The sequence below is a fragment of the Monodelphis domestica genome, chromosome 7, assembly GCF_027887165.1.
Source record: "Monodelphis domestica isolate mMonDom1 chromosome 7, mMonDom1.pri, whole genome shotgun sequence".
Lineage (NCBI taxonomy): Eukaryota > Metazoa > Chordata > Mammalia > Didelphimorphia > Didelphidae > Monodelphis > Monodelphis domestica.
The window spans coordinates 76,154,740-76,731,455 of record NC_077233.1 but is presented as its reverse complement, the minus strand read 5'-3'; the positions used below and the strand labels follow the sequence as shown (position 1 = coordinate 76,731,455).

Here is a 576,716-nt window from a genome sequence, read left to right as displayed (position 1 = left end):
TTTGGTTTTGAAGCCTAGCTCTTTTAATCACTATCGATGTGACCTTTACTAAGGTAATTCGCTTTTCTAAGTCTCAGTTTGCTTGTCTATAAAAAGTAAAATTGGAACTAAATGATCTATTGAGGTCCTTTTCAATTCTAAATTTATGATTTTTCATAATTCTATGATGAGGACACCAGATGTGGAACTAAATCCATCCCCAGGGATCTTTCTGACCAGAAAAGGACGTTGTTCAGTTGAATAGTAAGAATGAAGAATCACAGATGGAGAGTTTCTATAGAGGACATTAGATATAAGCCCTTCTTCCTCCACTATCTATTAGAGGCCTCCAAGTTCCACCACTCTCTCTATATTATATATATACCTACTTATTGACATGTTTCCCTCAATTAGCATTAGGAGTAGTAGACAGAGTGCTAGACTTTGAATCAGTAAGACAACTTTGAATCCTGCTTCAGACAGGATTCCATTGTCTTTATTACCTTTATGATCCTGTATAAATTACTTAACCTTTCTTTGCCTCAGTTTCTTCAAGTATAAATGGGAATAATAATAGCATTTACTTCCCATGGTTGTTGTGAGGATAAAATGAGATAATATATGCGAAGTTCTTTGTAGAGCCTGAAGTGCTATATAAACATTAAATATTACTATTGTAGGATTTAAATTAATATCCAATAATTCCAAGTATTAATTTTATAAATTTTATAAATAAATAATCACACAAAGTAGAAGGAATAAAAAAGAAATAGAAGCTCAAACCTAATGATCTAACAAAAAGTAAACCCACGAGTGTAGATTCTCCTGGCTGGCATAAAACCCGCTTTCCCAGCTGCAATCAGGGGAAAAGAGAGCCAGAGGGTAGAGCTACATAAAACTTATATCCTCCCTATGTTAGCACTTTACATGAGAGGGAACTTGGGAAGCTGAGATTTAGAGTTCTGGGGAGCAAATCCTAATTACACATTATTATAATTCAAATGTAAGCTTATTGAGGCAGGGACAGTTTTTTATTTTCTTTCTATTTCTAGTACCGAGAACAATGCCTGGCAGATAATACATTTTTAGTAAATGCCACTGAATATTAAGATATTTTAAAGTATATGTTACATGAATATTATATTATGTATAAATATGCAATGTATATATTATAAATTATATGTAAAGATTATTAAATAATGTAAAATATTAAAAGAGCTAGACCATGTTTTCTTTCTTTTTTTAAGTTTTTTTAATAGCCCTTACCTTTCATCTTAGAATCAATGCTGTGTATTGGTTCTAAGGAAGAAGAGTAGTAAGAGCTAGGCAATGAGAGTTCAGTGACTTGCCCAGGATCACACAGCTAGAAAGTGTCTCAGGTCAGATTTGAACTGAACACCTCCCATCTCTAGACCTAACTCTCAATCCACTGAGCCATCTAGCTACCCCCAAAACTATTTTTTTTTTTAAATCACGGATCCCTGTGGTAGTCTGGTAAAGCCTATGGTCCACTTCTCAGCATAAGGTTTTTCAAAGCATAAAATAAAAATAGGCAAAATTACAAAGGAACAACAATCATGTTAAAATGTAGTCATGAAATTAAATAATACATAAATTCATTATCATAAAGTTAAGAAACTCTGATCAACAAGCAAACCTCTAGTCAATTGAGCCAACCTTTTAAGAAGGATTTGTGGAATGACATGGATAAGAATAAAACAGGATTTAAAAAACTGATGGATTATAAGAGGGTGCTTATGTCAATGGTATCACCAATACATCCAAATACTGAAGGTACTAAAATTGCAAATATCCTATTTTGCATCTTCCCAATATATAATTGAGGTGACATCATATTCTCATTCTTACTGGTAGGCTTGGTCCACAGAGAATGTCTATTACTTCTTTCCTTAGGGTTCTAGGGGACCTTAGGGCCTGGGCAGTTATATAATACTTTAGCTCATTAATTTTTACCAGTTTGTTCCCTCTCCCGATGATGACCAATTTATAACAACTTAATTTATTCATTCAAGAAATATTTTACTTCATTTGGTTTCCTAAAAGTCTACCAATTAAAGATTCATTTGGACTAGCCAGAGGCCCTTTGAAAAATGCAAATATCTCTGAAAAGGTTAAATCATTCATATCTTAGTGTCAAATAATTTGATGAGATGAATTTCCTTCTATTTCCAAAGATAACAATGGTAAGGGATAGGGGAAGAAAGGATGCAAGAAGGTAGTATAGGATGCAGAATGGTGAGATTTCATCAGCACATAAATTTTCCCTAGATCTTATCCTGGTCCAAAGGATCTGTTTAATTTCCCAATTCAACTCATTTTAAGAGACTTGCTCTCAAGACTTTTAATTTTGTCAGAATTATTTATTGATATCGAACTGGTTCACAGTTGTATTTTGCAGATTATTTTTTAAAAATTCTATTTAAATTTTTTTATAGTTTACAGGGGTTGTGCTTTGCCTTGCATATAAGACATGCCATTCTTCCCATTAATCTCTTTGTATTTTAATTTCTTTAAATATAAAACCATGGCAACTGTGAGTTAGGAATATTCCATAGCTAATATTTGGAAAGTAATTTGCAGCTCCTCAGGAAAACTCCCCAAAGACAAATATTATATCTTTTGAAGTAAAAGGGCTTTTCTTCTATTGAATGTTTGGAACATTGGCAAACAAGATAAAGCTCTAGTTCACCTGACTGTCAGTGATATGCTTGAGCACTTGTAATGAAAATAACCATCCTGGATGTGTTGCACACTTGGATTGCCAAGATGAATGCATGTTATTCCAGGAATCCTATCCATCTACATTGGCATTCAAAGTATATCCAGCAGGATTTCAGATAACTCAGATGCAAAAGTGAAAGTATAAGAGAATCAATTGAGCCCTTTCTATTTAAAATCATTTTTTCCTCTAGGGATTTTGATGTCTCTCTTTTAAAAGTATGGTATTTTTGGGAAAAATGCAACCTCAAATTAGAGGAATTGAGTTGACCCTGAAAAATCAGGGCAAAAATATTCCACATTAAAGTAAAATTTGGATTGGTTATTGATGAGTCATTCATTCTATCACAGTATCATTCATAAGCTCCTTTATGGTGTTTGAAGTTTTTTACACAAATTAGTTTATCAGATCCTCTCCACGAGTCTCATTCACTCTATGATCTAGACAAAGTCACCCATGAGGGAACATTTGATTTCCCACCTCCATGCCTTTGCTCAAGCTGTCCTCCATGTTAAGAATATTCTCCTTCCTCAATTCTTTTTTAAAACCCTTACTTTCTGTCTTAGTATCAATTCTAACACAGAAGAGTGTAAGGGTTAGGAAATTGAGGTTAAGTGACTTGACCAGGGTAACAAAGTGAAGAAGTATTTAAGGCCAGATTTCAACCTAGTTCCTCTCAACTCCTGACCTGGCTCACTATCCACTGTGCTGCTTAACTGTCCCACCTTCCTTAACTTTTCCGCATGGAAAACAAATTCCCTTTGATGCTAAGTTCAATTGTTACTTTAAGAAACCTTTAATGGAAAAACAACTACTTGATCACATGGGTTTATGGGGATATGATTGGAGATGTAGACTCTAAAGGATCACCCTAGTGCAAATATCAATATGGAAATAGGACTTGATCAATGACACATGTAAAACCCAGTGGAATTACGTGTTGGCTATAGGAGGGGGTGGGAGGAAAGGAGGGAAAGACCATAAATCATGTAACCCATGGAGAAATTCTATTAATCAATTAAATAAAAATTTTAAAAAAGAAATAAACCTTTTCTGGATCCTCCCATTTTTAGTATTTCCACAGCCCACCATCATTTTGTATTTATTTTGGATATATCCTATTTTTATTTCTCTGTGGACATGTATGCCTTCAGTAGAATGTAAGTAAATTAAAAGTGGGAACAATCTCACTTTTATATTTATATCTTCAGGTCTTGGCACAGTGCCTGGCAAATAATAAAAACAAAATAATGCTAAATCGTTATTAATATAGCTAGAATTTATATAGAATTTTAAAGTTTTAAAAGCAGCTTGCATACTTATTTCATTATAAAACGTAGCAGGTGCTAAACCAATGTTTGTGGAGTCACTGATTAAGGGAATTAAGCACTGAGGCTGAGAGGTCAATACTTACCCGAGATCACATAGCTGTTAAATAGCAGATCTAGGATTGGAATATAGGTCCATTGCCCTTTTCTTTATCACTCTCTTACTTTCCAAAGTAATAAAGAGAATAGTGGAGAAGATGGAGACTTTGATAAATCTGTAATCTCATTGATGCTGATACTCCTTGCAAGAATGCAACTCACAAACCTAATTAATACCTTCTCTTCTGTGGTGACGATTACTCATGTTTTCTCCATAAATCTTTCCACAGTGGGTCCTCCCAATAGGTTAGGAGCCTACATCTAATTATTTTGACAATTTATAGGTATCCTTCCAAGACAGGTGTACCTCCTTTTCTGTTTTTACAGACCTATGACATTTTAGATAATAATTCTTCATTGGTATTATATTATAACCTACTCACACCTACCATATGTTTCTCCATTGATTATTGGATAACATTCTACATTTCTTTTTTTTTTAACCTTTATTTCTGTATTATAATATATACTAAAACTGAGAAAGGGTCATTGGTTTTGACCTTGGAAAAAGAGCCTCTATATCCTAATAGAAACAAAAGAAAGATTGTAAGGAATTCAAGAGTAAGGAGGTGATGAGAAAGTGTGATCACTGAATGCTATCTGCTCTTCAAACTAAGGAGAGTTAGAAGTTCAGGGTTTTAGGGGTATTGTAGTGTCAATACCTGGAAGCCAATGTTTGGGGTTAAACCATTACTGGATAAAAAGCTGTCTTGACCCACCATTGACATATACTGACTGTGTAACCCAGAGCCAAACACAACCTTTCTACTGTAGGCAGTTCTCTAAGACTCCAAGTGGAAGACATGGTACTGACTTGCATTGAGCAAGGATGTTTCCTTAACTTGTAGTTCTCGATTCCAGTGAAAAATTAGATCAAACGGCTATATGTTTGTTTCCTTAGGAATAGTGGGAAAATATTTGATCTTCATTTTTCACTAATAAAAACGGTTAAACAGAAAAAATAATCTATACTAAATATCCATTCCAAGGCAGGAAAGCAACAAGGGCTAGGCAGTTGGGGTTAAATAACTTATCTGAGGTCACACAGCTAGTAAAAGTCTGAGGTCGGATTTGAACCTAGGTCTTCCTTACTCCAGGCCTGGCACTTTATCCACTGAACCAGTTAGCTGCCTCTTTACATTGATTCTTTAGAGGTTATGATATTCCATGACCCTCAGTCATACAGTAACATTAGAAGACTTTGAAAAACTTTTTTACCAATAACTTTCTAAAAATAGCATAGTGATTATTGAATCACTCTCCCCATTAATCAATAATCCCCTGTGACAAAGAAAAACAGTTAAGTAAAAACAGCTGATATAGGGATCATGTTTGACAATGCAAAATCATTGGAAACATAGTTATATTTTTTTAAAATCTAGATTTCGGTTTCAGGGGAAGATTTAGGGTCATTAACAATATTGTACAATTTCCTAAATGTCATCCAATTCACTCTAAACTTATGTTTATCTCTGGATCCAGTTCCGTGTCTGCTCAAGGTAGATAGATGTACAAAAGAACCAGATCCATGGATTGTCCAGACAATTGTATACCCTAGTATGGATAATAGATTTCACTCACTTATTTTTAATTGGACAATTAGGTCCAACTATTTGAGTAATTATGGATATCATTTAGGAGACTTTTGAATGTTTTAAGGTTACATTTTCACAAACAGGAGAAGGTAAAGGATCTCAGCCCTTAGCATAGTGTCTGGCACGAGTAAGTGTTTAGTAAATTTCTATTGACTGGCTGACTACTGACACCTCTAGCAAGGATTACATTATGATGAAAGGCTCTTAGGATCCATCTATACTATGATAGTTATGATAGGTAAAATGCCATTAATGCAAGATATAGAGCAAGAAGGGATCCTGATATTTCAGAGAGAATTCAGTCTGTGGAATTTTCCTTCTCTTACCTATTTTTAAAATTTTACAATATTTAATAGAATTTTCCCCAAAATATCTCCACCCCTCCATTCCCTCCCCACATTGGAGAAGGCATCATTTAGAAAATAGATACCTTGTCCACTCTTTTTGTTCTTTTTTCAGAAGGGATGGCTGGGGTACAGCTAGTAGCACAATAGATACATCACTACACCTAGAATAGAGAGGACCTAGATTCAAATATCGCCTATGACATGTCCTAGCTGGGTGACCCTGGGCAAGTCATTTGCCCCAGTTGCCTAGTTCTTATTACTCTTCTGCCTTAAAGCTGATACTTAATACTGATTCTAAGACAAAGGCAAATATTTTTTAAAAATTGGATGGCTCTAGGCAGGGACCAAAGGAGACATATATTTGGAAATGAAGGAGTTTTAAAAACAAAAGCTATCAATAAAAATGAGAATTTGTATCTATATTTATTTATCTACCAATCGATGGGTTGATCTATTGATCTGTTTTTCTAAAAACTAGGTTAAGAAATTTGAAGTTTATTTGGTAGGTAAAGAAAAATTTTAAGCAAGTCAATGATGTTAGTAGACTTGTACTTTAGGTACATTAATGTAAAAATAGCATATGAGATTGTTTGAAATAGAAAGAGATTGGAAGGAAAGGAAAGATTATCATAGCAACAGTATAGTGTCAGTGTTACTATAATAATAGTTTAAAAAGGTATTATGATAGTATAAGTGCAATACAGTAAGAGTATTGTATAGTAGTAATAGTATAGTATAGAAGAAGAGTAATGATATTACTATAGTAATAGTCTAAGAAGGAGATCATGACAGAATGAACTAGGGATGTATAGTTGCAATAGAAATGATGGGACTGATGTGAAAGAGAATAGAGGTATCAACCTCAGGGCCTGGTGACTAGATTTGGACAGGGACATAAATTGCCCCTTTTGGATCAAAGGAGAGAAGGATAAAAAGAAGGGACTGGAACGATGCTCAGGCTTGATGGAGATGATAATAGATAAGAGTGAGAAGACTGAACTACTAAATTCTATTTTTTTCTCTTCTCTTTTCCAAGGATAATGATCTTTGAACTGAGAAACAAAAATAGCCAGCAGAGAGGAGAAATCCAAGGTATGTGAGTGATGATGGTAAGATGGTATCTAATTTCCTTCCAGGAGTTGAGGTGCCCAGTTCTACATCCTAGAATATTGAAAGAACTGGTAGATGTGATCTCTGAGCTTCTGCCAAAGATCTTTGGAAGATTTTGTAAAATAAGAGAGGACCAAAGGAGTGAAGAAGGTCAAGTACTATTTTCCACAAAGGAAAAGGAAGTGGAGTTTTAAAATTCTAAGTTGGTGGGCTTAATTTTATTCCTTGCAAAATTCTAGTACACATTTTTAAGTGGATGCTTTATGAGCATTTAGAGAAGGAGAGGAATCCTTCATTAAAAGGTATTGGGAGGAGCTGGGCTCAAATATGACCTCAGATAATTCCTAGTTGTATGATCCTGGACAAGTCACTTAACCTTGTTTGCCTAACCCTTGCCTTTCTTAGAGTTTGTTTCTAAGACAGGAAGTAAGGTGTGTTTTTTTTTAATAGACATTGATATGCTTATATTTCCATTTTATAGTAGAAAAAAGGACCAATATATTCAAAAATATTCATAGTAGCTCTTTTTGTTATGTCAAAAGCTGGATTTTAAGAAAGTACTTATCAATTGGGGTTTGAATAGGCACATTATGGTATATTAATGTATTGTACCATAAAAATGATGAAATGGAAGTTTCATAGGAAGCTGGCAAGTGAATAGAGCCAGGAGAAAAATTTATATAATCATAACAATATCTGAAGAAAAGCAATTCTGAAAACCTTAAGAAGTCTCTTCAAGGCAATAAGTAATCATGGTTATAGTAGCCTGGTGATGGAACATGGTACCTAATTTACTGAAGAAAATGCAATGGCCCCCAAATGTAGAATAAGACTTGGATTTTCAGATGCTACCAATGTAGGAATTTGTTTTGCCTAACTGTATATTTGTTAGTAGTGATTTGATTTCTTTCTTCTTTTCATTTGAGGAATGAACTAAAAAAAAAAAGAGAAGTGATTTGGATAGGGTCACAAAAAGAAAAAATAAAAGAGGGTCAGGGCCATGGAAGCATCTTTTTTTTTTTTTTAATGCATAGGAGAAAACTGAAGTAAGATAAGAAAGAATTATAGACAAGTAGGATAACTTTGAAAGTTACATGGAGAACTAATTTAAAAGAAAAGCACTTACACATAATAGAATGCCAATATTTTTATTTTATACTAATATATGAAAATGCCTGTTAATTTGGTATTTGCTAAGTTCATATTTTTAAAATGTAATAAAAATCAATTTATATTTATGTGAAAAAATGCTACTTAACAGAACTTCCTAAATTCTTAAAAAAAATACTATTTCTTGCTCTTTGTGTAATATGTTATTCTTTTATGGTACACTCCAGGATTTTAAAGTTCACTATTTCTTTATTCATTCATTCATTCATTCATTTGTTTGTTTATTTATTATAACCCTTACCTTCTGCTTTAGACTCATTAAAGTGTATTGGTTCCATGGCAGAAGGGCAGTAAGAGCTAGGCACTGGGGATTAAGGGACTTGTTCAGGGACAATTAGGAAGTATCTGAGAGCAGATTTGAACCCAGGACTTCCTATATCTAGGTCAAGTTGTGTGTGGAGGGAACCCCTGCCCAGGATCACATATTTGGGTCTGACCTGCTTCCCTGTGCTCCAGCGTGGGTTACCTAGGCACATTGACCAGGAAAGGATCAGGTTATGGAACTGGGATAAAGAGAAAGAATAAGAGGGAATTCTAGGAAATGGTCTCTATTCACTGGGGTACTTGGTGAACGCATGCTGGCAGAGAGAGCCATGTGGAGAGTGCCCACGGGGCTAGTTTAGAATAGGCTTCCTTCTCTCTATCTGTCTGCCTTCTCTTATTCAAGCAAATATTAATAAACTATGGAAATAAAGGATTGGAGTTTAATTTAACTTTAACAGTTCTCAATCCACTGAGCCACCTAAATTCCACAAGTTTTAAGAAAAAAAGTAACTCTGTGAGACAATTGCTGAGGACTGAGTCTGACAATTCTTAGTTGTTGTTGACTTTTGAATATGACAAGGTATTATAAGCTGGGGTGATATTGATATAAGAATTATATCATTTGGAGACAGATAAATTTCATTTGACTATAGACAGAAGATGAGAATTTGATTAATAACTAAAAACTAATGGTTCTCAGGAAAGATCCATTGTCTGAACTTAGAAAGATAAAAGAGAAGGGTATAAAGACCAATTTCAAAATAGCATCATATACATTTTTTTATTCAAACATATTTTATTTTTCCAATTACACTGTTAGATGGTAATTTGGACCAGTGATAATGTTAGTTGAGTCTTTAATCTGTTTAGCTGCTACTCCCTGGCCTAAGTGCAAGACGGATACCCTATTAAATGTGATCTGACTTTCTTGTAAACAAAAGTAGGTTTATTCCAGTTGATATTCTGGAATAAGGGAAGGATGGTGGGCTAGGAAAGTCCCGATTCTTTCTGTCCCAGTTTTCTCTGATCCTCACAGATCTTTTCTGTGTCCAACAAAGCTGGACCTATTCTGCCTCCCTCTCTATCTAGTTCCCACCTTCCTTGCTCAATAAACTAAGCTAAGCCTATCCAAGCAGTCATTGAATTAAGGTCAGAGCTAGTTGACCAATCAGGAGGATGGTGACAGAAATGACAGCCATCACAGTCTGTAGGTTGAGCCCATTTGAGGTAAGTCAGAAGTCCAAGTCAATTTCACTGTTAATGTCTTCTTGGGAGTCAATAGATGTCAATGTCTGGGAGCAATCAGGAACAACTGGAACCAAAGTAAGCAATTCAGGCAGATTTCCCACTCGATCTGGACAGAGCTAAGGTCAGGAGCGGTGGCCTTCTCCAGGAACCTCTCCCTCTCCCCCAACTGCCAGTCCCAGGCTCTCAGAACTTCTCACTTAGAATTCCAACCCCCCTCCGACATTTTGTCTTCTGCATCCAGCACACTCCTGTATCCTCATCTCTGGCCCTTCACTTTTCATCCCAAATTTCCCCCTTTCAACCCATAATAACAATTTTCAACATACATTTTCCAAAACATAAGATCCAAATTGTCTCCTACTCTCCTTCCCCTCCCACCTCGATCATGGAGATGATGAGCAATTTGATTTGGATTATACATGTATTATCACATCGGGTACATTTGAAACTGGAAGTGATAGAAACTACAATTGCTACTAGGGAGTACGTTTAATTAAACAGAAGAACGTATGCCTGGCATATGATGGGGACTTAATAAAAGTTTGTTGACCCACATATGGATTTGTGAGTCTCTTGAAACAACTGGTCTGGGGACAGAAAAGACTAAAAATGTATATTTCAGTTTGGAGAGATGAAATTTGAAAAAAGATAGGACTGTTGTCACCTAATTCACTTGCTATTCCTTCCTTCCTTTGCTTATTTATTTATTTAATTATTTGTTTAAAAAAAAAAAACAACCCTAACCTTCCATCTTGAAATTAATACTGTGCATTGGTTCCAAGGCAGAAGAGTGGTAAGGGTTAGGCAACAAGGGTTAAGTGACTTACCCAGGGTCACACAGCTGGGAAGTGTCTGAGGCTAGATTTTAACCAAGGACCTCCCATCTCTAGGCCTGATTCTCAATCCACTGAGCTACCTAGCTGCACCCCTCCATTCCTTCACTTATTAAATACTGCATGCAGCAAATTATAGGAAGCATTGGATTTAGTACTATGCAGGACACAGGGATGAATAAAGGGATGCCCTTTGTTTTCAAGGAGTTCGTAATCTGATTAAACCTAAATATGGATGTGATAAGCTTTGAGAGATAGAAGGAATGTATTACAAAAGGTTTCTAAACATATGAATCAGAGTAATATGGACTAGTACTTAATCAAATTTGGGCATTCTAGAATAATATTACTTTTAAACTTGTGAGAGGTAAACATAGTACAAATAAAAGTAAGAAATAAATTTATGGAACCCATTATACCCCGAGAGTATAGGCTGAAAGCTGGTCAAGAATTACAGGTTATCTAATCCAATTCCCCTATTTTATAAACTGAGGTCTACAGGAATTAGGTAATTTGCACAAAGTCACAGGATAGTAAGAGGTAGAGACAGGTTTTGAAGGCTGGTTCTATGATTCCAATTCAACACAATTTCCACATTGGCTTTTCTGACTCATACTGAAAAAGACTACAAAAAGGTTTAGATAATGTCATGGGTCACAAGTCCATTATGACATACAAAGGAAAATGTCAAAGACTTTTTTCAGCTCATCAATAAGTATTATTAAATACGTACTTGGTTGCACATACTGGACATAGGCATAAAAAACAAAGCCAGAATAATTCTTGATCTCTAAAAGGTTTTTTTCTGTTGAGAGAAAAACCATGTGAGTGCAATTATAATGGTGGCCTTCCTCTGCTGGTCTAAAGAGCTGAACATATATCCTGAACCTTCTGCTAGGTGGACCTCTTGCCAAAGGACATTTAAAACTAGAAGTTTTCTTTTTCTTTTTCTTCTTTTTTTCCTTTTTTAAAAAATCCTTACCTTTCATCTTAGAACCAATACTGTGCATTGGTTCCCAGGTAGAATGGAAAAAAAGGTATTGGTAATTAGGGTCAAATGACTTGTCCAGGTCACACAGCTAGAAAGTATCTGAGGTCACATTTGAACCCAGGACTTCCTGTCTCTATACTTGGCTCTCAATTCACTCAGCCACCCCGCTGCCCCCAAAACAAGAGGTTTTCAGTTGAAACTCATGTACATATGCCATTCCTCAATCCTAAACAGGGAGCTAAATCAAACCACAGTGGCCACTGAACAGCAAGTTATTCACTTAGTAGAATTTAAAGAGAAAGAAAATATCTGCTCTAATTCCATCCTTCCTCTTTTCCAAATGTTTATTTATTTAGAGAGATTTTTTTCTGCTCTTCTTTGTCTCCAGCAGCTAATTGGTGGCTCACACATGATAACAAGAACATGTATTTGCCCAGATTGCCCTGGTCACTCCATTGGTTTTGGGTTTGTTTCTATGAACCCAGGGAACCAAAAAATATTCTGGAATGGACAGCTTCAGGCTTTGTAACTACCCTATGGACTATAGAGGTCTGGAGTTATTGAGAGTTGTGGGTGATGGGTAGCAGGAGATACTAAAGCTATCCAAAGACAGGAGAAAGAACTATGAATGTCAGGTTGGTCAAATGATGAAGATTCGGAATGAGCTGTTTGGACAGTGCAGAGTCGAGGTGAAGATGCTATACCTTTCAACAATTCCACAAAGTGTTTCATGTTTTAAGCAATAATTTCCTAGGGAGTATAATAGGAATTAGAGGCTATTTCACGTTGTTTTAATTCTTTGCTATTATATGTTTACAAATTGTTGTACTTTAAACTTTTTTCTTTTCTTTCTTTCTTTTTTTTTTGGTGGTGGAAGAAATCAATAATTGTCCTATATACTGGATTTACTTTATACATTAAATATCTTCCTAGAAAGGATACTATTTATCCCTTTTGGGAGAAGTCAATAACAGAGTTAAGCCTAAGATTTATTTGAGACTGATCCTAGAATTCTACTCTGGAGAGGAGTATAATGAATCAGAGATAATGGGAAAAAATCTGTTCCTTGTCCTTAAAGTCCCAGGTTTCTCAAAGACTGAACCTGATCCATAAGAGCTCAGAACTGGCAGATATTAATAGAAGAAGGTGCTGGAGCTTCCAGGGCCAATGCATGGGTTGTTATACAAATAACAAATACATATAAAATAAATACGAGGTCATTTTGAGGAGTTGGGAGGAATAATGGGGTTTGATGGGGAGGAGTGGTGTAAAGAAAGGTCTTATATAGGAGGGAATGTTTAAGCTGAGTTTTTAAGGATTCTAAGAAGTGGAAGTGAGGAGGAGGCATAGAGGTGGGAAATGGAAGGGCATGTGCATGGAAAAGCAAATTTACCATTGTGGCAATATGATCCAGTGCATGAATAGTATTAATTTGTAATAGAATCTAGAAAATTAGGCTAAAACCAGAATTGTAGAGAGATTTAAATGTTGAATACAGGAATTTGATCCTGAGGACAATAGGGAACCATGGGAGCTTTTAGAGCAGAGGAGTAACTTGGTCAGATTGTGAACACATTGTTGTTTAGACATATCACTTTGGCAACTATGTGATGAATAGATTGGCAAGAGGAAAGATTTAATGGAGGGAGAATAATGCCATGACAGAAATGATGAGGTCCTGGGCAAGAGTAATAAAGCAGGATAAATTTCTCACTTTTAGTTTTATGTCAAAAAGGCCAATCATGATCTTCTTTAAGTCCTATTTTATCATTAACTTCGATATTCTGGAACCAAGCTAATATCCTGGAGAATGTAAAACCTTATGATAATTTTTTAGTTAATCGTTGTGAGGGGGGGTGATTTTATTGTGTTGTTGTTAGAGCTGTCCCAGCCTTCAGGAACTCTGATCATTTCAAAATAATATTCATTATTTTACAACAGCTTTCTTCTCTAACAGTGCCAGTATGAACAGCAAGTAAATAAATAAGCCTAGATCTAATTAACAAGTAACATTTCTGGGTCTTGGCTTTTACTGCCTTGAAGATTAGACAGGCAGGTTTCAACACGAATATTTCTGCTCGTCTCTCAGAGAACAGTGTTTAGACAGAACATTGCTGAATACGATTCCAAAGACATGGATCACGTGAATTCAGATACAGACAAGTCACTTCTACACTGTTATTTCATTTATTTTTGTAACTTTGATGGAAAAAAAGCAGTTAATAATAAAGGTAAGTTTTCAGGCAGCATAGGATTAAGTTTGGTGTTACCTGAAACTGGACCAAAGGCAACTGCTAAGGTCACTTGGTAGCATGGTGGTGGGGAACCCTGAGATTCTCAAGGCTCTACCCGGACAACACAAGCTCTGGCTGGTTCCATCAATCTGGAAAAACTCTTAAGTATAGACCCAGTGATAATTGTGTACTAGTCATTGGTCAAGAGTTGGATTAGCTTAGTTTAGAGAAGTTCATCACCACTTAACAACCAGGTAATCAATTGTCTTGGCTCCAATAACTCATCACTTGTTAAGATTTAAAAAAAAAAAACCCAACACAACCCTTATCTTCTGCCTTGGAATCAATACTAGTATTGATTCCAAGGCAGAAGAGTGTTAAGTGACTTGTCTAAGGTCACATAGCTAGGAAGTGTCTGAGGTCAGATTTGAATATAGTATCTCCTGTTTCTGGGTCTAGCTGTCTATCCATTGAGCTACCTATTTACCCCATTAATACTGATTTTTAAGGTATAAAGGAATTGTGATATGTTGTAGAAAGGGGAAGGGACATCCTGACCCATGGCATCATGGATCTTTTGAAATAAACCCTCATAAAACATCACATGCTTCCTGCATTTCCCCAAACTCTTTCTTTCTTCCCCTCTTTATGGAGTGTGAATGCCAAAAGAATTGTTCTCTGGCTCATTTTAGTCTCCATTTGTGGTCTTTTCTGATAAGAAAGCAAGCCAGATCATTGTACTTACTATCCATTATCTGAATTCAGAGAAGAAAGCATGATGTCATTTAATCACCACTATGTTTTTGTTTGTTTACTTTTTTAAAAAAGCAACTGAACCACAAAGCTACTTTGCAAAGTAGAAATGTATATACTTCCTCCTTTTTTCATAACTCACAGGGACTAGGGCCAAATTCTGCTCTCTTATTTCCATGCAATATTTGTTCAAGTTAGTCTAGTCAAGGTAGTGGCTAATAACTAAATGAAAGTGTTATGTTTAGTTAGACAATATTAAAGTCAAAACAATAATTTGGAAATTTTAGAAATTATTATACCAATAACTTGTTAAAAATGGAGTTTATTAAACATGTGAGGGAGTAGAGTAGAAGCTAGCCCTGGAGTGAGAAGAGCAGAATTCAAGTCTTATATTGAATTAATTGAATAACCATGGGCAAGTCATGGAATCTTTAAGTCAAATATGTTCTTTGAAGTTATCACATTCAACTACCAATGTACTAATTTATCTATATAATATCCAAGGAAGATGACCCATCAGTCTTGGCTTGAACCCTTTCAATGATGGAAAACTCACTAGTTAATATTTCAATTAAAAAAATACTTATTAAGCACCATGATGTAAATTACATTATGTTAGACAGTAGGAATATAAATTGGGAATGGTATGGTCCCTGACACTTACGTACCCTGCCCTTTTTGGTTTCATAGACAACTTTGGCAGACTAGTGAAGCTTGTGCACCCCATCAAAGAGTGATTCGTTGAAATAAATAAAATGAAATACATAGGATTATATAGAAACCAATTTTACTAATCAGAAAGACTGAAAATACTTGCAATCTAGGGATAGTTCTAATAACAGTAATTTTGAACTGTGTTGTGATATGAAAATATTTCTATTGGTGACAAAGCCAAAGATACTGCTAATACTACTGTGGTTTGGGGCCTATATTGATAATGGAAGAAAGTGCTAAATTTCATTTAAAGTTTAGTGAAAATAATTTTTAAAAAAAATTTCCCATCCAACACAGACTCCTTGAAATCTAGTCATGGATCATTTGGAAGTCTTTGGAGTCCAGGTTAAGAACCACTGATGAAGAGGGATTATGAGAAAAAGAAGAGGGAAGTGGGTTTACCATAGATTTTCTTGATTTTCTCACTGAAATAGATGGTCCTTTGCAAAGGGAGAGAGAGATAGAGACAGACAGAGAGACAGACAGACAGAGAGGGTGGGGGAAAGAGAGACAAAGAGACAGACAGACAGACAGACAGACAGACAGAGACAGAGTGAGAGATGGTGTAGGACTTTTAAGGAGACCAGAAAAAGTTTGAAATAGCTTTCAGTTGAATAGGATAGAGTGTCAATTAAGGGAGAATAAAAGAATTGCCATTTAGCATGAGATTCAATAATATAACTTTGTATAAATACAAGAGGTATACTAAATGATGTTTTTTTAACTGCATTCAGTAGCAGAGAAGAGACGTGATGATGATGATGACCAAAAGCTGAGGTTTGGAAAAACATAAAGGAAGACAGAATAAAAGGGCAAGGTCATCAAGGGGTAAAAACAGTACAGCATCAAACTAGCTGAGGCTATGAAAGGAAGAAATGGGTTCTATAGCGGGGAGATAGACTGGGAAAACAATCTTCTTTTTTTTTCATTAAAAATTTTTTAATAAATTTCCACAAAAATTTTCCAAAGTTATATGATTCAAATTATCTACCTCCCCTCCTCTCCTGGCTCCCAGATCTGGCAAGCAATCCAATCTGGGTTATTGTGGAACCGACATGAAGAGAGAAAGGTTTTGAAGGACAAGCCAAGATGCAAGAGACTAAGTGGGGACCTGTCTTGTCAATCTTCATGCCTCTTCCACATTATACACATATTATCACACAAACATATTTCCACGTAATTCATTTTTATGAGTAAATAATCTTATAAAGTCAAAATCCCAAAGCATACACCCAAATAAAGTGATAAATCATATGCTTTCATTAGCATTTCTACTCCAACAGTTCTTTCTCTAAAGGTGACAAGCATTCTTTTTTATAAGTCCCTCAGAATTGTCCTGGATCATTGTATTGCTCTTAGCAGCAAAATCTATCACATTTGATCATTTCACAATATTGTTATTACCATGTACCATGTTCTCCTGGTTCTGTTTATTTAATTCTGCATCACTTCATGTAGGTCTCTCCAGCTCTTTCAGAAATTATCCTGTTCGTCATTCCTTATATAGCACAATAATATTCCATCACCATTGTATTCCCCAGCCATTTCCCAGTTGATGGACATTGCTTTAGTTTCTAATTCTTTGCCAACACAAAAAGAGCAGCTATAAGTACTAGGGGGTCTCTTGGTTTTAATTTGCCTGAGTGACAAGGAGTGCCTTCTCTCTGTTGACTTCCTGTAATGAGGATAGGAAAGGGGAGCTGTGTATGGTCTTTCCTTTTAGTCCTGCCACTGCTGTCTCAGGAAACATAGATTCCCATAAAAGAACTGATGCCTTGTGCTCATGACTGTCCTTTCCACTTTGTGTTTCCTGCCCTGATAAGGTTCCTGAGCATCAGTCTCAAGATTGATGTGTCTAGGCTTGGAGCCAGTTCAAGAGGTATGAAGATCATGTGTCCATTTATTAGAACTAAATGTCTCCAGGGGAGGAATCTGTGGTACTTACTACAGATACTCCAGATGATCATCTACAAGGTGACTGGCTATAGAATGAAGCATAACTGATCTGGTACCTTCCTCAAAATGATGATTGGATTTTAGTCAGAAAGAGAATTTAAAGGTTGGTTTAGTCTTATAGCCTTCATGATCCACTGGGGAGGAAGGATAATGCAGTCTGAGTTTATGAACACATTGATGACTTATTATAGGACTGATTGGTAGGGGCCTTCCTCAGTCCTGGACAGCATGCCCTGTCTGCTGTTCTTTCACCTAGTTGGGGCAGCAGCCTTCATGACTGTGTGAAAGGGGAAGCCATAGAGCTTTCAAAGTTGTTAAAAGTTCTGCAGGCTGGCAACATAGTCTTATGCTCCATCTTTTTCCCTGGGGAAGGCTTTATCCTTTAGGACAGTCATTTGAGGCATATTCTCTCCATAAACCCTGGGACTTGGGAGTGGGGTCAAGCCTTGATGGTCTAAGTCAACAGACTTGGTGTCTAAAGTATATTTATACCTCTTTGAAAAACTTAAGGGGCTAGAAAAACATGAATTATTATTATTACTATTATTTCTTTTTATCAACCAGAGGTTTTTTTTTCAAATATAGCCTTTAAAATCTATTTTGTTGCTTTCCTTAGTACTTTTTAAAACTTCTATTTATTCCATGGTTTAAACTTTCCTGATAATATTCGGATGTCTGTGCCACTCTTGTGTTTGCTCTTGGACATTGATCTCTCTTCCGGTCTTTTTTCAAAGGGGATAGGTCTATTTAAAATCTGAGCTCATCTGAGAAATCTCTGTGCAACCACATTAGGCCCATTAAATGTTCCCACTTTTTCTTCCTCGCTGAGATTGTTGATTATATTGTAATCAGTTTTGTTTTGAGAATTCCCTTTCCTCTTGAATCATTTTTGCTTTTTAAGAGTTTCTGGCTTTATCTTTTCTCTTGAATTTTTGAAATCTACTTTCTGAAAGGCAAGAATACACATCTAATTACACTCAATGTTCCCTTCCTCTACTATTAAAAGCTCTAGGGTGACATGGTCAGTGCTACATGTTCTGAAAATCTGCAAGAAAATTCCATTAATTGCCTTAAAGTCTTCACTCTGCAGATTCCACAGAAAGAAAAGAAGAAATTAAATAATTTTGGCATTTTTTTCTTTAGGGAATGTCTTAGGCTGTGTCGCTTGTGTTTTTTTTTTTAAATATATTTTATTTGATCATTTCCAAGCATTATTCGTTAAAGACATATATCATTTTCTTTTCCTCCCCCCCACCCCCCATAGCCGACGCGTAAGTCCACTGGGCATTAGATGTTTTCTTGATTTGAACCCATTGCTTTGTTGATAGTATTTGCATTAGAGTGTTCATTTAGAGTCTATCCTCTGTCATGTCCCCTCAACCTCTGTATTCAGGCCGTTGCTTTTTCTCGGTGTTTCCACTCCCATAGTTTATCCTTTGCTTATGAATGGTGTTTTTTTCTCCTGGATCCCTGCAAGTTGTTCAGGGACATTACACCGCCACTAATGGAGAAGTACATTACGTTCGATTATACCACAGTGTATTAGTCTCTGTGTACAATGTTCTCCTGGTTCTGCTCCTCTCGCTCTGCATCACTTCCTGGAGGTTGTTCCAGTCTCCATGGAACTTCTCCACTTTATTATTCCTTTTAGCACAATAGTACTCCATCACCAACATATACCACAGTTTGTTCAGCCATTCCCCAATTGATGGGCATCCCCTCGTTTTCCAGTTTTGGGCCACCACAAAGAGCGCAGCTATGAATATTTTTGTACAAGTCTTTTTGTCCATTATCTCTTTGGGGTACAGACCCAGCAGTGCTATGGCTGGGTCAAAGGGTAGATATTCTTTTGTCGCCCTTTGGGCATAGTTCCAAATTGCCCTCCAGAATGGTTGGATCAATTCACAACTCCACCAGCAATGAATTAATGTCCCTGCTTTGCCACATCCCCTCCAGCATTCATTACTTTCCTTTGCTGTTATGTTAGCCAATCTGCTAGGTGTGAGGTGATACCTCAGAGTTGTTTTGATTTGCATCTCTCTGATTATAAGAGATGTAGAACACTTCTTCATGTGCTTGTTAATAGTTTTGATTTCTTTATCTGAGAACTGTCTATCCATTTCCCTTGCCCATTTATCAATTGGAGAATGGCTTGATTTTTTGTACAATTGATTTAGCTCATTATAAATATGAGTAATTAAACCTTTGTCAGAGGTTTCTATGAAGATTTTTTCCCAATTTGTTGTTTCCCTTATGATTTTAGTTATATTGGTTTTGTTTGTACAAAAGCTTTTTAGTTTGATGTAGTCAAAATTATTTATTTTACATTTTGTGATTCTTTCTATATCTTGCTTGGTTTTAAAGCCTTTCCCCTCCCAAAGGTCTGACATGTATACTATTCTGTGTTTATCCAATTTACTTATGGTTTCCTTCTTTATGTTTAAGTCACTCACCCATTTTGAATTTATCTTGGTGTAGGGTGTGAGGTGTTGATCTATTCCTAGTCTCTCCCACACTGTCTTCCAATTTTCCCAGCAGTTTTTATCGAATAGTGGATTTTTGTCCCAAAAGCTGGGATCTTTGGGTTTATCGTATACTGTCTTGCTGAGGTCGCTTTCCCCCAGTCTATTCCACTGATCTTCCTTTCTGTTTCTTAGCCAGTACCAAATTGTTTTGATGACTGCTGCTTTGTAATATAGTTTTAGGTCAGGGACTGCAAGGCCCCCATCATATGTGTTTTTTTTTTCATTATTTCCCTGGATATCCTTGATCTTTTGTTCTTCCAAATGAACTTTGTTATGGTTTTTTCTAAATCAGTGAAGAAGTATTTTGGTAGTTCAATGGGTATGGCACTAAATAGATAAATAAGTTTGGGTAGGATGGTCATTTTTATTATATTGGCTCGTCCTATCCATGAGCAGTTAATGTTTTTCCATTTGTTCAAGTCTAGTTTTAGTTGTGTGGCGAGTGTTTTGTAGTTGTGTTCATATAGTTCCTGTGTTTGTCTTGGGAGATAGATTCCTAGGTATTTTATTTTGTCTAAGGTGATTTTGAATGGTATTCCTCTTTCTAGTTCTTGCTGCTGAGCTGTGTTGGAGATATATAGAAAAGCTAATGATTTATGTGGGTTTATTTTGTATCCTGCAACTTTGCTAAAGTTGTTGATTATTTCAATTAGCTTTTTGGTTGAATCTCTAGGATTCTTTAAGTAGACCATCATGTCATCCGCAAAGAGTGATAACTTGGTCTCCTCCTTGCCTATTTTGATGCCTTCAATTCCTTTATCTTCTCTAATTGCTACTGCTAGTGTTTCTAGTACAATGTCAAATAGTAGAGGTGATAATGGGCATCCTTGTTTCACTCCTGATCTTATTGGGAATGCATCTAGTTTATCCCCATTGCAGATGATATTAGCTGTTGGTTTTAGATATATACTGTTTATTATTTTTAGGAATGACCCTTCTATTCCTATGCTTTCTAGTGTTTTTAATAGGAATGGGTGTTGTATTTTATCAAAGGCTTTTTCTGCATCTATTGAGATAATCATGTGGTTCTTGCTAGTTTGCTTGTTGATGTGGTCAATTATGTGGATGGTTTTCCTAATGTTGAACCAGCCCTGCATCCCTGGTATGAATCCTACTTGATCATGGTGAATGATCCTTCTGATCACTTGCTGGAGTCTTTTTGCTAGTATCCTATTTAAGATTTTTGCATCTATATTCATTAGGGAGATTGGCCTATAGTTTTCTTTCTCTGTTTTTGACCTGCCTGGTTTTGGAATCAGTACCATGTTTGTGTCGTAAAAGGAGTTTGGTAGAACTCCCTCTTTGCTTATTATGTCAAATAGTTTGTATAGTATTGGGATTAACTGTTCTCTGAATGTTTGATAGAATTCACAGGTGAATCCATCAGGCCCTGGGGATTTTTTCTTAGGAAGTTCTTTGATGGCTTGATGGATTTCAATTTCTGATATGGGATTATTTAAGAATTCTATTTCCTCTTCTGTTAGTCTAGGCAGTTTGTATTTTTGTATATATTCATCCATTTCTCCTAAATTGGTGTATTTATTGCCATATAATTGGGCAAAGTAATTTCTAATGATTGCCTTAATTTCCTCCTCATTGGAGGTGCTGTCCCCCTTTTCATCTTTAATGCTGTGAATTTGCTTTTCTTCCTTCCTTATTTTAATTAGATTGACCAGTACTTTGTCTATTTTGTTTGTTTTTTCAAAGTACCAGCTTCTTGTCTTATTTATTAAATCAATAGTTCTATCACTTTCGATTTTATTAATTTCTCCCTTAATTTTTAGGATTTCTAATTTGGTTTTCTGCTGGGGGTTTTTAATTTGATTGCTTTCGAGTTTTTTCAATTGCATTTCCAATTGATTGATCTCTGCTCTCCCTTGTTTGTTAATATGAGCTTTCAGGGATATGAATTTGCCTCTGATTACCGCTTTGGCTGCATCCCAAAAGGTTTGAAAGGATGTTTCGCCATTGTCATTTTCCTTGATGAAATTATTAATTGTTTCTATAATTTCTTCTTTAACTAAACGGTTTTGGAGTATCATATTGTTTAATTTCCAATTGGTTTTAGATTTGGTTTTCCATGTACCATTACTAATCATTATTTTTATTGCCTTGTGATCTGAGTAGGCTGCATTCATTATTTCTGCTTTTTTGCATTTGTGTGCTATGTTTCTGTGACCTAGTGTATGGTCAATTTTTGTGAATGTGCCATGTGGTGCTGAGAAGAAGGTGTATTCCTTTTTATCCCTATTTATTTTTCTCCATATGTCTATTAATTCTAATTTTTCTAAGATTTCATTCACTTCTTTTACCTCTTTCTTATTTATTTTTTGATTTGATTTATCTAAATTTGATAATGGTTGGTTTAAGTCTCCCACTAGTATGGTTTTATTGTCTATTTCTTCCTTCAATTCGCCTAGTTTCTCCATTAGAAATTTGGGTGCTATATTATTTGGTGCATACATGTTGATTAATGATATTTCCTCGTTGTCTAGAGTCCCTTTTAACAAAATATAATTACCTTCCCTATCCCTTTTGATCAGGTCTATTTTTGCATTGGCTTTATCAGATATCATGATTACCACTCCTGCCTTCTTTCTATCAGTTGAGGCCCAGAAGGTCTTACTCCATCCTTTAATTCTGACCTTGTGGGTGTCAACCCGCCTCATGTGTGTTTCTTGAAGACAACATATGGTAGGGTTTTGGATTCTAATCCATTCTGCTATTCGTCTACGTTTTATGGGTGAGTTCATCCCATTCACGTTCAAAGTTATGATTGTCATTTGTGGACTCCCTGGCATTTTGATTGCCTTCCCTAATTCTAACCTTTTCTTCTTCGGCTCTACCTTTTAGTCCAGTGATTTACTTTGAATCAGTGCCCCTTGTCCCCTCCCTTGATGTTTCCCTTTTTAGTCCCTCCCTTTTTCTTCCCTCCCCCTCCCCCCTCTCTTTCCCTCCCTTTTTGTTCTCCCTCTCCCCCTCCCCCCCTTGGTTTTCCCTTCTCCTTACCCTTATTGGGTAAGATAGAATTCAAGATCCCAATGGATCTGGATGTTTTTCCCTCTCAGAGTTGATTTCCCTGAGATTGAGGTTTAAGTAACCCCCCCCCCCTCTCTTCCTCTCCTTCTTATAGGAGTTTTCTTCCCCTCCCCTTCCCATGTGAATCTTTGTGTGAGAACCATTATTCTATTTGGTCTTTCTTTACCCCCTATTTATACATTACATTTCCCCCACATGTTAGTATACATAGATTGATATAAATGTAGTCCTTATAGAAGAGAGTTTGAGTAAAAGAAGAAGATAACATTTTTCCCCTTTCCTTAATATTTACCTTTTCAGGTATTCCTTGCTCTTTGATTTTCAGTATCAAACTTTCCACAGAGCTCTGGTCTTTTCTTTGCAAAAAGTTGGAAGTCTTCTATTTTGTTGAATGCCCATACTTTCCCTTGGAAGTATATAGTCAGTTTTGCTGGGTAGCTGATTCTTGGTTGGAGACCCAGCTCTCTTGCCTTTCTGAAGATCATGTTCCATGCCTTACGATCATTCAGAGTAGAACTTGCAAGGTCTTGGGTGACCCTGATTGGCATTCCTTTATATCTAAATTGTCTTTTTCTGGCTTCCTGTAGGATTTTTTCTTTTGTTTGATAGCTTTGGAATTTGGCAATTACATTCCTGGGAGTTGTCTTTTGGGGGTTTAGTGTAGAAGGTGTTCTGTGAGCTCTGTCAGTGGCTGTATTGCCCCCTTGTTCTAGAATCTCTGGGCAATTTTCTTTGATTATATCTTGTATCACCATGTCCAGTTTGGTGTTTATTTCTGGCTTTTCTGGGAGTCCAATTATTCTTAAATTATCCCTTCTCCCCCTATTTTCCAGATCTATCACCTTGTCGGTGAGATATTTTATGTTCTCTTCTAATTTCTTGGTATTTTGGCTTTGCTTTATTGATTCTTGCTCTTTTACACGATCGTTGTCTTCCAGCTGCCTGATTCTGGCCTTTAAAGCCTGGTTTTCTTTTACAGTTTGGTCAAACTGGTTTTGTAGATGCGTGAATTTCTTTTGCATTATTTCCCACTTTTCCTCCCAGAGGGCTTCCATCTTTTTGGTCATTTCTGATTCAAATTCTTCATGGGTTTGTGGAGAGTTTCTATTTCCTTTGGAAGATTTTGGAGAATTTTCTTGTATATCTTCTTCTATCTGCTCTGTATTTTGTATTTTGGCTCCATAGAATGTGTCCAAAGTCGCCCCTTTCTTCTTATTTTTCTTGGTATTTTGGGGCTTCTGTGCTTCTGTGGAGTTTGCCATCTCTGAATGTGGAGGATTAGCTTTTCTTATCTCTGTCTGGTGTTCAGAGGCTTTAGTCCTGGGCAGATGTTGGTTCTATGAGCTTTCCCTGGGTTAAACTGAATATGCCTCACTGGAACTGGAATGGAAGGGTCGGACCATGAGGCCACACTCTCCCCCCCGGCTCGCTTTCCGGAAGTTGCCTTCAGAATCGCTGGCCGTGAGGCTGTTTCATTGGCCTGCGAGGGGATGGGCTGCAGCTTCCCCAAGCTCTGAGGGCAAGGACTTTCACTGAGACTTGGATAGCAGGATCCAGCCCGTGAGGCTGTCTTGCCCGCCCTGAGGGTTGCTGTTGTTTTGACCAGCTCTCTGCAGCGGGGGCCCCAGGCAGTAACTTTCACTGGGACTCGGGTAGAAGGCCCTGAGGGTTGTTGTTCCGAGGACCCTGCTCTCTGAGCCGGGCCGGGCTGCGGCTTCCGGGAGCCTTGGACTCTGCGCTCCTACCCCTGAGGTCCGAGTGATCTCGGGTTCTGGCTTTTGAGGGGAGCCGTACCTTTTGAACCGGGTCCAGGTCCAGGAGGAGGGTTCCCAGGGTCTGTGCTGTTGATCGTTTTGAATTTCGGCGCCTTAGGAGCTTTTAGTTTGAGATCGGTCGGGAAGGGTTTTCCGGAGATCTGAACTTTAGCTTTCTCTAAGCCGCCATCTTAACCGGAAGTCCTTGTGTTTTTTTTAACTACATTTTATTTCTTTCTCTTTTTTTTATCCTTGCATGTGTTTGTGTATTACTTAGATTTTCATCTTCATCATTGCACATGTTTATCTTTTTATCTTATGAAATGGTCAGCATTTTTCTTTGTGCAAATATTTCTCCTCATTGTAACTTTGGAGAGTCATCATTACCATCTTCCTCTCTTTTTTTCTCTTATATTCATCCATCATTGATTCGGGTCAATTTTTTTTCCCATAATTTTTTTCACCTCTACTTTCTTTCCATTTCCAGAAAAGAGAAGGATGGTGAGCAAGGCAGCCAGCCAACAAGGCTGAAACTTGGTTTTTGGGAGGAAAGGGGAAGATGTGTAATGAGAGAGATTTTTTACTTGTTAATTTTATGGTTGGACTGAATATTTAATTGATCACCAGGGATTTAATTTCTAAATCCCAAAATTGAATTACTAAAGTCAAATGGAATTTATGGTAGTTGAGAGAGAGAGACAGAGAGAGAGAGAGAGAGAGAGAGAGAGAGAGAGAGAGGGAGAGAGAGAAAGAAAGAAACAAATAAACAAACAAACAAACAAACTCTGGCTTCCTCTGACCCAGATAGCAATTCTAAGGCCCTAACCAGGGAAAAGGAGTTTCAAGACAATGAGCCTTTCCCAGAGGATCACACCTCCAGGAATGACAAGGAGACTGTCTAAAAGGAAAGAAGTCTGAGGTCTTCTGCACGAGCTCCTCCAGGGTCAAGTTCCACAACCAAGTGTCCCTCTTCACTCCAAGTCTGTGTGTCTGTCTCTACTTTTAAAGTCCTTTTTCTCTTGGGTCACCTCCCCTAAATTTCACATCTACCAATCACAGCAGATGCTCCTCTCCAGGACTGCCCACTCTTTCCCATGTGGGTCACAGACTTCCCATTCAGTGTATGAAATGGGTGTTCACACCTTTTTGTGGTTAAAATCCAAAATGGGTAGATCTCCATACTCAACTTTAAGTACTGTGTTTACACTTTGGAAATTAAAATCTAAAAATAGAAAGGGGATTACAACTTAATTTTCACAATCAAGAAAGAGCTAAGTACCTTTATTGTTACAATCGGGGAGAGCCAAATCCAATCTTCACATACTACTACTTTTTAAAAAGAAAAAGTAAATATATACTTTTGGAGGATCAAGACTGAATAATAACTCATTCTTTGAGAAAAAATTAACAATGAAGTAAACCAGAAGTATTGAGAATTCTTAAAAAAAAAACCCTTATCTTTTGTCTTAGAATCAATACTAAGAATTTATTCCAAGGCAGAATAATGGTAAGGACTAGGTTGTTGGGGTTAAGTGATTTGCCCAGGGTCACACAACTAGGAAGTGTCTGAGGTCAAATTTGAACCCAAATCCTCTTGACTCCAGGCCTGGTACTTTCTCCACTGTGCTAACTAGTTGCCCCATTATTGAGAATTCTCATGTATTGATGTGGAGACCTAGAATTGACATCGGGCTCAAGCAGTTGCCTTAGACCTTAGAACACTTGCTCAGGAAAAAAGACCTGAAGTCTACTCCCTACAGTGTTCTTACTTTGCACATGGGCCACAAATAACAGATACCCAAAAGAATGCCAAAAAAAGGGGGGCGGGAAATAAGAATCACACAAGAGGACAATGAATTCATGGGTTGTAAAATTTGCATTGTTGGATGAAATCAAAGTATCTCCTTCAGCTGGTTCATTCTCTCTTGATTTCAAAGCACCAGGAAATCTGTTCCTTTCCATTCTATCTGCAGTGCCCTGGGTACCAAGCCATGTCTTTCCTGTGCTTCCAAACTTTGTTGCTAACTCCTTCAGATAGTTGGGAAAGGCCTGGAAGTATATCTTAATACCAAGAAAGGATCACCTTGGTGGAAAGAGAAATATTCAAAGTATTTTCATAAATAATTGAACAGATTCATAAGATCATTGACTTTATCATAGATTTAAAGCTGGAAAAGGGTAGTAGGGATTATCTAGTCCAACATTCTTATTTTAAAAATAAAGAAAATGAGGCCCAGAGAAATGATTTAATTGGCCTAAGCCACATAGATAATATAAGAAGTGGTAGAGCTGGGGTTTGAACTAAGGACCTCTGAATCCAAATCTAGCATTCTTTCCCCTGTACCATGCAGAAGCTAGAAGGAACATTAGAGTACACCTAGTTCAACTCTCGAAATGTCTTGCTCTACTTAATTTTTTCTTGTATGGAGAGTTAAGCTAAATATCTTCCCTTCCTTCAACCCATTATGATATGGCATGATATTAAGATTCTTCATCATCCTAGTCAATCTCCTCTGGACACTTTCCAATTTATCCATGCCTATTTTGAAACAACACTCTGAGAGGGCAAAGAACAATAAGACTATTTATCACTTCCCTTGTTCTGGATTCTGCTCACAATCCAGCTTAAGATCACATTAGCCATACCATGCTCTTTATTTAAGCTAAACAGCATGCTGAGCAATTTTTCTCAGCTCCTTGGTTATTGTAATAGCTCTCCCATGAACTTTATCTAGTTCCACAATCTCAGTAAGTCAATAAACATGGTTTAAACACATATTTTGTGGCAGGCTTTGTCCTAAGTAATGGGGATGCCAAAAAGGCAAAGTATAGTCCCTACCCTCAAGAAACTTACAGTCTCATGGGGGATAAGGGAGGGTGGGCCATGAAGAAGACATCCAATGGAGTACAACCAGATGGGAAATAAGAGAGGGATGGCCTGGGTACCCTCTTTACATGGAGATTCTAGGAGGAGCTCTTCTGTCTGCTCCCTAGTCAGAGGAGCCCTGGGGGGCAGGGGTCCTAAGGAGTTGTGAGGACTAATGCTCATGCAATCTTGCTAAATGAAGAAGATCTTGGGGGTATCCCATGATGGAGATGTCAGAGGAGAGGCATCTCTTGAGGTATGACTATCAGAACTGTATTTACCTGTGATATAGTAAAAAGCAAACTGGATTTGGAGTCAAGAAATTGGGGCATGAACTTGGACTCTCCAACTTAAGTTGGGAAGTTACATTAAACTCTGAGAGCCTCTACTACAAGGAAAAGGCTGGATTTGAAGTCAGAGGTCTTTAGTTAAAATCTTGGTTTTGGTACTGATTGTTTATGTGACTATAGACATTTCTTTAAAATCTCTGGATTTCATAGTCCTCTATAAAATGAGATTAGTTTGTGATCTATGAAGTCTCTACTAGTTCTAAATTTATGATCTTACACTGTTTAGTTCTTACAGTTGTTGGAAGGCTCTGATGGAGGAGGTTGAAGTGCTCTCTGGGTTCCCCAATCCCAAAATGATGACTCCTCAGGGAGATGAAATAGAAAGCTCTTCTCCTCTGTTCAGGCTTAATGAAATCTACCAGATACTCAAAATATTTGGGTCCAAGGCAAGACTAGGCTTCCACAGTCAACTGGAATTTGTTGTTCAGTCATTTCCAATTCTTCCTGATCCAATTTAGGGCTTTTTTGGTAAAAGATACTGGAGTGGCTTACCATTCTCCAGCTCATTTTGCAGATGAGGAAACAGAGGCAAACAGAATTAAAGGACTTTGCCTAGTATCATATAGCTAATTAGTATCTGAGGCCAGATTTGAAACTTAGTGGATGAATCTTCCTACCTCTAGGCCCTGCACTCTATCCACTGTTCCATCTAGCTATCCATAGTCAATAGCATCACTCTTCCTGTCCACATTATTCTAGTTATACAAAGACATTTCCACACCCCGAATCTAAAGTGTACAGTTGATTAAAATTTCTCACCTCATTGAGGCACCTGGACAGCTTATCACTTGCTTGAAGGGAGGTGGGATGACTTCATTGATTCACTCAATCAACTCTACCCTTATACCTGCAAAGGATAAAGCCTTAGAGAAATAAAAGCTACTGAATTCATTATTCTTTGTTCAAGTGGCAGATCATGTTTTCTACATCCCCCCCAAACCCCCACCCCCACTTTCCAATATTCTTTCTGAGGATGCTCAGCTTTGTGTAGGTTTTTTTTTGTTGTTGTTTTTATTGGTGCTATGGTAGCACTAATTAGGAGAATGTTTCCAGACATCCTTTTTTTTGACCTTTGCTTTCAGTGAAGGTGAAAGCTTTTCTCTGGGTCAGTTCTGAAGCAGGTAACCCTGAAGACTAGTAACTGAAGTCAGTTAGAATCAAAGAGCAGTGGCCACTAATTGAAGAGGAAGGAATAAAAAAAAAAGCTCAGCTTTTCTAAATTGGTCCTTGCTAGTATTGCAAAACCTGTATTCCTTTTCCCTGAAAGTTTTCCATTCATTTGAGGCATTCAATTCTTTCTTCATCCCAATCTTCTTAACCCTTCTGTTCCATATTCAGAGTTTATCCATTCAGGAATTGGCTTATTGCCTCATAAAGCAGGGCACCTGTCTCATTTTCCATTAAATATTAACATCAATATAATAGAACTGAGCAATAAGATTTTTATCATCCTGCTGTTTGGTCATTAAATCCTATTTCAGTTCATTTATGTTGTCAATAATCTGGAATTTAAAGGGTACACTGCTCAAATTTTAGCATTATGAGAAAATTATATTATGCCACGATTCCACTTTGTCATTTTCCCATATGTTTCTCCTGGCAAAGAAAAATAGATGAGTTTAGATTATTAGACAAATTGCTATTATTAGAATGTATACAAATTCATCTTCACTGCCTATGATTGAATACAGAATAAAAGCTGTTGGCAGTTGTTGAATATTGGACACCAATAATCAGATAGTTCTGTCAAACCATGATAATTCTCTAATAATTAGGAAAAGGTGTTGAGAAATTCTGGAGTTAGCAAGAGGGTGAGAAAGAAGAATACAAAATAGGAATAAAAAAAGAAAAAGCTTTGTCATAAAATGAAAAATAGACTTGCATACACTTCAATTAAGGAGGTCATGTAGCAGCCCACTCCTAACTAGGGGCAAGGGGAACAGTCAGTCTTGGGCATGCTCAGTAGTGCTCATGGCTGGGAAGGCCTCTGACCCTTGACCCCAGCTTCTCCCAGGTTAGGCGGGAAAACAGGTTTCTTTGTTCTCCCCTGGTTAAGAGAAACCACACCTATGCCTTGTCATTGACCAATGAGAATCATCCCTATGTACTGTGTATATTTGCATATCAAAAACTATATCTAGCCCAGCAGGCTCCGCCTTTGCTCTCTCTGCTCTCTGCTCTCTGCTCTCTGCTCGCTCTTTCTCTTTCAGGCTACCTGATGGCTGTCCTTGCAGGAGCTTGGCCTCTGGCCAAGCTCCATCTTTAATCTTTCTCTATTCACCTCTCTGACCTGCGTGGAATGGATCTCAGGACTGGAAAAGCCTACAGAATTGGTCCTTTGATCAGAGCTTAGCTGTGGCTCATTGATAATTAATAAAGACTCATCCTGAACACCTCATATCTCTATTAGGACTCCGTCACTTCCCTCGTGGTATCAAAACTTCTATCCTGTCTCTATCTTCCTACCTTGTGGCTTCTCTCACCTCTGAGAGAACCAACAGGTCATAAGCATTTTTAATGACCTACCATGATCCAGGCACTATGTAAGCTAGATACTCGTGATACATAGGCAAAATAAAATGGTATCTACCCTGGAGTAATTCACATGTTACCAGTAAAGACAAAATGTATCTATATAGGATGTTCCAAAGAAGTCTTAGTGTAGGTTTAAAGAATTAAAAAGGCATTAACACTTTTGGGGGACATGTGTCCATACTACTTTTTCCCCCTTCATCCTCCCACCTTCTCCCATTTAAAAGAAAAAAAAATGACAATAAATACGTATTGTCAAGAAAAACAGATTTCCACATTGTCCATGTTCAAAAATATAGGTCTTCTTGAATCATAGCCAGTCATTGAATTGATCAATTTTTGTTGTAGCTTTCCTGATTTTGCTCACCTCATTTTACATGGGTTCATGGAAGTCTTCTCAAGTTTATGTGAACCTTTTTTATCTTTTTTTTAAATAGTACAACAGCATTCCCCTATACTCCTATATCACAACTTGTTTAGTCACTTCTCAATTACTGGGATTCTCCTTAGTTTCTAATTCTTTGCTACTATAAGAACAATTGCTATAAATATAAATCCATTTTCTCTTGGATTTCTTTAGGGCTTAGCCCTAATGGTGGTATAGCTGGGTAAAGGTTATGTATAGTTTAGTGACTTTTGGGGCAAGTTTCAAATTATTTTCCAGAATACCTGAACTGATCCACATCCCTCAATTTATCCTCACAATAGTCCTGTGAGGTAAATGCTATTATTATTCCCATTTTACTGTTGAGAAAATTGAGGCAACTAGAAGTTAAATGGATTATTTAAAATCACATAGCTAGTAAACATCTGACTTCACATTTGAACTCAGATCTACTTTACTCCATTTCCAGTACTCATTGTGCCATTTGGCTCTTAATTATAAACCTGAAAGAGTTTTATATCTTGACCAAAAGAACTTTAAAAGAGAAATTTATTGCAGTGGTTTTCCCTCTAGTTAACTGTTTCTAGTTTCTAGTTAACTTTCTCCTAATTTTAGCTATATTTCAATTTTGTGTTATTGAAATTTGCTATTTTATCTTCTGTGCTCCTTTCTATCTTCTGTTTGGGCTTGAATCTTTCCCCTAGCCATTGATCCCAAAGGATAATTCTTACTCTAACTTGTTTAAGCTATGATCTTTTATTTATCCATTTGGAACTAATCTTGATTGATAATGGGAGGCAATGTTCTAAGTCCAATTTCAGTCTGACCACTTTTCTATTTCCCTAGCATTTTTTATTGAATAGTGACTCCTTATCCTAGTAAGGATCTTTGGGTCTAGATTATTTTGCTTCTGCATATTGTATGCTCCCTATTTTTTTTTTCAGAACATCAACAATCTTTTCATGTCTCCCCTACCTTATACTTGTGAAGTTGACTTTTTGCACACAAGCAGAAGACTGATATAAATCCCTGTTGAATTTCATCTTCAGAGTCCAGAATTCCAGACTGTCTTCCTATTCTTTTTTGAATCCTGATTTTGTCTCCCGGTGTATTAACAATCCCTTCCAGCTGTGATCATCTGCAAGGTAGATGAGCATATCCATATATATATATATATATATATATATATATGTATGTATGTATGTATCCCTCTGCCTTTAACTAAATTCATTGATAAAACTATTCAAGGGCACATGTTGAAGCACTGATCACAAGGGTACTTCACTCTTGATCTCTTGTCACATTGACATTGAGCCATTAATAAGTATTCTTTGAGTCCTACCATCCATCCAACCAGTTTTGAATCCATCTGATTGTATTATCATCTAATTCATACCTCTAAATCTTCTCCACAATAGTAGAATGAAATATTTTATCACATTGTTTTTCTAAAATCTAGGTAAAATAAATACAGGACATTCATGCTTTCTTCTTCTTTACTAATACTAACAAAAAAAAAAAAGGAGATGAGTTTTGTCTAGCATTGCTTCTTCTTGATGAAATTATCCTGGCTCTTTCTAGTCACTATTTCCCTTTCTGAATGTTCACCAACGACTTCCTTAATGATCTTTTCTAGAATTTTCCCAAGAATTAACTCGTTTGATTCACCATGGTTCTTCTAACCTCCCAAATCAGCCTGACAGCAGTAGTTCTAGAATGTGAATGCTATTAAGGCAGCACCCAGGAAAGTGGATGGACTAATTGTTTTTTGGGTTTTTTTTCATATATACACTTCGTTATGTAAAAGCCACCAAAAATTCATCCTCTGGACAGATCCTAGCTCAAAGGGGAAACCTTCTCAAATATTGGAGACACCTAAACAAAATAATGTTAATAGTCTCTAATATGTTCTTCCCACCTTTCTGCCTCTCAGAATTCCCATGATGTTGGGCTAGACAGAACACTGTACTTGGTGTCAGGAAAATCCGGGCTTGTACATGACCTTTGACACCAGCTGTAAGATCTTGGGCAAGTCACAACCTCTTAGCCTCAGTTTCCTCACCTGTAAAATAAGAGTAATAATACTGTAGCACCTACACCCCCGGATTAGTTTGAAGATCAATGAGAGAAAACATATAAAGCACTTTTTGTTCCTGCCTCTTATGCTTTCTATGTCCTTGGTAGTTGCACTCCTGTGCTAACCTAATGCCCAGCTGTTCCTTTCTTTTTCTTCCATTTCCACAAAAAGAAAAAAGACTTGACACCCCAAAATACTATGCAGATTGAGCAGGTCTGAGCATGTTGAGTAGACAAGGCAACTTGATAAAAATGGAAGTAGTTACTGGGATAATAACCAGTCCTCTAAGTTAGTGGTAAAGGAAAAGCTCCTTGCTCTCAGAATGATATGGAAAGCTAACCATGTCACTGACACGCCCCCCGCCCCCCATACTCTAGTAACCTCCAGTGACTCCCTATCATCTCTAGGATCAAATAGAATTTCTTTAATAGTCATTTAAAGCTCTTTATACCTAGTCCCTCCTATACTTCATTTCATCCATTACTCCCTTCCAAGAACTTTATGGTCTAACAAAACTGTTCTACTTGTCTTTCCTTACAATTGACCTTCCACCATCTTCCAACTCCACGTCTTTCCACTTGATGTCTTCCATCCCCAGAGTGCTTTCCCTTACATACTTCTGCCACTTAGAATCCCTGGTTTCCTTAAACATTCAATTCAAATAACACCTTCTTCAGGTGTCCTCTCTACTTTAACCCCCTACTCTGGGTAATGAATGAAATTCTTTGGAGGCTCTGAATATTAAATCTAAGTTATTTTATTAATTGGCCCCTCAAGGAAGTTTTACTAGCCAATGGACTTCTTCACAGTCTGAATAGATGCCACAAAACTTGAATGAGGCAGAAGGAGGTAGCCTAAAGCAGCCACGGTGGGTGAAGGGGCAGGTAATGTGACTGAAGAAAGGGACAAAAGAGGATGACTTTCTCTTAGACATGTTTTATATACCCCTTGTGATATCATCACATAGTCTCTCCCCTGGACATCTCTGACTAGAAAACAGGCATGAAGGAAAGGAAGGAACTCCTCCCTCATAACTCCATCATACGGAGAACACCAATGCACTCTTTCCTCCTAGGCACATACCTGGACCACAGTGGCTGCTAGAGCTGACTGACTTCATTGCTTAATAGAGTTCTTCCAGGAGAACATTGTACACAGAGACTGATATACTGTGGTATAACCGAACGTAATGGACTTCTCCATTAGTGGCTGTGTAATGTCCCTGAACAATCTGCAGGGATCTAGGAGAAAAACACTATCCATAAGCAGAGGACAAACTGTGGGAGTAGAAACACCGAGGAAAAGCAACCGCCTGAATACAGCAGTTGAGGGGACATGACAGAGGAGAGACTCTAAACAAACACTCTAATGCAAATACTAACAACATGGCAATGGGTTCGAATCAAGAACACATGTGATACCCAGTGGAATCATGTGTCGGCAATGGGGGGGGGTGGAGGAAAAGAAAATGATCTTTGTCTCTAATGAATAATGCTTGGAAATGATCAAATAAAATATTATTTTTTTAAAAAAGGAGAGTTCTTGTTTACCAAAAAATAAGGACCAGGTCTTCATCCTGCCTGTGACAAAAGCTAGACCAGTGATATGCCTTTAACCCTGTAATCTTTAATATAAGTGGAAGATCTAGACAAATCTAGAGAGAGCTAGACAGATCTAGATCTAGAGAGGACTCACCCTAGTTTCATAGCCTCAGAGAAAGTGAGCTTTAAAAAGCAAACTGTTTTGTGGATGAAAGGGAAAACCAATTCAATATCATAATTCAATATTAATTTTCCACATTCTGTATGTATCTTGTATGTATCTAATCTTCAAATATGTGTTGCCTCTCCTATTAGAATGTACACTCATTGTAAGGGGGGACTGTTTTTTACCTTTTTTTTTCTGAACACATAAAAAATACTTCATTGATGTTGATTGATAAATAAAATTAACAGCATTTTAGCAAAATTGCATGCATTTTCCAAGGACTAAATGTCAGAGTTGGGTTATTTTTTTGATCATAGTATCTCATGAAGTCAAGATCTTGATTAGAGATAATTTAGTTCTTCTGCATTTTACCTAAAGGGAAACTGAGGTTGAAAGAAGAGAAACTACTTGCACAAGATCATTCAATTAATTAAAATCAGACCCCTAATTTACAAGACATACTTTTGCCACATTGGTGCACTTTACATGGCACTACTTAGTGTTTGTTATCACTAATTGAAATAATTACTAGGATCATAGACTTGGAGATGGGAGGGATATTAAAGGTCATTTTGTTAATCTGGTAAGGAAGAACAAAGGTCTGCAAAGGTTAAACTGTTTGCCCAAAACACATCAGTAGCAAATAGCTGAGGCAGGATTTGAATTCAAGTTCATTCTATTCATTGACTCAGATTCCAAATACATCACTCTTTCAGCCATGTCATGCTGCCCTTCAGTTTGCTCTAGTTTTGGCAAAATATTCTCTTGCCCTGTTTCCTTACAGCTGCAAAATACTCAGAGGTGTACCTTTTGCCAAAGTGCTGATGAGTGAGGGTATAATTAAGATATTTCCCAGTGACAGGTTTCTTGAGTTTTATTTTGGTAGTAGATTACAATTACATTCATCTTAAGATTCATGGCACAGTCTAAGCCATAATTTGGTAGTGATTGTTAATATAAATCTACTTTGGAGATATGCAAGTACAAATTACAGAATGTCAGGCTACAATTTGATGGGAAGTACTTTTTCACTGTTATAAATAATGAAGGATGCTGAGAAGGTTCCAGTTCATTCAATTGAATGTAATTAAAATCCTCAAGCTCGTGGTTTTATAACATCTGCATTTGCCTATTATCTGTGGGAGTCAAAGATGCTCTCTGCCTCAAAGATTCAGAAGATATTCAGCACTCTTTTTCCTTTCTCATTTTTGAAAAGGAGCATGGCAAAACCAACTGTATCCCTCTTCCCCCACTCCCAGCTCCCCAATTCTGAATGCCTCTAGGACTTATCCTCCTGTTAAGTTTGACAAGCAACTATTATATACCTACTCTATGTAAGTCATTGTGCTTGTTTGTTGATTGAGTCTACTTACATTCACATACTCCTTATGCCCTTAACAGCTGTGCCAATGAGAATATAATCTGCCCAACACCATAATTCTGCAGGACCATGACATTTAACTGCAGATTTGCAGTAGCCTTTATGGGGTCCCTGTACCCCTAAATGTAATAGTGTGTTGAAGAAATCACATTATGTTTTTAAGATTTTAGGCAAAATTATGAAGTAGTTTAAGTTTTCTGGGGCTTCCTGGCCTGAATATATCCCTTATCTCTTAGGCTCTCAAAGTCATGTTCTCTTACCTAACCTTTCTCAAAACCTGTTCTCAGGAAGAGGTTTAATAAACTCATTCAATTAAATATTTAAAATGATTCTTGATTTTATCATCATGTGTTTTCATTACATGTACACATAATCGCCTTTTCTTCATGAGTCAGTAGGGTCCTTTCAAAACCTAAAGACAAAATATTTATTGCTGAGTCTCTGAACTTGGCTAGGCTGATCTTCACATGATAGGAACACATACTGATGTGGCCCCAATTAAATAATTTTCAGATTTGAAAGGACCTACCAGAGTTTCCTCTTCATTCCACTGGTATTTAAGACTTTAAGGTCATCTTCATAATGAGATGAACCATTTGAGTAGGGCTCTAGTGGATGAAAATGGATGTAATGGATGAAAGTGATTCACATTAAAGAACGAGCCCATGAGGTCCAATCCAGGCCAGTAATTATAAGAATTAAATCACTAAGAAGAATACTGGATATAATATTTGAAGCTTCATATTTGTACACCAAGGAACAGAGAATGGGTAATAAGTCAAATAAACTTGACATTTTAAATACAAGAAAGAAAAAAACCAGTGTCATCCTGATTTTCTAGGTTGGCACTCACAACAGGGTGATTAAAAGAAGCATATGTCATAAGAGGTGGTGGTGTAGCATTGTACAATAGGAAAACATCCTAGGGGTCCTAAGAAGAAGAGACAGGTGACAGAGAATTTGGATAAGAACAAAAGGAGGAAAAGATGTCACTGACTTCCTAGTCAGAGCGAAAAAATAGATGATGAGTCTTAATTTTAAAAATTCCATACACATACATATAGAATAATAAAGAAATAACCTTCATGAAACAGCTGGAAATTTCATGCCACTGGTTTCATAGTATCTGATAAAAATCTTTTTAAAATTTATTTTTATTTTTTCCAGATATAATATTAATATAATTTTAATACTCATTTTCTGACATTTTGCAATCCACGTTTTCTTCCTCCCAACTCCCTCTCTCTCTTTTCCCTAAGAAGGCAGGTAATATGACATAGGTTGTACATATGTTACCATACAACACATATTTCTATGTTAACAATGATGTGAAACAAGACACCCGTCTTACACTGGAAAAATTCACTGAGGAGATAAAGTGAAGAATGCTATTCTTCAATCTGCATTTGGATTACATCTGTTCCTTCTATGATGATAGATGCTCCTTTTTGTCATGAGTCTTAGAGCTGTCCTGGATCCTTACCTTGTTGATAATAGTTAAGTCATTCACAGCTGATCATCATACATGATTGTTGTCACTCTCTACAGTGTTCTCCTGTTTCTGTTCACTTAATTTTGCATCACTTCATATAGGTCTTTCCAAGTTTGTGTGTGTGATCATCTTGTCTGTCATTTCCTATGGTCCAATAGTATTCCATTACAAGTGTATATCACAGCTTATTCAGCCATTCCCCAATTGATGGACATCCTTTCAGTTTCCAGTTCTTTGCCACATAAAAAGTCCTGCTATTAGCATTTTTGTACAAATTGGTCTTTTTCTCCTATCTTTAATCTCTTTGGGATATAAACCTAATAGTAGTATTGCTGAGTCAAAGTGTCTGATAAAATCTTGACTTACTTCATTAGGATAAAGATGTGTGTGTGTGTGTGTGTGTGTGTGTGTGTGTGTGTGTGTGTGTGTTTGTGTCTATGTGTATCAGTTTAAAAAATTACTTCACTCTACTTAGATGATAAGAAACTATGCCCTAATACAGTTTTCAGGTGAAGATTCATCTCAATTGTTTATTAGGTGGGAGCATGGATTGGACACCCACTACCTACTCATCCAGGTATAGTATGAATTTTTTAATGGGGAATATGTACTTGGCCATGACTTCTGGGTTCTGAGGTTTAAGCACTGAACTAAAAGCTGAAAGGAAAAATTTGACTTCCAAAAAATAGAAAAAAAAATATTCCAGCTAAATCCCTGAGAAGGACTTCATTAAGGGAGAAGAGCAAAATTATGGCAGCCTTAGTGTCCTAACCCCCTAACCCATTTCCCTACCCATAACAGGAAGACTCCAGAGAATTTGGATTTTTTCTTTTACATCCTAAAAGTGTTCCTGAAATTGTTTTTGGTGATATCTGTTTTATAAGTCAAGGAATTTGGGAAAGGAAATTCAATGCCCAGCAGAAAAGCTATGCTATACTTAAGAGGAACAGTTTGAAGGACTCCAGCAAAAGAACTTCCCCAAACTGAGTTTGTCTTGTGTGCTCTCTAATTTTGTGTCTGTTTTCCTCTGGACTCTGCATATACTGACAGAAGAGTGTAGCAAAGACTTTTTTCCCCAAGATATAGTCTCCTTTTATTGATAACTTTCATAGACTTTTGAAGGAAATGTTTTACACCAACTACAAGCAGATGTATATCTGCTTCTAAAGGATAGTCTGGCTAACTGATTCTAATGTCTAGTGAATTAAATTAAATCATGGTGGAAGAATATTAGTGGGAGAAAGCTTTAAGGTCATTGTAGTCATGCTCTTGGGATGTGACTGATTGGAATATTAACTCTGGAGCATGTGGCAAACTAAACATTTTTCTCTTGCTCAAAAGGTAGATGAAAAAATAAAAGGAAGGAAGAAATAAAACTATGGACCAATCTCCTTAATGAACATAGATGCAAAAATCTTAAATAGAATACTAGCAAAAAGACTCCAGCTAGTCATCACAAGGGTCATCCACCATGATCAAGTAGGATTTATACCAGGGATGCAGGCCTGGTTCAATATTAGGAAAATAATCAACATAATTGACCATATCAACAAGCAAACCAACAAGAATCACATGATTATTTCAATAGATTCAGGAAAAGTCTTTGACAAAATACAACATCCATTCCTATTAAAAACACTAGAAAGTATAGGAATAGAAGAGCCTTTCCTAAAAATAATAAACAGTATATATCTAAAACCATCAGACAACATCATCTGCAATAGGGATAAACTAGAAGCCTTCCCAATAAGATCAGGAATGAAACAAGGATGTCCATTATCACCTTTATTATTTAACATTGTACTTGAAGCACTAGCAGTATCAATTAGAGAAGAAAAATAAATTGAAGGTATTAAAACGGGCAATGAGGAGACCAAGTTATCACTCTTTGCAGATGACATGATGGTCTACTTAAAGAATCCTAGAGATTCAACCAAAAAGCTACTCGAAACAATCAACAACTTTAGCAAAGTTGCAGGATACAAAATAAACCCACATAAATCATCAGCATTTCTACATATTTCCAAAACATCTCAGCAGCAAGAATTAGAAAGAGAAATTCCATTCAAAATCACCTTAGACAATATAAAATACTTAGGAATCTATCAGCCAAGACAAACACAGGAACTATGTGAACACAACTACAAAACACTTTCCACACAATTAAAATTAGACCTAAACAATTGGAAAAATATTAACTGCTCAGGGGTAGGATGAGCTAACATAATAAAAATGACAATCCTACCCAAACTAATTTACTTCTTTAGTGCCATACCCATCGACCTACCAAAATTTTTTTTTTACTGAATTAAAAAAAAATAACAAAGTTCATTTGGAAGAACAAAAGATCAAGGATATTCAGGGAACTAATGAAAAAAATGTGAAGGAAGGTGGCCTAGCAGTACCAGATCTCAAACTATACTATAAAGCAGTGGTCATCAAAACAATATGGTACTGGCTAAGAGACAGAAAGGAGGATCAGTGGAATAGATTGGGGTAAATGACCTCAGCAAGATAGTCTATGATAAGCCCAAAGATCCAAGCTTTTGGGACAAAAATCCACTATTTGATAAAAAAAAAACTGCTGGGAAAATTAGAAGACAGTATGGGAGAGATTGGATTTGGATCAACATCTCACACTTTACACAAAGATAAACTCAGAATGGGCGAATGACTTGAATATATAGAAGGAAACTACAAGTAAATTAGATTAACACAGAATAGTATACTTGTCAGATCTTTGGGAGAGGAAAAATTTTAAGACCAAGCAAGAGTTAGAAAAAGATCACAAAATGTAAAATAAATAATTTTGATTACATTAAATTAAAAAGATAAAAAAAAAAACCAATGCAACCAAAATTAGAAGGGAAGCAACAAATTGGGGGGGGGGTGATCTTCATTACAAAAACCTCTGACAAAGGTCTAATTACTCAAATTTACAAAGAGCTAAATCAATTGTACAAAAAATCAAGGCATTCCCCAATTGACAAATGGGCAAGGGACTTGAATAAGCAATTTTCAGATAAAGAAATCAAAACTATTAATAGGCACATGAGAAAGTGTTCTAAATATTTTATAATTAAAGTTGCAAATCAAAACAACTCTGAGGTATCTCCCTAGCAGATTGGCTAACATGACAGCAAAGGAAAATAATGAATGTTGGAGGGGATGTGGCAAACAAAGTTGGGACATTAATGCATTACTGGTGGAGTTGTGAATTGATCCAACCATTTTGGAAGGCAATTTGGAACTATGTCCAAAGGGCATAAGAGACTATTTGTCCTTTGATCCAGCCATAGCACTGCTGGGTTTGTATGCCCAAAGAGCTAATAAGGAAAAAAGACTTGTATAAGAATAATAAATGGAAATATTTGGAATAAATGTAATAAATAAATGTAATAAATAAAAAATAAGGGGATGCCCTTCATTTGGGGAATGGCTGAACAAATTGTGGTATCTGTTGGTGATGGAATACTATTGTGCTCAAAGGAATAATAAACTGGAGGAATTCCATGTGAACTTGAATGACCTCCAGGAACTGATGCAGAGTGAAAGGAACAGAACCAGGAGAATATTATACACAGAGACTGATACACTGTGGTACAATTGAATGTAATAGACTTCTCTATTAGTGGCAATGCAGTGATCCTGAACAATTCAGAGGGATTTATGAGAAGGGACACTATCCATAGTCAGAGGAAAAACCATGGGAGTAGAAACATAGAAGAAAAACAACTGCTTGATTACATAGGTCAGAGGGGGATATGATTGGGGATGTAGACGCTAAATGATCATCCTAGTGCAAACATCAACAACATGGAAATAGGTTTTGTTCAAAGACACATGTAAAACACAGTGGAATTGCATGTTGACTACAGAAAGGAGTGGGGGGGGGGGATGGGAGGGAAAGAATATCATTCTTGTAACCAAGGAATAATGTTCTAAATTGACTAAGTAAGTAAAATTTAAAAAAAGTCAATTAAACTAAAAAATAAGAAATAAAAGGAACTGCCATTATAAAATGAATTATGACCAACAAGGAAGAACATATATATAAAGTATAAAATGGAAGCAACAAGGAAGAACATATATATATATATGTATATATATATAAAGTATAAAATGGAAGCAGCAAGAAATGGCAGAAAGAACCATTTTGTCTTAAAGGTCATGATAGCTAAATGAAGGAATACTGGGCACAATCAAACACATACTCTCAAAAGGTGATTTCCAAAAGTCCAGAGAAAACATAAGTATGGATCCCTGGCTTGATATTCTGCTTCATATTGTATGGGAGGCTTTCAAAAAGGAAACCATGACATTTGTGAATAATCTGGAATAAGAAAAGGGGGGAGGTGGCTATCTAAAGTGAGAAATGTAGGTTCAAAGGGAATTCTGGGTTATATGCCCAGATTTTAAAGGGCATTGTGGGAGAGAATGAAAGACTATGGACACAAACGAGTATTAGATCTATAATAATACAGTAAGGAAGACTCAGGCCCAGAATGAGTTGAAGCTTGTAGTTAAAAAAAAATCTAAGAATATATATAAAAAAGCTATGTTCAGAGTTATAAAAAAAAAGAGGCTTTTGTCTTGAGTCTAATGGTATAACATTAACACAGACAACAGAAAGAAATGAGACTCTTCAATTCTCATGGTTGAAAAACTCATCACCTCATCGTCAAACTGGTGATTAGAAATTACCAAGCCTTTAGAAATAAATTAAAATCTGCTGGTCATGATGAATTACACCAAAAGAACTAAAGAAGAAAAAAACCAACAAAAACGTTGTTCATATGATTATTGAAATACTATGGAAGAGGTGATAGAAAACTGAGACAGGCAAATGCCCTTATTTTCAAAAGGGGAAATAAGACATGGATTTATGAACTTGATATTAATTTCCTATTACAATTCCAAAATATATTTTAAATAGATGTTTTATGAACATTAGAAAAAGAAGTAATGATGAAGAGGAGTCCATATATGCTAACTAAGAATAAATTATTTCAGAAAAATGTTGTTTCTTGAGCCAGGTTACCAGTCTGGTAACTTAAAGGGGAGGAATTCATAGATGTAGTATTTCTTAATTTCAGTAAGGCATTTTACAGAATTTTTTACTGTAGCCTGTGGACAAGATGAATAAATGTTGACTTCATATATTACTATTAGTGGATAAATATAACTATCAGGTTCAGTGGTCATTAATGGCTATTGTCAATATGGACATGGAGAGGTAAATGGGTGATAATGAGCCAGCTGTAACATATTATAAATGAGGAATTATGCAGGAAGAATAGTGTAAAAGATTTCATAGGAGAAGCATATAACTGAAAAAAAAGGGGTTAATCATGTAGCAAATGTTTCACTGTGCTCCACTGACTTACATTTAATTTGAAGAGAATATGAGGAAAGTCCTCTGCAATGAATTTATGGGAGAATATGAATGAAAGTACTTCAGACCAGCATGGATGGTTTTGGAATTACATATTTGAGAGGAGGGACTACGTGAGTGAGATCACTGCTTCTTGGGACTACCAGGGCCAATATGGAAGGTGGTTTCTAGGCTTCTTCTTTGGGGCTATATTTCAAGGCTTCTTGTTAAACAATTTTATTAATAACTTGGTTGAAAGTATACATGACATTAATTAAATTTATAAATGATGAAAACTAAGGAGGGATAACTAATCTATTGAATGAGAAAAAAAGATGAGGGCAGACTACAGTGATGGATAAAAAGATGGAATTGAGAATAAAGGCAAAGTCCTGCTCTCAGGCTAAAAAATATCACTCCTGTGAATACAAATAGGCAGTGCATCATAATCTTTGTAGGAAAAAAGTAAAGGTTTTAGATAATTACAAGCTCCATATAAAACAAAAGTGTTAATGAGTAAAGCTTCCTCAGAGGGGAGAGAAGCTTTAAGGTAGGAAGATAGAGACAGGATAGAAGTCTTAGATACCACGAGGGGGATGATGGAGTCAAATTAGAGATATGAGGTGGCAGGAATGAGTCTTTATTAATTATCCATAAGCCACAGCCAAGCTTTAATCAAAGGACCCTTCTGAAGGCTTTTACCAGTCCAGAGATCCACATTTAATACCACACAGGTCAGAGAGATGAAAGAGATAGAGAAGGTTTAAAGATGGAGCTTGGCCAGAGGCCAAACTCCTGCCAGGACAGCCATCAGCTAGCCTGAAAGAGAGAGAGAGAGGCAGAGCTTGCTGGGCTATATATAATCATTGATATGCAAATATACACAGTACATAGGGATGATTCTCATTGGTTAATGACAAGGTATAGGTGTGGTTTCTCTTAACCAGGTGAGCACAAAGAAACCTGTGTTCCCGCCTAACCTGGGGGAAGCTGGGGTCAAGGGGCAGAGGCTTTCCCAGCCATGTGCAATACTGAGCATGCTCAAGACTGAGCATGCTCTCTTCTAAGACAATCTGTACATACCAACTGTTCCCCTTGCCCATAGCTAGGGGTGGACTGCTACAATGAGGGTGAAAAAAAATCATAATAAAACAACTAATTTTTAATTGGTCTACTTTGAAAGAAATAGAATTTCCTGGACAAGGGACATGAGAGTCCTATCATATTTTGCCTTGATCAGTCCACACAGCAAACATTGTGTTCAGTTCTGGGCATCACATTTTAAGAGGAACACTGTTAAATTAACATATGTCGGGGGGACTGTTATCAGTATAATGAATAAACTTGAAATGATGTTATAAGAACTGATAAAGGAATTAAGGGTGGTGGTGTTTATTCTGTAAAAGAGAGAACTTGGGTGCCCCCAAGAGTTATAGTCAATGTCTGAGAGGATATAAGGTGGAAGAAGGAAACTGTGGTCATGGAGGGTGATACTAGAATCATTAGTTAGCAGTGGCAAAAAAAAAATAGATATCTACTTGATGTAAGGAACTACTGAAATTGGAATGAAATTGGAACAAAAGGAAACATGAGAAGACATGAACTGATGCAAACTGAAGTAAACAGAACTAGGAGAATAATATATTCCATAACTGTGATGATAAACATAAAACAAAAGATACTGAATGTTATGAAATGATGACTTAGCTGGACCCAAAAGAAGAGATATAAGACTATATAACTCCTTTCCTGATTTGCAGAGGTAAACAATTATGGTATTGGAACACCACATATCATTTTGGACTTGGTTAATGTATTGATTAGTTTAGCTGATTTTTTTTCTTATTTTCTTTGTTATAAGGGATGGTTCAAGGTATTTATTAGGAAATGAAGTCATAAAAATATAAATAAAATTTCAAAAAAGAAATTGGAATGGGCTGCCTCATGATGTAATGGGCTGCTTATCACCTGCTGCTGAATATAGATTTAATGACCATTTGTTATAGATATTGTATGGAGGAGTCATGAAACAAATAGAGACTATCTAACCTCTAAATTCTTCTCTCACGCAAGGATTTTGGCAATTTATTCTCTGGGCCTTTTTCTTCCTCTGTAAAACAAAGGAATTGGACCACTTGACAGACATCTTCTTTGAGATTTAGTTTTTTAATCTGTAATGTAAGAGGGTTGAATTAGATGGCTGCCAAAGTTCCTTCCAGATCTTGATCTATGATTCTATCATCTTACAGTCTTTAATTCTTTTTCAGTCATTCTCAGGAGCATTTACATCTTTCACAGGGAGAAAGAAGACTGACTTATTCATTTATGTTTTTCAATCAATAGTCCTTTATTAGACACCTACTCTGTGTAAACTACTGGGTAAGAATTAGTCTATACTCTGAAGGAGCTAATGGTCTATCAGGGAAACAATATATACACATTTGTGTGTGCCCAGCAGAAACAGAATCATTTTGGAGGTAGAAGAGGAAGCTAGCCAGGGAAGGTTTCCCAGAATGAAAGTAGGGCCTACCCACCTGGGGCAGAGTCAGGGCAGGAGCAGGGAGGAGAGATGGAGGATTAAAGACCAGCAAGACCAGTTTATCTGGATTGGAGAATTCATGAGGGGAAGTAATGGGCAACAAGTCCAGAGAACTAAATTAGAGCCAGGTTGTGAAGGTCTTTAACTGTCAAGCAGAGGAGTTTAAGTTGAGGAGTCATAGAAAGTCCCCACAGTTTGGTGAACTTCTAATCTTTGTGGGACAGAGGGAAGAACTGGACTCTCTGCCTCCAAGAAGCCCCACTTCTCTGCAGTTGTACTAAAATTATTTGTCCTGAACTGAATTGGTCAGAGAAAGTGGCCTGTAAATGAAATTCAATGCCTTCCAGGCCAGGTTTCACACTGGTATGTTATCATTTCAAAGGTGTCATTGGCTTCATTCCAAACTGGTCCCCCAAGAGATCATGGGATGTAGAGTTGGAAGAGGTCATTGAGTCCAGAAAAGGAAACTGAGGCCCAGGGAAGCTAAGACCCCTATGGGCACAGGGTGATCTGATTCCACTGCTTCTCTGACCCTGTTCCAGACCTATCATGATATCAATGACAGAAGTAAGGCCTAGACAAGAGATGGGATCTGCCGAAGTTCTAGAGCCAGGTGCTAGCATAAGCATGATCCAAGCCTGCTGGAGAAGGCTAAAGCAGAGGTTGGGTGGGCCGAACCTTGCCACAAGTGCAAGTAGTCCAGTCAGGAGTAGGTTGGAAGGCTCTTTCCATGTGGGGCAGAGTTCAGAGAAGGCAGGCATGAGATTGTGTGGCACAGAGGTTGAGGAGTGGGGCTTGGGGGAGACAGAGAGTCCAGTTTTTCTGGACCCTATCAGATAAAGTATGACATACTCTCTTCTAAAGAGTCCCTGCCTCTAGCATGCTGGGTCTGTGCCTCTATAGCACTGAATTTGGGCTCACAGACCTCAAGCATTCATTTGTGAAGAAGGGACCTTGGCCAACATCTCTGGGAATCAGTAGCGTTATTTATGACTTGAGGAATCTCAGACTAGTGATGGCAAAGGCCTTTCACAGCTCTAAGATCCCAGAGCTTCCCATGCTGATGCCAATGGATAATTGACATTCCAGAGTGGCCTGAGTCATGAAAATCTTTGTTATATGTTCAAAGGTGTCTTCTAGCATCTGCCATCCTATGATTTTACAACCCTAAGAATCTGTGTCCTTCCCTGACCCTCTCTATGCCCTCTGAAGTCCATGTAATTGATTCCTATGCTAGGAATGAATTTTTTGGTAAAATGAGAATTGTTTTTGCAATCTGAATCATCATTTGCTGACTTATGGGTCTTTTAAATTGGATTTTGTCACTCAGCCATTCTTAAATTTGGGATTGCTGAGGCAGAGAGGTGAGAAGCTTTAAGCTTTGGGCTTGTAAGCTGTTTGCAATAGACAATTTCTAAGACCACTTGGCAGTGCTAGCATTCTGGGTCCTGTGGGAGAGTGCAGGGAGAAGGCTTCAGAATGGATTGAATGGTCAGGCCCAAAGAGATTTCAGAGTCCTTGAAGCCAAGGGTGTTTGAACTGGCAAGACGCACAGAGAATATCTCATCAGATCTTGTTTTCCAGGAAATCCATATTGGGGTGGAAGCTTATCTAAGGTCCCAGAGCATGTTCATCCTTTGACAAAAATCAATATCCTTTCCATCATCTTTGGTGAAATGATGGCCTAATGTTATTATGGTAGAGTCAAGTTTGAACCCAAATCCTACATTTCAATTGAATGTTCTTTCTACCATCCCTGTCCCAGGCCTTCTACCACTGACTAAGGGCTTGTTCCTATTCATTTCTGAGGTGCAAATTCTCATGTTGAAATCTTAATAATTGGTTCTCACTAATTGGTTTGTCCATTGTTATTTTTTGTCATGTGATGCAATTTAAGTTACTTATTTTTTGAGTGCTCCCAGGAATCCTCTAAAACCACAAAGTCAAGGCAGTCAACAAACGTTTATTATGTAGTAGCCATTGGCTAAGTACTGGTAATACAAATATAATCTTAAGGACAGTCCCTGCTTTCAAGGAATTGGACTCTAAAGGGTGAAAACACATATGGGGAAATTGAAATCCAAGAGGAGGGAATGATGAAGGTATTTCATCAGGGATATGGGAAAGAAAGCCAGTAGAATCATGAGTTTGGCCTGGAGAGAAATGAAGACATAGCTGGCTTTGATGAACTTCAAATAGAGGTTCTGGGAAGAACTATCCAATCAAAGGAAGTGGACAAAGGGGTGGAGAGTACTTCCATCATGAAAAGTTCAGGGATGACGTTCATTTCCAGGATGAAGAAATTTCCTGATATGGAAGAGAATAGTGTAACTAATTTAAATTTTGCCCAGTCCCATCTCCTTAGGGAGCTCCCCACACACAGGTAGGAGTGGAAAGAATTTAAATTAGTTAGTTTGTATAGAGTGGGATTAATCTTTCAAAACATCTCCATTCAAATTTATCTTCTTGTTTCAAACCGAAAGAAAGCTAGCCTTTAATTTTCAGTTCACTGAATCCTGATAAGGATAGCAGTATGTAGAACCAGAGCAGCTAGGTGGAGTGATGTCAGGAAGACCTTAGTTCAAATGTGGCTTCAGAAACTAGTTATGGAACCCTGGGCAAGTAATTTAATTCTGTTTGCCTCAGTTTCCTCATCTGTAAAATGAACTGAAAGAGGAAATAGCAAACCCCTCCAGTGTCTTTACTAAGAAAGCTCCAAATGGAGTCAAAAGAGTTAAATATAACTGAACAACAAAGGTGGAACCAAAGAAAGCCAATAATTTTAGGATCATCGGGCTATCGAGTTGGAAGGGATCATAGGAATATTTAGTCCAAGTATCTCACTTTATAATCACTTAATAATAAATCACTTTAACTGTTCTTTGATCCAGCCATAGCACTGCTGGGTTTGTACCCCAAAGAGATAATAAGGAAAAAGACTTGTACAAGAATATTCATAGCTGTTCTCTTTGTGGTAGCAAAAAAAATTGGAAAATGAAAGGATGCCCTTCAATTGGGGAATGACTGAACAAATTGTGGTATCTGTTGGTGATGGAATTATATAAATGAAGATTTTGAGCCTTTGGACTTCATCACCCAGAAGTTCCTTAGTATTTCCCAAATTTCCATTTTCCTGTGTCCCCATGTTTTGCATGATTATATTTAAGTGGCTATAATTCCTCCCTCTTTCTTTCTGGGACCTGCAACCCAGTTGAAGTCAGGCAGTTCTTTTGTTTTAGTTATTATTAATAAAACTTTATAAAATATAATATTTAGTTATTGATTATTAATTTCAAAACCCACAGAATACTATTGTGCCCAAAGGAATAATGAACTGGAGGAATTCCATGGGGACTGGAACAACCTCCAGGAATTGATGCAGAGTGAAAGGAGCAGAACCAGGAGAACATTGTACACAGAGACTGATACATTATGGCACAATTGTATGTAACAGACTTTTCTACTAGTAGCAATGCAATGATCTAGGACAATTCTGAGCGACTTATGAGGAAAAAAATGCTCTCCAAACCCAGAGGAAGAAATATGGGAGTTTAATTAACTAATTAAATAAAATTTTCAAAAAAAAATAATGAATCACTTTATAATGAGTGAAGAAAATGAGACTCAGACATGAAGCAATTTGCCTAAAGTCACACAGTGCCTAGGTATCAGAGTCAGAATTTTAATCCAAGTCTTGGGACTCCAAATTCAATGTTTTTTCCAACTGTACTTTTGGGAAGAAGAAACAGTAAGAAGGTTGGACAATAATTTTGCCCCCCCCCTTTTCTAATCATTCTTCTGAAATATTTATTTCCAAAAGCAGAATACTGAGGTTTCAATTAAAAAAAAGTGGAGAGCAAAAAAGAACAGGGAGAAGACTATTCAAAGACAATCAAATTCTTTGGTTACTTGGTTTGGAAGAATCTAGTTTGGTGATATAAAAGTTCCCCCAAAAATCAGCTTCCATTTTTGAGAGGAGGCAGGAGAAGCAGGGGGGAACCTGAGTCTCTTGGTTTGGAATGTTTATTTGTTCATATCAGAAGAATTAGATTTTAAAAAGAGTCTATGCTCAGACCCCAGTTGAAAATAGTTCCCACAGCTGCCTGCCCACAGAAATTCTACAGACCACCTGTTTTCCACAGCCACAGAAACGAAATGTAACTCTTGAGGGGTCATTTCAGCTATCCTTCAGCAGCTGTGGAACATCTCATAGGACATTCCCTCCCCCTCCACCCGCACCCCAGTCCATGATTATACTCAAGGCCATTCACTGTTGGGAAGGATGTGGGAGAGGAAGCAGGTGGCGTCGTTGGGGGAAATGAAATCTTTGACAAAAATGCAGCTTCAGGTTGGGATCAGTCATCTGTTTGGTGACCTAGTACTCTCCACTGGCTAGACCTGGGCTTAGATAACAATGGGAATGATAATAGTAGGTGTTTATTTGTCTAGTGCTTTAAAATCTGCAAAATACTTTAAAAATATTATCTCATTTTATACTCACAGCAATCCTAAGAGGTTATTATTACCCTCATTTTACAGATGGGGAAACTAAGGCAGACAGTGATCAAGGGGCTTGCCTGGGGTCACACAGCAAGTTGTCTAAGGACAGATTTGAACTCAGATCTTCCTGAATCTAGGTCCAGTGTACTTATCCACTTATAGCATCTGTAGAGTAAATAACCAATCTTGTTATGATGATGGTTATCCATCAAAGGTTCCAGGGTAGAATAACCCTCAATAGAGCATCAATCTCATAGAAATGTGTATTTCATGTAAAAATGCAGAACAATATCTGTTCTCATAATGAATAGAACACTGGATTCAGAATCAGGAAGACCTGAATTCAAATCCAGCCCCAAATCTCTGTTTGCCACCTCAATGACAAAATGGGAATAATAATAGCCCTTACCTCACAAGATTGTAAGAAAGAAAGAAATGAGATTATATCTGTAATGTGTTTAACACATATTTGGTGCTTACCAAATCCTTCCTTCTTTCCTTTTTAATTTTTGTCCAGAGTTTGCAGTTGCCTGTAACCCAAAAAGTCCCTCATGGACTTGGTTTCATGTTTGCAGGAGGTATTTCCTCATAAATATTCAGGTCTACATACTCAGTTATTAGTATACTAACAGAAACCAAGGGAAGCAATAGCATAGAATCAACAGTAGTAGTTAATACGCAGAAGAAAAATAATTAAAAATATTCTTAGCTACAATTCTATAAATGAATAATACATTTTCATTCTTCTTGTTCAAAAGTGTCTAGATAGGAAAGTCCCTAGCTCCAGTAGGTTTTTGTGAAAACAGAATAAAAAGAAGTAAAGTCTCTGCTCTCTTAACCATCTGGCATTGGTAGTTCTCATTTGTCATTCTGCACCCATTCCTGGTTCTAGCTTTCCTTTGTTTCTGCCCAATAGTGGCAGATCTTGGAATTTTCCTTGCTTCCATGCTTTTCTGCTCAGCTTTCAGTCTGCTCATATAGTCCATCAAGAGCATTGGTTCTACTTGGCTCTGTGGCTTTGGAAATCCATCATCTTAGCCACCTGGCCAAACTTCTACTTGCTCTTTCCTAGCTGTTTCTTTGCCATAATGCTCTATTCTCACTGCAGGCACAGAATGCTTGGGGAATTCCAAATCTTAGTTTCCTGTTATCGGGCCTGACTCTTATTCCCTTATTGGTGATTATCTCTCTGAGACCATTCTTCCTTCCTTCCTTCCTTCCTTCCTTCCTTCCTTCCTTCCTTCCTTCCTTCCTTCCTTCCTTCCTTCCTTCCTTCCTTCCTTCCTTCCTTCCTTCCTTCCTTCCTTCCTTTCTTTCTTTCTTTCTTTCTTTCTTTCTTTCTTTCTTTCTTTCTTTCTTTCTTTCTTTCTTTCTTTCTTTCTTTCTTTCTTTCTTTCTTTCTTTCATTTTATTGATTAATTAAGAAAATTTTTCCATGGTTACACGATTCATGTTCTTTCCCTCCTTTCCTCCCACCCTGCTCCCATAGGCAACACACAATTCCACTGGGTTTTATGTGTGTCATTGATCAAGACCTATTTCCATATTATTGATAATAGCACTAGGGTGATCATTTAGAGTCTACATCCCCAATCATATCCCCATCAAACCATATGATCAAGGAATTGTTTTTCTTCTGTGTTTCTACTCCCACAGTTCTTTCTCTGGACGAGGATAACATTCTTTCTCATAAGTCCCTCTAAGATCATTATTTCAAGAAAAGTCCTAGTTGCATTTTACATTACTCCTGACTCAGGATCTTGATTCCATAATTTTGACAGTCATCTTTCTTCCCCTCAATTTCCCTCTTCTCCCTCATCTCCCACTACATTCCAGAACTATAAACCATGATCAAATTAACTTCGCCTTTGAACCTGAATGGGGTATGACAGTACCTTACTATTATGCTAATCATCCTAATAATTTTCTGTATCAGAGGGTCTCTCACTGGCCACCACTCCCATCTATATGCTGACTCCTCTCTTAAACTCCTTAAAGGCAAGAACTGCATTTGATTTTTGTAACTGTATCTCTCGTGCTTAGTACTGGAATTGGTACATAGTAAGCATGAAATAAATGACTTTTTATTGATTGATTTATTCATTCATTCAGGTAGTTTCAAATCAGACTGGTGTTGGCTGCACAGAATACTGGAATATTTAGACTTCGCCTCATTTAAACCCTGTTCCATTCCTGTAAATTCATCCATCCAGAAGATAGACCCAATGTACTAGAAGCCTTCCTCTGGTTATTTCAACATTTCATGTTCATCAAAACAGCATCTGGGCTATCTGTTACTTCTTGCTCCTTCTATTAAGTGGCCTCTCTCCTTTTCCATCCCACATGATATATTTTATACCAGATTTGCACACTGTCCTAAAACTCCTAAGTGTGGCCTGAATCAGATCACAACACAATGGGGAAATATTTAAGAAAATTTTTAAAAATGCAATCCTAAAGAGACAATGTAAATTTGTGATTTTCTAAGTGAGTATGTGGCCTCCAAAGACCATTCCTAGTTGAATTTGATACTACTGCTTTTTACTACTTTTTGTATTCAAGTCATACTTGGCAATTTATTGAAACTCACAACTAAAATGGGTGCTTAATCCTTGTGTTATTTATAATAGTTATTGGAATTTTTCTGTTGTTATTTGGTTGTTTCAGTCATGTCTGATCCTCTGTGACCCCATTTGGGGTTTTCTTGGCAATGATACTGGAGTAGTTTGCCATTTCCTCATCCAGATCATTTTCTAGATGAGCAAACTGAGGCAGGGCTAAGAGATTTGCAAAAGGTCTTGAATCTAGGTCCAGCACTCTATCCACTTAGCTGCCCCTTTCTTGGAATAGCAAGAATGCTTAACTCAAGGTAGCAAAAGTGATGTGATTGGACCCTTCAAGTCTTTAAAATGAAATGCTGATAAAATGAGCCAGACTTGTGGAGGACTTGTGAAAAAGATTTCTGTCCATCTCCAGAGAAAGAACTGTTAGAGTAGGAATGCAGATGAAAGCACATGACTTATCCTTTGTTTATTTGGGTATCTGTTTTAGCGGTTTGGTTTTTTAAGATTATTCACTTATAAAAATGAATAAAATAGAAGTATATTTTGTATGATAATAATGCAAAACCCAGATTGAACTGCTTGCTAGCTCTGGGAGAGGGGAGAGAAGAAAAGAGGGAGATAATTTGGATCATATAACTTCAGAAAACTTATGTGGAAATTTCTTATTAAAGGAAAAAAAAGAAATTAGAAAAATGAAATTCTGACCATTAAAAGACTACCACAATTATGCCTCACTTCACAAATAAATGATACTAATATTAAATTAATTAATAATTCTTAATTAAATATATTAAATAAATAAATAAAATGTTTGATATGAGTCAAATTAAAAAACTGAATGAAGGGGCAGCCAGGTTATTTGGGAATTGAGAGCCAGGCCCAGAGACAGAAGGCTCTAGGTTCAAATCTGGAATTAGATACTTCCTGGCTGTGTGACTCTGGACAAGTCCCTTAATCCCCATTGCTATCTCTTTATTGCTCTTCTGCTTTGGAACCAATACATAGTATCAATTCCAAGATGGAAGGTAAGGGTTAAAAAAAGTTGAATGTCTTCAAATGTATTGAACTTTATTTCTATTCATATCCTTAATTCTTATTCTATTCATATCTCTTCATATCCATATTATTAATAATTCATTTGTAAATCAAATAAGCTCCTAACCATTTGAAAATCTTAATATTAGGTTAATTTGCTTAAAGTGAGGCACACCTACAAAATTATTGACCCAGGGAGTCATCTTTAGGGTTTTTTTAAATCTACATTTGCAATTTGTTTAAAATGTGAACTATTGCTTTGATTAAGGGCCACTTTCCCCTCAAAATCTGAAATGTAAAAGCTGAAAGCTCTTCCATCTTAGTACCATAGACAATGTTTCAGCCTCTGACCATCCAACAGCTGTACCCAAGCAGTAGCAACAGCTGTTTTATCATCTCCCCACAACATGTATCAGAGGAGCCAGTCTGTGTTAGGCACCTATGCTACTGGTACCATGATGTGAGGAAGGCAGCTCTCTCTTACTTCTGTAATTCTAGTAAAGGCTCATACTACTTTCCCAAGTCTTCTTGAGATAAGGATCATATTGCAAAATCCATTAATTCTCCAACCCCCAAGCCGATGGCTCAAAAGAACGGTTAAGTAATAGGTTTTGAGAGTAGGACTGAAGGACGCTGGTGAGAGATGATTGTACTTTGTATTACAGTGGGCTTTCCCACTGAGAAATAGATGCAAACCCAACTCTGTGGTATTCATTGTCAGGGATAAATGTAAGCAGAGCTGGGGGAGGGAAGGAAAGGTGATGGATCCCACGGACTAGTGGAAATCCTAAGCATTACATTTTGCCACTGAGTAAGGGGCTTCCCTAGAAATGGATTAAAAGAAAGATGAGAAGGTAGGATGAGAAACGGGCAAGTGAGAATACCCTGTGCTGTTAGCTTTTATTTTGGGCTATGAAAAGTGTGTTGTAAGTCAGATCTTCAAAATAGGAAAATAGTGGGGGAGTTCTTGATATTAATATCCAATTCTAGGGGAAAAAAACAGGACCTCTAGCTTAGAGCAGCTTCAATACATTACTGACCACAAGTTATATGAAAGAAGAACATAAAAGATATCATCAAAAAGATGAATCAGTAGGGAAAAAAAGGTGGGTCAATTATGTGGTGAGCGCAAGGAATAATTAATATTTAGCTAGTGTGCTCCTTTGGCATTCTTGTGATATTGAGAGAACCATGATGTCAATAAAGGCACTTAGCATGTTGGGCAATGTAAGAAGTATGGGAAAGGGTGGTGGCTTAGTGGATTGAGAATCAGGACCAGGGATGGGAGGTCCTGGGTTCAAATCTGACCTCAAATATTTCCCAGCTAGCTATGTGATCCTGGGCAAGTCACTTCACCCCCATTGCCTAGCCCTTACTATTCTTATGCCTTGGAACCAATACACAGCATTGATTCTAAAATGGATTTTTTTAAAGTATGGGAAAACATAGACAAGTCAAATAGGAAAAAGAGGGTATGAGTGTGCTGTGAGCTATATAACTAAAGGATGTCTCTGTGATTGTGGATTTATCAAAATATTTAAGTGGTTTTTCCCTGTTGTCTTTGCTTAGATTTTGCATTTGACTTGAACTTTACACCAATATATAAAACAAGGCTGTAGAATTTTGGAAATCCCAAATATCACCATTGGTTGCTGGTGCCTAAAGCTCTAGTTTAAAGCAAAGAGATTCCTAGCCACTGTAGTACATTCCTCAAAAAGCTGTATTTAAATGCTTTTTTGTGTGTAAAGCCATCAAAGGACAATAGAATTTTAGACCTGGAAGATGGAGAATCATAAATTTAAACCAAAAAGGGTCCAGAAGCCATCTAGACCAACCACTAAATTTTAGAGTTGAAGCCTAGGGAGGCTAAGTGACCAAGATCATATAAGTAATAAATATCCTGGGGGCATTTGAGCCCAGATCCTCCTCTAACTACAGAACTCATGCTTTTAACACTGCTGTGGAGACAACTGTCTCCTTTTACAGATGAAAAAATAGAGATCTGTCATGTGTCCCAAGGTCACCAAAGTGGCAAGTAGCAGAACCTGGATTAATCAGAAACTTAATTCTTTGGGATTAAAAAAGAAATTCTATTTCATATTAATAAGCCTACCTTTCCAAACTTTCCTAGATCCCTCTTAAACTTTCTCACATTTTTTATGGCAGAAGGTTATGTATTTATATTTGGACAAAAATGACAGGTTTATGGTACAGTTTTTCTTATAGGATAATTGTGTATAGTTATTTTGACTATATGCCTATGATTTTCCTCTTTCAAAGAGATCTCATTTTAGGGGACAGGCTTATATTTGGACCAAGAGGCCAATTAGTCTTTCTGGCATTCAGAGAGGTCATTCTTCCCTATTTCTTTTTTCTTTAAACACTTTAAAAAGCTCTTACCTTTCATCCTAGAATCAATACTGTGTATTGGTTCCAAGGCATAATAATATTAATGACTAGGCAATGAGGTTTAAATGACTTGCTCAGGCCAAATTCGAACCCAGGAATTCCTTTCTCTAGATCTGGCTCTCAATCCTCTGAACCACCTACTTGCCCCCCTCCCTATTTCTTAATGTAAAGACTGATAATAAATTATGTGATAGTGAAATAACTTTTGATAAGATGGGGAGGATAAGTGCTAGGAGTGCAAAAAGGGCAGAATGTGAAGATTAGGGAGCATATTGGGAAATGAGATAAAGTGTTATGATCACAGAGGACAAATCAATCAGTCAATTAAAAATTTAGTAAAGTGCCTACTATGTGCTGGGCAGTATGCTAAGGACCAGAACCGAAATAGGAAACTACAGAGAAGACTACTATACTGTTACATTTCTTTGTTTAAAAAATTGAAACCATCATGGGTACATTCATTTTTGAGTTGCGTTTTGTACAATAAACAGGGTCCTCCTAATTATTAGACATTGGTCTAATTCTTACAGTCTCTTTTGTTATTATATGCTGGAAAAAAATGCCAAATTATTAGCTATGCCCAGGATTAATGCCTCTTCTTATGACAAATAGAGTCCCTTAAGGCATCTGTAATCTTAGAAATGGTTAAGGCATACTAAGTATGGCCATTTTTTATTTTTGGAGGCAATACAGCCACCTTTTAGCAGCTGGGAACATTGGCACATGCTAGGGGATGAAAAGGCTTACGTTACATAGATTCCAATCGCCTGCTTTCAAACTACAGACTTCAAGGCAGTTGCATGGGTGAACTATTCCTTATGATCTCTGCCAGGGCCTCATGTTCTTAAAAATAATTCAAGTTGTCTGCTTTAGCTCTGATATACAGACTATGACCTTCTTTCCCAGTCTAGGTTCTCTCCAAATATCAATTTTCCTTTCTCTCAGTAGAAGGATCTAATTATGCTGAAACCATGACAGACAAGCATATAGAATTTTTGCAAAGGTAACTTCTTTTCCATTAGGTTTTATTTTATTTTGTTTTTTCTTTAAAACTCTTACCTTCCACTTTAGAATTGATACTGAGTATCAGTTTCAAGTCAGAAGAGGAATAAGGGCTAGACAATTAGGGTTAAATGACTTGCCCAGGGTCATAGAGCTAGGAAGTATTTGAGGTCATATTTGAAGCCAGGACTTTCCATCTCTAGGTGGAATTCTATCCACTGAGCCACCCACCTAGCTGTCCCCAGATTTTATTTTTAAACAGGTTTAGAAAGTTAACAGACTTATACTCAAAAGTTTCTGTGCTCTTATCCATATGGATGCTATGATACAGATTTCAGCACTTTGGTGCCACTCCTAACCTTTGGGCTTTTGTCTATATCTTTCTATCCATTTAGCTCTGGGAATCTGTCGAATGTGCTAGGAGACTTCCTTGCTTTTACTTTGAATTATGAAGATATTGATTTATCACTTGAACCACCCAGCAATTATCCCTCACTCTCACTTGACATCTTTTTTGATTATGCTTTTCTTTGATGACATCATTTAGTGTGGGTTTTCTTTTTTTAGTTTCATTTTTGTTTCTTTTGAAGACTGCTTCTACTCACCATCTATATCCCCCATATATATATGTCCATACCTCTATTCATATCTATATCATTCTAGGACAGGTACTTCCAATAGATAGTGAGCTGAGTCTAAAGCTGAATATGTAGAAATTGGACAGGATCACATTTGTGAAACTGTTCATTACTTTTAATATTGTTAACTCTTCTCTGCCTTGAAAGCCCATTTTCTTGTTGTTATGTAATATTTGGCCATGAATAATGCAACTGTCTAGGCTCAGAAGAATCAATATTATAACTAATCAAAGGGCACTGAAAAGACACTTGAAAATAGGTCTCAGCACATTACCAAGGATAAAATGAAGGAAGTAGTTCCAAAGATATCATCTAGGATATGGATGACTGGAGAAGGAGGTGGACTACTTGTGTAGCAAGAAAGGCAAGCTTGGGGAAGGGAGGAAAAAAGGCTAAAACCATATGGAAAAGAATTTGGAATCTTAAAACAGTGACTAAAATGTCCATACTCTTTGACCTAGAGGTCACAAACAAAGTAGATGCCCATCTACTGTTAAAGCTAAGCAAATTGTGGTACATGGATGGAATGGAATATAATTCAACCATAAGATATGATGAATGTGAAGGATTCAGAGGAGCATGGGATAAAGACTCAAGTAAACAGATTCAGGAAAACAATATGCTTAAGGATGATAATAATATAAATAATGGGACCATAAAAGAAAACTGAGCACTATATAGTGACCAAAGTTGGTCCAGAGAATTGAAAAAATTAAGTTGCCTCATTTTTACAGAAGTAGGGGACTGTTGGTATAGGGTATTATACATGCTATCAGAAACATTTGATATATGTTAGTTTTGCTGAATTTTTTTTTAATTTGTTGTAAGTGATGATTAACTGAGTAGGAGTTGAGGAGGGAATAAGTAAAAAATGAAGGCCATTTGAAAAAAGATATCCAAAATGAAATAAAAAAGAATAAAAGTTACCACATCAGACTTCAAATTATACTATAAAGTGGTAATCATCAAAACAATCTGATGCTGGCTAAGAAATAGAGTAGTTGAGAATAGAATGGATTAGGTAATCCACACATTAATGAGCATAATGACCAAGTGTTCAATAAACCCATAAGGCCCAACCTTTTGAGGGAAGAACTCAGTATTTGGCAAAAGCTGTTGGGAGAACTGGAAAACAATATGGCAGAAATTAGGCATAGACCAACATTTCATACCATACACCAAAATAAAGTCAAAATCAATACTTGATCTAGGAATAAAGAATAATAATATAAACAAATTGGTTGAACAAAGACTAGTTTACCTGTCAGACTTAAAGATAAGGGAAGAATTTATGACCAATTAAGACATAGAAAATACTGTAAGAAGTGACATGGATAATTTAGATTACATTACATTAAAAAGATTTCATACAAACAAAACCAATGTAATCAATATTAGAAGGGAAACAAAAAACTAGGGAAAACATTTTATAACAAGTCCTCTGAAAAAGGACTACTCGCTTAAATATATAGAGAACTGAGTCAAATTTATTTTAAAAATACCAAAACAAAGCATTCCCCAGTTGATAAGTGGTTGACAGATATGAACAGGAAATTTACAGAGGAAGAAATTAAAACTATCAATAGTCACATGAAAAATGCTCCAAATTACTATTGATCAGAAAAATGCAAGTTAAAACAACTCTGAGATAAATACCTCATGCCTTTCAGATTGACTAATATCACCAAAAATAAAATGACAAATATTGAAGGGGATGGAAAAATTGGGACACTAACATATTGTTGGTGGAACTGTGAACTGATAACCATTCTGAAGAGTAATCTGGAGCCATGCCCCAAAGGCCATAAAACTATACATACCCTTTCACCCAGTAATACCACTACTGGGTCTGTATCTCAAAGAGATTAGACATAAGGGAAAAGGACCTGCTGTACAAAAGTATTTTTGGCAGCTCTTTTTGAAGTGTCCATCAAATGGGGAATGGCTGAAAAAGCTCTTGTATATGGTTGCAATGGAATACAATTGTGCTATAAGAAATGATGAACAGGATGTGTTCAGAAACACCTGTTAGGACTTACATGAATTGATACAAAGTTAAACGAGCAGGACCAAGAGAACATAAATACAGTTATAGAATATTTTACAATAATCAACTGTAAAGGACTAAACTATTATGAGTAAAGCAAGAGACTCATGATGAAAAATGCTATCCACAGCAAAAGAAAAAAATGGTTGTAGTCTGATTGTAGATCAAAGCATACCATCTTCCACTTTATTTCCCTCATATGTTTTTTATTGTATGTGTGTAATATGTGTCTTCTGCCATAGTATGAGCAATATGGCAATTTGTATTGCCTGAAAGCACTAGTATAACCTATATCAGACTACTTATCATGTCTGGGAGGAGGAAATAGAGGTAAGGGGAAATCTGAATCACAAAATTTCAGAAAACAATTGTCAATTTTTACATGTAATTGAAAGAAATTAAAAAAGGAAGAAGAGAAAAAAATTATTAGAGAGTGGAGTAATTAGGAAGATAGTAGCGACAGTCTTAGAAACAGAGAAATTGGAGATAGGATAAATTTTGCATAAAGGTGGTGACTTTACATTTGAATTTGTTGATTTTGAGATGCTAGTGAGATATCTATGTGGAGAGAGGTACAGCAGGTAAGGTCTAGAGCTCAGGGCAGATATTGTGAGTTTAAGATTCATCTACGGAGCATTTATAATCAAAGTCATGAGAACAAAAGAATACATCAAAGGAGAGTATGTAGAGAGGGAAAGAAGACTAAGGACAGAAGCTTCAGGATAGTCTCATTTCTTCGGGGATTAATAGCCTTGTGGTTGACATCAATCATGATTCAAATCCAACTTCCATCACTTTCTACTTATCCGACAATGAACAAATCATTCTTACCTTCCTAAATCTTAATTTCCTAATCTGTGGAATGAGGATATTCTTTATAACATTTATTACACAGGATTATTATGATGCTCAAATAAGATAAAGAAAGAATGGGGGGCAGAGTCAAGATGGCAGCATAGCAAGCAGCAAAAGTTCAGACCTCATGGAAGACCCTTCCTTACCGATACAGTCTGAATGCTCCTAGGGCACCGAAATCCAAGCTGAACAACAGGACAGAAGCGGGGAACCCTTCTTCTGGACTCAAATCAAAAGGTACGCCCCCCAAAAGCTAGAATCCGAGAATACTCAGGGCTAAGGGGAAGGCAGAGGGTAGGTCCTAGGACCCCTCCCCCACAACCAAGAGCACTGAGCCCGCAGCAGCAGCAGCAGCGGGAACCTCTGAGCGGGCAAAGGTGCTGGTTTGGAGGGTCTACCTTGTGAGCAGCAGGGCTCCAGGCTCAGAGCATCCAGCTTGGACAGCGGGCTTCAGCCTCACCTTTGCCTCAGGGCACAACCAGATCAATCCAGTTGAACCTAATTCAATCAGAACTCCTCAGAGTTTAGGGAGGCAGGCAAAGGCACTTGCAGACAGCGGAGAAGCAGCTGTAGAGAACTGGAGAGAGCCTGGGAGGCCCAGCCTTCCAGGAGTCTTCAGAGCCTCAGAGCTTCATACCACATACAGCCCAACCCACTTGAACTCAATCCAATCAAAAGCCTCCAGAGGACAGGGAAGCTAACATTCCTCCCCTAGAGACTGTACCAAGAGATCTGACAAATCTCCAAGAGGGGAGACTGACAGCCCCAAAACCAAAACAAAATGAGAGGAGCAAGAGCATAGCCAAATACGGGGAGCAAAGAAGGGGTAAACTCGAGCAAACAACAGAAAAAGAAGAAAGAAATTACAATAGACAGCTTTTGCACAGGTAATGAGCAAAGAGCGAATGAAACAGAGGGGGAGGGATCAGCAAAGGAAAAATCAGAAATCCCAGTGAATTGGATACAGGCTTTGGAAGAACTCAAAATGCAATTCAAAACACAATTAAGAGAGGCTGAAGACAATTGGGAAAAGAACTTAAAAACTAAGATAAGTCATCTAGAAACAGAAAATAGTGTCTTGAAAGCCAAAATCAACCAGCTGGAAAATGAGGCAACAGAGATGAAAGATGAGGCAAAGCAGATGAAAGATGAGGTGAAGAAGATGAAAGATGACCTCCAAAGAAAATCCGACCAAAAGGAAAAGGACGACCAAAAAACTAAGGATGAAATTTAGTCTTTAAGAACCAGAATGCAACAACTAGAATCAAGCGACTTCACAAGACAGCAGGACTCTATAAAACAAAACCAAAAGAATGAAAACGTTGAGGAAAATATGAAGCATCTCATTCACAAAACAGAGGATTTAGAAAATCGTTCAAGGAGAGACAATTTAAGAATTATTGACCTACCAGAAGACCATGACAAAAGAAAAAGCCTGGACATTATATTACAGGAAATTATTAAAGAAAACTGCCCCGAAATCCTTGAACAAGAGGGAAAAGTGGAGATTGATAGAATCCATAGATCACCTCCTGTACTTAATCCCCAACTGACAACACCCAGGAATGTTATAGCCAAATTCAAGAACTATCAGACCAAAGAAAAGATATTACAAGCTGCCAAGAAGAAGTCATTCAGATACCAAGGAACCACAGTGAGGATAACTCAGGATCTGGCTGCATCCACACTGAAAAAAAAGAAAGGCATGGAATACGATATTCCGGAAAGCAAGGGAACTAGGTCTACAAGCAAGAATCAACTACCCAGCAAAACTGACTATATTCTTACAGGGGAAAGCATGGTCATTCAACAAAATAGAAGAATTCCAAGAATTCGTAAAGAAAAGACCAGACCTGAACAGAAAACTTGATGTCCAAGCACAGAACTCAAGAGAATCATCAAAAGGTAATTAAAAAAGAGGGGAAAAAAGAAAAACAAAAAACAATTTTTTAAGAGACTCAATAAGTTAAAATGATATGTATCCCTATAAGAAAAGAGGTCATTGGTAACTCTTAAAAACTGTTGTTATTACCTGGGCAGCAAAAAGTATACTTAGAGGGAACAGCAACAAACTGTATAGGATGAAAGGACAAGACATAAATAGGTATATAGATATATGCATGCAAAAATATATACGCATAAGTATGCATATATATATATATATATAACTAGAGCTTAAAAATAGGTTAATATTAAAAGAAATGGGAAAAGAAACAAATGGGGGTAAATTTATATGTCATAAAGAAGGTCATGGTGGGAGGAGGGAGAACATCAATACACTGGAAGGGTAAAGAGGTCAAAGACAGGAAATACTCAACTTGTACGTTATTTGAAAGTAACTCAAAGAGGGAAAAACAATCCAATCCACTGGGGGCAGAGAATAGATTTGCACCCTATAGGGGAGTAGAAGGGTAACAAACAGTCTGGTGGGGAGGGAAGCAGTACAAGAGAGGGAGGGAGCGGGGGGTTAATTTTAGAAAGACTATAGGGAAAATAAGGGGGGGATAAATAGGGATGGGGGTAGAAAGGGAAGTAAAATAAGGGTGGAAACAAGGGGGACTGTTCAAAAGCAAACATTGGTGTAGAAGGAAATAGTGAAAGAAGAAAAGGTAGGAAAAGGAGCAGAAATCAAAATGCTGGGAAATACACAGCTAGTAATCATAACTCTGAATGTGAATGGAATGAACTCACCCATAAAACACAAGCAAATAGCAGAGTGGATTAGAGTCCAAAACCCTAATGACTTGAACATAAAGAAGGAAACTATAAGTAAATTAGATGAGCACAGAATAGTATACATGTCAGACCTTTGGGAAGGGAAAGATTTTAAAACCAAGCAAGACTTAGAAAGAGTCACAAAATGTAAAATAAATAATTTTGACTACATCAAATTAAAAAGTTTTTGTACAAACAAAACCAATGTAACTAAAATCAGATGGGTAGCAAGAAATTGGGAAACAATCTTCATAAAAACCTCTGACAAAGGTTTAATTACTCAAATTTACAAAGAGCTAAATCAATTGTACAAAAAATCAAGCCATTCTCCAATTGATAAATGGGCAAGGAACGTGAACAGGCAGTTCTCAGCCAAAGAAATCAAAACTATTAATAAGCACATGAAAAAGTGTTCTACATCTCTTATAATCAGAGAGATGCAAATCAAAACAACTCTGAGGTATCACCTCACACCTAGCAGATAGGCTAGCATGACAGCTATGGAAAGTAATGAATGCTGGAGGGGATGTGGCAAAGTGGGGACACTAATTCATTGCTGGTGGACTTGTGAATTGATCCAACCATTCTGGAGGGCAATTTGGAACTATGCCCAAAGGGCGACAAAAGAATATCTACCCTTTGATCCAGCCATAGCACTGCTGGGTCTGTACCCCAAAGAGATAATGGACAAAAAGACTTGTACAAAAATATTCATAGCTGCACTCTTTGTGGTGGCCAAAAACTGGAAAATGAGGGGATGCCCATCAATTGGGGAATGGCTGAACAAATTGTGGTATATGTTGGTGATGGAATACTATTGCGCTAAAAGGAATAATAAAGTGGAGAAGTTCCATGGAGACTGGAACAACCTCCAGGAAGTGATGCAGAGCAAGAGGAGCAGAATCAGGAGAACATTGTACACAGAGACTAATACACTGTGGTATAATCGAACATAATGGACTTCTCCATTAGTGGCGGTGTAATGTCCCTGAACAATTTGCAGGGATCTAGGAGAAAAAAACACTATTCATAAGCAAAGGATAAACTATGGGAGTGGAAACACTGAGGAAAAGCAACTGCCTGAATACAGCGGTTGAGGGGACATGACAGAGGAGAGACTCTAAATGAACACTCTAATGCAAATATTATCAACATAGCAATGGGTTCAAATCAAGAAAACATGTAATGCCCAGTGGATTTACGAGTCGGCTATGGGGGATGGAGGGGAGGAAAAGAAAATGATCTATGTCTTTAATGAATAATGCTTGGAAATGATCAAATAAAATATATTTTTTTAAAAAAAGAGTCACAAAATGTAAAATAAATAATTTTGACTACATCAAATTAAAAAGTTTTTGTACAAACAAAACCAATGTAACTAAAATCAGAGGGGTAGCAAGAAATTGGGAAACAATCTTCATAAAAACCTCTGACAAAGGTTTAATTACTCAAATTTACAAAGAGCTAAATCAATTGTACAAAAAATCAAGCCATTCTCCAATTGATAAATGGGCAAGGAACGTGAACAGGCAGTTCTCAGCCAAAGAAATCAAAACTATTAATAAGCACATGAAAAAGTGTTCTACATCTCTTATAATCAGAGAGATGCAAATCAAAACAACTCTGAGGTATCACCTCACACCTAGCAGATTGGCTAACATGACAGCTATGGAAAGTAATGAATGCTGGAGGGGATGTGGCAAAGTGGGGACACTAATTCATTGCTGGTGGACTTGTGAATTGATCCAGCCATTCTGGAGGGCAATTTGGAACTATGCCCAAAGGGCGATAAAATACTGTCTGCCCTTTGATCCAGCCATAGCACTTCTGGGTTTGTACCCCTGTAACAAGGGAATCACTTTAAAAGACTGATATATATTAATTTAAGGTCGCCAAGGAATCAGCTATGTAATTCCTAAATGAAAAACTCTAAGTCAGCCGTCAGCCTTTTTTGGAGTTTAATTACAATAGGAGTAAGAAAGGAATTAGAGATATATAGAGAGAGAGAAAGGGGAGAGAAGGGAATAGGGCTTAAATACCCCTTCTGTTTAGGCTGGGTCAAAAGGCCCAAGCCCTTAGATAGCTGGAGCAAAGAAAAGAGATCAGTCCCTATTACTCATGTGTCCAAAATGGAGAAACAGTCTCAGAGGCCCCCACCTTCAGCTTCCTTCAGAGCAAGCTTCCTCAGAGCCCAGGAACCACACCGACCAAAAAACTCAACCACCTCCAGTCTCCAGACCCTCCTATCTTTAAGGACACCATCCAAGTTGCCTCCCCTCAGTCCTCACATCTACCAATCACTCTTCATCAATTTCCCTGTCAATGGAGGCTCTCGCTTAACCCAGGACCGCCCAGAGGTTTCTGGCTTTTGCACATGTCTGTTGAAGGTCATATTTTTCAAATGATTAAATCTTTACTCCTTTGCTACAGCCCTTTCTAAATCCTGTTAACTTGAGTATGGTAGAGATTGGAATAATTAAATTTTGATCTAGGCTGCAGCCCTTACTCAATCCTATTAGGACTGAATAGGGTGGAGTATCTCCATTGTATCAATTCTAAAATCAATCAAGACTCAAAGAAATTCCTGTTCTATGCTTAAGCATAGGTCAAAGTCCTTTCCATTGTTCAGCAAAAGGTTTCTGTCCTAAAGTAATCTTAAGAAGGGAAGAGAAGGAACCTCCCATGCCAATGGGATTCCCATTCCAATAGACTATCAGTAAGAAATTTTCCAAGTATGAAATATCCCAATGGTGAAATTTCCAACATTTATAAGTCTAAGGAAATTTGAGGTTTACACCCCAAAGAGATAATAAGGAAAAAGTCTTGTACAAGAATATTCATAGCTGCACTCTTTGTGGTGGCCAAAAATTGGAAAATGAGGGGATGCCCTTCAATTGGGGAATGGCTGAACAAATTGTGGTATATGTTGGTGATGGAATGCTATTGTGCTAAAAGGAATAATAAAGTGGAGGAATTCTATGGAGACTGGAACAACCTCCAGGAAGTGATGCAGAGCGAAAGGAGCAGAACCAGGAAAACATTGTACACAGAGACTGATAAATTGTGGTACAATCTAAGGTGATGGACTTCTCCATTAGTGTCAATGCAATGTCCCTGAACAATCTGCAGAGATCTAAAAAACACTACCCACAAGCAGAGGATAAACCGTGGGAGTAAAAACACCGATGAAAAGCAACTGCTTGAATACAGGGGTTGAGGGGATATGACTGAGGAGAGACTCTAAATGAACACTCTAATGCAAATAACCAACAACATGGAAATGGGTTTGTATCAAGACCACATGTGATACCCAATGGAATCGCGCGTGGGGTATGGGAGAGGTGATGGGAGGGGGGGAGGGAAGAAACGAAAATGATCTTTGTTTCCAATGAATAATGTTTGAAAATGACCAAATAAAAATAAAAAAAAAATTAAAAAAAAAAGAAAGAATGTACTGTAACCTTAAAAATGCTATATAAATGTTCATTATTTTTATCTCTACAACCTGTTGGGTTAGGATGGAATCACCAAGAACTTTGTGAAAAGTATGAGGAAGTGGATAAAGACACTAAATTAGTACAACAAAATCATATACCTGATAGAAAACAAAAAGAAGAAGCAGCAAATAATGTAATGATCCTATCACATCTTCCTTTCTCTGACATAGAACTTCTCACAAACTAGACTGTCAATTAACAAAATATATACAAGCTTTACAGACAAGAATAGCAGAGTTGCATGGAATGGGCTTGATACAACAAACAGTACCCCTGGATTACAATTTGCACAACATCAAACCAGAAGACATGGTATACTTTAAAAATTTCAATAGAAAATTGCCTACAGACATAAAAAGGACTGGACCACATGAAGTATTGCTTACTTCAACTATAAACTATATAACCAACAACTATAAAAATTGCAGGGAAAGACTCATGGTTTCACTGTTTCCACGTAAAAGCAAAAAATTCAACATCACTATAACAGGCATAGAAGATAATTAGACAAAAGATAGTGCTGAGAAATGAAACAAAAACTGATTAACATAAAAAAAAACCACCACAAAGAAATAATAGTGACACATAATGTTTGAGACAACTTTCTAGCCCAGAAGAAAAGCATCCCAGAGGAAAAGCAACCCAGAGGAAAAGATTTTTAACCAGCCCAGAGGAAAAGATTTTAAACCAACCCAGAGGAAAAGCATCAAGAAAAGCTGCTAGAGAGAAGAAACAAAGAGAAAAAGCTGAAATGGACAGCTTAGACTTTGAACTTTGTAAATTTGTTTATATAAGAATGGGACAGATGAAAAATGAGACTTATATGTAAGACTGAGTGTGTTGAAATAATAAAACAAAAAGTAATTTCACATATTAGGGAAAGCATGTATCTACATAACTTGGAAGAAAGAAGAGATCCATCAGTCAACATGAGAAGTGGAAATCTGAAGAAACTTGATAAGTATTAATTCAACACAACACTATTAGACATAAAGCACAAAATCACAAACTGACATATATTGGGAGACCTTGTTTAAATAAGCAAGTGTCTGAAATTGTATTTATGCAAAATATAAATATGTATATCGTTAATTCCATAGGTCTTCGGCAAATAGAAAGATCAATAGATATTTCTATTTGACTGACAGGATGTGGTACAATGTATATTATTGTATTATATGTAAATAATCTCTATAAATAATGTATATATTATAATTAGGTTAGTAACAGTGATAGAGTCTGTAAATATTTAGCATAGCATGTATATATGTTGTACATAAGATTGGGTTATAGATTAAACTAGAGACTTAGATAATAGTTATAATAAGTAGGGAATAGATTAGGAGTACATTAAGTTAAACATAGCATAGACAATTAGTTATATATAGGAATACACTTAAGCTGCATTTGCAGATAGTAAACTTTTAATTGTTTTTTGTAAAGCTAATGCTAAAATTGTGTTTAATGGAAACATATATAGATTAGATACTCTGCAAATATTAATATATATGTATAAATAGGAAAACTATTTGTTTTCGTTAACTTAGCAAGAGTAAGTAGTATTAGCACTGAGTCAAATTTCTTGGAATGGTTTTGTTTAAAAATTTATTGTACTGAATTTATTGTAAAACCCTAAAACTACCCTTACCCAAACTTTCTGCATAGAATCCCTTAGAGCAGATTTAGTAAATTGGTAACTATAATATAAATAAATGACCTTGGGAAGGTCACAGCAAAAAAAGGGGATGATTGTGGAAAGAAAACAGGACTGAGAGTTGGTAGGGGAAGGGGAACCTGGGAGTGGCAGTTGTCTTGTGACTAGCACTTCCTTCCTGCCAACTTGACTTCCTTCCTGGTGTTGGAGGAGGGAGGAGCTCATTCAGTCCAGTCTGGAGTGGAGTACCTCTACTCTGTTCAGCCCGAAGACACAGGCTTATGAAGGTTAGAACCGTTCTTGTTGCTTTCTGTCTACTACTAAGATTCTGAAATTGATAAAACTAGCACAGAGGACGGGAGTGGGAGAAACCCTCCACCAGCCTGTGAGGCCTGGCCTCAGCTCTGAAGCTGAGGAAAAACTCCAACCTTATTTAGGGACATCCCTCACCCCTCTTTCCTGATACCTCTTCAATCCAAACTGGTTATTAAACTTTATATTATTTGAATTTGCAGTCAGATAAGTGGACTATCTTTTGTGGGGCATAGAGGGAGCTGAACATCAGTTCAGTCATTCAACAACAAACAGTCCTTATCGGATCCCTGCTGCTTCCTCTTGGCAGGGGGCATCTCTCTCCCCTCAACTCCTCCATTCCCTGATACAAACCTTTGTTTATCCCCTCTTTTTCCAATCCCATAATCTTCCCCAATAAATATTACAGAAGCAATCAATACAATGTCACCACCAAATAGGAGCATGTGAGAACCTTCCCATTTATGAGGAATCTCTCTTCCTTTTTGACTCTATGACACCTGTTTTCATTGACAGTAATGAATATCCTTGATTCCTTTCTCTGCTTTACACCTCTACCTAATCATCGTCATCATTCAGTTAGTTGTCAAATGCTGTTAATTCAATACATTCAATGTCTTTCCTATCTGATCCTGTGATTAAAGAGTGGGGTGGAGAGCTACTCCTATGAGCTACATTTAAGGGAGATCTTCTAGTCCGCCATCTCTATGTTTCCCACTGGGATGTACTGCTTTGGAAGCTTCCATCATGTACCCATTTTTCAGCTTTCTTTTATGTGTTGTTTCTTCCTATTTGGTTATAATCTCCTTGAGGATAGGGACTGTGCTTGTTTTTCATCTTTTTATCTCTAGCACTTAGCATAGTCCCTGGCACACAAGTATGTGCTTAATGTCTAGTGATTGACTATCCTTCTCTGTTTATCCTGCCACCAACCCTAGCTCAGATCTTGGTCAATTCTGTCCCAGAATTTTGAAATACCCCTCAAAATAGTCATCATGCCTCCAGTATCTCCTCTCTCCAGTCCATTGTTGATGGGGCTGTGATTTCTTTAGTGGTGAGAGCTCACTGTACCTAACTAGTGCCAGATTTAATACTGTATTACAGTCATATTCTTGTCATATATAATTTCTCCCCTTCCTTTCCATCTCTTGCTCTGGCAACAATGATCAAGTTTATACTACAATTCCTGGAAACAGTATGTCAGTCAAACTTTCTATATTTCCACTCATCATTTTTGTGACTCCTATACTGAAACACCTCTCCTTGGCCATCACTCCTCTATATGTACCAATTAGAAATTAGAAAGATATTACCCTAGTGAAGAAAAGATTTAGAGGAGTCATAATCATTGTAGCTGAAAGCTTGTCACTTGGACATGGGATTAGAGTTATCATATGTTGCACTAAAGAATAAAGCTAGACTAAAAAGGATGAAATTCCAGAATTAGGATTATTGTATAGTGTATAATAGAGCAGCTATTGTGCACAGTAGTGAGAGTGCCAGGCTCTCTCTCAGTCAAGTCAAGTCTCTCAGTCAAGAAGTCTGGAGTTCAAATATGGCTTTAGACACTTAATAGTCGTGTAACCCTGGATAAGTCACTTAACCCTGTTTGCCTCCTTTCCTTTTCTGTCAAATGAGCTGGAGAAGGAAATGGCAAATCATTCCAGTATCACTGCTAAGAAAACCCCAAATGGGGCCACACAAAGTTGGACCTGACTGAAATATGATTAAACAACATTGTGTATAGTAGAAACAGCACTGAATTTGTCTGTGAAATGGAAATGATGTGTTTACTACCTATCTCATGGGGTTTATTATAAAGAATAAGTGAATAAAAACACACATTAACCACTTAATATATACTAGTCCTATGTATTCAATTACAAAAATGAAGAATCAGTTTTCAAGGAGTTTATATTCTAAACAACATACAGGAGTATTGGGAAGGGAAAAATAATTTTATTTGGAAACTTACAAGACATCACAGGAAAGTGGATTAATATATTATTTTAGTAGCAACTAACATATAGATTAATTATGGTTACAGAACCAGAAAGTGTGTGTGTGTGTGTGTGTGTGTGTGTGTGTGTGTGGTTAAACATGAATGTGAGTGTATACAGTGGCAAGAAAGTTGTCTAGTTTGCAGAAAAAAACAATAACAATATGGTGCAATTGATTTAGACAAAGTAGCCTTGTGAGTTGTTATCAGTCAGTTTAACAAGGCCTCAGAGAGGGAGTTAAGCAGCAAGGTGGCTGGAAGTGGGGTAGGGTAGAGTTCTAGACTTGGAGTGAGGAGATATGAGTTCAAATCCTACCTCATACATTTACTGGTTGTGGGATTCTTCTTTAACCTCTCTCAGGCTCAGTTTCTTCATCTAAAATGAGTGGGGTTGATTCAATGACTTGCAAAAGTGCCTTCTAACTCTAAATCTTATGAGTTATGGAATTGAAAATGTTAAGTCCTCAAGGGCATGGTTTCTAACTTACAAAGTATATCACAAATTATTCTGCTTATATAAATGTGATCTATTGTTGGTAAAAAGCAGCCATGGAAGTAGATAGAATTGATAAGCAATTCTAAGAAAAGTCTAAGAAAGTAAAGGCATTCTTACCATATTTTTTACTCTCTTGACCAAGGTGTAGACTTGGCCTGCTTTTATTCATAGATATTAGTGAGCATTTTGGATAATAGCTCCTGCACTAGTCAAACATTATTGTTGTATTGGGTTGTATTGCTTCTTCCCATTCCCATGCCAATGGAATGTCTTTAGATTGCTATTTAATAGCAGTTGCAATTGGATTTGAATTCAGCCAATTACAGCAGCTATCCAGCCAAGAAGCTTCTTGGCCAGTTCTATCATCCTAAAAGTTAAGCCACAGGGATAATTAATTTAAAAACATATAACATTATAAAAAATTCTTTGCTGGTCTTGCCTTCTCCAGCTTGATTCCCTGGCCCTTCTTTCCAAAAATTCAGATTAATTATTGCTATATGAATATATATAAATATACAGGTAAAATCTTTATCTGTATATATATATTTTGCTAAGGCATCTTCTCTTAACATTGAGAGAATCCTAAATGATGTCTATAACACCAAAAAGAACTTAATCCAATTATGCCCACAAGAGACGAAGAACACCTATTTTCTAATCTATGACATGTAGTTAAATAGACCATTCATAGGGCTAGTTTCTGAGTTTTGGTCACATGATACAAATGAACAATGAGCTGGAGGTGACTTGAACAAGAGGAGGAAAAGTGGAAACTGCACAGTTCTAAGCATCTCAAAGGGCTATCTTGTCAACAATAAAAATTCTTAAGAGATGTTGTTTGACTGGGAGCCATGGAATACTATAGCTGCCAAAGCATTAAATTTAAGTATAGCCTGAAGGGCAATGGGGAGGTGAATGGGAGAGCATGATGCAACACATTCTAAACATAGAACTATAATAAGCAGAATGGAATAAAGCTTATCAGATAAGTGTATGATTGGGGAAAAATGGATCAGACAAAAAGAAAGAGTGAGGGATAATTGATGGAGAATTCACATATTCCAAGGTTATGTATAAAATGTCAAAAAAAAATTAAAGCAAGGATCCAAACATGTTAGATGGACACTCACTGGTGGGTAGATTTGTAGAAATACCTGGACAGATTACCTTCATCATTTAGGATGCAGGGTGAGACACATATTTTTGGACATAGCCAAGGTGGGAATTTGCTTTGCTTAACTATACATATTTAATCTAATAGTTTTATTTTTGCTTTTTTAAAAATGGGTGTGGGAGGAGGTAGAGAGTTAAAGAAAAAATTTTTATCAATTGAAAAATGAAATAAAAAATTTTAAAGGAAAAAGTTTCCTCCATCAGTTACTTCTCACTCTTTCTAGATTACCAGCCCATCTTCTCTTTTTGGGCCATATATTTTTTAAAAATATGCACAACACATTTATTCACATATAACTAAGATATGAGAAAGAGAGTTTACAAAAGAGACACCAACCTGGTGATATGTCTTAATCATTAGAAACAAGATATTTATCGTGTCAAGAGGTAAAAAACATTCAAGGATCTCCTGAAACAGCATTCTGAGAATAGACAACTGTTCTTTGTTTTCCCTAAAAGATTTCCTTTTGAAGTTTGAGATCTGGAGCAGGCATGGATGCACATCCATACAACATACACACGTACACATACATCCATACAACATACACACATACGCATGTACACACACATGCACACACACTCACCCTTCTCTCCTCTCCCTCCTGTGTTGAATGCCAGAAAATCTACTAAATAAGAGAAAGACTCCTTGAAAGAAATCAGCCGGTAAAACCATAATCCCAACTGTTTATTTTCCTCCTCAATGAATATTTGGAATTTCTTCCTCAGGAAAAAGAGTGGTGAATTTATGGATTCAATTCAACTGGCCCAACTGCCCAGTGTTGGGCTGAATGCCCAGCTGTTTGTGTAGCAACCTGTTTGCCAAGAGCTATAATTTCTGTGATCCTCTAGTTCAAAGCATTTTGTGGAGACTGCTCCTTGGACATCTCTACCTGCCCTAGCTTTCTATTTAATTCTGCATAGTTCTCATTATTAATCTGCTTTTTTGACAAGTTACTGACACAAGAGGAAAGTTATAGTTTTGCTGACCCTATGCAACCTACCAAGAGCTCAGCCATCTTTTCCTGAGAAGAAGCCAGCTGAATAAAGTCATCAACATTCTCTTGACAATTTGATAGTATTTCACCTTGATAAAGAAGAAAACTTGATACAGACTCATATCTCATATGGTGGTGTTAGAGATAAAAAACAAAATAAAAACTATTTTTAAAGGACCACATTATCATGAATTTAAAGTTGGAATTAATTTTATTTTTTTCTTTATTTTATTCCAGTAACAAATCTAAACATAAGTTTTCTAAGGTTGTATGATTCATGTGATCTCCATTCCCTCTTCTCTTCCCTCTCCCATAGTTGACAAAATTCCACTGGGTTGTTACATGCATTATCACTCAAAATTTATTTCCATATTGCTCACTTTTATAATAATCTTTTAAACCCCAAATCTTATACCCAAATAAAAAAGTGATAAATCATGTTTTCTACTGCATTTCTACTCCAACTCTTCTTTCTCTGGATGTGGATAACATTCTTTTATAAATCCCACAAAATTGTCCTAGATCATTGTGTATTGATTTTAGTAACAAAGTCTATTACATTTGATGGTCCTACAATGTTTCAGTTACTGTGTATAATCTTCTGGTTCTACTTATTTCACTCTGCATCTGTTCTTGGAGGTTGTCAACATGGAAATCGAGAAATCTCCAGTTTATTTAGTAGGGAGGTAGAAACCCCAGGTTTTGACCTTGTCAGGGGGTAGGTTTCCCCCTGAGGGAAGGTCCCACTTCACCAGACAATGGACATCCACTTCAGGTGGGAGGTAGACCCATTGGGGATTTCTAGATTTCCATGTTGACAAGGTCTTTCCAGTTCTTATAGAAATCAACCATTTTATCATTTCTAATAGCACAATAGTATGGAATTGATTTTAGAAATCATCTCATCTATCCTCCTCTCACAGATGAGAAGTGACCCAGAAGGCTAAAGGGATTTGTTTAAAGTTTGTCAACATGGAATCTAGAAGTCCCCAAACTTGTAGCCTAGAAAGATTTAGTGATTCCCCAGTTTTTTATTTAGCTCTGAGGTGAAAGCCTCAGGTTTCAGCCTGTTCCTGTGAGAATCCACAATCCACTTCAAATGGGGGATAAACCCAAGCCCAGTCTCACAAACTGAAGGTCCCGAGTTCTATCCTCAGGAGGGTGTGATATACTGGGAGAGGCTTCTGGAGACCATCCAAACTATACTCACTATTGTTAAACTGGGAAATACACAGAACTATTAAATAGTTAGAAAAACCAAAAATGGGTTTGGCAGTTCCTCTCAGGCCTCCACACAGTCCTGTGACCCTTGTCAACGTGGAAATCTAGAGACCCCCAGTTTATTTAGTTGGGAGGTAGAAACCCCAGGTTTTGACCTTCTCACAGGAGTTTTCCCTCTGAGGGACTTCACCAGACAATAGACAACCACTTCAGCTTTGGTGCAGTAGGTAGCTCCTCAGTCTCGCAAGTTGAAGGTCCGAAGGTCCCGAGTTAGATCATCAGAAGGAGGGTATGACATACTGGGAAAGGCTTCTGGAGACAAAAGAGCTACTTGACCTCCCACCGGAAGTGCCCTCAGGGGGAAACTCTCCTGTGACAAGGTCAAAACCTGGGATTTCTACCTCCCCAACTAAATAAACTGGGGTTCTCTAGATTTCCACATTGACACCCTGATTGCTGTGGCCACTGACCACTGGGAGTGACACCACACTAGATGACAACCCTGAAGGACAAAAGAAATTGGGGGATTTATTTATCATTTGGGGGACCTAAAGACAGGGAAATATGATTGATTGACTTTACCAGGGCTACGAGGAAATGGGAGTGCTCCAACTACGCTGATAGGCTAGGGAAAGAAACCATAGCCAGAGGCTAGGGTGTAAGGGAATGGACTACTTACAATGAATACTAAAAGGATGGTCCCTGCTGTGGTGTAGGTCTTCTAGGGAAAGGGGAGAAGCTACCAGGACAAAAGGATATTTAGCATTTGTTTAGGCCTGCCAGCCCCACCTAAACCAGTATTATCATTTACTTTAAGGTCTATTTTTCAGTCAGAGACTAGCCAAGTCTGAAACTTCCCTGGGGCGAACTCTCATGGGAATTGGGACAAACTTGGGGTCTCCCCCTTAAAAACTAACCCTAAAATGTGGGGTTCTCTTAGATTCCATGTTGACACTATATAAATATGGGTTAATATTACATACTTTTCCTCATATTTGATGGAATTCAGATAGAAATATTCGTAGGACATGTCACTATGATGTTATCAATCAATAAGTTATTTTTAAAAAAATAAACCCTGACCTTTGTTAACTTAGAAATAACACAGAACTATTAAATAGTCAGAAAACCCAGATCTTTAATCAGGACAGGGATAAGTCCAGTATTTGATTCTTTACTCAGTCTGGTGCCACAACTTTTTCAGGGTATAAACCCTGGACTCTGGGGATATTATCCCTGGGAGGGCCACCTCCCTAGATGCTGTCAACATGGAAATCTAGAGATCCCCAGTTTATTTAGTTTGAGTGTAGAAACCCCAGGTTTTGACCTTGTCACAAGAGAGGTTCCCCCTGAGGGAAGGTCCCTCTTCACCAGACAATAGACATCCACTTCAGCTTTGGCACAGTAGGTAGTGCATCAGTCTCGCAATCTAAAGGTCCCCAACTCAGTCCTGGGTAAGGAGGGTGTGATATACTGGGGGAGGCTTCTGGAAACAAAAGAGCTACTTGACTTCGAATAGTATCTGTCTCCCACCTGAAGTGGATGTCTATTGTCTGGTGAAGAGGGACCTTCCCTCAGGGGGAAACCTCTCCTGTGACAAGGTCAAAACCTGGGGTTTCTACACTCAAACTAAATAAACTGGGGGTCTCTAGATTTCCATGTCGACAATGACAACTCCCAGGAACAAAAGAATTTGGGGAACCTATGTACCATTTGGGGGAAAACCAGGAGCAGGAAAAGATGATGGACATCACTATAGCAACAAAGAAAATGGGAGTGTTCCAACTACAATGAGGATACAATCAAGCTTGGGAAAGGAGTCATAGCTAGAGGCTAGGATGTAAGAGTAGGGGCTGCTTACTATGGATACTAAAGGATGGTTCCTGCCCAGGTGTGGGTCTTCCAGGGAAAGGGTCTCTGATACAATAGGGGAAACTACCTGAAACAAAGAGGGTCCTTAGCATATGCTTAGTCCCACCCAAGTAGGATTGTCATTCACCTGAGGGTCCCCCACTCAGTCTGAAACTGCTAGCCTGGGATTCCCTTCCGGGTGGATTCCCATGGGAACAGGGAACAAGTTACAAACTTTTGGGGTCTCCAACGTACAAGCTAGTCCTGAAACTTGGGGCTCATCAGATCCCACTAGGCCACAAGTTTGGGGTTCCTAGATTCCATGTTGACACTTTCTATCTTAGAATCAACACTGTGCATTGATCCCAAGGCAGAAGAGCGGTAAGGGCTAGGCAATGGGGGTTAAGTGACTTGTCCAGAATCACACAGCTAGGAAGAATTTGAGGTCAGATTCAATCCACTGAGCCACTAAATGCCCATATTTAATCAATAAGTATTAAGTCCTACTATATATCAGGCACTAGGCCAGCCATTAGGTAAGCAAGTACAAAGAATAAAACAATACCTATTTAAAATGAGCTTACATTCTAATGGGGCAGACAAGTGAATAGAAAGATACACAGCATACATAAAAAGTTAATAAATGCAAATATAAAGAAGTTAAATAGAACATAGTGTGGGAAGGAGGCCCCTAGTAGTTGTGGGGATTAGGAAAAGCTTCCTTATCAAGGAATCAGACCATAAACCTTTATAAAGTACTCTGTTCCAGGCACCAGGGCTAAAAAAGAAAAGGCAAGACAGCCCCTGCCTTCAAACTTACAAACTTATGGGAGAGACAATAAATATACTGTTATAGGCTCTGGAAGGATACCCTTAGGGTTCAGGAAGGGTAGCTTTTGCAAGAATGCAAGACTCCAAAACTTAGTTTAAAAACAAAAATATAAATTTATTAATTTAGAAAGTAATGTTGAGAACGGCCAGGAGGATAGCAAGGTGGGACTGCAAGATGGGGAGCAGTTCCTTAAGAGGACAGCATGAAAGGAAAGGCTGTTCCTCCATGGGGACAGCATGAATGGAGAGGCTGTCCCCCAGACAACATCAGTTCTGGGGGTTTATATACTCTTTAGATGCTATGTCCTGGTGTGGACATGACCAATAGAGTGTTAGTCCCTCAGGCATTTGGTGGAGTGAGGTGTTCTGACTGGGGCCTGCCTGGAGGCACAAAGGTTCATCTCTTTGTCCATCTTAAATCCGGGGGACAAAAGAGGGTAAACATCTCAGGACCCTAGGGGGGTCTTTGGCTGTTTCTAGGTTAAGAGTCACAAGGATGCAAATGCAAGGGAGTTTCCCTGGTAATAGTTCCCCTGGGTTTCTGGGGTACAGTGCCCATGTCATATACCACTCAAAGTCTATACAGGATAAATAAGAAATTATTAACAGAGAGAAGGCATTAGAATTAAGAAGGCATGTCAAAGGTTTCCAGTAAAAGAAGAGATTTTAGTTGAGAGTTAAAGGAAGCCAGGGAGGTTAAGTAGATAAGAGTGGAGAAGGGAGAGTCAGAAAAGATTCCCTGAGATGAAATGAGGCAGGTAGGCTGTTGCTTGTGCTTAAGTTGTATCTTAAAGGAAGAGAAGAGTTTAATCTTCCTAGGACTATTGTACAGGTGTATAAATGATCACTTTTTAAAAATAGAATAAAAGTATCAGGATTCCTAAACTTATCTTCTGTAAACTCATTGAGAGCATAGTGGGTAAAAGTCCAGGAGCAGATTGGACAGAGGAACAATATGAACCTCATCTTGTTCCCATATGGTTTCATTTTGATCTGTGAGGTCTTTCTCTTTTAAAAGTATTTTATTCCTCAGAGTTGGGGGATTATGGGTATTCAGTGTGGTGATAATCATTAAAAATGTTCTTCAATTTTTATAGAGCAATGTTATTATGTTCAGATTTTTTTTATCATTATTGGTTGTCCCTTCTTTTTGATGGAGTTTATCTATTAGATTTGTTCTGATTGTTTTTATCAGGCAATCACAGTGCCCGGACTTCCCTGAAACTAAGTGTCTGCCTCTGTAAAATGAGGGGGATGGACACCAGCTGCAACATACCATGATTTTTTTTTTAAGCCCTTACCTTCCATCTTGGAGTCAATACTGCAACATACCATGATTTTGTGAAAAGTAGGGGCTGGCAATGGTTCCTTAAGATTTGCAGCTGCAACTAGGCTGCATTCACTCCATGGGCTGAAAAGAGGGGTAAGTGGATCACTGGAGTACTGCAGTCACCTGCCTCATTGATGCAGCTGTGGTACCTCTCAATTTGTGAAATTCCGAGGCCATCTTGAGACAGCAGTCCAGAGATCTTTCAGCTGGGTGCCATAGCTTTTTAATTACCACTAAGTCTGCTTGGCAACACAGCCCTCCTTGGCAGGGTGTGAGGAACGTTTTCACAACTTGGAGTGAAGATTAGTGCTTTCATTCCTCTGAAACAAACAAGTAAAAACAATTATATATGTGTGTATGTGTGTGTGTGTGTGTGTGTGTGTGTGTGTAATTTTTTTATATAATTTGTTTGGAGGAAGATGGGATTTCAGGCACCCATAATGCTTCAGTCTGAATACAAAAGAGACATCTTGACCAATTTCTCCATAGTCAGTGTGTTTAATTCAACTTGGTGTCCATAGATTATATAGAATTGAGTGAGAAAAATGCATCTTTATTTTTATTAGCTGTAACTGAAATTTAACATTTCCCTCAATTATTAATGTAGGTAACAAACCACAGCAATGTTAGCCTTTACCATACTGCTAGGAGGATCTGTGGTGCAAAAAAAAAAAGTTAATAACTCTAGAAATAAGAGGAATATTGGATTTAGAACCAGAAACATTTGAGTTCTGGTACAGATTAACTTAGAACTAGAAGGGACCTCAGAAACCCCTTAATCTAAATCCCATGTTTTATAAATAAAGGAAACTGAGTCCCAGGATGCTAAAGTACTGATAGTGGTCATACCTGTAATAAAAGTCATAGTTTGGACTTCAAGCTCAGTCCCCCAACTCCATAAGCAGCATTTCCCTCTTTTATTCCTTGGTCTTTCTAACATTTATTAACTCCGTGATTCTAGGTAAGTGCTCTGAATCTTAGGCATTTCATTTGTAAAAGAGAACACATGCAAGAGCTAAAATTTTGTCATTGTAGAAAATTTTCTCCATTAGGGGACATCTCAACTCCTTGTCAATATGGAATCTAGAAACCCCAAACTTGTAAGATATGATGAACCCCAAATTTTAGGACTAGCTTGTAAGTTGGAGACCCCAAAGTTTGTTCCCAGTTCCTGTGAGAATCCACCCTGAAGGGAATCTCAGGCTAGCAGTTTCAGACTGAATAATGGACCCTATTATATCAGAGACCCTTTCCCAAAAAGACCCACACCAGGGCAGGGACCATCCCTTTAGTATCCATTGTAAGCAGCCCCTTCCCTTAGACCCCAGCCTCTAGTTATGATTCCTTTCCCAAGCTTGATTGTATCCTGTCAGTATAGTTTGAACACTCCCATTTTCTTTGTTGCTATAGTGATGTCAATCATCTTTCCCTGCCCCTGGATTTCCCCCAAATGGTATATAGGTTCTCCAAATTCTTTTGTTCCTTGGAGTTGTCAATCTAACATTGTTGGTTCTCCCAGGGGTCAGTGTTCAGAGCATCTAGAGTTCAATTCTCAGACTCTGTGTGGAGGCTACTATCACACTGAACCTCTTTTCTTTGATTAAAGAGTAATTTTTTGACTATTTAATAGTTCTGTGTTTTTTCCAAGTCAACACCTCTAACATCTGGTATGGGGTGCTAGGAAGTTGTCTATATCACCTTGTGATTAAATAACTTGCCCAAGGTCTCATGGCTAAGGTTAGAACCAATATTTGAACTCGTGTCTTCTTGACTTCAAGCCCAGTGCTCTAGAAATATGATCATAAAAGTCAATCTTAGCACATTTTCAGATTTGTCATGAATGGGGGGTTATTTTTTCCTCTTTCTAGTAGACTTGAAAAAAAAGTTTAGTGGAAAAGAGTAGGTCTTGAAATCACATTTTTCAAAAGGCCTAGGCTTTAGTCCTTTCCTTCATCCTCTGTTCACCTTTAGTTGATTTCTGGTTCCTTGGAATCAGTGGACTTGGGTTCAGATTTTGACTCTGCTAATTTTCAAACACCTGCATGACCTGGGGCAAGTCATTTAATTTCTCTGTGCCTCCACTCCCTCCTCTATAAAATGAAGAGGTTGAGCTAGATAACCTGAAAGGACTGTTCCAAAGTGGACTGCTAAGTAGAGCAGAGGCTCTCCATGTGAAAGTTAACCCCCCTGAGAAGACAGCCAATCTGGGTGTAGTGAGAAGAATACTAAAATTTGAGTCAGAAAATTTGGTTCTCAAGGCCTCCAGCTGTCACTCTCTACTGGTTCCATCTCTTGCAAGTCACTTCATTTTTCTGCAGCCTAAGCTTCTGTAAAATGGAGCTTGGACTACATGAGCTAGAGGATTCCTTCAAGTCCCAATTGAGTGTGAATTTAAAACTAACATGCTTTTCCTAAGATCAAGACTGAATGAAGAATTTGGTCAATGAAGCTAAATGATTAAGGTGACTGATGGTAATCTATTAGCTAGTAATATGGACAGAACTGGAGCCTTTCTTCTAATCATTGATTTCTTCTTTGGTTCTCTGTCCTCCGGGCAACCTAGAGGCAAATACAAGAGGTAGACGTGTGAGAGCTTTGCCATTTGCACTGCTCAATTTAAAATGTTTTCAAAAGCAGATAGCTTCTTAAGTAATCCTTCTGGAACATTGGGTTCATGTTGTTCTCTCACAGCGTTGTAGCAGTGTCTCCCCAGAAAGATACTGATGCAATAACCCAACGGAATCAAAATATTCAACAGAGACAACTTTGCCTTTAAAATCGGATTTTTTCCAAGTTTGCTGAATTCAGTTCAATCTCTTTTTAAGTACCCGAGCGGCAGCTTAGCATATCATTGGGGATAGAAAGCCAGACTCAAAGTGAGAAAGACATCGATTTAAGATCTCGGATATATATAGGTTGTGTTATCCTGAGCAAGTCCCATAACATCTTTGGGCGCCAAACAACCCTTTAAGAGCACAAGGTACAAAGTGTTAGTTGATTAGTATAGGTGGGGCATCCCTAGGTTCATAGAAGTGCTGGTAAATGTTTAACAACCAATTCTCCAGAAAAAACAAAAGATGGATACCCAACACCCTTTTGATTTTAATCTGCATGTTGAATATTTTCTCCATCATTGTCTTCAGTCTAGACGATTGACTAGATAATAAACCAAACCTTGATTTGTAGTGTTTGCTAATTTTTAAGGTGTAAATGCTCACATAATCAGTTTTCAGGAGCTAGGTAAAGCTGGATCCAGCACACTCCTTCCCAGGCTGATAAAAATCACAGGTTCTGTGTTGTGTCGAGAGAAATACCTACTATGTTTAGGACATTCTACTAGGATAGAATTCTTAGCCTAATTTGTGTGTTTCATCAGACTCCCTTTGGCAATCTGGTGAAGCCTGTCAATCCCTCTTCAGAACAATAATCTGTTGTCTGAATTCATAATTGAAATAAATGCAAAACTTCAGTTAGAGGTTAATGAAAAGAAAGGTATGATATTTTTCCTCCAGCCAAACTGGGGACCCTTTGAAACACTGGACCTCAAATTAAGAAACTTTGTGCTATGCCCTGACAATAGAAAAGTACATTAATGGGGCAGCTAGGTAGATAGAGAGCCAGGTCTAGAGATGGGAGGTCTTGGGTTCAAATTGGCTTAGATACTTCCCAGTTGTGTGATCCTGGGCAAGTCATTTAACCCCAATTGCCTAGTCCTTACTGCTCTTCTGCCTCATAACTTATGCTTTGTATCAATTCTAAGACAAAAGAAACAAAAAACCATATATTTACCTATAGTTCTTAACTCCGACATTTTAAGAAAAAATGTATAAAAACTAAGCAATTGTATAAATTTGAAAAATACATGTGAAGGAGAGGATTCACTAAGTATGTGACAAATTTGTATCTTCATGAATGAGAGAACATTCTGGTCTATTTGACTCCTCATGGCTCCATTTTTGGGTTTTCTTGAGAAAGACAATGGAATAGTTTGCCATTTTCTTCTCCAGCTCATTTTATAGATGAGGAAACTGAAGCAAATAAGATTAAGTGACCTGCCCAGTGAAGTCACAGAACTAGTGTCTGAGGCCAGATCTGAATTCAGGAAAATGAGTTTTCCTGACTCTGGGTCCCTATCCACTGGGTCACATCACCCAAATCAAATTTTAGAAGAAGAGAAGAATTTTTAGCAGAGTTGACCAAGGGAGAGATGGGTGAGACATGGAAACGCCCATTTGAGGAACAGAGCATAGGATATGTATAGACACAGACAAAAGTGAGGAACACAAGAATGAGACTATGTAGTCCAATATGGCTAGAATATGGAGTATATGAAGGGGTATGATAATAGTTAATATTCACCTAGAGCTCTAAGACTTGCAAAGGAATTTGAATAGATTGCTTCTTGTGATTTCCATAACAACCTTATGATGTATGTGCTATTATTATTTCCACTTTACAAATGAGGCAACTGAGGCATAGAGAAATTAGATGACATGCCCAATAACTAAATACCTGATGTAAGATTTGAACTTTTGTCTTTCTGATTGAAAGTCTAGCATTCTACCTGCTAGGCTAGCTAGATCATATAGTATTAAATCAGTTTTAAAGGTTGGTTGGTTCTATCTTTTTCAGAGAGGTTATGGACTAACAGAGAATGAATGCAGAATAAGGCATACATTTTCAAAAATGGTCAACTTCTTTATTTGCTGTGCCTAATTTTACTTGTATTCTTGTTGCAGGCTAGTGTTGTATTTGGAAGAAAAAGAGTTATTGGAAAGTGACTTCTAGAAAAGGATTAGCCGTTAAAGACTTTTGAGCAGGTTTCTAACCATAGATGAGAGGGTCCTCTAGTGATATACTTGAGCAGTGGCATGGATGGATTCAAACACGGAAAAATTGGAGGCAGGAAGATTATTCAGGGGCTATCACAATAGTTTAAGTAAAGATTAATGAGAATGTGATCTAAGGTCAAAGCAGTGGGAGTAGAAGTGGGCAGAGCATTTTTAAGGATTATGACAGGTAGAAACATGGGACTTTGCAACTTATTGGATATAGATCCAAGTTGGCAAACCTATGACACATGCCAGAAGAGATGCTCTCCTCCTCCTCTCTACCACGCCCGAGGACATCTCTCCCATCACCTACCCCTCTGCCCAGCAGCCCAGTAGGACCACTTCCTCCCTCCCCTAATGTAAAAAATAGACTCGAATACAGGACTACAATCCCCACAAGCCTTTGCTCCACTTCCCCAAAATGCTTTGTAATCTCACGGGAATTCTGAAGTGGGCTGAGATCGAGGAAGGATTTAAGCTGGTGGCAAAGGTTTTTGGGTCTTCTTTTGGACTTCCGTTTTGGAGCAGATGCTTCTCTTCCGTTATGTGAGGTTATCTGGCCTAGGCCTCTGGCCTAGGCACGTGTTTTTTCTTATTCTGTATTTTCTTTAATCTTTAACCTTTAATAAATCTCTAAAAAAATATAATACTCCTTGCAGAGAGAAACTAATTTCTACGTGCCTCAGTCTCCCCATATTCCTAAATTTTAATCTTTACAGTTTGGTGACCTAATTGGAAAAAAAAAACTCTCAATCTTCTGATTTCTTTTCTGATCTTTAGTTAATCTTTAATAGCTAGTACCTAGAAAAAAAAATTTTTTGAGCCACATCTCTCTGGCCAAGGTTTTTTTTTTTTTATCCTCGCAAAGCTGCAGTCCCCATTCCAGACCTGCCGCCCACCTGGCCCCTGGCTGCTAAGTTCTGCCTGCCTGCTTCTCCTGCTTCTGCTCCTGGCCTCTCACCTGGTGCCCGAGCTCCCGGCCCTGTTTGTCTGCACTCCGGCTCCCGGCCCTGCCCACCCCGCAGTCTTTCTCTCGCTCACTTGGCCCACCTGATTCAACCAAGATTGTAATCACCTAGTGACCTGCCTGCCCAACAAACCCAGTACCTTGGAGCAGATTGCTCAGGACTCATTTCTATCAGCTGGTAACAAAATGGGGTATTGGCTCCACGTGGGTGGCCTGGACTCCACGTGGACTGGGGCAAGAGGAGGTATCAGAGCAGGGGAGAGAGAAAAGGGAGAGGAGAAGAAACAGATTTTTTCAAACAGAAACTTAAAAAGCAATGGGCTGTTCAAAAGGATACCTTTTGACTCTTCTGGTAATTTCATTGATTTTACCTGCCTGTCAGGGAGCAGATTCAGCCCAAAGATTCAACTTTAACTTTGAAGGGGCAAATGGGTGGCTCAACGAACTGGGAGCCAGACCTGAGGACATGTGGTCCTGGGTTAAAATCTGGCCTCAGATACTTCCCAGCTATGGGGCCCTGAGCAGACCGTTTAGACCCCATTGCTTAGTCCTTACCACTCTGCCTTCTGACAATAAACACATTTAAATGGATAAACCCCCAAGGAACTTTGAAGAGACTAAAGGCTATATTCTAAGGCATTTCAGACTCCAATGGTTTATAAAAATCTCTGTATTCTATTGCATTTTTTGTTATGGTTTAACTTTGTGATTTTAAGTTCATATATTACTGGATTCAATATTCTCTTACACTGAAGGTTGATTGAATTTATTTTGAATGTACTGAGTTTTGAAATTCTGTTTTTTCCCACCTATAACTGTGCTGAACAAATATTATTGTAATTAAGCCCATATGAAAAAAAAAAAACAGCCTTTCTATTTTGACTTTGTAAATTATCACATAGATGGACTTCAGGACTGGTTATAATTGTATAACAACCTTGGAAAAATTTAATGTGCTAAATACCTCAAATGATTTCAAGGGTTTTTTAAATATGATTTTTGTAATTTTTTTTAACAATCTCTGGTTATTTTTGCCTACCCCTACCGCGAGGTAAGGCCAATAGTAGCTGAAGTGAAATACATTTTATAACCCCCAACCTTCCCACATTTCTAAATATGTGAATGGAAGTTGGGCAGTTAATCTCAGGGCATTTGTATCCCTAAAAGCCTCCAAAACAAGGAGCACCCCTTTATTTATACTCTTCAGCTCACTACTTTACTTGCACCAGAATGATATATAGATTTCTTGATTATGTTCTTAACCCAAGATGAGTTTTACTTTGCTGAAAAATATATGTTTAAATACCAAGGTTGAAAGATTGCTATGTTTGTAAAAATTGTGACAAATGTCAATCAATTCATAGGTTTTAAAAATGCCATACAGCAACTTATGTGAAATGTGAAAGTGTGTTTGTTTGCTATTGTAATTAATGGGGCTATTGAGAATTTTGGGGATTTTGAAACCTACATAATTGTACTACTGTTCAATTCATTTGCCTCATACAGTGATCATGGCCAGATATTAAGAGGAAATGGATCTCATTTTTGGTGAGAAAGCCTTGTATTTTATATTTTCTTACCTGACACAGAGTGTCAATGATTATAAGCTATATTTTTGAATTTCTTAAAGCTCTTTTATTATTATATTTTTCTTGCATGTGCAATATACTATTTCAGTGTTTTTTTTTATTTTTCTCTCCTATTTTATATTTGAAGCACATGTCACCAGCATTAAGATTTCTTTAACCTTTTGATTTTTAAGTTTAAGATACATTTGCTAATGCATGCCCCAAAAGGCTTGTGACTATAAAAATGATGCCACTAATTATTTAAAAGTTATGGGACTTTGCTTAATGATTCTGTCTGATTCCAGGACAAGATATACACACAAGAGCCATTGCACAGAGCCAAAGAAAGGCCAATCCAGGATGGATTGATGCACTTCTAGGCCAATACAAAGGTCTTGAACCTAGTGTGAAGACTCGAGGTTACTGTGTTTATCATTGCTAGACATAGGCTTTCCTTGTGTCCACACTCACTCTGAAGATACTCACAGACGAGTATCCCCAAACTTGGCTCCTACTTGGCTTCTATGATCTGGTCCCTTTCTTTTCTGCCTCTCATACTGTGGTACCTTTCTGTAGTCCTGGCTATTGACTAGGTAAATGCATCATTGCTTAGATCATTTTGATTGGGCCCTGATTCAAGGACCTGTTATAGATTTATTTTTCTTTTTACTTGGAAATTTTACACATAAGACTTTGATAGTCTATATTTTCATCCAGAAATTTTTTCTTTTCTTTTGAATTTTTCTGATTCTTTTTAATATCTCTTGCCAATTGATTCATATACCTCAGCCATGCATCCCTAAGTGATCCCGGTTTTTCAATCACCCTCTTAACGGGGGGAATGTAAAAAAAAAAATTATTATTTAAATTGCAAAGTTTAAATTCCTTTTGAGAAGAATTTTAGGTAAAGAAGATGCTACCTCTCTGAATCCAGAACTGAACTGTTGGAGAAGCCACCATGAAGATGCCTCCAGACCACAAGTTGCACAAAATTGAACTTTGGGTGTGGTTGATTGAACATTTATTTGTATGTATACTTTTATGCCAAAGGGGACTGCCCCCTAACTGGCTTTTTGTCAATGCGTTTCAGCAATTACTGGATTAATTTTTTTTCTTTCTCTTATCCTCAAATTATTGTAATGTTTAAGTTGATTATGTTCTCATGATCCTTTTTGGGGAAACTTTGCTCCCCAACAACGATCAAATGGGGAAATGTAAAAAATAGACTCGAATACAGGACTACAATCCCCACAAGCCTTTGCTCCACTTCCCCAAAATGCTTTGTAATCTCACGGGAATTCTGAGGTGGGCCAAGATCGAGGAAGGATTTAAGCTGGTGGCAAAGGTTTTTGGGTCCTCTTTTGGACTTCCGTTTTGGAGCAGAGGCATCTCTTCCATGATGTGAGGTTATTTTGTCTAGGCCTCTGGCCTAGGCACATGTTTCTTACTTGTACATTCTTTAATCCTTAATCCTTAATAAACCTCTAAAAAATATAATACTCCTTGCAGAGAGAAACTAATTTCTACCTGCCTCAGTCTCCCCATATTCCTAAATTTTAATTTTTACACTGTCTGGGGTAAGGGGGAGGCTCACATGTGGTGTGAGGGTGGGACCTGGGCACTTGGTCTCTAAAAGATTCACCATGACTGAAGATAGTGAGAGACAGGAAAGTATAAGATGACTGCAATAATGGTAATACTATTGGGTAAAATGGAGAACTGAAGAGGAGTGGTAGGTTTAGGGGAGGTAATAAGAATTCTGTTTTCATGATTTTGACTTTAAAGTATTAGTAACATATCCAAGTGGCAATCTACAGTAGAGCCTTGCATATAACAGTGTTAATACATATTTGTTGAATGAACAAATGAATATTAGCGTCAAGGTTGGAAAGGTTGGTTAAGGCCAAATTATGAAAGCTCTTAAATGCTAGGGTGTGAAGTATGATCACATAATTTATTTTCAGGAAATTCTCCTAGACAAAATTCACCAGTGCAATATTGTTAGACTCATATTCTTTAAAAGGAAAAGTGTTAAAATATAAAATAAGTTTTCCTTGTCTCCAGTACCTTTATTAGACCAAATTAGATTACTGGCAGATATAATGATAAAAAAGACATAGAAGCTTATCACTTTGCCATCTTAAAAACACTACCATTTAAAAAATTTTAACCCTTATTGTGGTAGGTAGGTGGCTCAATGGATTGAGAGCCTGGCCTAGAGATGAGAGGTCTTGAGTTCAAATTTGACCTCAGATACTTCCTAGTTGTGTGATCCTAGACAAGTCACAAGCCTAGTTTTTGCCACTTGTCTGCCTTGGAACCAATACTTAATATTCATTCCAAGATGTAAAGTAAGAATTAAAAAAAAAAGCTTATCGTTTAATGAGAGAAGAGTGACTTTTAAAAGAAGTTGGTCACATCTAATTTTGTCTTGTTTTGTTTTTCTCTGCTTCCAACAACATACAAGATGGAATTTGTGAAATGACTTAAAAAGACAAAATTTTCAAAGGGTAAGTGAACTCTTCACTGAAATTTTTAGAATTAGTCAAGTATTTCGGTGGCAGGAGAATATTTGGTTTGTTTTTAAGGAACAACATACTGCTATTTTTACATTTAGAAGATGCCTATAAAGGGTAACAACCTTATGAGGCTGTCCTATTGCTTTAAGGGTGGAAGAAGCAGTGCAAATATGTAAAATGCTATTTTTAAACCCTCTGAAGACACTTCTGTGAATTTTGACAGTGAATTTTATTTCTCCTTAGAAATAACTTCATCTGAGGATCGTGTGAGAAACTGGGTAAAGCAAAAGCTTAGGAAAGAAAGTATAGAATACAGATTAATGACTTTCATGGAAATTGATAGGATTTCTCTCCACAAACCTACTGATTTCTATATATAAATATATATTTGTCAATTGCGTACTCCTAAATGTTCATTTTTATTTAGTAGCAGCATGGTTCTAGGAACAGGGAAGCTCCTTAATACAGTATTATTGCAAGACCCTGCCTGTCACTAAAAACACTCTCACTAGTCTCCATGCTACCTCTTTCTCTTGCTATCGGCTTTGATAGTCCCACCATGAAAGTGAGGATTATGGTTAGACAACAAAAGTGATAGAAGAGGTAACTGTTGAAAAATTTTGGTTACATTTTTGACTGATCGTAATACTCAGAGCAGCTTAGTTGTTCCAGTTACTCTTCAAACAATGTAGCTGTTACTATATATAATGTTCTCTTGATTCTGCTTGTTTCACTCTCCATTATTTCATGCAAGTCTTTCCATGGTTTTCTAAAACCAACCTGCTCATCATTTTGTGCAGCATAGTAGCATTCCATCACAATCATATACCACAACTTGCTCAGCCATTCCTCAATTGATGGGTACCACCTAAAGGCCCAATTCTTTGTTACCACAAAGGGAGCTGTTATAAATATTTTTTAAAAAGACATTGGTTCTTTCCCATTTTTCCTGATCACCCTGGGAAACAAACCTAGTAGTGGTATTCCTGGGTCAAAAGGCATAAACGGTTTTATACTCTTTGGGCATAATTCCAAATTGCTTTCCAAAGTGATTGGATAAATGAACAATTCCATCAAGGGGTATCAGTGTCTCAGTTTTCCCACATCCTTTCCCAGCAATAGTCTTTTTCCCCTTCTATCATTTTATCCAGTCTGATAGGTATGAGATGATAAAATGGCAAGCTTTTATGTCATTTTATCATTATATCTGCCAGTAACCTAGTTTGGTCACATAAGGGTTCCAAAGTCAATGAAAAATTATTTTATGTTAACATTTCTCCTTTTAAATACTGAGTTTAATAATATTGTACTGGTGAGTTTTGCCCAGGAGAATTTATAGAAATAAATTAATTATATGACCATTCTCCTCACCCTAGCATTCAAGAGTTTCCTCAATATGACCACAACCAACCTTTCCAACTTCACCTTTTATAGTCATTCTTCAAGACTTTCACAGCAATTGACAAATGGTCAAAGGATATGAATGGGCAGTTTTTAGAAGAAGAAGCTAAAATCATTTAAATTATTACCAATTAGAGAAATGCAAATTAAAATAAGTAGATAAGAAATGGCAAACAACTCCAGTGGCATGATTTTGGCTTTGAAGTGCTGGTAGCATACCCAGATGGTAATATTCTGTACTGTCTTGTATATAACATCATACTGATACATATTTGTTGAATGATGAAAAGTCCATGCAGCCATGAAGAGTCAAATATGACTGAACACAACAACAAACAGATGAATCTTCATGAATAATTAAGACTTTGATATGATTATTAGATGAGTTGTTTTTGCCTTAGAAGGCCCAGTGAAGTGAAAACAAATAGATTGCCAGATATATATGGAAGCCGATCCTGGGAAGAGAAGAACACAGCATACAGTGTTAAAGTAGAACAATAGTTGGGCAAGAAGCTTTACATTAGCATGGGATGTGACTGGACCCTTGGGGAATATCATAGACCAATGGAAGGGGCAGGGAATCTCTCACTAACCTGTCCTTTCTATATTTGGGCTTCTTGTTCCCTTTCCTATAGTTTCCTTTTCCTTTACTCATCCCTTCACTCCTGGTGGTGGTGATGATGATGATGATAATCTTTTAAAATATATAAAGACCTAGTCCAGGAAATCAAAATTAAGGGGAATAGGTTGAGATACATAATAGCCTTGTTACCTTGTTTGCCTCTAGATTTGTACTGAGGCTGCACTTAGTGAACCTGTTGAGAATGAACTTATATCCTAATATTTTTATTCAATTACTAAAAAAACAAAATCATAACAATAACAAATACCTCTGTTATTTTAGAGAGTCAATAGAAATAATAGGATATAAAGAAATAATAGGGTAGTGACATACTTGGATCATTTCTTTCTGAATCAATCAGAGAGAGAGAGAGAGAGAGAGAGAGAGAGAGAGAGAGAGAGAGAGAGAGAGAGAGAGAGAGAGAGAGAGAGAGAGAGAGAGAGAGAAGGAGGGAGGGAGGGAGGGAGGGAGAGAGAGAACATGAATATGAATATGAATATGAAATAGAATCTAGGAAAAAAGTTTAGGTTCCCTTAAACAGTAAATTAAGTAAAAGTCAAGATTAAAGTGATAAAAAGAGTCATAGAAAGAGAAAGAGCAAATTTAACATCAAACTTCATCATAGAAATTTGAGAAGAAAAAGCGAACATTAGTAGAAGGAGAGCCTGGGAAATTTCTCATTATCTTTATGACCTCAAGAAGCTCAATCCAATGAAAACACAAGTTTGGTTAAGAGAGAAACTGAAAGCTGCTAATATAAGGAATGCTAGAATAATTCTGTCAAGGAAGGTGACTGAATCCTTAACTTTTCAGCAAAATTAGAAAATCATGGTATGGTCAAGATTCATAACTATTGGATTAACTGCCTTTTTCAGATATAAGCCTGATCCCACCTTTCTTAACAGAAGCTATCACTTATTTATTATCAACAAATGAAAATAATAATGATCTGTCCAAATACAGTACAATTATGTGCCTATATGCTTTAATATAAGCCTTGATGCTAATAATTCAATGTCAATAACCAATAATCAATTCAACTGTCAATAAGTGCCTATTCTACAGATAATGTGCTAAGAAGTGGGGACACAAATACCTTAAGGATATTACAATATAAAGAGAGAGAACAACACACAAAATATAGCAGAAAAGGGATGGGGGAAGACATAGGGGAGAAGGGGATTGGTGGAGAAATCAAAGAAGTGCAAAATAAGTGCAACTTAGTGGGAACTGAGATGTCACTCATGGTTCCTCTCCTTAAATGGAAGTTGAGAAGTTCATGACTCCAACTCCCAATCAGAAAAGCAAAGGATATTGATGAAGTGTGAGTACCAAAGCTGATTGGATAGTGCAAGATTATATTATTCAATTCACAGCTTGTATTAATTTAAAAAACTCTACAGAGTCAAGATAAAATTATATATTGAGAAGCAAAGAGGGTGCATCCAAAAAGTTCTAAGGGTATAAAAAGTCACTTAGTATCAATTCTATATTGATTAAGAAGTCCAGAAGTAGTAAACATTAAAATTTAGGGAAACTGAGGCAGGTAGAAATTAGTTTCTCTCTGCAAGGAGTATCATATTTTAGAGGTTTATTAAAGGTTGAGAATTTAAGAATATACAAGTAAGAAAAGGCACGTGCCAGGTGGGCCATAAGGACCACCCAAAATTTCACTCACATCATGAGACGGGTCTGTTTGCCAGTGGAGACAGGAAGTAAAGAGACCCCAAAGCCTTTGCAATCAGGTTAAATACCCCATCTCCTTCTTGGCCCAGGTGAGGTTACAAAGCATTCTGGGGAAGTGGAGCAAGGGCTTCTGGGGATTGAAGTCCAGAGTTCAAATCCATTTTTACAAAGCATCACAACAATTTTCTAGTATTGATCTTTTTTTTTTTTAAACTCTTACCTTCCATCTTGGAGTCAATACTGTGTATTGTCTCCAAGGCAGAAGAGTGGTAAGGGCTAGGCAATGGGGGTTAAGTGACTTGCCCAGGGTCACACAGCTGGGAAGTATCTGAGGCCACAGTATTGATCATTGAGAAGGCTTTGACTCAGCTCTTCACTTGTGAGTTATTCAGCTCCCAAAATATATAGAAACAAGTAGAGTGAGACTACTGGAGTATTTGGTATACACACTGTTCTCTATTTAAATCACACCACCAACACAATAAGGTCAAGAGCAATTGATGTAAAATATGGCATTTTTTTCAGGGAGATTAGTTTAAGTCCATTATGATTCTGACCAGCACGAAATCTATTTTCATTCTCTTAAGTAGAACTGTGTGGTTTCCAAACAAAAAGAGGGATTTGAGCTAAAATATCTTATTGACATGTACCTGACTGACATCAAGATTTATGGCTCAACAGGAAAACAAAACAAGCAGTCCTTCATTTTGTCGAATTTTTGGCAATAATGTCAAAATATCATTTAAACTTGATAAAATAGGCCAAAGAAAGATAGAGCCTGGGGGCTCTGAGCATGAATCTGAAGGTCAAATTGAAACAACGGACAAAAAAGGCCACACTTATGTGTACCTTGGTCTCTTCTTCTAGAGCTATCAAGCCTGTAGCTGAATAGACTTTCTTGCATCACAGACCCAATGCTGAAAGGGAAGACTGCATTTAATACACTGAACACTTATGCAACATCAGATGGGAATTTCAGAAAGCTCCTTTTGAACCTTCATAAATTCAACTTGTCAACCAATTAATACTAAGACAGAGTTATTTTCTAGATCTATGCAATACCAGCTTTAACATATGTTTATATAAAAGTAAAATAGATGATAGGATATCTAGAACACATCCCAAAAAATTCCTGTGAAATATTAATGAAAAACATAGGGCCTATCACCCCAAGGTTACTACAGGAAGATGAACCTTTCCTCATAAAAAATGGAGGGAAAATGATTCAATAATAGTAACAATAATAGCATTTATGTAGTGCTTTTAGGTTTACAAAGGACTACTCTTTGGTTAACTCCATTTTACAGATGAGGAAACTGAAACAAAATTTAAATTACTTACCCAAGGTCACCCAGCTAGTAAGCCTCAAACTCGGGTTTTCCTCATCTAGGTCTACTGCTCCATTTACCATGCCACCTAGTTATCTCTGAAATATTTTCAGACCAAAAGATAGTTACAAACCTATAGAAATACTTCTGAAACAGAGACACCACTACCCAGATCAACAGGAAAATGTGACAATAAGTATGGGACATTGGGTTTGTTGAATGTAAGCGAAAGTGGTTTATCTCTGGAGGGAGCCTACAAAATGACTAAGATCTAAGAATGGAGTAAAAGGGTCTTCTTTGGGCAACAGTGATATGAGATTGTCCAACAAAAGACTGAAAAAAATTTTGAACAAAAAATTGACTGAATCGTGTGGGTTTGTTTATAGAAAAAGACCAATTTATGATAGAAACCCAGTCATCACACTCAGAGATTACTAAAAGGTGGTCTTTTAGGAGGTCAGACTAACTGAGTAATACACTCCATACAAAAGAAGCAATGGAATTTGACAACAAATCATCGCTGCAGGTTGGAAAAAATTAGCATTTACTCAATACTGAGAAAGATATGATCAAGTGGCCAAGCAGAAGTTTCATAAAGTAATAATAGCTGACAAATCTCCAGATTACACATGTAACTTACAAAATTTCCTCTAGACTTCAATAGATGAACTGTATTGTGCCTAGAGCCCGTCATCACACACAAAACTGTGGTCTACAATCACCTAGACACAATATAAAAATATCAGAAGGCTTTAATAGATGTCACCATAGAAATATTCAGAATCTCTAAATTATGTGTAGTGAAAAGCTTTCATGATATAGGAAACCACTAGAAGAAATCAAAACCATATGAGAACAAGATGAAATATTTTCTTTGTTGTGTTGTCTGCTACTGGAGATAGATTGGAGATGCTTTCGGTGAGTTTCCAGAAAACATTAATGGCTATTCCAATTCAAAAAGCAACCACTTTATTCTCATCCAATATAGCTCACAGAACATTAACCATGAAAGAATAATAGTAATATAATGATTTGTCTCAAGACCATCTCTTTCGTCAGAAGAAAAGAGAATATTGAGATCATCATCATCATCATCATCAAAATAATTACAAAAAGCAGACATTTCATTCACCTATTCCTAGGACAGGTCTCTGTCTATCATTATTTATTTATGTTTAATGTATAGCAGACTGTAGTAGTACAGATGAATGTTATCTGAACATCACTGCATATAAGATGAGAACGAAAGCAACAAAAACAACAACCAATAATAATAGCAATCACAATAATCAATATTTACATAATGCTTTATGGTCTGCAAAGCACTTTATACAAGTTATCTCTTTTGATTCTCACAACACCTCCGTTTTATGAATGAGAAAACTGAGGCTGAGAAAAGCTAAATGACTTGTCCAGGGACACACAGATAGTATGTAAGATCTGAACTTGGATCTTCCTTTCTTCCAAGTCTATTCACTAGAGACATATAGAAACCTTGGAAGAATTTATTGGATCAGTGGAGAGAAAGTTACATTGGAAGGGGAAAAAATAACCCAGATGTCATACAAATGGATTGTTACTCTAGCTCTTCCTTCAGGGATTTTATTAAAAAATTATTAAAACAGAAATTAATAATAACTAAGTGATCTAGGTCCTATCTTATCAAACAGAATAAATTAGACATATATATGTGCCTACATGCAAACGTATGTATGTGTATGTATTTTTACACAACAACTTTCCTTCACAAAGTCTATGCTACAGTGTGAAGATGACTCCAGTTTATCATAGGCTTTGCCAATGAAGTGTAACCTTTTTGAGACAACAGAATATGCCTGTCTTCTGAGGATCAACTTAAAAAAGGAGGGAGAGATTCCTGGCCTTTAATCTGGCCACTTGGTGATGAATTCTTTGATCATGCAAATCCATTGAATAGAAAGAAGCTCCACAAACCCCATTCCCAATGGAGTCATGCCTATAAGTGACCACAAATTGAGCAGAACATTGTCTAGCAGTGACCACAAGACCAGCTGGGTACTGTCTGCAGAGCCTGCATGGCATGCAAGACCAGCGGAAAGCAGGCCCAGTCAGGGTAGCGTAATGGAATTATTAGACAACATCAGCAGCTCTGTGGTATTGGAGACATGAGTTACCCTTCTATACATATGCGCTGGCCACATGTGTCCCCTATGCATGCCTGTCTACTCCTGTGCCCTGGCTCTTATGTGTATGTCCTCTAGATATTCTCTAGGTGTGTTCATTCTTACAGATGGTTTGCACATATGTGGGAAAATTTACTGGGGAAATGTCCCTCAAATCTAGGAGGCAAATATTCGATGGCTGCTTTTGAAAAAATACTTTCATTCATTAAATATCTTTATATTAAAAAATCATGCCCTTTGGCCGCCAAGTAAAAGCTAACACTTTGGGGTGTGTGCATGTGTGTAAGTGTATATGTTTATATGTATATATGTATTGTTACACCCATAGATACACACATATAAATACATACATATATTCCTTTAAAAAAAAACAAACCTTACCTTTTCTCTTAGAATCAATACTGTGTATTGGCTCCAAGGCAGAAGAGTGGTAAGGACTAGGCAAGGGCAGTCAAATGACTTGCCCAGGGTCACACAGCTGGGAAGTATCTGAGGTTAGATTTAAACCCAGGTCATCCCATCTCTAGGCCTGGCTCTCAATCCACTGAGCCACCCAGCTGCCCCCTATATATTCTTATGTGTATATATTTATCATAATTTAAGATCTAATAGCTCACTTACAAGGCACTAAGAAGTGAGGAAAGAGAATAAGAATGTCTGTAGATAGACTAGGAATTTTTCATTCAGATGACTTCAATGGTTCCCTATGATGGAATCAAATCTACTTCTTTCTGACAGAGTCCAAACACTGTGGACTCAGAAGTCTGTACTTCCCAAATTTGTTAACTGGGAGTCTAAACTAGTCTGAATATGGAACTCGCTCATTTGTCACATTTGAGCAGCTACGAATCTGTCCCTGTGCCATAGCTTAGGCTGATGGAAAACATTTGGATTGAAGACTTATCTCTTGGCTCTTAAGAAAGTCAAAACAACTGAATCCAATTTTTCATTGATAATTCTAAGAAAAGAAGCAGAGTTACATCATTAAAGACCATCATGGCTTATCTTAAAATGTTCGAAATATAGTTGGACACCCCTAAAAGGAAAAGAGATTGGGAAGTTAAACTCAGTGAATGAGAAGAAATGGGAAACTTTAAATTCTGATGAAATGAATGAATACTAGCTATTCAGGTCACGTAAACATTTTTGCAACTCGTGACATTTTTTTTACCTCTTATGGTTGGCACTTAATGTTTTCCATTTTAGGATTCAATTTCACCCTAACCCTTATAAGTCTATGTTGTCTTTAATCACTGTGTGGAATATATTATATTGATATAAAGGGATATATTGCCACGTTTTTGTGGAAAGAATTTTGGACTGGGAGGCACATGCCCTGAGTTCAAAATGAGTGCTACCACTTACTATATCACTTGTAAGTCACTTCACTTTCTTGAGGCTTGATATCCCCACTTGTAAAATGTGAATAAAAATCTTTCTAGAACCTTTCTCATATGAGTATAGCATGAGAATCACTTGAGATAATGAACATTCTTGTTGTTAAGAATTTCAAAAGTCTTTAAGGGCTATATAAACATCAGCTTTTTTGGGAAACATTCTTAAAACAACTCTGGAGAGAACATTGTATTTTATACACAGACATATATTTTCCATTGATGCCATAGATTTTATGCCGCCATATCTTTGCATGTTTATTATTTAATTTCATTGATGTAAGTTAAAACAATAAAAAGACCAAATTTTTGATACATTTTCTCATTCATGAGATTTTTCACCCTATAGGTTTGGGCAAATGTATTTTAGCTAAATGGGCAACACCTAAGTATTTAAATCCTAAGCCAATAGATCACGAATGATATCCAGACAAGATAATATCTCAGTTTTTGGATGGATTCCAATAGGTGGACTGCAAATACAAAAGGGCAACCAGAATGCTGAAGAGACCAATTTTATGCCATGTGAGAATTAGGGATGTTTAACTTGGAGAGAAAACTTAGGAACTGGAGTATGATATCTGTTTTTTAGTTCTTAAGAAACTAACACTAGAAGAAGGATTATTTTGGTGTACCTCATTTCAGAAAAAAACAACCCAGGAGTATCAGCAGGTAGATGGATATTTCAGAGAGGCAGATCTCAATTTTTTTAATATAAGAAAAGAACTGGAAAAGAGATGACTCACGGAGGACATGTTAACTGTCTTTTAATATTTCTGGAGCTGCCATGGAGGAGAGATTTTACTTGTTCTGCTTAGCCCCAGAGGGAAGAATTAGAAACAATGGGTAGAGGTTTAAAAAAAGCAAATTTTGGCTGGTTGTAAGGAAAAATAACATTAAAGTTATTCAAAAGTGGAATCTGTGGTTTCTCCTTTAATAGAAATCTCAAAGTAAAGACTGATTTCTGGGTAAATTTTAGAGGAAATCATTTTTAGTTCATGGGCTGGACAAGATCACCACTGAGGTCCTTTCCAAACCCAGAAGGTCTACTGACTGATCTCTAAAATTCTATGCAATGTTATTTCATTCATAACCATCTTGCCTCATGGACTCTGCCAATGGCCTTTTCACAACTTTCAAGGCATTTACACTCTAGGATATATCCCTTTCTCATCTAGGCCCTTTACCCTAGGCTTGGCTAATAACAGCCTAGGTTAATTTGGATAATCTTACCCAGTTGCTCCAGACATCTTCTTGGGATTTAAGAGATAATTTGGGAGAATGTAGAGAGGTTTGTCAGCTCCTAAAGTAGCAAGGAATGCTCACTCAAGTAGGGAATTCCCCTTCTGGGTATCTGAGGGAGAAAGTCTGTCCATCAACAAACATTTAATAATAATGTACATCCTACATGCAGGCAGAGCATTAAACACCCATGATCCAAATAAAGGCAAAACCAGTCCCTGCCCTCCTGAGGTAGAAATAGGGTAAATTGGAGGAAACCTCTGAGGAAAGACACTGGAAGTGGGCGTGTGGAGGTGGGAAGCCCCTCACAGAAGTTGGGAGTTAAGCTAAGTCTTGAAGAAAGTCAGGGGAGCCAGGAGGCTGGGATGAGTCAGGAGAGCATTCCAGGCATGGAGGACAATCAGTGAAAAGGCACAGAGATGGAGATGGTGCGTCATGTATAAGGAATGGCAAGAAGGTCACCAAGTTCCTGCATATTAGAACATGTGGATGGGCAGCAAAGTAGAGAAGGACATCAAATTTGGTAATCGCCTTTTTTGAAACTATTGTTGTTGACTTAGGACCTCTCTTGAGAATGAGAGGAGATCCAAGGTTCCTGCTTCCTGAGACCAGGACTGGCAAGGGTAGATCTTAGGCAGAGAAGAGTAGCCTCATGAAGAGGGGGTCTTTAGCCTGGAGGCACCAAGTAAAACTATTTTGAAGGAAGTACTATTTGGCTATGACACTAGGAACACTTGTGAAGCACCAATATATACAATGGGTAAGGACAATACTCTAAGGACAAGCAAGAGCCCAAAGAATGATGAAAAAAGCATTCTTTTTTTTTTTTTAAACCCTTACCTTCCATCTTGGAGTCAAGGCAGAAGAATGGTAAGGGCTAGGCAATGGGGGTCAAGTGACTTGCCCAGGGTCACACAGCTGGGGAACAATAGCATTCTTGAAAGAAGAGGACTTTGGCAAGTAAGCATGGGGGAACATCTATTCTACTCCTAGAGGATACCCTGTGAGCAGGTAAAGAGATGGGTGAATATGGGATGAGCCTGGGAAATGAACTCATGTTCTAGTTTGGTTAGAGTATGGAGTGCATGATGGAGAGCAGAGTGACATATTAAGTTAGACTGATGGTTTAGAGCAAGACTGTTGAGAATCTTCTTAAGAGTTAGGCTATTTTTGTATTATAGACCCAAGGAAATCAATGAAGCTCTCTGAACAACAGAGTGCATTAAGAATAAACCTAGGGGGCAGCTGGGTAGCACAGTGGATTGAAAACCAGTCCTAGAGACGGGAGGTCCTAGGTTCAAATCTGGCTTCAGCCACTTCCCAGCTGTGTGACCCTGGGCAAGTCACTTGACCCCCATTGCCTAGCCCTTACCACTCTTCTGCCTTGGAGCCAATACACAGTATTGACTCCAAGACGGAAGGTAAGGGTTTAAAAAAAAAAAAAGAATAAACCTAGTCATTAGAAAGATCATTTTGGCAGTTGTGTGAAGAAAGTGGAGAGACTAAAAGTAGGTAACCAGTTAACTAGTTAATATCAAAAATGATTAACCTAAAAAAAAAAAGCAAACTTCTTGTCTTAAACTCTTTAGCACTTAAAAAAAAAAAGTAAATGAATAGTTCCATGGCTGGAAGACAACTCTGTCCCAGTATCCATTTCCTTTTGCCTGTAAAGATTAAAATTAATATACAATAACTAAATATATTTTATAAAGTTTTATTAATAATAACTAAAGCAAAAGAACTGCCTGAATTCAGCCCTGTCACATGTCAAAAAAAAAAAAAGAGAGAGAGAGCTCATGGGAGGAGTTACATCCAGTTAAATACCAATAATGTGATCTCCTCAAGGTGGAGACGCAGGAGAGATTATAGGGAATTTGGGGAAATACTAAGGACTTCTGGGAAATGAAGACAAAGGTTCAAAAATCTCCATTTATACATGCCCCTCAGTTAGAAGAACAGTCCAAAACACAAACTCTCCCTGTCAGCCCTCCTTCCCCGCAATCCCCAAGATTCAGCTTATTCCTGAACTGTACTTTTAGTGAGAAAAATCTCACTTCATAAGAACTCAGAACACTTTTAACCTTATTTGAATTTTCTTACCAAAGTGTGACTTTATCCCTAAAATAACTGCCTCCCCTCAATTATCTACCCATCTTTCTACCACTCCAGCTACCCATTTACTAGGCTTAGGTCAAACACATTTTGCTACCTTTCTTGAAAGGGGGATGAAAACAGTGTGGCCTACTTATATCTCTAGCCGAGTTACAAGATCATTTCATTGTTACAATGCTCTCTCTCCTGGCACATATGAAGCCTACCTATGTCAATTCACTCTACTTCCCTTCACTCACTTCACTTCAATTCAGTCTATTTCAATTCTGTTCAATTTGAGGAGCATTTATCAAGTGCCTACTTCTCATAACCCCACGGCATAGGTAATTCAGGTATTACCAGCAGCTTACAAATGAGCAAACTGAGGCTCAGGAAGTAATGGGAAAAGCAGATCCATTTTTAAAAATAGCATCAAGGTCCTGGCTGTCGGAAGTCTTAACAAGGGAAAAAATAAGCAGTATTTTGGCTTTGATTTTGGCCTGAATTCAAATTTTGTGGCTATATTAAACTGACTGATAATCAAAGTAGAATATATTTTCCAAAGTATACCAATTTATGCTTAAAGTTCCAAGATTTAGGCATAAATACTAAACATGTCAATAGAATAACTTAGCTCAATAGCTCATGTTCAAGTTCAAAGAGTACTTTATAGTTGACTTGTAAGAAAATTAGCTTTGCTTCTTCCACTCAGAAAGCTTAGAATTTGATTTGGAAATATGGTTTGGCTCTTCTGTATGCCAAGGAATCTTAGCAAGAAAATGTGTATTATTGAATTTCCCCAACTCTGTGAAGGTCAGAGATCCAATGTGACCATGGCCATTTTATAGGTAGCTCCCCCTTGGGCCCTCCACCCTAGGGCATGCTCACTTGGTATTCCAGGAAAGCACATGGAAGCTTGGAGTAGGCTTGCTTCTAGACATGCACTTTGGAAGTCCCCCACTCCACTGAAGAGCAGACACAGATATCCTTTGTCTCCCATCAACCACAATGACTCAGAGGTTTGTACCTTGTGGTAAAGAGTCTTCTAATTGGCTAAAGAAGTAGCCATATGCCCCAGCCTTAGCCCTCTTTGTGATTTCCTTTTTCCTTGATGCCTTTCAAATGAAGAAAACTGCTGTGAACTACCTCCTGGGGGGAAAGACAGTCAGCCATGCCTCCCTTACCTCACCTCTGAGTCACCGGCAACATATATCCCTAAGTGAAGGGTGCTTGCTGTGTGTATGTTCCCTGATTTTAAGTGAATTAGTTATCCAGATATAGAATAATAATAAATAAAACATTTTAGACATTATCTTTACTTTAATGCTATGAAGTATCTATTGTTTATACATCCATTTCGCAGATGAGGAGAATGAGGCACACAGACATTGTGTGCAAGTGACTTCTCTAGGGTCACATAGCTAGTAAGAATGGATTTAAATTATGGTTTTCCTGACTCTAGGTCCAGCCTTCTCCCCATCGCTACATCGCTACCCATATAATTAGCCAGGTTATGACCTTGTAAGTTAAGGAATGGCCATCAGAGGTGACCTCAGTAACCTGATCTGATGGCAGAAATCATTAGAATTGGGAACAACAATAGCCCTGTCTGGTGAAGAACTAATTAGCCCAGTTGATCAAGGGAGCAACTCATTTATCACCAAGGTCATGCCCAGAAACAAAACTATCTGAAGTGGGAAAAGGACTTCCATAATGAGGATTTCCAAGCTCCTGTTGACTTCACATGTTCCCAACATTTGTGACTTACTATCTTTGTAGTTCATATTTGAAACCCCTCCTCCCAAGGAACTTGTTTATACAACGTTAAAGCATTGCCATTCATCACCCCCAGGATGGGGAATGGTTTTAAATTATTGTTCTTATAATTTTTTTAGTATAATATTCCTTTGCAAAAACTAATTAAAACCAACTGATTGACTAGTAATGGAGAGAAAACACATCAGTTGGGAGTTGGAGATTGATTGTATTAGAACCCACAACCCCCTGAGTGTTGTTCCTAAAATGATGAGGATGGGAATAGCCATTTATTCTTTGGAGGTCCAATTTGCCCATCTGAGTGGGGTTGGGAGAGTGAGCCTAGGGCATGGAGAGCCAGTGTATGTTGGAAGTATTCTTTCTGACTTTGAGGCATGGCTCTATCCACCAGTCCATGTAGCTTAATAAGGATATTGGGAAAATGAATATACCAATGCAGTGAAACTTAAAAACTCACTGAATTATAGTTCCTCACGGTGCTGTTCACTGTTCTTGATCACAGAGACAGTAGGAAGATACAGTCAGTCTGGAAACATTTATCAAACACCTAGTTTGTGCCAGGTGTTGTGCTAAACTCTAGGAATACAAATATGAAAAAAGCCTGCCTCTTCCCTCAAGGAGCTTATAGTCTTGGAAGACTATATGGAAGAAGACAACACACTAAAGAACCTGTAGGGACTGGAGGGGAGAAATGGGGAAAAGAAAGGTACCCAGTGCTAGGGGTGGGCCAAGATGGAGAAGTCCAAAAGAGCACAGCCCAGTTGGAAATGAAGAGACAGTTGGCTTAGGTACACTCCTTAAGAGGAGGTTCTGGGAGAAGCTTTCTGCTTGGCCTCTAATAAGAGGGGCCCTAGAGGCAAGAGACACTGATGATGAGTGAGTACTAGGGCTAATGGGATCATGGAGGATGGTTAAGTTTCTGGGGACAGCCTGGGAAAATCCAAAGGAGTGTAGTTGGGTAGAAAGTGAAGAGAATCTTGAACATTAAGCATTAGACTTTAAAGGATTTGGTATGTGTGTGCATATATGCATATATATATATGTATATATGTACATATATACATATATGATATGTATATATATGTATATCTTCACATTTTGGAAGAGATGGTCCTCAGAAAAAAGATTGAACTTCTGGAGACAAAGAAAACACGGTCTGATAAGCCTTCCATTTGCGTGGGGCCGCAAAAAGGAATTAAGCGTTAGTAATTGATTAATTAGGTTTCTTGGGCAGGTAGACTACACAGTAGATATAACACACCAGGTCTAGCGTCAGGAAGACCTGAGTTCCAATCTGACCTCAAATACTTACTAGCTGTGTGACCCTGAGGAGGTCACTTAACCAGCTGTTTGCCTCTTTTCCTCATCTGTTAAGTGAAGCAAATGGCAAACCACTTCAGTATCTCTACTAAGAAAACTCCAAATGAGGTAACAAAGAGTAAAACATGATTGAAAATGACTGAACACCAACTAGGCTAGCAGGCAAACCTCATCCAATGGAACCTCGGCTCATAAGGATCTCCCAATGAGACAAGCAGTCTAAGTCTGCTTAAAGTAAAAAGGGAAAACTGCTTGTTCCAAAAGGACACGGGATTATGGCCAGTCTTCGTGTCAGAGCCTCTTGTTCTTAAGAAGTCTCTTGATCTTCCTTCCACAGATCTTGGGCTTATCTCCCAGGGGGAAGTGGCCCATTGTAATAATTAAAATAGTGGAAGACGTAAATTCTGGCAGATAATAGAGTGGTTGCCTTAAATTGTGACCGCAGAAAATATGGTTTCAAGACAGTATCTTGTTTTTAAATCAAATATAAGGTGGTTGCCAGGGAAAGATTCCCAATTATTAAATATACCCAAGTCAGCTGGGTTTTATAGAGATTTTAATTAATACAAATGAGGAATTAAAGAAAGAGAGAAAGAGAGAAAGGAAATAACGAGAAAAGGGCTACACCAGCCTAGGCCAGCATGAGCCTGCCTAGGCTGAAAACCCTAAGAGAAGGATCAGTCAGTCTTTTATCAACTCACCACAAGATCTCTGAGAGGGAGCCACTAGAGAGAGACCCTTCAAGGCAGCTTTGGCCAGCTGCCTCCTCCAATTTCAGCCTTTCCCAGCTGACTGTCCCGAGAGAGAGAGAGACCCCAGAGGGACAGAGTCTCCTCAGAGGGAGTTCCAGCGAGAGTCCCCTTGCTCTCAGTTTTTCCTCTCCTTTTAAAGGGAATTTTCTCCTCCCTTTCCACCTGCCCTAAGTTCTCACATCTACCAATCACAGTAGATGTTTTCCAAATGACAAACCATTCTTAATTCACACCTAAGAGGGCTAAACTTTTGAGTAATTCACACCTGAGTAAGTTCTCACCTCTTTGCCTTTTGCAAGTTCACAAGTTGCCTGACCTTTATAGGTACTTAGCACCCTTTTGTATTAGATCTAAAAATAGGCACAGCTTAAGAACTTTTGTCTTACTATAAGTATGGGTTTAAGTATTTTTCATTGTTCAGCAAGGAGTTTCTTCCCCTAAAGCATGCTTAAGTAGGGGTGGAGTAGAGGTCTCACATTTCTGATCTAAGTTCCTTCATTGTTTAAAATGGGGAATGGTCTTAACCAAATCTTATGAAGTAGGGTCTGAGAATTTTTAAGGTTCACATCATGGACAGAATTCTTTGTCCAGACCTTTTTCGATAATATTAGTAAGCAGAATGGCAGCTTGGTTCTTGGCTGACTAGGCAAAGGGGGTAGTTAAGTTAATACATGTTTATTGAATAAAAAAAATTATTGAGAGACTTATTCTTGCTTTGAAAAGGTTGATGCCAAAGTCATTATGATTGTGTGTAGCTGTTTCATAGCTGTTCCATATAGAGGCAATAAGATGTAGTGGAAAGAGCATTGTACTTGCCGCTTGGAGTCAGAGGATCCAAGTTCTTTTTAAAATCTAAACCTTTTATCTTAGTGACAGCTCTAAGACAGAAGGAAAGGGGCTAGGCTTAACAAGGTTAAATGACTTGCCCAGAATCACACAGCTATGGAATGTCTGAGGCCAAATTTGAACCCAAGTCTCCCTGACTCCAGATCTAGAGTTTTATCTACTGTGTTACCTAGCTGCCCCTGGCCTGGATTCTAATGTTGGGGCTTTGTTCCCTACCACCTGATCTCACTGGACCTGGTTTCCACATTTATAAAATCATAGGTTTGAATTCAAGTCCCTTCCAACTCAAAATCTTTCAGCCTGAGATCTCTTTTTCCTGCCCTGGAAACCACGATGAACACACACATGACTCAGTATGCTGTAGGATCCCTCAGCAGCTACAGTTCCTCTCCCCAAGAAGTGAGGGGCTAATGCTTATGGACATGTCCTCTGTGACTGTGATGGAGCCAAGCATAGATCCAGGGGCACACAAGAAAACAAAGTCAGCCTGCCTCCCAACACACCCTCCCCTTTGGCTCAGAGAAAAAAATAGCTCCTAGCATCTGGCTTTTCTTCCTGGGCTTTCTGACAGGAAAGAAAAGCCAGAGGCTATTTGATTTGTTTTTAGAAGAAAACATATTTGTGTCATTCCTATTACCTTAGCCCTGAGCACCAGGCAGCAGCCAGCTGACTTGTGTGCCTTGCACAACCTTCCTTCTTGTTTTATACTTTGCTGGGGGTAGGTCCTCTACATTTCATCAGAGAGGAATATTAGGCAGAGAGGTCAAAGATCACTCACAGTACAATCTTGCCTGTTTCCATAAGTGGGATGACCCAAAGCTCACTGATTTTGCTCCAGAAGGGCTTTTCTTAGTTACATTGTGAAATGGTTGCTGCTATGATGGCTTACTCTTTGTGTTTCTGAGGAAGATGATGGCAGATAAAAGGCCAAAGTCTTTGTAGTCTAGCATGTGGTTTTATCACCTTTCCTAGTCTCACAGACTGAGCTTGGGGAATTAGATTGAGCATAGAAAGCTTTAGCTTTGGAGTCAGAGGTCCTGGGTTCAAATGCTGATGCTACTACTGTGTGATGGTAGACAAGTCTCTAAACCTCTTTGGGCTTCAGTTGGGCATCAGTAAAATGCTTTTTTTTTTTATCTTTACCTTCCATCTTAGAATCAATACTATGTATTGGTTTCAAGGCAGAAGAATCATAAAGTCTAGGCCAGTTATGGCAAAACTTTTGCGAACCAAGAATTCAAACTGTAACTCTCATGCCACACTTGAGCCCTCCCCCACCTCCACCTTAACCCAGACAGGAGAGGGAGGAAGTATTTGCATTGGGATGTTGGGGAGAGGGGCAGATGATGGGAGAAATGTCCTGAGGTGCATGTGGAGAGGGGGAGGGGAACAATTCCCTCTGGCAATGTGCCACAGGTTCACCAACACTGGTCTAGGCAATGGTAGTTAAGTGACTTGCCCAGGATCTGTGAATTTTAGATTTACTCCACCCTGCTTAGTCTTTAGAATTTTAGCAACCAGGAATGTATAAACCCCCACTTAAAGATTAAGTGTGGGGGAGGATGATCTGTAACCTGCTTGTGCTAGCAAGTGACGAATCAGAAACAACTGACTGACCCCCTGGGCTATCCAAAGCCAAGTTTAAGCCACCATTGGTACATATGAGACACAGGAAGTGATATAAAGAACTGCCTTTATGTTTCACATCACTTCCTGTGAGAGGGGCTTTTGTGGACTTTGGCGGTGGAACTTGAGTTGGCGGAGCGTCGGTCCTCAGCCTGCTTCCCTGAATGATCATGTGGTGAGTGATAAGGCTGACTCCCCTTTCCCTTGACCTTTCTGAAGGCACCAGCCTCCAAGGAGGCCCCTCATTTTGGAGGAGGCCTCCTAGCTGGAAGCCAAGCTAGATTTAATCTTTTGGGAAGTCCCCTTGGCTGAGACCTCTGAACTCCCCCTGACTGAGGCCAGGCTGGAGCAGAGATCTTCCTTTCTCTCTCTCTCTCTCTCTCTCTCTCTCTCTCTCTCTCTCTCTCTCTCTCTCTCTCTCTCTCTCTCTCTCTCTCTCTCTCTCTCTCTCTCTCTCTCCCTCATTCTTAATTTCTTCCTTCTATTGTAAATAAACCACCATAAAATTCCATTTTGACTTGACTATTTCATTGGGATTTAGAATTTAAATCACTGGCAACCACTAAATATTATATTCAGTCTCAACCCTAAAATTTACCCTTAACAGATCACACAGTTAGGAAGTCTCTGAGGCCACATTTGAAGCCAGGACCTCCTGTCTCTAGGTTTGACTCTTAATCCATTGAGCCTTCTAGCTGCCCCTTGTGAGATACTCTTTTACAAAACAAACAACCCTTACTTTCTTAGGATCAGTTCTAAGACAGAAGAGCTGCAAGGGCTAGACAATTGGGGTTAAGTGACTTGTTTATCACAAAGATAAGAAGTGTCTGAGGTCAGATTTGAATACATATCCTCTAAACCCCAGTTTTGGCACTCTATCCACTGTGCTATTTAGCAGCCCCTAAAATATACTTTCTAGGGCTAAATCCTATGATTCTTTCGTATGAAGAGCCCTAATTGCCACCCTACCCATTACTAACTTCTTCAGGCACTGCCTAATATATATCTCTGCCCCTTTTTAAATCCAGATTGGTGCTTTAGGATCACAGACCTAGAGCTGGAAAGGCCCTCAGAATACATCTAGTTCAGGCCCTTCATTTGCTACAAAAGGAAACTAAAGCCTGAAGAAGTTAAAGGACTTGTCCAAAATCAAAAACCAAGTGTTCTGACACCAGAGTACTCTTTCTGTTTGTTCCTTGATTCTCTGTATCTTATGGTTTTAGGGAGACCAGAGTTTAAATCCTACTTCTGCCACTAACTAAATGTATCGGAAGACCTGGAAAACACCTAGAAGATCATTCAGTCAAACAGCCATAATGAGGGCAGGGCAACCAAGACTTTTTACCAATGTGCTAAATTTAGAGGGTGCCAAATTTGGAGGGTGAAGATGGCACTTATAGTCAGTCCTCCAGCAGTGTAGAAACTAGAGTTTAGCACCTAGTTAACAAGAATAATTACTTTAAATAGGAATATTCAAGCTATTCCCTGACCCTTTATTCCCCTAATCTTCATGTGAAATGTCTCTGTTTTTTTTTCACAAGGTCTCTTCCTCTATATACATCAATTGCGCCAAACTTTTTTTTTTTACCCATTGGCCAGATGAGGAAACTGGAACTTGGACACATAGTGTTGGAGGTAGGATTTGAACTCAGCTCTTCAAGTACTTTATGACTCCAGGCTGCCCTTTCCCCTTTGGTCAAGTCACTTCATTGTTCTGATTTTCCTTATCCATAAACACAGGGAAATAGCATTTAAACTTCCTACTTTGTTGTGAAGAAACAGCTTTGTAAGCTATGAAATACTCCTACGTCCAATTATGGACCTGATTTACTTCCTGCACCAGGAAGGGCTGGTAATATCTGTAGCAGTGAAGGGAGAATGGGAGAAAGTTGCCATCTTTATTCTTTCAGTCGTCAATTCATGTGTGCCCATGACAGCTAGGAAGTGTGGGGGGTTGGAATCAAACAGGAATCTCTTCAAATTCCAAGTCTAAAACCCTTTCTCCTTGGCCACCCAGCTTATCTCTCTGGGGCTTGGTAGGGACAGAGAGCAGTCTGAGGGCACTGGGCAGATGGAGGTACCAGGATGTGGGATGGAGGTGCTGAAAGGGGAGGGGGACGGAGCCAAAGTCCTGCTCCCGAATGGTTGCCAGGTCTGGACCTACCACTTGGATAGGCATACCATGTCCCTGAAAGCAGAGAAACAACACTTTTTTGCCCTTTCACTCAGTGACTGGCCTGAGAGGCAGCTCTAGGGAATGGCCTGCCTGTCTTCACTTCAGAGACAGCCAGCGGTGGCTTGGCTGATTGCTGGCTCCTAACCAGCCAGTGTCACAGACTCAATGCTGTCAGAGAGTTGCAGTGCTTTGCTCAAGGCTCCATCCTCATTTTTGGAATTCCTGGGAGCCAAGAAGCACTTGGACTGAGAAAAGTAAAAACAAAAATCATGTTGGTAAAATGTGACCCAATGGGCCAAATTTCTTCTCACTAGGTTTGTGGAGAATTGAGATAACAAACTAAGCCCAGTAGGGAGGCAGGACATCAACTAAGAGAAGACCACAGCAACTTTTGTGTTCCTGGGACAGTGAGATATCCAGATGCTCAAGGCAAGAGAGGTATTATTTAATTCTGTCCTTTGAAGGGATATAGTTCAGCCACATAGTGAAAAGAATAGTGACTCTGGAATTAGTGGAATTAGTTTAAATGTGGCCTCTGATTTGGACATCTGTGGGATGCTGGGCAAGTCACTTATCATCCCTGGGTCTCAGTTTCTTCATCTGAAAAATGAGGGGGTTGAATTAGATGACCCTTGAGGCCCCTTTCAATTCTAGCTCAATATGGATGAAGGTTCTTGATCTTGTGTGTGTGTGTGTGAGAGAGAGAGAGAGACAGAGGGAGAGAGAAAGAGGGGAGGGAAAGAGTGAGAGATAGAGACAGAGAGACAAAGGGAGAGGCAGAGACAGATAGATACAGACAAAGAGACAGAGACACAGAGAGAGGGGAGGGAGGGAGGGGAAGAGAGAGAGAGAGAGAGAGAGAGAGAGAGAGAGAGAGAGAGAGAGAGAGAGAGAGAGAGAGAGAGAGAGAGAGAGAGAGAGAGAGAGAGAGAGAGAGAGACTTTTGACAGTCTGGTAAAATTTATAGACCCTTTCCCTTCCCTGAATAAAATTTTTATAAATACTCTTGCCTTCTATCCTAGTAATAACTCAGAGCAAGGGCTAGGCAAACAGAGTTAGATGACTTGCCCCAGGTCACATTTCTAGGAAGTGTCTGGGGACTGATTCGAATTCAGATCCACCTGACTCCAAGCCTGGCACTCTATCCACTGTTCCACCTAGCTATGCCTCTGATTAACATTAAAAAAAAGAAAAACCCAACAACAATACTATGTATTGGTGCTAACAAAGAAGAGTGGTAAAGACTAGGGAATGAGGGTTAAGTGACTTACCCAGGATCACACAGCTAGGAGTGCCTGAGGCTGAATAACAATTTTAAATGCATAAAATAAAGTATAAAGGATTCCATAGGAAACCAATTATATTGAACATATTGACATCTATAAAATATCCATATTATATAGATCTCTTAGAGGAAGTGTTACCATTTGTAACCTCTTCCCTTCCTTTAGTGCCTCCATAGTAGAGTCTCCACTACTCAGTCCTGAATGACTTTACCACTTCCAGATGTTCTGAGTCTCACTTTTAGACATTCACAGAGGTCCCTATCAATTGAAGGCTGTGGTGACTTGATAGTAGGACACAGGGCAGGAATCAGGAGCGAGGGCCCCAGAGGCAATAGTCCTTTACTAAAACAACAACAACAAACCATACCAAGTGCTGTTGACTGCCAGGAATCGGAATTCCAGTGTGGGCACAAGTCCTTCAGGACTGAACTGGAAATGGCTTAATGGATGGTACAACAGGCCTGGCTGAGGGACAGATGCCTAGAAATGTTTAGAAACTCTAATCAGGCCTCTTTGCCCCACAGCTTTTAGCAGCTTATAATTGGAAGGTAGAAGTCTTCTTCAAAAAGGATTAATTGAAAATGAAGTATCTCTGGTCTTGAAATTGTCAGCCAGGGTAATTCGAAAGCTCTTTCAGGGTCTCCAGCGTATAAAATGGGAGGTGAGTTGGGGGGGGGGCAGAGGAAATAGGGCCTAATGGAGAACTTTCTTATTGAACCAGGGATTTTACTTCACTGCCATAATAGGTAGAAGATGGTCCTGATCCTCATCCCAAAAGAAACAGCTGGTAGGGTCACGGATTTAGAGCTGAAAGGGAATGAAGAGGCTACTATGTCCAACCTCCTCATTTTACAACAGAGGAAGAAACTAAGGCTTCATGAGGTTAACTCTTTTTTTTTTTTACCATATTTTTACATTCTAAAATCTATTCATCTTTAAGATGAGGGCACTGGACTTAATGAAGGTCACACAACTACAGAGGTAGGAAAAAATATTTCCTCTGTCCATCCTACACAAACCTCTGTTATGAAGTAAACTATTGGATGCTTTCATTTGGATTCCAAACTTCATGAACATATCACCCCCTCCACTCCAAAGCTCTTTCAGAGGCTTTTGATATTTCAAGCTAAAAAATCAGGGCTTACTTTCATAGCAACAATTTGCACCATGGGGTCACTTTGTTCTTTAATTCCAAGAGCTTGACAAGCAATGGTTCAGGAGTGGATAAATGTGATCATATTGCCCTTGTTTGTTTGTTTGTTTATTTGGGAAGCACTCAAAATGGTTCTTGGGCTGATGATATCTTACTTATCCTCAAAGGGATTAAATTGAAAATGTTTTTCAATTCTATGGGTCAAAGAATTAGACTATCTGTTCTGTAAAACTATTAAAAAATCTTTGCAAAGAAATAATACATCCATTTGATGGGAGCCAGACGTGAATATGCCCATACACATATCAGAATTAAAATGGTTTGATAAGGCTGTCTGGGTTTTTTAAAAGATAACCCTTATATTCATCTATTTTTTTTCATTTTCCTTCAGTCTCTCTTCCAAATTTGGTTTTACATTATCTTGAATATACCCATAGGATTTTAATGGGTTCATCCTCTATTTTTATTCCCTTTATGTGCTCTTATTTCATTTATTTTTATTGATAGGAAGGCAGTCTGGTATAGTGGAAATAGCATTGAACTCAGGCTCATTAGACTAGTATCAGTTCCTAGCTCTGCTATTTATTAGCTGCATGACCTTGGGCAAGCCACTTCAGTTTAATTCAATAAGAGTCCCTGACCTCAAAGGGTTTATAGTCCACTTCTCTGAATTTTAGTTTCCTCATCTGTAAAGAAGAGATAATAACGCTTGTATTTCCTATCCCACAGGCCTATGTGCAGTACTTCATACCTATGAAATGACTTAAAAAAAAAAGGCTGAATTAGCTCACCAAGCTTAGAATTGCAGGAGCCTTCCACAGGCTTGAACCTGAGCACAAGAGCCTGATCCTTCTGCTTCATTTCCAACCTATCCTGTTCTCTTCTCCTTGGGTAGGCTGGTGGTCCCATGCTCCCAAGAGCTCACCATCTTGGTTTCAGATATAGTATAGACATCTGAATGGCTTAACCCACTGTAGCTCAGAACTCCCAAACTCAAGCAATCTACAGCTTTGGTTTCCCCGGGAGAAGAGATTGCAGGCATACATGACCCTACATTGTATAAAATCATATGATGAATTATGATAGTTGATTTCTCTATTAGTCATGAATATTCATAGCAGATATCCAAGAAACCATTTGTATTTCCTTTGTCATTATCATCATCAACCACCAATGCCACCTTATAGATGTAGAAAGAACCTAGGATTTGAATTCAAAAGATTAGAATTCAAATCCCAGATCTCCTCTTATTCTCTATGAGACTTTGGGTAAATTATTTAATTTCTCTGGGCCATGGTTTGCTTATTTTAAAAATGAGAGTTGGTCTAAATGATTTCTCGTGTCCTTTGCAACTTTAAATCTTTGAAATATAAAATATCTATATGCTTTCCTAAATATATCATATAGTTGCTGACCAGGGCATTAGAAAAATATTGTTAGCAACAATAATAGCAATTAATAATAGCAACATTCATAATAGTAGCAATAGGAAACTGGACAATTAGTTCAAGTTATGTTGAATTTGTTGAATATGATAGACATAAACTCAGTATAAAGCCTATGAAATTATCAAGATTTAGAGTAGGATCAAGGAGTCCTTCCTGGCCAATCTCCCAATAAATACATCCAATAATACATTGACAAAGAAATGTCAAACAAATTGCTGAGTTATGGATATCTGTTTACACAGAGAGGCTTATGATAATGGTTTAAGACCATGTCATCACCATCAGCAATAATAGAAAAGTTATCCTTATAAAACCCAGATTTTGATCAGTGTAATTATGCAAGGAAATAATGAGAATCTTGCAGCACTAACAATTCAAGGGTAAAATGCATAGAAATGACTGGGTCAAAGACCAAACTACCTTCCCACTCTATTTGTATTTATTTTTGGTAGTTTTATTTCTGTACTTGTTTTCTCTCCTATGAGAGACTCTGAACTCATTGAGGGCATTACCTATTTTGGGGGGTAGAGTTGAAAATGGAGGATGGATAAAGTAATATAATTATTTTGGTTTTGGTTTTATCTTGGCATCTCAGCATCTAACATAGTGCCTGACCCATAGTAGATACATAATAACATGCTAACTTGGTTGATTATTGTCCTAGATCAGTGATGGTGAACCTTTTAGAGACCAAGTGCCCAAACCTCAACTCCTATGATGCATGTGAGCCACCCCTTTACCCTAAACAGGGGAGGGAGGATGTACTCCCATTGGGATACTGGGCAGAGGGGCCAGTGAAATGAGAAATGTCCTCAGGCATCTGTGGAGAGGAGGAGGGGAGCAGACCCCTCTGACACCCATGCCATAGGTTTGCCAACACAGCCCTAGACCCTGGAGCACTGAGAAGTTAAGTGATTTTCCCAAAGTCACACAGTCCATATGTATAAGAGGCCGGGCTTGAACCCAGACTTCTTGACTCCAAGGTCAAGACTCCTTATCAGTTCTATCATGCTATTATTATCATTTATTGTTATTCAGTCTGCTACTTACTAAATGTATGACCATGGAAAGTGATTTCACCTTCTCCTTTGCAGATTGGGAATAATCCTTCTCCCACTACCTACCTCAAAATGCTTCTTATTTTGGTAGACCCATCCTTAAGGTTCTGTAGAGCCCCAGTTATTGTTGCAGAGTAGTTGTCCTTTGTAGTTACAGTGGCTTCTCTCTACAAGCCAAAGAATCTTGAGCAGATGGTTTATCTTAGCCTCCCCCGGCTACAGGTTGAGGTCATATTTATATTCCCTTGTCCACACTCCAAATCTGTCTAGTATCTTACTCAGCTGAGTTATAATACTCTTACTGTACAGCTAGATCATCTCTAGAATCCATTGCATTTCTAAATGCTGTATTATAAACAGTCTTTATCTTTATCCTCTTTCACAGTATGACTTTAAGAGTCAGCCAATAGTTCTCACTGTTCTACAGACTTTTGGGGGGAAAATAAATCATAAATTATCCCACTCCCAGAACTTACATCATTCCCTTTTATCCCTGGCATCTGAGTGATTGCAGACATCTCTGTTGGATTCATCTTTAGAGTTAAAAAAAAACCTCAGGTCCCTACAACACATGTGACCCTTTGCTGGCTTCTTTGAATCCTACTCAGAGAACAAATCATTCTGTGACAGGTTCTGTGGCCCGCCCTCATGGCCCATGGTAGTTAGCTTACAGAGCTCATTATCCCACCTTTTAACTGCTACTTAAACCTTAGAGAATTTACTAGCCACGAGAATCAGAATTTGACACTTTGAGGGGTATAGGAAAAACCATCTGGAATTAGAAGACTTGGATTGGAATTTTACCTCAGCTTGATGTGGACTATTTAACTTTGAGTAACTTTGAGTTCCTTGGGACTCAGTTTCCTTTTCTGTGAAATGAGTGATTATGTGATCTCAAAAGACTCTTTTTGCTCTAAGTAGCTCACCCATTACTTAGAGACTCTCTTTCTAAGCATATACCTAGATGAGTGATGTTAAAAGTCTAATAACTGGATTTCTGGTAGAAAAACAGCATGTGTGACATACTTTAAATTTAATCTGCATTATTAACATGTTCTCCATCCCTTTATTAAGACTAGACAATCAACATAACAATAAATCAAGCCAGGATTTCTTATGGATTTCCAAGGTATAAATGCGCATGCTGAAAATTTAACAATCTGTTCTCTTGAGTACATTCTATCTAGGTCTTGCATATTCCTGCATATACCTCAAGAAGTTCCTGACAAAAAGAAAGACTTCATATATACACAAAGTGGTATTGCTTGAGGTGACAAAGTCCCTCCATTGATTAGGTGGTAGCTAAGTAAATTGTGGTACATAAATATTTACTCTTTTATAAGAAATGATGACTAGAAACATGAAAAGACTTCTATGAACAGATACAAAGTAAAGTGGGAAAAGGCAGAAAAATAGTATCCATAATAGCTATTAAAATGGAGATAGAAACAAAATCCAAATTTGAAATCAAACATTGCAAAAGTATGAAGTTCAAGGTTAGCCCCAAAGACATGATATGAAAAGATATCTCCCTCTAACTATTTTGAAAAAGTAGGAATCTATGAAAGTGGAAACCGGCATATAACATTAGACTTGTTCGATGTCCAGATTGGTTTCACTGATTTCTTTTTGTCTTTTCTTATAGCTCTCAAAGCCAAGGGAGATATCATTTGGGTACTCACAATTCTATAGTTAAAGAAACCCCACTGGTGTAGTCTGCATGAATAATAAACCACTGGATGCAATTAACTCTTAGCAAAGGTATTTAAAACAAAAGTGTAGGAAGTGTTTTAGCTTTAAAGCATTTAATCCTCCCTCCCTTCAGAAACCTGAGATGGATAGTTTTAAAAATAACACATAGTGTCTGAAAAAAATGGACTCAAATAGACACAATGCCAGGGAGGCACACTTGTAGGATCTCTTGGATCTCGCATCTCTTGGAGAATAATGCAGGGTCTAGAAGTCTTTTCTCTCAGTAGATGGGGCAGAACCAAAAAAAATTTTTTTTCTAAGCATTAATGATAAAAAGACAAGACCTAAACAGAAAGTTTGATGTTCAAATATGAGACTCAAGAGAAGCCTAAAAAAGGTAACTAAGAGAAAATTTAATTTAAGATACCCAATATGGTCAAACTTTTTATATTCCTATATAGAAAGATGATATTTTTAACTTAAAATTTTTATCAATATTAGAGCAGTCAGAAGTATACATAGACAGAGGATATGGGAATAAGCTTCTTAGGAGGATATGGGAATAAGCTTCTTAGGATGACATGATATGTAAAAAAAAATCAAGGGGTGAAAAAGAGGATTGCATTGAGAAAAAAGGAGGAGAGGTGGAGTGGAGTAAATTATCTCACCTAAAGAGGAACAAAAAACCATTACAGTGGAGGGGAGGATGGTGGTGATAACAGGCAATGCTTAAACCTTACTTGCATCATAATTGTCTCAGAAAGGAAATAACAACTATATTTATTTGGGCATAGAATCCTCTCTTACTCTATAGAGAAGTAGGGGTAGAATAAGACAGGGGGGGCAGTAATAGAAGGGAAGTAGAAGGAGGTGATAATTGAAAGCAAAAACACTTGTGAGGAGGGACAGAATAAAAAAAGAGAGAAAGATTTGGGAGAAAATAAGATGGAAAGGAAAACACTGTTGGTAATCATAACTGTGAATGTGAATGGGATTAACTTGCCCATAAAATAAAAGCAGAGAGCAGAGTGGATTAAAAACCAGAATTCCACTATAGGTAATTTACAAGAAAGGCATTTGAACCAAGGAGACACACATAGAGTAAAGGTAAGGAACTGGAGCAGAATTTATCATGCCTCATATAAAGTAAAAATGAAGCAGGAGTAGTAATCATGATCTCAGACAAAGCTAAAACAAAAATAGATCTAATTAATAGTTAAGGAAGGAAGTTACAACTTGTTAAAAGGTACCATAGACAATGAAGTAATATCAATACTAAACATATATGTACCAAATGGTTTAGCCTCCAAATATTTAAAGAAGAAATCAAATGAGCTTTAGGAAGAAATAGAAAGTAAAACTATACTAGTTTAGGATCTCAACTTCTTCCTTTCAGATCTAGATAAATCAAACCAAAAAATAAACCAGAAAGAAATGAAAAAAATGGAAGAAATTTTAGAAAAGTTAGAACTAATAGATCTCTGGAAAAATTGAATGGGAAGAGAAAGGAATATGCCTTCTTTTTAGCAGTACATGGAACTTATACAAAAACTGAACATATATTAAGGCACAAAAACTTCATAACCAAATGCAGAAAAGCAGAAATAATTGCATCCTTTTCAGATCATAATGTAAAAAATTATGACCAATAATGGTCAAATGAAAGACAAATAAAAACGATTTGGAAACTAAATCATCTACTTTTAAAAAAAAGAAATCAGGTCACAGAACAAATTATAGGATTTCATTAAGGAGAATGACACTGATGAGACAACATATCAGAATTTACAAAACATAGCCAAAGCAGTATATAGGAGAAAATTTATATCTCTTAAATGTTTATATCAATAAAAATGCAGACTAAATTGGAAATCCTAAAATTCAAAGGAGAAATTAATAAAATTGAAAGTAAAAGAACAATTGAACTAATAAATAAGACTAAGGGTTGTTTTTTAATGGGGAGAAAGCAAATAAAAGATACAGCATTAGTTAATCTGATTTAAAACAGAAAGGAAGGACGTCAAATCACCAGTATCAAAAAATGAATAGAGTGAGTTCACTACCAATGAAGAGGAAATTAAAGCAATCGTTAGGAGCTATTTTGTCTAATCATATGCCAATAAATCTTACAATCTAAATGAAATGTATGAATATTTACAAAAATATAAATTGCCCAGATTAACAAAGGAGGAAATAGAATCCTTAAATAATCCCATCTCAGAAAAAATAAATTGACCAAGCCTTTCAAGAACTCCCTAAGAAAAAATTCCCAGGGTCAGATGGATTTACAAGTGAATTTTTCCAAACATTTAAAGAACAATGAATCCCAATACTATATAAACTATTTTGGAAAATGGGCAGAGAAGGAGTTTTACCAAATTCTTTTTATGATACAAATATGGTACTATTATCTAAACCAGGAAGAGCAAAAACAGAGAAAGAAAATTATAGGACAATTTCATTAATGAATATAGATGAAAAAATTATCAAGAAATACTATCAAGAAAACTACAGCAATATATCATAAGGATCATTCACTATGACCAGATGGGATTCATACCAGGAATACAGGGCTGGTTTAATAATGGGAAAACTATCATCATAATTGACCATATCAATAACCACACTAATAGAAATCATATGATTATCTCAATAGATGCAGAAAAAACCTTTGACAAAATATAACACCCATTTCTATTACTGGAAAGCATAAGAATAAATGGGCCATCCCTTAAAATGATATGTAGTGTTTGCATAAAACCAATAGCAAATGTCACCTGCAGTGGGGATAAGTTAGAAGCCTTCCCACTAAGATCAGGGGTGAAGCATGGATGCTCATTATCGCCACTATTATTTAATATACTATAAGAAATACTAGCTTTAGCAATGAGAAAAGAAAAAGAAATTAAAGGAGTTAAAATAGACAATGAGGAAAAGAAACTATCACTCTTTGCAGATGATATAATGGTATATTTAGAGAATCCAAGAAAACCACCTAAAAAAAACTAGTTGAAATAATTAACAACTTTAGTAAACTTGTAGGATACAAAATAGATCCACATAAATCATCAGCATTTCTATATACATTCTTTTTTTTCTTTTTTTAAAAATATGGAATGCTTCATGAATTTGCATGTCATCCTTGCACAGGGGTCATGCTAATCTTCTCTGTATCATTCCAATTTTAGTATATGTGCTACTGAAGCAAGCACATTCTATATATTTTCAACAAAATTCAGAAGTAAGAGATAGAAAAAGAAATTTCATTTAAAATAACTCTAGACAATATAAAATACTTGGGAATCTACTTAGCAAGACAAATACAGGAATTATATGAACACAATTACAAAACATTTTTCACACAAATAAGGTCAGATCTAAACAACTGGAAAAATATTAATTGCTGTAGTCTGAGCTAATATAATAAAAATGACAATTCAACCTAAATTAATTTACTTATTTAGTGTCATATCAGTTAAACTACCAACAAATCATTTTATAGATCTAGAAAAAAAACATTTAAATTCATCTGGAAGAAAAAAAGGCAAGAATTTAAATGTCAAGGAAGGTGGCCTAGCAGTACCAGATCTCAAACTATACTGTATAGCAGTAATCATCAAAACAGTTGGGTTCTGGCTAAGAAATAGAATGGTGGATCAATGGACTAGTTTAAATATACAAGTGTAAACAAGTGTAAACAACCTTTGCAACCTAGTGTTTGACAGGCCCAAAGACTCCAGCTTTAGAGATAAGAACTTATTAAATCACTCTTGAATAGAGAAATGCAAATTAAAACAACTTTGAGGTACCATCTGACACCTGTCATATTGGTCGATATGACAGTAAAGGGAAGTGATAAATGTTGGAGGAGATGTGACAAAATTGGGACACTAATTGTTGGTAGAGTTGTGAACTGGCCCAGACATTCTGGAGGACAATTTGGAACTATGTCCAAAGGGCTATAAAATTGCAGCTCTTTCTGTGGTGGCAAAGAACTGGAAATTGAGTGAATGTCCATCACTGGGAGGGTATTATGGTATATGATGGTGATGGAATAGTCTTGTGCCATAAGAAATGATAAGCAGGATGATTTCAGAAAAAACTGGAAAGATCTATAGGAACTGATACAGAGTGAAATAAGCATAACTGAGAGAACAATTGTATACAGTAAGAGTAATATTGCATAATGATCAAATGTGAAAGACTTAGCAATACCATGTTTGAAGGACATATGACAAAGAATGTTATCCACTTCCAGAGAAAGAACCGTTGGAGCTGGAAACAGATCGAAGCATATTCTCTTTTACATTCATTTATTTATAGTTTTATTTTGGGGTTTTGATTTTATGAGTATTCTTTTACAATAAGAACCAATATGGGAGTATTTTCTGCATGATAATGTCATTACCCAGATCAAATTGTTTACTATCTCCAAGATGGGGGAGGGAAGGAAGGGATACAATCTAGATCCTATAATTTCAGAAAATATATGTTGAAAATTGTTATTCCATGTAATTGAGAAGATAAAATATCTTTGAAAAATAAAAGTGGAAACCATAGAAAGCTTCCATTGGAATCTGTGCTAAATGGGTTACTCATATGGGCTTGCTCTCTATAGGATCTGGTATCTTTGTTGGATTGTTAACTCCATTTGGGCTTGATCCCCAATACGCAGTTGTAGTCTCTACAAATCAAGCTTCAGACTCAACTGTAATCTTGCTGTATTCTTTTAGAAGAAGTAGAGCCTCTCAGACTGTGAATGACAGAATTCTGTCCAATTTCTCAGGGCCTTGATCCTGAGACTTACTTCCTCCCAGATATTAAGTGAGAGAGCATGAGTATCTTGGAATTAGCCTTTCTTTTCAACAACACTTTCTGGTTCTGGGCAGGGGCCCTTCAGTGAGAACTTTAAACCTTGGTGAACATCCAGTTTTTCTTCTGAAAATCCAGATATTTTCTTCTCTATAGAGTAGTTATAACCAGGCAATGGTGAATTGTCCAGTATTCATCCCAAAGCTCTGAGGTTCAGTGTTCCTCAGGTTTTTTTTTTTTTTCAAATCTAAGGTCCTAGTTGGTGTAGGAATGTTTAGTTGACCAATAAGTTAGGGAGTGATGATGGTTCTCTGGCCGTCCATACCCTGGGAGCAAATTTATTACCTCTGTTGATCTTTTCCAATGAACTACTCAAGGTTTCTTATCCTATAAGGCTTACAGTGATCTTCTTCCACCAGAAAGGAGCTCAGGATCTAGAATGTACAAATGTACTGAGTAGGACATCTGTCTCTCTAACTTGCCCCTTACTAACTACACTTGCTGAACTCTGAAGGGGGGACATCGTTATGCACAATTATTTCCATCTTTTTAAAAAAACAAATGAGGAACAGGAGTCTGAGAAAGGTTAAGTGACTTGTTCAGGATTGTAAAACTAATGGCTAAGGTAGGGATTCAAATCCAGGTACCAGCATTCAAGTCTATCTCTTTCTTCTTCATCTTGCTTCCAGTCCATTTTCAATCCTAGAATCATTTCCATTATTCCCTTATTTTAAAAAATTGAAACTTATCTATTTGTTACATTAAAATATCATCCTTATTATTCCAACTTATTATTTATTCTAACTCCCTCTGATTTCTGAACTCCAATACTATCCCTCAGCTATAGTGTCACCCTAGAAAACCTCTTTAGTGTTTGGGGCTTTTTCAGCTACATGTCTATCTGCCTCTGAGGCCATCATACAGTAGAACATCCATTCACCATGAAGATCATATTCTCCTCTTGGTGAGGTTCTCTTAGGGCCTCCAGTTTGGGGAAGGACTGATGTTGGTCATAGCCTCCTGGCTATGCTTCTTACTCTGCGAACTTCAACTCCATGTCTCTGCTCCCATACCTCTCTATCCCTACTCTTCCCTTTTGTGTGTTGTCTTCTCAGATTGGAATGTAAGCAGGGACTATCTTTCTTTTTGCTTGTTTTCATATTTTCAGGCTTAGCTCAATGCCTGACACACACTAAGCACTTGGGAAATGTTTGTTGTCTTGTATTCAAGCAACAGAAGAATGTGGCTTCAGGTCATTGAAACATGGGGATAGCAAAGACCTTGATTATTTATTCCAACTTTTTCATTTTATAGATGAGAATAAGACCCACATATAGCTAGTAGCAGAGTCAGGTTCTGATCTCAGGTTTCCAGAGCTCTTTCTTTAGACTAAAGTATCTTCTAAAAGCTATATTGTCTGAATTTTGTTCAGTCCAGCATTGCTACTCTTCTCCATTCATGGGGTCATAATAACGCTCATAGCTCATATTGATGCCATGTTTTTAATCATCATTTCATTTTTTTCCTTGTAATATTCCTGAGAGACAGGTATAATTAACCCTACCTTAGGAAACTGATGTTCAGAGGAGACAAATGACTTATCCAGGATCACACTGCTAGTAAGTATTTGGAGAGGGAGTTCAAACCTAGGTTTTTGGATTCCAAGTCTAAACTATCCTTGAAATGTGCTGCCTCTCGTGATTTAAAGAAAAGGGAAGGCGGAATCAAGATGGCAGCATTAGAGGCAGCAAAAGTTCAGACCTCTGAAAACACTTCCTCACTAGTTAAAAACAAAATGCTCCTAGGGGACTGGAAGCCAAATCTAACAACAGGACAGAGCTAAGGAACCCTCCTGCTAGACTCAAAAGAAAAAAAGAAAAAGAAAAGAAAATAGGGGAATAGTATGAACTGGAACTACCTCTAGGAATTGATGTGGAGTGAAAGGAGAAGAACCAGAACATTGTACACAGAGACTGATACACTGTGGCACAATCGAATGTAATGGACTTCTCTACTAGCAGCAGTGCAAAGATCCAGGACAGTTTTGAGGGACTTAGGAGAAAGAACGCTATTCACACCCAGAGAAAGAACTGTAGAAGTAGAAACACAGAAGAAAAACAATTGCTTGATCACATGGTTTGATGGGGATATGATTGGGTATGTAACATCTAAACAATCACTCTAGTGCAAATATTAATAATATTAGAAATAGGTCTTGATCAACGATACATGTAAAAACCCAATGGAATTGCTCATTAGCTATGGGAGAGGGTGGGAGGAGAGGAGGGAAAGAACATGAATCATGTAACCATGGAAAAATATCCTAAATTTATTAATTAAATTAAAATTTTTTAATTAAAAAAAGAAAATGTACAAGATGCCAAAGACTCTCAGGAATCTATCAACAAATACAGAAGCACGAAATGCTCAAATAGTCCACTAGTTCTGCTTGCTACCAGGGCAACCTCCTATCATTTTGATGTCCCTTTCTCTCCCAGAATTCTACACAATCTCTGCTAAATGTGTAGTTCCACCTAGTGATTTAAACTCTCCTCAAGTAGAAAACATACTTTGACTGAAGGGATGTCCATCAATTGGGGAATGCCTGAACAAATTATGGCATATGATTGTGATGGAATATTGTTGTGTTCCAAGGAATGATGAATAGGATGATTTCAGAAACATCTGGAAAGACCTACATGAACTGATACAGAGTGAAATAAGGAGAACCAGGAAAATATTGTATACAGTAACAATGACATTATGGAATGATCAAATGTGAGAGACTTGGCTATTATCAGTAATACAATGATCCAAGACAATTCTGAGGTACTTATAACAAAGAATGCTATCTACCTCCAGAAAAAGAAATTTTGGAGTAGGAATGCAGATGGAAGCATACAATTTTTCACTTGTTTATTTGGATTTATGTTTTGGAGTTTGGATTTTATAAGATTATTCACTTATAAAAATGAATAAGGAAATATGTTTTGCATGGTAATACATGTACAACCCAGGCTGAATTGTTTGCCAGTTCCAGTAGCAGAGGGGAAGAAGGGAGGGAGACAATCTGGATCATACAACTTCAGAAAATTTATTTGGAAATTTATGTGAAAAATTTTTAAAAAATAAAATAAAAATTTAAATTAAAAAAAAGGGAAAAAATAAAGAAAGAAAAGGGGATAGTTTAGACTATCTCTAAGGTTCCTTAGGGCAGCTAGGTGGTACAGTGGATAGAGCATCAGGCTTGGAGGCAGGAAGATCTGAGTTCAAATATGACCTCAGACACTTATTAGCTCTGTGATCCTGGGCAAATCACTTAACCTTTCTTACCTCAGTTTACTCATCTGTAAAATGAGCTGTAGAAAGAAATGGCAAACCACTCTATCATCTTTGCCAAGAAAATCCCAAAAGGGGTCACAGTCAGACACAACTGAAACAATTGAACAACAACAATAAGAACAACGATTCCTTCTGGTTCTATGTATTATGTCTCTGAAGCTCTTTGACCTTCCACTCCACTTGTCCATTATTACTCCACTCTATAGTCAGTCTCTTCTTCTTGAAATCAAATTCTCCAGAATTTGCCTCATCCTACCTTTTTCTTTCCTTTCATAGCAAGACTGGCTTTGACTTTTACTTGGGGATCTTTATTACTTCAATGGTGAGTATTAGAACTGATTTTTCAAAGGCAGTATGATGTAGTGGATAGCCCTGGACTCAGAATTTGGAAAAAAGATCCTGGACAAAACAATTAACTTCTCAGTGGCCTGATCAATTCTCTAAGAATGTAAGTTTGCAGAGATGTCATTCTGTATTGTTAGAGAGAGGTTCCTCAACTGGTTTTCCAAGCTCAATAAAAGCATCAGTCCAGATTACATCTCATACTTTTACTCTATACCATACAGATGATGAAACTTAAAAACACATGAATTCATCAGTAATTTTGCCAAGAGTCTCATGGTTTGTCCAGATCAGGATTAAACCAATATCCACAGCAATTGTTAGCACTGTTCGTATTAACCCTTTTAGCTCTCCACTTAAGACTTTGTTTAGTTTAGATGGCATGGGCATTGTTTAATTGTGAAATAAGAAGAAAATGTTCATTGTTCCTCTCCACTACAGTCATATTGAAGTAGATACATGAGGAAGAGACTTGTCCAAAACCATCTCATATAAATCATCTCTTGGAAAGGCATCTTAGTTGAAGTGGCCAGAATTCTTATCATGCTGGGCCACTCAGTGCTTGCCTTCCACATTTTAAGTGACCATTATGTTTATAGAAAGAGTTCTATGGATTTGGGTTTGGGGGTAAGGGTGGAAGAAATTCCAGCAGTCTCCTGTCTATTGTCGATCAATCTCAAGGATAATTAAGTTGCTGAAGGCTCTTAATTACAGAGCTTGGCACGGCTCCCTTCACTACAAAGCAGGGTCTATACTAGGAAAACAGGGCTGGTGTTGCTCCAAATAGAATGAAATTGACTGCAACAATTGAGGTTGGCTTGCCACTTTGTTGGCATTATTGAGATGTTTCCCATGAATTTGATGAGCCCACATGCTAATAACTCCATTTGGATTTATGGATGTAAGAGCTAAGCCAGTGACTTCAGGGGGCCAAAAGTAAATCCTTGGCCCAATATAACTCCACCCCGAGACGTGCATGTTGTAATGCGCTCTGGGATGGACTGCCACAGTTTGAGGCATGTAGACTGGAGGGAGGCCAGCACTTTGCTCCATGGCCCAAAGTTAAATGCTGTGGAATGAATTAATGATGGTTACTGACGCAATGGCTATAATGGCTTTTGACACTGGCTATAAAAATAGCAGTCATGAGATGGCGTTGCTTGAGGTGACAAGATGTACTGTGACTACAGAGAGGCCATAGTGATTTATTTTAGCATTGCCCATTATTTGCAGGTGCCTTTAGGTAGGCAATGGAACTTCCAGTGTGGGAATTCCTTCCACCTGCCTATGGAACTTAATATCTAAATTACATAAGATGCTGAGAGATTGTTACTTCCCCAGTGTCATACAACTTGTATATTATAGAAGTAGGATTTGAATCCAAGTTTCGAGGTCTTTAAATATGCTTCTTTATCTATTTTGCTAGGTTTCCAACCACTCATTAATTGCCAAGTGAATTATTTGTAAAATAAAGGCATGAGAATCATAAGATCTTAGAGCTGGAAGATATCTTAGAGACTTTCTAGTCCTTTGTTTTCTAGATGTGGAAACAGAAGCTGGAAGGGATATAACTTCCTACTACCACACAGCTATTATTATTCAGACTCTGATTTAAACTGACGTCCCAATTTCCAGTGCTTTTTTCCATAAAATCACAACATCACTCCAAAGTATGGCAGATATCTCCAATTCTTTGATTGTTACTAGATAAACAGTTTATTTCTACTCATGGAGTGTCCCTGCATTTCTTCCCTCCCTCTACATCCAATCACTTAAATGCCAAATATCTTTCAAGGCCTAGTTCAAAAGTCTCTTCCTTCATGAAGTCCTCTCTGATCTTCCAGGGGTAAAGAACTATCTAATTCAGTGCTTTTTGTTTATTTTCTATATTTAACATCTACTCCATATTTTCTTTTCTTGAATACATGCCTAATCTCTCCTATCATACTTCTTTAGATTACAAATTTCATGAAGTCTGAGCATCTTATTTTTTTTTATGTCCTAACACCTACTCTAGTGCATTGCACATGCTCTTTTTTACCTTTTAAAATGGATCTATGATCTTATCTATTTGTAAGCTCCCTCCAGCAATATGGATAGCAACCCATCAATGCCTGCCCATCTTATGGGTCCATATCCTTCCATAATTTCACTACAGGGATCACCCAACATGCTGGAGACCTTCCTTCCTTTCTCTTAACATGATGAGGACATCATTAGAACATTCTGGAACTCCAGATTGTCCTTATTTCATGAGCAGTCCATCTCTATCTTACTTTTGTACAATTCCTTGATATTATATTTTGTTCCTGTTCTTAATCAGAGTTCCTCATTGGTTGTATACTACAGCTTACCCACATCTATTACATGTCTTGGTTACTGTGTGTATAGCATTTATTTTTAATTCTTCAGAGATATCTTATCCCATGCTTTCCTACCATGTAAAAACACCAGTAAAATTTTTGTATTAAAAAAAAAAGATGGGCCTTTGCTTTTGAAAAAACTTGAGGCCATTAATGGAGCTTTATAATTTCTCAAAAGTTCACTCTCTTCCTCCCATTCAAATCTGGGTCCATCTCACTGCCCATCTGGAATGTGAATGCTAGCTATGCATAATGATGGACAGACTCTATAAGCTGTGCATCCAAATGAATGCTGCAGTCTGGGCAATAAACATTTCTCATTCACTTGCTCCTTCATGTGTGGATGGTCAGTCCAAATTCCTTTAAGTGATTCGAGGTCTCTCCTAGGAGGCTTTGTGGTGTCCTAGACCTTGATGCAATCTGCATAGTACCATTCACAAATAGGAGCATTGCACCTAGTGGGAAAATAGTCAGCATTTCCTTTTGTGGAATGTCACTACTTTCTCAGGTCCTACTTTTCCTGAGAAATTCATCGATTCACTAACAGCTATTAAGCATCTACCATGAGAGGAGCTGAATGCTGGACAGACCACCAATTGGTTAGAGCGACTCTTCAAATGCACATTGCGCCTTGCCATCCAAAATGCGCCCAGACAGTTCGCACATTTTACAATGTGAGTCGTCTTAGAGATCCATCTTATTTGCAAACATTCCAGTCCTGCCTGGACAACAAGCTGTCTGCCAAGGGACCACTCACTGGAAGCTCAACCAAGAAATGGAACCAGTTCAGAGACGCAGTGAAGGAAACATCAAAGGCAGTCCTAGGCCCAAAACAACGCAACCACCAGGACTGGCTCGACAAGAACAACACTGCTATTGAAGACCTATTGAGCAAGAAGAACAAAACCTTTATGGAGTGGCAAAATAACCCAAACTCTGCTCCTAAAAAGGACAGATTCAAGTCTCTCCAAGCCACAGTGCAGCGTGAGATCAGGAAGATGCAAGACCGATGGTGGGAAAAAAAGGCAGAAGAAATCCAGCAGTTTGCTGATATGAAAAACTACAAACAATTTTTCAGTGCCCTCAAGACTGTCTATGGGCCATTAAAACCCACCACCACTCCCTTGCTATCCTCTGACGGTGACACTCTCATAAAAGATAAAAAAGGCATCAGCAACAGGTAGAAAGAACACTTCAGTCAGCTTTTCAACCAACCCTCTTCAGTCGACCAAAGCGTCCTTGACCAGATCCCCCAAAACCGCACCATTGAACAACTTGACGTCCCTCCTTCAATAGAGGAAGTCCAAAAAGCCATTAAACAAATGAATGCAGACAAGGCACCCGGTAAAGATGGGATTCCAACCGAGGTATACAAGATCTTAAATGGAAAGGCGCTCCAGGCATTCCACATAGTGCTGACCAGCATATGGGAAGAGGAAGACATGCCCCCAGAACTCAGAGATGCCTTTATCGTAGCCCTATACAAGAACAAAGGCTCACGAGCAGCCTGTGACAACTACAGAGGCATCTCACTACTCTCCACTGCTGGAAAGATCCTCGCCTGTGTTATACTCAACAGACTCCTGTCATCTGTTTAAGAGCAGAACCTGCCTGAATCACAATGTGGGTTCCGACCAGATCGCAGCACCATCGACATGGTCTTCACGGTAAGGCAAATGCAGGAAAAATGCCTTGAGCAGAACCTGAGTCTCTACATTGTCTTCATAGACTTGACAAAAGCGTTTGACACAGTGAACAGGGATGCATTGTGGGTGATCCTCAGCAAGCTCAGTTGCCCAGCAAAATTTGTCAAACTGATCCAGCTCTTTCATGTCGACATGACAGGGGAAGTCCTATCTGGTGGAGAGACTTCCGATCACTTCAACATCTCCAATGGCGTGAAACAAGGCTGTGTCCTCACTCCGGTACTATTCAACCTATTTTTCACCCAAGTATTATGACATGCTGTGATGGATCTAGACCTGGGCATCTACATCAAATACGGACTGGATGGCTCACTATTCGACCTTCACCACCTGACTGCAAAAACAAAGACAACAGAGAGACTCATCCTGGAAGCTCTCCTTGCAGATGGCTGTGCTCTCATGGCCCACCAAGAAAACCATCTCCAAACCATTGTGGACAGGTTCTCCACCACAACAAAACTGTTTGGCCTGACTATCAGCCTCAGCAAAACAGAGGTGCCGTTCCAACCTGCACCAGGGAGGCCAACGAACCAGCCGTGCATTACAATCGACGGCACGCAGCTTTCTAACGTCAACACTTTCAAGTACCTGGGCAGCACCATCGCCAATGACGGGTCCCTAGACCACGAGATTAATGCCAGGATCCAAAAGGCCAGCCAGGCATTTGGGCGGCTGTGCTTTAAAGTCCTCCGACACAGCGGTGTAAGCACTGTGACAAAGCTCAAAGTGTACAACACAGTGGTCCTCAGCTCGCTTCTGTACGGTTGCGAGACATGGACACTGTACCGGAAGCACATGAAACAGCTGGAGCAATTCCACCAACGCTCCCTCCGGTCAATCATGAGGATCCGATGGCAGGACCGAATCACCAACCAGGAAGTCCTTGACAAAGCCAACTCCACCAGCATCGAAGTCCTGGTCCTCAAAACCCAGCTACGATGGTCTGGACATGTCATCTGCATGAACCCACAGCGAATACCAAGACAGGTATTCTATGGTGAACTGTCAGCTGGACTCAGGAAACAAGGCCGACCAAAGAAAAGATTCAAGGATCAGCTAAAGTTTAACTTGAAGTGGGCTGGCATGACACCAAAGCAACTAGAACTTGCTGCCTCTGACAGAAGCAGCTGACGAACCCACATTAACCATGCCGGCACCACCTTTGAAGATGAAACGACGTCAACGTCTTGCTGCTGCACGTGAATGCCGACACCAGGCCACAACCGCACCTCCTGTAACAACTGGCGTCCCAGGCCCCATGTGCCACAAACTGTGCACCTCAGCCTTTGGACTCCAAAGCCACATAGGGGTACACCGTAGATGAAACTGCACAAAGACAATAGTCATTCTTGATCACCGAGAGACTACCACTACTATGGCATGTATAAGTAGATGTGAAGCTCAAAAATCTCTGAGTAATCAAAGTCTGGGATGACCCCCAAAATAATGGAGAGGTGCATAATGGGTACAAGCAAGCTGTTATGTATTTCTAATAATGATCTGTGCTCAAGAAGTTACATAAAGGACATCAAGGATGAGGTATGATTGAAAAAAAAAAGAGATGATTGAAGGATAACAAATGGAGAAACCTAGAAGAAAAGTCTCCAGGACTTTAGTTAGCTCCCAAGTGGAAGACCTGTGAGAGAGCACAGACAAGCATCACACAAGACCAAAAGGGATGGGTGGGCTTTGTTGAATGAAATATCTACATAGATTCAAGGATATGTGCCATACTAGATTTTTTTTTTCTGGAGGATGAAAGGTAATGAAAGCAATTCAAATATTATTCAGAGAAAGATCGTTTGAACTTTGAGGAATTTTAAGTATTCAATGGATAATCACATATCCTTGTTACTATTATGCATACAGATGGCTGATTTTGCTTATCAGGAAAGAGAATTCTGTTGGAGGCAAAAAATGTAAACTGAGAAGGCTCCAAACTTCTGCCTTAATCATTTTCTTCACTAGTCAAACTAGGCACATGCCTGGCTTCTCTGCAGCTGTCACAGTTGGGCTGAAAGGTGGGGGTTGGATACAGGGAGTATAAGTTCAATTATCCTCTAAAAAGTTTGAACCCCTGTTTCTGGCCTTATGGAAAAAAGTAGGAAATTGCTTACTTGCTCTACTTTGTAGAATACTAAAAGGCCCAACTGCCTAAAAAATTATCCTCCACTGCTTTGTCTAAAATTCCCCAATGTTTTTTGTGTCAAGACAGTGGAACTCTAGAAGGTCTCTGTTAAAATATGAATATGTTACCTGAAAGATATAACAGAGGTAATAACTTTAGTACCTTGATGTCTACTGTCATCTCATCAGTGTGGCCACTATTTCTGCCCCTGAAGATTACAGTCCATCCATACCTTCTCAACTTGTACCATTCTTGTCCATGTCCTTCATCTTTCATAGAAAATCCATAAACATTCTTATAGCCTTCTTTTCAGTCTTGATATTTTGAGGATCCCTACCATTACATTATCTGTAAATCCTTGATCCCTCCATATGAACAACTCACTTCTTTTCTGTTCTCTTTCATCATTGGTGATAGCTATTACAATCAATATCAATGTTGGGCGACTTGCCCAAATTTACACTGATTGCTAGTAAATATCTGAGCTGAGATTCAAACTCAGGATTTCCTGTTTCCAAGTCCATTCTATCCTTCAAGCCCTTCTGCTTGCCATAATTTTAAATGAAGGTGTTAGATTACTCTGTCTTTAACGATCTTTCTGGTTTCTTCCATACATTGCTCTTTGATTCTATTAACTATTATTCTTTTTATACTCTACAATCTCTTCTTGAAGTCAGATTTAATTCCCTTAAATTTACCTGTCTCTTTCCTTTAGGTTTTTTTTTTAAGTGTTTACTAATAGGCTTTAGTTTTTACTTAGGTAGTTACATAACATCAATGTCAGGTGTTTGATTTGTTTTACAAAGGAACAATCAATTTACCCAGTGAAGATCTAAGGAAATGGAGCAGAGGAGAAATAAATTCTTATGGATATAAGAAAGATAAAGGTAACTACTATATGGTAGGGGCAGCAAAGTAGAGCAGTGGATAGAGCCAAGACTAGAGATGAGAGGTTCTAGGTTCAAATCTTGCCTCAGACACTTCCTAGCTAGCTGTGTAATCCTGAGCAAGTCACTAAACCTCAAATGTATAGTCCTTACTTCTCTTCTGCCTTAGAACTAATAATTAATATTGATTTTAAGAAGGTAAGGGCTTTAAATACCCCCATATATATAATAAGTTATATATATGTGTAGTGAGAGAAAAGCAAGAGGCAGAGATACACACACAGAAAGAGAGAGAGAGACAGAGAGAGACAGAGAGACAGAGAGACAGAGAGACAGAGAGAGAAAGTGCATATATTGAAGTATTCCCTGGGGTAGTAGATTATGAGCCCCTGAAATGAAGTAAGCTTTTGATCCCTTGGGGAAGAAGGGCTGAGAAGATCTGAAAAGGAATTGAAATCCATAAAATATGAGAGCTTGATTTATTGGAGACATATAGGGTACCCCAAAAGTCTTAATGCAATTTTAAGTTTTAATAGCTTAAAGCTGCATTTCATTTATTTAACTCTGCCCCCTCTGCCTCTAGGTCCTTCTCTGAATCTCTCAGGAAGGCGAGAGCTACTTAGATTTAGTGGTCTTTGAGTCCTACATTCACACCCTGAAGTATCATTTTACACTATTTTTTGTTTCCATTAATTTTTCCCCTTCAGTTCCAAGACTTCCTTCTTCTCACACTGCTGCATTGTACATATTAAATCCTATTCTGTGCTCAAAGAATTTCACAAGATTATCTCTGGTTAGAGTCCAATAAAACTAATAAAAAAAAGCAGGTCTAGAATAAAAAAAATAATGTCACATAAATCAAGGGAGCTCAGCTTTGCAGTGCTATGTTAGGTCTCACGGAGAGGCAGAGGCTTTGACCCTCAAATCCTGAGCACCTTCTGAGTTTTCTAGTAATGCTAGGTGTGTAGTTCTGCCTCCTCTAGTAGTCTTTTTCCAGTGTCTCATCATGTCACAGAGGGCCCTAAGTTTGTAAAGGCAATGCCAGCAGATTGCAAGTTCTGGCAGGTCCTACTGCACTGGAAATACTTCAAGTATGGGCTGGAAGAGTATAGTGTGTATTTCGGCCATCATCCAGCCTATCTGCCTGGAAGTTCATCACAAGAGGCTGGTCACCAAGTGATATAATTCAGCACAACAAGTATTTATTAAGTTTTCCTTCAGGATCTTTAATAAGATGTCAGAGTTCTTTTGGAGGAACAATTCATGAAGTCTTTCCATTAAGGTCAACAAAGATTTCAACTTATATTGGTGGAGGGAGGACACATAACCATGAGATCACCAGCTTTCTGAAATATTAATATATTCTTCTACTTAAGCAAAAGAAACCCCCACCATGACCATATTTGAAAATGTGTGTTTCATTCTATAACTTAGTCCATTAATTCTTAGTCAGAAGATGGATAACATTCTTCATCATTGGTCTTCTGGAATCCTGGTTCATCATTGCTTTAATCAGAGTTTGTAAGTCTTTCGAAGGTCTTTGGAATTACAATGTTGTTGTTACTGTGCAAATTATTTTCCTGGAACTATGCATATTTGTTATGAGTTTTTTCTTTTCCTTTTCTTTTTCCAACAGGAGAGAGAAAATAAATGATTGTCAATTTGAAAATATGATTTAATTTTTTAAAAGAAGTCTTCTAAGCCAGAACTTGAATAGTATAGAATAGCCTTTACTTCTGAAATATTGAGATCAGAACCATGACCTCCATCTCTATAGCTACTGATGTCCCCCACTCTTTCCCCTCTGTCAACAAGGCCTTCTTAATTCATATGCCCCAACTATTTCTGCTTCTAAAGGGTACAGAGTTTTCTGGGCTTCCAATGGTTTCTCCTCTAGAACTTTCCCATAATATTAATCAGCAAAAATAGTAGCAATAGCAGCAGCAGCAATATGTACTGCTGCTCTTGGAATCCCAGAAACTCAGAGCTGGAAGAGACTTCATAGGCTATTCAAGTGAATCACACTTAAACAATATTTCCCAAAAGTATACTCAATGAGCTTTTGTATAAAGACCTCTAGCAAAGGTCAATCTACTACCTCCACACACACTTCATTTTAATTTCAGTGAGCTCTAAACATTAGGAAATAGTTCTTTATTGTAGGACAGGGACTGGACCTGTGACTTCATTGGCATGGGAAATTCTTATATGAGGACATTTCCTCAGTAGGATGCAAATTGGAAACTTTTTAACAAACTTAGGGGCTCAGAAGGATATGTAGAGCCACCCAGCTGCCCCCTATTATTTATTATTTCTCTTCTTCCCCATTCCATTTATTTCTAATCATTAGGAAGTTCTCTCTGCTGGGGGCATATTTTCTAGGCAGCTGACTGAGTTCTTCTTTGTAAATTTAGTGAGTCTAGTAGTCAAATTCAAGTCTTGATTCATGGATCATTTATCATCATTGACTATTGTGTGCAAGGCACTGTGTTAGAGACAGTGATTAGTATAAGCTTTAAGGGTCCCTGGCCTTGCACAGCTTATAACCTGCTTTGTTTATTAGTGGTTTCATGTAAACGCCCAAACTATAAGGATAATTTTTAGTGTTTTGACTTAAAATCTAAATAAGTGGTGACCATGGGAAATTCCCAAATATGAAAAATACCCAAGTCAGCTGGGGATTTATGGAGATTTTAATTAATAAAGAAAGAAGGAATTAAGGGAAGGAGAGAGGGGGAGAGAGGGAGAGAGAGAGAGAGAGAGAGAGAGAGAGAGAGAGAGAGAGAGAGAGAGAGAGAGAGAGAGAGAATTAATTTACACTGCTCTGGCTCAGGCTGAGCCAAGCAGTAGTTAAAGGCCTAGGCGAAAGTAGCCTCCCTGAGCCCAAGGGAGAGGGAGTCAGTATTATCATTCACCACAAGACCTTCTCCAAGCAAGTTCCAGTCCTCCACTGAATCTCCTGAACTCAGTTCAGAATCCAATTCCACTCCAAACTGAATTCCCTCCTGACTTTTTACCCCTTCCTTTTTTTTTTAAACCCTTATCTTCTGTCTTGGAGCCAATACTGTGTATTGACTCCAAGGCAGAAGAGTGGTAAGGGCTAGGCAATGGGGGTTAAGTAACTTGTCCAGGGTCACACAGCTGGGAAGTGTCTGAGGCTAGATTTGAACCTAGGACCTCCCATCTCTAGGCCTAACTCTCAATCCACTGAGCAACCCAGCTGCCCCCTTAGCCCTTCCTTTTAAAGAAATTTTATCTTATATCACCTCCCCTAAATTTTCACATCTACCAATGACAGTAGATGCTTTTTTTTTCAGGATTGCCCTTTCTTAGTTCTCATCTTCTTTGGTCTCACCTTCTCTGGTTAGATTATATCTTCTGAGTACTTCACACCTCTTTGTTAAGCTTGCCTTTTGTAAGTTACTTGACCTTTTTGTGATTAATTTAACTTTTACAGGTACTTAACACCTTTTTGTTTTAGATCTAAAAATAGACTTAGCTTAACTAGTTTTACTATAAGGTATGAGTTAGGGACTTTCATTGTTCAATCAGGAGTTTACAACTTTATCTTCCCCTAAGGCACTGTCTGAGTAGGGTGGAATAATTTTAAAAGTTCCCAATACATTCCTGATTCTTGTTAGACCAAATATCTCCATTGTTACAATTAGGGAATAGCTAAAACAAATCTTCTAAAGAACAGTCTGGGTAGTTTTTTAAGATTCACATTCATAAGATTTAGAGTTGCAAGGATCTTCATCCCATTGGACACATTCTAATTTCCTCATTTTACAGATGAGGAAACTGATACCCAGAACAGTTTAGTATAACTTGGATTCCAAACCTGGAATAATTTGCTTAACACACAGAGAGAATTAAGACTCGCTGACATTTAATGGAGTAAAGGACAGAACTGGTGGACATTCTTCATTCCTGCTGTTGAGAAGAAAATCTTTCTTTCTCCTTACTGCAGTTAGTCTTAAATTTTTTATTCTTGCTACCAGAAAGAGACACAGGGGGTTCCAGACTTGCTCAGGACAGAATCTAGGAGAAAGACTCCTTTTGTGACATTCAGCAGAGAATCATCATTTTCTCCACCAATTAGGAATCTTATGTAAAATGTTCCATTCCTGAAACCTAGCTTACATAAGTGATGGGCTTAAAATCACTCAGATAGTAAGTAGCCCAGCTAAAATTCAAACAGAAGTCCTTTTCTTTACAGACCCAGCGTGATCTTTCCATTGCAGTGTGTTGCCCCTGTAGACTACTGGTATTCTTTAGGGATTGCTTTACCTCTCAGTCCAGGTGGTCCTATGGCTTTCTCTAGTCTTGTTTACTCAGAAATTCGGGTTGTCCATTATTTTCCTTCTGTACAGAAAATTAACACTCCTTCCCCCTTTTCATTTTCTCTCGAAACCTGGCTCCCTATTTTACTAGAAGGCCTTTGTCTACTCACCAACATCATTAAACACTTCTTTATTTTCCCGTGCCCACACTGAAGTCAGTCACCTGAGTATAAAGGACTTTAGAGGGGGAAAGAGATTAAAAGAGAAGAGAAAAGAGAGCATTAACCCCAGTCTTCCACTTGATTTACTTTAGGGCTTCACTAGCAACTTGCAAGTGGACTGAGAGAACCAGGCTAGTACTGATATTTATTTGCTCAGGGAAAAGAGGGAAAAGCATCTGTGGTCAAGGGAGCCCTTCTCTGCCAAAAATAATTTTGTTTGATTGTCTTTGTCTTTTAAAATTTCAAGATAAGGGCCTGAAGTGAGGTATTAGGGGCACAGTCCATGACTTGTTCCTGGCTGCTGCCCCTTGTTTCCCTTAGAACCTCGGTTCTCAAAATTTTTGGTTCACTACTTTCATTCTTTGCCATAAGGAACTGAGGCACACTACACTAGATTAAGGATTGACCCATATTGTGGGAGAGAAAGGAACTTGGAGTGTCTTATGCCATACAATTCTGGGTACATCAAGTGACATCTCAAGGTATGCATGTCCCAGCACAGTCATGGATAAGGATTGCCTTATTCTGGGAAACTCAGCTATGATAGGAAGGAGGAAAATCTTTGTGCAGACATTTTGTTTCATATGATATTCTCAAATCAATTCTTTATTAGCATGGATAACTAAGCTGAAATCTAAAAATGTAATTCAGCCAACATTTAATAAGCACTGGATAGGTATAAGGAATGAAAACACAAACATGGCACTGATTTTGTCCTCAAAGACCTTACAGTTGTAAGAATTGAAATAATATTTCTACCCAGATATACATTTTATAAAGTTTATTAGAAAGGGTAGACAATCATTCCTCTAAGTAATCTGACCATGTGGTCCCTAGCCTGCATGTCTTTTCCTCCCTCCCTTCTCTTGCCTGCTCTGTTCCTGACTTCCTCCTTCTTCCTTCTCTTCTTGCTGCTCCTCCTCCTTTCAAGCCCCAAAGCCTTGACTTTTGTTGACGTACAGCATGTAGAGGGACACAAACCTGGTGCAACTGTGTTATGTAAGGAATGTTTGATGGTCAGGTCAAGCTACTCAGGAGGGGGAGGGAATGAACTTCCTTGACCCACAGCCTAATGAAGAAAAGCACCTGAGTAAGCATGAAGCAAGGGGAATGTGGTAAGTTCAAGAAAGAAGTCTGAGCAAAGTATCATGAGAAATTTGAGGTGAGAGAGAATTTTCATCTGGAGGAAGGGGCTAGGTATTAATAATAATAACTATGATGATGATAATGAAAATGGCTGGCATTTTACATATTTTATCTCATTGGATTCTCACAATAACCCTGTGAGGTAGGTGCTCTCATTACTCCTTATTTTACAAATGAAGAGACAAGTTGACAGGAATCAACTTGGATAACTTGGATTTGAACAGGAGCCTTCTTGATTCCACATCCAACATTTTATTCATTATGCCATCTAGTCAGCTAGGCATTAGGGGAAAAAAATTGAGTGTTATACTTCATTTAGCTGATAGCAAAGACGTTTTCCAAATAATTAGCTTTTAATACATTTTATCAACAGAATCTTGATAGAGTACAAGTGGAGGTTTATATTTTGATTTACAGAATAGTATAAGAATAACAAGTAAGGAACCATATCATAACTATCTCCCTACTATACTGTCTCTAGAACAAACAAGTATTTTAAATTTTAAATCCTGAAAAGGGAGAAGATAATTGAATTGATATCTATACCATAAGTCTCCCACAGCACTGCATACTCATCTTCATCTAAGACAAATTGATAGCAAATCCTTCACAATATCGCAATTCACATGGTTTCACTGTATCATAGGTTTTTAAAAAAATCTAATTCTGTATTGTGGAGTTATTGTGGGATTTTGCAGATGAATACCATACTGTGGGCACAATGGAAATGCAGTACACCACTACTGATTGTGCAAGTTTGTCAACATGAGATTGTACACACACACACACACACTATTAGCTGATGGAATGAAAGGTGACCAAACACAGCACTGTGTTTTGTTTCTTGAGCACTGATTGGCTCAATGACTGTACCATTGGTCTGTTTGCTCTCTTGCACTGTGTCCACATGCTCAGCATCTTTCCTTGTTGACTTCACAATGACATCTGATTGCTGTGTTGTAGTGTTCCTCTGTGGTTCTGTGTTATTGTGAAGTTTTTGCATAAGTTTGAAATATTTATTTCAAACCCTATGCCACCCAAATCTTCTGCACCTTCTAAGGCTTCTGGCAGTGAACCCAAGTGCCAGAGGAATGTGTTTACCATCAAAGAATAATAAAATAAATATAATGCTGCTACTTTGTGGATTTTCACCTATTGTGGGGGTCTCTGGAACATAACTCCCATGATAGGTGAAGGATCACTATATATTATTTATATAATAAATATATTATTAGCAATATATGATACATTATTAACCTAGTTAACATATTATACTTATGGTAGAATATTTATGATATATTGTTATAATTATTATATGTTACTATATTGTAATTAATCTAGGTGATTAATATATTGTAAGATAGGGGGCAGCTGGGTGGCTCAGTGGATTGAGAGTCAGGCCTAGAGATGGGAGGTCCTGGGTTCTAATCTGGCCTCAGACACTTCCCAGCTATGTGACCCTGGGAAAGTCTCTTAACCTCCATTGCCTAGCCCTTACCACTCTTCTGCCTTGGAACCAATACACAGTGTTGATTCCAAGATGGAAGGTAAGTAAGGGTTCTTAAAAATAAAAAAATAAAAAAATATTTTAAGATAACATTATTAGGTAAAGTTGTAGTTACTATTATATTATCAGTGTAGTTAATTAATATGTAATTTATAATAATAGTCAACCTAGTCTAACTCCAAGGGCAGTCCACCTTCTGTGGAAAATAAAAAAAGATCTTTGCTCTGCTTATATTTATACTAAATGGATCAAAGGAAATTGTAAGAAAATACTCTAATTACTTCATCTCATTACAAAGAAATCATGAAGAAAGCTAGTCTCAGTTGTCACACTACTGACTTTGAATTTGATTAACCCTACCTGCACTTCTCCTGTCATGGATATAGCATCTGTACCCAAACAGGGAGTTCCTGAGGGACCTAGACCTATGTTGCCACTGACAACCAATGAGTGGGTTCTTGGGGTAGTAGTTGAACATCATTCTCTTTATTATATTGGCACTCTTTGAGTGATGAACATTTTCTGCTGCTCATGTTCATAATAGCATTTTCAAAAGTTAACTTTGTTAATCTTCCACCAATTTTCATCTCTTTCCAAGCATAGCAAAGCACATTCTCCACATTAAGAACTAATTACTGGCCAAGTTTGAGGTCTCCAAGTTCAGCTTTTTTTTTTCCCCTAGCTGAGTCAAAGAAAATTTCATCTCTTGAACTGAGAGATATGTATTTTTCCCACGTTCTTGAGCTCAGAAACCAAAGAAGGGATTTTCTACAGTCTTGGAACCAAACATGCAGCATAGCATAATCATTGTTGGCCAAAGTACAAAAGGGAAAGTTTCAGGATAAAATTAAATTTTTGTGAGACTTGTGAGCAGCAGGGGAAAAGAGCCATTTTGGTTGGAAATATGATACTGAATTCAAATTTTCATTAATCTTAGTGGCTTACTAGAACTTTTGATTCTCTTTTAGCCATTGTATAGAGTTTGGCATTCCAAAGAATGATGAGTGTATTGTCAGTGTTACATATGCCCTGCATGCTGTTGTTGCATTATATATGAAGAATTCTAATCCTAATCGAACAATCAAGTCAATTCATTGAGTCCAAATTTTTGTGCTCTCTATATTCTCAAATTTTCCTTGAGTGCCTGGTCAAATGTTTCCCTCTATCCCTTATTTTCTACGTATATATAATATCTTGCCAATAGAATAAAAGTTCTTCGAGGGTAAAGACTGTTTTATCTTTATATCACCCCCGTTTCTATTACAGAGCCTGATGTTTATCAGGTACTTACTATATATTTGGAGTGTTTTCTTCCCCCTCCTCCAATCTTGTAGCATGATTGGTTGGCATTTCATTCAAGTACGATAAATGGTAACTTGGGGTAGGCCCACTGCTAGACATTAATTAATGATGAAGTTCCTCCCTTTCCACCCTCAACCCACTTCATAGCACACATACCTTCTGACCACCATGATGACCAAGGATTCACAACACTGTTTGATGAGGAAATCTTGACTGGGCTTCTTAGCTGGAATTCTGCTTCCTCCGGCCTCTTCTTCCTTGTCACAACAAGGTGTGAGGATGACTTTTTGACCTACAGAGGACTGGAGGAAACACACTCCCCATCCCTCTACTCCAATCAAGATGGAGCGCTCATGGCCACCCAGCAATTGCCTCTAGGACAATGTGTGTCTCTTCTTTTGTTTAGTACAAGTCCTTAAGAGATCCCAAAAGGAAGCAAGCCACTTCTCCTTCCCTGGCATCCAAGTAGTAGAGTAATGGTTACTGTCGTGGTCAGTTCTAGGTGGCAAAGTAGACAGAGCATCAGTCCTGAAGTTAAGAAGGCTCATCTTCCAGAATTCAAATCTGGCCTGAGACTAATTGTGTGACTCTGGACAAGTCATTTAACAGTGTCTGCCTTGGTTTCATCATTTGCCAAATGAGCTCAAGAAGGAAATGCAAACCACTCTAATACTTTTGCCAAGAAATCCCTAAATGGAGTCACAAGGAGTCAAGACATGATTTAAAAAAAGAGCAAAATACCCAATTTTAACCACTTTAGTTTGGTTCTTAGCTAGCAGGATGCGAGGGGACTTCTATAGACATATACTCTACAGCAGTGATAGATGACAGACAACACAGTGACAGCAAAATAGGTCACAGAAAAATTAAATACAACAGACATAAAAGCTCAATACTGCCCAGCAGTCTGGGACCATTCAGAGAAGGGGCAAGCAGCCTGCTACCCCTCCAGTACCAGAGGATATTACTGGGTCATCGTCTGGACAGTCACTGAGAAGATAGTATCATGTAGGCAAAAGAACTCTAGATTTAGAATCAGAGGTTGTGAATTCAGAGCTGGAGTCTGTTACTTATTAACTGTATGACATAGCCACAAAACTCAATCAGGACACAGTTGCATCTCTGAAATGAAAAATGTGGACAATTTATTCTCAAAAGTTCCTTCCAGCTTTAAATACTATGACCATACCTTCTGCAGACAAAATATTATCAGAGATCAGGGTAAGCTGGAGTTTTAGGGAAAATTTCATATGGAGGAGCAACTTGAGACAGGCCTGGAAGAATGAGTAGGATTTACATACCCATATTTGAAGGACAGTAAGTTCCTCCAGGGTGAAGGAGGGGGGGGGATTGTCTTTCTACCAGTTTTCACAATAAGAGGCGGAGGAAAGCTTCATCCCTCCTCACACCCTCCCTTAGGTCTACTTCCACAGGTTTTTGACAGTCTGATTTCTGAATCAGGAAATTTGGCAAGATTTTCCATCTTTTTTTATTCTTATTTTAAAAGCCAGTAAAACTTAAAATTCGTGTTACTTTTTCTCATCCTTCTTGTTATACCATGAGGAATATTGACACTTAACCATGTGCCTTGCACTGTATTAAGGGCTAAGGAATATTTTTATTTTTGGATTTAAAAAAAAATTTTATTTAATTGATTAATTTACAGCATTTTCCCAGGATTACAAAAATCATGTTCTTTCTCTCTCCTCCCTCTAACCCCCTCCCATATCCAACACACAATTCCACTGGGTTTTACTTGTGTCTTTGGTCAAGTCCTATTTCCATATTGATATTTGCACTAGGGTGATCCTTTAGAATCTACATTCCCAATCATATCCCCATCAACTCCATGTGATCAAGAAGTTGTTTTTCTTCTGTGTTTCTACTCCCACAATTCTTCCTCTGGATGTGGATAGCATCCCTTCTCATAAGTCTCTCAGAATTGTGCTGGATCATTGCATTGCTGCTAGTAGAGAAGTCCATTACATTCGATTGTGCCACAGTGTATCAGTCTCTGTGTACAATGTTCTCCTGGTTCTGCTCCTTTCACTCTGCATCAGTTCCTGGAGGTCATTCCAGTTCACATAGAATTTGAGGAATATTTTTAAAAAGGCAAAAAACAAATCAAGCCCTCAAGAAGTGCATACTCAAGTGGAATAATTCCTATTTAAAAAAGAAATGTTATAAAATGTAATCTGAAATATTTTGGAAGATCCTATTGACATTTTCATTTGAGAAAAAAATAGAAATAACATTTCTTTAGCAGTGTAGAGTTTATAATGTGCTTTTCTCACCTTGGTGGCAATGTATTGCGAGTATTATTATTTCTATTTTAAAGATGAGGAATGAAAAGATGAATGAAAATCATTTATAAAGCTCTAATTAAACTCTAAGCTTTGTACTAAGTGCTGAATATACAAGCACAAAAAACAAGAGAAAGGGATTGGTCTTGTGATTTCATTGGTATGGAACACTCTTAGGTGAGGTGACTTCTACAAATGAAGATGATCAACTATTCTGCAGTTTATGGTTTTAGAGAGCTGCTCTCATTGGAGAAGGATTGAGCAAAGTATAGATCATGGAGGCAGGTAGGTGGCTCAATGGATTAAGAGCCAGGCTTAGAAACTAGAGGTCCTGGGTTCAAATTTGACCTCAGATACTTCCTAGCTATGTGACTCTGGGCAAGCTGTTTAACTCTCCTTGCCTAGTCCTTGCCACTCTTCTGCCTTGGGACCAATACACATCATTGATTCTAAGATGGAAGGTAAGGGTTTAAAAAAAAGTAAAGAACATGCACGTAATGGAATATTATTAATCCATTTGTTGTTGTTGTTGTTTTTAGTTATATGCATCTTTGTGATCCCATTTGGGGATTTTCTTGGCAGAGATGCTGGAGTGGTTTGCAATTTCCTTTTCTAGCTCATTTGACAGATGAGAAAACTAAGGCAAACAGGATTAAGTGACTTGCCCAGCGTCACAGAGGTCATATAGGTCTGAGGCTGGATTTGAACTCAGGAAGATCAGTCTTCCTAACTCCAGTCCTTGCCCTCTATCCACTGTGCCAACCAGCTGCCCCAATTATTGATCAATAAGAAAAAGCAAATTAGAGGAGTTCAGAGAAACTTAGAAAGACACATGAACTGATGCAAAGTAAGCAAAATCAGGAGAATGATGAATGCCTGGTGTCAACTGTAAAGTCAATGAAAATAACATAAAAAGAAGCTGAACTCTCATCAGTTGTAATAACCAATCTCAGTCGCAGAGAAATGACAATGGAATGTAGCTTTCATTTGCTAAGAAGGAGATTGAGGGTGGACAGAGGCTTATTCTTATAAAATAGTTATAAATTGTCAGGTGGGATTGTTTGATCACTTGGCTTTGCCCCAAAATAATTTTCTTTGTTTCGAGGGAGGGTTGGATGGGATGAAGGTAGGAGAAAAGACGAGAGAAAACAAAAGGAATCAATAAAACATAAACAGCAAACAAAAGTTGGCACATTGAGGTATTTTCTTGATCCTATGCCAAGAAAAGCTGCCAGCCTTGTTTTTTTATTTTTCATTTTTTTAATTTCCAAAGCTATCCAGCCCTGTAGTTAACACTATATAATTATTAACTATTTGACAAAACTCACCCCCCCCCCCCCCCCATATAGGAGTGCTACTTGTCTAGGTCGTATTCTTTCTACTAGTTGGCATAGATGTAGTTTATTTTTTAAAATGGTAAACTCATGCTTACTGCCTTTCCTCTTGTTCAGTGAGGTGCTACCATTCTATTATGTTTCATAAACATCATCTACAAGAGCTTTGCTTTAAGAAAGGCATTTATACAATGTACAATTCTTCTAAAATGAATCCCCTTCATTTTTCATCTTTCTTTCTGCACTCCTGGAATTGTCTTTAAAATAGTTACTAGTGGAGTAGCTAGGTGGTTCAGTGGATTGGGAGCCAGGCCCAGAGATTGGAGGTCCTGGGTTCTGTAATATTTATTGGGAAAGATGGGGAATTGGAAAAACAGGGGATAAGGAAGGTTTGTAGCAGGTTATGGAGGAGTTGAGGGGAGAGAGGGAATATTGCTCTGTGAGGCTTATCCCAACACAGTGGGAGAAAGTTCAGAACTTATTTCTTGTTTCCTTTCCACAGTTCAAATATGAACTCTGACTCTTCCTTGCTGTGAGACCCTGGGCAAGTCATTTAACCCCCATTGTCTAGTCCTTACCATTCTTCTGCCACAGAACCATTACATAGTTATATGGTACTCTTGTAATGTATAGACCCATTTTACAGATTTGTAAAAGGTTATGTTCTAGCTGTCTGACAGAAATGAGGTCTAGGAACTGGAAGGTTTTTGCCTAGGAAAGGCTACAAGGTGACAAAGCAATTGTGAGGTAAGTCTTGGGGGGCAAGGAGGGGGAATGAGGGCAAAAGACAGAAACAGGAAGCGAGGTCTTGAGAAGAACAAAGAGAGCATGAGGTCATGTTATGAAAAAAAGAAATAAAGAGAACACTTCATATGTTTTCTTGACATGAGAAGGAAAGAGAGGCAGATGGAAACATTTATTTTTCTTGAAATATATTTAAACAGTATAGAGCTATCCACTTGGAATGTGATACAAAAACAGAAAGCAACTGTGTTATCTTAATCTATTCCAAGCAATTCTCTTCATTCTGAGCTCTCAGTGGCCAATAGTCACCAATATAAAACTTAATTCTTATTTGAAAGGTCTAGAAGAGAGAGCCAGCTAGGAATGTCTGTGGCTACACAATCATAGTTGGCTCACAGCCAGTGTTGGAATATACGCTCCTTGAGGGAAGGAACCATTTCATTTGGGTCTTTTTCTCCCCATCCCTTGGCATTTAATCAATGTTGTTGATTGACTGACTTCTAACCACTGCCTTTTTAGTGCCCTGATATGGAGGCTTTCTTATAAGAAGCCCCCCCTTTTTTGAGGTAATGCTATTATAGAGGTTCAAAAGTTGGATTATCTTCCCCTCTTCTGGTGCTAAAAAAATAATAAAGGAAAGTTTTTTTAAAAGCTTCTCAGACTAAACATTGTGACCAAACCAAAGCTTGCCACTAGGGAGAAGGTTTGGAGCCTTGCCAGGAGGAGAGAATAAGATACCATAGACATTGGACAAAGAAGTTAAAGCAAATAAATTATTTATTAGGTGCTCTCTCCCTTCTTCCTCCCCTACCCCCTCCAAAAGAAAAGAAAAAGGGAAGCTTACACAAGAACTGGTTCATTCTAGAATGATCTAACCGCATAAGTCCCCAAATGAACTGTGCTTATTTCAGAGTAGAAAGGCAGGAGAAAAGGCTAATCCAACAGCAGCCTGGGATGATGTGGCCTGGGGAGTTGGAAGGTCTGGAGCCACAAGCGTTTGGGGACCCACATGCCAATGTGGACAATCCAAGACCATCCAAGTCCTGCCTCTGACCCTAAGCTGTGGTAATCCACCCTGTCAACCAGATAAAGGAGAGCTGTCTGGCCTCATCTACTCCCACTCACCCCTCAGGCTCTGGTGCTGCCTGGCTTTGGCTGCCAAGGAGTTAGGATGGGGGGTGGGGGGGAGTTATGTGATGTGGTTGGGCTTGGGGAGTGGGAGAGGCACACAAAGGACTTGGCAGCTTCTGATTGTGCAGAAAGACGTCTGCCCTATGGATACGTAGAAGGAACCACAAGAAATAAGACCAAGTATCAGCCTCAGCCTGGTCTTCCACTTTGCTAGCAGGTCTTGGAAGTTCAGACTGGCCCTTTGGGCATCAGAGAGATTAAAGGCTCCCTAGGAGTGAGGAACCTAGGCTAGGCTCAGGATGGCTCTGGGTCTCTTCGATTGGAGATCATTACCGAGCCTCCCCCTTCTCAGTACAGCTGGAAGAACAATGGCTTTAGAAGCAGTGGACTTGGGTTCAAATATCCCCTCTGCTATTTACTACCTGTATGACAATGGGCAAGTTACTTAAACCTCTCTGGGCTTCAGTTTCTTTAACTGTTTAATTGGAGGTTGAACTAGACGGCCTTTCAGTCACTCTAGCTCTAAATCTGGGATTCCATAGTGGAGGTGGAACCAAAATGAGCCAGTATTTCTGGGTTTACAGGAACAGGGATGATCTGGGAACCATCCATTCTTCTGAGGTGTCTTGCCAAAAGAAACATATATAGAAATTGGACCAAGCTTAAACACACAATGATTCAAATGAGCTTTCAAGTCATCACATCCCGTACCTATGAAGCAATGGCCAGCATAGGGGCAACTCAATAGCAGTAAGATATTGGGCCTGGACTCAGGAAGCCTGATCCTCCTGAATTCAAATCTGTCTCAGATACTTACTAGATGTACGACTGTGGGCAAGCTATTTGCACCTCTTTGGCTTAATTTCCTCATCTGTAAAACGAGTTGGAGAAGGAAAGGATAAACGACTCCAACATCTTTGCCAAGAGTACCCCAAATGGTGTCCACAAAGAGTCAGACATGACTGAAAATAACTAAACAACAACCAAATAGCATGTATGGGCAGCAGTGATGGGATGGAAGGGCAGTATCAAAGGCTAGCCATTCTTCGATTTCTCTCCACTTTTATTTGGTCCAAACACAGTTTTCATCTTTCTCATTGAGCAGGTCATGTATGATTTTCTCCCTCTCCCATGGCCAAATAATTTCCTTGAATGTCTCCATGGTTTTGAGCCTACTGGAGTGAACATTCCATTTTTTTTTTTTTGGAACAGGTCACAGCCCATCCACTGACTGGAGAATTAAATAGTGTATTCTTCAAGAAACAAATACTCTAAGAATGGTGTCCTGGCCAATGAATTCATCAGCTAGTGGCCAACCTATCTCTGATGAATTTTTCTGGGCTTGGCTAGGCAAGTGCCCAGAAAGCATATATATTTTCCTGCCAAGATCTTACTGGAAGCTACTCTAGCATGGTGAAACCTGCTGGAGCTTGTGCTCTGTTGGCCTAGTCTTCAAGAGCCAAGGGTCACCTTCATGCCATGCTGAGGCATGAAAGCAGAGAATGGCAGATAGGTGATATGGTGGATAGAGTTGCTGACTTGGAGTCAGGAAGAACAGAGTTCAAATCCTGCCTCAGACCCTTACTAGCTGAATGAACCTGGGCAAGTCCCTTAATCTCTCTTTGCCTTAGTTTCTTCATCTGTAAATTGGGGATAACAGTAGCACTTATCTCCCAAGGTTATTAGGAGGATCAAATAGGGCTCTGAAAACTTCAAAGCTATGTAAATATTAGGTATTATTTTTCTTCTTAATGTGGTATTTTCCAAAATGGGGATTAATTCTACTTTCTGTTGTCATATTTTGAGTCAATGGACATTTATAAAATGCCTACTGTGTGCAAACAACTGTGCTATTTCACTCGAATTTGCAGTACAGATATGGTCTATCCACTCCCTTTCTATTTTCATTTTTGTAAAATTGGGTAATCCAAAAAATTAATCATCAAACATCTACTCTCTATCACTGGAGGTATTCACACAAAGGCCGAAGGATTATTACATGCCTGGAATAAAAGAAGGGATTCTCAGTTGGATACAGGTGAGACACAATTGATAAATGATTCTTCCAACCAAAGTATTTGTGAATTCGGGTTCTTCTCCAAATTATAAAGAAAAAAAGAAAAAAGAAAAAAGGAGGAATGCAAAATTTCTCCAACTAAGATAGGCTAATTTTTCCCTCAGATATTCATACTTGGTTTAAAGTAGTCGGCAAATTAATTTAGGACTTGGTCAAGGTTCATCTCAGAGCCATGACGATTTATCAGAAACTTGTTCTGGAATCAAGTTTTATAGATTTGGAATGTCCCTCACAGGAGGGAAGAGTTTTAGCCCTAGTTTTGAGTGGAGGGGCCCTGGTGATGAAGGCAGGATTTCAGAATGGAAGGAATAGTTGATGGTGTCTGTGTGTGTCCCAAGTTGAAAGTGTATAAGAATTGAGAATGAAATATTCAAAGCTTATGCCCAATTTCTATTTGAGCTAGACTAGCTGTCACTGTTTAGAAGAAAATAAACAGACATTTTAAACACCTATAATTTGTTATCTAAAGAATAATGATTACAAATTTATAGCTAGGATGAACTGCTTAGCTCCCTAATCCCCAGATCCCAGAGACGGAGCATGAAAGGGTGCAGAACTGAAAAATCATCAAATTTTTTTAGTCTTGGGGTCCTTTTACACTCTTCAAAATGGTTGACTGCCTCAAATAGCTTTTGTTTATGTGACCTATATTTATAAATATTTGTCATATTGGAAATGAAAATATCTTAATATTATTAGGAAAGTAGTTTTGACTTTATGGTCAAAACTTAAAAGGCAAAAAATACATTTTCACTGGCTTTAATTGAAATTGAACATTTCCTTCAATTACTTAAAAACTATAGTCTGAGATGGGGTCCCTAGGCTTCCCCAGACAGCCAAAGGGGTCAGGGACACCTAAAAGTTTAGGAACTTTCTGTTATTGTAGCTCATTAGCTTAACAGAGACATTCTTGCTATTGGTACTGCTGGGAACTGGGTGCCCCAGTTCCCCAATAATTTGTCCTTCCCTTGGGGATTGGGTCCCTGCTATCCCCAGCTATGACTGAACTTTGAAGATAGGAGAAGACATCCCCATCCCCCAGAGGAGATGAATGCCACAAAAAAAGCTTCTCTCAATTCACAGTTTTGCCCTAAGTTCATTCTGCTCTGCCAACAATCATAGGAAACATTTAGAGAAAACAAAAACGTGGAAAATAAATGTGTTCAGATTTGCACGTATCTAGTGGTCTTTTAACCTCTGGCAGTGTGAAATCCACGACAACAATGCTCATGGAGCCCTTAAAGCTATTGTGATGTCCAAGATAAAGTAAACTGCAATTTTTTTTTATAACATGCTTGCGTCTTAGCTCTTTTTTTCCCCTCCCATGTAGCTATAGAGCCAAGTGCATAGTGTTCTCATATTTAAAAAGTGCTCTCTTCTCATTTGGTGTTACAGTGAGAAATAGCTGGCTCACAGGCTACCTACCATATGGGCTTTGCATGAATAAGAAAGGACAGGATCTTTTGGGGGGCATTCAGCATTTCATGGAAGAACACAAAGCAGCAAATATGTAAAGGGATCCCTAGTGACATAACCAGTGTGTGTGTATATTGGCTGCTTGCTAAGTGTGCATTTAACATCATCAAAGGGCCTACAGCTCCTGAGCCAACACTCGACTCAGAAATAGTTACCCTGCCAGTGTCCTGCCAAATCAGTGTAATCTGAGAAATAAAAATAAGACAGAGCTGTCAGGCTGATTGGATGGAGGCATCTGGGACCTATATTTTCAAAATCTGACTTAAGCCTTGTGTTCTAGGTTGGAATAGAGTACAAAGTCACAAGATCAACTCCATTCATGGGGTTTTATGGGAGTGGGATGGGAAGAAAGCATGAACATTTGACTATTTCACTTTTGCCCCCTGCCCAGTCTGTTCATGGAACTTCCTGGGGTCAGTCTCCCCAATCCTCCCCACTCCCAACCCCAATATAATGGAATAAAGCCTGGACTTGGAGTCAGCAGAAGTGAGTTCAAAATCCAACTCCAATATTTAGTAGCTGTGGGACTCTGGATGAGTCATTTAAATTGAGTCTTAGTTTGCTCATTTCTAAAATGGGAATAATAACATTTGCATTATCTACCTTACAGAGTTGATGTGGGGAAATTGCTTTGGAAATCTGAAAGTAGCGAATTCAGGAATAATAATAATAATAATAATGTAAGGATTATTATTATCATCCTCATCTTTCCTCCATGCATCCATAAGGAACACTTTCTATGGATATAGATGGGTGTATATTAGGGTTCAATATTCATCTGAGGCTAACTAAAGCCAAGAATAATCAGAAAACTGATGATTTGGATTCTATTTATACTAATCCAGGCTTATATTAGTTTTTGGGTGGGATGTTTTACTTTGAACAAGGTTATTTGTTACCTCCTAAACTACTAAAATATGCTTTAATTTTCATAAAGTTGCTTGGACTTCAACAGCTTTGCCTTTCACAGCAAGATTCAGGCTCAATCAACTTCTTTATGTAATCAAGGTATGAGATTATCTTTAGAGGATGGTTCTTCAGATTAAAAGTAAGGCAGCATCCTTTTTAACACGCTAGCCAATAAATTTGCTTCCTATATACAGTCTTTTATTGTGACACATATACCTTTTCATGCATATTGGAGCCCTGTTTTTATTCTCAACTATTCACATGCACCTGGGTCTGGGTCACCTTACAGCTCCATGTGCAATTTTATACTTAATGAATTTTTGTTTACAATAATGACCTGCTATTGAAGTTTTTTTCTAGGTTTACTGTGAAGGTATCATACTTTGTTCTCAAAGGTTTTGCTAGGGGACACAAATTTCAATGGGATCCTACCAAACTGAAACAGCCCTGAGATGGACAATGGTAAAGTAGAAAGGTTGCTGGTTTTAGAATTCTGCTACTTACTTACCTGTGTGTTGCCTTGGGCAAGTCACTTATCCTGGCTATGGCTTGCCAGTCAGCAGCCAATTCAGTAGGGACCACTAAAGTTCTTGCCAGTTCTAACTGTATGATCTTACAATCTCTAAATCTTACTGGCCCAGTAATTGATTCTTTGAGTTCTCAGAAAGCAAGACTAGCATTTGGAACTATGCCCAAAGGGTGATAAAGGACTGTCTGCCCTTTGATCCAGCCATAGCAATGCTGGGTTTGTACCCCAAAGAGATTATAAGGAAAAAAGACTTGTACAAGAATATTCATAGCAGCCCTCTTTGTGGTGGTCAAAAATTGGAAAATGAGGGGATGCCCTTCAACTGATACATTGTGGTACAATCGAAGGTAATGGACTTCTCCATTAGTGTCAATGCAATGTCCCTGAACAATCTGCAGGGATCTAAAAAATACTATCCACAAGCAGAGGACAAACTGTGGGAGTAAAAACACCGAGGAAAAGCAACTGCTTGACTACAGGGGCTGAGGGGAAATGACTGAGGAGAGCCTCTAAATGAACACCCTAATGCAAATACCAACAACATGGAAATGGGTTCAAATCAAGGACACATGTGATACCCAGTGGAATCACGCATCGACTATGGGAGGGGTAGGGGGGGAGGAAAAGAAAATGATCTTTGATTACAATGAATAATGTTTGAAAAATGACCAAATAAAATAATGTTTAAAAGGAAAAAAAAAAAGAAAGCAAGGCTAGCTAAGTATGGAGAAGCTCATCATCAAAAAGTTGGTCTCAGAAACTCATGAAGACAATAATAATGATGCCGACAATCTTGATTGTGATGGTTGTGCCAATGAAATAGTATCTGAAATTCTGACAATGACATCAGTGAATTAATCATTGAGTATTTGTTAAGGGCCAACTTGAGTGATATATTTTCAAGTTAACAAAATGCTTTACGAGTAGGAATGATTTGTATCATTGGATGAAATAGGAAATGTAAGTGTATTGAAGAAATGTTGATGGTGTGAGGAAGCGGCATATCGTATTGTCTGCAGTCTAATGATCACATAATTTTGGAACATTAGAGCTGGCAGAGACTTTCCTTAAAAATCTCCTTTTCTAATATCTACTTGCTTGTCTCCTCCCAAACACCTGGTTAATTCCCCTCTAATTTCCCAAACTCCATAAGAAATATGATCCCACCTGTTTCTCCTAAAGCCCTTCCTACCTTTCCTCTTTCTAGCTTGTAATTTTAATAATTGCTGAGATTTCTTCTCCATTCCTGGCATAAGCCTTTTACTCATATCCTTTCCACCAATGCCATTACATATATTGAATTTGCCTACGTTGTTCTATTCAACCTGAAGTCTCTCCAGCACTTCATTTCTATGCTCTGTGGGGCACCATTTTCTACTTTAGATTAGTCCTATCTTACCTCCTACCTCCATCTCCTCACCTTGACAGAAATTTAATCCCTATTCTCTTTCCCCCCATGATACCTGAAGCTCCCTTCCCTGGAAGCTTCTATGTTCTTTCACTCTCCTCATCCATTGAAGGAAGAAGGAAAATTGACATTTTTTTTTGCCCTCAGGGCCATTTCTAGACCATTGACCTATCATCTTCTTTTCCCTGATCTTCATTCCATGCTTAGAACTTATTTTGATGTCATCTGTCATGTCCCATCTGCCACCAGGCAGACACTGTTGGCAGGAAGAGTCTCAGATGTTTCACTGGTTGTTTCTGATGAATGCAGAGGCCCAGGGTCATCACAGACTATTTCCTATTTGAACTGTGCCTGGACTCCAAGAGTATCATATGAACTCGACTGCCAAGGCAAGTGAACTTACCCATATCATTTGAAATTTCTCTCTTTACTGTACCAGTGATTCTATGGATGGTGTGAGGCTGGCTGGTAGAGAACCTCTCTTTTCTTAGTGTTGATTATCAGGCCAAAATTAGCACAAGCAGCAGAGGTCGATCCACACTCTGTTGCACTTCAGCTTCACAGACTGCCTTGATTCATAATCATCTGTGAACAAAAAGTTGAGCACCAATTCTCCGTCCACTTTAGTCTTGGCTTGCAGCCATTTAATATTAAATTGTTTACCAGCAGTATAGTAGCTGACAATGATGCTGTTTTCTTCCTCTTTGAGAGTGCTTGATAAGTGCTTATAGACAAATTGCTATATAACTACCAGTTATTATTATTATTATTATTATTATTTGACTGCTAACTCATTCCAATCTTTGCCCTCCCTTCAATTCAATGAAAAAAAAAACCCTTATATTTTGTTTTGGAACCGATACTAATCATTGGTCCAAAGTATTGGTAAGGCGTAGGTAAATGAGTTAAATGGAATCTTTCTGTGGCACCCTTTAAATGCCATGGGTAGCTTGGGTTTTATCCTAGCAGTAATAGGGAGTCATTACACATATTAATATTACCTGGCATCTTAAATTAAAATCTCAAAATTTACAAAGCACTTCCTGTCGGTTATCTCATTTGCTCAACCAACCAATTAATCACTAGTCATTTGTTATTATTAAGGAACTGTGCTGGGTGCTGAGGATACAAATAAAAAAATGAAATAATTACTACTAGTAATGGGCTAATGTTCTAAGGAAAAGAGATAAAATACATAAAAATATTCACAGCATAATGTTAAAGTTAATAAATATATTAATATAAATGTAATATATAATTATGTCTTAATAATAATGTGATGAAATTAATATATCTATATATACATACAAGGAAGTCAGGAAAGGACTGCCTTCCAAACTGTATGTGTGTATATATCTATATCTATGTCTTCATTCCACAACTTTTGTCAGTCATACTCTACACAGCTGGCCATTATTTATTCCTCTTCTTCTCCTTCCTCCTCCTGTATGTGTATATATCTATAAAATGGAAATCACAATAGCACCTAGCTTATAGGATTATTGTGTCTTTACACTGACACTTTACACACACACAATAGTCTGGGAGGGAGAATTCTAGCAGCTGGGCAGATCAGAAAAATCTTCATGCAGAAGAGGTGCCTGAAAGTTGGATTTAAATGAAGAGAGATGCTCCAAAGAGGAGATAAGAAGGGAGTATATACCAGGAATTTGCCAGTGTAAAATCTCAATAATCCTATAAACTAGGTGCTATTGTGATTTCCATTTTATATAGGCAGAAACTGAGGCTCAGAATAAGTGAAAGAATGGTGGGACATGGTCAGATCTTTTAGAAGCATCAATTTTGCAGGTCAGTGGGATGAATTAGTGAAAGGCAATAGTCTTAGAATAATGCAACAGAATGAGAGTCAAGGGAATGAGTGAACTTTCAAATTAAGGTAGTAGTGCCTTTGTGAGTTGAGAAAAAGGACATATACAAGAGATGTTGTGGAGATGAGAGCAACAGAAATTGGTAATTTATTGGATATGGGAAGTGAGAGGGAGGGAAGAGTCACAGATGATTCCAAGCTTGCTGATTTAAGGACCTAGATCTTAGAGAAGACCACAGCCATAGCTGTTGGACCCACTCTTAAAAGTCTTGCTGCCTTGTGCTCTGGGGTTACAGATTTGTAGAAGTCACCTCTATGCTGGTATTAAAAGAGTATGTTAGAGTAATGATATAGAACTACATTTCATTACTTTAATTTCATTGGTGTGATAATTCCTTTCGTGTGTATGTTTATCACAACCCCATGAAATTCGGTCAGTGGTCTTCAAATGTTGCTACCATTAGAAAATTCATCATCTCAGAGCCAACTTGGAGATGAGCCTCTCCAAATGTACCAGTAGCTAAGCTGGTTCTTGGAAAAGAGATGTTGGAACTGTCCCCCTGTCCCATCCTCAAGAGCTTTCCACGTTGGTCATATCTGCCATGGTTTGTGCCCTGCTGAGGGCACAGCTTTCAGGAATTCAGGGTTGTTTCCATTTCTTGATAAAGCATCAGAGGGGGGTTTACATGTGTATGCAAGTATACTGTCAGCAGTAAGGTCATGGGTAGAGATGCTTCTGTTTTTCTTAAATGGCGGCTTAAATGTTAGAAATCTGCTGGTGGTATCTTTTCGCATATCCCCTTCAAGTGCTGGGAATTTTTTGTCCCTTATAAGTAACTCCACTCTTTAGAGGGAATGTGCTATCTGAACGTGTCCACCATCTGATTTCTTAAACATTATTTTTCTTTGAGTTTGGTCAATCCAGGCCCACGAGAAACAGGGATGAAATGACTAACTGAAACATAATGATTAAAATATGAGAGGCTACCTTTTCATCTTCAAATTCAGATGACCTTATTAAGTGACAAGGCAGAAGTCTTTGTATTTCATTGCTGCATGCATTATTTATGATGTAAAATGAAGGAGAGATTGCTCTGACTTTCAAGAGAAATGGAGAAATATTTCCCCTTTTACAGACCTGCCAGCCTGCAATGGAGACAAGAGAAAGATGATGTGGCATTTTGCATGGAGGAATTACAAATGTAAAGCCAATGGTAATATACATTTCACATAGTCATTTATACTTCCAAATACCAGTCCGATGGGTGACAATGTATTTCTTTCTTCTCGTAGTTGTTTGTTTTTTCTCCCTGATGGGTGACCTTATCCCCAACTCTGCATGAGGTGCCCAAGATCATCATACCTAAAGAATAAAATTCCTTCCCGTCAGAGGCTTGAGTCATCATGATTAGCTGTCTTTGATGTCAAGCCTGCTGTATCACTGACAGAGTGGCCTTCAAGGGAACAGGTGGCCCAGTCTGAAATCAGAGTGACTTCTAGGGCATTAGAGGGAAGGGCACAAAGATGCAGCTGCAGAGGGCAAAGGGAGTTGTCTGGGTCACAGTTGGAGCTCTTTTCAATTCAACATATTTTCAGAGGGCTTATTGAGTGGATTAGGTTGCTACCTAAGCTCAGGGAACAGACTCCTCTAAAGTGTCTGGGGCCCCAAAATAGACTGCATCATCCATACAAAGGTACCTTTTAAAACAATTTTACCTATGGTTTCTTTCACTGGCATAGGTAATTTCCAGAGGAAACTCCTCTTACAATATAGTTTAGCTTCTTCTCATTTGAGAAAGTTGTCTCTGAGACTTGGTTTCCTCTCTGTGTAAAATGGGAATAATGACACTTGATCTACCTGTCTAAGGGGCTCGGTGTAAGGAAAACACTTTTAAAGCTTGAATGGGCTATAAAAACATGACTGTGGGTAATTCACATAATATCTCAGACTTAGTTTCCTCATCTGTAAAATGAAGGGAATTGGACTACAAATGAGAGTTAATTTTAGTTTTAAGTCTACCAACTCTGTTCCTGTGACCTATTCCCCAGTGTGTTTGCATGCTAATCAGAACTGGAAAGCAGACTTTCCTGAACAATTGGGGGAGCCCACTCAGAGGGAAAGAAGCAGATACTGGGGGAGCAGGGGGTTGGATTTATCTTCCAGTTCAAAGGGAAATGACTCCTCATTGCATACTTCAGTGAGCCAGATTGTGACAAGGGAGTATCAGTCTCAAGAAAGACTGTAATGGATGATTTTGAGCCTATAAGCATTTAAAAGATTTGGTAAACTCCCATTGACTTTGTATGCCCCAGGTCAGTGTGCTCCTTAGACTAAGGAAAATATACATAGCCAAGTAACCAATGCTTTGAAGGTCTTGTGGGAAGTTAGTGGGAAGACAATGATTCCAGAGTTAGCAGGCCTCTATATCATCACTGTTTTGATTTTCTTACAAGCCTCTTCTTTCTTTCTCTCCATAATTCCTGATATTATATACTAAAAAAAAAACCACAACAACAAACAACCAAAAACATTTTTAATGACATAGTTACATAGTTTAGAGATTTTTCCGATTCTTTTTGATAAGATTTCTTGAAATTGGCATTGCCAATCTGGGATTGAGAATTACTGTCGTGGGCTCCTGAGCTCAGTTTGTCATGTCACATATCTGACTGATGACAGAATGACCCATTCATACTTGTCTCAGTCGGACAAGCTAGATGTACTTTTTTTCTGTGTAAATAGCATAAAAAGTTGAAAGGAACACATAGAGGGGGAAATGGATGAAGACAGCTAGTTCAGTCAATTTCAGTCAAATGGTGTTTCCCATAGTTACCCATTTTACTTGTGTTGCCATTATGTATCAGTCTTTGAAATATTTGTTGAGATAAAAAATAGAGGGTAACTATGTAAATTTGATATCAGGGACTTGCAATGAAGAAACTTCCTTTACAAATGCAGGTAGGAGCCTGCTCTGCAACTTACTATCCCTCCAGAGGAAACATAATGACAAATTCTTAGTCAGTAATGAATTATAGAAATATAGTGTGAAATTGGAATCTGTTATCCTGAAAAACTACGATCCCCAGCAAAAACTACGATTCCCAGGAGCCCACTCACTTCCTGTTATTACCTGATATAGACAGGAGATAAATTGGGTGGAGTTCAGTGTCTAGTTCTCTTTCCTTCCTGTTGGGGGTTTTGGTGGAGTGGGGATTTTTGAGCAGGTAGATGAACTTAAGTCATGTAGTTCTATTTTGTTAGATAATAAACTTTATAAAAATAACATTTGAAATATTAGATCTTAATTTAACCCTCATAATAGATAATATAACCCTTTGGGCAAGCTGGTGAAGTGGATCCCTTCTCAGAATTATGTTTTTAAATGCACAAAATAAAATACAGAGGATTATAGAGGGAATTGATTATATTGGACTAAAGATGAAAATTTTCCCATTCGATTTCATAGACACACTCAAATCTATATATGGACCCCTTGGAGGGTTTGTAGACCTTGAGTTAAGAACCTCCTCTGTCAATGAAGTTATGTAAGGAATTGAGAGATGATAAGTGATTTTTCCAGGGTCACAGTGAAAATATATCAAATGTAACACCTTGAACTCAGGTCTTCCTGATTGAAGCTAACTCTGGTCTGGTAGTGATCAGTGGTATCAAACTCAAAGAAAATTGACTTAGAAAAACACAAATGAACATTGTTTATATTGTATTGAGGGCAGGTAGGTTTCACAGTAAATAGAGTGGGTGGGACTTGGAATCAGAGACTCATTCATCTTCCTGAGTTCAAATGTGACCTCAGACACTTACTAGCTGTGTGACCCTGGGAAAGTCACTTAGCCCTATTTGCCAGTTTCCTCATTAGTAAAATGAGCAGAAGAAGGAAAATGCAAACTCTTCTAGTATCTCTGCTAAGAAAACTCCCAAATGGGGGCAATGAAGAATCAAACACAACTCAAAAATGACTGAGCAACATGTATTATATTTTTATTAAATTTGAACATTTTGTATATATCCACATGTATGTATTTTAAATTGATTTATGTTAAACATTTCCAGATTACATTTTAATTTGGTTTGGGCAGCACTGGGGAGGCACCTGTGGGCTACGTGTTTGACATCTTTGCACTGCCCTCTGCTGCTTCTCAGTGAAACCAAAGCTCTAACCGTCTCAAAAAGCGTGTATTGTGTGGAGATGCAAGTGGAGAAGGGAGAGGCAGAGTGGGGAGAGGGCCATGATATTTTAATTCTTTTATCCAAGTACTCTTCTGCCTCCTCAGTCACTGGCAGTAGTGAAGAGAGGGAAACTTATCTTTTCCTAACTCCGAAATGCATCCACTGGCTATTTGGAAATTTGATTATTAATTGTCGGTGATGTATTATTGCAGGACCATAGACAACACTACCCATTCCACTTCTGAGCAGCTCTAATTATTATGTGATTTCTAAGAAGGGAGTTGCTAACCTGAAAACAATGTTGGTTGATTTGGAAAGCGTTGGATAAGGAGTAACTGTGTCCTGTCTTATAAAATGAGGGGTTAATTCCGAAGACCAGGGAGGTCTAAGTAGTTACTTTGGGTCTCTCCTGGTATGTGTGTTCTCATGAAAGATGAGATTGGAGAGAAGTAGATTGCCAGAGCCCTGGGACAATCATTTGCCACATTTCCTAGCAAAGAAACAGGTCTTCCAAGAGCCTGGACAGAAGGCAGCTGTGGATAGGATGGGGTGAAACCATCCATAGCCACTGAACTCAAGCTAGTGGAGATGGCCAATTTTATGATGCTCTCTGGTTCTCACATGCATCACTTTTGCCTTAGACTCAGCATCTGGGTCCATAGAAGATATAGAAAACAACAGACTATAAGCAGAGGCTATAGTGAATTACTTTTAATTCAGCTTTAAGGAGTTGGGTTCTTTTTTGAATATTTTATTGATGCTTTAAAAAAAGAACATTAATGTCATCTCCCCAAAACATCATCCCCCATCTCAAAAACCCATAGGATCCACCTTTGAGATGAAGAAGTGGAAAAAACAAAACAAAACACAATGTTGACTTTGCCTGACTCTGGATTCTTTATTCTGCACCTTCAGAATATTGCTTTGTTGCCGAGAGAAAAGAGATATATTTCACGTCTTTTTTAGTTGATTCATCATTATGTTGGTCAGATTTCTGTCAATGTTGCTTTCTTTTCCATCATGTGGCCATCATGTATATTATTTTCTTGATCTGCTTATTTTACTCTATATGATTTTATAGGAGTCTTCCTGAGCATCTCTGAATTCTTCATATTCATTATTTCTCTTGGTGAATAATAATCCATTAAGCTGGTATAGCAAACTTTCTCTAGCCATTCTCCAATTGGCAGCACCTCCTTTGCTTCCAGTTTTCTCTCTGAGTCAGATTATTTTCTCCCTAGAAGACCCTCTTCCTAATCAATCACCATGGACTGAGAGATGAGGAGGAAACTTTTTGTATGATTCTTAAAATTAATGTTCTTTAATCTCCTCTTTGTTGTATCTGGGGTTGAAAGATCCTGAAGAATCTTGGGTGCTGCCAGGAATGTTGAACTACTGTAATGCTAATAAAGATTTTAAAAACCAACAATAATTTTTTTCCTACTCTACTTAAAAATTCTGGTTCATGATTTTGAGTGAAAACAATCCTATCCCCAAAGACATGTCCCCAGTGAAGAACCGGCTTAATTACCCAGCAGGACCCATTCACCAGCTCCTAAGCTGTATAAAATGAGATCAGCAACCCAAGAAAATAAAGAAAGAAAAACCCCCCTCATCTTTTGTTCACAGCTTGAGAATGTATATCACGTTGCCAGCCTGGCTTGGGTTCTGGGAAATGTGTTTCCGCTGGTGAGATGCTCCAGGATGTGGTGTCTCACTGGGGACCCACCCCCTTACCCCTTCTGGGCACTGAACCTAAGACTTGTTCTGAATCACTATGAGAGGACAGGCTGTCCCCCACCAGTGGCTTCCTGTGCGTTGGCTCTGTGCTCACCGAGTTTTGCCTTGCTATAGAATTGGGATTAACATGCACTGCTATCCAGCCATGCAGAGAATTGTGGAATTGTCCATCTAAGCTGATGACTTTTTCATTGAGAACAAGGCTTGGAACAGTCAGCCAGGCCTATCATGGGACTCCCTCCTTCCCTGACAAATATTCAAGAGGAAGGATTGTAAATGAGATAGGTTGTCTGGGGGAGCTGGAGTGAGGCAACCTAGTTCAATGCTTCAACGAATCAAATTCACAAGCAAGTTCCAGAGATGGCAGACTAGGGGACTACATGGCTAGGAGGCCCTTGGATGGAGCCAGTATGACCCCTGACACTTCAGAGTCATGATTTTATCATGTTTTCAGTCTTCGTGACTTAGATTCATATTCTGTTCATTGTCCTGTTATTGGTTCATGCTGAGGCCAATAAATACGGATGCTGTGGCTCTCAGAAATAATTTAGATAAGATTATGTATATACTTACAGTAAATCTTGTGTATCTTCTCCTCCCTCAGCCCCAACTTCATTTCTTAGAAGCGAACCATTTCCAGCTATGCTCTTAGTGAAGAATAAGGTAGTTCTCTCATAAACATAACCGTGACCCAACAGCTCTCGAAAAGTCAGGGTCAGAATGCGGAATGTATTCTACGAGGCTAAGCCGACACTTGCAGTTTGGGGACTTCCATGGACATTCTCTGCTGATCTTGGAATTAGATATTGAATTCTAATTCAGCCTTTCAACAAGTGCCTCCCATAGGCAAGGGATGGAGTTGGGCACGGGATCTGCTGATTCAGTGTAGTGTTATCAGAACCCTCTAGGTTACCAGGTATTGCTTTGCTTCACAATTTTATTAGTTAAACCTTATGAATGTGGGGATTAGTCCCACCTGGCTCATTGATGGTGGATTATTGATGTGGCATTGGTATGTGTTCAAACGAAGGCTGGCTTTATTCATGAATTTTACTGGGACATGGTATTTCCAGACTGGTCAGGGGAGAGTCCTCATAGACTTCTGTCTGTAGGAGGCTTGACGAATAAGGAAAAGCTAATTCCAAAGAGCAACATCACCAAGAAGGGGAAGCTCAACCAAGGGATGGGAAATCTCCAGCCTAGATGAGGTGTGATAGAAAGGCTTTGGCTCCAATTTTCCTCCCAGGCATAGCCCCAGGAAACCAGAGTAACTTGAACTCAAAGGCTGAAAAAGCAGCAAAGAAGTTTATTCCTGCTGGATACTGGTAAAGTCAAAGGACACATCCAGGCAGCTGCCATGGGAATGTCTCAAACTCCCCACAGAGATGGTTTCATAAAATCCCATTTGACCCCTCCCTTGACTCCACCCCCACTCTGGAATGTTCTGGAATGTTCCTCCCACTGTTGTTGTTACTTGATATAGAATAATTCAATATTCTTCTAAGGCTTGGGTTACATCCCAACAAAGGGTGCCAATGGGGAGGGGGCCATGTTAATCCCTAAAAACTAAAGGATTTCAGTCGGAAGTGACTTCACAAATTGGCTAGTTCATTTTATGTCAAAACAGAAACCTCCTCTTCAACATATCTGACAAATATTTAACCAGCCTTTCCTGGGAGACTGCTAGTGATAAGGAACTCACTACCTCATAAGGCAGGCCATTCTATTTTTGGATTGCTTGGATTGTTTTGTTTTGTTCTTGTATCATACTAAAATATTCCTCCACACATTCTGACCTCTTGGTCCTAATTCTACCATCTGGATTTAAGCAGAATAAGTCTACCCTTCAGATACTTGAAGACAGTAATTATTCCTTCTTCCAGTTGATTCTTACAGGGCACAATTTCCAATCTTAACAGTATATTGGTCACTCTACTTTGGTCATTCACATTAAGATTTGGCCCAGGGCTCTGATGTCATTGGAATTCCCAATAAGAGGAATCAGATCTACAATTGTCAATCAACAATTTCCCTATAATATAGTCTTAGAGATGCCTGGGAGGACTAAGAAATTAAGGGTCTGGCTGCCTAAAATCACACTGGAAATATGAGTCAGATGTCAGATTTGAAAGTTGATCTTCTTGGTTCAAAGGCTAATTCTCCAGTGGTCTTTCTCAGGCTTTCTCCAGAATGGAGGCCAAGGAGTATATAGACTGTTCCCAAGAGATTTATGATTAACAATTAGAGTGGGAAGATAGGTTGAATACCAGGTGAGGAAGCTGCTGCCACCAATTCAGGCTGATATCTTCTTGATAACATAGTCTTAGAGAGTTCTAAGAACACCCAGAGATAAAATTATTTGCTCAATTTGATGAGTGTGTATAAGAAGATTTGAACCAAGATTATTCTATCTATATCATGCCATTTTGTCCTGCTCAGTAAAAAATATTCTTATTTGCAATAATTTTAATGAGAACATAAAGCTTGATATCATTTGTAAATGAAATATTTTCATATTTTATCTTTATCTCATCCATTTAAATGTCTATTTTTACATTTTACAGTTTTTATAAATTACATAATTTAACATAGTATCAAATACATATATTCTATAAATATATATGTGTATACACACACGCGTGTGTATATATTATTGTTTGTTGTTGTTCAGTTATTTCCAGTTATGTCTGATTCTTTGTGATCCTATGGGGTTTCTTGGCAAAGATACTAGAATGGTTTGCCATTTTTTTTCTCCAGCTCATTTTATAGATAAGGAAAATGAGGCAAACAGGGTAAAGTGACTTGTATGAAGATTAAATTGTAACCCCTGCTTATTTTTAGATTTTAATCACCAAAAGTATAAACACCCTACTTAAAAGTTGAGTATGGAGATCTGCCCATTTTTAGATCTAATCACCAAATGTGTAAACATCCCACTTAATCATTAAGTGGAAGGTCTGTGATCCACATGTGCAATAATAGATGATAAATCAGAATTAAACAAACTTCCCCTGGGAAGTCTTAAGGCAAAGCTTCAACTGTGATTGGTAGATGTAAAATTAGGGGAACACACAGGAAGTGATGCAAAGAAGTGTCTTTAAAAGGAGCTGTCACTTCCTGTGAGATATAGTTCTTCATTCTTTTGAAGTGGGGACTGGAGTCAATTCTTCATTCTTTGGAGTGGAGGCTGGACCCGAGACCCTGTTCCTGGTGAGGCTGCTCTAAAATGTCTTCCTTTGAACTGACACGTGGTGAGTGAAAAAACTGACTCTTAACTGCTGGATTTTCTGACAAAACTAACCTCAGTAGAGACTTACCTCTTGAGAGAGACTTCCCCAGATCCTCGGATTTGCCAAGGCCTAAGGGCTAACTCTTCTTGCCCGAGTTGAATCAGGGGCCGGGAGTAAATTACTTAGTGCTTAAGCTAGGTATCTTACCCTATTCTCTCCCTGATTTTCTTACTTCGCTCTTTCTATATTTTGGTAAATAAATTGTAAATACAACTCTTTGGAATAAATTAATTTCCTGGAGACCTCACTCTTAAATAATCCAGTCCAACCCTTTAAAAAATAATCCCTTTTTCCCCTACACTGGTCCAGGGTCACACGGCTAGTAAGTGTCTGAGGCCAGATTTGAAAAAAGGAAGATGAGTTTTCTGACTCTAAGCCTGATATTTTATTCATTGCACTACTCTCTTCTATATATAGTGAGGATAGCTCAGTGTAAATCCACATACATATATATATATATGTATATATATGAATACACTCATATATGTGAAAAAATATATTATACATAAATATTATATCTTATATATAAAATAAATATAAAAACAAAAAAGTATAAAATATAAATATAAAATTTTAAAATATAAACAAATTCATATGTATACATATATACATATATATCCTCACCCCTCTCACACACAAATTGGGGAAGTGGACTTAAAAGGGTTTTAATGAGAAGGGTACCTAATCAAAAAAAGTTGGAGACTATTTCTTTATACACTTGAATAGAGGTTAGATTTGCTTTGTACTTAATATACCTTTCCCAGATCTAGGACTGGATAGGGTCTCCCTCTGAGTCTTGTCTAATCCCTCTGAAATGAAGAAATTGAGGCTAAGAGAGGTGGCCAGTCATCCCATTCTGAGCCACAGGGGCAAGAAGAGGAGGGACTAGGATTCCAATTCAGGTCCTGTGATAGCTCAAAGTTCCTCATTCTTTCATGTTGTCTCCTTGTGTGTCTTTTTCATTGGGACCCAATTCCCTGTTATACAAGAACCCTAGTAAAGCTGAAGCTTTTCTATATACCAACAAAAGGCAATGGAGGAGCAGAGACCACCACTGAAACTGACTTCTGTCAGTTGCCTTTATTGGCCGCCATCTTAGATGTGTAAATATCCACCAAAAGAGGTTCCCTCATCCCTCTCCACTTCCCAGAGCTAGGTACTTGGTTATTCTGTGATTTACCAAGGGGGGAACTGATTCTGTTTTGTTTTTTTTTTTCCTTTTCCTTGAAGGTCTGACATTTCTGGTTACTTGCCTTACTGCTTATCAGACCAGAGAGGACAGACAGGGAGAAAAAAGAATGGGAACACGGAGTTCCCCAACCCCTGGTTCAGTTAGACTTTGGTCTGGAACAAGTGACTTCCCTTTCACTAGCTTTCTAATACCTCCTTAAGGCAGCAGGTTAAGTGTAGGTTATGTAACTTGGACTTGGCAAAGGGCTTTTAGGCTGTATCCCTCTTTTTCTTAGGAGTTTGTCTATAGCTTACACTTAGGGAACTGAAGGCCAGATAACAATTAGCCTGAAGATGGAGGCTTCTTGTAGCTGTTAGGAAATGGATTTTGTACACTGAAATAAGGGAAAAATGAATTAACACTCTGGTTGAATGATGCAGCTTGGGCTCGAGAGGGCTCTTAGAAAGTCCAAGGTGAAACAAAACTGTCAGGAGGGGATCTCCTGTGAACATCCCAGGGTGGGGGCCACGCACCCTGTGAAGAAAGCCAAGACCTGTCTTTAGTACCTTCCTTCCCACCTTAAGCCTTCCTTTCTAGCATTCTGGTGCTCTCAGCTCTCCTTCCCACCCCGCTAACCGCCAAGAGAGAGGTCAGATACCCCCAGCCTGGATGTAAGAAGAAGTAAGAGAATACCTGACATTTTTTCTTTAAACCATGTCTTCCTTCCTCTTAGAATCAATACTAAGAATTGGTTCCAACGTGGAAGGGTGGTAAGGGCTAGGCAGTGGGGGTTAAATGACTTGCCCAGGGTCACATAGCTAGAAGTGTCAGATTTTTAACTCAATCCGCCGTGCCACCTAGGTCCCCCTTCCATATCATTCAAATAGGCCCTATTTTCTTGCTCAATGAAAAATTATTCTTATTTACAGTATTTCTAATGAGAACATCAAGTTTTATACCATTAGTAAATGAAATATTTTCATCACACTTTGTCTTTATCTCATCTTTTTCATTTTCTCTTTTATACCAGTATCAGAGTTTTTTTTTTTTTTTACACTTTATATACCCTTCTACCACTCATTGGCTGTCTGGGGGGTTCTCTACATGCTTCTTCAGACAGTGCCCCATCCTCTGTCTTCTCTCTGGCTTGCCCTTTATCAGCCCTTGACCTCAGCCAACAGTGTGGTCTTGAATCTGTTAAACTCACTTTCATTGAGGTCTTAATGATTGATAGCAGGTTAATGTATTACCCCCCTCCTCCATTCAAACAGAAGACATGCCATGAACCCAAAGGAATAAAAGCTAATGGTGGAATTTGAGGCATCTGTATGAGTGTACGTTGGACAGTGAGTGATCTTGAAATCATATGCGGTTGATGGCCAAGGACTTGGCCCCAGCACAAATATAGCACCGGTTCTTTGTTCTGGGGATGCTTTAAAGCCATTTTCACTACCATCTGCTCAGTTTGTCTTCATACATCCAAAAATAAGGACATGGCTCTAAAGAGTAAAAAAGGCTCCATCTTCACCTTTCCCATTTTCTGTCTCTAATTTAGGCTTATGGAGACCACTTAAGAATTCCTCTTTGAAATGACTTCTCTGTATCATTTTTTTAAAAAAGCCTTCACTTCCTATCTTAAAGTAAGAATTAGTTCCAAGGCAGAAAAGCAGTAAGGGGTAGGTGACTGGGGTTAAATGACTTGCCCAGGGCACACAGTTAGGAAGTGTCTGAGGTCAAATTTGAACCCAGGACCTCTCATCTCTAGGTATGACTCTCTATCCAGTGAGCCACCCAGCTGCCCACTCTGTGTCATTTTTCATGTAGGGCCAGAAAGTGCCTACTATGTGGCATGTTGTAGTGTGGGAAAGGCTAGTCTAGGGACAATGTCTTGGTCGTGCACAAGTCCAGTCTTGGTCCAGTCAGGACTCAAGAAGAAAAATGCCTTCTGTCCCTCCCAAGTTCATCCATTTCCTGGAGTCCGATAGTTGGAGCCAACAGACACACATCAACAGAGTTTTACAATCACGTGTCATCAGGAGAGGCAATGCTATAGAGGAGACACGGAATCCTCTCAATTCCAAGGCCAGCTGGCTTTCCACTATACACCAGGCCATTAAATCATTTGTTCTCTGTGCATTGCAGCCCTTTCATGCATTTGCATAGGAAGCAGAGACCCACCTTAGTCTTATGAAGTCCCAGGGCTTCCTGCCTTCCTGAAGCCTCCTTGGCTTTGGAAAGCGGGCCAAATGGACTTGTCAGCAGTTTCTCATTTAATTGGTCTTTGATCTTTCAGCTTTGAACATATTTGCATTTTCAGTTTCACATCTCCTGGCAACATAAACACAGCAGCAACTGGGAGCAAGAGACTAAAACCTGGGACTTGCTCATTGCTAAGAGAGACCCAGTGCAGAATCCCCAACCGGCTGTGAAGGTCCTTTTCATTAGGAGGCCCCCAGTTTGACAGAAGGAAACCCCATCACCCCCCCAATATTTTTGCTTTAATATACTAATCATTGAATCTAGGAGCACTGATCCCAGCAGGTGAAGACGGTTTCTGAGGCATGAGGCTTTACTTGTGCTAGACGTCCTCAGTGATAGTTATATTTGTGTGTGTGTATATGTATTATATTAAATGTTATATATACACACAGGTGTATACTTGTCACACATTTTTATAAATACACACATTTTTATATACATATATGTGTATACAATTATGTTTGTCCTTATGGATTTTTATATGGAAAGATATCTTTATATTTGTATAAATACACACATATTAGATACGTGTGTATAGTTATATTTGTTACTATGGATTTTTATATGGAAAGATGTATTTATATTTGTATATATACACATATATATATGTGTGTATACAATTATATTTTTCATTGTGGAATTTTAATATGGAAAGAGATATATTTATATTTGTATAAATATACACATTATATATATGTATATACAATTATATTTATCATTATGAATTTTTATATGGAAAGATATATTTATATTTGTATAAATACACACATTTTATATACATAAGTGTGTACACAATGACATTTGTCATTAATTTTTATATGTAAAGATATGTATTTATATTTGTATAAATACACACATATTACACTTATGTGTGTATAGTTATATTTGTCATTACGGATTTTTTTATATGGAAAGATTTTCGGGTGCTCTTCTGTCTTTTCATTTTTCTTTCTCTACTCTAGTTGACTCCATAATTTTCTTTTGCCTTGGTTTTCATTTGATTCTTCTCTGAAATTCGTTCTCATCTAGACTACCTTCAGAAAGGCGGCTTTCCTGTCACCAGCACCATTTTCATCGATGCTAGCCTCACTCACTGGCTATTTTATTGTGTGGGCTGTGAATGAAGAAACGCTTCATTGACAACCCGGTGCTCTGGAAGGCCGCGCTCTGTGGCTTGCCTGCTTTCTCCTACAATCGGTATCCTTTTGGCCGGTGGTGTGAATGGTGGACAGACTGGGTCAGCCAGCTCTTGGCTCATTACGGTTTATTGCCTAGCAACTGCCAGCCCGGCTTCCCTGTCAGCAGCCCTGGGTGAAATGTTAGCTGGCTCCCCGCCTGGGGACTGGTGTCCAGTGGCTGTAGGCTGGACCCTTCCAACTCCAGAATGGCTTTGGGGTCCCCAGATTTCTGGGGCTTTGTTTTGGATCAGAGTTAGGCCAGGTCAGAAAGTACGCCCAGCCTCCATGTCCCGTCCTACCCCAGGGCACTGAGCCGCTCGGGGAGGGTCCTCACTGGGCAGGATCCCTCACAGACCCTCTCACGGTGGCCCGGTTCGGACCCCTCTAAGCCCCCAGACTTCTATTCACATCATGCATTTGGGTTGACCATGATCGAGTGGGAGGAGCTCACAGAAGTCTGTGGTCAAGGGGTGTCGGTGGGATACAAAAAGCACCCAAGGGATCCTTGTGCTCTGGGCACAGAGCAGTGCCGGGGCCCTGGGAAGGGCTCGGCTGATGAATTTTGGTTCTTTTTAGCCATTCCCACACTTGGGCGACGCTGCGGCCCACAGAGGGAGGCACCGGCAAGTCAGTGCAGCTATGTCTGTGCCCTTACTGGGTTTTTAGGGAGAGAGGAAGGAGGAGCTCGGTAGAGGTCTAGAAAAAGGCTACCCTCTGTGTGATCGGAGCCCGGGAGTCGAAAGGACCTTGTAGGTCACTTAGTCATCGTGTAAGCTTTAAAAATGGTGGGGACATTAGTGACGACCAAGTCTAACTCCCTCATTTTACGGATGAGGAAAGTGACAAGAGCCTTGCCCAGCATCCCCAAGTATTTTTGGGAAACGCTTACCTTCTGCCAGTATCAGTTCTAAGACAGAATCATACTGAGGACCAGGCAAATTGAGGTTAAATGGTCATACAGCTGAGGCCACATTTTGTTTAAGTAGAAAATCCTGAACCCCTAAAATTACATTACCCAGAATGCTCTTCCTGCGCCACCATGTTGGCTGGTCATGCTATTGTTTTATAATTTCTGTAGCTTGTAAAAATGGACTTGAATCCAGGACTTCAATCCCCAGAATTCCTTGCTCCACTTCCCCAGAATGCTTTGTAATATCACTGAATTCTCACCTGGGCGGAGATCAAGAAGGAGTATTTAACCTGAATGGAAAGGCTTTTGGGATCTTTTTCCTGTTTCTGCTTGTAAGCAGATGGCTCTTTTCATAATGTAGGTGAGGTTGTCTAGGCCCCTGGGCCTAGACACGTGCTTTCTTATCCTGTATTTTCTTTAATCCTTAATCTTCAATAAACCTCTAAAAATATAACACTCCTTGCAGAGAGAACTAATTTCTACCTTCCCAAAAAATTTAATCTTTAATTAAGCTCCTCCCTCTTCCTGTCTTCTCTCATGACCAGGCTTTGTTTAGGTGGTTCTTTTACTTTAGCTATTACTATAAAACTTTTAAAAATATAATAGTCTATTGGATATAAATTTAATTTTTACAATTTGAATACAGGTCCTTCAGACTCTACACATGCTGCTCTATCTACTATGCTATCTAGATGCCTCCATAGCTAGTATTTTTGAATTTAGGTCTCCAAACCTCTAATTTTATGGATGAAGGAACTGAAGTCAAGTGACTTGCTCAAGGTCTCACTGAAGGATCAGATTTGGGCTTTGGACCTGGGCCATTTCTCTGATTCCAAAGCCAGAGCTCTACCAGGAGCAGTTTTCAATTTCTCAGGTGGAAGAAAAAAGTATAACTTGGTCAAGGTGGTCTTGGGCAAGAAGAGGATCTACCAGTGTTTTATTTTATTTAGCGTGACCAGGTACTCCTGCTCTTTAATGAGTTTCTGGACTCTCTTCTTCATTTCAAAGGCTGCTGTCCGTTAGTGGTATTTTGAGAACTTTGTTTAAAGAATGAGAGTGGGGGAAGCTCAGTAATACAATGGATAAAGTGTCAAGTCTGGAGTTCGGAGGACCTGGGTTCAAACCTGGCTTAGACACCCTCTCGCTGTGTGACACTGGAAAGATCACTTAACCCCAATTGCTTAACCCATGATGCTCTTCTGGCTGAGGATCAATAATAAGATAGAAAGCAGGGGTTTAAAACCTCCAATAAGGATAGCAGAGAGCTGTGCCATAGGTGGAAACACTTCCTACTAAATACACCACCATATGATAAAAAGCTGACTGCTTTAGACTGTTGGTCTTGGGTCACTGGCATTACTAAAAGGCTCTGCCTCTTTACCATGGAGTTCTTCTGGGCTTGAGGATCTGTTGGGGTAGGGGCGAGGGTAGAAGTACTGTGGAATAAACCAAACAACAAGAGTGCTGTTATGAGAAGTCCCTTATAAGGGTTGGAAATCCCTGTCCCACAGGTCCTCTCTCACAGCCTTCTGAACTTATGACATAGCCTTCATTGTGTTTTCCTCCTTGGTACCATATTCAACAAAAAGTCGCAGCTTCCTGGAATAGGAGATATTTCAGAAGCATTCATTTCCCTGATACAATTGCTAGCAACCCCAGTAATTATCTAGGGCCATTTTAACTCAGGATTGCTGACATAGAGGATAGAGTGCAGGCTTCAGAGTTAGGAAGACCTGGATACAAGTCTTACCATCGACTCATCTTGACTTCGGATCCCTGGGCAAGTCACTTAATCTCTTAAGTGTCCCCCAGAAACTACTCAAGACTATACGTTTCAGAACAGTTGTTGTTCTGTGCTGATAAAGGGAATTTTTGCCAACAGTTCTTTCTTCTAATGAAATCACAGGTCAGATGCCCTTTTTGGTGTGCCATCCTCCCCCCACAAAGGGCCAGGTACTCAGGAAAATTGAAATAGTCTCTAATTTTGAAGCCCTCAGATTCTAATAGGAGTGAATAAGTGCACATAGAAATAAGTTAATATAAAATATTTATTTACAGTTTCAGTGGAGAGGGTAACATTAACAAATGGGGAAGTCAAGGAAGGCTTCTTGTGGTATTTGAGTTAAGTTTTGAAGGGAAGTAATCAAGGAGACTAATTTAGGGATGGAAGGTAGCCTGGGCAAAGAAAAGGAGGTAGGAAATGGAATGTTATGGAGGTGGAACATCACAGAGGACAATTTGCCTGGAAAACAAAGTGCATAAAGTGGAATAATGTCTAATCAACCCAGAAAGACAGATTGGGGACAGATTGTGAAGGGTTTTCAAGTGCCTGAAAGAGGACTTTGTAAATCATTGACCTCTGAGTCTTAGACGACTCTCTCAAAATCATTGGGAGGTTTCGATCTGTATTGGTGGCAAGAGTTCCATGTTGATGAAATCACAGGCTCTGAATATATTCATTAACTATAAAGCGGCCCATTTGGAAGAACAACATATCCCAAGTTGTTAGTCTTCAGGAACAAATTGAGAAAGCTGAATGGTAAGACCATTGCATATCCTCCTCTGAGTGTTCTGAGATTGGTCCCTCCTTTGGAATCCCAATCCTTCCTAACATATTAGAGGTAGTAAAAAGTTCATCGTGCTAGATGCCACGAGACCCAACTTCCAGAACCATGCATACATAACTTACTACTTGGAGAAATTGTTTATTATTTTTAGACCACAGTTTGCTCATTTTTGAAATGGGGTTAATATTACTTGTTTTTCCAAACTCACAAAGTTGTGGTAACGATGAAATAAGATAAAAATTATAAAAAACAATTTGAAAAAACTTAATTATACAATAAAAGCTAGCATTTATATAGTACTTTATAGGTTCTATAAATTTAAAATTCATCTCACATTCTATTCTTTTTTTGTTTAAACTTAGCTCGGTTCCAAAGAGTTTTTGAAAAATTTGGAATTTTTTTAGCTAAGGAAAACTTTTTCCAGATGTTTTATTTACAATGGTTTTTTCCTCTTTTCTTCTTGAGAAAACTGAAACACCAGCTGGCCATTCAGCGGGAAAATTTGACCTTTCTTCTCTATGTTTCCTATACCTCCTTCTGTATGGACAACATCAATAGTGTCTACAGTGTAACAGATACGAGAGATTCCTGGCTCAACTCTTTATTGTAATAAAATCTCTGGTTGTCGACAGGATCAACAGATCTCTGGGTTTCTCTACTCCCCTAGAGTCTACATGCTAACTCCAAGAACTAAGGGTATTTTAAATCTATAATGGACCCATCTAGCCCCATGACCCCATCTTATAGAAGGGGAAACTGAAGCCTGAAGAGATCAGAAAGACGAAGCAAGGAATACATGAGACAGTGAATGGAGTACATCATTCCAAGTCTGGCTCTGGGGCTTCAAATGTCTCTAAATTTAGTAGCATTAAGTACCTACTAAGTGCCAAACAGGGTGCTAGGTGAGATAGACATAAAGATAAAAAATGAAGAGTTCCAGCTTCCAACAGTTGGCATTTTCATGAGAGTGGGGACACACAAGGTGTAAAAAGGTAGACATGAATACAAAGTAATTTTTAGGGAGAGGGTGCTAACAACTGAGGAGATCAGGGTAAGCCAAGTGTTAGATTAGATGGCTCTGGAATTGTACCTCCAATGGAGCTAGGGATGCCAAGAGGTGTAGGTAAGGAGGGCATCTATTTCAGGCACAGAAGTGGGAGATGTCATACCGTTGTGTATGGGGAATAGCAAGTAAAAGATTTTTCCTGGGGTGTTTTGGGGGAGTATACATAGGACTTAGGTAATGCAAAATAGATCTGGAAAGACAGTTTGGGCCAGACTGTTGAAGGGCTTTAAATATCAGGGTAGAGGAATCAGTCTCTTATCTCTGAGGCCGCAGGGAGCCAGGGAAGCTCTCTGAAGGGCAGAGTGATATGGCCATACCTGTGCTCTAGGGATATCTTTACCTTCATAACAAAATGAGCAATTGAGTCATGGAAATTCACACAATTATAGCAACTTAATTTGTTTTATTTGTGGCACTAACAGTCAGATAATACAGACAGTTGCAGATAAAAGCAATTGGCTGAATGCTCTCCTCATTTTGGAAAGTTAGTGACTTGTGTAGCTCTGGTTTAAGTTTAAACAATGAAAAACAAGGTTTCCATTTTGGATGGTGCCCAGAGCTGAACTAATCATTAAAAAACAACAACAGACATTTCTATTTCCTCCCCCCCCCCCCAAGATGATACAGATAACAGGAAGAAAATCTACACGATCGCTATTTATCTTTTAAAGTTATTTCAATTTAACAAAATACTTTAAGGATATGTACAGAATACTACGAGAATAGTTAAACTTTGTTATAAATACTGGTGACAACAAACAGGATGCTACGAGAAGATTTATAGTACAAGGATGGGGAAGGCAAGGATCCTGGAGTGCAAGCTGGAAGGGCTAAGCCCGAGTCCCCAATCATGAACCATGAAGCAAAATTCTCCAAGTCATTTCCCAAACCAATTTAATCTCTGTGGCATGTAAACACACGATCTCCCTCTTCTTAGTGCTCTCTGGAGACCAAGCGGGTCTAAGGACGTTTCTTGGGGTCAGCACACAGCACTGCAGTTGTTGCTTATACTTCATATCCCCATGTGCGTGCGACAAGCTTCAGAGACAACCTAACCTACGGTTACTAAAGATTGTTTGCTCCCTGGTCATTCTGAGGCTCTGATCCTCAGTACCTTTCCAGTGCCTCCCAGCATGGATCCTACAAACATGAAAGCGTTTGATAAATATCATGAGATTATGAGAATTTGTTTAAAGAAAAACAGTGGGTCAGATCCAGGTCTAGGCATCACCACGAGATGATGCTCCCCAATCTACGTGGAGGCAAGAATCAAACAATTTCAGCTTTGAAAAAGTCACAACGCCCCTCTAAAATGCCTTCCAGGACACAGAGGTCCTGTATTACTTTCCATCTGTGTTTCACTGGTCACTGACCCTTTTATCTCCTGCTTGCAGATTTCAAGTGAGTAGATGCTTTCTGAACAGCTGTATATGGTAAAAAGGCTTGGCGGCTGTCTGTAATCAGTGGAGGACAAAGACCTTTCCATTTTGCCCAAATGGATAATTAAGTGTTAGTGCTGTAGTGCTGGGCTACACAATGTTTATATTTTTATTAACCTGCCAACAAGAATAGTTCATTGGCAACCTTAAATATTCAGAGGCAGAAACACATTTCCTTGGCACACAGGCTGGGCAGCAAAAGTATTTTTTTCCCTTTGAACCATTATACAGGAACATGCTGAAAATTAACTACATATATTTTGGCCTATAGACAAGAAAGTAATACCGACTTGTGATGTTCCTCGCCGCTCCAAGTCCTTGAATGATGATTATGGGTGTGTTACGGGGTTAGCTTTTGCAATTATCTGTTCTTTATATGCTATTCAAACAAGCAACGGGACCTGTGATGAAGAAAAATATATAGAGCTATTAAAATATTTCAAACCAAAACATAGAACTTTTTGTATTAAAGAACTAGATGCTGCTGTAGGTAAACTGGTATCTCCCTAGAAGGAAAGGGCAAATTGCTCCAGTGTCTTTGCCAAGAAAATCCCATGGACAGATCTGGAGTGGGCCATGGGGTCATGAAGAGTGGACACAACTGAACAGAAGAAGTATGATCAATCTGTTCTGGAAAAAAAAAACCAAGGAGGGGAGGTGGTCTGGGGTAACAGAGCACTAGAGCTAGAGATCAGGGGATCAGGAACTCTGGGTTTGAGGGCTGACTGGCACTGTGTGACTTTGGATTAAGTCAACTTCTCTGGACCATGGCTTCCTAAATTGTAAAATGAGGACTAATTGAGTGGAAACGGGAAAAGAAGCATGGTGTAATGAACACTAGATTTGGGGACAGGGTTGCCAAGTTGGAATCTGAATTCTGTTACCTGTGAGAATTGGGGCACAAAGCTTATTGTTTAATTAGCAACTGTCAAGTACCACTCTGTGCTCGGTGCTGGAGGCACAAAAATGGACAGTTCCTGTCCTCAAGGGACTTCTATTTTAGTGGGAGAGGCAGTGAGTGAGTGTGAATGTGTGTGTGTGTGTGTGTGTGTGTGTGTGTGTGTGTGTGTGTGTGTGCAGAGACAGAGAAAGATGGAGAGAGAAAAAGAGAGAGAGAGACATAGAGACAGATACAGAGAAAGAAAGACAGAGAGAGACAGATAAAGAAAGAGGGAGAGAGGGAGGGAGAGACAGAAAGAAAGAGGGAGAGAGAGACAGAGAGATAAACAGACAGAGAGATACAGAGAAAGAGAGACAGAGAGATACAGAGAAAGAGAGAGACGGATAGAGAGGGAGAGACAGAAAGGGAGAGAGGGAGAGAAGGAGAGAGAGAGACAGAGAGATACAGAGAAAGAGAGAGACAGAGACAGACAGAGAAGGAGGGAAAGGGGGAGAGGGAGACAGAGACAGAGACAGAAACAGAGAGCTCAAAACATGTATCAAGCAAAGATGGCAGCTGTAGTGGGGGATTGGGGTGTTTGAGCTAAGCCAGGATGCTACAAGGCACATAGGAGGAGGAAGCACACTCTAGGCATGTACAATGCCTCTGAGATGGGAAGCAGAGTTGAGTGTCAAGAACACCTAGAAGGCTGGCTTGCATATATGGAGTATATAAAGGGTAGAAGTATATAATAAAGGCAGAGATTCGGGATGGGGTCAGGTTGTGAAAGCTTAATTAAGCTCTCTGGGTCTCAGTTTCTTCATCTATATAATGAAGATGGACTCGAAGACTCCTAAGTCTCTTTAAGCTCCAAGTTCTACAATTTAATTTACCTTCATTTCTTTTCAAGGATTCAAAGTGTTTTGTAAAATATAAAGGGATAAAAATACAAGGAATTTTAAAAGTCAGAACAAGGCACCACCCAAAGTAAGTGTTAAATCCTTGGTGATTGGAACTTCCTTTTCATAAGTGTATTAATAGATATTTACTGACTTATCCCTTGGGTTTCTATTCAGTTGGAAACTTTATTCTAGACTTTGGGAATCCTGACTTTCAAATCCAATCACCCACAGCTCAGTCCTGTACAGTCTTCTCAGACTGATAGACTGAGTAGAATTTGGTTTGTGGAAAAATTTAGATGACAGATTCCAGGGCTCCTGGTTGCTTTAGTAAGGTTGGAAACTGCTTCCCCAAACTGCCCATCTTTGCTCTGTCAGGGTCATGTTCCCCCAAATCTAAGAAAATTAAATTGGAAAAGAATTTAGCTCAATTGCCATGAAAACTGCCAACCAGTCTAGACCTGGTTTTGACTTTTGCAAATACCACTGCTTGGGCTAGCTGGAATGTCTGGAGGAGGCCAGGCTTACACTGGTGGGGATTCTGTTTGTTGGGCTACTAAATCCTTGGTAGGTGAAGGACATTTTCTGTAACTCCAAAGACTGAACTGGATTAAATTCCCTAGGGTCAGACCAAGGCAGACAAGGAACTGTAGAGGCACTTTTGGATTGACCCATGACAAGGATTGAATATTAGAAACAGTGAGAACATCCCAGATTATATTAGTCTAAGCTAGGAACAGTCTTGAACAGTGGAAAGCATGCCAATTGCTGTCTAGGTGACTTTGGGCAGCCACTTCACCTTTCTATGCCTCAGTTTACTCTTCTGCATAATAAAGGAGTTGGGTGAGACTGGCTCTAAGATCCTTTGCAGCCCTTTATTTATGACCTTATGTTTCTTCCAGCTCAATCCTATGAGTTAACCCATCCTTATGGATTAGTAAGGTCTGTGTGCTGTGAGTGTGTTTCATAATGTGAGAGTGCTTCATAAAATGGAAAGCCCTATACAGATACTGGAACTATTTTTTATTTGGTTTCTATGATCCTGTAGATCTTTGTTGCAAAGATAAGACAACTCAAAGATGAATTAATTTGTCAAAATCCCTTCCTGAAGTCTTTAGTTGCATGGTACCAGTAGATATTTGCATATTTTTTACATTTGCCAGCCTGAATTCCTTGGAACAAATTCTTAGTACAGATGCCAGTAGGGAAGAATTTTCAGTAAGTCTTATTTTATGTTCATCACAGATTCTGAATTAAAAGAGATCTCACAGGTGATCTACCCCAATCTCTTTATTTTACAACAAAGATGTCTAGGGCCCAGAAAGTTTAAGTAACTTACTCAAGGTCAGAAAGATTGTAAATGTCAGAGGTGGAATTTAAACCCAGGTTCTTGGACTCCAGAATCAGTCCTCTTGTCCAGTATCCCATAATGCCACATTTCAGATAGCACCATAATACTGTTTAATAGGGATGAACTTCTAGGTGACATACTAGAGAGAGTTGCTGGTCTTGGAATCTGGAAGACTTGAGTTCAGATCTCACCTCTTGCATTTGCTAGCTGTTTGACCATGAGCAAGTCACTTCACTTTGCCTCAGTTTCCTTATCTATAGAATGGGAATAATAATATCTCTGCCTTACTGTTGTGAGGTACAAGTAAGAATGTATGTGTGTATTCATGCATATCTATCAAAATATGTCACAAACGGAACTCATTTTCCTCTCATCCCCGCCAAACCAACTTCTTTAATTCCCCACTTTTGTCATGGAGGAAGGAATTACCATTCTCCCCGTCATCCAAGCTTAAAACTTTGGGTTAGTTTTTGGCTCTTCCTTCTCCTAAGTGCCCTCCTGTGCTAGCATTTAATAGACAGTCAATTCTACTGCTCCACAGTATCTCTCCTATCCTTCCTTCCTTTCCATCCTCTTAACAAGCCCCATGACCTCTCCTCTGCACCCTGCCAATGTGTCCTAACTAATTCTTTCCACCAGGCTTTTCTTTCTCTAGTCCATCCTATACACTTCAAGATTAGTCTTCCATTAAGCTAATCATTTCTCTACTTTACTCAATATCTTCAATGGCTTTCCATTATCTGGATGATAAAGTCCAAGCTCCCTAATGTGGCACTTAAACCCCTTTGCCATCTGGCCTTGATCTACCTTTCCAGTTTTACCATCCCCAACTTCATTTTATCAACTAGCACCTACTATGTGCCATGAAGTGTATGAAGCTAAATATACTTAGAAGTTTTAGCCATACTGGATGATTTGCTCTTCCTTGAATGCTATTTGCATCTGTCTGTCTTCCCTTTCTCCTCTCCCCATCTGCCCCTCCTTCCCTCTGTCTGTCTCTCTCTCTCTGTCTGTCCCTCCTTCCTTCTGTCTCTCTCTGTCTCTGTTTCTCTCTCTCTCTCTCTCTCTCTCTCTCTCTCTCTCTCTCTCTCTCTCTCTCTCTCTGTGTCCCTCCTTCCTTCTCTCTTCCTCCTCTCTCTCCTTCACTCCCCCTATCATCTGGTCCATCAGTATTTAAAAAAAAACCAACTTAATCTATCCTTAAAGGCTCCTTTCAAATGACTTTCCAAAGACAATCTCTCTCTCCTCTGAACTCTAAAGGATACTTTGGCTCTCTCTCTGGTGATCCTTACTACATCTTGTCTTGTAGTCTACTTATTTGTGTATTTACTTTATAGCTCTCTTAATGAATAGAAACTGCTTGAAGGCAAGGGTTGTGTTTTTATCACTGCTGATCCTCAAATTACTTAGCACAACGATCTTCACATATTAAATAAATGAATGAATACCGCAGTCAAATCCAGAAACTAGATCTATTCGCCTCTCTGGATATGCCAGCAATGCAGATTTGTGTCTTCTCCCTTCCCCCAAATATATATTATACGTAGACTCTACCTAGGATTGGACAAACACAACAAATGACATGGCTATTTTGGTTCTTTTCAAATAATTAAGGAGGAAGGCGGTGTGGTATACAGTAAATAATATTGGCTTAAGATTTGGATTTTTAAGGACCGTGTGACCCTGGGCAACGTGCTGAACTTCCTCTCTTCATCTATCCAATGGGTGGGGGTTTGGATGAGATGGTCTTCCAGTTTCTTTCCAACTCCAGAGCTATGATCTTAAACCGACTGAATTTATAAAGAAGTAACAGATTGATGCCTGCAGCTGAGGACCAGCCTTTCGCTGGTAAAGAAGCTTACTGCTGGGAATCTGCCCACTAGGTCATGGAGGATTTGGTTAAAGCAACCTGTGAAAAAAAGTCAAGCACTCCATGTGTCTGAGTCTCCTGAAATCCCTTCTCTTTCCACAGTGATGGTGGCGGCAGCAGCAAAGTATTCAGAGGGGGCAAAGAATCCCATGATTTGTAGACCCAAGGCAAGAGAAATGTGAGATCTCTGCAATGGCGAAAAATGATGTTTGTATAGAAAACAAAGGCTAATATTGACATTCTCAGAAGATACAAAGAAGTTGCATCTGAAAGGAGGGAGGGCTCAAGGTTTTTCAGGAAAGGTAAAGAGACTAGAAGGACTGATTTCATTGGAATGCCACAGAAGAAAGAGAGCTTCATTTGAAGTTGGAGGAAACTGGATTCAAATCCTCTGATGCTTACTATTACTGAGACCTTTGGCAGATCACCTAAGCTTTCTTTTCTTTTTTTTACCTTCCTTCTTGGAAACAATATTGTGTATTGGTTCCAAGGCAGAAGAGTGGTAAGGGCTAGGCAATGGGGGTCAAGTGACTAGCCCAAGGTCACACAGCTGGGAAGTGTCTGAGGCCAAATTTGAACCCAAGACCTCCTCTCTCTAGGTCTGGCTCTCAATCCACTGAGATATCTAGCTGCCCCTCATCTAAGATTTCTTAGTCTCAGGTCCTCATCTTTAAAAGGAAAGGGTTGGGTCTATGGGTGTATGGACTCTAAAGTCTTGTTCAGGTATAAATTCATGATCATTTCATTTATGTGCCCACAAAAAACATTTCTTGGGATGCTTTTCATTGTGTTTAGAAGTACTCATGAGGAGGATAAGCAAAAAAGAAACAAAACCCCAATAGATTATGAATATAATTCCCACTCAGACCCCAATTATAGAAGACAGAGTAGAGAAATTCTTGGGGGGATAGAAAAAGTTGTAAGAATTTACAAAATCTTATTTCCTTTCCACTTGACATTCACTTTTCTTTTTAACCCTAACCTTCTGTCTTAGAATCAATAATTGTGTAGTGGTTCCAAGGCAGAAGAATGGTAAGGATTAGGCAATGGGGATTAAATGACTTGCCCAGGTTCGCACAACTAGTATGTATCTGAGATGAGAACTGAACCTAGGACTTTCCATGTCTAGCCTTGGTTTTCAATTCATTAAGCCACCTTGCTGTCCCATGACACTCATTTTCAAGAAGAAATGGATAAAATGGATAAGATCTTCCAAAGTTTGTCAAAATTTGTCTTGATCATCAGTGGTGTCAATGAGAAAGTGAACGTGGTCAAAAAATATGGTAGAAAAATATTGTTTGAGACCAATAAATGAAAATAACCAAAGACTTGCATTTTACTTTGAAACCGTAAGCCTATTTATCATAAATTGTATGTAGTCTTTCTTTTAGAGTAGGATAAACCAGGGCAATAACCCAATATTATCATAAAAATGAAATTATTTAAAAATATATAAAACAAATGGCTAATGGCAGATTTGTAAACAAGTTGGAAAATTCTGATCTGACATATTAAATCAGGATATCAGAGCTGGATTAAAACAATTATATATCAATGAATTGCCAGGCTCTGGCTGGGTCTGGAGACAGAAGGTCCCCAGTTCAAATCTGGCCTCAGCTATTTCCTGGGCAAGTCACTTAACCCTATTGCCTAGACCTTCTACATTGGAACGAATACCCAGTATTGATTCTAAGACAAGGTAAGAGTTTAAAGAAAATTATTACAGGTGCCACACATTGTTTTCAGCAATCCAAAGAGAAAGAAATATTCAGAAGCTGAAGGTGGTCAAGAGGGTCAAATGCTACAGAGAGGTCAAAAAGTATGAGGATTAAGACAAGGGTCTGAGATTTGGCAGTCTGGCACTCTCTTGAAGAGATCCATTTTATTTCCCTGTGGGGTGTGCAACTGACTCTCTGGACTTTCTTTACCACATCATGGAAACCTCCTTACCTTGAAAGTTCTCTCCGCCCCTGGACTCTTCACGATGAAGTGAAAAATCTGTCCAGGAAGCCCCTTTCTCAGACTAGTTGGTTCTTCCCAGGACCTCCTTTTTAAGGGAAATACCAAGGCTTCCCCCCAGCTCCCAAAGAATCTCCAGGCTCTACTCCAGAATCTCTCAGCTTTTTCTCTCATTCCCCATCATGGGTACAACACTCCTGCATTTCCAACTAGAAGGTAAGCTCTTGGGCTATCTTCCTTTCCATTTACATTTATATTCCCTGTCAGCACGGTGACATGCCAGGTGCTTAATAAATGCCTGTCAACGTGACTTGAGTGAGGAGGTAAGGATAACAAGGAAACTGGTAGAGGAGGGTAGTTGTGTCCTTCATAGAAATAGGGGAATTTGGAAGAGGATGTAAAGGGGGAGGAGGTGGTTCAATGGATAGAATGCTGGACCCAGAGTAAGGAAACCCTGAATTCAAATCCAGTTTCCAACACTTATTAGCTGTGTGACCCTATGCAAGTCACTTAACCTTTAGTTAGTTCCCTTAGTCTCCTCTTCTGTAAAATGGAGATAATAATAGCACCTACTTCCTAGGGTTATGAGGATTAAACGAGACGATAATTGTAAAGTACTTAGTACAGTGCCTGGCACATAATGTTACATTATATTTTTATACATTATATTATATTATGTTATGTTATTATACCATATTATGTTATGCTATATTATGTTGTGCTATATTATATTATTTTATGCTATACTATGCTATATTATATTATGTTATGCTATATTATGCTAAATTATATTATGTTATGTTATATTATATGATATTATGTTATTATATTATATTATGCTACGCTATATTATGTCATATTGTATTATGCTATATTATGTTATGTTACGTTACGTTACGTTATGTTACGTTACGTTACATTACATTATATTATATTATATTATATTATATTATATTATAATGAGAGTTATGAAGCATCTACTCTTCCTGTAGGGTGCCTTGAGTTTCGCCTAAAATATAGAAGCTTGCCAGTCATTACCAGGTAGTATAGAACCCATGCAGCTGAGGGACCTACTATAGTCACAAAGAGGGAGGGAATTTTCTTAACACAATACAAAAGGTGCCTTTTGGTGCCTGAGTTGTTGTCAGATTAAGGGTAGGGCCCAGCACAGAAGGGGAGACATTGGGCGAGTGTACAGTCATGGGAGGCCAAATGTGGGAATGCTGCCTAAGAATGGGTAAATGGAGTGACCAGAGAGGAGCCCCACAACTTGCTCTCTTATGCTGCTTGGGATGTATTCCATCTTTTTACTCCCCCACTGCCTATGCCTTATCGCCATTCCATGGTCCATACTCTGAAGATCACTGACAAGAATTATGATATGTGGCTGGATGGCAGCCCATCAAGATGGTCTTCATGAGATCCATTATGGACAGGTACGACTGGGACTAGGAATGACAAAGGGAAAATGTGGGACTCAATTTGGGAAACTGCATAGAACTTGCAATGATCTCAGTTGTTCCTGGACACAAAACTCCAACTTTGCTCACCAAAACTGTTCAGGCGATATTCCATGGTCAACACCACTGTATCTTCAACATTAAAAATCATGGGCCATCCAGCAAGCAGTAGAAAGACACGTGGTGGATTTAAGGAAGCCACAGCATATCATGGTAACAATTTGTGCACAATAAATGGCATGGAAGATACCAAGAGATTCTATAATTATAAAGGAATGGGAACGAGTTGTGTAGCAAGAGTAGGAGATAGCAGATAGACTGCCATGGTGCCATATTGGTACCCATGCAATTTCAAAGAACCTTTGGAGGTAGCCCTCCATAGGTGGTTCAGTGGATAGAGTGATGGAAAAGGAAGCAAAGGGACCTGATTCAAATCCAGCCAAAGATACTTGATGGCTGTGTGGAGCAAGTCACTTAACTGATATTTGCCTCAGTTTCCTCATCTGTAAAAAGGTGCTAATAAACAGTATTTACTTCCCAAGGCTGCTATAAGGATAAAATGAGAAAATATTTGTAGAATACTTCAAAAACATTAAAGCACTCTATAAATACTATTATTACTACTACTACTACTATTATTATAATTATAGAAAATAGATGAGATTCATAGATATGAGAAAGCATGGACAGGTTGGGGCCTTACATTGTTGGGGAAAGAAAAAGATTGATGAGATTGTTTTCAGAATATCAAAGAGATATTTTATTCTAATAATTTTCTTAAAATATAAAAAATTTTAAAAGTATAATAAATTTTTAAAAGTAAAACTTTTTAAAAATATAAATATTTATCATATTCTTTAAAAATACACTCTTCTTCTAGGTGAGGGAACAGGTACATGTGGAAATGAGTTTTTATGTAAAGAGAACTGCAGAAAGGGTGAGTGTGAGAGGCAGCTGGTGTGCTGCTTTTTGCCCTTGAGGGTTCTGTGATCCATCTAGAAGAACCCCCTGCAAACTGCCTACAAACTTCCTGTCAAAAGAAAAAATTAACTTTATCTTAATTGAAAACAAAAGTACTCTCTAATTCACTAAAAACTCTTTGACCTCGTCCAAGAATTGCTGACTTGTATTCCATTCCTGGCACCCCTGGACAAATCTCTCTTAGGATGTTAAGACACAAAGTTAATGGAAAACTCAAGTGCTAGAGAAGGGAAGAAAAAAGGCTTGAAAGAAAGGCAAAGGAGTTTTATTTTAGCTTAGGGGGAAAAAAAGGCTTGAAAGAAGGGAAGTCTCTGAGTCAGTTTTGATTTTTAAGTAGTTTCAGGCCCAGCCCTGCTCGACATTTGTTTTCAAGGATTTGGATGAAGGCACAGAAGGCATGCTTTACCCAATTTGCTGATGACACAAACTTGGGAGGGGGAGCGAATGTGGTGAATGAACTCAAAACTCAAAAGCATCTTGTCAGACTCAGAGCATCCACCCAAATAAGATTGTGAAATTTAACAGTAAGATGGACAATGTTGTGAAAATGGATAGTAACTGCACCAATACAGTGTGGGCTTGGCAGCAGTTCATGTGAAAAAAGGCCATTGCTCAGTGCCCAAACCAAGGAATGTAACCGTTCACTATGAGCCATGCTGCAAAGACCACATCTAGAACGAACATTGGATTCAGTTCTGGTCATTATGCACATTCAAGAAAGTCCAGGGAGTGGTGATTGGGGGTGAAACCAGATTTTATGAAAAATGGGCAAGAACTAGGGATCATTAGCATAGGGAGAAGAAGGCTTGGGGCTGGGGTAGGATAAAAGAATTATCTTCAAACATTTGAAAAGCTATGTTTTAGAGGCCGATTAGATTTAGGGTGTAGAGCTTCAGAGGACCAAATTCCAACAACTTAGTGGAAGTTACAAGGAGGCCAACTTCTCCTTGAGGGCAGGGATGATTTTTTTTTTTGTCCATTTAAACCCAATATGTTGTATTGGGCCTTGCGTGTATACTTAATAAATAAATATCCTCATTTATTTAACTTATATAGATAAAAGGAAAATCTTTCTATCAAAGGGAGCTTCCTTACCAATGGAATTTTGTTGTGTTCTTCAGTCATCTTCAGTCATGTCTGACTCTTCTTGACTCTTTTTAGGATTTTATTGGCAAAGATACTGGAGTGGCTTGCCAGTTCCTTCTCCAGGTAATTTTACAGAAGAGGAAACCAAGAAAAATAGGATAAAGTGACTTTCCCACACAGTTACTGTCTAAGGCCAGAACTCAAGAAGATGAATCTTCCTGACTCTAGGGCTAGCACTCTATCCACTGTACCACATAGCTGCCCCTATGGAAGACTCATAAAGTAGTGACCTCCCCATCATCACAAATATTCAAAGAGAGGCTAAATGGCCTCAGTCATGGATGACACTATGGTTTCAATTCCTTCACTGGGGGAAGCTTGAGAAGACATCCTTCTATGGTCTTTTCTGACACCCAGATTTTGATTCTATGACTGTTTGCCCTAATCCAGTTGAGTAACTTTGCATATGTCTTAAGAAATTGATCTATTTTCCTAATGCTATGTTTTCCCAAGTAAAGCCTAAACATCAGAATCTGAAATCTAGATTTGTTTTAATTTCTCAATTAAAAAAATAGTTTTTACATGTACATCACTGGGTAGTAATCAAATTAGATTATGTTTGCAGAGACAATTCTGTTCTCTGTTTAATTATCAGCTCATGGCATTTTAGAACTGAAGTGGACTTCTTGGGGGTTCTATAATATAATTTCTCCTATTTTTTGTATATGGGAGCTGGGAAAAGATTAAGCTAACGTCAGGGGCTATTGAATTGATGTCTACCAACTTCATTAGGAGTTAAGTGGCACATGAAAATAGTGCCTATTTTGAGCCTTTTCATGATCTAAGAACACCCACTAAACAAATCATTTAGCTGAGAACCATTCTGTAAATAAAAGCCTTATCCAGGACCTTGTAAATCACAAATGGATATATATTAGCAGTTCATTTAAGCCTCTGTGTATACATATACCAAAAAAAAAAACCCTATATGTGCTATAATTTTATTTGATTTAATTTTCAGAGATAACAACAGATCAATATTTTCAAATAACCAGAGACACAGACTTCACTCTCACATGCCAGAAAAGACACCTCAATTTACATGGAAAGAATGTCTTTCTTCATGTTTTGTGCCTCGTGAACCCTGAAATCTTTTACAGCTCCTGGATTATTTGTTCAATAATTACTCAAGGGGTGGAGAGCAGACAAGGTCAAATCATATTTGCATGTTTATGCTTTACATCAGCAGACTCAGTGTGGGAAGAGAGTCATCTGTGTTTGCAAAGAGAGAGGTTTGTAAAGTGACAAAGAAAAGCAGAAGTCTGGCCTAGAGAAGATGTTGGACTCCTGGATGTATCATTCATCTGCTGTAAGACCCTGGGCAAGTCATCTACAGTTTCTCTCCTTTACTTTCCTCTTCTGCAAACTGGAAGTTCAATTTCTTATTCCCTATCTTGCTCTAAGGGCTGCCAAGAAGATTTTTTGCAGAATGTTTACTAAGCCCTTTGAAGGAAAAATGCTTAGACATGAAGAAAAGAAACTATCTCATCTACAATTAATCTTGAAATGTAAATGACCAACAAAAAGTACATACCTGTTCTAATTACTGAGTTTTCATTATATTTCATTTAGGCATTAAGTTCTATTATTTAATATGAAAATGGTGATATGAAACAATTATTGTTGTTTTCAACCATAGGATGGTTTGCCATTTCCTTCTCCAGCTCATTTTATAGTTGAGGAAACTGAGGCCAACAGGGTTAAGTGACTAACCAAAAGTCACACAGTCACATACGTGTCTGAGGCCAGATTTGAACTTGAGAAGATAAGCAGACCCAGAACTCTGCATTTTGCCACCTAGTTGTTCCAATATGAAAAAAATAAGGAGCTAAATTCCAGATTCAATGAAATGAGTCATTTTTAGGGACAGCGATACAGCCTATTGGTACCAGAATTTGTTTTATATTTGAATGCTGGTATTGCATCAAGCTGTATAGCGGACACAAAAATGTACAGGATAACTCAGAACTGTATATTTGGGAGGGGGGGAAGTATTTTTTTTTTGTCCTTAAGGAAATAGCAAGAGGAATGGCCATTGGCAAGAATGACTCATCCACCCATGGCCTCATGGAACAGAAGCAAACACCGAAGGAAAAAGGAGATCAGGGAACCATAATTAAACTGCAACCACTAAAATCTGGCTAGACGATAGACAAAGTCTGAAAGGCAAGTGGATTTGTGCTCAGGTTTTTAAAGATAACAGTTAAGTGTCTTTGTTAAGGTTAGGTAGGACCTGGTCTATCCCAAGCTTAGTCCAGCACTCACTGTCTATTTTGGTTATGACTACCTTCATGCTCTGTCAGACTGGGGAAAGAGGAAAAGGAGACAGTCGTGGGCTGGTCAGGAGATTCCCCAGCCTCAGAGACATCCGGGAACCCAGAACAGGGCTCTGCGGCTATCATCGGGCCCCTCGGGATGCTTCCTTGGTCCTGGGAGGTTCCCCTGGAGATGCCGCTTCTTTGTCCCAAGTGGACGGTCTCCCAACACCTCCTTCTCTCCACCTCCCTTTGTGAGCGGGGTCTGCGTCTGAAGTTAAGTCATTTGTTCATGAAATATCTATGGAGAATTGGGCTGCTTATCACTCCCGGAAAATCGTAGCATTACCTAATCAGGCCACATGGCTTGAATTATCTTCTAGATTCAATGATGGATTTTCCCTGGGACATCAGAACGTTCTCTTCAATCTGTCTCGCACATGACCAAGTTTGCATCCACACGCATAGGTTGGGTTAGGGATTCTGTGAGCTCTTCTGCAAGAGAAGCTGACGGACTCTAAGCAGGGCTGAACCTGGAACTTTTTGTCCCTTAAGGACCAAACTTCAATGAACTGACCTATCCTCTCCTTGTGTTCTATCCAACCCAACACGCATTTATTCTCCTTGGCACATTTTTTTGGGTTAAGTATTTGGCTTTATTGTCCCAATGGGGAAACCACTTTAAATGTGTTTAAAAGGCTTTTTATGATTTGTTTATCTGAGTTTTAAGTGTTCTGTTTTGGTAAGCTGATAAGCTAGAAAGGTAAATATGTTTGAAAAGCTATGGATAGTAACTGAAGCAGGCTGATTCAGAAATATGTTTTTAAGTTACCGGGAAGCCCGAGAGGCCCTTCTAAAGGAACCAGTAGAGAGCCACTACCTGGGTATATCTTATGGTGATTTAAAAACCAGAAATAACTGAAGCTCCAGCTTAAAAAGACAGAGAAACTAGCTGGCCAAAAAACCAAGGATTGGGGGACACTATTAGGAGAGAGACTTACATAGCAGTAAAGCTCAGATGAGGAAAGTTGTGCAGTGAATGTACATGAGCCATTCGAGGCTGCTTACTCTTCTTTTTCTTTCCAGAGTATATAAACTTGGCAAATTACTCCATATTCATTTTTTCAATAAGGCCTGGAAAGCCAAGTATGCTGGCTATCATATGAAATGGAATGCATTGAATCATAGGCTCACAATTAACAGAGTTTTAGAGCTAGGAAGGCCCTTAGTGAAGATCTACTAAAACCCTCTCATTTTGCTAATGAAGAAACTGAGGCCCCTCACAGAAATGAGTGCATTAGATTTTTGTGCTTGGTCATCGTCTACTATTTTTCCACCTGACAAAGAGCTAAATTAGGATGATGAGGTAGAATTTTTGTAAATTGTGTAGAATAAGTGACAATAATTTGGATAAAATGCAAAGATCTCCCCCCCCCATAGTCAATGGCCCAAACTTGTTTTAACTGAGTATCCTATTTACATACATACATGTACATGGCATGATCATGTAAATACTTACTTGTGCAAGTGTCTACATATATATTACAGTGTGATGGATGGAAAACTCTAGGCTAGCTTTCAAGTCCTGTCCCTGACACAGACATCCTTTTGGCAGTTTGGTCTTGGGTGAAAAGAAATGCATTTTCTCACTGGATCTTTATTGACAATCTTTTTCAGCTTAGTAGGACTGTCTATAACTTGCATTTCTTTGACAAAATCTTTGAGACCCCCCCCAAGATCACCACCGTATCATTCTGAAGCTGAAATGAGGTCTTGAGTGACACAGATAGAAATAATCAATCTTATATGGGGAATAAAAAACCCCAACACTAATTCTGCCTTTTCCTCCCCAGTATTTCTGCCAACATTTTCCTACTTTGGAAGGTTTTAGATTGATAGAACTCTTTTTTTTTCCCCTTAAGTATAATTCCTTTAATACAAAAATAGGATAGGTTGTACTTATTTACCAAAAAGAAGGGGGAGGGTCAGACAGATCTCATATTCAAACTTCCTCTGGATGCAAGATTGTGCCTGAGAAAAGCTGCTGGAGGTTGTAAACAAGCAGGTTCCACTGGAGCCAAGTAGGAAAGAGTTATTTGAACTTGGTAAATCAGGAGCTCAGGGATGGGAAGATAAGAGAGGAAGGTGACTGATTATCAAGAAACAAATCCATTGGATGTTCCCAAAGCCAAACTGCAGTCTAATTATTCTTCAGGGGAGCTGGATAGATCTGAATGGCCCAAAGAAAATAAAATCTAGACTCCTGTAGGGCCTCATGGTTTCTAAGATGTCTGGTGCAGGGAATACTACAAGGTTCTTAGGGGCCCAGGTCACTGGAAGAAGGAAGGAAATGAATATATATTAAGCACTTGTATGTGTCTGAGAGGATGTTAAGTGCTGGGATACAAATATAAGGGAAAAGACAATCAGTCCCTGCCCTCAAGGCACTTACATTCTAAAGGGGGAAGTATATACAGAAAAGGGAATAGAAAAGGGAGAGGAATAGGAATGAAGGTACCTGATAGAGGGGCATAGCTTTGAAGCATGAACAGTGTTGGGAGGGAAATTAAGTCTTCTCCACAAAAAAGAAGCTCCAGGAGAAATTCACCAATGGGAGAAACGGGTGGGTGTTACAGAGGGATGTTCTCTGATGAGAAGGCCACACAGGTAGTTGTATTCTACAGGGTGAGGAAGCCTTAGTATTTGATAAAAATATTAAAAGTAGAAAAATAGCAAAACCATATGCCTACTGACTCCTCCTTGCTGAGCTTCATTGTGATCCTACTCAAAGGATCTGTGACTTTGCCAGAACAAGGAATTCCCTCTATCAGTAGAGAAAATAACCTGCTGTGATTTGGAAGATAAGTCTGAGAAAGTTGTCTGGATCACATAGAGCTTAACTAACTTGTCCAGGGTCATAGAGTGATGACCTTTCAGAGGAGGGATTTGAACCTGGGTCTTCCTAATTCTTAGCCTAGCACCCTAACCACTAGGTGACCATGTTACTTAGAGCCCATGAAAATGGTACTCAAAATATTATTCTTTATAGAAAAATAAGAGATTGTCCTAACCAGTCTTCACTACTGGTCTTCTGTTTGTGTCTAGTCATGTGAACTTTTTTTTAAACATGGTGGTCAGATTAGAAGGGAATGGAAGGAAAAGAACAGCTTCTCATCGTGAAGCAAGGTAACCTCTGCATTTAATATCTTTCTCCTCAGTCTGCATGATGCTAATGAAGAAAGGGATCTAAATGAGTGATCATGGCCAAGGTTTGAAATTCGAGTTTAGATAAAATACTCAAAAAGTTCATTGGCCTCAGTAATTCTTATCTGAGACTCTATGATGTGTTAGACTATCTGGGAAGAAAAAAAATCCTGATAAAAGGCATGCTGGACAGATTTTAGTCTTCCCCCCTTTTGGTCAAGGCTCCAAATGCCACATGAATAATCTTTTTCACAATGCTTCAGGACTTCTAGTGTCCAGAACAAATGAGGAACTGAGGGTGGAGGATGTAATAAAATGAACTCAGATAAATTCCTTCAAATCCTATAAAAACTTTGCTTCAAGTGATGGGTCAAAGTATGGGTCATTCTGCATGCTAAATTTCCCCAGTCTAAGCTGGAGAATAGAGATAGCCTGCTGAGAGAGCAACTGATCTGTTTATGGGATAGTCAGGGCACATTTTCTCCAACAAGTGATATTTTGTTCCAGGAAGATCTGTCTAGATGAGAAAGAGCAGGGTCATTTAGGTACAATGTCAGCAAAGACAAAGACATTAAGCCATGGCCAGAATGGCAGGCTCATAATGGGCCTCAAAGCCAGACTTTTCAAAGAACTGGAGATTTGGAAGGGACGTCAAAACTATTTATACGAAAGGAATCTCCACTATATAATATACCCAACAAAAGCTTGTCTGGTTTCTGCTTAAAGAACTCCCAAGGAAAGGGAAGCCACCATTCCACTTTTGGACATCTTGAATTGTTACGTAGGGATTCCTGATCTTAAATTGAAATTGGCCTCTTTACAACTTGTTTTATCCTCTGGGGCCAAAGTGAATAGGTTAAATCCCTTCCTCTATATGACAAACCCTAAATACTTGAAGAGAGCCATCAGCTCCTCCTGAAGCTTCCCAATCCCCAAATCTTCTACTGAGTTCCTTTAGCTGATAGTCAAATGACATAGACTTGGGGTACTTCACTACCTTCTGGACATTCCAGGTTATTAATGTCCTGCTTATGCTTCTTATACCCAGAATTCAACAGTAACACTCTAGATAAGGCAGAGGATACTGAGACTTCTAGCCTGGGTGATTCTATAAACTGCTGAGGGTATTCAGAGTAAAAGAGGCACAGCAATAACTATAAAAACAGTTCAGACTATTCTAAGACATCATTTGATCCTGGATTTTCTGATGGAATTTCAAGTTGTTGAGAACATCATTTAAAAAGATACAGAAGAAAAACTCATTACTGTTTTCCTACCTAACCTAATCTTCTTTCTAATCAGTTCCATGTGCTACAGTCAAAATCATTTTCCTCCCTTGCTACTAAAAGTTTGTGATTTTCCTCATGGAACCCTGTGCTTCTGATGTCTTCCTATTCACCAGCACCTCATGCTATCTTTCTGCCCAATTCTTCTCTTGTCCCATTAGCAACTTCCCTCAGCATGGTCTCTCTTAGTCTACCTTGTCTGCTTAGAATCTCTGTATGTTTTTCCTTCCTTACAATCATTTCTTAAACAGATTCCTCTCATTAAGAACTTTTTTATCCTCAGGCTTTCCAGAAAATGTTCTCTCTAAAAACGTAATGATAAACCTTCCCCTCCCCAACTTGATCCTCATTATTTTAATCACAGCTAGGTTATCCATCTACCTCTTCTTTTTTGTCAACTAAGTTATAAATTCTTTTAAATCATAATTTATACATTTACCATTTATACAGACAATAGCCAATATTTAAAATTATTACTTAGTATTATAAATAGTGTTTACACCAACAGTCAAGCACTTTTCTGGAGAGCACATGGCTACCAGTCAGTCCAAGGGCTTAGAGGTAGCATGGTGGAGAGATAAGAGCAAAGAAGGTAATTTCAAATCTTAGCCCTGCTTCTTCTTACTGGAGTGACTTTGGGTAAGTCATTTAATTTCTCTTGGGCATCACTATACTTGAAAAAAGGGAATCTTAGACTAGATGATCTCTAGGGTCCCTTCTGAGACAAAATCATGAATTATATCCAGCTATGTCAGTGGAAGGGAAATATACCCTATGAGGCTGATTGATCAGCCTATCTGGGAAATGTGTTCTGCTCCTATTGGGAACATCTGGGAACCACTGGCCCTGTGGAAGTACAGGAATTGCTTTTTATCTCTCTTCTCTCCTCTTGATGGAGGGGAAGGGATGGAATGCTTTTGCTTCTCTTATTCCTGATTCTCTTAGGGAGTTCACTACGGTGTTTCTTTCCTCATGGTGGAAAGGGAAAGATGGAATGGCTTTGCTACTTTTTACTCCTGATTCTCCTGGGGAGTTCACGATAGTGTGTTTCTTTTCTCATGATGGAAAGAGAAAAATTGAATGGTTTTGCTTCTCTTATTCCTGATTCTCCTGGGGGGTTCACTGTGGTGTGTTTCTTTCTTCATAATGGAATGTCTTTGCTCCTCCGTGTTTCATTGTGTTATGTTTCTTTTCCTCATAATGGAAGGTGATGGTTTTGTAATTCTTATTCCTTATTCTCCTAGGAGGTTCACTATGGGGAGAACACAACTAAGGGCCCATTCACTTATTTTATTTTTTATTTTTAAAAATCCTTTCTTTTCATCTTAGAATTCCAAGGCAGAAGAATGGTAAGGGCTGGGCAATGGGGAACAAGTGACCTGCCCAGGGTCACACAGCTAGGAAATGTTTGAGGCCAGATTTGACCCTGCCTATTTCTTAATTCACTGAACCACCTAGCTGCCTCTATCCATTCAATTATGAGATTATTGATTCTTAGAGCTCATGGATAACTTCCCTTCCAAAGCAGAAATTCCTTCTATAAACATCCCTGACTTCTAGTTTATACTTGATGATCATTCCATTGTTAGCTTATTATACCCCTCTAATTACCTTTGTAGAGCTTAGGGCACAGAAAATATTGCCAAATTTTACCATTGCTATCTGATCATGGGATGGATACTTAATATTTACTTTAAAATGTACTTTGTTGCTTACAAATGATTACAAAATTCACGATTGATACCTTTTTCAATCTTGCGGCCCCCAGTCCAGAACGAATATCATCCAGGAGAGCTTGCCTTGCATCCACAGGGTCACTCGTGGAGGCTGCAGGGAATCTGGACGTCACCTTTGACACAGAAGATGCTCTGGAAGCAAGAGGGGGCGGGGGCGGCACTGCTGGTGGGGCTGGAATGGGAGGCTCCTCTTCTCGAGGAGGGACTTCTGCTGCAGCTTGTTTGGAGAGCGCTGCTTCTCGCAAGCTCTGAAGTTCTCCTGCGGCTAAAGATGAGACCTGTCAAGGAAAGAGTTAAATGAAAAGTGACCAAGTCATTTCTGGGCGGTTCAAGTACCCCCTCAAGTTCAAATGGCTCATTGGCAGTCAGGCTGTGGAACCTTGTTTATCCGCTGGCTGAAACATCTGGTACTGCTCTCTCACATCATTCAACGAGACTGATTATCGCATCGAGGTTTTGGCAACGACTTCATCTCAGAAAGGCGATATACTAATTTCTGAGAACTCCTTCATCTTGTAACTTTTCTTGACATACAAGACCAGCAACTGAGGCCAGCCAGAAGATATTATTCTTGGGAAAAACCCATTTGATTTAAAATCTCACTGATCCCAGCTGGCCACTGTGCCCTCAGTGATGGCTGATGCCATTTTGCCACCAAATTTATTGGATTCCTCGATCACTTGGCATTTACATAGCATTTTTATTTTTAAATTTTCTTTTTCTATTTCCCTCATGTTCTTATGGGGCCCGGGTGATTCCTTGGTTTGCCAGTTGAGCTTTGGAAGCTGTGTTACCTTGTTCTGGTCACCAGGAAGGGTACTACAGAGTAATTAATAACTGCTTACAGTTATGTGAGGTTTTACAGTTTACAAAGTAGTTGGCTCACATCAGTGTGCAGTTGGGGGGGGGAGCTTTGGGTTGGAGTCAAAAGAAACCTGGGTTTGAAACTCACCCCTGAAACTTAGGAGTTTTGTGATTATCAGGGGAAAATTGTTTAACTTTTCTGAACTTCAGTTTCTTAATTTTGGAAATGGGGGTAATAGCACTTATCTTCACAGTGTTGTTTGATTCAGATAGGAAAACCTTAAATGACTGAATGAGTGCCTGCTCTTATTATGATTAAGTCTGTGAAATAAATAGTTCTGTGGTTCAATTGAAAGTGTGCCAGATTTGTTGTCTAAGGCTCTAGGTCCCAATTTACTATATATAACTACCATGATCTTGGGCAAGTCATTAATCTCTTTGGTTCTATTTGCTCTCTGTAAAGTGAAAGGTATTTAGGATCAGCACTTGGGATAGTTCCTGACACAGTAGGCATATTAATAAATATTTACTCACTGGATGATCTCTAAAATATGTTCTGGCTCTAAATTCTCTAATTCCTATGCTAATACTAATCTCCATCACCATACCTGGGAAATCTAAACTCAGAGACATTGTGTGAGTTGGTTAGTTATCTTGCTAGCAAGCAATAGTCAGGATCTAATCAGTTAACATATATACAAGGTTTTGCAAACCTTACAGCCCTTTAGAATGCTAGCTGCTGCTGCTGTTGTTGCTACTACTACTAGACCTACGGCTTCAGCATCTTCAATGAAGGAGATATTTTCAGGGATGACTAGAGAAGGTAGGGATCATATCTCATTTCTCTCTCTCTCTTCTCTCTCTCTCTCTCTCTCTCTCTCTCTCTCTCTCTCTCTCTCTCTCTCTGTCTGTCTGTCTCTCTCTTTGTCTCTCTCTCCTCGTTAGCATCCAGAATTACAATATTCTGCACAAAGTAAGTAGTTAATAAATACTAGATTAAATGAATAAGTGAATGATGTCAGTGGCCAATAGAAGGCTTCTAATCTTCGGGACCCTTTACTAATTGCTCCATTTTCAGCAGGTGATCCTTTAAGTACCCATGATATCAATCAGTAAAATACCCAGGAGGGCTCATATGTAGCATCCTCCTTAGCAATAACAAAATCCTCTTTAGTAGAGACTCTACAATAAACTATAATTAAGTTAGCATCTGGCTAACAATTCAAGGGTAATTGGGCTCATTAACTCATTGGGAGAATCGGACTCATTAGCTTATTTAGTTATTCTCATGCATCTAGTTGCTTAAATGAGAGGGTAAAAAAAACCAGGCATGAGATGGTTTCTGTCCCATCTAAGCATCAAGAAAAGATGGTTTAACTATAGGCTCCTATTTAACAGGCAAATCTAGTGAAAGGTGAAGGAATGATTCAGTATTTGCTGAATATAAATGGAATGAAAAAGAATGTCCTTTGCCTCTTTTCGTAGCACCAGAACAGGCAGCATGCACTTATTAAATGCTTACTGATTGATCGACCGATTGAGAGGGTGAAGATCCAATGCTCAAGCTCTGGATTGATCCATCGCTTATTGTGTTGTATGAAAGTCTCTCTGAGCCTTAGTTTCTTCAGTTACAGACTAGGAATAAATATACTTGTACTATGTGCTTCACAGGATTGTTGTGAGGATGACATGTGATAATATTTTTGAAAGTATTTTGAAAATTACAATTTCAGGGGAACACAAATCTAAGGGTGGAAGAACACCCTATCTGACCCCCTCAATTTACAGAGGAAACAGAGATTAAAATTCCCAATCAATCAATCAATCAATCAATCACATTGACATGGGCACTGTACCCTCAGAAACTCAGGCAAACTATTATGGACAAAGAGATGCACCTTCAGGCTACACCTGGATCCTATCAGGCTACATCTCAAGACATCTGTTTGTTAAGGAATCTTTATGCCTCCAGGCAGATCCCAGTCAGATGACCACCTCACCCCACCAAATGCCTGAGTGACTAACCCTCTCTGTTGTAAAACGTATAAAATCCCCAAAACTGATGTCCTCTGGAGGACAACCTTTCCATCCATGCTGTCCTCATGGGGGAACAGCCTTTCCATTCATGCTGTCCTCCTAAGGAACTGCTCCCCATCTTGCTGTTCCACCTTGCTAGCCTCCTGGCCATTCTCAACATTACTTTCTAAATTAATAAATTTCTCTTTTTGTTTTTAAGCTAAGTTTTGGAGTCTTGCATTCTTACAAAAGGTATCCTTCCCGAATCCCAGGGGTACACATCTGCACCCCATAACAACATGAGTATTTATTATTCACCTGCCATGGGTCAGGAACTGTGCTGGGTATTGGAAATACAAAAAATGAAATAGAAACTATCTTTGCCTTTGATTTATATGGAGAGACTAAATAAGGCAGTTAGGTGGTATGTTGACTAGAGTAGAGACAGCACTTAAGAGTCAAGAAGATCCAAGTTCCAGTTCTGTCTCAGTCCTTTTCTAGGCAAGTCATTGAAATATCAAGTGCTTCAGTTTCCTCATATTGAAAATGAGAATAATGATAGCATCTACTTCACAGAATTATTGTAAGGATAAGATGAATTAACCTCTCTATAAAGTACTTTGGAAACCTTCAAAATTATCATATAAATACTACTACCACCACTACCACTATTTATTATTTTTACTATTACTAAATAAAAAACAACTATAAGGTGGTTTTGGAGAGAGGGTACTTGCAGGTATATGAATTAAAGTAAATTTTTATTGATTTTTTTCATTTTTTACTATTGCTATAATTTCCCCCAGTATTGCTCCTTTCTCCTGTCCCATTAGAATCGTCTTATAAAACAAATAGTATTTTTAAAGGCAAAAATAAAAAGGAAAAAGTCAATATACCAATCAATACATTGAAAAAAGGCTGAAAATGTGAGATGTGTAACTCTTGCTCCCCCCCCCCCCCCCCCCCAGACCCCAATGCTGGGAAAAGCTTCTATTTCTTCCTTCCAGTCATTCACTTGTGATAGTTGTGTGGGGCTGCTGTTCTCTTCATTGCATCTCTGTATTGACTGTATATACTATTTTATCAACTGTGTTAAGCAGGCTCTTAAAGAAGTGAGGAATTCTAAGAGGTGGAGATAAGGATGGAATAAATTCCAGGCACAGGTAAGGGAGATAAAAGAGTTGGGTCTGAGGAACAGCAAGAAGACCATTTTGGTCTGACCACTGTAAAAATGGAGACTTGAATCCAGGACTCCATTTCCCAGGAGTCCTTGCTTACTTCCCAAAATGCCTTGTAACCTCATCTGGGCAGAGAGCAAGATGGGGTATTTAACCTGGCGGTGAAGGCTACTGGGTCTCTTTTTCCTACTTCCGCTTTGGAGCAGACGGGTCTTTTCATCATGTAGGTGAGGTTGAATTGGGTCTCTCGGCCCACCTAGACATGTGCTTTCTTATTTTGTATTTTCTTTATATTTTAATCTTCAATAAACCTCTAAAAATATAAAATCTCTACCAGAGAGAAACTAATTTCTACCTTGCCTCAGTTTCCCCCAAATTTTAACTCTTACACCACAGAGGGTGGAAAGCATGTAATGTAGAATGTGGCTTGGAGGGTAGGCTGGTGTCAGGTTGAGAATGTAGTAAAAACAACCACCCCCACAAGTAATAAGAGATAAAGCCAGATTCAAAGTCAGCTCCTTTTAGAGGTAATGTGGTATAAGTGTGTAGGAAACCCAACGGATCTGATTTGTATGATGCCTGAGACACTTACTAGCTGTTGTGACTTTAGGAAGGTCATTTAATTTCTTTGGGGCTCAGTTTCCTTTTCTGTAAAAAAAGAGGCAATTGGATTGGCTGGTCTCTAAAATCCCTTTCCGCTATAAATCTCTGAGCTTATGAACCATGATCCAGCTCTTTCAAAGTATCACACTGAATGTAAGGGGCTGTTTTCTTTGGTTGCATCCACCACCACCACCACCACTACCACCATTGTCATCATCATCGTCCTCCTCCTCATCATCTTTTTTTTCCTCTCATCCTCTCCTACATTCTCTTAAAATAAGATGGAAGAAAAGAATATTATTCTAGCCTTAAAGACCTGGAAGTGTCAGCTGGGGTGGAGTGGCTAGTGGAGGAGCCTTTGGGGTGGAGAGAGGGAGGGAGTGTCACCAGATGAAAAACTGTGAGAACCACTATTCAAATGAACTATTGGTCTTTGCAGCCTAGAAAGCCCATAAATTGACTTTCACTATGGGCCACGCCTAATCCAAAAGGCAATTAGAATTAAAAGACTCCTTTTAACACATAAATGAATTGTTTCAAAGCTGGAACTTAACCCCTAATAAACCTAGATCAGTCACTACCTCACACACAATACAGTAACAGAAACTGCTTTAGATCTGTACTTAAAATTCTGTTGGTTTCCTTGGCCCACTTCTTAAAAAAAGAAAAAACACCTAATGCCTATGCTTTCCGTTTTAGAAATCGGTATAAATATTTGTCCCAAGGTTGAAGAGTGGTAAGGGCTAAGCAAGTGACTCGCCCAGAGTCACACAGCTAGGAAGTATCTGAGGCTAGATTTAAACCCAAGTCAAGTCTGGCATGCTTTCCACTGAGCCACCCAGCTGCTCCACTGATGCCTTACTTCTTTTTTTCCCCTTTAAACCCTTACCTTCTGTCTTAGAATCAATACTATGTGTTGGTTCCAAGGCAGAAAAATGGTAAGGGCTAGGCAATGGGGGTTCAGTGACTTACCCAGGGTCACCCAGCTAGGAAGTGGCTGAATCCAGACTGGAACCCAGGACCTCCTGCCTCTAGGCATGGCTCTACATCCACTGAGCCACCCAGCTGCCCCCTACATTTTACTTCTTAAAGAAAGCAGTGGGGTATGGCTTCATTCAGTGGTATTCCTTAAGGGTCTAGTTTTCCACTCCTTATTTATCATATCTTTAGATATGCTACTCTGTAAGTATACAGAAGCTTTTTTAGAGTCTCTATGATCTCCTTTAATTTAACTGTAGCAAGCTCAAGAGTGGGGAATCACATCTTCAAACCGTCTCATAGACCTGAGTAATTCTGGATGGAAAACTCCATTTCTTTTTGCATGATGATGTTCTCTTAAAGAATTTAAGGGGGCAGCTGGGTAGCTCAGTGGATTGAGAACCAGGCCTAGAGACAGGAGGTCCTAGGTTCAAATCTGACCTCAGATACTTCCCAGCTGTGTGACCCTGGGCAGGTCACTTGACCACCATTGCCTAGCCCTTACCACTCTTCTGCCTTGGAGCCAATATACAGCATTCACTCCAAGCCGGAAGGTAAGGGTTTAAAAAAAAATTAAGAAAGTCTTTCGCTTAGGATACAGTCCATCAATGCTTGTTAATGAACCCTATTTGGGATTTTATTGGCCAAGAGGGATTGCTATTTCCTCCTTCCCCTGTTAAGGGAAACAGAGGCTAAGTGACTTGCTCAGAAGCATACAGTTAGTGAATGTCTGAGGCTGGATTTGAACTTGAGTCTTCCTGCCTCCAAGTCAGGCATTCAATTCACAGTCATCTAGCTGCCTTAGTAATGAATGCTACTGGATAAATATTAGGGGAATGTACCTTTAATCCTCTCCACATACTTCAAAAGACTGTTCAAGGCATGGCCATATATACCCTGAGGGAGAAGAATGCAGAGAGGGAACATCCCTCTTCCTGCAGCATCTCTTTCTAGGCTAGTCAAACAAGCATTTATTAAATCTTTACCAATTGTGAGCACCCAGAAAGCACTGGGATAGGAAGAAAAGACACAAACTGCCTCTGCTCTCAAAAAGCTAACATTCTAATGGCAGAGACAGACGTGAAAATAACTGTGCACATAAAAGCCATAGAGATATATAAACCGAGTAGATGCTGGATCATCTCAGACAAGAAGGCACTAGCGGCCACAAAAGGCTTCCTAAGAAGGGGGGGATATGAGCTGAAGCTTGAAAGAAATCTGAGGAAATCAGAGGCACAAAGAAGGAGGGAGAACAGCTAGGTTTAAAGGGGAGTTTTGTGGGGCAGCCAATGGAAAGGGCTTGTCTTCTGCCTCTGCTTGAATAAATGTGCAACATATTTGGAAAAAGGGGGATCTGACAGTGATCCCTCCATTAACTTGCATCAAATAATCAGCACTCATGAAGCTTCTATTATGTGCCAGCTACTGAACTGAAGGACCCAGAAAGTAGGTCTATCATCGATTTCTTGGAGGGGAATTAAATAAAAGACTTGAATGATAAACAGAGGATTTCATATTTGATCCTGGAAGCAATAGGGAGCCCCTGGAGCTTACTGAGTGACTTGGTCACAATGGAGCTCGAGGAAAATCACCTTGGCAGCTGTGTGGAGGCTAGCCTGGCATCGGGGCAGACAAGTTGGGAGAGTAATTAGAAGGTTACGGAAATGGTTCAGGAGAAAGGTGATGAGGGTCTGAACCAGGACGGGAGATGTACGAGTGAGGAGAAGAGGATGAATGATGTAAAGGTGGAAATGACAAAGTATGACAATGGATCGGCTATGTGGGGTAAGACTGAGGAGTCCACTGGGCATCATTCATCTACCTGGAGATAAACAAGGAAGAAAGCCCCCTGGGCTCAGTTCTACTTTAAAGGACCTCTTTTCTGCCTGTGCCCAAATGAATGTGTGGGATATCTGGAAAAAAGGGCGTCTGACAGTGATCCCTTCATTAACAAGAATCAAATAATAAGCATTTTTGGAGCTGCTACTGTGTTTGTAGCTGGGGTCTCAAAGACTAAAACAGAACAGTTTCTGTCCAAGAGGAGAAATGTATCTGAAGATAAACACAGACAGAGAAACATGTTATTCAAGGTTGGAAGTCATGAGGGCAAATGGGAAGCCCAGAGTTCTCTAGGAATATCTGATATTCCATTATCCTGATGCCCTGAGCTAGCCATCATGTATAACTGGAACTCCCTTCTCACCTCCATCTCAGAGGTTTTTGTTTTGTTTTTTTACTTTATTCCAGATTCATTTTTTCTGGGCGCCTTTAGCTGCTGGCATCTTTCCAAAGCTGCCTTGTATTTATTCTATTTAGGGTCTGTATACACTTCTTGGAAAGAAGGGCTATGCTAGGAGTTGCCTTTTTGTTGACAAGGGCAGGCTCAGCACTCTGGCCCTTTGGGTTGACCAACAGACTATTTCCTGACATGTGGTGACTCATTACTGAAAAGAAATGTTGGGTTGGTATAATTCTGAAAATCTTTTGTGGTCCCTCCAGTAAAAGATAGTCTCTGCCTCTCTTGCTCATCAGGACTGTCCCCCACCAATCCCACAGCCCCCAATCAACCATAGCCTTGGGGCAGTCATCCTCGCTCCCTGAATCTCTCCTAGAATCACCTACTAACCTGCAAGTGTTCTTGCATATATTTCCAAGAACCTCTAGGTCTCTCCTAGGGTGGGGAGGAGAACAATGCTCTCTATTTGATGCTGTAAGTCCCAGAATCCATTCAGGTTTCCTAGCCTTTTCTTGGTTGCAGGAAGGTTGGATCTGCATAATCTATTCCACTAATCTATCTACATGTTGTCACTGTGAATAAAATGTAAGTTTTTTTGAGATTTGGAATTGTTATGTCTTTGTTTTTGTCTCTTTAAAGCCTAGCACAGTGCCTGGCACATAGTAGGTGCTAAATAAATGCCTGCCCATTGGGGCTTACTGGGCATTAGTTTTTTTTAATTTTTTAAATTAATTTAATAATATAACAATAATAATAATAAAATAATTAAATTAATTTTTTAATTTTTTTAAATTACTGGGCATTACATTAGTCTGGGCAGGTGGAAAAAAGTCCTTGAAGCACAACTATTGAACTGGAAAGGGTGTGAAGTCCTTTGTTCACTTCAGGGCAGGTGAGGGACACATTCTGCCTGGATATGTCCAGGAACAGAGAATGTTGTCAGCGCAGAGACCTTCATTATGGTCCCCGTTCTTTTACCTCCATCCCTCATGTCTCATTAGGGCCAGGGAAGCGCCTTGTTTTGCGGAAGCCACCCTCGAATATGCCCAAGCCAATCAACAGAATATTTTATTCAGACACGCTGTTATTTTATAAAAAAGGAAGCGTTTCTCTTTCCTTACCTTCTTCAGGCTGCTGGCACTGTGACCTCTGATTGCTGCTAATAGGGCTGACCTTTCGCTCTGAGGCTCCGTGTATGAGGGTTTCTTCAGACTTCCCTCTGGGCTGTGTTCTGCAGTCTAGAATATTAATACGTTTCAATAGATTTTATTCGATGGTTAGAAAATGTTTACTAGGGCTCAAAAGAAAATCAATGACTGAATACTGACTGGAGCCAATGTAATTTTTTTCTAATTATTATTTGTTGGATTATTAAAGCCTTGTTTTTGTAATGACCTTAAACTACCTATAATCACGTGTTTAAAGGTGAAGTACTCAATGACTTTCCTCTGAACACGTATCTATTTCTCTTCTTTCCCTTCCTGACATAAAAGGATGTCCCTGCATTACAATATAGCATTTACAGAATTATAAGGAGCCACAGTCAGAACTCCTGAATAATACAACAAGCAAGATAGTTAACAGAAATTCTTTTGTTCTTACATCACCACGCTTTAAAAATCTTAGTTATTTAGAAAAGGCTTGGAATTACTGAGAGGCAACGACATAGATTATCCAACTGCCCTTTCCTTCTGCTTCCAGTCTTTTGAATGCAAGATGCCTCTTCTACTAGGTGGGCAGGGCCAGAAAGAGGTAGGGAAGCCCCAACCCACCCAACTTCCTCTTTTTGGCAGCTAAGAGGTATGTAGAGAGCCCTGGACATGGGCTGAAATACCTGCTAGCTGTGTGACCCTGGGGATGTCACTTAACCCCTGCTTGCTTTAGTTTCCTTAACTTTAAAATGAAGATGTAATAATACCTCCTTCCCAAGGCTGTGAGAATTAAATGAGATAATATTTATTTGTTTGTTTTTTCAAAGTACCAGCTTCTAGTCTTATGTATTAGTTTAATAGTTCTATCACTTTCGATTTTATTAATTTCTCCCTTAATTTTTAGGATCTCTAGTTTGGTTTTCTTCTGGGGGTAGAGATAATATTTATAAAACACTCTGCTAACTTTAAAATGCAACATAGAGACTGGACAGTATTATTATACATGCTATTACTGTCAAAGTCATTAGACAAAAATGTAGAGCGGAATCAGGCAATTAATAGTAATTATGTGTAGATGTTGCCGATCTAAACTGACTGTGCCTCTTCCTCTCTTCTAGGCTCAGAGATGGTAAGCATAGCATGGCTATAACAACAACTTTGTTTCGTGGACTGAGAACGAAGCAAACCCGTGTTCAAGAACTGGCTGCATGTCCACCAGTTACTCAACCTTTTAGTACTCTAAAAAAATTCTAAAACTCTTAAGTTGTAGAGAAGGTGTCCACCTGCATTGGTAGAATCAATGAAATGACAGATATGGTCCCTCCCCTATAGTAGCAGCAGGTGTAAAATTTAATCTTGACATGTAGAGCTGACATACCACCCCAATATTTGTGTCCCCCCCAAACGAAGCCGGTCCTTTACCTTTCTGAGTTTTTCCTTTCCTCCAGCTGTCTGAATGGCTTCCATCAAAGCACTATGCAATGAAGTGTCTTTGGGTGCTGGTTTCTGGACAACTGGCTTGAATTTCTTTTTGGGCCCAAATACAGTGGCCTGTAGAGGGTTCTCTAGTTCATTGTCATGGGCAGATAAGGCATCAGATCTGTCTTCCCTTTTCAAAACGCCTTGGTTGTTTGCACCCGAAGCATTCTGATCACTGTTGTTGACACTGGGCCATTTAGTGGAGCTCACAGCAATGCTGCTGGAGGTTTGGAATCCGGGTGACCTTGTAGAGAGAGAAGAATTTGCATTATCTGTCTTGCATTTGGGGTCCCAGATAGAACTGGTCTTTTGGTGGCTGTTCTGTTTTCCATTGTAACCACCAACTTCTTCTACAGAATAATCAATTTTGGGGGAAGATGTGGTAAGTGGTCTACTAATGCTGTGTTTGTAGCTCTCTGTAGAACTGTCCTGAGCATGAGGCTTGGTATTTGCTTCTCTGTTTTCCATCCCAGAGGATGCTCCAATGGTAGTTTTAGTTGAGTGTTTTCCATGGCCAACCCAACAGTCAGAGAATGACCTTTTGGGATCATTTTTAGCTGATTTTGTTGTTAGATGTGTGCTATTTAATAGGGTCTCCTTTTCAAGAGGAGGTGCCAAATCTTGTCTGAGGTTCTGGCTTTCCCATCTGCTCTGCTCTTTCTCACTCTTGCCAAGGAAGCTAGTGTTGACTCGAGGAGTTTCCATCCGTTTTGCAATTGCAGAGGCAACGTATTGGCTGGATGTTCTTCTCTGAGGTTTAAGGAAAGAGAGGCCTTCTCCTGTAGGGTTAGCTGGTGTGGCAACTGGTGCTTTTGCTTGAGTTGTGCTGGTGACTGATGTAGTAGGTGGCTTGTTTCTGTCCAGCTCAGTGCTGTTTTCATCAACTTTGAGGGCAGCTGGTTGTGATAGTTTTAGTTTTGGGTCTAAGAACTCTGGTTCTGCTTTAAGTTTAGTTTCCTTATGGTGTTGTTTTAAGGGCAGAGTAGATGCAGCTCTTTTAGAGGAATAGTCTACAGGCCCCTCAGGATGTCTCTCTATGGAATTGGACCTCCAGAATTCCTTTACTTTCCTAATGGGAAGTGTCTCCATTTCACCAACAGAGGGTGTTGAGGTGTTCTTCTTCCCATCAACATGTGGGCTAATTAGATTGCCTAATTCATCTATCTTAATGGCACCAGTTGAGAGGGATACTCCTCTATCGTAACATTTCATCTCTGATTTTGGAGGAACAATTTTATAGGTTGTGAGGCCAGCTTTGGGTCCTACTGGGTTTTGGCTTCGGTAATACCATGATGACGGCACTATGTGATCATTTTTATCATTGGTTTGCTTTTCCATCATCAGTTCTGAAATCATTTTTTTAGTCAGGTGTGATCTTTCAATGCCATTTGACTCATGACTCTGATTGTTATTTTCTTTCGAATAGAACTCACTTATTGGAGGCTTAGGGGTAGAAGAAGCCACCTTGGCCTTTAGGTCACTTTTGCTGTTCTTGGATGGTACCAAGTCCTTTTCTTTGTTCATTTCAGATGAAGTAACATAAGATTCAAACATATTTTCCCTCTTTTTCACAAGCACATGGTTGGCTTTTACCTTGTAGGACTGGTCATACATGGGGCTCTCAGTCATGTAGGTTGTTTTGCCAGTCACATATTCTGTATCAAAAGAACCTGCATTATTGTTTTTATTGATGAAAGTTCCCAGATCAACAGGATCATCTAAGACTTCCCCTATAAATGTCACTGGAATTGTGTAAGCATCATCTTTAGACACTATGACTTCTTGTCCATGGGAGTTGGACACACCGTTTGTGGAGTCCATGAAAGAGTTGGTGTCCCTTTCATAACCATCTTCCATTTCTGAAAAAGAAATATACAGAGAAAAGAATTCTCTCAATTGTCCCCAATTGTATGGTTCCCATGCCAATTCTTTAGTGTAATCATAGCCATGACCTTGGTTTCCCTTTGGTTAGGTTTGTATAAGATATTTACATACATTCTACAAGTCATTCCATTTTACAATCCACATATATCCTGAGCCAGATTCTCATGTTACGTAATGGCTGGAGAACTGTTTGCAAGTTTATGATGTTTCCAGGTGAGGTGCCTAGTTATAACAACATTCTGCCATTGTTTTTACAGTTAAAAAATAGTCTTCTAAATCTGAACCCTTTGTTTAAACAGCTTTAGAGCATCAACATTCAAAGTTCATTTTAGGTTAATGTTAACCTCCTAGTTCCTTGTATGATATCAGAAGCAAAGCAAGACAAAACATCGGAGAGCTTGCTCCAGATATCATGTATTAATGGAAAATAGAGCAAGAGCTTGACTGCAAAGGAGTGAAATCATGATAAACCTTTTTCAAAACCTCAAATTCTGAAGCAGTTTCTAAAAAACCGAGGCTGGGGTAAGACCGATTTAGAATTTTCAGATATGAAAACAAATTGTGTCAAATAAGTCCACCAACTATATACTATCTGGTCAGGAACAGTGTCTAAAGTAGCTTACTCAAAGTATTTCAATGAAGTATGTGAGAGTTCACTTTTCTCCTCAATTGTGCCACATCTTATTTCCAGTTTTGCAACTCAGTTTTGAGTTTTGACTGGGAGAACATGTTCTTAGAATAAGTTTTGCATATATAGTATATACAGATAGATAGAAATGTTATGTAAAATTTTTATGTGCATGTGTGTGTGTACAGCTATGGCTTCATCTTATCTATCTATCTATCTATCTATCTATCTATCTATCTATCTATCTGTCTGTCTGTCTGTCTGTCTGCCTGTCCGTCCGTCTGTCCATCCATCCATCCATCCATCCATCCATCCATCCATCCATCCATCCATCCATCCATCCATCTATCTATCTATCTATCTATCTATCTATCTATCTATCTATCTATCTATCTATTATAAACTCTTGAAGAGAAGAAACAGTTAGTTACTTTGTGTTTATTCCTTTTATAGATATTCTGCACAAACTTATTTGTGAACTCATCATCTCCCCTCATAAGATCAGCTCCTTTTGAGTAGGAATTGTTTAAGTTAATAATGAAGTTCCATTATTAAGTTCATTTTTGTATCCCTACCAAAAAGCACAGAGCCTGGCATACAGTAGGTACCCAATAAACTTTAATGATGCCTTTATATCTCCAGCACCATTCATAGTACTTTTTATATATCTGGTGCTTAATATATGTTTATTGATTTAAACTGAATTTACACCTACTTTTTAGATAGAAGCAAATGAGAGAAATTCATTTCTAAAGTATAAGTTTTAATGGTACAACAAAAGGCAGGCTGCTGCTGCTGCTGCTGGAGAATAGTGGCATCTCCCTCATTAGAGATCTTTAAGCAAAACTGGATATTGTATAAAGAATTCCTGCTTGGAAATGCATTGTACTAGATGGTTCTTGAGATCTTTTTCCCGCTCTTGGCATAACATTTATCCGTTAATAGTGCCACTGTCACTCAAATATCCTTCTAGCCCTTTATCCTAATTCAATACCTGTCTCCTGCAAAATCCCACTAAAATGTCATTTTCTAGGAGTGCTTTCCTGAGTAGTCCCCATCATACTAAGTTTCACTCACTTAGCAAGAATTTCTGGAGTCTATATTACATATGCAAACCATGCTGACCATTGGCAGGAGTGACTAAATAAGGCAGACCTGCCATCAATGATCTCACAATCTAGCAGAGAGTAGAGTGGGGGTAAGGGGATGATGTATACAATTAACTATGATATAAAAGAGAGTATAATGAAAGAATAAAGGGAGTGAGATTGGGAGATAAAGCAATACTCAAGGAAGAGAGTCATTTGAACTGCCTCTTGAAGGATGAGTAAGTTTTTATGACATAAATAAACATGGAAGTAGAAAAGTGAGAGATGGTCTGTGAATGCCAGAGGTGATGCAGTTAGTAGACAGCATGATAGATCTGCAGTCAGGAAGACCTAGGTTCAAGTCTCACCTCAGATATTTTATTAGCTTTATGACTATAAGCATGGCACTTAATCTCCTTTGACCTCAGTTTCCCTATCTGTAAGATGTAGATGTTGGATAAGATGGTTTCTGAGGTCCTTTCTATATCAATGATCCTGTGACCCTAAGTCACATAGCCTCTCTCAACTCTCAGAATTTCAGTCAATACTCTAAGACTCTAAGTTATCTATGGGCTGTGGTTGGTGCAGATGGAGAGTTCCCACTTGGATGAAATCAGAGGCCCTGGACATTGAAAGATGTGTTTGGGAGATGCTGAGTAGTTGCACCACATTACTTTGTACTTATTTGTACGTTATGTGATATGTATGTACTTGTTTTTCAGTTGGATTATAAGTGCCATGAAAATGCTTGGCACTCCCTGGCTCTGTCCACACACAAGATGGCAAAATGATTATATAACTGTTCCCAATTGTACTTTTCAGTTAAATCAATCAGTCATGGTAAGTCTACATGGCACATGATTGGCAAAGATTCTAAGTCTCAGTCGCTCAGAACGGGCTGCAGGGAGACAGACCATGGTTGACTGGTTTGACTCAAAGTTATGGTTGAAACAGTCCTGTAGCTCTTAAGTTGCCATGAATATAGAGATAGGCTATCCCTCAATGGCATTTTATATGGTGTCCTGCACATATTAGCTGCTCTGGGAATTTTGACTGATAAAGTAGAACAAGTAGAAGTCATGTACAGTGCTCCGAAGTTCGATTATTCGGAATATAAATGAACAAAGTTCCCCATTGACTCATTTTACAATTTTCTCAGAGTTTGCTTATTCTTTTTTTTATAACCTTCCCCGATCCATTTGTTTCAAAACTATTTTTATTGTTCACTTTATTGAATTAAATTCTCTTCCCTGAAGTCTACCCTGAAGGTAGGAGGAATCATCTTATCTCCATTACCAGCTTTGGAACTTTGTGGGCTTCTTCATGTATAGAAGGGCTGATGGAAATCATATCTCTAATCCCCGAGGCACTAACATTCAATGTAATGATTTCACTTATTTCTGTCTTTCAAAACCAATAATTGAAAATGCGGATTTTGTTTTTTGTATTTGTTTTGATCATCAGAAAGATGCATTCATCTTACCTTGGAAATCATAACAAAGAGATTTAAGTTTCATTCTTACACACTGATTCCTAAGAACAGACTTTCCTAGAAAAGATAGTTAATTTAGCCTAGTCAAAATTTGAAGAAATTCTCTTAAGGAATATAAATTGAATCATCAATCCAAAGAATAAGAGATCAGCAAACACACACAGATAATTTTATTTTCTAATTTCTTGGTCTCTATAATATAGTGTGGAGTTATAAATAAAGGATAATATACACATATTATATACATATGTACTTATATGTCTATGAAAGATGCCATAGTGTAGTGGATAAAGAGCTGGCCTTGGAGCCAGAAGATCTAAGTTCAAGATATGACTCTATGCTTCTAAGCAAGTGACAACTACTCTGGTCTAGGCAACTCTCTAAGACTATAACTTGGGGAAAGGTTGTATTTGGAATTGACTGGGGAGCAGCTTCACCAGAGAGCTCCCTACCATGAAGAAACCAAAGGTCTAGACAAATATCCCTATGTATATGCTGTATGCATACACCCTACATATCTCTAAAAACCTTATGTATGTATATATCTCTATGTGAATATACATATATGTACATATAAATACCACACACCTATATGTATGTAGGTGGGTGAATGAATAGCTATCCACCTACCTTTGGAATTTATAGTTTCATAAATCTATTAAAATTGGGGCTTTGGGATAGAGTTACCTTCAAGATCTTCATCAAACTCTCCAAGTGTCTTCTGGAGCTGTCCATTAATAAAGATGTCATCATCGTCCTTTGCTGTAACTGCTTTTTTATTTCTGAGGAAGAATAAGAGAAATAAACAGGTTTAGTCTCTTTTTCATGTACTTTATCCCATGTTGAGAGACAGAATGGAATAGTAGCTGGAAGGGCCAGCATTGGAGTTAGAAAGCCCAAGGTTTTGAGTCCTGCCTTTGAGACACACTAGCTGTGTGATCCTAGGAAAGTCATTTTATTACTTGGTACTCAGATTATAACATGCAAATACTTCTGATCTATATTAGTGAAAGTGTTCTTTACTCCTAAGAGTTCTCTATACCCAAGAAAACACAGGTCTGGACCAAGATTAAAAAAAAACAACATCCATGTTGGCAAACACCCAGGGAAGATTCTAATTCCAACCACAAATGGCCATCCTGCCCTTCTAGCCACCTCCATTTATGGATTCACCAGTTGATTAAATGCTTCAATCCAGGCTTTATACATAAAGGGTTAATAAAATCTATATCACAAAGAAATAGCTCTCATTCACTCTGGAGTCAGCAAGTCTCAGTTTTAATTCTGATGTACAAAGAAAACTTAATGTGCAAATAGGATTTGTTTGCACATCCATGTCATTCTAAAGCAATCACTGACAAATGGTGTACAAATACATAAATCTGACAATAAAACATTCAGGCATATGGAGCACAAACCTATTGGATGGGCAAGGATACACTATGAAAACTTCAGAATTAGTTTGTTTTTGAGTAGAGAGGTAAAGCTCATTGGAACTGAACTCCAGGATCCTGTCTACTTTTTGAATTGAGTATCCCCCTCACGCTGCAGCCTAGATCATCACAGAATCCTAGCTGAAGGAAACTGCATGCCCTATTAAGAACGGGATGTCTCTTACTCTCATTCATCTGTTCTACAAGCCTTTATTAACTGTCTAATTTGTTCCAGTTACCACACAAAGTATTAGAGATAAAAGGTCAGTTAGTCAACCAACATACATTTATTAAGTCCTATATAATATGTTCCAGGCATGCTGTAAGTGTGATACCTACAAATAAACAAAAATACACAGCCCCTACCCTCAAGAAACACCTATTCTATGAGTAAGACAACGTGTAAATACCTAGGAACCATAAAGAATAGGGGGCAGCTAGGTGATACAATGCATAGGGTGCTGGGATGGAGTTGGGAAGAGTGATCTTCCTGAGTTCAAATCTAGCCTCAGACACTTAACTAGCTATGTGAAACTGGGCAAGTCATTTACCCTTTCTTGCCTTGGTTTCCCAATCTGTAAAATGAGCTGTAGAAGAAATTAGCAAACTACTCCAGTATTTTTGCCACAAAAACTCCAAATGGGGTCATGAAGAGTTGGGCATGATGGAAACAACTGAACAACAACAGCAACAACATAAACAATAATTTGAAATTCATTTCAGATGCAATGCAGAAAAGGGTGGGGGAGTGGGCCAGGAAAAGCTTTTTGCAGAGGGTGGGAATGAGTTTAGTATTGAAGGAAATCAGGGAAGCCAGTTGGAAGAGTTGAGGAAGGAAACTGAAGACAGCATAAAGGTCAGTCAGGGAAAAGGCACATGTCAGGAGCTAGAGCCTCCTCTGTGAGGGACACCAAAAAGGTTGGGGTAGCTCCATGCTAGAGTTCATGGAGGGAAGTAGAGTGTAAGATGCCTGGAAAGACAGGAAGGTTATGGAAAGTTTTACATGATAAACCAATGATTTTATATTTGATTCTGGAGGACTCAGAAGCCACCGGAGCATTTGAACAGAAGGTAACACGGTCAGATCAAAGTTTTAGGAAAACTACTTTGACCACTGAATAGAGGATTGAGGTGGAGAGAGACTTTGAGATATGGAGACAAAGATAAAAACTCAACAATGTCTCCCTGAAGAAGCTTATATTTGGGGCAACTCTTCCCTCTTTTGGGGGTTCTTCACATAGTTTCTTTTTAGCCTTCTTTCCAGTTTTGGGCTGTTTATATTGGGCAGATGGTTCATGGTGCCATGTTCATTCAGAGGCGAACTTCAATGGCCTCGCATCTAATAATCGTATAGTACATAGTACTGAATGTTTCCCTGTAATTAAGATTTATGGAAATCATTAAGGTTCACCATACAAATAGGGAGCTCAATCTTGGGAAGCTTGTTACTGGGAGTTGTGCCCAGCACAGTTTTATACAGATTTGAGGAAAGACATAGTATCAATAATTTTTCCTCTCTCAAGACTCCTAATAAGGAGGTTTTGGACTCAAGAAGCCAAATGAGACACATGCTTTTGGGTACTGCCAAGGCAAGAGCTTGCCTTGCTTGACTATGAGTATTTGTTACTATGTTTTTTTCTTCTTTGTTCAATTGTGGGGGTAGGAAGAAGGTGGAAGGAGAGAAAACAAATTATACTTCATTGATAAAAATAAAATATCTTTTTAAAAAATCCTCCTAATAAGGATACCGACTATTTATAAACACACAGCCTTCCTCTGGATCAGTGGGATCACAGGAATTGTTTCCTAGAGGCAGTAGAAAGATTAGTAAGACAAAAGCTCATAGATTTTTGGTTGTGAAGTCTTTTGTAAGAACTATTCTAGGTAGGGTCTCTGCTGCTTTTACCCTGTGCCACCAATTTAAAGATGTTTCCAAAGAACTGACTTACCTATCTATATCCAGTGAAGTCTAAAACATTTTTATTGCTGGCAAAAGTGAACACCAGTCTCCAGTGATGTGAATCCACCTCAGATTAGGATGTGTCCAATATACTTTCCCCATTCTTTCTTTAAATCACATAGTTTTTAGTTTGATCAATTGGTCTTTACTAAGTGCTCAATTTTTGTAGCCCTTTAGCAGCTTTCTAGTTTGCTGCTTGCCAAAGGCTTGGATTCTTTTTATTCACATTTCTGGGAATTCAAGGTGTGGCCAAGAGGAGGTCACTGTAACTCTCCAGACTTCCTCTAACATCTATCAAATGAGAAGGTTGCTTGCCTTTCAAGTGAATCTCTAAGAATCATTCTAACACCCCCATTATCGAAGTCCAAGAAATCTACAAGAATGCTGTGTACATTTGCATATTTGATTTATAAACTATACATTTTATAAAGAAGAAATGATGTGAAAATTATTTTTTGAAAGCAATGAGTTTTTGATTTGGGTCTTAAGACTGCTCAAATATAGTTCTTAGGTGGATCTTCTTTTCCTCACTACTCTCATATCCACCACGAGAAATCAGATACCATCTTTTTAAGTAAATTTGAATTTTTATGTTTAATGTTAAAACATGAAGAAAGTAATGGAAAATGGAAATAGCATTTTGAATGCCCCTAATTAGTTATGCAGTCCTTGGCAAGTCATTTCATTTCTTTGAGGCCTTGGTTTCCTCATTTTTTTTTTAAAAAACTCTTACCGTCTGTCTTAGAATCAGTATTGTGTATTGGTTCCAAGGCAGAAGAGTAGCAATGGCTAGGCAATGGAGATTAAGTGACTTGCCCTGGGTCACACAACTAAGATGTGTTTGAGGCTTGATTTTACTAGACTGTCAAAAAGGGTCCCTCCCTCTCTGTCTCTCTCTCTCCGCCCCCCACTAATTGAAATTATCCCTTCTAATCCCTTACTTTCTGTCTAAGAATAAATACTAAATATCTGCAGAAGAGTAGTAACAGTGAGGCAATTGGATTAAGCAACTTATTCAGGGTGACACAGCTAGGATTTGTCTGAAGCCAGATTTGAACCTAGGATCTCCCATTTCCAAGCTTGGCTCTCTATCACTGAGCATCTAGTTGCCCTTCACTTCATTTCAGATTACAGACTTGGTGTAGTGAGGTACAGTTAGCTACTTAGCATCTATACCAAATTTATTGATCCCTTGTCCTGGAAAAGACCAAGCTGGATGAGAATAGAGAATCAATTTTAGCTTAGATTGTCTTGGTCCCATTTTCTGATAATGATGCTCAAATTAATGCAGTTTCTTTTCTTTTCACCTGCCTTTCTGAACCCGAATGTGATTTTTTGGGTTGAAAATATAAGGCTCCAAACATTTTGCTATGGCTATAAAAGGTTAAAGTTTTTGGTAAGCAGGGAATGCAAATTTGAGGAGTCAGCTGTAACCCAGGGTAAGATTATCTTAGCTTCAGAGGTCTACCACATCCCAGTCCACTCAATGGTAATTTGAATAGAAAACTAGTGACATCAAAAAAGGGCAAGCTACAAGAGGAGATTAATGGGTAGGTCTCTGTAGCTCTCTCTTGCTAAGCTAGAAAAGTGATTCTTCCCTGAAGACCCTGGTACAAATCCCTGAAGGCTCTCTGAAGCTGGCCCATCTTGGAGATGGCTCATTTTGCTTTCCAAAGTCAACTAGTTGGGAGATAATGAGTGAGATCCATCAAATTCTGCCTCTTTTCTCCTAAACCCATTCTTTACCCTCTCCCTCTTCCATTTCTCCTTGTTCTGATCTTCCTTCACACTCTTTACCAAGAGATAAAATTTGTAGTCTCTTCCTTTATTAAATTCTTTTTTTGGTCAGTATTCTCTATGTCCCTCTTTTCCTGGGCACCCTATAAAAGAGGTGAAGTGGTAAAAAAAGATGAGGCAAAATCAAGGCCTGGATAAGATGCATTCTATAGCTATCAGCTACTTGTTCCCTTTTCTTATTGCCAACCACACCAAGCCATGCCCCAACCCTAGGCTGCTCTCTCTGCCTTCCCCATTGCTGCTCATGCCCTTGCCTAAATCCCCTAAATTGGAATCCCACCTCAGGTCCTTGCTCGCTCTGTGACCCTGGACAATTACCAAGGTCTGTTTCATCTGTAAAATAATGACAATGACCGTGTCTACCTTCCAGGAAGATGGCGTGAGACGATTTATAATAAAGAGCGCTGGAAAACAGAAGATGCCTTGCGAATATTAACTACTTTATCATTATCACGATTATTATTATTGGATTGAAAGAAGAAGGCTTATCTGGCTTGGGCTTAGCAACAGAGTTGCTAAGGATATGAATGTGAAGATTTTGTCACTAGGTTGAAGTGTTAGCCAATTTTAGGTTGGGCCAGACAACAGTCTTGTAGCAGAAGTAAATAGAAGCTTAATATTTTCCCTCAAAAAATCCTTCCACCCCAAACCTAGAGACATGTTTCTTGTTGATGGTTTTCCTTTGGCTGAAGCCCAAGAAAAACATGAAACAATTCTGAGATCAGGTTGTGCATGCTGGATAAACATTACCCATGGCATTTTCTCACACAGAGTGTGTGATTCTGTAAAGAGCACGATAACCTTCAGGCCACTTCTGTCGTAAAACCCAAGGTGCTCAAATGACAAGAGCTGGTAAATCCAAAGCCGAAGCCTGAGAAAGAAAGCCAACCTCCATCCCAGGTCTCCCTTGCCCTTTGTGGGATTTGTCCAACAGAGAATACTAGAGGTCTAAGGATCACCGAGTGCTCCGGTTTTGTGTTTCACTAAGCTCAGGCCACTGTGGCTCATTAGGTCTCAGCAATAATGTACCCCGCTGGAGACAAAACTAGTCATTAGGGCAGCTAGGAGGCCCAGTGGAGATTGACAGCTAGGCTTTGATGCAGGAAGTCCTGGGTTCAAATCTGACCTTGGATACATTCTAGTGGCTTAGAACTGCAAGTTAGCATTGATTCTAAGATAAAAGGTAAAGTTGTTTTTTTTTTTTAAGTTAAGGCAGCAGTTATGTCAAATTAGCACCACGGGAGATGGGTCTTTATGAAAATTTATTAAGTGAAAGAGGTAGCTTTCAATTTTGAAATTGTTGGTCCATTTTGAATTTTTTTTTAAAATTAAGTCATTATAATTAGTGCTATTTCTCTCAGAGGTGAAAAGAAATTCCTTAGGGATTCAAACAATGGCCCCATCAATGAAACTAGGATGGGGAGGTAGAAGTAAGAGTCTAAACATTCTAAAAAAGATTGGAAGTTATTTTTTTAAAAACAAAATATAACATTTTCAAAATGAAATTTATATAATTTAAAGGTGCAAAATTAAAGATCTATAGCATTCAGTTAATTATATCATCATTTATTTTATTTGAAATCATTTTAAATTTTAATTTAAATTATTAAATTATTAAAATTAAATTAACTTTTAAATTAAAATTATTTCCTTAATTTAAAAGGATTGAGGGTTCTATTACATGACTAAATATGTGATTACTTTCTTAAAATTAGAACTTGGATCTACCCTTGGTCATGATGAGGAAGACTATGGATTTATTGTATTTTATCCAGGCCTTGATTTTGCCTCATTTTTCCTACTACTTTATCTCTTTTATAGGGTACCCAGGAAAAGAGGGTCATGTAGAATATTGATAAAAATTTTAATAAAGGAATATACAAGTTTTATCTCTTAAACTCTATTTGTCTGGACTTCTCCTTTGTGCCCATTGCATTTCAATTCATTGAATATTTATTTGTGAAGATCTCATAAAGAAACAAGTTTGCTAAAAATCATTCCAGATATATGAGAACACTATGTAGAGAAGTTAAAAGGTTCAGCTGTGTTGTAAGGAAAGTGATATGGGAGTATTGATTCAATCTGGTCCATTGGATTATTCTCTCCATATTTTTCAACCAGGTGATATGGTATATGTGAAATTTTTTGCCCAAACATCAGCTAAACAAGAGAGTTGGATTTGGTCCTTATTACCTAATTACCATCCCCTGAAACCCAACAGTTATATCAACTGGGCGTTTAGTGGATCACTATAGTCCTGGAGTCAGGAAGCCCTGGGCTCAAATTAGGTCTCAGACACTTACTTAGCTGTTTAAATCATGCATTCAAGTAATTTAACCTGTCTGCTTCACTTTCCTCAATTGTAAAATGGGGTTAATAATAGCACCTACCTTTTAGGGTTGTTGTGATTTGTGAAGTGGTTGAGCTTAGTAAATAAATGCTTTTTCATTTCTTTCATTACCTAGATTTTTAAGTCTTATATATACAAAGAAATGAGCTATTATATTATGAGGGACACCATAACTTTGAAATTCAGGGTCTCAGAAGATCAGTAGATTATGTTCTTCAACCAAATATAAAAACAACAATGATTTTGAAGGTAGAGAATTATACGCACATGCACAGGGTTCTGAAAGTAGGTTCAGTTTTAAGATCTAATAGTTTATACAAGCAGAACATAAATATATTTGAGATACTAAAAGAAGCTAAATTGATTTCTACAATTATAGACTTAAGGATATTAGAGAACAGCTAGCCTAAATCCCCTCATTTTACAAAATCAGATCTGAAGATCACACAAGATCATACAAATTACAAGAATCAGGATTCAAATCAAATGACATAATATATGTAAAGTCATTTTAAACTTTAAAATGCAATATGTAGGCTATAATTATCATCATCATCATCATTATTCCTTTTCGGGACTTAGACTTCAGTCCTATTTAATTTCTCCATATTCCTCCCTCACTACTGATTTGTGGTGTGAGTCCCTCTGTGAGAACATTCTTCCAGGCTCAGCAAATGTCTTCTTATTTAGACTTTATATTCTGGTAATTTTCACATCTATGAACTTAGCTGGGATCTTTGAACTTTCAAGCTCATTAGATAAAATCACATTCCTCCCTTTGGCAGGTCTACTTCAAGGGTTAGCTTCTAACAAGCTGTGTGGTCCATGACACCAGAGCACTGAGGGTCTAGAGCTTGAGTTCTTAACCTGGGGTTCAAGCATAGATTTTGGGGGGAGGGGTCTTTAAACTTGGGTGGGAAAAGTTATACTTTTATTTTCACTAATTTCTAACTGAAATCTAGCCTTTCCTTCAATGACAAATTATAAACCAAACCATTATTGAGAGAAGGGATCCACAGGCTTCTTCATATTGCCAGAGGGACCCATGACATAAAAAAGGGCAGGAAGAACTGGTCTACGAATAAAGAAACTATATAGTTAGTTATAGATTTGTGGATCTTAGATTTTAAAAGTAAGAACATTTTAAACAAATTAAATAATTTAAGTTCCAAGGAACAAAAACAATCCTGGCTGAGCCAAAGTTTGGATATAACCTAAAAATTATCCTCCCTGAAAAATTAACATTTAAAATTTCTCAGAGTTTGTATGATAGCTGTGTGTTATTATATGGAACCAACAATGATATAGATTCGATTGATTAGTGGCAGCTTTCTGGTTGGATCCTTCCTGAAGATTCTTTCAGTCCTACCTGTGCTCAGTCCTCTACTCTGGATTACGTTATGGGATCATATATATGCTTTAGAAGTCAAAGGAACAGTAGCAATCTCTGGGATTTGGGGGCCATGGCTAAAGAATTAAGACTGAATTCAGTAAGTTTAACTTATTTTACTATGAATTATTCCTTGGATTCTAGCAATCACATCTCAATAACTAACAAACCTTTTCTAGCTGACAACATTGTTACTAAAAAGCACTTATTCTTAGTAACATGTGATGATTAATGTTCTTTATATTTTTAAAAATGGAAACGTTGGTCTGAATAGCCTCAGGCAAAGTACAATGTTATCATTAATGAAACAATCAGAGCTGTAATAATGAATAAAACATCTAAAATAAACAGCATAAAAACAAGAGCTTAATTCTGTCACTTGTCATAGTTAAGCTGAAAAAGGTAGGCTTTTCATTAGGGTCAATGTTGCTTTCTTGGTTATAGGAGGTGGCGATTTCTGAAAACCAAGGTCCTTCCAGGAAAACACTCTGGTTTTGGGAAATGTGTAAATCTGGGGACCATCTCACTTAAGTGTCTTTATTGATCTTGATATTTATGAGTGTACAGAGAGGAGAGTCATAGATCATCTCCCAAGAAACCAGACCCCCAACTAGACATACTTCACAGATGAGGATCGATATAGATGAGTGTCAGTTTTATGAATTACATTTAGGAAGTAGGGTATGTCTCAAAGGTGCTAGAGAAGTAATTGAGAGGATAACAAAAAAAGCAGAAATATACCAAAGTTGAAAACTAAGAGAAGGAAGTTGTCCATCAGGGTCTGCCTGGCCAGTGACCTAGGTTTCTTCCCCATCCTCTCAACCTAAACCAGGTAAATAGTTACTTACAGTTCTGGTCTCCACAGGCTAGTCTGTTAATCAACTGGCATTTAGTGAGCACCTACTATGTGCTGGGCACTGTGCCAAGTACTGCTGATACAAAGAAAGGTAGAAATAGTCTCTATTAAGTCTAATGGAAGAGATAATTTGCAAACAACTCTGCACATGTGTGTGAATATCTCTATATATACATAACAAATTGGGGGTCATCTCAATCCTCTCAGAAGGTTGGGAAAGTCTTCTTGCAAGAAACATTTTTATTAAATTTAAGACTTTAATAAGTCTTATCATTGTTGAGACTTGTTATATATATATATATGTATATATATGGAGATCAATCTAACACATCGGGAAAGTTCAAATATTAGGAACTTGAATTTTCCCAAGAAGATTTCACTATTAATGAAATCTAGGACTCAAGGACCAAGTGGCATAGAATTGACTGCTGTATGTCAGCGACACTTTTGTTCACTGTTTTTTAAAAGAATAAGCAGATATTGAGAACTTGATCAAAGCAAAAATTCTAGCTGGCTGCCATAAGTAGACAAAGCGAATCCAGGAAGCAGGATGTAGAGAAGAGGCCAGTGACTACATTGACACCTGGGCCACCCTAGGAAGCAGTCTCAGTGGAAAGAGCAAGAAATAATAGATAACCATCTAATTTGTTAAAAGGAAGAGTCTTCCAGGAAGACCCACTATGTGACCTCTCAGGAATTTCCTGTCTCTGACACTAACTGGTGACCTTGGGCAATTTATTTCCTCTCTTTTGGCTGCATTTTCTTAATTTGTGGAAATAAAATGGGGATAGGGAGGGGACTATTTACATTACCTGATATCTGTGATCCTAACTGTAATAAATGGTAGACATTTCTTTTTTTATTTTGTTTTGTTTTATTTTTCCTGAGAACAGGGCACCTATAAATTAATCTTATTTTCTAATTATTGGCTTCAAAAATTTTACTATACCCTTGGAAATTTGGATAGTTTTTCAGATCTTGAAAGATTTTAAAAAGCAAAAAACCCATTGGTTTAATTGGTATGCAATGTAGGTTCTTATGATTCTGATGTGACTTTCAAGCTTTTGATGCTTCGAATATAAACTGACAAAAGTCAAGCGTCTTGAAAGCTAGACCAGATACAATTTTTGTCTTTGTATTTTTCAGAGCTAAAAAAAAAAAGACTACATTTAAGAAATGCTGACTAGTGAAAAGGGTCTTTCCCAAAATAAGAATCAAATACAGTCCTCTACTTTATACCTGATGATTATAATGACTTGAAAGTTCATGAAAATTTACATAAAAAACTCATAGATTAGATTCAAATCATATTTGCTTAAGGTACCAAATCAGAAACTTTGGGGGGCAGAGACTTTTCTTGTGAAAGTGGATCACAAAATATATACAATAACTACAAATGGAAAGAACCACACACCAGAGATTAAAAAATAAATATAACAAAATTATCAAGATTAAGTCAGACTAGAATGGAGACATGATAGGAACTCATCCGATACACCCCATAGAGGAGATGTGAGGGCCAGAAGTGTTATACACTGCTTATGTTTTTGGATTTTTTCAATGTACTGATCAGTTTTGCTGATTTTCTCCCCTCTTAACAATAGTATTTATCATATTTTTAGTCTCTTTGGAAGGGGAAGAGGGAGAGATACTTGGGATAACTATGATGATATAAGAAACAGAAGATATGAAAATGACTTTAAAAAAGAAAGTGGGTCACAAACCCTAGAATTGGCAATACCGTAATGTTTAAAAAATGCTAGTAATGAATAGAAATTGTAATAAGTCTAGGTAGGGGCTTTTTGTTAACAGGAAAACAGAAAAACGGGCAATCCATTTTCTGGTTCATTCCTTTAGATAACACAAAATAACACAAAACATAGAACTTTGGTCTATGAAGTTTTCTGATGACTGGTGAAGCCAACTCTTAAGTACAAAGTTAGTAGAGGTTAGAACCAATTGAGAAGTCTTCTCTGCTTTTTTCTATTTTCTACTGATTGCATGGAACCTTTACTTCCACTTGGCACTCTCTTCATTGACAGAATACTATGGTTGGATCATTTCTCCCATATGTTTTTCTACATACATTTATAGTTATTTGCTTATGGAAACCAGTCACTGCTTTGACATCATAGAACTGGCTTCCTCTCTTTGACCAACATGTAATCAAAAAGCTATATGAATAAATGCTTACTTAGAGACCTCAATAATGGTCTAATTTTGCTTCTTGATACTTCTTTATGAAATTTGTTTGAAATTAATTTCATTGACATGTTTCAGAATCTCTGACCTCCTTCTGTGTTCAAGTGAGGGATTATCTCCTCCCCATCACCTTCCCTATCTCTAGTGGAAGGACTTCTTTTTGTCCCAAGAGTATTCTGGACCATTTTGTGGTAATCAGTCCCTATATGATATCCTACATATATCTATCTGTTTTTTCTATTTCCTTATGTAAAGGGAAAGCACCTTGAAAGCATAGGCAACAATATTTTTCTCTTTTTACACAGTAAATAAAAGGCAGCTTGGTAAAATGGGTTAAAATTTGGCCTCAGAGAATAAGACCTGGGGCCTTAAGTCCTGTCTCTGACACATCCAGAATAGGTAGTCTTGGATAAGTTTCTTAACTCCAAATGTTCCATGCAACTCTCAATGAATTAATCTGCATGGGTGGAAGAGATTTCCTCACTGGGACTCTACCCTGAAGAAATAAGACACTATAAAACAAAGAAATCTCTGCCTTCACCTCAAAATCCCAGGAGCTTGCACTTACTAGACAGACAATGAACTGAATGAATAACTTTGGTGCTTCTTAAGATTTTGGTCATGAATAGCAACAGCTCAGGATTGGATAGCACTTTAAAAATGAAGAGAACTCTTTCTTTGCAACAATTCTATGAGAAAGTTAGTGGCTAGAATGATTAATTTAATTTTACAAACGATGAAATGGATGCTCACAGAGGTCAAGTTACTTATCTAAGATCAAACAACTAGCAAGAAGCAAAGCTGAGACTCCAAAGCCATTCCACTTTCCACCACAATCAGATTATCTTCTTTGCCTATGGAATATCCTCTCTGCCTGGCATTTTCTTAAATTTGGTTGAAGAGCTAAAGTTCCTGGGATCTTTTCCCCTAATCAATAATAATGAGGGATTATCTAGATCTTTTAAAACAGAATAGTCTGACATTCAAAGTTTACTCATTTTCCCACACCATCTAAAAAACAGGAAGGTGGTTACTTCTGGCCTCTTTCACCAGGTCTCTGATATCAAGACTTTCTGTTGTTTATTTCAGAAGTTTAGACAAGGACTGCTTGGACTACATGTTTCAAATACTGACTATCATCTCTTAGTCTCAAACTATAAAGGAAATTTCTAATCATATTGAGTTCTTACACAACTGAAAAAGAAAAACTTATTATAATGGGCTTGTCCTCTGGAGTCATGTGTGATCCTGAGGTCTTCATCTCTTTCTAGCCAATAATAACAGCTAGCATTTCTATGGTACTCTAAAATTTTCAAGGCCCTTTATAAATATCTCATTTTTATCTTGACAACAATCCTGGAAAGTATATACTATTATTGCCTCAATATGAGAGATGAGAAAGCTGAAGCTGGCAAAGCTCTGTTAAGTGACTCGCCCAGATTCACAAAACTATTAAATATATGAGGCTGAATTTGAACTCGGGTTTCCCTGTCTCCAGGTCTCATGCTCTATCCTTTGTGTCATCAGCTCATAGTGAGCAGAGTCTCATTGCCAAGTAGCCTGCTGATTACCAAAGTTTTTGGTCACAACCCACAAAGTCATTATCTGTGGTTATGGGAGAGGTGCAAACTACAATGAATGATGGAATACCCAGCCAATGAATTCACAGTTCCTTGAAAGATTGAACTACTGATATAGTGAAAATGGAAATGTGACATTAGAAGATAGGAACTGATACTTTCCATACTTTCCATAGAATACTGAGAAAAATCCCTAATGATCCAAGAAGTGGAGGGAAATATAGAATCAAAGAGACAAAAAGAAAGAAGCAAGAGGGGAGCCCAAAGGGAAAAGATGAATAGGAAAAAGGAGGAGAGTATGAGAAGACTAAAAGAGGAGGAGATGAAAAACTTCAGTGTGTAGGAAAAAGGGAGGGAAAGGAGAAAAATAATTTGTAAATGTAGACATAAGCTATTGGCTGTTAACTAAATGTAGGGATTTCTGTTTCAAAGGGAACTACAGTCGTTTTGAAGCTTTCTTTTATTAAAAAAGGAAATTAATCAATTGTGCTAATATATGAAAATATATGCAAAACAGCTATCGGTCTGGGACAGCATTACCTGAAAGCAAATGGGCTCTTCCAATTACAGACCAATAACTCTATCACAAGAACAGTTTTATGGAAGTCAGGAAGCATAAATGTTTTTCCTAATTAAATCTTTGTCCAACATTTATTAGTTCATATCTTCAGTGTTCCAGATTACCACTAAAATACTGTCTATCCAGTGACACACTAACTAAAGCATCCTTTAGGAAAGAAATATCTTCAATCACAAAGTTGCATCCTATTAAAAACAAAAACTCTACAACTCTCCTCTTTATATTGTATGAAGACATATAAAGTATGTAATATGGTTCAATAGACTATTATTTGTTGCATTCTCTGAATATATAAGTTGGAAAATGACCAAGGCATGTTAGGAGAGTAAATTACTTTGAGCAACTAGATCTAAATTAATTTTTATATTTTCTAGCTTTAAAAGCCAAGAGCTAAGGTGGAGAAGAGTTAAGTGAAAGGAAAGCTTGATTAGAAGAGGATAAAGTCCCCTCAGAGCCCTCTATTCCCCAGCAATATGGGAGGACTCCCCAAGATTAGGCAGCCAGTTAGTGGCAGGCTTCAGTTTTGGGTTCCTTCCCAAGTCTCCTGACTTTTGCTTGGCCCAAGACTCTTTCAGTTCATCTTAATAATATTTATTAAGTAGTAGCTGAATATAAGGTTCTGTGCCATGGACTAAGGATAAAAGAGAGCTAAAAGAAAACTATCTCTTCCCTGGAGGAGTTGGCATGCCACTGGGGGAAACAACATAGGGACATATGCACACACAATCAAAGGAAAATCGAGGGACAGGGCACTAACTGCTCTCAGACCAGTAAAAACTTCACAGAGGAGATGGCCCATGATCTGACCTGGATTCCAAGGGGTGGAGGTGGCAATATGTATTCCAAATACAAAGGGAGGGAGATGGCTTGAATAAATGCATGGAGGTATGGTTAAACAAATGGTGGCACATGATTGTGATGAAATAATAATATGCTGTAAGAAATAATGAGCAAGTTAATTTCAGACAAATGTGGAAGAACCCACATGAAATTACGAAGAGTGAAATTATATACAGCAACAGAAATGTTGTTTGAAGAAAGGCTTGTATCCGTCCACTTCCAGAGAAACAGTTGAAAAACAGAAATAAGTGAGACATAGTTTTATATCTATATCTATCTATCTTTTTGTTAAATGATTCTTTCATGAGGGGAGGGAAGGGAGAGAGGGAGTTAATCAGGTATCCTAATGTAATAAATTAATTAATTAAAGACGTAAATAAATGGAGGTAGGGGATGAAGTATTATGTTTGGAGAACTCTCAGTTTGGCTAGAAAGTAGAGTTTGTGGGGGCAGCTAGGTGGCACAGTGGATAGACAGAGTGTCAGGCCTGGAGTCAGGAAATTTTGAGTTCTCCATCCTTGGATGCTTACTAGCTGTGTGACCCTCGACAAGTCATTTAACTTTATTTGCCTCAGTTTCCACATCTGTAAATAGAGCTGGAGAAGGCAATAATAAATCACTCAATTATCTTTTGCCATAAAAATCTCAAATAGGGGTCACAAAGAATTGGACACAACTGAAACAAATGAATAATAAAAGAGTCTGTGAGGGATTTAGAATGTAATAAGACAAGGAAGACAGCTGGAAGTAACTCTCCTACAGGGGCTAAGAAGTTTACATTTTTATACTATAGACACAGAGGATTTGGAGGATGGATTAGAGAAGACAGAGCCTAGAATAAGAAAGAGTGAATTATTAATTATTGTTAATAATTAAATGATAATTAATTACTAATTGATGAGAAGGCCATAACAGAAGTTCAGGTACCAATGTATGAATGAGTGATGAGATGGGGACAGAGGAGAGTCACTAATCCATAAGCCTCAGACTTTACCTCCTGATCTTTGTCTAACTTGATTTTTCTAACTCAGTCTCTGGCTCCATAAGTCCAGGCTAAGCTTCTTCCTTAGCTAACTTCAAAGGACTCGACTTCTGGCTCTCTCGACCTTCCATACCTACCTGCCTTGACTTCTTCATAGCTATACTCCTAACTACAGGCTAGCCCTGCTTTATTGCTGCCAAAGTTCCAAAGTAACAACCCCTTTGCTCCGCTTCCTAGAATGACAGCATGTCTACCTCTGACCCCAGGCAGCTAGATAGCACAGAGGATAGAGCACTCATCGTCACGAGTTCAAATCTGGCCTCAGACACTAGCTGGGTGGCCCTGGGAAAGGTTAATTCCATTTGCCTCAGTTTCCTCATTTACAAAGGGGATGGAGAAGGACATGGCAAACTACACTAGTACCTTACCAAGAAAACCCCAAACGGAGTCATGAAGAACTGGTCAGGGCTGAAGATGGCTGAACAATAGCAGCCTCTGTTATCAAAGTTTCTGACAGCCAAGTCTACCACTTTTTCATTTTCTGTTAATTAACAGTTAATTGTTTACAATGGAGATAATGATGAATATAGTGGTGTATGTTCTAGATAGGAAATTTTTTAAAAAGCAGGGCGGTATATAATAGTGTAGGAAGTGAGAAAAAAAGGAAAAGAGGATGGTTTGTGACATTCCTGAAAAATAAGGTATAGTGTCTGGTCTCATTCTCCAAGGGTTCTACTTTTCCAGCAGCAAATTCTTTTCACATAAGCCCAATTGTTTAGCAATGTGCAAGTTTCTTAAAAGAAGTATTGATGAGGTAAACTCAACATCCCACTGTACTTCCTTTGCTGCTCATGAATATTCTCTGGTCTGGTAGGAGCTCTTTCTGAAAGTGATCACCTTCCACAAAATTCTGGCAGAGCCTGAAAAACCTAGTTGGGGAGTAATAAGCCCAGTTCTGTCATCTACCCACTGGCAAGTCACGTAGGATGACTAATAGAAATATAGCGCTAACTGGCTAGAGTCTTGCAGTCTCCATGAATTTCATGACAGAAAACCTAGAGGATACGTCTTCCTTGCTATCAGATCTCCTATTAACTATATAATCTGCAAGACTTGCTCTGGACTCAGAAGACCCAGGTGCAAATCTTGCCTTTGAGGTTTATTGGCTGTGTGACACTGGATCAGCCATTAAGGACTCTTTGTTTGTTTCAGTGTCATCATCTATAAAATGAATGGGTTGGATTAGATGATCTCTGAGCTTTTTTCCAGCTCTAGAACGATGATCGTCTGACCTTAAAAACAGCTGAATGGGGAGCAGCTGGGTGGCTCAGTGGATTGAGAGCCAGACCTAGAGATGGGAGGTCCTGGGTTCAAATCTGACCTCAGCCACTTCCTAGCTGTGTGACCCTGGGCAAGTCACTTAACCCCCATTGCCTAGCCCTTACCATTCTTCTGCCTTGAAACCAATACAGAAGGTAAAGGCTTTTTTAAAAAAAAACACAACAGCTGAATATTTACCTTATGGTAAGTCACCTTTAGCATGTATGCCTTGTTTCAGATGTGGAATTATCTATTTGAATGAGCCCAACATAAAGAAACTCTCTAGGGATTGCTGTGGGTTATTGAGGGAATTGAGGGATTCAAGATTAAAATAGAATTAGAGAACACATTGGTGTGGATTTTATATAAACATATACGGGTATGAGTAGTCTAAACGCCTTGAGAGCAAAGGCTATTTCATTCATGCCATTTCACTCCCAGTGCTTAGCACAATGCCTGGCACATAGCAGATGCTTAATGAATATTTGCAAGTGACTAGAGAGTTTCACCTTGCTTTTGGGGACACAGACTTCTCTGGCCCATTTTACCTTAGTGTACAAGTCAGTTAACATTATTTGCCTCAGTTTCCCCATCTGTAAGTTGAGCTGGAGAAGGAAATAACAAATCACTGAAGTATCTTTTGCCGTGAAAACCATAAAAAAAGTAGGGGTCAAAAAGAATCGGACACAGTTGAAACAAAGGAACAACAAAAGAGTCTGGGAGGGATTTGGTCTCCTCTAGTCATTTCATCTCATCTCACTTCATTTCTCTCCGTCTCTCCTCCTCTTTCCCCATATTTGTCTCCTCACAAATACATATGCATGAATGCATACTTACACACGTGCTATCTATAGCATGTATGAACACACATGGGTATGTATGCACATGAATGTATACACCCATGTGATGCACATTATTCACTAGAGTGCATATATCCACATGCATGTACTTACATGCACTATATATAAATACGCGTGTTTACGGATCTCTCTATTCAGCTACGTAGCTCCAATTTCTAAGCATTAACCACTCCTCTCTATCAAGGCTGTGCTGACTCATAAGGGCTCTAGAACACAATTTAGAGCAAGCTGCCAGGGTAGTGTGAAATTTAAATGACTTGGCCAGAGTCACACAGCCAGGATATATGAGGATCATCCTGACTCGAAGGTCAGTTATTTTTCTGCTAAGCCATGTTGTATCTGCAGAGTTACCTCCCAGGGAGCTCCTTACATGGATGAAATCGCAGATCTGGACCAGAAAACCATCCTCCCTCTCTCTTTGAAACATCATGTTGGACCCAGGAGCTTCCTCCAGCATTACGGGCTAGAGATACTCCAGGTAAATAGGGATGAAAGGACTTCTGGATGTTTTCTCATCTTTCCTCTGAAAAGCGCTCAGAATGAATGGAATATTAATGAAAGGAGTAAGAATAGAGGAAATTGGCTTTCCTAACCACCTTCTTTGAATACAATATCCCATTTTTAGTTCCTGATGCCATTAATAAGACATTACTGCTTGGAGAACATGACCTCAGATGTTCAGGTGACATCAGTTTTTTAGCTACTATGGAAGTATGACTCACCTCAGATGAGTAATCCCAGAGTCATCACTCTCACGTGAAGCACTCCTCGGGGGACCGAGCTCTCCAGCACAGGTCATGTCTGTGTCAGTAGCATCTTCCTGATCTAAAGCCCATTTATCTTTTGACTTCATACTATCGTTTTGTGAATCCAGAGAAATGATGTCTGATGGAGAGCTCATGACTCCCGAGTCTTCAGTAGTTGTGTCTTCAGATGCAAAACAGCTGCTTACAGATGCTGTCTCTTCTACCTCAGATAGCTCAGTGATCATTCCGTCCACGGAACAATTACTATTGTGGATGAGTGGCAGGCTTACTGAATAAAACACATTAGAGACAGTTAAATTTAAACCGTTTCCATTTTTTCATTTCCTAATAAACATCACATCCATCTGCCTAATTAATCTTATATGAAGTTTGGAATTCAAGCTGCTCTGTCTAAAATAAGACAATTGCTGGAGCTAAATTTTACTTTGGAATAAGGCTCAATATAAATTGCTTTGGGTAACTGATGGGGCAATTTGCAGCAAAATGGGTATGGATTAAGATTTAAAAATATTTGAGGGACTTCATTCATGATATCTTTTGCCTTCTTATTTAGAATTTGAACTCTCTTTTACTATTTAAAAATGAACACATTCATGAAAAACTTTTCAACAACTATGGTGTATATGAATTTCAAATTCTCTTAATTCTTTTCTTGAACCTCATATCATTTAGTAAAAAATATTGGTATATAGATCAATGAAAATTAAAGTATTTAGAAATGTAAATGGATTTAGATCTTCAATACACTAAAGGCAGACTTTTGAAAATTATTTCATATGGAAATGTGACATTTTGACCTAAAATATTAGCCACATATGCAATTCTTTGAATTTTTATTTCTAAGACAGTTGTCACCTTGTCTAAAAAGGAACAATCTTTTAAGAGAAACTTAAAGTGAAATGAAATAAAATCAAAACCAAAAAAAGTCTCCTTGGCTGAGGTTACATTGCCATTAAGCTCTGAAATTGATTCCTGACAGCAGAAGCAATAAAATTTAGAGAGTTACAAATCACTCAAAGCTCTAAGCTCTGGCAAACATTAATATTAATGATTGGGAACACTATGGCAATTCTGTCCATCTATCTAGCTAGTTGGAGATGTTATTACGTTATCCTGACCTGATTTTTATTACGAGGGCTCTCATGGCTTAAAGATCATGGAAAATCTTATGCAAAGTGGAATCCCTTAATAATTCTGGTAATGGGGATAGAACTAACACCCAGGTCAAAATATAGGGAAGCTATTATATCAGACTTTATTGTACACAGATGTTAGGTTTCAGGGTACTTGATTTAACCAGCAGCATATCAGAAGCCATGCTATAAGAACTGTTATATGCATTTTTTATAAAAATAAGCATCCCAGGAAAAATATTTAACAAGTAAACAATACGTAAAAGACACATTAGCATCTTTGAGGGTAAAATCTTTTTAATCATATATTTTAATAGAAAAGAAGACAGATAATCATGTGATAGCCAATATTTCAACTAGGATAACATGATTAAGAATATATTATTGAATATAATCAACATTAAAAAGAAGAAAAACCAGGGCTAATGTTTTTTGAAACTCCCAGATGCATATAGGAAACAAAAGTAGGAGCACAATATTTTAAAAAGTAGTCATTTTCACAATAGATTTGAAAAAGTAAAGAGCAAAAGACACAAAAGGACAGACCAATTTTTAGAAGGAAATGCACAATGCAATATATATGAAAGTAACAAATAATATTATTATAATATTAAAAAATTTTTGGTACATGGCTCCTAATCAGAGTGCAAATATGGAAATGAAATATGGCCACTGACTTATACATCCCTAAACATTTTCTTCTAGTGATTTATTGACAAACTCTCATTTATTGGCTAACTGCCTGAATTTCTAGCAAACAGTCTATAAATCAGTATTAAAATGTCATGTGGTATTAAATTTAATTCCTAACCATAGTTAGAAAATGTCCCTCAAAGTGTTATGGACCCCCACAAATCCAGGACAGAGCTGGCGACAGGCTGGCCAAAATTGTTTTGTAATCTTTATCTTTTCCTCCTATACTGTCTCTTCCCTCTGTCTGTTCACTCTCTTGTCATGCCACTGAACAATTCAGTCAACTATAACTTACAAATTTCTTTTCCTGCCTTTCCAGTTTTTAGGTCTTTTATTTTTGTCCTCGAGCATGAAGGGACAACAAGAACATTAACTCATCTAGGAAAAATGTGACCTTCTTGTTAAACACAAAAGGAAACTTGTCCCTGTAAAGGCAGTCAGCTGAGTTGTGAAAATTCACAACTACTGGTTGGCAAAAATACCCAGCATCCATAGGTGTATGGTACATAAATAATGTTGGGAGGGTGTGGATAAAGTGTTTTCAAAACTCCTGATATATAGTTTCACCAGTTTCAAAATGACATAAAGAAAAAAGAAAAGGTTTTTTTTAGGAAAATTTTATATGACCCAGATTTTTTCCTTCACACTTTTCTGATCTTGTATTATTGGGTAAAAAGTAATTTTTAATTTTACTTAAGAGCATGGATTTAAAATAGAACAAAGATCTAAAGTAAAATAAAATGCAACAAAGAAAACATTAAATAACTGATTTGCCTGCTAATTAGACTTTTGAAATAGCTTAGAAAAGATTTTCTTTGATTATTTCTCTCTTTTTTTTTCCGCTGTATTGCTAACACAAATCAAGATTTCTCATTGGTATCCTGCTATGTTAGATTGTTGTTTTTTTTTGGTACTACTATCTTTCACTGATATACTTTTTGTAATGGATATAGTATCCTATCCTTTTCTCACTCCTTTACTCATAAGAATACTGTTCTTTACTTTTTTTTGTGGTCTCTTGTTTCTTGATTTCTCCTTTTGTGTCCTGGCCAGTTTCCTCATCAGTTTATTTTACTTGCTTCCCTGACTAGCCCAGACCTTATGATCTATGCCATTTGGAGCTCTTACTATTACCTCAGAAGCTTTTGCTACCTTGAACTTAACCCATTCCTGAAGTATTAATCTTTCTGCCATCTAGTTTTAAATCTGTTCTTGGTCTCGGGATGTTGAGTCTTTTAAGTGAAAGTCATGACTTTGAGTTACTTCACCCACTACAGATTTTTGGTGCACATTCTCAATTGGTATCATGCTATTGCTCAGCCACCCTCGCCTATCCTCATTCACTCTCTAGTTTATTACTTACAATGATTTTCTCCAACCCTCTCACCTATACGCCATCTCTTTCTATATGGCCTACCAGTATCAAATTCAACATGTTTAAAGCAGAACATATTATCTTTCTCCTTAAACTTCTTCCTTCTACTTTTACTGTCCCTCTGTCAGTGAACTATATACATCCATTCCCCTTACCTGCCATGTTTGAAATCTGTGCATCCTTTTTGACTCCTCTCCTCTATGTCTCTATCCAATCACTTGCCAAGTCCCAGTGTATATAATCTCTCACCGTCCAGTCCCCTCTTTTGGTTTCCTTTGTCATCTCCTTCATTCAGCTCATTCCACCTATTATGCCTCCAGGTTTTCTTGTCCCTGTTCTTTCTCATCATAAATACTTCTTTTAGATTAGTCTTTGCTATGCATTCATCTGGTCATTTTATAACTCTGTGCATATTTTTTTTTTTTAGTGTTTCCAGTTGTCTACTGAATAAAATTCAAATTCTGTAGCCTGACATTTAAGGCCTCTACAATCTGTTGCTAAGTAGCTTAGTTTTTCACAGCTTCTTTCTTTCTTTATTTATTTTTTACTTAATTAATTACTCAACCAAACTTGATGACTGACTTCTTGTTCTGTCCATGGGCTCCATGCATCTTGGATGTGCAGTTTGTGAGACCTCGGGAAAACCACCCTGCGCCTCAGTTTCCTCAATAAAGGAGTTGGACTAAATGATCTCATAGTTCTTTTTCCAAGTCTAAATCTATTATCCTTTACCAATGATCTTTTCTCTCTCTTGTGCATTGGCTTATGCTATCCTTTGAACCATATTGCCCTTTATAATCTACAATTTTCCCCTACTAGTTAAATTCTGACCCATCTATTAAATTCACTTTCTTTTTAGAGTATTCTGTGTTTCAAACAATTAGCAATGCATTCTCCCTTAGACACTAACAAGGAATTCATTTGTAACTCATTTATGACTGATATAATTTTTAGATTTCTACTGATAACCTTAATCTTCATGATGATAGAGATGATGCCTTATCTAAATCTCTATCTTTTCCAGCACCTAATAGGCACTTAATAGACCTTTGGTGACAACTTAGAACTGAATATTCTCCAAATCTCTAATAAGGCTTTTTAGTTCTTTTATTTCTATGCACCAGAATGGTATAGTTATAAGCTTAAATTTGACATAATTATTAAGAAACAACTTTTGTAAATCTTCTGTTTTTTTTAAAAAAAATGTACATTGTAGAAAGAAGACATAAAGAATGTACCACTCAGTATTTTTTTGGAATGAAGACATAGGAATATAAAATAACACTTAATTTACAATAGTTGGCATTTATGTGGGCTTTATGTTTACCGAATGCTTTATATATGTTATCTCATTTTATCCTTCATGTATTTGCTTAAAAATAGGCACACTTAATGGCCAGGCAATCCAGGCCAAGGGTGAAGATGCATTTAAGGCCAATAAAAACTATTATAATTATTAGCAAAAATGTGAAAACTCAGCACAATAAACACATCTCTCTGTCAGTGGTCACTGCTTTCAGGTGCCTTTCTTTGCTTTTTAAAATCATAAGTAAAATAATAGAGCTCGCATTTTAAATGGCCAAATTTCTCCTATGTAGTTTTTAATGGATGCACTGTTTTGAACTATGGAGAATAAACAAGTCAGAGATACTCTTTAAATGGATATTGAATGACCTTTTGTCTGTCCAATGAGAAAGAGGAGTAGGCAAGAGCCAATTTCAACAAATTAACAAGGTTATTTTTAACACCCATTTCTGTTCCCCAACTCTTGCTTGGTAATATTCCATAATCTATTTACCTCTGCCACAAGTGTTTCCATTACTTTTTGTGACCTGCCACTCTTTGGAGATTCCATGATTCATAGCCATTTAGCATATTGCTATAATACTGGTGTTAAAAAGAGGGACCTTGTTTCTTAGGGTAGCGTGGGGTCAGAGAAGATATCATCCAATTTTCCAAATGCAATCTAACTTTCTTTCTTTATCCTATTTAATCCTAATTAAATCAGACTTAAATATCTTATTTCAACCTTTATCCTAATAATACTGTCCACATGTAATTCCTGTTCCAGTTATATTCATTAGGGGTTTAGAACTTTTGAGTGGCTGTGGAATTAATTTAGGAGGATCCGTAATGTACTATAGCTTCATGTAGTCAAGACAATATCAACCATAGGTGGAAACATCTAGAGTAGTGATGTCAAACTAAAATAAAAAGAGAAAAGACTCCAGGTATTGGGGAGACTCCCATAGAAGGAGAACAGAGATATGTGTCACATATTATGAAAAGGCACAAGTGGGTTGTAATCTAGGCCACAAGAAGAAGGATTCGCATCAATGGAATCAATGATATTCTGAAATTTTGAAGTAATATTGACATGCTAATTAGATGATGCCAGAGAAGTTCAGATTCTAGCAAGTTCTAAGCTGGAAAGGTTTTAAAGGTCAAGCTGGTGATAGAATGATTTGTTGTCTGAAGTCCAGCCTATCAAAATTTGGAAGAAGAGTGGAGGGAGAATGAATTCCTAGGCTGGAGGTGAAAATAAGTAAGAAAACAAAAAAATCTCAGGGGCTAGGTAGGCTCCTCTCAAGCATCTTTCCAAAGTTTTGTGAACTTTCGATTACTTCACCCTACTTAGTCTAACAAAATCAGGAATGTCTACACCCATACTTAAGGATTAAGTAATCTAGGAGGATGACCTATGATAGTTATGTGCTAGCAAATGACAAATCAGAAACAGCTGACAGACCCCAGGGCTGTCCTAAGTCAAGCTTAAGCTACCATTGGTACAGGTGAGACATAGGAAAGTGATGTAAAAATGGTCACTTCCTCTCTCCAGCCTCTTTTGTGGCAGAGAGGTGGCTGAAGGCAGTTTAGTGTGCTAAGTGTTCTGGCATCTTGGCATGGCCGAAGCTATTGTCTGGTTTGGTGGTGAGTTTTCCTTGATACTATACTGGGAGAAGCTGAGTAGCCTAGTTCAGGTGAGGCATCTTACTGAGCTCTATCAGAGTTTAGGCTGATTCTTTCTCTTTTACCTTCCAAACACTACCCTCTTAGAAAGCCACTAATCTTCAGAGACCTCATGGTGGAGGACTTTGAACTTCCCCTGGCACAGGCCAGGTGGGAGAAATCCTACACCCTTTCCCTCTCCCTTCTCCTTAATTCCTTTCCTCTATATTAATTAAAGCACCATAAATTTACTAACTGACTTGGGTATTTTATTTGGGATATTCCCTGGAGACCAAGATTAATTTAGATTAGGTCACAACCCTAAAATTATCCTTACAGTTTATTGGGAGAAAATAGGCATTTGCCAATACTCTGATCACTGTCTGAAACATCTCTCATAAGAAGAACAATGGGGCCATCCTAGGATAAGAAAGTCAGAAGACTAATGAGCGAGAATCAATGGCCTTTAATCTTCCACAAAGTTCCAGGAATTGCAGGCTGGGTCTATATGGCTAAACAGCGAATTACATCAATCCATTCTTTTTAGCCATTTCCATCATAAATAAATGTTATAGCAACTGCTGTGTGTGTGTGTGTGTGTGTGTGTGTGTGTGTGTGTGTGTGTGTGTGTGTGTTGTGAATATGGCTAGTCATGGTCTCATTCAAGTTGCAGTCCAGGTCTACAGCCTCATATAAAAATATATTTTATTTTAAAAAAATGAAAACAATTTTATTTTTTCAAGCTGATTCTCTTCTATAATTTCACAAAACAACAACAACAACAAAAGTTATTAGGAAAATGCTAATAGGAAAAGGATTATGAAGGGAAAAAATAAGCAAAGAACCAAACCAAAAAATATAGCCACTAAGCTAATTAAAAGCAAGTTCATGTGCATTATAAGGTACTTGATTGTAGGTTCCTTGAATATACATCTTTGTATCTCTGTCAGCACCTAGCATAGTACCTTATACGTAGGAGGCATTCTATGACTGACAAACTGTTGTTGAACATTTGGCCTAATGAGAATGATAAGTAATTCCTTTTTCCATAATGAACTTATTGCTGAAGTCTAACTGGCCCCATTAATGCACACCTCTGTTTGCTAAGTATACGGAGCAGTCTTGTAGCTCATCATTTTATGAAACTTGTATAGAATTGTTTCTAACCTCATCCAAAGTCAACAGACAGCACAGTCAGTAAATTAAATGTTTCGCACACAAACCACCTGTCTAACTTACAATTATGGCCACCCAAAATAACTTGACTGTATTGGCTAAGAAAACACACACCTCAGCAAAACCCACCAATAGCTGAAATAACCTCACAAAAGATCTTGAACTGCTCAACTCCAGATTTAGATTTTGTCCTTTTTCAAACAGCTCAGTTCCAAGAATTCAAACTTACATTTTGCCTCTTTCAGATTATGTGAAATAATCTTTTCTTATATTCTTGAAATAGTTAATGATCACTTAAATATGGGGTGTCTGTGTGCATGTATGCATAAGTTTTTACCCTAGTCTGGGGATTTTTAATCTGGAGTCTAAGGATAAATTTTTAGGGAGAGGGATCAGGAAAGCTGAATATGAAAAAAAATCACATCTCTATTTTCAGTAACCTCTACCTGAAATTTAGTGTTTCATTCAATTATGAATGTAGGTAACAGACATTATTTGTAAAGGGATCTTTGCATAGGCTTCACCATATGCCAAAGGGATTGATGATGCACAAAAATGGTTAAGAACCTCATGCTATAGACAAATATGAATGAGAACAAAACTTATCCTCTGTGAATTGATTTTCTTTGAAAATACTTTGCATAACTATCATGAATACTCAGGTAAAATCCTAAATCCTTAGCAATACATTTGAATGAATTTTACAAGCTAAAAATACACACAAACTTAAACAGGCTATAAGTCACAGTTTTTCTTTATATATTTTTTCTAGATTTAAATCAGTTCATGACATACTAATGAAAATTGTCTTTCATTTAATTTTAAATAATATCTATTATCATATTCAAAGTCTAAAGGCAAAGTTAAGTGGTCTTTACATCTTAGAGAATAAAAAATCTTGTAAGCTTTTTTCCCAGTTTTCAGAAACAAATATTGTTTTAATGACCTCAGAATACTTTTAGTTATTGCCAAGTCTCAAAGAGCATAGGGTGAACCATAAAATCTTAAAGAGTTGGAAGAGATTTTAGAATTCATGTAATCCAACTTCCTAGTCACTGTAAAAAACCATTCTATAATATGCTGACAGATGGGTGGGTTATCAAGACTCTGATTGGGGGGGTTAGTACTCCATAAAACAGACCATCCATTTTAAAGTCTCCCTTTGAGGAACCTCACACACATGGTGTAATCACACCATGATTTTTAAAAATGTAATCCAATGTATATGTACATAAACACACACATATATAGGCATAAGACAAAAAGTTTAAAAAATAGTCATTTGGTCACCATTGCCATTTTATCAGGAGTAATGAGTTAAAAGGTAAAAATATTTCCATATTTTTTATTTTCTTCACTGGGTTAGCACCCCAAAAAGAAGTGGACCACTGAACTTTACTTCTCTCCCACTATTAAGTTTGGAGAAATCAATAAAAGGAAAGGCCAATTATATGGGTAAGTTAGGAAAAGAAGAGCAGCAATCTGGTGTCTGATGTTTAAAAAGTCTTATGCCCTTGGCAGACTAACTTATCCTAGACCATTTCAATATCCTGGGGACTGATGTAGATCTAATCAGAGGCTCTTAAGCTGGGGAACTTTCAAAATATTATGATAAATTTATTTCAATATACTGGTTTCATAATTTGTAATCATAAGTACTTTATTTTATGTACTAATATTCTTCTGAGAAGATCCTTAAATTTCACCAGACTGCCAAAGGGATCCATGACATAAAAAAGTTTAAAGACTCTTTATCTAAATAGAGATATAATGACTATGATGGATCCCATCCACACTCATCACAAAATCCTGTTATGTTTCTTGAAAAATTATAGATTCTATTAATGAAAAAAGGGGGTTGAGAAAAAATTGATAATCATGCATCCACAATGCCTATTTTCCCATATCTACAAAATCTTTAGGATAATAATCTGCATAAGGTCTTGAAGAAATCCTAAATGACAGTATGAAGTGGGAACACACAGGCTTTCAGAAATGATAGTCTTCCTATATTGTATAGCGCATCTTTAGAGTCACACAAATGATCAAAAAGTACACTATGTTTATTATTTGATGACTACAATCAAGCATTTGATTCAGTAGGGAACATTATTTCCAAAGTTCTCCTCAAACAAGGGCCTCTATATTCCATGCAAAGGTGTTAAAATGATACAATCCAATGTAATAACATATATAATTTGTTTTGTCAACTTGCATTAATTACTATCAAGTGAGGCATCAATTTGTCATTGTGATAGAGGATGCTGACTGAAGTCTAAATGGAAGAGAAATTATATAGATATAGCCAGATTGGCCAGATTGGCCAGCTTGCATGAAGCTCTGGCATGTTGTCCAACTTTTTAAATGATTTTTAAAAGTTCAGTCTAATTATCTACACAAGAAAACCCAAGTGGATGAAGAATGGCTCTTCATGCTCTTGGACTCACAATGCTGATGGACAATAAACTAAACCCAGACCTGAACAGAATGAAGTCAGTGGGGGGTGGGGGGAGAAGCTTTTGGGGAACTGCAAAATAATTTTAATGACCCCTTCACTCCTCTATGAAACACAAATCCATTTTTGGAACTGATGTTCTTTCAGTAATGCTATGCAGCTTTATATAACTGAATGCTACAGTCTCCAAAGGCTTAAATCTGCAAATGAGATGGCAATGGAGAAATGCATGGTAGACTATTGGGCATAAATAGACTACAGCATATTGTCAATGAAAACCTGCACAGAATTAAACAGCATAAGTGGTATTATTATTGGAGATGTGTGACTAGAAAAGGAGGAGGTTAGTCATGAAATAAAATATAGTAGTAACAGACAGATGTCCTGAACATGCCACAGGTACTCTTTTAATGTCAGTAGATCTAGAAGAAAGTCCTAGAACTTTGTGTGGATCCCTCGTGGGAGATTTATAGGAAAACATAGATAACAGTCATTTGGGATGAGACAGCAAGGATAATTTGTAACCTATGCTGTTGGGAGAAATATTTGCCTGATTAAAGATGTATCTAAGTACGGAAGTATTCTATTGTTAATAATTCTTGTTTATTAATCTTGTAGGAGACAGGAGAGAGACTGTATCTTCTGAATAATCTCTCTCTAAGAGGCCTAGCCCAAGTAAACATTCAATAAATATTTTCTAAATGTAAGAATAGCACGTATGCACAATGGTAATGTGGTATAGTGCCTACAGCATTGGGCTGGGAATTATAATCTGGATTACAATCTCAGCTCTGCTGTGACCTTGAGCACTCAACCCCTTTGGGTTTCAGTGTTCTTATCTGTAAAATGAGAGGACCTCTATAAGACCTTTCACACATAAAATTGTATAGTCCTCTCCCTAGCTGGATTAAATTGCTCGAGGTTAGGCACCATGTATCTCTTCATCTCTACCTTCCACAGTACTTATTAGGGATAAGGAATTCACAATTGCTCTAGGATTAGAACCCTAATTGAGGATGGGTTCACATAGCCCTCATGAGATCAGCTCTAGAATAGGACTGAACCTTAAAATGCATTAACCACTACCAAGATGAATGAGAATTCAGGATGCAATAAGGTGGTTCCAACCTATTTATTCCCCAAGTTTCAATAATAGTCTGCTTGACCGGCATCTATTCACAGAAATTAAATGGAGTTCTCCAGATGGATAACTGAATATGACAAGCCGCAGGAAAAGAAGTCTAATGGAGACTTGATACCCCATTCATTGCTCACTCACTACTATTCAGTGAGTTCCACTCCAAGTTTGACTCCTATTTTGCTCACCCCTATTATATTGTCCCTTCTCTTCCTCTTTGCATAACCTTAACTCCTGGGGGCAGGTTGTTTTTGTTGCTTTTGTTGTTTTCTGGATCCAGACCTAAGATTTTTCCAGTATAAGTAAATTCACTGATGCAGCCTGGCAAGTGACCGTCAATTTCTAGTCTTAGAGATCATCCATCTAGAGTTGTACGGGACCCTAGAGATTGCCTATTCTCATCCCCTCACTTTATATAGGAACTGAAACATGGACACAGTGGACAATGGAGGCTGGGGTTGGATTGGAGGTGTAATGATTCACCCAAGTTACTAAATGTCAGGGTCAGGATCTTATCACAAGTTTAGGGCTCTAAATGGAATCTTCCCTGCATTCTATCTGCCTGGGGCACTTACAAGTCAAGTGACTGATTCATATTCACATAGCCAGAGAATGTCATGGGCAGGATCTGAACTCAAGTCTCCTTGGCTTCAGGGATGGTCTTTTATCCTCATATGGTGACCTCTCATTTATAATCTTTTATTAGCTTTAATCCTTATTGTTATCTCTAGCCCTGTTCAAAACCTAATTACTATCTTTCATGCCTTATGTTAATGTTCTTCTGGGTCAAAGTTTTCTATGAAACTTTAAAATTTAAAATTGAGATTCCATGCTCAGATAATTCTGAGAGCATTATACCTCTACAGGCCACTCTGATTATACATATATACATCATATCTGAGACATTTCTTTCCTATTTAGCCATTGGAATGAAGTGTGTGGGGTAAGAGAAGCTATGGACTCCAGTAAGACCAGGGTCATTTCATTGTATATTTCTTCTTTGCTTCAACCCTATTTTGAGGGGAAAAAAGGAAAAATATGTGCCCCACATTATATTCCTCCTCCTTCTGACCATTCCTTTTTTTTTCCTCTTTGTGGAAAGAGCAGTAGTTTTGTCAATACAGTTAAATAGAGCAAACTCTATCTTCGCCGGGGCAGAAAAAGTTTTCTTAAATGAACGATTTAGGTTGGCTGTTTTCTATTTCTTGGCTGGCAAAAGGGAGGGAGAGGGAAAGTTGGTGAGGTCAGCATTCACCTCTCTGCCTCTCTAGTGCTTCACATAGGGTCCTGGATTTAGAACTCTCTGTCCCCAAACACCCCTATAATACTGGGGAGAAACTGATGGGAGACTTAGCTGGGTTTCATCTGGCCACAGAATATGATGTATGAAGGAATCCCACATGACAAGTTGGATCTTGTCACCCAGTATGTGTCTGATAGCTCCCAGGGAGGGTGAATCTACCTCAGAAGCTCTTTTTGCTTTTGGAAAGATCTAAATGTTAAGGAGGTTTTTTTCTTGACAGCAAGCCTAAATCAGCCTCTCTATAACGTTCTCCCATTGCTGCTGGTTCTATCTTCTGGGAGCAAACAAGTCTAATTGCTCTATTATATGACAACCTTTTAAATATTTAAAAACACTTATCATGTTACCCACTCCTCTCTCCCCTCTGAGGATTGTCTTTTCCAGGCTAATCATGACTCTCATTCCTTCTACCAATCCTCATATGTCATGGACTCAAGGCCATTCACCATATTAGCTGCCCTCCTCTGAACACCATCCAGCTTATTCATCTTTCTTTTCACAAAAGATGCTGCTTCAATCTTAAATCCAAGAAGAAATCCCACAAGTAAATAGAATCCTTGAATCATCTGCAAATTATTTTCCTCTCTCTCTTTCACATACAAAAACTTTCACTTAAAACAGGCTTTCATTCTAATCAAGGAATTACTTAAGGAAGGAAGAAATGTTAGATTTGGATACCAATTAACATTTCCACTGATTGCCGTGTTCAAGGGGAGTCATTTTCTTTTGTAAATGGGAATGAGAATCTCAAATAATAATTAAAGTTGCTATGGACTTGGACCTAAACCACTCACATTATCTCTTCTACCCCATATTAGAATGACAGTTATCAGAGCAAAATGGAAAAACTATGTAAATAAATATAGTGCTGTTAATTCACTATCAAAATGGTTTTGGCAATGAATTAATTTCTAATACATATATTAATACATTTTGTCCTTATTTCTGCTTTTTTCTCCATCTAGAATTAGTTACACAATGAAGTTTAACTACATTTGCTTCAAATGTACAATCCGATGATAGGGAATTGATTTGGATGGCTTCTCAGGTTCTTTCTTATTAAAGGATCTATAATCTTATTATTTGGGAATTGACATGACATACCTTTTAATAAACATCAATATCCTAAAGTCCTGTTAGAGAAAGGATATACTAGTGTTCCCCCATAAGGATCAGAACTAACAATAGTTAGAAGGACTGAGTTATGCCTATTGATACAACACATTGTTTTTTAATCCATAAGGTAAATAAAATAGAGATATTAGAAGGAAAATGTTTATTTCAACATAAAATTATATCATCTATTTCTGATCATTTGTATTTAAAGCCCATTTATTTGAATAAAGGAAGAAATGGCAATAAATGAGTGTAAAATTATTAATATGTTATGTATATATATAATATATATCTGAATATGTGCCCACACATACAGACACTGAAGTGACCCATCCTTTTGCTGCTAAAAGGTACTGGAACCATCTTCAAGATATAACTGGCTCAGGAAATTAAGACTGGGGCCATTGCCATTAGCATGTAAAATAGGCAGAGCTCAAGGTACTTGAGCCCCTCTCCTCCTGCTTCTGACCACAGCCTGGTAGCGTGGTTAATATGGGCACTGGAAAACTGCTCAGCTAGATCAAGGCCCCCATCACCTTCAGGGAGTACTCCTCCTCTGCTCTGAACATCCTTCCTCTGCTCTGGCTATGGGAACCTCCTTTAATTAATAATGATATGAATTTAAAATACGCAATTTCATTCTAGCCTTAAACCTCAGGTACTAGATCAGTCTGAGTCAGGTCGGGCTTATGACAACTGTCACTGGTTCAAACAGTTTTTGGAATTCTTCTTTTTAAAATGTACTTACTTTTGAAAATTGTTATTACATATAATTGGTAAAATAAGATATTTTAAAAGCCCTTATTTTCTGTCTTAGTAACAACTCTAAGACAGAGAATCAAAAGCTAGGCAAATGGGATCAAGTGATTTGCTCAGAACCACACAGGTTGGAAGTATTTGGAGTCAAATTTGAACCCAGGTCCTCCCGACTCCAGCCTTGGTACTCTCTCTCCTGAGCCACCTAGAAGTTTCAGAATTCCTCTTCTTGAGACACTTTCAGTCTATATCACAATTAAAAAAAAAATTATTCTTCTTCACTGTGATAAATCTTCATCCTGCCTATTGCCTCAAGAGGAGTTAAAGTAAAAAAGTACAAAGTCTTGCTTGGTTTGTCAACGCTGACATTTCTTATGGGAGACTCTAAGCAAAGCCCTTAATCTTGGAGCTTTAGTATCCTCAACTGCAAAGTAGAGATGATACTCGGTCTATGTAACTTAAAGCACGGTTATGAGGAAAGCTGTGTAAACTGTAAGCCATTTTATAACTATAAATTTACTACAGCCAGCATGGTACGGTGGAAACACCACTGGATTTGGAGTTAGAGCTGGAGAACCCTGTCATTTATTATCTGGGGGACCTTTCTGGGTCTCAGTTTTCCTCACCTGTAAAACTAGGATGTTGGGCTAAATAATGTGGTGAATCCCTTCCAGCTCTAAACTGATAAGCCTTCGAGGAAAGCAAACTTGGAAATAGCTGAGAGTTTGGCAATTGAGGTAGGTAACAAGCTAGGTAATATTTTTGGGGACAGAGACTATCTTACAGATATTATATCAGGGTAAAAGGGGGAGAGGCATGGACGGGCACCTCAAAATTTGGTGCATTTGAGGTTACAGAGAACTTTCTCTCCTAAAATCCTCCCTCCCTTCAGGTTCCTCTCTCCCTCACAAAGGTATCTGACTGCGTTTTATTAATTATAGAATTTAATATTTATTTAATGAATTTAATATTTAATAATTTAATATTTTCTTACAACTAGATGTGACCATAAAAGCCATGAGAGTCATTTTCTTATGTCTCTCTTAAACTGACTGTTGAGTGGTACATCTGAATGTGAAGTTTGTATAATGCTTTGAGTAAAGGCAGGACAAAATTCAGCTAGCAAGAGTTCTTTCCAGTTTCTCTCTCTGAAATAACAGGCACACTTCTCTTAGAGTCCCAGGTCTTGTATGCTGTCAGTCAACATTTGCCCATTTTGTCCCCTTGCTCATTTAAAGCACACACCTGGAAGCTAAGCCAACATAATGTTGTGCCTGGGTCTTTTCTTAACCTCACCCATATATTAGAGCTAATGCTAAGTTTCTTTTAATGCAATTTGTCCCAGGAATATGTCTCAGTTTCCCGAGAGTGGATTTTCAAGCTGTGGATGATATACAAATAAACTAATTGTTTAAGGAACATTTTGGCCTTTTTATTGGGAGGACTGGAGAAAAAGTACTCTTTGAATATCAGGAAACTTTTTTAAACCACTACTAGTAACACACACAGCTAGAGTTCAGAATAGGTTATTTTCAGATTCAAGTTTCAATTCCTTAATTAGAGTTGACCCAAGCATGCATTTGGGGCACACGGCTCTTTATCTAATGGATAAATGGGTCTCTCTCCCTCTAGCAAAATGAAACCCTGCAGTCACTACTGTATAAACACTGTATAAGAACGATTCATCTTGGTGAAATGTGAGCCTTGCCACACATCTGTCTCTTCCCCAGTTGTCAGAGTTAGCAAGACCCAGGGCCATCTGCTGATTAAGCAGTGGCTCTGCACACTGGAGATGCTTGGGGGTAGTTTAGCCTCAAGTACCCAAGTTTCCCAAGTGAAAACATTTGGTGGGGAAGAATACCTATAATTTGCTTGTTTGAGCCTTTCCCATTTTTGCCTTTTCCACACCCTTCTGGACATGCACAGTTTCCCTTGAACCTGGCAAGTGTCCTGAAATGTATATTCATCTCTAGATGGAGTATAACTTTTATGGAGCTGGAAAATGAGCTCCAGAAATACTTTTGTAGAACAAGCATAATATAGAAATCTGGAATACTGTGTTGGGTGCTTAATTCACAAAAGAAAGGAAATAACATTGCACCTATATTCCAAAGCCTTAATTTTTTTTAGCATTTTAAATAATAATATCCTAATGATATTGCTTATCTTCTCAGATACATCATTTCATAGAATCACAGAATTTGAGAAGTGAAAGGTACCTTAGCACCTATCTAGTCCAACCTATTCACAAAAGGCTTTCTTTCTATAACATCCAATGAGTGTTTGTCTGGCCAATGCTTGAGGGTGCCAGGTAGGTCCCAGATCTTGAAATGTATTGCAAAGTAGTAATAATGAAAATGATTTATGGGTTTAAAAAAAGAGAGGTTAGTCAATGTAATAGATGAATGGCATAACATAAAGAAGAAACCAAACATAGTAGTATAATGTTTGATAAACTCAAGGGCCCCAGTTACTATGAGAAGGATTCTCTATTTGACGAAAATGCTGGTAAATGTGGACAGAAGCCTGGCAGCAATTACTTTTAGACCAATGTCTCACACCACACACCAAAATAAGCTCCAACTGGATTCATGACCTAGATTTGGAAGATGCCATTACAAACAAATTAAAGAAACAAAGATGAAATGACCATTTACATCTATGAATAAAGACAGATTCATGACTAAATGAGATATAGAAGCTCACACAAGATAAAATGGCAAATTTTTATTATAGACAATTTTAAAAGTTTTTGCATAAACAAAACTAATGTGGTAAAAGTTAGAAGCGAAGAGTAACTAGGAAAATATTTTATAATAAGTTTCTCAGCTTCTCTTGTATTCCACTTAGTCCTTCTCAAAGTAGTTCATTGTACATTTGGACAGCCTAAATATTTAGGAAGGTTTTCCTGATCTCAAGCCTACATTGGTCTCTTTGCAACTTCTGCTCCTTGTTTCTTATTCTGAACTGAAGGGACAAAAACTATAGGTCTAATTTCTTCTCTCTATATGACTGCTCTGCAAATTCTTGTTCCTCCCTGAGCCTCTCATTTGACTTTTAAAATCCTGTGAGAAAAGCAGGCAAAGGTGATCATTATCCTCATTTTGTCCAAAACTCAGAGAAATGAAATGACTTGCCCAAGTTTACATAGTTATGTAGAGCCCAACTATTACCAATTATAAATATGTATATAATTACATGTTATTATATATTATAAATATAAATCATATATTTGGACATAGGCTTTCTACCAAGCCTTTCATAGTTTTCTACTGGTATAGGTTTGGGGTAATTTATATCTACCTATTCTTTGCTAGACTGTGTACTTGGGCTCAATCAAACATTGGTTCCTTTAGGTTTTCTGAGGTCTGAATAAAAAAAATTCCAGGAGCTGTTTTCCTAGATAACCTTCATATTTATCATGTTTTTTTTAAGGTGTTTCAAATTACCCCAGGAAAAGTGATTGAACAGTGCCTATGCCCTTATCAATATTCTATTTCAAGGCATGCCAAAAGCTGAAGTTGACTGTGGTTGGTAAATTGTTGAGCCTGGTTGCCTCATCTTCCACTGCCTGTCCCAGTTCTACTATTATCTTGGGTTTTGCTGAGGTACCCAGGGGTTATAAAAGGAGAAACACATCCAACTGCAATCTGATTCAATCAAAGCTAATCAACATGATTAAAATAATCCTAAAATGAAAAAGAAAACACCTCATTACCTTTCTCATGCTTTGAAAAAGATTTAGAAAAGAGGTATATTTAGCAATGGTCTCATTTTTCTTCATTTTCAGTCTCAATAATATAAATTTAGCCTCCACAGCCTACAGTCTTGATCGAGTGCTATAACTGGAGCATAGCCAGTGTGAATGCTTAGGGATATACAACAACACTGGGGCCGATTCAGTGCCTGCAAGAGGTGACAGGCAGAGAGAGCCAAATAAATTAGTTCAAAGGTACAGCTGTTCTACAAACTTCCTTCACATTACCCAGATGTGACATCAGAACCCTGAGTCACAGCACTTACTGTAGAGAAAGGGCGTAACTTACAGTCTTCATGCCCACTGGATATTTGGCCATATTGCTGAGACTTGGAAAAAAAGGGTTCCAATTCGTGTTGGTGGTTTCTCTGATGTGGGCAACTGGCCATCAGTTAAAGTCCACCAGCTGACCTGGGCCAGTTTCAAACCAATGACATAGGAATGAAAAGTTCCATATGCCATTACCAAATCCCCAAGCAATATGATCTCTTGTTTAGAGAAAGGCATAGCTTATATTTATGTAGTGCTTTATGGTTACAAGGTACTTTCATGTACATTAACTTAACTGGAACTCACAATATTCCACGAGATAAGGAGAGCAAACAGTGTCTACATTTTATAGAGGGAAGTGAGGGTCAAGTAGAGAAATTAAGTGATTGTCCCCTGGTGACACAGGTAGTATGTGATAGAGTCATGGGTTGAACTCAGGACTTCTGAACACCAAGAATCAAGTTTATCTCTGTACATTATACACTTTTTCTTTGTTATTTACATTTTCAAGACTTCTACATTGGCTTCTGTAGTCTCCATTTGCACTTGGGACTTTATGGGATTGGGGGACTGAAATGACTCCAATTATACAAGTAATGGACACAGGTCAATTTTATTATTGGATTTTTTTAAGTGTCACATGAGGCAGATGCAGGAACACACATTATAAAAGGAGTTATACCTGCCAGATATCTGATGACAGTGACATTGTTTGGAAAGGATGAGAGATGAGTACTTTAAGGCCACATCCATTGGCCAAACAGTTAACTAGACCAAAAATAATTCAGTTCTGCTGGTTTCCTATGGCTCAGATATTCAGTAGATGATGACACCCAGAGAGTGTGTAGCCATGAGGCACCTGAGAACTTGGATTCATTAGTTAAGCAGCAACAGTCTGAATTGGGGCCATTTAGAGCTAGAATTAATGAAGTTCTATTGCTAGTTATCAACTAACTCAGATGTCATAGCAGATAACAGGGAATTGTCCTGGGTTTGCAGAATGTAGGAAGTCAGCAAGAAATTAAGAGAATCATACTAAGGCCATGTATGCAACCCAAAAATTATGGTCAAAAGAACTATGTGCTCTACATTAAGTGGGAATATAGGTAGAGAACAGATAGAAAGCAGCTGGGCAAAAAGTATAACCAGGCCTAAAAATTGGCTCTTGCTTATAGCTGTAGTTACCAATGGTGGAACTCCTTTGACTGCTTAGTGATCTAAGAAACTACTTTCATAAGTTAGCTGAGAAATGTTATTGCAGAGAGAGGAACTTGGAAACATTCTACAGGACCATACACTGGAACCTCTCTGAAACCAACCCTCTGTGTAAATCTATTTCTTCTATTCTGGGTCAGAGCTTCAGGACTGACACGAGAGAGTTATTTTATCTTGAGAGAATGGGGACTTTTGGGAGGAGGAAAAGGTAGTTGTTATTTTTTTTCCCTTCCCAGGCCAGTTATAAGGAACTAGAGAACTAGCTTAGTCCATCATGGGTTTAAGTTGTTGTGGCTACTGAAAACTGACCACCAATTATATTACTGGGTTCTTTTTTGGGGTGATGATTCCAAGGGTCCCCTTATTTATTTCTACTAGCAACAGAAGATTTGGGAAAGGAAAGTATATCCTCCTAAGTCCTTTCAAAGGCTAAAAATGTATTCAAATGAATGGGGCTTATATTTTTGGCTCTATGAAAGCATAAAGTGTTCTGAAAGCATTAATCATGGAATAAAGATAAGTTACTTTTTATTACAAAATATCTAAGGAAAAGTGTTTAAGCCTCAAAAAACTAATATTCAACTTAACTGAAAAAAAAAGATTAAAAATGCTAGGCAAAAAAAAGTGTTCTGAAGGATTCAATTCAAACACATTTTTAATGTGTCTACTATGCAATACATTGTGCAGGGGAATAGAAATATTTACATGAAATAGTTCCTCTCCTATAATATACAAATAAGCATACAAGGAAAAAAATAAGGATAAATTAAGGGAAGGCACTAACAAACTGAAGGGAATCAAGGAAGGACTCATTGGAGGAGGTGCTCCTTGAATAGAACTTTGGGAATAAGAATTCTGAGAGATGAAAAGGGAACTTCGAACCGAGGAATAAGAAATGGCTTATATGAATACACAGAGGCAAGATTTGGAGCATCAATTCTGGGCAGTTTAAGTTAGCTGGAAGGGGAATAGTATGAAATAGGGCTGAAAAAATAGGTGAGAATCAAAGGGTGGAGGCCTTCAAAATGCCAAACTAAGGAGCATTTATTTAATCCTACAGGCAATGTGTAGCCACTGATGATTTTGGCAGGCAAACATGTGACTTGGGATGATATTTTGGTAGCTGTGTGGAAGATTTAGTACAGAGGAGAGAGCATGAAAGTAGGAAAATGAATTAGCAGTAATTACCAAATTTCAAGTGAGCAGTGATGAGGGCTTGGAAAAGTCTGCTTGAGTGAAGAGAAGGGGATGGAGATCTGAGAGGTCATGGACATGTAACAGATGATACTTGGCATGTGACTGGTATGGGGTACTGCAGAGGTAAGATGAAGAAATGAGTCAACATGACTTGAAATTGTGAGCCTGGATAAATAGGAAAATTCAACAAAAAAGGGCAGTGTGGAGAGAAGAGGCATGTTTGGAGGGAAAGATAATGAGATCTACCTTTTTTTCTTTCTTTCTGTGTGTGTGTGTGTGTGTGTGTGTGTGTGTGTGTGTGTGTGTGTGTGTGTGTTTTAAACCCTTACCTTCTGTCTTGGAACCATTACTCTTGGTTTCAAGACAGAAGAGCGGTAAGGGATAGGCAACTGGAATTAAGTGAATTTTCAGGGTCCACACAGCTGAGAAATGTCTGAGACCACATTTGAACCCCGGACCTCCAATCTCTAGGTCTGGCTTTCTATCCATGGACCCACTTAGCTATTGGTGAGATCTACTTTCAATTTGCTGAATCTGAGATGTTTATCTGGGAGATTTTCAGAAGGCAGTTAGTTGATAATACTTGAATGGAGTTTAAGAGAGATGCTAATGCTGGATAGTGCTTGAAATGATATGTGAACAAATAACTTCAATTTAGGAAATGAATAAATATGTAGGAAAAGTCAAACAGAAAGAATATCTTGAGAAACTGAAGGAGATAGGAATCTTTTTCAGTAAAGGAAATTAAAGCAGGTTTATACAACTTCTTGTACAAACACACCAAAGAAAACAAGAAACTCCAAAAATGTTGCTAAGGAGGAAGCTATCACTATTTCAAGTGACATAAAGTGGTCCACCCCAAGAATGACAGCTACCTCAAAGCCATGTGTTTGATCCCCTTTGTCTCCCTCCTTCTAAGACATTCAAGAGACCCACATTAAAATGGGCTAGTCTCAACATCAGTCTAGAAGTCCTGGTTCTCCATGTTTTTATATGTTCCTGAGAAGCCACCTGGGAGACTGGCCCTCATCATGGCTACCAGCAGTGGGTACTGCCTTCTTTTTCCAAGAGTTCAACTGGTTTGCCTCTCTCAGTTTGTTGATATGAAAGAAGAGGTGGCACCTGAGTTGGGACTTGAAGAAGCAGGATATCCACAGGTTGAGAAATAGAGGAGAAAGAGTAGTTTATTTCCATCGGGTGGGGGGGGGGGGGAGACAAAGAGAGAGCAAGACAGAGAGAGAAAAAGATAGAAACAGAGAGACAGAGACAGAGACAGAGACAGAGAGAGAGAGTGAGAGGAGAGAGAGATATTGAGAGAGCGCGCATCAGCACAAGGAGGCAGGCATATGAAAATGTGTGGAGGTAGATGAAGGGGGACAAGATTTGAAATAATGAGAGATCTAATTTGGCTATAAAATTGGATGTATAAATGGGAATAATACAAATTAAGTCTGAAAAGGAAGGCTGAGGTCATACTGTGATTAGTCTTTAATATAAACTGAGAACTTTGTATTTTATTCAGTAGATAATCAGTAACTTTTTTTCTCTCTTGATAAAGATACTAAATTTGTATATCAGGGGAACAATGTAGATACGGAGTAATTTTGGCATCTAATAGAGACTCATGCTATTTTTATGCAATATATGGAGACATATGGGCTGGATAATAATAGAATTGGATAAATCTAAAACTGTTCTAATGACTAGACCCCAAAAGTGGTAGCCATTAATAGTTAAATGTCAACTTAGAAGGAAATCTCCAGTGCCATGATGCAGGAATATATGCATGGTTCAGTGCTATGTCAAATTTTTGTCATAATAAATGACATGCTATGTGATTTATAGATTCACAAAGCTGGAAGGAATAGATAATACATCAGATAATGGAGTTGGTACACAAACATGATCTTGACAGGCTAGGCCAGGGGCCAAATCTAATAAAATAAAATTTAAGAATAAATGAAAGTCTTTACATTTTGGTTCTAAACATCAACTTCTCAAGTTCAAATCAAATGATCAAATAAATAATATCTACAGAAGCACTCAGTACCGTGCCTGCCATATAGTAGATACTTTACAAATGCTTATTCCTTTTTTCCAAACAAGATGGAGGTAGCATTTCTATAAAACAGTGTATCTGGAAAAAAAAATCTGAAGGTCTTAGTGGACTATAAATTACAATGAGTCAACAGTGTGGAATGACAGCCAAAAAAACTAATATGGTCAGGGGTTGCATTAAGGGGGGCTTAGCTTTCTTAAAGGATCATTCCACTCTACCATGTCCTGGTCAGATGGGAGTATGATGTGGAGGTATCCTATTCAGTTTCAGGCAACACATTTTAGAAAGAAAATCAATACACTGCTGTGTGTCCAGGGAGGGAAAAGTGGATCATTTAGGGCCTCCAATTTTTTATCATATGAGGGTTGGTTAAAGGAATTGAGGATAGTTAGCCTAGGTCTCCTTGGCCTTTTCTGAGTTCACGTGTCCAGAGGCACTTGAACAAATGTTCCTAAGGAGGAGAAGCTACCTTAAAGTAGATCGGGCCACCAGGAGAGGTGGTGGGCTCTCAGCATTTAGTATTTAGAGAGCCCAGAGAGGATTACAACAAAGCCAATGGCAACAGGGAGCAGGAGGAAGAGCAGGTTGGTCAATGGTATCAAATCTAATAGAAAAGTCAAGCAGGACGAGCCCTAGTCCACAGACCTGGGCATGGGTGGCAGCATGAATCTGGAGGATGCCCTGTCAGTAGGCTGATGGGACACACCAGAAGGGCAGCAAGCTGTGAGCTTGAATGATTCCAGAAGTTCTATGGGATGGAGAAGAGCGGATTATAATTTAGCTTGAGGTGGTGACGTGGCGAGTGGAAGTTTCTTTTTAAGCTTGTGGACAGCAGAGAATACTTATAAGCGGAGGAGATGATGTTAATAACAAGAGAAACTACAAGAACAAGAGAGTGTGATGGAGAAAGGTCAGGAAGAGAGGTTTGTGAGTGGGATCCTATTTGGCACTGAAGACTTCACAGCAGTCTAAAGGGCTGGAGCCAACCAAATCCTAGAAGTCTTTATTGACTGGGGAACCAAACTATGTCCAGGTCCCTGGTCTTTTGTGGGAGGCTTCCAAGTATTTATATTATGCAATTTTCATACTAGTCTGAACATGTTATTAATGGAACAAAAAGGGCTCCCTCTGGTGGCTGAAATAACAACTAGAAAATCATGGGTTACCCAACATATTCCATATTTGACAGGGGATTAAGGGGGAATTCTTTATGCTGTTTAATTGACTTTTTTTCTTTTTTTTGCTGGCATAAAGGACAGAGAAAGAACCCATAGTATAGGATTATGCAAGCAAACTAACAGTAATGAGTCCTGGGGCAGACAACACTGGTAACTTTTATAATTCTTACCTGTGTCAATAACAGAGAAGGAGTTCACTTCCAAAATTACTAAGGGTAGGAACAAGTAACCCAAAGGATTGGGATTAGTATTCTTTTGCTTTTAAAAGCAAAATTAAACTAAACAAATCCATATACTTATTCAGACTGAATTATAAAGGGAGAAAATTATGATGTGGAAAAATATCTTATATTTCATAACTGAACTTGGAATCACAGAACCTGAGTTTAAGTTATGGCTCAGCTATTTATTGTATAACTTTCCCATTTACCCATCCTGGGACTCAGTTTCTCTATATGTAAAATGAAAAAAGCTGGAACTCTAAGGTCTTGGAGCTGTCATGCAAGATTCTTCTTAAAATGTAAGCCACAGAAGGGAGAATTACTTAAGGATCAGTAGCTACCTGCCTTTTCTTTTCTTTTTTTTTAAACATTATTTTATTTGGTCATTTCCAAACATTATTCATTGGGAAAAATTATTTTCTTCCCCCCTCCCCCACCTCTCCCATAGCCGGCACATGATTCCACTGGGTATCATATGCTACCTGCCTTTTCTTTAAAGATATTGAGTTCAAATTATTGACATCCTTGATTATAAGAATATTCTTAATAATAGCCCTTCCAAATAGAAAACTATATTATCTAATTCATCATCTTTGGCACTGCAAAAATTCTTTTTTTAACAAAAGATTTTATCCAGATTTTTATTAAAGCTTTGCAGCTCCTCGGTTGAAGATTTAGTATTAGATTTTACTTACATTTCCCAGTAGGTTACAGTGCTTCCATAGAAGAACATAAAAGGAAAAAGATAATCACTATAAATCACCACAACTGCTAATCCTGGACTGCAACTTGGCTGATTAAACAATTTATGTTTCTAAGATGGGGGAGAAAATTCTCATTTTGGATACATTTAATATTACATTATAGTATCTTGCTTTTCAGCTATTAAGTCTAAAATCTCCAATACAAGATGTGTGCTTCTTCACAGGAAGGAAAAGTTCCTATTTCCTCTACAATAAGACTTGAGACAATCTGGATGGGAAGAGAGTATTGACATGGAATGAGTTTGTGTCTAAGTATGTGTTGGTTTTCTGTTTTACCTTTATTTCCATTGTCTTGATGTCAAAAATGGATGCTAACCAAGGTTATTATTGTTCTGCTCATAGTTTGTAAGATTATCTTGTATAGACTTCTGATGTTCTTTTTGGCAGTGACTTCCATATACATGATCACTTCTTAATTACCAATTTGGTAGAGAACTTAGAAAAGACACCATTACTCATTTTTAAGTCCCCAAAATATGGTGTAAAATACACTGTTTTGGGTGGATGGCAGGGAACAACAAATTCAAGGATAAGTAAGACATTCTTCCTGAGGAGTTGGAAATTTAGCAAGGTATGCCAATCAATAAACATTTATTAAATACTTACTATGTGCTAGGCACTTGCTAAGCTCTGGGGATACAAAAAGACAGCCCTTGCCCTCAAAGAGCTCACAATCTAATGGTAGAGATAGCAAGCAAACACAGGATGAGATAAATACAGAAAACAGTGGCAGCATGGTACATAGAAGGAATGATGGATTTAGGGTTAGAGTACCTGGGTTAAAATCTCAACTCTGTTTCCTATGCTCTATGTGATGTTGGATAAATCATTTGATTCTGTTGTTCTTTGGTTTCCTCATCTGAAAAATGAAGAGCCTAGACCAGATAACCTCTCCATTTCTTTCTAGATCTAGAGCTATAACTTTAAGATCTTAAAATATACTAGAATATGATAGGTATTAGAGAAATGTAATGAGTCCAAATGAGGGAGAGGCATTCCATCCAGCAAGGGAGATTCAGGAAGGCTTCCTGGAGGAGATAACCTTTCACTTAGACAATGAAGAATGAGGAGAATCCTAATGGAAAGATGAAGCATTCCAAGTACAAGGCTCAGTATGGGGGCAAAATGACAGAAAGAGAAATGCATAGGATGTTTTCAAGTGATGCCTGGGTTTACTTCACTTCTACTGTTGTGAAAATGAGAAAGGGGCAAATGGTATATGAAAAGTCTGAGAATGCAGGTTGGAAGCAAATAGTGAAGAGTTTTGAAAACTAGGTTAAGGAGTTTGTATATTCCTATAACAATGTCTATTCATTCACCCCCTCTCTCATTCATCACACAAAATTCAACATCTAAGATAAGCAAAGTCTTGTCCTTTAAAATGCAGGCTCCAAATTCTCTTTCCCCTTTCTTTCCTTTTATTTTTGCTCTTTCATTATTCCTCTCCCTGGCCCCCCACAAAAAAAAGAAAAAACAAACAAACCTGTCTATAGAAATATCATCATTAGAAACAGAACAGCAGATTTCATCATTTTTGTTACTTTCCTGAAAAAGTAGACAGGCTACTCACTTCTATAATTTATTATTTATAGTAATCATCATCATCATCATCATCATCATCATCATCACAGTTTGCTATTTTGAAAGAAATGTTATATAAAGGATTTTAAAAGTAAAAGAAATCAAGATGAGAAAGTACAATTAATATGACTGTCAAGTAAGCAAAGAATTATCTGTACTTACAAGGATTATCTTATGATCTGTTGCCATGGGTGACAGGATGAGAATGGATACCCCAAATCCCCAGATAATCCCCAAACCTCAATTTATTTAGTATTTCCTATCTTTTTACATGGCTACTAACAAGTAATAAAATTGTCCAGTTTGAATTTGTCTTTTTTCCTTCACTGAAGCTTTTGGATAAATACTTAAATAGACTGAAATAAAGCAAGAGGAGGGAAAAGCAGGAATATAAAAATGACTACAGGTTATGTAAATCATTATTTCTGCTGTAGTTGCTCTTGGAATCCCGAGTACTAGTTTTCAGGTGTGGCGAAGGAGTTTCTTCTAATTGTCAGATATACAAATACCCTTTGACATAAATGCATATATATATATTTAAACAGTAGAAATGTTTGCTCTGTAGTACAGTTTAATTTGTATATGAAGAATTTTGGATCAGATTGCAGTATTCATAAGATATGGGAAAAGCAGTATCACATTATACAAGGGAGTTAAAATATGTCTTCATAAAAAGTGAAAAGTGTGAAAATTAGCACTTGATAAACATCACATACACTTGCAGACATAATGTGATAATGACTCTAACAGGTGTTAAAATCAAATGTTAATGAGTAAATAATTAACAGTCTCCTTTTGTGGATTTGATATGAAATTCTTAATCAGTAAAATAAAGAAATTTTGTCATTTGGTACATTACTGTCACAACTGGGTAATTTTCAATTCTTGGGTAAAATAAGTTCCAAGTTTGTATTTTAACTGGCTTACAAGCATTCGCTCCAACAACACTGGTAAAGTACCATGAGAAACACATCCTATGAACTGAGATGGTTTAAAAGTATGAAAAGATTATACTGTATAATATTTACATTGTTTTTGAGATTTAACATATATTTAATATACTTTAAATATGAAAGAAGTTATTCTTTTTCCTTCTAAGAATGTGAATGATACTGTTACTGTCCCTGTTGCAAAAGAGGCATTCCCAGGGAAACTAGAGCATGGTGGTAAATTGGCCCAGTTCCAAGACAATGACTGGTTCTATTTGATCTTTCTGTCTTCTGATGTAAAATGAGATGATGTTGCTTCGAAGATAAGATCTGGTCATGAATTACATTGTTTTTCAATACATATCTATTAATAATAAGTATAATCTACAACAGATCAAAGAGTTCAACAAGCATTCGTCAAGTGTCAACTATGCTAGGGGCTATAGATATAAGTTGAAAACCAACTAGTTCTTGGCTTCAAGGATTTTATATCCTTCTAGTATCAGATAAAACTTTCCCTGTGGGCTCATACTTTAGTGAATCCAGGACCTTAGCAATGTGGGCTCTCCCTCCCTCCATCAGTGTACATTAAAACCCATTCAGACATTCTGATCTTATGTGAGTCTTATCTATGTCTTCCCAATAATCCTCTATAGAGGAGCTAACCCAGTGATGGCAAACCTTTTAGATACTGAGTGCCCAAGCTGCAGCCTCCTGCCTCACCCCAGGTCCATGATTTATATAGACAAATCCACAACTGGAAGTATACTGGTGTTGGAAAATTGGGTTTTTCTTTCTAAGTAGGCTATGCAATTTTCAGGGGAAGGTCCACTTTTTTTCTTTCTCTTGGTTGGTTCTGAGCCCAGTTCAGTGACTACCTAGAACACACATATCCTAATTCACTGGGATTCCACAAAAGACATCCCAATCTGGACAAAAGGCATTGTTTATCTAGTTAGTTTTTCCTGTCGAACTTGCTATGGTGATTTCTTGTGAGGTTTTTGTCTTCTTCACATCAGCTAATTGTGTATATTTGAAGAAGTGGTCTCAGGGGCCCTGGAGTGGCTAAGTGGATAGTGCCAGGTCTGGAATGGGAAGTCCCAGGTTCAAATTTGGCCTGAAATCAATACTTGAATCAATTCTAAGAAAGAAGGCAAGGGTTTAAAAAGTGGTCTTCTCTGGCAAATAATTTGCAAAAGCCTACTTATTCCTTTCTCATATTTCCATCAAAGATATATTCAGTATGTATGCAGGTCATTTTCACATACATATTATTAAGCTGAAAAGTTAGGCACATCATTAGGTAATTATAGCCTCTTTGGGAAATATTTTTTTGGGGGGTTAGATCTGTGATTTTATTAGTATAGGCAATTTCCTTGTGAATAAATTTCCTTTGCCAAATGGGAAGGAGAGGGTATATGGAATAGTGAATGTGGAGACTTTGCTTTGGGATCAGGAAGATCTAAATTCAAGTCCTATCTCTGATCAAATTGGCCCCTGGGCAGATCACTGATGGTGACTGGGGAGTTCTCCAAGAGTATAGAGCTGGTGGCCAGCTACTTTAGGTAATGATATTGTTTGTTTTCTAACCCCCAAACATGTCAAATTTCTCTCATTTGGGTATCCTGAAAACTAACCCATAATTACCTTCAAAACTGTACTAATTCAAGTATGGTTTTTGCCCTCCAACTTACTCTTCTTGATTTTTATTTCTGCTTCCTCAGAGCAACATGTTAAAATCACCAATGTCTCCAAAGATGAAGGTAAATGATAGAAAATAATGGAAAAATCTGGTGGTTATTTTTGTCATCTTAAAAGTGTTTTTTCAATTTCATTTTTATAAATAAATGGATTCTAGCAGTTCTTAATCTAAGGCTTGTGAACTTGTTCAAAATACTTTAATAACTAAATTTTAATACACTTGTTCTTAATAATCTTATGTTCCTTATTTTTATGCATTTAAAAACATTATTCTGAGAAGGGTTCTAGATATGTCATTAGACTGCCAAAGGGATCTATGATATACTTTCAAAGGTTAAGAATCCTTTTTTAGAGAAATCTGGCTTAAGATATATAGGTATAACACTCAACTTTCTATAGACTTTTTTCTTTAGTTGTTTAAATGGTGATATTGTTTCTTATTTACACAGTGAATGCTGAGCTTTCTGGGTCCCCCTCCCCTTGTTGTGCTGATTGCTTTATGCTAAACTTCCCTGGTAAATGATAATAGTAAATGCCTTTTGCTTTCTTCATTAATTTTCCTTTTTTAAAAAAAATTCAATAGCTTATTTGAAAAGGTCAAATTGCAGTTCTTGTAATGGCACGCAGTTTCTTCATATTTTTACCCTTTCTTAAAAAGTAGTGTTGAGTTTTACCTCTAACTAGTCAATTGTCTAACTGCATACACAAAATTGTGCCTGGCACATAATAGGTGCTTAAATGCTTTTTCATTATTTATTCATTAGGAAATAATATGGAGATCAGAAAATGTTTTTGCCCTTTCTGTTAAAGTCAATTTCATTTTAAAAAAATGAAAATGTTTGGTGTTTTCCAAGTCTAGTGTCTTTTGACTTTATTTTTCAAATAAGTATTCATGAAATATAGATTTCACGGGAATTTCTGAAGTTTGATATTTATCATTCCATAATTAGAAAAGTAGAATAGGGAGCATAGTGGAAAGAGACTTTTTTCAAGAATGTTTTGATTAGATCAGATAAATGCTGAAGAAAATTTATGACTGAAATTCTGTGATATTTTTGTGATATGGGTATTTGGCAAATCTTAAAGAGCCATTTAAAGGTGAATTATTACTTTTCATCTCTTTTGGTATTATTGCTATTATTATTGCTGTACCTATCTGTCTATTAAAATTGTATCAAAGCACAGGAAGATCTGGTTTAGAGGATCACAGAAAGTCATTCAAAGACTTCCTTTATGTCTCATTCTTTGGGACATATGTAGGGTATAAACTGATATTATCTTTATGTATGATGGCCTTTTTGCTTATGGTTGACAGGAATAATCTAAAGCCAAATGATCAGAGTTTGGGAAGCAATATTGAGCAGCAGAAAAAGTAAACTTGGAATTATGGGACTTGAGTTCAAATGCTGATTCTTCACACTTACCAGCTTGTGGTACTTGGAGTGAGTCCCTAATTCCCAGGGTCTCAGTTTCCAAATCTGTAAGAGAAGGGGATTCAACTAGAATATTTCTTATACCCATTTTAGCTCTAGATCCATGAATTCTGACATGATGAAATCATTCTCATTGTCTTTAGGTCACCATGAAGCCGAGGTTGTTGAATTCTCATATTTGTCTCCCCATGGAGAGCCGGTGAGATATCCTTTCATTTAGCTATCTTCTTTATGTCTTCTGTTTTCATTTATACAGGTACATCTGCCATAATATGGTTCAGTTCTTCCAGTTGATTGTTGAATGAGAATTTCACATTCCAACAGTTAAATAAATGCACTTAGTAGGCTTAAAAGAAAAGTGATTCTTGGTGCTCCTGTATGTTCTGTCACTGCAGAAGTATAAGGGGACTGGACAGGAAGACTAAGGGACATCTTCTCTGTTCCTTCCATGGCCAATGAATTCAGTGTCCTGCCCAATTAGTGGTGAGCCTCTTCATATTTAGCTTTACTGGTTTTCCCAAAATAGCTACAGTATTTCTGGGACCATGTTCAAAGCCTTTACAGGTGAATATGGTTTGCCTAAATTTGCATTCTGTTGCTGTAGCCTTTGGGGTATCTGGTCAGCTCTATAACATTTTAAGAAAAAACCTTCACCTTCCATATATTTTTATGAAGATGGTGCTTTTAACCATCTTTCTGAGTATGAGAATTACAGGCTTAAATATTTGGTAAACTAATATAAGACAGGATTGGACTACTGTGAAATTGATTCATTTTCTCCTACTAATGTTGGAGCAAAATAAAAAAAAATTAGGAAGGGCCTCGCCATAGACATATTTTGGTTGAATCTGAAATAAAATGATCTTGGAAAGCAAAGTGTATCTGTCAGAAAAGATGCTTTACCTGGTAGATTCTCTGGACTCAATAAAATTCTCTATGGTCAGAATATTTCATTGTCAATCGAGAGCCAGGAAATTTTTGTGTAAAAAAAAAAAGTATAGGGGATTAGAATGCATTTGCTCAATATTGGATTGGGTCATTATTCTCTTATCACAGGAGTTCACAGAGGTAGCATTCAAAATAAGCCACAAATATATTTATCTTCACATTGACTGTGGTAATTAACCAAATCAATGGTAGCATGGTCTTTTAGTTATTTTAGTCATGCAGATCTGTCCTGCAGTTAGGATCTGAAAGGATATGGTGGCAGTTATTGCCTTTTATTTTGAGCACGAATTTATTAATAATCTCCATATGGCTTGATCTTCATTCTTGAATTCAAGATTTTAGAATTGCTTGGCTTTCTTGTTGAAAAAACCTGGGCTTATGTCCTGGCTCTGAGCCAAGCTGCCTAGGTGACTGAAAAAGTCACTTCTTAGTGCCTCAGTCAACTTCCCAAGTCTCTAAGTTGTGGAACAATTGCTAATTTTTATAAATAAAGGGAGTTTCCTTACTGAGTTTTTCCTCTAACCAATGAAGTCACATATCTGAATCAAAAGAGAGAATCATAACCAATAAATACCACGACTTTCCTCAGTCCCTCTATTAACATTTTGGGTGCCTATTTGCCACCACTATTATTTTGTATAATAGATATTTTTCAAATAAGAGTTTGTTAATTTTGTTTAATATTATAGGTCTGGGTCATAACTCATTACAAATCCAGATGCTTTCACAATATTTTGACAGATATTACCTTTTCTTCCTTTGGAGTCTCTTTTTAATGAACTGAGATAAAATAACCACAACTTTTATGTGACAGAAGTCTTTTATTCCAAAGAAAAATGAAAGTACTTTTTAGTTAGTCTTTTAAAAAAATTCATTAAAAGTTATTTCTCATTTGATGTTTGACATTGACAAGGTCAAAACAATGCTAATTTCTATTCTCTGTAGATAATGGGATTTGTTTGCAATAAATTCCTACCCTAAGAAATACCTTATTATGGCCAAGGGGTGATCCTATCTTTTCTAAGGCTATACAAGCAGGGGCCAAGTTCTATCAGGGTCTATCAAAATGGAAAAGCTTTGAGAATAGGCTCACACTGATAAACTAACAGATGCAGAATGCTTTGAAACATTATATATATGCCCTCATCTACCAAATAATAATATCTAGTTTTCAATTAATAGCAAAAATCAATCATGTTGACAATAGTCAGGTAAGAGCTGCTATTTCCAACACAATGCACCAGATGACATGATAAAAATAATATAATGTTTATTGAATCTGCCTAATTTTGAGAAGAAAGAATTTAAATTGTTTTTCAGAGAAATGATAAACATTTCAAGTTAAATGATATATTTTACATTGAACAACTCTCCAAATTACATGACAGCATTAAAGGCTAGTTTAATTTTCCAAATTTTGAACTTGGAATTTATTTCTCATTAGTGTTCTCATGGGCTCTTCTCTATGTCTGATGATCTTTGAGGTTGTTCTCAGCAGTCTGATCTTTGGCCAGAGATATGAAAGGAATTTCCTACTTCTCCAAGGAGTTAGAGATGTTAATACATTGGGGGGGGGGCTATGGTGGATAACACAGTACACTGTTATAAGAACCTCTGGGATGCTTAGGGGTAAGGCTTCATTTATATATATATAGACCTGATAGATCAGATATACAGCATGTGGTCTGTTTCTCTCTCTGGGTTGTTCATCATCATCTGGATGAAATCTTTTCCTGATCCTTCCAAACTGGGTGTGCCCCCCCTCCCCAAATAGCTTTTTATGCATATATTTTGCATATATTAATTTCATTCATTTATATTGTGCTATATATATTTTTCTATATACTTATTTATCTCTTCAACAGAATGTAATCTCTTTTAAGGGCAAGGATTGTGTTTGGCACAGAGTAAATGCCTAATAGATAGTTATTGACTGCTTTTTTAGTATTTTCATATAATAATAATAATAGTTGCTTTTATTGCAAAGGGCTTTTATATGCAAAGGGATTTACCTATATTATTTTATTTGCTTTTCAGAGTGATTCTGTGAGGTAAATGCTATTCTTCTTCCCATTTTATAAAATGGAAAACTGAATTTGTAAGAGGTTAAATAACTGACCCAGGGCCATGCAATTTAGTATGTATCTGAGGCAGGATTTGAATCTAGGTCTTCGCAACTGTTAAGTCAAGCAAGCACTCTATCCGTTCTGCTAGCCTGCCTCTCCTGCCAAGGGAAGTCATGGCAAATCCAGTGGACGGGGCAGAATCACACTGAGAATTGGAAGGGATCTTAGAAATAATCTAATCCAACTACCTCATTTTAAGGATGAGGAAAACAAGGAAGAGAAGGGTTAAGTGAGTTGTCTGAGAACACCACAGTTAGCATGTAGCAGAGTTAAGATTCAGGTGTAGATTATTTGACTTCAAATCCAGGCCTCTTTCTCCTAAACCATTCTCTCCAAATTGAATTTACTTTTAAAATCAGGATTCTTCATTTAGCTTAACAGAAACCAAGAAATAACATAATATGTTTATATAAATTCTTGAAGGGAGAACAGCACATAAAAAAATAAGATCAAGTCTATAATTAAATGAACAATGAACCAAACCAATCACACATTTTCATGGGAACATATCCATAGGCTAATAAATGGAGAATTTCAAAAAGAGATCCATCTACAATAATTGGGAATTCACGTATAAAAATAAGTTTACTTCCTAACAAGGCACGAGAACTTTAGCAAAACCAACCCATGTAACAGAGGGATGATATGCATATTCAGAGAAGAGGAAGTCAAAATATCAGTCCTACAAGTGGAGAGGTACAGCAAGAGAGCTGGAGGGTAGAAGAGACATCAGGAAGTACCAGAGATATGAAGGTCTTAGGAAGAGGCAAAGTTGCTGTCAGAAGCGCTTGGCATGAGTAGGGAATGATGCACAACAATAAACTGTATGGGGAAATAAATGGGGAAATAGGTAAATCTGACACCCCAACAAAATAAAAGATTGATTTTGGAGCTTTGGAGATTTTAGTACTGCTCATGGAGTCCTATTTCAGTCAAGTCAAATCACCGACTTGCCAAATACTGTAATGCCCATGAAAGCTGATATTAACCAATAACCCAAAATGGAGGGAATCTACCTTTTGTCCAATGGATGATTATACTGAGAGTAAAGTTGGGAAGTTTCTGCCATAATTCTTGCTAATGGGCTTCAAACATTATATGGATAGAGTGCCCCTTTTCCAATGGCCAGGAACAGTGGTTGAGGAAGAGGGCTAATGTCTTTGATCATAATAACACCAATCTGGACCCAAAGTATGCCATCTGTAGATGAGTAAATAATAGATTGATTTAAGAATCCATGTCAAATGCAAATGAATTTTTCAACTTACAATTTAAAAAACTGATGTAGTATGGTTATCTACTAAAAGAAGGATAGCCTTTGTAAAATGGAGATTTGAACCCCAGACTTCAATTCCCAGAAGTCCTTGGTAGTTCCCAGAATTCCCTAAAATCTCACCAGAGTCCTCACCTGGGCCGAGAACAAAATGGGTATTTAAACTGACTGTACCACCTACTTGTTCTCTCTTCCTACTTCCGCTTCTAAGCACATGAGGCTCTCTCCCTAGCAGGCAAGATGTAGAGTAAGCGGTTGTGCCTAGGCACGTGCTTTCTTATTTTGTATTTTCTTTATTTCTTAATCTTTAATAAACCTCATAAAAATATAATACTTTTAGCAGAGAAGCTAATTTTAACTGTTACATCTTGGAGTCAGGAAGATCTGAGGTCAGATCCTATTTCTGACATATACAAATTGTGTGACCACTGGCAACTCATGCTCTAGGCAATTCTCTAAGACCACAAGCTATAGACAAGTCAGGAATCTGTATCAGTGGAGGGAGTTTCCACATTTGGAATTCCTACACTGACAGAATCACAGGACATACCAAAAAGATGGGACTTAACAAATAAAATTAATTTAAGTTTTTATATTAATTAGGATGCCTGATTTATTTGTCAAAAAAGTGATAACTAATGGAATATAGAAGTCTGAATAGATAAGATCTGGAGTTAAGAGATCAAGAGAATATGGGTCCATCCAGCCCTTAGCTCATAAAAAATTTCTATACAAATGAGTCTAGAAGATTCATATGGTCAAGAGATCATTATTTCAAAAGCCATGGCCTCTTTTCTGGAGGCAAAGTGCAACTTTCTTTTATCAAGTTTTTAGCTTTTATAAGTCAAATCATCATAAATTAATTAGCAGGCTTGAACAGTTTTTGAGAAGCAACCCTGGAGAAGACATAGTCTCTTTGGAACTGAGTTTCCTCACTTATAAAAAAAAGAAAGGGGTGGAAGTCTCCTTGAGTCTAAAAATTCTAAGATTTGCAGCCATCTATTTCCTCTCTCTATCTTCAGGCTGACTGAAACTTCCCTACAGACTTAAGCTACCTCAGGCAGATGAATGTCTTGAAACCTTCAATGTCAAGACATTTTTTTCCCTCACATAATTCTAATTTCTTTAGTGTTTCACGCAAAGTCTATTTCCTCTTTTTCTATATTCAGTGAAGATGACAAGTCATAATGCTTTCTATGATAACCCACAAGACAATATTAATTTGCCCTTTGGCTAAATAATCTCACTTTCTTCCTCCTTTCCTATTTAGTTTGGTGACACTCTTTTGAGCTGCTTCTCTAAGTTCTCCATATCCCTATTAAGGTATGGAGCTTTGAGTAGGTTACACTAAAAACAAAAGAATACTTTACTTGATTTACTTTATAAGTTAAGCCTCTGATTTATGGTTTCTCTTTTTAGGGAGGGCTCTGGGGTCTATGATTTCTTCTGGGTAGGAAATTCTCATTGTGGAAACCCCAGTCACCAATGTAGACTATCACAGTCTTAGGGAGTTGCCAGTGGGCCCCAAAAGTTAAATGACTTGTTCACAGTCACATAGACAGTAGATTTCAAAGACAACATATGAATCCTAGTCTTCTTGACTCCCCAAATGACCTTCAAACACATCCATACTACTTTTGTTCCTTGATCCTAAATTGAACACACTATCTTCAGTCCTGATTTTTCAATGAACCCTAAAGTACTTTCATGTGTATGGATGGCATTTGTTTGGTGGGTATCATACAGAAAAAAAGGGGTTACCTTTCTTCTGATGTTACTGAATAGGAAGCAGCCTCCTATCAGGCTGCTCCCACAGCCAACAATTTCCTCTAATTTTCCGTGAAAGGGCAGTTTGTTCATTATCCTTTTCCTGTTTTCATGGATTCAGTGTCTATTCCCATAGCAGGGAGAGCAGCTGTGTAGCTCATATTCTTGCCAGTGGGAATTTCAGAGGCAAATACAGATTTGGTAGAAAAGAGTGCTTACCTGAGTTGGCCTCTAAGATTTTCCAAACCCATAGAAAATGAAGGATTCTTTCCTTGACAAAAATAATCTTAAAAATATTATATTTTGACTCACTTTTAGAATTAGTTTTTTTTAAATAAACAAGATGAATTATTCTCCCCCTTTTAAAGTCATGGGCACAAACCGTTCCCCACAAAAGGCATAGTATTAAAAGCAAAATGCTCCCACTGTCTTTATTCTATAAGCTTGTTATTTCTGCATAGATTACAGAATTACAAAATTGAAAGAGTTTTTAGTATAGCCTCGTTTAATTCTCTGATTGTACATGGGAGGAGCCAGGGGCCCAGAGAGAGCAAAACTGACTTCATGGAAGGTTACATAGCACATTAGGGGCAGACAGTAGAATTCAAGTGGTCTTGATGACCAAGTCTAGGGCTCTTCCACTATATCCCATTGCCTCGACACTGGCTGTGGTTCTAAAAACCAAAGATGTGTTCTCAAAAATGAAACAAAATAATAATTTGACATTTGTTTTCGAGAATTCAGGCTTCCTTTTTCATTCCAATCTCCACAATGTTCTTGGAAACCTGGGCCCATGAATCAAAATATAAGTGAATAAACAGCATAATGATGATCACAGAGGTTATGTTTATCTAGTTGCATCATTTAGAAATGGAGATGAGATTACCTCATCTGGATTTGAAGTAACAAGACTTAGATTCAAATCCTGACTTTGACAATTACTCACTTGGGTAATCTCAACTCTCTGGGCCCTAGTTTCCTCATCTGTAAAAAGAGGTACAGGTTAGACTAGGTAATCTCTAAGGTCTCTTTTCTAGCTACAAATCTATGGTCTGATGATGCCTAAAAGACATTGTGGATAGTTCCAGTGGTCAGAAAACACAGAAAAAAGCAGCAGCTAAAAATTTAATCAGTCCTACTGCAAACCATTTTAAAGGATTATAATTTAAACTCCATGTGCAGTGACCCTAAAATCTCCAAACTCCTCTAATTGGGATAAGTAATAGATCGCTTGTTAACAGTCCATTCATTAGTAGCACTGCAAATCATGTGACTCAAACAGGCCCAATGCAAACAGGGTGATGGAGAGTAGGTGAAGCATGTTGGAAGTTCAGTACAGACTGAATCATTGGCCAAGAAAGCAACCTGATTAGAAAGTTTCCAGAAAAAATGCATAAGCACAAATGTATTGTTTTAAGATGTGCACACCAAACACAGAGCTAGGGGATTAGATTTTAAAGGTTAACAGGAAAGCTCATTTAATGAGAATAAAAAGATTCAAGAGCAAACAGCAAGCAGAATAATTTTGTTTCATTGTCCAAGAAAACATATTCTTAATATCACTTGAGGAGATCAAGAAAATAATGCTTTCCCGGTTCTTTTTGAGTTGAGGTAAATCTACTTATGGTGACCTTGTGGAAAGCTTCAACCACAGCTTAAAACTTTATCGCAGGGATCGAGAAGCTACATTTGTATGGAAAGTTGTCATTATGGTCAAGCCAAGGACCTTGGGTTTAGCAACAGCCTACCAGACTGATGGAAATGAGTCAGAGAGAGGACCTTTAGTAAGAAGGACTCTAACATTCGGGAATACCTCCAGAAGAGGGCATCTAAGACAGAGAGGAAACTAGAGATCATGTCATAAAATAATCAAGGAACTGGGGATTCTATGTTTAGCTCAGATAGGAGAAGAATTAAGGGAGACGATGGTGGTCTTCCAAGTCTTTGAAGAATAGTCATAATGATACATCTTGTCTCCACAGGGAAAAAGTATGAGATTGGTGGGAGTTGTAGGGCACATTTCTGTGAATATCTTTTAAAAAATTTAACAATGAAAACCACCCAAAGGGAAAAGGATTGATTTAGAAAATGGAGTGTGCTGATACAGAGGCTGGATGATCACAATGCAGGGTTGGTGTAGAGGAGATTACTGTTCAAGTTTAGTGATACAAGTTTTCTTTGGTCCTTTCTGAATCTGAGTTTCTGACATGAAGTGTTAAGAGAAAAGCCATTTGGAAAGTTTTAGAGAAGGATATCAGAAGGATGATTGTAGAAGGTACACAAATGAAATGAAATAAAACACGTAGAAAGGGTCAAAAAGAGGTTGGGGAAGGAGGAATTAAACCATTAAAATAAAGAAACTGAAGGGCCTCCTTTCTTTTGTTCCATAATCCTGGCTTTGACTCAGAAATGGACCTCTTTTACTGGCAAAGATATTCTCTATCCCCCACACTACACAAGCTCAAGAGGTAAGAGAATTTTTTTTCTGGGGATATCTCTTATATCTTCCCTAAAGAATGAAAGTTTCTTTCAAGGTAGCCCTCCCAGATCCTAGCAGCCTGTGGCTCCATACCTGCCATCTTATACATCATAATTTCAGCAAGAACACTTTCTTTCTCAGAAATAAAAGAAACAAAAGTGTTTTAAGGATTGAAAATAATATTTTATGAGTAATGAAGAAAGGAATCTCAATTTATCATGTTTTCTAGGTACATCCTAACTGTCTCATTAGACTATTAAAGGGCTTAGGTCCCTTTCATGGATCTGGCTCCTAATAGCTGTGTGACTTTGGGAATATCACAGAACTAAAGGATCTAGAGCTAGAAGAAATCTTAAGAGATCATCTAATCCATCTGAAAAAAACATGAAGGAACTAAAGTCTAGGGAGATTAAGAACTTGGCAGAGGCCAACAATAATAGCAAACAGGGGGATTTGAATCTCATTTTCTTCCTCCAAATTCAATGCCCTTTCCTTTGTTAGCTACTTAGTCTCATTGGAATATGAGTTTCCTCATCTCTAAAATGGGACTCCCAGGTCGTTGTGAGGACCAAATGAGATTCCAAACTTATAAACTAGAAAGCTAAATAACTTTGAGCTATCACATGAAAGTCTTTCAGTCAGAGATTATCAGTGGGCTATTTATTAACTGTAAAGAAGTCAGAAATGATTTGTGAAACAGGCTTAACTATGTTCAGAAGGCTGTGTTTCATGGGGGGAAAAGTTTCTTAACCTTCAGGATAGCAAACCTTGAGAATGGAAACTGAGGTGGGGAAGGGGTTTGCATATCTTTTTGTAGAGAACTGAACAACAGCAGTTCAGCAAAGTGGTGGACAGAGTGCCAGCTATAGTCAGGAACATTCATCTTCCTGAGTTCAAGTCTGGTCTCATTTATTAGCTGTGTGATCCTGGGCAAGGTACTTAATACTGTTTGCCTCAGTTTCCTTATCTCTAAGATGAGCTGGAGAAGGAAATGGCAAACCATTTTAGTATCTTTGCCAAGAAAACCCCAAATGGGGTCACAAAGAATTGGACACAATTGAAATGAATTAACAACAATATAAACAACATCCTTGGGTTAACTATATAGTCCAATTGCGGTCAATTGAACTGTACTTTATTCAGTAAAGGGTTAACAAAGGCTAAATTAAAGTAAGAGGAGAGAATGCTGCAAATGTCTATTCTTACATATCCCAAGATGATTTTGCATTAGAACATAATATCGCCACATGTTGACTCACACTTGAAAAGAGACAAAGGCAAGCAGGTGCTTGACCTGGGCAATTTTCCATTATCTTATGGTATTTATTAAACTATGACATTAGTGACAACGATCAGACAGTCCAATTTCAACTTCTTGGGCACTGAGGGATGATTAAGACAAGGAGAAGAATTGAAAGTTTCTTCCTGGCGATAAGTACCCTGGCCTAACTGATAGGCTTCTGTTTCCTTCTTCAGAAGGAAAGCTGTTGACATTAGAAGGACTAGAACTTAAGAATACTTTGAAGGTACAAGCTATAACTGACACAGTGTAGTCTTAAATCTGTGACTCAAAGACACTAGAATATGATACAAATTTTTGTTTCAAAATAAAAGGATAATATTCTTGCATCAAAAGTTGCAATTTCTCTCTAGTTGTTATTATATGCTATGGGGGGGAGGTGTCTTCCATTCAAGTCTGGCAGCCAGCTATTCAACAGTTCTGGGTAGAAAAGACATTAGCCATTGTGCTCTTAACATTCTCAATTTGTAAAACCCTACAAGTTATCTGGTTGCCATGCTTAGCCTCCAAATACAACAAAGCCCATGTGCATTTAATGCGTTATGCTATCAGTGAGGATGTTTTAAAGACATCTCTAATGAGAGCAACATGGCATCCTCACTGACTGTCCTTGGCCACAAAAGTATCACTCTGGCTTAAATTCTAACCACAGACAAGTTAATTATGTCTCCGCATGCTCCAGTATTTCATCCATAGCACATTCCATGTTAAAAAACCAACATATTGCATTGTTCATTTAAGGAGAGAGGCTGGAAAGGAAAAACATGTATGTCCGAAGAGCAGAATGGGAAGTCTGGAAACTCTTCCATAAGAAGTTCATCAGAGAAATGAACAGTAAAGACAGAGTTTAAATAAAACACCTACGTTTGGTTCCCAGTTCTGAGGATTCTGTCCCATCTGCTTCACTGTGAAACCCTGGAGAATCCACAATATCTGTATCTGGAGGAGGGTAGGGTGGGGGTGGGGGAAGCACTAACTGGGGTGGACCTCGAGGAGAGCCTCTAGGAGGCTTCTGTGGCACCTGCCGTCCAACACCTATATGGAATCAATCGGCTAGTTACTTCCAGAGTTTCAGCTGAGAGACACCTTTCCTTACAAAAAGAAATCTAGGATATATGATCATAACTCCTGTCCCCCCCTCAATCTCTCTCTCAATCTCTCTCTCTCTCTCTCTCTCTCTCTCTCTCTCTCTCTCTCTCTCTCTCTCTCTCTCTCTCTCTCTCTCTCTCTCATACTCAATCCAATTGCACATGCACTTTGTACCTTTTTTACATAAGGATGGATATGTTATGGCTCAAATGAAACAATATCCAACTACATTCGATAGTTTGGTAGACATGGTTTTTGGAAGTGCAGATGAAAATAAAAATTCTGGGCTTACAAAACAACTAAATGCTTATGTATAAAGTAATAGTAACTGACACTTGGATAGCACTTTAAAGCCTATAAAATGCTTTATATGGATTATTCCATTCACTGAGTTAAAGGATCTACTAATTTCAGTTGAACAGTGAATGTCTTAGCACTTGACAGTCACTGAACGAATGAATGTAGTTGTGTCACTTAAAAAAATCTACTCGTAAAATATTATGGATTGATCATCTGTGTATTTATTTAAACCTTCCTGTACCCAGTCACTTCTTAGAGTGAAGAATTTTACATTTACTACTATTATATTGAGAGGGATGGAAACATGTGATTTCAGTGGTATAAGGAACTCCCTAAGGGAAATTCTATCAAGGCAGTTTGAGACCTTTGCTGCAACTCAGAAATCTTGAGGTTTGCCTAAAGCACCAAGATTAAAGGTCTTATTTGGGATCAAATAGCCAGGACTGTATATATGCCAGAGGTAGAACTTTAACTCAGGTTCCATGGCTGGCTTTCTACCCACTGTACCACACTACCTCTCACAGAGTATTTAATATTTGTTCTATAGCTGTCTCATTCAAGGCTCAAATGGATGACAGAGAGGCTGTATAATCTAATGGGAAGATCAATATAAAGGATCAGGACACCAGGGTTCTGATTCACTAAAACCATTGAAGAGATTCTATTATTAGTAACATGTGTGACACAAGGAAAGGCACTTAAGTCTCACAAAGCCACAGTTTACTGACTTAAAAAATTCTAGTGTTACTGGCTAACTGGAGGTTTTACGGAGTACCCATTCTTCCAAATAATTTACTAATAATATTAAATAATATTACTGATTCCACTCTGAGCCCTACTATATTTGAAGAAGGGCCTATATTACTGATCTTTTACTTCTGAGTTTTTATCTTTAAGCAAATTCTCTAATTGTGTCAGGATATTTTCCAGATAGACTGGGATGAAACCATGTCAAATTAGAGGTTGGCTTTTAAAAAATCTAAATGAATAATGCACTTTGGTTTCATTTTGCTCATGCCAAGTCAATTCTTTCTTAAATAAGATAAAATTCATTTTGACAGATATAATTTCCTAGGCCATAACATATGCATATTAATAATCTTCACATGCATAAAATGTGTTGATAAAGTAATGAGATTGCTTTCTAAAGTCACACACAAAAAAATCAGCTTTGGTGCTTTGTGGTTCATGAACTTTAAAAAGATATACAGAAAAGAAGCCAAGCATAGGCTGGCCAAATACTAACATTTATTGGTTCATGGTTTAAAGTAAATTATTTCTACATATAAAGAAATGTAGGGGGGACAATTCAAACTTAATTAATCAGCTGATCTAGTTTGCCTATAATTTTGACCATCTTTATAGGGAAAAAATTCAATTACTTAAAAAAAAAGTAAAAATGACTTTTCCCCATCTTAGTGGCTACAAATTTAAAATGTGTTCTCAGAAACTGCAGAGATTTTTCTTCTTTTCTCTAATATATCACTCCATACTTAATGGCATCAGTGTAGCTTGTTTACTTACACTCATATATAGTACCTGAACTTAAAGGACAACTTGGCTGGGGGTATGAATATATGTGTGTTTGAATGGGTGTATATATAAGAGTAATATATAAAGTCTAGTTCCATTGCTTGATTATGGCTTGGAAGTGAGCCCAAAAAAAGTTATATCAGAGCAGGGAGAACTACCAAGCTAGGAGAAGTCTGAGGAGCAGTTCAGATATGGGAACATGGGTTTGTCTTCTGAAAAAGGAGAAGGTATGATTTGCTCAGTGGAAGAAATATTACATGTGTATGTTTTTTGGGAGGGAGTGGGAGAGAGGGAGGAGAGCAAGAAGGAAGAGAAGAAAGGAAGATGAGGCAAGGAGAGAAAAAGGGAGAAGAAAAAAGGAGAGGAAGAGGGCAAAAGGAAGGAAGAATGAGAGAGAGGGAGGAAGGAGAGGTAAAGGAAGAGACAGAAAAGAGGGAGAAAGGAAGGAGAAGAGTTAGAAAACGAGGAAGAAGAACAGACAGAGAAGAGAAGAGGCAGACACTGGACTGAAACCTCCTCTTGGACTACTGGGTGCCTCTCCTCTCCTGAAATGGGATAGTTTTAGTCCAGATTTAGGACTGACTAGATCAAATTCATGTTGATCCATGTTGTTGTTACATGTGCTTCTAACAAGGGGTATCAGATATAGAGGCAAAATTCTTAAACCCACACTTCTGAGGTCTTTTTTTCCATTTTAGACAGAATGAGAAAACAATGGATATTTGGTTCATAAGAACAAGTGTATGATAGGACAAAAGTGATTTCTTATAAGCCTAAGAGATAAATTTTTGAATGCAGATGTTTGACAGATATAATGGTTGAGGGTAGGGCATGTCTTATTGTGGGATTGGGAAAAAAGTCTTATTTTGGTGTTGTGTGGATAGGATTTTCCCTAAGGAAAGAAAAAAGGTGTATTTATATAAAATATGGACTTAAGTTATTTCTCAGGATAATGAACTCCCCAGATCATGAACTGAATCAAGCAGTTCTTATAAAAGTATCAGATTCCCATTAGGAGACATAGTGGGGAATTCCCTCATAGAAGCAGCTACTGTCTTAGATGTGCCATGAGATACACATCATCAAAGATACGTATGACTGAGCATATTCAGGCATATTATTAATTGAGATAATGGGCTCCGATGGACATGGGTATTTCTTCATTGCTAACTTTTAAATACTATTTAGCAGCAAGTCTGCATTCTTATACAGTTCATTTTTTGAAATCCCCTTACTGTATAATTTTTAAATATTTGTATTCTTGAATCAGGGAACCTTTTGTTGTAGAAAAGTTGCTTAAAATTTAATTTTCTTCTATTCTTCCCCCTCCCCCTTGAAGCATTTCAGAGCCTCTACACATAAAGAGTTCATAAATGGAGATTAGCTTCAAGGAGGATTTGTTTTATCGAGAGCAAACAGTTCTGAACACGGACAAATGATATACAAATATCATGGTCCTAAAAAAAATATTTTATTTTCAGCACAGATGTCCTTTAAAAACACTTCCAAGGTGCCAAAAGCATGGATATACAATCGCTCTCACACAACACAAACTTATACTATTCCTTCCTGACTTCCTCTCACTTTTGTCCTACTTCTTCTACCCTCTGGATATTGTTTAGCTACAAAGTTTTCCTGTACCCCCATAACTGCCATCAGGCATGGATGGCATCAACTAACAAATGCTTTTATTTCCAGACTTTCTTTCTTCAGAATAAATATTTTTCCACATTATGACACAACTCTAGAACAAGTCTATTTTCTTTGTTAATGTCAAGCCTAGAAACTAAAGCAAGCCAACACACCATGGCACATGCATAAACCAAAAGAAGAATGGTGTTTCTCACCCATTGTGCTCTTCCTATTCTCTTCCTTATCATCTGTCCTGTTTGGGATGAGGGGAGTTGATGGTGGCGGCGGTGGTGTTGGTGGTGCTGGGGCACGTCTCTTTTTCTTCTGTAATTCGTTCTGTGATGCTTGTGATACCTAGAAAAAACAAAGAAGGAAGAAGTCAAGTTGGGTTTATATTGGGGAGGTGACAATCTATCAGGGTTTGCTTGAAGTTGATTCTGTAGAATAGCAGTTGGTTCTTTGTTTCTTGGATCTGGGATTTCAATGGTGCAGATCACTCTTGGTAAGGAACTCCCTCATGATTGAGGTCTAGAGCAGAGGTTCTCAACCTCTCAATTTGTAGCAATGAGAATACATAATGCATATCAGGTATTTACATTCCGAATGATAACTGTAGCAAAAGTACAGTTTTGAAGTAGCCACCAAAATAATTTTTTGGTTTGGGGTCACTGCAACAGGAGGAACTGTATTGCGGGGTCACGGCATTAGAAAGGTTGAGAACCACTGGTCTAGAGAGATATGTGAAGCATTGAGAAGTTTAATGACTTGGTCATGGGTCACAGGGCTAATAGGTACCTTGAAGACAATTGTTAACTGAAGTCTGCCTGAAACTAGGTACAAGGTACACTGTGCTCTGTAGCTATAAAGTGGAAAGATAACAACAGAAGAGCTGATAATGCCGCTGCTAGCTTTCATTTATAAGTACCTACTATGTGCTAGGCACTGTTTTAAGTACTTTACAAATATTATCTCATTTGATCCTTGTAACAACCCTGTGAGGTAAGTGCTATTATTATCCCAATTTTACAGACAAAGAAACTAGGGCAAACAGATTATATACATGACTTGTGAAAGGACAGACTTCAAATAAGTGTCCAAAGTCATATCTGAATTCAGGTCTTCTTGACTTCAGGCTTACCTGTGCACCTACCTATCCTGTGAATAAATTCAAAGGAGAAAAAAAAAACCAAAAGGAAACCCACAATAAAATCCACTATCTCATATGTCTGGACATAAATACAGTCTCTAGCAATTAAGCAAGGTAAAATACAGACTGTAACACAAGGAGATTTCTAGTGTCATTCATGACTATGAATGTGAGAATTTATTTTTCATATACTGTATTAATTACAATTTATTGGGAATAATTACTATGTATTCCTGTGTCTGGGATCTGTGTCAGAGATCTGTTACTTTTTTCATTTTCTTTGTCCTTGGAAATCTCAAAGAATGTCTTCCTTTTTTTTACAGAATTTGGTTAATAAAAGAAAGAAACAAAGGTTCTTTTCCTGTGGATGTGATTTTTCACCCGTGGGGATGGGGATGGGTGGAGGGGTTGATGGACCACCTCTTAATTAGCTATCACCAATTAAAGATGTCTTGGAATGGCCAAGAGAATGGCTGAATAATGAGCTCCTAAAAATCTATTTATCAGGCAGCTTAGCTCAGTTCTGGTTAACCTCTGGTAACAAAAGAGCCATGGAGACCTATATGCTGGCCTAACCAATAAACAGAATACAATCAATAAACTTATCTTCTTACCCAAAAAGCAGTCTCTTGAGATAATTTTAATTGTAAGAGATGACTATAATAAGGCTGTGGAGGGATATTCCAAAGTAACAGAATAGATTAAAAGGAAAATGGATGAGTGGCCCAACACTATATATTAAGAAGATCTACTAACATGAGGAAATCCTGGAACCAAAGCAGGAAAAGGACAATGGGAAACACTTGGTAGATAATCAATGAAGAGTAGTTGAGAGAGTCTACTTAAACAGAAGGAAGAAACAGTTCATAAAAGAAGAAGCAGGTCATGAAACACCCTAAAATAAATACAGAGACAGGATACAGTAGTGATGGAGGGACTTCAATTATCTAGGCATCTGCTGTAGGTGTTCCTGTTGAAGACAACAAAGCAATAAATCTTTGGCTTGCTTTAATAATGTCATCCATCAAAAAGGAGTGTAAGCAATGACACAAATTGTTATTCTGTATTTGAATCTTATCAACAAGGAGAAACTGGTTGTTGAAGCAGAAATAATGCGAACCTTGGGAAGAAGTGATGGCTCCACTTTAGAATATAAGAAAGAGGTGGGCATTGTCTAGATCTGAGGAGAGTTGAAGGTAAAGGAGTCAAAGAAAGTATAAGCAGGATCTCATGATCAACACTACTGGAGTATAAAGTCAGCTCAAGAGAAATAGAAAGTGAAATCCAGAAGACACCAAGAGGCACAGTTCTAAAGAAGAGTAAAAAAACAAAACAAACAAAAAAAACGGAGTTGTTTAAAGAGAAATGATGAGGGATACTCAAAAAAGACAGCAAATGGGAGGAAAAGGGAATGAATACAAAAGCAGTCACACAGTTACTTTTTTCAGTAAATCTGGGATCTAGCTTATGTTTATTGTCTTCAATTTGCTATATTACTTAGCCAATAAGCATTATTAAAAACTTAGTATGTTCCAGGCACTCTGCTAAGTTCTGGGGATATAAAAAAAGACAAAAATTGTGCTCACATTCTAATTAGGGAAGCAACATGTAAATAACTTAGTACACACAAGATACATACAGAGTAAGCAAAGGTAATGTGAATGTAGTACTTGTGTACACAACATTTATTTGAGTAGATGCTGACATGTCCCCTTCGTTTCCCTTAATTTTTATTACTACTTCACTCCATTCATTCATTCATTCATTCATTCATTCATTCATTCATTCATTCAATCATTCATTTAAGCAATAAGCAACTATGAGTTCAGGGTAATGGAAATGAACAATGAAAAATTTATTAGATATGACATTATTTCTGCCCATGTGGAACTTATAATCTAATAGAGAATTCAACATTATGCTTTAGTATTGTGTTCACATCTGTCTGATGGTCTCAGTGTTCTCCTCCTTGTTTTCCAAAATTAAAAAAAAATACGATGTTTATATGTTTATGTAATATGATTACTCAATTCTATCCTTCCAGGCTCATTTTCCTTCCAAGCTAACAAGTATTTTTAAAAAGAGGCCGTTTGAAAATGGGACACTAATACACTGTTGGTGGAGCTGTGAACTGATCCAACCATTTTGGAAAGCAATTTGGAATTATACCCAGTGTTAAAAAAATATGTATACTCTTAGACCCAATACTATTGCTGGGTCCATTTCTCAAGGAGGACAGGAAGAAGGGAAAGAACCCATATGTTCTAAAATATTTATAGAAGCGGCTCTCTTTGTGCTGGCAAAGAATTAGAAATTGAGGGGATCCAATCAATATGAGAATGGGTAAACAAATTGTGGCATATGATTGTGATGGAATACCATAAGAAGCAATAAATAGGCTAATTAAAAAAACTTGGAATGAACTACACGGAATAATAAACAATGAAATAAGCAGAACCATGGGAACATTATACACAGAATTAATACTGAAAGAAAAAAATCAAAAATGTTATCTCCAGTCAGTGAGAACTGAAAGGTGAAAACATAAAAGACTAAATGTGTATGAACATGTTGGTCTCCTGGATGATATTTTCTATAATGTGGGGAGGGGAAGGAAGGGATATGAAGAAAAGTAAACTAAACCAAACCTATAAGAGGTTTGTATTTTATTGATAGAAAATCTTTTTCTTTGCATATGGAAATGCTTGACAATATGTCTTTAGGTCTAATTCAAATGAATATTTAAAATTGTTTAAATTTTCAAATAAGATAAGAGGTTGCCTCCTCATAATAGAAAGTGAGCTGACCAAACTTTGTCAAGATCTGTCTTAATTCACACTTAACAAATAAGATTCCCTTTTATAGCAGTAGTCTAAGAAATAAAATAATAACAGCCACTACATATATATAGCTTATATATAGTTATATGTAACTGATAATATATAAATTTATATGTATTTAAATAAAATAATAGCTAGCACTTAAAAGTCTTAAGGTTTTCAAAATGTTTTACAAATATTATATCATTTGATCCTCACTACTATATTGGGAGGTAAGTGCTATTTTGATCCCCATTTTATAGATAAAGAAACTGAGACCTGGTAAATATTTGAGGTGGATTTGAACTCAGACCTTCCTAACTCCAGGTCTAAGGTTCTATGTACTATATTAAGTAGTTGCCTCAATTAATACAAAATGTTATTGATTTTATGAAAACAAACATTCATTTGATTTCAGTGTCAGTTTTACTAGAATTTAAGTAGAATCATAGACTCTCAAAGTTGGAAGGCATCTAAGGGTAGCCCAAATCATCCCTGAAGGAGAACTCCCACAATGACATCCCTCATGGATAGTCATTCAGCCTTTGCTTTCCTGGAAGGGGGGAATTCACCACCTTTGGAAGCAGCCCATTCCACTTGCTGGCATTTTTCATTGTGCAGAAGTTGTTCTTTTTTATTGAATGGAAATGTTGACCTGGTAATGTTAATGTAATTGGTCCTCATTTTGCTTTCAAGGACAAGGAGAACAAGGCTCATCAGTCTCCCACTGCTTCGGTGTTCTCTGGGTCCTCTCTACACACTTCTTACTTATTATTGAATCATTTATCTTCACTTGCAAGTACTTAAATCCTGAATCCAGAAAATTCAGGCTTCAAAATTAGTGGACAGTGGAATAAAGACATATTTCATTATGCAAGCAACATACCTAATCATTTGTGCACTTTGGGAACATTCCAGAAATAAGAGAAACAGAATCACAGAACTCTGAAAGAGATAGGACCACTGGGTGTCTATAGTAAGAAAAGTCTTTGTTAGCTGAGGGTTTTTTTTTTGTCCTATGTTTTATTTTATTTTACAGTTCCCAGGAAGGGCTTAGAGGAGTCCACCCAAATTTTGACTAATCCCTGAGGTCAACTAAGTCACTTCATTTGGTTGTTTATGTTACATTTCATTTGCTAAAAGCCTAAAGCCTCCTCCTTCCAGGTGTGCCAGTGAAAACAAACCCTATCACTGCCATCTTTGGTGATTCCAGAAAGAATAACACTGGGCACGCTTCATGGAAAGTTATGAGAAGAAACAAAAGTTGCTGTTTAAGCAATTTCTTTCTACCTGATTTAAGAACAAAATGCACTAACAAGGAACATTCATCATGTGCTTTGCCTTTTTAAATGAGGAATTTCTAAAAACCATTTTTCCTGTTATAACAGACGCGAACTGGAAATATTTGTATAAGCAACTGCCATGGACATTTCATAATTCACAATTTTATGGAAAAAAATCTGCTCTTTAAAATTCTTATGTGGAAATACACACATAGCCAAAGTCCCCAAGTATTTGACATATGTGTGTGTAGAGCCAAAAGGAGAAGAAAAAACAACAATAACAAAAAAACCTCCAAATGTTGTAGCAGTGAACACTTACTGCGCATTTTTAGGACACAGAACCAGAAGCATTTGTAACTATAGAATCTATGGCAATATTCCTCATCTCCAGAACTAAAGTGAAGAGAAAAGCTTTTTGGCTTAAAGAAAGAATTTTAGCTAATAACACAGCATGAAGAAACATCAGAATTGAATTGCCTTCATCAGCAAAAATAGTGATCCTCAAAGGAGGCTAGTAAAATATCTTCTTTAGCTCGCTCCCCTCCCCCATTGCAGGAAATAATCCCTCTGGTCAAAGGAAGACCTTCTGGGGATGGTGTGTGTGTGTATGTGTGTGGAGGAAGAATGCATTTCCCCCCTGCCCTAGGTTTCATGGTGTGTATATCTTTGAATGGATTACTGGAGGAGCCAGAGAGGCTGAAGAAGAAGAAGAAAAAAAGTTCTTTGTGCAGTAATATGGAATGAGATTATTTTCAGGGACATTCTTAGTCCAAGAAACAGTCAATCAGTCCCATAATCTAAAGTTTGGGAAGGATATGATTCAGTTGGGAAAAGCATTGGGACTGGCGTGGAAAGATCTGAGTTCAAAGCTGCCTCTATTACTTACTACCCTTGAGCCTGGCCAATTTCCTGGGCTCTAGATCTTCATCTCCTTCTTTATTACATAAAGGCTTGGATGATCTCTAAGGTACCTTCAAATTCTAAACCTAGGATCCTCAACTTGACTTTACATCAAATTCATTTATATTCATTCCTATCGAATAAAATGTAAATTTATGACCTTGGTATTCACTACCCCCTCTCTCCAGCTCAATTCAATTCATAAAGCATTTATTAAGTGACTGCTAATGTTCAAGGTGCTGTCCTAAGTGATGGGGATACAAAGATAATTAAAAGAAACCAAATTGAGAAATAAAACAAAACAGTCCCCAGCCTCATGGACTAACCTTCTACCCTTAATGGAGGGGTAGAATATAGAAACAGAGTAATATTTATAGATGATAATTCCAAAATGAAGGAGAGAGAATGAACCTCCATAATCAGAGGCATCAAGAAAAGTGTCCCCTCCTGCAGATGCCATGTGAGCTGACTCTTGAAGGAAGCTACAGGGATTCTTGGAGGCAGAGAGAAGTTCATCTACCTGTCTAACTTCACTTCATATGAGTAACCTTGTCAGATAGTCTATGATCCAGGCACAATTCGGCTACTCTCTACCTTGTTTTCTTCACACCTCTGGCTTATGCCCTTCCCATGATGCCTTCCTACATTGGTCCCTATTATAATCTAAAGCTTTCCCTTCTTTTCAGGGCCAAATCAAGCAACATATCCTCCATGAAGCTTCCTTTTGCTATTTCCCCTTCCTTTCCCACAGGGAGAAGTGAGTTCTCCCTATTCAAATTTCTCATAGCTCTTTGCATAGATCTCTTCTTTGTACTTATTTAACTGTCTTTTGTATCATTATAAATATTCACTCAAATGTCCTTCCATTTAGACTGCACACTCCATAAGAATAGGATTGTTTTCAGTTACTACTATGGTACCTTGCACAGAGTAGGTGCTTAAATAATTTTAGGGGGGAGGGGTATTAGCTATTATTATGGGTGAAGCATATGACTTTAGGATCATAAATTGGAGTTAAAAAGGACCTTGGAAGTCCCAGGATCATACCTGAGAGTTGAAAGGGGTTCCATTTTATATATGAGCCCCTGGAAAGTTAAATAATTTATCTAAGGTCCCACAGGGAAGAGAGAGCTCGGTCTAAATTTGTGCTCTTTGACTCTAAGTCTAGCTTACTTTGCAATGAATGAATGAAAATAACACGTCAGGCACTTACTTTCTGCCAAATCTGTACTATTTCTAATCATAATAATGAAAAAATATTTATATTTTTCTAATATATTTATTATTTTACATATTTTTATTATATATAATTACATATATTTAATATATTTAATATTTATAAAGCACTTTAAGATTTTAAAAGTATATATATGTATACATCATTTATTACTCAGGACAACCAGGAGAGGTAGGTCTATTATGAGATGAGGAAATAGTGACAAAGTGATATGCCCAGGATCACAAAGATAAAAAACATCTGAGATAGGTTTCAAACTGTGGAAAGTTAATATTAATTTGTACTACTTTTTGGCCTCCCCAAAGCAACCTTTGGATTTTAAAGCTAAAAAAAGCCAACATTTGGTTTTAGGGCTGAACATGTTTCACGGCCTTGAGGCCAAAGGTAGAGTTCTCCCTCCTTTTGTCTACATCTTCTGTTTTGAATAAAGACTGGCAGGGTGGAAATTGAATTCTTTGTTTTCTGTAAACAAGAATTCTCTTAGGTAATGGAGTCAGTTATCTAGCCACCATATTGGGAAACACATGTGATATGCACCATGTGGTTCCTGTTGTCCAGAAGACCCGCCTCTTATCCTGATTGAGATCTGAGACCTCCAATCAGAGAGGCCCAGGAAAGGGACATCATGAAGAGAAGAGCATCAGCTGAAGGACGGGTCAGAAAGTTGTCCTTTCTTCCTGGAACCAGAGACTCCAGAGGGCATGGGGTCTGACTTGTCAACTTGTTCAACCTGTACTCTGAAGAGGCAGCTGGCCACATGGGTCATACTTCTCTCTCTCTTTCTCTGGTCCATTTTTTGCTATTTAATAAATAATTATAAAATTAAGATATTGTCTCCAGAGAATTTTAATCGTAACAAAATTCAGGTCTTTTTGACTTTAAGCTTAATATTCTATCTCCTACACCAAGCTGCTTCTACTACGAGGAGAAACATGTTATCCAGGCCCTGCTTACAAGACAAATAAATAGTTAAGGAACCGAAAAGAGACTCTGTGACATGATGGTTTTTTTCTCTAAAATGGCATTTGATCATTCAATTGAATTTGTGCATTTGTGTTTCTTGTTTTTTCTTCTTTGGCCAAGGAAAGTGAGTGGATGGGAGTTAAGAATAGAGATGAATACACACACACAGAAATACATACAATTATGTATGTATGTATGTATATATAGTATATGTATGTGTATATATGGATGCATTTTTTAAAAGAGATATCTGAAAGACATAGGTAGTTGGCTCTTTTGGGACACATGGCATTTTATATGCAATGGGTGCTTAATATCTGAATTTGTACTATAAAGATAAATATATTTCCTTAAGAAATCAAGAATTATTTGCATGAATCTTTATTTTTTGTAAATATTCAAGTACAGAATACCTTGCAAATCAACACAAACCACAATCAAAATGGTTATTTGCTCAATAAGAGGTGGTTGTTTTTTTTTTAAGCCCAGACAAGGCTTCTGCTATTCCCTAAAGAAAGTTTAATAATTTAGTTTAGTAAAAATTAGGTGAGAAACTTCAGAAGTACCTAACAAATATACTAAACTTTACCATCCCATTTTCTAACTGCTTTTCTTCAAATTCTTCCTAGACTTAGGGATGATAATCATCTATTTTCCCCTGTTGTCAGTTCAGTTGGTCAACAAGCATTTATTCATTGCTTACTATGTGCCAGGCACTATATTGTGTTAAAGAAACAAAGGAAGTAGCACACACATAGATACACACGGCAACATCAACAGACTAAATTAGTCCGCATTCTCTAAAACTTAATGGATATGAACATTTCCAGGGGTCAAAGGATATAAATAAGTGGTTCCCAGATGAAGAAATTAAAACTATTGATAGACATTTGCCCAGTTCTGATTTTTAAGACATGATTTTCTTGAGTGAGCTTTTATATACCTCCTTTTCCATTTGACCAATTCTACTTTGTAAAGAGTTCTTTTCCTGAGTGAATTTTTGTACTTTTATTTCCAAAGGGCCAATTCTGTCCTTCAAGAAGTTTTTCTACTCTGTGCATTTTTGTATATTTTTTCCAGTTAGCCAATTCAGCTTTTTAAAGAAAATTTTCTTTTCTTTTGATTTTTGTACCTCTTCTACCAACTGGGCTATTCTATTTTTTAAGATACTAATTTCTTTAGTATTTTTGTGCCTCCTTTATCAGCAGTTTACTTTTTTTTCATGATTTTCCTATATCTTTCTCATTTCTTTCCCTAAGTTTTCTTTCTACCTCTCTTATTTCATTTAAAAAATTCTTTTTGAACTCCTCCATTAATTCTTTTTGGGCTTATGAGAAATTCATATTTTTCTTGGAGAATTTGGATGCAGCAGTACTGATTTTATTGTGTTCTTCTGAGTCTGAGTTAATCCTGTCACCAACTAATATTCAACACTGAGTCTCTTTTCTTTGTTGTTTACTCATTTTCCTGCCCTTTTATTTTCTTTTAGTTTAAAAAACTGTTAAAAGTTGGGCTCTGTAACTGTGGTGAAGGGAATATTGTTCCAAGCTTCAGGTTCTTTGTGTTGTCTTCAGGGCTGGCACTGGGGATCTATCTGCTTTCAGTTCCAAGGTGGTATAAAGTAAGTAGAGATATGGATAATACTCTCCTATGCTATGGTCTGTGAGTAATCCCAAGCATTTTTTTTTTTACTCTTTGGAACTGTATCAAAGGTTCCCTGCTTCCCTATGGATGAAAGTGCTGGATACTGGTGCTCTTCTCCACCCTGTGATTGGGTCTCAGAACTGCAACCTGGTTCTGCCTATGGGCAATATGACAAGAGTCTTGTACCCAGAACCAGCAAAGGGACCCTTTTAATCAATCTTAGCAGTTATGTTACCCCCCACCCCCTTATCATTTGTAGTTGAGAGTTCTGGAAGTCTCAGCTTCTGCCTAAGTTGTGCCCAAGTCCTGCTGCCTTGATGGGTATACCCCAGCACACTGTGCTCTATCTCAACCCTGGTGCACTAGATCTCTCATGTCTACTTTCTAAGTTGTTTTGGGCTGAAAAATTACTTCATCATGTCTTTTTGTGGGTTATGCTACTCCAGAATTTGTTCTGAGGAATTATATAATTGTTTTTTGGAGGGCAATTTGGTAGATGGGTCTCTGTACCTTCTCTTCCCTCTAAAAAATTATTTATAGTAATATGAAAAAATGCTCCAAATTACTATTGATTAGAGAAAAGCAAATTTAAAATAACTCAAAGATATCATCTCATACCTATCAGAATGGATAATAAGACCAAAAAGAAAAATGATAAATGTTGGAGGGGATGTGGGAAAACTGGGACACTAATGCAATGTTGATGGGACTGTGAACTCATAGGATCATTCTGGGAAGCAATATAGAACTCTGTCCAAAGGACCATAAAATATGTATATCCTTTGACCTAACTATACTACTACTAGGTCTATAACCCAAAGAAGTCAGAAATAGAGGAAAAAGAAACATTTTGAGTAGCTCTTTTTGTAGTGGCTAGGAACTAGAGACTGAAGGGAGTGCCCATAAAAGGCTGAGAAAGCTGTTATGTGGTTGTAATATAAAAACTATTGTGCCATTATTAATGATGAACAAGATGAGTTCAGAAAAATCTGGAAAGATTTATTTGAACTGATGCAAAGTTAAGAGAGCAGAAGCAGGAAAACAGTATATAAGTAATAGGGATATTATATGATGATCAGCTGTAAAGAACCACACTTATTAGCAAAAGCAGGTTCCAAGATAACCCCATGGGGCTGCTGATAAAAAAGAAATTCTATCTATAGTCTAAGAAGGAACTATTGGAAGCCCGATTGCAGACGAAGCATGACATTTCCTTTATGGGTTTTTATTGCATATGTGATATGTGTCTTTAGGCATGACATAAGTAATATGTATTACATGAAAGCACTGACATAATCTATATCAGACTATTTATTATCTTGGGAATGGTGGTGAAGGAGGGAGAGAATCTGAATCATAGATGTCAGAAAACAATTGTCAAAAATTGTTTCTATGCGTATTTGAAGAAAGGTTTAATTTTTAAAATCAATCTCTGTACTCAAGAAATATATTATCAATGGGGGAGCTAATACAAGGTTTAGGCACATACAGGATACATACAGAGTATCTGAAGGAAACAGGAGGCAACCAAGAAGGGTCTTTTTTTGGGGGGTGCACATAGCTGATAAAGATCCATTAGCACTTGTTGGAAACATGAGAGTGTGTAAAACACATTAGCCCAGCACAGTCAAATTCCTCAGAGATATATCATTTCCTTCTTTACCCATGGAATGGGTTTTCTTTCTAGATGGCATGCTACCATGAAAGCCCATGTTGCCTTACAAGTGCTGTTGGTTTTAAATGTTGAACTCTGGCAGAACTCTTTTTTTCTTTTTTTTTTAAATACACACAATACTATGTATTGGCTCCAAGGCAGAAGAGTGGTAAGGGCTAGGCAATGGGGGTCAAGTGACTTGCCAAGGGTCACACAGCTAGGAAGTGTCTGAGGCCAGATTTGAACCTAGGACCTCCGGTCTCTAGTCCTGGCTCTCAATCCACTGAGTTACTCAGTTACCCAGCTGCCCCCTCTCTGGCAGAATTCTTAAGAGATCAAGCAGAACTGTCAAGCACAAACTAATCAAAAAAGAGATGAAGGAAATAAAATATGAAACATTTTAATAATGAAGACCTAATCAATTTTATAAAACTTAATTCTCTGATCCTGTCAACTGTAAGAAGTTAGGAAGGAGGAAAAGTTTTTATAAAGAATGATAAGCTACAAAATATAAGAAAAATCCATATAGAAAAATCCATATAGCAAAATTGCATTGAAAGAGCATGTGCTTTAAAAAGTTTTCTTGTTTGAGTATAATATTCCATACCCGTCTTCAACATTCTCTGTTAAGGAAGTTTTTAGTTACTGGTTTTCATAGTCTTCAGAGGGATTTAATTCTAATTCAATTCCAGGACACAGATTTAAAAATTTTTAAACTGGTTCTTTAATGTCAACCTTGGTCAATCAGGGAAGTAAACTTGGGGGAAAAAAGAGAAAGAACTACACAAAAGACTTGTTTCTTTTTTTGGAATTGAGTATAACCAAACAATAGAACTTGAAACTCATTTGTCATGGCTGACTGATTCCTTTAAAAAGGACCCAGGCTCTACCAATATGATCTAAAGTAATTAACTATCCACACTCTGCTAAGATTTGCTGTTTCTCAGTGTTAGGATTTTTTAGGTTTAGAAACATAAGAAGTCAGAGTTGATGAGATTATTCTAAGGCTTCTTCTCTTGTAACCTAGCAGCAGAGAGCTAACTTGCCTTCAAGACTGCTTGTTTTCTGAACACAATGGCCATCCTATAATTGAGATAAAATGTTCTTATTTGACCTAAATCTGACAAGTACAATTCACCCTTCACCCTCAGCCCTCTTTCTTTGGGGGACCACACAGGATGCAGGAGGTTTCCAATCAAATTCATTTCTGGATACAATGTTATTTTGGGAAATCTTTACACTATTACTGAAGGAATATTTTTAAAATGTGGAAAGCACGATGTACTGTTGTGAAAGATCAAAACCTTAATTAGGATCTGGGCTTGCAGAGGATGTTTGAGTCTGCCCAACAACAGCGAGCTTGTTATGAAGAAACTGGCAGTTATAAACGTTCATTTGCAGATGCGTATTCAATGGAGTGCAGATGAGGCAGGGTAAAACTTTGCAAAGCAAGAGTAGTAGGGAAAAAAAAGGATAGAGTCCAGGAAAGTGGATTCATGGCAGCTTTTAAGTTCAAAATGAAGTTGGGATAGACTCCATTTCTCTTCTTTTGCTGGGGTCTTGTCTACCTTGATTCAGGCTTGGGGAAAGGCAGTGAGGGATAGTGGAAGAATACTTGTTTTGCCATGAAAGGAAGTAAGTTCTTGGTTCTGCTTTTTATCACTTTTATGATCTTGGGAAAGCCACTAGTTTTGTCTAAACCTCAGTTTCTTTATATGTAAGATGAGAGGATTGGATCAGCTGATCTCTAGGATGCTTCCAGCTCTTAATCCTAAAATCCTATGTCTCGGTCAGTTCTCTCATGGGCCCCTTGGGAAGTCTGAAGAAGCCTGTGAACTCTTTCTCAGAATAGTGTTTTTAAATCCATAAAATGATATCCATAAGATAAAAGGGAATCAATTATATTAAAACATTGGCATCAAATTTTTTTAATTTAATTTTTTAATTTAATTTAAATTTAAATTTAAATACTTTTAAAAATAAAAGTTCTGGGACACTAGATTAAGAACCTCTGACGAGGTGCTAAAATTCTTTGAGTAAAGAATACTTAAAACAATGATTTATGTATCAACTTAGTTGATGATCAATCAACAGGCATTTACACAGCTTTTAATATGTATCTTAACACCTAATGTTTTAGGTGCTGAAGATACAAACAAAAAGCAGTACCTGCATTCAAGGAGCTTATATTCCATTGCTCTCAATGACCTCAACCTTCTCTTCATAGGACTTCCATATCATATCTGCTTTCTCCCATCTTGCTTGGTCTCCATAACTCTCAGGTTGTACAGCTAACTTATCTCCACAGAACTTTCTCTGCAAGACTATAGAAATCACTTTAGCCTGGATGCTTGCTTCACTCTTGGATGACTTTTTAAATTGGACTCTCTCATTCAAACTGGCTGACTTTTCCTAGAAATCTCCATTTTGAGGAATAAGCCCAGAACAACCATATTTTCATTTCACTTTAAAAAAATCTACATTCGCTACCATCTTTGACAAAAAAAAGGCTAACTCTTTTACTTCTGCCTTTAATCTCAACTTCTCCAATGGGGTCTTCTGGGAGTTTGCCACTTCCATTATTTCATCTCTTTCACCAAGGTAAGTGGTAGAGTGAATAGAGCACTGGGCCTGGAGTCAGCAAGACCTGAATTCAAATCTCATCTCAGACACTTATTAGCTGTGTAAACCTGGACAAATCACTTAACTTCTTTGCTTCAGTTTCCTCATCTGTAAAAAAAGGGATAATAATAGCACCCAAATGCAATAATAATTGTAAAGTGCTTAGCACAGTGCTTGGCACATTGTAGGCACTATATAAATGTTAATATTATCTTTTATGCTTTCCTTGTCTACTGTTCTTCTTTTAGAGGGGCCAGAACAGCATCTCTTAATTGTTCAAGAAACATCCTGCTAGCTGACATTTATATGGTGCTTTAAGGTTTGCAAAAGCCTAATCTTCAAAACAGGCCCAACGATGGGCTCTAGTTCCTTAGCTTAAATAAAGAAGCCATCAGCAGGACTAAACCACAGCTATTTCACACCCAGCCATGTGCGAGGTGTCAGCCACCTGGAATGGACTGGAGGGACATTTGTCTTAATCCTCCCCTCCCCCTAAATCCTGAGTGGGAGGCCTTTCTGCCTATTTGCATCCTTCACTCCTATTAAGTGTTAAGTTCCTCAAGGGTGGAAGTTCTTTCTCCTCCATGCATTCTCCCTACATACCTGAACCAGACTGCCCTGCACTCTACTCAGAGATCCCAAATGCACAATAAATGCTGGAGTCCACAACACTGGTGTGGAGGGATTTCAGAGACTCAATTTAGGAGCTACCCCAGAGCCCTGGGGCCCAAAAGACAGGACCAGAAGCCAAAGAACTAGAGGAACATGCTGGGAAGCAGCTTAATGAAAAAAAATTGAATGGAATCATTTGCTTTTCTCTAGAGTTCAGCCATGCTCCTTGACTGGCAAAACCCACACATCACTTCTCTGCTGTGCAGATTTGGCCTTAAATAACTCAACATCTAAAAGTTGTAGAAATGAAGAAGAGACATATTTTGGGTGCAGGATCTCAACAAGCATTATTTCTGCTAAGCAACAAGTTTAAAATGTAAAATAATATTGTATTTAGAGTTCAAGAACTTGAGCTCCAATCCTGGCTCTCTCAATTCCAACCAGTTAGACCTTGGACCAGTTTCTTAATCTCTCTAGGTCTCAATTTCTACATCTGAAAATGAGAGGGCTGGACTCCATGACTTTTAACATCACTTTTAGCTCCAACTCGACCATGCAAAGAATACAGCTTTCTATGGAGAATGTTAAAACAAAGTTAGTCATACCTGACTTTTCAAAGATAAATTAGCAGTCTGGATCCTGATTAGGCAAGTATGAAGATGGTAGGTAAGAGAGCATCTTATCACTCCCTTTTGGGTATTCTAAACTTTCAAAAAAATTTTATGCTAGTGGGCTAACAACAGATTGCTTTTTCTTAGAAAAATATGGGAAGTTGGAAAAAATGTTATTTGGACATTTGTGAGTGCTAGTAAGAAAAGAAAAAAATTCAGCATGTCACTGAGACAGAACTAAAAGGAGGAAAGCTTTGGTCTATACAGTATAAGTGGGTCAGAAAATAAAGGTATGGTTAAAAAAATCAGCAAGGATTTTCCATTTCTAACTTGAACATATGACAGCGGACTGTACTGTTATTATTAGTGATGTATAACGTTAAGGCAAGAGAAAATAAAACTGAAGTCTTTACATCTGTCAAATGAAAACTACAGTAATTGATGGAAACAACAACGAATTCTATGATTCTTACACTAGGTGAGTAGAGGCAGTGTGGTATATATATGGACAAAGGTCTGGCTTTGAACTCAGTTTTCTTCTGACTCCAAATTCTGCTCTTGACATAGACCATGGGCAAATCACTTAACTTTTCAGAAAATCACTTAAGGCTATAAGTTGCTTATATAAATTGCTTATCTACATCCCCTTATTAAAACAAAACAACCAAAAAAAAAAGGCAGACAAAAAATGGACCCAGAAGTTAATTTTAGATAATATATTTACTACAGCTATAAGGATTAGCTCTTTTCCATAGAATTTGAGGAAAGGGTAGATTCTATGATTCCATCCCTACTCTTCCTTTTCACCCCTCATCAGGGGGAAAAAAGAAAGAAAAACATCAAACCCCAGATGATGTGATACTGCATGGAAATAAGTCAGAAGTTGCAATGAGGATTACTAGTTACAGCTGCAATTGAGAAGGCAGATAAGGTCATAGGGAGTACAAGGAAAAGGAAGCCTGCATGATGACTAGTAGAGAAAACGAATTGGACTTAGAAAAGCATTTAAAAAAATTTGTAACCCCCAAACAGTCTTTAGACTTTTTGTTAAAGCAAATTAAAGGCACAGTCTTTAAAACATGGGGGGAAGACATGAATAGCAAGAAAAGATCTTTCTAAAATATTTGGATACCATTTTCTCACTGTGGGTAAAAGACATTTCACTGTTCAAGTGTTTTATTGGTAAATCAAGATGGTAAAAATGATATGGTCTGTTGATCATTTTTATGTCTAAGATCTAGGCATGAAGTTCAAACAAAGCTTGAATCCTTGAAGCATGAATCCATAAAAAACAGTCAATTTTGTTTTTGTCTTTTTCTTTCCTCCATGTCAAGACAAAGTTACTTTGTGATGAAGGAGTGAATTCACTTTTCAGTTTGTTTTTATTAAAAACACCCTATGTGAAATGTCACAAACGAAAGCCAGTTAAAAATGAATAATCTTCTTCAAACACTAACTTGTTCAACTGAATGTGTCAGACAGGAAACGATCCATAAACAAATTTGAGATGTTAAATGACTAAAATAGCTGCAATTTCCTTTCTCTGCAAAATCTCATTATTAGTTACCATACGATTTCCACTCAAGGAAGTCACTTTGTAACACCAAATAATTCCACATGCGTTGAGATGTGTAGACTATACGGGTTTTTCCGGATGTTTGTTTTGGCAAGAGGTCTCAACTTCCTCTGAATACAATGCAATCCTCTTCTTTGCCATAGTTAGTTAAGAAGGAAACAACCTTGAACACCCAGAGACAACATCCTCACATGATTCCATTTTTTCCTTGACCTTTCTGTAAAAGATATATTCCTTTTTCATCTCTCCCAGGCATATTTTTTTTCCTTTCTTTTCCTTTCCTTTCCTTTTTTAAAAAATATTTACCTTCCATATTAGAATCAATACAATCTATGGGTTCTAAGTCAAGAGTGAAAAGGGATAGGCAATGGGGATTAAGTAACTTGCCCAGGGTCACATAGCTAGGAAGTGTCTGAGGCCATATTTGAACCCAGGACCTCCCCTTTCTAGACCTGGATCTCAATCTACTGAGCCATCCTTTCCTTTCTAGTGCATGAATTTTTCTTTTTCTTTTTTTAGTTACATGATTTAGTAACTTATTTATTAGAGATAAATTCTGTAAACTCATTATTTTTTATGTTGCTTTCTGTTGTGTTTAGGTAGTGATTTTACAAAAGAAACAGGCAGGCTTACTTGAGAAAAACAGAATACTTTGGGCCTTAAAAGCCAAAGGTTGTGACCCTGGAAAAGTCATTTAATGTCTCATTGAAAAACTATAAGTAAAAGGTGGAATCTGAAGATGGCTTTAGCCTCTAGAAGCATTACCTAGCTCTTATAATTAGCACGAGTCTTACGCTGGTTCTTTGACACGGTCTGTGAAAAACTACATTTTAGAAACATCTATCTGCTTCTCAGAATTTAGGTAGGTGGTTCACCTATTGTGTGTGTATATGTACATATATATATATATATGTACATATACTTTATTTTTGCATAAAGACAAGCTTATCTGCAAGAAGACAAATTTTCACAGCTCTGCTTCCACTGCAGGTTCTGGTCACCCATTTGAGTAATGCTTTGGCATGCAATTTCTTTCATCATGTAGAGTTGGGACCTGACGGTTTTGTTGGTCTCTGGGATCGGTAAAGCAGATGAAGTTAATTTCATTTCTCTTTCCACAAAGGAGAGCTTTAGGGTTCTACTGAACAATGTGTGAAGATGCTTGCTAACTATCTTTCCAGTTTTAGTTGATCTGCTTGACAGAGACCACATGTGGAGGTCAAGTGATTCCATCCTGATCTCACCAGATGTTTAGCTGTGGTATTATTCCCAAGACAGGCTGTATCGTCTGCTAAGAAATAGTTGGCAATTCTTCCTTCAACTTACAGCAAGAAGGAACTGAATGATTGCAAAAAGCTGAAGGTATTGCTAGTAATGGGAAAGAAGTTTTCTTTAAGAAGATGGGTGGTTAAAAAAATTAAGTGACTTTGGATTCTAAAGTACCAAAGATATAAGTCAATAAATGAAAGGGATTTTCCTCTAGTTTACTCTTTCAAAATTACCATCCTTATTTTAAAAATAACAAACGAAGCAGGCTGGTGTAAGGTAACCATTCTCAAAGTGTGGTCAAAGGACCCTTGGGAGGTTCTTGACACTGTTTCCAGAGATTTTCAAGGTCAGAACTAATTTCAAAATAATATTAAAATTTCAAATAAAGTAAGAAATAAATATAGCCCATATAATTAAAATTTCTTAGGGTTTCTTAATAATTGCTAAGAGTATAAAGGGGTCTTCAGACCAAAAAAGGTTTGGAACTGCTAGTATAGTAGCAAGTGGACTTTGAAGACCTGAGTTCAAATCTAACTTTTAATACATTAAGAAAAATTAGAATTGCCTGAAAAAGTTACAGATGAAAAAAAATATCCTTGTACTTTAACAAGATCATTCATTATTTATGTTACTGTGCTATTTGGGGAGATGTGTTGAGTTTCCAGGTGACTATTTGAAGATCTGATATTCAATACCTTTGGACTAAAGGAAACAGATTTATTTGAAATATTAATCACTGAATTTCCTCCTCCCAACCTCCAATCAAAGAAAGAAAATGTTGTCCAAAAAAATATTCTCAAAGTAAGAACTTTTTAATTTTGAGGAATCATTTTATATAATACTGGAATTTTAATGAATTTAATTTATAACATTATATAGCTAAAAATATATTCAGAATGTGAAAAAAAGGTGGCAATTTCCAAACAAGAAAGAATAAAAAGCATATACAATTCACATGCACAAATTGTTTTGCCAGTTTTGACTGACTTGTTTAGGAGGTTCTGATTGAATGTTTTACCTTTTATATATCTCAAAGTAACTTTATCACAAAGAAGTTGCTCAATAAATTATAGGATTATGGATTTAGAGGTAGAAGGGTGCTTTTTGAAGTTATCTAGTTCAATCTTCTTATTGAGAAGAATTTCTTACATGAGAAAAATTGAGGCCTAGAGACATCAATCAATTCATCTAAGACTAACCAAATAGTAAACAGCAGAACCAGAATTGGAACTCAGGTTCTAAGCTTTCAAATCTCATGTTCTTTACATGGTATCATACTAACTATTTAAATCTTTTATATTTCATTTTTGTACAGACATCACTACTTCAATCAGTTAAATGAATTAAATCAGTTTGTGCATTTAATTCAAAATAACATATAAATGTCAAGTTACTCAACTATGAGTTGGGGGTATAAATATCATGATACCAAAAATAATTATGATATATTAGAAAAATTGTCTTAAAAGTATAATGATCAATTTGCTTGCAGATAGAGATGGGCTCTGCTTTAAGTTTCCTTTCAGAGATTTGGAAGGAGAAAAAAATCTTGATAGATATGACAATAATAGGTGCTTTTCAAAGTAAAAAGGCATTTTAGCTGGCCTAATGTAATTCATATAAGAACTTTTTTTTTAAATAGTAGAGGATGTTAAATTTGTATTCTCAGTTACATTTTCACCCAGATTCAGTTATCAAAAAATAGGGAACATGGGTTTATCTAGTGGTAAGATAGATTTATAGATCCTAGACAATATAGATTAAAGTAGATCACTTCTCTCAGTTTTCAATTATTTTATATGAGATTTTCTCAAAAGAGATAATGTTTGCAGTGTTTACTATAGTGCCCAGCACCTAGAAAGCTCTTACTAAAAGCTTTGTCCTTCCTTTTACATTTCCTCCCTATCTCTTCCTCAATTTTTAGCTTCAAAAAGGAAGAGAACTTCAGGTTAAGAGGTGGGGAGTGTGCTGCTTCTCAGCCCTTCATGAATTCATTTCCCCTACCCTTTCCAACTTTAGCTTGCACCTGAGGGGTTAACTTCTGCCAAAAGGGAAGAAAAAGAGACAAAGCCAAAAAGTGCTCACTGTTCTTGGCTCAGCCTACACTGATCAGAGTGTGACCCAAACTCCTTTTGAAGATCTATTTAATGAAGAATCTCTATCTGCCTTGAAGTTCAAAAGAACTTGACCTCTGTAAATCTCACCAACATGTCAGGGAGGTCTTAGAATCTCTGGCCTCTTGGGACCCGATTTAAGAGATTGTTTGGTCCTTAGTGAATAAAGTTTGAGCTCTCCCTCTCTCTTCCCCTCCCTCCCTCTCTCTCTCTGATTTATTTATAGTTATATACATCTGTATATACAGGCTCATGTCTATATAGAGAGAGTTAGCTATCTACATTTTCACCCAGATTCAGTTGTGGAAAAATAGAGAACATGGGTTTATCTGGAGGTAAGATAGAATCTAGACAATATAGATTAAAGTAGATCACATCTTTGATATCTATTTATAGATATATAAAGACCTATATCTACAGATATATCAATATTTTTATATCTATCTATCTATCTGTATCTATATAGATGTAGATATATTCATAGATGTTAATCTATAGATATAGATATCTCTCTCTATATATCTGAATATTTATATATAGATATTTACATCCATAGAAAGATCATGTAATTTTTTATTATTATTCTAGGGATTTAAGCCCTGGTCATCAAAGTAGTGTGGCACCTTGGTGGATGGGTAAACACAGCGTCCTATGTGAACTTTTGTTCTAATAGCTTGTACCTTATAAAAACAGAATTGAAACAGTCTCTATCTTTAAACTTACATTCTAGAGCAGGAGAGACAACTTTGTTATTATTGTTGTTGTTACTGTTACTTATGAACTTAAAATGCAAAGGTAGACCATATTTGGGATATTTTTCCTTAATGGAAAATTTATATTAAGGGCATTTTATTATAATAATATATTTTACCAATATAATGAGAATGAATAATTTTCTTTTGAGCATGAAGACTTGTCAAACTTACATTGTAGTATTCATGCCATAAGCTCAACAGAATTTTTTTTCTTCATAAACTTTGCAAAGGTTTTGGCATATCCTGAACCCCTATCCCAAGTCAATGCTAGTTTCTTCCAAAATTATTCTTAGGGGAATTAAAATCTGAACTGGAAAGACTTGTCTTCTAGGGTCACTGAATATAAGTCATCTTCAGTAAGAGAACCTACCATCAAAAAACTTCTTTCTCATGCTCCAGAAGATAGCCCCTTGAATTTAAGAACACTGGGGGGTTTTGAATGCATGCAAAATTGGAGGTTCTGGAAGGGCCAACTCTAAGTCTTGTAAAGACTGTCTAAGAATTCGGCTGTGTGTTTCCAAGACAATCAGAACTCCTAAATTTTCAAGGCTGATTAAAAATTGGGGATGCTGCTGAAAAGTGACATGAGAAGCACAGCCTTTTGCATATCTAAGCAAGAGCAATCTAGTCTGAAACTCTTGCTACCAAAGACTTCTTCAGTTCTGCCTGGATGCTTGTCCCTATCCCTTTATATTAAACAGTAGTGGAGGGCCAGGATTCCTACAGGACCAGAGGATGTGTCACTCATTTAAAGAACCCCATAGGGACATGGACAGCCTTCATGACTTCAAGATTTATCCAGCTGTAACATGCATGAGTTGGGTTCCCTGTTTAATCACATAATGCTCATCACATATTCAGAGACTAGTTACCTCCAATGTTGAGAGACGAATATGTGGCAGCCACTGTGCTAGGTGCTTCACAATTATTACCTGAATTAATCCTGACAATAATCCTGACAAAAAAACCAAGAACATAGGTCCTATTGTTATCCTAATTTTATAGATATGAGAACTGAGACAAAGAGGTTAAGTGACTTGCCCAAATTAAGTGGATTTGAACTCAAATCTTCCTGACTATAGGTCTGACTTTCTAGCTACAGTGCCATCTGGACAAGTGAGCTAGATCACCTCTTCAACCCTTGGAATTACCCCCAATCCTAAGACATCTGGTAGACTCTGAGACCCTCTCTTCCTTTTCCTTGCCACCCTAATAATTTGTTAATGTTCTACTGAGATGACTCATCATGGTGCAAAAAAAAAGAAATAGAGCTAGCTTCTTAAAAACTGTTCCAATCATGGTATACAAGCTCTGGCTTGTGTTACTAAGACAGAAAGGTCTAGCGATAGGGTTTATGTCTGGCAGAGGAATGAGAAACATTACTAGAAGGCTGGCCACAAGGTTTTTTAACCTTTCATTTTTCAACCACAATGATTCACACACATCATCAACCATACCTCTGAAGAATCTGCATCAGCTAGAAGGAATAGCTACCCAGCATTATGAATGATTATTGAAATACTGAATTAAAATCAATGACAACTCTCATTTATATAGGTTTCAAAAGGATTTCCTCCCAAAAATCCAACGAGGAAGGTAATGAAATACTGTCCTCATTTTACAATGAAAAAAACTAAGGCACTAGGGAGTAAGGTAACTTACTCAGAGTTGCAAAGCTGTTAAAAATCAGGAGCAGGATTTTAAATCAGGCCTCTCGATTTCAAATATTGTGCTCTTATTTGGAAGTTCTCCTATTAGCATGTTCAGATATGAGATACTAATTTGCAACGAGACTATTTTGTGATGGAAAGGACTTCCCTTTTGAGAAGGCTAATAGTTATATATTAGAGGCAATTTCTAGGTATGAGGTGAAAGTACATAATAAAGCCTTTCTATAAGGAAAAAAGTTCAGGGAGTGCCCAGTTCCCAAAGACAGAGGTAAAAAAGAGCTAGTATTAACTGTGCTATTTTCCACATTGTGCCTAGAATTGTAGTATTAACGTGAGTTAGAAACTTCCCAAGAGATCGCAGACTCACAGGTTTACAAAGAGTATTAGAAGGAACCTAAGAGGTCATCTATTTTGACTCATTCATTTTACAATTGTTCATGGAAACCACAAAAAGTCCATGGTCTCATGGCCTATTATTAGGATTATCTCACCTGGAAAACCTGATTTAGAAATCTTTAAAATTGAAATCAAAATTTGAAAATTGATTCCAAAAATGGTATCATCTTTAGCAATATTGTTTGTCTATGTATAATTTAGAGTATCTTAGAAGTACCAAGTTGGGAGTCAGATGACCTAGGTTTAAAACTGAACTATAAGAAAAAAGAATAATATGGAAAGAGTGATAACATTTGTACAACCCAGTGGAATTGCTTAAAAGCTCTGGGAGGTGTGAAGGAAGAGGGAAGGGAAGGAAAATGAATGAATCATGTAAATGTGGAAATATGTTAAAAAATAAAATAAAATTGAGCTGTGAAGACAAGCATTTGGAGCTCTCTGAGCTTCAGTTTTTCCTTTTGTAAAATGAAGCTACTGTAATAAGTGAATTCTAGATCTAAATCTAAACTGTCACTAGGACTGGCCCAACTGTTCTTCCTAATTTCATCACACTTCTATTTTCACTTATTGTTACAGAATATTATGAACTAAAGCAAAGTGTTAAGAGGTCAAATGGGGTGGATCTCACTATAATTAGTGATGAGAGGAGACTGGAAATGCTGACAAATCTGTATCATTTGTCATATATTTTTTTTCCCTTACTACTAGCTCATAGTGTATGATCTGGCTTAATTGGAGCTCCTGCCAAGCTTCCTGTAGACATATTCCTCATTACTTTTCATCAGCTTCTGAAAGGGATAGAGAACCTATGTGTCTCACTGAAATTCACTGTCAGGATATCTAGATCATTTCACATCTATCACATTAGCTTAAATGATTAAAAAAAAGGCAATATAACATGTTGAAAGTGATGTGAAAAATAGGGGCAATAATGTATTCATTACTGGTGGAACTATGAACTAATCTAATCATTCTGGAGCAATCTAGATTTACATTCAAAGAATGATAAAAATGTATCTATCTTTAACTCAGTAATACCACAAGTTTATTTTCTATAGTGATCAAGGAAAAAGGAAAGAAAAACCTATGTTCTAAATTTATAGCAGCTATTTTTTTGGGGGTAGCAAAGAACTAGAAATTGAAGGGATGTCCATCAATTGGGAAATACATGAAGAAGTTGTGGTAGATGCTTGCAATGGAATACTACTGTGTCATAAGAGATAACAAACAAGATGACCACAAAAAACCCAAACAAACCTGGAAAGACATGTGACTTGATAGAAAATGAAGTGAGCAGAACCAGGAGAACGTTGTATGCAGTAACAACAATAATATATGATGATCAGCTGTGAATGATTTGACTATTTTTCAATAAGATAAGGATCCAGGTCCACAAGGCTCATGATGAAAAAGATATCAACCACCATTGAAGGGACAGAGAGAGTCTAAATCCAGATTTAAACATACCATTCTTCAATTTATTTCCTCTATGAATTTTTCTCTACTGTAAGCAACATGTGTCTTTTTACAACATGAAGAACAAGGAAATATGACTTATAAATAGTACCTATGTAATATTATCTACTTTCTTGGGGAGGGGCAAGAGGGAAGGAGAAAAAGAATGAGACAGATCTTTTTGGACTTAGCTAATATGGTAATTTGTTTCTCTTGGATAAGCTTATTTATTATAATTCATTAACATTTATTACAAATCATGTTATATTTAAAAAGTAGTAACCAAAAAAAAAAAGATCTAGGAGAGGTAGGTTCCAGTATGTTGGATGGAGCTCCCAACATGGATGTTGGACAACAGTAATTCAGAAAAGAGCAAGAATGTTTGGAATATGTTCTGCACTATTAGAAAGAATATCCTTATCTTTGGATTGGAGAATCTATAAATGACAGAAGTTATGAGGTGACACTACTCAGGTCTCTCACATCCTCCTACAATGTTTTACAATTGGGTTGATATGCTAATCTAGTTTTACCTTTGTCCTGAAAATTTCTGTGCTTGAAACAGATCTATTTGTTGCCTAGGGTTGATGCTGACTGATAAATCAATCAATATTTACTAAACACCTACTATGTACCAGGCACTGTGCTAAATACTGGGGATATAAAGAGTCAAGTGACAGTTCTTGCCCTGAAGAGCTTACAATCTAATGAAGTGAAGCTACTGTGGTCTTCTCACTTCAGTAAAGCTTTACATAGGATGAACTTTTACCACTTAGGGGATGAAATTAATGTTTTTACCTCTGTCCCTCTCCCTCTACTCTACCTCTTTGTCCTCCACCTTTGTTGTTTTTGCTATCAATAGTTTGTTTGAATATATCAGTTGGAGTAATTGTAATTTTATGTAGTTTCTTCTCATCTTTAATCTATCTCCTAATTTAGTGTGTTTTTCTTTTTCTTATCCTCTGCTTTAGCCAGTTGATGTTTTGATAGAGCACTGACAACTGATTTGGAAATGACGCCATCAGTCATCATCTTTCCTTTGTTTCCTTCCTTCTTTTCTTTCTTAAATGAACTTCTTTCTTCTCTTTGATCATGATATTTGGTATACTCAATATTAAATATCTTTAGACTCATCTTAAAAAAAAGTGTGTATAATAAAATAGGAACATGGTTCCAGAGTATTCTTTGGTACCACTTTATAATCCTCAGGCTACACCTTAAAACATTCTTTGTCATTCTCTCTTATAAGCATCTTAGTATTGAAATAATCAAGAATCAAGACTCATGTAAACTTGTTTTGGAAGTTCTTTGCAAATTCTTCAAAGAATTTTTCTCCTCTTTTATCTGCAGTAACATATATTGCTCCTTAAGTTACAGTTGTCTTCATGTTGGACTGTTTGTTTATGCTCATAAGCACGTGAATGTGAAATTTTGAAATTTTCTATGAAAAAAAATGTCTCTTATGGTCACTGGGATCATGCTCAAGCCAATTCATCAAAGTCCTTTATTTTCTTCTCCAAGTACACTCTATATGCCATCTATTTAGCTGTAATTTCTTTGTGTCTTCTGGTGTCATTTATTTAATTTCTCTCCCCCTTCATCTGGCTTCTCTGCTTTCCTTCTTTCAAGTCTCAGCTAACATTTAGTCTTTTGCAAGAAGTCTTTCCAAGTATTTCTTTTTTTTTTTAATTTAGTCAATTTCAAACATTATTTCTTGGTTACAAAAATCATATTCTATTCCTCCCTCCCCTCCCCCTGCCCTTCCCATAGCCTCTGGGTATTACATGTGTCCTTGATCAGAACCCATTTCCATGTTGTTGGTGTTTGCATTAGGATGATCATTTAGAGTCTACATCCCCAGTCATATCCCCATCGACCATGTGATCAAGCAGTTGTTTTTCTTTGGTGCTTTTACTCCCACAGTTTTTCCTCTGAATGTGGAGAGTGTTCTTTCTCATAGATCCCTCTGGGTTATTCATGATCACTGCATTGCCACTAACGGAGAAGTCCATTACATTCGGTTGTACCACAGTGTATCTATCAGTCTCTGTGGACAATGTTCTCCTGGTTCTGCTCCTCTCGCTCTGCATCAATTCCTGGAGGTTGTTCCACTTCACATGGAATTCCTCCATTTTATTATTCCTTTGAGAACAATAGTATTCCATCCCCAACAGATATCACAATTTGTTCAGCCATTCCCCAATCAAAGGGTATCTCCTCATTTTCCAATTTTTTGCCACCACAAAGAGTGCAGCAATGAATATTCTTGTACATGTCTTTTCCCTTATGATCTCTTTGGGGTACAAACTCAGCAGTGCTATGGCTGGATCAAAGGGCAGACAGTCTTTTAGCGCCCTTTGGGCATAGTTCCAAATTGCCCTCCAGAATGGTTGGATCAATTCACAACTCCACCAGCAATGCATCAATGTCCCAACTTTGCCACATCCCCTCCAGCATTCATTACTTTCCTTTGCTGTCATGTTAGCCAATCTGCTAGGTATGAGGTGATACCTCAGAGTTGTTTTGATTTGCATTTCTCTGATTATAAGAGATTTAGAACACTTTTCATGTGCTTATTAATAGTTTTGATTTCTTTGACTGAAAATTGCCTATTCATGTCCCTTGTCTATTTATCAATAAATTTATCAATTTAACCAGTATCAATTGGAGAATGGCTTGATTTTTTGTACAATTGATTTAGTTCTTCGTAAATTTGAGTAATTGGACCTTTGTCAGAGGTTTTTGTTATTAAGATTGTTTCCCAATTTGTTGCTTCCCTTCTAATTTTGGTTACATTAGTTTTGTTTGTACAAAACCTTTTTAATTTGATGTAATCAAAATTATTTATTTTACATTTTGTGACTTTTTCTAAGTCTTTCTTGGTTTTAAAATCTATCACTTCCCAAAGGTCTGACATGTATACTATTCTGTGTTCACCTAATTTACTTATAGTTTCCTTCTTTATGTTCAAATAATTCACCCATTTTGAGTTTATTTTGGTATAGGGTGTGAGATGTTGATCCAAACCTAATCTCTCATACACTGTCTTCCAATTTTCCCACCAGTTTTTATCAAATAGCGTATTTTTTGTCCCCAAATCTGGGATCTTTGGGCTTGTCATAGACTGTCTTGCTGAGGTCACTTACCACAAATATATTCCACTGATCCTCCTTTCTGTCTCTTAGCCAGTACTAAATTGTTTTGATGACCACTGCTTTATAGTATAGTTTGAGATTTGGTACTGCAAGGCCACTTTCTTTCCCAAGTATTTCTTAATATTGCTACCTTCCCGCTGTTTAATCCTTCCAATTTATCCTTTATCTATCCTGTTTCTACATCATTGTTTGCATGCTATCTCCTCCATTAGACTTAAGACCAGTTATACGTTACCTTTCCATTTGTTTCTCCAGAGCTTAACATAGGGCCTTGCCAATAATAAGTGCTTAATAAACTCTTTGTTCATTTATTCCTTGAGAGCAGGGAATGGGTTTTTCTTGTCTTTTTTTATACTCCCAGTGCTTAGTAGAATATCTAGCACATAAGAAGAGTTTAATGAATGCTTATTGAGTTGACTTGCAGCAAGAATTAAGGCAAAAATTGATGTCATGCATTTCCTTCAGTAGGATAGCAATTTTTGATCACTGGATAAAGATCTCACAATTCGAGTATCAAAAATTAAAGTAATATTTACTGTCTAGAGTTTATATAATTCTTTGTATCTTCTGTATTCCTTCCTATCACTTAATTACCCAAGAGGAAGGGGACTCACATACAGACAGGGGGTCATTTTGTTCTTTCTTTTTTCCTGAGGGATATCTTGGTCAAAGAACTTATCAGTGAGTAGCCAAACTTCTTATGTGGAAAAGCTCTATGAATTTAGACAGGCTGGTCCCTCTGGATTCTTGATCTGTCACTATGACTATAATAACGGTCACTCTGGATTAATAGGACTTGCCAGATATTGAAATTCCTGGGCAAAGCTTTTGATTGTACTGGGTCACCTCCACACCAGAATAACTTTTTTTTTAATTTCATGTGCTTTTGGATAGCATATGAAATTAGTCAAGAGATAAGTGTATGATCATCCCAATCCACTTTAAATTGCTTTTGACCACTTGAATTTCAAGCTGAAGAAGTTGTGGTGTTAACACTAATTAAGTTTTTGTTAATATAATCTTCATTTTACAAACAAATGAAAAAATGTTCTAAATCTCTTTTAATCAGAGAAATGCAAATCAAAACCACTCTGAGGTATTGCCTTACACCTAACAGATGGGCTAACATGACAGCAAAGGAAAGTAATGAATGCTGGAGGGGATGTGGCAAAGTTGGGACATTGATGCATTGCTGGTGGAGTTGTGAATTGATCCAACCATTCTGGAGGGCAATTTGGAACTATGCCCAAAGGGCGATAAAAGACTGTCTGCCCTTTGATCCAGCCATAGCACTGCTGAGTTTGTACCCCAAAGAGATAATAAGGAAAAATACCTGTACAAGAATATCCATAGTTGCTCTCTTTGTGGTGGCCAAAAATTGGAAAATGAGGGGATGCCCTTCAATTGGGGAATGGCTGAACAAATTGTGGTATATGTTGGTGATGGAATACTATTGTGCAAAAAGGAATAATAAAGTGGAGGAATTCCATGGAGACTGGAACAACCTCCAGGAAGTGATGTGGAGCGAGAGGAGCAGAACCAGGAGAACATTGTACACAAAGACAGATATACTGTGGTACAATAGAATGTAATGGACTTCTCTACTAGCAGCAATGCAATAATCCAGGACATTTCTGAGGGACTTATGAGAAAGAATGCTATCCACATCCAGAGGAAGAACTGTGGGAGTAGAAACACAGAAGAAAAACAACTGCTTGATCACATGGTCGATGGGGATATGATTGGGGTTATAAACCCTAAGTGATCACCCTAGTGCAAATATTAATAATATGGAAATAGGTCTTGACCAAAGACACATGCAAAACTCAGTGGAATTGTGTATCAGATATGGGAGTGGGTTGGGAGAGGGGAGGGAAAGAGCATGATTTTTGTAATGTATTTAATGTAATGATTTAAATTAATCAATTAAATCAAATAAAATTGAAAAAATAAAATAAAAATACATATAAAATTACCATAATGGTAAAAAAGATAATCTTCATTTTAAAATAATCTATGGAGTCTGAAAGTTATTGCTGGCATATTTGGAATTGTTCATCAAAATCTCTGAAATTTTTGGTATTACTGATAATTCATGGAAATTTGGCAGGAAAGATATATTTCATCTTTTTGTAATACATGAAGTTCCTAGAAAATAGACACCAAGACAGAAGCCATAATGTTGGCCATCTCTGGCCTCCTTTCTTTAAGCTGCTTTTTAGGATCTATTACTGATGAAGCTCAAGAGGGAACCTTTATTTTCTCTTTGAGATTTTTTTTTTGGTGAATCTTTCAAGTGGTCTCTTCAACAAGCTTACCTCCTGGCATACAGAAAAAGTGTCAACTCTATTTTAAAAAATTTATTTATTTATCAAACCGTTACCTTGCATCTTAGAATTGATACAGTATATTGGTTCCAAGGCAGAAAAGGGGTAAGAGCTAGGCAACAGAGGTTAAGTGACTTAACCAGGGTCATCCAGCTAGCAAGGATCTGAGGCCACATTTGATCCAGGCCCTCCTGTCTCTAGCTCTTAATCCATTGTCTCCTCCCCAAATTTCTCTATGTAAGTTAGCGCTTAAGACAGGAGCATTTGTTTCCCCATGTCTGTGATGAAAATAAACCAAGAATTGCAAGTCATTCATATTCATTGACTTTCTACTCCCAGTTTAGGTACTTATTTCTCTTAATCCTAGACTGCTAGATTAGCTTTCAAATTGGTCTCCCTGATTCCACTTTCCCTTCTCCAGTTCACTCTACAGGAGCCAGATACACAAATTTCATCATGTCATTTTCCTAATTAGAAAAAAGTAGACTGACTAGCACCTAGAGAATGGGGAAAATTGTAGATAGCTCGTGTTGCCCATGAAGGCATGTTGGCTTGGGGTCTTAGAGCTCTACCTGATTTTAAGAGGTGCCTGGAAACTAACCAAAGCATCACAGAAGGGACTTGTTTTAAATGATGCTCCAAATGAAGTTGTTGGACTAGATGATTTATAAGTCTTTCCCAGTCTCAAATCTATAATTCAGTAACCTGGCCATATTCCTCAGTCTCAGGTGATTTATCATCTATATACCACCAACATTTCTCCCCCTTGAAGACTGTCAAATATATTTCAAGAATCTGTCCTGGGTCCTTTTGTCTTCTCTCTCCCAGGGATCTCAGCAGTTCCAAAGGGGTTAATTAAATTATTCTACTATGCACATGATTCCTAGGTCTATATATCAAGTCCTCATCTTCGGTCTGGATTGCCAACTGCCTATTAGACATATCAAATGGAATGTCTTGTGGGCATTTCACACTCTACATGCGAAACACAGAATCCTTATGTTTCTCCCTTAAACTAGTCCTCTTCCAAACTTCACTATTTCTTTGAGAGAACCATCATTCTTCCACGTTCCCAATTCACACTTCAGAGCTATCCTCAATTCCTCATTTCCTTTAAGTCACATAACTAATTTCCTAACTATTTCCATCCAGACCTCCACAACATCTCTTTACAGTCACGTGGCACCGTGGAAAGCATTTACCATGAAGGTTTGCACTTTTAGTTGGAAGACCTGTTCTGAGCCTTGCCATTTACTGTGCCACTGTAGGTACATCACTCCATTTCTCTGCCCCTCAGTCGCCTCATCACTTAAATTAGATAATTGAATTAGATGACCTCTACAGTTTAGGTCTATAATCCTATGACCTTTTTCCAGGCCTGCATCATCTCTGATCCAAACTATCCCAAGTCCCTGCCTCAGATCTTCCCCTTCTGAAGGCATCCTCTACCTTGTCATGTAAAGGATTTTCCTTCGGCAGAAATTAGACCACGTTCTTCTTTTACTCAGCAGACTCTAATGGCTCCATATTGCCTGTAGAATCAGATACAAATTTCTGTTTGGTCTTTAAATCCCTACCACTTGGGCTCATCCTACCTTCGTTGTCTCATTAGATACGGACTCCCCTTCATGAATGCTTGGTCCAATAAACTGGCTCTTTACACGCAGCACTTCACCTAGAGTGCCCATATTGATGCTCTAGCTGGGCCCCCATGCATTCCCTCCTTGCCTCTGCCCCTCAGAGACCCCTGATGTCTTCTCCATGAAGTCTTTCTTGATCCCCTACATGGCTCATACCCTTTCTCCCCCAAACTACTTCAGTAGATACTCACAAATGTACATAGAATGTAAGCCTTTTGATAACGGGGGTCATTTTATTTTTATCTTTCTATGTACTGGCATTAGCACAGTGCTTGGTAGGTAGCAAGCAGTCAATAAATGCTTGCTTGACTGATTCTTTGAACCTTTCTGGCAAGAAATTTCCAGTTGAGAAATCACCTTGCAATATCAATGTATTAGCGTTTTGGCATCTTGGGAAAACAACCTCTGTAAATATGGACCAGATTTTAAAAGATATTATTTTTAAAACTGTGAAGGGTGTATAAATTCAATTCCCTTCAAAAAATTCCTGTTCTCTGAGGTCCTGCTAAGGTGTCCTCTTCCCAGCAAGCAAGGATTTTTCTCCTTCCTTGAAATTCGTACTCTACTTAAAATCACCATGTTAACCTAGTGATTGATAAACCCAAAGATCCATGCTTTGGGGGGGAAGAACTCACTATTTGACAAAAACTGCTGGGAAAACTGAAAAACAATATGACAGAAAGTACGCGTAGACCAACATCTCACACAATATACACCAAGATGAAAGTCAAAATGGATACTTGATGTAGAAATATAAAGGGATATCATAAAAAATAGCAGAATATGGAATAGATTACCTGTCAAACTTATAGATAAGGGAAGCATTTCTGACTAAACAAGACATAGGAAACATTACAAAAATGAAATGGATCATTTTAATTAAATTAAGTTAAAAAGTTTTCATGCAATGCAACCAAGTTTAGAAGGGAAACAAAAAAAAAAACTGGGAAAACATTTTTATAACCAAAGTGTCTCTGACAAAGGCTTCATTTCAAAAATATATAGAGAACGACTCACATTATAAGACTATGAAGCACTGCTCAATTAATAAATGATCAAGGGATATGAACAGATAGTTCTCAGATGAAAAATTAAAACTATCTAGTGTGATATGAAAAAATGTTCTAAATCATTACTGATCAGAGAAATTCAAATTAAAACAACTCTGAGATACCACCTCACACATATCAGATTGCCTAACATGACCAAAAAAAAAATGATAAGTGTTGTAGGGAATGTGGGAAAATTGGGACATTAATACACTGTGGGTGGAACTATATGAACTGATACAATTACTCTGGAAAGCAACTTGGAACCATGCCCAAAGGGCCATATAACTGTGCATTTTTTGACCCAGAAATACCACTATTGGATCTATATCAAGAGATCAAAGACAAGGGGAATGGATCTACTTGTATAAAAATATTTATAGCAAGTCTTTTTGTAGTGGCAAAGAATTGGAAACTGAGGGGATGTCCATCAACTGCAGAATGATTGAATAAGTTGTGGTACATAATTGTAATGGAGGATTATTGTGCCATAAGAAATGATGAACAGGATGAGTTCAGAAAAACCTGGAAAGACTAATATGAAGTGAGGCAAAGTGAAGTGAGAAGAACTAGGAGAAGACTGTATACAGTAACAGAAATATTGTACAATGATCAACTGTGAAGGATTAAACTATTATCAGCAATGAAAAGTTCCAAGATAACTCAAGGTCTCATGATGAAAAATACTATCCATAGTCAAAGAAGTAACTGTTGGAGTTTGATTGCAGAGCAAAGCATTTCATTTTTCATTTTATTTCTTTCATGACTTTCTCTTATATAGGTAATAGGTATCTTCTTTTATGGTATGAAGAATATGGAAATATATATTCACTAGTACAATTGATATCAGATTATTTAAGGCCTTGAAACTGAAAGGAAAGGAGTAGAAGAATCTGAATCACAAAATGGCAGACAACAGTTAAAAAACTATTTCTACCTATAATTGGAAAAAATTAGAAAAGGTTAAAAAAAAGAAATTCTCATAGTATTGCTTAGCCTTGGCCATGCTTTTTATTTTTTTCTAACTTGTCAGTTATTACATGGGTTTCAATCCCTCTCTGCTAGATTGTAACCTTTTGGAAAGCCAATCCTGTCATTTTAATTTCTGCATCTCCCCTGTAACCTAGCACAGTCCCCCACATGAAGCACCTGAACTAAATTTTATAAGCAGAAGGAGAGAGAAATATAGCCTCTATTATTAGTGAAACCTCCACTTTTCCAATGATACTGGGAGTAAACTCACTCACCGGGGCAGATGCACAAAATTTCTTGAGCTTTCTCCTTTCCCATCGCGGTGCCTACAAGGGGAGCTTAGCTTACTAGCTAAAAATAAACATGAGAGCTAAGCTGATTAGTCTCCTAATACTATGACAAAGGTCAGTCTTATTGCCCTTTTCCTTCTTTTTCTCAGACATCAATTTCCCACCTCTTGACCTGTAAAGGTCTCTGGAGAAATCCAGAGTAGCTCCAGAGCTAACACAGTGATGTGGAGGACTGATCAGAAGGGATTTTTACTTTCAAAAAAGCCTCTTTTGTCCAAAGAAAAGAGAACCCTGTCAAATCTTGAACTGCTGAAGTCTTGTAGGATTTGGTATTTAAAAAGCTCCTCTGGACGCAGATTCATGCTCTCTCCCCTTCCCTTTCTATTCCTATGCCTCCTTCTCCCACTTAATTTAAGTCAAACTTTGTTCTCTCAACATATCTGGTGACTATGGTACTGTGCAGGTAAGTTTAAAAGAATTTTGAGTATCAAAGATGTGATATACAAACTTTTGGATTGCTGTGGAAACCTGCATGTTAAAACTAATGTTTTAAATGTCCACAGTACCTTAAGATGATAATTTTCCTCAGAGAATTCCTGTGAGGGAAATTGAAGAAGGATCAATATTCCCTTTTTGCAAGCCTAGAAAGTGAGGCTCTGATTGGTTCATAGATTTGTCCAGACCTCTTGGTCTCACAGATAATTATGTCCAGCATCAATAGCCTAAGAGCCTTAACTCCAAATCAAATGGTCTTTCAAAACCCCAGGCTGCTGGCCATGCTTAGCACTCAATGTTTGTTGAATGAACAAACTTTAATGTAAGCACTATAGGTAAGGTATCAGGAAAATCCTCAGGACAAAAGAAAACTGAAAATAGAATTCACTAGCAATTATTAATGTATCAGCTTATTTCTTTAGATTCATTTGGTAAAATGTAGAAACATTAAATATTTAAATTCCCTCTCTTTAATTATTTTTAGACAATGAAACCTTGAACCAAGGGCAAATAATTTGACTTACATTTAAGATTTTTTTTCCTTTAAAAATGGTCATTTTCTGACCTCTCTCTGTCTCTGTCTCTGTCTCTGTCTCTCTCTGTTTCTCTCTCTCTCTCTCTCTCCCTCTCTCTTTCTCTCTCCTTCTCTCCCTCTCTCTCTCTCTCTCTCGCCAGGTTCTGTGAATAGTTAATAAATAATCAGCTGTGAAAATAAAGAGCAAAATAATAAAAAAGATATTGTGAAACCCATTTCTGGCATCAAATACCTGAAATATCTCAACAGCTCAATGAAGTAACTAAAACTAAAATGTGACAGAAACAATTATGAAGAAAATTTCTCACAATGCTTTCGAAGTGCTTGTTAAACATTTTTTTCTTTCATTACTGTTAGAACTGGCCACTGCTGACAAAAAGCAGAGGGAGTCACCCTTGGTTCCTTGGGAACTAGTCTTTTTTTGTCCTTAGGGAACTCGAAAACCCTGGACAAAAGTTGAGAAGGCATTGCTGTCTTCTGTGAAAGGGAAATGCAAAATTGTGAAAAATTGCTTCAGCAACTAGAGGAAATAAGCCTTGTTGTGCTCAGCTTTGGAAAACTAGAGGAAAAGGAAGGGAGATTGGAGAATCCCACCAAAGTACAGAATTTAACATTTAATGGAGACTTTTGACAATTTTAGGGTTATGGGGTACAAGGAGTATATCTATTAAAGGCTAAAAGAGAATGTAAACACATTACAGAAGAGAGACTGAGAGAAGTGACACGTTAAGACCTACTGCAATGAAATTCCCCTTCCTGCCTTACCAGAAAAGGAAAAAAAAATCTACTTAGGTCTTAGGTCTGACATGAGTGTTTGACTTCAGTGCAACCTGTAAGAGGAAGATAAGTAATCTGAATCAATTGGTCTCTAGTGAAAATGTTTTGCTGAGGTAACTAACTACAGCAAAACATGGGATGCTAATTTTCTGGATTTTTCTCCTTGACCTTTGTATAAGGCAGGAACACTGAAATAAAAGGAAACCCAACTAGCCCATCCTAACACGAACCCTTTTCATGTCGTGTCAACTCAAGTTATCACTTATGAAGTGGAAAGAAGTCTGCTACACCCTAAAGGGCTTTCTGGCAATTCATTCAAGCTGAGAAAGTCTCTAAACTTTGTTTAAACTGAAGTTTATTCAAGCCTCTCAGGGAGACTGCTCTTGATATAAAGGAAACCACACCTCAACCTTGTCACCCTCCTTCCTCCTAAGTTTTGTTGTAAACTCGTAAAGACATAGGAAAGAGTTGGATCTTATGAGAGGAATTCTTTTCCACTCATTTTTTTTAAGTTGCAGAATTAATTTTGTCCCTTGGATTATACTTGCAGCAAGAGAAGGGAAGAGAGCTGGATACAACTGACTAGCTTTTAATCCAAAGGGTCTGTGGTTTGAAAGTTGTCTATTCATGTACAGTGTAGTAACTGCTCTCATAGGAAAAAAATTCAAACTCCTTCTGAGTATACATTATTTTGGACTAACAATGAAGGCAGAGATTGATCTCGTGTGTGTGTGTGTGTGTGTGTGTGTGTGTGTGTGTGTGTGTGTGTGTGTGTGTGTGTTTTCTTTCATTGACATTTAAAACCACCGAAACATTACTAATTTCTGACCTTGGATAAGTCATAATCTCTATGGATCTCAGTTTTTTTCCCTGTAAAATAAAGGGTTTGGATTGGACATCTTCAAAGTCTCATATAGCATTAGTAATCCATGTACCTGAATGTCTGCTGTAAGTGTGGTGACTGAATATGTCTGGAAACACACACACATTATTCAAAGGAAAAAGCCTGAAATTAGCAAAGTACTAAAAACCTCCCAGCTCTCCTTAATATAGTTTTTAGATTCTTCTATTTCAGTAGATAAAAACTCCTTAGCTTGGGCACAGTGTGTCTTTTGTAGCATTTATTTATCTCTAGTTACTGTGCTGTGAAGATGAAATTGGGAATGAAAAAGGGTTGGAGCTGATAGGGCTATTTAACAGGGCAGCAGAGAAATATCTATCACAACTACCCATATTGGCGCTATTTTCCAGGTGGTGTCCTTGCCACCGAAAGCATTTCTTTGATACATCTAGTGTGCTGACTTGACTGCGGTACACAACATAAAGTCATAATACTTGCTGTACTCAAGGAATTAACTTTCTAAATTTCTCAAAGTGGGTTGTGGTTAGTATAAGTTGTCCAGTAACGGTGATTGGTTTACATTTGCAGTGTGGGAAAAGGAAGCTGGATTTGGGTTTTGAGTTCTGAACTTGTCATCCTCTGATACTTTCTAGTCCTGGCAAGCTTTGACTTTTTCTAATGCTCACATGTTAATACCAGTGCTGGGAGGACTTGGAAGAGGAAAGCCAGCTTTGGCAATCCATGAATAGACCCTCTTTCTTTCTCTCCTTCAGGATGGAAGCTGTTTTAAGAGTCGGGCAAGAAGGGAAAAAATGAGACCATGAGGTAACAGATAGGAAGTGTATGTTTTAACTGAAACACACCTACTCACTATTTCTTTAGTCATCAATAAAGCCTAATTATGAGTATTTAAACATGATATTATAGACATGAAGTGGTCCAGTAGTTTAGTGAGATATAAAGGATTACAAATAACACAAAGATATATAATATCCAGTAAAATGTTAGAAGATCTAGAGAAGTTCTTCAGTGTGCTAGATAGAGATCCTATATAGAGGAATTCTTAAAAATTCAATGCAAGAATTAGACAAGATGGGTACTACTTTCTTTTTGTGTTAGAGAATGCCCATATCTTAGCCTTTATAGATTTCAGAGCTGAAAAAGACCTTGAAGATCCTTTAGTTAAATTGTTATTTTGATGAAGAAACGGAAGAAATGAAGAAATACAGAAAAGTTTAACTACTTTGCCCAAGCTCCTGCAGATTATAATAAATAGCAGATTCAGACTCTAAACCTTGGTCCTCCCATTCCCAACCCAGTGCTTTTTCTCCTGCACCAATTTCTGGAATCATGAAGTATTCATCAGTGCATCAATGTTAGACACTGACAACTGGAGTATGAGTTGTTCTGAGTATTTCACTTTTGTGATTCCAGAGGACTGATGATGAAATACACTATCCATTTTGTACAGGTGATGGACTTAGGAGTGAGAATGAGGGATAGGCATTTTTTAAACAGACTTTGAGGAAATTTGTTTTGCTTAACTATTTGCTATGAGAATTGTGTTTGCTATAATTGTAAATTTATTACAAGAAATTAATTTTTCTTTCTCTTTCCAGGTGATGAGGAAGGATGAGTGGGATAAAAAATAGAGAGAGTACTTTTCTTTATTGCTGCAGTTCACTGATTTTCTAGTCATATCTGACTCTTTGCGATCCCATTTGGGGTTATCTTGGCAAATATAATCTTTGCCATTTCCTTCTCTAGCTCACTTTACAGATGACAAAACTGAAGCAAAACAGGGTTAAGTGACTTGCCCAGGGTCACAGAGTTAGTAAGAGTTTGAGGTTGGAACTGAACTCAGAAAGACTCAATTTCCTTACTCTGGGCACTATCCTCTGTGCCACCTAGTGGTCCACTGTGTTATCAGTTTTTAACTGGCAAAAAAGACCTCTCAAGTAGGTGTAATATATAAAAGTCTGTAATGTAGAGACACAACATATAATAGATTAAAAAAAAAAGGCTTAAGGACTCTGATCAATGTAATGTCCAGCCATGATTCTAGGAAGACTGATGAAGCATATTATCTTGTGAAAGAGACACAATTAACTCAAGCTGCAGAATGAAACTGACATTTTGTATATGAACAAAGGAGGTATTTGTTTTGCTTGGCTATATGTACATTTATTTATTAGTTCTCTCCTTCCCCCTACAGGGAAAGAGTCAGAAGGTTAAAAAAATAAAAGCTTGTTAAGTTGAAGGAAAAATATTTTTAAAAGCTAATAAACATTTCTTTCACTCATGCATCTTATATACAAGATAATTATTCCATTTTATTCTTCCCCATCCAATTTTATTTTATGACTTATTCCATATATTCAATTTGACCTTGAAGCTTCTATCAATAAAATAAATGCTCCTTCAAACTACCCAATTAATGATATTATTTTAAGGCTTAAATATACCATTTTGTAACATGAGAAGTAAACATTTTGACCTTATTAAATCTTTTATAATAGGTCTTTCATGTTGTCTTCTTATGTCTCTTCTCATTCTTGTAAGCTCAAATTTTCCATTTAGTTGTGTTTTTTTTTCTTCAAGAATATTTGAAGGTCTTTTATTTCATTAAATGACCATTTTCCCCCTGTATGGTAATATGAAGCTTTGCTGGGTAGGTTATTCTTGGTTGTAAACCCAGCTCCTTTGCTCTTTGAAATATTGTATTCCATGTCCTTCATTGTTTTAATGTAGAAGCTGCTTAATTTTATGTTATCCTAATTATTGCTTCATAGTGTTCATATTGCTTCTTTTCAGGTGCTTTTAGTATTTCCTCCTTGGGGAAAAGTTGGGAGTTATAAAACTTAGCTATGAGGTTCCTATGAATTTTCCTGTTGTTTCTCTTACAGGTGGTAGTCTAGAAATTCTTTTAAGTTCTTTTTTTTCATCTAGTTCAGAAACTTCAGGGTAATTTTCCTGAATAATTTACTTAAGTATAATGTTTAAGCTCTTTTTATCATAACTTTTAGACTGTCCAAGAATTCTCATATTGTCTTTTCTATGTTTTTACCTAGCAATACCACTAGTGCTATATAATACTGCTGCTTGAATGTGAGTTGGAAAAGTCAGCCCAGACCTTGTGAGGTATATTTGTTTATTCATTAGAGCAGGTTTAAGCCATTCTAGCTATTTTGCTCTCTCATATATTATACAGAGACACATACACATACATGCATTTATATATGTGGTCTCCTACAATCCTGTCAAGCTCCATAAGGGCAGATAGCCTCATTTCATCTTTGTATTCCCAGGTCTAGAGATCCTAGGTTCAAATCTTGCCTCAGACAACTCCTAGTGATGTGAGCCTTACTGTCTTTCTGCCTTGAAACTGATATTTAATATAGATTCTGAGACAGAGATTAAGAGGCGTGTGTGTGTGTGTGTGTGTGTGTGTGTGTGTGTGTGTGTGTATGTGTGTTTTAAATGCTTACTGGCTGATTGATCTTTTTTTTTTGGTTGTTGTTGATCTCTACCTTGCATTCCACTTGAAAATGTTCATGTACCTTGAAACCTCTAGGGAATATAATCTCCTATAAAATAAGGAATTAATGCCCATTAGTCTTTGTATCTATGATGCCTATCCTATAAGTAGGAGCTTAATATTTATTGGACTGCAATCAGGGAGGTTGTAGAATACAGTTTTTAATTTTGATTCAAATGATTCACACTGAAGTCCCTTACTAAAGACAAAGGCCAAATATAACACAGTAGCTCTAGGATGCTAAGCTAAAAAAAAAAGCAGCCTGAGAAAAATTCTTGCTTTTGCTCTATTGAGAAAAACTTACCAAAGGGGCAGTGCCTGGATCCCAGAATTAGTGGGCCAGCTAGCTTTCAACAAATCACTTACCCAAGTTGCTCCAATAGTATTTTTTCAGGAAATTTAAACAATTTCCAGATGTCTGATTTCATATCTAAATCTCTCCTGATAGGAGCTTTTCCTATACCTCCTAACAACCCATTTTAGCAAGTCTAGCTTTTTTAAACAAATGCAAATGAAGCCTCAGGCAAAAGTGCACTTCCCATGGTTCATCAACTGCCAATTTTCTTCTTGGATCTGAGGACAAAGGAATGTCCTAAGTTTAGACGATAGTTACCATTTAGTGCTGGGATTTCATAAGAACAAATATTTCATTAGCCTTTCTGTTTATTGTTATTTTTGTCCAGACTTGTGAGTTGATCAGTGCAAGAAACTCCAGGTGCAAAAGTCTCCCACCGATGTGAGGATTGACAACACAGAGGTAATATGGGGTAGGGGATAGTAGGTGGACCTAGGAGTCAGGAAATCCCACCTAGGGCATCCTCTAGCTCTGTAACCCTGGACATAGGATGAATCTTCTCCTTCCTTCAGTTTCTTTATCTATAAAACGAGGAGGCTGGACTTAGTGGCTTCTAAGGTTCACCCCTAAGTCTATGATGTTGTGCAGCTTAGAATCTTAAGAGAGTTGCCTGGAGTACTTAAAGAAGAAGTGATTTGCTTAGGATCAGAGAGACAGTAAGAATTTGAGGCAGAATTTCCCGAGTCTTAGGATCACCCCCTGTCTTCAGTGCCAAGATCAGTAGCCTTGCATCAAAATACCTGGTTCTGGAGTCTAAATGATAATGGTAACAGCTGCCATTTAGATAGCACTTTATGGTTAATGAAGTAGCTTGCACACATTATTATCCATCTGATCTTCATATCAACTCGATGAAGTAGATAACTGGGTATCAATGTCCCTACTATTCAGAGGAGGAAACTGAGATTTTGAAATGCAAAGAGATTTAACCAAGATCCTAGAGCTATCCTGAACTTGAACCCAAGTTTTTGGGTCCAAATTCAGTGCTATTTCCACTTTTTCACTAGAGATAAAAAAACCCAACACACACACACAAAAACCTGTAATGCCAGAAGGCATAAAGGAAATGTAACAACATCCAACAGCTAATGGTTAGATATAAATGCAATTTACCATTAGAGAAACACTGTAAGAATAATTCTGTTTGCTTGAACCAGAAGTAGATTTTATTTTGATTTCCTGGTTGGGGAAAACAAAAAAAGTTATTTTCTGAGACTATTTTAGCCTCCATGTGGGCTGGGGCTTTGTCTATCTAAACTGTTTTATTTCCCCTAGGACCTAACACTGAGCTCCACACATAGCTAGCATTTAATAAATGTTTGTTGAGTGAATGAATGGTTGACCAAAAATCTTAACCAATGAGGGAGGAAGTTTCAGTCTGGGGCCACAGTGCCTAACTGGAATGTACATAGTCCTGCTCCTGTCAAGCATAAAGTCAACCAGGGAATTATTAGCACAGCAGTAGTTTTAATTACAGGTAGTCTAAGCTTTCTAGCCTGGCTCCAGCCCCAGAGGTATGGCTGAAGGTAAGGACGATGAAGCAATATTATCTGCTACTAATAAAGGGAAGGGGAGAGGAAAAATCTTAATGAGAAGGCTAGAAATTAGTGGAAATAATATGCTCTTTAGCAACTGTGAACTTAATTGTGATAGAACTTAAAGGATAAAATGAGTTTCGTAAAGTTAATGTCATTTGAGACCAAGTTTATGCTTGTGTTGGAACAATGAGCAAACACTTCCATCTTGGGGTCCGTTAAAAATGTATGGGAAAGTGTGTTGGTGAGGGGGACAAGGTCTGTTACCATTCTTCTATAAATCTCTTATCTTAATTACCTTCTCTGCAGATAACTAAGTAGAACAAGGACCCCAAAGAGTAAGCAGCAATTCCTTCTGTATATATTTAGAGTAAAAATGAGATAACCCTAAGTGTTTACAAGGACCAAGATGAATCGTGCAAGATATACCTATATAAACAGAAAGAAGGCAATGCCAGAATGAGTATGATGTGCCAGGTACTACGCTGAGAATAAAGAAGTATTTCATTTCATTCATGCATTCATCCATCTACTATCCTGCATGACTGACAGGATCTGCAGTTTCAACTGGGTCCTTACTTTTGCAAAGCAACTATTTCATTCATCTCTTACCAACTCTCTCCCCTTGTCTACACTTGGACACTAATGTACAGTTAGAAACCCTGAAATGAATTCAGGCTCAGAACATCATCTCAATTATATATAATTCAGATACTTAAGAAAGCTGTCCTGGAATTTATCTGAAGCCCAAACATTTGCAGAATTCTTTCCCCTTATTATTGAAAATCCTTTTTTTTAAACTTCTCTCTAGTTGTTCAATATATTTCAAATCATCCCTCAAAGCTCACCACTTTCTGAGTGGGAGACCTTAGCTGGGACAGGAGTCAAAGTCCTGTAGAGTAGCTAGGAGCACTTTTGGTATGAATATTGGACTTCAGAGTCAGGATGATCCAAGTCAAAAGCCTGTCTCAGACCTTTGCTGGCTGTGTATTCCTGGGAAAGTCATTTAAAATCTCTGAGGCTCAGTTTCCTCACCTGTAAAAAATACAGATGATAACAGCACCTATTTACAAGGTTTGTGAGGCTCAAATGAAATAATGCAGGTAAAGTACTTTGCAGACCTTTGAGAACTATACACATGTTAGCTTTTCTTTTACTAGTATTACCATTTCCTCGTCTATCTGAGTTCCTATTTCCTTGGGTCAGGTTTAGTCTAAAAAGCACTCTACTTGAGAGATAAATAAAATAAGAACTGAGTGGTTTGATTTTTCTGTTATCTCTTAATATTGACAAACTCTGCTCTAAACAAAGGTCTTCCTTTTTTTGTTTTTTTGTTTTCCTTTTTTTTCCTCTGCTAAGAATATATTTTTAAAAACTCCTTGTCTTTATTCATAGGATTCTTCACACATTTGAGTTCAGCCTTCTTGATGCTATTTGGTACCATTCCTGCAACTGGCTATCATCCTTGTCTTCTTTTTTTCCCAATCTATTTTTTAATATGCCAATCTGAAGATTCACAAATTAGGTAAATATAGAATAGATACAAAATGAATACACAATGTATTAACATCGATCTTTAACCAAAGGAGGTAGAGAAGAAATCAGGAAAGGCTTCTCAAAGGAGGCAGTGTGTGAGATGAGCCTGGAAGGGACTGAGGGTAGGAGTAGAAGTGGGGCAGGAGCATATTTCAGGTATGGAGGCTGGAAATGTAATGTCATTTATATGAAATAACAATAGGTCAGTCTGGCCATAGCACAGAGTGTGGAGTGTAGAAGGAAGAGACATATTTAATCAGTCTGAAGGGGGAGCTAGATGGCTTAGTGGATTGAGAACCAGAGCCAGAGGCAGGAGGACCTGGGTTTAAATTTTGACCCAGATACTTCTTAGCTGTGTAACCCTGAGCAAATCACTTAACCCCCATTGCCTAGCCCTTACTGCCTTAGAACTAAATATGTGTGTGTGTGTGTGTGAGGATAGGTAGGTAGATAGATTGATAGAAAAACAGAAAGATAGATGGCTGGATGAATGGATGATGAATGGATGATGGATGGATGATGGATGGATAGATGTCATTCTTGTCTCTTTAAATGCTAAGCTTACCGGAGAGTTCCCTGAATAATATTGTTATTTTTGTTCTTCTTCCTTTGTTTCCACTGCTTTTTTGGCATTTTAAAAATAGATAGCACTGTTTATTTTTATAATTTACTTTATTTTCTTTTTTATCAGGGTATTTTTTTGATATCATAACCTCTTCTCTAGAAAATTAACTTCTCAATATTTTTCCTTAAAAAAGTGGCAAAACAGTTCTATTTGGTTGAGATTTCATCTGTGAATGTTCTTCCTTTTCTCAATAGCCTTAAAATAAGATTCAAATTCTAAAAGAATAGCTTTGTAATATCTTTGAAGTATATAAATATAAAATGGCTTCTTGACCTTTAAATGATATGAAATTGTTTACTCTTTAAAAGCTTCAGTTATTTAATTGATTTGAAAATTTATTGCTTTGCTCATTGCTGTCTTTTCCAAGGAGAATGATTCAGGTGCCTTTCTTTGTGGAAAAAAAAGATCTTTTATTTTTTTTTTCATTTATAGTGAGCTTAACTTTGCAGAATGTTATTCCACAGACACAGATTTCCTTTGCTATTTAAAGTATCAGACTTAGCTTTCTCTTTTATTTCTCAAGTAAAAAAAAGAAACGGTCTACATGATTCATATTATTTTTCCTGAGTATTAGAAGATTTAGTATTTAGCACTAAGGTCCTAGAACTGGACCACAACATTTCTGTAATGTTAAAGCTGGGGTTTTCCTTGGTTATTAATTTGTGGATTCTATTGATTTATATCAGGAGTTCTATTGATTTACATCAGGAATTCAATAGTCTATAGATATCAAAGTTCTGTGAATTTGGATGGCAAAAAAAATGCATCTATAGCAATATGACTGGCTTCCTTTAAAACTCTACATACTTTATTTTAAGTATTTATAAACATCCTATGAAGATAAAGACAACCATAGGCTTACCCAGATAACTAAAAAGGTCTATGACACAGAAAAGTTAAAACCCCCTGATGATATTTCACCTTCTATTTCCAATATTTCAGGCTAATTATCTGGCATAATTTCTTAAATATGATAATCAAGCTTCTACTTTTACCATGTTCTGCCCAAAGCATAACAATAATTATATGGTTTTTTCATATTCTGACTTCAAGTTCATTTGTGTTGATATGTAAAAATCTCAAGTATTTTTAATCCATGCTCTTTAGATTTTATTCTTGATACTCTTTGTTCTCAAGAACAATGAATAGATCTCCTGTGGCAAGCTAATGGGAGGTTTAGGGCAAGAGTCTTAGAAGATGCAACGGTTAAAGTCTGAAACATTGAAGGGAATATCTAAGTTGATGAGATCACAGATGCATCGTCATTCCATGTTTGCATTTCTGATTTCTAGATCTGCTCCTTTTTTCCAGAGTCCACTGCTTTAGAACAATTCTCCATTATTTTCCCTAAACTACCTTTTCTTGTGTTTGTCTTTTCAATTCTTCTTTAACAACTTCTTTTCCAATCCTAAAATCTACTTTGTATCTTCCTTTAATTTTTGTAGTAATATTAAAAATCATTCTGGAGACTCTTATGAGGCAGCTAAGTAGGCCAATGGATAGAATGCAGGACTTTGGAATCAAGAAGACTGAAGTTCAGATCCTATTCCAGACACTTAACTAAGCTGTGTGACCTTGAAAAAGACAATTCTTTCTGTGCCTCTATTTTCTCATCTGCAAAATAGAGACAATAATAGAACCTATCTCACATGAGAATCACATGAGTTAACATATGAAAAGTACTTTGCAAACCTTGAAGTGCTATAAAAATACTAGTTTATCCTTCTCTTCCTCTTTCAGCTTTTATTTAAAAATTAATATTTATATTCCATTAGAATTTGGAGGTTCTTGTTGCATTTTTGTTTTTTATATAATGCATTCTTCTACTCTGTAGTCCTTTTTAATTTATTAGAAACTTTTTGGTCATTTCCTTACTTTTAAATTTTTGTTGATTTTTCTGTGAGATTTTCTTTATAATTAATTTTTCTTATGTTTTAGTTTTGTTCATTTACTTATACTTTATTTGGCATATTTTTTTTTTGCTTTTCACTGAGGGGCCCAGGCTTAGATATAACATCTCAATAAGCAGACTTTCTCAAAGGTTAGACTGATCTTCTGATACCTAAAAGTTTTTTGGAATTAAATCATTGAAAGTCTCCAAGAGCTTATCTTATCATTCTTGGTATCCTTTTTTTTTTTAACTTCCAAGTGTTTCTAACTGCAAAAAATTCCTCTTTTTATTCCCTTGGAAGTCTGATGTATTCTTCTAAAATGTAGATAGACATCTATCTCTCATAAGATTCAACTACTAGGCATCATGAATTCCAAGATGAAATGATTCACATTATTTATCAAAGGACCATATATATATATATATATATATATATAATATATATATATATATATTAAACACTGGAAAAGATCTTAGAGGTCATGGAGCCCAACTTCTTTTAAGGAAATGGAGGTATAGGTAGGTTCAATGACTTTCCAGAAGTCACATATCTAATAAGTGTCGGAGGCAAGATTTGAACTTTTCTTCCTAACTCCAAGTCTAGAGCCCTATCCAGTGTAATATCATAGGTAAATCACTTAACCTCTCCATGCCCCAGAGAACTTTAAGTCTTTAAAGCTCCAAAACAGGTATCAATTTGAATTGGTTAAAGAAATGGCCTCAGCTATATCATAAATCAGGGGTTGATTCTTAACCTTTTTGGGGTCATGGACTCACTTTGGTCAAAGCAAATATTATGTGTAAATCTTAAATATGTCAATACTTATATTTCAATGGACATAATCTTATCAATATGGGTCATTTCTCTACAGGTACAGATTATAATGTTGTGATTATTTTACATTTAGATGACTCAGTGTAAAGGGTATCAGGCTGAGAGTCAAAAAGAACTGAGTTCAAATCCAGCCTTGAACTCTTAATAGCTGGATGACTCTGGGCAGGTCACTTAAACTTTGTTTGCTTCAGTTTCCTCAACTGTAAAATAGGGATAATGGTAGCATCTTCCTCCAAGAGCTATTGTGAGGATCAATTGAGATAAAATTTGTAAAATGCTTAACACAGTGCCTGGCACTTAGTATGTACTATATGTGTTAGTTATTTTATTATTCTTATAGTTATTATTATTACATGGTTGGGCTCTTGTGAACATTCCACAAAGATCTATGCAATCTACGCAGTCACAGGGTGACTGACTGTGTATCATCACTGTGGATTTCTCTGGCAAATATATACCCCTGGAACTGCAGGAACATACCCTGATTTTACTATCACCCACATTTCTAACCCCTTTGCTATGGAGATTGTTTGGTGCAGTGTTAGACTGAGATTTAAGAAGACACGGGGACAAATCCTGCTGATACCAGCTGTGTGATCTTATGCAAGTCACTTAATCTCAATGTGCCTCAAGTAACTTCCTAGAATTTACCTACTAAGGAACAGTCTGATGGATCTCATTTGCCATTTGTGCTAAGTGGAGAGAATTATCAGACCTGCCATTCTCTAAGTGGAGAATTTCACAGACTCTTCATGTATTCCATTTCTAAAGCCTTGGTTATCACTGAAATATATATATATATATATGTTTATATATATATATATATATATATATATGATCCACATATTTTATTTTAATAAAGCATATTCACATAGCTTGGGTTTTTGAATTACAGACATAACTGAGGAAAGTCTCTAAGCCCAAAGAGTTAACAGGAGTAATACTATGAATGCTGGCATGAATGCATGCTCCTTAAAGTAACCTGTCATAATCAAATACAAAGAGGTTATGATATACTTCCCTCAGCTCACTCCAGTCTAAGGCAGATCACAGAAGTAGGATTCTCAGTGAAAACCATGCAACTGATAGGTATTCCCTTATCCCTAAAATGTAGAGGAGAGCAGAACATCTGGATGAACTAGGTGACTTCTTGACAGTTAAGTCCATAAGTTAACATTAAGTCCCAAAGTTAACACTTAGGCTGATGGCTTTCTACACAAAAGTTATTTCACTGGAGAACACAGGACGGTGTCAGAGCATCAAAAAGGAAGAACAATGATAATTGGTTTCTTGATTTTAGATACTTTTATAGCTCATCAATACAGCAGATGGAATGGATCCAACATCATCAGAGGCTTAGTCTGAAAGTTCCCTGTTGTTATTAATCCCAAACAAGACCACACGAACTTCTGGCATCATCTGTTGGTCTATAAGATCCAATCTACTTTCTAGGGTATTAGAGCGTTTTGTTTTACCATTTCCATTAAAGATTTCAACATCTGGGGGAAGGTAGGTAGCTCAATGGATTGAGAACCAGGCCTAGAGATGGGAGGTCCTGGGTTCAAATCTGACCTCAGACACTTTCCAGCTGTGTGACCCTGGGCAAGTCACTTAATCCCCATTGCCTAGCCCTTACCACTCTTTTGCCTTGGAACCAGTACACAATATTGATTCCAAGACAGAAGATAAGGGCTTAAAAAATAAAATAAAGATCTCAACACCTCCAGATATCTCTGCTGGCAGAAATGTTTTCTGATCAGCTTGAACATTAAGATCTCTTTTGGCTGCAATCCTGTACAAAGGGATTGCTTTTTGCACTGCAGTCGTGACCATCTTTCTTGCAATGGACAATCATTTGGGGCTCCAGTAATTGATATAAACCCTGAAGGACAAGACCATCCCAAAGCACCTGGTACTTGGGTGTATTTTTCATGATACTGGCGAGGCTCCCCTTTGCTTCATTTATTAAGTCTGAGATAAGGTCCATCCCTGGCTTTGAGGACTCTCGGTCTTGCCTGGTTCATCAAGGTGGACATCTGAATTTTCTTCTGCTGCTCGATGTGTTTCTCTTTCTTCTCGTAATACTCCATTATCTTCAACCTCTGTGTTTATACAAGACAACCCTTCTCAATGTCGAATTCTTCTTCTGCCTTTGCATTTATTTCTTCAGCCTTCTCGTTTGCTTCCTGTTTGATGAAAGCCATCATGTGTTTGAACTGCTTTTGGACGTTGACATTGCTGAGGGTCATGGTGACAGCAGCAACTCCTACACAGAGGTGACAACCTCTGAGGATGGCAGAAGACTAAGTGACAAGAGATGCCAAGCATTCTGGATTTTCTTCACTTTTTCTATCACTGAAATATATTAAGACTATTTGTATGACCTTTGTGGTTAAAAAGTGGCATTTTTGCAGTGGGGAACAGCTTGAGAATGTTGAAATTAACTGAAAAATTTCACATATCAAATTTAAGTCCCCTTCTTTCTCCTTTTAGATTCTGGACTCAACTCACTGTTCATCTGCAATGCTTATCCCAGACACATGGACCAATGCACCAGCTAAATGGACCAACACAATGCCCAGTGAAAGGCAAACATACTGGATGATGAATCTTAAAGTAGTTATAAATGCAAACTGTCCAGCTGAAAGGTAACCCATCTCTTCTTGGTACCAATGCCATTGGCTGCAGTTTTACATAAAGCTAGACAAAATCAATTTGGAAAAATCTCCAATACTAAAGGAGAAATTCTGAGTCTGCTAACGACAAAATGTGTCTAAATGACAAGGCAAAAATGAAAGAAGACTTTAGATAGATGAGAAAATGGTTGAAATTATTGCCCCTTAATTTTTATATCTCCAAATATATTTTTCAGAAAAATTTCATATTAAGGTATTTATTTTAAAAGTCAAAACTCAAGAATTTCAGTTTTCTCATCAACTAGACACATCACTGGGAAAAAAACCCAACCTTCTTCTTCAGGATATTCCTGTTAGCAACAGTCGCACATAATAAGGTTTTCTAAACAAACATCTTATCTTTTTATGGAAGGAAGTCTATTAAGAAAGAACTGACGTTCTTCCCCAACACTACCAACAAAAATATATTTCTAAGTTCCTTTCCCAGAAATCTGTAAATGATATTTTTGAGGATTTTTTTGCACTGATACTGAAAAACCAAATAGACTGAAATAAAAGTTCATCTGTATCACAATTATCATAACCTTGGCCCCTTTGCTCATTCTTAATAATAACAATAATCATAGTAACACTAAGTGGATCTTCAATCAAAGAGCTCTTCATGAAGTTAATCAACAATATACTGACAAAGAAACTTTGAACAGATTATTGTTTTATGGATCTTTTAAAAATAGAAATGGAGGGTTTTATGAAGGTCACTCAGTATCATGTCACTGCCACAAGAAATTTAAGAAGGATTATCTGGAAAGGATGCAAAGAAATGATAGAAATGCTGAAATTTCATCACTGCATTTTCCTTAGATACAAACATGACTCTACATGCATGTATGTGTGTATATATATGTATATATGTATGTGTATATATATGTACATGTATATATATAGTTCCCATTCATTTTAGCTTTTGTGATCCTACACGATTAGTTCTCATATAGCTTTCTAGAACTCCTGGACATTATTCCTTCAACTGCATTCTATAAAATAGTGGGGATAGAACTCAATGCCCTTGTGGAATACTATAGCTCTAGATTGATGATTCTATGAGATATGGAACCCAACACTAAAAAAAATCACATGTGCCCAGGGCTACAAATTTACTAAGTATTTTAGGTTGGATTTGAATTAAGGTTTTCCTGATTCCAAGTCCACCATTCCTCCCACTATTCCTCTCTATCTCTCAGAGAAGACATAAACTATTTTAGTATTTCTTTGCATAAAAGGAGGAAACAATTTCCTCTGATTTTATACTTCTAGTACTCACCAATCAAACTAATCTATAGCTATCCATTTTAACTTAGAAAGTTAGGATACAGAAAAGTGGATTCACTTAGCCCTTTATTCAATATGCATTGATCAATGCACCAGGCTAGGTTTTGGAGATACACAGACATCAGTTAAGACATATTCTCCTAAGAAGCCAACATTCTAATAGGGATTAGTGTTTAATAAAATTACAAAGACATGATTTCAGATGAGAGAGGAATAACTCCTGGTTAGGAAAAGATATCAAGGAGGTTACAGGGAAGAGGTAGTATCTGTGTTGAAATCTTTTCTTGCAAAACCCTTATTATCTACAAGGAGAATGTTTCTAAGATGCATTTTATAGGATACACAGAAACAGAGAAAACAAGTCATGTGTGTGTCCACTATTATTTTTTTAAATAGACTCTCAACCCTATTCCTAATTCCCATCTAATTCTATTTATTGTATGCTATTTCTCATTAGAGTTGATTTTGCCCACTTACTATGGGTGAGAGAATTGAAAGACTTAGAGAAAATGAAACCATAATGATGCAGTTATACATATGCTTCTCATTCTGGAAACATTTCTTACACAAACAAAAAACACCTTAAAGCAAAACTGTTCTTTTTGTTGTTGCCGTTAAAAAGGAAACATCTTTTCCCACGTAAAAATTTCTTTGCAAATGAGAGGGTAGTAAGTCAAAACCGATGCCATGAATGTTGCTATTACTAAGAGCTAGCTTTTGTATCATGCTTTAAGGTTTGCAAAGTGCTATCCATGTTATCTCAATTGAATCTGAAAACAGTCCTGGAAGGTGGGTGCTATTAAATATCCCCATTTTACAGATGAGGAAAATGAGATACTGAGAGGTACTTTGGCTTGAGTAGGAGGTAAGTAATTTAGCTAGTAAGAATCTGGGCAGAAACTGAATTCAAGTTTTTCTGAGTCTAAGTCCTACTCACTGTACCATCTAGCTCCCTCTGTTTTCTAGGTAGTTAATAAACACTTGATGGATTGAATTGAGATGGCATAGTCTATATAGTGCAGGGATTCTTAAGCTGAAATCCAAGAATAGATTTCAAGTTTGTGAACTTGGATGGTGGAAAAATGACCCTTTCATGTCAATCTAAATGGTATTTTATTTTATGCATTTGAGAACACTATTCTGAGAGGGGACTGACAGCCTGCCCAAGAGGTCCCACATGGATATTCCCTGGCTATGATAATAGATTTAGAATCATGAGACCTGGGTTTGAATCCTAACTCTGATACCTTTCATGGGGAGTCTCTTCATGCCTCTGAAGTCTAATGTTACTAGGTGGCACGAAAATGATGAATGAAATGAAAAGGTGAACGGAAATGATTCATTACAGGCACATTATAGAAATGGGCTTTTGGTTCTCTTTTTGCTGATAAAGTGCTACATTCCTTGTAGCTAAGTTTCTTTATATGTCCAAAGCATCATGGGGAAGGTAGCACAGAGTAAGATTAGCCACTGTTTTTACAACAGGAAGAAAAGATCTTTTCCTTAAGAAAAAGTACTTGAGGCACAATGAATAGACTTGGGCTGTAAATGTCAAGGAGTTCCTTTAGATTTCAGGGTCAGAGTTCTATGGGTGAGGTTGAGAAGCTCTCTGGGTCACAGAGTTAAACACTACTGAGTGTCAAGTACCTAAGCAATAGAAAAGACAGAATGGGACCTTTTGGGGGGGTTCGGAAAGGGCAATAAGGAAATAACACAAGGAAGGGACTTGAGGACAAAAGAGATACACCAAAATTATGACAGCCAGAGGTTATCTGCCTAAGCAGGTGACTACTAAAGAAGAAAGGGTCCTGCCTCCAAAAGCAGAGGACCTGGCTTCAGATCTTGGCTCTATCTGTGTGGTCAAGTCACTTAATCTCCCTGGGCCTCAGTTTCCCCATTTATAACATGAAGTTTATACTAGATGGTCTTTGAGATGGCTTTCTAGTTCTATATCTCTGAACCTATGAAGATGCACAGAAGTCATCAAGTCAAAAACCTGAGGTCAGTCTCTAAAATCCAAGGGATTTGATTTTAGGGAGGCTATTGGGTGGTGACCAAGAGGGGTCTCTAGCTTGCTTAATGATCAATTTGGGAATGATAATAAAATAGGTAAAGAGAAACCTGGAGAATACTGTAGGAAATGATACAAAGGATGGTGGAAACAAGTCAACTGAGTAGGCAGAAATCAATGAGTGTGCAAGTTTAAGTTTGTCATTCATGCCTCTTTTCAGATATCACTGTAGAAAGCTGAGATTCTAGTGGTTATGGATATCATGGTTTGAGAGAGAATTTAAAAATACATCAAACCAAGCTGTCAGACTATCATATTTCAAAATACATAATCAAGTACATCTCTTGTCCCTGGGTGACTCATATATTGTCTTGGGTAGCAGAGTCTCACCCATCCTGAATCCCAACATACCCAAGTATTAGGAAATCCTGGAGACCAAAGTGGGTGGCACAATAAAAGGCAGACTTAGAAAAAATATTTCTTTGAAGAATTTTTCCCACTATGGTACATTTTTAAGCCTTGAAATGCACCATTGTAGAACAGTATGAAAGACTTTCCTATCCACTGGGAGGGAGCTCAGGGTTTGGATGTTTCAAAGAGTGTGCATATGTCACGTGAAGGTAGGAAGGGAAGAGAAAGCCAAAGAAAAGCAGTGAAGGAAAGAATCAAAGTAGTAATTCTGTCTCTGACAATAGGAGCCTCTTCCACAAGCTTACAGGTGCTTCCTTCAACACTTAATGCTATAATCACCTACAAAGATTCTGCATTCCTTTAAAGAGTTTAAAAAGGGAAGCTTTTTTTTTTTTTAACACTGGGAAACACAAAAGATCATTATGTAAACTGATAAGCTCAATTTCCAAGGACAATCTCAGAGTTTTTGAGACTCTGAATCAGCTGTTTTTCAAGTTTTTTTCTTTACTTGGTTTCATTTATTTTGAGTATCTGCAATACAGATCAATTCCTGTTCAGCCTCACAACACTGAGGTTGTGAGAACTGTTCACTATTGGGAGTAAGTCTAACAAGTTGATGTGAAGTCACATAGTAGAGAAATCAGGATTAGAGCAAATACTCCAGTGAAACAACACCAGGACTCTAGATATTTGCAAGCAAAGCAGTTCACCAGTAAGTGAATATAAGGAAGTAGGATGGTTTCAGTCTGAATATCTTGAGTGGTAAAGGGATGGATTCCGCTCCTAACAATTATTAAACATTACCACATAAATACAATGTATTCTAGCTGTTCAAGTTACCAAGATGCATGTATTTTCTTCCTGGTATGACTAGACTCAATGACATTTAGCCAGGCTGAAGCATACACTATACTATGAAGTTTAATACTAATCTTTGATAAAGATCTCTTTAAAAGGGAAAAAAAGAAAAGTATGGAGTCATGGAATGGCCGATGAAAACAAACTCAGAAGGATCCAATAGTAAAAGTTGGCTAGACCCCATTATCATAAAGGACTGCCTTGGTTCAACAACTCAAGCAATATGTTGCCAACTATTAATACCTAAAAGGTGAATATGGGAAGTTTTTTTTAAAAGATCCAGACCTATTTTATGTAGCGAATCTGCATTCTTGTCTTAAAAACATGAGAAAAGTAACGATGGAGTCAAATGAAATGGTTGATGAACTACAGTTATCCTCTATTACAGAGACTTTCTTACATTCAAGAACCACCAATTCTAGGTCCAAACACCATGCTGTTATCTTTTTTTTAAATTTGAATTAGTTTAGTTAGTCAATTTAGAACATTATTCCTTGGATACAATAATCTCGTTACCTTTTCTGACACCTTGTCTTGACCAAATGTCTCAGTGCTTGGCAATGATGGTGTTGCTGATGGCGTTACTGATGGTGTTGCTGATGGAGGAGGAGGTGCTCTACGCTTCTTCATGTCTGACTTTACTGATGATACTCCAGAGATGTTGCTAAGGGAGAGGGATGGACCCAATGTAAGGGAACGAGAATTCACAGATGGGGAGTTGGGAGTTGTTAAACAGCCCTGAAACACAAGAAAACAAACACATGAAAACAAAAATGAGTTAAAATACTATTTTCCTAATAATTTATATTTTAAAACTCCAACTAACACTTATTTTCTTATCAGACTGAGTTCACAATGTAACTTTTCTGCTAAAATTTGAGTAGTAGCTCACATATGGCAAGGGACTTCCATTGATTTTCTTTATCATAAAGTATATTATAGGTTCAGAGTTGGGACTTTAGATGTCATCAAGTCCAACCCCTTCAGTTTCTGAATGTGGAAACTGAGGCCCAAGGAGGTCCAATGATTTGTTCAACTTCACATAAGTAATCTAAAGTAGAATTTAAACCTAGAATTGGTGTCTTTGAGTCAGTGTCTTGCAATTATACAACAATACTTCCTAATATAAGGTAGTCAGTCAAAAAACCTCTATTAAGCAAATACTGTATGCCAAGCATAGAGCTTGCTGAGGATACAAAGAAATGCAAAAGATGATCCCTGCTATCCAGGAGCTCACAGTCTAATGGGAAGACAACAGGAAAGCAAATATGTAGAAGCAAAATATTGACGATCAACAAAAAGAAGGCACTTCCTGATAGCAGTAAGGACTGATAGAGGTTTCATATAGAAAATGGGATTTCAGTTGGGAAACCAGAGAAGGTGGGAGGTGGAGATAAGGAAGGAGAACTCCTGGCATAGATTTTACAAGTCAGTGAAAATGCCTGGAATTGAAAGATAAAGCAAGGAGGCTACTGTTATTGGGTTGTGGAGTATGTGGGGGCAAGGTATAAAATGATTGGAAAGGCTTGAGAAAGTCAGGTTGTAAAAGGCTTTGAGTGCAAAGCAGAGGATTTTATATTTGACTAAAGATGTGATAAGTTTACTGAAGGGAGGTGTGGCACAATCATACATAGCTTTAGGAAGATAGATTCAACAAGGAGTGGAGGAGGGATTGGATTTAACTTCTAACTAAGGTGGACTCTTCCTTGATAGGGCACACTTTAGTAATGATGACTGGTGAATGGTATGAATGGCATCTCTCACCCCTGTCCTCAAGTGCTAACCTGTCAACTAGGATGTGCAGAAGAAGATGAAGAATAAACTCAGACAGCAATTTAAAATATTTCAGAGTACACATTTTGGTGAGAGAAAATAGATGGAATTCATTTCAGATCCATTAAAAATAAAACCAGGGGAAAATATCATTGCTATCTTCCAAAATTGCAATTCAGGGAACCGCTGCGATATTCCCTCTGATTTTTTAATTAAAATTTTTAAATTCAATTTCAATTTAATTTAATTTAAAAGTTGTGAATAGATAATCATAGGGCATGATTATTGAGTATAAAGAATTTGTGAGTATATATAAATACATATTACATATACATATATCTGCTAGACTTGAGGGCTGTGTTAAAAAACTTACTACAAAAGTAATATGACATTTAATACTATGAACAGTTTTATCCTAAATCATAATCTGAGCCACCCTGTGGCCCCTCTTATGAAGATCAAAGACTGCATGTAAAATAATTTTCCAATTAGATATTGCAAATATTAAATCACTTAAAATACAATCTAAATATAAGATAATTGCATCACCGCCTTGTATTGACACCATGCTGAATCTAAAGTGAGGCAGGGATCTCCTGTAGCATCTAGTAAGAGATGTTTCAAGACAAGCTAAGTATCACAAAAGCTGGATTGAGGATTATTTTATATTCTGTTAAGATGAGCAAATTTAATGGCAGTTATGCATAGGATTCCACTTTGGAAAATAAAAAAATTCTGGCAAAATCATTAGCCATACATCTTGGAAAAAATTTCGCAAATGCTTTCAAATGCTCACCTTCTGCAAATATAGATGCTATTTCAAAATATTTTGTTAGATATAAAATCCGATCATTTTTTCATGTTTTTCTTATATTTACTTCTTTTAAAAATTTTATTTGTTACATTAAAATACTCAGTTAACTCCTTTCCATCCTCCCCTTTCTTCATTAGAGAAGGTATCATTTCACAAAAAGATATATGTATATACAAACTTATTTCTAACTTAATTCTATTTATTAGTGCTTTCTCCATAGGTAGACATATAGAAGTTATTCCTCAAACAATATGTTACCATATATCATATTCTCTTGGTTCTGCTTGTTCTATTCTTCATAATTTCATGTAGGTCTTTCCACATTTTTTCCACAATTAACCTGTTCATTATTTTTTGTGGTACAGTAGTGTTGCATCACAATTGTATACCACAACTTGTTTAGCCAGTCCCCAAGGGGTGAACATTCCTTCAATTTCAAATTCTTTGCAACCACAAAGAGAGCTGCTATAATTTTTTTAGAACTATAGGTTCTTTCCCTTTTCCTCTGATCTCCTTAGGAAACAATAGTGGAATTGTCAGGTCAAAAGATATTTGTAACACTTGTTTTGTAACACTTTGAACACTATTCTAGATTGTTCTCCCAAATGGTTGTATTAGTTCAAAGTTCCACCAACAGTGAATTAGTATCCCCATTTTTTCACATCCCCTCAACATTTGTAATTACTCTCTTTTATCATTTTACCTAACCTGATAGATGTGAGATATCTTCAAGGTGTATTGATTTTCATACATTAAAATGAAAAGGTTTTGTACAAATAAAACAAATTTAGCCAAGATTAGAAAGAAATAATTAAGTTGGAAAAATCACTTTATAGACAGTTTTTCATTTAGGGGTCTCACATCTGAAATATACAGCAAACTTTGTCAAATATATAAGAATATGAGTCATTACCCAATTGATAAAATGGTTAAAAGGTATAAATAGAAATTTTTTGGATGAAGAAGTCAACACTATATATAATTACATGAAAGGTGCTCAAAATCTTATATTCACTTCTGACATTTCAGAGTAATGTAAAAGATCTCAAAAGATATAAGTAAAAGTACATATAGATAAGATTGCTTTAGGGTAGAAGTATATCATGATCTCAATAAATAAGGTCATTTTAACCAGCTAGAAGAGATAATGGGACTTCCAGGTGGTTGTTAGAACCAATTCTAGAGTCTAGAGGTCCTGGGTTCAAATATGACCTCAGATATATCCTAGCTTTGTGACCCGAGCAAATCACTTAGCCTAACTTTGCCTAATACAACTCTTTGCTTTGAATCAATACTTTATATTGATTTCAAGATAGAAGGCAAGGGTTAAAAAAAACCCAAACATCCAAGAGCTATTGGATATCTCTAGAGCTGGAAGGTACCTAGCTGACCAGCAAGTTTAACCCCTCCTCATTTTACAGTTGAGTCAGCTGAGGTCCAGGGAGATCGACTTACTTGAGACTTTAGAACAAAGTATTAGAGGTAGGTGGGATTTGAACCTGGGTATTCTCCAGTGATTTTAACTGTGTCATGCTGCCTCCATGTTACATCATGCCATAATTATGTTACACTATGTTATTATATGCCCTATTAATCAATTTAGTTAGAATATTTATATATATGTGTATATATTATATTATGTTGTTATATGTGTAATACAATATAATATAATATATTGCATATTTAAGTATGATATAATGAATTATAATACAATATATAAATTATATTGTGTTATATATGTCATATATTATGATATAATATATATTTATACTCTATAACCTCCTCTGAATTTGTCTCACAAGAATGACCCTACATTTTGATAGCCCTAATTATACCCAGTTTAGACAAACCTAAAATTCAGGAAGTGATGCGAATCCTATGGTAGTCTTTTAGCCCTGGCATTTCAATAATTACAATCATATCATTTGGACTCCAAGAAGCTTTGGTACAGTTATGAACTTTAAACTTGACAAGGATCACATAAGTCTCATGAAATCCCTTGGTTAAGAGTAGATTATTTATCAAACTGTTATTGTCATTTGGACTTTTAGAGCTTCAGAATGATCATATATAGAGAGTAAAGTGGCCAGCCCAATATGGTGGTGGTTACTACAGAATACTAAAAGAACCCAAGAGTCTCTAAGATCCTTGGGACATCCGTTATGAAAGATTAATGCAAAGGCAGGGATAAAAAGTGCCCAAGATATAAGGGAATGAATGAGCTGTGACCAGTATAGGATTATAGACCCATTGAAGCACTATCTCTTGAATAATGAGATAAAAACATTATACCAATATACTGCTAACTTAATGAGTGAATTAATTATTTATAATAAATATGCTACACATAATTTTTGCATTAGTTTAGGAATGGTAGCATTAAACTCATTTCCTCCTGCCCCCCTCTTCATTTTGGAAGCACATTGGATAGACTCATTATGGAAGATTTATGGATAGGCACAGATAAGAACTCCCCAAGATGAGAGGGGGTAAATTGGCTCTGACTGGCACTGATGGAGAGTGCATGGATGCTAATGAGCTCACTAATCCATTGAAGCACTAAATACCTTACTATACACTTTTGTATTGGTTTAGTGTTTTTATATTGTATCTCATATATTATTTATATGCCTATATTTTATAAATTCACTGAGCTCTATATACAGCTGTTCCATCTGTAATTTCTACCAGAGTATGATTCCTAATTAGGTGCTTAATACTTTTTTTTTGCTGCTGATGGAGAGGATGGCCATTTCTACCTTGTGATGAATCAGTAGCCAAATGATAAACCCTCGCAAGAACAACTAGATTATTTACTAGCTAAAGGACACAAACATGGTAGATCCATTTGTAACTACCTAGTCATCTCCACTTGTGATGAATCAGTAGCCAAATGATAAACCCTTGCAAGAGCAACTAGATTATTTACTAGCTAAAGGAAACAAAGATGGTAGATCCATTTGTAACTACCCAGTCATCTCCACTTGTGATGAACCAGTAGCCAAATGATAAACCCTTGCAAGTACAACTAGATTTACTAGCTAACAGATACAAACATGGTAGATCCATTTGTAACTACCCAGTCATCTCCACTTGTGATGAATCAGTAGCCAAATGATAAACCCTTGCAAGAGCAACTAGATTATTTACTAGCTAAAGGAAACAAAGATGGTAGATCCATTTGTAACTACCCAGTCATCTCCACTTGTGATGAACCAGTAGCCAAATGATAAACCCTTGCAAGAACAACTAGATTTGCTAGCTAACAGATACAAACATGGTAGATCCATTTGTAACTACCCAGTCATCTCCACTTGTGATGAATCAGTAGCCAAATGATAAACCCTTGCAAGAGCAACTAGATTATTTACTAGCTAAAGGAAACAAAGATGGTAGATCCATTTGTAACTACCCAGTCATCTCCACTTGTGATGAACCAGTAGCCAAATGATAAACCCTTGCAAGAACAACTAGATTTGCTAGTTAACAGATACAAACATGGTAGATCCATTTGTAACTACCTAGTCATCTCCACTTGTGATGAATCAGTAGCCAAATGATAAACCCTTGCAAGAGCAACTAGATTATTTACTAGCTAAAGGACACAAACATGGTAGATCCATTTGTAACTACCCAGTCATCTCCACTTGTGATGAACCAGTAGCCAAATGATAAACCCCTGCAAAAACAACTAGATTATTTACTAGTTAAAGGATACAAACATGGTAGATCCATTTTTATCTACCCAGAATTGAACTAGCCTCTTAAGCCTTAGAGACTCTCTCCAATGATTGGTTCATTCATGATGCAAATTGGTTTCTCACGGGTTTACTCAGAATACTCTACATTCATTACTCACTTGTTCATTTGCTCAACAAATTATTATCAATATTCAGTAAGAGTTTAAGCATCTGTTACATACTACACACTGTGCTAGATGCTAAAAGTGTCTGTGGCACACAAAGTACCCCACACCAGCTTCTGGCAGAGATAACAAATTCAGTTAGGACATTCAATGCTCTCTTTAATTATTCTTTGGTATTGCTTGGGCCTTTGAAAAGTTGACTCAGTTGTTTCAATATCAAGTCAGAAAGGAAAGCCAGAGTGTGGGTAATATGGCTCAGTTAGTCAAATACATCTGTTTTAAAAATCGTTTCCCCAGTTCCCCATTATTACCGTTTCCTTGGTTTTCTCAAGACACAAAGTGGCATTTAAAGGTCAGCAAGGAACAAAATGCTGTTTGCCTGCAAGAGTGATTTGGTTTCCTGTTCCCTGTCCACATTGGTCAATAAAAGTTCTTCAAAATGTCAAGTTCTTTTTTTGTAAGGGTATTGGAGCTAGGCCTCTCTTCCGTAATATAGTGCCAAACCCCACAGATTTCAACTCTGAAATTTCCTCATGGCTAATTTTTAAATGAAAATTCATCAATGTGGTAGCTTTCAAAGCTATATACAGAGTAAAAGTAATGAACAACAGAAAAAGGGAAACAGAGCACAAAATCTTTTATAATCGGGATGGACAAGAATTGGTGTACATCCAAATGATCTACCAGCAGAGAAGGCAGCAATTTATAAATCAACAGATCTATGATCTTGTACCAATGCCTCTGCATAAATACTTTATCGAGGGTCCACTCACTTCACTGTGAGAGGGAACAAGAAAAATTGGAGTTTAATTTCATTCTTCCTTATATAATAAAAAAAATGGTTGATAACAGACACATTTCTGATCTCTATTAAACTCGCTTATTAAATGAAGGAGAATTGGCAATTCTTTGGCCTTTTGACCTCTCTTATGAGGGAACTTTATAAAAATGGTGTTCCTCAGCCGACTATCATTCTTTTATTCCATTTTTTTCTTTTTATTTGCCCACTGGCTGTGGTTTAACTTCTCCCTATGAACATTCAAATCAAACTGAGATGACCACAGATATGTCTATTACTAGTTTTTAAATGTCCCCTTTAGGAAATTTGGGCTACCAAGAATTTTCAGGGTGAATCTTTGTCTAGTAATTCTCAACTCACTGTGGTCTAATAAAAAGCTGAAGCCAGATGGCATCTAAAAATGGAGATAAAGCTCCACTGAGAAGGCTTTATATATGTGTGTGTGTAACATGATATTCCAACATGTGATCATTTGAGAGTTTTTTAACTTATGCTGGAAGTCATGTGACAACATGGGTTTTTGATTTTGAGACTGGACCTGTATTTCATTGATATAACAAGATTCTAGGGACAAAATTCATTTATTAACACAGAATTGCTCCTGTTCTGAAATGCAAAGTCTTAAGGAGCCATCTGCATTACTAAGGTGTTAATTGATTCATTGAGGATCACAAGAGGTAAACTTGAACTCAGGTCCTCCTGACTTCATCTCAGTGTGCAACACCGCTTCTCACCCAGAGCTATATGACAAAATATGAGTATAAATAAAAGTGCAAATCCTACTGGGTCCAATTATTTCAGGTCCAAGAATTAATTTTCTTTTTCCTGGCTCTTTGGTACAACTTTTATAATTTTGTTGTTGAGAAAAAGAAAACTGAAATAAGGAAAAAATTTACTTGAAGGGAAACAAACACATAAAACACACAGAGTACCAGTTTAATCTTTCTATCAATTTCCATATCTCTGTTGTTTTTAACGACTTTTATTTTTTATTTAGGTATTTCTCCATGATTCCATGATTCATGTTCTTTCCCTTCCCTTTTCCCTACCCTCTCCCATGTTTTAATTAACTCCTTTTAATTCACTGTGAAACAATCTTGGAATGTTTCATTTAAAGCCTGAGTATCACTCAAGCCTCTTACCTAAAATGGAGAGAGAAAGGAGGTACTGACAATGGCTTGGACTACTGGTAGCTAATAAGTGAAGAATCTACAGTGGCAACAACAGTCATTGCAGGGGATATTACCTCTGGTATCATTTAGGTGCCATCAGACTAATTTCTATCAAACAGGAGTCTGTATCCCAGAAAAATTCTTCCTATTTCTCCAGGAATTAAGCTGAGAAGGGGGCTGCCTATTGTCATGTCTAGTGATCCAGGAAAGAGAAGGAAGAGGCTACTCTGGAGGCTCTTGGAATATGAGGTCTGGATTTTAGGATCAGTGATTTGTCTTGGTTTCCCCCACAAGGCCTTGCACAATGTAGGTGCCCAATAAATATTGGCGGAGCAACCCAGGTATCTAGATTCATGGATGCCTAGTAGTTTCAGCTAATGTTGACTGTGACATTCTGATTCAAATCCCAGTTATCTTACTCCGCAGATACCCTGGTCTAACTGGACCTTGAAGACTATACTAGGACATGCAGCATTTCTTTAAAGATGCATTTTAAAAAATGAATACTTAGAGCACCATGTTTTAAATCTTTCAGTTTCATTTAGTATTTTCAAAGAAGTTTTTGGCTATGGTGTCCTAAATCAGTACAGAGTCAAGTAAACATACACAGAAGTGCAGCACTATGAAGGAGGAATAAGAAAAGGAACAAAGGCTCCCATTATCAATAGTTAGGTCCTTTAAATTATGGTACCTTGAACCATAAGACAATTGTCACAAATATACACAGACACATAGAGAAGGATGAATTTGAAATTCAAACCATGAAGAATATGTGTGGATGTCTTAACAATATTAAAAAACATAATAATTTTTTATTTAATATTTTATTATATTATTTTAAAAAGTATTTTATTAGCTGTTTTTAGATTTTTATTATTGTTATTACAAAATATAATATTTTATTATTTTTAAAAATTTGATTGATTAAACATGATATTTTTAAAGGTATTTTCCCCTCACTTCCAAATAATCTATATCTAGCATATACCACAGACTATTTAAATACACATCACCTATTTTAAAAATTGGTCTCATAGTCCAATCTTAATATTATATAGATCATGAGAAACTGAGGTCCAGAGAAATCTTATTCCTTGCCCAAAGTCATATAGTTATTAACAGAGCCAGGACAAGAATCTAGGTCGCCTCATTCCTGGTCCAAGGCTCTATTTATTTACTCCAGCAAATTATTTGTTTTCATAGGTTTAAAAAAAATAATTAGAAAAAATGCAAAACACCCAAGAGCACCAGTATTTTCAGGAAACAGGTGTTATGAAAAGTAGGGAAGAGGGAAGGTAGTGGTGGTGGTATTGGTCAGAATTTCAAACTTAACTGAATTGCCTTTTCTTCCAAAAACATGGTTTGGCTGTCTTCCAAGATACAAACATGTGATGTAAAGCAGATCAGACAGACTGACAACATTATCCTTCCACCATTCAACAGGATCAGCTGAGCATGGCAGCATGGAGCTGTCAATGAGTCTGACAGCTCCATCTCAGTTTCTGGTGGGAAATGAAAGAACATGGTTTTTCATTTCGTGGCTGCCAGCAAAGCACTAGGGGTCGAGGGCAGTCAAAGTTCCCTTCGCAGAAGGTTGCTTATTAATGGCGTTTTTTTTCCCTCTTATTCTCACAGTACGGCCTTTCCTGAGATGGGCATTCCTTTAGCTGAATACCTTCAGCCAGGGTTCATCTTGTAGTTCTGGCATCCTGGGGATTTGCGTCAGTTCAGTTTAAATGGTGGGCCTCGGACATAAATGCTATGCCAGCTTATTTTGGCTCAAAGTTGCTGATAGGCAGAGAGAACGAATTTATGAATTCAGTTTTCATTGGGAGGTCGATGGGAAACAACAACTCACTTGGCCAAGTTCCTTGGTGGGAGTGTCTAAGAGGCATTTAAATTCTCAATGGGGACAAAAAAATATGCAGAGACTTCATGGTTTGGGAGAAAGATTTCAACCAGGACAGCACTGAATCCCTGCTAACAGTCCCATGCTACCTCTGATGATTTAAACAATTATATTAGGCAAACTCTGGAAAAATACTCTTTTGGTTGTAGCTGAAAGTATAAATAAAAATGCCCAACTTGAAGTGAATTCATTTTAAAATAATCCTGCAATAGAAAATCTAATAAACTTACTGGAGTTAAGTTAGAACATTGTCCTTAGAGTTCACACTGTGAGATGATTTAAAAAAAGTAAAACCTGTCAACACAGACTATTTTGTTTAGAATAGTTAATAGCAACAGTTTTAGGAAATAATTAGTTTCTGGAAATATGGGAATTAATAGGAGAGAAACTCCAACACTTTTAGTTCCCAAGATCTATGGAAGAAGACAATATAATTCATTTATTGTGTTACAGTCTATATAATTTTCCTTTCCTTTCCTCCTTCCCTCCTTCCCTCCTTCCTTCCTTCCTTCCTTCCTTCCTTCCTTCCTTCCTTCCTTCCTTCCTTCCTTCCTTCCTTCCTTCCTTCCTTCCTTCCTTCCTTCCTTCCTTCCTTCCTTCCTTCCTTCCTTCCCTCCTTCCTCTCTCTCTCTCTCTCTCTCTCTCTCTCTCTCTCTCTCTCTCTCTCTCTCTCTCTCTCTCTCTCTCTCTTTCCTATGATCCTAGGAATTCAGTGAATTTCTGATTAAAGGAAGGCATATTGGATAAATTGGAAAGGTCACCGATAAATTATGGAAACCTATAAAGAAAGCTAATAATAATGCAGCAGCAAGATTTTATTAAAAAAAGTCAAAGTCTCAAGGAAAAGTGTATAGTCTAATGATATGATCTCTGAAGTTTCAATCCCCTACTTTTTTGGAATTTAGAATGTATTAACTAGAACTTGTAGGGCTTTTCCTTTTCCTGACGTCATTAAAATATAAATATACATGGACCATCCACATAGTTAGGAGGGAAAAACCAGGAAGCAATTTTAACTTCTCACATAGGATCAAAGTCACCACATGACTAAACTGCTAGAATTATGCTGTCATATTTATCGTCCCTACCTCTTTCTTCTTTCTTCCTTACCTTTTAGTGTCTTCTAGACGCTATTGTCCTTGCCTCCTTTTGAATTCATGATATTCTTCTTCTTTTCCTAACTTTTGTTCGTTTCCTGAACAATATACTGAAGCCAACCAATTAGTTTAGGAACAGGCTTTTGGGATACTACAAACAGTTAAGCCTCTTTCTTTATAAGACTTTTGGTGGCTGGTACTGACACTGAGTCTCTATCAGAAATCTCAGGTGAGAAATTCCATTAGTGGCCAAGAGTAGAGGCAAACTTCCATCAAATAAAAATATCTCAGTTTAAATGCAACAGTAAGAAACAAAAAATCCTTTAAAAAGTCCCTAAAACCAAATGTATGGGGATCTGAACATTCATGCTTTGCCATCCTCATTCACCTTTCTTCACCTGCAAGGAGTGTAAATTCCTGTTATTTAAGGAGTAGCATCATTCTAACAGACTCTATAAGCACAGACTTAATAACTCTACGAAAGCCGGAATTCAAAAGTCCCTGACAGAAGGGCAGATTTAAGACCTCCGGATTTCTAGAAACTAAATTTGGTATTCCAAGTCACATTAAATAGCCTATTATCTTTTAATGCCCTGTGGTTTAGACAGTGGACTGTAGATAGATGGCAAGAAGCTTTAAGGTAAATCTTTATTCCCTGGAGCCTGAGCCTGAACCCAAAGGAAATCTTTCCTTTACTTAAAAAATGCAAAACCATAATAGGTACAAATCGCTGCTGGGCATAATCTGGTGGATTCTGTCTTCTAGTATGAACTATAGGAGAAAAGGAATGGCTTTGTTTCGATGGCAGATGGCTTAAAGCATCATTGGGAAGAGAGGGGGAGGCTGAAGAGGTTTTCTTCCAGACACAACCGATACTCCCCATTCCTATCTCCCTCATCCCCCCACTCATCCGACTGAAGGAGAATGGCTTTCCAAGGAGTAGGCAGGAATTCTTATCACGTTAGCCCATAACTAGGCAAAGCAAATCAGCACTCTTGACATTCGATACAAGTTATCTGCTGTGCCTGATTAACGCAAATCCAAGGAATAAAGGATTACAGACGATAGGAGGAACTAGGAAAGCCATTACTTTTTTTGAAATATACATTTATTTTTCTCATCCCTATCTGCTATATCATAAGTATGCAGCCATGTATTTGCTCAGCCCCAGATGAGACCCCACAGCCAAGTGTCATCTGACATGCCTGGATGCCAAAGGACCCAACGACCAGCAGGTGTGGATGTCTGTTGTGGAGGGCTTGTAATGGCAGGGAGAAAATCTAATTTTGAGATTAATGAGGCAAGATATGGATGGACTTTCGGGTCACTAAAATGTTCCTTTGTAGATATCTTGGGAATTTTCCAAAAACTTCTATCTAGTTCTTTTCATTCTATTGCTTATACTCTATTAGTTTTTTTTAATTGTTTTACTTCATTAACGTCATGGCATGGAGGGAGGTAACCTAAAGAGCGTCTCCCAAGCCCTGGAAGGTCTGCTCTCTGCAGTAGGGGATGAAATACCAAAAATACCTTCTGCCCTTTTTTTTTTTAAACTACTCACTCTAATGCTTTCCCACCTGATGCTGCAAGGTTCTTCTCCCTTAAACTATATGGTACTTTATTTTTCTCTGAAAAAATCATGGTTACTTCTGCCTTATTGTGAATGGTGGAGGGGCCAAATATATCTCATGATAGGGAAATGAGAAGATGACTGGGCCAGAAGAAGCACGGACTATGGTGACAAAGACACCACTAGCCAAGGGGGCCATTAGGAAGTTTCTGAGAATTACTGAGCCATGTTTGGTGTATTTAAGACTAATATTCCTTAATCATTTAATTGTCCCTAGAGTTGTAAGCACTTGATAGACAACTAAAAGTTAAAAAAAGGATTTAATCAAAGTTAAGCTAATTTTTCTCTGACATTTAGATAATATAGACATAAGAATTATCTATAATCATTATAAAAATAGTGTTGGGACTCCAGTTGTTTGTCACATGGTGCCAGTTCATTTCCATGACAATAATAAGGCCAAAGACTTCTGTTCTCATTACATTAAACTACTATGATTATACCAACTCAAATTATGAAAGTTTGAGGTGAACTCAGAACTCTCTATTGCAACTTGTCCAAGAAAAAGAATTCTTTCTGCATCATACTGGGTAAATGGTAAAATAACTTCTGCCCAAAGCTCTCCATTAAGGAGGACTGCACAACCTGTGGGCAGCTAGGTGGCACAGTGGTACAGGCCAACAGTGCTGGGCTGGGAGTCAGGAAGACTTTTCTTTCAGGTCTAGCCTCAGACACTTATGAGGTGTGACCCTGGGCAAGTCACTTAATGCTATTTGCCTTAGTTTGCTCATCTACAAAATGAGTTGGAAAAGGAAATGGCAAACCACTGTAGAATCTTTGCCAAGAAAACCAGAAAAGGAATTATGAAGAGTCTGAGATGATCAAAACAACTGAATAATACTACCACAACCTATAAAGCTACACATTCTACTTCTTTTTTTTTTGCTTTTATTTTTTGAAGTAAAAGTATAACTTTTTCCTTTATAAAGCCTAAATCTACCTCTTTAAAACTTCTACCACAAGCTCCTACCCCTATCTTCTAGGACAAAGAAGAACATGTTTTGTCCCTCCTTCCTCACTACAGCTTTTCAAACATTTGACTGATAAACCAAAAAGTATTTATTTATCATATTAATAAATATATGATGTATTATTCATACATCAAACATCAGATACTAAGGACAATCAAAGGAGTACAAAGGATGGTCCCTGCTGAAAACGTTTAAGAATAAATGGGCATTGTAGACTAAGATAAGGTCAGTATAAGTACGTGATTTAAAGCAAATTAGGGGAGCATAGAATAGTCTACCTGTCAGATTTATGGATTTGGGGAAAATTTAGAACCAAAGTCACTGGCCAAGTCACTTAACTAACCCTTGTTGCTTAGCCTTTACTGCTCTTCTGCCTTGGAACCAATACTTAGTGTGATTCCAATATGGCAGATAAGGGTTAAAAACATGGAACTAAACTAGTTCATATAACTTATGGTTGCTTACAATTTTACATGATTTATCAAGAGTTTTCCTCACAATTACCCTGTTCAGTAGATGGTGTGAATATTATTATATCCACTTTATAGATGAGAAAATTAAAGCTCAAAGGGGTCAAATAACTTCTTGACTGTAGTTAAGCAGCTTATAAAAGTGCTGGTACTTGAATTGAGGTCACAGAAGTAGATGCCCTCCAACTCTCATATAAGTGTTTTCACATATGTGTATGTATACAATATGAATAAATGTGTATACACACATACAGATCTGAGCATTAGATAATAAATATATTTTATTATTAGAAATTATTTTCTATCTAATTATTAGAATCTAATTATTAGAAAATAAATAAAAATAAAAAATAAAAATTAGATAATAAATAAAAAAGAATAGACATTTTCAAAGGAATTTTATTATTGATAATAATGCTGTTAAAGATATTTCCATTCTTAAAGCAATTTGGAATTATTCAAAGAAAGAGACTAAAATGTCTATGCCTTCTGGGTCAGAGATTTTTTTTCTTAGGAATATCACCAGCTCCAGACAACTTTCCAGAATGGTTGTACCAATTCCTGATGCCACCAATTCATGTTCATCTTTTCACAGGCTGTCCAAAACTCATTATTCCCATCTTTGCCAGATTTGGTAATATTTGGGTGTGAGGGGCAAGTAGAATTGTCAGCCTTTATACTGCAATGCAAAGGAGGAGCCATAAAAATAATTTGGTAATGGTTTAAAACAAAAATGGAACAAACTAGACAAGGAAGAATCAGAAATAATTTAACTCAACCTTAGAGCATAAATTATCTCCCTATTTAATTAAAAAAAAACTTCAATAAAAAACTTACAAATCCCATGATTTATATTTGTTTTGTTATTAGTGATTTTGAGCTTTAACATGGTTATTAATAATTGATAATTCTTTTGAGAATTGTTTGCTCAAATACTTTGATCATTATGGTTTGCAAGTGACCTAAGTCCTTTATATTTGTCAACTTTTTTTGTGTTTTGACAATAGTCTCTTGCCAGAGACATGGCGCAAAGATTTTCCCTCCCATTCAGTTACTCTCCTTTTTTTGAGTTATATTTTTGTTCATTCAAAAGTTTTAAAAATTTCAGGTAACTTGAAAATTGAGGCAGCTAAGAGGCTCAGTGGATACAGTAATGGGCCTGGAGTCAAGAAGACCTGATTTCAAGTCCAGCCTCCAATACTTGCTGGCAGTGTGACGCTGGCAAGTCACTTAACCTGTTTGCCTTAATCTGCTGGAGAATTAAACAGCAAATTCCCCCAAGTTTTTGCCATGAAAACCTCAAGAGAGGTCACAAAGAATTGGATATGACTAAACAACAAACATCAAAATTATCTATTTTATGTTTCAGAATTGTGCCTTATCCCTTGTTTTGTTATGAATTCACTATCCACAGCTGTGAAAGACATATGATCAGTTTCTCTTCTAATTATTCATTCTATGATCCATATGAATATGCAGTTCACATGTGCATTTTTAGTTTAATAATGGAATTAGGGTAAAATGTTTGTCTGAAGTGTGTATTTTTTTTTTTGGCAAATTGAAGTTTTTTTTTAATTAAAAAGGGAGATAATTTATGCTCTAAGGTTGAGTTAAATTATTTCTGATTCTTCCTTGTCTAGTTTGTTCCATTTTTGTTTTAAACCATTACCAAATGATTTTGATGACTCCTCCTTTGCAGTACAGTATAAGGGCTGACATTGCCCTTACATTTTTCTTATTTTTATTGATATTCTAGGTCACATGTTGTTCCAAATGAATTTTGTTATTTTGTTGTTTAGCTCAGTAAAAATATCCTTTTGGTAGGATGTCATGATTTTAATAATATTGCTGTTTTTATTATATTAACAGAGCCTTAATACTGAATATTCTCACAGTTATTCAAGTTTTTTCTTTTTTTAAAGGAACAGGTACTATTGATTTCCAGAAAACCAAAACATTATTACATAATGCTTTTATAAGGCACTATATAAATATTATATGTACTATTATTATTAGCCTACAGCTTTATTAAAGTTTTACTAACTCTACTATCAATTAGTGTCTTTGATAAGTCTATAGAATTTTTTAAGTAACCATCATGTCATCATGATTTAGGGATAGTTTGTATCCTCTTTGCCTATCTTTATTTTCTTTCTCCTATCCTGTTGCTCTCGCTAGCATTTCTAGAACTCTGTCAAATAATAAGGGGGCATTCTTTATTTTATGCCTATATTTTATTGAGAGGGCTTCTAGCATTTTCCCCATAAAATTTAATGCTACCTTTTGTTTTTTTTTGGTTTAGATAATTATATTTAGCAAATTAGAAAAATAGTTTTATGTTAATGGTTGGTATCATTTTAGCATAAATTGAATGCTGGATTTCTCAAAAGGCTTTTTCTGTATCTATTGAGATAATCTTGCAGTTTGGGTGATTTATTTTTAATACGATTAATTCTGCAATAGGTTTCCTAATAATGAATTGCCTTTGCATTTTTGGTAGGGAGCCAACCTGATTACAGTGAAAGATTTAATAATTTTTTATAAAGTCTTTATTTTAAACCAGGATTTTATTTAATATTAACTAATCATATTAGTTCAGGATTTTCAAAATTCTATCTATCTATCTATCTATCTATCTATCTATCTATCTATCTATCTATCCATCCATCCATCCATCCACCTATCCTTTAGTAGGTCTATTGAGAAGATGCAATACATTTTTGAATTCTTCAATAGTCTCCTGAAAGCTATGATCAAAGAAAGAACCTGGACATCATATTTCAAAAAAATTAACAAGGAAAACTGGTTTGATATCCTAGAACCAGAGGCTAAAATAGAAAAAGAAACAATCCATAAATTACTACCTGAAAAAAAAGATCCCAAAATGAAAACTCCCAATAATATTGTAGCCACATTCCAGAGCTACCAATTCAAAGAGAAAATACTTCACACAGTCACAAAGCTACCACTCAAATACTATGGAACCAAAGTCAGGATCACATAAGATTTAGCAGCTACCATGTAAAGGGGTGGAAGGCTTGAAATATGACATTCCAGAAGGCAAAAAATTGAGATCTCAACCAAGAATAACCTACTTAGAAAAACAGAGTATAATCCTTTAAGGGAAAAAATTGGCTATTTAATGAAATAGTATTACTAAAAGACCAGAGCTGAACAGAAAATATGTCTTTCAATACAAGACTCAAGAGAAGCATAAAAAGTTAAATATGAAAAAGCAATCAGAAGGGCTCAATAAGGCTAAACTGTCTATCCTTCCTATATGGGAAGATGATACATGTAACTTCTAAGAACTTTATCATTAATGGGACAGTTCAAAAGATATAAAGAGGGCATGAGGGTAAGCCAAAGATATTGGGAAGATGTTTTAAAAAATGGGTAGATGATAAAGGGAAATGTCCTGGGAGAAGGTAGAAAAGAGACATGGTATGGGGAAAATTATCATAAAAGAGGTATGTAAGGAAGAGGGAGAAATGGTGGGGAACAGGTAATGCTTGAATCTCATTCACAACTAAGTTGGTTCAAAAAGGTAAATATTCACACATACACACTCAAAGGGATAAGGGAAATTAGGGGTGATAAAAGGGAGGGTAGATAAAAGAAGGCAGTGGTCAGAAGCAAAATAGACTTTAGAGAAGAAACAGGAGGGACAGACAGGGAGAGACAAAGAGAGAGACAGAGGCACACACAGACAGAGACAAAGAGAGACGAGAGAGAAGGATAGAAAGAATAAAAGAGGATAGAGGGAAGTGTACAATTAATAATTATAATTTTGAATGTGAATGGGATGAACTTATAAAACAGAAGCAGATAGCAAAATGGATTAGAAACAAGAGTGCAACAATATGCTGTTTACAAGAAACATACTTGAAACAGACACACAGAGTTAAAATAAGGATTTGGAGCAAAATCTGTTATGTTTAGTTGAAGTAAAAAAGGCAAGGATAGCAATCATGTTCTCAGAAAAAGCAAAAGCAAAACTATATCTAATTAAAAAAGATAAGCAGTGAAACTATCTGGCTAAAAGAAAGTACAGACAATACTAAACATATACACATCAAATAGTATAGCATCCAATTCTTAAAAAGTTAAATAAATCATAGGAAGAGACAGTAAAACAATACAACTTTCTCCTTTCATAGCTATATAAATCTAACAATTAAATAAAAAGATGAATAGAATCTTAGAGAACTTAGATATGACAAAACTAGTGCAGTCAAAATTAGGAAACCAGGAAAAATTTTACAACAATTTTCTCTGACAAAGGCCTTATTTCTCACATATACAGTGAACTGAGTCAATTTTATAAAAATAAGAGTCATTCTCCAGTTAATAAATGGCTAAAGGATATCAACAGGCTTTTTTCAGAATAAGTATATCAAGTCACATAAAAATGTTCTAAATCACTACTGATTAGAGAAATGTAAATTAAAACAACTCTGAGATACCACCTCATACCTATCAGATTGGCTGACATGTAAAAAAAAGAAAAAATAACAAATGCTGGAAAGGACATGGGAAAATTGGAACACTAATGCACAACTAGTGGAGTTGTGAAGTAGTTCAATCATTCAGGAGAATTTAGGACTATATCCCCAAAGCTATAAAACTATGTATACCCTTTGACCCAGCAATAGTATTACTAAGTGTATAACCCAAAGAGATCAAAGAAAAAGGAAAAAAAAGGATGTGTTTATATAGTAGCTCTTTTTGTGGTGGAAAAGAATTGGAATTTGAGGGGCTCTCCATCAATTGAGAAATGGCTCAACAAGTTGTGGTATGTGATTGTGGTAGAATACTATTTGGTATAAGAAATGATGAACAGGATGGTTTCAGAAAAACCTGGAAAGTCTTAAATGATGCAAAGTGCAGTGAGCTGAATCAGAACATTGTACACAATAACAGCAATATTGTAAGTAAGAATGGTCAAGTGGTGAATAATCTAGTCCTCAGCAATACAATGATCTCAAACAGTTCCAAAGGACCCATGAGATAAAAATTCTATCTACTTTCAGAAAGAAAACTGATTAAAACTGGATATAAATTGAATCACATTAAAAAAATTTTTTTTCTATTTTCCTTTGTGGCATGGCCAATGTAGAAATATGTTTTGCTTGACTTTACACACACAATTAACATCAAATTACTTGCCTCTATTTTATGCCATCATCCTAGAATTTCTGTGCGGTTTCCTTTGATGATTTCTTGGAGTATGGTGTCTAAACTTTTTTTTATTATAACTTTCCAAGAAAAAAACTATTCTTATGTTTTCTCTCCTTGATCTAGTTTCCATGACAATTGTTTTTGTGATAAGATGTTTCATATTCTATTCTATTATTTCATTCTTTTGATTTTGTTTTTTTGTTATTTCTTGTTGTCAAAAGAAGCCAGTTTCCCTTTGTCCAATTATTGTTCTTAATAAATTATTTTCTCCTATGAGTTTTAGTATCTTTTTTTTCATTTGGATGATCTTTCATACTTTTAAAAAAAATTTCTTGTCTGTTCTACTTTTTTCTTAACCTCTCTCATTCTGTTTTTGAAGTCTTTTAAAAGTCCTTCCAAAAGGTCTTTTTGAGCTTTTTTTCTTTTTACTTTGTTGTTATTGTAGGTGTTTTTACTTCACTGTTCTCTAAATTTGAGTTGAAGTCTTCTCTATCCCCATAGTTGCTATCAGTATTTGGTTCTCCTTTGTTTGCTCATTTTTATTTATTTTTAAAATTTTATCAGTCAGGATAATAGCTTTAATTACTGTCTTTTTGCTGGTCTTGTAGGGTTCCTATTGTGTTGGGGAATGTTACCTCAGGTTTCAGAATTTTTTTTTTTAACCTGGGTCCTATTTAGTTATTCCAGTTTTTAAAATCCAGGATCTGATATAAGCCTGAGGCCAAATTAAAGTCCCAGCTCATGACTGATCTCAGGTGTTCCTACCAGAGCCCCACAGGCTTTTCTGCCACTGGTCCTGCAAACAGCTAGTCAGTCTGCTGTCCCATGTGCCAGCAATCTGGGACTCCACTCTCCTGGGAGTGACCACACCTGACAGGGCCCCAGTGCCTCAGCAACTACACTCACCTCTCATTTCCTATTCCCTCAGCTATGGACAGAGCAGGTGACTAGTCCATGTTGCTTGGGCCTCCTAAGTCTCTTGTTTGCTGGCAGACTGGTTTGATCACTGGTCCTCAAGACTTGGCATCCACATAATTCATAATGTCCATTTGGTTAATTCCCAACTATGGGCCAATGGGTGTCTCCAGAACCTGGGCTGTGGCAGACACAACTGCTCTCAGGACCATGCTCCTGAGGATTCCCAAGGTTTAGCAAAGAAGATGAAGCTGCCATTCCTGCCCCAGGGGGTTACCTTGTTGATTCCACTCTGTTTGCTCAGTTCTTGCCCCCAGGGCTTGTGGTGATGGAACTAAGACTAGGTGAATCAGAAACTATTCTCCCTAGTTTTCCCAGCTTATTTAGTTTTCCACCTGACTCTGGTCTATTTTGGTTACTTTTAGCTTTGATTCTGTGTTATTATTGGTTGTTTATGGGAAGGGGGTATTGGGGAAAAGCTTCACACCCTACTTTACCATCTTCCTCCTATTTCTTTAAATTCTGATTACCTAAGTAATTTTGGGTACATTTTTTTCAGTTCTTAATGATCCACTTAAAATCCCTCATTGGAGAGTCTCTTTTTCTTTAAAAAAATTTTTTAAGGGTCAACCAGGTAGCTGAATAGAGAGAGAACTAGGACTGGATATGGGAGATCCTGGGTTCAAATGTGATCTCAGACACTTCTTAGTTTTGTGATCCTGGGGAAGTAATTTAACTCCAATTGCCTAGCCCTTATTGCTTTTCTGCCTTGGAACACAATTCAAAAACAGAATTTAAGGGTTAAAAAAAATTTCCAACATTGGGTAATTTATTTTATTAGTTACTCTTTCCTTGATAATTATTCTCATTCATCTTTCTTGCTTTTCTATTTGAAGTCTTTGCAAGTCATTATATTTTATTCACATCCATATTGTTTTGTTTTGTGGGGGAGGGTCACCTCAAAATCTCCCTTTTTGTCAAGACATTCCTTTTTCATTGGTGATTGGGTTGAAGTCTGTAGTGTACTGTATATTATTTTGGGTTGCATCTTGAGCTGCTCTTTTGCTTTTCAGGATATAGAATTTCACTCTTATCTGGGGTTGCTTATAGGTGCAGAAATCTTATCTTATTTGAAGTCTCTTTCAGATAAATAGAAGGTATTTAAACCCTGACCTTCTATCTTTGAATTAATACAAGTATCAGTTCCAAGGCAGAACAGTAGTAAGGGGTAGGCAATTGGGGTTCAGCTACTTGCCCTGGGTCACAAAGCTAAGAAATGTCTAAAACAATATTTGAACACAGATCTTCCTGACTTTAGGCCTAGCATTCTATCTACTGAGTCACCTAGCTGCCCCTCTTTCCGTTTTCTGGACAATTTCTTATTAATTTTTAAATTTAACCACCAGTGTCTTGGAATTTAAAGCATAGGGTTTTATTTTGGAGGAGAGCCATGGAGCCTTTCAATTGGTATTTTGTTTCTGAAATCCTGAGCGATTGTCTTATACTTCTACCTGTGTTATGATTTGATTTGTTATATCTTTTTGGCAATCCCAGGATTCTTAAGTTGTACTTGTGCATCTTGTCTTCAGCTCAATGGCTTTGGGGCTTGTATAGCTATCCTATGCTCTTTCATCATCATTGCCTTTTCCTTCTCTTCTGCCAACTTTTCCAACTCCAAATCAGTAATTCTGTATTCCATGAAGAATGGGTTCACTTTCTGTAGTCTTGTAATATTTATTAGAAGGGTTGTATAGTCTCTTTGAAGATTTATACACATTAAAGACTTTTTGGTCTTTAATTGGATTTTCTTCCTCTTGAAATCTTTGGTGCTCCAGTCTTTTTTCCTTAATATTCTCTTTCCAGTCACATTCTTTTAAGCCCCTCTTCCCCAAGGATAACACCCTCAGGGTTGGCCTGTAACCCTGCCTCAACCCCCTCCCAAATTGTGGGATTTGCATTTTACTGGCCTCAGGCTCTTCCCTAAGTAGCTTCTGGTGGAAAAGAGAACTTTTCCCATTTGAGTTCCATTCCCTTTTCCTTCAGGTTGGATACAACCACTCCTATGGACACCCAGCCTGAGTTCTTCCCAGGGCTCTCATTCTTTTATTCTCTTTCTGAGCTAAATTCTTGTCTGTTGTTTTCTGCAGGGTTGGGGAAGAATGTTTAGAGAGTCCCTATAGTCTTGGGAGCCCCTAAGCCAAGGGCTGCCTCAAACAGAAGCAGCTGCTCTTTCTCCTCCTGTGGCTGGATATAATTAGTGTCTGCTTTGCAGGGTGCAAAGTGGGCCTGGTGTAAGGTAGACCAACCATTTCTGTAGCAGGAAGGACATCCTTGCTTGAGTCTGAGATGCCAGTTTCTGCATAGGTTTGCACATTCCTGCCTAGAGTATGGAAACTGCTTTATGGAGATACTCAAGGGAGAGCTTTAAGGATTAATGCTCTTCAGGATTGACCTTCAAGGGGCCCTTCCTTTCTTTCTAACTGTTCTATGTGGCACTTAGTTCCTCTTCTGGGTATTTTGGTGGTGGTGGTGGTTTTTGAGATAGAGGGGCTCAAAGAAATTAGCTAGCTTGCTAGCTTCATGGTTAAGGGAACATCTTCATTGTTATTTTAAAAGAGCATCAATACCCTTAATATCCTTTGAAAGAAACCCAAAGACAGTGCTAGCAGATACTGAGGACATCACCACTAGGTAAGATGCGGTGACTGTTTTCCTGGTCCATGCTCACATATTCATAGCTCCAGGATACACACTATTAATGAAATGTTCTGAGTGAGGCTATTCTAGACCACTGACCAGAATTGGAGAATATGGGGTAAAAGGCTTTTTATGTGATACTTCCCTGCAAGTTTTGGGCGCACATGTCATCCATACTTCATTTGTACTTGGCAACTGGTTCGAGCTGGATCACTAAGGGAAATGGTGATTCATACTGAAATTTCCCCACCAGGAATATACAGAATGAATCAGAGGATGGTCAGAGTTAGAAGGGCCCTTAACGTCATCTAATTCATTCCATGCATTTGACATATGAGGAAAACTGAGTTCCAGAAAATCAAAGTGACTTGCTCATGGCCTCCTAGTTAAATAAAATAGCTAGAATTTAAACCCCAGCTCTCTGGCTTTAAGAGAAATCCAAAGACCTTAGAGTTTCCTTAGTGCTTTAGCATACATTAATACATCGTACAATGGAAATTAAGTGTGCAAGGCCTATATAACAGGAAGAACACTTCCTCTTCCTCCCCCTCCTCTGAAAAATAAGGAGGTTTAAACCTAATTCCTTTACTGGTAGAAAACACATAGTGCTGAGAAACAGCAACAATAATTGTCACAAGTTTGATTTTAACTAGGATATGGATAAAGATATAAGCTCTACAAAGCACTTTCCTCACAAAAGCCCTGGATCTAGGTCTTGTGATTATGATGATGCCCTTTTTCCGAATGAGGAAAGTGATGCTTAGTGATATAAAGTAGATGGCAGATATCAGAGTAAAGATTCCAAGCCAGAACTCTGTTCACAAACCTTCAAAGACTCCCCATTGCTTATGCAAGGACCTCCAAACTCTTTATTATTTATTATATTCAAGCTATCTTTTTGCAGTATGGAAAATAATAATATATGTGGCATGACCGAATGGGATGTGATAGACTTTGCTACTAACAGCAATGATCCAGGACAATGCTGAGGGACTTGGGGCAAAGAATGCTCTCCACCTCTAGAGAAAGAACTCTTGGAGTCAGAATGCAGAAGAAAACATATGATTTATCACTTGCTTATTTGGGCATCTGATTTTGGGTTTTGGTTTTATAAGATTATTCACTTACAAAAATGAATAATGTAGATATGTTTTCAGCAACAATACATGTACAACCCAGACTGAATAGTTTGTCAACTCTGGGAGGGGGGAAGGAAGAAAGGAGAGAGACAATGTGAATCATATAACTTTGGAAAACATGTGAAATTTCTTATTAAAATAAAATTAAATTAAAAAAGAAAGAAAATAATAATATAAGATATAAACATAGATAATAGAAACATGTGGTTTCCAGGCAACATGATCATTGTTCCTCAAGCACATGCAAAACTAACTGACATTATATCTCATGTATTTTTTTTTTTGTATTCTCAGTTCTTAGCATAGTGCCTGGCATGTAGCAGGCACTTATTAAATATTTAATGACTAAACAACAATGGTCTTTTGTAAAATAGGAAATTTCTTTCTTTCTAAGTATCTCTAGCAAGAGGCAGGAGGCATGCATGCTCTCACTCTATTTCTTAGCCACATACCATGCCATAGTCCTTGAGTTTTTCCCCCTTTTTGTAAATAGTCAAGAGGATATTCCAGCAGCCAGCATCCCCATTTTAGTTATTCAACAGTAGAGCCTTAGGTATCAATCTGCACTTCTGATATAGAATAATAGGTCAAAAGTGCATATGATTCAAAAGCCTACATTAGAAAGGCACAGGTTAAACACAATAATCTTTTAAAAACATTTATATGATGTTGAACTGTTAGAAATCAACAATATGTTCTATTGGAAGATAGTAACCCAAACTGACACATTCTTCCTCCTACGGTCACAAAGAACCAGCATGGCTTCATCAAGAACAGGTCATGCTGGGCTAACCTCATTTAATTTGTTGACAGAGTTATTAAACTGGTGGATCAGGGGATTGCCAGAGATATAGTTAGACTCCATTTTAGCAAAGCATTCAAAGTGTCTCATGATCATGTGGAAAGATGAAGAGATGTAGGCAAGGCAATAGTATAATCTGATTCAGATTTATTTAATGACTAAATTAATTATGTGCTTATTGTCAACTGGAAAGGCAGGATCCTGAGGGGAACATCATGGATCTCTTCTAGGCCTTGTACTACTTAATGTTTTTATATTGATCATTTCAGAAATGGAATAGAGGGAGGCTTATCTAATATACAGATGACCCAAACCTGAGACGGAGAGCTAGCACACTTTGTAAAAGACTGGGATTCAAAAAGAACTTCCAAGTGCTGACAGAATACTGAGCCAAATTGAAAAAACATGTATTTTAACAGGGCTCAACGTAAAGATTGTAAGATTAAAATCAATATCCAATAATTCCAAGTATTATATTTTATAAGATTTATTAATAATCCCTTGAAGTAGAGGAAATAAAAAGAATAAGAGTAAAAGTCCAAGTAAAGTTTTCCCAACTACCTTAGCAGGAGAAGAGCCATAGAAGGCAGGGCTACAGAAACTTAATCTCCAAAACCTAAGGCCATAATGTGAGGATGAAAGTGGGATTCTGGGAAATGGAGTCTTGGGGTACAAAATTCTAATTACACAAGATTTATGTGAATCTCAACAATTAACCTCATAAACAGGAGACACAGACTTATTTTTAGAGCAGTTTGCTTCAAAAAGATCTAGGGGCTTATGTAAACGGCAAGTTCAATGTATCAATAATGTGATATAATAGACCAAAAAGTTTAATTCGACATTAGGTTGACAATTGCATTAGGAAAAGTGTATTTTCCTAGAAGAACTCTGCTGTAATTTGACCTGGTCATTTGGAGTACTGGATTCAGTTTTGTGTGTTAAAGAAAGAAACAACCTAATCCAAGCTAAGTTTTTAGTTGTTTGGGGATGGAAGGGGGATAAAAAAGTATTCTAAAAAATTTGTAGATATCACAGCTGTGACTTAAAAATCCAGAAGTACCACCAGGGTAATAAACTTAAAAATCACTCAAACCATGCCAAAGTACCAGATACTATGCTGAGTATTTTACAAATATTATCTCCTATTATTCTCAACACAGCCCTGGGAAGTAGATGCTATTATTATCTCCATTTTACAGAAGAGAAAACTGATTCAAACAGAAGTTAAATGATTTGCCCAGAGTCAAATAGCTAGTATGTGTCTGAGGCTGGATTTGAACTCTGGTTTCCCAGTCTACAGGTCCAGTGCTCTATCCACTAAGCCACCTACTTGCCTATGGCCCTACAGGAATCAGTCCTTTAAACTGTTTTCTGGTAGAAATGATGGGACTTTATATATTTATTTGCCATTCCTACCTCATAAGCTTGTATCCTGCCAGTAGCATGTAGTAGCATGCCAGTACAAGAACCTTGCAAGATTTCTGTCATCCCTTTCACTCAATAAACATCTAATAAACATCTGATGTGTGTTGGATTCTGTGGCAAGTCCTGGAGACCCTTCAACATACTCACATTCTAATATAATCTTATTCTGAAAAGCATAACCCTGCCCTGCTACTCTGAAGAGTCATTAATGGCACATGGATACCACACAGCACACACATTTCCAACAAAGTGGCTAGATTTCTTCGTTTTTTCCTGAAATTCTGCATTGCTTTCCCCCTAAAATTTACAGCCTATGTCAAGCAATGGAAAAACCAACTTAAAATGGCGTGGCAGGGACCACTGTTATCATAAAATACCCAAGCAGACTGGAAGTGGAACATCCCATCAAAATAATTGCATCACAAACCAACCACTCAAATTATGTTCCCAGACAGACATTCCTGGTGCCAATATTGTACCTGGGTGCCCAGGCTAGACTTAACTTTCCTGTTTAGAAGAGAAGGGATTTTAAACAGGGAATAACACTGTTTTGACTGCTTGTCAATTAAAAGCCAAATTAATTAATTTTGACTTAAGTGAGCAATTGTTCTTATTTTTAGCTTGGTCAATACAGGCCTTCTGACCCTGGACTCCTGATATTAGAACAAGGTACTTACTTAGCATTAGTTAAATTTAGTTGGCGCCAATATCCACTTTTGCTCCCCTCCCACCACCGCTTCACTAATCTCCTATGCCAGCTGCTCAAATGTTTACATTTGAAGGGCCTTCTCTGTTTGCACAGAAACGGTCTCTGCACAGTATCTCTCATCTGTACGTTTGCCAGACTAAAAAGAAAGAGAAGCCTGGCTGCTGGAATGGTTCATGAATAGTTTTAAAAGTTCCCCATATGCATTCTTCCCCTCCTATGCTCTTGTCAGATGCACTGCTCGAAGATTTTTACAAGGCTAGCTTGCACCCTGCTCTTAATTAATAAGTATTTTCTACTGCAAAGGACTAGAGAGGACTTGGGAGGGGAAGAATCAACTCCCACCGTTCCATACTAGTCTGTGGACTTTGATGCTTCTAAGAAGGATTCAAGGGATCATTTGGTCTTATTTCCTTAGTTTACAGATTAAGAAACCGAAAGCTGGGATGACTAAGTGATTAGTCTGCTGTCAAATTGCTAATTAATGACAGAATTAGAACTAAAACGACTATAGAAGAATTAAGGAAGTATATCTCTCTTTGTGAAAGGAGAATCATTCTGTTCTGCAACCCTTAAGCCATAAACTAAATGTCGGCCAGTTTGAGGAGGAGAATTCTCAGGGGATAAACCAGAGATGGGGAAGATGTTGGAGATGAGTCACAAGGACGCAGGAACCCCAGACCCATTTCCTCCACATACTCGTTCTTGTTTTCTGAAGGATGAATTGGGATGGCCAAAAGCTTTAGTCCCTACCTATTCCTTCACTGCTTTGATGCTGTTTTGACTCAGCTTACATCTCTTGATAGCCAGGTTTAAAGCTAGTATCTAAGAACTTGAGGATAAATTTTTTCCTCTGCTCTAGGACTCTGCATGTTTTGCTGTTTTGTCTTATGGATGACAGATGAGGAGAATGGAGTAGCATAGCATTTATCTGAGTATAAAGGGCTTTTAAATCCTCAGATGAAAGGTATTATGTAAACTATGCTATTATTATTGGCTCCAGTAGAGGCATCCTAGGATGGAAAGTGAGAACAAGGGTGTAATTTAATTTAAAGGCCAAAAATAAATTCCATCTGACTCAACGAGGTCATAAAAGGGCTGACCCAAGTTGATTGTGCTATCTTACTCTGTTCTAAAGCCTTGCTATGTGATCTTGGGCAAAACACTTAACTCCTCTCTGTCCCCATTTCATCATCTCTAAAATGGAGATAATAATATCTCTCTGCCACATAGGGATATTGAGAAGCTTAATTATAGTTGAAATCATCAGAGGTAATGTATAGCATACCTGTCCAGGGCTATAATGATCGCTATGCATGAATCAGTATTTGAAGGATAGAAAATAGCATTAGCAATTAACTCAACTAATAATACAAGAGGCAAATGTATGAAGATTCATCTACAAAGTGGATAGTGGGAAGATAATGGATATATATATATTTTTTTAGTTACAAGTCCCAGGTCTGAATTCCAGCTCTGCTATTTGACTTCAATAACCTTGCATAAATCATTTAACCTGGAAGGCTCAGTTTTTCCACGTATATAATGAGAGTTGTCGATGAGAGAAGTCATGGACTAATGCCCCTGCTACTTCTTAATCATATGATCTTTATAGGATACATTTCTTGCCTTCTAGTTTATAATCCCTGTAAGAAGTTTAAAGCGTTAAGTGGATTATATGATTAATCTTTTGACACATGCTCATAGTATATGGTCTTCTAGATTACTTCTAGAAATAGAATAGAATTCAGAAATCCTCCCATCCACTCCACCATCCCAATGGAAATGCTATTTCCAAGATGTGTCTAAGTTAAACCAATCTATGCATTTCCTAGCCTGTACACTCCTTGAGGCGTGGGGCTGGGTTATAGTTATCTTAGCATCACTCTGAACAAATAGTAGATCACAGTGCACATAGTAGGTACATAATAAAATATATTCTGAATGAATGAAGAGTTTAATTACAAGGGTCCAATAAAAGCCAGTCATCCTATCTCTCTTTCCCAATGTTCTGCCAAAGTTACTTTACTTGTTTGCACCTCTCCAGAAGAATAAAACCTTCAGTCTCAACTGGAAGATACTTCCCTTGCTAGTAAAACATACAGAGCTTAACCAATGTGCTTTCAGAAATCTCAATCCACCTGCCCAGTTGGCCAAAGATTTGTTATTTCATGTCTCAATGCAACAATGAAGACAACTGCATCTAATGAAGAGACACTGAAATGAGGTTCATCTCCATCCAATTCTACAAGCATTTCTTTTTAAAAATTAAATCAATTAATTTATTTGTTATGCTAAAGTTCCCAGGTACCTCTCTGCTTCTCTTCCAACTCCACACTGAAGAAGGCATCATTTGACAAAAAGATAAATGTATATGTATATACATTTATATATATAAGTGAGCAGTACTTTTTTAGGCACTGGGGCAAGATGAGACAAAACTAAAACGATCCTTGTTCTAAAAGATCTTACATTCTCAAAAGAAATAGTAACAGCTCTTTTTTGCCTATTAAAGCCTCAATTTCTTTAAATGTAAAAAAAGGAAGGGAGAAATGGCCCTTTTCCAAAGTCATTTAATGTTTAAAATGCAACAATAAAAATAGCTAGCATTTATCTAGCATTTTAAGCTTTGAAAAGCACTTTACAAACACTATCACATTTGATTCTCACAATAGCCCTGAGAGGCATGTGCTATTATTGTCCTCATTTTTCAGATGAGGAAACTGGGGCTGACAGAGGTTAAGTGAATTGCCCAGGTTCATAAGCTAATAAGTGTTTGAGTCTGGATTTGAACTCAGGTCTTCCTGAATTCAGTTCCAGGACTCTTATCTGTACAACCTAACTGCCTCTGACATATGGGTACAGGTAGACTCATTCCTGAAAAATAATCAAATCACAGAGTACATATAGTTAAAACTAACACATATATGGATGCTACACTCCATTTTCCATTACTAGGTTGGACTAGAATTCTAGAATTATTATTTTTAATCACTTTTCCAATCACTAGAAGAATAAATAGAAACTACATGGAGGGAGTGGGCTGAGAGGAGAGGATAAAATGTGCTTGAAGGATGTACATATTACTAGAACAATTGACTTGTTGGAGTTGTAATTCAGATTACTCCTATATATATTATGGCATTCAATGTTTACTACTCACAGAACTGTTTTGAATATACACAAAAGGTATCAAATTTCCAAGTTCTCTCATAATTAATTCCATGAAACAGAACTCACTTCATTATTAAGGAAAATGAAATCATTTCTTTGATTTTTAAAAAATCACACATTAGCATCTAGAAGAGGACATTTGCATTATTTCTATGGAGTAAGATTAAGAAAATTTAAGCCTCCACAAAAATAATTATTTTACTGTTTAAATTAAAGGTCAATTTTATTTTGATGAAAATTATCCTCCATTTTTTATTATCACAATCTGCATTTATAAACTTTCTTCAATCAGAGTAAGATCTTCTATAGCCTAAGTAGCTGAATTGAGGATAAACAGTAAAAGATGATCCACTGGCAACTTTAAAGGTTTTATATCACTAATCTCTCTGTTCTTGCCAAAATCACAATCCTCCCCCTCCAAAAACACCCTATAAACAAACGGGAATCAACAAGCTATGATGCCATGATGAGATTCAACTTCTAATTATACAGGCAAAATAATCCTCTCACCTTTTTTTCCATGCTATGTCCAGTTTTTTGTCCTCTCCAAAATTCCATTGGAATAGAGAAGTTCCAAATCCACTCTTTAGACCTTAATCCTAGCAGGAACACCTCAAAACTTCTGTTTTCAATTGGCTTCAATATCTCTTTCAAATAAAGATCAAGCTAAAAGCTTGAGACACCTTCTGTGTCCTTCTCCAAGTCTTACCAGCCTGGTAGCATCACACATTCAAATTGTGAGGCTTTAATGCATACCAGAGTTCATACTCTCTGTCTAATTACAGGTATGTATTGCATCATCTGCAGTAACTATGATCAGGGTTACAAAATAGTTCCATTATCAATCCTGGTTTTAGTAAAACAAACTGGGTGGGTAGGTGGTGGGGATGGGACGTTGCTTTCGGTATTGTCCACAAACTTTTTTGTGCTCCTTCTCAACTCAGTTTTGGGGCAAAGAAAGTTAGAAAGATACAACTGACTAGTTCAACCACTTTTAAAGCATTTGGTAATCTATGATATTAATAGTCAAAAATTCTATGCTAAGCCCAGAATACTTACTATATAAATATATCACAAATATACATATGATATATAAAAATTGATATATATGATATATAAAACTGATATGTATGAAATATAAAATATGCATATAAGACATAAAAATGGATATATATGATATATAAAATATGCATATAATATGTAAAAACTTGATATATAATATATAAAAACTTATATAGATGACATATAAAATATACATATGATATATTAAAATGATATGTATGATATATAAAACCGATATGTATGAAATATAAAATATCCCTATGATATATAAAAATCTATGATATTAATAGTCAAAATACTATGCTAAACCCTGGATATTTACTATGCAAATATATCATAAATACGCATATTATATAAACTGATATATGATATATAAAATATGCATATGATATATAAAACTGATACATATGATATATAAAAATCTATTATATTAATAGTAAAAATACTATGCTAGGCCTTGGATATTTACTATGTAAATATATCATAAATATGCATATGCTATATATAAATTCATACATATGCACACACATATTTTTAAAAGCTTTATTAACTACATGCCAAGGATAACTACTCCAGCCTTGGGAAGTAGGCATACTATCTATTATAAAGGGAGCTAAGAATAAATGGAATAAATACTTCACATATCACTTTGGGGCAAAGGGTGCATCCAGATCTTGGTCATAACCTCTGATCCCAATAATTACCTCTCCTCCTAGGTGGAAGAGGGGCCAGTCACGTGGATTTGACAAAAGACTGGTCCACTCAGATTGGTACTGAACACTGATTTTGCCACAAGATCAATAGCAGCTACAGGAGGGGTTTATTAAGAGTTTGCAAAGTCTCAAGACTTGCATTTTCAGTTTTTAATACTAAGTCATCTGGGTAGGTGGGATGATGAATGTGGTAGCGGAATGAGCAAGGAACCCTTGGCACTTGGGGCAGATGCCAACAGTTCTTAAAATTGATGAGTGTTGAGACAGCTTAAATTGCCAAGCATCCCCACTCCAACCTACACACTCCTCTCGCCTCTAGTCTTTGCCTGCCTTTTAACTTAGTCCCACTTCAAAGTTTTAAAAAATGTAACCAGTTCTTCATTAGGCAAACCAATGGGACACTTCAAAACTTCTGTTCTCAGTCAGCTTCAATATCTCTTTCAAATAAAGAACAAGCTAAAAGCTTGAGACACCTTCTGTGTCCTTCACCAAGTCCTACCAGTCTGGTAACATCACACATTCAAATTGTGAGGCTTTAATGCATACCAGAGTTCATACTCTCTGGGTGCAAAGGCAATTTTAAACCTGTGTATATGTGTGTGGTACCGTACAACTAGTCCTTACACATAATGACATAATATAGATAGATAGATAGATAGATAGATAGATAGATAGATGGGATGGATGGGATGGATGGGATGGATGGGATGGATGGATAGATAGATAGATAGATAGATAGATAGATAGATAGATAGACAGACAGACAGACAGACAGACAGATAGACAGATAGATAGATAGATAGATAGACAGATAGACAGACAGACAGACAGACAGATAGATAGATAGATAGATAGATAGATAGATAGATAGATAGATAGATAGATAGATGGGATGGATGGGATAGATGGATAGATAGATAGATAGACAGACAGACAGACAGACAGACAGACAGATAGATAGATAGATAGATAGATAGATAGAATGGATGGGATGGATGGGATGGATGGATAGATAGATAGATAGATAGATAGACAGACAGATAGATAGACAGACAGACAGACTAGTGTGGGTATACCAAAAAAGTGTCCCAAAATCTTATGAATAGTGAAAAGAACTCCAGACTTAGTTTTGAAAACCCTATATTTATGATAAATGTATGTATTTTAAAAATACTTGCCTTCTATCTTAGAATCAATTCTATGCATTGGTTTCAAGGCAGAAGATTGTACAAATTAGGCAATGGGGGTTAAGTTACTAGTCCAGGGTCACACAGGTAGGAAGTATCTGAGGTCAGATTTGAACCCAGCAGCATCTGCCTCTAAGCTTTGGCTCTCAATTCAGTGAGTCATCTAGCTGCCCACCCACCATGTATGTACTTTTAAAACAATATCTTTCAAATACTTAAAAAAGGAACTAGCTTAAAGTAGCACCTAAATGAAAAATAATAATAGGTTAAAGGGATTTATAATTTGGAGGATGTTCTAATCCAACCATCTCATTCAATAGATGGGAAAAGTGAACACAGAATAATAAATGGCAGAGCCAGGATTTAGAATGTGGAATCTTCTGATTCCAGATTGATTACTTTATTCACTTCACGTTGGTGATCAGTTATTTCAGTTGTGATTGACTTTTCATGACCCATTCAGAGTTTTCTTGGCAAAGATACTGGAGTGGTTTGCCATTTCCTTCTCCAGCTCATTTTATAGATGGGGAAACTAAGGCCAAAAGTTTAAGTATCTTGTCCAGAGTCACACAACTAATAAATGTCTGAGGCTAGCTTTGAACTTAGGAAGATGAGTCTTCCCAACTCCCATACTCTATCCACTATATCACCTCGCTGCCACCCATTCCATAGGGTTAAAAAATGTGGCCTATTAATATTCATATATTAAGGCAAATGAAAACATGGGTAGCATTTGGAATTTCCTCTGATAATCTCTGACAAATTCCCTTCCTCACTCTATTCTTCCTCTCTCTGGTAGAGACAACATGGATCCAGGCTATTATCCTTTATCATCTTAAGTTAGAGGTATTAGAAACTCCAAGTCAATATATAGCTTTAGAGCAAGAAGCTACCCTTACGGTTTTCTAGGCAGCAGGGGAAAACTAACTATTAAGTGAGGAAGGGAAGGATTCAAATCTCACTTTGGAAAGAGAATGATTTTGTCATCCTGGGCAAACTATTCAACCCCTTAATACTATCAAGAAAATGCTCAAAGTGAGATGGGTAGAAGGAATTTCTCTAAACTAATTTAATCACAGGTCTAGTGACTATTCCTATTTTGCAATTTTTAAATACACCTTTCCTCTACCCTGAACAGATTCTGAGGGACTCAAACACCACTTCTGATTTGGAGAACAAAACAATGTAAAGAGAGCCCTGAGTTCAAGCCTCAGCTCTGCTATTTATTATCTGGGTAATGTTAAACAAGTAAATTTTCTCAAAAACTCTCTTCCACAATTTGTAAATGGAAATAATTAAAGTGGCATTACCTAATGAGCTCCTATCATCTCAGGAGTGGAAGTTCTAGCCTGGGATAAATGTGGGAATCTGGCACACTTCTAAGAGGTTGATAAAGCCCAGTGCCCCTCTGGGTTTAGAATGAGTCAATTGAATTCTAATTTAAATAAGAACACACAAAGAATCAGTTCTAAGTTGCTGTGGATGGTGAAAGTTAGGTTTAATCTTGTAGCAAATCTTAACCTTGGAACATATCCATTTTCCTAGGGGTGTCACAAACCATTGGGCACTGGAGACTGGGCCAGGTTGATCCAGTGTGGCCTTGCTATAAAAGAAAATGTTTATTTTTATATTTTTTTATAATGGTGTCCTATAGATTGGAATATTTTCTTTTTCACCTTTATCTTCTTTTATTTGCTATTCTAATTTTGTTGTATTTTAGGTGACCTGTAAAACACCATAGCACCCTCCCTGGAATTACTTCCCATTCCTCAAAGTGTTGGGATGGGTTCCAAGAGAATGAAATTATTTCTCATCCTCAGGATCCTAGGGATAGCCCTAAGGAGATGGAAGTTTTAATCAAGGTCACTGAGCCCCCACTGGTGTGTTCCCATTGATTAACTAGTTGTTACTAATTAGCTAGTTGGAGTTAATTAGCTAGGAGTATTTAATAAGGTGCTATATAATAAAAGGAGCTTTGGTCCTGAAAATGTTTGGGGACCCACCGTCCCACAAATATTTACCTAGTCCAAGGAAAAACAGGCTCAAGCTTGAAAAACACATCTGACAAAGAGATAGCTCACAGATCTTGGTCATAAAGAAGCCTTTTCACCTTACTTGAGCCCTCATGAAAGGACTTATGTTTGACTAAATCTGTAACTCAAACAGGCTTTCTCATTTTATAAAGATATTAGAGCACAAAACATCAAATTAGGTTTAATAATTAGAGTTGTAGGTTTTGAAAAACTCTTCTTACAGAGTTATACTTTTTTTCAGTTATATCCTTGCATCTTTGCTCATTTATACAGTTCTGATTTTCCAAAAAAACAGGCAAAGAACTGGCCTCCCTTCTCTTAAACATCTCTTCCATCTTTTCCAGCTATCTGTTGTACCTTTCTGTACTCTTTTAACTCCACACTACATTATACCGAATCTCAAATATATCAACATGCCTCATAATGATGAAAGTACAAAGAAGATGACCAGTATCAACACTTCTACATTCAGTGTGATTCTATATGGAGACTGTGGTCCAATAGAAAGGGAACTGAAATAAAATTCTGGGTCTACTGTTTGTGTGACCTTGTAAAAAATCTCTTAAGATCAATAAACCTCGGTTTTTTATTTGTAACAATTTAGGAGTTGGACTTTATGACCTCTGAGGTATTCTCTAACTCTAGATCTCTCATCCCATCTGGTACACCTCTGCTCCTATCCAATTATATGATTCTTTACTATATCCATTTGTTACCTAAGGAGATCCTATCTGTAAATCAGACAATCTACCTATAGAGGGGTACAAAGATGTGATCTTTCTGGTGTAAGAGGAGAAATTGTCATAGGAAGAAGCTTAGTGTTTATTTCTGCCTCCAGTAAGCCCTCTAGCATCATTGATCCTCAGTTTGTTTAGATGTAAAATGGGGGAGAGAGGTATAAATAAAACATATCTTACAGGGTTGCTGTGAGACTGAAAAGAAATAATTTACAAAAAGCACTTTGTAAACCTTAATGCATAATATTGTGAGCTATTTTTATTATTATCATTGTGGTGTCAGAAACATTCATTTCTCATCATTCATCATAAACTAGAAACCTTTTTCATCTTAGAAGAGTACTTTAGCCTTGGGTTATAGTATGTGTTATCATCCCCCATAGAACACAAGCTCCTTGAAGGTAGGGGCTGTCTTTTATTTCAGGCATATTTTTATTCTCATTTTGATGTGGGAATGTTTGTCACATCTTAAGCACTTAATAAATGGTTTGTTGGCTCAGAGGAAGGGTAGTCCCATTGGGAAATTCCTTCAAGATAGTCAGTCAAGAATGTGAGGATTCTAGAAATCATGTCCTATGGAAAATGGGTGAATGGTTATATATATTCTGTTGTTTGGTCAGAAATCAAAGTCAAACTTGTTGCCTCTAGTCTAAAATCTCCATTCTCCTTAGTACTAAAAAAATCAGCGCATTTCCCTTTTCCAATTCTACAGAACCTCTTTCAGATACCTTGATGATCTTTCAAAGACCACATGCGTCGATTCTTTCAATACTTGAGGCGGGTACTCATTTGGACCTGGTGATCTAAACTCAACAAAAGCTCTCTTGTTAGGAAATGGGAGTGAAATAGGCAATCTTCATACAACAAAGAAGCTAACTGTTTCATTTAGGGTTAAACTATGAGCCATCAACTCCTAAGTTTGTAACTTCAGTCCACCCTCTGACCAAAGTATGTATCCCATAAAGAATAGCCCTGAGTCAATGGTAAGGTCATAAACAGAAATCCTAAGGACCTGACTCATCCACATGCTTTGTAACCACTAGGAAATAGCTAATTATCATTTGTAATTCCTCTGATCCCAAGAGAATTGGAATGGGAAATTGCATGAAGGGAACTGCAATATTTATTTTTAAATTATTGAATGGTTTGGACACTTCCACAGAGAGAGAAAGAGACAGCAGACGAGGGTTTATGAATGTTACCTGTAGAAGTAATTTATTAACTTTATTTTATAAAATATTATCTCTCTCTCTCTATGTGTGTGTGTGTGTGTCCATGCATATAAAATGGACTATACATACATATGCACATATGTATTTAAATAAACCATAAGATTTGACATTGGAAGAAACTTTAGATATCCAATTCTCATATTACTGATGAAGAAACCAAAGGTCACAGAGTAGAAATGACTTGTTCACTAAGAAGCAATAGAGTCAGGATTTAAATCTAGCTCCTCTGACTCTAAATTCAAAGCTCCTGCCACTATCACAATGTCTCTCTTATAGCTTAAGAAAAGAAGCCATACCAGGCCTCTAAGTGACTTTTCCTCCTAGCTTTTTAATGAATTCCAGGGCTACAGAGTTCATTGAAACATATAAACAATTGGGACACTAAGCTAAGTGCCCAAAGCTGACCGGAGAACTGCAGCTGCTAATAGCACAGGTAGGGGTCACGGAAATAGACTGTTTTCCCATGGGCATAGTCTACGGGGCTGAGTTCCTACATCTCAACTTCCCTGGGAAAGAGCTTCTTAGTTTCAAGAAATTCCTCAGATTTCCTGAGCAATTTCCACAATCAAATGTGAGTTGAGATCTCAGAGCGCCAAGCTAAGCCTGGCTTTAAGAAAAGCTAGAGAAAATGGCTCTGGTAGAAATAAAGATTCCCTGGGACTCCTCTTTCAATAATAATAGAGAAAAGAAAAATTAAAAAAGATGATTTTCTTTATATTCCTGCCCCAACCCCATCCAACACATAACTAAGTAGCTTTTCAGGAATTACAATCAATCCCCTATTGTTGGCTATCACTGAGGGGTTAAAAAAGGGCAACCTGTTTCCATAAAATCCCCATGTTAGTAGCAGATATATTTATAATGAAAATGATATTAGCATTTTGGAGTATAGCACTTTCCTTAAGGAAACCATCGTTCTCTCCATTCTCCATTATCTCCTGTCCAGAGTAACATACTACAGGCAAACGTTAATGCATATAAGTTACTTAACTTCCTTTCCACCGTACTCAGGATAAATACGTATTGGATAACATCTGGCTCATACTCATCTTGGAATCTCACTCCCGTCTCCCCTGCTGCTGTAGCGCAGTCATATGTTCCATTTTTGAACCTTAAAATCAACACACACCATGCCTGAACATGATTCTTAGGTTTGGATTTTCTACTTAAGAAAAAAAAAATCTGCATCTCAGTTAGTGTAATTACATGACATATAATTAGTGCTGATGAGTAATTTCATACATAATAGTATAAATTACCACATTTCTAGCTCCATTTGAAGGGTAGAGTGGCAGCTTAGAATAGTGGATAGAATGCTGCTGGGCCAAGAAGCTTGGTTCAAATCCTGCCTCTGGTTTTAATTATTGTGTGGCCCTGGGGGAATCCATCCATCAATGGGGTTTGGGGGGGTGGTAGGGAAGGAGGAAGGAGAAAAAAATATTTATCAAGCACTTGCTATATGCCAGGCACTGTGCTTAGCACGTTGTAAATATCCCATTTAATCTTCACAACAACTCTGCAGGGCAGGTTCTATTATTGTCCTCATTTCATAGATGAGGAGATCACATCAGAGGTTCAAGTGACTTACTAGGGATCACATAACTAGTCAGTGTTTGAGGCTGAATTCAAACTCAGATCTTCCTAACTCCTAGCTCAGTGTCTCCGAGTTGCCTCAATCAATAACCTTTCATTAAACATTTACATTGTGACAAGTGCTAGAGATACAAAGATAAAATGAAATATTCTTTGAATTGAAATAACTTTTAACAGGAGAGCTCATATGTACATCTATGCTAATGCTAAATACCCCTAATTTGGGGGCACTACAGCTGAGGGAATTGGCAAAGGGGTCCTGTGGTCAGAAGCTGTTACCTGAGCTGAGGAAAATCAGGGATTGGAAGAGGTGCAAAGGAAGAGAGTGTGAGTCCTAGGCATGGGTGGCCAGGGACTGGAGCATCCTGAGTGGATTTGATGGACAGCAAGGAGGCCAGCAATGTAATGTTGAAAAGGTAGCTTAGAGGCAATGTGTGTGTAGTCATTTAAATGTTATTTAACTTCAAAAGCCTCTTGGCAAGCCCAGATCTAATGACTACGTCTGAGATGAGTTTCATTGAGCTCTGAATTGAGACAGATTCACTAGGTAAGGGAGCTATTTGCCTGCATGGAATCACAGGTTCTTATTTCTAATGAAAGGAAGGGGGGACACTAAAATTGGGAGTCAAGATGTCATGGACCCACCAAGCTGGGGATGTGGAAGTTAGTTGACCACATCACCATGGCAATTCAACCAGCAGGGAAATTGTGCTGCATACCTGGGGCAGTTGTGGCTCATCTTATACCCCAAGATATACTATTTGGGACCCAACTGGGGGTGGGTGGGCAAGAAAGGAATAAACGTTGTTTTAAGATTTTTGTCAGGGACTTCTTTACTAGCAACAATGCAAAGATCCAGAACAATTCTGAGAGACTTAAGAGAGAGAACACTATCCACATCCAGGGAAAGAACTGTGGGAGTAGAAACACAGAAGAAAAACAGCTGCTTGATCACATGGTCGATGGGGATATGATTGGGGATGTAGACTCTAAACAATCACCCTCATGCAAATATCATTAATATGGAAATAGGTCTTGATCAATGACACATGTAAAACCCAGTGGAGTTAATTGCATGTTGGCTAGGGGAGGGGGCCAATTAATTAATTAAACAAAAATATATTTTTATCAGGGAGCTTCTGAGACCCCAAAGAACTTGGTTTTTATCTCTTTACCTAAGGCTTTTATCTACTTTTAAATTCCAGAATTATTTTCAACCATCTAGGCAAAGGCTTTTATCTACTTTTAAATTCCAGAATTATTTTCAACCATCTAGGCAAAGGCTTTTTGGCTGAAGCATTAGAATTGTTTTTTTTGATAAGAAGGGAGTTTGCTTGACCCTCTGACTAAGCTATTCATTCCATCAGATGTGCAATAGTAAACTGGCCATAAGAGAAACTAAGTTGAAATCTTGGTTTCTTTACTATTAAAAGATCTATGACCCTGGACAAGTCATTTTACCTCCTGATTTAGGTTCCCAGTTGGTAAAATGAAGCATTTGAACTCACTGAATGTCCAAGTTCCTTTCAGGTCTAACCCTTTATGATACAACTTAATCATATCTATTGGTCAAATCAGAAGCAGATTTTTAAAAATCTTTTTTTTTAAAAGAGAGATTAAGGAACAATTTCCAGATGTCTCATATGTTTGCAAGAGCAAAAGAACTGGACAGAAATGAATATTGTGATCTAGGAGTAGCCACCCGATACATTTTAGAATGTATTAAAAGTTTACATTTGTTTTTCTTTTGACTGGATAAAGTGTAGCCTTTGTTCAGAGGGTCCTCACAGGCCAAAGTGTTGGCATTATGAAAAACTCCACAAATATCCACAGCATGAAGCATCTACTATGTGCTGGGCACTGGGGACCCAAACATAACATTCTACACCATCAGTCATGCCTGCGGCCATGTGATTTTCCCACTATAAGCCTGGGCTCTTGTGAATAATCCAGGCATCATTTTTATACCCTACTTGTTGATGGTCTCCAGACTTGCAATCAGAAAAGCAGTCAACATGAAAAACTACTTTACTGACTGGACACAGGTGTGAAAGGAAACCCGGGACATTTTCCCCTCCATTAGATGCCCCCCACCCACACCTCACCAACTTGATAGGAGCCTTCTAGATGATAAGACTTTGACTGGAGTTAGAAAAATCTAAGTTGGAAATGTGTGTGGCTGTACTTTTAAAATATCTTTCCCCCAAATTGATTTATGACATAAACAAGCCCCACATTAGAGACACATGCGGTTCAGCACTTGGATATGTTTTCTTGACCTTGATTTATGAAAACATCAGGACCCCCAAAATAAACAGAACTAATTTTAGCTCTTCCTGGGTATGACGATCAGGTTTCAGCTGGATTAGCTGTGCTTGTGTAGACACTGACACCGTGTGGCAAGAGCATCCCACAGGTCCAGCTATACCTCGATAATCCTTCTGAAGCACAAACAGCTAGTTTTTACAAATGGTGAAACATATATTTTCTGGGAAGGGTCTGCTGGCATTTCAGCCAGCAGGGAAATATTTCAAGTGGTACTTCTTTGACAGTCTATTTTTCTATAACTTTACTTACAACTCTTAAAACTGCAGTATTCTATTTCTGAAGGATTTCCCTGGAGCACGCAGTTCCTCACATATGTCCCATAGCAATCAATCGACAGTGTCTAAGGTTAAGCCTTCCACCCTAACAACAACCAGTGCCCTCCAACAATTACAAAGCTGCTATGGTGGGACATATCTCAAACTAGAATAAAAATACCTTCCTTTAAGGTATTTTATTAATATATAAAATTAAAATTATTATATTAATATAATATAAAGTAAATATAATTTATTTTGAGGGAATTAACAATGGAAATTAAGTCCCAAACCATTAAGAATAAATACTTTCATCCACAAAAATCTGATTTACATATTTATAAGATACCTTTCTAGAACTATTATAGATTTTCATAGGAATTATTTTCCGCCCCAAAGTTCTGAGAAATAGAGTTTTAGAGTGGGGAGGAAGCTCATCTAGTCTAACTTCCTTTACAAAAGAGAAAACCAAAGCTCAGATATGTTAAGCCACTTGCCCAAGGTAGTAAGTGGCTGAGGCAGAATTCAGATTTAGGTCTTTTGCATTAAATCCAACCCTATTTCAACTAAGAAAATGAGTAAATGAGAAAGAAAGGTGTTCAAAGAGAAAAAAAAAACCCAAACCAGTTTAAATCTTCCTAGACAAGTATTTTTTAAAGAAGGAAAGGGTTTCAAAATTCCTAAGATCTCCTAAATTTTAAGAAGACATAAAATTTTCATTATTTAGATTGTTAGCTAACATTTATGATAACTTTATGAGACATAATTGACATTAAGTTAGAGAACAGTTGCTCATCTCTGTCTATAGGATGAGCTTCTTCATCGGGAGTTCCTAAATCAATGAAGTTGTGGGTCTTATAATGTTCACCTCTTAGGGGCAGCTGGGTAGCTCAGTGGATTGAGAGCCAGGCATGGAGATGGGCGGTCTTAGGGTCAAATCTGACGTCAGACACTTCCCAGCTATGTGACCCTGGGCAAGTCACTTGACCCCCATTGCCTAGCCCTTACCACTCTTCTGCCTTGGAACCAATATATTATTGATTCCAAGATGAAAGGTAAGGGATTTTATTAAAAAAATCATAATAATGTTCACCTCTCCTCTACCCACCTACCCTCAAATGAACAAACCAGATAGTAAAATGAGAGACAGCATGAAAGAGCGGATTAAAGCTGGCCAAGTTCTCAGCTCCACCTGAGTTGAAATCTACTCCAGATAACCACAGGTTGTGTGAACTAGACCAGTAACAACTTTTAATCTCCCTTTCTCAAATGACTCTGAGATTCACTTGGTTAAAAAAAATCACCAGTAAGTCTTATAGAGAGTTAATATTAATTTTATAATACATTTTTGATAATGTAGAGTCATCTTTTCATAGGAGGGAGGGAAGGAAAATTTATGAAAGATCTAGTATGTGTGCTAAATCCTTTACAAATATTAAAATTTTAATAAAATTAAAGGACTCCTGGAGAAGGTGGCTGGGCAAACTAAGAGGCAGAAGTGAGGAGGGCAGGCATTCTAGGAATGGAAGACAACTAGCATAAAGATAATGAGAGAAGAGATGGAACACCATGTGTGAGGCACATCAAGTGGGTCAATGTGTCTTAGCCATAAAGGGATGAAAGAGAGTAATGTGTAACAAACCTGGAAAGATAGGAGGGTGGGGGTGGGGGGAGATATAAAGATTCAAATTATCTAACAGGGGAGTTTATATTTGATCCTGGAGGTAACAGGGTGGGGATGTGACACCGTCAGACCTATGCTTTTGGCATCCATGGGGAAGGCAGTCTGAGCAGAGAGAGAGTGTTGAAGTAGGCAGGCCAGTTAGGAAGCTGTTGCAGTGAAATAGGCCACTGGAAGACCAAGATCTAATCTAGGATGATAGCTATGTCAGTGCAGAGAGGAGGACATATTCAGGAGAAGTTGTGGACTAGAAATAAAATTTGGTAACTGATTAGTAGCATGATTAAGTAAGAGGGAGAAGTGAGAACATATGTAAATTTGGGTACTTGGGAGGAGAGTTACCAAGAACAAAAGATTGCAAAACATTTATTTGCTCCTTATAAAAATGTATTTAATTCAGTTTGGCAAATGCAGCCTTAAAATAATGAAAAGTTATTTTTTAACAAAGAAAATAGAAAGAATTTGTCATACTCATCCATTTCAAATAAAGCATAAACAGGGATGGATGGAGTGTACTCAAAAAAAGGGGGTGCGGTTTGTTATGGAGGATATCTATGGCAGGGCAAATGGAAGAAGGATTCCCTATGGATGGGGAAGTATTCCAGAGGATATTTTGATTGCAACCTGTCCTAGAATACTGTAGGACATTCTAGATAAGATCCACAATCACTCAAAAGAGACTGATGCAATAGAAGGACTGTAATAGAAGGATCTTGAGAAGGGGAACAGAGGGAATGGAAGGAGAGAGGGAAATGGAGAGAAGAGAGCCAAGTCTTGTCCTCCTGAAAGAGGGAATATGTCTCCTCAGAGAATAGTTCTGGGAGATGGAGGACACCCACTGTCACTTCCCTTCAGAAACTTTGGGTCACCCCACTATCAAGGAGAGATGATGTTCCTTGGGTTAGGCAGTTTGGATCCCTGTGATCCTGAGCTAGCCTTCCCCTTTTGGGGAGAGATGTGATTCTCCCCAAATCTTCTGTCCCCTTTCATAGTGTAAGAAACCAACCAGACCTAATTCTAAGTAGTAAACAATTTATTTGGGTTTATACAGGGAAGAAGAGGTAGGGGTGTCAGTCAAGGAAAGTGGGGAGTAGGAAACCCTAACAATGGTCCCTTCTGACAGACTGGCTCCCCAAGTTCTCAGGGTTCAAGGCTGGGTGCCTTGAACCCTCCTCTAGCCAGCTTCTGGTTGATCCCTATTCCTCAGCTAACTAGCTTTTAATTCAGGAGTCTAGGAACAGTTCAGAGAGAGAGAGAAATCTCAGGGAGAGAGAGAGAAATCTTAGTGAAAGATCTGGATGGCTCTGGTCAGCATGAGTCCAAATCCAAAACCCCCTTGAGAATTCTGGTAGCTGTTCTTGAAGAGTCTTAGTGGAGGTGTTTTGGGGTTCCAGAAGGAATAACAGATCCCATACAGATGGGCTATTTCTCAGCTTCCAGGAAAACCTCCTTTCCTCCACCTCCCAGGCTGGAAGACTGTTGACAGTTGGAGCTTCTCTCTCTCTGCCTCTCCTCTGCTGCTCTTCAGCTGATCTCTCCTCTTTCTTATATTACACTGATCTATCTAAACAGTCAGGAAAAACCAGACAGATGAAGAGTGTTTAATGTCCAGACACAAAGCTGTACGTATAGCTCACTGATTTGGTCCAATATCTCATCAAAGGATGCTGTAAGTTCTTCCAGGTCTTTTCATATTATATGGACAGCAGGATAGGACTTAAGTAGTCCATGTGCTACTCATTTTCCAAACATGTATCTCCTAGATATCTGTTAAAGCACTTCCCACACGGAAATCATTATTTTTAATGCGCTACAACTTATTTTTGCCCATCATACATCTTTCCATCTCCTTTTGGCTGACTAGAAATCTGTACCACTGATCTATCCATAACAATTAGATTCTGAGTCCATGGAATTACTTAAGTAGAGAAGGATTTTCATGCTCATTAAAAAAAAATAAAGAACTTAAGTTATCAGGTTCAGTTTATTGTTGAGAGCATTGCACTAATAGTCAACAGATCTGCATTTAAGACCCAGGAAGGCAGAATGAAAAGGGCATTGGTCCTGAGGCAAGAGGGCCACCTCAGACACTGAACATTTGTTCTGATGTGGAAAATATCATAAACTCTCATTAGAAGAGATGCTTTTTTGGGTCTCTTCCAGCTCTAGATCAATGATTTGGGATCCAAAGAAAGGTGAAAAAAACCTACCTGTACCAAAATACTTATAGTAGCTATTTTAGTGGTGGCAAAGAACTGGAAACTGAAGGGCTGGTCATCAATTGGGAGATGGCTGTGGTATATTGTAATGGAATACTCTTGTGCCTTAGGAAATATTGGAGAGTATGAATTCAGAACAACCTGGAAAGACTTATACCAAGTGATGCAAAGTGAGGTGAGAAGAATCAGGATAACTTTGTATACAATAATAATGTGTGACAATCAACTAAGTCATTTACTTAATTATCAGTAATGCAAGGATCCAAAGCAAAGCAGTGGAAAGTTCCAAGGGACTCATGAAAGATTATCCACTGCCAAAGTAGGAACTGAAGGAGTCTGAATGCAGATTGAATCTTACCATTCTTCACTTTCTTTTCTTTATGAATTTTTCTCTGGGTTAAGTGATATATGTCTTCTTTCACAACATGAATAACATGGAAACATGTATCACATGAGAACATTTGTATAATTTATGTCATTTTATCTGCTATTTTGGAGAAGGGGAAGGAAAGAATATGGATTGCAAAATGTCATAAAATGATTACTGAAAACTGTATTGATATGTAATCTAGAAAAATATAACAATAATAAAATTTAAAACAATTTTAAAAAATGATCCTATGATCTGTCATAATGGGGAAAACTTTGGGCAAGTCATTTCCCTTTCCTGAATCTCATTTTTTTCATAAGTAAAATGAGAGGGTTGGAGGAGATAATCTTTAAAGTTGGTTCCAGTTCAAATACTCTATTATTTACTTGAGCTATAAGAAGGCCAAGTTCACTAACTGGAGTTGCTCAGATAATTTATTCAAGTATTAAAAACAGCCCATTTTTATAGACACCAGGCTATCCACCTAGTTTTACTCCCTATTAGGCAAAGAAAGGAATGATTCCCCTGGACCATGCAAGGACAATCTATAAGATGAATATGTTGCATAAAATTATATGGATTATATTATATATTATTATTATATATATATTAATATATTATTATATATATTATATTATATATATTATATGGGAAAGGATACTTCAAATGCTCATTTGGTTATAAAATTACCACCACATTATGAATCAACATTCAAGTCACTTGGAATTGAATGGCGCATATTGAATTTTGTTTCACAAAGATTAGTTAAGCTCCTACTATGTGCAAGGCTCTTTGATGGTCACTAATGATTCTGTTGTGATCAGCTGAACATTTATCAGATCTTTACCATATGCCACCGACTCTGCTAGATGTTTGAAATATAAAGACAAAAACCAAAGCTTCAATCACCAAGAAATTTAAATCATTCTTAGTCAAATCATTCTACTCACATGGAAAATTTATAAACAAAAAATGTGTGTGTGTGTGTGTGTGTGTGTGTGTGTGTGTGTGTGTGTGTGTGTGTCCTTGAACCAGGCCAGATTGTTGGCTTCAAAACTACTTGAAATTGCAAATATAACAAGATGCATTTCAACATATGCTATTTACACAATTCAATATGAAGCTTATACCACTGATTATTATAATAAGGATCTCTAGCTATAATTATCACCACACATAATCAGTTGTAATTATCACTACACTTAAGATTAGGTTGTCACATTGGGAAGAGAGTTAAATGAAGCCACAAACACAATGATGAAGACTGAACATACCAATGGAGAAGAGTTACCACATGCTGGGGTTGTACATGTCAGTAATAAAATAAGAAGTCTGATAAAAATTCTTCATTAGGGTTTCCACTGCCATAAAAATGTATTAAAGTTCTTAATCTGGGAAGATGCAGATCATTGAGGGGTCTCTGGATATATCTGGGAGGTCTATGAACTTGAACAAATTACATATTTATTTTCATTAACCTGTAATTGAAATTTAGCAATTCCTTCAATTATTTAAAAAGAAGAGAAATTGTTAGAAGGGTTCCATAGGCTTCACCAGACTGCCAAAAGAGTCTATGACAAAAAATTTAAGAGTCTCTGGTACAGAGAAAATGGCCTAGCAACATGGTTCCCTGGCCCTGATACTATCAGTATGGTGCTTCCCTAGCTTAGGTCTTTCTCACCCACAATGACGAGGCAAACTTTTAGCACATTTTTCTTCTTTAGGGATATCAATGCCAAGTAAATATCCTGATTTTCAGGTTTTAAATGCATTTAGTCATTCTCTCTGTCTTTAGTAGGACTGGTAACCTACCATCATATACAGAAAATAGTGCTATAGTTATAAGAATAACAAGAATATGGTTGCCACCATCTAGTTAAGGCTTGCACACTATATTTCAAGACTTCAATCTTATGTTGTTATTCCTTCCTTCCTTCCTTCCTTCCTTCCTTCCTTCCTTCCTTCCTTCCTTCCTTCCTTCCTTCCTTCCTTCCTTCCTTCCTTCCTTCCTTCCTTCCTTCCTTCCTTCCTTCCCTTTCCCCTCCTTCTCTCTCTCTCTCTCTCTCTCTCTCTCTCTCTCTCTCTCTCTCTCTCTCTCTCTCTCTCTCTCTCTCTCTCTCTCTCTCTCTCCTTCCATATTAAAATTAATACTATGTATTGGTTCCAAGGCAAAAATGTAGAGAGGGCTAGGCAATGGGAGTTAAGTGACTTGTCCACAGTCATACAATTAGGAAGTATTTGAGGTCAAATTTGAACCCAGTACCTCTTGTCTTGAGGTCTGGCTCTCAATCCACTGAGCTACCTTCCTGCCCCTTAGACTTATTTTCAAATAAAACAAATCAAGTTAAAACAATCTAAATTTGGTTCTAAGATGAGCAAGGAAAATGTTGGCTCCTAAATTTCCAGTCTTTAGTCCCAATTTTAGAATTCAAATGAAACAGGAAATTAAAATAGCTAATCAAAATGAGACAGTGTTAGAAGGGGTCAAGAAAGGTCAGTCTTTGCTGTTGTTTTCATGTAAAACTTAAAATAATGTGGTCCAGGTAAATCAGTGTATAAATTGATGTGGCGGTGAAATCCCATGTCTTAATTTTGAACCCTTCAGAGCAGTGTTCTAATACTGAGCTTCTCTCAGGAAAAGGGGCATGCAAATTCAGATGTTCACATAAACATTAAGAATGAACCCCCAAAAAACATACTTTAGGAGTCTGGCGATTATAACAATCTGAAGCACCTATCCAGGAGATCTGAGGGCTTCCCTTACTAAAAGACTTTGCTAAGGTCCTTCAAATTGAGGCTGCTGTACATGGCAGGACAACAGTGATAAAGAATGAAAAATACAAACTTCATTTGGTGGTTCTGTCTCTATGATGCTAGAAACACTGGGTCCCTTTTGTGTTTTGGTATTGTGATGAAACAGGGTCTTCTGTGTTCCTGCCTTGCTCATTTACTCCCCTCTGACGAAAACTCTCTTTGCCTCTTTAGTATGGCACTATAGAAATATAATATTTATTTTCAAACCCTACAGATTCATTCCATCACTACATTTTATAACAGTGTAGTTTAGAAGTGTATTATGAAGAAAAGTACATTATGATCATTTACTGTTAAGAAACATTTTCCCTTTAAATGCTTGTTACTGGGAAGTATTTTTCTGGGATGATTGATAGAATATAATGAATCACCAATTCCTTAAGATGGCTTAAAATTAGGAGCTCGTCTAGTCAGATAACTGACAATTTAAACTTGCCTTACTAGAACTCCATTTGGAATAAATTGCATCTAAATGCTAATTGTTATGACTAGAGACCTTGAGAATCCCATTTTGGGTTTTCCCCAGCTCTCTCCTGAGCTACAATTCTGCACCACTAACTGCCTAATGGGCCTTTTAAAACTGGATATCCCACAGGTGCTCAAACTCAACATGTTCAAACCAGAATTATCTTTCCTCCATTCCCTCCACTCTTCCAAACTTTCCTGTTTGTATGGAATGGACCACTAGAAACCCTCCAATTACCCAGGTTTACAACCCCCAAGTTCTCTTGATTTTTCTTTACCTTTTATCCCCATTTGATCAGTTATTCCATCTTGTTCATTCCATCTCTACATTTGTCACACATCCCTTCCCTTCTTGCTATTCACAGTGATTAAATCAAGTTCATCTCATACTTCCCAAAGTGGTCTCTCTACCGAGGGACTTTCCTATTTCTAATTCATCTTCCACCACAGAATGGTATTCCTAAAGCATGGTTCTATGTCACTTCCCTACTCAAAATGTCCAATATAGCCCTAGGATCAAATAAAAATACCCCTGTTGCCATTTAAAGCAATTCCACAATGTATCTATAGTCTACCCTTCCAGTCTCTCTCTCTCTCTCTCTCTCTCTCTCTCTCTCTCTCTCTCTCTCTCTCTCTCTCTCTCTCTCTCTCTCTCTCTCTCTCTCACTCTCATCTCTGTCTGTCTGTCTGTCTCTCCCCTCCTCTTGCCATTTCCTAACCACAAAGTTTCATCTGTCTCCATCCTTTTAGACAACCTACATGTGGATGACAGTCCTTCCTCATCTCCACTTCTTAGAATCCCCATCTTCCTTTAAAGCTTAGCTCAAGTATCACCTTGTATGCAACCCTTTCTTGATCCCTCTCCTCCTTGTACCTTCCACATGAGAATTTACATTGTATTCACTTGTACATAGTTTGTACTTATTTCTATGTGTCCATGTTATTTCCCTCCAATAGAATATAGGCTCTTTGAGGGCAAGGATTCTTGCATTTTGGGGTTGTCTCTCCAGCACCTAGCACAGTGCCTTGGCATACAAAGGCATTTAAGAAATGCATATTTATTGGCTTATTTATAAGAAAAGAGATAATTCTATAGTACTTTTACACTTCAAGGACTAATCTCATTGAGAGAGGCATTCTCTCTCTGCATGTGCACATGTATTCATGTTTACATGTATGTAAGCGCACACACTTGTCTTGTTGATTAACCGATTGTGTCCTCGGTTCTTCTTGTTCGTTCTTTCCTGTAAAGCCTCCAAGAACCCTATCCAATATGCAGGATGATCATCTTCCCGCTCTTCAAACATTTCCCAGGTACCACGTCTCTTCCTCTGGCTCCTACTAAATGACTGCATGCAGCTAGATTCTGGTTGGTTTAAATTATAAATGCCATGAAAAGGTTGCATGTATTCAAATTTGCACCATTTAAAATTATAATTCCATAAAATAGGGTAAGTAGTTCTAGTCCAATGGAAATATGGAATACATTTAAAATAAGGTCACTTCCTTGGTTTGCTTATTTGCACTCACTGGGACCTAACTGTAAATACTCAGTTAAAATAAGGAAAGTCAGACTTCCTGAATGAGGAGCTCTGAACTGGATGCCTCATGGAGGGTGGGGAGGTGGTGGTAGAAGAGAACATGTCTGTAGGTTGACGTTCACACACCCAGTGAAAGCCACAGATGCTACAGGCTTCGATTTCCATTAAATATAATGAAGATAGCTCAGTGCAAAAATGCCCCTGAATCTGCTTGACTCTAACATCTAGTTTGGAAAGGTCAATATCCAAGTGCTTAGGACATTTCAGTAAGGAGTTCTATAGTTTGATTACAGTCTGCAATGCTAAAAAACTATCATGGGTCAGTATGTGTGTGTATGTGGTGGGGTGCTCATACATGTGTATACTAGGGACCCTTTAAACATTTTTTTTTATTTTTAAGTTTTTTTTTATTTTAAGTATTTTAAGTTAACAACCTGCAGCATGGCACTATTAAGTGATCTGCCATTTATTTTCCTTTTTCTCAGGTATGAAGGACAGTTCTAGAGGAGTGGTTAGCAATAAGCACCTTTTAGCAGGGTTAGTACTCACATTAAAGTTCTTTTCAGTGGTTGACTTTAAAATATCCTCATCACTCTCCACTCTTAGCATCCCATGCTGCTCAGCCTGGAAAAAGTAAGTTACCCATAGAATCATGTGAAAAAAATTAAAGATCTCAAATAAACAGTCAGCAAAATAATGAATAAAAGTACTATCAAAGTCCCAAACTACCAAAATTATTAAAGCCAGACACTCTCATGGGATCAGTGGGGACTAGCTCTTAATAAAAGGTTGAATTAAGAGATACCAATAAGCTCAAAAATTAGGGCATGACTACTACTTACTTGGCTAATATTTTAAAATTTGGAGCTCAAAGTTACTTACCCCTTTGGCATACAACTACAGTGTTTTGTTTTATTTTTTTTCCCTAGCTGCATTTAGCTTTCTATCTCTTCTTCTTTGTGAGTAAAGGAGCATCTTGCTCCATTACAAGTTGGCAGTTGGACTTGATGTCCCTGAGGTTCAAATTTTATGATTTGTCTTTTAAGGCAGCTTTTGCTGCTCCCATGACTCTGGAAACTTCTTCTAGGAGAAGGGGGAAATTTCTTTCCTTTATATTATCTTTCTCAAGAGTTCAATAAAGTATCATTGACAAGCCAACCAAGCTTCTGTTTTTTTTCCTCCAGCCAGTAAGAAGCTCATATTATACATATATGCTTTTTTTTTCTTACCAAGTTTTTCTTTCATCTGTATTAATGTAGAAAAACCAGAACCCTGGTTGGCTGCTCAATGATGATTTATTAAACTCCTGGGAAAAATGTTATAAATCAAAGAAATCTCCCCTTGGGGGCCATTCATTTTTTTCTGTTTAAGATATTAATTTAGACTTTTTTGTAAATTACCTAAGATTTCAAGTCTTCCCTTAAGACCAACTCATCATATTAAAGTAAAAAATAAAGAGATTATAGTAACTGATTGATTCAACTGCAAGGGAAGAGTCTGTCTGACTACTGTTAGCATATGGTCCATTACTTTGATAGTAGGATATTGAAAAATCTCCTCACAAACAACTTGGACCACTATATAGGTGAGAAATTAATGTTATTTTTTTGGCAATTACTGGGATAAATTATGAAAATTAATGTTGTCCTGGTTACCTTAAAAACAAAACAAAACTTTGGAACTCATTACCAGAATAGAACAAAAGAAGAGAGCATAAGGGAATTAGGGTCTTAGTGCAACAAACCACTGGCTGGTCCACCTAGGGCCGAGTTCTCTGTTTGGCTATTGTCCAGCTGACAATTTTGGTAAGACGAGAAAAGTTACAAAAGGTTACAGAAGCTCATCAAAAAGCAGGGAAAGAATTGTAGTAGGAAGAGCATTGTCCTCACAGTCAGAATACCTGGTTTAAGTCCTGGACTTTTCTCTTACTAGCCATATAACTTTGGGCAATTAATTCATTTAAGGTCTCTGGGCCTCTTAGTTAATTCTTTACCTGTAAAAAATGGGGATATTGTCTAAACTCACCACCTCAAAAGGCTATTTGAGCTAGTGGTACGGAATTTTGAAAGCACTCTAGAAATAAGAGCAGTTAATCAAATGAGATATTGGATCTAAAGTGCTCTTAAGCTTTCAAAGAGTCCTAGGACTGAGCTACATGATTATTATATTAACCTACTTTATAGAGTGTAAAACATTTTTGCTGGCCCAACAGTCAGTCAACACATGTACACAAAAGAGAATCAACACAAAAGAAGTGGGGAAAATAGAGGGAAATTAGTGGTATAAAGGGAGGAGAGCAAAAAACACAGCCAATAGGAAAAGATCAAACAAATTTTAAAATGCTAGCATCCATGTAGGGTGCTATAGAAGCAGAGGTATGCTGAAGCCAGCTTGAACTGGCTCACAAAAGCTGAATGTTAAATTTTTATTGTGAGCTTTTACACCTTGACAAAGCTACAACAGGGTTTGGTTTGATTTATTGTCTTGACTTTGGAAAGTGATAGATAGAGAGAATACTGATAATGCTGATTAAACTTGAAGGTGTGTTGCCTTTACATTTTTTCCCCCAGAAAGCCAGTTGTTAAATATTTATCAGTACACCCTTAGTTATAAGTTTTGTAAAGCATTCCACATATCATTTTATTTGATCCTCACAACAATCCTGAGAAGTAGGTATTTTTCACCATAACTATAATGTGTTTTAGAGCTGAAGAAATCAAGGGTTAGAGGGGTTAAGTGACTTGTTTGGGGTCACAAAGTTAAAGTGTCTGAGGCAGGATTTTAATACAGTATCACCTCTCCCCATGAAAGAAGCAAATAAAGGTTGATTCAATAAAAGTAAGAGCCACTCTAAATGAAAGAAAAAAAGAAAGAAGGCACGATTTAAACAAAAATAACAGAAAGAAGTTAATTAGTAAGATACCAGAAATACTGCCCATAGAAAAGGTAAAAGAGAACTTAATAGATATAAAGATTCAATAAATTTTACAAAAAATTTTTTTACAAATTTTATAAAAATTTACAAAATTTTTTTACAAATTTTACAAAAATTTACAATAAAATTTACAAAAATTCAATAAATTTTACAAAAATTTCTTCGCTATCTCTCATTTCTGTTTCCAATATAGTTAAGAAGAAATTTCTTTTAAAAACAATAAAGAGGAGAATTGGAAATGCTCCAATTCTCCCATCTCTTTGTCAATATAAGCTAATAAATTTGGGGCTTCAGTGAAATGAATGATGACTTTATTTTGATCTTTACAAGCTTTTTAATGCCTTGTTATTCAAAACCTCAACTGCTTATCATTGGGAAAAGTTAACTGCAAAACTGAGGTGTTAAAGAAAGCATCCAAGTGACCCCAAAGGTTTTATTTTGTTTTGTTTTTTGGTATTTTCTCTTTTGGTCTTTTTGACAAAGAAAAATGGGGGTAAATGAAAGCATAAATATTGAAGAAAATAACACAAGTTATACTGACTATAGATCATATATTTACCATGTTTCTTAGTTGTGAAAGCATTAATAGCTTAACATAGACCATAAGTGATACCACAAAACAAATGTGTTTCTTATGGAATTATCAAATCCACTCTTTAAAAAAAAATAAGCCATCTAGTGTGTGAGCATATTAACTTTGTAAAGTTTCACAACAATATTCCCAAAATGCAAAATTTTTAAATATTTAATATTATAAAAAATTAATGATATGGACTGTATTCCACACAAAAAAGGAAGCGTTTACTAGGCAAATATAATTCAATAATCAAAAAATTTTTCTTCAGACCTTGGTGCCTGGAGTCACAAATCAAGGGCTCTGGAGTTACATGATCACATTCTTTAGTTTCACAATTTAAAAAGGGAGGGTAAATTTTATACAAGCTCGATTCTAACACATAGGTGAAAAAACAAGATGTTTTCACACCTGGGGTTATTTGTGAAATCATAAATAAACTGATCTGCAAATCACATTTTATAAATTAGTTATAAGTTAATATATACCTCAAGGAATTACTTTTCTGAAAAATAAATAACTCTTTTTGAAAATTAAGAGAGTATAGAACATACAGTATTTATTTTGATTCAAGGAAAGGCAGCTGGGTTATTACCTTATTGCTTCTTTTACTGACTTTGAAAAACCCCAGAAATTTCTTCTTCTCTTTGTCCACAGCATCACTGCCCAATGATTTTCTAGAGGTTTCTGAAAATAATTAAATTATTGACAGTTATTTCTCATTAAATCCTGAAGATGTGGGACTTCATAAAATGCTAAGGTTTAAAAATGCAAGTTGGAGAGAAAAGAAAAACATGAAATTATGGTATTAATTGAGCTAGCTTGCATTAGTAGTTTAGTGATAGCTGTCTAATCCCTTAGAAACTTATTTAGGAAGGAATATAAATCTAAGCAGGATATTTTTCCCTATAAGTTAAACATCTTTAACAAAATTTTTTAGGAAAGGAATTTGAGGGGATAGGTAGGTAGGGGTGAATAGTGCTCTGCATAGAAATTTCTCAGACCCTAGGGACTATGGGAGGTGCCATGCTTCAGGAATTAAATATGGGATCAAAGAAGCTTAATTATAGAAGGTACAACAACACTTTCTATTTGGAAAAAAAAATCTGCTCCTCAGTTCAGAGAATAACACTGATGGTATCAGAAACTGTGAAATTAGAAACTTTCATGACCTACATTACCAGATCCATTACCAAATCTCTTCCCTGATCTACTTTAGTCTGAACAGTTTTTCTTCCATGATTATATTCTCTGGTGGGCTCTCTCTTTCTTCATCTCAGGGAAGTAGTGGAAAGAATGGCTTAAAATATCTTCTAATACTTTTGTCATCATAATTGGATAATCCTTGCCAAAAGTAACCGTGTTAAAAATTTTAAGCATTCTAAAATCCAATGGAAGATTTTAGATATTCAGCCTTTTTTTTTGTTAGGTTCTCTAATATTGCCAAAGGTACATGAGACTCCTCATTACTGTTAATATACTGTGATATGTGTGCAACAGATGCGCCAATATCTTGATTTGTAAGGCAAAGAACCTCTAGTTATTTCAACAGCTGAGCTTGGCTGAATTCTCCTTAGACCTTGGTGGCTGGAGCCTAAATCAAGTGCTTTGGAGCTATGAAGACAGCTTCTCTGTTTTCATAGTTTATACCATACTATAAAAATTCCCTATTAATATTGTATATAGTATTTCACAAAAAATCAAACCTTTATATTTCTATAGATCACACTCTGAAAGTGCTTTCTTAGTCATTTTATCTGAGTCTCACAATTCTCCTGGGAGGCAGAAAGAACAGTTATTATCCTCATTTTACTGAAGAGTAAACTAGGGCGAGCAGAAAGAAGGAAAAGGAAATGGCTTTTCTCGTAGGAGGCTTGCCTCTCTGCATGTTTATAGCAGCCAGAGCCTCAATCCACCAATTTGAGATTATTGTTTTAGAATTCAAATGATCAGGATGCTAACCTGCCCAAACAGGGTTAAGGGGTATTTTATCCCTGCCTCTATACCCCCTGGAATTCATGCCAGAAGTTAGAAGTGTTATGGGCACAAAGGAAAAAAAAATTGTTAGCAAAGTTAAAGTTCACGAACATCCCAGAGGAAAAGGCAAATGTGTACATTTCTAAAACCATTATCTGAATAGCACTAATGTTTTCACTATGAGCTCCTAATTTCACATATATATGTATAATTGCACAGGGAAGTCAGGAGCCTTTATGTCAATTCACCTAAAGAGAAAACAAATCATTCAAATTCCAATATCTTTTTTCAAGTTCTTTGGTTACAATCCCAACTGAATTTTCCAGGACATACAAAGAAAAAAGAGCTGCCACACACAAAAGTTTTATGAAAAAAAGTTATTCTAGTACCACAATGAAATAGTACAGTTTGAATCATTGTTTATTGTCCTGGACCAGTAAGTGTAGGGAATTTTCATGGACCAGTAAGTATAGGGAATTGTCAATAAGGAAACTCTATCAATGCATATTGCTACTCTTCAGCAACTTATGCCCTTAAAAAAGAAAGCCTGTGACTTATCCATTATGTGTCAGAATTAGGGTCTGGAGGTCATCTCTTCCTGATGATGAAACCTAAAATATGTTGCTTCTCAAGTACTAAATAGCTGCATCAATTATTTATTTAATTAATTAATTAAAAGAAAAAAAAAACCAGGATGGCACACTGGATAGAAAGGTGGCCTCAAGATCAGGAAGATTAGAGTTCAAGTCCTACCTCTGATGTATAATATAACCTTTTGGTGCGCCAGGTATCTCTCTAAAATCAAGTTACAGAGAAGGTCCAATCAGAATTAGTGAAAAGAGGTTCCTCATGTATGAGTTTTCTATACCAAATGCAATCAAAAGTTTGGTCTTCATCTCCATTTTTATTCAAACATGGAATCAAAGCTTAGAGAGAGAGAAGTGAGTCTTAGAGGGCATTGTAGACTACAATGCCCCCCCCCCCTTATTTTAAGGATGAAGAAAATTGAGATTGAGACAACTTATGTGACTTGTTTATTATCAAAGTTTGTTAGATTTATCAGTGCCTGGAACATAGTAGGCTCTTAATAAATGTTGATTGGGCAGACTAAATACATATGGATTTATTGAAATTGAATGATATAATTTGTTTATATGGATATATGACTGGGAGTTTTGGTTTTAAAAGATTGCTCTATTGCAAAAATGAATAATATAGAAATAGGTATGAGTGATAATATTTGTATAACCAAGTGTAAGTGCTTATTGGATCTGGGGGGAATAAAAGGGGGAAGGGAAAGAAACTGAATTATGTAAACATGGAAAATATTTTTTTAAAGATATATAACTTTAAAAAGCATTAATAATAAAAAATAAAATAAAAATAAAACTGAATGATATTTTATAAAGTTCACATATATATTTATAAATACACCCACAGCCACGAAGACACTCCATCTCTTGATTACTCCTGACATTTTCACTAATCTGAAATGCTTTCCATTTTAATCTCCACCTCTTGTCTTCCTTCACTTTCTTTAAGTCCCAGTGAAAATTCCACCTTCGATAGGGAGTCTTTCTTGATCCCTCTTCATTTCAGTGTCTTTGTTTGTATGTAGTAGTTTGTGGACACCTCAAGAACAAGGGTTGCTATTTGTCTTTCTTTGTAAACCCAGCACTTAGCACTATGCCAGGCATACGATATAATAGGTGCTTAATAAATGTTTAATGATTGACAAAATAATTGTCACAAAATAACTGACAAAATAATTTGATTGATGATTTAAAAAATAGTAAAATAACATGGAAACACTGTCCATGTAGGGTCACTCATTTATCCATTTAAAGAAACTTCCAGTGAGAAAGGATGGGATGATTAAAGGTGAATCTCTCTAGGGAAGTGACATGACACTAGTGGGTCAAGGAGTCAGAAGGCCTTTTGGGTCTGGGTTAGGTCCAGTGATAAAAGCTCAGACACTTTCTAGCATCAGAAACAGTATATGCCTCCTGATGCAATGGGTACTTTGTTTTATCCCCATAATTACCCTCTGCTTGATAAAACCACTGCCTACAACTCCGTGAGGCTCTGGCTTCAACTAAGCTGTAGCGATAAAACAGCCTTTGTCTATTTTTAGGTTAACAGCTTTGGCTTCTGAAGGAGAGGTGGGACATGGGAGAGGGTGACTTTCAGGCTGGGCAGTTGGTCCAGAGGAATCAGTTTCAGGAAGCAGACAAAGTAACTTCGGATTTTCCTAATGGATTTTGACATGGCCATATAGACATCGATTTCCTGGGAGTGGGTAAATAATTATCTGTATGCAGTGAAAAGTAAACTATTAAATATTTGAATATGAATTCAAATTTGATGGTAAATTGAAGAAGGAATGGTCAGAAGGGTAAACTTTTGCTTTCTCTATGAAAAATAGTTTAAAAAATTTCTACAGATAGCTCTAGTCACTTTTCCTGAATTCCAGGCCCACATCACCAACTGTCTTCTAGACGTCTCACCATATGTCCCATAAGTATCTCCAGCTCCTTCTCCTCCAAACTTCCTCATGTCTCTTGACTTTGCCTCCATCTTTCCACCATGGATCTTTAACTGGATGCTCCCAGCTGTGACTCACCCTCAAATGGATCTTGCTAGTTACTTTAATATATTCAGACTGTGCTTATACCTGTCTCTCTCAATAAAATAAAATCTTCGTGAAGGCAGGAGGATTTCATTTCTGTTTTTATATTCCCCAGCACCTAATCCAGGCCCTGGCAAATAGTACACACTTGATAGTGGTCTGCTGACTAACTGTATATCATCAATTGTTCTGTAACTAATTCAGACTAAACACTTTCCCAGCTATTTGACCTGAATTAGTGATCTGTTAGTTTATAAAGCAATTGTATATCTAAATGAAATTAATTTAACCTTTGGGTTGCATTTTGATTTCTTTATTTCACTGACACTGTGTGTGTGTGTGTGTGTGTGTGTGTGTGTGTGTGTGTGTGTGTGTGTTTAAAAAGAAAACTTAAATTAGCCAAAATGTGTGAAACTAGGAAGATGAACTGTGGGCTAGCATGGGCAGACATGTACCATATACTCACAGATTCTCTAGGGTACTGTTGCTGAGACCAAAACTATGGTTTTCTTTTTGGCTCAAAGATACTTAGAAATCTCACAAACCCCTCTTTCTATAGAGAAGGAAACTAAAGTCTTGAGGGATAAACAACTTACTTGATTTACCCAAAGGAAATAAACAGCAGACTCAGGATCCAAACCCAGACACTGTAACTATTAATTCAATCCCCCTTCCATTGTACCAAGAGACCTCTTTTCTCTTTTCATAAAGATAATTCTAAAAAGCAGTCTGGTACCACAGCACAGGCAAGTATAGGATTTCTCTGTGATTTCAGTATTCTAGTCATCCACAAAGAGAACCAACAAAAGGATAAGCACAAAATTGAGATTAAATTCTTGAACTCGTCTATCAAACATTTCTGACATATTACAGTTGTGCCAGGGTTGCGTCGGTGTGCATTCTATACGTCAATAAAAGTTAAGATTTGGGGAAGAATCGGGTAGACCAAAGAGAAGACCATGAGGGAACTGTGAGGAGAAGAGACAGTGCAGGAGGTGAGGGGGAATGAGGAAGAAACTGGCAGCCTAGGCTCCATGCAGCCAGGTTACTTAGGAATGATTGTCTACCCTTCCTAATAAACTTATAAAATATCTATATATATCTGGGTAATAGAAATATTATTTTTTTAATTATTACAAACTAAAACAAAGGAAAAAAGTTTAAGGACAGTGAACTCTGAGATGGGAAGGCTGGTGTGGATCCTCAGTAGCACCAAGTTCCATCTACAGTGACAGGAGGTAAGAACATGGAAAAACTGATCTCCTACTTGTCTGGGTGACCTGAGCCCTGGGCTGATGGTTTACAACTACTTGGTGGGGATGGCGTGTCAATGACTCATGAAGTGTTCAATTTCCAAGGGAGCTTCATTCATGAGCAGATGCAGTCTCTACAGCAGATTCTCACAGAATGGATTCTCCACCCCCCCATTTAACACCCCCCACACACACACCTCAAAAAGGAAATCAGGAAAGGATGTAATCAATCAGGATGCAGTTACAACACACCAGCACCCACAGGTATGACAAACGGTCTTATTTCATTAGGTTCCACACTATCCAGCCATCACCCAAATGCTGCATTCTAAAACAGCCGTGCAAAAGCAGATCCTAGACAGGGCTCAGCTGTCATCTTAAGTTTTCCTTTACTGTACCTTGATAGACCAGAGAAGGTTCAGATTGAGTTTTGGTCAGAAGAACTAGAAAAAAAGTAGCCAATGAGAAAACAAGCAGGGGAAAATGGTTAAAAAAAAGTCAACATTGGCACTAACCAAAGACATGATAATAATGAAAGTCATTTACAAAGTGGTTTACGTCCATTTATGCCATTTGTTCTTGGGAAAGACGTATTCCCTATATTATCAACCCTAATGTAAGGATCAGGAAACCAAGGTCCCAAGGAACAACTAAGCTGCCTACTTTCACAGAGCTAGTAGTAATGGTTGGAGTCAGGATTGGAATCCAGGTTCCCAGACTAATCTTTTCTCATTCTGCCTCTACAAGTCTGTAGTTTTGGTTTTGTTTTTTTTTTTTTTAGGTCAATTGCTAAGAGTATTTGTACCAGCAGAGGGCAGGAGAGCTTCTTTTTTGGGGTGAGTTTCAAATAACTTTCAAACTGAAATCTCAAAGCTTCAGGAAAGCAAAGAAGGAAGAGGCGTTAATTCATTGGTAAAGTGATCATCTTAGATGAACTCTCCTGAATGTTCCCCCCAGGCAGCTGCAGGCCGGGGAGGGGAGCTCCTGAAAATGTGAATCATGACAGGAATGGGTCACTCATCTGTGTCCAAAAGCAGTTCAACCGGAGATGAAAATGGGGAGGGATCTGGGAGGAGGAAATACCATCCAAAAAAAGAGCAAAGAAAAGGCATCAGTCCTCCTTTTCTGCCTTTGGTGCTGTTTGCTTTATCTGACTGCCTCAGAGGTGTGCTAGGAAGTCTTGTTAGCCAAAAGGGCAGGGAATCCTTTGGCAGCTGTTGTGTGTGTGTGTGTGTGTGCAGGTATGTGGCTTGTTTTACCTGCTGGATGGCAGGGCTGTGTTACAGGAAATCATGGGCTTAAAGATCAACGACTGAAACCAGGTTTCATCTGACCCTGGCAGAATGCTCCGCATTTATCTTTCAAAAAATATCTGTAATTTCACCATCTTGTTAATAATTGGGCAAATTCACGTTACCTTCAAATTCTCTGGGCCTCAGTTACTCATTTATATCATGAGGAGTTTATAGACTAGATGGCTTCCAAGGTCCCTTCCAGCTCTGGGTCCATTATCCTATGACATATAACCGTATCATGGATGGGAATATTAGGAAGACCTCCAGAATTTTCTCATTTATTAAGTATGTTGAAAGAAAAAAAAACACCAAGATTCATTATTCCCAAAATATTTCCTTTTTTTTTTTAAATTTAAGGAAAGAAAACCTGTGCTCTTTGAGGCATTTTTTTTTCCTTTTGGAGGAGGCAGATAAAGGAAGAAAACAGCCCAAGATGAACTTTCTTCACCTTTTTTTTCTGTCTTTATTCTCCCTGATTCCTCTGTAGCATGAGACACATTTTCCCTTCTCATAATTTGTCTCCCCCTTGGCTTCTGCAACAGCTTTCTTATGGGATTCTTTCTCTCCTATCTTTATCTTTCACTGGCTACTTCTTTTCCTCCTGTCCCCTAATACGCTGGCCTTGCCACTTTTCACTTTCTATAGGCATCCATTTAGAAATTTCATTTATTCTGATGGCTTCAGTAATCCCTTCTATGAAGAGGAATCCAAAATCTGAATCTCCATTCCCAGGCTTTCTCTAGGGTTCCCACTATATTTTAAATGTTTGCAATCTTGGCTATTACCAATTCCTCAGACTCAGCATATTCCCAAAATAAAACTCACTAGTTTGTTGGGGTTTTTTTGAGTGAAATGTTGAAGTGAAATAGAATAGGGCTTGTAGCCAGAAGACCTGAGTTCAAATCCAGTCATAGATACTTCCTAGCTGTGTGACCCTTTGGCAAGTCACTTAATTCTTTCTAAGCCTCAGTTTCCATATCTATAAAATGAGAGCATTGGACTCAGCTTCTACTGTCCCTTCTAGCTCTAGCTCTATAACATATGACTTTCTCCACCAAATCTTACCACCCCACCAAACTACATTGCTGTTCATGGTGCTACAATCTCCCCAGTTTCCTTGGTTCGTAAGTGTCTACTCATCTCTCATTCTTCCCATTCCGTTATCTCTATACATCCTAACCAAACTATCCATTACAATCTCACCTACATCTTAGTCCCTCCTATCTACTTCCATGATAACTACTCTGATTCAAATCTTCCAGAACTAGCCATGATAATGAAATGATTTTTCCGTCTCCATGATATTCTCTATCCACCTTGTCGTGAACATCATTTTTGGAATAAGTTCATGGTGGGAGGTTATTCAATCATATATGACTATATCACCCCATGGACCACACCATCCATGGGATTTTCTTGGCAAGGATACTGGCATAGTTGGTCTTCTTCTCCTCCAGTGAACTGAGACAAGCAGAGGTTAAGTGGCCCCTCCAGCATCACACAGCTAGCCTCTGAGGGTAGATATGAACTCAGGTCTTCTTCCTGCCTCCAGGCTCAGTTCTCTATCCTGAGGCACCTAGCTGCTTCTTGTGAGCAGGGATTATTTAATTCTATGAATTTGTATGTCTAGTAACTGACTCAATAAAAATTTGCTGGTTGTTTCTTAGTTATTATTACTTTACCTGAGAGGGGTTTGACACATTTTTTAGACCACCAAGGATGGTGCTATCTACATGGATGATGCTAGAGATCTACTTCTGGGAGAATACAGCACATATGGATATGTTGTGCTGGTCTACCACAAGGTCAAGAATAGCTCTTTCCAATGGCCGCAATGGCAGAAAGATACACAGCATCTTTAACATGGCTGTGGGTCCCACATTCCTTCATTCTTGGCTATTAAAACTATACTGTAAGGGAAGAGGGGCCCTGGTATCTCTACTTCCTCTTAGGCTGTATGGCCCCAAGGAATACATGTCTGAAGTTTTGGTTTCCTTTATTCTTTTCTGTTTTAGGGGCAGAGAATCAAGTCTCCAATCCAGCCTGGGGATGCAAGAGATTGGGATCCAGACCTGCAGGAATCCAGATCAGCTTAGATATATGGAAAGCCCCACAGAGACTGAGTCAAGATGCTTAAAAGACTCCAGTCTTTCTGCTTACGTAGCCACTGGAATATGTGGCATGGAACCTCCCAATGCAAACCAGCAATTGATGCTCTGGTTCACCAGTCTCTGAGAAGTAGGTTCCACAGCATCTTCCACCGGATGGCATCATCAGAGGGGGGTTTGCACATGTGAAACCCTCATCCCACTCTGATCTTGTAATTCCTCCACTCAAAAGTTCAAAAGCTCTCCCATGGCATTCAAGTTCTTATATGCAAGCAAACTCCACATTACCCATCCTGTCATATCTCATACTAGCCTACATTTCAGCCAGGCTGGACATCTTTGTCCTTGGTGCTTGTCCTGCTTGTATTCCTCTCTACATTTCTGCTCCAATTTTCCTTTGTATCTTATGAAGGGCATTACAACTAGGTCCAACTAATGCAGATAAAAAATCTCCTAAATTGGGTGCATTATTTAAATCTGCACAGATTTGTGCATTGGGCTGGAGGAAGCAATCACCCAATTTTTCATAATTGTAACTGAAGAGTAAGAAGTTGAAAGCACGCAGCCACTTTGGAGGATTACTTACACTAATTAGGTCCTGGCTATACTTATATTTTGACTTTTTCTTTTCTTTGAGGGCCTACTCAAATGAAGCCTTCCTTCAGGTTAAGGTGTTCTTTCTCTCTCCTCAAATTACTCCTGGTATAGTACTTTGGCCTCCCTCTCCTGTATATCCCACATTGCAGTTATTTATGCTTTTGTCCTTCTCCTTATTAAACTGTAGGGTTCTTGGGAGAAGGCCCTCCTATAGAAACTACTTCTGAATCCTCAAAACCCGGCAAATATCTAGCACCTTGTAGGTTGCTTCATAACTGTTTTTCAAGTTGAGCTCAAATAATCACAGATTATAGCATGGGGGGGAAACCCAAATATAAGTTACTAAACAAATATCCTTAGAAAAATGAAAAATAAGTGTGAGGAAAGAGAAAAGCAAGTTTAAAAATCATGAATCTGTGCAGACCAGAGAATTTTTTAAAACACATTTTCATCCATTAAGTTTCTCTTGTTAGTTCTAAAATTAGGTACAATTTCAAGATCTTCCCCTTCCTTGATTAAGTTTTTAAAAAAATCTTGACACATAGTTAATACAAAAATACTCAACTGAATCAACTAAAATGATTTTCGAAAACAATAATAAAGTAATTTTTCAAGACTTTTCTTCAGCACTTGCTATTTTTACTTGTCTTAATAATGACATGACTAGAATGCTCTCTCTCCCCAGCTCTGCCTACTGACTCCTTTGGCTTCCTTTAAGTCCCTATTACAATCCCATCTTTCAAATAAAGACTTCTCCAATCCTTCCTAATTATAGTGCCTTCCCTCTTGTTAATAACTCTCATGTCTACACCTTGTTTTGTCTTTATATGAGATCAGGGATCACCTTTTGTCTCTTTATCCCCATGAACATAGTAGGCACTTAATAAATGATTATTGAGTGAGTCACATTTTATATAATGTTTTTAATGTATGCAGAGTACTTTAAAATGAAATCTCACTTGAATTTTCTCATCTCCATGAGGTTGGTACTATTATATACAGTAATCTAGATTAAAGGGTGAGGAAACTGGGTCTCAAACCAGTTAAGCGCCTTCCCTATGATACTAAAACCAAACTCCTTCTGAGCTCCTAGTCCCATTTAGTGGCTTTACTCCCACAACGTTAGCTCCATTTTCTCAATAAATATAAATATTCTAGCATACTTTTTCCTACTTCACACCCTCCATTTATCTTGTTTTTCTCTCTTAATTTAATTCAGCGAACACTTTTTGAATGCCTTCTAAGTTTGCAGTATTCTGGAGAAGACAAAATTAAAGTGCTAGTCTGACCCTTGTGAAGCTTTCAGTTTAGTAAGAATTATTCTTTTTGAAACTCTGGCATGATAGGATCACAGCACCACGGAGATGATTTAGTCCTACCCTCCCATCTTACAAATGAGAAAACCAAGTCCCACAGACATTAAGAAATTTGTCCAAGATGAGAAGATTCAAGTGAAAAACTGTAATCAACAAAAAGAGGATGAATAGTCAGGGTGAAGGAATGGACGTCTCAGGAATAAATAACTGTAATACAAGAAAGAATATAATGACATACATAAAATTGTCTAGCCCTGATCTCCTCTTGAGGTAGAAAAGGGTAATCTCTCCGTCTGAACTCCTCAATGCTCTGTTTAATGTTCTATTACAAATACATTCTTCTAAGCAATACAGGTGTCCATATATTATTTCCCCCCTGATTTAGTACAACCCTAATACTGCTCTGGTACCCAGTAAATGTTAAGTGACCTAGAGGGAGGCCTCTGAATTATTGATCAGATCTTCTCTCTATGGAAGACAAGAATTGGAAGGGGCAGGTGAGTTGCAATCTATCAGTGAAATCACAGATCCAGAAAACAATTGAGTCACAGGGTACTGGCTGGGATACTTCGGAGGACACAGAGATTATTTCTCAGTGAAAGGAACAGTTCTCATATCCCTGAAGGGCAGGGATATTGGAGAAGAAAATGTTTATGCAAGGCTAAGAGATGTGGTCTAAGTCAGAAGGGTCTAGCCAAGGCTAGGAAAAAAAGCAAATGAGTAAATATTCCCCATAGCACTCCCCTCTCCCCACCCCAATGTAGGGCAAAATTTCAGTCTTTTTAATGACTAAAGTGAGCAACGCTGCCTTGAATAACAAACAAGGCACTGCAAATAGAATGGTAAGTCACATAGGTTCACTGATATAGCATTACCCAGAGATGGGGAAAAGAGTACACAATACAACTTTGGTCTCACCTCTTTTGTTGTCCCATGCATAGAGTTCCTTTATCCCCAATTCATTCAGGGACTTAGAAAGCTCCAGCTCCTCCCCAGCAATATTATCCCTTAAGAGAATGACGTGCTCAGGGCTGACTTCACATTTTGCACAAATAACTGGGAGAATGTTCTGCAGTGGGACATCAGGGCTCACTCGTACTACGGTCTTCTGCGTCCGCAAGTAATTCACTACCAGCCGCACAGACTTCTAAAATAGAAACATCAGAGAAAAAGAAGCTGTAAACATTTCCCCACCCAAAAAAAAGATGTGAAATAAGGAAGACAGATGCATATTTTGCCATAATGCTTCTATAAAATCCAACAGGTTTGTAGTCAATAACACTGCAAAAGGGAGGTGCCAAAAACTAAATCCTTCTTGGAAATCTTTGCATTAAATAACAAGGAAAAGTGACAGGACTGTGAAGAAAGACAATTAAGAACCAAGAAATAACTAAGAATTCAACACCAAATACACATTAATGTGGTTCAGTTGTTCTGAGTAGATTCGTACAGAATAGGCTCATGTGGATTTATGAAATCAATATAGCTTTAGAGAGGTGAAAATAATTCAACTTCAAGAGAACCACCCAAAAAAAAAAAAAGAAGAAAGGCCATCACCATCAGGCATTTTACTTAAGAAGTCAACCATCATATATATATATATATATATATATATATATATATATATATATATATATATATATATATATACATACACACACACACATATATATATATTCCTTTATCTGGATGAGGCTGTATATGCATATATATACACAGATGTTTGTGTTTGTATATTGTACATAAAACACATAAATGTCTGATATATAGATATATTTGTTGTTATTTATTCCTTTCAGTGGTGTTCAACTCTCTGTGACTCCATTTGGAGTTTTCTTGGCAAAGATACTAGAGTGATTTTTCCATTTCCTTCTTCAAATCATTTTACAGATGAGAAAATTGAGGCAAATAGAGTTAAGCGATTTGTCCCCACAGATAGTATCTGAAGTCAGATTTGAAGTTATAAAGATGTATTTTCCTGATCCCAAGCCTAGTGCTCTATCCTTTGTCTCACCTAGCTCCATAGATAGATAGACAGATAGATAGACAGACAGACAGACAGATATGTAGGTAGATAAACACATTTTTTAAACCCAGAAAATAAGATTAAAAAATCGAGTGAAATCAGGAGAAAGAAGCAAGTATTTAGATTGTAGCTGATTCTATATCACTACAAAGAACTGACTCAGCCCAAATAATTCAGAAGGCTTACCTAGGTAAAATGGCCAAATCCCAGAAGCCTGGTACCACTTTCAGAGTGTTAAAGAGAACTAACTAAAATTTTAAGTCTTGGGCCAACTGCCTTATAGCCCAGAGTTGTAGTCACCTCAAGGAGTTGTCCATGGCAGGAGGAATATCTCTTTTCTGCTAATACTTTTCTTTTAAAAAAATTTAGTGGGGGACTATGAAAAACTTAGTCAAGGTGCAGGAGAGGAGAGAAAGCATAGATGTTTATGTTTATATATATATATACATATATACACACAGAGAGGGGGGTGGGGAGGGTTGACAGGTGTTCCCTTGCAGCCATCTTCAGTAAATCTTGGAATGCATCCCCAATGGGGGCCCTACTGAATTTCTTTTCACTGAAGTAACATGCATGTGAAAGATTTTTTAGAATATATATTAATATTACCCAAAGGGCTAGATTTACTTTTAATTAGCAACAGAACTAAAATTAATTTCTTCCTGTTTAGATGTCTTCTAAATAGAATGATACTGTAAAAGTTAATTACGCCGGTACACTCACATATTCACAAATTTATTCTTTTCCATTTTTCTCGTTACTCAGACATTAACTTCCTAAAAATCTATCAAGCATAAGTGATACTCAACTTTATGGAAAATAAAACTTCTTTAAAATCTAAAAGTCTTTTCTGATAAGTCAATGCTCCCTTACGTGTTTATCTGGATAGGGAAAACTCTCCCAATATATATGAAAAAAGTAGAGAGGCAGAAAATAAAGATTTTTTTTGGTTTATTTTTTTGCCTTCAATGTGTCCTTTTCCCAACATTATCTCAATGTATCATTGTGACCAGGGTTGGTTTCTATCCTTTGATAGCAATACTGTCTACATTCCATGTCCCATTTCCAGAAGCTTATGTATGTCACTGGAAAAGCAATAACCTCAAGCACAAGAAGCAATCTTAGGAACATGATCCAAACCTTTGGTTCTACTTACCTCAGGCACCTTCTGGCGAACTGGTTTGTTTTTGTCTTCAGGGACTTTCTCCTTCAGGAATATGGTGTGAACATCAAGAGTCCCAATCGAAGTATTTGGCTTAAAACTCAAAGGTTTTTGGGTCTCCAAAGACCTGAGCTCCAGGGTATAGTGGGCTGGATTTAGGTGATTCTGGAGACATAGCTCAACCAGCAGATCCATCATGGCATGACTGCAAAGTTAAATAATATTCATGGTTATTAGAAGGAGCTACAACTTCCCTATACTTTAGTACAATAAAAGAGAGGCTATTCTTTTTTCTACTCTAGTATTGCTTGAGAAAGACTAAAGCAATAGCTTTTGGGACTACTAAAATTAATTTTTAGGTAAGTAGTGGCAATACCAATAAATACTTAGAACTAGCCTCTCCTGCCCCCCACATCTCAGTTTAGACCATCTTCTCATGAATCTATCAATCACAACATATTTGTAAACTCTTTACTATATGCAAAGCACCGTGACAGAATTCGGGGCAGTCAGGACAAGGGCACAGAGATAAGAGATGGAATATTGTGTCTGAGAAAGAACAAGAAAGCCAGTCTTTCTGGTACAGGATAAGGCAGGGGACGGATATAAATAAAAGCTGAGAAAGTAGAAGAAGGCCCATGAAATCCAGGTTCTGAAGACTTTAAATGCTAGAGTTTACTGAGTAAAGAGTGATAGGGATAGGTCTATGCTTAGGGCAAATGAACTTAGTGGAAGTATAAAGGGTGGATTTCAGGCAATGAGACCTATTCTTAAATTATTTCAGTAGTCCAGGTAAGAGATGATGAAGGACTGAACTAAGGCTGGTGGCCAACCAAGTACAGAGAAGAAAATGGATGCAAGAGAAGTTATGAAGGTAGAAATAACAAAAAATGGCAATGAACTGTTTCATGGTTTGGAAAAGCAGAATGAGAAGTCAAGGATAACAAAAAGGCTTTGAACCATGGTGACATACCAACCTCACTTGGTAAGAGATTTGATAATAGTCCTAGCATCTCAGATCATACCTCTTAAAGCATATTCTAAGTTTCAGTGACACCTGAATGGAAATGGGCAAAAAAAAATGACTACAAGTCAAGGAAGGATGGATGGGATATTCCTTGTAAGAGTAAACATTAACTCATTATAGAAGAATAAGTGAATAGGTCTCATTACTTCTAAAACAGGAATGTGAAGCAACTCATGGACATAACCTTTTCTACCTTGGACCTTAACATGGCATCTAGCCTGAAACTTTCAAATGCATGCAGTGCCATATTGTCTTGTATTACTGTAGCTTATGTAGGAATGTGTGTGTATCCTCTTGTTAAGTTCCATGAGAAAATCAAAGTCTGGTCTAAATGAATTCTGTTATTTCAATGAATAATAAGCAGAGAACACTATTCCAAGAACAGACATATTTTATGGAGACACCATTTACACACATACACTGAATGACTGCAATACAATAGGGTTTTGTTGCAATCATCTGCTCAAGATGGCTTATCAGAGTGATTCAATTCAATTCAGTTCAAATACTTTATTAAGCACATACCAATATCATTATATTTAGAGCTTAAATAAGACTACAGAATTTCACCTAGTAAAAAATCTTCATTTTACAGATGAGGAAACTAAGGTTTAGTGACTTATCTAAAGTCAGACACATAATAAGTAGCATCACCAGGATTATTTTTTATTTTAAATTTGTTTGTTACATTAAAATTCCCAGCTAACTTTCTGCTTCTTTTCCTTCCCCAGGATTTGAAATTATAACTTTCTGATATATTTTTTATTTGGATACAAGAGCTTCATTCATATCTCAGTCAAGCACCACCTCCAAATGCAAAACCTTTCCAAAAGCCCTTCAGTTAAGCTGTCTCCCTCTTTGAATCAAGTTATAGTAACCTGTGTAAATACTATACCTTCCAGCAAATGACAGAGACAGTGACAGAGAGATAGAGCCAAAGGGAGAAGTAGAGAGAGGGAGGGAGGGAGAGGAGAGAGAAAGAGGAGATGGAAAGAGAGAGAGATGAGAGGAAGGGAAAGAGAGAAAGAGAGAAAGATGAGAGAAAGGAAGAGAAAGAAAGAGACAGAGAGAGACAGAGAGATGAGAGAGAGAGGGAAAGAGAGAGAGAAAGATGAGAGAGAGGGAGAAAGGAAGAAGAAAAAAGAGAGAGAGACAGAGATGAGAGAGAGGAAAAGAGAGAAAGAAAAAGATGAGAGAAAGGGAGAAAGGAAGAGGGAAAAAGAGAGAGACAGAGAGATGAGAGAGAGGGAAAGAGAGAAAGAGAGAAAGATGAGAGAGAGGGATAAAGGGAGAGGGAGAGAGAAATAGAGATAGAGAGAGATTGAGATTAAAAGTGGCTTTGGGACTGGGATGACCTAGGCACCTGTCCAACCTCTGACACATACCCAATTTGTGACCCTGGGCAATTACTTAATCTCTCAGTAGTTGGAGCAATAATCTAAGACTCAGTTACTCATAGAGAAGCTGACAACCTACATTAATAGAAAGAATTTCCTCATCCAGAAAGTCTTCACATCAATGAAATCACAGGTCTGGTCTCTATTCTCTACCCCTAATTATTATTTCCTTAATCAAATTATATCCATTCAGTAGGGTATTTTTACCCAGGTGGCAATAGCAAGGAATACAGGTGTTTGGCTTGCCATCAGGAATTTGTTAGCCCTAATCCCCAAATCCTCATTTTATAGATGAGGAACCTGAGCCCAGGAGGTCAGGTTATTGGCCCAAGGTCACACAGGTAGCAACATGAGTTGAAGCAAAGTCCTAAAACTTCAAAGTCTGTGCCCTTTCCATGGCATTGTGGGGCCTCTCCCACTATCATATTTATTAATTCAACAACCTACTGAGTGTCCCACACTGTTATGATTCAAGGTTTATAAAGCACTTTTGTCATAACTACCCCAGAAGCCAAAGAGTGCCAAGTACTGCTGACCTCATTTTATTGATGAGGAAATGAGAGACGCGTCTAGTCATGCAACTTGTAAAGAGAGTGGAGCCAATCTTGACCTCAGTAGGAACTTCAAGCCCAGTGCTCTTTCCACCAGTTTGTTATAAAAACAGTGCTAACAAGTCTTTTACATGTCTGTTGTCTGAACAAATTAAGTTCTTCAAAACAAAGCCATAAGCAATATTCTACAAGTCGAGGATCATAGATTTGAATGGAAATTGACCCTAGAGGAACTGACTTGGGGGAGCTAGGTGGGACAGTGGGTAGAGTGCTAGGCATAGAGATAGGAAAACTCACATTCTGCTCCAGACATTCACTCTGTGTCCCTGGGAAAGGCACTTAACTTCACTCAGCCTCAGTTTTTTAATCTGTAAAATGGGATAATAATAGCACTCACCTTACAGGGCTGGGAGATAACATGTTTCCTACACTTTAAAGCACTAAATGAATGCTAGCTAAATGTTGGTTAGCTATTAGAGGTCATACAATCAAATTTCATTTCACAGATGAGTAAACAGATCTGCCCTGAGGGGTTTAGTGACATGTGAAAGGGAAATATGAGAAAGGATTGGTATTCAAACTCGGGTCCTGGGACTCCAAATTCAAGGCTCTTTCCATGGTACCACTTTTAGGTAGTATTTCCATCATGCTAAATATAATTTCACGTATTCTCAGAATCTTTAGTGTATAAAAATTGGACATTTTAAAAATTATTCTGTACTTAACCAATCAAAACAACGGATATGCCATTTTCAAATTTTTAGGATATGAATGAATGAACACTGAATAGTCCAAAGAAGAAATAAAGTCATACTTGGATGCTTTAACATGGTGCACGTGAGTAGATTCTATGAGGCTATCAAAGCAAATTACAAGCTCTGACAGATCTTTCTAATTTGGAAAGGCTTCAAAGATGGCCTGGCAATGAACTCTGTGTCTATCATGCAAGGACCAGCCCAGCAAGGTTCCACGAGTTTCATCATTAGATGGAGCTTCCTCCAAGGGACTGATATTTTCAGCCAGACTATCATGATTTTTTCCAAATGGAGGAATAGATTTTGATTTTGGTTGAAAGAGGAAATTCCCATTTTGCTAAGGCCAGAAGTCCTTAAAATATTAGATAGTATGGCCAGAAAGTGGATTACTAAAATATTATTTGATTCATGTGGCATTTCCTCAGAGTTATGAGGAAATATAACCTAGAATCAAAAACAAATAATAATACATAGTATAAATGAGAACTCTGTAAAACTTATCTAAGAAAAAAGGCTTCTGTCTTCTTTACTGCACTTTGTGCATATGCAAAAATGAATGTATACCACTTAAAGACAAAAATAAGACAAATGAAAAAGACGAGTTGAACTGAGTCACTGGTCAAGACAATAAACATTTATTATGTACCCTCTGTATTCCAGGCACTGTGCTAAATGTCTCTGAAATCAGATAATGGTTTGGCTTCCACATCTCTTAGATGTCTATCCTTTGTTGCTTACCACCTGAACTATTGCAAAAGTCCCTAAATTGGTTCCTTCTACCTCCATTCTTCACTACCTTCAATTTATCCTTCAAACAAATGTCAAAATATTCTTGAATAAGCACCAGCATGACTGTGTTAGTTTCCTGCCCCAGAACTGTCAATAGCTCCTTTTTTGCATATAGGATAAAACACAAACTCTTCAGCCTGGCATTGATAGCCCCTCACAATCTAGATGTAGCCTACATTTCCAGACTATCTCGTATTTCTCCACTCAACATGGCCAGCTAACTGTTCTAAAAACTCACTACTCAATCACATTTATAAAGGTCAGCCTATCTGGAATTCATTCCCTTCTTACCTCCATTTAATAACTGACTTCCTTTAAAGGGCAACTCAAGTGCCATCTCCTAAAGGAGGTTTATTTTAGGTGGTATGTTCTTATTTTAATTATCGTCTATTCATCTTTGCATTAAAACTTGTATTCCCCCAATAGAATATCAGCTCTTTCAAGACAAGAACTGTTTTTTAATAGCTTTGCATTTATGAAACTTTGCAATGTGCCCTGCATAAATCAGTAAGTGCTAAATAATATTGATGGAATTGAAGCCAAGTATAAAGTGGGGAAAAGGGGAAAGTGAAATTGAATCTTTTCCTTCCCTTCAATAAATCTGTCATCATTATATTTTATAGGAATAGAAAAATGTCCTTGTTCCCATTTACTAACAGCATGTCCACTCCCCTCCCATGCTCAGGCTTTGCTACCCTTATAAAAGTAAATGAATAAATTAAAGGACTTGTCATACAAATATTTGGATTAATTTGCAAACTTAACACATAGGAAATATAAAAGCTACTAAAGCTATAATCTCTGTTCTGTCATTCTAGGGATTAGCAGCATGTTTGAAACATCTAATTAGAGGAAGGTGTGTCTGAAAGGAGAGACTCTGGGATCACTGAAAGGCTTGCTATGAATTTTCCCATTGCTGAGAACAAACCTGTCCTGCCCCAGAGAAGGCCAATAATGAGGGATTTCTTGTGTTGGAAGAGTGACAATTCATTATTTTTCCCTTCTGAATTGGTGGAGATACACTAATCTGGTCCATTATCTTTGCCATGTGGGACTATTGGACCCCATCCCCAAATGGCTGGAAAAAATGGCCCATCAACCATCATGGCAGCTGCTTTTAAAGAGTTTCATATGATTTATGTCTGGCACTATTACACCCATGAATGGATACTGCCTAGATGAAGATGTTCAAGACTTCACAGTGGGGTCCTACAAACATCTAGGTAAGGAGAGTACTCTGGTGCTCTAGCTTGGCAACCAAATTCTGAAATATATTTTAGGTCCGTGACTGCTAAACTAAACTACTAAAGTTAAGTTTTTAACACGTGTATTTTTTCTTTCTTGAAAAGAAAGGCATATTCCACCATGGACCTAAGTGGGAATATTCAGGTTGTCCTCTGTGGTGTTGAAAGTCTTTCTTCATGGCTCTTAGATAAAATTATGACCACTGGATGTTTTGTTTTTAAAAATAGGTATAAAAAGAAGCTTAAAATGTTAATATATTACTATATTAAAATATGACATTTATTAAAGCTCCTCAACATTGAGGTCACTGTTACACCCCAGGGGTGATACAAGGTTTAGAAAAAATAGGATCCTTATTCTCAAGAAGCAATAATTTAGTAATTTAAAATTGCTGATACAGATAACTATAAAATAACATTACAAGATTGACAAAATGGAGGTACAAAAAGGTTTTGTGAGGTCTAAAGTGGATTTTTACCAATGAGAACAATATTGTAGTCACTTTAGTAAACAAAATTTACATAAGGAAAAGCAGCCTGGTTTAGTAGATGGAAAACTGGTCTTGGTATCACAAAGGTCTGAATTCAAGTTGCACCTTTAGGGCCCAACAGTGAACTAAACTAAAAAAAACTGGTGCCAAAACTCCCACATTGGCCAAATGCAAAAATGTGGGTCTCATTTTGCATCTTGAGCATATCACCTCTCTGTCTAGATAAGCATCACTTGGACCACCACTGCAGACCTGGAATTGTGGTCATTGATCATGTCTTTCTAAACTCTTTCCAAAATTATCAGAAAAACTGTTTTGATTTTGTTCATTTTCACTTTGCAACAGATCTATAAAATTTCCAAGTGTCTCTAAAACCATCACTTTCATTATTTCATACATCAAAAATGGTACTCCATTACATTCATATATCATTATTTCTTCAGCATTCAGAGCACCAGATGTAGGGTGGGAAAAGAAATTAGAGGACCCTAAGGGCAACCTATTCATGCTACAGATGAGAAGATTGAGGCCCCCAAATTCCAAGGGACTATCCCAGGATCATGCATCTGAGCAACATCTGCTAAGTGAATTAATAAGGAAGGGTTACCCCAAAATATTTGCTAAAGATAAGAATATAAAATTCATTTAGACATGTTCTGCCAAGGTATTTGATTGCAGATCACGTCCGATTGTATGTAGTGAAGAAGAAACATTTTTGAGAAACATTTGATTACAACCAATACCTGACAGTTCTCTGCCCTGGCTAAATGTGAACATTGTCCATGACAGGCACAGATATCAAAGCAAGCATCTTTACTCGGTGTGTATATCCATTATTAGATAAAACTGTTTTCTTTATGAAACCCTTTGGAATCCCAGGGTTTTATGGGATGTAGTTTGAGAAGGGATGAGTCAGGTCATCTCTAAGGTCCCTTCCAACTTTATAGGGACCTAGCTGGCACTCTAAGTTAACAATCCTTGCAAAATGCTCTTAAGACTTAAGTCACTTTCCTCTCCCTTCAATCATTTTATTTCTCATTGCAGAGTCATTTCCAAGTGACTGGAAATTTTCCCATCTAAAGAGTCATTAATCTCATGTAAACCAAAGGACTTTGGATTCCCACAGCAGCTCCTCCCTAAACATTTCACCCCCAAATATATGCTCATCTTTTGCTTCAATATTTAATATAGTCCTTTGCTAATATGCTGGTGTTTAGTTACATATAGAACTAGAAAGCAAAACAAAATGCATGTTCAGTGTCATCCGCCCACCTTGGGGCTGTGGCTTTAAGAATCATGGCAAATCTCTGCCTTGGATTCTCAAGTACTACCTTCAACAACTCCATGCTTTCCAAGAACAATGAGACAGGCTTTTAAAGGTTAAATATAGGACAATGAGATAGCTTTGCAAAGTTAAATACCTATGTAGGAAATTTGAATAAATTGGGGGGAATATCTATAAGGTTCTCTTTAACCTCCCCAAAGAAAGGTCTTACCTTTACAGGTATAAAATATCTTAAGTTTCATGAAAAAAAAACAACAATAGGCTTTATTTGGGAAAAAAGATAAATTTTTAAAATGATGTGTTTAAGTGAGGATTAAACCATTGATTAGAAAAAGGCAGTGATAACAGATGACAATTTATTTTAAGTATCCAAGTGAAGATGTATCAGAAGACCTATATTCCTTTAGATTTTTGCTAATAAATACCTCTTTCCTATCTCTTTGGCACTTCTCTCCCTTTATCCTTTTCTGTTTTGCTGCTCTTTGGTTCTCTCACTTCCCTTTTTTTTCTCTGCCTTCCCACTCCTGTCCCTCTCTTGCCATAAAATGTAACAGAAACCCATCAATATTCCATATACTTTCCAAGGTTTCATCTATACAGTTCTTATTCTTTTCAAATCAGCAATAGGTTTATTTATCTCTAAAAAACTAAATTGTTGCTTTTTACTTGTGTCAACGATTCAAGGCCTCCTCTCAGAAGTCTTCAAGGCATGGAGATGCCATCTCAAAGTGGACGCTAAAGGAATATAAGTTCTGGCAGAGCCTTCAAAGATATCAAGGCTCTGAAAGGGGTCTCCATAAGACAGGTCTATTGAAAATCAGTGTGGTATAGTGGATAATTTAAGAGTCAAGAAGACATTGATTCAAATACTATCAATGTCATTTCCTAGCTGTGTAATCATGGGCACATCCCTTTGTAGATCTGTACATTTGTCAGTTCCTTCCTCTGTAAAATAGAAATAATAATCCAGTGCTTTCTACCTCCTGCTGCAGTTGTAAAGCTCAAAGTTGATAAAATGTGCAAAGTGCTATACAAACATTATAGTGCTGTAAAAAGGAAGGTGCCACGACGACCACGGTCCTTGTCCCTGTCAATCATCATTGCCACCATCATCATTATTCAAAGACAAGTTTAAGGTTAGTGAGGGTTATGAAAAGTTAGCTCACAATGACAAATTTTTCAGCTGCTGCAACTCTTTATAACATTAAAGTTACAGAGTTTTATTCTGCCTCAGTGAAGGGAGTCATCACAGGTGCCTGAAATATTATATAGTATTTACTTGTATATGACCCTAAATTTATTTTGATTCCTATCAGTCAGGGCCCCTCAATAGAAAAACCCTAAATTTATTTTGATTCCTATCAGTCAGGGCCCCTCAATAGAAAAAAAAAAGCTTCTCAACCCCTAAGTTAACATAATTACCTTAAAAAATTCTAACATGGGACCTTCAAATATTAATTTGGTTTTAATAATAATCTTCATATATACATATAACTTATATAAATATCCATATCAATGTACATATATACATACACACACATATATATGTGTATATATATACATACCTATACAAACATGTATTGCCTCCCTTCTTGAGAATGTAAACTTCTTCAGGGAAAAGACTATTTCACTTTTGTCTTTGAATTCTCAGTGCCTGATAGACAGCAGGCACTTACTAAATGCTTTTTGACCAACTGACTAGTGCTAAAATGGATTTTGGCCAATCATTCAAGATGATTTATATAAGCAATTGCCCATTTAAGGGAGGAGAAAAGCATTTATTAAGAAGCTAATATGTCAGACACTCTTAAATGCTTTATAACTATTATCTCATTTGATTCTCACACAACTCCTATGTGGGAGGCACTACCATTATTCTTCTTTTACACTTGAGGAAACTGAGGCAGGCAGTGGTTGACTTGCCTAGGTGTCATATAGCTAGTAAGTATCTAGGACTAAATTAAATAATAGTTAATATTTATATATCACTTACTATATACCAAGCAGTTTGTTATGAGCTTGGTAATTATTATCTCATTGATTCTCATTTTATAGTTGAGGAAACTGATTTAGGCAGTAGATAAGTGACCTGCCCAGAACACAGAGGTAGTCAGGGTCTGAGGCTGAATTTGAAATGAAGTTTTTCTGATTCCAGGCCCAGAGCTCTATTCACTGTGCTGCCTAGCTGTCCCCCAAAATGCAGGGTTTAATTTCTATCTGATCCCAACAAAATCAACTTTTCGGATGGACTTTTTTCCCCTAGAAAACAAACAAATCTAAAGTAGTTTTCTTAATTGTTAACTCTGAATTTTCACTACTCCACTTTCTTTTTTTTGAGACAGAGGGCTGAGAAGTCTTTTTATTATTCCATTTGTCAAGGACTATAAAGTACACAGCAGTGTCCAGAAAGACCATCACCATCATGGCAGAGAGGTTCTCCATCCAGAGTGAGCTCAGTATCTCAGGTTTTGGCAGGAGCTATGACAAAGCTCCCAACCTGTGCACAGCATCTGGCAGTGCTCTGAAGGAGCATCCAAGATCCCTGGGGCTGCTCCCTTCTTTTACCTACCCCAGAAGGGAAGGAACATAAGGGTCAATGCCACATAAACAACAGGTTTCTGGTTCCCTTGCAGGTTTCCCTTGGAAAGGAGACTCTCTCACTAGTTGTAAACCAGTCTCTTATTTCCTGTAGGCGCTGGGATGCCCAATGACCTCTCTCAGATCAAGGATATCCAATGACTATGGAAGAACCCTGTGAGTTATGTGAGAACTAGGACGTAAAATCTCTATACTGCTATAGGGTGTCACGCTCAGCGATTTGGACGCTCAAGAAAGTTCCACCCCACTATAAAGGAGGTAACCTCTCCTTCCATCTTCTCTTTTCAAATATATTCCAGATATTATATGTAGCTGATTATCTATATCAAAATGACATCACCTACCCCAAAGCTCAAAATATTTGCCATTCTTCCCTTACAGTTTCATTTTTTTTGGTATAAGCATTTGCTTCTCCAAAGATTTTCCCTTCACATTTGTGTTCTACTTAAGAATACTTGTTAGATGGATTCAAGAATTAATCAAATCAATTCCAGCAATATTAATTGGACAGCTCTTATGTGAAGAGGTACATGGGCTGAGTCCTGGATGACAGCTAATCAGTTATCTGTGACATCAGTAAGGCCACTTCTGCAAGTATTTCAAAGCAAATTTCTTAAGAATAGTTTAAAGACTGAATTCCCAGTCTAATTTTCCTCTCCTGATCATCATATATTACTGTGTAAAAGCCTCCGATAGACTGGGGTAGATAGATGTATGGACAAAGAAATGATACAAAACGTGTTTAGATACCACTATAGAAACACAGATTTAAGCTGGAAAGAAGAAAAGGGAGGGAAAACAAACAACCAACTGATGTCCAAAAGAGGGAGGGGCTGCCTTTGGAATTACTTAAGTCCCTTGTCCCTGACCATCTCTGAGGCTCTGTGTATCTTATATTTTTCTTATTTCCAGTGCCTTCTCTCTTTTAATTATTGCTTATTTATCCCATACACATAGCTTATTCTGCATCTATGTTAAATATTGTAGGAGCAGCATTATTGAATCATTATTCATATTCTTTATGAGCTAGCAATTATGAATGGAAGGAATATATCCAAGACACAATCATGAGTAGGTAGTGAAGTGAATGGATCAAGTACCAGCTTCAGAATCAAAAAAACCCCAGCATAAACGCTGTTTCATTTATTAGTGTAACCCCAGACACTCAACTTTTCTCACTTTCAATTTCTTCATCTACAATATGGGGATGAGAACAGCACTTAGCTCACAAGGTTATTTTGAGAACCAAATGATAAAGAGTTTTATAAACAGTAATACACTATGTAAAATGGTATTTATCCAATATTGTTATTATTAATTTATCCATGAGGCTTATGTGTTTTTACCAATTCCACTGATTAAAAGAAACAGGAAAAATGTACAAGATACTTCATGCTCAAGAGAATAAAAATCAAGATTATTATTTTAAATATGGCACAAGGATTTTAAATTTGGATCAAGGAATGTGGCTCCAGGCCACTCTTGTATTATTAAACAATATCACATGTAAATCTAAAGCCTGAAGCAAAAGCTTACACCAGCAGAATCTATCATCACCACAACCTACTTAAGGTGGGCTGTTTGTTGCCTTCTTGAGATTCACTTATCTGACAGGAGACCTTGGGGAGGTTTTCCCTGTTTTCTTTTTCATAACATTGAAGAAATAAAAATGTTTTTTTTAAAAGGCTTCCAACAATTTCTCCAGAGTCACATCTTGCTGCAGTACTAGACCCCTGAATTCTATAGAAATATCTTGTTCCTGACTGTAAAAGCTCATAGAAGCAAAAAGAAGCATTTAAAAATATTTTGAGGTCTTTCTTTTCTTGTGAGGGCAGGCATTCTGCACTTTCCCAAACTCTGAGGTTTCTTTTATTTATAAAGTGAGATGCATTTCAAAAATTTAAAATGATATAAGCAACACCTTTCCTGCTTTTTAAAAATCAGTCTTTGAACACTGAGCAAAAAAGACACTGCTTTAGGTCTTAGATTTTGTTCTACAATGATATATTCAATTCATCTATCAGTGGCATAAAAGCAGGGAGAGAGTAATACCACCACTACCACACCATTATCCATTATCTGTATGTCAATGGAGTGCCAAATACCACTGGAAAGACAAGCAGCATACTTAAATTAATTTGTACAACAATACACCAAACACCTGACTAGATACTATGGTAAATAGGGGGAATTAGGAGGAGTAGCAGATAGAGTGTCAGGCCTGGGTCAGAAAGACCTGAGTTCAAATAAAACCTTGAACACATATTAACTGTGTGACCCTAGACAAGTCACTTAACCTAATTACCTCAGTTTCCTCATCTGTACAATAAGCTAGAGAAGGAAATAGCAAACCACCCTAGCATCTTTGCCAAGAAAACTAAATGAGGTCTTTACAAAAAGTGGGACACAACTGAACAACAACCTGAAATATAATCATTAATACCTTTCTATTTCCAATTAAAATAAAAGCACTAAAAATAAAGTTGGATCAAGAAATTGAAAAAAAAATCAATAAATTTGTAACTGAGGATTAATCATCAATTAAGAAGTATTTACAACGTGGTTACTATTTGCCAGGCACTGGGGATACAAAGACAAAAATGAAACATTCTCTTCCTAAAGGAAGCATACAGCCTTTAAAATCAGATCTTAGGATGTTATGTCATTAGCTATTCTTGACCTAATTTCCTCTTCTGAATAATGAAAGGTCAGAAATTCTGAACTAGAATACATGAACTTATATTTTTAATATTCTGATGACTGTATTTCAATGTATCTGGCTTCCTTTGTAATGCCAGCTATTTTATTTTGGGCATTTAAATATACTACTCTAAGAAAATGTCTACTACCTTCTTAACCTCTTCCCAACACACGTCTTGTATGTGTCCCCGTATTCTCCCCGAATCCCCCGAAATCCACTCATCCAGGCTCTCATCACCTTCCACTTGGGCTATTTTTATAACCTTCTTATTGGTCCCATTGCCTTTAGTCGCTTTTCACTCCAGTCTCTCTTCCATTCACCTTACCAAGGTGACAAAAAACAACAACAAACAACCCTTTACCTTCCATCTTAGAAGCAATGCCATGAATTGATTGCAAGGCAAAAGAGCAATAAAGGCTATATAATAGGGATTAAGTGATTTGCCCAGAGTCACACAGGCAGGAAGTGTCTGGAGCCAAATTTGAACCTAGGACCTCCTGTCTCTAAGCCTGGCTCTCAATCTACTCAGACATCTGGCTGCCCCACAAGGTGGCTTTTCTAAACAGGAGTTTTTAATGCTATTACCTGCAGAGAAAAGGCTTGATTCTTCTGCTAAGCATTTAGAACTCTTCAAAAGTGAGTCTTTTCTCCATCTCACTCTTTAGTTCTTTTTATGAATTCTACAGTCCATCTACACTGACTGACCTACTGATCTGTTCCACAAACTTAACACTCCATCTCCAGCATTCATGCCTTTGCCTCCTGCCTAGAATGTTCTGCCTCCTCATTTCTGTTTCTCAGTATCCCTGGCTTCCTTCAAGACTCAGTTCAAATCTCACTACAGAAGCCTTTCTTCATCCCTCCAAGGCTCCTAGTGGCTAGTGCTTTTCTCTCCAAGATTATTTTCCATCTACTTTGTATATATCTGAGAAGTATCTAGTTATTTACACATTGTCTTTCCAGTTAGAATAGGAGCTTCTTGAGATCAGAGATGGTTTTTGCCTTTCTTTGCTTTCCCAGAATTTAGCACAATGCCTACGACATAGTAAACATTAATAAATTACTTGACTCAACTATGGAGTACATTTTTTTATTATATATGCATACAATTGACCATTTTTTCCTTTTTTGTGAGCTGAAAAAAGTCCTCTTACATTTTTTATTATATAAAGGTCATGAAAATAAGGTTACAACTTTCTAGGTATGGCAATATTCTAATATAAAATTGCTTTTTCAATTTTTAAAGTATATTTTTAATTTGATTTTTCCCTAAAACATGGGAAATATATATTCTAATTGTATTTTATCCTTGCCTAATTACGTCCGAGCATCATTTAAAAATATTTATATCATCATTATAATAGGTTGCATTTATAAAACACTTATAATTTTACAAAGCAATATATGATGATCTCATCTGATTCTCATTACTGCCCTGAGAGATAGGTGTTATTTTGTCCTCATTTTACAGATGAAGAAACTGAGGCAAAGAGAGTTTAAATGACTTGCCTGGAGTCACACAGCTAGTTTCTGAGGCTGTATATGAATTTAGGTCTTCCTGACTCTGGGCCCAGTATTCAACCTATTGTATCATATAGTTGATCAATTTTAGACCTGATAGTGTCAAAATAACATGTCAATAATCGTTCCAAAACAACAGGATTGATACTTTGAATAGGGACTGGATCAGATAATTCTAAAGTCCTTTCTTAACCTAAAGCTATTGATTCAACAGAGTTTGTTCAAGTCCCTTGGCTCTGGAAATACTCTGATTAAACACTGGCAGTCTGTTTATGAAATTTCTTTTGTTTTTGCTTCCCTACCAGTAAATGGATACATAGCCTAAAAAAAGCCATACGATTCTTTTTCTTGTGATGAATTTCTTTTTTAAAATAGTTTTTTATGGATCCTTTGTTTTATTTCATCTAAATTATTGATGACATTAAATTCAACATATTCTGAGTTTAAATGAAGAAAGCTTCAAATTAGGGGCAGTAAAGTACATAAAAATAATAAATAACCTTGTAGCCATTCATAATAAAATAAAAATTTTAGAAGATTAATGTCTGACACTTGGTAGAATAGTCTTGAATAGTTTGAATAAACTTGAACTAAAGGGTACCTCATCCTGGTAGTTCAGAGGATGGTGAAATTTAGTAGCCAGACTCTTGTACAAAGTAGATATGACTTTATCCCTGGTGAAACCACTCTAAAGATACTAAGTATTGAGTTATATGTATACCTATTTTATATTTATGCCCACTGTAACCCAGTAAATTATATACTTCTATAGGGAAAAGGATTATTTTGTTTTCATCTTTGTGTCTCCATCACCTAACACAATAACACAATAGCACATAACAGGTGCCTAACAAGTATTAAAATGAGTCGCTTTCTTGAGACTGTCCATTTTGGCCTTGAATTTATCCCTAGTCCAAAGGTAGTGATAGAGTAGGTGGATTTTCAGTTGCTGAGCATTAACATCTTTATCTCCGAGTTGTCAAAGAGATTTCTGCTTCAACCCTCTGCCATGTACTTATCCAACAGGAAGAACTTTTCAATCTGAATCTCCTTATTTCTCATGGGTTCATATGCCCCATGGCAAAGAAAGATAATCCAGATCTATTTAGAGAAGAACTAAACACCGTACGCCCTCCTAGATGCAGAGTGTTAACCATTTTTTTAATCCATACCAAACGATTCAGGGACCCACAAATTCTCACCTCCCATTGACAGCACTCTTTATTTCCACTCCATTGGGCAAAACCACATTGACATCCACCATGCTGCTCCTCAGGTTTTCTTTCATGTTGACAAGATTCTGCTGAGGGAGGATTCCCAAGTCTCTGTTTGATTTCTGACCACTATGGATATTTGGAGTCGTAGCTGGCTTTCCAGGAGGAGGGGGAGCTCGAGCTTTCATCTTCCTCCTTGAATACAGAAGACAAAGAAAATAATCAGCAATGTTACCTTTTATCCCCATCCTGACATAATCCAAAGACTAAAGGGGGTATAGTGAAAAGAGTATTGGCCTGGGAAATGGGAGAGTTGGGTTCTAATCCTAGTTCTGCCTCTAGCTAAGATCAGACCCCAGTCACATCATTTCCACCTCTCAGTTTCAGTTCTTTCATCTATAAAATAAAGGGATTAGATTAGATGGTTTCTAAGGTCTCTTTCATCTCTAACATTCTTCTTCCTGAGACAGCTAGATGATACAATGGAGAGAGAGCTAGACCCAGAAAGAGTCAGGAAGATTTCATTGACCTCACACACTTAATAGTAGCAGTGTGACCCTGGGCAAGTCAGTCTCAATGTCCTCATCTGAAAAATAAGGACGTTAATAATGATATTACAAATTTCCCAGGTTTGTTGTGAGGTTCAAATGAGATAATGGTAAAATGCTTAATACAGTGTCTAGCAGGTAACAAGCACTATTTAAAGGTTATGCTGGTGATTATTCTGAGTATAAAATGAGATATTTGTGACATGCTCAACAAACTTTAAAGCACTTCATAAATGCTAGAGGTTATTATTATCTTATGGATTTTATAAACAAAGTTAGAAGTTTTATTAGCAAATGACAAGAAGCTTTTTGATACAGCAACAATTCACTACTCCCTACAACTCACAGAATCTCAGAGATGGGACTTTAGAAGGCTAGGTCAACCCATACTTGAGGTAAGAATCACTCCCATACAAAGTGCCAAGCAAATGTTCATCCAGCCCATAAATGAAGACATTAGAAATTAGTTTAAATCTTTCTTGTTTTACAGATGATGAAACTGAGGCCCATAGGGAGGCAAAGTTACTGTCCTTAGGTTTGCTGAAAAATACTGGGAAAACTGTACCAGAAATCAAATCTCCTGCATCCCTGTTAAGCAATTTTTTTTCCTATCACATTATATATATATATATATATATATATTCCATTAATACTTGAGGAATCATGTAAATGATTTGCAAGATCTTTTTTAAAAAATCTATTTTAAAATATTTGATTATTTATTATTTCATTCTATGGTGACAATTTCCTTGTCAGATAAAGAGAAGAGGCAAAACATTTAACAGTTAAGAAAATAACATTAGATTTGGTTGGAGGTCAAGGAGCTACATACAGCTACTTAGTACCTTTGTGCCTCCAGGCAAATCTCTTAACCTCACTCTACCTTAGTTCCTCATATATTAAATGAACATGAGGATTGAACTCGATGACCCCCTAAAGCCTCTTCCAACTTAAGCTAGGATTCTATGAATGAGCCAACCCAGTTACACAATTAATTAATAGCAATTGGGACCAAAGATAGGAGCTAATGTTCTTTTTCTTTCTCCATCAAAAGGAATGTTAAAAATAAATAATAGAAACAATTCTCATTGATACTAGAATATTTTTATGCAGTGGATATACCAGCATGGTTATATATTATATAAGCTACAATGAATCAGAATAATAAAGTCAAGTTGTATTCTATAACTATACGAACAGTTGAGATGGTGGTTTACAGCCTAGAAATGTGATGAATTACACTGCACACAAGCAGAATTATGAATAAGTAAATATTTGTTCAAATTTGATTGAGTCAGTCACTAAATATTTGACTGTCTACTATGTACACAATATTATGCTGCTCTAAAGTGAGTAATGATTTCTTATCATTCTCTTGCCCTAAAATCATTAGATCCTGTTGATATTTTCCTCAAAATGTCACCCATATACCCATTTCTTTATATTCCCACCACTTCAGTATAAACCTTCATCAAATTATTCTTATATTCTCCCCTCCTGAGGAGCAACTGCCCTTCCAGTTTCTAATTAATTTGACACACCAAATTGTCCTTGCTAAAATAGCGCTTTTCAAAGGCCATTTTCCAAGTGATAAATCCTCGAAGATTCTGTCCTCAGCTTTCTCGTCTTTCTTCTCAGGAGCCCCATTAGCTCCCATGGGTTTAACAAGGCAGATGACTCCTACATCTATATATCCAAACCTCAATTATCCTCTGCTTTCAAATCTATATCTTCTCTTCTTGGAGCACCCATTCTGTATCCTCCCTGTGAAGTCTTACCTGCTACATAAGGTCTTTAAAAGGAGGACCCAGTGAGATAATGTATATAGAAGGAAATTTTTGTAAATATTTAATGGATACATGGTCAACTCATTTTCCAAAACCCCTAGACCTTACAAATCATTCCTAGCTCTGAATTCAGGTACCACTTATTTATCTATATTGTTCATTCACATTTAACATATGCTATTTGGAATATCTGTCCCATCTGTAAAATAAATAAATATATATTCCTTTTTATAAGGGTGTGTGTGTGTTATGTGGGCAGGACTTGTCTCACTTTTGTCTTTCTGTCCTCATTGCCAATTGTTGCCTGGCACACGGTTGGCATTGTTGATCAATTCTATGGTACACCCTTTGGCATAGAAGATTTGTGCAGGACACACCCTGACAGGACAGAGTCATCTCCCAAAAGGGAAGATTCCCAACAGGGCACAATTTTTGCCCACACACCCACCCACCCACTGGATCCCATAATATTTCCCTAATGAAACATCTTCCTTAATTCCTGAAATGACTCTTTTATTCCTTAGTCTCCCTCTCCTTAACTCTATTATTCTACCTCTGTGTGGTTTTATGCCTACTGTAGGCATCTACATCAGCAATGTAGATGCTTGTTTCTGTGGTGGAAACACTCAATTATTCTGGCTGCAAGCACTCCTTTCCCCCTTCATAATGGAATTTCATTACCTTCCCAGCATGTTGACATATTGCATTTTAAAATTGTCGTCTAATTTAAGCCTACCAATAGCCCTGTAAAATATATAATGAAATTACTATTATTCTCATAACCGGATTAGAAAACCTAGGTTTGAAGAGTTTAATTGCTCAGGATCACACAACTGGTGAATTCTTCTCATTCCACCTGTAGCCTTTCTGAATCCAAATTCACTGTCCTTTGCAATTTATGGAACTCCCAGGAATGTCCAAGGGTTGGGAAAATAGTTGGTGTTCAATAAACAACACTGATTAATCCATTAATTGCTTAGGGCAGGAATTTCTCAGAACCCCATTGATCTCGATTCTTCCAATTTACTTAGTTTATATTCAAGGGTGCAAACAGGTTTTCTGATAAAGTGCATTAAGGAAACCAATAAGAATTATGGAATGGACTAAGTCATTGGTATCATAATTCAGGCTATAAAAGAATTGCTGTTCAGTCCTCTCCAAGTCTTCCTGATCCCAAGGACCACGCCAGGTCCTTCTAGCTTTCACAATCTCCTGACGTCTGTCCAAATTCATGTTCATTGTTTCTATGACACTATTCGTGTCCATCGCTGCTTATTCTCTTCTACTTTTGCATTCAATCTTTTCCTACAACAGGAATTTTTTACAATAATTCTTGTCTTTTGATTATATGGCCAAAGTATTTAAGCTACAGCATCAGAATTTGACCTTCCAGTGAAGAATCTGAACTGATTTCTTTAAATATACACTCAAAATGGCACTTTGGATTCTTGTTAATTAAGATGATATATTTGTTAAATAAAATGCTGCTGACTTTGAACTAAGAGATAGATTCAGTTTATGTCAGTCTAATTAATTTTTTATTGTTAAACTGAGTTAGGATTAATAAGTTTGTGACCATAGTTAGCAAAGGGATGGCATTAATGCCCATTTTATGAGATATAAAACTTAGTACAGTCATCAGTACCCAAAGCCAGGTTTTCTTTGAGAGATGCCTATGAATCTATCTGGAACTTGCTATGAGGCAGAGAAAAATCTAATCCCCGCTTTTAGACATCCTAAAAGTGAACACAAAAAGCTGCTGTAGCACATCTAAGATGCTATAAAAGTACACAAATCACTGGCTAGTCAAATGATATACCATCTATTCCCAACAGGCTTTTTAAAAAATCTGTTCTGCCACTCCCAAGAGTTATTTATAAAATAAAAGTATTTCTACTATTTCATGTCATCAATCTAGTGAGATTGCTTGGAATGTTACTTAAGTTGTCTCACATATGTCTAGGTTAAGAGTCTGGTCTATATGTTAATTATATTAATGTATGAATTTGTACACAAGTAATAACTGGCATTGATACAGCTCTTTCCATTTTACAAAGAACTTCACATAATTTATCACCTTTGATCCAAACAACCCTGTGAGATAAATTCTATAGATATAAGTATAACAGATCAGGAAACAGGTCAACAGAGTTTAAGTGGCTTGCCCAAATGCAGAACTAAGAAGTTTCTGATGGGAGATTCATACTTAAGTCTTCCTAAGTCCAGCACTATATCTACTATTCTATAAGGAGACAGCTTCTTACACCATGGCTAACAGTGTCTTGACAGTTCCAAATTGGGTTTTTTAAATTTCCAGGAATAAAGAGCATGACTATATACACTAAGAGAAATACAAAGTGAGATACACATATTGTATATGATTCTGTGTGTATATATATATATATATATATATATATATATACATCTACATACTGTGAAGATTAAATTTAACTCTCCCCTGATAGTGAAAATTAAATTGTAATCCCTGCCTATTTTTGGATTTAATCACCAAAAGTGTAAACACCGTACTTAAAAGTTGAGTAGGGAGATCTGCCCATTTTTAGATCTAATCACCAAAGGTTTATACAACACATTCACACTTGAGTGGGGGAGGTCTGTGACCCATGTGTGCAATAGGTGAAGAATCAAAATTAAACTAACTGCCCCTGGGCAGTCATAAACTGTGATTAGTAGACATAAAATTAGGGGAAGGCACAGGAAGTGACGCAAAGGAAAGTGTCTTTAAAAGGGAGATACAATTTCCTGAGTCAGTTCTACTTGGAGTGGAGGCTAAAGAAGAATCTGCTGACTGGACCTGAGACCCTGTTCCGGGTGAGACTGCTCTTAAATCTCTTCCTTTGGAATGAAATGTGGTGAGTGAGAAGGCTGACTCCTTTCCTGGATATATTTCTGAAGAAACTAGCCTCAGAAGAGACCTACCTCTTGAGAGACTTTTCCCCAGGTCTTCAGTTTTGCCAAGGCCAGCTGAAACTAACTCTCCCAGTCTAGGTTGAGCCAGGGGCTGGGAGTAAATTACTTAGTGCTTAGTCTAGATATCTTACCCTATCCTCTCTCTGATTTTCTTACTTCACTCTTTCTATATTTTGTAAATAAATTATAAATAAATCTCTTTGGAATTAATATAAATTCCTGGTGACCCTACATTTAAATATAATCCAGTCCAACCTTTTAATAAATAACTCCTTTTTTCCTCTCACAATACAGAGCATACTACAGTTTATAGTTAGCTAAAAAAAGACAACTAAAGATCCACCATTCCAAATATCAAGAAGTTTGATATATATTTTTTTATTAACTTATATTTGTATATTATAGGGAAATTCCCACCAGGTATCTCCCACCTTCTCACATTAAGGAAGACATCATTTAATACTATGTCCTTCTTGTTTCTATTTGTCAGTTCTTTCTCTGGAGGTGGACATATATACACAAGTCATTCTTCAAACTTTCTTTTGCTGAATATAATGTTCTCTTGGTTCCGATTGTTTCACTCTTAATAATTTCAGGTAGGTTTTCCCATTTTTAAAAAAATTAACCTGTTTGTCATTTCTTATTGTGTAGTAGTTTTCTATCATAATCATATTCCATAACTTTTTAAATTATTCCCCAGTTGTTGGGCATCCCCTCAATTTCCAGGGTTGTTTTTTTTTTTTGCTATAAAAATACTTCTATAAAAGAGGCTACTGTAAATAACATAGAATATATAGGGTTCTTTTCCTTTTTCCCTTATCACCTTAGGAAATAAACTTAATAGTGGTAATTTCTGGGTCAAAAGCTATATCTATATATAGATATAGATATATAGATATATAGATATAGATAATAGATTAAGGTGTGTAACTTTCTGGACATTGATACTGTCAAGATATAGTCATAATACAAGTGTGAATCAGTCATTCAATAAACATTTATTAAGAGCCTACTCTGAGGAAGGCACTGTGTTGAGCCCTGAAAGTGCTTTATGACAGTCTAAGCACACCATTGATTTGCATCCATGCTCCAAAACCCCGAGTCAAATCAATAACATATGAACTAAATTTATTATCTGTGGGGATCTATTATTATTTCCTTATAAGCAAAGGAAGGCACACCCTGAAAACCATGGATGCAATCAATACAAGCCCACTTTAGGAAAATAAAAATAAATGAAATGATTAGATGATTTACCTGAAACTCAAGATTCTTACCTGTCTATCAATGCTCTCTGCATCTTTCCAAGCACAAAGGGTCAGACACAACAACCACTTAAGCAAAAATAATAAGAAACTTTTTGCACCATGCCTCCTTTCCATTGCTGATTCCAAAACAAAACATATCCTGGCTGCTTTGAATTAGCAAGTTTGCATGCACAGAGATTGCCCTTAACTCTCTTACTAGAAGCTAGCATTGCCACAAACCCTCAGGATAGCACATGGAAATAATGATCATCAAAATAAAATGCTCTCAGTTTTAAGGGTCATCAACTCTTTATTATCATTCTCATTACTGTTGCCATTAAATTTATTGGGCTTACTTATCTACTCAAGAATTGTGCTCTATTAAGTCCTTACAAGAAGAGCTTCAGAAGAAAATTGAGAAATGGATCCCCCAAATCCCTTAGAAGAAAAGAAAACTATGCTCCTAATTGGGGACAGGGGTAACCTGGCTTGAAAGGGCAGTATCCGATATCTAGGACATGTGGCAAGGAACTCAATGACTGTTTCCAATGTACTGAAGTGTTCCTCTTACTATTTTTTTCCAAGAGATGTTTCCTTCTTTGTCCTTGTATCCTCAATTCTACCTAGAATACTGCCTAGCAGACAGTCACTTAAATATTAGTTGATTAAACTCAGGAGTGAAGCTCAGCACAAACACAGGTAAGGGGGCTTCTGCTTCTGGTATTTAAGATAGAAAAGAGAAGAAATGCTCTGGGCCTACCCCATCCCAATTCCAACAACAACAACAACAACAACTTCAGAATGAATTCTGGAGCAGCAGAACCAATAAATGAAAGGGTGAAGCAGCCAGGATGATCTGGAAAGATAGCAGGAAGAATTTATTTCACTGGGGTAGGAGGGGAGATCAATATGGCCCAGGTAGCCCCTGGGGGAACTCAGGAGTAGAATCCAGCTCAGTTCAGCACAGGCAGCATTTGAACAAAATAACTTCAGGCTGCCCCATTGATTTGCATACTGGAGGACCCAAATGCAACAGGGAGACCCCAAGCACCAGAGCTTACCAAAATACAAGCTTAGGACAGTACATCCTCTACTCCAAGAATAGAGCTGAACTGCAATACATAGGCAAGGTCATTACATAGTCTGGGAAAATGAGCCAAATCAAAGAAAAAAATCTGAACTTAGAAAATTACTTTAGTGACAGGGATGATCAAAATACAAACTCAGGAGACAACAATGCCAAAATGGAAAATTATGAAACATCAAAGAAAAGTTTAAAAAGGAATTAGGTCCAAAAAGGAGATAAAAAAATCACACAATAAAAGAAGTGAAAGAAAAATGGGGAATGAAAATAAGCAAAAATTCACTGAAGAAAGCAACTCCCTCCAAAATAAAATTGGCCAAGTGGGAAAGGAAGCACAAAACAAACAAACAAAATTGGAGAAAACAATTTCTTAAAAAAGTATAACTGACCCAATAGAAAAGGAAGCACAAAAGCTCAATGAAGAAAATAACAACCCAAAAATGAGAAATGGAAGCTAATGACTCCATAAGCCAACTGAAAACAATAAAACAAATTCTAAAGAATGAAAATTTAGAACAAATAACAAATAAGGGGGAGAGCACAATTATCATCCATAGGCATGACTATCTCTAGTTACTTTCAGATGAACTTGGGATGCATAGACAGATTTGAGGATCCATTTCTTTGGGATCTATTCATTTGGATGGGGGGGGTAATGTCATCTTTATTTTCACTCTTATCTAACTGAAAGTTAGCATTCCCTTTGATTATGAATTAAAAAATAAACGTGAGAAGAGACCAAGAGGATTTAGTAAACTGTCAAAGGGGTAGATGACTCAAAAATAGGTCAAGAACTTCTTTTTTAGATTAAGCCAAGGCAATAGGAATAGGCCCGGTTACCATCACAGATGACTTTCCATGGCTTCTTATGTCTCCTACCCTACATTTGATATATAGGAATATTCTCCTGAGAGCTAGATAGTAGGCAACTGGTTAGGGGCCCGAGAGAATCAAGGCTACCCCTGAATTCCATAATTTGCCTTTTCCTCTGAGCTATATTAGGGAGAACAGATGGTCAAATAGGTCTGAATACATCTGAAGTTCCATATTTATATCCTCTGTACCAAGTGTTGAGACCAGAAAGAATTCATTCTGAAAATTCTCACAAGATAATTAATAAACAATAAAAGCACCAGGAGAATGATAAACTTTAGAAATGCATTACTTGCCATGTTTTCTCATTACTTCCTCATTACTACACAAAAGTTTGGATCTATTTACCTTTAAAAAAGATATCCAAGAATAAAGGACAATTAAAAAATGGTTCACATGGAGAGTTGTTTTGTCTAATTCTTGGTAGAAAGTTATGTCCATTGAGGCAGTATATTTAATAGAATTCTGAAATAAAGAATGAAATTATCTAAAAAAATTAGGATATAGTTGAATCTGGGATTTCAATGATATACGAAATGCATTGATAATGATGATGGTAATACTATCTAGCAATTATATAGTGTTATGGTTCGTAAAGCTCTTTATTTTGGTTAACTCCTTTGATCCTAATGACAACTCTTGGGAGAAGGTGCTAGTATTTTCATTTTACAAATGGGGAAACTGAAAGAGGGTAAGTGACTTGCCCAGAGTCACATGGCTTTTAAGTGTCTAAGGCAGAATTTGAACTCAGGTTTTCTTGAATCCTGCACCAAAGTATTTACCACACTATGGGAGATCACCACCAACTCTGTCTAGAATACTTATAAGTTAAGTGATTTGTCAGAATTATGTGTTTTCCTAGTGATTCCCCTTGAATGCCTGTCATGTTGTGCTTACAATTATTTATTCTCGAACTACCACTTTCAAGGGTTCAGAGAGATAATATTAAGAGAGATGCTGGATGGCTCAATAGAAAGAGCAAGGAATGGAGAAGAGAAGCATTAAGGGAGAATGCAGTCCTCTTTCTATTCTGCTATGATTAGTTTATCTAATAGTTCAACATCATAGTGGGGAATCTGTCTTTGTTTTAACCTCATACTCAATGGGAATTTGTCTGGCCACTCAAAAGTGTTTTTTAATTATTATTAGAAATATGCTCAATCCCAACAAATAGGTTTAGTCTCCTAGACTTTTGAATCTCAGTTATAATTGGAAATCTGTACCTGACCATCCCACCACCCCTTTGGCTGCTCTAGAAAAGTTGGGTAGCTGTCTCTCTCTGTTCAATGCCTACTTTCCATGAATCCCATCTCCCATCAAAAGTCTGAAAAGCTAGAGAATAATCTCCCTGAGGACAAAGGACCGTCTCTTCATACTTCTTTCTATTCTACACAGAACTTATTATAATGCCAATAAATATTTGTGGATTTGATGCTATTTGGGAATTGCATAATGGGAACCAAAGTGAAAATACATCTCCCTTCATGGAAATATGCTTTGCTGATAAAATTAGGAGAACAATATCCAAGATGATGCCAAGAATATGGGAGGATTTAACAAGTGCTTTGGAATATTCCAAGGCTGATACCAAAAACGTTGAAAAAATTCAGCACCAAGGACTTTAGACCAGAAAACTTTGTAACTAAAAATGAAAAAAAATATTTTGAGTTGGAAAAGAGCTCTCATTAAGAAATGATAAAATAACAAGCCTGGAAGCAATGAAGGAAAGGTGGGGATGATCTGAATAATGAACTCCTAATAAATTAAATCAGTCTTCAGATGCAACTTGGTTTTCATTACCACTCAATACAAAAAGAATAGGAATAGAGTTAAAACTGAGGTAAAGGGAACTAGAGTTAGACCCTAGAAAATGTCTTTTTTTTAAATTAAATACTCCAAACTAAAACAGAGGTGGAAGAACATTCTTCTCTGGAGATTTCTAATAAGGAAGACTATTAACTCTGTGTGTGTGTGTGTGTGTGTGTGTGTGTGTGTGTGTGTGTGTGTTTAATTAAGTTCTGTCTGGATGCTTGATGGAAGAAGCATTCAGCTGGAACAAAGGTTCTATACCTATTCTCCCACACCTCCTTTTTGTCTAGCATGAGCCCCAGTCAAGTCACTGTCATGTATACGTGCCCAATCAGGCTAGACAGGCAGCATTACTCGATGACCTGAAATACAGCCTAAATGCAAAGATGAGTCAGACACTGGGAAGCACCGCCATGTTTGCTTTTCATGTATTTTATAAAACAAGGGCGATGGACTTCTAATGGGGTAGGCTGAACTCCACAGATGGGTCAGGGCAAGAGAGAGATGGGAAGAAAGGAAAAGAGGGGTGGGTAAAAAGGGGAGGGGAGAGAGAGAGGGGAGAGAGAGAGAGAGAGAGAGAGAGATAGAGAGAGATAATGTTTTTATTAAGAAATTCCCTGTTTTTATGTATAGGGACAAGTTAATGAATCCAGAAGGGCTTCAGGATTTTCCACTTATCAGGAGAATAAACTACATCTCACTATAACTAAGTTCTCCTAAGAAAAAATTCAAAGAGAGGGCTTGAGGTGACAAACTGATCTGAGTTCTTTCTTTTGGTTCAAAATAATCAGTGAAGAGGATCTGCCAGAATTTCAGGACAGCCAGCATTTATTAAGCAACTACTACGTGCCTACCTCTAACAAGAGTTAGTTAGCATTTGGACAGGGCTTTAAGGTTTGCAAAATGATTTACAAATATTACTTCATTTGGTCTTCACAATAATCCTAAGAGGCAGATGCAATTATTATCCCCATTTTAAGTGTGAGGAAACTGAGGCTAAAAAGTGAAATGACCTACCCCAAGGTCACACAATCAGCAAGTGTCTAAACTCAGGACCTCAATTTGCTATGTCATCTAGTTGGCTTGGAGGTTACTACAAAAGGCACAAGGAAGACAAAGAAGCCTTCACGACAAATACCTTCTTCTGGGGGCAGAGAAAAAACATGCACCCAAAACATGAAATACAAAATAATTCCAAGGAGGAACCCCTAAAAACTGGGGCAGCCAAGAAAATGCTCTTGTAAAGGGTGGCATTTGAGCTTAGTACTGAATAGAACTGAAAACTCCAAAAGGCAGGAGGGAAGGACAACCTGGACAAAGGCAAAGGTGAGAAAGATGACACGTCATATACAAGGGAATAGCAATTAGTCTGACCTGGCTGGAATACAGTTATGAGGGTGAACAACATGCAATTAATTTGGAAAGACGGTTATGAAGGGCTTTAATGACAAAGTCTGTAGTTTATCCCTAGGGACAGCAAGGGGTCACTGGACAAGAGTGATGTGGTCAGAACTGCTCTTGAGGAATATCAACTGCCAAGCTTTGCAGTAAATCATCAGAAATAGAATAAGCCCTGGATTTAGCATCAGAAGTCCTGCCTTTGGATTCTGAAGTCTGCTGTTTAATGCCCTGATTGGTATACAATATCAGACAACTTTTCCTCTTTCCTTATTTATAAAATGAGGGGGCTAGACCAGATGACCTCCATATTCCCTTCCAGCTATAAGCCCAATGCTCTTCTCAATTTGGTTCCCTGATCAACTTAAAGTTTTTTTTCCCTTTTTTTTTTTTTTTAAGGAAAGGTCTGATTCTCAAAGCAAAATGAGGTATAAGCTGCAATCTTAGTGCCACTCCCAGTGTTGACAGCTGACAAGTACAATTCCATTCATGATGGTTGATCATAAACTTAATTATCAACTCCTGACATCAAGACCACTTTCAATCCAAACCAAAGGACACCCTTTACAATGGCGGTGAAGAGTCCAGCTCTTCTCTTTGTTGGGAGTCACTGGAACATTTAACATTTGGGGTTTTAATACCCTTTGTGCCTCTCACTGGACAAATAAGGAGGGAGTGGCAGGATATTCACTGAACCAGAAAGTCAGGAGTCTCAATGAAGATTCAGATTCAGTCAAAACAATCTAAGAAATACTTCCCAAATTAGAGTTTTACAGTGAAAATGTGGTGATCTTTTTAATTAACCTAAAAATAAAACAGAACAAAAAGACTCTCTTGAGATATCACCCCAAAACACAAGAAATATGCAAAGATAGATTTTCAACAATCGGCAAAATTCTAAACTAAGTACTGGTGTATGGGAATGACCCATTATCCAACCACACAGCAGATCTATTTTCACACAAGAAATACCTAAATAGAAAGAAAGTAAATCCCACAGCTATTACCCAACTTCTGATAAAATTAGCCAAGAGCTCTGAAGGTGTGGATAATTTGCCTATGTATACATATACTGTACCCAGGCACAAATACATTCATGCCCCACTATCAGATACAAACAAGAGCTACACATTGTCGGGCTTTAGCATTACCTAAAAGGATATCTCTTTCCTGAAACAAGTGCTAACATACCGAAGTTTGAACAGTCTTATCAAATTGAAAGAAATGGAGATGATGAGAAAACTTACTGGTTCACAAATCACCTGGCAATATTGTCCTAAGTCCCAAAGTTGCCCCCTATTTCCTGAGCGTGCTTTCTCGTGGCCCTGGGACTCAGCTCCTCCAGGAAGAAAAACAAGCTGTTTCCCTATAGTGTTGCAAGTGGAAGCCAAGGATCTGAAGTAAAGAATAAATAGTTCCTTGTCCTCCACCAGATTAAGAACTCAAGGATGAAGCTGGGCAGTGAGAACAAGCCAAAGCCCTTTGGCCGGATCAAGCTTAGTTATTTATTAATAAAAGTGCAATCTGATGCAACTCAACCAGTTTTAATCCCAGGACAGAAACTATGCTATGCAACTGAAATAACTTAAATGTTTTCTTCAGCAGTCATATACTTTATATGGACCTTACCCTGAGTGAAAGGCAACATGTGAAATTGGAAAGGAATTCTAGACCTGGAAGCAGAAAGGTCTAGGTTCAAATCAAATCTGGAGGCAGGAAGACTGGGTTCAAATCTTGTCTCTGACACTTCTTAGTTGTAAAATTGTGGGCAGACCATTAGGACAAGCATCATTTTCCCTCTTAATAAAATAGGGATACATTAGGACACTAATGCATTGCTGGTAGAGTTGTGAATTGGTCCAAACATTCTGGTAGGCAATTTGGAACTATGCCCAAAGGGCTTTAAAAGACTGCCTGCCCGTTGATCCAGCCATACCACTGATGAGTTTGTACCCCCAAGAGATAATAAGGAAAAAAAAAACTTGTACAAGAATATTCATAGCTGCACTCTTTGTGGTGGCCAAAAATTGGAAAATGAGGAGATGCCCTCCAATTGGGGAATGAATGAACAAATTGTGGTATATGTTGGGAATGGAATACTATTGTTCTCAAAGGAATAATGAACTGGAGGAATTCCATGGGAACTGGAATGACCTCTAGGAATAGATGCAGAGTGAAAGGAGCAGATCTAGGAGAACATTTTACACAGAGACTGATATAGTCACAAAATCAAATGTAAAGGACTTCTCTATTATTAGCAATGCAATGACCCAGGACAATCCAGAAAAACTTATGAGAAAGAACACTATACACATCCAGGGAAAGAACTATGCGATTAGAAACTCATAAGAAAAACATATGATTGATCACATGGTTTGATGGAGATATGACTGGGGATGTTGACTTTAAATGATTACTCATAATAATATGGAAATAGGCTTTGAACAATGATACATGTAAAACCCAGTGGAATTGCTCATTGGTTCCAAGAGTAGGGAGGAAGGAGGGGAGGGAAAGAACATGAATCATGTAACCATGGAACAATATTCTAAATTAATTAATTAAAGAAAAATGGAAAAAATAAAATAGGGATAGAAAATCCTGTAATAATTATATCCCAGTCTTGTTGTAAGGGTCAAATGAGTATTTAAAGTGCTTTGCAAACTTTATAGCACTATTTGACTATCAGGTATTAAGGAGTTTAGTGAAAAATACTTTGCTATATGGGAATGAGAAAATAAAGGAAGGTTAAGTCAGTCTCATTTTGGACAGTCTTTGAACTATTGGCAAAGAAACCTACTTTAATTGTGACTTACTACTTATATGCCTCTTGGCTGGAGTGAGGCATTGAGATAGAAAATAGTTTAAACAAAAATTTGAAGGCTTTGGAATTGAACTTGTTTCAAAGAATGGCTTGACCATCCATAAGAGACAGTCTGATTCCCTTCCTCTTCAGAGAAGGCTTTTTTAAAAACCCTTACTTTCTATCTTGGAGAATTAATTCTAAGGCAGAAGAGTGGAAAGGAACTGGTGTTAAGTGACTTGCCCATTATCGAACAACTAGGAAGCATCTGAGGGCACATTTGAACCCAAGTCCTCCAACTCCAGATATGGTGCTCTATCCACTCTGCTATCTAACTGTCCCTCAGATAAGGCTTTTAAAGAAGGTTACATGAAACAATGAAATCATAAATATACCAATATGTTTATTACCATCCATATTTTTGCCACATTTTAATGATAAGGAATGAAAATTAGAGGAAATCCTACATTGTCAGAGACCACTATGGACTACCTAACTGTCCTCCATCCATGAGGCTATTCATTCTCTAGATCCATGCCATTTTAGCTTGACTCCCTCAGCCCCTCTCCCCTAACGGCTTAGGTACATCTGACAAAAAAGATACTGCCTTCTTCCTAGTCTGCCTGGGAGAAGGCTCTTCTTCCTCTTGATCCAGACCATGACTTGACTCCTTGAGTCACTCCACCTCCTATGCTCCCCTCACCTCCCACCCCACCTGCCTCCTTTCCTTCCAGCCCACCTCTCTACCTCTCTTACCATCTGACTCTTGTCCTGCCTACCCTTGTTCTTGCTGTATCCAGTATCTGATTTGCCCTGCCCATTTTCTCTCTTGCCTTGCCCAGCTTTTCCCTCCCCACTGCTCAACCTAATCCTCTCCTCCCCCCTTGCTTAGCTTCTCTCCCTCCCTCCTCCACCTTCTTTCTTTCCCCTCCTTGCCCAGCCTCCCCTCTGCTCCCCCTTACCCAGCCTCTCTCTTTCCCTCCTGATCAATCCCTCTCTCCACCTGTCTACTCTCTCACTACCTCTCCTCCCTTTTTCTCCAACCACTCAGCTCCAACCTGAACAACAAACCAGGCACCAGTAATCATAGACAACTCAAATACAGGCCTTTTCTCTCTAAGGGATGTTCCCACTTATGATAAAGAAAGGAATTTAGTGAATAGTAGACATCATACACCTTTTTCTCCACAAGACATCGAGAGATTTAAGGGGGGAATTCCCTCCTTTGATGAGGTGGTGATAGTGGTAATTAAAAAGTTTGAGGGTACATATAGAACATACAATCTATATTGGGCAGACATCACAGAATTATTACATGCTTTATTAATGGAAGGTGAGAAACATGGTCCCTTCTATTGTAAATGGGAATGGGTCCCTGAATGAGGATGAAGTACATTGGCCCCTTAAAAATCCTAATTGGGATCCAAATTCAGTTGAAGGTTACATGTGTCTATGTGAGGTCAGGAGTGCATTATTAAAGGGAATGAAAACTTGCTCTGACAAGCCAAATATTTGGACTAAAATTCGAAGACTTGAGACAAGGTGAAAATGAGAGACCATCTCAGTTCATGGACTGACTTACTGTACTCTTTGCTCTGCTCACTTGACTGAAAGAACCTTTTTTTCTTTTCCCTCTCTTTTGATTTATTATTAAAAATCCTATATATTTTTAAATATTAGAAGTATTCATTAATTTTTACTCCTACAGATCACAATGTGGATAATGGCCAAATTAGAAAGAATAGAGTTCACTTTTAGTGAGAAATCTTTTTGATACTCCTCTGTTTGGCTGACCCACTGTCAAATGGAATGTGCAATATGAATTTCTGAATTTTTTATTATTATTTTTCTCTTTATTTTGAATAGGATATTTGATTTTTTCTCTTCCTATTTTTTGTACTTGAGTACATAGAATCGGTACTAATTTTTTTTTTATTTTGAAGGATAAGTTTACAATACATATTAGCCCTAACACCAATGCATACCAAAATGCTTTAGATTATGGAAACTTGCCGTTGATTGTTAAGTATTATGGGACTTTAATAACTGTGTCTGATTTCAGAAGAAGGGATTACTAAAGAGACACTGCACAGTGCAAAGAAGCACAACGTCAGGAGACCAACAATCCCTGTGGGACTGATGAGGATCTATGACAAGACAGAGGACTTGTTTTGAAGTTCAAGGAAACGACTGTTTGACAAATTCAGATGGTGGACTTCCCTGTTACAGGTTTCTACAAGTAACTTCATTTGGCTTTCATTTTGGTTCCCCTCTCCCTGAGATTGAAGGTAAAATCAGACCAGGAAATCATACTTCCCTTTTACCTCAGCCTTTCATTTCCTTCTCTTATAGTATGGCAATTTTCCATAGTCCCAAGTGCTGATGGATAAGTGTAATATTCCTGCAATTGTACTCTATGCTTGTAGGACACACGCTACCTTAATTGGGCTTTGCTGGTGATTCAAGGAACTATTATGGTTTTATTTTTACTTGCAATCTTATACACATAGGAGATACAAATACACACATATACATTTTTATCTAGAATTTAATTTTTTATCTTCTATTTGGTTTTCTTTTGAAAATTAGCTTATATACCTCATAACTCAGTCATGTATCCCAGGGTAATCCTAGTGTTGGTCACACTCTCCTAAGGGGAATTATATAATTATCCTAAAATCCAAGGTATAAGATCTTCTAAAGCAATTTTAGGAAAAGAAAATCACCAACACCCCAAATCAGTAAAGAGGTTCTTTTGAAGAAGGTGCCATAAGAATGTCTAGAGATACCACACACTACTTCAAAAAATCCATAGTGAACTTTGGGATATAATGAACTGATTTGAAGGGGGTTGAACCTATCATTTATTCTAAATGTAACCTTTTATGCCAAAGAGGAGGGCTCTCTAATTGGCTTTTTGTCAATGCGTTTATCAAACATTTTTTGTTTTCTTTCTCTTTTTTCTTTTCTTTTCCTCTTATTCCCCAAATTGTTGTAATTTCCTCCATGTAAAGTGCTCCGGACTTCTGTGTTTCCTGGTGACTTCTCTCCTTGGTGTTGGCATGTGAGGAGGCCAAAAATAGTGGATACAGATTAGAAAGCTAAGTATCTTTATATCTCTCTCCTATTCTTTCCCCCTCTTTTCTCCTCCTCCTACTTTTGATTTAATAAAATTATTAATCTACAGCCAGTTTCTTAAATTTAATTCTTACATTAGCACAATATCTAGAGCATAGTAGGAATTGAATATTAATTGATTGATTGATTTTATCAGTCTGGCACATTCACAGTATGTTTTATAAACTTGCACTACAAATGCCAATCTGCAACTTACCTATAACTTACATAGTCTTCAAGGGATGCTTGCTACATAGAGTTATGACTTGATCAAGATTCCACACCTACTATGTGACAGAGGCAGAAATAAAATCCAAATCTTCCTGACCCCAAGATCAGGCAATCCACTATAATACATTGTCTCTCTCATTTTACAATAAATAAATAATGTCCTTCAGAGGAACTGCTATCTACAACCTGGCTTCCCATTATTTTATTTATGTTCTTGTCATCTCTTATGTGATTGAGCACTTCTCTCTGAAGAAGCATTTTTCTTCCAAAGAAAATCAGAGTGCCGAGACAATAAGGAGATTTCTCATCACCAGTATCCATTTGGCAATGTATTTTCCCAAACTATTAGGTTGTATGTATTTTCAATCCAATGTACTCTATTAACTATCAAACAATGCTATCAAATAGATCCACTATTTTTTTTTTATGATTGTGTGTCAATGGTACTGGTAGAGACAATGAGCCTCAAAGATTTCTAGCTGCCCTATGCTTCAAGTGAAGAGATTCTACAAAATAAAGCCCTCCAAACTACTCATTACCAAGAAATGATGTCTAGTGAGCCTCCCTAACCCCAAGAAAATGAGATAATAGCAAGAGTGATGAGGCTGAGTGGACCAGATCATTGTTGGGAACAGTTTTCTGCATCTCATGCTCTGGGATCTGCTTTATTCTGGTCAGTGATGAAAACCATCTGATCTCTACAAAACTACAGCTGCCACAATCACTCTATTACATTTAGTGCACTATATTAAACCCTCTCTCAATTATTTGTGCACATGTCTTTCTAATTGACTCTAAGCTCTTAAACAGTGGTGTCTATATCATACCTATAGTGGCCTTCCCAAGACATTAGAGGTAGCCAATTGATGCAGTGGATAGAGTGTGGGTCCTTAAGTCCAAAGACTTGAATTCAGTTGGCACACTTACTAGCTGTGTGAACCTGGGGCAAGTAATTTAATTTCTCTTTGCCCTCAGTTTCTTTATTTGTAAAATAGAGTTAATTATAGCAACCATCTCTTACAGTTGATGAGAAGATCAAGTGAGATAATATTTGGAAGCCTCTGGTACATAACTATATAAATTATTATTATATTAGATACTTAAATAGTTTGGAACTGAATTAAAGTTTTGATTTCTCTAACAAAATGAGAAACAGAGAGTGACTTGGCTCAGAGTTTAACTTAAAAAGCATGAGGTGATTCTACTTTTGGGATATATATCCTCACTCCCCCAGTCCCAATCAAAAATGCAAATAAGGATCTGATACACACACATACAACATATCAAAACACTCATAACAGCATTGTAAGGGATAGCAAAGAACTTGAAATCAAACAGAGACCTGTCAGTTGCAAAATGGTTGAAAAAAACTATGGTACATAAATTAATAAAAAATACTGATATAAAGAATTCCAAGAAATAGGGGAAGATTTGTAAAAACTAACACTGAGAGGCTAGCAGAACCAGAAGGATATATGTGTATGTGTACATTTACAAAATGACTACAATAATTTGGAGAAAAGATCACTAGCAGGAAGTTGTACAGGAAAGAACACCAAAACCAATGAAGATCCTGAGAAACAGATAATAAAATATGCCTTCCTTGGCCACCAAGCTCCCTGCCCAGGACTACATTCATGATGTGCCTGACAGACACAAAGAACTTGGCAGACCAAACTGTGGGAGACATTGTCAGTTACTATCACTGTCTCAAATGTTTGTGACTGTTCTTTATCATGAGAGAGCATTCAATGGAGAAGGCAGGAATATTCTCCCTCCACCCAAATGGCTGTGAGTTAAAGATAAAAGGCATCAATAAAATATATATTTTGAAAAGAAAGCAGTGACACTCTTGATCATCAGGGGTAGATAAGGAAGCAGACAATGTTTGTGGTTCCCTTCAGGAAGGGAACTAAAACCTCATCTTTAAGCAAACAGAAAGAAATGGTAGGAAGATGAATAAGTCTGCTCAACAAGCTTCGCAGGAAGGGAATCATATTGGGGGTAGGGAGGGCTGGGAAAAATGGATGCCGTCTCATATTCCTTCTAATAAAGTATGAGAGGAAAGGATGCCAAAAGCTAATAGAGATTCCAAAATTAAAACCACAGAACAATAGCTAAGCTAAAAGTGTTCAGCTCTGAAATGCATTACTGCTCCTCACTGATAAAAAACAATTCCATTTGAGGTTTTATTACTATTGTACATAACTAAAAGGCAGTGAAATCTGATGAGCCAGTTTCTACTAGAATCAGTAACTGACTGAACTGAACACAACCTTGAAAAAGTTTCTCAGGAAAGTTAATCTCGCTTCTCTCTCTCCTCTTCTCTTCCAGCAAACCCCTAGCAGCCAAACCCACCTTCAACATACTTGTAAAATGATGGTTTCTGAAAATGAGGACCAATGTATTGAAACAACTGATGTGTTACAGTAGGAAAACTTCATTTTAGAAACTGCTCTTACAATTGTGTAAATGATCCATAGTCTGTTGCCATTTAGTTGTAAGTGAAGAAGGGGGGGTCAAATCTAATAATTTTGAGGTGTTTTGTTTCTGTCATAGTTAAAACAACGAACATCTTTATAGAATAAGAATGCAATAAGAAAAACATTTCATTTTCTCCCTTCATGTCTTCTTCTACCTGAAAGTAGCTTAATTGTGTGGTAGCCAAGCTTCTAGAATATTGAGATACATTTAAAAAAAGCTAACAGAAATCTAGTTAAAAAATTGGTTTAATTCAAAAATAGGGGGAACCCTATTCTTGAGCACTGCCCAGGAAGTGAGGGGTACCTTTAACTACTCTGCTGAAAATATGATACTCGTTCACCTTCTAGTCCAGCGTTTCTCAAAATAGGGATTGGGATTCCCAAAGGAATTATGGAAACCTGACCCTAAGCATTCCAAATAACAGTGGAGTTGTAGAACTGAACCATAGATTGATTATATATATGGGGAGGCAACCTCCCCTCTCTATTGTTTGGACCCTTCCATCCAGTCATTGAGAACAATCATGACTCTAGGTGTGGCAGTTACAGCACAGACTTTGTTGCTGCTCCTAGCAAAAGACTCCTTTGTAAAGGAGGTCACCAGGATTAAAAAGTAGAGAAATTGCAAAGACTAGCTTTCTACACACTCCTCAATTACCAGTGATCTACTGTGGCTTTGCAGACAAAAATACAATGATCATAGGAGTGGTCAAGTGGATCAAGCCTTGTGCTTTATCAGGAAAACCCAAGTTCAAATCCAGTCTCCAATGCTTACTAGTATTCTTGGACAAATCATTTAACTTTTGTTTGCCTTAGTTTTCTCAGCTGTAAAATGGGAATAATAACTGTACCTACCTTGAAGGGTTGTTGTAAGGATCAAATGAGATTATATTTTTAAAGCAGTTATATAGTGCCTGGCCCATAGCAAGTATACTAGAAACACTGGCTATTATTATCATGTAAAAGTGAAGTAGGAAGGAGGAGATTGTCCATATATAGTTTTTGCATTGCATTACACTGTATGAAATGTTTTCCCATACAGTATCTTATTTCTTCTCTGGGGTGAAATTGTGCTTACATAGCAGATAAGGAAACTGAGGTACTGTGAAGAGATATAAAAAGTATTGTTGGGCTTTTTTTAGTCATTAAATAGAAACTGCCTCATTCCTCTGATTGCAATCAATCAACAAGCATTTTAAAATCACCTACTGTGTACTCTCAGGTAGGTAGGTGATGCTGTGGATAGGACACTAGACAGGAAGTCCTTCATTCAAATCTAGCCTCAGACACTTATTAGCTGTGTTGACTCTAGGTGAGTTTTTTAACCTCAGTTTCTTCATCTATAAATGGGCTGGAGGAGGAAATGGCAAATCAGTCCAATACCTTTCCCCCCAAAAAAAACCCAAATGGGATCCCAAAAAGTTGGGCATGACTACTAAAACAACAGAACAACAATGATGTACTCAGCACTGTGCTAGGTCCTGGGGACATAAGACAAGAAGTTACATTCTATGGGAAGACTATAGAGTTCAATGGTCTTTAAAGTGGGAGGGATGGCACGGCCTCTAAGAGACTGCTTATCGACCCATTGAAGAGCGGGATGATAGTGCTTGTCTCTCTCTTAACACTGAGAACCAAGCAAGGACTTATCTCCAACATAATCATATCACCCTATTCACCTGTTATGGCTCAGCACTTTCCCCAACTTCCTCCCAATATTGGCTTTCAGTGGCTGCCCCAGCATAACCTCCCAGGGATCTGGGCACCCGAAGCAGCTATGGAAGGAAAAATCCCCATCCTACTCATCCCACATCATCATAGTAATAGGTAGCATTTATAAAACATGTATATAAATGATCATATAACTTACATAAAATATGTACTTGGTATATTTATATAATTTAGATCATATTTACTTATATAACTTAAATGTTTGCAGAGTGCATTATATATGCTATTTCCCTTGATCTTTGCCACAAAACTGATCTCCACTTTCAGACAAGGAAATTAAGACTCATAGACATAAAGTGACTTGCACATGTGAACTAGGATTTGAACTAGGGTCTTCCTGATTCTAAATCCAGCACTTTATGTACTGTGCTATCTAATGGTCTTTCCAGATCACCTTGGAAATACTCCAAATATAAGAAACTCCCATCCACATTCACCCACATACTTTTTTTTCCATTATAAAAGAATGAGTCACAGATATGGAAGGACTATGATCTCTACCACAGATCTCTTGATATTTCCCTTGCAGTCAAACCCAATCATCTTTAGAACTTCTGCCCTACTCTTGAGGATACCACCATCCTTCCTGTTATTACGCTTTCTCAATTTCAACACCATCATCAACTCCTCTCCTCTCCATCCCCATAACCAGTCAGTTGCAATTTCTACTTCCAAGGCCATCTCTCATATCAGACAATTCCCATGCCTCATTCCTCTACTCCACAGAAGCAACTCACAGAAATGGTCATATCCTTATTCTTGCTCTTCCCTCACAAGTGGTTCATTTTCACATCCACAGTCCTAACCTTTTGTCATCCTCTCTCCTGTGAACACTGTTCTTCATGTTCATCATGACCTTCAATTGCTCTCCCCCTTGATTCTTTCCTAAGGCCTTCCCTCTTGCATGGGCTTCACCTGTGATGTCAAACTCAAAACGGAAACACAGCTTCTAATCTATACATAAATATCCTTCTAGGCTGGATATTGATTTAATCTTAAAAAGTAATATTATCTATGTTTTATCGTATTTTTATTTCTTTTGTTAAACATTTCCTAATCACATTTTAATCTGGTTCAGGAAGCATGTGAAAGTATTGTGGGAAATGTGTTTTGATACCTCTACGATGCCCTCTCCAATCTCCCTTTCTTTATCTCAACCTCTTGAATCAACTTAACTCTTCACCTACTTCTACCCATAATTCTATTGTGCACCCTTTTCTGATCATACCTTACCAAGCCCCAGCCTGGGTTAGAACACCATCTACCATCTACCTCCTTCATGCCTATTCACATAGCCCTGAAAGAAGTTGGAGGAAATCATAAAATCATGCTGACTGAGACCTCTACATTTTTATGTTATCTGATCTAAACCGGAGCAAGCAAGCATTCTGTTGCCATCCAGAAGAATGAATGGCTATTCCAGTTCCTGCAGTGATCCCTCTATTCCATACCTTTTTGTCCCTTCTCAAGACTCCCATGGCATCCTTTGGGCTAAGCGGAGGATCTCACCTCCTACTTCACCAAAAATGCTCCCTCTCTCCTGCCTGCAGCCCTTTGCATTACTGTCACTCTTGCCTGGAATGTTCTGCCTCATCTCTACCTTTTCATCTCCCTGGTTTTCTTCAACATTGCTCAGAAGACCTTCACCTACTCTATATACATCTTGCATGTACCTAGTAAAGAAAAGGAAATGCAAGAAGATATAAATATAAGATTTTGCATGGAGACTTCAACTCTTTACTGAAGCAAAATTTTAGCTGATACTCATTTTGCTTATCTTGTTGGGCACAGGACTATCCTTTTCACTGAGTTTTGGTTTCCAGTGAATCAGAATCAGCCTTGCCCAGATGAGGGAAAGAGAAAAGGAAAGTAACTATGTGTTGGAATGAGGCGATGGGGTGTTGCTGGGCAATAGTTTTAGAAGTGTTGAAAAGAAAGCAGTCTAACACACAAAGCCAAAAGTTAAAAAAAAATGGACAGAGAACAAATTTCTCACACCAGTGGAGATAATAGGAACAGCAGCTGAGGAGGTTTGCAGGCTAAGTGGTTTACATTGGATTTGATTTACAGGAGCTGACATTGAGCTTAGAGAGGCCTTGAGAATAAGACAAGGGGTGAGAAAAGACATGGAAGCCCAAATCAAATGGGTAGAAGTATATGTCACTGATAGAAACTTTGTCATATGACAAATCTCTTTATTCTTCGTTGTTCCAGAATATAACAAGATGGGCTGGAAAAAAAATCAATGGCTGTAGAAGCCTGATAAGGTTTGCCTTTTGTTTCTGGGTAATGCTACCTTGTAATTGGTATGATCATTTCTAACATTCCAATATTTTTCATAGACAATTCGTATATTTTAACTTCTTTTCATCTCAGTCCTACTGGTGGGAAAATAATCTCAACTTGGTTTCCCTTATTAGTTGAGTAAGTTTTTTTGGGGGGGGGAGACAAAATTCATTTTTGAACAAGAATTAAATATTATAATACATATTGAAAAAGTATGAACAATAAATAGCATTTTCCCAGATATTGATCGCAGCCTATAGCCATTATTTAATTCACTCATAATCTAGTAAATATTTCCTTATGTTGAAGACACTGTGTTAGTTAGGCAAAGCTAACTCAGCACAGGCTGTCTGCCTATAATGCCAACCAAGACTCTTCTCTCTCCTTGCTGTCATTTCACAGAATCCTTAGCTTTAAAGGAAGATCCACTCAATTCCCATATACTACACGGGACCTATTGTGAATCCCCAGTTACCCATGTCCTAGACCTCAATTAAACTTTATTTACTTGGTTAATATTTTATAGTTACTTATCTGTGTATATGATATTTATCCCCAACAGAAGACTGGCATAAATGTAGTCAGCAAAGCATAAGAGACAGAATGTTAGGCTTGGAAGCAGTCAAACCTGATTAAAATCCCATTTCAGACATTTATTAGTTCTGTGACCATGGGTAAACTACCTAAGCACCCTTGGCCTGGGTTCTTCATCTATAAAATGGGGGAGGGATTAGTAGACTTTTAAGTCCCTCCCAACTCCACAACTATGATCTTATTACATTAGGTATTCATGAAATACGTGCTGAATGAACAAACGATAAAAAAGTGTATTGGCAGTGGCTGCCCACAAAGAGATTATAATGTAGAAAAGACAAAATGGGAACAATGAATTTGGTTTGCAATTAAAAAAGAAAGTTAGGCCACGATAAATCATGAAAAATGTAAATAGTAAAAACTAAGAGTTCATATGAATTTAGCTTAAACACTTTCCTTATATTCTAACACTGTCCACCTATTGTTTTTGATACTCAAAATGCTTTAATTTAAGGTATCGAGTTGGTACAGCAGTCAGAGAGCCACACATGGGTTCAGGATGACCTTAGTGGTTCAAATTCATCATGACTGTAGGATGCTGGGCAACTCCCTTAATTTCTTTCTGTCTCCATTCTCTCAAATGTAAAATGGGGATATGATGGCACCTACCTTCCAAAGTTGTCATGAAGATAAAATGAGGTAATATTTGTAAGACACTTTGCAAATTTTAAAGCTCCATATAAATGCCAGCTATGAATGGGGAAATATGCTTAAAGGAGGTAGCTTTTAAAATAGAAGGAAAGACTACAAAGATTTATGTGAGTTTTTAAGTAAGAAAAAGTCTGCGGTGCTTAATACTGGCTGAAAAATATGCAAAACTCCAACTTATTTAAGAAGGCAATGTAAGCACTGGGGGTGTGGGTATTTGAAGAAACTACTATGTGCCATCTGTTCAAAAAGTGTAATTCCAGACCAACCTCAAGGCAGGGTCCTAATACAATATTTCTAGGGGGCACAGTGAACAGAGAGTTAATCTTGGAGTCAGGAAGACCAAAGGTCAACTATGGCCTCAGACACTAGCTGTGTGACTCTGGGCAAAGTAACTAAACTGTTCTCTGCCTCAGTTTCCTAATTATAAAACGGGGATAAACAATAGCACCTACATCCCTAGGGTTGCTGTGAGGATCAAATTAGATAACATTTATGAAGAACTTAGATATGTGCTTCGTACATAGTAACCCCTTAATAAATGTATCCTTCTTTCCCTCCTTCCCTCCCTTGCTCTTAGCACAAGACCTTGCCTGTGAGGGCTGCTTAGCATGGATTTTGTTCAGGGTTAAGGAAGGTGAGATGACTATAGAGTTCAAATTAGTGGGTACAGACACCCACCCAATCACAATTAGTAGTTTAACACATGTCCTTTAGGTCCAAAAACAGCTACAGGAGCAAATGAAAATATTGTAACTGCACTATTAGCATTTGGAGAGTACCAAACTGTGCCTATTCCAGTTATGCACTCAAGTATTTGTTGACTTGGTTTTAATATGCCTTGTTTCATCACCTAGGTTTTCTGTAACTTAAAATGGAATCTCTAGAACTTAATATACAAATGTGAGCCTTAACTGCGTAATTTTTACCCAAAGTGGTTATAAGGATAAAATAATATTTGTAAAGTACTTTGCAAACATTAAAGCAGCATGAAAATGCTATTATTGTTGTAGTGGTTATTGCTTTTTTCCCTTTGATGAAAAAAGAAAACTACCATTTCCTGTTACTTCCTTAAGCAGTTTTGAAATACCAGTTGAAAAAAAAGGGATAGCTCTCCACTTGCCAGATATCCTCTGAGGGGGAAAAAAATTCCAGAGCTCTAGTTTTCCTCATTTCAATATGTAACATGAAGAATATCAGCACTTTAAAGCAATAAAAATCCATCTGGGATGATGTCTCTTTTTACAGAGAAAGAAAAAGGGTCCAAAGAGGTTAAGTGACTCACCTAAGATTACACAGCTAGTAAAATGTGAAGTCAATATTATAACCTGAGTCTCTTGTAATTTTGGAGGAGTTGGGATTATAACCTGAGTTTCTTCTAGTAAGTGACAAAACCAAGATTAAAACCAGTCTCTTGTAGTTAATGGAGGAGTCAGAATTATAATCTGAGTCCCTTTATATCCAATCTAGTGGTCTTTCCAGTATAACATACTGCCTCCTAGTAGTCAAGCTGGTCTAATGTAACTTGCAAAGGTGGCACTTCCTAGTTATTCACAAACCTACTCATTCATTATTTAACAAACACCCACTACTTCAAGGCATCTTTGTTCCCTGTTACTCCCACTTTAACAATATAGTGAGAGATGTCTCAGATTTCAAGTAGGTTACATTTTTTGTGTCACAAAGAACTGTACCATAGCAACTAGATTCCCAAAGCTCTGCTTTTAAAACTAATCAAGGTAAGAAGGTTTCATCACAATTAAAATGTTTTCCAAGCCAAAAAAAAAAGTTTCTCTTTTTTTTTCTTCACTTCATTGGACATGGGTATGGACTTATAATAAAACCTGACAAGCAAGTCAGATGACTAGTACATGATTCCAGTAATTTCTGCTATTGATCCAAGTGGGATGCAAGAAATCCACTTATAAGAATATGGAGGCTCATGCCCTTTTTACTGTACAAGGGAATCCACGAGACCTAGAAAAATATCAAGAAAAATATGGAAATATACATATTAGTCTTACTCTCTCCTTTATATATTTTCAGCTCCAGAAAGGAAATACTGTATTTATATTTAATACCTGTGACTTGAATTCTACAGCTTTATTTTAAGCTTTTATCCAAAGCCACAGTTTAATTTACTTTATATGAAATCTCCATAACAACTGAATAATGATGAAGGAGAGAAAGGTGTGCATGGATGGTGCCAATAGGAAGCCAGCATGCACAAGCTGCAAGTATTATCTTGGGTGTATCCATTTTCAGATGCTATCATAGTTAGTTGATAATTTTCAAGTATATTGATTAAGATCTAGCCTTACTCTGCAAAAATAATTTTTCTAAAGCACAGGACTTATCTTTTATGCATATGTATCCCTAGGATCTTGGACAGTGCCTAGACCATAGTAAGTCTTTAATAAAATGTTTGTTGACTGATTCACAGTCCACTACAGTCAAAAATACGTATTAGAACCAGTCTCTTTTGCAAAAAATGTACAATGTCCATATGGCCTTTTTTTTTTCTTTAATGAATTCTGATCTTTTCCCTGACAGAAATAAAAACAGAAAGCTTGGTTATCAGATAGCCAGTTCTTGTCTACATTATTTTAAATCATCCTTTTAGTTGGTACTTAAAATATGTTCCTTTGCATTCAATCACAAATATTCAGAGCCACAATTCTACTTTCTATGTTCTCCTAATGATGTTAATGGATCAAAAGCAAGTAAAAGTGATGCAGAGACACTCTGAACAGAAATACACTAGTGGGATTATCAGAGCTTCTTAATGATGAGATATTACAGTTGCTATTAAGAAACTATATTACTGTAGCTTCACTGTTGTCTTTATAATTGCTATTTTGCATCATGAAACTAACCATTCTGGCCCAGGAATCAGACATGAATTCATTTTTCTTTAAAGCCAAAATACATTCTTCAAACTAAATGCATTTAAATCATCTAGGGATTCAGTGCTAATTAGATGAATGCTTGTTTTTTTTTTTAATAAAAAAGCAAGTCAAGAAAATCTAGTAATCCACCAACTAAAATTTATGAATGAACTTTTAAAATTCAAGTGAAAACAAAGCAAAGCTCTATCTTATGTAAATGAATACCTTTTAAAGCAACATACATTTTTAGGTAAATAAACTGGCCTTATTCTAAAGCAGTGTCTTTAGAACTATGGCATGAATAATATTCTCTGATAATGAGATCTTTAAGTGCTTCAGTGACTGTCTTGTGTTTTGAAAGGGATGCAAGGCAAGTTTGCCTCATACTGGCAACATGGAATAAGGATACGAGTGGTAATAGTGGAGTCAGAAGACTTCAGTTTGAAACCAAGTTCTGGCACTTATTACCTATGACACTGGGCAGGCTCTTTGCATCTCAGTTTCCTCACGTGTAAAATGAAGAGGTTGGTTGAGATGACCTTTAAGACTTTCTTAAGGTTTAGATTTGTGACTGTGAAAATTCTCCTTTGTGGAAGAGAAAATTGGAGTATGTGTCAAGACCCACCAATACCAAAGTCTCTGTCGGTCAACGAAGTGCTGAAAAGTGTGTAAAACTCTTCCAGGCCAGTGTTCTTAGCAGTAGCTGAGATGCTATTGAATCATGCCCCATATGAGTGAGTAGCGGTCAGGTGGGGTGAGGGAAGACGACAGAGGGAAAAGGATGCCACAATTCAGGACCCAAAACAGGTTATTACACATTGGGAGAATAATTAATATTTAGTTGTTGCTAGCGATTTAAAAGTAGCTGCCAACGTGCCACTAAGATTCAATAAGAAGAGCATTGTTTCATTGTTGCTTGGCCCAGAATACTGGCATTTAACTACAGTTCACAGCAGTGCTGGGTTTCATTGTGTTTAATCTTTTTTCCCTGAGTTGTGTGATGACTTGGGCACCAAGATGTGAATCTGATGGGGTAAGTGCTGTCTTTGTGTGTCTCTCTGAGGAGATTGAGTCTTTATAAAGTCCCTCTAGTCTCATCTACCAAAGGAAATGAGGCGGAAAGCTCATTACTATCACTGGGAAAGCAAGATAAAAATGTTTGTTGAAATGAATTAAATGTTTGTTCCAAGTATAATTATTTATGTAGTACTAGTTCATTAGTTATTCTATAATTGTAGCCCCTAACCTAAGAAGTTCTAAAGAAATAGCTGAGACTATGAATGCTTCCAACCAAAATTCTGGTCACTGATCCTCGCTTCCTATTCAATCCACTAAGTATTGATTAGGAATTTGCTATTCATAAGGCATTGTGCTAGAGGGTGGTGATAGAATGACAACTTAACCAGCCCTCAACAATTATGTTCTACTGGGAAAATGCAAGAAAACAGGTTAAGTATACACATGATCATTGGAGAAGGGTAAAGTGGGAATAACGAGAAGGTTAGAAAGGCTTCCTACAGAATAGCCTTAGAGAAAGTGACGATTCTCAGAGCAAAAGATGATGAAGCTTCATTTGAGATCAGCCTGGGCCAAAGCTCAGGGGATCAGTGACCCTTCCATGGCCAGAACCACAGAATGAATATAAAATTGTTGGGTAAGATGGAGAGGGAGGAAGTAAATAGGCCAGTTTAGCTGAAATACAGAGACTATGAGGGCAAGTAATGTGACATCAATCTGAGAAAGAAGGCTAGAACAGAATACTAAGGATTTAAAATGCTACACTATGGAATTTGTATTTTATTCTAGAAACAATAAGGAGCTACTGAGGTTCTTTGGCAATGAAATGTTATGGTCAGACTCATGCTTTGGAAAATTATTTTGGCAGCTGTATGGACAGTTTGGACCACAAAGAGACTGGGAAAAAAGAGAGGCAAATGTAGAAACTATTGCAATGATTCAATGACATGATAAGAACTGGAATGAATGGAGGAAAAGGGATGATTATGAGATTTATGGTGGATCAAAAAGCTTCAGCATCTGAGGTTTCCCTCCTATAATTCACAAGGGTGAGTTAGCAGGAAGATACTGGCTTATACTTCCCTTTACTGACCCAGTCCCATACCTCTGCCAAAGCTTATAGTAATAATAGGCTATCACTTGGAAACTGCCTATGTTTGTTGAAGTTAATTAAATGTCTGTTCCAAGTAGAGTTGTCCATAGAGGACTATTTCATTAATTAGTGAATATCTGTTTCTGGGGAGTACGACTGGACAGGGCAGGTATATTTACTGACAGACAGACAGACAGACAGACAAGCTAAAGCATTCACTATGGGCCAGGAACTATACTAAGCAGTAGGGTGATATAAACAAGAAAACAAGGCAGCCCCTACTCTCAATGATCTAACAGGAAAAAACAAAACCTAAAGGGAAACTGGAAACTAGGGGGAGATAGGACTACAGATGGTATATTGCATGAACTTTCAGATGCGGTCACTGTGTTATTATTTTTGCTTAACTGTTTTATTATATTTCCAGGCATTCTCATAGAGTGGCAGTCATGTGGAAATATTTGTAAAGCAAAACTAAAACATATTAGTAAAACTTTTAAAAGAATAATTTTAGATGTTGCCTTACCTTATTCTTGTTCCTTCAATTATGAGAAGAAAATGCTCTAATCATGACTAATAATTGGGACAGCTAAGTGGCCTGGTGGATGGAAGGCTCTGACTGAAGTCAAGACAACCTAAATTCAAAATCCAGTCTCAGACACTTAGTAGCTAGTGGCTGAGGGCAAGTCACTTAGCCTTTGTCTCTTTAAGTTTCTTAAACTGTAAAATGAGATAACAATAGCATCTATCTCCCAGAATTGTTGTCAGGATTAAACAAAACATTTGTAAAGCACTTAGTGTAGTACCTGGCACACAGTTGGTATTTAATAAATATATGTTTCGTTCTTTTCCCTCTTAATCAAATAGTTTTATATGGATAGCCACGCTTGAGACAGGCACTCCATTCATTTCAATAAACATTTATTATTATCTTACCCCCTTGGGCAGTCTTTAAATAATAATAATGGATCTGGTAGTTCTAGTCAAAGGCTCAGTAATCCCCGAGTTGGCCTCAAAATTACACTGTCCCAATTTGGTCAGGTATATGATGAGGAACTTAGCTGTCTGTTAATTGGATAACAGGCAGTTTAAGAATAAATATGTGGGGATGGTTTAGTAGTCACACTGTCAATGGGGATGAGGACACAGTGATTCTATGGACAGAGGGAATGAAGTGGGAGACAACAGGCAGATTCTTCCAGGCTAAGCGATATTATATAACATACACTTGATTAATCTTAGTTGAGATATTTCCTCCAATAGCAATCAGACATGGGAACCAGAAGAGAAGCCCTCAGCTCCTAATACTACCTACCATACATGATGTCCAACCTTAGTCAAGTTGCTTAGCAAATCACAGGCTTGGAAAATAGTCAGGCCTCAACTTTCTCAAAAGTAAAATAAAGGAGTTGATGGATCCTGACAGTAATTCCCAGATATCTAATTTTATAACCTTTCATGGACATGAATTTGAAAGATATATAGAATAAAAACATTGAATTTCAACTTGGGAACGGATTACACCATCATTCCCCAGCACCAATCCAAATTGCTAACTATACATCACCTTTTTATATCATCATTTCAAAATCATTTTTTTTTGTTTTGAATATCATGCTTTTATTTAACTAATTGCTAAACCATCAAAAACCTGGTCAATGTCCTCAATGTGTGTGAGGTCAGAGGCAAGCACAGGAGGAATAAAGGATCGACTTTACGTTAAGGTTCTTCTAAAACTATCCCAAGACTATCTTCCTTCACCATTTTACGATGTTCCTTAAAATTCACGTCATTAAAATACATCTGAGTTAAGATATGGAATCCTGCAGAGATTATTACTGCAATGATTGAGGTATTCTTACCTGATGGGATTAGGATGCATTAATTTATAAGAAGTTATTATCCACCTGGTACGTAACAGTAGAGGACTGCTGAATGGCTTTGTCACTTGGGTCACCCTAAAGCATGAAGTGCCTTTGATAAGCAGGGGAGGGTTAAGGCATACCAGTTAGAATGGGGAGTGGGAGAGGCATTTGGAGTGGCCAAATAAGAGAGTAGATATGAGGTACTAGAGAGGCCTGGAAAAGAGGACAGAGCCAAGGGATGGAAAGGCACCTATGGGAGATCTGAAATATATGAAAGGTAAATGAATCTGCTTAATAATTCTGCCAAGGGCTGCTTCTCCACTGGTTACTTTCCCTTTTTTCTTCTTTTTTAGACACCATTAGGATAAAATATCCTGTAGCTTGGTATAAAAGAAGACATATAGCTAACAGAAACCACACTGGAAAGGAGAGGGGAGGAAATACTAAAGGAGCTGGAGCACCTTCTCCAGTAGCTCTGTTCCTTACAGAGGAAACTGGGGGCATTTTTTATTTTCTTTTGTGTTTATAGCTTGTCCCTCCCCTTTTCTTTCACTTCCAGTGAGAAAGTGAATGCAGGTGGAGTATCAATAAAGGCTGAAAAATAAATGTTGGCACCAGACCTGAGGGACAGTCAACAATCTGCCAGCGATCCCACATCTGGGATACAGTTACCTTCCCCAAAGGGTCTGACAAGGAATTGGCTGAGGGAAGGGAGATGCTCCTTTAGTGCCTGACTGACCACACTATGTGGACGGGCTTCCTGATTTGAGTTTCCTCTCCATGTGCAAGAAGAAATTTCCAAATCAGTGACAGGCAATGAAGCTAAATAAAGAGACCAGATGGTACATCTATATGTCAATATGATTTTCATATTTTGATCCCAAAGTAAAATTCAGAGTGTAATGTTCTCTCCTCTAGCGGCAAACAGTAGATGATTTGCTTAGGAAATTATATTAGGATAATGATACCGTATAGAGGCGCACAGTCAACAGATTCAGGAAAAACCAGGTTCAAATCTGACACCTGCCATGTGACTTGGAGTATTTTGATGGAAGAAGTTCCCTACACCAACACCCCCCCCAGTTCATCATGAAATCATAGATTAGGTAAATGTGTATTTAATCCACCCTTACAGGCTTTACATTTTTCTAATTCCACTTCATATACTTCTCAGTTTTCAAAGAGTTTAGAAGTAAAAGGAATGATTTCTCTCTACTGGTATCTAAAAATATCACAATTACTCCCTTTACCACTTAATAAGCAAATCGTTTAGCACCTGAAGAAATGCAGTGAGAGGGAAAGGATGTGAATGGGAATTTCCTAAATTGCTCTGAGCTTCCCCAGACCCAATCCTTCAACAAACATACATGTAATCCTTTACTTCAGCCACAAATACTGCCTATTACAGGCTATCGTCAAGGTCAAAGTGGGCTGGAGTCCACTATGGATTTGCTGGAGTCTAAAATCCTCAGACTTCTCAGTCAGTTGACTTAAAGCTCTCTTTGGGATTATCTGATAAATTACACTATTGGAACTTTTCCCAACTCAGCTCAAACTCAACATATCCCAAGTTTATCTCATTTTTCCAAACCAAGTCTTCCTCCTGAATTACTTTCTTTCTTTATAGTATAAGAATTTTCCTAATCACTGACTCAAAACTTTAGACAAGAAGGGTGAGGGAGAGGGAAGCGTTAGCTTGGAATTCCATCAGCTGCCACATTTACAGATTCACCAATATTTCTATCTCCTGCATTTTTCTCCTAATACCACTTCAAACCTTTATTACTTCTTGCCTAGGAGTACTATGAAAGACTTATTTCTCCCTAATCTAATTTTTCTGTTACCAGATTTATTCTCCAAAATAATAGTTCCAATCATAACATCACAGCATTTGGGAGCTGTAAGGGCCATCCAGTGCAACCTATATATCCCCATCACAACATGGGGAAAGTCGTTATCCAGCATTGGCACCCAAATTCAGAACAAACAATTCAGTTCAGTTCTTTTCCCCTTTTATTATACGTGAATAAATTCTTACTTAAAGCCTGGCCATGGACTTCTGTCCAATGCATGAAGCCCAAACTCCTCAGCCTGAGAATAAAGGCTTTCTACAATATAGTACATATAATCCACTTGTCCAGGTTTCCCCTCTATATACAGTCACCCTTGGGCAAGATAAAACTATTTGCTATTCTCTTAACACATCCAGAGATTTCTTACCTCTTGTGCTTTCTGTTTCCTTGGCTTTGAATGTCTTTTTTTCACCCTTTTTCAAAAACCCTTATATTGTGTCTTAGAAGTGATATTAAGTATTGGTTCCAAGGTAGAAGAGCAGCAAGAGCTAGGCAATGCAGGTTAAGTGACTTGCCCAGGGTCACACAGCTAGAAAGTGTCTGAGGCCACATTTGAACCCAGGACTTCCTGTCTTCAAGTCTGGTTCTCTATCCACTGAGCCAACTAGTTGCTCCTATAATGTCCTTTCACTACGTAAATTCTACCTTCCCATCAGAGTTGCATTAACAGAAAAAATAAAATTTAAAACATTTTATTAAATTGATAGCTCAACCATGAAATCTTAACTGACCCAAGTGGATGGAATAAATGGTTCATTCTCTAAAGTCCCACAGACTGTTCAAAATCTTCTTAAATTCAAAATTCAAAATCTATTTAATTGATCTTATTCTATCTTGTACTGTGGTTGTGTGTATGTGTGTGTATGTATATATGTATATCTATCTTATTTCCTCTACTATACCATATATTCCTTAACCACAATAAATGTATTTTATTCATTTTTTGAGTAAATTAGCCTTGACACAAGAGAGAAAATGCTGGACTGTGGAGTTAGGTGGGACAATGGGCCCAAAACTCAATTCTGAAATTTACTTACTATAACCACGGACATGTCTCTTAATCTCTCTCGGTCTTAGTTTACTAATAAATATCAGGCAAACGATAAATATTTCTTAAGTGGGTAATACATAGAAAAATAAAAGGCTAAAATGAGCTAGATAGGTGACATCTATCAGGCATCGTTTTATATTTGTGCCTATACATATATGTACATTTACATACATATGTGCCAACTATCTGGCTAATTCTCATCTTATATTTTGTATGCACATGAGGCAATAACAACATATTCACAGGCAATTCACCTAATAATCTGGTAGGGTTAATAGTTCACATTTTTAAGGTCTTCAAGGCTTTTTTTTTTACCATAACTGTGTTGTTTGATTTGATCCTCATGTGGTAAAGCAAATAAATAACACATGGGTTATCACCAAATTTACATTTAAGGAGGGCCTTCAGGCCTGCCATTTCTTCAGTTGTTACCTGACTTGCATTTCTCTACCATGTCCGTCCACTTCCATCCCATGCCTTACCCTATTAAATTGTAAGCTCCTTGGGGCAGGGACTGTCTTTCTTTTTCACTTAGCACATGGAAAACACTTAATGAAGGTTTAATACATAACTAACATGTCCCACAAAAATGTTAAAACTTTCATCTCAAAATTGGTGTTAAACATGATAGTTGTTCTCTATAAATTAAAAAAAAACACTTAACCATAAATTAAGCAATTAAGCATGTCTAGCTATTATAAAATGGGATGCCTGAACATATCTGGGATGGGTTTAGAAAATAATTCATATGTCTTTGTATTACTCATTCTGAAAAAAAAATACATAATAGCACCATTAAAAAAGAAAAAAAAATCTACATGTTCCAACTATAGGAGCACATTAAGAATTTAGCTTTAATTACTACTATAAATCTGAATAATTAGGATAACGTAATCAAATCTTAGCCTACTGTGCATTTTTCTTTAGGGAGAAATCCATTGCTGACATTCCACTTGTCCATCTAGGTCTTGCTAGGAGAATTTTAGTATATGCAGCCACAGAGGCAGACACGTAATATTTCTTTTCCCACCAATTGGATTTGCCTTAAGATAGGACAGCATAGACCTGGATCTCTCTCTGCCTTAGTCCTAAGATGATTTCTACCCATGTGCCATAAAACTAAAGTAGGAAGAAGATGACACAATAAATATTTATTCAAACAGAACTCCTCCCTACATATTTTCCCTTTTCACACTTGGGCTTCCTCCCAAAACCTCTACCTGAAAAACCTGTTATTCTTATTTATATTTCTCCCTACTGGCAGGTCATTCTAACTTTGCCTCTGTAATACAACCATGAGACTCCTGCACCCTCTATATTCTTAATTCACACATGTCTTGTCAAGGAAGGGAAGAAGCTGTAAGCCTTACATTACAGCCCAAGCTAGAGAGCCTGGCTTGGGTCATATCACAGAATTAGTCAATAACTAAAAAAAATATTTAGTGCTAACAAAACAAAAATATATGCTAAAAAGAAAATTAAGAATTTGTTTTTCATACAGTTAGTTTTGATTTTATTTAGCCACTTACAGAGAACCCTGTTTGCAAAACTACTCATAGGGATAGCTGAAGAGTTATTTCCTGTGGCCAATTCATCCTCGAATATCTTGTAAATAGCTTCATTTGTCCCTTGCATGGGTGACTCCATATTTTTCTTACTGGAACTCATACACAGCAATAACTTCCAGCATTTATTACGGTTATCTAGAACATTATATTTTACAAGTTGTATATTTATGTCATGTGATGAACAAAAGTGTCCTATTCAGGTACAGGAAGGGTAGGTAGAATTATCCCCATTTTACAGATAAGAAAAGCAGCTTAATTTAATGTGGTTGCTTATCTTTTAAAAATGAATACATTCAGTTCCCAATATACCTGCCAGTGAGTGACATGGGAATTCTTGCTTTCTAGCTGGAAAAATCTGTCCTGATTAAGCTCAGAGAAGCAGTCTGGAGGATGTTTAAATGAGACAGTTGGGAGAGATCATTTTAAGAGGCTCCTAGAATTGCTTGGGATATAGGAACTAGTCACTCTAAGGAGAAATTTTCCCTGTCCAGCAATGTCTGTTCTTCTTGAAGCCCCTGTTGTCTGCCACTTTATTATTAAAAGAACTTAGTAACTACCTTGTCCAGAGGCATGGGGAGGGAATAACTTTACCCATTAATGAAATCAGCTAGAGCTGAGATTCTGTTCCCTTGGTCGAGAAAAGATTTTCAAGAGATGTAGTAATCATTTTTGTTAATATTAGGTGACAAGACAAATACTCCTATAATAGACTACCTGGGAAATGTGTTTTAATAGTCACTGTAGGGAGGGAAGAGCATATTTGGGTCATGTAAAATTGAATAATATGATTATATAATAATTATTTAATAATAACATTTAATAGTAAAATTGACTATATTTTGATGAGTTTTCCATTTCCCCAGGCATGCCAAGTGTTTTATGTTGGTTGTTTAAGTTTCTTCTATAAATTCGTGTGCAGAATTAATAGGAAGACTAATTTTATTTTGGCCTGGGAGTAGCAGATATCATATTAGTGAGCCCCCGCTGCCAACTTTTATCTTCTTCTCCTTTCCCAACCACCAAATTAGAGGTTGGCCAAAGGAACATTTATGGAAACAAAGGGAAAAGAGAAATTTGAGTCCTAACGCTTGGATGATTGTGGTTCAACTACAGTAAGCTAGCATGTTGTTCTGGTTCACATGCCAGAAAGAGTAAAATATTTTTCTCTTAACACTTTGGCTGACTACAATAATATAGAAAGAATAAAAGGGTTCTGTCCCCATTCCCTCTCCTCCCTACCACTACCACTGAAAAAACAAAAATAAAAACAAGAACAAAAACAAAAAAACAACTCTAGAGAACCCTAGAATTTATACACTCAAATGAACAAAGAACACAGCCAATATGGTTTTACATAAGCAAATGTGCTTGAGTGTTTTAATTAACTCATTTATAAATGTCCCCAAATAGCCTCATAATTGAAGATAGCATCACCTGCTCTTCCTATACCTCAACTAATCAGACTATAAAGCCCTCATCACATTCTAATATAAAGACACTCTAGAGGGGAATCACAAAGGAATGTCAATGTCATGCCCTTTCAAAGATGTCGTAGAATCTCAGAACTAGAATAAAATCTCAGAAGTTCCCTGAACCAATGTATATATGAATGTCTCTTCTCTACAGGAATCTAGACTTTGCATAAGAGCTCAAGTAAAGAGAAACCAGTTGCCTCCCAGGATAGCCCCTTCTATTTCTGGATAGAGTTCCCTGTTATTATAATTAATAATAATACATGTTTATGTGGCACTTTAAAGCTGACAATGTACTTTACAAATGCTACTTCATTTCATCTATACAATTGCCCTGTAAGTTTTGGGTTTCTGTTTGCATTTTGTTTTGTTTGGGGCTGACTTGTGATTTCACCAACATAGTGAATTCTCAGTGAGACAACTCCTTCTGATAATGCACACAGGCTTATTTTCAACAATTTAGGTTAAGTGACTTTGCCAAGGGTTATGGAGCTAATAAATATCTCGGCAGTTATCTGAAACCAAGTCTTTCTGGGTTTTCCAGTTTTGTTTTGTTTTCTTAGATCAAGACTAAATATGCTCCTGCAACTACCACCCATCGTCTCTAGTTCCCTCTTCCAAGTCCTTCAAATATATTTCAAAACAGCTAGCATGTCTCCCCACTCCCTCCAAATCTTCTCCTGCTCCTCCTATGACATAAACTCAGAGCTTTTCATATTTTTTTTCAATAATCTAGAAGTGTTGTAGCTGGGGCAGAGTATAATATTACTATCATCTTTTTAGGTCTAGACCTGATGGCTCTCCTAATGTAGGCTAAGATAGCATTCTCTCTCCTTTCTGTCATTCATAATGAAGAAAAAAAGCAACAGCTTTGATGGCTAAAATGTTCCTGGGTCACTTTATTTTAAAAACTTTACCTTGGAATACTGTTGAAGCTATTAAGGGAGTTGGGAAGGGAGGAAGGAAGAAGAGATGAAACACAAAAAACACTGCTATTTTCATTCATTCTCACAATGATGATCTAAGTGTCTTGAGTGAGGTGCAAGATGGGACTATAGTGACCTTTAACGTTTGTACCTGGAATAAAAATTTACTCGTTCCTTATCTCACAATGATTTTTTTAGCAGATTGCAGAAGGACAAAAGAGCTCTGTTTTTATTCTGTGTGTTTTTACAAGATGAAGAACCTAAGGATCATTTGGTTTTACTTTTGCCTTTGTATCCTCTCTGCCTAGGATAGGGAACATAGGCACTTAATGAGTGTTGAACTGAATTGTGTATGAATTAGTACTTAGAGCTAAGAGAGTCTCAGAACTCCAGCCATCCAACCTGTATGGTTTGCAAATGAGGAAATTGAAGCTCAAAGAGGTAATCCATATGTATAACAGGTTACAAAGGTAGGAAAGGGCAGAGGCATAATTAGAAGTCTACAAATCCTTTTTCACTATGAATGAATTGAATCTTACTCCATTCCTCATTTTTAAAAAAATCTAGTACAGTCATTAAGATATGAATGGCTTTTTAGACAATATTTTTGCTATTAGAAACAAACATTACAAGTTTGTTTAATCTCCATAGCCACCCAAGTCTAAAACTAACTAATAAAAAAAGGATTCCTACCAATTCATGCAATGACAGAAGTATGGGCAGAGAGCCAGGCACCTGGCTCTAACAGCACAGAAAACCAAGGAAAGTGTCCAAAAAGTGTACAAGAGGTCCATGGATTTGTCTGCTAGTGGTTAGAATACCAGGAAGATGTCCAGAGAGGTCATGGATCTGTTCCCTAAAGGAAGGGAGGCCAGTGAGGTCCAGGGTTCCATCCTTAAGTGGGCAAGAATCCAGAGACTCTTCTGAAGGAAGGCAGAGGAAGACTTGGGATAGGGGGCAGTGTGTCCTAATTATGAATTTAGAGGGATACTTCAGTCAGGGAATCGAATACTGGATACCTACGACCAGCGGGAAGGTACGCAGTCACAGACTGAATCCAACAAATTACTGCAAAAAGTAGATGTGTTTGTTATTAAAAAGTATCAGATTTACATGACTCAAATAATATTTGTGAATATGTTACAAGTTTTCTTTTTAGTGGAATCAGGCAGCAAATTATTTCATAAAATATCAATGATTAATTTATATGGTAAAGGAGCTTCTTATAACATGGATAAGTTGCCCATAACTGTTTTAACTGAATAAAATATTTGTATAATGGATTTTTTCAAAAAAGAAGCTCAGATGCTTCACTTTCTCTTTGCTCCCTTCCCTCCCCCACTTTTTTTCCCCTGTTATTGTGCATTCTTTTCATCAGGATCTGAGCTCCCAGTGAGGAACTTAATTTTACAAAAAGCAGATTAGGACTGCTCTGCACCTTAAGACTTAAGAGTTGTCTAAGGGCATCAAAGGGTTAAGTGTTTTGCTGGGATCACAGAGACAATATTTGGCAGAGACAAAACTTGAATCCAGGCTCTGAGGTCAGTTCTCCATCCCCTTCCCCAAGGTATCTGTGTCTCTGTCCTCCTCTGATCCTCAGGAAGCCTGTCTCTGCCTCTCTTCCCTTATAGCTTTCTTTCTCTTCCTGAATCCTTTCATGAGCTGAAATCTTTCTTAATTATCTTGCCTTGAAGTTTTGTTTTTTATTCCTTAGCACCAAATGTTAGGTCACTACGAACTCACATGACTAAAAGTATTTGTGAGGGGAGAACTATGTTCTTTGAACCCTTAATCTGGGATCTCCTGGCAACTGTGTTGTTATTACACGTGAACTCTGGGTTCATAAAATCCAACTTATGATAAAACACTTACTGAAAGTAATCACTCAGCTAAAAAAATAACACTTTTTACTTTTCAAAATCATTTACTGCCACTAACACTATCCAGGGCAGGGAATGCTCTTTGTTACAGAGGAGTGAGGGGCCAGAATAGGGAACATGGACCAGGAGGTAATAGAAGTTCTCATAGTACGCTCCCTCACGTGAAACACATTGCTCTAGGAATTCAAAGAATTAGATCTATCTTTATCGCAATTGGTCATAAAACTCCAGGGTTTGGTGACAAAATGCTATTATTGCCCTCCTATTGAAACTACTGGTGGTTAGAGGATTCCGAGTGATAGTGTCAAAGGCCTGGCTGACTCAACATTTCACTAGAAATTGGGGAGAGGGCAGCAGAAAAGGGTGGAATTAAATGTAGAACAGGAGTAGAGAGCAGTCATCGCTGCCTTCAAATACCTGAAAAGACATCATTTGGGAAAGGGCTGAGATGAACTGTTTCCAGAAAGTGGAAATAATGTAAGGTGAAGTAAAGCTGGGATTACAATGAGAAAAAACATTTTCTACAAATTCAAGTGATCCTAAAGTTCTTGGCTTCCTTTAAATCACAACTAAAATGCCCCCTTGGTGAAGAAGACTTCCCCAACTCCTGTGAATTCAAGTGCCCTTCCTTCTATTGATTATTCCCTATTTATCTTCCATAGAGCTTGCTTTGTATATATTTGGTAGAACGCCGTTTTCTCCTCCTTAGATGGTGAGTGCCTTGAGTGCAGGGACTATCTCTTCCCTCTTTTTGTATCCCTGGCACTTAGCACAGTGCCTCCTATGCCTCTTTTGCAGGGGGTGCTTAATAAATGTTTATTGAGTGATTGCCTTAAGAGACAGCCTGCCATCTTTGAAAGGATTCAAGCTGAGGCTGGAAAGTCAGCTACCAGCAACGCTGACAGAGGAGAAGCTGACCTAGATGGCTTTTAGTATTTTTCCCCCAAACAAAATTCCATCATTCAGGTGGGCTTCTCAGGCTAGCTGGCACCGAGTGTTGGAGTCACAAAGATTCCTGTTTAAATAGAGCCCCAGGAATGCATTAGCTGTGTGGTGCCTAGCAAGTCATTTAACCCTTTGCAAAAGGACCACAGCAACAGGATCCAGGGCTATTGGGAGGATAAAATGATAATATTTGCTAAGTGTTTTGCTTAAAGTGCTGAAAAATGTTTGTTTGGTTTTTTTGGGGGGTGCAGTTTGGTTTGTCCTAGTCTATGATTCCATTGGTGTGGGGAACTTCTCCATGGATACAGATCCTCAATTCCTTTCTAAATGACTGTACCGGTACCCCGAGTGGGATTTGGGGCCCTTGGGAGATCACTGGGTATCCCTCAAGTGGTGTATGATGGACTAACAGAAGGGTGGAAGACCGTCACATCCCACTCTCACCTCCATAGCTACAAAGACTTTCGTTACTCTTCGGCACTGCACTCTGTTACTCAAGCGCCCAACCTCCCCACTGCTAACTGGGTGTTGGCTCAAGTTATAACCTCAATGAGCCACCACTAACATCAGCTGTCCAGGTGCTGCTGGGGAAATCCTACCTGCCCCACCCCACCCCCGTGACACCTCAATGAAGATAGGGGCGCCCCTCAGGGAGATGGATGACGAGAGTCCAGAATCCTCCCTTTCTGGGTGGGACAAAGTGAGTCATGCGTGAATGGATTTTGATCTGGACTGTACATAGAATTCCATCCCCTTTCTGCCCAAACCCATTCATTCTATAGACTTTCTGGTTCCGGTCTGACAATGCCATCCTTCCAATCTGATGTCATTTGCCTCAGTGCCGCCTCTGACTCACAGGATCACAGATGGAGAGGCAGAGCAGCATGGGTCGTCTCCTGATTTTACAGAATCAGAAACTGATGTTAGATGACTTGCCCAAAGTCACTCAGGCGGTAGAAACAAATGGAATTTGACTCCTCACTTATCCTCACCATATATTTATACCAATGACCAGATCTTGTGATGTCTATATCCAGGTGGTCAATGAAAAGCTTAATAGATGCCAAGGGCTATGCTAGATGCTGGTGACTCAAAGAAAGGCAAAAGAGGGGGCAGCTGGGTGGCTCAGTGGATTGAGAGTCAGACCTAGAGATGGGAGATCTTAGGTTCAAATCTGGCCTCAGACACTTCCCAGCTGTGTGACCCTGGGCAAGTCCCTTGACCCCCATTGCCTAGCTCTTACCACTCTTCTGTCTTGGAAGCAATACCCGGTATTGACTCCAAGACGGAAGGTAAGGCTTTATTAAAAAAAAAGAAGAAAGACAAAAGAGTCTTTATTCTCAAGGGGCTCCCTGTCCAAAGAGAGGAAACCATATGCAATCCACTATGTACAAACAGGTTCTATAGATACAGATAAACACCCACATGTATATGGGCAGCTCAGCAACAGTGGAAAGATTGCCTGGCCTTAAGGCAGGGAGACTCATCTTCTTGAATTGAAATTCAGTCTCAGACACTTATTAGCTATTTAACCCTGAGCTAGTCACTTAAGCCTGTTTGCCTCAGTTTCCTCAACTGTAAAATGAGCTGAAGAAGGAAATGGCAAATCACTCCAGCATCCTGGTCAAGCAACCCCAAATGTGATCACAAAGAGGTGAACACAACTTTTTATTTTATATATATATATATATATATATATATATATATATATATACACACACAGGATGAAGTGGTGGGAATGCACATTTATCACATATCCTCCCTTCTCTCTACTTAGAAAGGAACTCTCCTAGTTCAGGTCCACATACCTCTCATTTGAATGGAACAAAGCAGCCTCCCAACTATTGTCACTGCTGCTAATCTCTCTCTATCTCTACTATACTCCATTCTCCCCTATGGAGTACTCAATAAATTCCTGGCCCTGCCTATTCACTCTAGGACCAAATAGTATTTCATTGTTATATTATTTTTCCTCATTTCCATTATTGAATTATTTCTGTTACTAAGTAGTATGCATAATTAATGTTTTAGTACTAGATATAAATTATTTATAATAAATACTTGCATTTGGGGGCTGGGGTTACCATTTTTTTTGGCTACTGGGGTAAACATCAAAAACGTTTAGCTACCACTAACTTTTCCCCCCAGATTATATGTAGATAATTTTTTATATCTGTTTTTTTGACATTTTGGTATCCATTTTCTTTTCTTCCCTCCTACGCCTTCCCTCTCCCCCAAAGATAGGTAAAATGATGTAAGTCAAACATATAATATCATACTGCCAGGTTCATCACATTGTGTGCCTACCGACTTTCAAGAGATGTCTAGAGCCTACAGAGGTTCAATAACCTATCTGTGGTCTTAGAGCTAAAAGGACTTGCACTCAGAACTTGGTGACTTCAGCACCTGTTCTCTATCCACTCTACCTGCCATTCCGGTTCTCCAAATTTTGTTTAGCTGGAAAAATAAAATGTAAGTGAAACTAACATAGAGGGACATTATTAGTTGGCAAAGTCCAGACTGTCATGTTGATGTTTAATGCTACCTAAATATGCTCCTTCCTCATTCTTCATGGGAGAGGGTTTACCTAGGGTGTGCCCTTCTAAGCCACAAACATCTCAAGTCAAGCTCTTCATTTCAGAAAGGTCACACTGGCTTATGGCAACTCTGCAATTCAGTTATAAGAAGAAGAATGATAATTCCTAGCATTTGGGAAAGATCTTTATCAATATCATTGCATTTGATCTTCAGAACAACTCTTGGAAATAGGTGAAGAAACTGAGGAAGATTAAAGTTAAATGACCTGCCCAGGTCACACAAGCAGTAATTCCTAAAGCTGGATATAAACTCAGGCTTTCCTAATTACAGTTTCCAATTGAAGAACATGGAAAAAAAGGCAAGGATGAGCTAAATATTGGTGTTTGTAGCTTTACTAATAGCAATTTCCCTATTTCATTAGTGGGAAAAAATGCAGTATAGGTATCCTTTGATATGTAGCAGATTGGATGGATACAGTGCTGAACTGAGTGTAGGAGACTCATATTCCTGAGTTCAAATCTGATCTCAGACACTTACTATCTGTATGACCCTGGATAAATCACTTAACCCTTTCTGCCTCAGGTTCCTCATCTGGAAATTAAAGTGGAGAAGGAAATGGTAGATCACTCCAGTATCTTTGCCAAGAAAACACAAAATAGGGTCACAAAGAGTTGAATACCACTGAACAATGATTTCCCTGTTGAGTCAGAGTGCTGTCAAGGTAAGGTATAAATGACGTTTTATCTTGTGTACATTCCTTCTGTGGAAAGAAACAAGCTAAGATAAATGCATATATGTGTCTGATACTGCCTGGTTTTGAGCCAGAATCACAGTGAGGATTAAGAGAGAAAGAAAATTAGGCAAAGAGCCCTTTGTCATTTAGGAAAGGAAAGGAGTTTCTGTCATTATTGGTGGCTAGGTAATGAACTCAGGGTCACCATTACGCATTTGCTTCCTATACAGAAGACAGATTTCTATTTTTAATCTTTGTTTTATCATTCTCTCACTTAGAAGGGCTTCTGAAATGTGCTGTAGGAAGATGAACCCCATAGCAGAATATGCCAGTTTTAACACAGCATTGCTGGTTCAGTGGCAATCATTCAAAATGAGTGTCAATCAAAAAAAACCCAAAACTGAGTACTCTCAAGATAATTTCCAGCTAGAATTCAGTAGCTTTAAATGAGTCCCATTTCATTTAATCTTGGTCATCATATTGAACTCTAAAAAATTCTAAATCTACATATACTAGAGTGAGTTTAAGGGTTCTTAAGCAGAAACTAACTGGCCATGAACTGCAGAAGAGTCCCACTGTATCCGTTCTTTTCTAAGTCATCTTTTGAAAGCTAACCTTCAGTATCACAAGGGAGCCTTTGTGTGTGAGAAAAGCCCACTGTTTATATCACTTCAGCACACATAATAACTCTTCAGCAGGGTCCAATTTTAGAACGAGACAGACGCAGTAACATGAATTTACAACCGTGCTAACAGGGTGATGCTTTCTGACTTAGAACCACATAGAACAAGAGGATGAAACATCAAGGGGGAAAAAACCTACTTTACCAACATCCTCCTGAGGTTAAGGATTCACATTTAATCACGACAATACAATAAACCACTAATGGCTCCTCTTTGTTTATCCTGTTCTGCATTTAGGCACAATTTGGAACTAAATCATAGTTTACCATGTACGTTTTTAGTGCTTCATGGGTATTAAATTATGTCACATTCCCACAGTAGAGGAGGCCTTTCAATCGAACCACTACAAGATATATCCATACTTATACAGTATACAGAGTACTGATTTTCACAATTTGGTACAGAAACTAATACAAAGTCAACAAAATAGAGGTGTACTTCATTTTGTTCTGAAGTTCCCAAAAGACTTTATGTTGACTCTTAGTGTCTATCTCTATATCACAAAATTAGAGAGATGTTTGGGAATGTTTGAGTTTGAAGAATAATACTTTGGAATGAAGAAAATCTTTTTAAAAATAACACTAATAAAATATTAATATGTCTATATGCAAAAGAAAAAAATTCAAAGTAGCTGGAGTTACTGTTTTGTGTTTAGGCAAATGATCCAAAGGATCTAAACAAAAATCAGTATTTAAAAAGTTTTATTAAACTTTTTTCTTCTGATTTGTTTTGCTCTAGAATGCATTTCCAATTTGATCAGATATATATATATATATACATATATATATATATATATATATATATATATATATATATATATATATATATCCTTACATGTATAAGCCCAAATTGGCAGATTTTTAAGTTGAGTAGATTTTTATTTACTGAAAAGCCAGCATCAGCCTTTCCCTTCTTTAGCTTCCTTTTTAATTGCTTGTCATGATAAAACTGTGCAATGCCTTGGAATCACATGATTTTAGACAGAATCAGAAACTCTAGAGCCATAAGGGGCTATTGGAGTTATTTACTCCAAAAGGAGATACAGAAAGATTCAGTGACTTGCCTGGGGACACAGAACTACTATAATAAATACTATAAACTACTATAATAAATAGCAGAACCCTGAATAGAAATTAGGTCTCCTATTCAAGGTTCTTTCCACTAAACTACTGTTGTACTATTCTCTGACTATACAGTGTAGATCTTTTCTTATCTCATATTTGTACACTAATACAGTCACCATTTATTCTGTGTTTGGGAAGCAATTCCATTTCAGACAAATTCTTAGAAGTACCCAGACCTGTGAACCCTAAATGACCAAAGAAGCCAACATCAACACCCATTTAGAGGCAAGGCAAGTCCATGAATCCTGGGCACAGTTGAATTCCCTAGACCAGTGATGGAGAACCTTTTAGAGATTGAGTGCCCAAACTGCACCATTACACCATATGTGAGGGAAGACACATTCCCATTCGGCTGCTGGGCAGAGGGGTGGGTGATGGGAGAAATGTCCTCAGGCTTACATGGAGAGGGGGAGGAAAGCAGCCCCCTCTGACAGGCATACCATAGGTTTGCCAACATGGCCCTAGACTATGAGCTCTGCTTTTAGCTAATCCTCCTGAAAAGATCCAGGGAAGCAACATTTGTAGTGAGGAGACAACCTCAACAATCACCACCAACCTCTAACTTCTATCAGTGGGCAGGGAAGTCCAAGGGCCCTGAGAATAACAACTGCCCCTAGGCCTACTTTCATGCTCATTCCCAATATCCATTGTCCAGAGAAGCAACTAAGTCTACCTCCTCAAACCCCAAAGTGGCTGATAACCAAGGGAAAGAAAATTCTGACTACGCAAGTCCATGGCACCATCAAATGGCTGAACATAAGAAAGAGATATGGTTATTATCATGATTTTCCAGAGGAGTTCCACTTTCTTGTGCTCAGTTGATAATGGTCTAGTATCCACTAAAATCATGTTAATTTTTAAACTGCCTTCGGGAATATAATTAAACTAATTTCTTTAATTACCCCTCTAAGAAGAGCTTTTGGACAATCCTTCTACTTAGCGGCAACTTCTTTATGTTGTCTGCTTTCATTTATAGTGAGAATGTTAATATAAATATGGTTCATTTCCTCAAGGACTCTATCAATTTGTTGGTTGATGTATTAAAAGGACAGCTCAAATGGATAGCACTCAACATTTAAGATGAGGCGCATAAGCAGTTTCAAAACTGATTCATAGCACCTTCATTGCTCTTTTCTGCCATCATAACTCCAAAAATGCCACAAAGGACTGAGGGTTATTTTGAATTTTTCACCTCTATTTTAATAAATCTTCTAATAAACCATCTCATACCATCTTTGTGGAGAATATGGAGAGTTTAGGACAAAATGATGATGTAATTAAATGGATACTACCTAAATGGCCAGAGTTAAGGAGTTAATAGTTCAATGTCAACATGGCAGATTTCTAGTGGAGTACCCTAGAGATCTATACTTGTTTGGCCCTGTGCTGTTTAACAGTTTTGTTTTGTTTTGTTTTTTTGGTGATTGGAATAAAGAACCAGATGCCACAGTTATCAAACCTCTAACTGACACAAGGCTGAGAAGGAGAGATTATCACAGAAAACAGTCTAGAGTCTTTGGATTAACCATAATAAGATGTAATTCAACAGACAAAAAGTAAAGTGTTAGAATATTTGGATGTAAAAAAAAAGTCATCAAGTATGAGATAGGAGAGTCATGGTAAAGCAGAAGTGTTTCTGGGGCTTTTAGCAATCTGCAAGCTCAAGTCCTCAGGAGCTAAAAGCTCACTTTACTTGGGTCTGCATAGCTTTCTGGAGTGGGTTTTGTTAGCCAGGCTGTACTCTGACCTCATCTAGGGAAATGTGTTCAGTTCTGGGTACCGTAGTTAAATACCACCAGTAAGCTGGAAAGTGGACTATGACTAGTAGAAAGAATTGGGTGTGATTAATCTGAAAAAAAGACTAGCAGAATACATTACAATTTTTTTCAAGTATATAAAAGACTGTTATATGGAAAGGAAAACTAGTTCTATCCATGCTTACAGTAAAGCTGCTCAGCATTAGGTGTGGCAGAAATATGATGAGCTCTTGGAAGTAAATGGCTGCCTGGCTCTCTAAGGATGGAAAACCAGCCCATCGAGAGAGAGAGAGAGAGAGAGAGAGAGGAGAGAGAATGTTTGTTTGGCATGCCAAGCTTTATGGCCTTGGCAGCAAAAAAATAAAAACAAAAAAACAAACACAGTTAGTTCACATGATCTGACACTGGGCCATTCTACTGCTTTACATTCAAGTCTGCAAAATTGGGATGTGCATTTCACATCTCTAAGCCTTGACCCACATTTCCAAGATTTCAACAGCAGGGCGGGTTCCAGCTCCTGAGAGTAAGCAGAGCAGCTAGAGCTTAAAACAGGCCTGGAATTGGACCCTGAAATCAGATCATAAACACACCTCCTTTCACCAGAGCAAAGGATAATTACCTTTATTTCATTCCTCAGGCAACCTTCTGGTTACTCTCTTGGGATTTCACTTTCCCTTTAAGGTTGTTGCCCTGGATGAATTTTTGGAAAGGAAGAGCAGATAAGTGAAGATAATCAATAAGGTCAGGTTGGAGACACTTTTGTCCTTTTAAGACCTTACAATTAAAATCAAATGATTAAAGATTCAGTGTTGGAAGGGACCTTAGATAGCATCTAATTCAGCCATTCAATTTTATTATTATAGTTATGAAATGATTAGCCATATCAGCACTTTAAGGTTTGCAAAGTTCTTATATTACTTCATTTGATCCTCATAATAACCTCACAATATTATACCCACTTGCCTCACAATATTATACCCACTTTACAGAAGAGGAAATGGAGGCAGAGAAAAGCTAAGCAACTTGTCCAAGATCCCAAAGAGTTAGCAAGTGACAGATGAATTCCTCACTCGAAGTAAAACACTCTATCAGTTGTACCACCTAGTAACCAATTTTATAGATAAGGAAACTGAGGTCTTGGGCAGTAAATTGTCTGATGTCACATAGGTAGGTAGTGACAGAGATATGATTCAAACCCAGATCCCGACTCAAAATCCACTGCTCTTTCCACAGCACTACTACTAGTGAGACTATGTGTCCATATGTATACAAGTATGAATGTTTTTTTTTTTCAAAAAAAAATAATCTCAAATAAAATGGTTAATTCAAGACCAATGGCATGACTGAATTCCTCTTTAAGCTACCCTGATATTTTCTGGAAAGGAAAAATCATTTTTTCCTAACAATCTTTTTAAGAGATGGGGATCATCCAAAATAACACCCTCCAGGGAAGGAAAATTACTTTGAACCATTTAATTAAAGCCGAAGGAAGTTTTAAGTAAAATTTATGATGTAGCAGAACCGTCTACATATCTTCAATACACTAGGGTCCCTTTTATGATCACTGTGGGCATAAACACAAGATGTATTTAGAGGTTTTATAGTAGAATTTTTATATGTTTAAATGATTATGAAAACATAAAACTCTCTGCTTTTGAGACCATGTGCTAAAAGCGCCAGAAAAGATCTCCATTAGCTCCTAGCATAATATTCTATACAAAGTATTCAATAAATATTCCTGAAATGAATGAAGGTCATGGCTACAGTTTTTTTTTTTGGCTACATTTTTTTGCCCCTGGTCTTTTTTCTCTGGTTCTCTACACACTATACACTCCATCTCTCATCTTGGTGACTTTGTGCTAGCTGCCCTCTGCATCTAGTGTGAACTCCATCTTTACCCCTGCCTCACACAATTGCTCTCTTTCTTGAAGATAAAGTTTGTTTGTGTTTATTCCCATTCTCTGGACTTTTACCCCCAAGACAGCGTACAGTAGATGTTTAATAGAGATGCACCTCTACACACTGTATAATAGCTTAAAATAGCACTAAGACTTTGGGGACACTTTATCCTATGTGTATGTGTGAGTAGGTACTGGATGGACAGTATACAAACAAGGACGTGTGTGTGTGTGTGTGTGTGTGTGTGTGTGTGTGTGTGTGTGAGAGAGAGAGAGAGAGAGAGAGAGAGAGAGAGAGAGAGTACACGTGATGTATTCGGACTTGTCTTCCCCATTAAAATGCAAGTTCCTTGTGAATACAGGTCATTTTATCATTTATTTCTGTATTCCCAGTTTGGCACATAGGAAGTGCTGAAGAAGTATTTGCCAAGTAATTTTTTTACACCCAAATGATCATGTAGCCACTGTGAGAAATTTCACTTTGTGACCTATTTGCTAAAATTCACTGGTGCAAAGAGAAGGATTTCTGCCGATCCTAAATCACCTCTCAATTAGGTTTTCCCCAGACGGACGGTTTCCAGTAGAACAGATCTCAAATATAAGCTTTAGCTAGAAACCAAATCACTATCCAATTAGAAAAAGATCTTGCGCCACTGTCTCCCAGCACCAGAAGTTGTAAGTGCTTCCTGCTCTCACACTCCCTCGTTTGGAAAGGCTGAGGCTGGAGCAATGAAAGAGAAATCATTTCCTTAGTAAATGTTCCTTCGTTTTTCTTGATAGTAAATTAATGTTCACAGCTGAAACGATCTTTCTGCTCAAAGCATCTTTGGTCAGCAAGCAACAAGGGGCCTTCTGTGGCCACTTACTAAGGATGTAGCCAGAGGAAAAGGGGCGGGGGCGGGGCAAAGAAAATCTCATATGGGTTTCAAGTCAGACTCCCACAGGATGTAACTCGCATTCTCTGTGGGTTGCCTTATGCTCTCTGGGGCCAGCTAATGGGTCAGAGGAATGCCTAGGAGCCAAAATAACCCTGCGCCACTCTGACTTGCATCTCTTCTGAAGCTGATTTGTCTTCTGAAGCACCTGTGTTGTCTTAGAGATACTTTTGCCAAAAATAACTGTACAAAGTAGCAGACTCTGGGCACCTGCCTCTGGATCGTGCAATGAGGCATACGGCATATGCATATTGAGCTGCTTTGGAAACAGGGCCAAAGGTACCTTTGAAAGGGGAGAGAGAATATTTACTTACATTTTTTTAACTCACAAAAAACCCATTTTCTTGAAACATACACTCCTAAAATCCTTTTCAAGAAATTTCCATAGTAAAGCAAAGCAAATTTCCCCCCGGGGCCATGTCCAAAAACTATACGTGCCAATGTGTACCTTCTCTGTCAGAAGGTGGGAAACATGAAAAGATTCCCTTTGGCAAAAGGCTGGCAATAGCTTTTCGAGAGCATCCCTCGGGCAAAGTGTGAAGCCACGAGGCAGGGAGGGACCAAGCTTTGAGGACCCCAAGTATCCAGAGGTCCAAACTCATCGCAGACCTTTATTTCTTTAGTTCCTGAAGCCACAACTGGGAAGGAGAAGGCTCCAGGAATGGTCCTTATATATGTGGCCCTTTACAGGTAGACATCACCTTTTTAGGCTGTAAGTACTCAAAATTCCTTTTTAAAAACAACAAAAGCCTAGAAACCAAATCCTATCATTGTCCCTGGAGATGGACCATAAAACGCCAACACTTCTGAACTAAGATGGAACCATGATTCAAATTCATACTCAGTGGGCAATCTATGCTCCTTTCCTGTTAATAAGGTTCTCAAAGAAGGCAAAAGAAAGAAAAAAAGAAAGAAAGAAAGAAAGAGAGAGAGAGAGAGAGAGAGAGAGAGAGAGAGAGAGAGAGAGAGAGAGAGAGAGAGAGAGAGAGAGAGAAAGAAAGAAAGAAAGAAAGAAAGAAAGAAAGAAAGAAAGAAAGAAAGAAAGAAGGGAGGGAGGGAGGGAGGGAGGGAGGGAGGGAGGGAGGGAGGGAGGGAGGGAGGAAGGAAGGAAGGAAGGAAGGAAGGAAGGAAGGAAGGAAGGAAGGAAGGAAGGAAGGAAGGAAGGAAGGAAGGAAGGAAGGAAGGAAGGAAGGAAGGAAGAAGGGAAGAAGGGAGGGAGGGAGGAAGGGAGGGAGGGAGGGAGTGAGAGAGAGAGAAAGAAAGAAAGAAAGAAAGAAAGAAAGAAAGAAAGAAAGAAAGAAAGAAAGAAAGAAAGAAAGAAAGAAAGAAAGAAAGAAAGAAAGAAAAAAAAAAGAAAGTTAATAAATATTCTCTCCAGTGGCACACACAGCAACCCACACATGCCTTCTCACTTGTCAAACTCTTGTCCATGACTTGATTTGACCTCTTCTAAGATCTCTTTATGTTAGGAGGCAAAAATACTAAAAGAACGTGAAGACAGGTCCAATGGTTAGCCCTTTAATGGCCCCCTTTCCAGGCATACATCTTACTGATAATATCATGTATTCTTCTCCTGGACCTAGTTTTCCAAGTGTGGTCCAAGAACCCTTATGGTCCCCAAGACACTTTCACAAAGTCTGAACATTATTTTTATAATATGCAGCACTATATAAAAATAACAGTCTCTTTATAATACCACTAAAAGGTTATTTGCCTATTAAAATATCCATTTTCCAACTCCATATCTATATGAGGCCAGATTTTCTTCTTATATTTCAACCAAAACAACATATTGAAACAGAGTGAATGCACAAGGGGGTCCAGCTGTCTTCTATTAAGCTAGATGTTAAAGATATTTGGAAAAAAATGAGAAACAATACAAGTATTATTGCTAAAATTTTTATTTGGAAAATGCTTTTCACATGTATGCTATCTGTTAATATGTAATGTCTTATTATTTTAAATAGATTAATAAATATTGGACATTTTAAAATCAAAATTTTTATTTTTCAAAACTATAATTTTAAATTATTAAGAAGTTTAAAATTTAATTAAATTATATTTAATCTCTATTACAAGATCAATAGATACACCATAATTTTTAAGAGTATATAGGGACTCTCAAACTAAAGCTTGAGCATCATTCTTGTATATAATTCTTTGTTGGCAATGAATTATAACCTACTTATCATACCTATAATGTATCTCTTTATTGTTCCTGAGAACAAACATAAGTATTGGTGTGTATACCTATAGACAAAGGAAACCTACATATGACTAATAATAATAAGAGTTAGCATTTTCATAGTACTTTTAAGTTTGTAATATACTTTGCAAGTGTTCTCATTTGATCCTCAGAACATCTTTGGGTGGTAAATATTATTATTATCCGTATTTTACAGAAGAAGAAACTGAGGTCTAGAAAGATTAGGTTACTTTCCCAAAAGTCAGAGCACTAAAGGAGGAATTGAATTCAGGTCTTCTTAACTTTAAGTCTGGCCCTTTAAGCACTGTCCCACCTCACTGCCTAATTCATAAAAAACTGAGCAGATTTATACTTTGGCTTTGTTTTCTCAATCTAAAAACAGAGCCAATCAAAGAAGAAGAAAATCATGGGACGTCCATCAATAGGGAATGGCTGAATAATTGTGGTATAGGATGTTGAGAGAATACAATTGTGCTGTAAGAAATGATGAACAGGATGAGAAAGAGCTACAAAGACCTTCATGAACTGATGCAGAGTGAAATAAACAGAACCAGGAAAACATACACAGGAACAGGGATATTGTGGAATGATCAACTGTGAGAGACTTAGCTATTGGCAGTACAATTGATTCAAGACAATGAAAATGTTAGCTGCTTTCAGAGAAGATGAAAGCATACAATTTTCTAATTGTTTATGTGGGTTTATGTTTTGGGGTTTTGGTATTATAAGATTAATCACAAAAGTGAGTAATATGGAAATATGTTTTGCATGATAATGCATGTATAACCCTTAATTACCACTGAATGGCCTGCCAGCACTAGGGGGGGAAGGGAAGAAGGAAGATAAGTTCTATCATGTAACTCAGGAAAACTTGTGTGGAAATGTGTTATAACATGCAATTCGTAATAGAAAAATATTTTAAAAACCCTGAGGCGTCATACCTCACACCCTGGTAATTTGAAAAGATGACCCCCCAATGGCAATAATGTTGAGAGAGATTATTGAAATAAGCACACTAATCCATTATTAGTGGAACTGTGTAATGATATAGTTATTTTTGGAAAGAAATTTGGAAGTATGCCTCCCCAAAGTGACTGAAATCTAAAAAACAAACACACAAAAACCAGAGCCATTAACAAATCTGGAGAGGTTTGTCTATAAAGTCACATTAGAAAAACTGTCTTCTTGCATTATAATTTGGACATTTAAAAGTCCAAAAAAGGGATTTTAAAAGATCACTTATGCTTCCTGATTTATTTATGGCCTACTCTGTGCAAAAAGGATGCCACTACACATAATAAATACCCTGCAGGAGTCCATCATTCCAGAGAAAGGCTGCTGCCACCCCATTGAATATATCTGTTCCAAAGGAGCAACTGTAGTCTGGTGGAAAGGGCACTGGATTTGGAATGAAAAGAGTTAAGTCTAAATCCAAGCTCTGCTTTCTTGATTAAGCAGTAATTATCTCCATCATATATGTTAGCACTTAATTATATTCCATTCAGCACTTTGTCTCATGTATAATTATTTATTATGTACAAGTTTTGTTTTGTTTTGTTTTGTTTTGTTTTTAACACACAAAGACGATTAGATCCTCAAGGGCAGAGACTGCATCCTATTTCTTTTGGAGGCAAGCAGTAGGCTGAATCGAAGTGGTAGGTAAAGGAGGGGAAGGAATATGCCAAGTCAGAGGAATTACAAAAGTAGAGAAGCAGGAAGAGGTACAAGCAGCTTGTGCCCCACTAAAGTTAGCATGACCCACTTAAAAACTATTCCTGGGGCAGCTAGGTAGCACAGTGGATAGAGCACTCGGTCTGGAGTCAGGAGGACCTCAGTTCAAACCTAGCGGTGTGAGTCCCGAAAGTCACTTAAGCCCAGTTGTCTAGTTGTTGCCATTTTTCTATCTAAGAATTGATACTAAGACAGAAGTTAAGGATTTATACGCACACACACACACATGTATATCTCTGCTTCCATTTGATGGAACTGTTAAGACTTGAACATTTGCCTGGACAGGTGGAATGAGAGAGTGAAAGAGTAAAAAGGGCCAAGGACAATGCTAAGTTTGAAAACTTGGGTAGCAGCCAAACTAGAAGAGCCTTTTCTCAGGAATTCAGACATTAAGTGGGAGGAGGGGGGTTTGTAGGAAAAAAGGGAGCACCATTTTGTATATCAGAGGTGTCAAACATCCTGTCCCCAATACTCTCCAATACAAGTTGCAATTGGAGAAAATTATTATTTAAAATGTGATTGATGTACATTTTTTTTTAAAAATTGGAAAATGTATTTGGGAAATATCTAACTAAATAAAAATATTTTTAAAAACACAGTCAAATGTTAATATATGGTCTTTTTTAAAAAACCCATATCTTCTGTCTTAGACAGGGAAGAAGAGTGGTAAAGGTTAGGTAATGGGAGTTAATTGACTTGGCCAGGGTCATACAGCTAGGAAGTATCTGAATCGACATTTGAACCAAGGACTTCCTATCTCTAGGCCTGGCTCTCAAACCAATAAGCCATCCAGCCGTCTCCTAATATATGGTTTTCAAAGTTAGTAAGTGGCCTGCAGGGATTCTTATGCATGGGCCAGTGGTCTCCATTTGTATTAGAGTTTACACCACTATTCTACAAAACAGAAAAGGCAGAAAGAGCATGGCATCTAGACTCTAAGGGTTTGAAATCCCACTGGTGACAATGAATACCTTTGTGGTCTCAGCAAGTTACTTAACTTCTTGAATTCCCAGTTCTTTCATTGGTACCAAGAAGGGGTTAGATTAGATGTTCTCTGAGGCTCCTTTCGGCTCTAGATCTATGACCATTTTGAGATGTCATTTAGGGAAACATCAATCAGACTCCTAGAGACATAGGACTAGATCTTCTAAGAGAAAAGAGGGCTTGCAAGGCAGTGTGGTACAGTGGAAAGATCATTGATTCCAAAGGATCTGCATTCAAGTCCTTTCTGTTTACTGTGACCTTGGACAAGTCACCTTCAATGGACTTCAGTTCTTTCATGTAGATAATCATGGGACTGAAGTAGGAGGTCTCTATGGTACTGTATAGCTCTAGTAGGATGGTCCTAAATATGTACATTTTTGAATCATCTGAATAGAGATCACTGAACACATGGGAGCTGATATCTGAATTCTAAATTGAATATATTGCCATGGGTTACTGAAGAGGTTATTGCTATTTTAAAAATCATTTCCAAACAAACTTTAGCAAAATGAATAAAGTTTCCAATGCATAGTATATTCATTTGCTTCTTCTGTGGGTTTGCCAAATCTCAAGTAAAAAACCTAGCAAGGGTGAAACTGCAGGAAGAGATGATGAGGCTAGAAGCAATGAAAGAAAAAAAATCAGAAATGTAATTTACAAGCTTCAAGTTTAGGGGAATTAGATCCCATCCCAGGAGATGACCCCAAAAACCTTAAAATAAGGGCTAGCTCTCAGCCTGGGCTGCCAAGGGAAATGTAGTCATAGCCAATCCCCAGGAAGGACGTTTTGGTTACCCTACACCTATCATACAAGCACACCAATAAGCATTCATTCCCTACTTAACAACCATCAGGTTGAGGAAATTTTTCCAAAGAGTAACACCTGAGATGACTCAAAAGTTTTGGGGAAACTCTCAATTATGTATTTTTGGAAAGATAATACCCTCCCCAGTTTCATATTTTCAAGTTAGCAACTAAAACCAGAATTTAAAAAAAAAGACTCAAAATAGACTGGTTGGTCAAAGCATCAATTACAAATGGTTCTTAAGATTTTCAAAGGGTTTTTTTTCTTGACAATGTTGTTATTATATACATTATTCTTCTGATTCTGCTTGTTTCACTCTGCCATCAGTTCATGAGTCTTCCCAGGCTTCTCAGAAACCATCTCTTCTGTTGCTTCTAATGGCAAAATAATATTGCATGATGGGAGTGTGCCTCTTCTTTGGCTACTCATCAAATTATGGACATTCCTTTTGATTCCAGTTCTTTGCTTTAACAAAAAGATGCTGTAAAATTAATTTTAAAAACTGCCTACTATATAACGATTGACTGCAGAATAACATAGTTAAGTTTTTTGATGTGGCTTACTGACAAATCTGTTCAGATACATGGCTCTACTTTTAGACTAAAGGAGAAAAAAATGGCCACCTTCCAAATAAAGTAGGAGCCTATCTAATTATGGCAGTTATGATCTATGTGTTAATGTGCATTTTGCAAAGACATATATACCAACAAATGCACACATTTAATCTGATAATAGTGATTCTAAATGCTAAATAAACTCAATATTAAAAGAAAAATTACCATCATCACATTTGTGAATTGATTTCTTCAATGCAAAAAATATTTCAGCATGACTAAATCCAAATCCTAAAATATTTCAGACTCGGCGACTGTAGAACTTAAGAACCCTGTAAAAATCTATTTCAGAAATGTTATTTTTACAAGTGCTATTAAACTGTCTGAGTTCATGTATAAATTTATGGAAACATAGAATAGCCTGTTGTGATGAAATTTAACACAGCTAGAAGCCTAGATCAAGTGCTATCATCTACAGAATCTAGCAAACTTAAAAACTGTGAGAAAGTCTACTTAGAGCATTGTTGGCTGGTTTAGAGGTTCCAAAAGAGAAAAAATAAGTTTTCAACTGTTTCATGTCACCTAAACCAAAATTACTGTGTTTCTACAACTCTGTCTTGGAAAAGATTGGGTCTTCTGTCATCAAGCCACACCACAAAGGAAGCTATTCTAGATGGTGGAAATGCCATTATTCCAGTACTAGAGAGATGTGGATTTGAGCCTTGGCTCTGTCCTTAATTAGCTGTGTGACCTTTGATAAGTCAAGGAAAATCTCTGAATTTCAAGTTTCTTATCTTTAAAATAAGCATACAAAACCAAACCATCTGAAGGGAACTCCCTTTGATCAGCTCTAAAATTCCTACAAAGGTACTATGAGTATACATTTGGATACATTCTATGTATACAATGTAAATACATGTTGTAATGATGCACAGGCTAGGCTCAGGCCACAAACTTAAATTTCAGGGCTCCTGTTATAGAAATTTGACTTTATCTGTTGTGGACAATTTTGGATATAGTACTAAAAAAGTAAATCAATAAATAAAAATTAAAAGTAACTTCTGTTTTGCACACTAATTGATGAGACTTCAAAAACTGGTTATATAGAACAATAATTCTACAGGCACTATGATGGGAATAGCAGTAGTGATGGTATGATGTGATGGACAAAGGAAACACTAAGTCAGAAAATATGGGTAAAGTCCTAGCCCCACTTTATATTAGCTATGTAAAGCACTTAGCAAAGTGTAGGGCATATGGTAGGTGCTTAATAAATGATTATTTCAATTTATTTGCCAAGACAAACTCAGGAACTTTATGAACATAATTATATAACACTTTTCAAATAAATAAAGTCAGATCTAAACAACTGGAAAAACATTGACACTATAATAAAAATGACAATTCTATCTAAATTGATTTACCGATTCAGTGCCATACTAATCTACCAAAAATTTTAATAGCTAGAAAAATAATAACAAAGTTCATCTGGAAAAGCAAAAAATAAATAATATGAAGGGAATTGAAATGAAAATGAAATGAAATGAAATGAAAAAATGAAAATGAATGAATGAAATGAAATGAAATGAAAAATGAAATGAAATGAAATGAAATGAAATGAAATGAAAAATGAAAAAAATTTGAAAGAAGGTGATGTAGCAGTACCAGATATCAAACTATTATAAAGGGGTAACATTCAAAACATCTGGTACTGGCTAAGAAATAGAATAGTGAATCAATGGGATTGATTAGGTACACAACATGCAGTAGTAAATGACCATAGTAACCTATTATTACATAAACACAAAGATCCAAACTTTTGGGAGAAGAATTCACTATTTGGTAAAAAAAATTGCTGGGCAAACTGGAAAAGAGTATGGCAGAAAGTAGGCATGGATCAACAACCTATATAATATATCAAGGTAAAGTCAAAATGGAAACATGATTAGGAAATAAAGAATGAAACCATAAACAAATTAGGCAAGCACAAAATAATTTACCTGTCAGACCTATGGATAAGGGAAGAATTTATGACCAGACAAGCCATAGAGAACATGATGATATATAAAATGGATCATTTTGATTCCATGAAATTTAAAAGCTTTTGCAGAAACAAAATCAATGCAACCAAGAATAGAAAGGGGAAAAATTGTATAACAAGTATCTCTGACAAAAATTCCATTTCTCAAATACATAGAGAATTGAGTCAAATTTATAAGAATATAAAAGACATTCCCCAAAAGATAAATCATTAAAAGATATAAGCAGACAGTTCTCAGTTAAAGAAATTTAAAAGTATTTCTAATCATATGAAAATGATCGAAATCACTACTGATTAGAGAAATGTAAATTAAAGCAACTGAGGAATAACCTCATGCCTATAAAATTGTCTAATATGACCAAGAAGAAAAATGATAAATGTTAAAAGGGTTGTGGAAAAATTGAGACACTAATACACTGTTGGTGGACTTGTAAATGAAAAAACCATTCTGACGAGCAATTTGGAATCATGCCCAAAGGCCCATAAAAGTATATAATATAAATGACCTAACTACTACTACTACTACTACTACTAGGTCTTAAAGGGGGGAAAACCTTACATGTACACAAATATAGCAGCTCTTTTGGGGGTGGAAAAGAATTGGAAACTGAGAGGATGTTCATCAATTAGGGAATGACTGAACAAGTTGTGGTTTATGTTTGTCATGTAACACTATTGTGCCATAAGAAATGACCAAAAAGATGATCACCAAAAAACCTGGAAAGACTTATATGAAGTCATGCAAAGTGAAGTAAGCAGAATCAGGGGGACATTGGACACATCAACAACAATACTGCACAAAGATCAATAAGTATTACTAAATATTATTATATTATATATTTCACAAAATAATATATATATATATATATATCATGAAGTATTATTAATGCAAATATTTAAGACAACTTCAAGGGACCAATGATGAAAAAATGCTATCACTGCCCTGTCACTGATGGAGACTGAATACAGATTAAAGCATACCATTATCACACTTCCTCTCACGAATTTCTTCTTGTATATATGCACTACGTGTTTTCTTTCACAACATGATGAATATGTAAATATGCATTGCATGACAGCACATGTATAACCTATATGAGATTATTTGCTGTCTTGGAGAGGAGGAAGAGGGAATGAGAGAAGGAAAGAATTTGGATTTCTAAATGTCAGAAAACAAATATTAAAAACTGTTTCTATCTGTAATTGGGAATAAAAATGTAACAATAAATTAAAATTAAATAAGTGCTTATTCCTCTCTCCTCCCCTCTATGTGATATTTACTTAACCATGTGAAGATCAAATGAAATACTGTAGCTACAGTGAAGGAGCTATGAAGAGGATCATAAATATGAGCTATTAACATTGCCAGATTAGGAGGTGGGCTGACTGTGAAAATGTTGATATTGCCATATGTGCATGCAATCTCAACTATAATTATTGTTTAAAAACAAATAAATGGAGATTGAGCACATTTAGAATGCTGGACTTTTGGAATGTGGTTGCTCCTTGGTTCTAATTCCAACTCTGCAATTAATTATCACAAACACAAAGTCACTTAATTTCTCTCCATCCACTTCCTCAGCTACAAAATGGGTACAATACTAGCAACACCTATCTCATAGGGCTGCTTTAGTTCTTTGTAAACTTTAAAGCCCTAGAGAAGTATATGAGCTCATTACTTCATATTTTTACTAACATATTTCTTTGATAACATCCTTATTCTAGTTCCCCTTAAAATTCCTTGTTTATTACATTCTATTATCTGTTCATGTACAACACATACAACTCTTTAGACCAGTGCCTGGCACAGAGTAGGCACTATTGAAATGCCAGTTATTATTAGGCTAGACACAAAAGTGCAACTAGACTAGCAAACAGATGGAATGCCATCTGAAGTGCTGAGGTGTGGGGGGAAGAGCCCATACCAGTGACATACAATTAAATACTGAATATAAATGTAAGTTGGCATTATTTAGTGCCCATCCCAGAAGGAAGTGTCCCAAATCTAGGCACTGCCAGGAAGAAAAGTAACTGGTTTTGACAGGCCAGGAATCTGCAAGCTTTAGCAGTTCAAATCCAGGCTTCAGCCCATTTTGATATAGGAACTAAAAATGATTTTTACATCTTAAAAACAATAAGACTTAAAAAAACACACCCAACCAGGTAGTTTGCCAACTCTGCAAGCCAATACATCCAATAATAATGGGTCCTAAAGTTTGTACAACAATTTTAACAATATTTAAGAATTTTAATTTTAACAATTAACAAGATTCATTTTAATCTTTACACAGCTTAGCAACTAGATGGTGCAGTGGGTACAGAGCTAAGCTCAGGGGTAAGGAAGCACCAAGTTCAGATCCAGCCTCGGATACTCAGTAGCTGTATAACCTTGGATAAATCACTTAACCTCTGTCTGCCTCAGGTTCCTCGACTGTGAAACAGGGGTAAATATGAGCATCTACTTCCTGGTGAACTAAGGCTTTGCTCACCCAGCATGTGAACACTGCTTAGGCCGAACAGATGGAAGAAACCAATAAGAAGGTTCAACGGCTGAGATGGCAACGCAGCAAAGCACTGTGGAGTGCTTAGGACGCGTTGGAGCACAAAAGATAACACTGCCATCCAATTCAGCTGAGGAAGTCTCCAGGTGTAATGACTTTTCGTGCCACTGGACCCAGGCTTCCAACGCCAAGAGAGTGGGACTGTCTCTGTGCATCAACTTTTCCACTTAAATCTCCTTCACGCACAAGTGTTTTTGTGCACACTCATCTATCATAGAGGAAAGCGCACAAAGACAATCGTCTTCCTCGGTTACCGAGAGACTACTACTAAACTTCCTGGTTATAAAGATCAAATATGATGATATTTGTAAAGTTCTTAGCATAGTGACTGGTACATGATAGACAATAAATGGGTCCTTTCCCCCCTTCTCTTCTTCCTTGGCCAATTCATCAGGAGATGGAATGGAGTTGCAAGTAAGAGAAAAGTTCATGACCAGAGAACAGATCTAGTTGAGGAAGATAGAGCATATTTTGAGCAAGAGTATCTTTTTGCTTCGGCTGCTTTCCTTGGTCTCAGCTCCACCTAAGGAGATGCCACCAGCACCAGGCATACCCTGTGCCCATTCCACTCCATCCCCTCCAGGCTCCTCATGTTTTGGTTTCCCTTATGAAGACTCTCAGTTCCTCAAAGGCAGGAACTATCTTTCTTTTTCTTTTCTGTATCCCCAGCATTTAGTCCAGTGATGGGCATGATATGGGCTTAATAAATGTTTACTGAATAAACTCAACTGAACCCAGCCCCAGGCTTTCAAGACACAAAGGGGTCAATTTAGGAAAGATTTAAAGATTTAAAAAATTTAAAGATTAAACAAGGATGGAGAAGAAGGAGTGAAAGCAGCTTCAGCAAGTCAGTGATGAGAAGGAACAACAGAGCTCATATCGCCTGACACCTTCCTCTTACAAGTAAGGGCCCTGAGGATCTTCAACGTGAGGGGCTTTGCCCAGTCTCAGAGGTGCTTGGTATCTTTCACTATATTCCTGGATGGAGATGAGGGAAGAACTAAAGCTTAACATCCAGAGGAGTAAATGTGGAAGGGCTGAGAAGCAGCAGCCTAGCCAATGAAATTCAGAGCAGCTAGGGAGATAGCCCAGAATCCTTCCATCCTAGGGGCATGGGCAGGTTGGGCAGGAGAGAGCTAAGTGGGATAGAGCCAGTGATCTGGAGTCCGTGCTCTAAGAACCTTTACAATTCCCCGAGACTGTTGCCACTTTCCCATGTTAGAGTACTCGAGTACTCCCTTTGTCTCACCCCTCACCTGTCAATGTACTCAGGTGATGCTTTATGGCAGTCATTAGGAAAGTGGAGGTGATGGAAGCTTGCCCCTGGGCAACAGCAGTTACAGGGAGCTGAAAACTCACACTCCTTTGGCAATAAACAAACAAATGAGTTTACAGCAACTAGTTATTGAGAATAATTACTTACAAATGGAAATGAGCAGAAAGCGCATGCTTCCTCCCTATTACTGCTACAACTATGTGAGCTACCCAAGTTGCACACTCACAACAGAACAGCCTCATTGTGAATCAGTCTTCCCACTCAAGGGGCCAGTATCCTGGGGTCTCCGTCCACTTTCCATCCCAAATAAATCTGTGTTCAGAAGTGGATTTGAAGGCATTTTTTTTTCCTGAGTTACTTACCTTTGGTGCATTTATGAAGCTTCCCCCAGGTGCAAAAAATGCTAGTTATACCTGTATTACCTAATTACAAACCACCTAAGAGATGAGAGGTCTGTTGTTATGGTCCAGAGGAGGAGAAAGGGATAGAAAGGATGACAAATCCAGGACCCTTTTTAGCTCAAACCCTAATTTCTTGGGTATTGAAATAAAGAGCCTCCTAATCTGTCTTCCTGTTTCAAGTCTCCTCCTCCTCTCTCCACACTAATTCATCCTCCAAATAGCTGCCCAATCGATATTTCTAAACCATAAGTTTGGCCATGTCATTCCCATTTGCAAGAAGTCTCTATGTCTACTCAACTTCCTCTAGGATAAAACACAAAGTCCTCTGTTTCACATTTAAAGTCTTTCAGTGTCTGGCTCCAATCTAGCCTTCCAGACTTATTTCCCATTACTCCCCCTCACACATTCTGCATCTCAGTTAAATAACTCTATTTGTTGTTCCCTGTATATAATATTTATTTCCTAGCCTTGTCACTGGCTATCCCCCATAACCAGAAAGTTCTTTCCCCTCATGTCCATCGCAAAGAACCCTACCTCCATCCGGCTTAACTGCCTCCAGTTCCATAAGGCCATCTTGCTGCATATCCCCACTTGTAATTCTTCTTTCCTTCACCCTCCCTTTGTATTACTTCAGGGAGATTTTTGTCTTTCCCTGCCTATCTCTTGCTTCTTGACAAAAGAATGGAAGCACTTGTGGAGGTCAGGGACTCTCCAATCTTTGTCTTTGTAACCCCAGCTCCCAGAAGAGTGTCTTGCACATAATTAGTGCTTAATAAACCCTTAGTGAAATGTTGAAGTGAATGCAGATGTACCTTGGCTTATAGAATTGAAATTGCTGAAAGAATGACTATGGAACATTGTGATAAGAGTATTTTAAATGTACTACAGCGACTATTTGGTGGAGACAATCCCGTTTAAAACAAGGAGCTGTGTAAAACTGGACTGGGTAACTGGGAACTTTTTTCCCAAGTATGTGATTCCATTATTTTGAAGGACCAGGCCCTACTCTCTTAATGTGTAAAGTGGTAGAGCAGTATAGAAAAGCAGAGTAGAAAAAATAGAAGTAAAATGGCCTGGATTCTATCCCTATCCTCATCATTAGGCAGCTAGGTGGCTGCTAGCAGAGAGCATATTGGACTTGTAGTGCAAAAAACTTGAGTTCAAATCCCGACTCAGACATTTGCTAGCTGGAGGATTCTAAGTAAATCATTAACCTTTTAGCCTCAATTTCTTAATCTATGAAATGGGGATAGTTATAGCACCAACTTCACACAAAAAAAAGAGATGTTGTGAGCACCATATGTAAAGTACTTTGCAAATCTTAAAGGATTCTATAAATATGAGCTATTATTATTACTATCATTATATGTGACCTATATATAGCAATTATTCCTATATGTAACATTTATATAGCACTTACTAAATACCAGATACTGTGCTAAGCACTTTATAAATATACTTCATTTGATCCTCACAATAACTCTAGCTATTATTTTCTTCATTTTACAGATGAAGAAACTGAGGCAAAAAAAGGTTAAATGACGTGCCCAGGGTCACACAACTGGTATGTATGTGAGGCTGGATTTAAACTCGGGTCTTCTAGCCCCATGTTCTCTCCACTGAGCCAACTAACTACCAAGTAGCTAGCTGTGTGATCTTAAACCACTTTCCCTGTTGGGCCTCAGTTTCCTTATCTGTAAAAATGAGAAGGGTTGAATTAGACCTCTGAGTTTTCTTCCACATTCAAGATCCTGTATCTGTTTCTATATCTATCTATCATGGTATTTACTTGTACTATTGGGGCAAAAAAAAAATGGGTATATTTAGCCAGCTTAGTTAAAAAAAAAAAACATTTTTTCTTCTTTAATATTCAACTTCTCACAAGAACTAAGCTTCTTAAGATTGGAAGCTGTGGGTATGAGAACTGGCCCTTGCCTGAGAAATATGGGAGCCACCAGGGCAGAGAGGAAGAGAAAAGAGAAGAGGCTGGCTTGGCATCAGGCTAGTCAGCTTATGCCTGCAGGCTTGTACTTATTTTCATGCCTGTCATTACCTATGCAGAGAAACTAGGCTAAGGTTGTCTCTCCAAGGTGGAAGTTCTTTTTAATCCAATAAAACCGAAATAAGGAACTCAATTAAACCTTCCCCACAAGAACAGCATTTTTGTTGTTGCTTCTGTATTTTTTTGTCTATGGGAAAACCAATTCATTATTTTCATCTCTCAGTAATATTCTATGTATTTGTGAAAATCTGGCAATTATTTCTCGAGACTCAGTCTCCCCTTTTCAAAGTACAGTGATTTAAAAAAATGTACATAGAGCTGGAAAACAGATAGCTTGAGCTGGTCATTCCTCATGTATTAATGTGAGACAGAGAGAGCAGCTGTCAGAAGAGGAGAGAGGAAAGACTGAAGAATGAACCTGAATCTTGTTTCTGCTGCTTTCCTACCTCTATGATCTTCACTTTCTTCCCATTAAGGTAGAAAACATCTACGGTTCCTTCCTGCTCTATACGAATTTTAGTAACCTATCACAGGCGAGAGTAAATGTATTCTGTGGATAATGTTGCCGGTGGTGAAAGATGAAAATCCAGCTATCTCTCAACAGGTGAGTGTCATAACTTCCTGCTTCCTGCCCTCATGCCATCATCCAAATGGGCAAGGGCCAAGTAGATAAAGTTCTTTGTTGTTGCTCATGCTCCTTTCAGTCATTTCCAGCTCTTTATGACCCCATTTGGGATTTTTTTGGCAAAGATAGAGGAATGTTTTGTCACTTCCTACTCCAGTTCCTTTCAGAGATGAGGAAACTGAGGTTAAAAGGGTTAAGTGACTTGCCCAGGGTCACACAGCTAGTAAAAGATCAGAGGCTACATTTGAACTCGAGTTTTCCTGACTCCAGACCTGTACCACTGAGTTGCCCAGATAAAGTTTTAGCTTATCTTTTATTTTATTGGTCTTCCAACTTCTCTGGACTACCCTTTGATGTGCTAGTTCCCTTTCTCCCCAACTACCCTGTATTGAACTATTTTGCATTTATTCTCTAATCTTATTCAGCATTTTCTACATGGGGTTTCTCCCCCACTAGAATGTAAGCTACTTTAGAGTAGGTCTTGTTTCCTTCTTCATACTGGTGTCCCCAGAGCTTAGCAGGGTGCCCGCCCCTTAGCAGGTCTCTGATATATTCTGGTTGATGCACCGATACTCCAAAGGTCTTTTCTATGCACCTTTGGCCTCTTTGGAACATCCCTGTGGTAGCTGCATAGTAGTACCAGAAAACAGCAACAGAGGGGGAGAGTCAAGAGTCCAGGCCAAGGGAAAAGGCCACTCAGTAGCATTAGTCAAAAGCAAGAACAAATGCTATTCATGCTATCTATATATCTGATAGCCCAGCTGGGCAGCTGAGGAAGTTTTTAACGCTGAACTATAGGGCTTCTTTATCAATTACTTTCAATCCAGTCCCAGGACTGGGGCACCTCCTGCCTTTGGCTCTGTTTCTTACAACCTTGGAGCTAGTACTGAGTGGTAAAGCTCACAAGTGTAACCTCCCCGCTGTGTGGAATGAAGCAAGCTGCCCTTCTCTCACAAAGAACAAGATAAAGCAGTCAGCTGCCCAGGCTAAAAGCTAAGTAAACTGACTGACACCTCTAAGGTTCCACACCAAGGATCAAAACTAGTTTATTCTTTCCTCCTGACAGAAATAGGGCTGGTCCTATGATTTCAATTGATTCAGAAAACTCTCTTTATCAGCGCAGCCCAGATCGTTCTCAACAACTAGTAGTCTTAGAGAGAGTAGCCTAGAGAGAGGTTAGTTAAGTGACTTGGCCAGGGTCACACAGTCGGTGTGTGTCAGAGGCAGAGCTTGTACCTAAATCTCCCTGGCTTTGATGCTGACTCTATTCATTAAACCACAATGCGGAGAAAACAATCTTTATTTCCAAAATGCATTTTGCATTCTGGTGAGAGGAAGGGAACAGAAGATCAGGAAGTTAAGGAAGTATTTATTAATCCACAGCAGTATCAATAGAAGATGACTTACTCTGATATTCACAGCATAAGGGAATTGCAAGGTGTAACAGAAACGTTTCTTTCACTGGGCACACTTGCCTCAAAACCTAAACCCTTCTTCCTTCTGTCTTCTTTCCTCCAGTCTCATGCCACCTTCTCAAATTCCCTATTACCTTCTTGTTTTTCAGTTCCTTACCTGCCCATTGTGTACTATTTGCCTCCATCCCTCCCCCTGTCTTTCGCCCCCTCTCTATTTTCTATTTGTCTCTCTTTTCTATTCTTTCCTCCTTCTTGTTTCCCTTCTTCCCTTTGTCAGTCTTTCATAAGTAAGCGTCACATAGAACTGCAGTCCCCATATGGAGTTAAGCTCTGTAACTGCATTTATTTACTACTGTTTTAGACTCTTCAGGCTTGCTTTTATCAGAAAAAAAATTCAAAGTTGCACTTTACTCACATGTGCCTCTTTTTGCAGGGGATGGTTACCACCAATAGAAAAACAATTTACCTGTTCTTGCCCTATGATTGTTATCATTCTCATGTAGCAGAACACATTTGAGGTTATACTCTGTTCAAGCACCTAACAATTAATAAGACATGGAATTCCACCTCCAGACTTGAGGCGTTTTCACTTTGGGCTCCCCATAACGCCAATACCCTCCCCTCTTGGCTTCTTCAAGTTCCAACAAAAATTCCATCTTATTGAAAAGACTTTCCTGATTTTTTTTACTTTTTTTTTTTACTTCTCCAGCTTATCCTGTATATATCTTGTTTCTACCCAGTTGTTTTCATATCGTCTCCCCTATTAGACTGTGGACTCCCTGATATTAGGGAATTTCCCCCCTCCTCTTCTTTGTATTCCCAGTTCTTAGCACAGAGGCTGGCACAGAACAGGAGCTTAATAAAGGTTTAGTGACTACGTGCATTAAATTTTTACTCTGGACTCTAAATGCATTCTGAAAACATAAAACTATGTTAAGTCTGCAACTGAAGAAACTGAACACGACTGCCTATATGTTTTCCAATGACAGGGGAGATCAGTGACTCCTTATTTCTTGTTCTCAGTGCCCAAATGGAATGCAAATTACATACCCACAGCAGAACAGAATTTGGTCCGGAGGGATGATGGCATTTGCAACCACCTCTCCAGACTCAAGTACATCCACTTGGTCTAAATTCTCCCAGTGATTCATAAAGAAAGTTGAATCGCACACCTTCGAGCCAATCAGAACACCAATGCGCACACCGGAGGAGCAAACTTGATCCCAAGGCCAACTCCAATGGAAATGAGCCACACATGTAAAGGCTTGCAGATCAGCGCTCTAATGAGCAGCCCCATTTAAGGGAATTCATATACCCTCCTCTAATACCCACAGACCTATATTTAGGCACAAGGATGACTCTAGATGCTGGAACCACTGAAACCTGTGTGTGGCCATTTCCATAAGCTTTGCTTGGAACACTGAATTTGTAAAGAAACAGCCAAGTTAAAATGGCAAACATTAGAACAGTGAAAAAAAAAAAAGAAATCTTTGCTCTGTTTTTTTTTTCTTCTTCTTCATATGCTGACAACTGAGAGGTAATTGGCAGTTACAAAAACAGCCAAACCTACCCACAACATCCTGAGCTTTACTTTATGTAATACATGTAGGCTAGTTACATGCTAGACATTCTGACTAAACTACCCACCCACACAACATGCGACCCAAGGAAGCACATTTCTCGGCAGTCATTTGTGGTCCTGTTACTAATGATACAGCTGCTGCTACTCTCAAATTACCACCAGATCCCGCCCTGTGTCCTAACCCGGCAATGGGAGGATGACAATCACGCAGGGCTTGGCTTTTTTAAAGCGATGATATATTTAGAGGCTGTAAGCCACTTTATGTAAAAGGGAGTGGACACACTGCAAACCTATCAGAAGGTCTCAGCTTCTTAAACATTATCTATGAAAACAGACGTGCTCCTGACAAAGTGTGCTAGTGCCTGGGAGGTTTATGGGGCAAGCTTTCACTGCTAAATCCTACAAGACTTGAAGAAATGAACTATGGAGCACCAGCTCATTAACTTCTCTAAAATACAGTATATTTTTCTTTGAAAGACCTCATTTTTAAAGTATTAAAAGATAGGGATTTTATTTTGTTCAGTTTTGCCACCAAATTGCATGAATACAATCTACCAAACATGTCAAGATTATCTAATACGTGTTTTTGTACATCAATTCAGAGAATTGTTTAAGTTGGAACAGCCGCCTGAAACCATCTAGTCTAATGCTGCCTTATCACACATTATTCTCTTTCCCAAACTGTCCTTCTCCCTGTCCCATAGTCACACTTGCGCTGCCATCTCCATACTTTTTTATTGGTCATTTCCCATGCCCAGAGCATGCCCTCTTCATTAGTAACTAATAGATTTCCTTACATCCCAGAGATATGACCTAAGCAACAACCCCCCCTCCCCACTACACATATCCTTCCCTGATCCCTCCCCATGGCATATACACTGAAATTAATAATTAACAACACTGTATCAATTTTGTATTTATTATACACATATATAGTTATTTTCTACATACTTCAATATGTTCATTCTGTTCCGCCTGTTCCTCCTGGTAGAAGCAGAAACTTTCATTTTTTCCTTTGTAGCCCTAGGATCCAGCACATAGTAGGTGCTTTAAAATGAGTATAGACAGAAGAAAAACAACTGCTTGATCACATTGGTCAATGGGGATATGACTGGGGATGGAGACTCTAAACAATCACCCTAGTCCTATTATTATCAATAATATGGAAATAGGTCTTGATTAATGAAACACATAAAACCCAGAGGAATGTTGGCTACGGAAGAGGGTTGGGGGAAGAGGAGGGAAAGAACGTGATCTTATAACCATGGAAAAATATTCTAGGAATACATATCATTTTAACTTATTGGGTCTCTCAAAAAAAGGGGGTTATTTTGGTTTTCTTTTTCTTTTTTCCCTCTTTCTTAATTGCCTTTTGATGATTCTCTTGAGTTCTGTGCTTGGGCATCAAATTTTCTGTTCAGGTCTGGTCTTTTCTTTACAAATGCTTGGAATTTTTCTATTTTGTTAAATGTCCATACTTTCCCCTGTAAGAATATAATCAGTTTTTCTGGGTAATTGATTCTTGATTGTAGGCCTAGTTCCCTTGCTTTCCGGAATATCATATTCCATGCCTTTTGATCCTTCAGTGTAGATGCAGCCAGATCCTGTGTTATCCTCACTGTGGTTCCATGGTATCTGAAAGACTTCTTCTTAGCCGCTTGCAATATTTTTCCCTTGGTCTGACAGTTCTTGAATTTGGCTATAACATTCCTGGGTGTTGTCAGTTGGGGATTAAGTACAGAAGGTGATCTGTGGATTCCTTCAATCTCCACTTTTCCCTCTTGTTCTAGAATATCAGGGCAGTTTTCCTGGATAATTTCCCATAGTATGATGTCCAGGCTTTTTCTTTTTTTGGTCTTCCAGTAGACCAAAGATTCTTAAGTTGTCTCTCCTGGAACAATTTTCTATATCTTCTGTTTTGTGAATGAGGTGCTTCATATTTTCCTCAATTTTTTCATTCTTTTGATTTTGTTTTATAGTTTCCAGCTGCCTGTGAAGTGGCTTGCTTCTAGTTATTGTATTCTGGATATTAAAGACTAGATTTCTTCCATGGCTTTTTGGTCATCTTCCTTCTGGTCTGATTTTCTTTAGAGGTCATCTTTCATTTTTTCTGCCTCATCTTTCATCTTCTCTACCTCATCTTTCATTTTCTTTGCCTCATCTTTCCATCTTCTTTGTCTCATCTTCTATCTCCTTTGCCTCATTTTCAACCTGATTATTTTTGGCTTTCAAGACACTGTTTTCTGTTTCCAGATGACTTATCTTGCTTTTTAAGTTCTTTCCCAGTTGTCTTCAGACTCTCTTAATTGTGTTTTGAATTGTATTTTGAGTTCTTCCAAAGCCTATATCCAATTTGCTGGGGTTTCTGTTTTTTTTTTTTTTTTGCCTAGACTTCCCTCATCATTCTCGGTTCTGTTTGTTGTTTGTTCATTGCCTGTATAGAAGCTGTCAATTGTAATTTCTTTTTTCTTTTTCTGTTGTTTGCTCATATTTACCCCTTCTTTATGCCCTGCAGTTGCCTGCGCTTTTGCTCCTCTCATCTTTTTGTGGGTTTGGGCTTTTCTGTCAGCCTTCACCCTTGGAACTTTGTCAGCAAATTTCTCAGAGCACTCTGTGGGGGAGGGGTGTTGGAGCTTGAGCTTCCCTGCCCTCTGAAATCTTTGATGAAATTAAGCCCAGACAAGTTGCAGAGCTGGATGTGCCCTGAGGCCAAAACCCCTGGGGAGGGGGGGAATATGAAGTGTCTCTGCTGCTGCAACTAGGTTGCCCGCTCTGCAGTTTTGCTCTAACTGATTTCCCACTGCCTATGTTTGATGCTCTGAGCCTGGCACAACTTTGCCTGCAAGGTACTCCATTCAGACCAGCTCCCTTGCCTACCCAGAGGTTCCAGCTGCAGCTGAAGGCTTAGGTGGTGGAGGGGTCCCAAGGCCTTCATTCTTTCTTCCCCTTAAACCTGAGTGTTTTCAAATTCTGGCTTTTGGAGGCATACCTTTTAAGTTGAGTCCAGCAGGAGGGTTCCCTGGCTCTGTCTTATTGTTAGGTTTGGTTTTCAGTCCCCTAGGAGAATTTAGTTTATAATTGGTAAGGAAGGGTTTTCAGAGGTCTGAACATTCGCTGTCTCTATGTCACCATCTTGACTCTACCTCCCATGGAAAAATATTCTAAATTAACTAATTAAATACAAATTTCCTCCAAAAAATAAAAATAAAATGAAATGAAATAAAGTGAGTGTTGATTGGTTTGACAAGGAAATGCTTTTTTTTTATAATGAGCAAAAATCTCATTCTTAATAATTTCCGAAAACTCATTATTCTTAAGTTTTGCCTTCTTGGACCAAAAACTCCCCTTCCAAATGAAATCTCTTGCAACATTTGGAGATAATGCCTCGGCCTCTGTTCTCTTCTTTATGTTGAATATCCCTAGTACCTTCTATGCCATGATCTTCATGGCCCTTTACCCATCATGGTGACTATCTGGATGCTCTCTAGCTAATGTCATTTCTAAAATATAGTGCCCATAACTGAAGATAATGCTCTATGAATTATTTAGTAGAGCATATTACAGTTAAGATACTTCCTACATTCTAGATTCTTTGCCTTAAAAAAAATAAAAATAATCTTACCTTCAGTCTTAGTAAGTATCGGTTCCAAGGCAAAAGAGCAGTAAAGGCAGGCAAATGGAGTCACTTGCCCAGGGTCACACAGCTAGGAAGTATCTGAGGCCACATTTGAACTCAGGATCTCTTGTCTCAAGGACTCACTCTCTACCCCTGAGTCACCTATATTCCCTCTTTCTTTTTAAAGGGCAATTTCACAATTACATTCTATGCCTTTAAATTCAAATATAAAAGATGAATTTGTATAGCAAAAATGACTTTAGTCCATTTTTAACAGCTAACTTTTATAAATTGCTTTAAGATTTGCAAAGCAATTATTGGACATTACCTCATGTAATACTCAAGAATAAACCCATATGAGAAAGGAAATTGAAGTATAATTATTCACTTTTTACAGATATGGAAATTGGGATTCATGGGGTTTAAGTAGCTTTCCTGCAGTCACAAAGTCAGCCAATATCAAAGGCAGGATTTAAATCCAGATAAATGGAAAGGAAGATTAATTAAACTGGAAACGCATGAGATGACGTGTCCTTCTGAACCCATATAGATGGTAACCTACTCAAGTCTATCTGTGTCCAGTGTTTAAATGATGATAGGATTAAGTGGGAGGGCCACAAAATTCAAACCCAAGACTTCAGACTCCAAATCCAAAATATCCTCCATAGTACCACTATATCTCCAAACTTTGGTGCACATGAGGGAAGGCAGTAAAAGTAAACAAGAGAAACATGGTCTCCAACAGATACATGGTCAAAGGATACAGAGGCAGTATTAAAAAAAAAGAAATTCAAGCTATCAATAAAAGAATCCTCCAAATCACGAATAATTAGAGAAATGCATATTAAAGCAATTCTTGGGTTCTACTCATACCCATCAGGTTGGCAAAGATAATAAAAGAGGAAAATAACACATGTAAGTGTGGGGAAACAAGCCCATTACTATACTGTCATTCTATCCTTTCTGGGAACTGTTTAGAACCATGCCCCCAAAGCACTAAACTGTGAATACCCCTTGACCCAGATACAACTACTAAGCCTATCCACCCAAGAGATAAAAGAAAGAAGAAAAGGATTCCTATGTACCAAAACACTGATAGTAGCTCTTTTTGTCTTGACAAAGACCTGGAAACTAAGGAATTGCCCTCCTCTTGGGGGATAAAAAAAGTATGGTGTGTGAATGTAATGGAATACTATGTGAATGATTCTGGAATAAGAAATGAAGAATGAAATCTGGGAAGACTTACCCGAAGTGACACAGATTGAAATGAATAGAACCAGGAGAACACAGTGACAACACTTTTAAAAACAAAAACTTTGAAAGACTTAAGAACTTTGATCCATGTAATGAGTGACCACAATACCAGAGAATCAGCGAGGAAGCATGCCACATAGATATCCAGACCAAGAGACAAAAGACTCAAAAAGAATAAGAGGTATATTTTTGGACATGATCAATGTTGGAGTTTATTTTACTTGAATTCATTTCTGGAGCAAGGTCTTGTTTTCTTTTGTCCACTCTCCCCTCTCCCTCACTACCAACCATGGGAAGTAGAAAGACAAATGTTTCACTCAGAAAAAAAAAAATATAAGAGATAAAGACTGAAAGTATTTACAGTTACAGGATAGCTAGATTTTTAAGTGTATAGTGCTGGGTCTAGAATGTGAAAGACTTATCTTCATGAGTTCAAATCTGATCTAAGATAATTATTAGCTATGTGAGCCTGGGCAAAACACTTAACCATGTTTGCCTCAATTTCCTCTTTGGTAAAATGAGCTGGAAAAGGAAATAGTAAATCACTCCAGTATCTTTGCCAAAAAATCCCAAATGGGGTCCTGAAGAATCAGATACAACTGAACACAACATTTACAGTTTGTCTAATTCTGAAAAAAAAAAGGCAGGAGATAGAAAATATAGGATGGACTTATGGATGTATGGAAATAAAATTTTCATATAGAACCCACATTTTTATGTAAGATTAATTATTTTACTTAGGTAAATTCCATAACATAATATTCACAAAGGCACATATTTTTTTATATAAGTTTAAGTCCATATGTTCTCTACTTCCTTACTACTCTAGTGGACTGCTGAGGTATGGAGGTATTCCAGAGTCCTGGAAAGTTGTGTCATAGAGTCCAAAGTTTGTCAAGTCTACAAAAGTGGAAAGCACTAAATGTGGGGTCTGGCAACCTTTTTTTTTGACAAGTTTAAAACATTTATTTAAAATACAATTTATAAAATGCTTAATCTGCTGACTTGGGAACCCACAGAGAGAGGTGGGAGTTCAGGGAGCTGCAGAACTGCAGGACACATGGCATCTCTCCCTCCCTCCCCTACTCTTCTCCCTTAAACAGATTCTGTGTCCATCATCTTAGGACCAGCCTCAATAAGCTTCAGAGATTCACTCACCAGAAGGCTGGCCATCAGTACAGAGTGTTGGTGGCTATATTGCAACTTGTGAGAATCACCTATGTCCACAAAGAGGAGTCATGATTTGAGGATAGAGGCCATATCCATATCCATAGATCTTGAAGAAGAATAGTATGTAAATAGAAAAGCTAAAGAAAATTCAAGATCAATCTATATGTGATATGCAAATATATATGTGTGTGTGTGTGTGTGTGTGTGTGTGTGTGTGTGTGTGTGTGAATAAATATAAGTATACATGGTTAGGAACCATAATTCACAAGAAAAAAGGTATAGAAAAATTCTAAGTTTTATCTTCTTTAATTTAAAACCTGCTCAAAATCAAAATTCAAGAAAAGCACTTACCAATCGAGATTTTCTCATCAAATCGTGCCAAAATCTATTACCAGTTCTATTAACCCAAAGGTTAGTTACAGAACATTTTAATGAAAGAATTCATATTCACAAATGTATCCTTGAAAGGAAAAAAAATATAAAAGAGTTTCATAGTCTCATGTAGATCAAGCTTTAAGTATAGATGGGGTTAAAGGGTACATTTATATAGAAAGTAGCCATGTAACCCTGGACAAGTAACTTATAACTTGTCCATCTTAATTTTCTCATCTTTAAGATGGGAGCTTTAAAAATAGTTGTTGCTCCTGGCAGGGTAACTGTAAGAATCTAGTGAACTAACAGATTTCTTTACAGAGACATTCTAATATGATCTGGAAGATCTAAAATCGAGGCAAAAGAGGCAGAAAGGGAAAGGAAACTTTGAGCCACACTATATCCTGAATTTGTAATATTATACATTATACTAAGGTTTATCCCTTTTAGTAATGATCTACTAAGGTTTCAGATGGGACTTAAGTCGCTCTCATTTTAATATGCCTTTTCTTTCTCCACATATTTTGGTGCTATGGACACTCAAATTTTTACGGGCACCACAACAGGAACAATGTATCTTCCACCTGCTAGATGGTGCAGTGGGGTAAGAATATGATACTTGAAATATGGAAGACCTAAGTTTGAATCCTGATAAAGACATTCGCTATCTAGATGGCACTGGGCAAGTCACTCAACTTCTGTCAGTCTTGGTTCCATTATCTACAAAATGGAAGTGATAATAATAGCATCTACATTCCACGGTTGTGGTGAGAATCAAATAAGATAACATGTACAATGCTTTACAAAACTTAAAGCTTACTATTATTAGTATTACACCTCCAAATTTCCAGTTTAAAGATTTCCAAATGCTAATAGGAATATGTCAAGGGTCAGTGACTTCCTAAGTGTGACAGTTAACACTTCTTCTATCACATAGCAGGATGAGAATTATGTAAAAAGCCAGAGAGGATCAGAACCCAAGGTTTCCTAACTTCATGTCTAATATACCATGATGCATCTGGCCAATGTTAATACTCATATAGACAGGGGTAGGTTTCTTGATGTCATGGATCTCTTGGACAGTCTAGTTGTCTATAGATACCTTCCCAGATTAATATGAATAAAATAAAATCCACAGGATTATAAAGAAACTAGATTGAGATTGTTATTAAAATATTTATAAAAACAAAAACAAAAAAATCATTATTAAAATATTTATAAAAATAAAAAAAAACAACAAAAAAAATCTTGCACTTCAGATGAGTCCCTGATTCAGATAGATATTGGTACAAAATATCTATCCTAGTTCTGCCCGTTTCCCCACAGGCTTTCATGCCATGATAGACAAAGCTGCTGCATTTTATGAAAGCATATGTTTATGCTTGCTTAAGTCAACAATCCAGGATAATTTATCTTTTCAGGCTTCAGGAATGCTTGGGAAAGAGAATCTGACCCACAAAAATAATCTTGCTTGTGTATGTATACCAATGACATTTTTCTGTTTGTTTCACTCTGAATTATGCTTTTATAAAAGCTGTATAACTCTTCAGATACTACTGATTACTTTTAGTCAGGTGCTAAAGAATATTTTTGGCTGAGCTCTCAAGTTTTTTTTCAAAGCAATTCTTTCTTTCCTCAGGGAAACCCATCTGGCTGACATGCAAACAAAATTCCATCTCCACACGAAAATGTATCCAGGTCCCAAGATAGTTGGAAGCGGAGCCATTCAAATACAATCCAGGAATGTCAATTAAGAAGCCTGGCAGATGAAAGATTACTCCAAACTATTTAGGATTTTATTTATTAAGCACATTAAGGAACAGGAAAACTGTATTTAACCATGATCTTACAGAATGACATTAGAACAGAGAGCCCATTTGAGCATCTATAACTTTTCTTTGAAGATTCTCAAAGTAAACTTCCAGAGATAAAATTAGGATCATGGAATTTAAAGCGGGAAGGGACCACAACACCCAGCTTCATCTAACAGAATCATTCTATAGCTAGAGAAATTAAGAGTCAGAAAATGATTTGCCCAAATGACATAAATGGAAAAGTATAAGCAAAGGAATAGAGAAGGGAAGTGGCATTTATATAACACTTTGCCTGTGCAAGGTACTGTGAAAAGAAGAGCTTTCAAATATATCTCTTTTGATCCTCACAACAATCCCAGGAGATAGGTGCTATTATGATCCTCCTTTTATAGTGAGGAAACTGAAGCAAACAGAGGTGAAGTTACTGGCCCAAGGTCTGAAGCTGTATTTGAACTCGGGTCTTCCCATCCACAGACCCAGGGCTCTATCCACCATACCAGTAGATCTAGGATTCAAACCCAGGATCTTAGGATCATTGCTCTAGAGAATTCAAAGGAAACTCAGAAGCTATTTAGCTCGATTCCTTCATTTTTGAGAGGAGGAAACTGAGACCCCGAGATTGATCTGGGGCAAACCACACAAACAGTAATGCAATATGCAGCAGCCCTGGGATTCGAATGTAAGTCATGGGGTCTTAGACCTCAAGGTGGAAGGTTCTTTGAAGATCATGCACTTTTATTTTAATGATGAAGAAACTGAGGCTCAGAACTGTTAGGTAACTTGATCAATGTCACATAGAAGTAAATAAATCAAAGTGGGATCTGAACCCTGGTCCTCTGACTCCCAGGCCACTGTGTTCTTTCCACTTCTCTGGACAGCGATGTACTATCTACGAAGAACTACTCATCATAAGGCTTGTTTTTTTTCCTCTCCAGTAGTTGAGGTGAGTTGTGCTAAAACATTCATATTCTGCCTCCACCATGAATAAGTTCCTTCTTGGGGCAGCATGGCACTGTTCTGGTTTTTCTGATTTAAGTTTCTATGACCAGAAGCATGATTTTATTAGATGGCTATCCAATGTTAGAGGTACAGCCAACATTTTAATTTAATGGGGATGGAGGAAGATAGACTGTGCAAATATAATAGAAGAACTGGTGAATTTAGTTGACCCAAAGTTCAACAGGTCAACAACTCAACCTGGTTGCTCCTCCCTTTCTCTCTCATTCTTTCCCTGCCAAATAACCCCCCCCCCCTCAAATGAATGCAATCATAGGAAGGATTAACAGAAATACAGTTGCCAGAAGAAAGAGGACAATCGTCTCATTGTATTATGCACTGGTCACAGTACATCTGAAGCATTAGGCTAATTTCTAGAGGCTATTTTTTAGAAGGGACCATTGACAAATGAGGGTTTCCAGAGAAAGACACAAAATAGTGAAGGGGGCTCAAAGATTAAATCATGGAAGAAAATGATGAAAAGAATTAGAGATTTTTAAATCAGAAAATAGAAGACATAAAGGGGACATAATGGCTGTTCCCACATATGTGGAAGGCTTTCACTTAGGAAAGAGGCTAGACATTTTATGAAGTTTCTAAGAACAGAACAGAATGGCAGATTTTATCCCATTTTAAGAAAGAACAACCATTAGAGCTGTCCAACAATGGACAATGTGGGAGAAGAGTCCTTCTCTGGGACTGGAAGTGTTGAGACAACAGCTGGATATCCCCTGGGGCAGGGAACATCATGGTAAAATGGATTTCTGAACCTGGGTGGAAGGCTGAACTAGAAACCTTCCAATCCTTTTAAAAAGAGTCTATAATTCATTGTGTCTGAATACAAGGTACCTGTTATTTCTTTGGCATGAGAAGCTTCCTTCAACAATCGCCACCTTTCTATGACTTAATGGTTAGGCCCTAGAGGACTGCACAGAGTTTAAGTGACTTGCCCAGAGTCACATAGCCAGTTAGTGTCAGAGGTGAGATATAAACTCTGAAACCCCTAATTCTAGGGCAAGCATTGCTTTGAGTACTGTATCTGTGAAAGCAATTCTTAATCTGTAATCCACAGACCCATAGACTGTGAACTTGATCTGTGAACTTGCATCTAAAAATATTCTCATAACTATTTTAACATTATTGGTTTCCTTTTAATCTTATATATTTTATTTTACATATTATATTTATATATTATTATATTATGCATATAATTTATTTATATATTATTTTGTATATTAAAGCATTATTCTATGAATGGGTCCATAGCTTCAGAAGACTGCCCAGAGTCCATGACACACAAAAAGCTGAAGAATCTCTCATCTTTAGCCTAATTCCAGCAAGATTTCTCAGCGAGGCAGAATGCTGTTCTTCTCCTTTAAGTGCTCTCATTAAGCTATTCTACATCCAAAGAACCTCACAGTAATTGGTATAACCCGTGCCACAGGTGGTATCCAGTCCAACAACTGCCCATACACACAAAAGGTATCTTCCAAAGAAGCCCAGGATGCGGGCTGGAATACTGACACTCTTCAGACTCTCTCATGCTTTGGGCTTCCCCACAAATATTACTTCTGTGGGCTTTGTGGCAGAGAGGCTGCTTGGACATCCTTTCTCCATTATGTCCTTCATCCACTTCTAAAATACTAGGCAAGAAAAAAACATTTAGAAACTTAGTGAGACAGTGTATAAATGTCATCTGACATTTGGAATTATATTCCAATGAAGAATATCAAAACAAAATTCTATAATTGTCCAAATGTAGTGTTTAATATGGTACCATAATGCAAATTTATGTACTTTATGCACACAAACATATATATGTGCATATATGGGTGCATGAAAAAATTGTAAGGCCTTTCCTCAACAATCTCATTTTGGATAAGTTAGAAAATGGAAGAAAACCCCCAAAGTGAAGCCTTCCCCCCTCCCTTTCCCAATAATCAAGACCATAATAATTACCATAATAACAATAACAACAATGCTAACAATACATTACCACTCCAAGTCATATAGAAATAAAATCCAGGATATCACTGCAGATATACCATGTCAACTAGGTTGTTCAGTGGGTAGAATTTTATGGCTAGAACCAGGAAGACCTGAGTTCAAATCCATCCTCAGATACTTTATATCTGTGTGACCCTGGGTAAATTATTTAATTTTTGTCTACCTCAGTTTCTTCAACTACAAAATGGGGATAACAACAACAGCCATCTCTCAGGGCTGTTGTGAGGATCAAATAGGATCATTTTCAAGTGCTCAGCACAGTTCCTGGCACATACAAAGGGTTTAATAAGTACTTGTTCTTCTTGTTCTTCTCAATATTCAACCACATCTCTGTTCAGAGCGACAAACTCAAAAAGAACACAATATCATATGAAAGGAGGAAGATCTAGGTTTAATTCTGAATTACTCTAGTAAACACTGTGTGACCTTATCCCTTGTATAACTGTCCATATGGAGACAGCAGCAGCAGCAGGTGACTTTGAGGAATAGAGGAGTGCTTTACAAACATCTCATTTAATCCTCATAAACTCTACCAGGAAAATTCCAATTGGGCAGAAAAAGAAATTAATTTGAGGTTGTTACTCCATTCATGATAGCAACAACTAGAAATCTTGAGAAGGGAGGATTTGAACCCAATACCAAGATTGCAAGACTCTGAACTCTTTTCATTCAAATATATAACTAACCTCCATGGACCTCAGTTTCTTCATCTATAAAATGTGGTCAGAGTTGATAATTTCCTTAAGTTATAATTTCTGTAATTTATAAGCAATCAATAAGGTGAGTGAAAACTATAAAAAGGAAATACAACCTATTCAAAGGACTTTAGTTTGATGCTAGGAAATATATCCTGCCATTACATTTTTTAAATGAACTTGTTTTTCTTTAGAAAAATTCAACAGTACCTAAAAATGTATGAATTTAAGAAATAGCATACAAGTGGTTCATTCAATCCAGCAATCTGTCTCTGGCAATGACCCCCAGAACATCATCTATACTTTTTATCTGACACCGAATCACACCCATCATGGAATCTGCAGAACTGGCCAACCATGTCATATTGGGAACAAGATAGCATTTTGAGTTTGCACTAATTTTCCTCTGCCTGTCTGCCTACCCCCAAGCTCCCCCAAATGAATCACAGCTCTTATTATCCTCCTGTCAGTTCATTTTATCTCTATAATTTCTTGATGCATCTTCAAATTTACTATGTAATAAAGGATAACATTATTGTGCTAAAATTTAGAGAAAAAAATGATGGAAAAATTCTTAAGTTTTCAAAATACCTTTTCAAGTCATCCTTCCTTCATGTTCAGTCCTGCTGCTTCTGCCTTCAGTTAAGTCTTCAGCATCTCATACTCAAGGTGTTACACCAACTTCCTCCTCTTCTTGCTTTCTTTGCCTACCATTTCCTCTCTTCCAAACTACCTCCAATATTACTTCCTACTCTAATTTTCCTAAATTCCTCATTGTTTAAAAGACTTCAAAGGCATCTAGGTGACGCAAGGGACTGAGCCCTGGACCTGGAGTTATGAAAGCCTGGTTTCAAATCCAATCTCAGACAATTACCAGCTATGCGATCCTGGGAAAGACAATTTCTCTCTGCCTCAATTTCCTCACTTGTAAAATGGGGATTATAATAATAGCATCTACCTCCTAGTGTTGTGAAGATTAAATGAGAATGTAAAGTTATTAGCACAGAGTCTAGAACATAGTAGTTGCTTAGTAAATGTTTACTCCCTTCCCCTCCACGTCAAGGCTCTCATATTCAGAAATACATTCCAAATTCCTTCAAGCCACCACAACTGGCTCTTGTCTACCATTTTCCCCTTATCTTCATCTGCTCATCTTATTCCTGAATCTTCCAGTCTAATCCCAAGAAATCTAAACTCACCAACCTACCACTCCTGCCCCCATTCAAGGTGCCTCATACTTCCCCATTTCAATGGGAATCCATCCACGTTGAGCCATCCTCTTTTCTGCCAATTCGTTGATCCATTCACAATTTTTAAGCACTTTTTTTTTACTGGTCAAGACCTGAGGTTTTATCAGCATAGGGGACTCCTTCTACAATGCGTCCTGCCAAATGCTCTTGCAACTGAGCCTTAGAGATGTTCCTTTAGGCAGTGAGAGGTTAAGTTACTCCCATGTGGTCCAAAGCCAGTACATTTCAGAGGCAGGGCTTGACCCGGATCATTCTGATTCAAAGACTAGTTCTCTATTCTCTATATACTGCCTCTCAACAAAAACTAACTCTACAAAATACTATATGGTTGCCAAGGGAAATAAAATAACTACAGTTGTTTTATATACACAGTATGAGTATATGTGTGTATATCACAAGATGCATAATGCTATGCAATATCAGAAAAAGAAACGTCTATTTCTAGCCGAGTGAAGGTGGAGACGATCAGAGAAGGTACCTGTTGAATAGGGCTTTGAAGATTTGTATTTAAAAGGCAATGATGAGGAAAAGGGCCACACCAGGCAATGAGCAAGGGTTTAGAAGTGAGAACATGTTGATTATGTATGAGGGTAGTGGGAAGATTATGTCATTAAAGCATGGGCATATAGCGAGAGGCAGTGTGAATCCATGCTGGAAAGCAGGAAGGCATCAGATTTTAGTGTTTCCTCTGTCTAAGCAAAGTTCAAATCCCTCTTCCTCCTGGAAAATGTTCCCTGATCCCAGCCTAAGGTGAGATTGACTTCTTTCTGCTGAACACCCTCATTTTTTTCCTCAGTTAAATTTAGTACCATCTTATATCTCTCTTATGGGTTTTCTTAACTGTTATAAACAATTTCTACTACTAAATTTGTCATATTTTTGTCTCATTTCCAGAACTAGATTATAAACTATTTGAGAACTGTGTGTCATTCATTGCTTCATACCTCACAGCATTTCTCACAATGATTTGTTTACATATAATAAGCATTCAAGACAGTTTTGTTAATTAACATGGGTCCAAATTCAGAATCAGTGGGAACACAACCAATTTGGGAACTCCATGTAAATCAAGTAGAATGGCAGCCAACTGGATAATAGAATTGGAATCCACCTAGGACATTTACTAGCTTTGTGACCCTGGGTAAGCCACTTGACTTCTCTTAAACTCAGTTTTCTAATCTGTAAAATAGGGGAAATAATAATTATAGCATACCCCACAGGGCTATTGTGAGATCAAATGAGATAATATATGTAAAGGGCTTTCTAAACCTAAAAACATTCACTATATAGAGGTTTATTAGCAGTAGTACTAGTGATATTTTTATGGAATCATAGCTTATGAATTTTTAAATTTGGAAATAAATCTTGGAAGCAAAGCTATCAAGAAATACATTAAAGTTTTTATGAAGCTACATTTCTGACATTATAACCTGACCATTCATGACATCTTATAAATATAGGATTTAAAACCACTGAGTTTCATTTAAAACAATTTGACAATGAAACAAATGGTTATTTTCAAACAAAAGGACATTTTATATGGCACCAAGTGTGGATATAAGATACTGTGTGTCAGAGATAGTGAGACATTCCCCTCCCACCTCTCAACAGGCAATGGATGTGACTCATTTTTTTGTTGGCATGTGCTAAATCTTTGGCTGAGTGATCCTAATGTAATGCTGAAACTATGACAACAATACACTACTCAGAGGATCACTTTCTTAGAGATAAGTTGTTTGGCACAGGCCCTGCAGTTCAATCACTGTGATAGAAACTTGCACTTCTGCAAATTAGAATTGAGTTGTATGCTTCCTCCAACTCAAGGCCATAGAACACTAAAATTCACCAGAAATAAAACAGACTAAAAGTGACACAAAAGGTAAACCAAAGCTAAAGGATATTCCTTTCCCTTGTGCCAGTTTTTGGCACCAGCTGTAGTTAGTTCCCCTTCAATCCCCCATCCTATACTTTCCTCTTTTTTTTTCTTTTTGTTGATCTTTTAAAAGAATCATTTAACCACCCCCCCATCCATCTTCCCTATAATAAAAGAGGAAGTATAAAGATAAATATAGCATTATAAGATCATTGGCCAAGAGCTTAAAGAGGAAAAAGAGGCCACCTAGTTAAATCTTCTCATTTTACAATGTTGGAAAATGGGATCCAGTAAGGATCTGCTCAAATCATACAGTAAATGTAGGAGATAGAATTTGAACCAAGTACCAGTGATCCTTCCACCATACCATCCCACTTTACTCATTTTTTACAAGTAAACTGAGTCCCAGAGTGGTTCATACATTTGCTCAGGTGAGATCTGTCACATACCCTAAGCCCCAAGTCTCAGGAGGATGCCAGAGGGAGTACAAGGAAAGGCTGATGAGAATAGTTTAGATGAGCAGGAAAGATCTGTTTGGATATTCTAAGGAGGGAGCATTCTAAAAGCCAGATGAAGAGGTAGTCTATATAAAGAATGGGACTGCAGAAACCAAAATTAAAAAAAAATTAAAAAGGGGACAGTATTTCTTTGTCCTAAGGGTGTGAAAGGATCTAGTTGATGCTCCAGAAGCAAGAGTTCTTAACCTTTTTTTTTTTTTTGCATCTCATAGGTCCCTTTCAGCAGTCTGGAGAAGCTAGTCAATCTCTTTCAGAATTTTCAGAATCTTTTTAATGCATAAAATGAAATCCATAGGATTACAAAGGAAGTTGATTATACTGAAATACAATTACCAAAACATGTATATTTTTAAGCTTATGGACTTTAGTTTAAGCATCTTTACTCCAAAGAAATCTTTCCATTTTTTGGCTGCTGGAAAATGGTCTCCTGGAAAGGAGTTAATAAGTAGATGAACTGAATGACACCACTGGGGACAGAACCAGCAGGTAATGAGGAAGAAGGACATCAAGAATAAGGACACCTAGGACAAAAAACAGGGACAGCAAAGAGCTACCACAAGAAAAGATAGTGACCAGATGAGAGTGGCTGGCAAAACCAAAGCATCCTTGGAGAGAACATCAATGTGAAATAGCAAAGACTAGCCTCTCCATCTGGGGTAAAGTGATATTTGGAGTCAAAAAGACAGGGATGGAGGTCTCTTTGAGGAGGCAGGACTCTTGACAGCTCTGTGGTCTTGAATGTGAGCTAGAAAAGGTAGGGTACTGGGGCTGGCTCTGCCATTCACTCACTTCTCATATGACTAATCTCAGGCAGTGCATTTAGTCTAAGCCTCCATTTCTTGATTTATAAAATTGGGATAATACCTCTATTGCTTACCTCATTGCTACTGAAAGGAACAAAGAAGATAATGCATGGAAAGGCATTTTGAAAATGAAAAAAGTAAGGAAATTGTGTTACTGGGAATTAATAAACAATATATCCTCTTACATAAGTTTACCACAGCTATCTCTCATGCACTACTTCCCCTCCTTTGAGAGGCAGGAAGGTAGAGTCAATAGCATGCTAGTTTTAAGTCAGGTTCAAATCCCCTTTAGGCACTGTGTATGACTGACACTGTATAAACAGGGGCAAGTCACTTCATAGAACCTTTGGATACTTTATTTGTAAAATGGAGACATTTTTTCATAATATCTCTCCTGCAAGGTTTTCATGAGGCAAAGTCTATAAAACCTATGAAAGTTTCAGTAATTATTACCATATTTGATCACTGTCAAGGACTTGTGATTTGTTTGGTATGGGAACAGAATATAACCTCTATAGGTGACAATTGTTTTAGGGAGTTATATAAGGCTAACAGAGTGATTGAGTGATTTACCTAGAATCCCTCCGCAACTGAGAACTGAGCCCAGATCCTTCCTAAAACCAAAGTCCTACATTCTTTCTACTTTGCCACTGAGTCACTACTTCTTCCATTGTCTTAACCTCTGTTGATTCTCCAACCCAAGGAAATAAAGGCTAGGGTTTTCAAGAGATTTTATGGGTCACACATATCTCTAAAAATTTATCTTTTAAATTAAAATAGGCTTTGGGAAAAGTCTTTATACTCTAATATCAACCTTTTGGGATACTTGGTGGATCATGGTAATGGCATGGATTCTATACCTGTTAAAGTAGTCAAAAGGTAGAAAATTTTTGACCTTCAACATCCCCTTCTTCCCAAGATGAGGGGTAAGAAGAGGAAAAAAAAGAAGATGATGGTGATGACTAAGAACCAACAGAAAAAGAAAAAGGAAGAGAGGGTCCCAAAGGGAGTAAAGAATTATTGAACATTTGATCAATACATTTAGTATGTGTAAATATTTTACTAGCACATTTTCATGAAGATGACAAATAACTCTTCTTTGGATATGTTTGTCTATGATTAAAAAACAAGTTATCCATCGCTTTCCAGTAACCTAAAGGCTAAGCTCTGAAAGAAAAATACACTCTATGATTTATAACTAGCAGTTCAGAAAAAGAGAGGGAATGTCTAAAAAAACACATTTCATTAGATCATCTTTCTCTGGGTTTGCCATTTAGGATGCCATGTTTGAATACCAATCCTCTCTCTGGGCCAATAACTGGAAATTAAATAGACAGAAGGCATTTTTCTTTTTTTACTCCCAAAGAAGACCTATATTGTCAATGAAAATCAGAAACTGATGAGAGAAGAATGATATCTATAGGAATAAATGAAAAATAGAAGAGTTCAACTCTGGGGAGCAGTTATCAACCCAGAAGGAAAAAATTAAGTGATATTCCAGTTTCACAGACCCTAGATGAGTCACTGACAATACAATGGAAGCTAGTTTCTGCAATTTTTATGAGTTTAACAGGCCAACTGATTCATGGCCAGGTGGGTGCTTAATAAATACAATCTGGGGATAATGATTGCAGGATAAGACCCACAAATGTTTCTTAATGTGAGTAGTAACACACTAATGGGTCCAAACCCATTCCACAATACTACAGATAATATACAGCAAAAATGGCTTCTAAAATGATCTGAGGACAATGAGCTTCATTCTCCTCAGTGCTTAAGTCATTCCCTGCTAACTAAATGGATAAGTACTTAAATCCAATCAATCTTTTAGGTCAGAATAATATCAAACTGCATGGTAGTGCCTCTCTTAAAAGTTAAAATTTATCACCAGGGATTAGACCCCAGTGATGGTCAAGCCCAGGAGTGAAATGATTTCAGCTCTAACATGTGTAATAAATACTGACTGGTTAATATACAAAATGAAACCAAGTATAAGAGAAAATAATCAGCAATTTGATGGATTCTATCTCTAACTACTTTTTTCCCAAAGGATAATCATATGTTAGTTTAAGATTTTATACCTTTGTTAGATTTCTGAAGCCAGTAAAAACATCAGAAGAAGCTGAATCCCTGTCCCACAGCAAGGAGATGGAATTTAAATATATTTTTACTTGCTAATTGGCCTTGATTGAAGCAGAATGTATCCTGTTTAACACAAATTATTACCCTTCATTGTATGGATAAAAAGAACACTAACTGAAAAATTATACCATAATGTTCTAGCTTATAGCTTTTGGGTCTGAAGCCATTACACATTTTAATTAAAGTTTTTTTAAAAAATTAAATTAAATTAATAAAAATTATTTTTTTCAATTTTTCTGAAGTTCAATATTCACTGTTACAAGCAGTCATAACTCATTCTCTAGACTATGTATTGACAATAACCACTTTTCTATTAGCAAATAAAGTTTATCTTTCAGAAAATTATGTTGTAAAAACAAAGTAAATTCATTATTGATATAACAATTCTAATTCATCTGCTATCCTATATCAGTACCACAGTTTAGGCAATATGCCATGCCAAAAACAACCCACTGGAAAAAGGCCAATGTCAAAATAATCCACCATGATGGCAAACAATGTAAGTTATAATTCTAATGCAATTTTTTTATAAAATGGAAACTAAAAATTAATGATCCATAAAATGGGAAGTTTTCTAATCGTGAAAAGAAATAAATTGTCATTTTATACCATTTAAATGATTCTTTGCTCTAAACTAAAAAAATTTTAACAACCTTTCCTTACTTAATGTTATACCTACTTATTCATATCCAGAAGTTCCAGGCCAACTTGGATTATTGCCTATAACTTTTACAAGTCCTGTACTTTTCCACTTACCTGGCAGGCTATGAGTTGAAGAATGGGTCACAGCAATATTCCTTACAATATCCATTTTCTCCTTCTTTGTTGAATTTAAGGCCATCTTTAAAAGTCCAACTCAAATGCCGTTGCAGAATCAGAAACATAAAATTTCAGAGTTGGAAAGAGCCTCAGTGGTCAATTAGTTCAATATATAATTTATTCAAATTTATTCAGAATACCATTTATAAAAGTTTATAGTTTAAACAGAAACTTACACAAGAGACCTACTGAATAGTCTGTCATCTAGCCTATCCTGAAAGATATTCAATGTGGGGGAAGTCACTATCTTCTCAGTTAGCCCATTCCACTTCGGCAAAGGTCTAACTTTTAGGAAATTCCTCCTGACATTAAGCTTAAATTTTACTCTTTACAATTTCTACCTACTGTTCCTTGTTCTATTCTCTGGGGCTAAACAAAACAAGTCTAACTCATTTTTATAAGTCTTTCAATTTCTTCAAGAGAGACTCTTGTGGTATCAACTAAGTTGCAGTCTCAAATCAAACCAAAGTCCTCAGTTCTTTTTTATTATAACTATGATCTAACCATGTCTGCTTTATCTTATAATTGATAAAGTCCATTTATTTTAGGAAAGACTTTTCTTATATCCTTATTAAAGCCAATCTTATAAATTTCAGCCCAAATGTCTATCCTGCCTAGTTCTCACAGATTCTAATCATCATCCAATGAGATCATTATAATATCCAACTCTATGTCATTTACAAATTTAATGAGGCCACCATGTATTTCCTTATCAAAGTTATTCTCTTTCATGAAGTTTTCCTTGATCTTTTTCCTTGAATTTCATACAAAACTGTTTTGAATTTCTCTGCTACACTTAGAGATACCATCTGGCCTGACTGGATTTAAGTGAATAGGTATTTCAGATTAAGTGTTTTCCCGCCTCTATTTTTAAAATTTTCTTCCAGATTACATGTAGATAGAATTTTAATAATTGTTGTCATTTTGTGATCCACATTCTCTCCCTCCCTTCTACTGCTCTCCCTTCCCAAGACAGCATGTGTAAATATAATACATATTTCCATGTCCAGCATGTTGTGAAAGAAGAAATACATCATATATACTAGAGACAAATTCACGAGGAAAATGAACAGAATGGTATGTTTCAATTTGCATTCAGATTCCATCAGAGTCTTCTATTATGTTGGATAGGCTTTTTTTATTATAAGTTCCTTAGAGTTGTGTCAGATGCTTGTATTTCATATAATAAAGTCATCTGCAGCTAATCATCATACATTATTGCTGTTACTGCATACAATGTTCACCTGCTTCTACTCACTTTACTTTTCATCTACTTCATGTCTTGCCAAGTTTTTCTAAAATTGTGCTGTTTATCATTTCTTATGGGACAACAGTAGTCCATTACAATTACAAATCACATCTTATACAGTCATTCCCTAATTGATGAATATTTCTTCAATTTCTGGGTCTTTGCCATCACAAAAAAGAGCTGCTATAAATATTTTTGTACAAGTAGGTCCTTTTCCCCTATCTCTGAGCTCTTTGAAATGCAGACCTAATAGTGGTAGTGCTGGGTCACACAGAATGCAGTTTTATGACCCTCTGGGCATGGTTCCAGATTGTGCTCCAGAATGGTTGTCTGTTCACAGCTCTACTGGAGTATTAGTGTCCCAATTTTTCCACATTCCCTCTAATTATTTATATATATATATATATATATGTATATATATATAAATATAAATATTTATTATTTTCCTTTCTGGTCATATTAGCCAGTCTGATTGGTAAGAAGTAGTATTTTGGTTGTTTTAATTTGCATTTCTCTAACAGTGATTTGGAGCACATTTTCATATATATTTTCATATATAGATAGTTATAATTTCATAATCTGAGAACAACCTGTTCATATCCTTTCAGCATTTATCAATTGAGGAACATCCTGTTTTCTTACAAATTTGCCTTGTTTGGTTTGCTATATAGTTGAGATTTTTGTCAGATACTTGCTTTAAATTTTCCCCCCAGTTTGTTGTTTCCCCTGTAATCTTGGTGGATTGGTTTTGTTTGCACAAACCCTTTTTAATTTAATGTAGCAAAAGTTATCTATTTTGCATCTCATAATGTTCTCTGTCTTGTTTGGTCATAAATCCTTTCCTTATCCATAGATATGACAGTTAAATTATTTTGTGCTTTCCTAATTTGTTTATTGCATCACTCTTTATTTCTAAATCATGTATCCATTTTTATTTTATCTTGGGATATGGTGTGAGTCGTTGGTCTATTCCTAGTTTCTGCCAGAGTGTTTCCCAGTTTTCCTAGCTTTTTTGTCAAATAGTTCTTCCAAGAGCTTAGATCTTTTGGTCTATCAAATGATAGGTTACTATGGTCAATGACTACTGCATGTTGCGTATTGTAATAGTTAAACTGGTTGGAGCTGTAAACTGTGGCATTTAAAAAGAGTGGATGCCATAAACTGTAATAGTTAAAATGGTTGAGGGTCATAAACTGTAGTGAGTAAAATAGTGGAAGTTATAAATTGTAGTAGATATAAGAGTGGGTGAGTAAATTTGACCTCAGAAAATATGTTTTCACTACAGTGTCTTGTTTTAAAATCAAATATAAGGTGGTCCCCAGGGAAATATTCCCAATTATTCAAATATACCCAAGTCAACTGGGTTTTATAGAGAATTTAATTAATAATACAATGAGGAATCAAAGAAAAGAGAGAAAGAGAGAAAAAGGAAATAAGTACGAAGGGCCTTAAGCCAACATGGCCTAGGCCTGAGTCTTAAGAGGGAGAGATCAGTCAGTCAGTCTTTTATCACTCACCACAAGGTCTGTCTAAGCAAGGATTCTAGTGACAGAGTCTCCTCAGAGAGAGTTCCAGCCAGAGTCCTCCTCAAAGAGCCTTCCAGCCAGAGACTGTTTCAAAGGGCCTCTCTCAAGAGCCTCCAGAGGGACAGAGTACCCTCAGAGGAGCTCCAGCGAGACCTCCTTAGAGATTGTCCTCCAAGAGCTTCCCTTCTCCAGAGCCTCTCAAGTGATCCTCCAAAAGCATTTTCCAAAAGGATTTTCCTCAAGTGATCCTCATAAGAGCTTCCTCAAAAGGATTGTTCTTCAAGAGATTCTGCTTTTTCTTATATAGGGGGTTTTCTCCTATGTCGCCTCCCCTAATTCCATCTACCAATCACAGTAGACGTTTTCCAAGGGACAGCCCATTCTGAATTCACTGCTGGGTTGACTAATCCCTTTAGTAAGTTTGAACCAGAAAAACTTCTGAATAAGTTTTCACCTCTTTGCTCCTGGCAAGTTTACAAGTTGCCTGACCTTTAATAGATGCTTAGCACCCCATTGTATTACTTCTAAAAATAGGCATGGCTTAAAGAACTTTTTGCCTCATTATAAGTATGGGTTAAAGTACTTTCATTGTTTAGCAAGGAGTTTTCTCCCCCAAAGTAGTCCCAAGTACCTGTGGAGCAGAGATCCTCCCATTTCTGATCCAAGTAGAGTTCTCACATCCAAATGTGGAATGTTCCCAGTAGGGAATTGTTCCAATTGAGAATTCCCCGATGGGGAAATTTTTAACATTCACAAGTCTGAGAAATTTCAAGATTCACAGTATGTAATCTATTCCACTGATCCACTACTCTATTTCTTAGCCAGGACCATATTGTTTTGAATGTTGGTGCTTTGTAATACAATTTAAGCTGTTAGAGATAAGCCACCTTCATATTTTTGACTAGTTCCCTTGATATTCTAGGTCTTTTTGCTAGTCCATTTAAATTTATTGTTTAACTCTATAAAATAATTTTTGGTAGTTTGGTATAGCACTTTATAGGTAAATTAATTTAGGAAGAATTGTCATTTTTATTATATTGATTTAGCCCCATAACAATTAACATTTTCCCAGTTGTTTCGATGTGACTTTGTTTGAAAAATGTTTCATAGTTACGTCCATATAGTTCCTCAGTTTGTCTTCATGGGTAGACTCCAAGGTATACTCTCTACAATCATTTTAAATGGGATTTCTCTTTCTATCTTTGCTATTGGACTTTATTTGTAGTATAAAGAGATGCGGATGATCTGTGTGGGTTTATTTTATATCCTGCAACTATGCTAAGGTTTTTAATTATTTCAATTAGTTTTCTTGTTGATACTCCATCTATCATCTATCATACTACCATCAGATCATCAGCAAAGAGTGATAACTTTGTTTCCTCACTATTGTAATTCTTTCAATTTCTTCTTCTCTCATTGCTGTAGCAAGCATATTTAAAAGTTTATTCATTTAATCAATTATTTTAGAATATTTTTCCATGGTTACATGATTCATATTCTTTCCTTCCCCTCCTTCCACCTCCCTTCCATAGCCAATGAGTGATTCCACTGATTTTTACATGTGTCAATGATCAAGATCTATTTCCATATTATTAATATTTGCAGTAGGGTGATCACTTACATACAGTCTACATCCCCAATCATATCCCTATCAACCATGTGATCAAGCAGTTGTTTTTCTTCTGTATTTCTATTCCCACAGTTCTTTCTCTGGATGTGGATAGCATTTTTCCTCATAAATCCCTTAGAATTATCTTGGATCACTGTATTGCCACTAATGGAGAAGTCTATTACATTCAATTGTGCCACGGTGTATCAGCCTCTGTGTATCATATTCTCCTGGTTCTGCCCCTTCCACTTTGCATCACTTCCTGGAGGTCATTCCAGTTCACATGGAATTCCTCCAGTTCATTATTGCTTTGAGCACAATAGTGTTCCATCACCAGCACATACCACAGTTTGTTCAGCCATTCCCCAATTGAAGGGAATTCCCTCATTTTCCAATTTTTTGCCACCACAAAGCGTGCAACTATAAATAAGTTTGTCCAAGTCTTTTTCCTTATTATCTCTATGGAGTATAAACCCAGCAGTGGTATGGTTGGATAAAAGGGCAAACAGTCTTTTAGTGTCCTTTAGGCATAGTTCCAAATTGCCTTCCAGAATAGTTGGATCAATTCACAACTCCTCCAGCAAGTGCATTATTTTCAGTCCCAATTTTGCCACATCCCCTTCAGCATTCATTACTTTCCTTTGATGTCATGTTAGCCAATCTGCTAGGTGTGAAGTGATACCTCAGAGTTGCTTTGATTTGCATCTCTCTGATTATAAGAGATGTAGAGCACTTTTTCATGTGCTTATTAATAGGTTTGATTTCTCTAATCTGAAAATTGCCTATTCATGTCCTTTGCACATTTATCAATTGGGGAATGACTTATAGCAAGCATTTCTAATACAATATTGAATAGTAGTGGTGATGATGGGCATCCTTGCTTCACTCCTGATCTCACTGGGAAGGCTTCTAGTTTATACCTGTTATAGATAATGCCTGTTGATGGTTTTAAAAAGATGCTACTTATAATTTTAAGAAACTTCCATTTATTCCAATTTTCACTGGTATTTTTAATAGGAATGGGCATTTTTCTGCATTTCAATCTTTATCTGCACTTATTGAGATAAGAGTATGTCTTGTCTAAGTACTTCTTTATCCCTTCACACACACAATGCTCGGTACCCAGTAGGTACTTCATAATTTTGTTGAACTTAATTAAATTTAACTTGAAGGCTTCCTCTATAAGTGTTTCTGGATTAAGCATATAACTATGCAGCAATCACAAAATGCTCCAAAGCAGAAGAGGCATGGATTCATTGGGAGTGAAGATGTCCAAGTCACTCAGAATTATACCAACAATGTGTTTTCCACCAGCCAAAATTGATATTTTCCTGTTGAGCAGGTTTTAAAAAATGGATTTCAATTGAGCCAATGCATTTTTAGTATAATGATTTAATAATGGCATTATGTGAAATATAATCCATGGGAGGCAATTTTTAATTGAAATGAAGCACCAATTCCATGCAAATCTGTACATTTTGGTTATGTAAGCCAATGCATTTTAAAAACTAATCGTTAATAGACTAATTGAGACTGTCTTAATCAGGGCACTAGCTCTTAGACTGTGTTTTTTAAAACCCATCAATTAACCACAGGAACAAACAAGTAAATACAAACATAAATTATTACTCTTTTTATATGCTAACACTTCTTAATGAAGACTCTAATACTTACTTATTCAATAATCAAATTATTAGGTAATGGGAGTAAAGATTGCCAGATCTCATTTGGGAATACACTCTGTCACTTCACATTAGTGATGTGCCAGAATTTAGCTTTTATACATGCAGACTAGAGGTTTTACTTCTCATCACATTTTTTAAAGGACATCACTGAACCTCCTGCATGATTTCCCAGATTACTCGAACTAATTTATGAGTTAGTAAAGCAAGAAAGGTTAGGGTCTGGTAGCAAAGCTTCCAGTGTTGACCATATTCAGGATCAACTAGGCAGGACAAAATCCAAAAGCCCTTCTTGCTCGGTAAAGCCCTGTCCAAGGTCAGCCTCAGAGAGCCTAGTGCCATGTCTTTCTGCCAGGTGGCAGCAGCAGGATAAGACTTTTGTGGGCTAAATTATCAACTCCTTAAGACTTGGGTTTTTCCCTTAGTGGCACATGGCTCATTTAACAGTTTACTATTATTCTCATTATTTACTATTGATAATTTACTATTATTATAATGCCAATTTACACATATTCTGAAGAAAAATTTCCCTCTTTTCCTGTTCTCAGCTACAAACTTGAACTGATTTTTATTTTTATTTATTTTTAATTTACTTTAAATTTTATTTAATTGATTAATTTAGAGCATTTTTCCAGGATTACAAAACTCATGTTCTTTCTTTTCCCTTCCCCAAACCCCCTCCCATATCCAACACACAATTCCAATGGATTTTACGTGTGTCTTTGGTCAAGACCTATTTCCATATTATTGATCCATATGATTGATAGCGTGATCATTTAGGGTTTATAACCCCAATCATATCCCCATTGACACACGTGGTCAAGCAGTTGTTTTTCTTCTGTGTTTCTGCTCCCACAGTTCTTTCTAAGTCCCTCAGAATTGTCCTGGATCATTGCATTGCTGCTAGTAGAGAAGTCCATTACGTTGAATTGATTTTTAGAAACTACTTGGGTATTACTTTATTAAGGGGAAATATGGTAGTCCTACCTTGTTAAAATCTATGATATTTAGTCATGGAAAAGATAGTCACACTTAAAGTGAATTTCTCATTCGGAAGGACACTTACTCATCAAATGCATCTTCCCAAGGTGCAGGACAGAACATGTTCCCCCCCTCCCCAACAATTCAATAAGCCCCAGCATCAAATATAACACCCTCTATATAGGATTTGAAGCCTTTTATAAGCTGGCCTTCTTTTGGATCTTTCTACAAGATACCCCATCTACAAACACAGACAGACTCTGAGCATTATGTCTGGAATGTTCTCTCTCTCTCTCTCTCTTTCTATATATACACTCTCTTTCTCTCTCTCTCTCTCTCTCTCTCTCTCTCTATATATATATATATATATGCATATATATATATATAAATAGAGAGAAAGAGAGTGTGTATACACACACACACACACATACATACACACACACATATATTTCCATCCTTTAGGAGCTAGCAAGTAGTAGGTGCTTGATTATATACAGCAATTATTTTTTCTCCTAGAATGACATTTACAAAGCATTCTGTATCCAGGCTTATAAGGGAGGCTCTCTCAGGTTTTAGGGCAGCCAAATCGAAGTAATGTATTTTCTCTAAGGAACATTAAGCTTCTAGAGGCGATTTGTGAATTACCATATCAGAGATAAAACTGCTAATGTGGTGAATCACAGAGATGTTTATACTGCTTAGAGTGTGCCAAAAGATTTGAGCTCAGATGCCTTTTCTTGTACCAAGAACTGGCCATAGGAGAGGCATTCATCAGCTGAGTTCTAAGTCATTTGGCACCTGCAGAATTAATGGTTTGAAGAACTTCAAGGATTAGTATTTTCTGGTGGTCCTATCAAAGACATTTGGGAATAAATATGGAAATTACGGAAAAGTCAGTTAAAAATAATTCTTCTATCCCATTCTCTCCAACATATAAACATTCCACAACTTGCTTTGATTCCACCTCAGTGTCAGAAAAATGGCTACTTTAAGTAAAGTCCTATTTCATTCCAAGTAACATGACCACTAGTCTTGAAAGCCTCCAAGAATCTGCCTATGCAGAGCTAGCATCACAGACCATGGGATGCCAGGAAAACAAAATGAATCAGTCCCATAGGATTTGATTATTTTTATATAATCCAGGATCCCAGATAAGACCGGTCACTTTAAGAGGTTCCAAATAAAGAAGAGAAGTAAATATGTTTCTTATATTCCTAATCACTTTATCATCAGTGAACAAACAAAATAATTTTTATTGTTGGTAAGGACTTTAGAACAGACTCATTCTAATGTCCTCATTTTACATATGAGGAAACGAGAGTTGTTACCAGAATCTCTTTCACCAGAATACTAGAGCTCATTCTACTACCTAGTTCTGCCCCTCTTTAATAGAAGTATTTTTAATAATTTAATGAAAAAAAAGGGCATTTTGATCTGAGGTAAGGATTTCCAATCCTTACCAGGTAAACATGTATTTCTTAAAAATGTATTATTAAGTAGTAAAGAGAGGGAAGTGATAGAAACTATCCCAGAAGTTTTTTTTTAATTTAACAATACACTTGGGCCACAGGATCACAAACATATATCTAGAAAACTCTTTAGAAGCCATCTAGTCTAACCCTCTGCAAAACTTCGTCTTTAAATTTCAGTAATTACTAAAACATAACACGCTTCTGCTGGGTTACATTAAAGAAATACAAGAGAAAGAATTATTTTCCCTTGGCTTAAAGTTAGCTATGAACCAACTTTCTTCACTAAACAAGTGAATATTATTCATTAAATGCCAGCTAGGTGACAGGCATGGTGCCAAGGGTGCAATGACAAAGATGAAACAGCTCCTGCACTCAAGGAACTTACAGTCTACTGAAGGGATAGAATATATAAACATATAAGCAGGTACACAACAGACACACACATACTATATGCATTTTGTTATTTAGGAGTACTATTATTAACTAGAGGGATGATCAGGAGAAATCATGATAAATATCATAGGATTTTTCTATATTATGAAAGGAGAGGCAGGAGAAATCAGTAAAACACTAATGTAAAAATAAAGAGTTCCAATAAAATTTTTTTTTTGAAAACTACAATATGTATAGGAGTATAGTACAATGAGTAGTGTAGAGAGCTAATGAGTAAATATGGGTAAAAATCTCATTGCAATACTTAACAGATTTGTCCAGATCCTTTTGCTGTATTTGAATTTATTCTATCAGTTTCTACTTAAAATATATATATTCTTGGAGGAGGAGGATTTTTTTCTTCTCTAAAACTATCTTTGCATTGGTGTTTATTATAATTGGATTTGACCTACAGAAATTATGATTTTCTTTCCTATAACAGTCATAACAAATGATCTCTAAGATAATCCTCAAAGATTCAATCTTCTCTACATGGCAGGTTGTCACTCAACTAACTTCTGTTTCGATACTTCCAGGGATAAGGAATTTAATTTCTATAAGTGGGCAGTGTGGCCCATTTCTGAACATCTCTTTCTGTTAGAAAGTTACTTCCTGGCTGTAATTACATCAATCAAAATTACCTTCCCAATAGTGTTGACCTATTGCTCTTTGTTCCATTTTGTAAAGCAACAGAGAATAAGTACATCTTTTTCCTCTAGAGGGTCCTTTCACATACTGGATGAGAATGAAGGGAGCTTAATAAGAGCTAATTAATTGATTGACTGAAGGAAGGAAAAAATTATTTATTAAGCATTTACCATGTGCCAGGTATAGTGCTAAACACTAATACAAGTAAGCACAACTTATATTCCAGTGAGGGAAGATAACACATAAAGGGAAATGGGTATGAGGAGAAGAGCTCTTGTGGTATCATGGTTTGGAAATGGCTGGGAAGTGGCATCAAAGTCTGGTTCTGGGTAAGACAAGTAAAAAGTTCACCTAACAGACAAAGCCCGAGACAAAATCCAATTCTGGGAAGAGTGGGATAACAAAGTTGACATGAGTTCAAGAGGCATGATTGAGAAATAATCTGTTATCATCACTTAAGTCTTCTCTTCTAAAGGTTTAAAAGCATCTCCAGTTTCTAAAATCACTATCTAGTTAGAGGACTAAATATAAACTAGTCAAAACACATAAGATATTACAAAGCAGCCTAGGTAGGACTAATTAATAGAATGTCAATAAAATACATGAAGATTCTTTTCTTGCAAAGAGACACGCTCTCCTTTTAGGTTAGATTTGCTGTTGTTTGGGAATTCATGACACTTTGATATATCATTTTATAGGATCAAGAGACTTTGAGTCCTTCACTACAGAATAAATCTTGAAAACAATGATTATCAACATGAATAGCCTGAAACAACACTTCCCAGTAATGGTAAATTACATGTGAGGGAAAAGTTTTATACCATATCAGAAGAAGTAATTTAAAATAAAGACTGAATAAAATGAAAATGGGAAGACTAAGGGAAAACAATATTGAAGAGAATACTGTACATTACCCTCTTGAAAGCCAGAAAAATAGAGCATGACCTGGGTGAAATAATGTAGGGAAAAAAACAAAGGAAGGAAGAAAATGGGAAGCTGAAAATTAAAACTGACTAAAATAAAAGAAAATGCAAGGACTTGCTGTATATTTGCAAAAAAAAAAGATACATTTAAAAGTTAGTAAGAGCAAAGTTCTTCTCATCCTAAAGGCAAAATATAAAAACTCAATATAATTTGTAGCATATGATTTTATTTGTTATTAAGCACATATGAGTAGAGTCTTCCAACATTGTGGTAGGTACAGAAGACACACACACACACACACACACACACACACACACACACACACACACACACACACACACACACACACACACAAAGGGAAATGATCTCTGCCTTCAAAAACTTACAATCTGGAGATGAGGAGGATATAGAATGGTAAGAGGAATAGAGTATGTATATAGAGATAAGTAAACATCAATTAACACAGTATTTTTCCTTCCTTCCTTCCTTCCTTCCTTCCTTCCTTCCTTCCTTCCTTCCTTCCTTCCTTCCTTCCTTCCTTCCTTCCTTCCTTCCTTCCTTCCTTCCTTCCTTCCTTCCTTCCTTCCTTCCTTCCTTCCTTCCTTCCTTCCTTCCTTCCTTCCTTCCTTCCTTCCTTCCTTCCTTCCTTCCTTCCTTCCTTCCTTCCTTCCTTCCTTCCTTCCCCCTTACCTTCCCTTTGGAATCAATACTGAGTATTGGTTCCAAGGCAGAAGAGTGGTAAGGGTTAGGAAATGGGGGTTAAGTGATTTGACCTGGGTCACAGCTTGGAGGTATTGGAGGCCAAATTTGAACCTAGGGCCTCCAGTCTCTAGGCCTCGCTCTCAATCCACTGAGCCACCCAGCTGACCCCTAACACAGTAATTTCTAAAGGGAGAGAGCAGAATACCCTGGAGGAAAGATCAGGAAGGGGACAGCTGAAGTGTGTTTTAAAGGAAGGCAGGGGTTTTCTGAAAAAAAGATGAGGAGGAAGGAAAACATTCCAGACATGGAGAAACAACCCTGCCTAAGCCAAAGGCAGATGAAATACTAAGGACAAGCAATGGGCAAAAGGCCAGTTTGAGTGTTTGTGAAGGAAAACAACGGCATAAGACTGGAAAGGTAGTTTAGAGACAGACTATGGAAAGTCATAATACAAGAGATTATTTATCAACTATAGCACATTCATAAGATTACTTTATATCAATCAATAAATATTTATTAAGTTCATACTCTATGCCAGGCACCATGCTAAGTGCCGGATGGGTATATCTCATAATGTATTTTAAATCTCCTTTAGATCTTTTCTAAATAACAAAGTTATTAAGCACTTATCATATATAAAAGTCTGTTGCTACGGATAAAAAAAATAAATTCCCTGTTCTCATGGAACTTAGAGTCTACAGTTCATAAAAGAAAACATCAAGTCTGCTAATGGGAAGTCTTAGGAAAATCTGTAACACAAAGGTTTTATTTTTATTCCTTTTCTCTGGACACTTCAGTATTTCCAAGCTGAAGAACAGAATGGATCAATGAGCCTTTATCAAGTCTCTACTATGTTCCTGGCATTTTGCTTGATGCTGTAGGATATAGAGGGAAAAAAAAGGCTTTTGACTTGACTTGAAGCAAGTCCTGCCCTCTGGGAACTTGAATTCTATCAATATACACACACAGAATTAGGAAAAGTTTCTTGTAGAAAGCAAGATGAGGAGAAACTTGAGGAAACTCTGGGATTATATACTTGCTGATTATTTTAGGATAAAATCTGCTTAGGATCCAGAATCTTGGTTCTGCTTGGTTCTGCTATCTATTATTGTGTGGCCTTGGTCAAATCATTTGGTTTCTGACCCTCAATTTCCTCATCAGTAAAATGAGAGTTGAATGAACTGACTTCTGCAGTACCTTTCAGCTTTAAATTTGTTATCATTTGTTTAGAATCCAACTTAAAAATAATCCTGCTCAATATTTGTGCTGCCTCTTCAAAACATGAAGAAAGACTCAGAAATATGAAGAAAGATATTTCAGAATGTTAGAACAGCCAGAGGGATGGTCAAAATTCTCCTAATAACCCCATATGCATTTCTCATTACATTCCAGTCTGTTCACTTTTGCACAATCATTAGAAAACCCAGAATGTATTCAAAGACAAATTTACCTAATGTAAGATCAATGAAATCAGTTAAAAAACTGCATAGGGGCAAAGGATCCAACTTCTCAAGTCATAATTTTTAATGTAGGGATAAGATTCACCAGGTCTCTTCTATTCTTCAGATCTAGCCACATCTGAATTCACTATTCACAAATTTACTGGTCAAGACAATTTACAGGAGTAAAGAAAGTGTATTCAAAATAGCAAATTCCTTTTAACAATAGCACTTATGTAACCAAATTTCAGAAAGGGGAAGGGGGGGGGCACACAAAAACAACATAGCTAATTCAATCAATAACCTCCAGATCTTTTGAAAGAATGGAAGCGTATTATCCAACTTGTTGACCCTGTAACCACAAAGCAAACAAGTACAGCTTTGAAACACTCGACTAGTTATGATTATCATTGTTGTTAAATGTGAATATAATAATTACTACAATCATTCCTACTATTATGGTTTTTGTCCCTCTTTTTAAGGAAAACTAAACTTTTATAGACTTTCCCCACTATAAATAATTACAGGCTTTTTACATATACCTAATGATTAAAAAGAAAAGTCTAAAATTTTCCACTTTTATCAACCTGAAAATAGAATAATTTGAGCTCCAAAAAAATCAGAAAAGAAAAATTAAATTCATACAAAGAATACATTTACAGTCCTTCAGCAATGTAGGTCAAACATCCAGTCTGATCTCACCTCTCTGGACCTCTTTTAGTCCCTTGAAAAAATTGAGAGGTTACACAGGGTGATCTACCAGGTCCCATCTGGCTGACATCCTGAATATTGCTCTCTTGCTCATTACTTCATTAAACTGAGCAGTTGTTTTATCCACCAAATTCACCAGCTGTTTTAGCATTTATATAGTTACAACCTGCTATACTACCCAAAAACACACACTCATAATATAGAAATAAAACTATTTTGTTAAACTACCAGCCTTCCAGGTACAACTTACATGTGAGATATCCCAAAACAGCAGTTCTCAAGCTTTTTGCAGTCAGGATTTGAAGTGGGGAATCCCCTCCCAAGAGCTTTGCATCTATTAACAGTTAGCATACTGGAAATTAAAATGTTTTTGTGTTACTATGAAAATGGTGTTGACTTCATAGATGCACCCAGAAAGGGTCTAAGATACCCAGGGGGTGCACAGACCATACTTTAAAGATTGATGCCCTAAAAAGTATATGCTGTAGTAAATAGACATTCTAGAAAATAGTCTTGGTTCTCTCAACTGTTACAAGTACTCTAAAAGCAATGCTTCCTATTTTCCCAATGTTTCCTGAAGATCTTACAAATTTATTTTATTAGTTTTCTTTGATGCCAATTCAATAAAGTAAAGCAAAAAATAGAAATTAAACTGTAAAACTCTCTAAACATGACCTTGAAACGCCAGTAAGTTGTTTTTCTTTTCTTTTTTTGAAAATGGTCTGACGAAAGCAAGAATTTTTCTAGGTATCTCCAGTAAAGAAGTCATGTCATTTACCTCAATGAAACATTTTATAAATTGTCCACTGTCAAAATAATTGAAAACTAGATACATTTGAAACAAAAAAGAACCCTAAAGGTAATTTTCGTAAGGTTTATTCAGCAATACAATAATCAAAATCAAGCTCTTTTCCTAAATAAAATGATTCACTTTAATCATCATGTAGAGACACATTTCTTTTTGCAATCTAGTTATACATTTCCTAAATTAAATAATATTTTTTCTCCCTGATTTATGCTGTCTATACACAAAGAGACTTTCACCAGCATTCTCCACCCATAAAGATTTGGAGAGATTCTGGAAAATCAAGCAAATCAATTCTCATCATGCAGATAAAAAAGAGTTAATTGATTTTTAAAGACTTTCTAATCCACAGTTGAAATATCAAGCAGAAAGAATTGTTCCTATACCTATAGCAATTGCTATCTCCTTAATCAGCAAAGTAACAAATAAAAATTTTTTTTAAAGTAATGAATAGAAGAACTCTATCTTCATTCCCATTATCACTCAGTATTCAATACCTTGTCTATCTTTATAAAGAGCTGTTAATTTAGAGTAACTACATTAAAGGATTCCTTTGGACAATTTTATTTAAGCTGACCTTTAATACCTAAGAATTGAGGTCATCTCAACAAAACCACTAGTCAAAAAGTTAGCCCCCAATTAAAAAAAATAAACAATCTCATGTTTTCTTGACCCCTATATATTGAATGTCTTCAAACAAATAGATTCACATCCTAAAAAGGCAGAAAGGAAAGGAGTGGAGAAGAGTTAAGAACATCTCTTCCTTTCCTATAAAATCAACTCCAACATACAAATCACCCAATTACAGTTGGGATATGACTGGGAGAGGGCAGGCCAGAATCTACCAACACTGGTAATTAATAACACTCCAAAAGAACTTCCAAATGGATGTCATATTACATTGTGTATCTGTTGTCATTTAAATATAAAAATATTATATTTTTTCCTGGTTAATGCCGCCTCTCCTACCATAGACCTGGAGTCCCATCTAAAACAGTCTCTAAAGTAGATAGCAATTATTTCTTTAGACAACTTTTATGTACTTAAATCTTTACTAAAAACCTACTGCTTCTTGTACATTGAAATCTTTTTTAAAATCCTTAAAATGTTTTACTGACTCATTTTTCCTTATCCTTTCTTCTCTTTTATCTAAAAGTAAAAATGATTCTTGCAACTCATTGCCCTTTTGACAAGGAATATTAAAAAAACAAATTTAAAGGGAATTCTCTTTTATGTTTGCCTATTTAATTTTTGTGTATTCATTAAAAAGGATTTCCCACATTTTTTCTTTGTTTAGATTTGTTCAATCAAAGGGGAATTATGTAAACACCACATAAGAGCATTGAGAAAAAAATTCTTCTTAACATTCCTCAGCTCCAAAATTATTTGATTTGTTTCGCTGTTTCACTTTTTCCTGGCAAAAAGGAAAAGGAAAACTCCTGTCTCTGAAAACCCTTTTGAAAGACTGGGACAACAGCAGCAGCATATGGACCTTGGTGAGTCAGTGGGGACAGTTGCAGAGAGAAAGAGATCTGCTGTCCCCCATTACCCCATGTTCAAGTCCAGTTGCTAGTGTGCAAAATGGGCTGAAAGCATGCGCCCATTCCATAAGCAGGTGCACTCCCAATCCCCACCCACTCATTCCATTTCCAATACTCATAAGCACATTTGCCCCCAAACAAGTGATTTCAGAACTTCTAGGAGCACTATGTTGAGGCTATGTCCATGAAGGCATCTTATGAGGAACAGTGATTGAGAGTGCTACTATAGGCAATCATAATCATTATTAATTAGATTTGTGCAGGTAGAGCAGGTGTATAAAACAGGTGAAAGAAAAAACCTAAGCCGGGCAAGAGTCAAAGGTGCAAGTTCAATATACAGCTAGCAAGCCCTGGTAGTGTGTGAGAATTTTTAAGTTAAGAGGAAAGGAGGTTTCTTCCCCAGCATCCACAAATCTTGGTACCACGGATTCTGGGTTTTTCCTCAAGTGCCCAAAGTTTCCTTCCATTGCCAAAAATGGGGGGGGGATGCTGGGGGAAGGTCGTTTAGTAAGGGGGAATAAAAGCACTCAGAACAATCAATGTGTAGAGTTCTATTATTAAGTGTTTGCTACTGAGGACGATGATGATAATGAGGTTGGGGCTGGGCTGTCTAAATCCCATTTAAAAGAAAACAACCCAACAAACTGCACTCAGACTCGGGCCAGACACTGTTACCTGGGAAACGACCCCAGAACACAAAAGTACACAAATACACACCAAGTTGCTCCCCACGAGGCCCCTCGGACTCAGGCCGGTGCTAAATTAGAGTGGGAGGGGCGAACTGAATTAACACCGTCCCGTCCCACCCCCACCCCCAACCCCCAACCCGGCGCCTAAACCCGGATCAGGGCAAGGAGGGGCACCCTCGCGCGCGTGCATGTGTGTGTGTGTGAGTGTGTAAGTGTGGTTGTTTGCGCGCAAAGGGTGGATGGGGGGCAATCAAAACTCAAAGCAAGGGATATAAGAGTAAATTAAGTTGCGAGCTGGCTTCCCCAGATTCCTCGGCTTACCCGCTGGGGGGCTTGGCCCCGGAGGCCGGCAAGCTGTCCATGGGTCTCTGGGAGAGGGGAGGCGCTGCTTTGCTTCAGTGGCCACAGCAGCCGCCGCCGAGCGCCCAGACCCCGACGTGCGGCCCGGGCAGTCAGGCGCGCTCCCTACTCCTCCTCCTCCACCACCACCTCCTCCTTCTCGAGCTGCAGCCGCCGCCAAAGCCAACGCCAACGCCAGAGTCAACGCCAGCACCGCAGCCGCCTCCCTCCGCCTCCTCTTCTTCCTCCTCCTCCTTCATTCACTTTTTCCTAACAGAGCCATCATCCTGCCAAGCGGGGGCTAGAAAAAGACGTGGGCGAAGAGTACCAAAAAAAGAGAGAGAGAAGCAGTGGCTAGAGTCCAGTCCGCCCGGGAGGGGTCGCTCCCCCAGCACAGAGGGGAGGGGCTCTGCAGCGCTGGGGGCCGGGCTGGAAGCGTGCAAGGTGCATTTAATTCTGAGAACATTGCCTCAGCACCTACTGGGGTACTTGGGGCTGGGCTAGGAACCCCGTCCCATACTACCCCCACACTTCTTCACTCTGCCCCAACTCCAATTACGGCTATTCCGCATTCCTCCCCCCAAATAACTGCTCTTCTCTCTAAAGACAATTATTGCTTGGCACACCCTTATGATAATTACTGCTACCCACCCCCCATTCCAGGTATTCCAGGCCCCTTCCCCCTGCCACTATCCCCCCCCCCCCCACCGGGCCATTTACAGCTTTCCGCTCCCCCCCTTCCCCCACCTCCTCCACATACCTTCAGGGGCAGCCTTAAAAGAATAGTGAGGCGGTCCCAACCCTTCCTACCTCCACCCCACCCCCAACATCCCCAGTTCAGCTCCACTCCTCTCCTCCCCAGTCCCAGGAGCCCACCTACACCACCCCCGCTGTCCATGCGATAAGCACCTGAGTTTGCTCCCGGGGGAGCCAGGCAGAGCTCCGCTCCGGAAGATCCTCCACCTGTTCGTTTCCACCCCTATCCCTCGTCCTTGTCCTTTCCCACAAAACTTAGGCGGCTGCGGGTGCAACAGGGAAATCGAGGTGGCCGTAGTAGAACAGTTCGGCCATTCGATCCTTGTGACTGACCCCAAGCAGATTTACATAAACAGACCCGCTTTAACTCTCCTTGTGGCGGGGAGGGACAGAGGATAACCTGTCCTGGCACCTTTAAATCATTAACCCGTAGGAGACTCACACTGGCATAGATGGGAAGAGAGGAAACCAAGTTTCAGAAGTGGGGGTGTTTGGGAGCTCGGGTACTTGGGGTTACAGCTGAGAACGGCGGGGTTTTAGAATCCCAAAAGGGCAGACAGTCTCAGAGGGAGAGAGAAAAGGTAGGTGGGAAGCCTAAGGGATTTCTTAAACTTGGGTCATAGGAAGAGAATAAATTTAATAGGTCTCTGCATCCGCTGCATTCCCAAGCCTTTGTCATCCGAACTTTGAATCTCCCGGCCTGGGAGAGATCCTTCGGGGTAGAGAGAGGAAGAATTTTTAGTAGAGACCACTGGAGAATTCTGCTCCTGGGTTCTATTTCTGCAGTTCATTCTGGGCCTCCCTGAGCCTCGAGGTAACTATCCCACAGAAAGGGACCATCCCTTGACCAGTTCTGACTGTCTCAGCACCTGACACATCAGGTCATGCCATCCAATAACAACTGACAAGAGAGCATGGAGGGAGGAGATTGGTAGAGTAAAGGGCAAAGCCAAGCAAACAAATACTTCATACAATATGCAAACTTCTGCAGGGTGTGGGGATATTGATGTGTAAGAAGTAGCCAGGTTGGGAAATTGACATGTTTCAACATTCCACACACAAAATTACCTTTTCTCCTACCTGGCCCTAAGCCAGAGGACTTTTGAAGAAAGTTTTTCTCAAAAAAAAAAAAAAAAGAATCTTTTGTAACCCAGATAATGCTTCCTAACTGCTTGCATCCCAACATGCAGACCTCCTACATAGAAGAGTTTTCCAAAAAGAAAGAGGTAAAAATGACATGGATAAGGTGAGTGGCTGAGCCCAAGACCCAATCCGGGAACCAAGAATGTGCTGGCAAATATTTAACAACTTCTCCCCAGGGAAAAAAAGCACCTTTGACACACTTCCACTTCTAATCTACATTATTAACATTTTCTCTCTCACTTTCTTAAGTCTAGTCAATTAATAAATCAACAAATCATACTTTGATTTGTAGCATTTGTCAAACCTGAAAATTTAACAATCTATTCATACAAACTGTGAGCTGACTCTGGTATACGATGGCCTGGAAACTAACACACATAAAAAGTAAGAACCACAGGAAGACAGGTAAAGCAGGGAGGTGAAGAAAATACGAAGGAAAGGTTCATAAGAAAAGCACTACCTAAATTAGTCTAACCTTACTCAAATGAATGGACAAAATAATTTCCTTTCCGGGGTGATTGAAATTTCTCCAAGTACACAATAGGACAAATAAAATGTGAAGGTTTTTTATTGTTGTTGTTTTTAGAGGTTGTTAACTTGAGGTATATGAACTTTAAGAAAAAAAATTTGATAACTTTTGATATAATGGCTTTTCTTTATACTCTCATGTATTTTATTCACTTAAAAGCACTATTCTGATAAAAAGTCTACCAGCTTCACTTGATTGTCAATGACAAAAAAGGTTGTTTTGATTCAATGAATACTGTTTCCCATCTATTTAACCATTATTCCATGTTCAAGCTTGTCTTGTTTCTTGAACCTTGCAAGCTCAGGAAAGAGACAAATAATATGTATTTGGTATTTCTGTGTCTTTAAGATTTTCAAAATGCTTTTCTGATCTTCAAAACAACAATGGAAGCAAAGATATTACTATCCCCATTGTGATGATGAGGTGATCATCCCATTGTGATATGATGAGGAAACTGAGGCTTAGAAAAAGCAAGTGACAATTATATTCACATAGCTATAAATTCAATCCAGGTTTTACTTTACTTTAAGGTCAGTGCTTTTCCCATTATATCATGACAGAAAAGAATCTTTTCATATCAGAACTCCATTTTGTCTTTTCCTTTTCCTCACTTTCAATAATAGAACTTGGAGAAATAGAGTAATAATTTCTTAGTGGTCTTGGTGAAATTTGACATTCTGAGTTGGTGGAAGTTTTATAGGCATGCTTTCAAGTTGAAAACTTATCTTATCCCCTTTTTTGGAGAGGGAAATGTTTCTGATTTTAAGAAATCTCTAATAAGCCTACTTCTCTTTCTTTCCCCAGGAAACTCATTTATTCCCATCATAAGTAGATACACCTAATTAGGTGATGCCCAAATCTATAGCTCTAGCCATACTCTCCCTCCTGAATTCCAGAATTGTGTCCAACTATCTCCTGGACATTTCCAGCAGGTTGTTCTGCTGGCAAATCATACCAATATTTTAGGTAAAGATGAGTTTCAAACAAAAATCATCTTCTTAAAAAATCTATTCTCCATTCTGTTTGTTCATAGCACCAACTTCTCCATAGTCTGGAAACAACTATCTTTGTCTCCATCATTTCCACTATTCTTCATTCTCCTTCCCCATCTGATTTGTCACCAAAACTTATAGATTATTATATGGCCTCCACCCAACCCAGTCCTTAATCTTACCCTATAGCCACAGCCTCCTAAATTTAAAAGTCTTCAATCTCTCTAGCCTTTACTGAATTCATGCAAATTCCATAGCTAGATTAATTGTCTTAGTTCACCTATTTTTTTCATATTACCCCCCATATCAAAAACCTACCTGCTTGCTTAACTTTGCCTACCAAATAAAGTCTAAATTTCTTGGCTTGACATTTAAGGACGTCCACCATTTTGCCTCAACCCACTTTTCCAATGTTGCTTCATGCTTTCTCTTCTCAGCACTATCAAACTGATCTACTTATTAGTTTCCTTATAATCCCATATTCTCTTGTATTCTTACCTTTGCTTACACCACTCTCTGTGTCTGGAATACATGAAGGCAGTTGTAGGATAGCGGCAATAGCACTGGATATAGACTCACACAGAGGACTGGAGTTTGGATCCAAGTTCTGCTACTTATTACTTGTGTGATGTTGGAGAAGTCATTTCACTTCTTTAGGCCTCAGTCTCTTCATCTGTAAAATGAGGGCGTTGAACTAGACAATCCCTAATGGCTCTTCTAACTCTAAAGAATGATCCTAAGATCTTTTCTGCCCTGCCCCCCAAGTCTGTCTATTGAAATTCTACCTATCAACTACCCATCTTTCAAGAGCCAGCTCAAATGCCACCTCCTCCATTTACCCTTTCCTCAAAATGCTTTCTTCCCTGTCTCTCTTGTTTCTTTCTCTCTTATTTTCTGTTAGGCACATTTATCATATTTTAAGTTATTTATTTGTGCATATTTCTTATATTTCGTACTAGATAATGAGCTTCTTGAAAGCAGAGATGGTATCTTATATATCCTATCTCCCCTTAGTACTTAGCATAATGTCTTGAGCACAGTAAGAGCTGAATATTTATGGACTGGCAATGATGCTCTTTTTATTACTAGAGCCTTATACAATAGAAATGTGGACATGCATATCTTACACATAGATTGAGCATTGTAACAAATATGGCAGTACAGAATAATTTAGGCCAAGATATTTGGGATTGGGGTGGAAGAACTAGCCAGGAGTCAAGGAAGTCCTGCTGCAGACTGACTCAGGCGATGTGGCCCTGGGCAAGTCACTTACCCTCAGTGCCTAAGGCAGTTCTCTAAGCTTATGACCTGCTTTGTCAAGGATGGTTTCCAATAGTTTCCTATATGCAATAAAATGACAATTCCCATTCAAAAAGAAAATGGGAGCACATATTAGAACCCACCCCTCCTCAAGAATGTGACCTTGCTTCGGTAAATTAATAATATCATCATATAGCCACATACATTTTACTTTTCCTTCATTATTCTGATTAGCCATAATTGACCACTAGCACAACTTCTCAGATGACTGATAGAACAGTGGAAGGAGTGGTTAATTGCTAGGAATACTGTCTCCTTCCTTTAAATCTACAGAAACTAATTGTCTGAAGGAATAGGAGCTGTCATTGGTGCTGAGGATGGGACAGGGAAGCAACTTCAGGAAAATTCCTTTCCCAGTCCCATCCTTCTCTCTCTCAGTTCCCTCTTATCAGTTCTCTGAAGCAGCCTGGCTCAGTTTTCCTTCTTGGCAGTAGGAACTGTCTCTGCTACACTCCCTGTCATTGCTCCATTCCAGCTGCCCTGCCCCCCTCTCCTTCCATCAGCTCACTGGGCCCTCCCCAGAAAGGGCATGCAGAAGGGCAGGATTTCAGGGAGGTGCCACACATGGAGTAGTGCAGTGGAGAGAGACCTACTAGTGGCCTTAACAGCCCAAGAGTCCAACGGGAGAGACGGAGCAAACTGGAACAACACCCAGGGTGTTCCTGTCTCTTCTTTTTCAGGGCTTCTGTTACCTGTTGCTGCAGCAACGAAGGAGTCAGAATCAGTACCTCCCTCTAAAGTCATTCCTCCTGGAAACAAAGCAAACCTCCCTTTGAGCTATGCCAGGACTTATAAGAAAGAACAAGACCAAGGAAGGAGCATATACCAATGATCCCAAAACATGTGCTGGGACTACTGTGATGATGAATAGGAATGGGCTGGGCTGATCTGTTGTAAGGGGCTCAGAAAGCTTCCAAACATGTCTCTCTTGCTGGGCTTCTGCAATGCCTGAGCTGAATCCCTACTGCTCTCATTCTTTTGAGCTAAGGCTATAGATTCCCCCAGTTAAAACACAATATAGAGGGAGGCACTGGTTCTGATTCCTTCATTGCTGGAGCAACAGGTAACAGCAGCCCTGCAAAAGAAGAGACAGGGGGACCCCCTGGACATCACAGAGTAGAAGAACCCATTAACACTAGAGTTAGAGAACCAAGAAAGACTGACCTGTCTGGGAGTAGCACTTCAGAGCTCTCATTCTGGGAGATTTTAAGCATGCTTGGAAGAAGGACAATAACGTATGTGTGGGGTAAAGTAAGGGATTACTGAGATCATCATAATATCCTTCACCTGCTTCCAAATGTTGTCTATTGTAAGCCCTGCCTGAATCTTGAGATGATGCCACAAGCTTCCATCATATCCATTATTGGTTAGACTCCTTTACTATGCATTTATCACTCACTATGTGCCATACACAGAGGAGAATACAAAAACACAAGGGAGATCATAGAAAAATGTGTCTTCAGGAAGTTTAAAGCCTGATTAGGGAGGCAAGACACATATATGTGAAACTCCTAGAGAATAACTACCAGGATATAAATACCTACATGGTGAAGCCGTTATGTTCACAGGCAGATTACACAAATGCTGGGTGAATGCAAAGAAATTTGAAAGAAAACATGCTGGGGATACAAGGAAAGAGGAAAATGTGGTCTCAAGCCTCAAGAACTAATATTCTAATGCAGTGAGAGAAGAAGATGGGAGGACAAGAAGTGGTACGATCAACAAGTAAGGAGACTAAACTGGTTCAAGAGGAGTATTTCCTTAGCTATGCCCCCTGGCATTCCATTTTAACCAGAGTGGGTTCTTCTGCCATCTCCTATCTATGCCCTTCCTATCTGACTGACTGAAGAAGAAAACTTGAAGGAGTTCCAAAGATAATTAAGGGCTTTTTTGGGGGGGGGAATAGAATGTCTAAGGAAAGATGAAAGGAACTTGGATTTTACCATTTAGAGAAAGCTTAAGAATATTTTAATAGAAATTTTGCAATCTGTAAAATATTCTCTCACAGACGTCATGGCCCAGTTTTTTTTACATCCTCTAAAGACTGAGTATAGAGAAGTAAACTTGAATGATAACAAGTAGTATTTAGATTTAATAAAAAAGATTACCTAATCATGAAGATAATGGATTTCTGAAGCAAGAACAAAGCGAATGAGACAGAAGATGGTGAAGGAAGTTACATTTTGTGGGGTTATGCGATGCTCAGCCTCTCCTAGTGCCACAGAGTAGTTACATATTAATATTTCTTAAATAAGTAAAAGAAGGAGGGCCTTCTGGTCAAGATGGCAGCTTAGAGAAAGCTAAAGTTCAGATCTCCGGAAACTCTTCCCTACCGAACACAAACTATATGCTCCTAGGGCACCGAAATTCAAAACGAACAACATCATAGACCCTGGGAATCTTCCTCCTGGACCTGGATCAAAAGGTACACCCCCCCAAAAGCCAGAACCCGAGATCACTTGGACCTAAGGGGTAGGCAGAAGGAAGGTCCCAGGACCCATCCCCCTCAACCCAGAGTGCCGAGTCCAAGGCAGCAGAGGGAACCTCAGAACCTCAGGGCCAGCTATTCTGAAGGCCACTTCCTGAAAACAACCTGACTCAGACGAGGGGGCACCCAACACAGACAGCAGGGAAACAGAGAGAGATGGGGGGAGCTTGTAACCCCCTGGCTGGGTCCTTCCATCTGAGTCTCACAGAAGGTCCCTGCCTCAGGGCATACTCAGTTCAACCCAGGGAAAGCTAATCCTATCAGGAGCCCTCAGAGCTCCTAGAAGCCTTGGCCCCTCCCCCCCTCAGAGTCCTGGCTCTTCTGGCCGGCTAAGGCACAGAAACAAACACCCCGCTGAAAGGGCCAAGCCAGGCTCAGAGCGTGGAAGTAAGGCAATGGAGAAGTGGAGAAGCATCGGGAGGGAACTGAGGAGGGCAGTGACACTGAAACACCAGCAATTCCTGGCTTCCCCAGGAAGACAGAACAACAACTGCATAGAACAGACAATCTGCCTAGGGCTAAAACCTCCAAACACCAGACAGAGATAAGAAAAGCTAGTCCTCCCCACTCAGATAGAGATGGCAAACTCCACAGAAGCACAAAAGCCCCAAAATTCCAAGAAAAACAAGAAGGGGGCAACTTTGGACACATTTTATGGAGCAAAAATACAAAATACAGAGGAGATAGAAGAGGAAACACAAGCAAAAGCTCTGAAACCTTCCAAAGGAAATGGAAACTCTCCACAAACCCATGAAGAATTTGAATCGGAAAGGATCAAAAAGATAGAAGCCCTCTGGGCGGAAAAGTGGGAAATAATGCAAAAGAAATTCACACATCTACAAAACCAGTTTGACCAAAGTGAAAAGGAAAACCAGGCTTTAAAAGTCAGAATCAGGCAACTCAAAGACAACGAGCAAGAATTAATAAAGCAAAGCCAAAAGACCAAGAAATTAGAAGAGAACATAAAATATCTCACTGACAAGGTGACAGACTTGGAAAATAGAGGAAGAAGAGATAATTTATGAATAATTGGACTTCCAGAAAAGCCAGAAATAAACAGCAAACTCGACATCATAATACAAGATATAATCAAAGAAAATTGCCCAGAGATTCTAGAATAAGTGGACAATACAGCCACTGACAGAGCTCACAGAACACTCTCTACACTAAATCCCCAAAAGACAACTCCCAGGAATGTAATTGCCAAATTCCAAAGCTATCAAACAAAAGAAAAAATCCTACAGAAAGCCAGAAAAAGACAATTTAGATATAAAGGAATGCCAATCAGGGTCACACAAGACCTTGCAAGTTCCACTCTGAATGATCGTAAGGCATGAAACATGATTTTCAGAAAGGCAAGAGAGCTGGGCCTTCAACCAAGAATCAGCTATCCAGCAAAACTGACTATATACTCCCAAGGGAAAGTATGGGCATTCAACAGAATAGAAGATTTCCAAGTTTTTGCAAAGAAAAGACCAGAGCTCTGTGGAAAGTTAGATATCGAAAAACAAAGAGCATGGAATACCTGAAAAGGTAAATATGAAGGAAAGGGAAAAGGAGAAAAATGTTACCTTTTTCTTTTACTCAAACTCTCTTCTATAAGGACTACATTTATATCAATCTATGTATACTAACATGTGGGGAAAATGTAATGTGTAAATAGGGGAAAAAGAAAGACCAAATAGAATAATCTTTCTCACACAAAGATTCACACGGGAAGGGGAGGGGAAGAAAACTCCTATAAGAAGGAGAGGAAGAGAGTTTTTACTTAAATCTTACTCTCAGAGAAATCAACTCTGAGAGGGAAGAACATCCAGATCCACTGGGATCTTGAATTCTATCTTACCCAACAAGGGAACGGAGAAGGGAAAACCAAGGGGGGTAGGGGGAAGGGAAGACAAAAAAGGGAGGGAAGAAGAGGGGGAGGGGGAGGGAACAAAAAGGGAGGGACTAGAAAGGGAAACATATCAAGGGAGGGGACAAGGGGGACTGATTTAAAGTAAATCACTGGACTAAAAGGTAGAGCTGAAGAAGAAAGGTTAGAATTAGGAAAGGATATCAAAATGCCAGGGAGTCCATAAGTGACAGTCATAATTTTGGACTTGAATGGGATGAACTCACCCATAAAACGTAGATGAATAGCAGAATGGATTAGAATCCAAAACCCTACCATATGTTGTCTTCAAGAAACACACAGGAGGCGGGTTGACACCCACAAGGTCAGAATTAAAGGATGGAGTAAGACCTTCTGGGCCTCAACTGACAGAAAGAAGGCAGGAGTGGCAATCATGATATCTGATAAAGCTAAAGCAAAAATAGACCTAATCAAAATGGATAGGGAAGGTAATTATATTTTGTTAAAAGGGACTTTAGATAATGAGGAACCATCACTAATCAACATGTATGCACCAAATAATATAGCACCCAAATTTCTAATGGAGAAACTAGGAGAATTGAAGGAAGAAATAGACAGTAAAACCATATTAGTGGGAGACTTAAAGCAACCATTATCAAATTTAGATAAATTAAATCAAAAAATAAATAAGAAAGAGGTAAAAGAAGTGAATGAAATCTTAGAAAAATTAGAATTAATAGACATATGGAGAAAAATAAATAGGGATAAAAAGGAATACACCTTCTTCTCAGCACCACATGGCACATTCACAAAGATTGACCATACACTAGGTCACAGAAACATGGCACTGTAAAGATTAAAATTTAGGGAATATGGGGAGACTGAGGCATCTGAGGCAGGTAGAAATTAGTTTCTCTCTGCAAGGAGTATTATATTTTTTTAGAGGTTTATTGAAGATTAAGGATTAAAGAAAATACAGGATAAGAGACACGTGTCCAGGCCATAGAGAGGCCCAGACACAACCTCACCTACATTATGAAAAAAAGCCAGGCCTGCCCCAAAATGGAAGTCCAAATGCCGAGAGCCTTTGAATCAGCTTAAATACCTTCTCGATCTTGGCCCAGGTGAGATTACAAGGCATTCTGGGGAAGTGGAGCAAAGGCTTGTGGGGATTATAGTCTTGTATTCAAGTCTATTTTTTACAGCACACAAATGCAGAAAAGCAGAAATAATAAATGCAGCCTTTTCAGATCACAAGGCAATAAAAATAATGATCAGTGATGGTACATGGAAAACCAAATCAAAAACTAATTGGAAATTAAACAATATGATACTCCAAAATCGTGTAGTTAGAGAAGAAATCATAGAAAAAATTAATAATTTAATTGAGGAAAATGACAATGGCGAGACATCCTTTCAAACCTTTTGGGATGCAGCCAAAGCGGTAATCAGAGGTAAATTCATATCCCTGAGTGCATATATTAACAAACTAGGGAGAGCAGAGATCAATCAATTGGAAATGCAAATAAAAAAATTCGAAAGAGATCAAATTAAAAAACCCCAGCAGAAAACCAAACTAGAAATCCTAAAAATTAAGGGAGAAATTAATAAAATCGAAAGTGATAGAACTATTGATTTAATAAATAAGACAAGAAGCTGGTACTTTGAAAAAACAAACAAAATAGACAAAGTACTGGTCAATCTAATTAAAAAAAGGAAGGAATAAAAGCAAATTAACAGCATCAAAGATGGAAAGGGGGACATCACTCCGATGAAGAGGAAATTAAGGCAATCATTAGAAATTACTTTGCCCAATTATATGGCAATAAATACACCAATTTAGGTGATATGGATGAATATATACAAAAATACAAACTGCCTAGACTAACAGAAGAAGAAATAGAATTCTTATATAATCCCATATCAGAAAATGAAATCCAACAAGCCATCAAAGAACTTCCTAAGAAAAAATTCCCAGGGCCTGATGGATTCGCCAGTGAATTCTATCAAACATTCAGAGAACAGCTAATCCCAATACTATACAAACTATTTGACATAATAAGCAAAGAGGGAGTTCTACCAAACTCCTTTTATGACACAAATATGGTACTGATTCCAAAACCAGGCAGGTCAAAAACAGAGAAAGAAAACTATAGACCAATCTCCCTAATGAATATAGATGCAAAAATCTTAAATAGGATACTAGCAAAAAGACTCCAGCAAGTGATCAGAAGGGTCATCCACCATGATCGAGTAGGATTTATACCAGGGATGCAGGGCTGGTTCAATATTAGGAAAACCATTCACATAATTGACCACATCAACAAGCAAACCAACAAGAACCACATGATTATTTCAATAGACGCAGAAAAAGCCTTTGATAAAATACAACACCCATTCCTATTAAAAACACTAGAAAGCATAGGAATAGAAGGGTCGTTCCTAAAAATAATAAACAGTATATATCTAAAACCATCAGCTAATATCATCTGCAATGGGGATAAACTAGACACATTCCCATTAAGATCAGGAGTGAAACAAGGATGCCCATTATCACCTCTACTATTTGACATTGTACTAGAAACACTAGCAGTAGCAATTAGAGAAGAAAAAGAAATTGAAGGCTTCAAAATAGGCAAGGAGGAGACCAAGTTATCACTCTTTGCAGATGACATGATCGTCTACTTAAAGAATCCTAGAGATTCAACCAAACAGCTAATTGAAATAATCAACAACTTTAGCAAAGTTGCAGGATACAAAATAAACCCACATAAATCATCAGCTTTTCTATATATCTCCAACACAGCTCAGCAGCAAGAACTAGAAAGAGAAATCCCATTCAAAATCACCTTAGACAAAATAAAATACCTAGGAATCTATCTCCCAAGACAAACACAGGAACTATATGAACATAACTACAAAACACTCTCCACACAACTAAAACTAGATGAGCAATTGGAAAAACATTAACTGCTCATGGATGGGACGAGCCAATATAATAAAAATGACCATCCTACCCAAACTTATTTATCTATTTAGTGCCATACCCATTGAACTCCCAAAAAATTTCTTTACTGATTTAGAAAAAACCATAACAAAATTCATTTGGAATAACAAAAGATCAAGGATATCCAGGGAAATTATGAAAAAAAAAAACACAAATGATGGGGGCCTTGCAGTCCCAGACCTTAAACTATATTACAAAGCAGCAGTCATCAAAACAATTTGGTACTGGCTAAGAGACAGAAAGGAGGATCAGTGGAATAGACTGGGGGAAAGCGACCTCAGCAAGACAGTATACGATAAACCCAAAGATCCCAGGTTTTGGGACAAAAATCCACTATTTGATAAAAACTGCTGGGAAAATTGGAAGCCAGTGTGGGAGAGACTAGGAATAGATCAACACCTCACACCCGACACCAAGATAAATTCAAAATGGGTGAGTGACTTAAACATAAAGAAGGAAACCATAAGTAAATTGGGTAAACACAGAATAGTATACATGTCAGACCTTTGGGAGGGGAAAGGCTTTAAAACCAAGCAAGACATAGAAAGAATCACAAAATGTAAAATAAATAATTTTGACTACATCAAATTAAAAAGCTTTTGTACAAACAAAACCAATGTAACTAAAATCAGAAGGGAAACAACAAATTGGGAAAAAATCTTCATAGAAACCTCTGACAAAGGTTTAATTACTCAAATTTATAAGGAGCTAAATCAATTGTACAAAAAATCAAGCCATTCTCCAATTGATAAATGGGCAAGGGACATGGATAGGCAGTTTTCAGATAAAGAAATCAAAACTATTAATAAGCACAGGAAGAAGTGTTCTAAATCTCTTATAATCAGAGAGATGCAAATCAAAACAACTCTGAGGTATCACCTCACACCTAGCAGATTGGCTAAGATGATAGCAAAGGAAAGTAATGAATGCTGGAGGTGATGTGGCAAAGTAGGGACATTAATTCACTGCTGGTGGGGTTGTGAACTTATCCAACCATTCTGGAGGGCAATTTGGAACTATGCCCAAAGGGTGACAAAAGAATGTCTACCCTTTGATCCAGCCATAGCACTGCTGGGTCTGTACCCCAAAGAGATAATAAGGAAAAAGACTTGTACAAGAATATTAATAGCTGCGCTCTTTGTGGTGGCCAAAAATTGGAAAATGAGGGGATGCCCATCAATTGGGGAATGACTGAACAAATTGTGGTATATGTTGGTGATGGAATACTATTGTGCAAAAAGGAATAATAAAGTGGAGGAATTCCATAGAGACTGGAACAACCTCCAGGAAGTTATGCAGAGCGAGAGGAGCAGAACCAGGAGAACATTGTACACAGAGACTAATACACTGTGGTATAATCGAACGTAATGTAATGGATTTCTCCATTAGTTGCAGTGTAATGTCCCTGAACAATCTGCAGGGATCTAGGAGAAAAAACACTATTCATAAGTAGAGGACAAACTGTGGGAGTAGAAACACCGAGGAAAAGCAACTGCCTGACTACAGCGGTTGAGAGGACATGACAGAGGAGCGACTCTAAACGAACACTCTAATGCAAATACTAACAACATGGCAATGGGTTCAAATCAAGAACACATGTGATACCCAGTGGAATCACGCGTCGGCTATGGGGGGTGGAGGGGGAGGAAAAGAAAATGATCTATGTCTTTAACGAATAATGCTTGGAAATGATCAAATAAAATATTATAAAGTTAAAAAAAATAAGTAAAAGAAGGAATGCCTTAATTGTAGTCAAGTCTAAAGGCAAAGGAAAGTGATTAAATGATCTAAGTTGTTTCTAATTCTGTCACTTAATAATTTTATGTTAACAGAGTATATTTTTTGATAGAGACAAATATCAGAAAAAAAATTTCTTATGAAAGTAAAAAATATCCTGAAAATTATATAGCATTTTGCAGCTTTATTTTATCATCTCATTTGAGCCTCACGACAGTCCTTGGAGGTAGCTTTTATTATTTACAATTTATAGCAATTTGTAAATAAACTGAGGTCATGAATTTTCTATAGTTGTGCATTTAGGGTAAAGCAGGCAGCATTTGAACACAGGTTGCCCTAACTCAAACTTTAGCTCTCTATCACACCACAATTCCTCATCCCTAGAACATTTTCAACTGAGGTAACACTCTACTGAAAGCTTTTTTTAAATGATGAAACCAGTTCTTTTCAAAATAGTTCAATTCTACTTTCTGTGAAGGACTAACCCTAGATGAAATTGTGAAATGAATAAAGTTTTCTTTCACTATCCCCAGGCTTCTCACTTCCTATCATCTTCAAGGCTTTCAAACATCCCTCTTCCTCCAGATACTCAGTGATCTTGGGCAAGTCATTAACTTTTCTTGGCCTTGGTTTCCTCATTTGTAAAATGAGCAAGTTGCAATAATTTTAAGGTCCTTTCGCAGTCTCAGTCCTGTGAGGCTATGATGCTTCTAGCAAAAACTTGGTTTCATAGTAATTCATACTAATATATAACTGACTAATAGCTTAAAATGTTTGTCTTTGTAAAAGCATTTTCATTCTAACAGCAATCATAGCCTTAAACTACAGGGATGACACCATGCCAAATGGAGGCTTTCTGGCAACAGAAGTAAAGAATTTTGTTGGAGTTAAATGGGGTAGAATATGAAACTACCCTTGAAATCATACCACTAACTCCTCAATTCAGCATATCAATGAACAAGAAATGTTTTAGACACAGAGAAACAACAACAACAACAAAAATGAAGCAGTTCTTGGCTCAAGGAACTTACATTTTATGAAGGAGTTGACCAGAGCACAGAAAAGTAGATAATAACATTTATACCAAATAAATTCGAGGTCATGATCAGAGAAGCCATTAGCATGTAAGGGGATCAGGGCAAAACTCATGTAAGATGTGACTTTTAACCTGCACCCTGAAAAGAAGCTAGAGATTCTGAGAAATGAGGGCAAAAAGAAAGACTACTCCAGGCAGAGGACACAGCCCATACAAAGACACCAGGCAGGGAATAGTATATAGCATGAATGGGAAACCAAAAAAAAAAGGCCAATTTGGACTAAGTGTGAGTTTCATATATGAAAAAAGTGAGAATTCATTTCACAAACTGCCCTACCCAAAATCTTTCCAATCTTCTTACACCTTATGCCCCCCACCCCGTACCCTCCTACACTGCAATCCAGTGGTTCTGCTTTCCTTGCTTTTCCTCAAATAATATATCCCATCTCTGGACATTTCCTCTGCTTGTCCTCCATACTTAGAATTCTTCCCCATCTCCACCTCTTGGCTTCCTGCTCCCTTCAAGACGCAGCTAAAATTTGACCTTTTCCAGGAAGTCTTTTCCAACCTCTCTTAATTCTAGCGCTTTTCCTCTGTTCATTATTTCTAATATATCCTATACATGTAGCTTATTTGTCCACAGTTGTTTGCATGTTGTCTCCCTCAGTAGACAGTGAGCTTTTTAAGAGCATCGATTCTTTTACCTTTCTTACCAGCACTTAGCAAGGTTGACTGGCACACAGCTGGTGCTTAATAAATGTTTAATGATACAGTTTCCAAGAAAATTTAGAAACCCCTGATTAATTTAACACAGGCTCAATATTGGTCATGTACAGAACTTAAGGGTCTAGCAAATTGCCTGGTATTTGCTTTGCACATGCTGCTTCCCCACCAAGAGAAGTTAAATTCTTTGGATTTTTTGTTTGTTGATTTTTATGTGTCCTCAGGACCTAATTCAGTGCCTTGTTTTTTTTTTTTCTGGACCTGTGATTATACGGGTACAGGATGTTCCCAGTAAGGAAACTTCCTCTACCAGTCACAATCTGCTACTGTTCTAAACCGTATAGTCTTAAGTAAGGGGCACCAAATGGTATCAAGAGTCATATAGCTCGTCTGCATCAGAGGCAGAGGTAGAACTAATCTCCTTTTCTGGTAGTTGCTTCCCAGGTGATGAGTTTGTATTTATTCTGTATGAATGTTGTGTCTGCTTTTCTTTGCTCCACTTACATGGAACTAAGTTCCAAGTGGACAGCAAGTTTCATTTTTTTCTTTTCTCCTATCTAGAACATCGCTTGTTCATCGATATGCCGAATTGTGAGGGTTAGTGGTATGCTTTCAGGAGCACCTTTATATTCCACCTCATCTCCAATAAAATACTTTATTTCTTTGGTTGCCAGAAAGCCTCCATTTGGCGTGGTTTCATCTTTATGGTTTAAGTAAGTTTGAAAAGGTCTCTGAAAGAATTAACACTTTAATGGTATCCTGATTCCTTTTCCTTTCTATTAAACCCTTACCTGCTGTCACTATCAATTCTAAGACAGATAAGTGACAAGGGCTAGGCAAGGGGGGCTTAAATGACTCATCCAGGGTAATAGGAAGTGTCAGAGACCACATTTGAACCCAAGACCTGTCCTCTCCAGACCTGACCTGAGACTGGATTTCTGTTGATGGCTCCATGAACATTGAAGACAATAAATATTTGTTGCACTGAATTGAATCTCTTCTCTCCCTTCTTCCACTTACTTACAGGAATGTCCAACTCATGAACTTCGACTAACACTGCACCCACTCTTCCCACCCACAGAAAGATTCTGCAGTTCTCCTTTGTGATTTCTTTCATCATTCTCAGGAAATCTGATCACCTTCGGAACATTCATCCAAAGAATTGACCCCAAAGGCCACTGCAAACTCCATCAGTGCTTGTGATTTTTTTTTCTAATAATAGTCTTGGGTTTAGGAAATTCTCCTGATTTTAAAAGAGAGCTGATAGTGTAAGAATTTCTTGCTCCGTTCACTTTCATTTGAACCATTCTCAGTCTCCATTCTCAGACACTGCATTTGCTTGTCAAATACCATCAACTATCTATTATTTGGCATGCTGGGAAGGGCATGTTCTCTTTAATCAAATAGAGGAGCTCGTAGACAGACACTGATGGCAGACATTTAGGCTTTGCTGGGCCAACCTAGGCTTTTTTTCCCCTTAGGATCACCTCATTATTCATGTTGTTTTACAAGCTTCCATTACAAAAGAACGGAAGTGGTAGAGGAGTGTGGGTGGTGGACAGTGTCTAGTGGTGACTCTCTCTATAACTTCTGAGGACAAGAAGAGGGTGTTAGAGGCAGGAAGACTACCTCTCCCTCCTGCACCCTAATTCCCATGAATTCCCCACCAGTTCCAGTAGTTACCATTGATTTGTTGCTTCAAAGTAAATCTTTTTTCCCCCTCAGAGATTTAATAGCCTAATGAACATTATTTTAATCATCTTCTCAGATCAGTTCTGACCAGTAGAAAGGGTGATTTTGACTTTACCTTGTGGAAAGTGGTCACCAAAGCAGATCACCTATAGCTTTGTACCTAATACTCAAAAAAAAAAAATGCCTTGGGGCTATGAGAGGATAAGTGACTCCACCAGGACCACAAAGTTAGTAGAGTATGTGAGTATGTGTTCGAAGGAGGACTTGAATAGCACCTTCCTGACTTCAAGGGAAACTTTCTATACTTTATGACTCTGCTTCAATGTATCATTATTTTATAAAAATTTAATCTAATTGTCAGAGTTTATGTTTGGTTTTGAGATTGGCTTGCCAGGGCTGGAAGCCTAGTGGTCACTCAGATCAATCCCACTGATAATGAAGCTTTGATCCCCTCTGTTTTGGAATTGGATCAGTTTGCCCTGCCTTAAGCATCCTGGTGGTCTCTGTTCCCAAGACCTCGCCATTATCAGTGGTGATCTCAGATGGAACACCAAAATGGCTTTAGCCTAATACAGCTCAGGATTCCGGAGCTCAAGCAATCTACCAGCTTTAGCCTTCCCCAGGAGTGGAGATTATAGACATACATCATTCCACTCAACTGAATTATCAGCTTACAAAACACTGGATTGCCAGATAATACACAGCACTAAAATGATGAATGATGTAATTTAAGATTTTATGTTTCAAGAAACTCCCAGATCTTTTCTTTTCCCCTCCAGGTCATCATTATGAAAAATAGTCAGCATTCCTTAATAATTGCATTCAAGAGTATGTGTCAACAGGGAGTCTCTTTCCTATCCTTGGCCATCTTTGTGCTAGAGTCTTCCCTGGGGGCAGGGGGGAATACCCTTTCAATATTGCTGCTTATGTTTAGAATTATACAATTAGAGCTTCATTTCTTTGGATTCTGACTATATTATGCAAATACTCCTGGGAAGGATAACATATTAAGATTTACCAGTTATTAAGCCTTAATGTAAATTAGGATAATAGGATCATGGACTTTAGGAGAGTGGAAGGGACCTTAGAGATCATCTAAGTCAACCCTCTTATTTTAATAGCTGAGAAAACTAATAATTTACTTAAACCAGGACAAAGGAGAGCTAAAGAGAAGGCAACTGACTATTGTATTCCTTAGAATCAATTGATAAACATTTAGGCACCTACTATGTACCAAGGACCACTGGGAATACAAATTAAAAAAAAGCAAAAGACAGCCCCTGTCCTCAAGGAGGGAAAAGATGGAACAGGGTCAATAACTATTTATTTGTCAATGAGAATTCAATGTTTGTCATAGAGAAAAGCGTGAAAAATTATGTTGCTCTAGAGGCCCTGATTGAGGAAATTAAGTCTAGGTTGGGGTGCCATGGAGGAAAGAGGAGAGATTCAGCTAGAATCAAGCAGTCAACAAGTCCTGACTATCTTCTGTGTACTCAGCATTAGAGGAGGTACCAGAAATGATGACAACAAACAAGGAAGACTCACTTTTATAGCTATTTACTTTCAGGTTTACAAAGCATATCCCTCACATCCATCCTATGAGGTGGGTAATACAAGTATAATTACCCCCATTTTATAGATGAGGAAATCAAGACTCAAGGAGATGAGATGAAGTGTCTTTAGCCCATGGTCACACAGTTAATTTGGTAGAGCACTTTATACAGGCTTACCTTTCTGAGGTACATGCTTTAGGAGATCAGAAGTGCCTTGGGCATAGATGCTCCTAAAGCCCGGGAGAGATACGGTGGCTAGTGTGAGGTGAAGGAGGTGTTGCCTCAGTACTCTGAGAGAGAGAGAGAGAGAGAGAGAGAGAGACAGACAGACAGACAGACAGACAGACAGACAGACAGACAAACAGAGAGACAGAGACAGAGAGAGACAGAGAGAGAAAGGGAGAGAGAGAACCAGAGAGAGAGAGACAGAGACAGAGACAGAGAAAGGGAGAGAGAGACAGAGACAGAGACAGAGACAGAGAGAAAGGGAGAGAGACAGAGACAGAAACAGAAACAGAGAGAGAAAGGGAGAGAAAGAACCAGAGAGAGAGAGACAGAGACAGAGACAGAGAGAGATGTTGCTTCTTGAATAACTTGTCTTTCTCCCCTATGATCTAATGCTTCCTCATGCTCTCTTCTCCCCCACCCCACTGCAACCACCTGGGGCCACCACCTTCAGGATCCCTCCATAGGGGTACCATGTTCTCAGCTACTGCCCTTCTCTATAACCCCTCTAAGGGGACAATTGTCCCCTCTCTCAAGTCCACTCCCAGTCAGATTTCCCTTTGTTCTGTGTCAGTAGAGTTCAGAGGAGACAGCATGGAGGGCACAAGGAACATCAAAGGCAAAAAAGCTGCAACATGAAGCAGTTTTCCTATGTTCTTTCTACTTTTGCCTCTGGACAATCAGTCTTTCTTAGCTCATTAAGATTCCTAGTTGAAAGATATCTGCGAGTTTATGGAATTACTACTAAATTAGTTTCTGAATAAATTCAAGAAATAAAATGCCCAATAGGTCTATTTTATAACTCCTTCTTCTATGGGAAAATGTATTTCATGGATAAACCTCTGTGTCTGCATTTTGACTTTAAATGAGAATGATAATTAGATTATTGCAATGTGTCTCAGAAGACTAGTGCTGTATTTATTACCTTATTATGTTTCACAGCTATATATTCTTTCTGGTTCATAATCCTGCTCTCCCTGAAGATTTTATATATTTGTCTTTTTTTGTTTATTTATTGGTTGTGGCCACATAAAGTCCAGGAAGTCCAGAGTTCAAGATTTGGCTCTGATATTCATAGTGGCTATGTGACTCAGCAATTCACTTGACTTCTCAGTACTCTAGGGCTAGACACTCTCTAAGAGTATGTCATTGAGAAAAGTACCTGCCTGTATCAGTAAAGGGAATTCTCCCATCCAGGAGTTCTATATATCAGTGAAATTGTAGGTCCAGTCCCTAACCTTGTTTATTTATTATACCAGCTTAGATTCTAGAGTCTTTTCTGCTTGGTTTATAACTGGACTTAAAACACAAAATCCCAAGTAATCCAGTATTTGCACAGAACATGGCAACAATTCACTATTTATCTAGGCAACTACAAATGTAATTAAAAGTAAACTGTTGGGATTTGAAAAGAACTATAATACAAAAGTTGCCAGGTTCCCTAGAGAAAGAAAGGGATCTGCTGCCACCATCACCCATCAAAATCTCATTTAAGTCTTAATAGAAAAGCAGCATTATTTAAGATATATGAGTAATTGTGAGAGGCAGATTTTAACTTTCTTGGTCTTCTCCACATCTATGCTCAGAACCCTAATCTCTACAAGACTGCATCTTCAAGGCTCTCTCCCCAGCATTACCCTCCTCCAAATTATTCACTTTTGTTCTACCACAACATATAATCTAAGATTTCCTTACTATAGCTCCAGTGCTCAGCTTTGTGCCTGACACATAGGAAACACTACATATATTTGGGCTTTCTTCACAGCAATGCCTCTAAGATCTTTCTGTGTAATTAATGGCTCCAAGTGTAATCAATAACCATTTTATTAAAGTTCATGTGCTATCCTATTTCCCTTAACCCTTCCTCCATGTTTGTCTAGCCTTATTTCTTAAGGGGTTTATGAAATCTTTGGTTTCTATTTGCTATATTCTTGTTTGGGGTATTATTTATACTTCCTTTACTAAATTATCTATTTTTCTTCCAGTTCTTTTCCTTAGAACTTTCATTTTGTTTATAGCATTCTTTTTTAGTTCTTGTTTCATCTCTTCAGGATTCTGATAGAGCTCATTAACAGTCCATACCTTTATCTGAGTCTCTTTCTCTATTGGCTGTAGAATCACTATCTTTTTCTACCTTAATGTCCTGAATTATCTCTGGATTCATAAAAATGTTGTCATAAGAATTTTATACTTATTTCTATTTCCATTATTATTTTGTGTCTGACTGCTTTTTCATACTTGGATGGGACAGTGGGTCTTGACTTGTTCCCCATGTGCATGGTCTGGGATACTGCTGTTGGGATTTTCTTCTGCTGGTCTGTTGTGTACAAAGTACTGGCACATCCCAGGCTGCTCTGGATCCTCTGCATACAGGCTGCTGAGTTCTTCAAGGCTATCCAGGGCAGCTTACTTGAGACTGTTGCAAATATTCAGAATGTTTAGGGCTAGAGGACTTATCACTACCTTCCAGGTAAGATCCTTGCAAGCTCTTAATAGCTAATTACCATACCTATGACTTGTCAGGGTCCTGAGATTCATGGGTTCTTAACTGCTTTAGACCTTTCTAGTTTGATCACCCTAAAATTGTTGGTGTTGGAATATCTTGCAATTTTTCCACTTACTTTGCCTACTTGTTGGACCCCATTCTTATTCTGTTGCAGGCTGGTAGGTGTTATTTTTGCCAACCTAGGCTGGAGAAAAATACTGCGGTTATTCTCTTCATTTCTTAATTGATATCTGGTCTAAAATAATTCTGATTCATCTTTTTGTGGAGAACACAAGTACAATTGGAGTCTTTATTTTTTGAAAAATTTTATTTAGTTAATTTCTAATATTTTTCCATGGTTACAAGATTCATGTTCTTCCCCCCTCCCTGTAGATGATGCACAATTCCACTGGGTTTTACATGTGTCATTGATCAAGAACTATTTTCATATTATTGATATTTGTACTAGAGTGATCATTTAGAGCCTATATCACCAATCATATCCCCATCAAACCATGTGGTCAAGGAAATGTCTTTCTTCTGTATTTCTACTCCCACAGTTCTTTCTCTGGCTGTGAATAGCATTCTTTCTCATAAGTCCATCAGAATTGTCCTGGATCGTTGCATTGCTGCTAGTAGAGAAATCCATTATGTTCAATTGTGCCACAGTGTATCAGTCTCTGTGTACAATGTTCTCCTGGTTCTGCTCCTTTCACTCTGCATCATTTCCTGGAGGTCATTCCAGTTCCCATGGAATTCCCCCAATTCATTATTCCTTTTAGCACAATAGTATTCCATCACCAACATATACCACAATTTGTTCAGCCATTCCCTAATTGATGGGCATCCCCTTGTTATCCAATTTTTGGCCACCACAAAGAGCGCGGCTATAAATATTTTTGTACAAGTCTTTTTCCTTATGATCTCTTTGGGGTATAAACACATCAGTGGTATGGCTGGATCAAAGGGCAGACAGTCTTTTAGTGCCCTTTGGGAATAGTTCCAAATTGCCCTCCAGAATGGTTGGATCAATTCACAACTTCACCAGCAATGCATCAATGTCCCAATTTTGCTATATCCACTCCAGCATTTGTTACTTTCCTTTGCTGTCATGTTAGCCAGAAATTGGAATTTTCTGCACCTATTTGCTCATCCAGCTTGACTGGAAGTCTTTCAGCTTCTTTTGGCTGATGAAGCTGACCCATCAAATCTGTCAACCTTATTGCTAGTCAAATATTCCAAGGATCTGTGATTGCCTCACTGCCCACAATCTATGACTTAGTTGATAAGCTTTAGAGAATTTCTTGAAGGTCATAGATGTAAAGTGACTTTGCCCAGGGTCATGGAATTTGGAAGTATCAGAGGACCTGTTCTTAATGACTTCAAGTTTATCACTTTATCTGCAGCATCCTGATGGCTTCTTGCTGTTGTGTAAATCATCATGTTTATTTCTGATAGCCTATCTCTAAGTCCTTTCACTTCTGAAACACTATAAATATACATCTCCTCTAAGAATGATGGTTTAACCTGAAGCAAAATACATTGGTAAAAAACCAGTCTCTCAGTAAATATTTATTAAGTAATACTCCATGCCAGACCCTATGTCAAATGCTAGGAATATAAAGAAAGGCAAAGGATAGTCTCTTCTCTCAAGGAAGGTGCTGTTGACTGGGGGAAACAACACATAAACCACTATGTAGAGATGAGCTGTATATAAAGGAGAAATTGAAAATAATCAGCAGAGGGAAGGTACTAGTATTAAGGGTGGGATCAGGAAAAGCTTCTTTTAGAAGTTTGGATTTTAGCTGGGACTTGAAGGAAGCTGGAGGTGGAAATAGGGAGGGAGAAAGTTCCAGGTTTAGGGGGACAGACACTGAAAATCCAAAGAGTTGGGATATATGATATCTTGTGTGAAGAACAGCAAGGATGTTGGTGTGGCTGGTGGCCAGAGCATGGGAGAGAGAGGTATAAGAAGGCTGGAAATGTGTCGGCCAGGTTTAACCTTGAATGCTTAATAAAGGATTATATATTTGATGCTGGAGGTGGTAGGCCATTGGAGTTTACTCAGTAGGGGAGTGACATGGTCAGAACTGTTCTTTCAGAAGATCATTTTGAAAACTGATGGAAAATAAGCTGTAGTGGGGAAGGACATTTGACAGGGGGACCAATTAGCCAGCTATTGAAGCATTGCAGGTAAGAGGTGATGATAGTTCAAAGAGAAGACAGCACATGCAACATATATTACAAAAGTAAAATTGAAAAATTTTGGTTCAATATGAGAGATGAAAGAGAGTGAAGCATTAAAGATGACACATAGATTATCAGTTTGGGTGACTAGGAAAGTGGTAATGCTCTCAAGAGTAATAATTAGAAACTGATAACTCCATTTAAAATAACCACAGATAGAATAAAACAGCTGGGTGTATACCTACCAAAACAAACCCAGAAACTACACAAACATAAGTATAAGACACTTTTTACAGAAGTAGTCAGATCTAAATAATTAGAGAAATATTAATTGTTCATGGATGGGGAGAGCTAATATAAATAAAATGACAATCCCACCTAAATTAATCTACTCCCCCCAAAACCCCAAACAACAAAACAGAAAAAGTTAGGAAGATGGGAGGATTTAGGATAATGAGTTTGCTAGAGGCTTCTAAGGAACAAAAAAACAAAAATCAAAATCAGCATTAGAGATGAGTAGAGAGGGTCTTAGCTGCCTGCCCATGACTCATTTGTCTAGATGCATTCCTATCCTTGGACTTATAGGGATCTCCAAGGAGCCACAATACCAGTTTTGGAATCTTGGTTGAGCTCCAACTACATAGACCTTACAAGTAATGTCAGTTTACTTTGTCACTGAGATGTTTTGGTTTATCTCATACTTCTATATAAGAAAATGCAAACATTTTTTGGGACAAAAACTATATCTTTAGACTATGCGAATGAATGAAATTATTTGATATTGAAAAATAAGTATGTTATGCTTTCTTTCATACTTCAAAAAGCATGTGGCCTCTTTGATGTGGGTACAACCTTGTCACACCCTAGGAAACAGTGCTCATAAGCTGACGTGGCCAGCCTCATGGTGACATACTTCTCCAAAATGTACTTCATTGAGTCACAGTCAGAGGGTAAAAAGTCAATCATTGGCTTGTCCTCAAAGCTTTTCCAACTGGGAGGACCTTCTAGAGCTTGTCTCTGTTGGGGAATAACCTTTGAGGACTCCTTTTCATTATAGTAAATGCAGCTGGTACACATAGTCAATAAAGTATAACATTTAAGATCAGTAAACCCCAAGAGCAAATCTGGCTGCAGACACTAAATTGGTGACTCCTAGACAAGTTTCCTAAACTTTTTGTACCTCAGTTTCATCATCTGTAAAAAGAATGTAGTAATAGCACTTACTTGAAGGATTGTCATGAGGGTCAAATGAGTTAAAATATGTAAAATATTTCACAATCCTTAAAAGTTATGTAAATGCTATTATTATTAATATTATTTATTATTCTGCAAAACTATCAGGGTTAGATCTTAATGTAGTGTAAGAATGATAGACACCAATGGAAAGTGAAAACATAATAACCCACTAGCAGCCCAGAAATACTAAAATAATGGAAGGAGATCCCCTAGCACAGTGAGGAGATGTTATACGTAGGACTTAAAGAAAAATCAAATGGGATGAGAAGATGTAGAGGGCTTGCTGTGTACATTTTAGATGAAATAACTGAACCAAAAAAAGCATGTTTTTTGGCGTATCAATGTAAATGCACCATTTTTCCTATAATCACTTCTAGCTCCTTGTTTAATTCAATTTTTAAAGGCCTGCTTCTAAGTCTTGTTCTCTCTACTCATTCACATTCAGTTCTGACTGGATCCCAAACTACTGCTCCCTCTACTGTTAGTCCAGACACACCCTTGTGAAGTTCATTATAAAGAAGCCATACGTTGTTATGACATTAATGTTTTCTGCTTCCATTTTTTTACATGTCGTAGATATTTTGGTATATTTTTGTTTGTGTTTGCATGTCATTTTACAGCTGAGCTGAAAGACAATGGAAAGACTCATTCATGGTGGGTGTGCACAGTCTATGACATTCCTAATGATGATTCAGACAAAGGAAAGGAAGAAAAGGACCGAGAATGGCAGGAAGAGGAGGAGGATTGATTATACAGTTAGAGTGAAAGGTTTGAAGCTTGAATCCTACACTGCTATCAGCCTAATATTAAAGAAGTTGGCCTCTGATGCTTGGGATGAAGGGATTACAGATAAACATAGCTAGGGAAGGGTTGAATGAAAAAGAGTTCATTAATTGCTTACATTAAGTGGTGAGAATACAAATATAAAATCAAAATAGTCCCTGTCTCCGAGGAATTTGTGTTATAATGGGGAAAAATCACACACAGAGAGGAATAGGGATTAGAGAAGGTTAATTTGGTCAGAGAAGTCATAGGGATAATGGGTAAAGCCATTCTGTGATTTAACATATCCTTGTCAGCAATGGTAGGATTGATTTGATTGCAATTCCCAGAGCTACAGGTAGAAAGGGGATGGGAGAAGGCAAGGGGATGCCATAGTACTTACCAGTAGCATGACATAAAGGTGGCTAGGGAACAGCATGGGGGGTTGATGAGTTCCCACCAATCAGAAGCCCAGGGCTCCAGGGTGAGAGTAGTATTACTGGACAAGAGTCTCTGTGGACGAGAGAAGGTGGATGGGTGATGAGGGGCACCAGTGGAAGAGGCCCACATTGATGAGCTGATGAAGCCTTCAAATTATTGAAATACATTATGCAATATTGTCATCTCTAGGATATTGGGTGCTGCTGCTGCTGCTGCTGCAAATAGTCACTGTGCAGACGTAACTGGAAATGGTGATGAGAGAGTCATTCTTTTTGCACATTGTACAGTAGATGCAAAGCCATTTGGTTTGCTTATGTTTTTTATTACTCACATGCTATTCACTTAAACCCGTCTCAGTCCTAGTTTCCTTATCTTCAGAAGGGAGATAATGGTGCTTGCAGATCCTACCTCATAGACTCATTACAAGATTCAAATGACCAATTGTATGTTAACTCTTTTGGAAAACTTATGGAACTATTCAAATGTTAGTTATTCATTCAACAAATTATTGAGCAGCCATTAAATATAAGGAATTTTTGTATCCCACGGTAAAGATGTCAAAGGTGAATAGAATTCCTTGACTGCCTACAAATTACTCAGAATCCAGCATAAAATGACAATAATTTGCAATTGTAATATAAGAAATCTTAAAGGTTCTGAGAGTGGGATAGAAAGTGTGTGTGTGTGTGTGTGTGTGTGTGTGTGTGTGTGTGTGTGTGTGTGTGTGTGTGTGTTGGGGGAAGATTCCATGAGAGACAGAGACAGAGACAGACAGAGAGACAGACTGAGAGACAGACTGAGAGACAGAGAGAGAGAGACAGAGACAGAGAGACAGAGAGAGAGAGAGAGAGAGAGAGAGAGAGAGAGAGAGAGAGAGAGAGAGAGAGAGAGAGATTACATGAAGTTTGGATTAGCAAAGGTTTTATGAAGGAAGTTGCATATGAATCGAGACTTGAAGAATGGATAGAATTTCAGTTAGCAGAGAAGGGGAAGGAGTCTAATAACAATAATATAGGAAAAACAGATGGACTAGACCAAGAACAAAGAGGAGGAAATGAAATAACATTGGAGGGGAATTAACAATAAAGACTGGCATGGTTTGTAAAGAAGTAGCAGACAAGGTGTGGGGCATATTTGGAGAACAAGGAGTGATCGGCTTTGATCAGACCATGCCAGATAGAGGATATTTAGAGGACTGGAGGCAGGGCTTGAAAGATGTATCAGCCCAAAGTCCTAGAAGGATTTGAATGTAAATTTTTTTTAAAAATTGGAACTTAATTCACTAGGCAACCAAGAGCCATTTGAAGGCTTTTGAGCAAAGGAGCTCCATGTTTAGGAAGTTTAATTTTGTAGCAGCATGTGAAACATTAGATGGAGACAAACCATGAACATAGTGACATGAAATTACAGTTGTAATTTTTTTTTCGAGGGGGTAAAAGATTATGATCTCACAAGGAACCTCCAAATAGGGAAATCTCCACCCAGAGACAAATTTTCAGTTTATCTATGACTTAGAGTATTAGAGAGTTGCCTGGAGACCTGAAGAGCTTAAGTGATTTCCTCATGGTTCTGCAAGTGGCATATGTCAGAAGCTGGCATTGAAATCAGATTTTCCTAATTCCAAGGACAGTTCTTTATCTACTTTGTCATTCTGCCTCTTTAGTCATATTTATAACCAGTCATAAATATTTCAGCCATCACTCCTACTCCTACTCGGATATATGTGGGATTAATGATTTGCTCTTGGGGGATTGGGGTACAAACTCAGAACAATCCCAGCATTGTTATATATATGAAATAACCAGGAAGGGACACAAATCACATTCTGCTCTTCTTGCCTGTGTTCCTGATGGCCCTTTCTAGTGTCCTGAGGAAGAAACATTGAGATGTACCCCCATGAAAAGCATTTTCTAAGACTACCAAATAATGTGGTTGATCATACTCTTCCTGACCCCCTGGACTCTTGGACTGTGAACAGTGAAAATGTTCTAAAGGGACCATAATTATGGGCCATCTAATTTTCACTGGCAACTAGTAAACACACCCTTAAAACCTTCTAAACAACCTAATTAACACCACCTCAAGTATTCCACCAGAGTGGCACATGTCACCTAATTGCTAACATAGAGTCAAAATAATTTTTCTGAGGCCATGGGACCAGTTTGGACTTCCATCTGTCTATTTCTATATGGCCCCATGTCATAGACAAATATTGCTTCAGGATTATCAGGTAAGAAGCCTGTGATACACCCCTAAGGATTCTTTTTATGCCAGTGGTCAGTTCCCTCTCCATAAATGGCTGCTGTCTGTATCATAAGGACAGGCAACTAGGGCCCCCCAACTGGAATCCTTGACTCTGGTGAATAATATGGAAAACTGAAATCTCTGGCTAGCCTCCACTTTCATAGGGTTAGGGAATCCCAACTTTTTTTTTCTTTTATTTATTTAAATATTTTATTTGTTGTTAGTTACATCAACATTCCCAGGCATTTTCCTTCCACTCCTCTCTGCTCTAGAGAAGACATCCGTTCATTAAAAAAATATAGCAATATAAATTATGTCTTTTTCGTTTCTATTTATCAGTTCTTCTTTTGGAAGAGTCCCAACTTCTTAAGAGCTTCCTTTTTTAATTCCTAGCCTGGTCCACTAGTTCAGTCTCTCTGATTAACAGAGGATATTACATTGGAAACTATTATCATGGTGAATCTGGTGGTGCCACTCCTTAGGGACTCAACCTCAGAATGAACTTTCTATGTGTGTTCTTGCCCTCTCCTACTGCTATGATAACTAATGACAACTAAATTTATTTTTTTCTAGTCATGATCCTGCCTCCTTCCTGACCTTTGAGGAATCTTTCAGTTATATCGCCATGTCACTGAAAATCATTGAATCTGTGGAGATAGGATGCCCTACTGTGTGACTTATTGAACCCTTTCAAGCTACAACACAAATGAAAAATGAAAATAATTGGTAAAGATTTGTGCAAAGATTATCATCCTTGAGAATCTTTATGCTCTATATCACAGCTGTGTTTCTTGAGGAAGCAGAAATTATATTAAAAATAATATAGGAAAAACAAATGAACTAGACCAGGAACATAGAGAAGGAAGTGAAGTAACACTGGGAAAAAAACTTGCCTAGTAGTGGGACTAGACCAAAATCCCAGAGAAATGGTGATACGACTTTAAAAGACATTAGGAAATCAACTCTCAAGTTAAACAAAAAGAGGTAAGGCTACCAAAGGCACAGAAATAATATCAGACATTATTAACAAAAATAAAGATATTGAAAATGTGTCCATAACTTGATCCTTTTAATTACTTTCCCATCAACACAAAAAACTGTGAAAATAATCAAGGACATCCTTGATGAGGGACTTAGGATGGAACCAATGGACTTTTGCAAGTGACATACATACATAGGAGACCAAGGCATGCAGTTAACCAAGAGGGATAGACAGCATATAGCCTCTTTGTGTTTATTGTTTGTTGACTTAAAAATATATATATGATTTATATAGATCAGTCATCAAATATTTAAGTTCCTACATGTGCTAGGCATTGTACTAGGTCCCAGGGATAAAAATTCAATAGCCTAACAGTGGCTGCCATCAAGAGACATCTCATAAAGAATATAACCATTATGTATGGATATATGTGTGTACAATATATGTTTATATACAAATACACATATAAATAGAAACATACATGCCCACACAAATATGCACATACACAAAGATATACATGTATTTATGTGTTATATATATATGTATAAATGTAAGACATATTCAAAATAGACATGAAGTCATGGTGGGGTGGGTGGGAATTAGAGCACATGGAATAAGGAAAGACTTCATGTAGAGGTAGCACTCAATTTGAGAAAAAACCAGGAATTCTCAGAGGCAGAAGTGAAGATGGAGTGCATTCCAGGCATGAGGGGCAGCTAATTCAAAGGTATAGTGTTTAGAGATAAATTGTTGTAACAGAAACAATAAGAACAAAAGTTGGGTTATGCCACAGAGGATATGGAGGGGAAAAATATGTAATAAATTTGGAAAATTCTGTTTGAAAAGCTCTTTTCTTTTCTAAGAAAGTATCTCCCGGGCACATGTCACAATCATATAAGATTCCTTGAAAATGGTAACAACAGAGAAAATTTTGTTTGGTGAACTTCTGATTAGTATTAAGACATGCTTAAAAATAAGAAAATATACAATATTTAAAGGTGGTCACCACTGTTGTGAAGAAGGTATGGTGAAGAATTCAAGTTGAGGAGGTATTCCCTCCTAGTAATGAAATTTCTAGTTGCTCCTACTTGGGATGACATTGTACTGATTGTGTCAAACCCTGGAACACTGCACAGCCGTCCAAGGAAGATCCTTATTCACTCAAAAAAGTTTGGCCTAAATATTCATAGAGGGGTGACACCTCCCAAAGCAACAGCAACAGCAGAATGAAAAATTCCTCTTGTTTAGATTCACACACACACACACACACACACACACACACACACACACACACACGTGTAGTTTTATGGACAAGTAATAGAACTTGACCATTAGTGTATATACATTGGTCAAACAAAGCAAACAGACAATAAGTTTGACCCAGAAGTGAAGAAGGAAAGAGGAAGTTAGTCTGTCTGGTAAAATCACATAATTTTTCAAGGATGCCAAACTTCTCTCTGAGACAGACTCATGCTTAACACCAATTTTATTCCAGTGACATTGTATGGCTACAAATGATCAATTAACTTGTCTCCAAATAATTGAAGTGTAGGAACATTCAAAAGGCAACAGAAAGGTGCACAATAGGTTTGAGTATGCTGCAAATCATTGCAAAGAAAGAATCACACAGAAAACATGGAATAAAGAGTACCACTGTAAACCTCAAATTTCCTTAGACTTATAAATGTTGGAAATTTCACCATTGGGATATTTCATACTTGGAAAATTTCTTACTGATAGTCTATTGGAATGGGAACCCCATTGGCATGGGAGGTTCCTTCTCTTCCCTTCTTAAGATTACTTTAGGACAGAAACCCTTTGCTGAACAATGGAAAGGACTTTGACCTATGCTTAAGCATAGAACAGGAATTTCTTTGAGTCATGATTGATTTTAGAATTGATACAATGGAGATACTTGGAATAAATCTCCACCCTATTCAGTCCTAACAGGATTGAGTAAGGGCTGCAGCCTAGATCAAAATTTAATTATTCCAATCTCTACCCTACTCAGGTTAACAGGATTTAGAAAGGGCTGTAGCAAAGGAGCAAAGATTTAATCATTTGAAAATGTGACCTTCAACAGACATGTGCAAAAGCCAGAAACCTCTGGGCGGTCCTGGGTTAAGCTAGAACCTCCATTGGCACAGGGAAATTGATGAACAGTGATTGGTAGATGGGAGAACTGAGGGGAGGAACTTGGATGGTTTCCTTAAAGATAGGGGGTCTGAAGACTCCAGGGGGGGGGGAGTAGTTGGTCAGTGTGGTTTGTGTGGGCTCTGAGAGGCTTGTTCTGAAGGAAGCTGAAGGTGGGGGCCTCTGAGACTTTTTCTCCATTTTGGTCAAGTGAGTAATAGGGACTGATCTCTTTTCTTTGCCCCAGCTATCTAAGGGCTTGGGCCTTTTGGCCCAGCCTAAACAGAAGGGGTATTTAAGCCCTATTTCCTTCTCTCCCTTTTCTCTCTCTCTATCTCTAATTACTTCCTCCTATTGTAATTAAACTCCATAAAAGATTGACGGCTAACTTAAGTTTTCATTTAGGAATTTCATAGCTGATTCCTTGGCGACCTTAAATTAATATATATCAGTCTTTTAAAGTGATTCCCTTGTAACACCACCAAAGAAATATATAACTGAGGGATAAAAACGATGGGTGGCTATGTACTAAGAGTGGGAGATAACCAGTGGATGTCCCATCTACCCTATTAGCATCTATACAAACTATATATAAAAAAGGTCCTTACACATTGAATAGATACTCTGTGATACATTTATAGGAAGACATGGGCAAGAATCACACCAACTAGAGATACAATGGTGTGTTGCCATTTGCATCACTGGAGGAAATAAAGCACATCAATGGGATCACAGATCCACTGAAGTATTTGGAATATAGGATTGGGTTGACCTTTTTTGTTCGTATGTCACATTGAGTTTGCAGTCTGCTAAAATCCCATGTCTTCACCACTATTCCCACAATACACACATACACACACACACTCTCTCTCTCTCTGTCTCTGTCTCTCTCTCTCTATTTCTCTCTCTCTCTCTCTCTCTCTCTCTCTCTCTCTCTCTCTCTCTCTCTCAGATACACACAGAGTTTTTTAAAGATTGGCAAGATTAGTCATGTTTACCCATTTGGAGCTTGTTCATTTTATTTTTTTAATGCAAATTTAAGAATTTTCATTTATGCCTTTCAGGTTATAACTGAATAATTTAGCCTGATCCTAATTCTGTAGCCTAACAAGTTAACTCCTAACTTTGTGTCATCCTCAAATGAAGTAAACATGCCATTTATACTTATTCCAAGTTAATGATAATTCTTAGAGTGCTACACTAGATTGATTCCTCACTCTACACCAATCCATTTATCATTACTATTAAGGTTCAATCATTCAATCAACTCCATTTCTACCTTCTAGGCCATATTTCATGCTTAAATCACAAACTTAGATTTGGAAGAGATATTAAGAATCATATTAGTCCAACCTCTTCATTTTATAGGTGAGGACATAGAAGTTTAGAGATGGTAAGTGACATATAAGTAGCAGGGTGAAGATTTGAATCCAAATCTCTTACATTCATATTAAGCATTCTTTTTGCTGTACCACTGGGACTCTGGAGACCTTATTTTGGACTCTAGAGACTTTTCTGGGAAAAGTCTCTAGAGTCCTAGATCCTGTCTTCAGAATCGTTCCAGGACATATCCTAAGATTTATGCCTTCACCATCTATGACTAAATTATTAATTTTATTTAGTATTTATAATATGTATTATTAAAATTAAAAATTAAAATATTAATTATAGCTCACATGTATATCCTAAGATCAAATATTTAGTATTAGAAGAAACTTTTGAGGCCACTGAGTACAACTTCTTTATTTTACAGAAAGGAAAAGTAAGGCTGAGAAAGATAAGTGACTTACACAGGTTCACATATCTAGTGTGTCTGAAGAAGGGCTCCTTTCTCCAAGCCCACTCACTTCTCTATCCACTAGACTACTTAGCTACCACTTTATAGGCTTGAAAGTAGCTTTTTCCACAATGATTTTGTGAAGTAAGAAATGATGTATTATTATTCCCATTTCTTAGGTAAGGAAATTGAGGCATAGAGATACTTTGTGATTTTTCCTTTATCATTTAGTAAGTAAATGTGAAAGGAAGAATCAAACCAAGGTCCCCTGGCTTTGCTCTGAGTCCAGCACTTTCCTTACTATATTATACAAAAAGATTCCTCAGAATTTAATTAATACCCATGAGTGGTATTAAGAATAGGGAGAACCCTGAGGCAATATAGTGATAGGGGCTATCATGTAACAATTGTACTCAAATTAAAAATAAGAGGTGGTTTTTTGGTATGAAAAGTAATTAAAGAATACATGCTAGACCACTGAGGACTCTCAAAGATGTCGGGCACTGATCCTCTTTAACATCATTTTAATCCACCTCTGCAGTTTTCACCATTTGTCCTCCCTTTCCCAATTTTTTCAGCCCTGTTCTAATCCCATTTCTCAAATATTCCTCTCTCCCCCCCACTCCCCCTCCATGCTGCTGGAGCCCTAATTCCTGTTGGAGTGTCCGTGTCCAACGCTAGGGCTGCCATGCATGATGATATATATTTTTCGCATTTCAAGTTAGAATTCTGAACACATTTTACCACAAAATATGATTATGTATGGGATTTAGATTCTGTGATACAATTGGTTATATGCTGGAATCATCCTAGTCTTCTGAAAGATATTAACAACTGTTTTTATCCTTTCTTATCATTAGAGTTATAACTAGGAATGTGGGCATCTGGACCTTCTGAGATCCAGAGAATGAGGGCTATGACAAATGGGTCATGGGATCCTTGATCACCATGGTCTTCCATGGTACTCCTGAGTGTAATTGCCTCTCCCTATTGTCCTGGCTGCCAGTGATGCCCCTTTTCCTCCTCTGCTGAGTACTTCAGTGCTATCATGCCCCTCTCCTTGGGCATGTGTCTCCTTCCCAGAACAGGATTCTTTTATTATAGCACGTGGCCTGGGAGCTGTCTCTGTCATCCTGTTAGACTTAAAGATCCATGCCATAAGGAGTACCTAAGCCTCTTGCAGTGGCATTGGGATTTCTCTCTCTCCTCCTTTCCTGGTTTTGCTTCTGACTCTCACAGCCTTCTCTACCCTCTCTGCCCTCTAAACAGACTCATCAGAGAGAGAGAGAGAGAGAGAATGAAATGAGGAAGGAAGTGCTGGGTAGGTTTCTTATCTCTTGCCAACACTTCTCTCCATTGCTAAGCTACTCCCTAGATTATCATGTAAAAGGATAAATAATTTTCCATCTCTTAATACACAAAACTATGCAATTTTGGCTTAAAATTTTTCCATCCTCACATTTTCTTCAAAAACTCTTGTCATCTTTGAACCTAGTATGAATTCTGCTATATTCTATATCGCTTTCCTGTCTCCAGCATTGTGCTGAGAATTTGAAGCATACATTTCAGAGTCATAAACATCTTCCAGAAATAGCTGGAACAAAACCAAAGATATAAAGCTAAAGATGGCAGCAGTTAGGTCCTATTTCTTCTAAAAATGGGACTGAGTTTTCCTTTCTGTCCAATTCAGCCCTTTATTCCACTGACAGCTAGTGTTATTTTATAGCAGGAATTCTGAGCCAGAAAAAAAGCTTCCACAAATCTTTATTTACTGAATTATAAGGAGCTCTGGATAATGCTACAAGAAGAAATATAGCTGCTTGGGAAAATACAAAGGCACTGGTAATGAAAGCTAAAAGTTGCTGGTGGGTTTAGATCATCCTTGAAAGTTAATCATAATATGCATGCTGCACATGTTGTGCTAATAAGCTCTTGAACACATTGTAAAATGGATGGGTAATTCAATATTGCTCCATCATGCCCTAAATAAATTGTCCCCTCTCTCTTTCAAACAAGATGCCATTAGTGACCCATTAAATTTCTTTTATTAGAAATATATACCAAATGATTTAGGACTCTTTCATAACACTAATGCATAAATTATTTTTGTAAGCACCTACATTTTGAAGAACTTTTGAACAAGCAATTCTTTTCAGGCGGTCTCGAGAAAAACACATCATTAACGTCGTAACTGTACAACTAGCTCAAGGTTTGCATCCACTGGTTGTCAAGGGATCAGTGTTCCCTACAGTAACATAACAGGTGTTCTGCAGGGGTTGGTCCTGGGCCCAGTATTGTTTAACATCTTTATCAATGGCCTGGCTGATGGAATAGTGAGCATGCTTAATAAGTCTGCAGCTGATATAGAGCTGAGTGGGGGCTGGTGGTGAGCAAAACCTTGGCAGAGCAGCTCCTAATTCAGAGACCTTGGTAAATGACAGATCAGCCAGTCACTAATTTTTATTAAACAACCACTACTGTGTGTAGGGTATCCTCCTGGGAATCGGAGAGGCAGTATGGTAGATGAAGAGGGTGTGGGGACTGAGAGGTCAGAGAACAGTGTTCTATTTCTAGCTCTCAAGCTTACTAAATTGAGAAAGTTTGGGTAAATTAAATTAGCTCATTTCTCTAATTTCCCTTTTCCTTCTCTGTAAAATGAAGACTGATATTTGAATTTCCTACCTCCAAACATTTGCTTCTTGGTTGATTTTTTTTTTAGTGGAGAAGAGAATTTAAAATTTTGATTTGTTCTGGAAATATGGATAGCGATTATTAAGAAAGTAGAAGGAATTCTGAACTTGGGCATCTTGCATTCTGATTGGGGACAAAGGAAACAAGCAAATAAAACTATGTCAGGAAAAGTGACCAAGTTACGCATATAGACACACAGAATGATCTCATGGGTCCGATTAGAAGACATAAAGACAGATTGAGGTCCCTCTGTATCTTATAGTCTTTGAGACATAGGGAGGTTAAGAGACTTGTCCATAGGGCTCCAGCTAGTAAGGATCATAGGTTGAATTTAAACCCAGGTTTTCCTAATTTCAAGTTGAGTATTCCATTCATAATAGAAACATTCAGAGAGTGTTCTGTACAATAGTAGGAATAGAATAAATATCTTTGGAATTCAACTGAAAATTTGGCTCAAATATTAGAGTTGATGGGAGTAATTGAGATAAATAAAATTATATGAGGTTCTTCAGGAAAACTTCATAAAGATGAATGTGAAACCTAAAGCTATTTTAAGACATTTGGAATACTGTACATGGTGAAGAAGGTCATGGTTTAGCAAAAGGAGAGAAGAGAGTGTGGCAGTAAGATCAAACAGAATGACATACATTAAGGACATGAGTAGAATAGTACATCTGAGAATGAAAGGTAAACCATAGCAATGCCAATAGTGTCAAAGTAAGGTATGAACAGAGTAGAAAAATGTAAGCTCCATTGTACTTACTACACTTGCCATGATAACATGGTTAAATCCAAAAACATGCTATTAGGAGGAAAACAAAATGGATTTTTAAATATTGTGAGATCGTTTGTTCACGAATTACTTTCAACACACAAATGGGTAGATTGGAAAGGAACTTTTCATGTTTTCTATCCTATAGATAAAAAAGGGTGTGAAGCATTTGAAAATGGTATAGCCAGAAGATAGTAAAACTAAAAAGAGGATTATTTAATATGATTCAACAGCATGATATGGTAACCAAGATGTGCTGTTGGATTGCATTAGGACAAGTGCAGTGTCCAGGAATTAGCAAGTGATAATCCTTCTCTACTCTGTCCTGGTTAGACCACATAAAAATTCTGTACTCAGTTCAGGGGATACTATTTCAAGTCAATAATCATCTGGTGGAGGGCAATCAGTATGGGGAAGGGGTTCAAGATCATTCAATATGAGAACCAGTTAAAGGAAATTTGAATGTTTAGGTTGGACAGGAAAAAGCTAAGTGAGGCTATGATTACTGACTTTAAATATGTAGACAGTATTGAATTTTTGTGGGATCCCAAAGTGGGAGTAATGAGATTGAATAAGCAAATGGGCAAATGGTGACTTGATAGAAGGAAATTTTTCCTAACAAAGCTTTCCAAAAGTATGTCTTGTCCTGAGAAGAAGAGAGAATACTTTACTGATTATCTTGAAGGCTTAATGCTTTCTTGTTGGTTCTATTATAGGGAATTCTTATTCATATAGGTGGGTCTCAATGGCCCCTTCCAACTCTAAATTTTTGTGATTTTGAGATTCTTCAGCTAGCATTTGGAAAAAGTTCTTATCCTAAAATAGTAAGCATTCCCTATGTTCTCTGAATGGAAGGCAGTATTGACATTAGACTACAATGGTCTGCAGAAGGTCTGCAGAAATGCTCATTAAAAATAAAACAAGAGGAGAGAGAAATAATAGAAAGAGGCTAGGGCCAGAAGTAGGGAGACCTGAAAACCAAAGCTGACTCTGTGTGATTTTGGGAAATCAGGTTATATCTCTGGTCTTTCTTTTCCTACTCTGTCAAAAGAATGGGTTAAATAGATGACCTCTATGTTCATTTCCACTTCTGAAGTTCTATCATTTAAATGTCATCTGACTGTTGTGGGTTTAGGTGTGCTCTACGATAGCCTTTGCACTCACATATAATCCAAAAGTTTGCTATGTGTTCAGTCCCGAAGCTGCACCACCTCCTCCTCTATGAAATGTCAGCAATCTCCTTCAGAAACAACAACTCAACCCAGCCTCAGCTGCTCACCATTCAGATAAGCAATGCTAGACAAAATACTGTTTCAGTCTTTCATGATTGCTTGCTGTTCTCTGTTGTGTGTTGCAGAGAAACACCAGCAGAGAAACTATGTGACAGAAAGAACTTCACAGCAAGTTCTGCTGCACCGAGGGTTCCCAAACTTTTCATCTACCTGCTCCTTTTGCTTTTACTTTTATTGCTTGGTACTTAGTCATAATTCACACTCTCTGCTTGACATTTTTTCCCTAGCAGGTCACCTGAAATGGATTGCCATGGCTATAAAGTTTGTACTCAACCCCTCTGGCTTTTGTCTCTCAATAAACTCTGACTCTAGGGGTTCCCTATTACTTCTGTGATAAACTATAAACTCCTCTGATGGCTAATAAAGTCCTTTACAACTTGGCCTGGAAATCCTTTCCCATTTCATTCTTTAAATTGTTTTTTACAACTTAAATTTTTTTAACATGAATTATTTTGATTTTGAGTTCCAAATTTACTTTCTCTATCCAGTCCCTCGATCACTCATTGAGAAGGCAAGCAATAGGATGTTCATTATACATAGGAAGTCATGGAAAACATTTCTATATTAGCCATATTACCAAAAAAAACCAAGAAGAATAATGAAAATAAAAAAAGCTTCAATCTGCATTTGGAGTTCATCAGCTTTTTCTCTGGAGATGAATAATATTTTTCATCATGAGTTCTTTGGAACTGTCTTAGATCACTGTGTTTATCAGAGAATTCAAATCTACACTTTCTCATCCTTAAAATATTGATGTTGTTGGGTACAATATTCTCTTGGTTCTGCTTACTTAACTTTGCATCAATTCATATGTCTTCCCAAGATTTTCTGAAATCATACTGCTTGCTATTTCTTATAGTACTATAGCATTCCATCATGATCATATCCCGCAATTTGTTCAGCCATTTCCCAGCTGATAGATGTCCAGTCCATTTCCTGTTCTTTGCCATCACAAAAGTTGCTGCTATATAGTTTTGCACATGTAGGTCCTTTTACCTTTTATCTTTATCCTCTTTTTTCTCCAGAATGGTTAGATGAGTTCACAACTCCACCAACAATTCATTAATATCCTTATTTTCCTATATATTCTCCAGCATTTGTCATTTACCTTTTCTGTCATGTTAGCCAATCTTATAGGTATGAGGTGGTATCTCAGTGATGTTTTAATTTTCATTTACCGAATTATTAGTGATTGAGAGCACCTTTATATGACAATTGATAACTTTCATTTTTTTTTCTGAAAACGGACTGTTCATATCCTTTGACAATTTATCAATTGGGAAATGGCTCAACTTTTCTGTTTCATTAGACATTATTTTTTCCCAATACCCTATAGACCAATCAAACTGTCTGTCTTGCTATTCTTCACACAAGACCCTCTATCTTTCATTCTGTACCTTTACTCTGACTGTCCTTAATTAATTAGAATGCATTCCCTTCTCTGATTTCTTGCTTCTTAGAATTCCTTCATTTTCCTTCAAGGCAGCTCAAATACTATATTCTATATCAAGTCTTTCCTTATTCTTTCATTTGCTGGATGCACTCACTCCCCCAAACACCTTGAATTTAGTATATGTTCTACATTGTCCTATATGTACCAGGATTTTTATCCCATGAAGTATGCACCAGAGACCCAGGGCAACTACCAGGAAATATACAGCTAGGCATTAAAAGGCTTTAGAGCTCTGAGATGGTAAAGCAATCCCCTTAATGGCCTGTGATCTGGAAGAGCTGCTGACTTAATGGAATTTAAAAAGGCCTTGCCCTTTGTTGATCCATCCACCTCTCTCTTCTCTGTCTCCCTAATGAGTCAAGATCTTTCCAGCCATTTCCTGAAGGACTTGGGGAAAGGACTGGTCCCCTTCCTTTACTGGGCACTGTGGTGGCTGAAAGGAACTAAACTGGGAGCCTTGACCCTAGGTCTGGAATGATGTTTAGGTTTTGCTCCCACCCCCACCCCATGAGTAGAGGGAAACCTGAAATGAATTTTTCCAGCCATGATGGAAACCTTATGTATATAAGAGGTCCAGAGATCCTGGATGCCTCAGTCCAAGGGGACTAGAATTAGCAGAAGCATTCTGCAAATGGACCCTTCTGGAGACATTGAGCACAGTCAGAGAGAGGAGCCCAGGCCCTAGTCTCGCTTCCCAGAAGACCTAGACCTAGAGGGAATCATTTAGATAATAGAACAGAGCTAAAGGGGATTGTGAAAGGCTTATTCTACAGTCTCAGGAACTGCTTCATATTCTGATCTTTTAAGTCTCAGGCTCCTGAGAGAGAAGAACAATAATTTTGTTCCCATGGCTACTTGTTTAATCTGTCAGTGTTCACTTATGAGTCACTTATGTTAAATATTTTATTTGTAAAGAGGAAATAAATAATTCTCCTATATCTGACTTACATTCTGCGTGATTTTTCTATTTCCTCATTTTGGGGAAACAATAAACTTGAACTAAATCTAAACTTTAGATCATTTCTCCTGGGCTCTGGGATGAGGTATAAAGAGCCCAACTATTCAAGAAAGAGACTAACCTTTCTTTTGAGAGATCCTACTCCTTCACACTGAATCCCATCCACATTCTTGGATCCAGAGCTGAGCATGATCCTGTGGTGAAGGAGGGAGGGAAGGAGTACCCAACCCTACGGGACCTAGAAGTAGCATTTTATTGTTACATATACATATTATTATCTCCCTTGATAGTGGGAGGAAAAGGGCATGGAAGGAAATAAGCATTCTATAAAAGTAAGAGCCAAGCACTCTACAAATATTATTTCATTTGACCCTGAGAACAACCCTGAGAGATAAGTGCTATTACTCTCCCATTTTACAGATGAAGGAACTAAGGCAAAAAGAGGTTAGGTAACTTGTCCATGGTAACACAATCATCTGAAGATGCATTTGAATTTAGATATTTCTGATTCTAGGCCTAGTACTTCATCCACTCCACCATTTTGCTGCTAATAAAATATGAACTCCTGGAGATCCAGGACTGATTCATTTTTGTCTTTGTATCTCACTCCCTAGCTCAGTGCCTGGATCATAAAAAGTAGTTAATAAGTGTTAGTTGACTGACTTGGTTGATTGTTCTTTCAGGTCACCCCTGATTCACCAGTGGACTCAAGAACGAGTCCTACTCTTAATATTTCTCTCTCTCTTTCTCAGAAAACACTGACAAAATGTTACCATATCATCTATAAGTTTAATATTACATGCATTTTATGTATTTTCAGTAAACTTAGTGTCACTACAGTATCTATGTTTAATATTATATGTATTTAATATATTATGAGTATAATATATTACCTATATGTTTAATAAATTATCTATAAATTTAAAATTTTTAATATTATACGTGTCATTTATTTAAAGAATACATACAAACTTATCACAACTGTTGCCCCTCATTTTATGCTATCTCCTTCACAGAAAGCTGGGTAACCTCTATGTTCCTCCCCTTCCTTCTTTACAGACATATTTTCCAGCATTCAATATTTCTTGACACTCTTCAGTGCCCAGGTAGAATGGCAATCACTTGCTTTTCTCAATCTCCTGAGTTACTAGTATATCCTCCTGCCCCCAACTTTCTTTATATCTATTTTGCATATATCACATGTCCCTAACATCCGACTGTGGTTTTAAGCTTTCATAGCTTTGAAGAGCACTAGGACATTTGGGACACACTGAATATTTTATATAAAGCTCCATGAATACATTGCATCTTCCTTGGATAAGATTATAAAATTCTTGAGGGCAGACATTGTACAATTTTGTCTGTGCATCCACTATAGCTAGTGTAGTGCCTGGCACATATTGGATGTTTAAAAAGAGCTCACTGAATTCATTTGTATCAAATGGAACTGAATCGCTTCCTTGTGTTGCCATACCTGTTATAGTAGGAGACAAGGAAGTCATACTGCAGAGTGTGATGTACCTCTCCAAGGAAGTCTCCTCCCTTAGTCCTGCAACACATGAAGCTCTTGGTGCAGTAGAAAAATAAAACAAACAAATAAATGAAGGAATGAAGAAATAAAATAATATTTTTATAGAAATTTGTATTTTATAATGTGCCAGGAAGTATTATTATTGTCTTTATTTCACACACCAGAAAACTGAAGTGGGTAAAGATTAAGTGACTTGTCCAGGATCACACAGTCAGCAAGTGTCTGAGTCAGGATTGAACTTGTGTCCTTCTGAATCCAAGCCTGTCACCTGATTCACTGTGCTACCCAACTGCCTAAATAACTATTCTCCTCATTGGTATGGGTCAGGGTAAAATGTAAATTATTGAGTTTTTTTTAAATTTGATTAGCCAAAATCAGAAGGGTTTTCTTCTTTGTTTTGGCTACTGATTATTGATGAATGAATTTTGATCAGTTCTCATCCCAAACTAGATGTGTTGCTGTGCTAAATGCATGTATTTTTCTGCCCAAAGAGTGAAAAGTGAGATATATTCAAGTAGTAATAAATCAGAGTGTGTGGAGGGCACAAAGGAATATTTGGCTTGCTGTCTTTAGCCATGCCAATATTGACAACTGGCATACTATTTCTGAGTTGGTAAAACTTTTCCTGCACACCTAGGGGGAAAAAAAAGAAAGCAATTTGCTTAGAATTATCCGTGGCTGAGTGCGCCCATTTCTTCCTGTTTCTATGGGGAATTGAAGGCAAAATTGAGAAAGGAAAATTGGATGCAGGGTACAGCTGCTGACGGTGCCTTGCAGATGGTGCCAGCCAGTTGACAAAGGACTTTTGTTTTCAGGCTCTGTCTAAAGATGACAGATGTTTCTGCATATAGCCCAATAGACTAATGGAATAACTGCTGTTTATGATTCATTGGGAGATTATAGCTTCTCCTCCTTCAGAGAAGTAAGAGCAGTGTTGATTGTGGGTGTGGTGGGGCACCCAGTTGAAGATTAAATAACCACCCCTGGCCTGGCTGCACAGAAGAAGAGGAATCCTTGGAATGATTATTATGGAGCGTGGACCCACCTGTGAGATCTATCCACACTTACTATTATATTTAACTAGTCTTGCAAACAAAGAATTTTATAATGTCACTAGGCTGACAAATTCAGTCTATTGAATTTGCATTTTGTGTTCCAAATTTGAAATACCAACCTGTCCTTCCTCATTTTTACCTTTTTAGCTTAAAAAAATCATTCTTTATAACATTAAAATGGACAAATCAAGCCTCTCCCTGTAAGATATAAAATACACATGGAACATCTGACAGAGTTTCCCATAGGAAAACAACAACAACAAAATACTGGGAACTGGAAACTGTTGTTTATTCAACTTCCCTTATGATCACTATATGGTTTTTATTAGTTTTTATCGATTTTTATTTCCTTAATGATTCCAGGGTTTCTTTTTCTTTCCTTTTCTTAAACTTTCACTTTTTTGTTATAGAATTAATACTATCAGTTTCAAGGAAGAAGAGCAGCAAAGGCTAGAAAATTGGAGGGAAGTGACTTGCCCAGGGCCATACATCTAGAAAGTGTCTTAAGCTGGATCTGAACCTAGGGTCTTCCAGGCTTCAGGCCTGGCTCTCTATCTACTGAGCCACCTAGTTGTCCATCCTGAATTTCTTTTGCTTTTTAAAGAGAAGACTCATTTATAAAACTATTTATGAAATCCTATTCTATCTGGAGAGAATATTCAGTCATTCCTTTTTCTTTCATTATATGTACCTTGACTTATCTTTGACATTCATTCATTCAAGAAGTATTTATTAAGCATCTTCTTTGTGCCTGGTGCTGTGTGAGGTACTAGGCATAGAAAGAAAACAGTGCCCACTCTCTCTTCTCAAGGGACTGAGAAGATACAACAAATATTAAATGCAAATACTCTAATTGATTAAAAAAACATTTATTGGTATTTGAAATGGCTATTTGTGCAGGTTGTTTGAGAAGGTACTTGGAGAATAAGACTATATAGTATTTTAGAACAGGGTTGAAAAGACCGAGGCAGTATGCTTGGGTAGATAGTGTTGGGCTTTGCCTTAGCAAGAACCTGAGGTTCAAATTTGTATCTGATGCTTATTAGCTGTGTGAACCTGGACAAGCTATTTAAATGCCCCAGGCCATCAATTTCTATTAGTGGAGCAAACTCTCAAACTATTCATCCCAGAGGAGCTAGGTGGTGGTGCAGTGGATAAGAGCCCTAGCCCTGGAATTAGGAAGAACTGAGTTAAAATCCTGCCTCAGACACTTGTTAGCTATGTGATCCTGGACAAATAACTTAATCCCCCTTTGCTTCAGTTTTCCTTAGCTGGAAAATGGGAGTAACAAGAACCTTCCTGACAGGGTTGTTGTGGGGATAAACTGAGATAATGTTTGCTTTAAAAATATTTATTAATTTTCAGTTACATGTAGAAATAAATTTTTTGGCCATTTTTTTCCTGGCGTTTTTGATTCAGACTTTCTACTTCCTTACATTTTTCCATTCTCCCTGAGGTGTCTGGTATAGGTTATATCAGGGCTTTCATGCAATACATATTTCCATATTGCTCATGTTGTGATAGAAGACATATGTCATACATTCAATACAAGTTCAAAATAATAGTTTAAAGCATTTTCTAAATTTTAAAGCTTTGTAAAAATGATATTATTATTGTTTCCCATGCAGGTGAAATCCTATATCCTTCATATTACAAAAGAATAAGGGTTATATTGTTAGATCATGTGATTGAATTCTAGAAGCCCATTCCCCTAATTTAATGATGAGGAAAATGAGACACAATGAAAAGTGACTTGCCAGAAGCAGAGCCAGGATCCAATCCCATGTCCATTTCCATGTCTCCCCCCCATCCCCAACCCCCCCATGCTGAATTGATATAACCACTTCCAGACTGTTCCATCCAGAATTTTCCTGTGGAATTGGGATGGCATTGGTCTATGAAAAGAACTTTAACATTGCCAGAACAACAACCTCTATACTGACAAGGCACAATATAAGGTGTAGACATTTTTGCTTGTCAAATAAAAACTAAAGTCATTTTTACATAAAATTGACAGCCTTTCCAGTCTGAGAAAACAAACAGGAAACTATCTCTATGCATATTAAACCAACAGTGCAAATCACTTATGCATGTCAATATAGGCATCCCTCCCAGAAGAATGAAATAGATTCTTCTCATGAAAACTCAGTTAGGAATTAGCCTATAGATTTGACATGATAAAAAGTAGAGAAGGGATGCTTCCTTGAAATACTTCTTGAATGTCCTATAAATTACTGAGGACTCATTTCCTGTTCTGGTTTTTTCACTATAGTGGGTCCACCCTTTGAAAAGCCACCATATTGTAGCCTGTCTACCAGAAAGGTGCTCTTAAAGAGAAATGAGTATATGAGTCCTCAAAACATCTCTGAATCTGATGTGCCCCTGATACATAAGACTGACTGAACAGAAGCAAGGCAGCTCCAATTGCTTACCAAGCTGTGATAGTGTCTTCCAAACAAGGAAAAGGATACGAGAAGGGAGGATAGTAAAGATGAGCATTGAATTTCAGCCAGTGAGGGAGAACCTATGGGATCCCTGGTTTCAAGTTTATGTTGGCATCTTTCCCTCTCCTTCAGCTTAAGATGGTCAGGGAGGTCCATTAATTCTTTAGACCATTAGGGTACTGTTCATGGAAATATTACAGTCTCACTGCTACGTGGCACGATAGACACATAAATACATTTCACAACTCCTCACGAGGGATCTTTAGGCTCTTAAGATGAAGCAAATATGGATACATATCAGGTCCGATGTGTTCTTCTTGCATTTCCATTGAAGACATGGGAAGGCAAGTAGAACTTTAAGTTGTAAACATCTTTACAATGAAACCAACCAAACAATTCTTGAAAAGTCTGTGAAGAAAAAGCATGCTTTTAGTTCAGGGCTCAAGGGCAGGATAAAATTAGTATCCAAATGTCTGGGTCTCTGCTGCATAACATGATTATTTATATGCTCTCATCTTCTTTACTACATTGCAATATCTAGGATGTCAGACACTGTGCCTTATTCAAGGAACCTGGCACAGAGATGTCTACATTTTTTAGGTATTTAATTAATGTTTCAGAAAGGGTGGAAGGAAGGAGGAAGGAAAAAATGAGAAAGGGAGGGAAGAAGGAGAATGGAAGAAAGGAAGGAAGAAGTAAGAGAGGAAGTGAGAGAGGGAAGAAGAAAGGGATAGGAGAAAAGTAAGGCAAGGACAGAACAAAGAATGGAGGAAGAGAGAAGGGGAGAGAGGGGGAAAATGAGCAGAGGGAGAGAGATAAGGGAGGAAATGAATGTGAGAGGAAGGAAGGAGGAGGTAGGGAGGAAGAAGGTAGAAAAGGAGAAAAGAAAGAAAAAAAAGGTGAGAGAGAGGAATGAAGGTAAGAACGGAGGGAGGAAGGATGAAAGGAAGGAAGGAAGGGCAAATCTTGGCTCTATCACTGCATCATGACTTATATATTAGAGATCTGTGGAATGCTGACTTTAGACACACTGGACCTGGGTTTGAAGTCATGTCTTGCCCTTTACTATCTATGTAGTGTTGGGCAAATCCCTTAACTTCTCTAGGTGTCAGCTCTAAAATAAAGGAGTTGGTCTATATGACCTTCATGTTCCCTTCTAACTCTAAATCTAGGATCTTGTGATCTTTAGCAAGTCATTTATCTCTTTTTTTCCAGTTATAGAATGACATTTCCACAGGGATGAAAAACTTCATTTTTGTCAACAAAAAAGAAACAGTAGCAATATAGTTTCATTACTTCATAGAGATGAAGGGTACGCTAATAAATGAAATAAAAGTAAAGCAACTTATTAACACTGGTTTTAAGTAACATTGTCACTGTCATCTCTAAGAACAGAAAACCATTTGTGGACAGCCCTGTAATGACAATGAGCAGTAGATAGCACTGGCCCTGGGAAACTGAAACTCACAGTCTAGGTGGCTAGGTGACGATCACAACATGGTTCTGTAGTGGACATGGTAATACAGAATAAGAGCCAAGACTTCAGATATGAAAAATTGAAAGTTCAGTCCATTTACGTATCAATTCTTCTTTTACAGCTTAGTGTGAAGATTGTTTTGAAGTTGTTTCTACAAGCACTATCATCTGGGGAATTTGAGTATGGATTCCATTCCAACCTTAGTTAGATGGACAAATGTGCATTTTCTACAGCTGACAGAAACTGGCAACTCTGGAGGATTTCCTTTCCAAGTTTCCACACTTAACCTGTTAAACAGGTTTTAGTAAGTTGGAAAGGTCTGACAAAGACAGCTTTTGTCTATCACCTACAATAGCTTCATTTTCCCATGGTTCCTTTTGGGATCACCAATCTTTGGCAAGAATACACATTTACATAAACCAAATTAAAATTTGGGTTACTAGTTTTTAACTTTTTTCACCTGCACATCAGATTTAAAGTTTAAATTCAACTCAATCATTAGCTTAATTCTATTGAAATTAAATTCAATCAAATTTAAAATTTAAATAATTTTTATTTTCAAAATAAAGTAGTAATCATCCTTTTAATGAAGGAATTGGTCATTTATAATAAAATCTTCCTCATAAAAATTAAAAAAACAACTAAAAAGATTGAAAACATTTATTTTGCAATTGTTTCTAATAACAACCTTTCTGATTTCTGTAAAGCTTTAAAAAAGTTTTATAACATAATTTTCCTCACAACAATCCTATGAGGTAGACAGTAAGAATATTATTCTCTCCATTTTATAAATGGGGAAACTGAGGTTCAGTGAAGCCAAGTGACTTCCCTACTGGAGCTAGAGAAAGAGCTTTGAAGGACTAAACAGGCATTAAACTTCAGGTCCTGTGATTCTAATTCTAGTGATGGTTCCCATGCTTCTTATGGTAGCATAAATGGATATCCTTATTCTGTAAGTCCAGATTGTTGTCATTCTCTCTCAGTGAGAATCATGTTCCTAAAACCATACCCTCATTTTTTTAATATCTTCAACTCCTCCATTTTACTGGCTCCTGTTTTTTTTTTTTTACTTGCAAATCGCAATAGGTTTTCCTATCTTAAAAAAAAATACTTTCCCTTAAATTACTGTGAAAGAGCATAGGATTTAGAATTGGAGAAGTTAGGTCTCCAAGGCCCAACTCTGTCTTTTATTAACTGTTAATCTTAAGTAAATTTTTGAACTTTTCGCTCTCAATTTCCTCCTTCTTTAAAATGTAGTTAATCATATTTATATTGTTTTCTTGCCTCAGAGATTTTGTAAATATCCAAAGTTCTCTGAATGAATCATTGTTTTTGATAGCCACTATCCCAGCTGTCCCTTCTTTTAACTGTTAAATTTTAAGTAGAACATGTAGTCTATACCTACAGCCTCCACTTCATAGGTACCTATTCCTTTCTTTACCTGCTCTAGTCTGACTTCTGCCCCCATCATTTTAATAAAACTATTTTCTATGAAACACCAATGACTCCCTTACAGTCAAATCTAGTAGTCTAATTCTAAAAATTTCTTAACATCCTCAAATGCCTTATGATTTGACACTATTAAGCATTCATTCTTATCTTTTCCTTTGGTTTTTGATAAAACACAACATCATTCTTGGTCCTCCTATTCTCTTGCTCTTTGCTTATCCTTCTATCTCTTTTGCTGGTATTTCATCCTCCTCCTTTTCTCTTCTGTGTCTTTTATCTCAGCTCTATCTATCTATCTATCTATCTATCTATCTATCTATCTATCTATCTATCTATCTATCTATCTACCTACCTATCTGTCTGTATGTTTCTGTCTCTGTCTCTGTCTCTCTCTCAGTGTATCTATGAATGTATTTGTATATATACAGTCTTTTACCTATTCCCATAGCATCTCTGCTTATGACTTCCAAATCTGTTTTTCCACATCTGACATCTCTATTCAATGCTTGGTTCAACAATTGAATTTCCTGGACAGAAAATATTTGTCTTCAATAGCAGAAGAAAGCACCATTCAATTTACTTCCACCACTGAAGACCTGTCTGCAGAAAACCTTTCTGCTGTGGATGATACCAAGTCGTCTAATAATATGTATCAAAGGTCAGCAATTTGCCCTGAAATGTAGTTGGTAAGGGAATTAGCAAAGTATGATAAGTACAATCCTAAGCAAAATCAAATCCTTGAAAACATCTATCCTGAAGACCATTACCCTCACACTCTTTTGTTTTTCCTGTTCAGGACTCATCTGTTGTGGTTACTCCACATAGAATGAAAGCTCCTTGAGGGCAAACACTATAGTCCCTTTGACTTTGTATCCTCAACTCCTAGCATATTGTCTAGTGTTTATTCAATTAGCATATTATCTTGCACATGTATATGTTTTCTGGTTGTTTACTTTTTTCATTTTCTGTCTCTTCAATTAGATTACTAGATTATAGGAATACAAGGAAAACTGTGAATAGATAGAATTCTATACCCCAAAAGAACTGGCTATTCTCTCTTAGAAATGACTCCAATGAGAGTAAGGTTTAAGTATTATCTATTACCACTCTCTTCCTCCCTTTCTTATGATAGTATTCATCTCCCCTCCCCATGTGTCTCTTTATGTGGTATAATTTATCCTATTTTTCTTCTTCTTTTAAGTTTCTCTTAGTACCATTCTCTTCCTCCCCCTTTTTGCATTTCATCTTAAACAATTTGGTACCACAATCTCTGCCTATGAATAATTCTTCTAGCTACTATGATAATTAAAACAATTTTCAAGAGTTACTGGTATCATTTTTCCATATAGGAATATAATCAGTTTAACTTCATTAAAGCCCTTAAAATATTTTCCTCTCTTTCTTGTTTATCTTTTTATGTTCTCTTGAATTTTGTATTTGAACATCAGATTTTCCATCTAGTTCTGGTCTTTTCTTTAGGAATGCTTGGAAATCTTATGTTTTGTTAAATGCCCATACTTTTCCCTAAAAGAATACAGTCAGTTTTGATGGGTAGGTGATCTTAGTTGTAGATACAGTTCTCCTGCCTTCCTGAATATTATATTCCAAACCTTGTGGTCTTTTGGTGTAGAAGCTACCAGATCCTGTGCAATCCTGACTGGAGCTCCTTCATATCTGAATTGTCTCTTTCTGACAATTTGCAATACTTTTCTCCTTGAACTGGAAGCTCTTGAATTTGGCGATTACATTCCTGAGAGTTGTCTTTTGAGAATTTAATGGAGGGGTGATCGATGGAGTCTTTCAATGTCTATTTTGCCCTCTTGTTCAAGAATATCAGGGCAGTTTTCTTGAGTAAATTCTTGTAATATGCTGTCACAGATTTTATTTTGTTCCATGATTTCAGGTAGAACAGTAATTCTCAAACTGTCTCTCTCTCTTGGACCTGTTTTCTGGGTCAGTTGCCTTTTCAATGGGATATTTCATGTTTTCTTCCATTTTGTCATTTTAAAAAATTTGCTTTATTAATTCTTGATGTCTTGTGAGATCATTAGCATTTACTTGCCCAATTCTAGTCTTTAAAGACTGATTTTCAGCTCTGGTCTTATGATTTTCCTTTTTAGTTTGATCTATATTGCTTTTTTCATGGCTTCTAGCAGGTCAATACTGCTCTCCAATTTACTTATTACTTCATTTGATTTCTGTGCCTCTTTTCCCATGTATTTTAAGCTTTTATTTTCTTTTTTATTACTTTCATTTCTTTCCCCCATATTTCTTCTATCTTTTTTTTTAAACCCTTACCTTCTGCCTTGGAGTCAATTGGCTCCAAGGCAGAAGAATGACAAGGGCTAAGCAATTGGGGTCAAATGACTTGCCCAGGGTCACATAGCTGGGAAGTACCTGAGGACAGATTTGAACCTAGGACCTCCCATCTCTAGGCCTGGCTCTCAATCCACTGAGAAACCCAGTTGCCCCCTTCTTTTATCTTTCTTAATTGGTTCTTAAACTCCTTTTTGAGTTCCTTGAGAGCTTGTGATCAATTTTGATTTTTTTTGAAAGTTTGGATGTGTTTGCTTGTTTATTACTCTTTGCTATTGCATCTGTATTTTGCTCTTTTTCTCCATAGAAATTATCCAGGGTCAAAAGCTTTTTTTTTTTTTGCTGCTGCTTATTTATTTTGCTACTAGTGGATTGGAGTGCCTGCATGTTGGTAGATATTGCTTTCTTAGTTTTTGTCTCACAGGGCTTTGCCTTGATAGTATCCCTTCCCAGTCAGAAGTCAGAGTAAGGAGGGCAGGCAGTTCTTTATGTAGCCTGCTCCAAAGTATTTTACAAGGCTATTCCTCTAGTCCCTGCTACCTCTGCTGTGGTCAGCCCTGTCTGCCCAATCTCCATACTCCTCAGCCTCAGATCCCAAGTCTCACTTCCAAGGTCTTACAATGCCCTTAGGGATAAGTCTGTGGTGCTCTCAGCTAGCCCCTGAGCATTTAGAGATTGTCCCATCTCTTGCTCTGACTCTGGCACAGTAGGTAGTATTGGGGAGGGGTAACCAGCTTGCATGTTGATAAGTGTAATTCTGTCCCCTTATAGCATGGGAATCTCCAAACACTGCTTATCTCCAAGACTGTGTCCAGTGGGAGAGCCCCCTTACTCATCCAGTTTTGGTTTCTGTCTTTTTGACATGCTCTACAATGATCAGTTTGAAGGAGATTCAGAAAGTTCCTGTTACTCAACTGCCATTTTATCTCTGCCTCCAGAAAATTGCAAATCAATACTCTTAGTATCTTATAATATTGTTAAATTAAACAAACTATAAAGTACACCAAGGAAGAGTTGTAATAGCAAGAATATTAAATGATCAGATATCCTGCTACCTAATTAACATAATATTTATGTAAAACATTTTGATAAAGCTATTTTACATAAGGGAAACATCAGAGAAATCTAAGGTAGGGAAGAAAGAAAAAATGGAAACATAGTTCCTTAAGATGGGGAATCAATTCTTGTGACAAATAGGATAATTTCATAGATTCATGAAATGTAAGAAAATCAGAAGGAGCAAACAGTCCTACTCATGCTTGAATGTGAATAGCCTCTAGAACATGCCCTCCAGGTAAGTCATCTAATTTCTGCTTAAACATATTTAATAAGCGAGAAATCATAACTTATTTGGACAGCTCATTACACATTGGATAGCTCTAAAATGGCTAGAAAAAAATTTTTTTTATTATATTAAGCCTCACATTTGTCCTTCTCTCTTGCTTCTACTTATTTGTTGCTCCTAGTTGTACCCTCTATGTCCTAGTAGAATAAGTTTAGTACTTCCTTAGGGCAATCTTTCAAATGTTTGGAGATAGCTATTTTGTTTCTCTTAAGTCTTTTTTTTTTTCTTTCTCTGGGTTAGACCTCCCCAATTCTTTCAACTGGTCCTCATATATCATGATATTAAAGTCCTTCGCCATCCTCTCTATTCATTCTGTATTCTCCAAGCTCATTAATGGACACTACTAAGACACTTTATGGAATTCGAAGAACTATCATGTTATAACTATATTATATAATTGTCATTCAGAGAGTGGAACTTAAAAACATTTGCAGTATTACAAAGAGGGGGCAGCTGGGTGGCAGTGTAGGTAGGACTTTTCCTGTGTTCAAATATGGCCTCAGACCACTTTCTATGTAACCCTGGGCAAGTCACTTCATATAATAAGCTGGAAAAGGAAAAGGTAAACTACTTTATTATATTTGTCAAAAAAAAACCCCAAATAGGGTCACAAAGAGTTAGATACGACCAAAAATCAACCGAACAACAACAATAAAACACCACAAAGAATCTAGTTCTTATTCTACCTCTGATGCTTACCATCTCTGTGACATTGGACAAATCATTTCACTATTCCAAGCCTCAGTTTACTCATATGTAAAATGAGGAGGTTGGAATAGATGGCCTTAGAAGTACCTGTAAAGCTATGATCCTAGAGTCCTATGACAAATTAACTCCAGTGAAGTCTGAGGATTGTTTTGTGATGGTGTCTATGTTTTTTTTTTAAATTAAAAACCTATGTCTTCTGCCTTTTGTTGTAGTATTATTTCTCAGACTGAGAGCCGTAAGGGTTAAGTTACTAGGGTTAAGTGATTTCTCCAGGTTCACGCTGCCAGGAAGTATCTGAAACCACATTTGAACCCAGGTCCTTCCAACTCTAGGCCTGGCATAGTGCTGTATCCACTGGACTACTTAGCTTTCCTGGAGCAGTCTAGCTGGAGAGACATAACTAATATATTATGCAATAATTAGAGAACATCTTTGAACAAAACTTCATACTTATGGCAGATACAGTAGACATCCAAGAAAGAGAGAGCTCAATGTGAATTGATGTCATGAAGGAAGTCTTCTTGGAAGATCAAATATCGACCTGAAAGGGATCTCAGAGGTCTTTAGCACAATGCCCCCATTTTACAGAAGAGGAACCTGAGACCCAGGGAAGTTAAGTGACTTGACCAAGCTAGGAGGGGGAAGGATTTGAACCAAGACCCCCTTTACTCCAGAACCAGTGCTTTTTTCCACTCTATTTCACTGGAAGAGAATGAATGGAATCTGAAAGTCTCCTGAATTTATGTAAATTTTATCCAAGTTATATAATTCAATAAAGATTAATGGGCTGCCATTAATTAAATATTAGTATCATGAATGTCAATTATCAAGGGACTTTGTAAATTGTTAAGGCCAAGGAAATGTAAAGTACTATATCTTATCTGTAAATTGGGAATAATAATATCACTTCCCAGGTTTGTTGTGAAGATAAAATAAGATAGTACTTGTAATTCACTTTGCAAACCTTAATTCCCTATGTAATGTTTACTCCTCCTCCTCCTCTACTACTACTAGTGCTGCCACCACTCCTGTTATTATTATTAGTGTTGTTATTACTTATTATATCACATGTGATAAATTTCAAATTCCATGAGGGCAGGGGCTATGAAAACCATTTATATTTTTATAATGTTTTTAAGGTTCACATTAGTGCTTTCTTTATAGCAACTGGACAAATGAACAATATACCCATTCTATTGATGAAGATTTTTAAAATCATAGAGACTTGCATAGAGTCAAACTGCTAGTGTTAGTTAGAACTTTAACATGGATTCTTCCAACTCTGAGTCCAGTTTGCTTTACATTATACTAAACTCCTTTATGCTTTATTCTGTAAGATTTAAATTAATATCTAATTATAACTCCAAGTATTATAGTGTATAAGATTTATTAGTAATCACCTGAAGTAGAAGAAATAAAAAAGTACAAAACTTAAGTATGACCACATGAGTAAACTCCTGCCGGGCACTCACCCAACCACAATAGCCACGTTCTGGGCAGCAGAGAGTGAGGATGGAGCTACACAAAACTTATATCTTCCCTATGTTAGTTACCTAATGTAGATATGTTAAAGGGATGCTGGGACAGTGAGTCCTGGGGAACAAATTCTAATCACACATTTCACAATACTTTTAAGATGAATAAATTATAATAATAACATTCTGTATATATGCATTGAATGGGCTTAGATTTTTTAAAAGTCATTTTACTATATTATTTTCTATATACTCCATGCTATACCAGTGATTGGTACATTTTAGGCACTTAATAAGTGCTTATTGAACTGATTGAATTCTTATAGATCTCTGAGGTGAGTAGAGGAGATATTCCTGCTTTACAGATGATGAAATGAAAAAATGTGGATAAGAAACATTTGCTTTTGTTTCATCATGTATATGTAAATATTCACAACAACCATTATTTCTGCAGTGAGGTAGATGTAGATAAAAGTCAGTTAGGTTCTGAAACTTATGTGTGCTTAGTGTTTGTGTAGTTTCCCTTTCATCTTTCTCTTTGTTTTGAGCAGTCAGGAAGAAAAATTTTATATGCCTAAAAGGCATAAATGGAAACAAGTTAAATGGACAGGTGGGAAATATTAGAGTTATATAGAACAATGGCAACTGAGTAGGGCTCTAGAGTAGGGAATTTCAACTTGGAGTCCATGAACTTTTTATTTTTCATTTTTAAAAATTTATTTAAAATTTATTTTATTATTAAGTTTTAAATTAATTAATATAAATATAATATATAACAAATAGGAAATAAATAAATAATTGATTTAATAAAATAATTGATTAATTTAAAATTTCAATTTCATTAACATTTTTTCTTTAAAATATTTTGATAGCTATTCAGTATAGTTGGTTTCCTTTGGAATCCCAAATATTGGATTTTTATCCATTTATAAACACTATTTTCAGAATGTTTCAATTGCTTTTACCTGATGGTCAAAGTGTTCCAGGAAACAAATAAGGTTAAGAACTATTATTCTACATGCTTGTGTTGAAAGAAGTTGCAGAAACACATTTTTTTGAGTCATACTTACCCCAAATAACTTGTGGATCAATAATGATCTTACCTCCCCCCAAATATTAGGGCTAGAGTGGGGGGGGTTGAGGGAATGCCACATAAACCCCTACAATAACAGGGAGAAAGTGGGCTAAAATTGGACTTGAATTGTTGAAAGGAAGATGCTTCATTCAAACTTTTTAGTGTGAATTTAAGATATAAGTATTCATAAATCACACGAGGGTCTCTGTTATTTCTTTATTCTTTTAATTACACTTCCCCCTGCATAATGTTATGGACTATGTTCTCATAAGGAGTACTTCTATCTTGGTATACCGGTTAGTAGGTTGTGTACATTTCTGAAGGTTTCCTGGATAATTTCTATGAGATATGAGAATGAAAAATAATTTGGAATTAGAGTTCTTGGGTTTTAATCCTGGCTTTGCTATTTACTGGCTTTGTGGCTGTGGGCAAGTGGTTTTTTTTTTTTTTTTACTTCTCTGGGCTTCAGTTTTCTCAACTGTAAAATGAGAGTTGGATCAGATCATCTCTAAATTCTCTTCAAAATTTAAAATCTTTTCCCCAACATATACCCAAGGGTTTCAGAGATTATCTGAGAGGGGAAGAATATTTGTTCTCATATAGGAAAAAAGGAGGAACAGAAAATATGAAGGAAAACATGCACTTTTAAGAATACATAATTTTGCAGGATTCATAAATTTGATGTAAAAATGGTCATTGGAATATAATAAAGAAAGCTACTAAACAGATTTCTCCAAGCTTAGCTTAATCCTTGGTAAAATAAAAAGCATCCCTTTTTGAGGTAGCAAATAACTAGAAATATAGGAGAATGACTTAAAATGTAATGCGTACATTTAATATAACATTATTGTTCAGAAGAGATGCTGAATATGAGGAACACAGAGAAAGGGTATAAGATGGATAGAAGCAGAAACAATCAATCCATTCCATTCATATACTAATAATTTATTATTTCCAGGCCCTGGGGATACAAATTCTAAGAAAGAAACAATTACCATTCTTAAAGAGGGACTCGAAGAATATTATGTGAAACAATTAAGAGTGCTGACTTTGTAATCAGAGGAGGTGGGTTCAAATCCTTTCTCTTATACTACCTATGTGGCCTTGGGCAAGCTATTTAACCTCCCTAGGTCTTAGAGTTAGTTGACTTTCTTGGCAAAATGGACACAATGGTTAGTCTGGAGTAAGGAAGATTCATCTTCTCAAGTTCAAATCTGGTTTCAGACATTAGCTGTGTGACTGGGTAAGTCACTTAACCCTGTTTGCCTCAGTTTCTGCCATTGTAGGTACCCATGCCCTGACTAAAAGAGAAATACATTTCATTATTTATTCTCTGGTCACATTAATGTTTTTTTAATCAGTCCCACCTTTTTAGTGATATTATGTTCCTGTAGTTATTGTATGGAGTAGCTATGTGGCACAACACACAGACCTGAAATCAGGAAGATGTGTTCAAATCTTACCTGACTATTATTGACTGTGCGACACTAGGACAGAAACACCAAATCACTCTAGTACCTTTTCCAAGAAAACCCCAAAGGGTATCATGTAGAGTCTGGAGTGAGTAAAGCCACTGAACAACAACAACTATGGCCCCAGGCAAGCCATTTAAGCTCCCTAAGTCTCAGTTTCCTTATTTGTAATGTGGAAAGGAAACAAGACTGACAAACTTCCCTTTATACCCCTGTTTTTTCAATCCCCCAATCCTTTCCCAATAAATATTACAGTAAAATGAGGGTGTTGTACTAAATGGTTTTAGAGGTTCTTTCCAGTAGCAGATTTATGATCTAAACTATACATTAAGAGTTCAATCACTTCAGCTGTATCCAACTGTCTTTGACACCATTTGGGATTTTCTTAGCAAAGACACTACAGTGGTTTGCCATTTCCTAATGTTACCAGAGAGTAGATAATGAACACATATTGCTCTAGTAAGAGCAATGGGTATCTAGTACGGCAGAAAGTTGCCTTTGTTTTCATCTGTTCTCTGTATCCAGTTTTTATTATAATGTCACAGCTAAGAGAGGTGATATTTCCAGAAATGAGTTTAAATTTTGCTTCAGATACCTCTTAACTCTGTGATCTTGGGCAAGTCATTTAACTTTTGCCTGTCTATTTCCTCATCTGTAAAGTTAGTACTTATTACTCTGGGTTGTTGTGATGATCAAATAAGGTCATCTCTTGTAAATTGCTTTGAACATCTTAAAGAACTAAACAAAAATGAGCTATTATAATTATTATTGTTATTTTTGTAACTAGTTTAAAAACATGTTTTCAAATAGACAAATAAATGGAAAGATGTCTCTAAAACCCTTCTCCGAATAGTAATTTTAAGTGCAAAAAATACATTGGATTACAATGATTATAATTATATTGAGTTGTAACTATCCCTATATATAATGCACTCACACACATCTATGTATAGATGAATTAAAAACCTAGTTTACAGACTCCACGTTAAGAGCTGCTCTTCTAAAGGCTTGTAGGCTCAGGCTTTCTTTATACCAAGGCAAGGAGAGCCTCTGAAAATTCAGCTTCTGTTGGTCTATAGAATTCTTTCAAAGATTGTGATGGATAATGATGGTGCAGCTTGTCCCCTTTGGTAACAGCTTTGACAGCTCGGCTATGTTATTGCCTCGTTGTGGAAGAATGCTGCTTCATTCTTCAGTGGAGTGTTTGAAACAATTTCTCTTCTGGAAGGACAGAATGAAATCTCTATTAGAAACTTAAGATGAAATGCTTAGCACAGTGCCTTGTACCAAGTGGGCACTCAATAGATATTTGTTGAATGAACAAATAGAATGGATGAATAGATGAATGGATTGATGGAAAAGTTTTTTAAATGACTATCAGAGTATTTTGCTGTTTCTTGACATATTCATAGAACATTTTAGTAGCTTTATAAATAGGGACTTGGCAGAGATCCTGGATACTTTTCAGTCAGATCAAAATGAATTATTTGGCATAGTGGATAAAGAGTTGGCCTGGGTGATCTGGGTTCAAGTCCAGACTCCAACACATCCTTGTTGTGTGACTCTGGATAAATCAGTAGCAACTCACTGTACAATGTAGCTAAGGCTTGTTTTTTTTTTTTTTTAAAGGAACCAATATATGCTGGTGGAAGGAGTTTCCTCTTCCATAAGTTCCTTTTACCAATGAAATTACAAATCCAGTCTCTATCTCAAATTAAAATAAAATCAAATCCCCAAATATTTATTGAGTTCCAAAGCTATGACACAGCTATTGTATATCCTGGAGTTAAGTTGAAAAAATTGTGTCTCTTGTATTATTATCCACCATAGCTTTCAACTTACATGACTTGACTCATCACAAAACAAATCTTGATGTGCCACTTTGAGTGAACCATTTGGGAATGATGATGCATGTACTTATCAGAAGTCATATTAATGACACCCTTTGTTTAGTCATTTTTCAATCGTGTCCTACCCTTCTCGACCTCATTTGGGATTTTCTTGGCAAAGATTCTGGAATGGTTTGCCATTCCCATCTCCAACTTGTTTTATAGATGAAGAGATTGAGACAAATGGGTTTACCCAGGGCCACACAGCTAGTTAAGTGTCTGAGGCCAGATACGAATTCAGGTCTTCCTGATTCCAGCCAGGCCCAGCACTCTATCCCCTGTCACCTGGCTGCCTCCTTTTTTACAATCACCTGGATGTTATACCCTAGGTATCCACCTCCCTTCTCTATTCTATGTTCCAGTGGGCTCTCTTAAAAACATGTTAGGTAAAAATAAACATAAATCGTCCTTATGGAGTTTGTACCTGACCTGGAAGGATAATACGATAACTAAGAAAATAAATCAAATAACTTGATCCACATGGTAGAAGTGAAAGCAACCTTTGACCTAAAGGAGGCCAAGTTGCTCATAACACAAGAAACCATATTTGAAAGTGTAGGGCTTCTTTGGGTGAATCTAGTAGCATGGGTGAACATAATCGGTCAGGGATGGAGATGACTTTGCAGTAGCAGCTATTAGCCATGCTACAATGAATGGAAAGAGCACTAAGTTTTCAATCAGAATGCTGCAATTCCAGCCCTCTTCCTTTCTTCTACCTGTGTTATATGGCAGTCCATTTAATCTCTCTGGGCTTCCTCTGAAAAAAGGAAGAGTTTGAATTAGGTGACTAGGTGATGTTTATGGTCTCTTTCAAATCTAAATCTAGAAGCCTGTGGTCTTAAGTAATTGTATTTGGTTTCAGTTTCCTTCTATGTAAAATGGGAAGGGTTGAACTAGAAGGCTTCCAAGTTCCTATAGAGCTCTAAATATATGTCTATGATTTCCCTCTCCAGCCTTCAGATTCCTCTTCTATAAAATGAAGGACTTGTAATAAAAGGTCTTCTCCAAATCAAATGTTCTATGAATAATTCAAGATTTAATTGACAAGGCAAGGAAGAGGTGGGAAGGGAATGGACATTTATTTAGTAGCAATTCTGTATAAGGCACTGTGCCTTATACAGCACTTTTTACAAATATTATCTCATTTGATCCTCATAAGAATTCTATAAGATAAATATTTTTATTATCTCCATTTTATAGTTGGGGAAACAGAGGCAGACAGAGATTAAATAACTTATTCAGAGTCATATAGATTAGTAAAGTTTTTGAGCCTGGATTTGAACTCAGGTCTTCCTGACTCTATAGGCACCAGCTATCTCTAAAGCAATATAAAGAAGAGATCAAGGCAGTTCATGATTAGTTGTCAAAGGAACATCTAGACACTAAGTATCATGGGAGTTCAGAAGAGAAATGAAAATTCATTTTGATTGGGATGATTGACACTGGTTTTATGGAGAAGATGAGGTTTGAGCTGGATCATGAAGGAGGAACAACATTTTAATGGATTGGGGTGTGGGATTTTGACAAAGGATATTGGAAATGGCAGAAGCAAGAACCACTGAGGATGAAGAGTAAAGGGGGCATGTTGGGAGCTACTCCATTGTGTTGTAGAAAGAGCTCTGGATTTGGGATCAAAAACCTCACTTCTGTCATGTCACCGATGAGCCTGTAGACAAGTCACTTCAATTCCCCAAGCCTCAGGTTCCTCACTGGCAAAACATATTTTCATTACCTATTCAGAGGGCTTTTGTAAGGATAGCAATTTGAAAACAGCAGAATGATCTCTAAGTAGGAGCTTTTATTATCATTATGAGTCAATTTGGCTAGAGCAGAGGGTTTTTAAAGAAGTAGTACTGAGAGAAAATACTTGCTCTTGGTGAAGTTGCCAGGACCAGACTAGAGGGAATATGGACAAAGTGATGTTCTTGGATGGGAGTCAGATCCCAAAGAGGTGCATTCACTGGCAAAAGGTAGGCTGTTAGCAAATGAGGAAAATTTAATGTGTG

General features: G+C 37.5%; 1 protein-coding gene, 1 non-coding gene and 1 pseudogene across 11 annotated transcripts; all 3 read right to left on the bottom strand.

Moving 5' to 3' along the window:
• Positions 1-118,556: 118,556 nt before the first annotated feature.
• LOC130455711 (U6 spliceosomal RNA) lies at positions 118,557-118,663 on the bottom strand. The gene has a single exon (XR_008913807.1). It is a non-coding gene; the product is annotated as a U6 spliceosomal RNA (small nuclear RNA).
• A 53,319-nt stretch (positions 118,664-171,982) lies between these two features.
• On the bottom strand, positions 171,983-517,137 carry COBL (cordon-bleu WH2 repeat protein). 10 transcript variants are annotated; one of them, XM_007500391.3, is made up of 17 exons: positions 516,915-517,137; positions 515,988-516,306; positions 409,938-410,144; positions 394,371-394,581; positions 392,107-392,335; positions 386,271-386,315; positions 380,609-380,700; positions 377,054-377,128; positions 326,250-326,471; positions 271,581-271,719; positions 267,676-267,846; positions 226,475-226,787; positions 208,290-208,384; positions 202,454-204,369; positions 201,002-201,118; positions 192,074-192,343; positions 171,983-173,439 (listed from the first exon to the last, which is right to left on the bottom strand). In XM_007500391.3, the coding sequence occupies exons 2-17, from the start codon at positions 516,026-516,028 to the stop codon at positions 173,422-173,424; spliced, it is 4,161 nt and encodes a 1,386-aa protein (XP_007500453.2). In that variant the 5' UTR covers positions 516,029-516,306; positions 516,915-517,137; the 3' UTR covers positions 171,983-173,421. The 10 variants fall into 10 exon arrangements, with proteins under 10 accessions (XP_007500453.2, XP_056660811.1, XP_056660809.1 ...); XM_056804833.1 differs by lacking the exon at positions 267,676-267,846; XM_056804831.1 differs by lacking the exon at positions 377,054-377,128.
• Positions 319,333-326,239, bottom strand: LOC130455470 (V-type proton ATPase subunit E 1-like; annotated as a pseudogene).
• Positions 517,138-576,716: the final 59,579 nt, after the last annotated feature.

Excerpts from the sequence above, each read along its gene's own strand:
- COBL (XM_007500391.3), bottom strand. The coding sequence starts at position 516,028 with ATGGACAGCTTGCCGGCCTCCGGGGCCAAGCCCCCCAGCGG. Across the intron at positions 410,145-515,987 it reads GGGGCCAAGCCCCCCAGCGG|GAGGAAGATGAAAGCTCGAG; the intron begins GTAAGCCGAGGA and ends TCTGTATTCAAG. Across the intron at positions 271,720-326,249 it reads AAGACAAGGTGTCAGAAAAG|GTATCACAAGCATCACAGAA; the intron begins GTAACGAGATTA and ends TGTTTTTTCTAG.